Raw genomic sequence first — 576,716 nt, forward strand, 5'->3', positions numbered from 1 at the left:
GTAGCTGTCGTCTCGCGCGTAGGGGGTCGGCATTCCGGTAGCTGTCGTCTCGCGCGTAGGGGGTCGGCATTCCGGTAGCTGTCGTCTCGCGCGTAGGGGGTCGGCATTCCGGTAGCTGTCGTCTCGCGCGTAGGGGGGTCGGCATTCCGGTAGCTGTCGTCTCGCGCGTAGGGGGTCGGCATTCCGGTAGCTGTCGTCTCGCGCGTAGGGGGTCGGCATTCCGGTAGCTGTCGTCTCGCGCGTAGGGGGTCGGCATTCCGGTAGCTGTCGTCTCGCGCGTAGGGGGTCGGCATTCCGGTAGCTGTCGTCTCGCGCGTAGGGGGGTCGGCATTCCGGTAGCTGTCGTCTCGCGCGTAGGGGGGTCGGCATTCCGGTAGCTGTCGTCTCGCGCGTAGGGGGGTCGGCATTCCGGTAGCTGTCGTCTCGCGCGTAGGGGGGTCGGCATTCCGGTAGCTGTCGTCTCGCGCGTAGGGGGGTCGGCATTCCGGTAGCTGTCGTCTCGCGCGTAGGGGGGTCGGCATTCCGGTAGCTGTCGTCTCGCGCGTAGGGGGGTCGGCATTCCGGTAGCTGTCGTCTCGCGCGTAGGGGGGTCGGCATTCCGGTAGCTGTCGTCTCGCGCGTAGGGGGTCGGCATTCCGGTAGCTGTCGTCTCGCGCGTAGGGGGTCGGCATTCCGGTAGCTGTCGTCTCGCGCGTAGGGGGTCGGCATTCCGGTAGCTGTCGTCTCGCGCGTAGGGGGTCGGCATTCCGGTAGCTGTCGTCTCGCGCGCAGGGGGGTCAGCATTCTAGTAGCTGTAGTCTCGCGCGCAGGGGGGTCAGCATTCTAGTAGCTGTAGTCTCGCGCGCAGGGGGGAGTCAGCATTTTAGTAGTTGTAGTCTCGCGCGCGGGGGGGGGGGGGTGGGGGGGTCAGCATTCTAGTAGTTGTAGTCTCGCGCGCGGGGGGGGGGGGGGGGTCTGCATTCTAGTAGTTATATTCTTGTACATAGGAGCAGTGTTATAGTAGTTATATTCTACATAGGGGGCAGTGTTATAGTAGTTATATTCTCGTACATAGGGGGCAGTATTATAGTAGTTATATTCTCGTACATAGGGGCAGTATTATAGTAGTTATATTCTCGTACATAGGGGCAGTATTATAGTAGTTATATTCTCGTACATAGGGGCAGTATTATAGTAGTTATATTCTCGTACATAGGGGGCAGTATTATAGTAGTTATATTCTTGTACATAGGAGCAGTATTATAGTAGTTATATTCTTGTACATAGGGGAGTAGTTATATTCTTGTACATAGGGGGCAGTATTATAGTAGTTATATTCTTGTACATAGTGGGCAGTATTATAGTAGTTATATTCTTGTACATCGGGAGCAGTATTATAGTAGTTATATTCTTGTACATAGGAGGCAGTATTATAGTAGTTATATTCTTGTACATAGGGAGCAGTATTATAGTAGTTATATACTTGTACATAGGTAGTATTATAGTAGTTATATTCTTGTTACATAGGGGCAGTATTTACAGTAGTTATATTCTTGTACATAGGGGGCAGTATTATAGTAGATATATTCTTGTACATAGGAGGCAAGTATTATAGTAGTTATATTCTTGTACACAGGGGGCAGTATTATAGTAGTTATATTCTTGTACATCGGGAGCAGTATTATAGTAGTTATATTCTTGTACATAGGAGGCAGTATTATAGTAGTTATATTCTTGTACATAGGGGGCAGTATATATAGTAGTTATATTCTTGTACATAGGGCAGTATTATAGTAGTTATATTCTTGTACATAGGAGGCAGTATTATAGTAGTTATATTCTTGTACATCGGGAGCAGTATTAGAGTAGTTATATTCTTGTACATAGGAGGCAGTATTATAGTAGTTATATTCTTGTACATAGTGGGCAGTATTATAGTAGTTATATTCTTATAGTAGTTATATTCTTGTATATAGGAGCAGTATTATACTAGTTATATTCTTGTACATAGGGAGCAGTATTATAGTAGTTATATTCTTGTACATAGGGGGCGGTATTATAGCAGTTCTAGTCTTGTACATACGGGGCGGTATTATAGTACTGTAGTTATATTCTTGTACATACGGGGCGGTATTATAGTACTGTAGTTATATTCTTGTATATACGGGACAGTTTTACAGTAGTTATGTTCTTGTCCTTCAACTTCACTCAAGTCTCTGCTGTAATAAATTCTCTTAAATAACACAATAATCAGTCTGTTATGTGAGAACCAATTGTTCTTTTTATTGTGTCACATGGAAGCTAAAGATTTTGTACAAAAACGTTCTTGCTATTATAGGTGTTGTATCACGACAGGTTTTACCCGTCACACAGATCACCGACTCAGGACGAGCTGTGGCGGGGCTTTCTCTAGCAGTCCGATAGTGGTGGGCATTCTCAGCCCCCTGCTGCCATGCACCTTGGAACACGCCACACTACTGGGCTGTTTGCATGAGAAGTAAAACCTGTCCTCAGACCACCCCATTAAAGAGAAACCAAATCCATCCTGGTGGTTAATAAGTCTCACATGCAAATAATGTTATGAGAGTAGTAAATGAACAAACCAAAGCAATCAATAATGTTATATATCTAACATTAGAGGTGATTGATGCTGCATATCATTAATTAGCTGCAACTACAGACACAAACTGAGGTCAGTAAAGTGAAGTCACTATTGAACAGCTCATGGTGCATCCAGGCATTGTAGATGTGCCGGCTCATTCAGTCAAGGTCTTAATTGGAAGGACTCATCAAATAATGACCTGTGGCGTCTGCCAGGTGATCCTACTTTGTCCGAAAGCAAATCATGCTCTATATGCACCCGGGCAGGGCTTCTGGGTTTCTTAGTGGAGTCTATTGCACCCCTGATGATAAAGTTAGGGCATCTGAGCAACAGATCCTCTTTCAAGTTAATTTTAACAAATGTAACTTCTAACCAGACATGTCACAAATCAAATTACTTATCCTGTACTGATCCAGAGTTACATTGTGTAGTATACTCCAGAGCTGCACTCACTATTTTGCTGGTGGAGTCAAAGACACGGATCCAGCGCTCTCTCTCAATGGTGATGTCCATTAATGTACTTGTTTAGGAAGCTATGGAAAGCAAGTTTCTGCTCCTCAGATGCTAGTCCAACTTTGCAGTTGGGTTTTTCTCTCTCCCCCTCCCTCACTCACTCACTGGGGTCACAACACAAATTTGAAATCCATGTTCCGGGGTTCCCAGTGGCCACTCCATCCTGTTGCACATCCATGCCTTTCTATTCCAGTATGCCATTGTTATTTCAATATAGGACACCCGTATTCGGCTAAAGCGCTGGATCCGTCTATTTGCTTAGACCCTGTCTAGGTTATAACACAGGAGCCGTACAAGTCATGTACGGTGCTTACCAAAAATCTATAGATTGTGTAAGAGTAACCAAAAATGATAGACATGCCCATTAAAGCTGAACAAGCGGGCACAACTGCGCTCCCTAAACAGCTTTCTGTATTGCCGCATGAGGAGCTGGAATATAGATGCCACTGAAAAACCTGGATGTTCACTTATTTTTTGCCCCATCTGGAGCCCCGTGGCACCAATATCTGCAGTTCAGCTACTTTATCTGCAAGACCCCCTTAGATAATGTTAGGCTGAGTATATGGAAGTCACATGGTACCCTTTCATCATCTGTGCACATAACCCCTTGTGGCCTTCACTTGCTTTGACAATATTTGTGAACTTACTGCTACTTTCGTGATCCGGACCTCACCTGGGTTATATTACCTGGTGCCCTCTTTTCTCTGTACTGCTGCCCATCTGCTTGTACCAGGGCTTCAAGATAGCTGTTGCAATCAGTAGACTCTGCTTTTGCACTGGCCAGGGCTAACCAATCAGCGCATAGCGAGTGTTAAAGGCCATTTACAGAGACAATTACCACGCAAAATTTGTCCAAATGAATGAAAATGCGTGATAATCGTTACATCTAAATGCAAAGCCGTGGTTTACTTTGCTGGCTTGCTCACTTCTCGCTGCGTCTAAACGCTTCCCGCTTCACATAGAATGAAGTGCTGAGCGAGGAGTCAGCGATACTCACTCATCTAAACGTTCGGCACAAGCGCTAACGTCACCCGCTCCTGCAGATCGTTTGACCCACAGTCATCCCATTAGATGGCGGATACATCCCCCACCAGTGCTCATCATTAGTCTATGAAGGGTTATGGCCATCTTGGACAACAGAAACAAGTGGATCGGGGGCAGAACAGAGATAAGAGGAGGGTACCGGGTAATATAACCCCCTCCTGCGTTCCCTGGAAACTTCTGTTCTTGGATAGGAGGGTCGCTGTAAGGAGAATACAACTAGACATACAGGGTTAAGATAGTTCCCTAAACTAAAGAGACATCCGACATGAAGTAACGCTCTGTGAACCCCCAGCAGTGGCGGATACAAGATCCCTCTGGTGCGCACAGCGCGTTATAGAACAGGTCGCCGGTAATGCAGCGACTATTAAGAGGATGGTAAAACCCTTGAAACATCCCCAAATTATAGCGGTTTCCTATTCTCTTAGTTGAGTCAACTGTTGTGCATCCATGTAAAAAAAAAATAACACAAACTTCACACTAAGGTTGTGAGTGAAATGTAAGTCTCCCATAAAGTAATAGAAGAGTCGCCCCTGCGTGGCTTCCATGACCGACGGGCGATAAGACAAAGGGTGAAAGACACAAGAGCCCAGGTTCACCTAAGCCCGTTTTCCATCTTTACGCCAATATAGAATAAACATTGTGCAATGAAAGTTTTGCAAACTTCTAATATACTTTGTGTTTCACTGTTGCCGATGTTTTCTGCTTACATGTTGAAACTTTAATACCTCTCAACGCTGAGAGTTTGTTACAATCGTATCCAGCGAGACATCTTCTGTGAGCTAAACACATCAGCAACAGAACTCTCTCCGATCCTGAGAGTTTGTAACAATCATTTGAAGTAATACGGATCCGGGCTCAAGGTACCTTTACACTGGGCCATTATTGCCCAAATTAGCGCTGGAAACAGCGAATTCGGGAGTCGTTCTGTATACACGCAGCCGCCGGCAGGGCGAGAAATTGTTCACTTGTCAGAGTTACTTGGTTTTTAGCAGAACTAAAAGCCACGAGACTGAGCGGCACCTGTCTACACGGCCAATCTTTGAGCAACTCCTCTTTAGGCCGGTTTCACATCTGCGTTCAAACCTTCGGCTCAAAATACCAGAAGAAAAAGCACCCAAAAGCCAGGCAGCGGAATGGAAACCGAACAGATCCCATTATAGTCAATTGGGACCGTTTGGTTCTATCCGGAGGTGAAGCCGTCTGGCCTTGGAGATTCCTCTTCCCCGAATGGAATAAGAAAGCTGAATCCCCAATGCAGGTGTGAAACCACCCTTACTGTGAATGGAGGTGGGCCGCCGAAACGATGCCCGGTTGCTTTGCCTCCATTTACTAGAACCACCACTGCTCCTGTATAAAGCATAGGAGTGACAGTCCTATGCACCCAACAGTCGTCCTGTGTAAAGGCACTTTTACTCACACAGCCATGCGGCATCCGATATTAACACATTGTATGCTCCACTGCAGTCTATGAATATGGACAAGAATAGGACATACCGAAATTTATTTCTCCCCCCACAGGGGCTGATAATCCCTAATTGGGTATTATGGATCTATGCGCTGTCTGTGGAACACATATACCGTACACAGACACAAAATACATCAGTGGGAACAAGCCCTCAGGCTAACCACTACAAAACACATGTATGTGAAGCTCATAGCACAAAACATGTGAAAGAACCCATTGGAAAGAAGGGCTTCACATACACGCGCTTTGTAGCACTTTTGTAGCCCATGTGATACCAGCCTAATACATTGTAACTACACCGATACATCGCAGTAAATGTGATTCAGGATTGTCTAGACTGGATACAACTGTAAGCATCCCTCAGCTCAGAGAAGTATTGCGCTACCTTCATCTGGGCGAACTTGTCGCACGGAAAGTCTGCAGCATTTAAATGAGCAGCAATATAGTTACGATTTTCGAAGTCTCCTCCGCACTGAATCCGTGCAGAAACAGACATGGGGTGCGAAGTATAAATCCACAGTAAGGCAATTTTAGCAGTGGCGCTTCAAAACGGATTTCACTTCGGCAACGAGCAGCTTAAGTCTGCACTAATTTGGGTGGGATTCAGCTGCTGATTTTCTGTTGCGTTAAACCCATAGGAAATCCACCGCATGTGAACATGGCCTTAGGCTGCCATCACATAGGGTGCAGTCGCTGCAGAAAATCATCAGTGAATACATTGTAAACTCTTAGGGGCCAAATCTGCGCTTACTCTGTGCAATTGCTGCAGGCTTCAAATACACTGCGGATTCCGCGCCAAACTGTTCAAAGATTTAAATCTTGTCCACATGGCCTGTACTGTACATGAAGTTCTAGAGCTTGTGAAGGCTCTCTTAGGGCTGGACAAGTTTTCACGCTCAGCATGTAAACAAGAATATCCCATTCACTGACAACAATCAGGGATCTTGAAAATCGTGAGGCGTTTTAAAAACACAATATATATTAGAAAGTTCAACAACTTCTTACGCAGTGACTGTGCAGACCTAGAAGGTGCAGTGGAAGTAAACTAGTAAGCCTCGTTACAGAACACCTAGTGTGGTTGTGTCAGGCAAGTGAAGCAGACCCTAAATATAAGGCGCCCCAAGGAGACCTCATTGAACCCTTTTAAAAATTGTTATTAAGTAAAAGTTACCAGTTGGGAAGTTCTAGAAGAAGCGGCCCGTGAAGATGGATATTCGCGGTGTCGTAGTAAAATAAATGCTATTACAATTTGTATATAGTAGATTAAATTGTTAAAAGAAAGTCCTAAAACCATAGCGCAGGCCTGACCAGGAGGTGGCGGAGCCCGTGTGACCTTACACGTTGGCTAACCTGGAACGATGAAGGTTTTTAACCTATCGACGCTACTGCCTCCACAGAAGTAGGTCTGTAACTCTAACTTTCTGGACAAGTCCGCATTTGTGGAGCCGCCCGGAGAGAGGACGCAGGAATTGGGGCAGCTGGAAGGGAGCAGCATGTCATGGAAGTCATAGTGATGGAGTCCAGAGAAGGCACGAACGACTGGTCGGGGAGCACCGCACCGGGTGGCGTTCTTTTGACGGCAGATCTTGGGCCAGGACAACAATTTTGGTTTAGAGCAATAGGGACAGTATTGGTCAGGAGGTTGGGGTTCCTCGTTTGCAGCTCCCCCTGGATCGCTGTATGTGAGTGCAGTCAGCACCGAGCCCCATAGATACAATGCTGTAGCCGTGACGCTTGACCTCCTCTCCACGCACTCCTCTTCCAGAGAGCATGGAGGGACGGTCGGACTAGGGATCTCCTCTGGTAGGACTGGAACAAAGAGAGGCATGGAGGCATCTGAAGTCTGCTCTGGAACAGAGGGGAGAAGCGCTGTGCCGTTCATCTCGCCGGTAGCCTTGTGTAGTACAGCAACCGAGGCAAAGAAGGTGGCAAGTCCAGTCAGGTACACGAGACTCAGAAGACAGGCCAGCTGTGGTGGAGACAGAACAGAATACATGGAACAGATACAATAGCAGAGCATCCCTAACTTAAAGGGCCCCCTTTTACGGCTGCAATATAGAGCTGCTCTACAAGAGGCTCCCATTCGGGTGGACTACGGGCGGTCCTTATACTGCAGGACAGTCCTTCACATAAACGGCTGTCCTGTAATATTACATTCCCCCTGGCCAATGTAGGGAAAATCTCTCATGGCAATATTAGCGGTTTGCTAGGGAAACAGAGGGGAACCAGGGACGATCAGCTGTTGGCCGCAAGCACCGCATTCTGAAAAGGAAGGGTTGTGCATTCTGGTACAATCCCTTTTAGACCATTTAAACCGGCTGATAACTATGAACAAACATTTGCTTAACCCAATCATTGCTTTGTGTAAAGAGTAGTGATCAGTCGATGAATGAGTGAAGGTTTTGCTTCTTCATCGACTGATTGCATCTCTTGTTGAGCCGAAAAAAAAAACGTTTGCTGCAGCACATCTCACCATGTAAATGGAGGAAGAGTTGCCGACAGCAATAACACGCACAATCGTTCATCCTCCATACAGTCTGAAATGGCCAGTGTTAGACTGCTATTACAAGGCAGGGTTTCTCCCCATCAAACCACAGATTGTAACTGGCACCTGGACTCGTCATAGTGAGTGAAACTGGAAGTCCAGATGAAGGCTGCAACCAGCGCTTCTCTATCTGCATTTTGCAGGGGAGAACCGTTGATGTCCAGCAGCAGCCTGAAGACCAAGGAAACGATCGCGGATGTTGATGACGGCCTGTGTAAAATTGCCTTTATATGGGAAATTGTGTCAAACAGCTTTCCTTACCTTGGTTACTTGCTGGCAGAAGTCGCTGAAGGCTTTCTGCCATAGCTCCTGCTCCAGCAGCACGGTGAGGTCCGTGTAGGTGAACCAGCCACGTTTTATACCCTGCTGCTCAGACACTCTGAGGGAAGAGAAGCTATTTTTAAAAGACAGAAAGTCAATATGAATCACCCCCCAATCAGAAGCTCTTGATGCTCGACACTAGAGGGCGCCACATATCCAACACCTGAACACCCAGGGCTTTTTAAAGATGTATTGATAGTTAATACATTTCATCACACATAGTACATATTGTCATTACTCACCGACCCTCCAACCACTGCAGCACCTCAAAGAATTCCCCTGGGTGAGTGTACAAACTCCAGTCCTGTTTGGGGTCGTGGGGAGAGAAGAAAAAGGATTTTAAAAATTTTCACACGTTCACAATTACATGTCAAACGTCTAGCTGCCTACAGCCACCACTAGAGGGAGCCGAGGTCATTACTGAAGACGGATTATCGAGTGGAGAGTGAACAGCATAAAATTTGTGAGCTCCACCTAGTGGCGATTAAGAGTAGCCTAAATGTTATCAGGACATTGGGGGGTTTCAGATTAAAGATACCTTATATACTCGAGTAATTAGCCGACCCAAGTACAAGCCAAGTCAATAAGTTTTACCCCCAAAATCTGGTAAAACTTACTGACTCAAGTATAAGCAGAGCTATACTTGATTATATGCTAGGTAAAAAAAAAAAAACAAAACACCACAATACTTCCCTCCCAGTCGGCGTCTGTGTCCCCGACACAATGGTCTCCTCGGCGGTGCGGCAAGCGGCTTGAGACTTCTCCCTACTGTCATCTCCCTGCTCAACTTTGAATTCCCCAGCTGTCAGCACTGTTTAAGTAAGCGCTGTGATTGGATTGAGCGCCAGCCAATCACAGCCATTCAGTGCATTCACCGAGCGACGGCTGCGATTAGTTGGCGCTCGATCCAATCACAGCGCTTACTTAAACAGTGCTGACGGCTGTGGAATTTAAAGCTGAGCAGGGAGATGACAGTGGGGAGAAGTCTCAAGCAGCTTGCCGCACCGCCAGGGAGGCCATCGGGCTGCGGACACAGACGTTAGCTGGGAGGAGAGTATTGCAGTCCCCTCCCCCCCCCCCCCCCATTCAAGTACAAGCTGAGGGGGTCTTTTTCAGCACAAAAAAAATGTGCTGAAAAAAACTCTGCTTATACTCGAGTATATATGGTACTTTGAAGTAGGACTTCAAGTCAAAAGGGACAGGCTGTGCCAGACTCTCTCCACCTGCACCATGCAGACTGACAGCTTTTTCCTCTTTTTTGCATAGGGAGAAAGCAATCAGGCTGCACGATGCATGGCCTACTCCTTAAAACTCCATTATGGCTCCATTCTGACTCATACTTTGAAGTATTATTCTGAAACACCACAGCATTTAAATATAAAATACAGTCGGATGCGCTGTACATAACCATTCCAACTTCATGCTGCCTGTGTTTTGGGCAGCATGAATCTGGGACAGGTTCCTTTTAAAAGAGGACCTGTCATGGGATAGAATCAGCAGGGTCAGTTGCATAGCTCTGCAACCACAGCCTTGCCGATGCCCCTTCCCCTCCAATACCCACAGCCTGTCATCCAGGCTCTCAACGTGTTAATTGGCTGGTTCCCACGGCTCACTCTCAACAGATGACATCGGACTGTCATTTAACACTGAATTACCCACTGAGAGTGAAGGGCAAAGACCACCCACTTGACATACTAAGAAGGGGAGCTGGACCTAAGTATAGTGACTCCCACAAATGATTCACAGGGCCCGGCTGAAACCGGGGAATTTTCCTTGTTATAACTGCACTAGTTGCAATAATATGATCAGAGGGGATAGCTTCCAACATCCGCAGACTGGTAAGACATACAAAATCAAAAGACACTATTCATGCCGCTGCACATTCGTTGTTTACATCATTCAGTGCCCTTGTGGCATGTATTATGTGGGCGAGACTATTAATGAGATAAAAAGACGGATTTCAGCACACAAAAGTACCATCAAAACGTCCAAAAAAGACCTGCCTGTTCCGAAACATTTTTTGGAGTGTGGTCATACCATCAGCCAACTAAGGTATAGGGTCATCGATTCAGTTGAGCCCAATCTAAGGGGTGGGGACCGAGAGAGACGTCTCAAGTCTCTCGAAGCCAAGTGGATTTTTGAGTTAGGTACAATATACCCCAAAGGCCTCAACATCAATTATAATCCACTTTTATATAGATGGGCAGTAATGCATATCAATTACTCTGAAGATACTGTATTGCATCTTTTTTGTTGATACCTATCAAGTCAAGTTATCTAACTTTATGTTTGTGTTTTTAAGGTTTTTCGCACCCAAAGTGACCGGGCAGCTGCATCCCCCATTTCTGTTTGCTCATATATGGCCAGAGATTTCCATGTTGATTCTGGATTTCTTCTGATGATGATATAAGAAATTTACTCAAGAAGTAGATGTATCCTCTGTTACCTGACCCCTTCTTTATCCTTTCCCTTTTTTATTTAGTTTCTTTTCTTTTTTATACTTTTTTCTTCCCTTCCCCTTTTTTTCTTCTTCTTTCTCTTTAGCACTTTCCCTTATCCCCTTTTTCCGTTTCCTTCCCCTTCTCTTCTCCTTTCCTCTCCTCCCTCCCACTCCCCCTCCCCCACATTATGTATTTTGATATATTACCAAATTTCAACCATTATTAATGATTAAGCAATAAAAAACATTTATTTGATCTTCATTGACAGCGACTATTTATTGCGATATGTCTAACTGGTTTCACTAATGGGCCACTTTTTTAGATGGAATATTAACAACGCAAACCACTTATAATAGGGGTGTTAAATACTACGATATACCTTTCCCATTGGGATATCTACATGCCTATATACACATATATATGGATATATCTATCAAGGTATTATGAAAATCAGATGCCATAGATAACATTTCAGTTCAATACGGAGGTGTATTTTTAGTATAGGACATCACTCTAACATAGGCAGGCTCCCGCTATTAGAGTAGGGAGACAGGGTAGATGATGCGATCGTGTTGACGGTGCCGCGTGACGTCATTACGCTGGTCACGTGATGTTTCAGACGTCGCCATATCGGTCTCGACGTCTGCACGTTGATAGAAGGAAGCGCTAGAGGACCCCTGGCAACGAGTGACAGTTGCCAGGGGGAGGAACTAGTAGAGGAGAGGACCGTGCCGGTGGCGCTACGTGATGACGTCACACGAGCGACGCGGTAATATTGACGTCATTACGTCCAAGGTGAAGACCAATGGATATCACCGAACAACTGGTAGCAGTTGCTTATGGGAGGTGCCATCTAGGTGCGCATTATGATGACACCTATACCAAACTTGGTGTTTCATTCATATTACACCGGAAAGTGGATTCAGCTGCTCGGTCCAGGAAGGCTCCAATCAGCTCACAGGTAACAAACTGCTAGGCTTGATTGTAAAGTTTTAGATTCTTTTATTGGGTGTTGATGTTGGTGATGGGATATTTAATGGCTGAGGAGGTATCCATTTTTTATACATTGGCTTGACAAAGGCTGTCAGGAGTACAGCCGAAACGTTGCTGTTATTTTATGCGGGATGAAATAAAGGTGAAGTTTTAAACTAATCAGTTCATTCATCTCTTTGGAAATCCCCCGATGCTGCTGATGCACTGTTTGGTGATTTGGACCTAAGAAGAGGGAGGAGACAAGGATGGAGTCAGAGGAATCCCAACTGCAGATATGCGCCTAGCACTGCTGACTTTATCCAGGCTGGTGCTTAATTGTCTTTACACAATAATACTACAAATGCAAATTGTTATGGGAATAATATCTTATTCCAGATGAGTTCACTGATCTGCTCCAAATTGGTTATAATGAGAAGTTGCATGCATGCAGATGTATCTGCGGCTGAGCCCATATTGGTCATTCTCTAATACACTTCTGATTTATTTATATCATAGTGGTGCAGATATAGTTGAACATGACGCATCAATACCCATGTAGGCCCACACCATCATAAGAACTCATGATTGGCTTAGTATGTAATGATGCTAATGATTAGCATATGTTAACGCCCCAGGTGTAGGCCACTACCAAAACACGTAATTTCTAAGACTCAACTATCACAGGCTGAACCATAGGTATGCGAGTAGAGATGAGCGAGCGTACTCGTCCGAGCTTGATACTCGTTCGAGTATTAGGGTGTTTGAGATGCTTGTTACTCGAGACGAGTACTACGCGATGTTTGAGTTACTTTCACTTTCATCTCTGAGACATTTGCGTGCTTTTCTGGCCAATAGAAAGACATGGGAGGCATTACAACTTCCTCCTGTGACGTTCCAGCCCTATACCACCCCTCTGCAGCGAGTGGCTGGGGAGATCAGGTGTCACCGGAGTATTAAAATCTGCCCCGCCCGCGGCTCGCCACAGATGCATTCTGACATAGATCAGGGACAGTGCTGCTGCTGCTATAGGGAGAGCGTTTGGAGTTATTTTAGGCTTGAAGAACCGCAACGGTCCTTCTTAGGGCCACATCTGACTGTGTGCAGTACTGTTGAGGCTGCTTTTAGCAGTGTTGCACATTTTTTTTGTATATCGGGCGTGCAGAGCATTGCGTCCTCAGTCTGCAGTCATTGCACAGAGTATAGGGCCAGTACTGGTGAGGCAGGGAAAGAGATATTCAGGCTATATAGGCAGTGGGCTTTTTCAAAAAAATTGGGGAAAAATACTATATTTGGGCTGCCTGTGACCGTGTACAGTTTACTGCATGTCTGCTGGGGGTACTAGTCCTAATACGCAGCTAAGCGTTACAGCAGGCTTGCGCAAAATTGTTTCCTGGCTCTGCTGTCTCCGTTACATCACCGCCGTCATCCCGGCAGAGGGAAACAGTATACATAATATTATACGCTGCCTACAGTATCTGCTGGGGGTAGTAGTCCTAATTAATACGCAGCTAAGCGTTACAGCAGGCTTGCGCAAAATTGTTTCCGGCCTCTGTCTCCGTTACATCACCGCCGTCATCCCGGCAGAGGGAAACAGTATACATAATATTATACGCTGCCTACAGTATCTGTCTGCTCAGTATTTAAAAAAAATAGAAGCAAAATACTTAAGGCCTACTACTGGCCTTTGGACACTTGACTGCTTCTGAGCTGTGAATTCCACTAGCTCAGTCATACGCACCTACGTCTCACTACAGGCGTGCGCAAAATTCTTTCCTGGCTCTGCTGTGCGTTCCGTAAGCGAAGTCAGCCTCCAACCACAGGCCAATAAGCGGCACATTTAATTACAGCGTTCTGTTTCTGCACTACTGGTAATACACCATGCTGAGGGGTAGGGGTAGGCCTAGAGGACGTGGACATGGGCGAGGACCCGGAGGCCCAAGTCAGGGTGTGGGCACAGGCCGAGCTCCTGATCCAGGTGTATCGCAGCCGACTGCTGCGGGATTAGGAGAGAGGCACATTTCTGGCGTCCCAAGATTAATCTCACAATTAATGGGTCCACGCGGTAGACCTTTATTAGAAAATGAGCAGTGTGAGCAGGTCCTGTCGTGGATGGCAGAAAGTGCATCCAGCAATCTATCGACCACCCAGAGTTCTACGCCGTCCACTGCTGCAACTCTGAATCCTCTGGATGCTGCTCCTCCTTCCTCCCAGCCTCCTCACTCCATTACAATGACACATTCTGAGGAGCAGGCAGACTCCCAGGAACTGTTCTCGGGCCCCTGCCCAGAATGGGCAGCAATGGTTCCTCTCCCACCGGAGGAGTTTGTCGTGACTGATGCCCAACCTTTGGAAAGTTCCCGGGGTCCGGGAGACTTACGGCAACTGTCTCAAGAGCTTTCAGTGGGTGAGGAGGACGATGACGATAAGACACAGTTGTCTATCACTCAGGTAGTAGTAATTGGAGTAAGTCCGAGGGAGGAGCGCACAGAGGATTCGGAGGAAGAGCAGCTGGACGAGGAGGTGACTGACCCCAACTGGTTGGCTAAGCCTACTGAGGACAGGTCTTCAGAGGGGGAGGCAAGTGCAGCAGCAGGGCAGGTTGGAAGAGGCAGTGCGGTGGCCAGGGGTAGAGGCAGAGCCAGACCGAATAATCCACCAACTGTTTCCCAAAGCGCCCCTTCGCGCCATGCCACCCTGCAGAGGCCGAGGTGCTCAAAGGTGTGGCAGTTTTTCACAGAGTGCAGACGACCGACGAACTGTGGTGTGCAAGGCTTGTCGCGTCAAGATCAGCCGGGGAGCCACCACCAACAGCCTCACCACCACCAGCATGCGCAGGCATATGATGGCCAAGCACCCCACAAGGTGGGACGAAGGCCGTTCACCGCCTCCGGTTTGCACCACTGCCTCTCCCCCTGTGCCCCAACCTGCCACTGAAATCCAGCCCCCCTCTCAGGACACAGGCACTACCGTCTCCTGGCCTGCACCCACACCCTCACCTCCGCTGCCTCGGCCCCATCCACCAATGTCTCTCAGCGCAGCGTCCAGCCGTCGCTAGCGCAAGTGTTTGAGCGCAAGCGCAAGTACGCCGCCACGCACCCGCACGCTCAAGCATTAAACGTACACATAGCCGAATTGATCAGCCTGGAGATGCTGCCGTATAGGCTTGTGGAAACAGAGGCTTTCAAAAACATGATGGCGGCGGCAGCCCTACGCTACTCGGTTCCCAGTCGCCACTACTTTTCCTGATGTGCCGTCCCAGCCCTGCACGACCACGTCTCCCGCAACATTGTACGCGCCCTCACCAACGCGGTTACTGCCAAGGTCCACTTAACAACGGACACGTGGACAAGCACAGGCGGGCAGGGCCACTATATCTCCCTGTCGGCACATTGGGTGAATTTAGTGGAGGCTGGGACAGAGTCAGAGCATGGGACCGCTCACGTCCTACCCACCCCCAGAAATGCGGGCCCCAGCTCGGTGCTGGTATCTGCGGCGGTGTATGCTTCCTCCACTAAAGCACCCTCCTCCTCCTCCTACGCAACCTCTGTCTCGCAATCAAGATGTGTCAGCAGCACGTCGCCAGCAGTCGGTGTCGCGCGGCGTGGCAGCACAGCGGTGGGCAAGTGTCAGCAGGCCGTGCTGAAACTACTCAGCTTAGGAGAGAAGAGGCACACGGCCCACGAACTGCTGCAGGGTCTGACAGAGCAGACCGACCGCTGGCTTTCGCCGCTGAGCCTCCAACCGGGCATGGTCGTGTGTGACAACGGCCGTAACCTGGTGGCGGCTCTGCAGCTCGGCGGCCTCACGCACGTGCCATGCCTGGCCCACGTCTTTAATTTGGTGGTTCAGCGCTTTCTGAAAAGCTACCCAGCTTGTCAGACCTGCTCGGAAAGGTGCGCCGGCTCAGCGCACATTTCCGCAAGTCCAAGACGGACGCTGCCACATCGGCTTAATGTGCCAGTGCACCGACTGCTGTGCGACGTGCCTACACGGTGGAACGCTACGCTCCACATGTTGGCCAGGCTCTATGAGCAGCGTAGAGCTATAGTGGAATACCAACTCCAACATGGGCGGCGTAGTGGGAGTCAGCCTCCTCAATTCTTTACAAAAGAGTGGGCCTGGTTGGCAGCCATCTGCCAGGTCCTTGGAAACTTTGAGGAGTCTACCCAGACAGTGAGCGGCGATGCTCCAATCATTAGCGTCACCATTCCTCTGCTATGCCTCTTGAGAAGTTCCCTGCAAAGCATAAAGGCAGACGCTTTGCGCTCGGAAACGGAGGAGGGTGAAGACAGTATGTTGCTGGATAGTCAGAGCACCCTCATGTCTATATCTCAGCGCGTTGAGGAGGAGGAGGAGGGGGAGGAGCATGAGGAGGAGGGGGGAAGAGACAGCTTGGCCCACTGCTGAGGGTACCCATGCTGCTTGCCTGTCATCCTTTCAGCGTGTATGGCCTGAGGAGGAGGATCCTGAAAGTGATCTTCCTAGTGAGGACAGCCATGTGTTGCGTACAGGTACCCTGGCACACATGGCTGACTTCATGTTAGGATGCCTTTCTCGTGACCCTCGCGTTACACGCATTCTGGCCACTACGGATTACTGGGTGTACACACTGCTCAACCCACGGTATAAGGAGAACCTTTTCACTCTCATACCCGAAGAGGAAAGGGGTTCGAGAGTGATGCTATACCACAGGACCCTGGCGGACAAGCTGATGGTAAAATTCCCATCCGACAGCGTTAGTGGCAGAAGGCGCAGTTCCGAGGGCCAGGTAGCAGGGGAGGCGCGGAGATGAGGCAGCATGTACAGCACAGGCAGGGGAACACTATCCAAGGCCTTTGACAGCTTTATGGCTCCCCACCAAGACTGTGTCACCGCTCCCCAGTCAAGGCTGAGTCGGCGGGAGCACTGTAAAAGGATGGTGAGGGAGTACGTAGCCGATCGCACGACCGTCCTCCGTGACGCCTCTGCCCCCTACAACTACTGGGTGTCGAAGCTGGACACGTGGCCTGAACTCGCGCTCTATGCCCTGGAGGTGCTTGCTTGTCCTGCGGCTAGCGTCTTGTCAGAGAGGGTGTTTAGTGCGGCTGGGGGAATCATCACGGATAAGCGTACCAGCTTGTCAACCGACAGGCTTACATTCATAAAGATGAGCAAAGCCTGGATTTCCCCAGAGTTCTCTTCTCCACCAGCGGACAGCAGCGGTACCTAAGCAATACGTAGGCTGCACCCGCGGATGGAAGCATCGTTCTCTATCACCATCCAAAACGGGGACCTTTTAGCTTCATCAATCTGTGTATAATATTCATCCTCCTCCTCCTGCTCCTCCTCCTGAAACCTCACGTAATCACGCCGAACGGGCAATTTTTCTTAGGCCCACAAGGCTCAGTCATATAACTTTTATAAACTATGTTTATACGTTTCATTTCAATAAAGCGTTGAAACTTGCACCTCAACCAATTTTTATTTTAACTGGGCCGCCTCCTGGCCTAGTTACCAATTAAGCCACATTAACCAAAGCAATTAATGGGTTTCACCTGCCCTCTTGGTTGGGCATGGGCAATTTTTCTGAAGTACATTTGTACTGTTGGCACACCAATTTTTTTGGGCCCTCGCCTACAGTGTAATCCTAGTAATTTTTAGCCCACCTTCATTAAAGCTGACGTTACCTCAGCTGTGCTGGGCACTGCAATGGGATATATTTATGTACCGACGGTGGATTCCAGGGAGCCACCCATGCTGTCGGTCCACATGGAGTTGTAACTGCATGTGTCCACTTCTAAAGAACCCCACTGGGGCATGCAGTGTGGGCCGAAACCCACCTGCATTAAACCTGACGTTACCTCAGCTGTGATGGGCAATGCGATATATTTATGTACCGCCGATGGCTTCCTGGGACCCACCCATGCTGTGGGTGTACACGGAATTCCCATTGCGGTGTTGTACCTGCCTGTGACCATTTATAAAAAACCCCGGTCTGACTGGGGCATGCAGACACCTTGACAGAATGAATAGTGTGTGGCACATGGGTTCCCCATTGCTATGCCCACGTGTGCAGCTCCTGATGGAGGTGGCACAGGATTGGATTTCTCATTGCTTCTGTAAAGCATTATGGGCTATCGCCCCACCCCTTTTAAAGAGGGCCGCTGCCTGGCCGTGCCAACCCTCTGCAGTGTGTGCCTGCGGTTCCTCCTCATGGCAGACGCACTTATAAATAGACATGAGGGTGGTGTGGCTATGAGGCCAGCGTGTGGCATGAGAGCAGCTAAAGGCTGCGCAGGGACACTTTGGTGTGCGCTGTGGACACTGGGTCATGCGGGGGGGGGGGGGGGGGGGGGGCAGTGATTGTGCTTTGTTGGAGGTCGTGTGGTGCTTAGCTAAGGTATGCATTGCTAATGAGGGGTTTTCAGAAGTAAAAGTTGTTGGGAGGGGGGGGGGGGGGCACCCACTTTTGCCGCTATTGTGGCTTAATAGTGGGACCTGGGAACTTGAGATGCAGCCCAACATGTAGCCCCTCGCCTGCCCTATCCGTTTCTGTGTCGTTCCCATCACTTTCTTGAATTGCCCAGATTTTCACAAATGAAAACCTTAGCGAGCATCGGCGATATACAAAAATGCTCGGGTCGCCCATTGACTTCAATGGGGTTCGTTACTCGAAACGAACCCTCGAGCATCGCGAAAAGTTCGTCTCGCGTAACGAGCACCCGAGCATTTTGGTGCTCGCTCATCTCTAAATGCTAGAGAAGAAATAAGAAAGCAGCTCCCCTAGATAAGTTTCCTGTGAGAAAGATGTGTAGGGGTGTATAGCTCAACATTCTGCTTGCACATACCAGGGTATAATATTGAGCTTGTTAACCATTTAACTGCTAGCTATTACCGATGAAGGAAGAAAAAAAAAAAGAAATCACACACACACACACACACACACACAGGCTGATGTAAGAAACATATTGTTACTCTAACAAAATAAGGAAGGCAAAACACTTACGATGGCTCGGAGGAAATTCATCTCCAAATTATTCACTGTCTGGACATCCAATTTTCCGGCTGCTCCCCACTCATCATTGAACACTTCCTCCTCCTCCCCTTCATCGTACAGATACTTACTGGCTACCATCTATCGTAGATAATTAGAAAAAAAATTAAACACAACATAAAATTTTACAAAAAACTTCCAAGACGAAAATGAGTTCTTTGGCTGTACTAGCGGACGGGTGACCCTCACACTGCATGACTGCTGCCGGCCCAGGCTATACAATTAGCCGATTGCTGGGCTGGCTGCACCCAGAACAGAGATGGGGCAGTCACTTTACTCGCAGATGCTTCACCAGCATACCCCGCAGTGTGCCCGGGTTGTCTGGGAACCAGTTTTCTGAAGCGTCTTTGTTCTTGGGAAGAAATGCTAAGAGTACAATAGACGGGAGCCCAGAAAAGCTCTTTGGGAACTCAGTAGAAAATGTCTTTAACCCCTAAAAACCCAGCCCAATTCACTCCCCTCTTTTTTTCCGCTTTGCATTTCAGTCATTAAGATGTTTTTTGGTTGTTCTATGGAGCTGAGAAGCTTTTTTTTTTTTTTTTGACGACTAGACTATGTCAGCCTGTGTAGTATCAGTATATATACACACACAAGCCGTAAAACAGCAGGAAATACAGCCAGACATCCTTCAATGGATGCTGTGTTGTCTGATATGAAGTATGAACTATAAGTCGCACCACGGGGACTCCCATGTCATGGAATCAGAAGGTGGGTCCTCTGCTTGGGCTTTCCATTTGAATGCAGCAATCAGTGGCAACCGATTTCTGCAGGTAGACTGGGGCTGGGGTTGTAGATTAGTTGTTTCCCTGCTCCCGATGGCACAGGTACGCTCACTCGTGACAACTGTCCTCATCATGTTAAAGGACTGTACAGTTTGGAAACCCGCTTTGCAGATCAGAGGTTCTAGATTAGGGACCCCAAATACCCTTTATCAGCTAAATTAGAGACTGCTTGAACCACTTCACGATAGCAGTATGTAAATTTATGCTGTGTAGTCATGAAAAGGTGTATGGAGCAGAGTCCGCGCCAAACCTAACAGCCACAGCAAACTGCCGTCCGTAGATGCCCATAAAGCCCTGCCTGTGGCAGACATTACAAAAAAACCCGCTATATATTACACACTGCAATACTAAAGTACTGCAGCATATAGTACATATAATGATAGGTGTGCAAATTCAAGTCCCCTAAATAAAAATGAACAGGAAAGCTTAATGTTTTTTTTTGTTTTGTTTTTTTTTTCTCTTTAATTCAAAAAGCCCACCTTCTCCTACTCCTCCTATAAGAAAAGAACTAAAAAACACATTTGGTAATTTCATGTTGACACCGAATGAAAAGTGATCAGAATGATGCAAGAACCCCAAAATAGTAATAAAACCAGCTCACCCTGCAAAAAACAGGTAGAGCCCAATCAACGAAAAAATTAAGTTACGGGTCTCAGAAAGCAAATTTTTTTTTTTTTTTTAGAAAAAAAAGGTTTTTTTTAAAACTGTAAAACAAATATAAAAATTTGGATTCGCTATAATCGCAGTGAACAAAGATCGTGTCATTTTAACTGTACTATGAATGCCATAAAAAATTGAACCCCATAAAAACAATTACATAATTGGATTTTTTCGTTTCACGCTACTTACATTTTTAACCATTTTGCAGTACATCATAAGGTACATTAAACACATATCACTCATTCCACATAAAAAAAAACAAAGGGCTCATACAGCCACGTCAATTACAAAAAAAAAAACAAAACCCAAAAAAAACACTTAATGTTAGAATGTAGGGACAAAATAGCAAAAAAAAACAACAAAAAAAACTGGGCTTGAAGGGGTTAAAGACAGCCCACTGATCTCCGTGGATTTTATAGTCATGCGCCGGTGTTTGACTCCGTTGGATGCGTCAGACGCCTGGTCACATGTACAGATCAGCGGACTGGAAGAGCAGGTCCTACAGCTGACGGTTCTGGAGTCATGTGACGCTGCGGAGACTCACCATGGAGATCAGGAACAGATCGGAGGAGGAGATCTGCTGCAGGTATTCGGGGTTCCGGTGTCGCAGTCGCTCTATGTAAACCAAGGCCAGCATCATGGAGCAGGGGGAGATGCAGGCCTCCCTGGGGACAAAGGCAACAGTCAGCAATGGCGGAGACAGAGCGCACATCTGTACAACGTCATGTGGTTCTCTGTATACAGGGGTCTTAGTAGATACGACTATTGTAGGATCCGACTACACGTGTCTGGAGCTGCGTACGTAACAGAGGAGGCTGCATTCTTCTTTCATTTTAGATATGGCAGGCGGCTGCGAAAGTAGCTTATATAATCAGAAAACATTGTGAAGGGGGTCACTGGGGTGTCGGACATCAGGCATGGCAGAATAATGAAGGGTTAAGCACATGTTAATTAAGCAAATGACCTGACAATTCCTTAAAATGTCAGGGACCCTCACCTAAAAGGGGTACGGGGTCCCTTGACCCACACTCCCCTATATCAGATCAGCTCACATGTGAAAATTCATTCACACGGGCGCTTGTAGTGTCAGACAGCGAAACAAGCAGGTTTCCACGGACCAAAACTGCGCGTTTCCTGCATATTGTGGGCTGTTTTTTGCTGGCATATTCATTGTGTCTTTCACGCATGCCCAAAAATACGCAAGAACGCCCTACTGATACGACGTGTAAACATACAGTGAAAGGCACACATCATGTGTTCACACGTCCCATTAGCTTGGAGGGGCAGTTTGTGTCCATGATGGGACATGCTGCATTTTTTCCACACGCATGAAAACCGCATGTCTGAATACTCCAATGCAAATCAATGGGGTTTCAGTTCTCCGTATTCCATGGTAATACAGAGCGACATTCCGCCCGTGTGAAGGAGGCCGGACCCCCAGACACCCCTTTATTGATTTCAGTGGGGAATAACAGACTCTGCAAACAGGCTAATACATTCTCGCAGCAGGCGAGGGTCCCAGAGGAGGTAAATGTACCGCATATCCTACGTACAGCGATCAGTCAGAATTATCAGCAGTGGCTTAATAGGTAGGTCTGGCCACAACAGTTCTGACTTTCGGGTTACGGACCCTACAGGACCTCCAGGGGGTCCTGTGATAGTATCCTGCTGTCAGAGGACTTCGCTGTCTTGAAGGGGGGACTTGTCTGTATAATGTTATGTGGTACGTGTCACATCCACTGTAATGCCAGGAACCAAGTGCCCAGAGCATCACATGGCCGCCGCCATCTTGTCTTCTTCCCATCCTGCAGCGATTTCTTCCCCATTCATCACATCAGTGTCAGAGGTTTCATTCGGAGAGCAGTGTGTAGCGCTATTTTGGCCCGTCAAATTCAGCAAACTGCAGATGGAGACCAAACGTACCCCATTATAGTCAATGGAGTCCGTTCAGTCACATGACTGTTCCGTGTTCCCCAAAACAAAACAGGAAAATGGAACCCCCCCAGCGCTGGTGTGAACAAGCCCTTATTCACTTCTCCTGTCACCAGTTTTAATGTGACCACTGATTGAAGTATCAAATATACACGCCGGGAATATCCCTTTAGGCAATTCCTTGACCCGGACTCAACAGCTCATTAAGTGAACGTATAAATTCCTCACAAGACACACAGAGGCACTGACGTCACGGTCATTTGCAGGAGTTGAGTCAGCCGATGACATCACTTACATACTTCTAGAATGAGGATTACTAGAGATGTGCAGGAAGTTACATAACACGCGGCTGGAAGTAAACATCTGAGCTGGCATCATCTTCTTACTGTCACTCACTTGTGGCCAGTCATCTCAGCCTCCACCTGAGGCGGCAACTCAGCTGACTCCATCTGCACTCATTAGTAATGTCCTTAGAGCGCACACCAAAAATGCTGGGAGTTGTAGTGTTACAGCTGGGGAGAAGCAGACTGCAGACCCCCAGTGTATATACAGTAGACTGCTGGGTACATAGGTAAACCCGCACTCACCTGGACACATGAGCCGCATATTTCTTCTGCAGGCGCCGGATGGGGCTGGGCGCGGCTTTCTGCAGCAGTTCCACGGCGATGTCTGTAAGAGAGGAGACAGAAAGGATAAGCGACTCAGACATTCACCATTTATTAGGATCCATCGCTTGAGACTGCAGCCTGGACACCAGCAATACAAACTGTATTACCGGGACTGGCGTGGAAGGCGGACAGCGAGCAAACGACTGCCCAGCGACTCCGAGTATATGATTGGCACGGGGAGGGCAAGGAATCATCCTGCACTGAGCTGGTGAAATGTACCAAAGGGATGTAACGCAATTCTCTAATGTACGGGAAATACAAATTATCCCTAAAGGTTAGGAGACAACTTGCAGATCCATGTGGGTCTAACAACCGGGACCCCAAGTAATGCCGAGAACAGGAGTCCCCCACCCTCCTCACTAGGGACTTACTGAATGGAGCGCTGGTCATGCAAGCGTGCTGCTGCTCCATTCACTTCCAATGTGACTGCCACAGATGGTGCTCGGGTATTTCCATCAGCCACATTGAGATGAATGGAGAGCCAACCGCGCAACCAGCGTGCCATTCATTCAGATGGCACTGTTGGGAATGCCAGGCAGAGGGGGCACGGACCTACCTTCTTAAGATGGGTATGAGGAGACCCCCACGATCAGCAAGTTATGCCCTATCCTGTGGAAAGGGGCTCCCTTGTGATTCCGGGACAACCCCTTTAACAATGAAGGGCTGTGCACCATCTAAACATGAAGCAACTTTGCTAATCATCTTGATTAACAGTTTAACGCTTTGTGGATACAGATGCGTCGCCATGGCACAGAACACATCCGCATTCACGTGCAGACGGCCATACTGCCCTATGGGTTGCCTGATTTGCAGATCTTCTGCGTGGGTCAAGCCCGTGGATTCTGCCCGTGGACATTAGGCCTAAGGACATTTCTCCCATAGCTGCACTCACCGGCCACGGGGCTGGACAGGTTCTCCATGGGGCACTCCGCCTCCCATCCGTAGTACAGACGCTTCCGCACCCGCTCGCTCAGCTGGGGGTGTCCAGGTAGGAACTGCAGAAGGAAAACAATGATCCGTGAGACCTGAGAATCTGGGGGTGACAGGGGGGTCCTATATAATGTATCATATGCAAAAAAAATTCTAAGTGGAGTGAAATGGGGGGGACAATTGTGCCATCTTCGGGCGGTCTTGTTTCTACAGCGTACACACGGCAGAATAAGTGACATGGCTTTATCCTGCGGTACGATGGAACACCACAGCATTACGTTATACGGCCACAGGCATGGCTGGATAGGCAGTCTACAATGGCAGCCCTGGGGGCTTTCAGAGGGACCCCGACTGCCATGGCAACCAGACGCCACCCCGCAATCTCATCAGTCGGGATCCCCAAACTCCGATCAGGGGGGCTGCAGCATTTAGAGGGTTAACAGTCACTGTAAGAAACAGCCGGCCCTGGCATCGTACGGAGATCGTCCCGGCCCCCCTGTATACACACCCCGACCCCCCATGATATAACTGTAGGCGATAAGGGGTTAATCCCACAGGGAGCACAACCTGATAATCTGCCACAACGCCGCGGCCGGATTATCAGAGGTAGCGCCCGCCCGCTGGAAGCTCTACTTAAAGGGGTTTGGTTGCCCTCATGACCTTTGATCTCCATGACTTATATTCGCAGTTACCTACATATTTGCGATGGCCGTTTCCCTCCAACAACCGGCTGCCGAGAGCAATACACGCCAAACTAGATCTCGCCGCGGATCTTAAGGCAATCAAACGTCATGTGAAAAAATATGCGCCCAATGGGCTCCATTCACTACGTATGAACCGCGCAAAATATAGTGCGCAAATATGCTACGGAGTCAGCGGCTCCTCAATCACTACAGCTGGTCGCCATATTGGCTGTCAACAAAAACTTTATTAGCACTGCGCCGACAGCTGGTACCGGGGTCTATCCGCACTCACCGGGAACTCCATGAAGCCGCGTGCCGGCAGTTGGAAGCCGCTCCGGGGGTGATGGCCACACCCGCGGCCGGGCACTCTACGCTCCATGGCGGCTGTGAGCTTACGACAGGTCCTGGATGACTCCGCGTACAGGCCGCACCACCGCTGCTCGGTCTGCAGGCCGCTCTTCCCGCGGCTTCCGGGGCTGACGAGGGAGAGCAGACGGGGCGGGACGTCACGTGTCTGCAGGGAGGCCCCGCCTCCGCAGGCGGCAGAGAGGGATGAGGGCGGAGCCTGCTGGGCCAGTGCTGACCAGAAGCCCCGCCCCTCCCGTGACATTGTCCTCGTTGTCACAGTCATTGGCTTCAGGGTGGCTTCACACAGGACGATTGGCCAGCCGAGTAATCGCTTGAGAGCGCCAATGCGAACGGCAATCGTTCTGTGTAAAGATGGCCACCGACGAGCAATATGTCGCCAGTCATCATGCTGCGGCGCACCTGAAAAATAGTCACAGGTTGATCAAAAGTAGTCTGGTGTAAAATTAAAATTAGGGTACCTTTACACGGAAGGTCTCTCGCCGCACGGGTTACCGACTGACCATCACGTCTGTGCTGAAGCGGTAGTCATCAAGTGAACGAAGGCGCAGCGCGCCGGGACGGTTCTGGCCGACATTCACTGTAAACAGGAGTCGCTCATCGATGGTTTACACGGACGGCGAACGCTGGGTTTTTACTTCTGCTAAAAACCAAGCGATTTAGACAAGGGAGCCATTTCTCGCTCGGTGCCCGTTGGCGGCTGTATGTACGGGCGCCCAGACTTGTGGTTTACGGTGATAATGGCCCCGTGTGAAGGTACCGTAACGTCCCGTGAAAGCGCCTGCATGGAGGTCCGCTCTGGGAAGGCGATCTCAGCAAACAACGAAGGCCGTAGTCGCACGGCTGATCGCCTCACACGGGTTCTGTGCGCTGTGAGATGCGCAAAACTCGCACACAAAACTCCTTTGCAACGAACGGGGCGGTTTACATCGAAAACGGAAAAGGCACAGCAGGTCGGATTTACATGAGAGTCTTGTGCGATAGCAGTACATGCAGATACGCGGTATTCAGCGTGACGAGGCGGGCGACTCGCTATCAGCCATGTAAATACGGACTGAGGCTACATTCACACAGCGAGCGCGGTATCGAACCAAATAAACCCGGCCCGATATCGCGCTTGTCGACGTGCGCTTTACCTGCGGAAGCGAGGCGTTTTAAATGCAACTACATCACGTCTGTTAAATTGCGATCCGCCCGCAGTTGTTTCGCACGCGTCAGAGCAGCGGCAAGTGTCTCCGATTGTTTTCAATAGGGAGCCTCACATCGCCCTGCGTGCGCATCACACGGCCATTGAAAACAACGGGCGATGTGTTCCGAGGGACACAAAAAGATGGGACATGCAGCGATATTTTTCCTCGCTGTGCAAGTTTTGTTCGTCTCGTAATGCACAGAACCCGCTCGTGTGAATGTGGCCTCAGGCCGAATGCGCAGGGGCTTATGTGGAGTCCGCCTATGCCCGCGACCCTGCGTACCCGGCTGGGTCTTCTTTCTTCGGTACTGCAGATGTGCCAGCTGATCTCTCAGTGAAGCAGAGCGCGCGGAGATCTCATCCGGCCGCCCGCCTCCATTCACTGTGAACAGGCAGTCGTTCGTAGGTGAAATACTGCCTGTTTACAAGGGCCGATAGTCGCTGAGCTAAAAACTAAGCAACTCTGACAGGTGAGCGGTTTGTCGCTCAGCGCCAGCAGTGGCCGCACGTAAATGAGACGTCTAGCGCCTGAAATCGCCGTTTCCAGCGATGACTCAGCTAGCAATTACTATATGTAATAGGAAGCTTTAGGGTATGTTTACACAAGGAAGAAATACTGCGAAATGTGCGCTACGGAAATCCAGCAGCATCTCCACATGCATAGCCATCAAAATCCGTAGCGCCATCGGTGCAGATTTTGACTCTGAATCAGCTGCGCACCTGCGCCGGTACGTGGCGGCATCCGGTTGCAGAAGATACAGCGCTCGCCTCCAAAGTCTTCGGCTATCAGCGCTTCCTTCATCGGGCACCTGGCGTCCGGTACTAAGCGCAGCGCTGCTGGTCAGTTGATGCCGAAGTGAACCGCGGCGCTGCATACAGGCCGCCTGGTACCGCGTGAAGGAAACACTGACAGCCGAAGACATCAGAGGCGAGTGCTGTATCTTCTGGAATCGCCCGCTGGCACTGATGCGGCACATTTTGACTGTTTTAGATGCGGAAATGCATAATTTGCTGCAGAAATGCAGCAGCCTTTCCGTTCATGTGAACATATCCTCAGGCTAACTGCACATGTGGGAGCGCGATAGCGGCCTGAGAAACTTGGCCTGATATCTACGTTTTACCCGGAGATGCGAGGCGATTTTCAGACAAAAATGCCTTGTGCAGCTTCTATGAAATTCCGATCCTCTCGTGTGATAGCGAAGCGGAAGTATTTCCCACTGCACTTGCATGCAGATCGTACGGCATCCGAAAGGCGTGCAATGCGAAAAAATTGGCCATGCCACGATGTCTCTCGCAGCGCCGCTCGTATGTATGATTCATTTATAGTCATGCGGATTTTGTGAGTCTCGCAACATCCAAAACTCATGTGAGATCAGCGCTCGTGTGGAACCGGGCTGAGGGGACTTTTACTCGGGACCACAGTTACCTGGCACTTCTTAACAGCTGATAACGGGTGCCGGGCACAGACCACCACTGAGCTGATATTGGTGATATAATGGGGGTATAATGGCTGATTGCTACGACACCCAACGACCCCGACGTCTGTGCAGCCCCAGGAGCGATGCGCTCAGCAATCCTTCTCCGCCCTATAGGAGGGGATGGAGTACTAGTCCTGCCTGGGCGCCACTGCTCCATTTACTCAGGGGTGCGCCACTGCTGGGATCACTGGGGGGCCCAGCGGTCAGACCCCCATTTTTCCCGTAAGTAGTCTGCAGCTACTGTAGCAGATTTCAGCCTCTCCATTGAAGCCTGTGGCAGAAGTGCGCAAGTTTTCTGTACCAAATCCGCTGCTAAAATAGACATGCTGCAGATTTAAATTCCACACAAGTCAATTTCTGCACAGACATAGGCCGGCTTTACACGAGCGCAAGTGCAATTGCGCATGCCTTAGCGCAACTTTTCTGCGCATCTTTTTCTGCCTGCAGGGCACTTTTTTTGGCACGTGGGACACAAACATTCCCCGATTATGAATTGGCCATTTCAAGGAGTTCCACATGTGTTCTTTCCCCAGCGGAATTGTAGAGTATATCATGCATGTTCTTGCGTATTGCGTGAATCTGTGCCCCATTGACTTCTATGGGAACCTTTGGTGCGCAAATACACAGAAAGATAGAAAAATGTTCAACTTTTTTTGTGCGACCACAATGCACATGCCAAAAGTATGGAAATGTGAACAAACCCATTGACATCAATGGACTCTATGCTCTGTATTAGGCCTCATGCCCACGGGCGGATTTGATTTGGGTCACCCGCGCGGAAGATCCGCAATTCAAAGTGCCCATAGGGAAGCATTGGCACCCGCAACTGAATTTAAGCATGTGGATTTGATTTGAAGACCATATGGTGCAGAAAACAAAAGGCTGGCAGGTGGGGTTACGAATGATCCGCAGCGCATCCGCGTATAACTGCGTGGAAAAAGCATTACATCTGCGATCTCTCGCAAATGTTTTCTGCAGGTCTCCTGCTGCGGAAATCCACATGCAGAATCCAATCCGCCTGTGGATATGAGGCCTTACACACGCAAATTCTTCTGTGTGAAGTCGGCCTTAGCCGCAATATCCACGGGCAGATTTGATTTGCGGCAACTGTGCGTGAGATCCGCAAATCAAGCCACCCATAGGGAAGCATCGTGGCATCCGCACTTCATTTAACACCTGCGGATTTGTTTGTGTTTGATTTGTGGATGCCACGCGTGGATAATAAATCGCTGCATGCTCCATTTTACCGCGGATGTGCTACATTCATCTCTATGGGAACAGACAATTCGCAGTGCATCCGCAAATACATTTAGTCACTGCGATCTCCCACAAGCAATTTTAAAAAAAAACACGACTCGCAGTACATCTGCTGTGGAAATTCGCATGTACAATCCGCATATGCCGTGGACATGAGGCCTAAGGCTAATTAACATGGGCAAGTGCGATATCAGGCAGTTATCGCTCTCAGCAACGTGCAATTTCCCCGCGAATGCGAGACGTTTTTGTGTTTAAAAGGAAAGTAATGATCCTCTTTGGCGTTCCCTCGCATCACCCATTATTTTCAATGGGAAACCTCACCTTGTGCGCCCTGCGATGCTTTGTCTGTCCAATTGAAAAACAGGCGATGCGAGGGAACTCCCAAAAATAGGACATAGCATGATTTTTTACCACACCGCGATGCAGAAAGGAGAAAAACACCCATCTGTATGACCCCATTTAAAAGAATGGGGCTCATATTCGCGCGAGCTTTGTGCATCTTGGCCGTGTGAAAGTGGCCTAAATGCTGCAAATTTTGCGTGCAGTGTGTGAACACGGCCTAGTGGTTAGATCAGACGGACAACAAGCGGGGTTTTTCTCATTTTTATTCTTCATTGTACATCCATTATTGCATCATCGATGATGTCATAGAATAAATATTAATTTATGCTCCTCCGCTGAGTAATCAAAAGACTCATGTAATTATACAAAACTGCACTTAAAAAACCAGAGGAGGAGCTCTAATGCATCCTAAACCTGAGGTCACGGTAGAGATTTCCGGATGAGGTATTGTATGTAGGCGCTCAGAGCCCCTATTGGCCACGACTCATAGACAAGTCCCATGATGCCCCTTGTAAGGATTCTATATATTGGCTTTGAACCTGCTGGAATTTTTTCCAGGAGATAAGCGGCACCACATTGGTATAATTGCCACTTATCCCATATCCTTATTCAATGAACACGGCCATTCGGAGCACATAAAGGACAGTAATGGTTGTCAGTTGTCACATTCACAGCCATTCCTTGTGAATAGTGGTTAGGCATCATGCACACCGCGGTATTAGCGTGCAGTGCCACTCAATGCCCACATTTACATGGTTTGCTGCTTTGTGTGCAGGCTCTGTTGTGTGCATAAGTGCTTAAAGGGGATGTCTCATCAGAGATAACCCCTTTCCAATTGCAAGCGCCAGCACCCCTGGACAAACTGCCGATTTTGCAAGAGGGGAGCTGCAGAGATGTAGTATTACATGGCGGCCGTGCAGATGGCTAGTTCCCTATCTAATACAAGGTTGGCTCTGATCCACCAAAATGGGTTCCGGCTCATAGAGGGGGCTCCCCAGTAGGCCACACTATATGAAGTAGTCATGAGGGGTTTCCCATTTATTAAAGGTAACTTGCCACCTCCAAACAGCACCATAAACCAAGTGACGGAGGGATGGGTGATGTATTTTGTTTTATACCCACCCACTCTCCCAATTATTGCTTTGTGATGGAATGACGGAGTCTCAGATATCAGACCCCCAACCAGGGGGACCATAGCACTGGTGTAGTGTTGTGGCGCCCCCCACACAGCAATGCTGCAGCCACCCACTGTGCAGGCACCTAAAGTGTGACCCCAGTCAACCAAGAATGGGGCGGACTGCAGTTCCCAGCACAATGGGATGGCATGGAGCAGCACCATACAGGGGCATCCTAGAAGGGAGCGCAGCACTACAGCCCCTTCATTCTCGGGATCTGTGGGGGTCCCAAAGGTCTCATCCTTACCAAAGTAATGGCATATCCTAGTTTTGTTCCACGTTTTTACGACATGCTCAGACGGAGCGGAAATGCTGTGGCTTTTCTGCTGCAGAATTGGCAGCGGAAAATCTGCATCATTTCACATCCCCAGCAGTGTGGATGAGGGTCAAGAATGGTCATCAACATGGAAAACCATCCGCAGTGTAAATTGACCTGCGGTGCGGATTATAGATCTGCGAATCATTTTATGCTGAGAATTTTCTGCGCGGATTTCATGAGGAGGTAAAATCCTTGTCAGTATTCATATTATATGCTGATTTCGATGCAGATCCACAGTGCAAAATCTTCTACATGTGAACATGTGAACGTAAGCCTTAAAGGGGTCTTCTGAATCCTCAAGCATTAGTGGCAGTGATGAAGCAAGTAGGGCATAGGGGTTAAAAAACCCCCCAAAAAACATAATACTCCCTTTCCATTGCGTACTGCTCCACCGTCGCTGTGGTCTTCTATTTACATCTACGGGAGGCCAGCAGTGACGTCATCAGTGACATCAGAAGCCCATGTGACAGGTCTATGGGATGACACTGATGGCTGGGTGACATCACCTGTCAGATGCCGCAGTGGGTATATTACTATTATATTGCTTTGACCATGTAAAAGTAATAATTTGGAAAACCCCTTTAAAAGGGAACCTGTCACCAACTAGAAGCACCGTAATCTAAGCTAGGGTGGTTACAGGTTAGCAGTCCAAGGAACGCCTTCACATACTCGCCAGCGGTGTCCCCCAGCAAAGTCAGTGCCGCACAGCAAGCTTGGCTGTTTTCAGACGACTGCGCACGCACATTCCCACTCATCTCTATGGAAGCATGCGCAGCCTTCTGAAGAGCCAAGCTTGCTGTGCGGCACTGACTTTGGCGGGGGACACCGCAGGAAGAGGGGACCGGGCGAGTATGAAAAGAGGCTCCTTGGACTCCACCTCCCCCAAACTAAGGGCACCATAACTTAGTATATGGTGCTTATAGTTGGTGGCAGGTTCCCTTTAAGTCCACTACCTGCTGCTCACCCGAAGCCATTCTTCCATGCGTCCCAGAAGCTGGCATGGGGGCTGCTTGCTGTATGTAGGGTTCACAGACCTACCTGTCTTAGTGCCCACAAAACTGATTCAGAGGAAGGCAAGTAGTTCTAAATACATTTTCTCCTCTTTTAGTCCTGTAGCCATTACTAGATTAGTGAAAAATTCAAGATCCTGCATACAGCAACCCAGATCTCAGCTTCCTGGACCCCTGGAAGTATGACTTGATGGGATAAGGAGCTTCATTTTTAGGTTTTGGGTTGATATGTCCTTTTAACTCTTCAGAAGTAATTAAAGGGCCCCTGGATGTGGGGCAGCATAAGGGCACTTTACATTATCGTTCAGTGTTAATGCTGCCAGTGACCGAATGATGAAGAATATCCGTCTCTGGACTTGCCATAAATTATTGCATTCAACAACTCTAGAGTCAGGCTTTCTCCAGCCTGCACTGGCTGATATCAAAGAACAATAGATTGCATTCAACTAGGCAGCAAACAGAAAATAGGTTTAGTATCCCTTTACAGGTGGCTTACAGGGGTTGTTCAGCTACTGATGAGTTATCCTCAGAATAGGCCTTAAAGAGTAGATTGGCTTTTCGTCAGGCTGCTGCATTCATGCATTGAGCTGATCTGTGCAGGAAGCAGAATGCTCTGTTCCCAATGCAGTGGCCAGGCTTGGTATTACAGGCCAAGTGCTTATTCACATCAATGGGATCTTTGCCTGCATTACCAAGCAGGACCACTGCAGTGTGATCAGAGCTGTTTGCTTCCTGCACAAATCAGCTCTGTGCAAGATGGAAGTCTGCGATTGGTGGAGGTCCCAGATGGTGGACCCCTGCCAGTCCACTGTTGTTGGCACATCCTGGGAAAACGCCATCACATAACCAAAACCTGAAGGATTCTACCATAACTATTGTGCTTGTGGAAGTCTGATATCGTGGGGGATATTTTCTGCTCCCTCCCATAATAGGCAGTCAGGTCACCGCAGGATTAAATCCCTCCAGAATGCTGAGGAGGGACAACTATTGTGTCGCAGCTGCCGGACTTGTCCATGGAGTAGATGAAAGTGAAGTCAGTGTTTTGTGCTCTAATGAGGTTTCCTCAGTGCTGGTTTTGGCTGTTGTAGTTTCTCTGAACTGCGGTCTTTTCGCTCAGACTCGGAGTCGGAGGATGACTCGTTGCCGCTCTGCTGTTTCTGCCACATCCCACAGTAGATGCCTCCCTTGGCGAGCAACTCGTCATGCCTAGAAATAAATGAGAGCGGCAATGAAGATTTTGTTTTCCATTTGGTCCCAACTGATCCAACTGTCCATAATTGTGGACGATGATCATTGAAGGGGCTTTGGGATTTTTTTCTATGGAAGACCTATCCTCGGGATAGATCATCAATACATGATCACCGAGGATCCGCTACCAATTAGCAATTTCCTAGCACCATCGTCTGTACAGAGAGCACAGGAAACAGACTGCGCCGTCTGTACTAGAGTGGCCAGGGTTGGTAGTGCAAGCGTAGCTCCTATTGAATTCAGTGGGAGCTGGGCCTGCACTACCATCCTGGGCCGCTGCAGTACAGATGGCGCAATCTGCTTCTTGAGCTCTCCTAACAGCAGTGCTGGGAATCCTGGGCAGCGGACTTCCTCCGATTATTGATAACCTATCCTGAGGACTGGTCATCAACCAAAAAAATGCCCAAAGTCCTCGAAAATCCATTTAAGAGGCTGAGTGATCAGTGACTAAAGGGTATGTAAACCTTTGCAACCATTTTTATTGTACTAATGCAGCCAAAATAAAAAATAAAGCAACTTTACAAAAATAGTTGTGATTAAGAAAAATCACCTACCGTTACGTGTACACAGCTGCTATGCAGGCCTATGTGTCCTCAGGGGTACAGACTAAACCACTTTTTAGTAGTATGATCCCGCCAAATTGCAAGCAAGAAGTAGAGAGGAAGCAGAAGGAAAGATGACTGCAGGATCAGACTACACAGGGTTGTCTGTAGTCTGTAACAATGGAGACACATAGTTCAGCATAGGAGCTGTATGCAGAAGACGATATGAGATTTTATTCAAGTTTATTTGCAAAGTTGCTTCAGTCCTTTCAAATTAGGATAAAAGCTAGATCCACAAGCATACATACCCTTTACTGACATGAGAAAAATGGAAAGAGTGTTCACAATCAGATGGGACAAATTCCCGCTGATCAGAACCAAACATTTTAGCACAAAGGATAATTCTTAGCGCTCCCCCTTTGTGGCTCTATCAAATATAATCATCGTTATGTGTATGGATGCATCGAGGCAACGACAGGGCAAGTGCACTTACCGTCCTCTCTCTGCAATCTGCCCGTCCTTCAGGACAAGGATCTGGTCTGCGCTGATGATTGTGGAGAGCCTGGAAAGGAGGTTTTATAAAATACAATAGAAATTAAGCAATTATTAAAATTGGGATATTTCTAACATAAAAAGGAGCGTTATTTTTGCATTAAAGGAATTAGCCCACCAGAATAATTTATCACCTATGATTGCCAGATGCCCGGCCGCTGGTGTCCCCTGGGATCTGGAGAACCCTGCAGCGGTCCCTCTGGTCATTGGAGCAGCGGTACACATGTGTGACTACCCCTTCATTCACTTCTATGGGAGTGATCACATGCATTCCCTAGAGGGACTCTGGGTGCTTCGTTCCAACAGTCAGAACCCCGGCAATCATGCATTTATCAAGTAGTCAGTGGAAAAGGCATTACTGCTTTAGGTGGGATAACCCCTTTAAAGGGAATCTTTCCGCACATCTAAGCTACGACAACCGCCAACACATACAGGAGTAGTAGTTTGTCACAAACCAGTTTCCTTGTATAAATCAATCGATGCTCAAAGTCTCCCGCTCTGCATGCAAATTGTGGCTGAGTGGGCAGGCTGGACTGTTGCACTTTCCCAGAGTTTGATTCAAAAGCGTACCCTTCTCGGCCCCTCAGCCAAGATTAAAATAAATGGAGCCCTTTCAGAACCCATAATGATCCGTAACGGTACCAGACAGGGCTGTCCACTGTCGCCCCTGCTATATATCCTGTCAATGGAATCCCAAGCCAATGCCATCCGGAGTAACATATCAATCAGAGGCGCCCATGATGGTATTCGTGAACATAAAATGGCATTGTTCGCGGATGACCTTCTTCTGTTCGTATCAAATCCCAGGATAGGACTACCAATATTGATGAAAGAATTCGCAAGGTATGGGAGAGTGAGCAATTTCAAAGTAAATCTACAAAAATCTGAGATATTAACCCCTTCCCGCTCCTGGACGTACCTGGTACGTCATGGCAGCCTGGTACTTCCCGCAACATGACGTACCTGGTACGTCCTGGAGATAGCACGGGATCACATGTGATCCCGCGCTATCCCGCAGCGGGAGCCGGCTGTCAGTCACAGCCGGCGTCCCGCTCCAACAGCGGGGGGGCATCGGAGATGCGCCCGCCGCTGTTAACCCCTTCCCTGCCGCGATCTAAGTAGATCGCGGCAGGGAAAGAGTTCACAGAGGGATCGCGATCCCTGTGTGTCTCCGGCCGGAACTCGCGATGTTATCGCGAGAGCCCGGCCTGTCACCATGGCAACAGGACGCCAGACACTGGCGTCCTGTATTGCCTGTGCCTATTATCGCTGTACAAGCGATAAGGCATGGCAGAGCAGTAGCTCTGCCATGCCTTATGACAGCGATCATAGGCACAGTGATGTAAGTCCCTCAGAGGGACTCAAATAGTATTAAAAAAAAGAAAAGAAAAGTGTAAAAAAAATAAAAATGTAAAAAAAAAAATGTAAAAAACCCCTTTTTTATGCTTTTTCTAATATTAGCATAAAAAAGGGAAAAAAAACTAAAACCCCACATATTGGGTATTGACGCGTCCGTAACGACGTGTACAAAAAGTTGAACACGCTTTTTATTTTGTACGACAAAAAGCGTAAAAAAAAACGCTAAAAAACAGAGGCAAAATGCTAATATTTAACATTTTGCCTCACAAAAAATGCAATAAAAGTGATCAAAAAAGCCGTACATTTCCCAAAATGGTACCAATAAAAACTACAGCTCGTCTCGCAAAAAATAAGCCCTCATAGAGCTCCGTACATAGAAAAATAAAAAAGTTACAGGACTTTGAATGCAGCTATAGAGAAAAAAAAAAGATTTCCAAAAAAAGGGGGTTTTATTGCAAAAAAGTGTAAAAACCTAAAAAAAAATATAACAATTTTGGTATCGTTGTTACCGTACCGACCCGCAGAAAAATTTTAGTGTGTCATTTATGCTGCATGATTAACGCTGTAAAAAAAAATAAAAAATCTATGGCAGAATTGATGCGTTTTCTCTCCCTGTTATCATTAAAAAAAAAAAATTTACGATATTGTCTATATACCCAAAAGTGGCACCAATAAAAACTACAGATCGCCACGCAAAAAACAAGCCCTTACACGGCCGCGTCCACGGAAAAATAAAAAAGTTATGGCTTTTGAAAAATGGAGATGGAAAAATACCAAAAAAATCGCTTGGTCCTCAACGCCAAAATAGGCCATGTCATTAAGGGGTTAAACATAACGATCCCCCAGAGAGAAGCGCTAGACCTAGAAGAAGCTTTCCCGTTTAAATGGAAGCCCACATCAATAAAATATCTAGGAGTTCAACTATCTGCAAATCCCGCCCAGACCTTCGACCTAAACTTTCAACCCTTCCTTGCCAAACTTAAAGAGGACTTAGAAAAGTGGAGCCCACTGTATATATCTTGGACAGGCAGAATAAACGCTGTAAAAATGGACACTTTGCCGAAATTTCTGTACCTGTGTCAGACTCTACCTGTCCACCTCAACAGACGATTCCTGCTTAATATACGTTCGCTAATAAATAACTTTGTCTGGAGGGGCCGTAGACCCCGACTCAGACACACGCTCCTCACACGCCCCAAGGAACAGGGAGGATTGGGACTCCCAGATTTCACCCTGTATTACAGGGCGAGCCTGGGCAACTTTATGCTATCTCTCCTAAGAGATAAGAGCACGAAGCTATGGGTAGAATTAGAGCACAATATCGCATCTATAGCGGTCCAGGGGGTCCCGTGGATTCCGAGACAATACTTGAAAGAGATAAACTCCATCTCGCCGCAATTAGAGGGGCGCATTTGCCCAGAAAATGGGTTTGATCTCAGTCCCGGGACCATTGACTCCACTGATAGCCAACCCTCAGTTTCAGGCCTTTGAGAGAGGGAACCAGGTCCTATCACTACCTAACACTCCGGTCCCACGAGTGAGAGATGTAACCACACAGACAGGAGTGAGACCCCTGAGAGAGTTTTATGAAGGAACCAGTCCCCCACCAGGGGCATGGTTAAAATATTTTCAGGTGAGAGGGTGTGTGGAGTCCCTGACACCCAGGGGATGTGGCAATTTACCGCTGACCCAGTTTGAAACCGCATGCATGACAGCATCACCAGTGACGCACGGAATTTCACTGACATACAGTTTGCTGGTGGCCCGCGAGGTGGAGGACGACCCTCCCAGCTATGTGGCACAGTGGGAAAGGGAAATGGGAGTAACGCTCACCAGTACGGACTGGAACAGGGCTTTCCTTATGTGCCACAAAAGTACCAAATTTAGCAGAATACAAGAACAAAATTTTAAAATCTTGTCACGATGGTACAGGACACCGATGAGACTGCACCAAATGGATGCACAAGTCTCCGATATATGTTGGAGATGCCAGAGTAGCATAGGAACAATGCTACATATCTGGTGGGAATGCCCACTAATAGCCGAATTATGGAAAAGTGTGGAAATCCTCTACAATAGCATGGCCAGATCAACAGTGTCCTTTACAGCAAAAATGGCCCTACTATTAATGCTCCTGGGATCCATGGCAAAGATCAAGGCTGACCTCCTGAGATTGGCCATCCTCGCAGTCAGGATGTCTGTCCCGGGTTTATGGCGCTCCACGGCCCCTCCCACAAGGGTTATATGGACAGAAAAACTCAATACTCTTATGAGATACGAAATAGAGGGAGCAGAGGAAGAAAAAGACCGCGAAAAGTCCTATAATCTCTGGAGACCATGGATCGCCATGAGAGCGTCTAAACCCTTTGAAAATTGGTTGAATACGGGTACTATGGACCCTTAGGGCTCTCGGAAACCCAAAAAAGTCATAAGCAAGACTTCCATCCCCTCCCTAACCCCGTACCCCAACATCTCCCCTTACCTTCCACCACCCCAGCCAGATACATGCCTTTATTCATTAATACATCATAAAGTTGTATTTTTAGGGTTTTTTTTCTTTTTCTTTTCTTTTAATTTTTTATTTTTTGTATTTACTGTTTTAAGAAATAAATGTACTCTGCAGGAAAAGACCGTAATACATGATTTTAAGAGAAACCAGCGTGGCTACGCGTAAGCAGAATGGTAACTGCAGATCAACATAATGTAACACTGTTAAATGTTTACTGAAAATGTACAATAAAAAACGATTGAAACAAAAGCGTACCCTTCTGCCTCTATGACGGGCACTCGTGCAGAATCTGCCCACTAATGGGCCAAATGATCCATGTATACATCAACCCACATTCTCACGGCGCACGCGCAATATTTCAATTATCTTGTGGATGATGTAGAATACGTCATCAACCTCACAGAGTCAGAAGGGGGCTGGATTTAGAATCAAAGTCCGGGAAAGAGAAACGGATCTCACCCATCCACGAACCGTTCGGCCACAACTGGCATGAAGTATGGGGAATATTAAACATTAGGCATTCAGCATGTGAAAGAGCACAAGGCAAAACGTTATCATTCAGAAAATTGTTCAAATGAACTAAACTGAAGCGTTCCGTTTAGATGCAGGCAAACGTCTAAATGATGAGTGAGAATTGTGAGGGCTAGTCATAATTGAAGACAAGACCGTAAAGTCTTGTCGCCGACTGCAAATTATAGATCGCCATCTGGAGCCCTGGTGAACACAAAAACATTCCTGTGGTCCTAGAAGACCAAAGGAGGGCTAGTCCTGAAGGGGTTAAAACATGAACAAAATCAGTTCAGAAATGCGCAAAATATGCAACAAAAATTGCAAAGAGTTACCGCTGCCTTTTATGGAGTCTTGTGACCTCAGCTATCTGACCGCCATACATCTCCTGCCTTCAGCTTCTGGGACAGGAAGTAGCTGTCAGCCATATTGCTCTCATGCCCCTTATGTCACTAACACACGGCCGCCCAGATATGCCCTGCTCCCCCAGATAGAAGCACTGGCCACTTGCTTCCAGGGGCCCACAAACTACAACGGATCGCCGGGGGTCCCATCTGCAGGACCACATAAGATCAGCTTATTTTTGAGGGACCCTTCTAAAAAGACAATAGTAGAGCGACCGCCGGCGGGTCAAAGGTGGTAAAAAATTGGAGATTTTGTAAATATAGCAGTTTCATTACCCGCTCTACAACCACGCCGTAGTCTTACCGGTGGGCAACCACAATTGTCGTCCGGTTAGCGCAGACTTTGGCTAACGATGCCTGGATGTTTCTCTCGGTTTCTGTGTCCAGGGCAGAGGTGGCCTAGGAAGAGAAAAGAGGGGCAAGTCAAAGCTCAACCCTATAGATCTGGTAATGCTAGAAGGCGCCCCGGTAACAATATAAGGGGTTAATGTTCGGAAAACAGGGGGTTAATATGTGCGGTTTTTCATTGTGCTCTCCTCACTCTTCCAATCTCACACGGATAGGAGAGCAGAGAAAAGATGGGGAGAGATGCTGATGCAGCACCGACATGCTGGGAAAGTTTGTAGTATACAAACTTTCCTGACTAGTGCTGCGATTGGCTGTCAGTGATGACATCATTTGAACCTGAACCAATCAGGTCACAATGATAGCACCCGAACAGGCTGTTCTTAACAGCTTGTTTCTGGTATTTTACCTGCTGGGGCCAAGGGGGCTGCGATCACCGGCAGAGCGGGTGACATAAACTTGTGTTGCTAAGAGCCCAGGCAGCTGCAACGTAAGTTTACCATTGGAAGTCATGAAGAGATTAAGTATAGGACTGCATAAATGGCAATTCCCTAGTCTCATGATATTATTGGAATGGTTCCCTTTACCAGCAGGAGGGCTCTGATAAATGGATATTCCTGCAGACTTGAAAGGCCTTACCTGATCCACTAGTAAAGGAGGCGATTCCAACAATGCTGTTCTATTAGGAAATCGCTCACAAAGCAATTCCTTAATAATGAACAAGAATACAAAACTGTAGTTTCAATTGGAAACCGTAAGATTTACCTCGTCTAGCAGGATAATCTGTGGCGCTTTTAGAATGGTTCGAGCGATGGCGACTCGCTGCTTCTCTCCGCCGCTCAGTTTTAGACCTCTTTCCCCAACTTGTGTGTCGTAACCTGAAGATGAAGAAAAAAAAAATAGGTAAATCTGGTTACAACTGCAAATATAAGGCCCGATTCCCGACTCCTCAGTAAAAACGAAGGTTTAAAGGGTTTATCTCAGGATAGGTAATCAAAAGTTGATTGGCAGGGATCTCCCCATTCAGGTGACCCACTGTCAGTGCAATCAGTGCTGGAAGCAAATAGCACTGTCTGTAACATGGTGGCTCGGTTTGGTACTTCAGTCACAGCTCCCATTGAATTTAATGGGAGCTGTGATTGTAATAGCAAACTGGGCCGCTACAATGTTGACAGCGCCATCTACTTCTGGCTCTGTCTGCACTGACAACAGGCCCAGGGATCAGCGTTGATCCCGAAAGGAAATAGTAAAAGTCCCAGACCACCCCTTTAAAGGGGTTGTCCCGCGCCGAAACGGTTTTTTTTTTTTTCAATAGCCCCCCCGTTCGGCGCGAGACAAACCCGATGCAGGGGTTAAAAAAGAAAACCGAATAGTGCTTACCTGAATCCCCGCGCTCCGGTGACTTCTTACTTACCTGGTGAAGATGGCCGCCGGGATCTTCACCCTCGGTGGACCGCAGGGCTTCTGTGCGGTCCATTGCCGATCCCAGCCTCCTGATTGGCTGGAATTGGCACGTGACGAGGCGGAGCTACGAGGAGCGGCCCCATTCAGAAGGGAGAAGACCGGACTGCGCAAGCGCGTCTAATCCGGCGATTAGACGCTGAAAATTAGACGGCACCATGGAGACGAGGACGCTAGCAACGGAACAGGTAAGTGAATAACTTCTGTATGGCTCATATTTAATGCACGATGTATATTACAAAGTGCATTAATATGGCCATACAGAAGTGTATACCCCAACTTGCTTTCGCGGGACAACCCCTTTAAGTTGGATGGAAGTGCCAGTAAGAGGAGATAAGCAGCTTCCGAACATCCAAGCTGCTCATCTCCGTTCGGTCCCCACACATACTAGATTGTCTGACCATCAGCAGAAGTATCAGTCTTGCTGAAGTTTTCCTAAAGTTTCATCTAGTAGTTACCAAGAGCTGCTGAATCTGTTCTGTAGTCGGTCACTCACCATCACGGAAGGAAAGGATCCGTTCGTGGATGTCTGCTGCGATCGCTGCCTGCTCCACCTCTTCGTCTGTAGCAGTGACTCGTCCATAGCGGATATTGTTTCGGATGTTGTCATTGAACAGTACTGTATCCTGGGGTACCACGCCGATATGGGAGCGCAGAGATGCCTGTAAGACCTGAAGGTAGAGAGAAGGCTATTTTAATGCTGTGTCAATTGCTTCTGGTAAAACGTATGGACCTGGAAAAGCTCCCGACGTACACATTAAATGGAGGCGGTGACGGATACAACACAGTGGCATCCATCAACTATAGGCTAGAACGGCATCCTGTAAAAAACATATCCATTAAATGGATGTCATTATAGCCGGATGGTGACATTTCTCCCTTTCGCCATCCATTCTTGCTTCTTCGAAATTCACAGTGCTGTTGGCAACAGCTCATGGGCCAGGGCTTCCCAGTTCTTGATGTCTGTGCCACAGTTTTTAAGGTTAGCTTTAGATCCATCCTTAAATCTCTTTTGCTGTCCACCAACATTCCGTTTTCCGTTCTTAAGCTGAGAGTATAGTAATTGCTTTGGGAGATGGTAGTCGGGCATTCGTACAACGTGGCCAGTCCAGCGAAGTTGATAGTGAAGGATCATTGCTTCAATGCTGGTGGTCTGTGCTTCTTCCAGACTGCTGACATTTGTCTGTCTGTCTGTCTTCCCAAGAGGATTGCAGGATTTTTCAAAAGCAACGCTGATTGACTCGTTCCAGGGGTTTAGAGTGACGTTTGTAGACGGTCTACGTTCCGTGGGCATATAACCAGATTGGAAGGACATTAGCTTTATAAACAAGCATCTTGGTATCCCTACGAACTTCCCAGTCCTCAAACACCGTCTGCTTCATGCAAAGAAAGCTGCACTCGCAGAGCTCAGGCGGTATTGTATTTCGGCATCGGTGTTAGCTTTTGTGGAGGGGTGGCTGCCAAGGTAGTGGAATTGGTCAACATTTTCCAACCTTACACCATTAAGCTGTATTTCTGGGATTGCAGAAGAATTAGTTGGTGCCTGTATAATGGCCCAGAGTTGGGGTGTCTTTAGAGTAGGTGTATGTCCGCTTTGTGTAAACTGTCTAGTGTGTTATTGTGTGGATCTATGTAAGTGCTAACAAGCTTTGTCGTTGCAAAATCTGTCTTACCCAAGTTGTTTGTGTCATTGTGGAAGTTTTGAAGAAGTTGGGAGGCGGAGCCTAAAGAGAGAGAGAGGAAGGGGGTGCAAAGATGTAGTCGGTGGAGGAGGACGTGTCAGCAGGAGGATAAAGCTCGCTTTAGCTTTTGTCTGCGCTGAGCCATGGGCCAATCTCATTTGCTGTGGGATATTTCCCCTTTGGGGTCAGAAGCTCAGAGTAAAGGTTCCTGCTATGACCAGTCGAGAGGAGTAAATAGCAAGAAAAGGCAAGATTTGCGTGTTAGCCCACTGCATCAGGAGTGTACCCCCGGGGATCATTTTGCAGATAACTTAGACTAAGGACACCCAGAGTACGGGAAGAAAAGTGTCTCCTAGAAGAGCGTGTGCAACAGAGTTGAATTAGAAGGAAGCCTGGCAGAAGTGTTGTGTCTGAGACTGTCATCTTGCTTTATACTTGGAAATTTAAAGTTGGACCTTGTGAGTAAAGAAAACTTATCTCTTTGTCTGTGGACTCTATTATTTAACACCGAGCAACCGCTTGCTTGAACAGAGGTACTGGCGTCACGTGACAACATAATTAAGACTGATCACTACCGTTTACATCTGTTTGTTCCTTTTGCATTGCGCGCGGCCGAGCTGGGTCATGTTATGCCACTGTTGGGAGAGATTCACAGAGACACCTGTGACAACCATCTTGAAACCCCCGTGGTCTCACCCACAATGGCCAGCCTTCCACCCAAATGCCGTACCTGCTGATAGAGCATTTTGGTTTTCTCAATGTTCAGCGAGAGGCAAAGCTTTCAGTATGCTTCTGAATGAGCACAGACTACGTTAACATCAGCATATTGGAGTTCTGTAGCAGACGTTGTGATCTTGGTTTTGGCTTTTAGTCTGTTAAGGTTAAATAATTTACCATCTGTCCAATAGATGATTTCCACGCCGGTGGGACGTTTCCCCATCAACAAGGTGCAGTATCATAGCTATAGAGAGGGAAAATAAAGTTGGGGCAATAACACAATCCTGTTTGACCCCTGACTCGAACTTAAATGGGTTTGCTTTGGGAGCCATTGCTGTCCAAGACCATTGCCATCATGTCATCAAGGAGCCGCCGGATGTTCATGAATTTATTAGGGCATCCGATTTTTTGGAGGATGGCCCAAAGAGCATTGCGGTTCACTGTATCAAATGCCTTTGTGAGGTCAATGACAGCCATGCACAGTGGTTGGTTTGTTCCCTGCAATTCTCTTGGAGCGGTCGTGCCGTGAAGATCATACTACATACTTATTCAGTCCATATTTGGTCTGTGTGTCCATTTGTTTACTCTGTGTGCCATCCGTTTTTCATGTCCGCAAAAAAACCCGCAAAAACTTGAAATAAGCCCATTTTTTTCTGTATGTTTTAAGACAAAAAGGACAGCACACGGGGCTTGGTCAGTGTCTGCCTGAAAAAACCCTCCAGTGCATGCTTCCACATTGTGTAATATGGGTCCATGAGCAATTTTTTTCTAAAAGACTACACACGGAAAAAACGTGCGTGTGCCAGAGGCCATAAACTGACGCCATTATAGCCCATAAGCGATGAATGCGTTAAACAGATGTCTAGGGAATAGATGTTTTTGGTGGTAAAACTCCTTTAATGAACACTTGTGATGGATGTCATACAGCGGTAACCATAGAGCATCATGCTATCCAATTAACACATATAGTTTTTATAGGATGCACACGAATAGAATAACGCAATGTACGGCACTATTCCATCCACAGAAAAAAAAATGGTATCCTCGACAGATACTTGGCGAACAAAGACCAAATGGTCCGCAAATGGGTGCGTATAGATCAATTTGATTCATTGGCTATGAGTCTCTCTGTGCATAGGTCAATCACATCACAAAAAATCCACTGTGAAAGTAGCGATGGACAGATATGAGATAGATAGACAGACAGATCTGCACTCACTGTGGAGATGTCCTGCCCATCTACTCGGACGCTGCCGCCCTTGACATCATAAAAACGGAACAGCAGTCGTATGATGGTGCTTTTTCCAGAGCCGGATGGTCCCACCTAGTGATGAGAACAGGAAGATTATGTTGCTGAAGCCTCATTGCCTTGTACTGTACATAAAGTAGTGGATGGTAACGAGAGACCACATAGAAACACCCTAAAAGCAGCCATGCTGGCAAGAGCGACTAATCAAGTCCCGCGATTTCATTTTCTACTTTTTGTACTACAACTAAAGAGGACAACGGCAATCGTATTGGTTGCTACAGACCCAACAGACAACGGGGCTATAAAACCCCTAGCGCCTTCTGTACGTCCTCCAGTGTGGGGTACAGGGTGCCCTGATGGAGTCTATATTGGAGATACAAACAGAAGCTACAGACCAGGAGGAGTTTGCACAGACACACAACGACATGGAAGCTGGATGCACCGTGGGGATCCTCTCCTCTGGACGGGATCACAGCTTAAGGGATCTAAAGGTTTTGATACTCAAAGGACTTTTTAAAAAGGAGAGAGGCAGAAAAGTCCATCATCTGTGAGCTATATAATTGTGGACATCGCCATATCGCTGAGTAACACAAGGCTGAGGGATCTGAGGGATTCCGGCCCTACAAACAACCAATGTTGTATGTGACAATGGCGATTTGAAGTAAAAGCAGATTCTTCGTGGAAAGTCCACAAATTAGTGAATTCAACGAGTGGCTCACCAGTGCGACGGTCTGCCCCGGCATCACCGTGAAAGACACGTCACGCAGAATCTCCCTCCTGCAATGTAGGAAAGGAAACAGCGGATTAATGAGGACAATGATGATGTAATATTATAGGGGGAAGCATTCAGGGCAAATAGTGCGACGTCTTGGAAGAAAGTCCATGCAGAGTTATGGAGAACAGTGAACTCTATGAATGAATGACATGTAACTCCTTTAATCTGGCATCTCATAGTCCAGAATCAAAAACTGCAGACTGAGCGGAGACAACCGACAGGGTCAGACAGACATTTTATGGCAGTATGTAACGTGACCCTCCGATCCTAGACAACCAGAGATGGCTGCAGCAGTATGCATCAGGTAGTCAGAGACACAACATGCTACTCTGACTAGCAAACGGTGACCAATGAAAGCAGTATATGGAGTCTTAGGGCCCTTTTATACAGAATGAACTGTTGGGCGCAGATGCCAGACAGGTCGTCCTAGCTATAATCGTACCTATGCTTTTACACAGGGACGATCATTGCTAGTGAGTGGAAGTGGAACTGGCCGGGATCGTTTCAGCCCAACTGCCTCCATGCACAGTAAACAGGCAGTGGCTCATATGTATGACTGCCTGTTTACCCAGGCCGATTCGTCGTTCAGTTTAAATGCATGCAGAAATTGAATGACGAACGAGAAGTGAACAAATTCTCATTCAGTCGTGGCGTGCCTTTACACTGAACGATAGTTCATATTCTCTCTGGTTGTGGGAATCTGAACGGTTTATCGGCCCGTGTAAAAGGGCCCTTAGAATACGGAGGCATACTAGTGAAGCGGTACGGCCATCTTTGATTGCTTTGAGTTATGGGTTCAATAGTCTAGAATGTTTGGTACTTTGGCACATCGCGTTCTATCAATGCCAGATTACAGGAATTTTACTGTATATTCATTGCATATGGCCAATGTGACCGCCGTACCCGTCTGTGTAGCTGAAGTGAACATTCTCAAACTCAATCTTGCCCAAGCGGAATCTCAGCCCTGGAGCGTTCACCAAATCCTTTACCTGCATATCAAGAGCAGAGGAGGAAACGGATCAGGAAGAGGAAAAAGCATCTTAACTTAATATTCTGGTAACGGGTGACAAGTTTTTAAAAAAGTTTAGTTACCTTTCTATGGCAACCCTTGGAGTCTTCACTAGGCCTCAGGTTGTAATCACACAGCTGGGGGCTGATGACATGCCAAAGAGTCCGCCATATGGCTAACATGCCACAGTCAGCATTGACTGCGGCATCTAAGCTGTCAAACAGCTGCAATCAGAGCTAGCTCAGATCATGGCCAATTCAGGTGGTTGCTGGCCAACAGTGGCACCTTGGCTCTCAGCCCGCTTTATACCCTCCCTACGCCTGTGTGTGTAAATGTATGTCACAGAGGATGGAGGGGTTACAGAGTTATCATCTTTTTTTTTTCTTTTCGTTTTTTAAGCTTCTGAGGTTTATCTAGATCAGGTCTTAGGGCGTTTAACATGATTTAAAAGGGTTCTCCTACTTCTAGTTGTCTTCAGATAGCTCCATGCATTGCACAGTGGCCCACTGTATGTATGTGCACAAAAAATGTGCAGAAGGGCCCATTGTTTTGCTGTGTTTTCACTGTGTATTTGCGCTGACTGACTTCTATGGCCTATTTTGGGGCACAATACGCACTAAAATAGGACATGCCACGTATTTTTCCTGCGCCCAAATTTTGCGTGTAAAATACGCATATGAGAATGAGCCCATTGAAATTAAGGTTCCATTCACTGTGTATTACGCCTGTGTGAATGAGCCCTAACGCTGTGTTCACACCTGCATCGGAAGGGTGTTTTTGATGGAAAGAGCATGCAGCACTTTTCATTGCATCGAATTTACAGAAATCGCGAGAAAACACGAAAAACCCCATTATAAGTCAATAGGATCTGTTGTGCGATCTTGGCATCGGTCATATGACAGATCTAGCATTGTGTTGTGGTTTCCATTTATAACAGAGCCTAAGGGAATGAAGCTTCCACCCAAAAGCTAATCAGATACATGAATTAGGGTGCTTTTAGTTGGAAGGATCATCATCATTAAAAAAAAAAAAAATTGTAATAACGAGCAAAAATGAACAATAATTGTCCAGTCTAAACGCAGCCAACAACCATTCGCTTTTCGCTTGTCATTCATTTGATGCAGATATGAAAACCATCGTTGACTCATTCATGCAACGTGCGGTTTAAACAGCGCTTGTTCATTCGTTCTCATTCACATATACAGCGAATGTGAAAGACTGATTCTGAATGATTTCTCGTTTGAACAAGTAGACGATGTATCTGCCCGTCTAAACAGGCTACATGAGCGAACGAGTGAACGCTGACGCCATTTGTGGTTCACCCACCTCTTGGTCTTCACTGAACAGCTCAAACATGTTCTCCATGTCAATGAAAGAATTCTGGATCATCCTGGGGATCGAAGAAAGAAATACACAACTTCATACTCCGGTAAAGCCCATCATACAGTATATGAAAGTTAGCAGGTCATAGCTATGATCAGCCACTACAACTCTATGGAGTCTGATGTAGTCGACACCTCTTGTGTCATTAGAGGCTTAAACTTCTCTGTCCCTTCCCCATGCTTTACACTGCAGCCGTGATTGATCAGATTTTGGCTGCTCTGTGTAAGCACGAGAGCAGTCAGTACATGCAGAGAGGATTTCTTTAGGCTAGTGATACGCGAGCGTTTTCTGGCCGTATTTATGCGTCTGTAATATGGATGGGTGTCCTGGCCTGACCATGGGTTTCCTGACCATAGAAATCTAGGATGCATGCAGTTTAGGTCAGGAGACTCAAGGTCAGGCCGGAACACTCGGCCATACTACAAACGCATAAATGCTGCCAGTAATTGGACAAGTGACACTAATCTGTCAGTGGTCTTACTGCAGGTGCTCACATTCATCAGGCCCAGCAATGTCACTTACCTGTAGTATGTGCCAAACCAGTTAAGAGGAGTATAGAGCTGGATGATGTAGGTCCCAAACAATACATAGTCACCAACCTGCGAAGACAAAAGGGCGACATCAGCCATATTTATCTGTATGGAAGAAACTGAAGCTCTGCTAAATCTGCAGTCAACTTACTTTGAACTTGTTCTCAGTGACAAAGTAGGCGCAGAGCAGCGACCCGGCCAGCAGCCCGAGCCCAATGATGAGGTTCTGGGTCTGATTTAAGAAGGCGAGTGTCGCGTTAACCTTCCACTCTGATACCTGCAAGAGAAAAAGTAACATGAAAGATGGAAAATCAAAAGGGGACGAAAAGAAAATGTAAAAATCAGTTTTAAAAAGGTTTTATTATTTAAAAAAAAAAAAAAAAAAAAAAAAAAAAAAAAAAGAGAAAACCTTTCCCCGTACTGATAATAATAAAATCATTTCATTTTAATCCAAATATATTTTATATTTTAAGAAGTAGTACAGCCTGAAAAAAAACCCAAAACTACTGTATTTTCTGGTGTATAAGACGACTTTTTAACCCAGGAAAAGTCGGGGGTCGTCTTATAGGCCGGACAGGAGAATCTGCAGTCGCCGCATACGGTAGAGGGGAGCTTAAAAACGGCCGCATCCCCGCCGTATGCGGCGACTGTATGAAAGCAGTGAGGGCGGGGCTCTGCAAGGGCTCAGGGAGGAAGTCTATACTCACCTCCCGCGGCGTGTCGTCCTCCTGATGGTCTGCGGCGCTGCTGCAGGCTGTCGCTCCCTCCTCCACACTGACAGAGCATTGCTTTCTGGATGCGGGGCTTGAATGCCCTCTGCCTCCAGAAAGCTTATGCTCTGATTGGCTAACTCAGCGCAGCATCAGCCAATGAAAGCCAGCGCTGGGTTAACCAATCAAAGCCATTCAATGACATCAGTGAATGGCTGTGATTGGTTAACACAGCGCCGGCTTTCATTACAGCAGCGCCGCAGATTATCACAGAACGCCGTGGGAAGTGAATATTGATTTTTTTATATATATATATTTTAACTGGAAAAGTTTGGGGTCGTCTTATACGCCGGAAAATACGGTATATAAATTTGGTATCGCAGTAATCATGTCATGTCATCTTGTTGCAGTGTGTATACGGTAGAAACAACCCCCCCCCCCACGCCCTAAAGATGGCGGAATTTTGTTTCTTTTTTAATTTCACTTCACTGAGAATTTTTAAAAAGTTTTTCAGTACATTTAATAGTACCAGTGAAAAATGCAACTTGTCCCGCAAAAAAACAAGCCCTCAGACACTTCTGTCGCTGGATAAATAAAAGAGTTATGATTTTTTTCCCCCAAGTGCGAAAAAACAACAACAAAAACACACAAAAAAAAGCACCGCGTCCTTAAGGGGTTGTGCAAACATACACAATTTCTCACTGGATATAGTGCCGAAGGTGACCAGCTGATCGCCCAGGATCCCTCTCTTGGTACGCCTGGCAATCGTCTGACATGACTGGGGTGGAGAAGTGCTGCGGGGGTGAAGCCTCAGATGAATGGTGGTCTTGTAATAACAGGACAGCACAAGATCCACCAGAACAGGGGCTTCCCTAGCTGAGCAGCTCTGTGTTCCAGGTCAAAGAAGGCGATCTGCACTCTATGGCGTTCATATGCCATAACTGGGCGTATAAACAGGGGTTGTGCTCTTGGGCGATAATAGTTACATCTAAATGCAAAGCCATCGTTTAAAAGCCAAGCGAGAAGTCAGCGATACTTCACCAGTGATCTGTCTGTCTAAACGCTCTGCACAAGCGCCAAAAACTGCCAGTGACGTCACCCGCTTGTGCAGATCGTTTAGCCGCCAGTTGTCTCGTTAAATGGGGCATTAGTCATCGAACGCTGATATTATTCACTCGTTCAAACGACAAATCAGGAGGTGTAAGCGGACCCTCACCTGGTACTTCACTATGGCGTCATTGAATCTGTTCACTTCATACGTTTCGGCATTGTAGTACTTCACCTGCGATAGAAGATGGGAAGTGTCAGGTGTAAGTCATTCAAAGGGAGAAGATGATAGACTGGAAAAGAAGCCATGATGGTGGAAATAAAAGAAATACCAACGACTTGTATTAAGTAGCCCTAAAACTTAAAGGGGTTTTCCGGGAAAATACTATTGATGACATATTCCCAGGACAGGTCATCAATAGTTGATTGGCTGGGGTCTGCCGCTCAGGACCCCGGCTGATCAGATGATCAGGTGCCTGCTTACAGTGCCAAAAGTACATGGAGTCGAAATGAAAGCTGCTGCTCCGACACTGGTATAGTGGCTGGAGGTTGTAACTGTAGGCTGGGGTCTCATTGAAGTCAATGGGAGCCATGCCTGCAGTTACGAGCGCCGATCACAACACTGGGGTCGGAGCAGCAACTACCGTTCAGACCCAAATGCATACTGGCGATAACAGCAGGCGCCTGATAAGCTAAACAGTCAGAATCCCGAGCGACAGGCCCCAGCCGATCCAACTGTCCTGAGGATAAGTCATCACAAGTATTTTCCCTGAAAACCCCTTTAACTGCATCTACTTATGTGCCGAAACTGTGCTATTAACCGTTTCTAATCCAGACTCATCTAGCCTTCAGTACATGGAACAGGAAGTAGCTAACTTCTCTGCCTACTTGGGGCTAAACAGAAACTAATGGAGCTTAAAGTCCAGGAAACAACCGCACGAATGGAAAGGTAATTTGCATGAAGCAGTTTTATGGCCAATCTTTAAATACAAAAACCCATCACTTACCTGGATCCGGGTCTTATATATAATGTCTTTAGCGGCTATTATGTACAGGGTTGGTGAAATTATACTTCCTATCTCTGAGGTCTCTGGAGGACGTTCTGCTCCAAATGGGACTAAATTTAGACAATGGCCACTTCAGATAATGTACTCACCATTAAAAAAAAAAAAAAAAAAAATGTTAGAAAGTTTCTGATAGGTGGCGCTGTGGACCAAGTCTACCGTGACAGACCTGCATCAGTGTCAGATCTGAAGACCAGCATTCATCAGCGTGTTGAACTGATTAAAGCGGACTCGCTGCATTCAGAAATAAAACGATTTTAGTTTCCCATAACCAATTACAGCGCAGCTTTCATTTTGTATTCAGATGTGGTAACATGAAAGCTGTGCTGTGATGGGTTGCTAGGGGCAACTAAGAAGTGTCATTCTTTTATTCAGCTTTCATAAATCTGCCCTGCAGTTTTGCGAATGGAGAGCATTATTGAACACCAAGGGGGGACTAATTAAAAATTTGTAGCGTGATTTGCATAGCTACAGCGCCACCTATTGGGGACTTCTTGTACTACATTTTTTTCTTAATAAATAGTGAGCGCAACATCTGTTGTCTCATTTGGAGAAACAAAACGCCCTCCAGAGGCCTCTGAGCTGGGGAAGTTTAATATTGCTAACCCTGCATATGATATAAAGACTACATACCCCTGTTAAAATGACATATTTTTGTCCTTTTTAAAAAAAATCTGACAAAGATGGATCATTTCAGATTTATATTCGCCTTCGGTGTGACCCATTATCTGTACAATTCCAATGGAAAACAAACTGGAAATCTTTTAGGGTGAGAAAAAACCCCATAAAATACTGTGGTTGCATAAATATGCACACCCTAAGACTAATACTTTGTTGATGCACCCTTTGGCTTGCTGACAGCACTCAGTCTTTGGTTCAGTGTTTATCAGCGTGGTGCTTCTTCACTTGACGATCATTGCCCACTCTTCCTTGCAAAAGAGCTCCACATCTGTCAGACAGCGAGGGCATCTCATGTGTAGCGCCCTCTTCAGGTCACCCACAGATCTTCAATGGATTTCAGGTCTGGGATCTGGCTGCGCCATTCCAAAGCTTCGATCTTCATCTGGTGAAGCCATTTTTTGGGCGATTTGGAGGTCTGCTTTGGGTCGTTGTGCTAAAAGGTGAAATTCCTCTTAATCTTCAGCTTTTTAGCCGAGACCTGAAGGTTTTGTGCCATAATGGACTGATATTTGGAACGGTTCATAATTCCCTCCACCTTGACTAAAGCCCCAGTTCCAGTAGCAGACCAGCCCCCCACATAACGCTGCCCCCACCATCTTCACTTCGGGTTGGAGGTCTTCTGGTGATGCGCAGTGTTGGCTTACACTAACATACCTTGTGAAGTTAAGGCCAACAAGTCCCCCCTTGGTCTCATCAGACATAACACGTTCTCCAAAAGACTTCCGGCAAAGTTGATGGAGGTTTTGGCAAAACATAGCCCCGCTTGGATGTTTTTCTTTGTTAGAAAAGTCTTCCGTCTCACCCCCACAGTCTAGACGTGAAGAATACGGGAGATGGTTGTCACATGACTACACAACCAGTACTTGCCAGAAGCTCCTGCAGCTCCTTTAATGTTGCTGTCAGCCTCTTGGCTTCCTGGAATTTTCTTCTGGTCTTTCCATCACTTTTTGAGGGCCGTCCAGTTCTTGGTGAGGTCACTGTTGTGTCACATTTAATCTACTTCTTGCTGACATCTTTACTGTGCCCCATGGTACATGTAACGTCTTGGAGATGTCTTGGCCCCCCTTCTCCTGACTGACACCTTCCAAAAATCAGATCCCTTTGATGTGCTGTAAGATCATTATGGACCAACTAACTTTATATATGGGGGGAAATAGGAATCCCTGTAAATAATGGCTGCGGTGCTGACTACTGTCTATCAGGAGTATAAGACCTCTGGTCCACAGGCGATTCTGCATTGCGTTATCCATAGCGATAATCAGCACACGGGTAACGCAATGAATGCTTTCCATAGTTTAACTATGAAAAGTGCAGCCCGATGTACATTAGCGGAGATCTGCCGCGATTTTCAGCTCGCGAATAAAAAACGCTGCATGCCGCGACTTTCTGCGATGAAACTATCATAATGAAAGGTTCATTGCTAAAAATCGTGGTGACTTTAGTGTTCTCCCACGGCGGCTGGCGCAACGCCCGTGGACAGGCAGCCTAAGTGTGATTGGCTAATTCTAAACACAACCACATCCCCAAATATATGAGGGTGTGAACACTTATGCAAGGTGGAAAGAAATCTGAAATGATCCATCTTTGCCGGATTTTTTTAATATGACATTTTGACGGGGGTGTGTAGACTTTTTATACCCACTGTAAAGCATCAGACATTGAAAAAAATGCAGTAATACAGAAACCTCAGTAATGAATGACAGGAGGACAGATGAACGGATGCAGTAAACAGACGTAATGAATGGGTTACAGCTGACAGAGCAGCAGAGAGGACTGTGTCACCGTTTCAAAGTTCAGCAAGGAATCCACAGCCCGGGATTTGGCCTCATTGTCTCTGGTGTTCATGTCCCGGCGGTATTTAGTCCTCCATTCGGTGATGATGATGGTCAGGGCTGGAAAACAAGAAAAAGAAGATGAGAACAGTCCATAAAATTCCCTGCTCCCACCGCCTAAGATTGCCAGGCCTGAGAATCTCAGCCCCTGCTGCCCAAAAGCCCTTTAACATGGGTCGATAAATCGTTCAGATTCCGATATCCAGCGTAAATCTGAACTATTATTATCGTTTAGTGTAAAGGCACACCCCGACTGAATGATGAACGAGAATTCAGTCGCTTCTTGTTCATCATTTAGTTTCTGCATGCAGAAAACTATGTAAAAGCACAGGAACAATAAATTGCTGGCACGACCTGTCGGGCATCGTCACCCAATGGCTCCTTCCGTGTAGAATCTAAAACCTTAGGGCCATTTTAATACACTTGGCTCCCATTGTTTAACATTTCAAGGTATAAGATTCTCAACCATTTTTGCCTAAAAGTATTTTTTCTGTAGACCGATAATCGGACATGAACATTCGTATGAGTGTTTGTTTGTTTGACTGTTGGCCTGTGTAAACCTGAACCCAATCCGCTGATGAACAAGCAAGCTGCCCATTCTTTTGTTGATCGCATCATTTGTGCAGCTGAATAAGATCATTGCCGTAGCCACATGTATCCTGGTGCGAACGGGGGATGTGCTGTCGAGAGTGAGGAGTCTCTTTGTGGGACTAAGGATTGATCGTATGAATGATCATTCATCCTGTATAGAGCGTCAATGGTCTTGTCTACAGGCCAAGTAGATGAGTGCCGATCTCGCTGATCAGTGCTCGCCTATGACTTCGAAGTCTAAGATTTCTACAACTATCACTAAAGACATCAGGATTCAACCCCCGTTGTCTACGAGTTCAAGGTCTAAGATTTCCAGCCTGAATGCCTAATAAAAGGCTTCCCTACACTTAAACTTTCAGCTAACTTTTAACATGTTAGGGGAGTTGACAGGGAGCGAGGTGATGTGTTCTTTATACTCACCCACTCCTAAAACCCTCTGAAGATCACAGCGACACTGCAAATCGAACCCTTCTCACAGTGTCAGGCACACTCTCCCATAAACTTGTATAGGAGAGCATGCACATGGCACTGTCAAAAGAGTCAGTGCTCCTCAGATGCGCAGTACTGGCACAATCTTCAAAGGGGGGACACCACTAAATCGTTGGAGCGGGACACATCCCCTAATAGCATCATAACTTAGTTTAGGGTGCTGCGGGATGTGACAGGTCTCTTATTGTTTGAATGAGCAATTCCATCAGTTACGGTAAAGCTTCACGGACTTAAAAAATAAAAATAGATAATTTTTTTACCAGGTTCTAGCCAACGATGACCAGAGCTTCTACGCTGAACGGGGCAAACCTAATAAGCCGAGTATGACTTATTTACCTTCCCAGGGCACAAAATGGCATGATGAGCGGGTTCTGCCATACTCTTATAATTTCAGCTGTGGTTGGCCGGAGTGGAAATTGCATTTCTGGCAGACAGAGATCTGCCAGCGACCATCACTAATGATTATTTGTGTTACTTTTGTAGCTGATGGTCACCCAAAATGGCCAAAGCCGACTATGTCAGGTGACTTTTCTCTTTAGTGTCTAGCCAGCTCAAGATTTTAACCCTTTCCAGTCCACTGTCTGACATCTGAAGACATTCTGATTGAAGACTGTACAGCTCCGATGTCGGAAGACATCTGGCAGGGTATTCTTACTGTATATTACTGGCCGCTCTGTTGTCGGAGGCCTCTCCAGCATGTCCCATACCGCAGTACTGGCTCTAGTCAGCAGGTGGCGCCATTGTATAATGGCAGAAAGAGAAAGCTCCCTAGGAAACCCTGAATCCAAAATTGGATTGCAAAGGGTTAATGTCTCCAGTGACTACCATAGCGATTTATTGTTCGCATGAGTGAATGACGACAGAATTCACTCCTGCAGCCCGTTTATACAGGCAGATAAATAGCTCGCTCGCAAATCGTTCACATTTATTGTGCCAGTGAATGACTAAACGATCGCCGTTTACACGCAATGATCATCATTCAAATTCGCATGATCCAACGTTCTGTGTAAAAGGGCCCCAAGTAAAAACGGGTCATTGTGCTTCCCCTCTCTAAAATACTCACTCAAGTATAAAGTCATACAGATGAAAATGATCAATCCAAACCAGGCGTTGAAGGAAGATGTGAAATAGATGATTCCGATAATAATATCCGCGATGGTGGGAATGATACTGAATACAATGTAACTGTAAAGAGACAAACACAGCCATCACTCATACATGGCGACATTCCTTGTCGCACACAATCATCAGTCTCGGGGAGTCCTTACCTCAAGAGGCTATTGATGCTGCTGGTTCCTCTGTCTACGCTGCGTAACACTTCGCCCGTTTTACGCCCAAGATGCCAGCGCAGAGAAAGGGAGTGCAGGTGGGCGAACAGGCGGATTTGCACCTCACGGTTTGTATACTGCTGTACTCGGATCCACAGGAAGGTGCGCAGGTTACTAACAAATCCGGTCGCGCCTTAAGAAAAGAGAGCGGAGGGAAGAAAATTAAAGAAAGTATTGGTTATCTTGAAGGTGGTTTCCTGGCAGTGCCTGGCAGAATACAGTGGAAGTGATGCTCCAACCCCTTTGTAACGGCTGGTGCTCATTACTGCAGGTGCAGCTCTCATTGAAGTCAATGGGACCCCAGCCGGCAATTACAAGCGCAGCTCCCACTGATTGAGGAGTGCTGCATCTGCAATTACAAGCGTCGGCTGCTACACCGGGGTCGGAGCAGTACGTCCGCTGTATCGTAGTGGGTGCTGCCTGGACAACCCGTTTACGTATTACTACGTATTTAGTAGTAACACACGTTAAGGCGTTAACATATGTTAAACCATTAGCACCTAGAGCCAACCATGAGTTCTTATGATTACAGGGGAACATGTATGTCTGATGATACATACTGGAACTTATATATACATTGTCTGCTTTGTAATAAAGCCAGAAGAGCTTTATTGTCGGATGATACAGGCGGTGCCATGTGTCAGTGATTTGTGTACACGACTTCTCATATAATTCGGACCAGGCAATGAAACATGCTAAGAAATCTCTGAAGATTTCCCTAACAGTATCTTACTTGCTGGTTGGCTGCACATCTCCCCGTGTAAAAAGGAAGAAATACAGCTGACCAATGATGGCTATATGGGGACGAGCATGTTAAAGGGGTTTTCCAGGAAAATACTGTTGATGACATATCCTCGGGAGAAGCCATCAATAGTTGACTGACTGGGGTCTGCTGCTTGGGACCCCAGCTGGTCAACAGATGAGGCGACCGCTGTCAGCGCTGCAATACACAGGGTTATGGAACTGAAGCTTTTGCTCTGAACAATGAAGTGGCTGGCGCTTGTAACTGCAGGCACAGCTCCCATTGATTTTAATGGGACTCCAGCCTGCAATTACAAGCACCAGCCACTACACAGGGGTTGGAGCAAATGCTTCCGCTTCATACTTGTGTATTGCGGTGCTGACAGTGGGTACCCGATCAGCTGGGGTCCCGAGCGGCAGACCCCAGCAGATCAACTATGTCCCATTCTGAGGATAAATTATGAATAGTATTACCCTGGGAAACCTATATAATAATTGTTCGCCCCCATACAGCAGATCATCTGCCTGTGGGAACAATACGGACAAGCATTGACGTACACAGTGAATATCAGAGATTACCTGCTCCTCCACCTTGAAGTAGCTTGAGCAGAACATACATGCAGACAGTCAATGCCAGAGCGTGCCACGCAGCGCCCTCCGTCATCAGGTCCACTATAAAAGGAGACAGATTACACAGACTTACAAGACAGAATTAAAGGGCTTCTTCAGATGTATGTACATAAAGCTTAATCATTGTACAATGGAAAGTTTTACAACTTTTTAATAGACTTTAGATGACCACACATTTTAGATAGATGTCGGTCAAACGCTCGTTCGCAGGACAACTATTCTTCCGGATCTGTGTAACCAGAGATTTAAATTTAAAGCTTTATTGGCAGAACCAAATAAACATTAGCATTACCAAAACAGGTAGAAAAGAAGGGATGAAAGATGAGGGATGAAGGATAGAGGGCCAATGAGGGATAGTGACAAAGCCTCCACAAGACAATATGTTTTTGTATATATTTACAGGCTTTCATTCCACGTTACCAGGTTCCGCTTATGCCGCTCACTCACACATGCATTCGAAACCGCAGTGTTTTACCACGATTTCGCGCTGTGTTTTCGGACGCATTATACAGCGTTTGACAGGATTTTTTAACGCACCCCAACACTGTGATGGGTTATAAGGTGCGTTAAAAAGCGCTAAAATGCACGAGAATAGAGCAAAGAGTGCTTGAACGCTAGTCTGCCGGCCCCAGTGACATGAATGGGACGTATTATAGCATTTAGTGCGGCGCTTGAAACACCACGCTAAATACTGTAAAAGGCGGGCTGTGCGAGAGCAGCCTTAGGCAGGTGGAGGCTTGTTACAGCGTATCGGAGATCCTTCTTCCAATGAGTTGTGCTAGTTGGATGCAATCATGATGGCTTTTCAACTTCTGGGTGCAAAGAATGAATGTTGCCATTCACTGACAGAAAGCAGAGATCCGGAAAATTGAGGAACTGCAATATCAAGCAGATCAGCAAGTTGTAGAAGAAGGATTATGATTCAGTTATGCAAAACCTCCTGGCGACTCCTACAGCAGAGGAAGGGTGTGCTCACACAAGCGCGTTTTGTGCGTTGTGAGATACACAAGACTTACGCTGAAATAGACCCCATTGTATTCAATGGGACTAATTACATGTGTGATGCTTCTCCCGCAATGATGCTGGAAGATAGAACATGCTGCGATTTTTCAGTGGGTGCGAAAAAAAAAAATGTATGTACATGCACGTTTCATGCAAATGCAATTTTTTACTTTTCCTACTGAAAATACACTACCGTTCAAAAGTTTGGGGTCACATTGAAATGTCCTTATTTTTGAAGGAAAAGCACTGTCCTTTTCAATGAAGATAACTTTAAACTAGTCCTAACTTTAAACAAATGCACTCTATACATTGCTAACGTGGTAAATGACTATTCTAGCTGCAAATGCCTGGTTTTTTGTGCAAAATCTACAAAGGTGAATAGAGGCCCATTTCCAGCAACTATCACTCCAGTGTTCTAATGGTACAATGTGTTTGCTCATTGGCTCAGAAGGCTAATTGATGATTAGAAAACCCTTGTGCAATCATGTTCACACATCTGAAAACAGTCTAGCTCGTTACAGAAGCTACAAAACTGACCTTCCTGTGAGCAGATTGAGTTTCTGGAGCATCACATTTGTGGGGTCAATTAAACGCTCAAAATGGCTAGAAAAAGAGAACTTTCATCTGAAACTCGACAGTCTATTCTTGTTCTTAGAAATGAAGGCTATTCCATGCGAGAAATTGCTAAGAAATTGAAGATTTCCTACAACGGTGTGTACTACTCCCTTCAGAGGACAGCACAAACAGGCTCTAACCAGAGTAGAAAAAGAAGTGGGAGGCCGCGTTGCACAACTAAGCAAGAAGATAAGCACATTAGAGTCTCTAGTTTGAGAAACAGACGCCTCACAGGTACCCAACTGGCATCTTCATTAAATAGTACCCGCAAAACACCAGTGTCAACATCTACAGTGAAGAGGCGGCTGCGGGATTTTGGGCTTCAGGGCAGAGTGGCAAAGAAAAAGCCATATCTGAGACTGGCCAATAAAAGAAAAAGATTAAGATGGGCAAAAGAACACAGACATTGGACAGAGGAAGACTGGAAAAAAGTGTTGTGGACGGAAGAATCCAAGTTTGAGGTGTTTGGATCACAAAGAAGAACATTTGTGAGACGCAGAACAAATGAAAAGATGCTGGAAGAATGCCTGACGCCATCTGTTAAGCATGGTGGAGGTAATGTGATGGTCTGGGGTTGCTTTGGTGCTGGTAAGGTGGGAGATTTGTACAGGGTAAAAGGGATTCTGAATAAGGAAGGCTATCACTCCATTTTGCAACGCCATGCCATACCCAGTGGACAGCGCTTGATTGGAACCAATTTCATCCTACAACAGGACAATGACCCTAAACACACCTCCAAACTGTGCAAGAACTATTTACAGCAGAAGCAGGCAGCTGGTATTCTATCGGTAATGGAGTGGCCAGCGCAGTCACCAGATCTGAACCCCATTGAGCTGTTGTGGGAGCAGCTTGACCGTATGGTACGCCAGAAGTGCCCATCCAACCAATCCAACTTGTGGGAGATGCTTCTAGAAGCGTGGGGTGCAATTTCTCAAGCTTACCTCAACAAATTAACAGCTAGAATGTCAAAGGTGTGCAATGCTGTAATTGCTGCAAAAGGAGGATTCTGTGACGAAAGCAAAGTTTGATGTAAAAACAATGTTATTTCAAATACAAATCATTATTTCTAACCTTGTCAATGTCTTGACTCTATTTTCTATTCATTTCACAACGAATGGTGGTGAATAAGTGTGACTTTTCATGGAAAACACAAAATTGTTTGGGTGACCCCAAACTTTTGAACGGTAGTGTACATGCGATTTTCACAAGAATGAAAAACCGCACATTTAGAAATAGCATGTTTCACGCACATCTCAATGCATTCGCGTTAAACATCGCAATACGACAAGCTGGATATCGCGCTCGCCCGTGTGAACGCACCCCAAAGCGGCGACGCATCTCACCTATAGTCTTATAGTATATGGGGACAAAGACATTAATGACTCGCTCCACTCCCATCAGTCCCATGCAGAGGAGAACCAGAAGCTGCAGCAGAACGTTCCCTCGAGGCCACAGGTACGGTACAAGAAGACGGACCTTCTTCCAGAAACCCTGCCAGGTGGATTCATTTGGGTTTCTCAAGAGTGGCTGATACAAGAAAATAATAGCAGATCAGTCAATGGATAAGGATGACTTGTGTTACATGCAAAACGACAGCGGCCGTAACAAAACCCAACAGCCCCCTAGTGGTCATGCAGTTAATACAGCTAGATACAACATTAGCTTGGTCAAATTAGAACATTTACTGTAGAAGTGAATGAGAACGAATGAATGTTTGGCATTTAAACTGAACGCTTAGTGAATGAGCCGACGATGACTTATATGCTGCATAAAATGACCAACGAGCGAAAAGCAAACGCTTTATAGTTCATTGTTAAACCGTTGGCTGCGTTTAGACTGAACCATCATTCACTTTCACTCGTCTGAACGATTTTTTGAATAATAATCATTCCGTGTAAAAGATCTTGAATGCCGATCTAAGCGCTCCGTCCGTGTAAATCGGACAGCGTGCAGACAGATGAGTGTGTAGTGTCTGATGCAAGTTGCAACCATCCTAAAAAAATTCTTTGAGCCTCTAATTTTGCGCATCAAGATAACCAAATTGCGGTAATGCTGTAGGTTTACGGACGACACACGGCATTGTGACAAATCACAACTTCGGACCACCACCACAGACAAAGACAGTAAGGCCTCCTGGCCACGGCCGGGTCACATTCCGCCTGCAAAATCTCGCAGCGGAATCAGACCAGGCATCCCCTAGAGACCCTATACTCACCTGTCCGGATCGGCCGGGAGTGTCTCACCCGGTGCGCATGCGCAGTGCAGGACGCATTGGCGCTGGGCTGGATTCCCGCGATACTTCCGCAGTGCCCACTGTGCAGAATATCCCGGGACGGACGATTTCCATTGACTGCAATGAAAGCCGTCCGTGAGATTTTCCACACAGAATAGAACATGCTACAATTTCCCCTGCGAGCAGAAAAATCGCAGTTGATTTCCGCTCGTGGGCATAGCAGAATCGTTTACCACAGCATATATATTGACGGATATTGCAGCGGGATTCGTGGCGGGTGTCTGACCGTGAATTCCGCAGCGATAATCCGTCTGTGGGCATTCAGCCTAAAGGTGCTTTCACAAGGGAAATTATCGTTCAAAAATGTGTTCGCTTTTCGTCAGTCGTTCATTTTATGTAGGCATAAAAATCATCGTTTGCTCGTTTACACTTCGTTACGTGCGAACAGCGAACGTTTACTCCTTCTCATTTACTGGTCCAATGAACGACTTACGAGCGAACGATTTATCTTCCTGTATAATCAGGCCGCACGAGCAAAAGAGGCGAAGAACTCTGTCATTGTACGTTCATGCGAATGATAAAACGCTCCGCGTACGAGGAGCCTTAGAGGCGATCCCCATTACAAGCCCCAACAACTACTGGGATCCACAGCCACCTTGGGGCGACCCCCTAAAAACACCCCACACTTACCATGTCGGACGCTAGCTACAGGAGTATCCCAGCCACTACCCCCCTCCCCGGTTGCTACACTAAATCTACATAATCCCCCCGGCAGGCGGACCGCGAGGTTATACAGCGGTCTGTGAGCAGACACACGTCCCCCTCTATACACAAACCACTGTGTAGGATGTATGGCTGCGGGGCTACAGTGGGCCGCACACATTACGGAAGAGGACGGTGATGGTGGAACAACTTCTGGGCGGTCACTTTGCAGACACAGCCGTAATCACTTACACCCATATTGACCCTTATAGTCGTTCAAACGGGCCATAAATGTTCAGCAGGTGAAGTACAAGCGATCTTTCGTCTGACATCACTCATTCGCAGTGGGGGTCATCTGCCTAACATGCCCACAGCGCCACACGAGGATTGAGCTGGTGTAGATTTGCAAAATAATATACTCCAATTTCTGGCATAAGTTATACTAAATCTGTCAGACCAAGGGAGGCTCCGCCCCTTCTACCAGGTCCGTCCACCTTCTGGTAAAGTTGCGCAAAATCGAAAAAAGTCGCTTGTTTTGGGCAAAAGGGTCGTGTAATAAAATAAGCAACTTTTTTTTATACCAGAAACTGGCACATAATAAATTTCCCACCTGATGCCGCTATCTGCCCGCCTCCCTCACCTGCGTGTTCTCTATGTCTCTTTCGTCTTCGTTGATGAGCAGGATGTACGGCTTACGTGGGCGTCCGGGAGCGACAAATCCCAGCAAGAAGAGGAACAATGTGCAGAGGTACCGCAGAATCCACAGTCCAAACTGTACCTGTAAAGACAAAGTCACATGATGAATACCCAAAAGACAACCTCCGTACCTCTAGAGCCGGACACTTTATTAGAGACCCCCATCTAGCAGAGCGTTGGACATCCCGCGGTCATCACAACTACAGCAATTTGTCGTGGAGTAGATTCCACCAGGTGATGAAATCGTCCTGCAGGAATATCGGCCCCTGCGGACAGGAAGCTTCTTGAAGTTCCTGCAGATTAAATGGAGGTGCTGACATGGTCTGATCACATAACAGGAAGGGGTCAGCAATTCAGGGGTCAGAGCGGGTTGGGGGCTCTAATGAAGGGGACATTAAGTGTGCAAGAATGATCAGTCTACATGACATATACTAATGGGGAGACTCCAATCTACTTGGAATTTGGTGTACTCAAATTAAGTTGGTTTCACAGTCTGTGATGCATCTACCTCAAAAACTGCCTACAGGGGACACAGACATTCCTGTCAGTTACTGATGTTGATCACACAGATATAAGAGGAGATCTACTATATATATTGGAACTCTCTGCCTGAGGACGTGGTGATGGTAAAATCGATGGAGGAGTTTAAGAGGGACTAGATGCCTTTCTAGAGCGCTGTGATATTACAGGATATAGACATTAACTAACCATCAGGGAGGTTGTTCCGGCTCTTACAGTCAGGTAGCAACTTTCAAAACATTGACCCAGGGATTATTCTGACTGTCATTATAGAGTTGGGAAGGAATTTTTACCTCAAATGGGCTAATTGGCTTCTGCCTCATTGTTTTTTTTTTGCCTTCCTCTGGATCAACAAGAGGGGATACAATAGGCTGAACTAGATGGACATTGTCTCCTTTCAGTCCAACATACTATGTTAAGGCCCATTTAGATCCAATGATTTTCACTCAAAAATCGCTCAAAGCCATCTTTTGAGCGATAATCGTTGTGTGTAACTGCACTGACATCATGCAGTTTTCGTTAAGCAGTCGCTGATCGTTCTCTATCAGCATGCTGAAAGACAACAATGAGCCTTATCAGGAGTTCACAGCGGGATAAAGCTGATACTATTGCTTCAGCTGTATCCTGCTTCATGAACACAGGCAGGGTATAAAGAACCAAGCGGTCCAGCTGTGTTCTGCATACCTCGCTCGGAGCGCTCAGCTGTATAACAGTTGAGCGCTCTGAGAAGAGACCAGCTGGATGCAGAAGACAAGCAGCCCCGCTCAATGAAATATTTTCATTGTTTGGGTGGCTATGAACGCAGTAACACACATTATGTGTTGTTTTTCTAAAAACATTTTTGGAATATTTTATCCATTTAAAACTGACTTTTTTGTAGGGAAAAAAATGCATATTTTTTTTATACTGAATAATTTTTCTTGCAATGTTATTGCATTTTCTTTGAGGCCATTTTTAGTCGCTTACGGGAACATGAATATGCGATTGTTGCATCGCTAGAATAGTACACTGCATTACTTATGTAGTGCATCCTACTAAGCCTATTAAAGCAACCTATTAAACTCTGCAGGATGCGGGGCCTAATAGGCTGAGATACATGGCAGACATGGAGGCGTTTGTCAGACTTCCTTCTGCCACGGGAACCTATTGGTACCTTGCAATCACATCGTGGGATGCCGATGGGTGACAGATCCTCCTCCCCTGTCATTTGCTAACATGCTGCATTTGCTATTGTGAAATGTAAGGGGTTAAAACTGCCAGGATCTGAGGTTTCTGCTGTTAGAGCAAGAGCCTGGCTGTCAGTAGTCAGCTGAGCCACCGCCTTAAAAAAACAAAAAACTTTTGTGCGGGTTTAAAGCCTATTAGTGAGGTCAGTAAAAAGGCGTATTGCGGTCTCTAATGGGTTAATAATACTGCACTCATAACTAAGTAAAAAGAACAGGTAGAAATGGCAGAACTCACCTTCTGTGCCACATTGTCCATCGCCGTCCACCACCAGTGCGGACTCATCCATGATATGAATGCCAGGTTCTCTGCAGCAAAGGCCAAGGCCCAGAGTAGAAGGAGCACCACTCCGTGGCCCCGACTCCGCTCTCGCTCCAGAGCCCTTGTCCGCTCCAAATGTAGCAGCCAGATGCTGAAGCCCCAGGCCGCCGCGGACAGGCAGCCGTGTACAACCATGTACCCATACAAGACACTAGTGCCCGCAGCTTGCCAGATGAGTCCCCCTAGGGCCTGGCCTATCAGCACAATGGATAGCGCCAACTGCAGACGGTAAAGGCGAGACTTGGGTATATACTTGGGCTCCATTGTCCGGCTATGCTTGGCGTAAAACACTGACTGCAGCGTCCCCAGAAGAAAAGACAAGCTGAGAAGAACGGATGGGACCAGGGTGAAGTAAAAACAAGGAGACAGTCCATGGTCCAGCCATGCCTGGGACACACTGCCATTGTGCTCACAGTAGCTTCCTAGTACCGCCATTCTTCAATAGGGGTCAAATACCTGGAAAAAACAAATATTGTTACTACAGTGAAATCCCTTTAATCCGGCATCTGATAATCCAGAAACTCAACATAGAAAACTGATTGGGACATTACATTGATTGAAAGCTAATTTTACATTAAAGTATAACTAAGCCTAAACTTTTTCAAAACTTTTGACATATCATAGTAACATGTCAGAAGTTGTGATGGGTGGGGGTCTGGGTGCTGGGACCCCCCATGATTAAAACAGAATGGCTGAAACACTCAACTGAGTGCTATACCTGTAGGTTAGGCTGTTGTCGCAGACTCCATAGACTTTCTATGGAGCCAGTACCTCCCTGCTCAGAACAAGAACATCCAAAAATTCCAGAAAAGTCCAGAAACTCTGCCATTTTGGGGGAGGGGGGGGGGGGTGTTTTTACTTTTGCACAATAAAAACATGTTTTTAAAGGGAAAACAATTGAATCTACATGTTAAGACCCAGAACATTTTTGTTTTCCGGGCAATATTTTTTTTTTTTTTACATTTTTGGGGGTATTTTATCCATTTAAAACAGTTTTTTTTACCTAGCTGGATTTTTTTCTTCAAATTAAACTTTATTGAGGTTTTTTAAGACAATTTTTTAGTCCCTGAAGGAGACTTGAAGATGTGATTTCTAGAGTAGTACACTGCAATACTTATGTGCTGCACTCTACTAGGCCTATGACAACAGCCTATTAGACTCTGCCGGAACTGGGACCTAATAGGCTGAATTACGTGGCAGACATGGAGACCTGTGCCAGATTTCCAGCTGCCATGGGAACTCATTAGTACCTTGTGATCACACTGCAGGGTGCCGAAAGAGCCCCCTCCCTCTGTCATCTGCTTAAATGCTGCAGTTGCTATTGATTGTGGCATGTTAGGGGTTAAACTGCTAGGATCTGAGGTTTCTGCGCTTCTGGCTGTTAAAGCAGGAGCCTGGCTGTCAGTGGTCAGCCAAGCCACCGCCTTAAAAAGACGTATGTGCAGGCTTACAGCCCATTAGTGAGATTGTAATCGACATTGGTTCTGACCCAGCTGGAAAATAATTGTACTACTTTCCACCTCTGTGAGCGATACCTGGGTCACTCCGGGATGTTAGCAGCCATCATGAGGTCAGCGCTGTGCGGGGGAGGGGTATCGGACGCAGTATGGATTGGATCGCTGTAATTATTATTATGCTATCGGTTAAGCTGCCTATTATCGATTGCGTAATGTTGATATTGTGGGACGTCTATTTCTCAAACGTTTCATAAGTCGAAACTAAAGAGAAACAACAAGGAAGAGCGCAGAACGACTGCTGGCCGCCGCAGGCATTACGTAACTGGCGAGCAGAAGCTTCATCCTTCATCCCTGGAAGATCAGCATCCACAGAGATTACTTGAAGCATCACACTAGCGATCTGAACGCAATAGTGACGGCATAGCGCCTAGAGATCTCCTAGTCTGCTCCGATTCTCAGACGGGAACGGCGCGTGCCAATGTGTCGTGTTCAGGACTGGATGTTTGAGTGCTGTCCGATGCCAATAGCGCCCGATAGTCTCAGGCATAATTTTGAGTCCCGTCTGGCGCAGAGTGCTAAGGCAGCAGAAATGCAGTTCTAAGCTCTCGCTCATGACCTGAAGGTTGCGGGTTCAATCCCCGCTTGATTCAGGTAGCCGGCTCAAGGTTGACTCAGCCTACCAGCCTTGCGAGTTTGGTAAAATGAGCACCCAGCTTGGTGGCGGTAGTAAATCAATTACCTGAATTATTCTCCGGGTTGGCACGATTCCGGCGCCAACAAATTTATACAGTTTTTTTTATGTTTTGCTATTTTTGTACATAAATATTTTTCTTTTTTTAAGGATCTGCTTTTGTGTCGCCGCATTCCAAATCCACTGACGGCGCTCTATAAGGGCTTGTTTTTTATGGGATGAACTCTAGTCTTCATTTATCCAACTTTTGGGAACGTATAACATTTTGATCACTTTTTATTCCATTTTTTCCAAGATTAAGAAAATCTGCAATTCTGCTATGTTTTTTTTTTTTTTGCAGCATAAATCATATGGTAAATTAATTCCGGCGGCCGGAACGATTATGTCAATAGTGAATTTATATCGGTTTTTTTTTTCTTGCAACTTTTTCACCCTTTTTTTTTTTTAAAATGTATTTTTTTTATTGCCGCTTTCAAAGACTGTAACATTTTTCCTTTTTTGTCAATGGTGCTGTGAATGTTTTTTTTTTGCCGCATGAGTTGTACTTTTTAATGGTACCATTTGTTTATCCATGCGACATTTTGATCACCTTCTATTATGCTTTTTGTAAGCCGAGAAGCAAAATTAACTATTTTTACCACAATTTTTTTTAAAATCATGTGCACCAAGTGGGTTAAATAAGGTACTTTTTACATGGCGATACCATATTTGTGGATTTTTTTTTTTAACATAGTAAAGGGGGGAGAGGAGGGATTTTGACATTTTTATTAGTTTTTTTTCATATTGTGCGGTAACTTTACATTACTGTCAACCGTACCTCCCACACACAGTGCTTAAAGAGCATGCGCAAAAAAAGAACGCGATATGCAATATCTTGCCGCATATTACATGCCAAGAGAGAGTGTATGGAGATTTGTCGGGGCGATACGTGCGAGTAACCCACTCGTCTGAGAGAGCCCTAACTTTTTATTATTATCCTACAAGGGGACTTGAATATCACCATCTTTTATTGTTCTTATAATACACTGCTATATTCAAGTAAAACAGTGTATTATAAAACCTATATATGGCCCACCAAGAGTCTGAGCCTCACAGGCCACCGTAGCTGGCAGACCCAGAGGCCATATTCAAGCTTCTAGTTGCCATAGCAACCCTGTAATCCCATTGTGGGGTCCAATGGGTGACAGAGGGAGCCCCCCTCCCACCTCTGTCAGCCTTTTACATGCTGTGCATTGACCGTGGCATGTAAAAGGTTAAAGAGTGGGAATCAGGGATTTCTTGGGCCCCCGTTGTTAGAACGAGTGCCAGGATGTTATTTAACAGCCGAACACCCATTTTCCCTGGCACTGGAGACCCGTGCCACGTTTCTGATACAGCCACTGTAAAAAGGCGGTTTTGGCAGTTCTTAAGGGGTTAAAGTTCAAGTTTCTGCAGCAAGTTTACAGCTCCTGGTAGTTGTGCGACTTTCTTATACAGATGACAAAACGAATAGAGATGAGCGAACCTACTCGTTTCGGATGTTTTTGCACTCGAGCACCGCTTTTTTCAAGTAAATGACTACTCGGACGAAAAGATTTGGGGGCGGCGTGGTGGAGCGGGGGTAGCAGTGGGGAACAGGGGGGAGCTCTCCCCCCCCACACTCCCCTCTGCAACCCCCCGCTCACCCCTGGCGCCCCCCGAATCTTTTTGTCCGAGTAGTCAATTACTCGGAAAAAGCGGTGCTCGAGTGCAAAAACATCCGAAACGAGTAGGTTCGCTCATCTCTAAAAACGAACATTCCCAAACACAAGCAGAGTTTTTGTAGCCGTATTTACACCGCCGATTTCCCCATGCGCGTTGTGAGATTTACGGAAATAGAACCCATCGTTTTCCATTAGGTCTATTTACAAGTGCCTTCTTCCCCTCGCAGTGAGATGGGAAAAAATGCAGCATGTCCTATTCTTTTGCGGGATCAGCCATTATTTGCCACGGACAAGTTAAAAATCACATCACACTTCCATGACCATGAGAGCGTGAGGAGATTTTTACATCTTCCTACTGAAAAAAAAACGTGATTTTCTCGTGTGTGAAAAATGTGCATAAAAGAAAAAAAAATGGAATGTTCAGTGATGTAATGTAAATACGACCCTAGGGCGGGCTCACACAAGCTAAATCTCATTGCGGATTACGTGCGCATAATACGCGGTGAATGGAGTCCATGAAAGTACATTGATCGTCACATTCACAATGGCTGCCATTTCTTTTATGCGAGTATTAGGCTGGCTGCACACGAACGGGTCGGATTCCTGATCTGACCCTGTGCCCGACTGGCGTCTGCGAGTAGCTGTCACTTGTCTTTTTTCTTGGTACTACGGATGGGCCGCACGGCTCGCTGTCGGACATACGCTGTCCAGTTTTTCTTTTTAAATCCCTGCTTTCCCCACGACGTTGCTAGGCGATGACACAGAATACGCGACCTTTCCGCAATGTCAATTGCGGAAGGGCCGCAGGTCAGACGCCTTTCATTGACTTCAATGGAAGCCATCTGCGCAAAAATAGAACATACTGCAATTTTTCCTCTAAAAGCGGAAATCGCAATTGATTTCCGCTCGTGTGCAGGAAGAAGCGCTTTTCCACAAAGTGTAACAAACGGTATTTGCTGCGGATCCGCTGTGCGGACGTCGACCGCGGATTCCACAATGCAAATCCGTACGTAAGCAGGCAGCCTCATGCTCGTACAGCCCTATTGGTCTCTATGGGCGTGCAAGAAACGCTGTACATATGCAATTACATGGCGTACATGCGGCGTTTATACGCAACGTTGCTAAACGAGCGAGAATTTTTTAAAAAAAGGACGCCTGCGCATAACAGTGACTGCAAGATTTGCGGTCATGTGCCGTCTGAAATCCCTGCAATACGCCGGCTCACATAGCGGTAAGATGCGTCATATATATGCACACAAGGGGCGAGCGCGATGTCGAGCTCGGGAATGAAACTCGGCCCAATATCGCGCTCGGGCATGTGTGGTTTTCCCATTGATGCAAGGTGTTTTTGTGGCAAAACCGCCTGGCATCACTGAAGGGAGGCAGCGATCCTCCAGCGCAGCTTACAGCTGGGGATTCCCAATGTTTCCAATAGGAAACCTCATTTCGCACCCGCACAGCCCTCACACGCCATACAATGTTTTTGCGGGCCCCATTGAAAACAATGGGCAAGGCATTCCGTGGTAAGGGCCAAAGATAGGACATGCCGCAATTTTATCAATGGGGTTCATATTTGTGCATCTCTGCGATTTATCTTGTCCGTGTGAAACCGGCCTAAGGCTAGCTTCACATGTGCGAGGGTGATATCGGGCTGTGATTCACGGCCCGATATCGTACTTTCCACCATGTGAAAGCCCTGTGGATGCGAGAGGTTTTATGTGAAATCAGACTCACATCACTACGGGAAATCTCTTCATTCCCGCAGGGATGAAGGGATTCCCCTCTGCCGAATGGAATTCCCCCCCTCAGACTGTCAAATGATGAAGGGATTCCCCTCGACCCGGTGATAACGGGATTCTCCCCATGGAGGCTGTCAAGGGATTCCCCCGCCGTGGCTGTCACATTGAAAACAATGGGCGATATCGCAAAAAGATACAACATGCTGCGTTTTTTTTCCCACGCAGCATCACATACGTAAAAGCATCGCAAATGAGAGCGAAACCATTGAAAGTCATTGGCTTCATAATTCTGGGTTCTCACTCGCTCCCGCATCGCCGTATGAAACCAGCCTTAAGCTACATTTACATAAGCGTTAGTCTCACACTAGTTTTGTGTGCTGCAGGACACACAAAACTCGCGCGAATATGAATTCTGTTCTTTTGAATGGAGTCGTGCACACGAGCGAGGCTGTAAAATAAATCGCTGCATGTCCTATTTTTTCGTGTCCTCGGAACGCACTGACCATTGTTTTCAACGGGACAGTCAAACACCTCGCAAGGCGCGCGATGTGAGGTTTCCCGCTGAAATCAATGGGAAACACTTGGCGATCCTCCGACACGCGTAAAATAAGCGCTGGAGGATCGGTCAGCGGAGGGCTGCCGCTCAGGACCCCCAGCAATCAGCTGATCTCAGCCCCGCACACACTGCAGCAGGGCCGGACGTCCGCATGAGGGTCGGGGGCCGGAATAGCAGTAGAAGGTGCGACTTCCATTGATTGCAACGTCAACATCCAGCTCAGGCGTCAATACAGCAAGGGGCTAAACGCCTGGAGTACCCCTTTAAAGGCCAGGTCACATGGGCGTGGGCGCATTTCACCCGCACTGGCATGTATTTGTGTGTGCAAATTCACATGTTTGTGCACAGAAAAAAAAAAAAAAAAAGCACAAAAACAGCATTGATTGCGCACGTATATGTGCAGACGATATGCAGGTTTTCTGCGCATGGCGCACACATTTAAGCAAGCCCATGTATTTTAATAGGCTCTTGCGGTATGTAAATGCGCACCACAGGTCATGTCATGGTTTTTTCCATGCAATCAAACATGTGAATACATACACTCATGCACAAAATTTGCGCCTGTAATACGCCCCTGTGAAGTGACCTTAAAGCTAATTGGTTGCCAGGGGCAACTACTCAACTTTTTGTTTGCACAAGTTCTGAGAACTCCCCCCATGGGTGTCCCCTGCACTCACCTTATGGAGTCTGATGGAGGTCTCTTCTCTCTACTAACAGGTCATGCTCTCTGTAGTGGAGGCAGCTTGTGGCAGTCTCTGACTGTCTCTTCCTACCCTCTCTGTAGGGTGTATGGTAGTCTCTTGCTGTCTCTCTGTTTGCAGTCTCTGAACTTTGTCTATTTGTATACAGCAGTCGCTCAGCTGGGACTGTCTCTCTGTTTGCATGCAGCAGTCTCTGAGCTCGGGCTGTCTGCAGCTGTCCCTCCGTTTACATGCAGCGATCTCTGTGCTGGGGCTGTCTGCAGCTGTCCCTCTGTTTACATGCAGCAGTCTCTGAGCTCGGGGTGTCTCTCTGTGCTGGGGCTGTCCCTAGATGCCCTGCAGTCTCTTGCGATCTCTTGCTGTAATACAATGCAGAGGTTGCAGCCGGTGTCTGTCTCTAGCAGTCTATGGGATGACTTGCAGTAGCTGTCAGTCTCTCCAGCAGTCTCTTGCATGCAGGGCGCATGTTCCTTGCAGCCGGCAGCGCGCTCCCGGGTCCCAGCGCCCGCAGTGTTAGCAGTGACTCAGCAGGTGTGCTGTGTACAGCGCCGCGTACAGTGACTCAGCATCAATCACTGTGCTGTCATCAGAGCCGCTCCTGTACTCAACACTGCTTATTTTTATTAAGAAAAAACTTGGAATTACAGATTTTCAGTTTTTTTACATCATGATAGCAAAAGTTTTGCAACTTTTTCATATACTTGATGAACCAAATCCTCACCGTGTCAAGAACTATAGTTTCAGTAAGTGAATAGAAACATGTTTTAAAGGGAACCTGTCATCACTTTTTAGCACATTAAAGGATGCGCCCCCCTCCCCCCCCCCTTTTTTTTTCATTGTCATTTTTCCTCCCCACTTTAAGAAAAACAAAACTCTTTTGTTCATCCATGCAGTCGCTGTCTGACGTCTTGTTTTTTGCGGGACGGGTTGTATTTTCCAATGTTACTATTTAACGTACCATATAATGTACTGGAAAATGTTTTAAAACTCTAGAACAGAACTCGCACGTTAAAAGGCTCCGTTATTTTCATTGTATCTATTTGCATAAGCGAGTTCTCTGAGACCGCCGGTCCAAGGCAGAAAGATCGCTGCACAGTTGCAGGGTTTTTGGGCAATTTTCGCTTAGGAATCGCCCATAAATTCCTATGGGAGCACAAAATAAATTGCAGCATATTCACATTCTACGCAATTTGCATGCAAGTGCAATGCATTCTTTTTCTATTTTAATTAAAGGAACAACATGCAATTTTTTTCACAAGCGTGAAAAACACGAACGTGCAGTGATGCAATGTAATCCGTTTTTTTGTACAAAAACATGGCACTCGCTAAAAACTTGCACGCCTTAGTTCGACGTTTTTGCGCTATGAATGAGGCTTTTTTGCGTGCTTGTCAGCGTATTTTACCGTGCGCAAAGGCGCACCGATTGAAATGGTTAATTTCTCTAATGAGTTCCAGATGTGTTCTATTTCCAGCGAATTTACAGCGTTTCATCTCCTTGCGTATTGAGTGCGCATTTGAACACCCCCCCCCCCCCCCCCTCCATTGACTTCTGTGGGGACCTTTGGTGTGCAAATATGTAGAAACATGTTCAATTTTTTGGGCGCAACTGAAATTTGCGTGCCGAAATATGGAATATGTGAATGAACCCATTGACATCAATAGGGTCCACTTTTTGCATGTTGTGCGCGCAAATACGTCCGTGTGAAGCCGGCCTTAGGGTACTTTTATACTGGTATTGTGCATTGCGAGATGCCATTATTTACAATGGGTGTATTGGCATAGGCGATTTATTTTTTGTTTTTTTTTGTTTTTTTTTTTCTCGGAGCGATGCTGTAAGTTAGAAAAATCACAGCATGTCCTGTTTTTTGGGCGATCGCCCCCATTAGTTTCAGTGGGTTCAGAAAAAAATCCCATTGAAATAGCGTGAAAATCGCATCTACGGGGATGTGGTGCAGTTGTCTTGAAGAATCTGGCGCACTTGCATAGAAAATGTTTGAGTGTGACGGACGTATATCGCACTCGTGTAAATGCAACCTAAGGCCGGCTTCACACGGGCGAGATCTGTGCATTGCGGGATGCCCGGTCGCCAGATTTATCACCCATAGAACATGTATGGGACCATCTGGGACGCCAACGTCCGTTCGGAGGTGCCGTTGCAGATCCACCACAAAATTCTGGGGGAAAAAAGTGTTGCATGCAGCTCTTTTTCTTCCGGTTAAATGCCAGCTAGCTGAGCGGAAACCGGACGGACCCCATTATAGCCAATGGGGTCTGTTCGGCGCTATTCAGTTCTGTCATGAGACGAACCCCTTAAGGCCGCCTGCAGACGAGCGGGTCGGATCCGGCAGCGAGAAATCTCGCCGCGCGATCCGACCCCAGAGCCTGCAGGGACGAGCGCGTACTCACCCGCGCCTGGCGGCCCCGGCTCTTTGATGTGCCGGCTGCCGCGCAGCCGGCGCATGCGCAGACCGGAGCCGGTGGCCAGGTGAGTGCGTACCCCGCAGGAAATCAGAACATGCCGCGGTTTGTTTGCCGCGCGAGATTTCGCGCGGCCAAACCGCGGCCGTCTGCATAGGAGTGCGTATTGTAATGCACTTCTATGCAGACTTTCAGCGGCGGAAATCCCGCGGCGGGATTTCCGCTCGTCTGCAGGCGGCCTAATAGTTAGGGGATTCTCCTTTTCTGTAACCCGAATGGAGGAGGAAAACGGAACCCCCGCCACACATGTGAAACCACTCCGCCTCTACTGTTTCCGTAATACCCGACAAGGTGGTCAAGAGACAGCCGCGGCCTTTTCATCTAAGCCGTAAAGCGCTAGAATGCGACAACCTCTTTGTGCATATTTTGCATGCATCGCACAAAACGCGCATGTCAATGTCGTCCGTGTGAATGCGCCCTTAGTCATCTAGTGTGAGACTTGATGTTCTGCTACTCAGGAGTTAATCACATTCGCACTAGCAGCCAGATATGGCGCCAGAGGTTCTCCTGGATCGCTGGAGCCGTCAGATATTGATAAATCACAAATCAGCTACGGAATAAATGGCGAGTAATAGAGCCGTCGTGCGCGATCGATCACATGTGTATCCTGGTACAAGCCAGATATTGACCTGGGGCATAGAGTGTTACAAATCACACAACCTGCTTGTTGGAGCCTTACGGGTCTGTTACTAGACGGGTGACAACCAATATGGCTGCCATGACATTCAATCACACATCCTCCAGTCTTACATTTGCCCCTGCGGTTGCTGTAAGTCTACTTTTCCAGACCCATGGAGCTCGGGTCTTGTTCACATCTGTGTTGTGCTTTCCGTAATGAATGGAAACCAGTAGTGTTGATTCACCATCTGATGGAGGTCAGTGGTGCCCAATGGACGGCACTGGCGTATAATCTGGTCTGCCACATTCTGTTGTAGTGCCCATCAGGGAAGAATAGCACTTCATGCTAAGTTATTCTTCCCATTATAGTGACCCCCCTGCTTATCCATAACCGGAGGGTTGTTTTAAATATGACAGAACCTCTAATGCAAATGTAAGCAGGACCTTAGAAGGGGTTAAATAAAATGTTTATTAAAGGGGCTATACAGAATTAGAAAACCATATCTGCTTTCTTGTGTGTGTGGTATTGCAGTGTGTGGTATTGCAGCTGAACCCCAATTGAGGCTGAGCTTTAAAGCGGTTGTCCGGTTGCTGGACTACTTTTTAGGGTGCGTTCACACGAGCGTCGGCGTTTTTACGTTCGCACGTCCGCAGCGTATAATCGCCGGAAAGACCGTTTTTCGGCGTTCATGACCAGAGCTAGAAAGCGTATTATCGTTTGTTCCTACTTTTCAAACGATCTTTTCGGCTATCGAAAATACGTTGGCACGTATTTCGGTCGCGTATGTTCCGTTTTTTTGCGGGTTGCCGTTTTTATGCGCCGTAAAATCGCCCGTGTGCACGAATACATTGGAAACCAACGCCTCAGAGGGTCACGCATAACGCGCCGTTTATGCGCTCGTGTGAACGCACCCTCAAGTAGAGCTTTAATTGTGTTAAAATGACAAAACGGGTACTTACCTGTCCTCTGCCCCAGTGATACAACGCTGCAGCCTCATGGTTCTCCCAGTATTTGTTGTAAAAAGATACCACCTGATTGCTACAGTCTGGTGCCGTTCCCGACATCATGGCTCCCAGCATCTAAGTGGTGATGCCAGGAGAACAGCACCAGACTGCTGCGGCCTCCAATTGGCTGCAGCGTTTAGGTGGCATTCCTTCCAAAGCAAAGACTGGGAGGACAACAGAGCTGCAGTGCTGGCAGAGGACGGGTAAGTATCCCGGCTCTTGTTACTTTAGCACATACTGTATGATGCTCTACTTTAAATATTCAGCCAGCAACCGGAGGACCCCTTTACGTAGGACCATGTCCAATAACGTGGAAGCATAAAGCATCTGTTGCAGTGTGCCAGCCACAATTGGGAAGTGGAACCGTGTTGGCATCTCTACATCAGCGCCTGGTCTATGTCACCACACCTTGGGCACTGTTGAATGCCCCTTTTTTGTCACTGCAGAAAGTCCTTTAGGTGTCATCTGTTGGAAATGGGGATCCATCAGTGTTTTATGCTCCCTTCTTCTTTTCCCTGTTTCAATATCTCCTGTGGTGTATGGACTGATTGGTCAACAGAGGGGTCTTTACCCTAGCCTGCCAATCAGTGATAACAGATGTGTATTTATTCCGGTCCCGCCTTCACATGGGTGCCGGTTATTCTTTTGTGTGCATGCATGCTGTGCGGACCATTTGTCTGGTGGTATGCATGTCTGGCATGAATCTTCCTAGTTCCCCTGAATCCGGTCCCATTTGTGACACCCGTCCACTGGTGATTGGATGGCTGAATCATCTTGTTTATTCCACCTGCCCAATGGTGGTCGGATGCCTGAGTTATGTCCTATTTGTTCCCTCTCCATCCATTGGTGAATCCCCTCCATCCTTTAGTGGACACCTGAATCCCCTCCGTCCGTTGGTATGAAGATGCCGGAATCCTCACCATCCAATGGGTGCCATGATGCTTAAGTCATGTCCTGTGAGTCCCCCTCGTCCGTTGGTTTGTGGACGGCCGAGTCCTCCTCTATCTAGGGACAGGCTACATTCCCTCGGTTCGAGACATGAGGCCATCCTCATTGGGATGATCACCTTGCTTTTAGGCAGGGTTCACCAAGCCATAATTGGGTAGGGAGAGCGATCCTTCTCCTATGTTTCGGATTTCTATCAGTTAGGTGAGAAAATACATGTTGGTCCATTGCAGACGTTATGACGTCTCGGTGTGCCATCCGTGGAAGACATCATGGTTGTGCCCTGCATGAATGTAAAAACATTCCCTTTCTTCTCGACTCTGAGACTTGTACTTAGTCCTCCCGCCCAAAAAAAGAAAAAGGGAACAGTCGCTGTTAAAATTCAGTACTTGAACTTGTGCTAATACGTCATTGTATTGAGGTGATCACATCTGCGGTGGGACAATGCCACGACAGCAGCATCATATGTAGCGGACATAATGAGAAAGCGCTTATCACAGCGGCTGTGCAGGGGATCTTCCTTCCATACCGGGACCTCCTTATCAGGATGGAGCAGCTGCTGAACGGGTAGTGATGACATCATAATGACAGAAAGTGTTGCATAAATACCCGACATCCTGCCATTTTTGTACAAAGCATTACATATAAGATAAAAACGTACAATCAGATAGCTGTCTGCCAAACGCTCATTCGAGCCGACGATTATTTCCCCTGGTCCCCCATATACATGGACGCTGGGCTTGGTCCTGTGTGAGTGTGTTCTTAACACAGAGAGGGAAGACAACTGCTGCCAGACACCTCTTACATACTTGTCATAGCACCCCCTGGTGTCCTTTTTAGAACTTCTCAGAACGTCCACCTCTTGTGCAAAGTCCCAGTGGTCACACATGCTCAGTCCTGTCCCCTGGATCCTCGAGTATATGGACCACAGAGCCAAAAGAACAGCAGAGGGCACTACAATTGTTATATTTTAACATGCTGTAACAGTAAGTGTTAACAAGTCTAAGCACTAAGGGCGGAGCTAGAAGCTCATAGACCCTGGTGTAAAGGTTTAGCCCCCTCCCAGGGCTCATGGGCCCTGGTGCAAAGGTTCAGCTCACCCCCAATTTGTCTTTACTGTGACAGCCCGTCAATAACTTTCAACAAAGAGACCCATTAATTCAGCACTAGCAGTGAGGGACTGTACTGTATATTTTACCCCTCCCCCTGAATAAATGTGAGACAGCATCTATAAAACAGCTTTTATAACTTGGTGGGCTCCAACACAGTAGCTCAGCTCTAGTATATCTCTAACTAATGCAGACATTATATAATAGTTAGAGACCAGCTCTACGCAGTGATAGTGATTACAGTCCAGTTACCTCCAGTGATCACAGGTGAGGTCTTCGCTCACTGGCGTCGTCCACTTTCCCTTTTCTTTAACAGACGACAGCCGCTTTAAGTAGCCCCAGCTTGTCTCTACACTCTCCCCTATCCTGCTGCCCCAGAGCCCCTCTCTGCAGTATTCATGTCCCACTTTGTAGTCCCACAAAATTACAGCTGACCTCTTTGTGCATGCAGACACTAATAGTGTCCCTACAGTTAGTAAGTGGCTTTTCTCTCCACCCCCTTTTGCTTAGTAAACGCACCCGACCCTGACTGCTGGGACTGGGGCTTGAGTGCAGGAGAGAAAAATGCAAGACTGTCCTCCGGCATTGTGACAGAGGTGAGATGATGACTCGGAGGAGGCCTGCATGTTGCGCTGCGAAAGGAAGGGAGCTAGGAATTGTGCCAATAAGTCCTTAGTGTGCTGTGGGGGGCCTGTGGGTCCCCCTGGCATAGGGGCCTGGTTATGGCTGTGACCACTGCGACCCCTATAGTTACAGAACTCCTAAGAAGACAATGTTCAAATGTGTGTTAAACTTCAGAAGAGTCAACTTACTAACACATTTTAGATGTTCTCCCGTTTTCTGTGTCTGTGAGGTCCCCTCCCCATCTTACCCCCTGCCAGCACATCGCTCCGTCCATACTATAGCTGTGCAGCATGCAACGTCTTGTCATTCAATAGGGCCGATCTGCAGCTTTTCCAAGTAGAATTTTTACCCATTCTATGTACACAATGAAGTTAGAAAACCGCAATGAATTGATGTGAAGAACATATTGGAAATTTGTGTTAAATTATACAAACAATAACCCCTAAAACTGGAACACCCCTTTTACTCTTAAAGGGAATCTGTCACCTACCTTTAGCCCTATTAGCTAAGCTTATGCGCTGAAAGTAGGTGACTCCTTGAGTCCGGGGATGTAAGTGTTATAGTTGCCTCCCCCGTCATTCCCCTGGTCGCAGTGTTCAATGCATTGAGCGGTGAGCTAAGTAGTCCGCCTGTTCTAATTGCATAATGCTTCCAGCGCTGACACCGGGGAAACAACGGCGAGGTAAGTATAACACTTACATCCCCAGACTCGGTGGGTCACCTACTTCCAGGCCATAAGCTAAGCTTACAGGGCTAAAAGCAGATGACAGTCTCTAAATAGCAACGCATTTTAACCCTTTCAATCCAGTGTTGGACCTCGTCCGACATTAAGATCTCCCTGCATTGCTCCAATGTCGGACGAGATCCAACACCTGTATTAGTGGGTTAAAGTAGAGCGCTGCGATAGCAGAGGCTGTCCGACACGTGTGCTTGTAATGAATAGTATAGCGCTCCTACGATGGAGGCGGTCCGGCGCCATGACACAATGGAGGACACTGCGCCTTTGTTTGAAAATTTGAGAGGGAAAGATGGCAGGGATGCAAATGAGTGATAAATAAATAAAGTAGATTGGAAATGGTTAATTATGTACCCGACTTGGAGGGATGGGGGGTAAATGAGTTGATGCTCAGCCGTTCTGATCCACTTTAACATTAGGCCTTAGGCCTCATGTCCACGGGGAAAATCAGGCCTGCTACGGATTCTACATGGAGAATCTGCAGCGGGTCCCTCCTTCCCCGCGGACATGAGGGCTGAAAATAGGAATTTAAAAGAATTTACTCATCCGGCGCGGGCGGGGAAAGTCTTCTCTTCCTCACGGCCGGATCTTCTTTTTCGGCCGGCGGATGAATTCGTCACGGCGGCGGCACGTCACCGACGTGCCGGGCACATCCGCCGAGCCGAAGCAAGAAAGATCCGGCCGTGAGGAAGAGAAGACCTTCCCCGTCCGCTCCGGATGAGTAAATTCTTTTAAATTCCTATTTTAGGTCTCCCGCGGATCCGGACGGCTTCCATAGGCTTCAATAGAAGCCCGCGGGAGACCCGCACGACAATGGAGCATGGTCCAGATTTTTTCATGCTCCATTTTTTTTAAAATCACTTTTATTGACCACCAGCGGGTATTTATCTACCCTGCGGGTGGTCAATGCATCCCTATGGGGTGCGGATCCGCGGGCAGGAGAAGAGTCAAAATCTGCTGCGGATTTTAATTCTTCTTTTGCCCGTGGACATGAGCCCTTAGTTAAATGATCCCTAACTCGTTATATACAGGACTGTGCATAATTGTAGGCAGGTGTGGAAAATGCTGCAAAGTAAGAATGCTTTCAAACACAGAAGTGTTAGGCCCAAAGTCCACGGGCGGGTCTGATTTGAGAAATCCACAGGGAAGATCAAGCCACCCATAGGGAAGCATGGGCGCCCGCATGTGAATGAGAGCATGCAGATATTTCTGCGGATCTTTTGGTCTGGAAAACAAATCGCAGCATGCGCCATTTCAGTGCGGTTCTTGCACAGATGGCCTCCATTGAGGTCAAAGAAAGCTGTCTGATCCACGGCCCGTCTGCAATTTAATTGCAGTCAGGATGCGGATTCCTGCGGGAAAGCAGGAGTTAAAAAAAACAAACCCTCCAATGCGCATATGCGGTGGTGCACACATCAGAAATTAAGCAAATAGAAGAGCTGGACAGGTAAGCAGTGTCCTCGGCTGCGGGAAGGATCGGATTGCGCTGCAGGCTCCCGCGTGTGGAACCTGATCTGCCCGTGGACACTGAGCCTTAGGGCGAGTTCACAAACTTGTCAATTAACAAAATGCAAAGTCAATGCACAAAAGAGAAATCTAAACCAAATTCATAGTTGGTGTGACCCCCCCTTTGTCTTCAATAGGCGACCACAGCATCTATGGACCTCAATGTTGTCCGTTTCTTTGCGTTTCTTCAAAAGAGATTCAACATCACATCTCCAAACCCTAGACTGCTGAAATCTTTGCCTGGTGGAGACCTCGCTGATCCAGTGTAACTTGTATCTAGTTGCTGTGTTCAGTCTTCACATGGTGGATGACCTGTGATATGAAACTGTCTTCCTGAACCTCACCTTGGCTGTTCCTCACCACATTTTAAGCCTCCTACACAGCCATTCCTGTTAATGACTGTATGTCAACCTACATATAAAAACGATCATCATTATCACCCATTTGGTATAGTTGGTTAATCATACCACTGACTATAATCCTACAAAATCCCTGTCTTTGTGCAAGCATACCTAGAAGAACTGATGCTGTTGTGAAGGCAAAGGGCTGCTACGCCAAATATTGATGCGATTAAGGCCGGTTTCACATCTACATCAAAATCTCTGGTTGGAGGTTCCATTACAAATCCGGCTAAAAATCGCAGAAGAAAAAGCGCTACATGCAGCACTTTTTCTTCCATCCAAACGTTGGGCAGCTGGGTGGAAAGCGGGCGACCCCATTATGGGATCCATCTGGCGCTGTTCGGTTTTGTCCAGAGATGGAGCGACTTGACCGCGGTGATTCCTCTTTCCTGCTCCCCAAAAAGATGTGAAACCACCCTTAAATTTCTCTTTTGTTCAGTCACTTTGGACTTTGTGAATTGACAAAAATAAACTACTGACACTTCTATATGTGAAAGCATTCTTACTCTGAAGCATTTCTTTTCCACGCCTGTCTAAAACTTTTGCACAGTACTGTATAACATTATAGCGTAAGGATGAGGCTGAATGTACCCGAACTAGAGCCATCACAGCCATTTCAACAAATTGGGGGCACGTCCGGGATGCTATGCATAATATATATAATTTTTTTTTTTAGCAGTGTTGATGAATGGAGTTTACTGTGCGTTTCTGCTAATACAAGAACAGAGAAATCAATTTAAAAGCGTAATATGTTTACACAATTTATGCAGATTTCATATCTGCGTTCGGGGGTGAGGGTGGTCCCATTTTCCTGTTCAGGTCGGTGAGCAAGAAAAGGGGAATCCCCTGGCCAAACGGATCCCATTGACTATTATAGGGTTTGTTCAGCTTCTGCTCAGCTGCTCGGCATTGTACGGCAAGTAAAAGCGCTGCATGCGGCGCTATTTCTTGCAGCATTTTGTGCTGGATCTAGAACAGAACCTGCGAACGGAGGCTCCAGCGCTGATATGAACAGTTCATGGCAACAATACATTTTAAATAACACGATTGTATAGTGAGAAATTATTTTGTTAGAAGCTTCGGGTATTGTGTAACGTCTTTAATGATATTCAGAGAGGAGGTGAACATTATGAGCGGACTGTAAATACATTGCTCTCACTTTTTTGGGGGAGGGTAGGAGGGACTTGTTAGTCATAATTATTGTACACTGTACACACATAGAAGTTTTTATACTTCGATAGCCGCACACCTACACACAGACTTACAGATACAGCTAAATACACCGCTACAGACATGTACACATCGCTCTACACTAAGATGAGACTCTACTCACACGCCACTGTCTGCACATACACTCACACATACATGCACGCTCACAACACCACAGAGGAGGAGAGGACAACCTGTACTTCCTCACTGGCTTATTAAAACATACAATGACTTACTTCTCTAAAAGCTTTATCCACCTCTGAACACCGTATACAGTTTATATATAGATATAATCCATGTAGTAACTTTATAAATACATTAGACCCCATTTACACTGACAGAGATGATTGCTCAAACGACAGTTTGCGTGACAGTTTTGAGCGATCATCTTTGCATAGTCTATAGTAGCTAAGTAGCTACTAAAGAACTATGCTGGCGGAGCGGGACACCGCTGTCATCGCTCGGCAAACAATACAGCTGTTTTGCATAAGCAAACAGCTGCATTGTTCTCCACGCTTATAGCTTGCGCCCCGCTATGAACTAACAGCGGGACATGAGCTGAAACAATCTTATCAGCAGGCTGTTATCACAGTCAGCAGCGCTGATCAGAGTTCATCGCTCAATTCTAGAAAACTAGAATTGAGCGAGGAACGAATCGTGCACGATGTCCGCGCATTTAGACCCAATGATTCTCACTCAAAAGACTGCTTTGATTGAATTTTGAGCTGAAATCGTTGTGTCTAAATGGGCCTTTACTTATCCTGTACTGACCCAAATTACATGCTGTATTATACTCCAGAGCTGCACTCACTATTCTGTTGGTGGAGCCACTGTGTACATACATTACTTATCCTGTACGGATCCTGAGTTACATCCTGTATTATACTCCAGAGCTGCACTCACTATTCTGCTGGTGGAGTCACTGTGTACATACATTACTTATCCTGTACTAATCCTGAGTTACATCCTGTATTATACTCCAGAGCTGCACTCACTATTCTGCTGGTGGAGTCACTGTGTACATACATTACTTATCCTGTACTGCTCCTGAGTTACATCCTGTATTATACTCCAGAGCTGCACTCACTATTCTGTTGCTGGAGCCACTGTGTACATACATTACTTATCCAGTACTGACCCAGAATTACATCCTGTATTATACTCTAGAGCTGCACTCACTATGCTGCTGGTGGAGCCACTGTGTACATATTAACAACACTGGGTAACAAAATTTAATTTTTTTGGTCCAGGGAATTTAACGTTAGTTTTGTATTGCTTGGGTCACATGTAACCAATATTGCGCTTTTATTGAGTCATAACTTGGGTTCTGTACCCATTGATACGGTATTTTAGCTGGTCCTATACCCTATGCAGCATATCACTGCACCCAATCATGGAAGATTACAAACAAATGTGTCACTGCATGTGGCTCCTACATCTGTTTCTTTTGGCAAATCTGGAGCTGCCTGGAAATCTTAAGCATACTTTCTGTTGTCTGCAGGAGACAATCAGACAAACAAAGTATCCGCCTAGTTTTCCAATGGCCTTGAGAGGTTGCAAGTATATACGGGTACTTCCGGATACCTTGTCAGATGGTTTCCTGAAGGTAATAGAAAATATACAGTACTTCAGGTTTGCAGGAAGCTACAGATTTGCAAAAACAAACAGATGCATGCACAGTGCGCAAGGACAAATTTGTTTGCAGTCTTTCATGATTGGGTGTGATGTGCGCAGTGATATGCTGCATAAGGTATAGGGCCAGCTAAAATACAGGCTCAACTGGTATACAACCAAAAGTTATCACTCAATAAAAGCACATTACCAGTTACATATGTTACCTAGGCAACACAAAAACTAGTGCTAAATCCTCAGGAACCAAAAAGGTTTTCTTACCTAGAGTTATTAATGGTATGTACACAGCGATTCCACCAGCAGAATAGTGAGTGCAGCTCTGGAGTACAATACAGGATAAATTATGTATGTACAGAGTGACTCAAAACATTATATGTAGATTATAACTATATCTAAACTGTAAAATGGTGACCAGAGGTGGGCATAAAACGTACATCTTTAAATATGCAGAAGAAAACTATGAGGTTGCCGTATATTCAGAACCAGCAACCTACCAGCATTAAAAAAAAAAAATGTAAGGTGACTTCAGTCTTCATAGACCCATTTTTGCAGCAGATATAAGAATTCTGCGCTCGCTAGATAACAATATAATATTGTAATAAAGGTTCGTGCTCTGAACCATACTTAAAGGGCCACTCCAGCGATTTAAAAAAAAAAATTCATTATACAGCTATGCCCCCAGCCTATACAAGTCGGCTCGTGTTACCTTGGTTACTTTTTTTTTTCTGTCCGAAACTCCTGGCCCCTCTTTCCTCAGATGGTCATGTGATCCCAATTCTGACCAGCTTAGATGTGTTTGGAGTTATAGATTTGTTTTCTAGTCAATTTCTCAATCTGCATGATGCTGCTACACAGGACCTGGCTGCAGGGGGGCACAGTCAATCCTGTCACAGTTACTGATTATGATCACACAGCTCCTGTCACACAGGTATAATAGAGGAGATCACAGCTCATCCTCCTGACTTTATATTTATGGTCTGTAGCTTATATAGGTAGACACAGAAGGTAATGATAATTAAATTGTCCCTCCTCCTGCAGAAAGGGTCTAGCTGTACTGCTGCATCCTGGGATAGATGTGAAAGTGAAACTAAAATCTTTCAAGATGGTGGCTGATAAGGGGGCTGCACTGGAGGGAAGTGTCCAGAATATATACATGAGACCTCCAGAGTGTGATAGTCAGTCAGGGATGGGGGGACATTTTTTTTTTCCCACCGGAGTGGCCCTTTAAACATTCGCATGATATTAGTCACCACAGTGCGGCAGGAAGGCGACGTCCAGTAGTAGCCAACAGCACAGCTTATTTGGAGGGGCAATTGACCTGTATTCCCAGTGTGCACTTGCCTTGTACTTCCTATATGGGATATACACAGGCGGATATAGGAAGGACACAGACACAAAGAATGGATCAATTCTATGCTCTATCCTGCAAACATTTCCCCCTGAGTAGTTAAAGCCCATACCCCTCATAGTGTAGTGTATAGCTCCAGGGGTCAACACCAGACCAGAGGACGGCAGCACAAACCTTCACCTTTGACCGTTTTAGGGTTTTAATCTATATACACTGCTGAGTAATCCTGCAAATACTCTTATCGGATCTCACGTCCTGAGCGTGCCTCGCTCACATCCAGAGCTGCACTCAAAAGTCTTTTAGAGGTCTTTAGTTGGAGAGAGCATGCTCTGCTGTCCTACACGGCGGGAGATGTAGCATTTACAGTCTAATACGGGGCGTCTCAGAAGTGCGGAAACGCCTAAATAGAATGAAAACTGCTTGGCAGACAGTGATGCAATTTTGCACACAAGCTGCGGGGGAAAAGAGGAAACCCGTTAGGCCATATCAGCAACATGACGGCCATTTTGAATTCTGCCATCTTGGATGCAACTCTCATTTTTCCAACGTGAAGGTGGGTGTGTGATATATAAAACTGGCATCAAATTTCACCAGAAACACAATGGTGGGCTTCGTTTCAATATAACGATCAGTTCTCATGTGAACACGGTGATTTTTCCTTATTACAGACAGTGTGAATAATAGAGTTATCTCAAGTAGAACGCGTTTAGATCGTCCTTGTCAGGTGAAGGAAGCACACGTGTCATCGCCACCGATTACAATCAATGACACCCAACCAGACCACCCATTACCCACAATGCAGCTTTGTTTGTCCAGATTTTGGTTCACCAGGGACAGAACCTGTTTCTCCGAGTTTGGAAACAAGTTTGTCCATTCAATGGTGGGTAATGGAAGGCGAGGTCGGGGAGCATTGATTAAAATCGGCGGTGATGGCGCATGTGCTTTATTCACCTGAGTAAGGCCGCCTGCAGACGAGCGGAAATCCCGCCGCGGGATTTCCCGCGGGATTTCCTCCGCTGAAAGTCTGCATAGGAGTGCATTACAATACGCACTCCTATGCAGACGGCCGCGGTTTGGCCGCGCGAAATCTCGCGCGGCAAACAAACCGCGGCATGTTCTAATTTTGTGCGGAGCACGCACTCACCTGGCCGCCGGCTCCGGTCTGCGCATGCGCCGGCTGCGCGGCAGCCGGCACATCAAAGAGCCGGGGCCGCCAGGCGCGGGTGAGTACGCGCTCGTCCCTGCAGGCTCTGGGGTCGGATCGCGCGGCGAGATTTCTCGCTGCCGGATCCGACCCGCTCGTCTGCAGGCGGCCTAAGGACGATCTTAACAAGTTCTACTTGAGATAACGTTATCCATTACATTGTCTGTAATGAAGGAAAATCACTGTGTTCACATGAGAACTGATAAAGTTATGTTAAAACGAAGCCCGCCATTGTTTTTCTGGTGAAATTCTCTGCCGGTTTGATATCTCACACATCTACCTTCCCATTGGAAAAATTTTGAACTGAATCCAAGATAACGCCATTCAAAATGGCCGTCACGTTAGCGATATGGTCTAACAGGTTTACCCCACAGCTTGTATGCAAAATCGCATTACCAGTTTTCATTCCCCACTTTTGAGACACCCTGTACTGGGCGTAAAATACATCTCCCTGAATGCAGTACAGCGAAGCTGTATGTTGGTTGGTTTGTTAAATCTAAGTGAAATTCTGTCTGCAGCTCTGGCTGTGACTGGAGTATAAGATAAGATATGTAACTCAAGAAGATCAGTATGGAAAAGCATTTGCAAAGTTGCTCAGTATTAAAGTCGAATATGGAATTGCCTGCGTGTTTACCCATCAAAGCGGATCAACTGAGTCAGGTGGCCACCCAGCGGCTGGAATTAGGAGGCGGGGGAGCTACGAAAGAAGAACAAGAACAATTACCAGAATAAAAAATCCACAAACCCAAGGTAACAACACTCTTACAAAAGTCAGCCGTATGGATTAGTGAGGTTCTCAGCTGCTCGGGAGGTTAGCAAACCTATAGAAAATGAATGTAATAACACTAGAAGCAAGTTCAAGGGGATAAATTAAAATGGCGGAATGGGGGTAGGGACCTCTGAATAGATAAAAGTCTTCTCCGTTGAGAAGGTTGGCGGTAATCTGTGCTTTATGCCAATGCCTACGTGTCATACCGCTTCCATGCTGCAGAGGGCGGCCCTTACAAGGCCGTGCAACCTGTAGTCAGACAAACTTTTGCTCCAGAATGCCAGCCTTAAGAATCCGGCCCTGGCTCATGAGACTTGGAAGAGGATAACTCCTTCTCGACTTCCTCCAGCTCCTTCCGCATTAGATCCAACTCGCCCTGTTCCAGAAGCTCAAAATCCTCCACGTCTCCTGCGGGCTCCACAGTTTCGGGAGGTGGAAGTTCCAGATTGGCTAAAGGTGCTGTGGTGACGGCGCTGTCGGCCGTTTCCTCACGCAGGGGGTGGATTTCCCCTTCCTGTTGGGGGGGCTGACCTTTCCCATTGAAGTGCGTGTTGACAAAATGAAGGGGAGAGGTGAGGGTGGGCAGCAGCTCTTCTGGACTTAGAGTTAGTGGTTCTGCTGGTAAAAGGGGCATCTTGGATGGTGGTGAAGGCTTCTCATCTTCGCCACGATGTCTCAGCCACAACGGTGACTCGGGGGAATCTGCGGGAGGGGGTTCTTCAGAGGTGGCACCTGGCTGGTCTAAATCTAAAAACAGGAGAACTAGTAAGTGAAATGCCATAGACAGAAACATTTCCAACACGGATGCGGTCAGACCCTCTGTGCATATGTGCCCATTAAAGGGCAGGCAATAGCGCCAACAGGGGGCTAGCGTCTATTACTTCTTGTACCATAGCAACAGATGATGACAAAACTTTAAGAGTAACTGCACTTTTGAAAAACTGTCAGTTACATGTCAGAAGTTTGATCGTGGGGTCCAGGGGCTGAGACCCCCCACTGATTGCTGATACGAAGGTCTAGAAGCGCCAGTTAAGTGCTGTGCCCCTTTGGCTCTGATCATCACCCCTTGGCAGCTGAAGACAGACTCATAGAAGTCTATACTGATCCTGCAGCCAAATTCTCTTCTGTCTAACTTACCAAATGCATTTCAGCAAGACCTAGGGGCAAACGGGGTACAGGATCAGACTACACAGATTGTGTTTGTAGTCTGCAACTATGGAGACACATAGGACTGCATAAGAGCTGCATACCCAACATGGTAGAGGCTTCTTTAAATTAGGCGTATTATCAAATTTGCTTTACTTTAGAAGCATGGGAGCAAAGTGGACAAAGCTTTTAACCTCTGAAAGACCAGAGTGTTTCGCACCTTTTAGGCGATATGTATAGGGTGTTTTTGTGGCTCTATTTTTATCCTTGAGCTACCAAAATTATTTTTGCTGTGTTTTTCTATTGAACTTTTTATAGTTTTTTTGTTTTATCTGGGGTAATATGCCCAAAAAGATTTTTTTTCTTTATAGTTCTTCATTTTTAAAATTAGCGCATTAATGCTAAATAAAGTACAGGAATGAGTTCCCCGTTTTGATTCATTTTGATATATAATTTGTATAGTCTCAGACTATAGAGCGGCCATGGCAACAGTTTAGGTTGGTCCGAGTGTGTTTTTTATATATATTTGTATTTTACTTTTTTTTTTTCAAAATTCTTTATTTAAACTTTAGGTCCAATAGAGAAAATGGTGCGTCTTCCTCTTTTCTCTACATAGCTGATCGTTGAGCGCTATGTAGGTTGGAAAAGGGAGACAAAAGCAGTTCTAAACCACCTCTGTCTTCTCCTTAGGGTCCCCTGGCAGTGGAGCATCTGACCTTCTTCTGCTAGATTGCAGGAACCTCAAACCCACTCCCTCTATAGCTATCCATCTATAGAATGGCGTAGGTGTAAAGCCCGTACATTTATGGCACTTGGTACTTATCGGGTTAAGACTGGCACTTCTAAATGCAGGTAAGATAAAGTGATGGTATGAATCCATTCACTGGCCTCTGCTGGTGCATACTGAAAGACAGCAGGACAAAGATGGAACAGGCATCAGGGGTGAACTAACAATTCCTGCATTTGGACAATACCCTACGGCTTATGGGCACAGCCCCTCGGTCAGGTGCAGCAACCATGAAAATGAAGATCTTGCAATGAGGAATATAATGCAAGAAATAAATGCCCATCAAATAACCCAGCTCAAGTGTCAGGACTGTGGAGGGTGCTAAGGAGACCAATAAAGTATTTCTGGGGTCCTGTGAGCAGAAGAACCACGCGATGCAAGTCACATGACCCTGCTGCGCACTCGTCACCACTTTGCCTAGAAGACAGATGACACTATAGTCTTTCCCATATATATGAGTTATATGTCTATTAGGTCAGTAGCTGCCGTGGTGTAACCTTCTAGTAACGCACCTTCTGACACATCAGTTAACTGTGGTGTTGTTGCTCGGGATACCGAGAATCCTCCGCTCTCCAGGATTGAAGCTTCTTCATCTGACAATTCGGAGTCCGTAATAGACAGGGCCAAGGCGGTGATTCTCACGTCCAGCTACAAGAGAGCACAGTTAATCCTATGATCTCACATCCTGAACGGCATCTAATAATTAACACTCCTTGATCAGAAGAGTGCTGGTGGTCCTACGGCTTTCATGCATTACATGGATGTTCACCTACCTGAGGAGAGAAGCCAGACAGCTCAATCTCGCTCTCGCTGTCTGTATCTGCCGTCATCACTTCCTGTCCCTCTTCCGGCTCCTTCTTGATTTGTCTTTCTGAAAGGATGAAAGAAACAAGAACAAGAACATTGAAGAAAACTGCAAATTAAAATTTTGAATCTGGGAAGGTTGGAGGACAGAGAATGTGTCTTTACGGCTCTTTCAGGGGCCATTCTGCTTTCCTGATTGGTTATGGTTAGACCCGGTACAAAAAGCTCCTGTGTAGGGGGCAGCCTTGTGAAACACACGGAGGAGCTATTTTTTTTGAATGCTCATTAAGTTTATTGCAAAGGTCCAGAAATTCCCAAAGGTTTGCAGTTTGCAATGTCTTGCGCTAGTGCCCTTTATCAAGCATAGGACAAGACTTGGAACACGCAAGACTAATAGTATTTAAATCGTGAAACAGATAGTGTCCGGATTTAGGTTATGAAAAGTCCCGTAGTGGCAATTGTCAAGAACAGAAAACGGTTTGTGAACAGCAAGAGATTTAAAGATGGGCTTAAAGGGGTTCTGACACGAATAAGATTTTTATGCTTTAGCAGCCATTGTTTCCTGGTCTGCCTAATACTTACTTTTTTTTCCTGTTGTTGTGCAGCGGGGGTCACCTCCCAGCAGGCGCTCTTCTTACTCCGACGAGCCTGGACGGGCCGCCCCCCTCCGGGATTGCGCGCATGGGCAAAAGACAGGTGCCCTCTGACAGGAGTCAGGACGGGCCGCCTCTCCACTGCGCATGCACAGAACTAAGAGTTCAGCCAGGACGGACGGGCCGCCCACAGCAAGCACTGCTTGTGACGTGGGGCCTGTTTGTTCACCTCGGAAGTGGCTGACGGACGGAGCAGAGCAGGAAGCGGTCATTTTGACCGCTCCAGCTCTGCTTCTAGAAGCCACAGAAGATGCCCGATGGAGGGGACATGCCTGACGATCAGCCTGGCCAGGCAAGTAAAAACTTTTTTTTTCATGTCAGAACCCCTTTAAAGCTAACCTTAAAAACTGTGGCATAGACATCGAGAACTGGGAAGTCCTGGCCGTCGAGTGCTCAATTTGGGGGTCAGCCGTTACCAACAGAACTGTGAATTTCGAAGAGGCACGAATGGAGGGTGAAAAAGAGGAAAGAACATCAACCCAACCCTTGTCGGGACCTTCTTCCACTTGGAAACCGATGTCCCCACTGCGAAAGAACCTGTGGATTAAGAATAGGTCTCTATCGTCACCTATGGACCCACCGCTAAGCCCCTATACTTGGAAGGCAATCCTGCTGAGGCACGAGTGATAGCCTATGATGATGATGGGCCCATTCTCACACTTCCACTACAGGACTTTTCATGAACTTTTCAAGCTTGTGTTGCTGATATTAGTCTAACATGTTCCGAGCTTTGTCCTATGCTTGATAAAGGGGACTACTAGCCCAAGATGTTGCAAACTGAAAACCTTTGGGAATTTCTGGCCCTTTGCAATTAACTTTATAAGCATTCAAAAAAGATTCTCCATTCGTGCTGTCCAAGTATTTACTTCCAGTATTGATAGAGAATGGGGCGTACTACAATGTCAGAGTACACTACTACATTGCATGACACCTAGTCTGCATGAGGGAGTGCTACAAGTTGATGGTCCTCAGAGTCAGGACTTGGTGTGGTAGTCTCCATTTAAAATGTGATTTACACCCGCCCGAACATTAAAACCACCTAATAATGTCTAGGTCCCTTGTGCTTTGATCCAAGGAGGCCTGGAATCCACAAGACCTCTGAAGGGTCCTGCGGTATCTGACAATAAGACATCAGCAGATGCTTTATGCCCTGTAAGTTGCTTGATGCCGCCTCCATAGAGCAGACTTGTTTTTCCAGCACATTCCACAGATGATCGATTAGGAATGGTTAGGTAGGTGGTACATGTCACATGCACATGATTCCAGGACCCAAGTACCCAGCAGAAGAGTGCCCGAGTATCACACTGCCTCTACCGGCTTGTGACGTACATGCACCCAGCTGTCCGCACGATGTAAAACATCAGACCAGGTCACCACCTTCTGTTGCTCCACGGTTCAGTTCCGATGTTCACATGTCCAATGTAGGTGCTTCCAGTGGCAGACAGGAATTACCATGGGCACTCTGACTGGTCTGGGACTACATAGCGCCAAGGCTGTGATGCCCATTGTGATCTGATACCTTTCTATCATCACCACCAAGACCTTTATCAGCAATCTGTTCTAGAGTCGCTGCTCTTTGATATCGGACCAGACGAGCTGCTTTCACTTCACAACAGCCTGGTTCCACTGACTTTGTATATGGCTTGTTCAAAAAACTAGATTGATTTCAGAGAAATGTGATGTACTCATTTACATAAAGGGCATGGTTTAGGGGTGGCTTTATTAACCCCTAAGTGACTGCTGATACATAGAATCATAGACTGGTAGAGTTGGAAGGGACCTCCAGGGTCATTGGGTCCAACCTCCTGATCAGTGCAGAATCACTAAATCATCCCTGACAGATGTCTGTCCAGCCTTTGTTTAAAGACTTCCATTGAAGGAAGGACATGACCTTTCGACGGCCTGTATCGATGTTCTACATCCCAGGTGCCAACTGTTTCTTACAGCCGACAACCGCACGGCTCATTGGAGCTGTTAACCTTTTAAATGCCCCGAACATCATTTGGGGGTCCCATACGCCCCCCCCCCCCCCCCCCCGTGATGAGATCGCAGGGAGCCACGTGGGTGTCATGGCAGCCGTTGAAAGGCCCCAGGGCTGTCATGGCAGAATGCCTATGAAGCTATCCAGTGGCACGAGAGCCCGGTCCGACTACGCAAGAGTACCTCTCTGAGATAGCATTCTGCAGTTGCGCTGGCTTGCTGCTGGTAATCCTGGCAACTCTGAGTGGATCCCTGCTTTTTCAAGATGGGCTCCTTGCACCGGCTCGTGGCAGTTCAGGATTACAGTGTCAGGGAAGCCATATTCTCAGGCCGTGTTACGGTTCATATTACTTGAACGGCGGGTGCCTCGTTGGAAGCTCCTTAATCAGGAGTTCCTTCTTCCTCCCGGAGGATGGATGGGACCGGTATTCAGGCCCCTTTATGCTCGGTCTCTGAGCAGGCTGGATGCCTAGTCATCCATAAACGCTAGCCGCAGGTAAAGCGCTGACTACGCTGCTTTACACATGTGGCTTATCATATTTTCCCGCCCCCTTGGGTACTGCTCTAGAAGCTCCCAAGGTCTTTGCTGTGTCCCCCAATGATACAGACGAGAAAACTAGATTTTTGTAAGAACTTACAGTAAAATCTCTTTCTCTTCTTTTTCATTGGGGGACACAGCACTCACCCAGACTGGTAATAGGACTGTAACGTGTACTCCTCTTGTCTGGAGGGTCCTCGGTGCAGTTGCACACGGTGTTAGAATGAGTTACAGTTCGTGAGTATGGTTATTTATTATCTATTATGGTTGTATCCTACTGGCTGCTCCTACTGCTTGCATACAAACTGAGCTAGCATGCTAGGGGGGTATAGCTAGTGGGAGGAGTTAACACTTTTGTGCTTAGTGTCGCCTCCTAGTGGCAGAAGCTATACCAAGGTCTTTGCTGTGTCCCCCAATGAACGTGACGAGAAAGTGCTTTTACGGCAAGTCCTTACAAAAATCTAGTTTTTGCCATATTGGTAATAAAAGAATCTAAAATATATGTTTGGTATCGCCGTGTCTGTAAAACTCCGGTCTATCAAAGGAATGCATTATTCACCCCGCACGATGAACGTCGTCAGACAAAAAAAAATAAAGAACGCCAGAAATGCGCTCTCTTTTGTCACACTGTCTCCAAAAAAAAAAGCAATAAAAAGCGATCAAAAAGCAATAAAAAGCGATCAAAAAGCCGCATGTATTCCAAAATTGTACCAACGCAAACTACAGGACATCCCGCAAAAAATGATCCCTCGCACAACTATGTCAACAGAAAAATAAAAAAGCTATTGCGCGCAGAAGATGGAGGCAGAAAATAATTAAAAAAAAATTAAATATCTTTAAAAAAAACAAAAACAAAAAGGTTTAGTATTGTAGTAATCGTACTGACCCATAGAATAAAGTTATTATGTCATTTCTGTTGTATTTTGTGCGCTGTAGAAACAAGATGCACCGAAAGATGGAGGAATTTCATTTTTTTCCCCCATTTCTCTAGACTTAGAATTCTTAAAAAGTTTTTCAGTACATTATATGGTGCAGTAAATAGCACCATTGAGAAATACAAATCGTCCCACAAAAAACAAGCCCTCATACAGTTACATTGATGGATAAATAATGGCGTTCCAATTTTTTAAAAAGAAGGGGGGGGGGGGGGGGAGCAAAAGTAGAAAAAAGCTTTGCCACTAAGGGTTAAATGGAAAGGGCCTAAGTTGCTGGGCTTTGCATGACACCCAGGTCCAGCACCTTGTGCCCGTCCAGCATTAAAGGGAACCCGTCACCAACTAGAAGTACCAGAAACTTATTTATAATCCTAAAAAAGTTTTGTTAATGTGGATTCCGGGGAGCCTATTTTCATACGCACGACCCCCCGTTCCTGCAAGGTCTCCCGGTGAAGTCAGCCACGCACAACAATAGTGACTATACTCAGAATGCTGTGCTCACACTCCCATAGAGATGAATGGGATTGTGTGCAAAGCCTTCTGTAAACGGTCACACTGCTTGTGCACATGCTGACTTCGCCAGAAGACACAGCAAGAATAGGGGCCCGTGTAAACATCAAAAGTGACTCCCCGGACTCCACATGACCTAAATTATAAGCACCATATCTTAGTTTATGGTGCTTACAGCTGGTGACGGGTTCCTATAATATTTAAGATCGCAGGAGTGATTGCACCTTCCCGCCTCTCCTGGTCTCCAGCACTTACTCTTATGAGAACGTGGCATATCTTCTCCCTTCATACTGTAGTCCAGCTTCATGAGGACGGGTTCTAGAGCGGTGTACATCTTCTGGATGAGTTCTCGATACACAACCAGCGGCCACAGCAGAACGCTGAGCACTGTGATAGAGAGAGAGGCAGAGCTGTGGTCACGTCTGTGCCTCATCATGTAAAAGGACAAATCTCGCTTAGCAGTACAAGTCTTACGTATTATGTAGGAGATCATAATGCCTGGAACATAATGTCCGACAACAGCCAATGCCGCACAGCAGGAGCAAACCATCGCACAGAACTGAGGAGAGAAGAGAATAAACTCCCATCAGATCAAAGGCCTTGAAAGCATCCTCCACTTCAGAAGCCCCCTCCTCTAACGATAGCCACAAAAACATCCAAAATCCACAACCCAACTAAAAGCGAACCTCTAGTTTTCGGATAAGATTCGGCCCTGGGACAAGCGGGATCAGTTCCTCACTGCTGTCCCGATCTACCGGTTCCAGGCCCCATTTTCAGCTGTCCAAGATGGTTGCAGCCATTTTCAAACTACTTAATTCACAATGTACAACTCACCAATTGGCCACTGCTGACCATGTGATCAGTTCTGGTAATTCACTCTTAAGGCCCTTTAACACACAACAATTGCTCAAAATTCAATCAAAAGCCATCGCTTGAGCGATAATCGTTGGGTGTAAATGTGCACATCTTTCACTTTTCTGCCGAACGATGATTTTCAGTTTGGCATGAAATTCATCGTTCGGCAGAAGAGCTGATAAGACGGACCGCACGCTGTGTTCTGCCTGGAAGGCGCTGATAACATTGTCTCAGCTGTCAGCGCTGTGGCAGAACAACAGCAGGTGGTCTGTTCTCTGAATAGAGCTTCAGGCAGCTCACACGCTATTAATTGGTACTAATAGGCATTAGTACCAAGTAGTAATTTATGCAAAATGATCCCTCAAAAGCCATCTTTTGAGCGATTATCTTTGTGTGTAAATGGGCCTTTATACTACCTATACACTGTGGGGATTAGGTAGTATGGATATTGTGTCAGCCATCCTTGAAAGCGGGACCTGGAACCAACGGATAGGAATGATGGCAGAGAAGAACTGCTGCAGGTAACATACCCCTCTGGTTCTGGTACAAACCCGTGTTTTTTAGCCGATTGTCTTGTTTATGCTGTCGAAAAAAAACCTTATCGGCAGCACATTTCCGCATGTGAACAGGTATGTGCTGCCGATAGTGACAATACTGTATTGGAGATGAATGAGCGTATTGGGGGACCAACCGACCCCACCCATTCTTGGGATCAGTGAGGGTCCCAACAGTCGGACCCCTGCTGATTAGTTAGTTATTCCCTATCTCATGGATAGGGGATAATTTCTTCCTGCTTTAGAGAGGTATTCCAGTTGCAACAAGACCTCACAGACAAAAGACCGATGCCACCTGCCGTGGGTGGTAATTAAAGGCTTACAGGTAATGGAGATAAATGTAAGTAGCGTGAACACACCCTTAACCCTGTGCAGGGAGATCATAGCGTTATATTGTGTCCCAGCCCTTCCTGTATATTATAACACGGTCTGCATCCTCTGTGTCACTTCTCCCCCTTACAATCACCCACCTTTCCTGGGTTTTGCCTTTTGTAGAGCAGCAGCTCTTGGATGTACTGCTGGGAGGTGAACCAGGTCTCCGCTAGACAGTGACACAGCTCCGGCAGACTCAGCAGGCGGTGATGTCCCGTCGCTCCAACTGCAGGATCACTGCGAGTAAAGGATGAAAACTTACTTTATATCTCAGGCTACACTTCCTACAGTAGATCATAGAATCCAAAGTGACATCTGGGGCAGTTATTCAGTTATCGTTCTCTTGCAATATCAACTCTATTGAGTGGGAATAACAGAAGACTTATGTGCACTTTGGCGCCATCTAGGTGCTACTTTTCAGACAAAAATCATCGGTCAAGTTTAAAAGCAATTAAAAACAAACAAAAACAGAAGTTGCCGGATAATGTCATGATGCCCAAGGCAAAAAGTTTTAAAATGTGACACACAACGCAAGTCCTGAAGTTTAGCATAAAAAGTATGAGATGAACAATCCCACCGTACATACCTGTCAGCGGACGGATCTCCCCGAGGCTGAACTGTAAGACAGAAGACAGTATTAATACCAGGAAAGCTGCTATCAGATGTCTAATTCAGCTGTTTGTTGTAAGGCACAGCCTCAGTACTTTTACATGGGACTAGTGTCAGGCACTTAAAGGGGTATTTCGGGTATTATTTCTCAAATCTTTTTTATTGAGGACAGGCAGCTCATCAATAGACAATCAGCGGGAACACACCGCTCGGATCCACGGTGATCAGCCGATTCCCTGGGCCGCTGTCACTGTGGTCAGTGCAGGAAGCAGAAAGCGTTGCCCATAGCGCAGCGGCTCGGATTGATACTGCAGGCACAGCTTCCATTGAATTCAATGGGAGCTGCACCTGCAATACCAACCCGAACCACTGCGCTATGGTCAGTGCTTTCTGCTTCCTGCGCTGACCACAGTGACAGCGGCCCAGGGAATCAGGTGACCGGCAAGTATCCGAGTAGCAATTCTCAGCCAACCGTCTATTATTGACCACTGTGTCATCAATAGAAAAATAAAAAAGTATCGCACATCACCTGGCATGCGATGTATTTAAGGTCCCACTGAAATCAATATGTAATGCGCTACGAGGAACACGAAAAAAATAGGACATGCTACGATTTTTTTCCACGCAGCATCGCTCATGTGTACGACTCCAATCAGAAGAACGGAGTTCATAGTCAAGCGAGTTTTGTGCATCTCACAACACAAAAGACTCGTAGGAGATTAGCGCTCGTGTGAAACCAGCCTTACAAGCCCTGCAACTTGCCTCCATCCCCATTCACTACCAGTGATTCAATTTACTGACAGCAAACAGAGATCTTAGAATAAATTATGAGAAAGTTGCATAAAATGTCAGTACATAATCTCCCATCTGAGATGCATCATGTTTTCGGGCTCATGTCATACTGGTTGTCACGTTGTCATGGAAACATCAATTTTGGCACGACTTCCTCACAAAGTGCACATCAATTCACCAACCCAAGTGCCGCCACATTTCCTTCTGTCATGTATCCATCATTAAATACTACAAGAGGGAGTCACCTCTGCAGCGGCGCAGCAGCCACGGCTTCCAGCGATCCACGCCCAGCAGACACAGCAGCACGAAGCTTATTAGAAAAACCGGTCTCAGCGACAGGTAGGAGAACAACCTGCAAGGGAAGATGAAGGAGACGCGTCAGAATGTAAATGGCTGCAGGGCCGTCGGACTTTCCCCCAACCGTAGCGCCTTCATGAGGCTGTACACAGCAGAGCCGGATTCTGCATGTGGAATCCGGCCGTGGGAGCAGCGCACTTTCAGTTTTCATCTGTGCTGCGGATGGTCTGCACGGCGAGCTGTCGCACAGGCGCAGTACTTTTTTTTTTTTTTGTGAACTACTGCTTTTCCTACATCATCACCTAGCGATGACGTGGAATCCGCGACCTTTACACAATGTCATTGCGGAAGGGATGCGGATCGGACGGCTTCCATTGACTTCAATGGAAGCCATCTGCACAGATGCCGCGGAAAAACGGAGCATGCTGCGATCTTTCCACCACTTGTGGAAACCGCAATTGGTTTCCGCAAGTGTGGAGGAAGAATCGATTTCCCATAGTATACTATGGGGGCTATTTGCTGTGAATCCGCGGTGCGGATAACCCCCGCCGATTTCACATCATGTACCCGCCCTAAAGGGTAGTCCCATCTTATGAAGTGATGTCATATCCATAGGATTGGGGGGGGGGGGGGGGGGGAGGGGTCAAAGCTGTGAGCCCACCACCACTCCTGAGAATGAAGAGGATGCAGGGCTGATTTAGTGCCGTGTCCCCCCTGAGCAGGGACCTGCAGCTACACCCTTCACATGAATGGGGCCAAGCTACAGTTCCGCCATCGTTCTTACAACCATATAGTAAAATGTTGAGTAAAAAAAAAAAAAATCGCAGCGTTTTCCCGGCGTGTGGCGCTGCACATCACCGCGTTTGTGATTGTGTACGCCTCCGTATCTCACACACGCTGTCACGCACCGGCTTCCTGGTTTCATTTTTTACTATTCTTGTATCGCTTCCTAGCAACATGCGTATAAAACGCCGCACATATGCAGGGTAATTGCGCCTGTACAGCATTCCCGTACGCATCCATATAGAGAACAGTAGGGCCCTATCGTGTGTAATACGCGGTAAAATAGAACATGCTGCGTTCTTTTCTATGCAATAGTGAATAGATCAATGAATATCAATGTACTTTCATTGACTCTTCACTGTGTATTATGCGCATGTACATTGTGCGCAATACTACGCAATTAAGTTACGCTCCTGTGAGCCCTGCCTTAGGATCAGTGGGGGTCTTGGCAGCTTGTCTCCACCGATCATAAAGTATTAACATATCCTACCGCTATGCCATCACTTTTCAAGATGGAAATACCCATTTAAAGGGCTAGTACTAGAAGATCCCTACTCCCCCCGCAGTGACATCACACTGCCCGAGCCTGCGCAGCCGCCGCTCCATTCATTTCAATGGAGCTGATGAAAATACACGAGCGTTTACTGCTCAGCTATCTCCGGCAGTCCCATGAATAAATGAAGCGCCAGCGCACTTGCGCAAGCAGCACTCCATTCAGTCTCCCTTCACGGTGGGGGTGGAGTAAGGAGTACAGAGAAAACGGGACCCCCATTGTCGGGATGAGTAGGGGACCCCCGCAGCCCAGCGAGTTATCCTATTACTAGGGGATACGTTGTAATTCTGGTCCAACCCCTTGCCAGCTTCTAGTTATATCCGGTCTAAGGGATGCCGGTTGTCACACAGCTTTCCAAGACTCCTGCATGGCACATCTATCTTGGCGTGCACTAATATTTTCCCTATAGACCCCTACGGATTTATGGGGAAAAAAATCTGCCACCGCTCCCCGCGTCATGTAGAAAACCCCTAAAAACCTCCCCGTGACGGTGTGCAGGACGCCCGTGTGATGACAGGATCACCCACTTATTTTAGGCCTCCCCCTATGAGCTGTAAACAACGGTCTTGCGACCCGTCCGTGTTTCTACGTAGAACCCTCTATATATGCAAAGCTACGCAATTTACGACAATGTAGTGTTCCCTGTTATCAGCCAGTTGAGACCGATGAGAGGCACACTTACCAAAACGCCCCGTGAAGCGCCGCCGCGGTCAGCAGACTCGGTAACGGCCGCTCCCACACCAAGAGTCGCTGTCCGGCCGTCAGCAGCGGCCCCCATTCGCTGAGATGCTGGTGCAGACTGTCCTGCAGGGACTTCATGTCCTCCTCCGAGGCTCCGGACTCGCGGCCACTTCTGTCGTCCCCCTGGGATGGATCTCCTGCAGGCCAAGACGTCACCTCTTCTCTGGCCATCTTCTTCGCCCCGGGAGCTGACGGTTCAGCGGCGCAGCTCATCGTGAATTAGACTTTCTAGAACTTTCTATACCTCCACAGATCTAAGACCGCCAGGCCTCCGATACGACGTGGTACGCCCCCAGACTCTCCGCCACATTCCCTTTGCGCTATTCCCTCTCTGCAGCTTCCACCAGGCCGAGTGTCAGACGTGTCACCAGCCACCGGAGGCTCCTCCTACATACCGTCACCGGCTTCACAGCGATGGCGACGTTTCTTCCCGCGCCGTATTAGATCTACACCATCTTTATCTGTCTGTGACCACCGCGCCCGCGCCAAACCTAGAAGTTCATTCCCAGCTACCTATGGATCTCCAGATACGGAAGAACTTTTTTTTTTTGCCCACTATTTCGCAATCAATAAACTGAACCCCCCAATTACTTGCGTTTTCTGTAACCCCCTAAACCTCAATGCCAGAAACGATGCCCCTCAGTTCCCTGTCCTTCCCCTACAATCCTCATACGTGCACTTGCTGCCTGCCCGGCCTACATGCCCAACTCCCCCTCTGTTTATACCCCCAGCCTCCTCCCTTCCCCCCCCCCTGGCCCCGGGCTCTGCTCTGGACGTGGCCCACGCTGACAGCTCCCAGCTGTACGGACTCCTCTCTGCCGGGATGTTGTTGTTATGATGCTGCGCGGAAGTGACTTCACTACACGGCTCTACTTCCGGTCCATGTGACAGGTGTCTACGGGAACGGGAGAACGCCAAAGCGGGAGGAGTTCTGCAAAACGGGCTGATGGTGACGGTGACTGAGACTCAGAGACTTAGCTCCGACTTAGACTCCTAGCCATTTTCTGCCTTCATTTTCTTGTCTATTGTGCTTTTTTCAAAGGTTGGCTGCCCATAGTGAAGATGGCGGCTATAAGGTCACGTGATATGTCACAAGTGAAATGGGAAACGTTTGGCTAAGTAGCGGCCATGTTTGTTACGGGCACGTTGTAGAGATAGGGCGTTTAGGAATGTGAGGTTCAGCAGGTGCAGAGGGGCAGGGGAAGAAGGGAATATCGGAAACACATGACGTAGGCAGACAAAGCACGGGCAGGGCTTTTCATAGCAACCAATCAGCTGCCTGCTCTTATGTTGTTAGGGCAAGTGAAAAAGTGAAAGCAGCGGCCTGATTGGTTGCTTCTTAGTAACAATTTTATTTTTTTTACAACTCTTTATTTATACAGTTTCTACATACAAAAAATAGCTGTAATAGGTCACCATAGTAACCTTGGAACGTTCAAAAATGGGAAGAGGGAGAACTACCTGCAAGGAGAGCAGGGGCTCCAGCAAATGTTTTTACTTTAAAGGGTTGTCCCACAAAAGCTAGGTATCCCATGTTCATAGAATTGGGGATAACCTGCTGCTTGTTGGAACCCCACCAGAGATGGGGCCCTATTAATACTGGGGCCACTGAAAAGGGGCACTATTACTACTGGGGCCACAGAGAGGAGGCACTATTACTACTGGTGCCACTGAGAGGGGACCCTATTACTACTGAGGCCGCTGAGATGTTGCCCTATTACTACTGGGGCCACTGAGATGGGGCCCTATTACTATTGGGGCCACTGAGATGTTGCCCTATTACTACTGGGGCCACTGAGATGGGGCGCTATTACTACTGGGGCCACTGAGATGGGGCGCTATTACTACTGGGGCCACTGAGATGGGGCGCTATTACTACTGGGGCCACTGAGATGGGGCGCTATTACTACTGGGGCCACTGAGATGGGACCCTATTACTACTGGGGCTACAGAGAGGGGAGTCTTTATACTACTGGAGCCACTGGAATAATGGAGGTAAACATCCACATCCTGAAAGGCACGTCCCTAACCACACCCATATACCCATAAACCACCTCCCCTTTTACCTTGCTGGTATTTTTTGGTAGCAAAGGTGGCAAACCGAGTTCAGTACAGAATGGAGCAGCAGTCACACCCGCACGCAGTTGAACCCCCACCAATTGGCATGTTATGCCCTATCCTTTGAATACTCAGTAAGTTGCTTTTGTGGGACAACCCTTTGTGGCAAGGGGGTGCACAGAATGGCCTGCAGGGGGCGTGGAAGCAGACGGTCTGTGTGCTAATCAGCAGGGACAGCTGTAGGGTGTGTCTGGAGAAGTTAAAACCTCAGGACACATTCAGTTCCCTGCTGAAAGCCCGAGAGGCAGCATCAGGAACTGGGAGCAACACATGTCTGCCAGGGAAGAACGACCTCTAGACACCCCAGGTGGGGGATAGTGATGGGGACACTGCGAATTGCCATCTCTGAAGCTGTTGTATGTTCCAGCGTGTTGATGCTGTACCCTTTTTCCTTTGTGAAATAAAGCTTGCAAAGCCAGAGTTTGAAGTGATCCGCTCCCCTGAGTCTCTATGGAGTGGTGCCAACCCCATTGGATGGAGAAGATGGCGATCCTGTAAGCGAGTAACACCTAGGTTGACACACCTTTTAAACCTCATTTCTAATCTCCGGTCCACCTATCCAATGCCTGCCTCAGGGCTGAATACAGGTTTTGATGCATTTTTTAAATTGGTGTGAAGTGTGCAGTCATATACAGGAGATACCCAGGTTATACCAGCATGGTTAGTGTCACTATATACAGGATGTATAACTAATACCAGCTGTATATAATATATATATATATATATATATACAGGAGATACCCAGGTTATACCAGCATGGTTAGTGTCACTATATACAGGATGTATAACTAATACCAGCTGTACATATATAATTATATACATGAGATACCCAGGTTACACCAGCATGGTTAGTGTCACTATATACAGGATGTATAACTAATACCAGCTGTACATATATAATTATATACATGAGATACCCAGGTTATACCAGCATGGTTAGTGTCACTATATACAGGATGTATAACTAATACCAGCTGTACATATATAATTATATACATGAGATACGCAGGTTATACCAGTATGGTCAGTGTCCCTATATACAGGATGTATAACTAATATCAGCTGTACATATATAATTATATACAGGAGATACCCAGGTTATACTAGCATGGGCAGTGTCACTATATACAGGGAGATGTATGCATGTGATATGGACCATGCTGGCATAACCTGGGTATCTCCTGTATATAATATATGTACAGCTGGTATACGTTATACATCTCCTGTATATAGTGATATAGAGCATGCTGGTATAACCTGGGTATCTCCTGTATATAATATATGTACAGATGGTATGTTATACATCTCCTGTATATAGTGATATGGAGCATGCTGGTATAACCTAGGTATCTCCTGTATATAATTATTCATGTACAGCTGGTATAAGTTATACATCTCCTGTACATAGTGATATGGAGCATGCTGGTATAACCTGGGTATCTCCTGTATATAATTATTCATGTACAGCTGGTATAAGTTATACATCTCCTGTACATAGTGATATGGAGCATGCTGGTATAACCTGGGTATCTCCTGTATATAATTATTCATGTACAGCTGGTATATGTTATACATCTCCTGTACATAGTGATATGGAGCATGCTGGTATAACCTGGGTATCTCCTGTATATAATTATTCATGTACAGCTGGTATATGTTATACATCTCCTGTATATAGTGATATGGAGCATGCTGGTATAACCTGGGTATCTCCTGTATATAATTATTCATGTACAGCTGGTATATGTTATACATCTCCTGTATATAGTGATATGGAGCATGCTGGTATAACCTGGGTATCTCCTGTATATAATTATTCATGTACAGCTGGTATATGTTATACATCTCCTGTACATAGTGATATGGAGCATGCTGGTATAACCTGGGTATCTCCTGTATATAATTATTCATGTACAGCTGGTATATGTTATACATCTCCTGTATATAGTGATATGGAGCATGCTGGTATAACCTGGGTATCTCCTGTATATAATTATTCATGTACAGCTGGTATATGTTATACATCTCCTGTATATAGTGATATGGAGCATGCTGGTATAACCTGGGTATCTCCTGTATATAATTATTCATGTACAGCTGGTATATGTTATACATCTCCTGTATATAGTGATATGGAGCATGCTGGTATAACCTGGGTATCTCCTGTATATAATTATTCATGTACAGCTGGTATATGTTATACATCTCCTGTATATAGTGATATGGAGCATGCTGGTATAACCTGGGTATCTCCTGTATATAATTATTCATGTACAGCTGGTATATGTTATACATCTCCTGTATATAGTGATATGGAGCATGCTGGTATAACCTGGGTATCTCTTGTATATAATTATTCATGTACAGCTGGTATATGTTATACATCTCCTGTATATAGTGATATGGAGCATGCTGGTATAACCTGGGTATCTCTTGTATATAATTATTCATGTACAGCTGGTATATGTTATACATCTCCTGTATATAGTGATATGGAGCATGCTGGTATAACATGGGTATCTCTTGTATATAATTATATATGTACAGCTGGTATATGTTATACATCTCCTGTATATAGTGATATGGAGCATGCTGGTATAACCTGGGTATCTCTTGTATATAATTATATATGTACAGCTGGTATATGTTATACATCTCCTGTATATAGTGATATGGAGCATGCTGGTATAACCTGGGTATCTCTTGTATATAATTATATATGTACAGCTGGTATATGTTATACATCTCCTGTATATAGTGATATGGAGCATGCTGGTATAACCTGGGTATCTCTTGTATATAATTATATATGTACAGCTGGTATATGTTATACATCTCCTGTATATAGTGATATGGAGCATGCTGGTATAACCTGGGTATCTCTTGTATATAATTATATATGTACAGCTGGTATATGTTATACATCTCCTGTATATAGTGATATGGAGCATGCTGGTATAACCTGGGTATCTCTTGTATATAATTATTCATGTACAGCTGGTATATGTTATACATCTCCTGTATATAGTGATATGGAGCATGCTGGTATAACCTGGGTATCTCTTGTATATAATTATATATGTACAGCTGGTATATGTTATACATCTCCTGTATATAGTGATATGGAGCATGCTGGTATAACCTGGGTATCTCCTGTATATAATTATATATGTACAGCTGGTATATGTTATACATCTCCTGTATATAGTGATATGGAGCATGCTGGTATAACCTGGGTATCTCTTGTATATAATTATTCATGTACAGCTGGTATATGTTATACATCTCCTGTATATAGTGATATGGAGCATGCTGGTATAACCTGGGTATCTCCTGTATATAATTATATATGTACAGCTGGTATAAGTTATACAGTGTATATCACTTATATCAGCTATAAATGTATAAGTATGTACAATATATACCTGGTTACACCGCATGGTCCGCTCTCCTCCTTCGCTATCAGTCACCGCTGGCCAGACCAATCACACGGCTGGCAATGCACTGATAGACTGCCGTCTCTCAGTGGTAGGGAGAACCGCGCCAGGGAAGTCTGCAGCATGGAATTGTCTGCCCGGGTGATCGGCCCTCCTTTCCCTGATTGTCAACCATAGTTGGCCTGTGGCGCTGATAGATTTTATGGCAGGGGCCCGTGGGCCTCTGTTCACTAATGGTCCGGGTCACAATTACAACCCCTAGTGGTATGCCAGTGTCCTGTGTAAAAGGGCCCTAAGGCATACTGCTAAGATGTGCTTTACTTCGCATTGTACGATGTGAATCTTTGTGTATTGTGCATCTATTAATATAGCCATTGGGATTGTTCTAGTCTTATCTGACATACCGCATTTTTGATATTATTAATGCTACATGTATCAAATTTAAGGGCTGAATCCAGACCCCCTGGTCACTTTACGTTGCCCATGAGGTCCAAATAAAGAAGGACAGTCTCTCCACTTTCCGCGGAGGACACAACTAGTGCTCGGCAGAGGGGGCAGCGTCAGCACAGGAAGTGGGTGCCATCTTGGATCCTGAGCTCTGGCCCACAAAGAGGAAGGCTTCAGAGAGAAATGTGGACTACAAAACCTCGCGTGTCTCAGGCATATCGCTGGTCTGGCGAGGTAATTGTGTTGCATTGTTGCCTGTGTGAAGGAAAGCATGGGCTTTTCATACATGCGATTTGTAGCAACGTGACAAAATCGCGCGACTTTGTTGCCCGTGAAGGAGGCCTAATACTTACCTCTCCCATTGTTCCCTCAGGGTCAGCGCTGGAAGCTGCCGCTTGGTGCATTAGGATAGGCGGACTACTTGGCATCGCCGCTCAGTTGAGTGTCGGCTTCCAGTGTAGACACTGGGGGAACAACGGGGGAGGTAAGTATAACACATCTCTGGACTCAGAGGGTCACCTACTTTCAGACAGTAATTTTAGCTTACAGGGCTGCAAGTAGGTGACAGATTCCCTTTAAGGGTGTGTTTACACGGGGTGGTAATGTAACAGAATGTCCGCAGCAAATTCCACATCTAAAACAGAGTCTTAATCCGCATTTTGACTTGAAATCAGCTGTGTTACCCGCAGGACTCGTAATTATTAGGGAATTCTAGTAGCAGTGTTTCAGCACTGACTGGTGTAATCTAGTGAAGGGGACTGGGGGTGTAAGCACACGGCTGCTGGTTTAGGACCTGTGCTAAATAATGAACTGTGTTTTTACAGGTCAGCGGTTAGACTAAATAAAATGATCAACATCATAATACAATAAGCATGTTTAGTATCGCTGCATCCGTAAAAGTCTGATCTATTAAAGTAACGCATTATTTACTCTGCATGGTGAACGTCCTCTGAAAAAAAAAATGAACCCCAGAAATGCGTGGGTTTTTTGTCATTCTTTCTCAAAGATGCAATGCAATAAAAAGCGGTCAAAAAGGCATATGTTTTACAAAATGGTACTAACACAAACCACAGGACGTCCCGCAAGAAATGAGCCCTCGCACAACTATGTGGACGGAAAAATAAAAGCATTACTGTGCGCAGAAAATAATTTAAAACAAATTCAATGTCTTTGAAAAAAACAAGTACTACAGCAAAAAAAAAAACCTACGTAAGTTTAGTATTGTAGTAATCGTACTGACTCATAGAATAAAGATATCAGGTCATTTTTGTTGTAGTTTGTGCGCCGGAGAAATAAGGCGCACTGAAAGATGGCAACATTTCGTGTTTTTCTTCACTTTATTCCACTTAGAACTTTTTAAAAAGTTTTTCAGTACATTATATGGTAAGTAAATGGCACCATTGAAAAACACAACTCGTCCCGCAAAAAACAAGCCCTCATACAGCGACGTCGATGGATAAATAAGGGAGTTACAATTCTTTTTTTTTTTTTTTTTTTTTTAAACAAAAACAAAATGCTTGGTCACTAAGGGGCTAAATAACTTGAAAATGAGATGTGCCCCTAGTTTTCAGTTTTAGGGCTTATTCAGACGACCATATATTAGCCAGGTTTTCATGCCCGGCCGATATACGGTGTCCCACTCTGCAGGGGAAGGAGGCTGGAAGAGTCGGGAGCAGTGCACTGAGCTTCTGCCCCATCTCCGCCCCTCATCACTATTTGCAATGGGAGGGGTGAGGCAGGTGTGGAGCCAAGTCTTGGAATTTAGCTCCGCCCCTGCCTTGCCCCCTTCCAATGCAAATTGTGGCGAGGGGCAGGAGCTCAGTGCACTGCTCCCGCCTCTTCCAGCCTCCTCCCCTTGCAGAGAGGGACACCGTATATCGGCTGGCGTGAAAACCCGGCCGATATACAGTCGTCTTAAGCCGGTCTTACTAGTATATTCAGCGGGTTTTAATTTTACAGAAACATATCAATTACTTTCTGTTACCAAAATTGTTTAAAAATGTGTTGCAGTGTAATCCGGAGCAGACAATGAAACGCTGTATGGGGTTCCTTAGAGCTCCGACGTCATCGGTAAAATGAGTACGCACCTTGCTGGGGGGTTAAAGATGAATGGGGAAGGCAATGGCAAAACCACCCTGCAAAAAACAGCTTGCCTAGAAAACGTCACAATGTGACGTCACCCCAGGGGTCATAACCTGCCAAAGAAAGTCCGGAGCAGCATGAATAGTGCAAAAAACATTGCATCAACTGATGATGCGTCTTAATTTCTCCAGACAACGTTTCGACCACAAACACGGTCTTCTTCAAGTGTTTGTGGTTGAAACCTTGCCTGGAGAAACAGACGCATCATCAGTTGATGCAACGTTTTTTGGATGATTTATGCTGCTCCGGGCTTTTTCTTTTGGAGGTTATGTCTAAGGATTGAGGAGTTTCATCCTGATTCCTGGAGCTACTATCCACTTCCCACATTGTTGGTTTCCTGGCAGTGCTGCTGATGCCTACGTACTGACGGACGGGTCACCCTAGGAGTCAATCATGACTCGGTGCTTGTTTACCTTTACCTATCTACTTCTTTCCTGCAAAGGGGACTTGCTGGTCAGAGGTGGTCTAACACATTTATGCCAGAAACTGGTGTAAATTATACTAGAGTTGTATGCCGCAATTAAGCTGGCTTCTGTGTTGGCACATGGAGGTGTCGTGATACCTCTTCATATATTAGGCTTATTGTGCAACGGTGAATATAATAAGACTGGCGTTTAAATACCGATCTTAATAAATTTCCCCCTAAGTTGGCAGTTTGAGATATTTTGAGTCTTGAGATATTGTATTTCAGGTGATTGGTTAATTACTGGTTCATTGCTGTACTGCACTGCTTTTACCAGCAGAGGGCGAACCGCACTTTTATATGCTCTACCAGCAGAAAGATAAAGGTTGACATCACCTGTACAATCAGAGGCTGTATATGTCTTAAAACATGGCAGGATGGAGGTGCCAATTTACTGGCGTTACATGATGTGCGTCTCCTATAGCATGCGCTCGTTGCTGCGGCAGGTTTGTAGCAAACAGATGTATCATTGTACGGTTTTAAAGGGGTATTCTGGGACTTTTAGTATTGATGACCTATCCTTGGGATGGGTCATCAGTAGTTGAGCAGCAGAGCTCCACCGCTCGGGATCCTGGCCTAACAGCTGATCTTCCAGCCCACTATCAGTGCAGGCTGGACATCGTCATTGGTGGTCACGGACGGAAGTGTAGTAGCCAGCTTGACTGCCATTGAAACCAATGGGAATGATGCTTTCTATTACACTTGCGTCTCTGACCACCAATGATCAACTGATCTTCAGGGATCCCGAGCGACAGACCCCAACTGATCAACTATTGATAACCTATGCTAAGGATAGCCTGCTATTAATAGTAAATGCCAGGAATACCTTTAAGTGATTGCTAATGCAAACTCCAGAACCCCTCTAACTACCTATCATGTGCTGTTTATAATACTGATGTCTTCTTATGTGGCAAGTGAGCATTTGGACCCCCTCAAGCACCAGGACCCTTATACAGCTACTACCTCTACAAGCCCAATAGCTGCACCTCTGCTTCATTCAGGCTGTCACAGCTGCGTTGGGATCAGTTCGGGGTTTCTGTCTCTCTGCTCCGTTGTTTTAGAGGAGAGAAACAGAAATAAAACGGAAAAAAGTTTTTCCCAATTGATTTCAATGTGGTTTTAAAAATTGGAAAGGCTTCCGTTTGCTTTAATTCCATCAGGTTTTTGTGTTTTTTTTTTTTTTTTTTTTTTTAAATGGAAAAATTACACTGCGCTATTCTCCTCTCCAAAGTACCAGAAACCTGATGGAATAGAAACGAACAGAAGCCTTTTCATTTGCTAACCCCATTGAAGTCAATGGGTAAAAAAAACTGATGATTTTTTTTCCAGTTTATTTCAGTTTCTCTCCTCAAACAATGGAGCAGAGAGACAGAAACCCTGAATTGACCCTAAGGGCTCAGTCACCTGTGCGTTTTTCCCCACGTCAAAAAACTCGCACTAAATAGAACCAATTCTTTTCAATAGCAGCGGTCACATGTGCGAATTTTACATGTGGAAAAACGCCTGCGGCAAAAATTATAGGACGCTGGTACACGGAACACATGTAACTGCGTTCTGCGGCAAACCAGTGTTCTGTGTATGTGGTCATAGTGCTCAGACAATCAGAGGCAGCCCATTCAGCAAGGGGGGATTTTAAATCCCCGGCTGCTGAATACTACTCAGCTCAGTCCGAGAGAAGAGCCGGCTAAACGCGGCTGAGCCCCGGCAGCTGCAGAGAGGTGAGTATACATTTTTATTTTCTTTTACACATTTTTGGATTGATTTTCAGGGAAGGGCTTATATTTGAAACCATTTCCCGAAAATCATGGCAGGCCTTGCCTGCAGCCCATAGCGCAGGCTCCATTGAATTCAATGAGAGAACATCGTGCTGCTCTGCCACAGCTGTGGCAGAGGATTTATTAATCTCCATGCGGAGTCCTATTGTCATTTGACACTGTGACAATGCTGTCAGTGTCCAGTGACAATGGGACACCCCGCGGAGATGACGAAATCCTCTGCTATAGCTGTCACAGCCGCAGCAGGGGATAGCGGGAAATGCCCATGTGACTGAGCTCTTTTGAGTGGATAAACCCTGCTAGCAGCATTTTTTTTTCTGCCGCAACGCCCGCTTAGGTCACACAAATTATTGAACACATCAGTTATGCGTTAAAAAATCTGTGCGTGAAAACTCCTGTGTGACTGAGCCCTTGACGCTGATGGGACTGCAGCTTAAGGGTGGTTTCACACCTGCGCTCAGGGTTCCGCTTTCCTACTCCGTTTGCGGAGCAGGAACGGGAAATCCCCACTGCTGCATCTCTGGAAGGAATAGAACAGCCCCGACTGGATCTCGTTGACTATAATGGGGTTCGTTCAGTTTCCGCTCAGGTGCGCAAATTTTGGACGGAAGAAAAAACTCTGCATGCGCCTCTTTTTCTACAGTATTTTGAGTGGGATCTCGACAGAGCCTCCGACTGTGCGAAACTGGTCTAATTAAACACAGAAAATCTAAACACTGATTTCCATCTATGAAATAGGATGCAAAAATAAATAAACACAACCTATAATGTGTCAGATTACTGGACTTCGAGTTGTAAATAAGAACCTAATGAAACTGGACAGAGTTCACTGACCGGAAAGAAAATTAATAAAGGAAGTGGAAAACTTTAATCATAAAGAAAGCCCAGATAAATTGGTCTGGTTATTGGTGGAGAGCGTTCTATATAGGGGCACAATTATACTATACAAATATTCAAGGTCAACAGCAGGTGTCAGCGAGCTAAAGAGCGGTAATATTCAGGCAAGAGAAAAGATGCATACAACTGCATCATACTGTATTGTAATACTGCTTATTTATTGTATTGTCATACATGGGAGGCAATATTAGAGTAGTTGTATTCTTGCACGTAGGGGGCAGTATTAGAGTACTTGTATTCTTGCACGTAGGGGGCAGTATTAGAGTAGTTGTATTCTTGCACATAGGGGGGGCAGTATTAGAGTAGTTGTATTCTTGCACATAGGGGGGGCAGTATTAGAGTAGTTGTATTCTTGCACATGGGGGGGCAGTATTAGAGTAGTTGTATTCTTGCACATAGGGGGGCAGTATTAGAGTAGTTGTATTCTTGCACATAGGGGGGCAGTATTAGAGTAGTTGTATTCTTGCACATAGGGGGGCAGTATTAGAGTAGTTGTATTCTTGCACATAGGGGGGCAGTATTAGAGTAGTTGTATTCTTGCACATAGGGGGGCAGTATTAGAGTAGTTGTATTCTTGCACATGGGGGGGGGGGGCAGTATTAGAGTAGTTGTATTCTTGCACATAGGGGGGGGCAGTATTAGAGTAGTTGTATTCTTGCACATAGGGGGGCAGTATTAGAGTAGTTGTATTCTTGCACAGGGGGGGGGCACTATTAGAGTAGTTGTATTCTTGCACATAGGGGGGCAGTATTAGAGTAGTTGTATTCTTGCAAATAGGGGGGCAGTATTAGAGTAGTTGTATTCTTGCACATAGGGGGGCAGTATTATAGTAGTTGTATTCCTGCACATAGGGGGGCAGTATTATAGTAGTTGTATTCTTGCACATAGGGGGGCAGTATTATAGTAGTTGTATTCTTGTACATAGGGGGCAGTATTATAGTGGTTGTATTCTTGCACATAGGGGGCAGTATTATAGTGGTTATATTCTTGCACATAGGGGGCAGTATTATAGTGGTTATATTCTTGCACATAGGGGGGCAGTATTATAGTGGTTATATTCTTGCACATAGGGGGGCAGTATTATAGTGCTTATATTCTTGTACATGGGGGCAGTATTATAGTGCTTATATTCTTGTACATAGGGGGCAGTATTATAGTAGTTGTATTCTTGCACATAGGGGGCAGTATTATAGCAGTTGTATTCTTGCACATAGGGGGCAGTATTATAGCGGTTATATTCTTGTACATAGGGGCAGTATTATAGTGGTTATATTCTTGCACGCAGGGGGCAGTATTGTAGTAGTTATATTCTTGTACTTAGGGGTTAGTATTATAGTAGTTGTATTCTTGTACATAGGGGGCAGTATTATAGAAGTTATATTCTTGTACATAGGGGGCAGTATTATAGTGGTTATATTCTTGTACATAGGGGGCAGTATTATAGTGGTTATATTCTTGCACGCAGGTGGCAGTATTATAGTAGTTATATTCTTGTACATAGGGGGCAGTATTATAGTAGTTGTATTCTTGTACATAGGGGGCAGTATTATAGTAGTTGTATTCTTGTACATAGGGGGCAGTATTATAGTAGTTGTATTCTTGTACATAGGGGGCAGTATTATAGTAGTTGTATTCTTGTACATAGGGGGTAGTATTATACGGTAGTAGTTATATTCTTGTACATAGGGGGCAGTATTATAGTAGTTGTATTCTTGTACATAGGGGGCAGTATTATAGTAGTTGTATTCTTGTACATAGGGGGCAGTATTATAGTAGTTGTATTCTTGCACATAGGGGGCAGTATTATAGCAGTTGTATTCTTGCACATAGGGGGCAGTATTATAGCGGTTATATTCTTGTACATAGGGGCAGTATTATAGTGGTTATATTCTTGCACGCAGGGGGCAGTATTGTAGTAGTTATATTCTTGTACTTAGGGGTTAGTATTATAGTAGTTGTATTCTTGTACATAGGGGGCAGTATTATAGAAGTTATATTCTTGTACATAGGGGGCAGTATTATAGTGGTTATATTCTTGTACATAGGGGGCAGTATTATAGTGGTTATATTCTTGCACGCAGGTGGCAGTATTATAGTAGTTATATTCTTGTACATAGGGGGCAGTATTATAGTAGTTGTATTCTTGTACATAGGGGGCAGTATTATAGTAGTTGTATTCTTGTACATAGGGGGCAGTATTATAGTAGTTGTATTCTTGTACATAGGGGGCAGTATTATAGTTGTTATATTCTTGTACATAAGGGGGCAGTATTATAGTACTTCTACACAGGGGCAGTGCTCTTTGAGGTTTTCTGATTCTTTACCTTTGTGGAGCCGTCTAGGACGGTGAGCTATAACTCTGGACAGCAGAGCGGTGAATGACCTTGTGTCGGTGACATCGTTTCACATCCAAGAATTTGAAATACGTGCTGTTGATGGACGACCTAAAACCCTTCAGCGTTTCTATCAGAGCCGCTTCGGTGTCCTGCAGGTTGGTGCCGCTGGTTTGATTAGTATCCACATTTTGTAAGTTTGGCAGAAATTCCCTTTTTTTCATGTAACTAATTTTTTATTGCTCGCCAGCTGTAGCCAGATTGGACGGCTGAGATTTGTTGCTGTATCTTGTCTGCGGTGATAAAATATTCATCACTCTTTCGAGAAGTTGCTGATTCTGTGGCGGCTCCTGGTGCCAGAGACATTTGGAGAGCATTTTGTCAGGCACAATGTGGAGTACTGCTGTGGAACGTTCGGACAGTTGGGGGGCGCAGAGGTCCCCACCCAAGTATCCTCAGGTAGCATGCAACACTGACTGGCATATGGAGGAGAGAAGGGACCTCTATGCAGTTGTCCAAGTACTATGTTATAATTAGACTTACAGATGTAATACCACGGATGCATCTTGCGCTACAATAAGTCGTGGCTCAGCACGGCTACACAATTTGCGTAGAGCGGCTGCCATTCAAACTGGTAATACGCAGTGAATAGAGCCCATTGAATTCGATAGGTTCATTCATATGAAGTTATTTTCTTCACGCAATGTGCTGCCTCTTTTGGAAATATACACAGTATGTCCGAACATGGTGCAAATTAAGGGCTCGTTCACACATAGGACCTAATTGCACAAAAATTCTGCATGCAAAAAAATTGTGCCTAACTTCCCCCAAAATTGCGGAATAAGCGATTTTCATCGATCTAATCTAAAGTTTCATTAGCGTTAATCACCCATTCACACAATCTAGAGCTGCGTGTTGCAGAAAAAAACGCGCTGCTGTTCGGAATTCCCTCGGTTGGTATAAATTCTCATAATGACTTTTAGTGTGTAAAATTCGGGCGCTGGTCGTCTTTCGGAGCGTTAGCCGCAGCTAAACTCTCTCCCCCTCCTTTTTTTTTTTTCAGCTGCCATAGGAGCCTATAGAAACTCCTGGGCTTTGCGCACCAAAGATTGGTCAAGACCTATAGTTTTGCGCAGCAGGGAATTTGAGTCGCTGACGTCCTATTTTTTTTTTTTTTTAGTTGTGCTTTATTTATTTATTTTTTGTGTGGCTAAAATCCTTCGTCTGAACGTTTCCATAGAAAGCTATTGGTTGTAATAGTCGCAATTTTTTTTTTTATGCGTGTGCAATTTAGCTGCACCAATTTCCTTGTGTGACTGAGCCTTAACACCGTAAGTGAAATCAATGAGCGTGTGTAAATACGCAGGTAAACTGTGTATTCGCTGCGAATCTTCCCACAACAGCAATGCGATTTTGTGTGTTTTTTAGCATTTACAAGTACGCAGTGTTGCGTGCATTAAACGCTATGCAAATACGCCCATGTGAACGAGCCCTAACTGGAACATTCTTCTTTGTATCCCTAGGCTAAGGCTAACTTCAGACGGGCGAGTGTGATATCAGCACCGTGTTAGAATAGGCGGGCCCGCTGACTTGGTAGGCCCAGGTGTGTGTAATTGCGCACCAAAACACCAGGAGATGTTATTCCACTGCTTAGTGATACAATCATTGCGCTCTTTTGCCCCCTTTTAGCATTAGCCACGCTGTGGAGCCGGCAGTGGCCCATCATACTGCCGCGTATCGCAGCTAAATCTTACTGCATATCACAGCGTATCTCATGCATGCTATCATGCGCGGTCCATCCATTTTAAAAAAATGTATTTTATTTTTTTTTTTCTACACCGTTGAGAACAATTGCCTCTACCCCGCGTATACACGCAACAACATGGAACATGCTGCATTCTTTTTTGTGCTCGTGTATTGGACATTCCGCCACGCTAATGTGAGCATGACTGAGTAAGGAAATGTAATGGATTGCCTTTGAATTACTGCATATCATTTCGGCGTACAATGCACACGTAATATGCGGTAATCATACGCCTGCGTGACCCCAGCCTAAAGAACAGCGTGTTGTACATTTGGACACGTTAGTTGGAGCACCAGTGTTGTATTCTGCTGCTCCGGACTGTGCAGCACCTGTTCATCAGAACGATTCCTGACATCCTCCTCTGACCCCTTTCAGTGATGAGTTTTTTTTCCATCTACAGGCTCCCCTTTTGCTGGATGTTTTTTTTCTCAATCACACCAATCTCTGTATATTTCTCAAACTATGGCCGCCTGCAGATGGGTAGAAATTCCGTGGTGGGAATTTCTACCCGCGGAATTTCTTTCCCGCGGAATTTCCGCCTGTGGAAGCTGGCATAGGATTGCGTTAGCAAACGCAATCCTAGGCAGACGGCCGCGCGAGATGTCACGCGGCAAGCAAATCGCGACATGCCCTATTTCTGTCTGGGTCTCGCAGAGCCCCGCACAGAAACGTCACTCCTTGGCCGTTGGCTCTGCTCTGCGCATGCGCTGGCTGCCTGGCAGCTGGCACAGGAAAGAGCCGGGGCCGCGGGAGCAGGTGAGTGACGCTCTGCTCTCTGCAGACGCTCGGGTCAGGTCCCGCTGAGAGAATTCTTGCAGCTAGATCCGACCCGGACATCTGCAGGTGGCCTATTGTACGAGAAATCCGCACACTGTTGGCAGTGACATCCTGGCCCGGGCTAGTCCAGCACCTATGACCCGGCCTTGTTGGAGGTCGCTCCAAACGCTGGATTTTCCCGTCTAATGTGGATTCACACAGAAACTGATCCACGGAAAACTTATCATGTGATTTTATGCTGCACTCTGGGGTCATGGACCTTCCAATCGTGAAGGCTCGGGGACTCTAATAAAGTGGCCATTCAGTATATATACATATTGGTTAGTATGTGAACCCCCAAGTCCGGCAATGGCTAATGAACAATATAAAGGAAACCCCATTGTGTGTAACATTGTGTCCCCCTCTGGATTTCCATATATAGATGACATAACCTGCAGTGTAAACTAATGCTAACATGGAACAAAGACGTCCGTTCTGCAGGTTTATGTCTTGAGAAGTTGCCGTCTTTATCCTATGGGATGCTGTAAGGGCAGCAGGGGGCAGGCACAGCCACTGGCATCTTGCTGGCAGCGGGCTGATATGACAGGCGCCCTCTACTCTCACATGTACCATCAGGAACCTGTCAGCAAGTCATGTTGGTAACATATGTGCCCGCTGGCTCCTGTCTCAAATGCCAACAGTGATTTATTCAGCTGGCACCCGGTGCATTGCTTGCTTTTCTTCTCAGAGTGTACCCAGGAGGCGCCTGCTGTGTTTGCAGGCAATCCCCTGAGAGCGCGGTATGTAGGAGACCCCGGGAGGACTGGTCGGAGCATATACTGCACAACAAGTACGGGCACAATATACAAAGAGGTCATCCTAAGAAAACTCTTAGGATTATTTCACACTGGCAAGAAAATTGCGTTGTGAAACGCACAAATATGTATCCCATTCTTTTGATCAGAGTCATACACGCTTGCGATGTTTCCTGGCATGGTTCAGAGTTGCAATGCAGGAAACATATCGCAGCATGTCCATTCTGTTTGCAATATCACCCATTGTTTTCAATGGGCCAACAGCCGCAGCATCCGCCCCATTGAAATCAACGGGAGAAGATCGCTATCTCCTGCCACAGCTGTGGCCGCCGCGGCAGAGATAAAGGGAGCGCCCGCAGTGATGAGAGGCTGTCTCCTTGTGAAAACTCCCCGCATCCAGAGGTTTTCAGGACTGCGAGGGTGATATTGGGCCGTGAACTACAGCCCAATATCGCTCTCGCCAGTCTGCAGGAGCCCTTAATGAGTACCTGCTCTTTCACCTTCAGAGCATTTTTGCTCCTTCTGACCTTTTTTGAGTTCTTTCTGGCAGCTGAAAAATTCCAAGATGAGGTAAATATGCTCATGTGAATGAGCCCTTACTATACAGTCTTACAACTGGCCCTTTGAAGGCCGATGTGGCCCTCGGTAAAAATAAGTTTGACACCCCTGCTCTAGATCATTCAAACTCATAGGCTGTTGAAGTTGACATCCCAGATGGTGTCATACATGTTCTATTGGTGATATATCTGATGACCAGGCAGCCACAGAAGTGTGACAATGTTGTGGGGGCTCCGGTGACCCCCTTGTGTGTGCAGTCGAGCATTATCCTGCTGGAAGTCGCCATGAGAGGAACACATGTGGCTGCAGGATGTCCTGAACATATCATTGAGCTGTCATTGTCCATCGTACCACCACTAGGGGTGATCAACTGTTGTATGTGATTGCCCCCCAGACCATCACACCAGCAGGGGGCAGTGTACCGCTCCACAGCAAAGGCAGGATTGAGGCGCTCACCCGGAGGTCTCCAGACATGAACCCGGCCGTTATCAGCGGCCAAACTAAACCTGGATTCATCGCAGAAGACAACCCAGTTCTACCCTGTAGCGTTCAGTTTCATTGTTCATGACACCCCTGCAAACGGTAGTCGATGGTGGGTGTAAGAGGCAGTACATGTAATGGGGACCATGTGACCAAATGTCCTTCAGCAAAGTGCCTGGAAACGGTTCTGACAGACACAAGGGTGTAACGATGGTGCTCCCCGTCTCTAGATGGTGGACAATGAAACAATTGCAGCTGCTGGTGCTTATGGGACGATCAGACGACCCTCTCTACAGGTGGTCTGGCGGGGGCGTCCTGAGCTCAGTCACCTTGTGTGCCACATCCACTGGTCCCAACAACCCTCTAACAGTCTGGTCAGACGCTCTTCTCTACTGGTGGTCTGTAGGGGGTTCCCTGAGCCCGGTCACCTTGTGTGCCCTCACACATCCACTGGTCCCAACACCCCCTAACAGTCTGGTCAGACGCTCCTCTCTACTGGTGGTCTGTCGGAGGTCCTGAGCCCGGTCCCCTTGTGTGCCCTCACACATCCACTGGTTCCAACACCTCCTAACAGTCTGGACAGATGCTGCTTTTTAATGGTGGTCTGTAGAGGGCATCCTGAGCCCAGTCACCTTGTGTGCCCTCACACATCCATTGGTTCCAACACCTCCTAACAGCCTGGTCAGACGCTCCTCTCTACTGGTGGTCTGTCGGAGGTCCTGAGCCCGGTCCCCTTGTGTGCCCTCACACATCCACTGGTTCCAACACCTCCTAACAGTCTGGACAGATGCTGCTTTTTAATGGTGGTCTGTAGAGGGCATCCTGAGCCCAGTCACCTTGTGTACCCTCACACATCCACTGGTTCCAACATCTCCTAACAGTCTGGTCCATACTAAAGACTGAATTAAAGTCAGTGGGATCACATAAATACGCAGTGATTACATATGATACATGCATATTTACACATGAAGGCAGCAGAAATCTATAGAACTTTCTTGTGGTTTTATTTGCGCACATTAAAATGCAGTGAATATGTGCAAAAAAAACCATAAGGTTGAAATATGCTGTGAATATGCACAGCTTCAGCCCGTCAAAATGCTACATATCACATGGACCAAAACTGCATCCGCCAGTGTGAATGACACCTAAATGTAACTACTCCCTAAGGCCTCTGTCACACGTGCGACAGCGATATCCATCTGTGTACTGTGCGATATCGCTGCATTTTCTCGTGTTGATTTCGCGATTTTGTTTCACTACAAAGTTGTGCAGCTTTGTAGTACTCTTTTGCTGGGATTTTCAGGGGAGGCTTGAGATATAAGCCCTACCCTGAAAAAAAGCCCTAGCTGCATGAAAAACAAAAAAAAACCAATACATCACCTAAGAGGCATTGTCCGCTTCGCTGCACGTCTCCTACGATGGTTGTAATTGGTTCATCTAGTGCTGGCTCTGGTTGAGCCGCGACGCTTCCTGACCAGGAAGCACTCCCTGAAGACTACGGAGCTGCAGAAGAGACATGCGACTTAATGCAGCTAGGGCTTATTTTAGGGGAAACAGTAGGATTTCCTATTGTAAAAGTTGTGTCGCACCGCATGAAAACCGCGTTTTCATGCGATGCACAAGAAAGGAAGGCTCCATAGAGAAACATGGGCTACAAAATATTGCAATCGCGGCAATATTCAGCAACCCACAATGTAGCAGCCTACAAAACATCACTAATGTGAAGGAACCCATTGGAAAGCCTGGGCTTCACATACATGCGATCTGTAGCGCTGTCGCATCGCGAGAAAATACTGCGTTTCCCCCCCCCCCCCCACACACACACACATTACACCGATCCCTAATCCCGGCCGGGTGGATATTAGATGCCCTTGGCGACAGCACAATCACTGATTATGGGTTCACTGGTTATCTCCTTCCACCTCTTTAGCAGCAAGCTTCCTACCTTGGAGGGTCCTAGGATGCCTGGGTAAGGCTGTCAACTGCTGGACGCATATTAGTAGTTTACACTGCGGTTATTCCTGCTGCCGATTCCAGCCAATGAGGTGGCTGGAATCGGCACCATGTGACCTCCCATTGTGCACGAGCAGTACAGTTCAGCTGCCGTGCACGATGAGAGCTGTGCCCGCGCCTCACGTGACCGGTGACGTCACCGGTACTTGAATTTGCCCGCGAATTCCGAGCCTACAGAGGAAGCTGATGGTTGGAGCCTTTTATACTACTTTCAACGTGGAAGAGGAAGATTTCTGCGCTGTGTGGTGAGTACCTACCTGAGAATGTGCTGTGTGGTGAGTACCTACCTGAGATTAATGCGCTGTGTGCTGAGTACCTACCTGAGATTAATGCGCTGTGTGCTGAGTACCTACCTGAGATTAATGTGCTGTGTGGTGAGTACCTACCTGAGATTAATGTGCTGTGTGGTGAGTACCTACCTGAGATTAATGCGCTGTGTGCTGAGTACCTACCTGAGATTAATGCGCTGTGTGCTGAGTACCTACCTGAGATTAATGCGCTGTGTGCTGAGTACCTACCTGAGATTAATGCGCTGTGTGCTGAGTACCTACCTGAGATTAATGTGCTGTGTGGTGAGTACCTACCTGAGATTAATGCGCTGTGTGCTGAGTACCTACCTGAGATTAATGCGCTGTGTGCTGAGTACCTACCTGAGATTAATGCGCTGTGTGCTGAGTACCTACCTGAGATTAATGCGCTGTGTGGTGAGTACCTACCTGAGATTAATGCGCTGTGTGCTGAGTACCTACCTGAGATTAATGCGCTGTGTGCTGCTGTGTGGTGAGTACCTACCTGAGATTAATGCGCTACGTGTGGTGAGTACCTACCTGAGATTAATGCGCTGTGTGGTGAGTACCTACCTGAGATTTAGGCGCTGTGCTGCTATGTGTGGTGAGTACCTACCTGAGATTAATGCGCTGTGTGGTGAGTACCTACCTGAGATTAATGCGCTGTGTGGTGAGTACCTACCTGAGATTAATGCGCTGTGTGGTGAGTACCTACCTGAGATTAATGCACTGTGTGGTGAGTACCTACCTGAGATTAATGCGCTGTGTGGTGAGTACCTACCTGAGATTAATGCGCTGTGTGCTGAGTACCTACCTGAGATTAATGCGCTGTGTGCTGAGTACCTACCTGAGATTAATGCGCTGTGTGCTGAGTACCTACCTGAGATTAATGCGCTGTGTGCTGAGTACCTACCTGAGATTAATGCGCTGTGCGCTACGTGTGGTGAGTACGTCACCTGAGATTTGCGCGACGCCACCTGACGCAACCTGTCTTTTTTTGCAGATTTGTGCGCTACGTGGGGAGACGCGGCCACCCGAGATTTGTGCGCTTTTTTTTGCAAACTTACGTGTGGAGAGGATCCTGACGTTTGGACGCGTTTTGAGAAGAATTTCGCTTCGCTTGCACACAAGCTGACATAACTCGTCGAGGTAAGCTGCTGCATCTGCTAAAATTTTCATTGCGTGCATCTGCTCATATGTGCTTATTTTGCGCATATTTGCAGGTTTTCGTGTGTACGTGTATATATAATATATGATTCTTCTGACCAGGTTGGGGGAGTAGTGGTCAATGTAAGTGGGTGGAGCGGATCTAGGGATCAGTAATACTGGTGTGATGTGACTGTTAACCTGCTGATTTTTCGTTATTTCCTGCAGATCTGACGTCCTTGAGAATGGGAAGGCTGGCGGACAGTGAAGAGACCCTCGACGTTCAGCAATCTTGAAACCCTTCGTTTTATGGACTGCTTTTTGCCGGTGACTCACCTTTTTTTTTTTTTTTGGTATTTTTGGATAGACTAAGCTTTTATTTATTTTCTTGCAAACTTTTTTTCCTTCTTCTTTACAGGTGAACTGATAAGTTATTTCCAGATTACCACACTGCGTTTGCTCACAATCATTGTTGAAGCAGCAGAGACTGACGGTCCTAGATGTTGGCTCAGTAGGACGCTTTCAAGATGGGCATGTTTGCAAATCGAAGTGATTCTTACATTGTTTTTTCTGTGCCTTGTTGTACTTCATTTAAGTGGTAAAAATGGGCAGTTAGAAGTTGTGTATATTAATTAAAATTAAGAATATTGACAGTTTTGAAGACATTGTAATTTTTTAACATTTGCAAATGTTATATCTCATATGTGCAAGCATACTCTACAAATCCTTGCCAACATATATTTCCATCTGTTCACTTTATTCTAGATGCACATTTGCAAAAACATCCTTTGTTTGGAACCATTTAGGAGACATTCAAGTTGAACCTCATTTTTCCTCATTTTGCTAAATCCTTTTTCCTCCACCGAGCCAAGATTGCAAAGGCTCGTGGGTGTCAGAATACATACCCCCTAAAATGGCCCTATTTTACAAAGTACACCCCTTTGTGTTCACTGAGTGGTGTGAGGAGGATTTAGATCACACATTTTCAGGAATTAATGGAATTATGATAAAAAAAAATTATAATAAGGCTTTATTTCGGCTAATGTGCTATTCTAAATTTTTTTCCACCAAAAATCATCATTTTCATGTGCACTGACACCCCAAAATGGATACCCCTGTTTGTATTGTTTTCAGAAATGTACCCATTGTGGCTCTAATGTTATGTTAGTATGCACAAATGGGACCCAAAATGTAATCAGTACTATGTGGCTTTCTGAACAGACTGTTATGATCGTGTGGGCAGATTGAGCAGACTGCCAACACCATCGTGACCAAAGGAGTAGTAGTCTAGTAGTATACATGCACACAGGAAACACAGGAGATTCACATGGAATCCATGCAACTAACCCTGTGCTAAAGAGGGGGGGGGGGGGGGGGTGTCGACAGTGGCCCAACCTAAGCATATACATCCCCAAATAAGAGGGCGGCCCAGCGGTCTTCGGAACTGGGCCATAGCTGATCCTAGGAGCCACAGAACAGGACACACGCATGGCATATAACAGAGACGGAACAGAATACACAGAGATAGAAAACACTGCATACAGAAGCCAAAAATGCAACCACTACTAACAGATAGGCTGATTATAAAGAACAGGTATTACTTGACATTTTAGACAAAACGTGAAGCTAGCGGGCGAACTTCTAAGCTCCTGGTTATACCGCTATTACCTACACTAACCATGAGTCCAGGAGACCCGGACAATACTGCCCACTTGGCCTGTAGCAGCAGCCACAATGCATACTCGAGTATAGCCGATCCCAGTGTTAGCCGAGGTACCTAATATTACCCCTTGGCTTATACTCAAGTCAATAATTGACCCCAGGTTTTTGGGGTAAAAGTTGGTACCTTGGCTTATACTCAGGTCGGCTTAGACTGAAGTATATCTGATTACATACAAAAACCTAATGAAATAAGAGCAATCGTTGCATGCAAAGCATTAACCCTTTCCAATCCACTTATTTTTTCTCACCCATTCTCCCCAGCTCCAAATAAATTGGTTCTGGGGAGAATGGGTGAGAAAAAATACACTTTCCCTGCACCCTCCAGAGCTGACAGAGTTCAGGAGGGTGCAGGGAGGGACCTGCTTACCTGTCCGGCGTCTTCAGTACTCTCCTTCTGCCTCCCGGTTCGGCGATCATGTGACTGCTGGGGTCAGGTAACACCGGCGGTCACATGATCGCCGGCCAGAATCTATGCATTACATAGCGCTAAGTAATGTGTAAAGGAGAAGGCAGAAAGGATTAAAATCCCTTTCTGCCTTCTCCTCGGGGGTCTTCGATGAGGACCAGTGCAGGAGTGCATCTGCACCCGATGTGCCTGACGATCGGGTGCAGATCCACTCCTGCACTGCAGTGTCGGGCCTGCCCCGACATTGGAGCTGTGGAGGGAAATTATGATGTCGGGGCAGGCCCGACATTGGACTGGAAAGGGTTAACAGCGGGAATCTGTTGTCTCACCCATCCCCTCTGTGGCTGCGGGAGGCCAACTGTCATTAGCAACAGTCTTCAGCAGTAGATGGTGTGGGCTCAGATCTGTAGGATGTAGATGCAAGTCCATTCCAGAAACCTGCTTCCTAACATATACGTACATTCACGTGCTGCGGTGGCAAGGGGTTAAAAGGGTTCCCTGGGACTCCAGTACTGATGATCTATGCGCAGTGAAGTGGTGATCTGCCTCCCAGAATCCCTGCCAATCAGCTGATGACGAGTGCGCACCGCTGCCACTTCAGTCTATGCCAGACGCAGCACCGTACATTTCCGGCTGTACACGCCTGCATAGGATTGCATTTCAATACGCAATCCTATGCAGAAGGCCGTGGTTTGTCTACGCAAAATCACGCGCAGAAAACAAACCGCGCCATGCTCTAATTCTGTGCGGGGTTCGCAGAGCCCCGTACAGAAACGCCACTCGCTGGCTGCCGGCTCTGCGCATGTGGCGTCTGCTGGCACATGAGTCAGAGCTGCGGGAGCGGGCGAGTTCCGCACTGCTCTCTGCAGGCGCTCAGGTCGGGTCCCGTTGCGAGCAGCTGGATGCGACACGGCCGTCTGCAGGCGGCCTTAGGCCTCATGTCCACTAGAAAAATACAATCCGCGTAGAATCAGCTTTCAATTGTATAATTTTCATGCAGATATCTGCACACATCAATGTGATAGCAATGTGGCCGATCCGCGGTAAAATGGAGCATGCCGCGGTTTTTTCTCCCACGCATGAAAAACGCAATTCTATTAAAATTCCATCCACGGGTGCAAAAATCAGTTTAATGGACGGGATGGCCAATGATTCCCTAGGGGCAAATCCGCTGCGGAAACCGCAATTCCATTTTGCTAGTGGACATGAGGCCTTAAGGCTCCTTCCCACAGACGGATCTACCGCGTTTCCCCGAAAGTAAGACAGTGTCTTACTTTCTTTTTATCCCCAAAAGCCCCACTATGTCTTACTTTCGGGGTATGTCTTATATTGGAAAATGGAGCATGAAAAAATCTGGACCATGCTCCATTTTCATGCGGGTCTCCCGGGACACAAAAATCAAATTGTACTCACACGCTCTGGTTCTTCTCTTCGCCGCGGCGCCATCTTCTCTCAGTCGCGGCCGGATCATTTTGCTTCGGCCCGGCGCATGTGCGGGGCACGTCACCGACGTCATCATGCACATCCGCCGAGCCGAAGAAAGAAAATCCGGCCGCGACGAGAGAAGATGACGCCGCAGCGAAGGAAGTATCCGGAGCGTGTGAGAGGTAAGTTAATTCTGATTTATTCCTATTTTCAGCGCTCATGTCCGCGGGGCAGGAGGGACCCGCTGCAGATTCTACATGGAGAATCCGGAGCGGGCCTGATTTTCCCTGTGGACATGAGGCCAAAGGCGGCAGACGCGGTGACATATGGAGGGGGGGGCGGCGCGGAAGTGGGCAGGAGGCGGCGCGCAGCTACCGTAGATGAGAGGGAGGCGGCAATACCCCCGTGTTTCCCCGAAAGTAAGACATATGTCTTACTTTCGGGGTACGGCTTACATTGGCCGACCCCCCTGAAACCCCCGATACGTCTTACAATCGGGGGGTGTCTTACTATCGGGGAAACATGGTATTCAACCTAATAGCTCAATGCTTACGGTGCGTAATTTCACAGCGGAATTCCGCACCGTAAAATGCCGCGGGTGTACGCGCGGACGGCTTCCATTGCAGTCTGTGGAAGCCGTCCATTCACGCTATTTTCCGCTGTAGCACAGCGGAAAATAGCGTGAAACCGCCTCTACGCCTACCGCCAGCCGCGTCACATGCCGCTGCGGTGCGTCTCACGCTCTATTACCCATGCGCACTGAGGCGTCATGCGGGACTCCGGAACCAGAGGTAAGTATTGGGGTCTCTTGGGGCTGCCGTGATGGGCTCCGCCCCGGAATTCCATGGCGGAGCTCGTCGCAGCCGGCTTTACAGCGTGGGTAATCAGGAGCCTGAAAACATAAATAAGGTAAAACAAAAAAACAAATTCAAATCACGTTTTATTATTTATTAAAAATGTGGATTTTACACCAAGTGTCATTCCCTGATAAACCAAAGGCCGCTGTGTTTGGGGATCTTTTCTGTTTACTCAATCGGTGTAAAATATTGCGCAGTTTTTCAGGATACTCCAAAAAGCTTATAAAAAAAAAAAAAAAGGTGAGTCACCGGCAAAAAGCAGTCCATAAAACGAAGGGTTTCAAGATTGCTGAACGTCGAGGGTCTCTTCACTGTCGGACAGCCTTCCCGTTCTCAAGGACGTCAGATCTGCAGGAAATAACGAAAAATCAGCAGGTTAACAGTCACATCACACCAGTATTACTGATCCCTAGATCCGCTCCACCCACTTACATTGACCACTACTCCCCCAACCTGGTCAGAAGAATCATATATTATATATACGTACACACACGCGCGTGCGAAAACCTGCAAATATGCGCAAAATAAGCACGTATGAGCAGATGCACGCAATGAAAATTTTAGCAGATGCAGCAGCTTACCTCGACGAGTTATGTCAGCTTGTGTGCAAGCGAAGCGAAATTCTTCTCAAAACGCGTCCAAACGTCAGGATCATCTCCACACGTAAGTTTGCAAAAAAAAGCGCACAAATCTCGGGTGGCCGCGTCTCCCCACGTAGCGCACAAATCTGCAAAAAAAAGACAGGTTGCGTCAGGTGGCGTCGCGCAAATTTCAGGTGACGTACTCACCAGACGTAGCGCACAGCGAATTAATCTCAGGTAGGTAGCCGCCACACGTAGCGCACAGCGCATTAATCTCAGGTAGGTACTCACCACACACAGCGCATTAATCTCAGGTAGGTACTCACCACACACAGCGCATTAATCTCAGGTAGGTACTCAGCACACAGCGAATTAATCTCAGGTAGGTACTCACCACACAGCGCATTAATCTCAGGTAGGTACTCACCACACAGCGCATTAATCTCAGGTAGGTACTCACCACACAGCGCATTAATCTCAGGTAGGTACTCACCACACAGCGCATTAATCTCAGGTAGGTACTCAGCACACAGCGCATTAATCTCAGGTAGGTACTCAGCACACAGCGCATTAATCTCAGGTAGGTACTCACCACACAGCGCATTAATCTCAGGTAGGTACTCAGCACACAGCGCATTAATCTCAGGTAGGTACTCAGCACACAGCGCATTAATCTCAGGTAGGTACTCAGCACACAGCGCATTAATCTCAGGTAGGTACTCAGCACACAGCGCATTAATCTCAGGTAGGTACTCAGCACACAGCGCATTAATCTCAGGTAGGTACTCACCACACACAGCGCATTAATCTCAGGTAGGTACTCACCACACACAGCGCATTAATCTCAGGTAGGTACTCACCACACACAGCGCATTAATCTCAGGTAGGTACTCAGCACACAGCGAATTAATCTCAGGTAGGTACTCACCACACAGCGCATTAATCTCAGGTAGGTACTCACCACACAGCGCATTAATCTCAGGTAGGTACTCACCACACAGCGCATTAATCTCAGGTAGGTACTCAGCACACAGCGCATTAATCTCAGGTAGGTACTCAGCACACAGCGCATTAATCTCAGGTAGGTACTCAGCACACAGCGCATTAATCTCAGGTAGGTACTCACCACACACAGCGCATTAATCTCAGGTAGGTACTCAGCACACAGCGAATTAATCTCAGGTAGGTACTCACCACACACAGCGCATTAATCTCAGGTAGGTACTCACCACACACAGCGCATTAATCTCAGGTAGGTACTCACCACACACAGCGCATTAATCTCAGGTAGGTACTCAGCACACAGCGCATTAATCTCAGGTAGGTACTCACCACACGTAGCGCATTAATCTCAGGTAGGTACTCACCACACGTAGCGCACAGCGCATTAATCTCAGGTAGGTACTCACCACACGTAGCGCACAGCGCATTAATCTCAGGTAGGTACTCAGCACACAGCGCATTAATCTCAGGTAGGTACTCAGCACACAGCGCATTAATCTCAGGTAGGTACTCAGCACACAGCGCATTAATCTCAGGTAGGTACTCAGCACACAGCGCATTAATCTCAGGTAGGTACTCAGCACACAGCGCATTAATCTCAGGTAGGTACTCAGCACACAGCGCATTAATCTCAGGTAGGTACTCACCACACAGCGCATTAATCTCAGGTAGGTACTCACCACACAGCGCATTAATCTCAGGTAGGTACTCACCACACAGCGCATTAATCTCAGGTAGGTACTCACCACACAGCGCATTAATCTCAGGTAGGTACTCACCACACAGCGCATTAATCTCAGGTAGGTACTCACCACACAGCGCATTAATCTCAGGTAGGTACTCACCACACAGCACATTAATCTCAGGTAGGTACTCACCACACAGCGCAGAAATCTTCCTCTCCCACGTTGAAAGTAGTATAAAAGGCTCCAACCATCAGCTTCCTCTGTAGGCTCGGAATTCGCGGGCAAATTCAAGTACCGGTGACGTCACCGGTCACGTGAGGCGCGGGCACAGCTCTCATCGTGCACGGCAGCTGAACTGTACTGCTCGTGCACAATGGGAGGTCACATGGTGCCGATTCCAGCCACCTCATTGGCTGGAATCGGCAGCAGGAATAACCGCAGTGTAAACTACTAATATGCCTGCTGGACAGAGAGCTGTGGAGATGCATGTCGAAGTTCAGAATCCAAGATGTCACCCGCTCCCTGTGCTGGCATCGCCCCTCTGCCAAGCGTTGGCAGTGTCCTCTGGGGAAACTTGAGAGAGGTTTGAGTTTGACAGATTTGATGTAGAAGTTCCAATATCGTGTCATTCTTGGGAGCGTTGGGGTCCTGATTAGTGATGAGCGAGCATACTCGCTAAGGGCAATTACTCGATGGAGCATTGCCCTTAGCGAGTACCTGCCCACTCGGGAGCAAGGATTCGGCTGCCGGCGGCGGGCGGGGAGCTGCGGGGGAGAGTGGGGAGGAACGGAGAGGAGATCTCTTTCTCCCTCCCCCCGCTCCCCCTGCTCACTCCCGCAACTCACCTCTCACCCGCGCCGGCAGCTGAACCTTTGCTTCCGAGCGGGCAGGTACTTTCTAAGGACAATGCTCGATCGAGTAATTGTCCTTAGCAAGTATGCTCGCTCATCTCTAGTCCTGATCTGACAGTTAACTTGTTAGATAGATAACGAGGGTGGGGTCCTGATCTGACAACTCGTTAGATAGATAATGAGGTTGGAGTCCTGATCTGACAGGTAACTCGTTAGATAACCATCAAATGATAATAAGAAACATCAACACTTAAAAATACTTTTTATTTTATAGTCTTAACATTAAAATATTATACAATCAAAACAAAAGCTTTACCCCCAAACCTAGTCATTACATGGAACCGGACAGACGCACCACTCCAAGGATGATGGGGATGTACCAAGTCAGGACAAGCCGTGTCCGAAATATTAGTCTAGTCCTCTCTTCCTTCTTACTTATCATAGAAAATGAAAAGGGGTTTACAGCAGTAGGGCTCAGTCACACGGGCGCATCGGCACCCCTACACCAGCGCCGATGCGCCCCTGTGACTGACAGTTAGAAGACGGCTGTACCTGAAGACGGACGTCTCTCTGCAGCGCTGATGAAAGAACACATGACCGGCAATGGAGCCGGTCACATGTTCTTTCCACCGGCACAGCAGAGAGACGGCCGTCTTCAGGTACGTCCGTCTCCTTCCTGCAGTAACACGGGCGCCAATGCGCCCATGTGACTGAGGCCTTAGAAGAATATGGCTGCTCTCTTCTAGAAACAGCACCACCCCTGTCCATGGGTTGTGTCTCGTATTGCAGCTCAGCTCCATTAAAGTGAATGAGGATGAGCTGCAATACCGCATATAACCAGTAGACAGATGTGGCGCTGTTTCTGGAAGAACTCAGACAGATTATTCTAATGCTAAACAACAACTTTCAAGGGGTTTTCCAGGGAAATACTAAATACTATTGATGACTTCTCCTCAGGGGGTCTGCTGCTCTAAACCCTGGCTGATCAGCTGATCGGGCACCCACTGTAATTGCCACTACACAGTGAGGTACAGAGTGGAAGCTCTTACTCTGACCCTTGTGTAGTGGCCAATTCTTGTAATGGCAGGCGCAGCTATCACTAATTTTGATGAGAGCTGCGTCTGCAGTTACCAGTGCTGGCCACTACTCAGGGGTTGGAGCAGCAGCTTCCATTCTACACCCCAGTGTGTAGCAGTGCTAACAGTGGGTGCCTTAGTGGCGGACACCAGCTGATCAACCATTGACTACCTATCCTGAGGATAGGTCATCAATAGCATTACCCTTTAAGTGAAATAGAATCCTCGATAATTGAATCACAAGAACTCTGGAGTTTTGCTGCCATATGTCTACTGTGTGTTATTCCAATTTTCGCAATCAACCCTGTGACATATTGTAGTTTCGGAGCAAGGTTCAAGCCAGAAGTAACATCATACATGTGGGGTACCATAGAAATGACCCCTGTGACTAACTGTGGGGCGTATGATGGAAATAAGTTCAAACTGGCCCTTTCCTCAAGGATGTTGCCAACAGAGACAGGGCATGGCTTTCTACAAGCCTCTCGGCAAAAAAGGGAAGGGTGAACCAACCTAAGGTAACATTCCCTTTCTACATGGAATGGAAGGGAAAGGGGAAGACCAGGCCCCCTATATGGGAAAGGGGTGTAAACCAGGAGTGGGGCCTCCATTTTTGCTCTGGATGTCCCTCTCCTGCATGTAGGCCCCTGAGTTTGCATTTAAAGGGACCTTCCATTTCCGTCTGTCTGGGGACAGGAGGGGATATATGAGTTGCAGTTGTTCTTCTTTACTGTGTCTCTGATCCATCGGTTCCGGGTCCCTTTTTCAGCCATCCAACATGACAGACACAATCTTAAGACTACCCAATCCCCCGTGCATTGGTAGTGTTAGACTGCCAATGCACTATACCTGTTCTCTGATTTGCCAGAGCTGCTTACATGATCAGCCAATCAGAGGGCATTAGGTAGTTAGAGAATTGTGGCGGCCATCTTGGACGACTAAAAAAACTGGTACCAGAACTGACGGATAGAAGGGGTAACAGAGAAGAACCACTGCATGCAATGTACCCTCCTCTCCCTGCTGACCAGGAACCACAGGGTTACTGAAATAGATGAGTTCCTATAAATGACATGAACATATAAATATAAAAGTAGTTCTTTTATAGTTGACATTTTATATAAATATATCTGTAATGATTGCATTTCAAATTTAATCTACGGAATACAGAGAGTCTGATATTATAAGGGATTACCAAACCCCAGCATCCATACCTGGTTATCATTGTTAGGGTATACAGGGTGCGGTCAAAAAGACGGATCCAGCGCTATAACTCAGTACTGGTGTCCTATATTTATATAACAGTAGCCTACTTGAATGGGAAGGCATGGATGCGCTACACGATGGGATGGAGCACCGGCCCCTGGGGAACCGGAACATGGATTTTAATTTTGCATTGCGGTCCCATAAGAGATAGAGAGTAAAACCCAACTGCAAAATTGGAGAAGCATGTCAGAAGTCACATGGGACTGCTAATATGGCTGAAGTAAGGAAAGCATTTTGGCAGTGGCCTCCTTCTACGATGGTGGCAAATCATCCAGGAAGTCATCTAGCGTAGTCTGCAGGAGATTCAGGTACCGATCTGTGTTGAGAGCCCCTGGACTGAGCACGGGTCCAACGAGGTGATCGCGCCAAATTCCAATCCACATGATCACGCTGAAATTTGCATTGACTACTGATTGGATGATGCTCTTACTAGTAATATGGATTGCATCTGCACTGAATCAGTGCTTCGCCGTTCACTAACACGGTCCCACAATGATGGCATCAGCCGTGGACTGCACTGTCAAAGGACTCCATGCATGTATTGTAGCAGAAGGAGGTAACTTCCAGTATGCTTTCCTTACTGCATATTAGCGGTCCCACTGGATTTAAAGAGACATGAAAAGCAGATTTCTGCTCCTTACATGCTACTCTTCAACTTTGTTTCTTACAGGGGCCACAACACAAAATTGAAATCCATGTTCGGGGGCCCACAGGGGCCGGTGCACCAAACCATGTGTAGCGCATCCATCCATCCATGCCTTCCTATTCAAGTAGGCTGCTGTTATTTCAATACAGGACACCAATACTGAGATATAGCGCTGGATTGGTCTCTTTGGCTAAACCCTGTATATCCATCAAGTATAACCAAGAATTGCTGTGTTTCCTCCACATTTCTAAGAACCTGTTTAGATTTTGGGGTCTGGTTCATAATTCTTTCTCAAAGGATAACCACGTACTTGTTAAATAATCTAGGTAGATGTTTCTGAATTTTCTTAAAGTATTCTGTATGTATTTCTTCTTCTAGTTCTCCATCTAACCAGGCATTTCCTATTCAGTTCAGATACTTTTCCGACCTCCTCATACTTTGTACGTCATTTGTATTGGATTAAAGGGAACCTGCCAGGTCCTATAAGCCCTATAACCTAAGGACAGGGGCCGCTGAGTCTGGGGATGTGTCTTTTATACTCACCGTCCTCCCTGTTTGTCCACAAAGCCAGCGCTCGGCCCGTTGAAAGGATTCCTTCACTTTACTGCTGCGCAAACACTGTTCATAATATGAGGACCGTGTGTGTGCACACACGATGGAGAAAAGAAGTTCGCTCAAATGGACCAAATGCCAGCTTTGCAGAGGGACAGCTAGGGAATGGGAAGGCAGATGATATGAAATTTAGTGGTTCCTTTACTATGAACCCATAACCTGTCATAAGGCCTGACTAGTTCCCTTTACTTTTGGTCTCCAGCTTTCGTCTCTGTACAATGTGGGCTTGCTCCAAAACTTGGAATGAGGCCCATTTTATTACTTCAGCAGCAAAGAAGTTGAAGACCTGAAAAGCCCCTTATCCTCTGTTGAGATGGATTCCATTGGCTGCTGGTTGGTAGTTTCGTCTAGTATGTATGAATACACCACTGTTATCATTGCTTTCTATGTGGGCCGCCTTCCACCAACTTTACTGACCAACTTTTGTGGTGTAACCCTCATCATTAAAGCATCTACCTTCTGTCGTTACTGACCTCTCTTCATTTGATGGCCTTCCCCACCATTGCCTGTATCATCAGTGTGTAGCCCCTCTATCAGTCTACAACTTTTGCAGTTGACATGAGTGCTCCACCATTGGTGATATCTACAGTTCACTCTCTAGACTCGGCTCCCAGCCTTTTGAATTTTGTACATCCTCTTGCAGCTCCTATATTGTAGATTTCATGATGCCTTTTCCAGCTTTCTATTGGCCATTTAGTCGGCATAGTATGAACAAGCTAAGCCTATATCTACAGGATGTCCCTACTTTGCAAGTCATTGCCAATCTATCTTCTTTAAGTGATAATTCTGCTCAGTATAGGAGCTCTACAAAAGATTACATCTCCATTATGTATCCTCTATTGAACTCTTAGTTCTCGATCTATAACCCATAAATTTCAAGTTGTCTCTAAAGTGCATGTGCTCTACCATTCCCTTGTTCTTCAGTAGCAGTCCACTGAACTGGTCTGTGATCCACCAGTGGTTGGATATCCAGAGTGCACCCTATTCAGTCTTCAGTGTATGCAACCATAGCTCTTTCTCGAGCTCTTCCACATTCATTATGGGACACCTCTAACAATTGGTCTTCCTTTTCATCTATATGGAGTCAGTACAACTCTGTACTCCACCAATGGTCATATATCTTGTGTAGGCCTTTTATATAGTGTATATGTTACAGGCAATGTGCGAAATGAATCATTGTATAGAACGCCTTGGCAATCTATAGAATGCCAAAGATGGGATGTTAAAGTATAAAATGATGAATATTGCACACATTTCCTAGGAATTCTATGCAATTGCAAAAGGCAAACCGGCAAAGTATAAAATACTCCCAAAAGGAGTGGATTGGGGCCCTCCTCCATTTGACTGCCCCATTTTGTCACAACACTAAAAGATATGATTCCAACTTTCACACCATCAACCCTCATTGTCTTCCAATGACCCGCAATCCAACCCCCATCATCTTCTTCTAATAACCCACAATCCAACCCCCATCATCTTCTTCCAATGACCCACAATCCAACCCTCATTATCTTCTTCCAATGTCAAACAATCCAACCTTCATCCTCCTCCAAGGTGCACTACCACAATCAGTTACCACTGACAAAGCCAGCCCGGGCCCCTGCAGTCTCGCTCCCCCACTGCACTCACTAACAGACAGTCCAGACTCCAGAGACCGCAGCACCTGTAGACTGTATGCAAGGCTGTACAGGTCTGGCTCTCCGCCTGTCAACAAGACGCTGCCGCCACATGGTGTCTGGAGGCAGGTCTTCTTCAGCTCCCCTCACGAAGTCTGCAACGTCTTTTCTCCATTGAAAAAAAACCCAGAAACCTGACAGAATGGAAGCAAACAAAAGCCTTTCCATTTGCTTTGTTTTTTTTGTTTTTTTTTAACCCCATATCTTCGGTCACCCTCAATTCATATCATTGTGCTCACCCGCTCCTGCAGCTGAGGGCAGTCCCCACTACACTTGCTCTTTGGAACGTCGGGTCCTGCCTCCAGTTCCTTTCTTCTCCTCTGCTTGCTCCCCGACCTCTGCCTGTAGGGCCCGTGCCAACTCCTGCCCAGTTTCTTACAGGGTCAGTAAATACTCCATAAACTTACTTCCCTCCAATCCTGTCACTGCATCTGGACGTCCACACCCACCATGAGTGGATGCCTTAGTAATTTGGTCTCCTACAAGCCCCTGGTTGTTTGTTCTGGTTCTGACCCTTGCCTGACTTTTACTATTCTGACTTCTGTGCACCCTGACTGTCTCTATACTCTAGACTTCGTTTTTGCTTGCTGCCTCCTGTGACCTTGAGCTTGGACCTCGTTATTACACCTGAGCCTCCCGCCCTAACTTCAGCCTGTTTTTCTACTACATACCAGTTTAAACCTTCAGGACCATGTCTCGGCTCAGTACATTATTATGGTGTCAGCAGCCACCCTACCAGGACCATCTGTGCATGTAATAGCCTGTAAGCCCTGCACCAAAGGTTGTATCCAGCTTGGAGGGTCAATGGTGAAAACTAGGGTTCCTCAGGTGCTACCTTGACAAATAGCCCAAAGTCTAACCGGTGTGTGGCAAGGTGGATCCACATGTGTCTACCTGACACATTGTAACCCACCATCAGAGTCATAATGCAAACCCTTCACCAAGCATAAGTGTTTTGTAGCAAAACTCTACCAATCTTAGCATCTTCAAAAAGCTCTCAAAACTAGTAGGTACATCTACACATTTGAAGGCTCATAAAACACCATAGTTGTACTAATTCATCGACTAATTATAAATTATAACAATTTGGCAAAGTTACAAATGACTGTATTGCATTTCATTATTTTTCAGTACTCTGTCGTGGTAGATTAGCAGGAATAAGACAGTTGTAAATGGGTCTAGCGGGAAGTCCATAAGAAATATGTAGACATTTCTTGCCTGGCAAAGCTTGGAAAGCATTCAAGACTTGAGGAACCATGTCGCTCATTAGAACTGGACTCAAGAATAGTCCTACAAAGAAAGAGTATGCTCCAGGCTGAGAAACTTACTGAAAGGTCTGAAGGCCAATGAAGATAGGAGGTGGTGGGTCCTCTACCTTCCTTACTGTTCAAGAGTATATTGAGAAGTCGGTGTGCTTTATGTATAGATAATCGGTATGTTACATCTGTTTAGTCATTGTGCCTGGGTTGTTGCACTATATAAAATGAGTATAAATATTAATAAAAACCAGATGATTTGGTGACTGTGCTGCTTGGAGATGTCTAGCTGCGAACCTTCATGCTCTAAAACCAGTCATGACCTGTAAATCTATATCATTGTCATAACCATACATTGTGTAGATTGCGTGATGTCATCTAAACCTGCTTTTACTGTTGTTGTGAACTCCTCCACGTTGTCAGCTAATTCTCTGTGAGAGATGTTGATGGATGAAGAGTAAGAAACTCAAGTAAAGAAGACCGCATCTGAAACCAGTGCTATAGATTTAATGACGACCCACCCAACTCTGTAGAGGAATGAACTCTACTGACTCGAGTAAAGAGGATGTTTCATGATGTCCTGGATACTTGCAGGTGTTATTACTTCACCCACTTCCTTAGGATCTTCTTGCATTTCATAAGTACTTGAAAATTCCAGTTCATCCAAATGGTGGTGTTAGGATTAGTTCCCGATTCCTTCGGAGTCCTTGAGAGGCAGGGTGAGAATCATACGTAATGTTTTTGCCTCTGCCGAAAAAAGAACAGTTGTTTCTGGTGGGTATAACCCCACTGTTATGTGTCTAACAGGCAAAGTCCTCAAATACACCATGATGTGTGTAGTGTCGATGATGGTTGGGGAGCATCGTGGTGGCATAGGCTCCTTCTGGATGTCGTCCATGGGCCTCAGTGGAGCTCTAGATAGAACAAGCCAGGTTAGTTAGGAGTTTGTTCAGCTGGACCATTGTCCTAAATGCTTTTTAATAATTAACCCTGTTTGTCTTATTTTTCCTTTTGGCTTGACCAAATCTCCTCATTACTGTGTGCCTATTTTGACACAGGATCTACTGGTGTAAACCCAACAAATGACGGCCATCACTAGAGAAGAGCTAGTCACAGACATCATGATTATGGAACAATTTTGCAATTTCAATAAATATTGCTAAATCTATGGTATTTAAAAGGATTAGTTCCAACCAGGGGGTGCCACCTTGGCTCTGGCATCCAAAGTTTGCTCTACCACATAAGAATTGGCTCATGGTAGATCTGGGTCTCTATTACAAATTTTGCATTGGGGACCAGTAACTTTACGTTACTTCTCACATCCTAATTGATGAACATCTAATCTATCATTTGGTACACCCATGGGTACATTCACATAGTTTGGTCAAATTTCTCTCTTTTTTTCCCTGTGATTTACCGTGAAATAGAAAGGTCCTTACAAAACCGTCACAAAACTAGAGCACTTTGCTGGAATTTCACGGTAATCATGATATTTCACAGCATATGAACGTATTATACAGGGTGATTCAAAAGTCAGGGCCACCTGGACTGTCTTTGGACTGAAAAGAGATACAAGTATTAAACTTTGTAGAACACTTAGATGAGTGGGGAAAATGCTTTGGCAGCATAGTAGTGCCTGTCGGCCAACTTGGTGGGAGCCATCTTGGATTCAGTCCAAGAAACTTCAATGGACAGGGGGTCATGGGATACATGCTTTAAGAATAGAAGTTCATCAAAAATTGAGATGTGTGGTCATTCTTTCAATACCTGCAACCATTTTCAAGTAGGGCTGGGAGATAAATCTGATTAATTAGATTAATTCATTCCTTAGGAGCTCCGTGACTCTATTTTTACACAGAATCGTTAAATTCGATTTTTACATTTAGCATAGTGCATGTCACAGTGTAATATATGAAAGCCCGGCTCCACCCCAGCAGCATTACAATGATATCACTGCCCCTTCATCTATATGTATCCCAGTATAAGGGCTTATTTAGAGGACCGTATATCGGCTGGGTTTTCACGCCGAGCCGATATACGGTGTCCTTGTCTACAGGGGGGGAGGGGGGGAATGGAAGAGCCAGGAGCAGGAACTGAGCTCCTGCCCCCTCTTCACCCCTTGCCACTATTTGCAATAGGAGGGGGACGAGACGGGGGCAGAGCGAAGTACCGGTGCTGAGCCCCTCCCCTCCCATTGCAAATAGTGGTGAGGGGTGGGGAAGGGGCGGGAGCGCAGTACCTGCTCCTTCCATCCTCCCCCCCCTGTAGACAAGGACACCGTATATCGGCTCGGCGTGAAAACCGAGCCGATATACGGTCGTCTAAATAGGCCCTTATACTGTATACCCTGCTATATATACCCTAGTATTACTACTACTGCCCCCTCTGTATATGTGTTTGGAGGTTAATCGACTTAATTCAATTAATTGGCCCCTTAGGTGCCCTGCAATTCTAATTTTACACAGCAGAAAATCCGCACCAAAATCCACATAAATTTCTACATCAAAAACCACGTCAAAATCTACCACTGGTGCAAATTTTGATGTGGATCCGCAGCAGACTTTAACCCTTCAATTGCTGCGAATCCATGTCAAAAACTGCACCAACAGTGTGGATTGTGACATGGATTTTGGTGTCTATCCAAACCAAACTGCTCTACGTTGCAGTATTCTGCTGAGCTGGTGTCCCCAGTCGCAGCTTCCTGTCCCCTTGAGGGACAAAAAAAGTGTTAAAAAAGTTAAAGTTTAATAAAATATAAAGCTCTAATGAAATAAAACACGCTTTTCCCTACAAAACACCTCTTAATGAAACAATTAAACATTAGGTATGGGCATATTCACAATAACCAGTACTATAGAAATATTACGTCCATTATCCTATATGATGAATGGTATAAAAAAAATTAGAAAATTCCAGAATTGCTATTTTTCATTCATCCACTTCCCAAAATAAACAATAAAAAGACCAGAAGTGAAATGTACGTCAAAATGGTACTACTGGAAACTACAACTCATCCCATAAAAAAATAAGACTTTGCAGAACTGCATTAGCAAAAAAATTAAACTCCTACGGGTCTTGGAATGTGAAGAACACTTAATAGATGTAGAAAAAAAAGCAATGCTTAAAAATATCTATAAATTTGGTATCGCTATAGTGGTAGTTGATCCACAGAATAAAAGTAACTAACATGACCTGTAGGACTTATTCGGACGAGCATATATTGGCCGGGGTTTTCATGCAGGGGGAGGAGATGGGCGGGGCCGGGAGCAGTGCACTGAGCTCCCGCCCCTTCTCTGCCCTCTCTCCGCCCTTCACCACTATTTGCAATGGGAGGGGGCGGGGGTGGGAACTTAGCTCCGTCCCCGCCCCGCCCCGTCCCATTGCCAAAAGTGGCTAGGGGCGGAGAGGGGGTGGAAGCTCAGTTCACTGCTCCCAGCCTGCCTCCTCCCCCTGCAGATAGGGACAGCGTATATCGGCCGGGCATGAAAACCCAGTCGATATACGCACGTCAGAATAAGCCCGTATGCTGTGTATGCTGTATAGTGACCGCCATAGAAAAAAACCAAAAAAAACAATGGCGGCATTTCAGTTTTTTTTCCAAAAATTTCTAAATGTTAAATAATACGCAATATGTATTCCAAAGCAATGCCAATAAAAATGACAGCTCATCCTGCAAAAACATGGCTTCATATGGATATTTTTTCAATTTATGAAACCCAAAAAGAAAATCCAGATTAATAATCAAGAATCTTCCACGAGTTTATATAAAAAGAAAATAATTTAAAAAAATCGAGATTTTCAGTTTTAGCAAAATCGCCCAGCCCTATATTTGAGTTATGGATGATGTCATGTTGATTATTAATAAAGTTGTTGTGATTAATTATGTGATATGGAAAACACTAATCATGTCTTTTCAGATATCAGAAGCTGCTGTAACAATTCCTCTTGATAGTCGGTCAAACAGAAGTCCACATGAGGCGGCCGACGCTTTCAATCAAGAACACCCAGGAAGAGGCCAGTGAGAGCGCAGAATGTCAGGAAACTCATTCAGAAGTTCAGGGAAACTTGTAGTTTGTGATTAGTGTTTTCCATACCACGTGATTCAACATAACAATTTTATCAATACTCAACATGACATCAACTCAAAAATGCCTGCAGGCATTGAAAAAATGACCGCACCTATCAATTTCTGATGAAATTCTACCCTTCAATCATGTATCCCATGACCCCCTTTCTATTGAAGTTTCTAAGATGGCTGTCACCAAGATGGCTAACATGAACCATGATAGTGCCAAAATGTATTTCCCCACCCTTCTAAGTGTCCTACTTGTATCTCTTGTTCATCAGATATTCCAGGTGGCCCTGACTTTTGAATCACCTTTTTTTTTTTTGTGTGGAATTCCTCTTCTTTACAAATGTTCTGATTGTAATTTATTTCTATGGCCATTTGAACAGTCCATAAAAGTGGTTACTGAGAATCTAATGGTCATTTCCGTCAGGATGATCCCCATTGGATAAAAACCTGTTTCCTAGCAAAGCAATTCATGAGTCAGCAATGGAATTCTTGTTACTAGCAGTGTTTATATTTACCCATCAAGCCGCGGCACGACCGGTCATCAACATCTACATACATGCTGGCCAGTTATTGTTACCATAACCAACCAGCCAACAAATTAACCAGCTAATCAACCCCCCCCCCCCAACATTGACCCTAACACAATAGCCAATAAGAGTACTTTCAAGGACTGAGCAACCATATGCTGGACCAGAATGCACTGCATGCATGCATGCAAGACTTGCATGAATTTGGTGAAATGGCTCTAATATTTGTAACATCTTCCTAAACTTGTGTCACCTATATGAGTCTCTATATTGTCAACCATATAGCACCCCTGATATCTCCTAAACATTGGATCTCCTCCCTTTTTCCATGCTACCCTTTCTCCTTCCATACCTGGTCATTCAGGTCATCCATGGCAAGTGTTGAAATCTTATCTTTTGGCTTTCTGGTGGGAGATGGTTTTCTCCTAAATAATTTGTTGACTTTATCTCGTATCAACTAAAGAGAAAATACAAGAAGTCACAAGTCATAGCGAAGACACATGAGATACCATGGTATAGCACTGCTCGTTATAACTCACCTCATACAGGTAATCCAGGATCTCCAGGACGGTCAGGATACTCGCTCCGATAAATAAGCCCATTTGACCTCCTATGTCCCCTGGAAGACAAGTGGAAAAAATATGTCCGTACAGGGGTGCCCCGAGCCATTCTGTTGCATGAGGCAATGTGTGAAATGACACACCACCTCCGCAACAAAAACCCCTAGTAATAGTGATCTCCATAGTGTTCCCAGTAATAATAGTGCCCCAATAGTAATAGAGACCCAGTTAGTGATCCCAGTTGTAACAGTGCCCCCGATATTGCCTCAGTTGTTATAGTGTCCTGTTAATTGTCCTAATAATAAAGTAATACTGACCCCATTAGTGTCCCAGTGGTAATAGTGACCTTGTTAGAGTCCCCAGTAGTAATAGTGTCCCCATAAGACTTCATTATTTGAGGAGCCAGTGACTTACCAGCTGGGTGGCAGCCCTAGCTCCGTCCCTCTAAGTCCCGCAGACTGCCGCCTGAGGTGACAGGCTCGGGTTGCCTCGTGGTAGGGACACCTCTGTGCCAATACCAGAATCAGTGACCATTGAGATGTGGCCTACATCCATCATGTCCAAGCTTTAGGCAAATTTATGCTTTATACATTTTTACATATATTTGCACTAAATTGTCATGTATTTGCCATCCCAAGGTTCCCAGTTATTTGGGGACTGGTAGGAAGAGAAGAAAAATTAAAGGGATAAATCCACTTTATGGGTCTTTCAATAGTTAATGAGCCAGATGCCATAATTGTAGGGTACTGATTGACTTAATGGTTGAAGACTCCGTCTTATGGACAAGTGTCCCATGCATCACTCACCAAGTAAACTGGCCAGGTCATACGCTTTCTTCTGGTCTATTCTCCCATAGTTCAGGGCTTCAAAGAAGATGTCTAGAACTAGGAAATTGTCCCTGTGGAGTAAAACATGGATGACTTAAAGGTAAAGTCTCATGTATGCAACTTTCAAGACCCTTTAGGCCTCTTTCACACGGGCTACAAAATCGTGAGAATATGTAGCCCGTGTGAAAGAGACCTAAAACAGTTTTTCTAAAATAACAGGTTATCCTCTATCCATAGGATAACAGAGTAATATAGTTTGGTAGGCCAAAAGAAGACAATGTCTATCTAGTGCAGCCTTCCCTTTAGGCGGCCATATTGGATGCATAGACTTCCTTCCTGTATTGTCTCTATAGACAGTGGAGTGGGGTGTATGTAATTTTTTTGGTTCAAAATGTTTTATTGAGCATTTTTAATAAACAAATATACATTAACAAAATGAAGAAGGGTTAACAGAAATGGGGTGAGTAGGGGTTGGGTAGGGGCGGTGAAAAAAAAAAGGGGGGGGGGACAGGAGGGTAGTCGTGAACTATATTCAGTACATTGAGTTCGATGGCAATATGTGGGTAGGACAGTACGAGTATCTTCTGGGTCGGCTTCCAAAGTCCGGTAGTTCAACCTTTTAGCTGTTTCCCAACCCTTAAACTTTATACTTTGTTACCTAGAGGACAGCCTTGTTCAGTGCACTGCCACTGAACCTGGTTAATAAATCTCTCTGTACTGGGTTGAGTTATATCTATTTGATTTTCCAACTGTTGGACTTAATTATCTAGTTCTTTCTCATTTAGCTTATCCAATTCCTTCGCTTGCTTCCTACTCACTTGGGTGTATGTAATTTATTGCAGCTGCAAAGAATGGAAGTCAATTCACAGGGAAATGTTGCAGATTATTACAGTCTCCAGGATGTGATGGAGTACAGGCCCCTCCCTTAAAACCAGGGAGTGACAGGAGAGCTGTATATAGAGCCTTCTTTGTGTGTATAGTGTTACTATCCTGGCTTAGCTATGTCTCCTGCAATGCAATAGAGCTGTCAACAACTTGTCCACTCTCTACAGATAAGAAATAGACTCTGCTCATTCTGTCCCAGTCTATACAGCAAAGCAGAAAAGTGAGCTTCAGAAACCTGTATCTGCTCTGGAAATATGATATTACAGTAAAGGCCTATTAACACGCTACAATTATCGCTCAAAATTCACTCAAAAGCCATCATTTGAGCGATAATCATTGTATAAATGCTGCCTTTGGGCTGAATGATGATTTTTAGGTGAGCATAAAATCTGCCTTTCAGCCGAGAGAAGATAACACAGACCGCATGCTGTGTTTGCTGTCCATGGTGCTGTATTCTCCACGGGAACTGCTGATTATATTGTATTCAGCAGAAAGCCCATGGCAGAACAAAAGAGCTGAATGCAGAGAACAGATCACATGCTGTTTGCTGCATACAGCCCCTGGAGGCTCATTTACATGCAAATGAAGGTGATAAGCTGCTAATGGACATAATTAGCAGTTTATGCAAAACAATTGCCCAAAACTATCTTTTGAATGATTATCTTTGCGTGTAAATTTGCTCTAAGAGCAAACTGATTACGAAATACAAGCAAGTAAACCAATGGAAGATTTTCAGGAAACTGCCCTACAAAAACTCATGGGAATGAATCTGAATAAGGCGGAAGACAATGTGATCTTCACTTACCTAATGTATGTTTCATTCTTGTTATATTTTTTAGCCAGATAACGAGCAGAGCCTTTATTGGGAATCCGGACCATGGAGATCTCCTTGCCGTAGCGAGTCATGTTACAGGGTGTGGGGCAAGTGCATTTATCCGTATTGTCTTCTACCATGGCATCTGTGGGGGGGAGGAGAGAGCACACTATAGTAGCTGGATGTATTAGCAGGACATAGTATCACTGTATGCAGCTTAGGTATTGAGGTATGGGCATAGGTAATAACACTGGGCATTGTGCAGATGTATCATTATGTCATTAAGGCAACCTTTTTCCATATACGCTATTCAGAATGTCATAGAGGGGGTTCTATGCTTGAGGTGCCCCTTTATGAAACAGAGTGGAGTGCCACTATGTAAGAACAGCTCTCAGTTTGCCAAATCCAACCTGTTCATGTATTACAGGGTGTAACTTTAATGAATCAAGTAGAGATGAGCGAGCGTACTCGGTTCGGGTGTTTTTGCACTCGAGCACCGCTTTTTCCGAGTAACTGACTACTCGGACGAAAAGCTTCGGGGGGCACCGGGGGTGAGCGGGGGGTTGCAGAGGGGAGTGGGAGGGGGAAGAGAGAGAGAGCTCCCCCCTGTTCCCCACTGCTACCCCCCGCTCCACCATGCGGCCCCCCGAATCTTTTCGTCCGAGTAGTAAGTTACTCGGAAAAAGCGGTGCTCGAGTGCAAAAACACCCAAACTGAGTACGCTCACTCATCTCTAGAATCAAGCTTAGGAAGTTATAATATTGTACAGGGTGATTCAAATGTCAGGGCCACCTGGCATATCCTCTAAATGAAAAGAGATACAATAGGAAACTTTGTAGAACACTGAGAGGGGTGTGAGAAAACTTTTTGCCCTTATGGTGATGTCTGTTGGCGATCTTGGTGGCAAGCATCTTAGATTGTGCTGAAGAAACTTTAATGGAAAGGGGGTCATGGGAATCATGATTTGAGGGTGGAATTTCATCAGAAATTGATAGGTGCGGCCATTTTTTCCCCAATATCTGCAACCATTTTTGAGTTACGGATGATGTCATGCTGAGTATTAATAAAGTTGTTGTGTTCAATTATGTGGCATGGAAAACACTAATCATGTCTTCCCAGAAGATGCCATTAACAATCCAGGACAGAACTGAGATCATCGTGTTGGTCGGTAATAGAAGTTCACATGAGGTGGGCGAGGCTTTCAGTCAAGAACATCAAGGAAGAGGCCAGCGAGAGCGTGAACTGTCAGGAAACTCCTTCAGAAGTTCACCTATTAATTCCTGATGAAATTCTACCCTTTAAATCATGTATTTCATGACGACATTTCCATTGACGTTTCTTGGGCTGAATCCAAGATGACTGACACCAGTATGGCCTACAGGCTCCATCATAGTGCCAAAAAGTTTTCCACACCCATCTAAGTGTTCTACAACTTTTCCTACTTGTATCTATTTTAATTCGGGAGATATTCCAGGTGGCCCTGACTTTTGAATCACCCTGTATATTGTCCATATGGGATTGGGAGAAAACTTTAATCCAATAAGTCTTCCCTTAGAGGAGGGCGATTCTAAGATAAGTTCCTAAGGACAGGCATATGACAAGATCAGACAGAACATCTTATACCTAGTATGTTGTCAGCGCAGCTGCTGTAATTGGAGGGAGAGCAGATTGTTTCGTTTCCTATAGAAAGAGTCCAATGACAATAAGCAGGTTAATAAGTTTACAGACATTACTTACAGGAAGATTTAGATTTTCCACATTGAAATTTTACAAAATCTGGATGGAAAAACATTGTATCTGTTGTCTGAATCCATTAGATGGGAGATGCAATGCAGGTTGTAACCCAGTTGTCCAAGACTACTGAATATCAAAGCCACTTGGTTAGGCAGCAATACAGAAGTAGAGGGGAGGTATCACTCCGCCATACTGGCGTACAGTACACTGAATGACCACTTTTTTAGAGTCCCTGGACCCCTGACGATTAATGCTTCCCTGTATGGAAATTCTCCTTGTGACCCTGGTGTTGAGCATAAAACCACGTGACAAGTTTTCCGTTGATCAGTTTCCAAGTGAATCCACATAAGGCTCACACGAGCTGATTGGAACTGCGGATTCTGCGATTGCCATCTGTGCGGAGGATCTGCGGTAATATGCGGGCATTGACCTGTGGGTACAAATTGCGTATTCCACAAGCGGAAAAAAAAATCGCAGCATGATCCATTTTAGCATGGTTCGGGACTAGAGATGAGCGAGTATACTCGCTAAGGCACATTACTGGAGCGAGGGGGGCGGGGAGCGGTGGGGGAGAGTGGGGAGGAACGGAGAGGAGATCTCTCGCTCCCTCTTTCCCTTCCTGCTCCCCGCCGCAACTCACCTATCACCCGCGCTGGCCCCCAAATCTTTAGAGACGAGCGGGCAGATACTCGGCTAAGGCACTACTCGCTCGAGTAATGTGCCTTAGCAAGTATACTCGCTCATCTGTATTCGGGATCCATTGAGGCCTGTGGGTGTGAGGGAATCACCGTGCATATGCAATGAACACTGCGTACAGGCAGCAGAATCACTCGAAACTGCATAGAAGAGGAGAGAAAAAAATAGAAGAGTGAAAGAGAAGATACAAATATGGGAATCGGACTATCTCTCGCCTGAGCGATCTTCTGCTACTTTCTGGTGTGGTTTCCGTCTGCAATCTTTTTCCTGCACAGACGATATGCTGTGCGGAAAAAACACTCGCTTCTGCGGTCTTCTGTGACCATTTGCAATTGCTTTCTGCGATGTATTGTAGGTCTTGCACTGCGGAAATCTGCTTTCGGAATCCGACCCGTTCAGGTGAGCCAGGCCTTAGATGGGAAATTCAGCGATCTGAGCGACTTCCAACAATGTCCGGTCATCGGTGCTAGACTAGTCAGAACCCGGATGTCACTGCCAACTGCATGGGGTTTTCTCATGTAACGATGTGCAGAGTATAACGAGAATGGCGTGATCAAGGAAAAACATCCAGCGGAAGGGGATCCTGTGGACGGAAACAACTTGTGACCAGAAGGGGTCAGAGGAGGAGGTCAAGAATCGTTTGCAGAGGCAAGCAAATTGCAACTAATGGTGCTCCAACTAATGTGTTTGAACACATGACTCCCGGTTCCTTAGCACGGATGGGCTAGAACTGCTATGACCAGTTTCAGCGCCATTGTGTCTAAGAGAAACAGAATGCTGAGACTCTAGCGGGCAAAATAGCAGAAAAATTGTATCACTAAGCAGTGGAAAAACATCTCCTGGTCAGATGAATCCAGATTTCTGTTGCACCGTGCTGATGGGAGGTAGGAATTTGGTGTAAGCCGCATGAATCAATGACCCCTTTCTGTCATGCCGGTGGAGTAATGGTGTGGGAAACGCTTTCTTAGCACATCCATGGCAAATTGCTGCGGTTCTGAATGAAAAGGAGGTCCAATGAGCAACTAGTTTGGGGTCTGTAATAAAGTGGCGGTTCAGTGCAGTTTAGAAGTCACACAGCTTTTTCTGAGACTTAGTGATGCAGTAAGACCAGAGTTGGGTGGAGTTAGCCTTATATAACAAGCAGGATTTGCCATTCTGAAGACTATGAGCCCTGGGAGACAACACTGTCGGAAGCCATGTAGGTTGTGAGTCACCCAGCTTTCCCACTCTACTGAATGTCAAAGCTAGTTACGTTGCAGTGCAGACGTGGAGCAGTGATATGTTTAACATGGAGGATTGTCCATTCTGATATGTGGGAGATAATCCCTATGAGGGTACAATTGTGCAGGTCGCTGTAGTACAGTACAGGTGGTGTGGCACAATGGTTCGGGCACTGACGCCCATAGGTGGTGGTTACCTGGCATATGGACCATTCGGCAGGAGCAGCTCTTCACCACCGCCTGTTTCTCACATTGTAGCCTGCAGGCAGAGATGCTGTATGTGCTGTAACCCAGGAGGAACTCGCCTGTTGGTGCGCTGTCTCTGCAGTTCCCCCATGGCTGGGGCAAATATGTCAGCTGCGTGCAAAGATAAGACAATGTGATATATTGTAATTGTGGACTACATGCAGAGATATTTCATAGGTAGCAGGTGGAGTCACTGTGTCATTTAACCCCTTGAGTTTGCATTGCGGAGGAATCACTTTCAAAAGTAAGTCCACTATTTTACAGTTTATATTTATTCTATAAACATTGGGTGCTGCTGTCTTTGTACAGATCCTGAGTTATCCTTAACTTCAACCCTACCTCCAGAGCTGTACTCACTATTCTGCTGGTGTAGTCCCTGTGTACTAACTTTTTGCATTGAAGTAAGTATTTAGACCCTTTGGTATGGCACTTGAAATGTCGTTCTTGGGGGCCTCCCATTTCTATCGGTCATCTTTGAGATGTTTCTACTCCTTGATTGGAGTCGCCTGGGGAAAATCCAATTGGTTGGACAGAATTTTAACTCTTTCCAATCCACTGTCTGAAGACATTCTGATTGAAGGCTGTACAGCTCCGATGTCAGAAGACATCCGGCAGGGTATTCTTACCATAGATTACTGGCCGCTCTGTTGTTGGGTGGCCTCTCCAGCATGTCACATACCGCAGTATTGGCTTTAGCCAGCAGACAGCGCCATTGTATAATGGCAGAAAGAGAGAGCCCCCTAGGAAACCCTGAATCCAAAATTGGATTGCAAAGGGTTAAAAGACACACTCCTGTCTATATAAGGTCTCACAGCTCACAATGCAGATCAGAGCCAGCAGGCTCCATAATCAGATCAGAGGATTGTGTGGAGGCACAGATCTGGAAAAGGCTACAAAAATTTCTGCTGCACTGAAAGTTCCCAACAGCCTAGCAGCCTCCATAATTCTTACATGGAAGAAGTTTGGACCAACCAGGACTCTTCCTAGAGCGGCTGACCCACCAAACTAAGTAATCAGGGAAGAAGGGCCTTGGTAAGAGAGGTAATCAAGAACCCAATGGTCACCCTGGCTGAGCTCCAAAGATCTTGTGTGCAGATGGGAGAAACTTCCAGAAGGTCAATCATCACTGCAGCCTCCACCAATCTGGGCTTTACGGTAGAGCAGCCCGAAGGAAGCCTCCTCAGTAACAGACCCATAAAAGCTGCCTGGAGTTTATCAAAACATCTAAAGGACCTCAGACTGCGAGGAACAAGATTATCTGGTCTGATGGAACATTTTTTGGCCTCAATTCTAAGCGTTATGTCTAGAGGAAACCAGGCGCCGCTTATCACCTGCCCAATACTGTCCTTACAGTGAAGCCTGGTGGGGGGGGGGGGGGGGGGGGGGCAACATGCTGTAGGGGGGCAGGGAGGCCAGTCAGGGGTCATGGAAAGCTAAATGGAGCAAAGTACAGAGATATTGTTAATGAAAACCAGACTCAGAGCACAAGGGAACTCAGACCGGGCAGAAGGGTCACCTTCCAACAAGACAATGACCCTCAGCTCACATCCAAGACAACACAAGGGGGCTTAGGGACAACTCTGTGAATGTCCTTAAATGGCTGGCCAGATCCTGACTTGTACCCAATGGAACGTCTCTGGAGAGACCTGATAATGGCTCCACAGACGGCCCCCATCCAACCTGACAGAGCCGGAGAGGATCTGCAGGGGAGAATGGCAGCAAATCCCCAAATCCAGGAGTGCAAACCTTGTGGCATCATCCAAGAAGACTGGAGGCTGTAATCACTGCCAGAGGGGCATCACCCGAGTGCTGAGTACCGGGTGGAAATACTTATGTCAATGCTAAATGGTAGTGTTTCATTTTTACGTAATTAGCAACATTTCTACCATTCTGTTCTCATTTTGTCATTATGGGGTACCGAGTGCAGAATGAGGGGGAAACGTGAATTTCTTTTAATTTGCACAAGTCCACAACATAACAAAATGTAAGAAAGCCCTCCCAGATGCAGTGTAGGTGCCGTATTCCTGCCATCTGCAGGAGTCTCTTTGACACGATTTTTACACTCAGCCTATTACTGCACAGATCCTTATTGCACCCCTGAGACTCCTCGGTGCGCTCTCTTGGGGTCACTTTAACACTTTCCCTCATGTCCCCATTACCATCCTATAATGTCCCAGCAGACGTACCCTTTGTTCTTGGCAAGAGACGAATGTCTGGAAACCGGGGGACACGCCGAAGCCCAGCTGGTGGATGTAGGGGGGCTCGTCCTGGCTGTGTATCTGCACTCTGATTCCAGCTTCAAAGGATGTCTCGTCTGAGGAGTAAAGAGACAGACGTCGGTCTCGTCCCAGGAAGAATTCATTGTTCTTGTGGTTACATTTAGGTTTCTAATGGCTACTGGACACTTCGGGATAATTTCTGTTCTTGTAATCACGGTAAATTCTCGCTCGGCACTAAATTATTCATCAGTACAATCTCGCGGACCTGAGACTTTAACCCCTGAGGAGGTCTCCGCAGAGCCCCCACCTGTCACGCTTTCGCTAGATTTTGCACTTTGCTGACAAATTTGAAGGGGTCGTCCAGTTTTAATCACCCAGTCATTGGATGATGAAAAGTTCAGCTACTTTCTAATATTCTTTGGTTTTAATTCTTCTGTGTTTTTTGAAGATCTCTGCTTGCTGTCAGTGAATGGAAACACTTGTTTATAACCAGGGGCTGAAAACCCATAGATATATAAAGGGGTATTCTGGGACTTTTAAAAAGAATTTCTATGAATGACCAAGAAGTCATCAATAGATGATCGACAGGGATCTACTGCTTGAATCCCTGCTGATCAGCTGATTTCTAATCTGCTGTCACTGAGAGAGTTCAGAAAGCGCTGACCGAAGCGCAGTTGCCGGGGTTGGTACTGCAGCACAGCGCCCCTTGAATTCATTGAGAGCTGCACCTACAATACCAACCTGGGCCGCTGCACTACGTTAAGCGCATTCTGCTTCCAGCACTGACCGGAGCCCTGGGAATCAGCGGCAGGTCCCCCCAATTGCCGATCATCCACCGATGATCTATCAATCATCAATAGAAAAAATATAAAAAGGTCCAGAAAGTCCTTTTAATTCTTCTTGCAGACAAAAGCTTCATACAAATGTAATGAGTGTTTACTACAAATGTGTCAGCTGTCGATCCCCCATGCTTTACACTGCAGTTTTGCTTGTTCTGTAGAAACACAAGCTCAGTACATGAAGAGATGATTTCTATTAAAGCAAGGAAAGAATAATTATTAACCGCAAGCTCCATTCAGGCTCCATTAAGTCATTATAGTCAATGGGCTTCCTCCGGCAGGAGTCTGACCGGCGCTTACGTTATTTTTGTTGTTCAGCTCTAAGGATGGAGCCAAACAGCGGAAATGTAGACGTAAGAGGGGCCTAAGTGACCACAGAGAGAATACGAACACTTCTCACAGCTGAGGTTTGTCGCACTTGGAATCTATCTTGGGTAACTCACTTACTGTATTGCAGATACAAAGTGTGAGAGGTGGGTGGATTCTGGCTGGGTCTCCGTGCAGCGGTAAGGCCCTCTTCACATGAGTGGATGCATATTTGCGCGTGCATCATTTTTGCGGAAGGAAAAATGCTGTTTTGTGTGCACATTGGCATATTTTATTGTACTATTGGCGCCCTCTGGGCGCGCTCATTTGTGTGCGACAAACAAAAATGCACCCTTTCACACGGGTGAGTACGATATCGGGCCATCAGTCTCGGCCCAATATCGCGCTCGGGAACGTACGATTGCCCTGCGGTTGCCTCCCATCATTCAGGGATCGACTAGTGTTTCCCATTGTTTTCAATACGCACATCGCACTCTCGCGCACATCGTACGCCGTGCAATATTTTTCCTGGCCCCATTGAAAACAATAGGCAAGGCATTCTCTGAGAACACCTAAAGATAGGACATGCCACGGGAAAAAATCATATCTGTGCGCCTCGCAACGCACACATCTCACACGATTTTCTGGGCCTTGTGAAAGCGGCCTTAAACAGATAGGCGTGATTATGTCCCAATTTGCGGCTCTGATTATAACGACCGCAAAAAGGGACGAAACAGAAACATTTCAATGGTTTCGTTTATACTAGTTTTTTTTCTCACCCGTTAACAGTGCGTCTGAGAAAGAGAGGACCTGCGATCTGTCTCACACATAGTTAATACTGCGGGATAGAAAACTATGGTTCATGTGATCCGTAGTGGCAAGTGTAGTTGTGCTCATGACTAGAGATGAGCGAACGTACTCGGTTCGGGTGTTTTTGCACTCGAGCACCGCTTTTTCCGAGTAACTGACTACTCAGGCGAAAAGATTCGGGGGGCGTCGGGGGTGAGCGGGGGGTTGCAGAGGGGAGTCGGGGAGTGGGGGGGGGGGAGAGAGAGAGCTCCCCCCTGTTCCCCACTGCTACCCCCTGCTGCACCACGGCGCCCCCCGGCGCCCCCCGAATCTTTTCGTCCGAGTAGTCAGTTACTCGGAAAAAGCGGTGCTCGAGTGCAAAAACACCCGATATGAGTACGTTCGCTCATCTCTACTCACGACCAACTGTTTAAGTTTTCAAAACTTTACTTTTTACAGGCTGAATTTTTTCTACAAAAGTGGTAAAATTTAGGCCATTAAAAAATTGAAAAGTAGTGATTTGGGAACATTGGCATGTAAAAGGTTGATGAACATGTTTGTGCAGGTTCTTGCACACATGTAATTCACGCCCGTAAAACGTGACCAAGCAAACCCATTGATTTCAATGGGTTAATTAATTATCATTAGCGCGCAGTCTCCCGCACAAGGGTACATTTACATATGTACTTATTTGCAGCCGCAAAATCTGCAAGCGGAATCTGCAGTGAATATAACCCATTGATTGAAAAAAAACGCTGTGTGAAGGAACGCATTTAAAACACATGGAAAAAAACGTGACTATTTTGGCGCGCAATTGTGCACCAAAGGCCCCTCTATGTACACTGAAATGTGTCATTTTGCAAGAAAAATCGAAAATGCCTCAGATTAAGCATGCCTACTCAAACATGGCGCTGCCGGGACCGCGCTGATGTATGCACCGCTTGTGATTGAAGTCAATGCAAACTGTGCCTGCAATGAGAGCTGTGCCTGCAGTTACAAGCACCGGCCACTACACAGAGGTTGGAGCAGAGGCTTCCGCTGCTTTCAGTCCGACCCCTACTTAATTGCAGCGCTGTTAGCGGGCGCACAATCAGCTGATCGGTCGGAATCCCGAGCGACTTACCCCAGCCGATCAACTATTGATGACCTATCCTGCATATTTTGGTACAGAATTTACAGCGTCTTGAGATGCATAATTTGCCTGTGTGAAAGCACCCTAAGGGCGTAAACAGAAGAGCGTATGCGCAAATACACTCGTCACTACAGAGCATATTTGCGCATGAACAAGTCAAAACGCTTTATTTTTAGCGTTCAAATTTCACGCTATTGAACGCAGGTAAAAAAAAAAAAAGAGCGGGAGGGGCGGCATCCTTCTTACACACAGTACTATCGCGCAACATCCAGATGGTTTTCTTTAGTCACTTTTTGCCGCAAAACCTGACGAAATCACGTTTGCCCCATTCGTCCCCAAGTCCGCATACTTTTAATGACGACTATTTGTACATTTCTCCATGTTTTTAGATTCAGTGGATTAACTAAAAGTGGTTACAGAAGTTTTACACATACAGTAAAGTTTGGAAGCCTGGCGGGTACTCACTGGTTTCTCTCCAGATAGGTAGGTACTCCTCCTGTTGGATATCCAGCATTATCTCCAGGCCGTTCCCCATCCCTCCCTGTTTGGAAACTTTTGCGGTCTTTCTATCTGCATTGAAGGTGTAACACTTCCCATATCTGGTGTAGACCTGTAAGCAGAAGAGGGAGACAGTCAGTATGGTGGTGGTGCACGGAGCGCAGTGCCATATCCAGTGTAGACGCCCTACTGCTTGTATACAAGTCACAGACAAATCTATTGCAGTGGCGAAATTTGCGTGCGCAATATGCAGAGAATAAAACCTATTGATTTCATCGGGTTCGTTCACATGTGGGCGTTCTACCTGAGCATTTCGGTCACACAAAGAAAAAAATAACGCAGCATGCTCTATTTTCCTGCGTGAAGTCAATGGGGTGAGCAAATGCACGCAAAATCCACTAGGAGACACGTGAAACACTGTGTAATTGCGCAGGAAAAAGAACACATCTGGAACTCATTAGACTAATTGGCCATTTCAATCAATGTGTTTTTTCCCGGTGCGCAAATGCCTATGCCCTGCGCGCAGAAAAAGTACGGTAAGATATGCATTGTTCATTCCGCATAAATGATACTCCCATGTGCATGCAAATATGCATATGCTTGTACCGTGTTTCCCTGAAAATAAGACAGTGTCTTATATTATTTTTTGTTCAAAAAGGTTTAACTTTTTTACATGTATAGCTGCCTGGACGCGATTTAAATAGACTTTTTTAATTAACTGTTAGCGGGCTTAATTTTGAAAAGTAATTTTGCATCCTCAAAAATTCTGGAAAATCATGCTATGTCTTATTTACAGGGAAACAGGGTATGAATTCGCCGTTAGGGCGTAAACAGACAAATGTATGCGCGGATACACTCATCGCAACGCACCGTATTTGCGCGTGAGCAAGTCATAAGTCTTTGGTTTTTTTACCAAGCAAACCCAGTCTTAAAAACATGTGCGAAAAAAAAGAGAAAAAGCCGAAACACAGCACAGGATCTAGCTTTTCTCATGTGTAGGAATTACACACGACAAACACGCTTGTGAGAATGAATCCACTGAAATCAATGGCTTAGCTTCTGCAAACAAGGTAAGCAGATTCAGCCCTTGGGGCTTATTCACATGGGCTTATTTATCATAGTAACATAGTATGTAAGGCCGAATGAAGACAATGTCCATCTAGTCCAGCCTGTCTATCCTCCTGTTTTGTTGATCAGCAGTCTTTGTAAGCCAAAACCAGGAGGAGAGAGAAAGTATAACAGAAAAATGTGAATTTCTTCTGTATTTTGGACCCACTTCTGATTTCGACTCACAAAATACTGATGATCCATAAGCCGGTGTGAGCAGGTCCTTGGGCTAACTTCACACGGGCGAGCGCGATATGGGGCTATGAATCATGACTCCATATTGCGCTCCCCATCCACGAGAATTCGCTGTTTAAAGGCAAAACAGCCTTGCAACTTTACAGGGATGTAGCGATTCTCCATTTTCAATGTGAGACCTTGCATCACATTGCGGACCCCTAGCACGTGGCGCGATGCTGCCGGCCCTATTGAAGACAATGGTTGCTGCGATGCGAGAGCACGCACAACATAGAACATGCCGTGTATGACCCTGTTCAAATGAATGGGGTTCATATTTGTGCGTGTCTCAACGCTTAATTCTCGCACAATTTTCTCGCCTGTGTGAAGGTGGCCTTAGGGCTCCGTCACACAGACGTATGTGTATATATGTTCACATGAATACATTTTTAGGCTGGATTCAGATGACCGTATATCAGCTGGGTTTTCACGCCCAGCCGATATATGTCGTCTCTCTCTGCAGGGGGAGGACCCTGGAAGAGCCAGGAGCAGTGCTCTGAGTTCCCGCCCCCTCTCTGCCTCCTCTCCACTGCCCTGCACTATTTGTAATGAGGAGAGGCGGGATGGGGGCGGGGCTAATTAGCAGAACTTAGCCCCGCCCCTGTCCCACCTCCTTTCATTGCAAATAGTGCAGAGGGGCAGAGAGGGGGTGGAGAGGAGGCAGAGAGGGGGCGGGAGCTCAGTTCCTGCTCCTGCCTCTTCCACCTTTCCCCCCTGCAGATGAGGACTGGGCGTGAAAACTGAGCCGATATACGGTCGTCTGAATCCACCCTTAACAAGCTCGACTCACGATCATAATTGGCGTTTTTAAAGTCATCCACACGGGGCGCTGCTGCTCGTACATAAAAAACACGTTAAAGCGATGGCAAGCAACAATCGGAATAAGTCCTTGGAATGGCATTAATGTGCCTAATCAGGGCGAGCGGTTTTCTTTTCCCAGCATTGTGCGCAGGGTAACTCCCTTTTTTTCTGCTGCGATAGAGGCTTATGGGAGCTTGTTGTGTATGATGGCGAACAATAGACCCATCTTTTCACGTACCGCTTAAAATATACATCCGAAAAACATGGAACACGTCCAATTTTTTTCTCAAGCGAATATTTTGGAAAAAACACGCTCATTTGAATGAAGCTATTGAAATCAAAATCCTCGCATGGCTGCGCTTTATGGGAGGTTTTTTTTGTTAACATGCGTAAATGCCTGCACAAATACAGTCATCTGAAGAAGCCCCGAGAGTTATCCTCTTATTTCCCAGGTTTCCCGCATTCCAGAAAGGGAACTCTGATGATTTGCGCAATTGTGCACGTCCTGGTGCAGTATGATGCTTACTGAGGAGGAGGAGGAAACAGTTAGCGCGGATGTCTGACAGACATAAGCAACAACATTATCAGTGACTGCACATGACATTAACGAGATCTCACATTATAATTAAAGCCCGATCGTTGTATAATGATCAGTTCCGCAGTTTCCTAATATACTTTGTGTTTCATTTCAAGATCTCTGCTTGCTGTCACAGCATAGGAACAGTCCTGTACAGACCTAATATTGTATCTCTGACAACTGTGGGTTTGTTACATTGTATCCAGTCTACACAATCCTCTGTGAGCTAAACATCCTGGACTCCAGATTGATACATTTGATCTGCACTGATACATTGTAACAAACTATCTGGAAAGGAGAAAGTGTTGTGATGCTGAAGTGTATATGTTACAGAAGAATGTCTAGGCTGGTTACAGTTGTAACAAACCCCCAGCTTTGAGAAGTATTAGATTTGTAGAAGTTTCTAACCTCTGGATGTAAAACTAATTACTTGAAAGGGTAAGAAATTGGTATATGAAGTGTCTTAGCAAGTTGCAGGATGTACATAATGCTGGACAATCCCTTTGACTGTATATAAGAATGGCAGATTTTTGGAGGAAGTAGGAAAAGACACTTAAAGGGAACCTGCACATTTGGGCCCCATAAACTACATTACGGGACTCCAAGGTGAGGGAACAGGGAGTCTGGGAGGCGGGGCTTCATACTCACTGGGTCCCTCGTTCCAGCGCTGTTCCCACAAGACATCAGCACACGGTGTGGCTTTCATTGATCTACTCGCTCCGTCACCTTTGAGCCTCATAACTTAGTTTATAGGGCTCAGACATGCTGATAGGTTCCCTTTAAGTCATTTTTGACTCACGGGAGTAAAGTCTTGGCTTGTGCACTTGTGTCCATGGTAGAAGCATTTTACCATCATGCTATCTAAGTCCTTCCATGAGTCTTTAGATGACACTGGGAGTCCTAGCTCATTAATTTCATGCTGGAGCTTCGTTGGAGAAGCCACTTTGGGGTATTTGGTGACTCCTTTCAGCTGCTGGACCCTACAGATGGTGACGGCAGGAAACATCAACTTTGTCACCCAGATCATCCTGACATTCGTGTGGGTGGGATGAGACAGTAGATAGTAGACATGTTCTAAGGAATAAGAGATGAGAAGACCCAGCAGGACGATGAACGTGGCTCCGAAGAAGAGACGATGCTTGAGGGACGATGAGGTTCGTAGGTGGATCAGTCCATGGATTTTGGTGCTTTTGAGGAACTTGTCTGTAACTTCAGCAGAGGATCTGGTATCCCCAATGTCCAAATCCTTCCCCATTGTGGACCGAGAGATCCTGACGACAGAGATGGATTCAGAGGAATGACCAACTGGGGGTCCACTGGAGCTGTAAATAGGGAGGTAGCCAAGGCAATGGGCTATAGTGCAGCCAACGCTGTCTATAATGGGAGCTGACTGGCGCTGCCTCCACTTATAACCAGCTCTGTAATTACTGGGAAGCACTATTCTCACAGCATCCTTGACCAGCAATCTGCCGCCGCGGTCCCCAGGGGCGCTACTGGGTGTGCGCCAATCCATTACTGATGTTTTGCAATTACTACATAAAAGCATTCAAAAAATAACTCAGAGTGTTGTCAGCTAATCTCTAAATAAATCTTAATTATGGTATAATGGAAAGGTCCTCAAGACCTCTACTTGCTGTCAATGAACGGCTGTGAGAGTAGTGCTTCCTAGTAATTACAGAGATAAATGGAGGCAGTGCCCATTTATAGACAGCCTTGGCTTCATTATAACTAGAGATGAGCGAGCCCGCTCGATTAAGGCAGCTACTAAAGCGAGCATCGCTCTTCTTGAGTAACTGCATACTGGTCCGAGCAGATTCGGGGGGGGTGGCAGGGGGGAGAGTGAGAGATCTCTCTCTCTTCCTGCCGACCCCCTGCTCACCCCGAATCTGCTTGGACTAGTATGCAGTTACTCGAGAAGAGTGATGCTTGCTCATCTCTAATTATAACCCATTGCCTAGCTACATCCTTATTTAGGGCTTCTGTGGCCTCTGATTGGTTGTTCCTCTGAATCCATCTCTGCCATCAGGATCCCAAGCAGCGGGCCCCCAACAATCAACTATGCATGCCCTATCCTGCGGATAGGTCATCAATAGTAAAGCTGCCTTCTCATGTGGCGCAACCGTTACAAGCATTCTGCAATGGAATACCCGCAGCAATTCTGCAAGAATTCTGCGTTGGCGAAATTCTAACTTAATTGGTGCGGATTTGGTTGCGTTTTCACTTGCGAACAGCTGTGGAATTCAAACCTTGTATTTCAAGGGCTGAATTCCGCAGCGCATTTCCACAACATAAATAGACATGCCGCAGAATCAGAATCTGCAGCGTTTTTTAACCCCTTCCTGCTCCAGGGCGTAAGTTTACGTCCTGGCAGCGGGGTACTTCCCGCAATAGGGCGTAAACGTACGTCCTGGGGATAGCGCGAGATCACTTATGATCTTGCGCTATCCCACAGCGGAAGACCGCTGTCAGTCACAGTCAGCCTCCCGCTGCAACAGTGGTGGAGCATTGGAGATGCACCCCCCGCTGTTAATCCTTTCCCTGCCGCGATCTAAGTAGATCGTGGCATGGGAAGGGTTCACAGAGAAAGAGTGCTCCCTCTGTGACGTCACCAGGCTCTCGCGATCTAATCGCAGAGAGCCCGGGCTGTTGCCATGGCAACAGGATGCCAGACACTGGCGTCCTGCAGTGCCATAACCTATGATCGCTGTATAAGCGATAAGGCTTTTTCTCATATTGGCATAAAAAAATTAAAACCCCACATATTTGGTATTGTCGCGTCCGTAACGACACGCAGAATAGGTTGCACATGCTTTTGACTGTGCACGGAAAAAAACGTTACAAAAAAAATGCTAAAAAACTGAGGCAAAAAGGCTAATTTTTAGCCTTTTGCCTCCCTAAAAACGCAATAAAAGTGATTAAAAAAGCCGTATGTACTCCAAAATGGTACCAATAAAAACTACAGCTCGTCTTGCAAAAAATAAGCCCTCACAGAGCTCTGTACATAAAAAAATTAAAAGTTACAGGACTTTGAATGCAGCGATTTAGAAAAAAAAAAAGATTTCCAAAGAAAGGGTTTTTATTGCAGAAAAGTGGAACCCCCCCCCCCCAAAAAAGTAAGAATTTTGGTATCCTTGTAATCGTACCGACCCGCAGAAAAAATGGATTGTGTCATTTACGCTGCATGATTAATGCTGTAAAACAAAAATCTATGGCAGAATTGATGCGTTTTCTCTCCCTGCTATCATAAAAAAAATAATAAAAGTTTTACAATATAGTCTATGTAACCAAAAATGACGCCGATAAAAACTACAGTTCGCCACGCAAAAAACAAGCCCTCATACGGCCGCATCGACGAAAAAATAAAAAAGTTATGGCTGTTGAAAAATGGAGAAGAAAATCCGCCAAAATTCGTTGCGTCCTTAAGCCCAAAATAGGCCGTGTCCTTAAGGGGTTAAAAAACGTTGCAGATTTCTTGCGAAAATTCTCTGCACCGTGTGAAGGCTATTTTTTAAAATCCCCTCCACATGACTTATAATTAGAGATGCACGAATAGTGCCTTAGCCGAGTATCCTCTCACTCGTCTCTAAAGATTCGGGGGCCGGCGGGGGAGAGCGGGGAGGAACTAAGGGGAGATCTCTCTCTCCCCCGCTCACCGCCACAACTCACCTGTCACCCGCGCCGTCAGCTGAATCTTTACAGACGAGCAGGGAGATACTCGGCTAAGGAAGTATTCGCTCGAGTAGTTAGCCTTAGCGAGTATACTCGCTCATCTCTACTTATAGTATAAATGCTATGGAACTCCCGGCCCATGTGAAGGTGGCCTAAACGTCCTGGACAACCCCTTTAAGCCCTGTCATGGCCGGTCTATGTCTACACAAAAAGTAGCGCATGTCTGAAATAAATGTGCCGGTTTATGACTTACCTATTCCTCCACTTTTTCTAGACATGGCCAAGGTAGATGTAGAGAGCGTCTACAATACATAACAGGTTTGGCATACAGCATGTAGCTGATCCTGGTGCGTTTCCTTTTAGTAAGGCCTCATTCACACGACTGTATATACGCAGCTATTGGAGTTGTGTCCAAAACCGCGACCATCTGAAGCATTGGATTCCAATGTATTGATTCAGATGAGCGATTTTTGGGTGCCTGGAAAAATAGCACAACGGCGACCGATTTTATACGCAGTGCCAAAACATAGGTCTTGCCCTATCTTTTGGTGAGATACATCGGAGGCTCCCATAGACTCCTATGGAGCTGGAAAAAAGGGAGAGGGAGGCAGTTTAGTTGCGTCCAACGCTGGGAAAAGATAAAAGATTACTGCCTCCTCTATCTAAGCATTAGTAGTCATTCTGATGAATGCTGCCATCCAATAGGTGGCGCTGCAGAGGTATTGTTCCATCTTCCTCATTGGCCGAACGTAAAAACGCATACGCTTGTGTGAAAGAGGCCTAACATATGGCGAGTTTTTTGCGTCCCAATTCCAGTCATAAGACTCAGGTCCCCGGTAGTTACCATGAACCCTACTGCATCCTAAATCTCCCCCATTTCCAGCGTTCCTTCCTGTCGCCGGCGCTCTCATCCTCCTTTCTGGACGCGATAATTTGTTTCTATAATTATCCAGTAAATACGATTTTCCCCTAAAGCGTCTCTTTTATATAGTGATGATTCTCTTACGTCTCTTATAATTAATGGACGACATTACATTAATTACATGCACATTAAGATTCACAGCGGGGAGTTATCGCAGGGCTGAGGACGGCCAGCTAGTATATAGAAGCAACTAGTGGAGAGGAGATGCTCTGCAGTGTGCGGCGCAATAGTCTGCTTAGTCTTCAGTCTTGTGTCTGGGCGTCTGCAGGATCTCATTCTGTTTTCAGTTCCTGTGCAATAGTCTGCAGCGTTGTGATTCTGTTTATGAGGAAAGGGTGCACAAAACTCTATTTTTAACCCCTTAAGGATGCAACCCATTTTTAAAAAATATTCTTAGATTTTTTTATATCTTTCAAAAAATCCTAACCATTTTATTCATAGTACGAGCTACATGAGGGCTTGTTTTTTTGCAAGAGTGAAATGGGAAAAAAAACACAATTATGCCAGCTTTGGGATGGGGTGCTTTTTTTCACACCGTACATGTTTTGGAAAAAAACGAAACATTTTTTTAACGATTTAATCACAAAGGAGCCAATCAGAACCTCCGAACAATAATAGCTGAATTTAACCCTTTCCAATCCACTGTCTGACGTCTTCCTACATTCTGATTAAAGCTTGTACAGCTGCAATGTCAGAAGATGTCTGACAGGGTATTCTTACTATCTATTGCCAGCCACTCCACTGTCAGAGCCTCTCTGGCGCACACACACTGACTTTAGCCAGCAGATGGCACCGTTGTATAACTGCAAAAAAAGAAAGCCTTTTAGGAAATCCTGAATCCAAAATTGGATTGGAAAGGGTTAAAGGATTAACAGCCAAAATCAGCATGATCACTGATTGCCGTGTCAACTGTCGAAGATATCCAGCTTCCCAATTTTGCTCCATACAAACCCCGCACACCTAGGACGTAAATGTATGTTGTGGGGTGTAAAGGGGTTAAAAAGGGTGCAAGCCATAATTAGAATCCCATTCTGTTTTCCTTTCATGTGCAATAATCTGCAGAGTTGTGCTTCTGTAAGAAGGAAAGGGTGCGCAAAACTCTATTTGCAGTAGAAAAAGCCACAAAGTTGCTGTTCTGTTTGTATAGAAACGCTGGCGCGATAATCTGCAGGTTTTTGTTAAGTTTCAAGGGAAACAATTTACACATTCGCTTTACATAGAGAAGGAGGATGTGCAAGAATCTGCAGAGAGGGTCTTGTTTATGGCTGAAGAAGGTGCAAACTAATGTGCAGAATCTCCGCTCTGTTTATTGGGAACCTGCAAACATCGGGCACATTATTGTGCAAAGCATAAGTAAAAAGTGTTGCGCAATATCCAATAACAATATCCAATAACAATATCCAATAACAATATCCAATAACAATATACAATCACCTACAATTCCACAATTCTGCGTATATAAGGTGGATTCAAGTACCAAGGTCTCGTCCTTTTTTCCCCCCCAACTTGGAGCAGAGAGTAACATGGGGCACATTTTAGAAGATGCCGATGTTCTTTAGGGATAAGTAAGACAGATGGCTGCATCGTCCAGAACACAAGACTCCAAGAACAGTAATCATCCGTTTTATTCACTTGATTGGAGTGATACCGATCGACATTCATTACCAGTTGAGTGAGACGTGGTGGAGCTGTCATGGATGTGAAAAATGTGCAACCAGCGGTGCCACAGTTCTGAGAAGGCCCCAAAAATAACAAGTAGTTGGCAGGACAATCCAAACACCTTAGTGGCTGGGCAACAACGGAAAATCACATGGCACCAGAATCCATGGACCCAATATACAGACCATAAAGTGAATGTGACAAGATCCCGGGTAAGTAGAAAACAGGAACTTTAATCTTCCATAAACAGCAGCAACGTTTCAACTAACAAGTCGTTATCATTCATAATTGTAAAGAGTCCAAGATATCGATTGCTAGTGTCCTTAAAAATTCCATGTATAAGGGTGCATTCACACGAACGTATATCGGCTCGGTTTTCACGCCAAGCCGATATACGTCGTCCTCGTGTGCAGGGGGGGGGGAGGCTGGAAGAGCCCAGGAGCAGGAACTGAGCTCCCGTCCCCACTCTGCCTCCTCTCCGCCCCTCTGCACTATTTGCAATGGGGAGAGGTGGGGCGGGGGCGGGGCTAATTCACGGCACTTAGCCCCGCCCCGTCTCGCCTCCTCTCATTGCAAATAGTGCAGAGGGGCGGAGAGGGGGTGGGGAGGAGGCAGAGAGGGGGCGGGAGCTCAGCTCCTGCTCCTGGGCTCTTCCAGCCTCCCCCCCTGCACATGAGGACAACGTATATCGGCTCAACGTATAGGGCTGTAAATGCCCTTAGGGTGCATTTACACGAACGTATATCGGCTCGGCTTTCACACCGAGCCGATATACGTTGTCCTCATGTGCAGGGGGGGAGACTGGAAGAGCCCAGGAGCAGGAGCTGAGCCCCCGCCCCCTCTCTGCCTCCTCCCCACCCCCTCTCCGCCCCTCTGCACTATTTGCAATGAGAGGAGGCGAGACGGGGCGGGGCTAAGTGCCGTGAATTAGCCCCGCCCCCGCCCCACCTCTCCCCATTGCAAATAGTGCAGAGGGGCGGAGAGGAGGCAGAGAGGGGCGGGAGCTCAGTTCCTGGTCCTGGGCTCTTCCAGCCTCCCCCCCCCTGCACACGAGGACGACGTATATCGGCTAGGCGTGAAAACCGAGCCGATATACGTTCGTGTGAATGCACCCTGAGGGTGCGTTCACACGAGCGCATAAACGGCGCGTTTTTGCGACCAAACGTATATACGTGACCATCTGAGGCAATGGTTTCGAATGTATTCGTTCACATGGGCGATTTTACGGCGCGTAAAAACGGCAACTCGAAAAAAAACGGAACATATGCGACCGAAATACGCGCCAACGCATATTCGATGGCCGAAAAGATAGTTTGCAAAGTAGGAACAAACGAAAATACGCTTTCTAGCTCTGGTCGTGATCGGCGAAAAACGTTCTCTCCGGCGATTATACGTTGCGCTCGTGCGAACGTAAATACGCCTACGCTCGTGTGAACGCACCCTTAGGGCGCCTTCAGATGACCGTATATCGGATGGGTGCCGATATACAGAGTCACTCTACAGGGAGTGGAGGATGGAAGAGCCGAGAGCAGTGCACTGAGGTCCCACCCATTCCCTGCCCCTCGTCACTATTTGCGATGGGAGGGGGCGGTAAAGGGCGGAGCTAGGTCCAGGGACTACTATAATACTGCCCTCTATGTACAAGAATATAACTACTATAATACTGCCCTCTATGTACAAGAATATAACTACTATAATACTGCTCCTATGTACAAGAATATAACTACTATAATACTGCTCCCTTTATACAAGAATATAACTACTATAATACTGCTCCCTATGTACAAGAATATAACTACTATAATACTGCCTCCTATGTACAAGAATATAACTAGTATAATACTGCATCCTATGTACAAGAATGTAACTACTATAATACTGTCCCCTATGTACAAGAATATAACTACTATAATACCGCCCCTATGTACAAGAATATAACTACTATAATACTGCCCTCTATGTACCAGAATATAACTACTGTAATACTGCCCTCTATGTACAAGAATATAACTACTATAATACTGCTCCTATGTACAAGAATATAACTACTATAATACCGCCCCTATGTACAAGAATATAACTACTATAATACTGCCCTCTATGTACAAGAATATAACTACTGTAATACTGCCCTCTATGTACAAGAATATAACTACTATAATACTGCTCCTATGTACAAGAATATAACTACTATAATACTGCCTCCTATGTACAAGAATATAACTAGTATAATACTGCATCCTATGTACAAGAATGTAACTACTATAATACTGTCCCCTATGTACAAGAATATAACTACTATAATACCGCCCCTATGTACAAGAATATAACTACTATAATACTGCCCTCTATGTACAAGAATATAACTACTATAATACTGCCCTCTATGTACAAGAATATAACTGCTATAATACTGCTCCTATGTACAAGAATATAACTACTATAATACCGCCCCTATGTACAAGAATATAACTACTATAATACTGCCCTCTATGTACAAGAATATAACTACTATAATACTGCCCTCTATGTACAAGAATATAACTACTATAATACTGCTCCTATGTACAAGAATATAACTACTATAATACTGCTCCCTTTATACAAGAATATAACTACTATAATACTGCTCCCTATGTACAAGAATATAACTACTATAATACTGCCTCCTATGTACAAGAATATAACTAGTATAATACTGCATCCTATGTACAAGAAAGTAACTACTATAATACTGTCCCCTATGTACAAGAATATAACTACTATAATACCGCCCCTATGTACAAGAATATAACTACTATAATACTGCCCTCTATGTACAAGAATATAACTACTATAATACTGCCCCCTATGTACAAGAATATAACTACTATAATACCGCCCCTATGTACAAGAATATAACTACTATAATACTGCCCTCTATGTACAAGAATATAACTACTGTAATACTGCCCTCTATGTACAAGAATATAACTACTATAATACTGCTCCTATGTACAAGAATATAACTACTATAATACCGCCCCTATGTACAAGAATATAACTACTATAATACTGCCCTCTATGTACAAGAATATAACTACTGTAATACTGCCCTCTATGTACAAGAATATAACTACTATAATACTACTCCTATGTACAAGAATATAACTACTATAATACTGTCTCCCATGTACAAGAATATAACTACTAAAATACTGCTCCTATGTACAAGAATATAACTACTAAAATACTGCTCCTATGTACAAGAATATGACTACTATAATACTGCGTCCTACGTACAAGAATATAACTACTAAAATACTGCTCCTATGTACAAGAATATAACTACTATAATACTGCCTCCTAGGTACAAGAATATAACTACTATAATACTGTCCACTATGTACAAGAATATAACTACTCTAATACTGTCTCCTATGTACAAGAATATAACTGCTATAATACTGCCTCCTATGTACAAGAATATAACTACTGTAATACTGCTCCCTATGTACAAGAATATAACTACTATAATACTGCCCCCTATGTACAAGAATATAACTACTATAATACTGCTCCCCTATGTACAAGAATATAACTACTATAATACTGCCCCCTATGTACAAGAATATAACTAGTATAATACTGCCTCCTATGTACAAGAATATAACTACTATAATACCGCCCCTATGTACAAGAATATAACTACTATAATACTGCCCTCTATGTACAAGAATATAACTACTATAATACTGCCCTCTATGTACAAGAATATAACTACTATAATACTGCTCCTATGTACAAGAATATAACTACTATAATACTGCTCCCTTTATACACGAATATAACTACTATAATACTGCTCTCTATGTACAAGAATATAACTACTATAATACTGCCTCCTATGTACAAGAATATAACTACTATAATACTGCTCCTATGTACAAGAATATAACTACTATAATAGTGTCTCCCATGTACAAGAATATAACTACTATAATACTGCCCTCTATGTACAAGAATATAACTGCTATAATACTGCTCCTATGTACAAGAATATAACTACTATAATACTGCTCCCTTTATGCAAGAATATAACTACTATAATACTGCTCCCTATGTACAAGAATATAACTACTATAATACTGCCTCCTATATACAAGAATATAACTAGTATAATACTGCATCCTATGTACAAGAATGTAACTACTATAATACTGTCCCCTATGTACAAGAATATAACTACTATAATACCGCCCCTATGTACAAGAATATAACTACTATAATACTGGCCTCTATGTACAAGAATATAACTACTATAATACCGCCCCTAAGTACAAGAGTATAACTACTATAATACTGCCCTCTATATACAAGAATATAACTACTGTAATACTGCCCTCTATGTACAAGAATATAACTACTATAATACTGCTCCTATGTACAAGAATATAACTACTATAATACCGCCCCTATGTACAAGAATATAACTACTATAATACTGTCTCCCATGTACAAGAATATAACTACTAAAATACTGCTCCTATGTACAAGAATATAACTACTATAATACTGCTGCTATGTACAAGAATATGACTACTATAGTACTGCGTCCTACGTACAAGAATATAACTACTAAAATACTGCTCCTATGTACAAGAATATAAGTACTATAATACTGCCTCCTAGGTACAAGAATATAACTACTATAATACTGTCCACTATGTACAAGAATATAACTACTCTAATACTGTCTCCTATGTACAAGAATATAACTACTATAATACTGCCTCCTATGTACAAGAATATAACTACTGTCATACTGCTCCCTATGTACAAGAATATAACTACTATAATACTGCCCCCTATGTACAAGAATATAACTACTATAATACTGCCTCCTATGTACAAGAATATAACTACTATAATACTGCCTCCTATGTACAAGAATATAACTACTATAATACTGCCTCCTATGTACAAGAATATAACTACTATAATACTACCCCCTATGTACAAGAATATAACTACTATAATACTGCTCCTATATATAAGAATATAACTACTGTAATACTGCTCCCTATGTACAAGAATATAACTACTATAATACTGCCCCCTATGTACAAGAATATAACTACTATAATACTGCCCCCTATGTACAAGAATATAACTACTATAATACTGCCTCCTATGTACAAGAATATAACTACTATAATACTGCCTCCTATGTACAAGAATATAACTACTATAATACTGCCTCCTATGTACAAGAATATAACTACTATAATACTACTCCTATGTACAAGAATATAACTACTATAATACTGCCCCCCATGTACAAGAATATGACTACTATAATACTGCCTCCTATGTACAAGAATATAACTACTATAATACTGCCCCCTATGTACAAGAATATAACTACTATAATACTGCTCCTGTGTACAAGAATATAACTACTATAATACTGCCCCCTATGTACAAGTATATAACTACTATAATACTGCCTCCTATGTATAAGAATATAACTACTATAATACTGCCCTCTATGTACCAGAACATAACTACTATAATACTGCCCCCTATGTACAAGAATATAACTACTATAATACTGCCCCCTATGTACAAGAATATAACTACTATAATACTGCCCCCCATGTACAAGAATATGACTACTATAATACTGCCTCCTATGTACAAGAATATAACTACTATAATACTGCCCCCTATGTACAAGAATATAACTACTATAATACTGCCCCCTGTGTACAAGAATATAATTACTATAATACTGCTCCTATATACAAGAATATAACTACTATAATACTGCCCCCTGTGTGCAAGAATAAAACTGCTCAAAAATGCCCCCTTTTAACAAGATCAGTGTTTTTCAACTCCAGTCCTCAGTGACACCCAGCAGGTCATGTTTTCACGATTTCCTCAGTATTACACAGCTGATGTAAGTATTGTCAGTCCTCACACTCTGCCACAGGTGTTCTTACTATAGGATATGCTAGAAACATGATGAGGACTGGAGTTGGGAGACACTACACAAGATTACAGAAATTAGGTTTTTTCTATATCTGTCCTTTGCTATTTTGTGGTTTGGGATTTCCTCTTGCTCCCTGTGATGAGGGGTTTCTCTTCTCCTAATCTATAGTTAGTTATAGTCTCTCAGACGGCACTGCACCAAATCCTATCTGTGTGCCAAAGTCAGAGCGACATTCCTTTGCTTTTATTACCGTCATAACCAGTGACAGCTTTTCTTCCTGAAGGACAAATAAGTGTTACCGTCCAGACATCAGGCTGAATACATAGGCATGAGCGGGATATCAGGCCTCTAGTGCCGAATACACAATCATGACCTTTAAAGGCTTAAAGGGAAGCTCTGGTTTGGAGCCCTTATAATACAAGCAATTACCATAATATAATAGAAGGGTAGTTCAGTGCTGCTGAAGGAATGTATGTTTCGCCTAAGGGTCTGTTAGTAGTCTACAGGCTTCATTACTTATTATAAGATATAGTATATCATCTGTGAGTGGGATCCATGATCTTGGATGGATTCCCAAGAATGTATGATTTCTGCAGCTGTGAGAGGGGTGAGCAGTGCCCTGTTTCCCTCTTACAGTTTACACTTGCTCTGCCGCCATGTACTGAACTCTTAGGTAAAGTCTTGTCTGCTGCCACTTTCACCCACTCTGTGATACCCAGGACAGAGCTCTAAAATTGTTACAGGCTGCACTAATAAAGTTTGTCACAGGGGGGAGCCCAAAGCCCATGAAAGAACTGGATGCTAATAGAAGTCAATTGAGCTCTATTGGACTATATTGGCAATTTTCTATAATGGGGCTTTGATTGGCAGTGTAACCCCATTTGACATTGTGAAGAAGGGCCAGCAGCCCTATTAGGACATTGTGGGACACAGCTTGGTGAGAGAGACACAGCAACAAAGAAGGGCTGAGGGACAGGGAAGTGGTGGAGGCAACTGGGTGCATGTGCTGCCCTGTCTCCATGTTGGAGAGCTTGATAAAGAGCTGTTCAGGTCGAAACATCGCCAGCTGTTTTATCATGGAGGAATAAAGATACGCTTTATTACAAATTTCATCTGATGCTGCCGTGACCTTATTCTTTAGTGGATATGTTTGTTGGTCTTGATCCGGACCTGGTCTGGCTGTGCATGTCCCTCCCTGCCTAGTGAAGGCTGGAATAGATTCCTGGATTCACTAATGCTGCCGATTACCTACTTATAGTCAATGTTGGGGAGCAGCACAAATGTAGAGAAACTGCTAGTTGATGAGGGCCCGATGACCTGGGACTGAAGAGACTTTGCAAGGGCTGAATGGAGCGCAAAGGCCTGATGATCTGGGGCCAAAGGCATTTGGTGAAAGGGCCCGGATGACTAGAGCCTAAGGTATGACAGGCATCACTGTGGATGCAATCGCAGGATGTCTGTCTGGACTTACCTGAGCCATTGGTGGACAGCCCACTCGAGGAGGAGGCACTTGAGGGAGACTTGGCCTTAAACAACAGAATGCACACCAGTATAGGACATTATAGAGTAGCAGGCCTTCTAAAGGCTAGGACTGAGTTATCCTCAGTAACATAGGAAGTAAAAGGTTAATTTTGATTAAAGATAGTAAAAGTGTATTTTGAAGATATTGCATGCAATGCAGGGAGAAAATGTTAATATGTTTAACCTTATGTAGTTGGGAATGTAATGTTAATGATGTAAGAGAAATCTGTATTGCAGCAAGACCACTGGTAGTTCGAAAAAAAGTACAGTGAAGCGCGAAGGATGTCAAAAAGAGTGGTTGTTACCAGTGTGTCCTGGTGTGAGGGCTTATTCAGACGACCGTATATCGGCCGGGTAATTACGCCGGCCGATATATGGCGTCCTTCTCTGCAGGGGGAGGAGTCTGGAAGAGGCGGGAGCAGTGCATTGAGCTCCTTCCCCCTCTCCGCCCCTCTGCACTATTTGCAATGGGAGGGGGCTGGGTGGGGCGGAGCTAAGTCACAAATCTTAGCCCCGCCCTGCCGTCTCTCATTGCAAATAGTTCAGAGTGGCAGAAAGGGGGTGGAGAGGAGGCGGGAGCTCAGTGCACTGCTCCCAGCTCTTCTAGCCTCCTCCCCCTGCAGAGAGGGATGCCGTATATCGGCCAGCTTGAATACCCGGCCGATATATGGTCATCTGAATAAGCCCTAAGGCTGTGGTCCCTACAGGGGCGTAGGAGTTGGTATGCTGTAAGAGGTCGAGTTCCAAAACGCAAAATTTCTTCTCGCATTCTTCCTCAAGTAGAGCCCTAATTGTTAGGCTTGAAACACGTAAAGGTGTTCCTTTTTTTAACTTTTCTGCTCCCATGGAGATATTTCTAAGGGCCAATAAATAAAAAGTTTGTTTTCAATTATTTATGAGTGCTGGAAGAAATTTTGTGTTTTGGAATTGGATTCGCCGGTGACTGAAGCGGTTTCCTTCTTTGCACCATGGTTTCAGATTCCAGGATATTCTCCCATGTGGGTCAGCTGGTACAAATCTCTTTCTACTGAGTATTTCACAAGGGGTTGAGTACAGGAAGTGATGAAGATAAAGGCTGCAGGTTAGTAGAGGCCCAAGTTAGGTATGTGTTGCTGCTGCTAAATGTGATCTACCAAAGGTTAATTGCAATATGTTGTTGACATGTGAGGGCGCAACAAGCATCTAGTGAGGAAGTGTAATGCAGCGGGAATAGACTGTAGGTAAATTGGCAAGGTGACATCAGTAGTTACCTAGTATGTTCAGTGAAGGCGCTGCAGAGGTCACCCCGTACCCTAAGGGACATTGTAGTCTGAGTTATACACCCATACCTATGAACTTTTTTAATGTTAGGCTACCCCCTATTACACTAAGCCACATCTTTTACCCCCCCCCCCTCACAGTATTAGTACCCCACGGCTCAGTAATAAATGCCTCCTCACACTACTGTATATGATTCGCTCACATGGCCCCTTCAGTAATAACGCCCCTGCTTAATAATTCCATCTTTTATGCAGTCAAATACAAAAACAGCGTACACTGACCTCCTTCCTTCCCCATGCCGCTCTGGTGGCCCACTACTGCCAGGTACTGCAATCATGTGTAAGCCAAGGCCAACCACAAACAAGATTATGTGCTAAGTGGCACAGGGCACCGGCTTGTAGGAGGGGCGATTGTCCCCCTTTAGGTCCACTTGACCAGATGATCTTCGTCCATGTAACACCGTCTTGTGGAGCTACATGAACCATTCTTCTGCTGGTTCTGTCTCCTTCTCTCTGATGTTCCAAGGCGCCGCTGTCAGCTCATTGGCAACTACTACCTGCAACAAATCACTTGGTTCTACTACTGTAGTTATGTTATAAGCTTGATTCTGGTATAGTATCTATCTTATGAGTTGGCCTCTGCTGCTTTATTTCTGTTATGAGCTTGGCTCTGGGGCTGTATTTATATCATGAGGTTGGTTCTGAAACTGTATTTATAATATTATCTTGCTTCTGGTGCTGTATTTATGTTATCAGCTTGGTTCTGGTGCTGTATTTATGCACTGAGCGTAGTTATGATGCTGAATTATGTGATGAGCTTGGTTCTGGTGCTGTATTTATGCACCAAGTGTGATTCTGATGCTGTGTTATGTTATGAGCTTGATTCTGGAGCTGTATTTATGCATCGAGAGTGGTTCTAGTGCTGTGTCATGCTTTAAGCTTGGTTCTATTGCTGTATTTATGCACTGAGCTATTCTGGTGTGGGTATGCTGCTATCTGGCTGCTTTCTGACAGGCACTTTAGAAGCAGACTGCCTATCAATGCAATATATATATATATATATATATATATATATATATATTCTTTTCTTATGATGGGGGCACCCCAACATTTTTTTCACACATTGCTCTCACTACCCAAAAAATGAGTGGCAGACCAGATCGGCGTGGGAGAATGAAAAGAATGAGTAGAGGCTGCATTTTATTTTACTCCATGCCCAGTCACCCCTGTGGGGCATGTATGCCAGGATAGTGGGATAGCCCCCAAAGTTCGGGACTATCCTACTGAATGTGCAGCAGTTGGGAGTTAGGCTTACACTGCTCTTTACCCAGTATAAATATCCTTTAGTCATCTCAGGCTCTCGATAAGAAGGAGAACCTGAAACGCGTTAGTCTATGGAAGCTTGTTACAGTTCTGATTTAATACCCGTGTCATGTGAACTCATATATAATAAATTTCAGGTATTTAAGGCTCCTTTAGCTTGTACTAAAAACTGCCTCTACACAATGTCATCAGCCTAGCAGCCAAACATATCCAAGCAGAATTAGAACTGTGTAACGGCTAAGGAGGGGAAGATTCCTGAAAGCACAAATATAAAATCTATATTTAATTTGGTTTAATATAATAACACAGGCGGCAAAGTATTCAGGGATCTCACTGAGAAATCAGTCAGGTGGATACAAACTAATATTAAAAAAGTGCTGCCAACTACTGGCGGCTTCTGGTAATGCAATGCAGCCATGAAAAGATACTAATAACGGCTGTGTGATACATTGTGCGCAAATTAATAGATCGATATGTTCTGCAAACCGAGGTCATTGTATCTATAGGGGTGACATCTCAGTAGTTGTTTTATACCCAATGATTTATGTTCTAATATCTAGTCAGGTTTGACTCTCAGTCGCGGACCGCTGGACTCCGTATTATGGATATGAAGCGCAAAGCAGATTCTGTTGATGAGGAATAGTTTACTGACTGCACAAGAGGACAGAATACAAATAGTTCATTTGACCACCCCCAAACTGTAAGAGTAGGTTCTCTCCTTGTGAAGGTTATTGATTAACCCCCCCCCCCCACCCCGAGTCTCCTCAGTGGTGAGATCAGTATAACTGCATGGTATTGCAGGCCACTAGAGCTGCAGATTCCGGAGAGGCAGAAGGTCTGCAAGTAGAACGGGTAATGTTACAAGATACAGAACTTCAGCAATCATAAGGACAGGACTAGTTCATTGGGTGGATAGCTTCCCTCTGCCTACCACAACTTTGGTTAATCCCAAGCATAGTGGGTCCTCATATAAAGGGTTGATCCTATTGACATGCCTGTCTTTACATGGCTCTGGCTTCATCTGTCACCACCACAACATCCAACTTTTGGAATGCACGCTCCCTTCCAGCGGCCCATTCCGCGCTAATGCACGCTCTATGTGGCGTACGTAAGTATGCACGGTCCTCGTTGCATTGTAATTTCAGTTGTGCTTGATAAAGGAAAAGGTTTTCTCCAAACCCTGTTTCACGAATACCTGTTTCTGTATCTACAATAAGTAAGCTCTACTCCACAAGAACTTTGATAATGCTGTGCGACCTCCCTTTTTGAAAGACCTGGATACCAGGTGAAGGCTTCAGACAGTCCTCCCCACTTCCCCCCCCCCAATGCAGCAAGTACCCTCTTATAATTTCTGGAGCACCAAAGTTCTTCCTTTGTCTCTTTACAACATCCAACCTGTCTGTTTCATTTTGGAGTAGTCGGCAGGATTCAAACCTGTACGGGTGAACCCCAATGCATTTCAAGTCCACTGGGGTTTCCAGGTGAAGGTTAGATGTTGTGCAATGACGTAAAGGGGACAGATGAAGGCAGAGCCAAAGGTCCTCGGACGCGTGTACAGTTTTGACCATGAAAAGACAGGCATGTCAGTAGGGTTAACCCCTTACAGTCACATCTGCACAGGTTTGGCTGGTGCTAACGTCAACATCCTGACCACTTTGAAATTCAATCAGGGAAAGAGCTCCATAGTCTCACTGCTCTTACAGTAAAGAATACCCTCTGGGTTGGAGCAGAAACCTTTTTTCTTTTAAACATAGACACTCTTTGTAGTTACAGTCCTGCGTATAAACTATTAGACAGATCCTTGCACTCCCCATTGATAACCAGTATTTTTCATCTTTTCTCAAAATAACTTTCCCATTGTCTTTGGGCTTCATTTACTCTCCACTTTTTAGGGATCTCTGCTTGCTGTTAAAGATTGACGCAGGTGCTTTTGCACCTCTGTCAGGTGGACAGCTTTTCATATGCAGGAACAACTTTGCACTTTCTCTAATCTGATGCAAGACTTTTTAATCTCAATGCATTAGAATATAAAGCCTTATATCTAGGAAGGTGCGGAGTTGTCCATAAATGGGGGTCTGGGCTGCTGACCTACGGCATGTGTTATCTCAGCTAGTACGGCTTTTCAAACTCGGGATGTAAAACATGACTATGTGTGAAATATGTATGTCTAGATACCGAAATCGTATTCTAGCACAACAAATATGTCAACTTTCTTTTATTCTTTGTTTATTATAAAACCCAATAAAATTCATTGAAAAGGAAAAAAAAAGACTATTTAGGTTCACCAACAGCAAGCAGAGGTATTTAAAATGCAGACATAGTAAAGGGGCTTTCCAGGTTATTTTTTTCTGTAACTGCACTTTTAAAAAAACTTTTCACATGTCCAAAGTTTTGATCATTGAGGTTGCTGAGACCTTCGCTGATTTCTGAAATAAGGGGGCTGCAGCACTCATCCTGTCGGCTTCCCTCCCAGCTGAAGATGGACGCATAGACTTCAATTGGCATGTATGCATCTGTCTTCTGCTACCAAGAGAAGCGCTTCAGCCCCTTTAGTTCAGTGATCAGTGGGGTCTCAGCACCCAGACTTGTACTGTTCAAAACTTTTGACATGTCGCTCTGAGATCTCCAAAGTTTTTAATAGCGCAGTTACTCTATAACCGGAGTGATTATGAAAAATAATAAAAGCACCTTCTGTATACTCACTGCTAGGAGCCCTGCAGCTCCGGCGCCGCATCTATACTCCCCACTGGTCACTGTTTATAACTCACAGTCGGTGACCCTACACTGATTGCTGCAGCCAATCACAGGCCTCAATTGTACATAGGCAGCAGCGATCAGTGTGTATACGGAGCTTCATTGATTGCAGCTTGTAAACACTATCCTGCAGGGTAAACGACTAAAACGAGAGGTTGGGCACTCAAGCAGCGGGGCTCAGAGTGGGGAGTACAGGCTCTTTTATTATTTTTCATGATTGCTGCAGTTTTAAGGCTAACTGGAAAAGTTCCTACAATGCACAAAATACACTCATTATCGAAAAGCACTCCGGCCCCTAGAAGAAGTTGCTGTAAAACTCGTCCTGCAGTTCCATCGTAGGCATATATGTAAATGATGAGAGTTGTGGTGATTAGATGAACGGTCCCTAAAAGTGGTTCCCCCCTTGGCCTATAAAAGGCTCTCGGAGGCTCCTTGTGTGTAGTGATCTCTTCTTATTGGGATGTGAGAAGCTGGATAGTCGTATCAATGAATTGTTCCCACTGGGCCATTCTGACCAGACTGTGTTGGGACCAGTGGATGTGTGAGGGCACACAAGGTGACCGGGCTCAGGACCCCCGAAAGACCACCAGTAGAGAGGAGCGTCTCGCCACACTGTTAGGAAGTGTTGGGACCAATGGATGGGGGCACACAAGGTGACCGGGCTCAGGACGCCCCCTAGAGACCACCAGTAGAGAGGACCATCTGACTAGACTGTTAGGGGGTGTTGGGACCAGTGGATGGGGGCACACAAGACGACCGGGATCAGGACCCCTGACAGACGACCAGTAGAGAGGACCATCTGACGAGACTGTTATGGAGTGTTGGGACCAGTAGATGTGTGAGGGCACACAAGGTGACCGGGCTCAGGACGTCCCCTACAGACCACCAGTAGAGAGGAGCGTCTGACCAGACTATTAGGAGGTGTTGGGACCAGTGGATGTGTTAGGACACACAAGGTGACCGGGCTCAGGGCGCCCCTTACAGACCACCAGTAGAGAGGAATGTCTAACCAGACTGTTAGGGGGTGTTTGAACCATTGAATGTGTGAGGGCACACAAGGCGACGGGGCTCAGGACCCCCGACAGACCAACAGTAGAGAGGAGTGTCTGATCGTCCGACAAGCACGGGCAGCTCCAACTGTTTCATTGTCCACCCTCCACAAGACAGTTGGCGCCATTTTTAGAGGCCACTGCGGCTGTCGGAGCCCTTACCAGGTACTTAGCTGAAGGAGATTCGGTTTCAGGTCGCCTATTACATGTTCTGTTCTGACACTCACCAGCGCCGGCCATGTTCATGTCTGGAGACCTCAGGGTGAGCGCCTCAATCCTGCCTTTGCTGTGGAGTGGCACACTGCCCCCTGCTGGTGTGATGGTCTGGAGGCCCATCACATACAACAGTCAGTCATCCCTACTAGTGTTATGAGGGACAATGACAGCTCAGCTTCAGTGGGCTGCCTCGTCACCAGATTTATCGCCAATAGAAGATGCAGGCGGCCATCTTGGATGCCAACTTCAACAGCCTATGAGTGTGCACAATCCAGAGGCTCAGTTACCTCAAAAGTGGACTGATATGCCGCAGGTTACCATACAGAACCTGCATGCCTCTATGCCCACCAGTATCACATCTTGTATCCAAGCTAAAGGCAGTACAACAGGGTACTAGAGCCTCTATGCCCACCAGTATCACATCTCGTATCCAAGCTTAAGGCAGTACAACAGGGTACTTGAGCCGCCATGCCCCCCAGTATCACATCTTGTACTCAAGCTAGAGGCAGTACAACAGGGTACTAGAGCCTCCATGCCCGCTTTTATCACATCTTGTGTCCAAGCTAGAGGCGGTACAACAGGGTACTTGAGCCTCTATGCCCACCAGTATTACATCTTGTATTCAAACTAGAGGCAGTACAACAGGGTACTTGAGCCTCCATGCCCCCCGTATCACATCTTGTACTTAAACTAGAGGTGGTACAACAGGGTTCTAGAGCCTCCATGCCCACCTGTATCACATCTTGTACTCAAGCTAGAGGTGGTACAACAGTGTGATAGAGCATTCATGCCCACCTGTATCACATCTTGTATCCAAGGTAGAAGCGGTACCACAGGATACTAGAGCCTCCATGCCTACCCGTATCACATATTGTATCCAAGCTAGAGGCGGTACAATAGGGTACTAGAGCCTCCATGCTCACCCACATCATATCTTGTATCCAAGCTAGAGGCGGTACAACAGGGTACTAGATCCTCCATGCCTGCCTGTATCACATCTTGTATCCAAGCTAGAGGCGGTACAAAAGGGTACTAGAGCCTCCATGCCAGGTGTCAATTTTCTGCAATAAATGTTCCTTTTGCTCTGATATTGTAATCACTTGCTTAGAAAAAGAAGTCAACTATGCATCACCTGATACTGCAATATTCATATTCCCAAGATGCTGGGGGAGCCCAGGATGTCCTGCCAGTGGTGATACAGAGCAACCCACTGCTTTGCCAGTAGGGGGTGTATTCCTGCATGGCGTGTCGCACTTATCTATGGCTGGCATCCTTGGTATCAGTTCATATGTGCAGACTATGTTGTCTGCAGTCCCCCCTCCCCTAATCTTGTGTTGAGTGCCTGCACATTAGTCGGCACTGAACATTTAGCTCCCTCATATTGCAATCTGGCTTTCTGCATGCTACTAGAGTATATGGTGATTGGGCCTGCCCTGCAGTATCAGGTGATGCATACTTGGCTTCTTTTTCTGTGAGTTATGCCTTTGTACATTTTTTCCCTCCCCTCTGTTATTTTACATACTTATATCGACGTTACAATCACACAGAGAAAGTTTCATCTGATTATTACAACTCCTTCTCGGGTCTTCTTTGACCCCTGTGTAGGGGCCGTGACTTGTAACTACAGGCGCAGGGTGTCATTAAAATCAATGAAAGCTGTGCCTGCATTTACAATTGCCGGCCACTACACAGGGGTCGGAGCAGCATCTTCCACTCTTTACCCCTGAGTATTGCCTAACTGACAGCCGTCGTCTGACCAGCTGGGGTCCGCCATTCAGGACCCCAGCAGATCAACTATTAATAAGTTATCCTCAGGATAGCTCATTAATAGTATTTTCCTGGAAAACCCCTTAGGGCTAATGTGCACAGACGGATTTCTGCCGCGTTTCCCGCGGTGTTATTCCGCAGTTATTAGGTTCTATTGAACCGTGGGAATATGCGTCACTGCCCACTGCCAGCGCGTCATACGCTGCACTGTGCATGCGCGCTGGATCACCAGACAGGATTCTCACGGCAGATCCGGAGAAGTGAGTATGGGGTGTCTAGGGGGGCGCCGTGTTGGTCACCACTGCGATATTCCGCTGTCAGAATCTGACACGGCCGTGGGCATGAGACCATAAAGCTCCAACCCTTTTGTTGCCCACTGTGCCCTGCAACTGTTGTGAAACTACAACTCCCAGCATGCCCTGACCTTGAATACCCGTTATAACATGTGGCCCCCGGGGGCCACTCTTCAGACTGACAAATTGCAGTACGGTGCTGTCTCCTCTCCAGCTGCCCTTGTCCCGCTCCTTGCTGCAGAGCGCGTGATCCACTCTCTGTGGTGATTGTAATGTTAACGATCCTTTAATGTGAAGTGTTAATTATGAAATATTGATTGTACCGGACAATGCTCGCTGCATAATGAACATGTGGATGTGGCAAGGAAGAGCCTGACGATCCTTGGAAGGGAAGGCTGCATCTTGCAGTATACGGGAATGCAGTATTAACCTCTTCATTACCAAAGGCCCCATCCCCCACCCCCTCCCCTATCCATTACCTGCGAATATCCCATGTGAGATATGACTGTCCCGTTCCTTGGCATTGGTTGGCGTATACGCTAAGAATTACTTATCACTATCGTTAAGCGAACTGTTAATGCAGAATATCATGTTTTGATTGTCGTGGTACGCTTAAATAACACCACGTCCGCGGCCGCTCTACAGCATCGACAATTAATGGTGTGTAGATTAATGCCTCACTGTAAAGTATATCAATGAGAATTTATACGCTTGTAGTCAGCAGCCTCGGACAAACTTACCGGAAATATTTTCAAGCTCCTTCAACGATATATGATTCATGGAGTCTATAAGAAAAAGTTACAGGACAGCATAAATGGCGCTACAGACGGCCGGCGACATACAAAGAGGCAAATATCCCGTTAAATGGAGTACTTTGATCATTGTATAATGTTATAGGGAGTCGTATTGCTTGCAGGGGTGCCCACCCGTCTTTCCTAGGCTTCTGAAGAGCATGCCATCCTAGATCCAGCGGGACAGTCCTGGATATCAGGCGCAGTCCCACGAGGCGTGTCAATTGTCCTAATGTCAACTGTATCTGTGTCCACTACTATGGCGGAGCCCTAAGGAGGCATCATACTGTGTAAGGAGCACAAAGACTGTGGTGTGCCACACAAAGAGGGCACTATGTAAGGGTGTGGAGCGCAAAGGGGGCATAATGGGAAGGGGTGGGGTTAGAGGACTTGCTAAATGTTACAAATCTCTTGTTTCATTCTTTGACTTTTTGTGATTCATGATGGTAATTTATGTATGCGGTAATACATCCCCCGCTTCTATAGCCGCCCGCAGCTAGGAAGGTTTACTATTCAGTATTCCAGGCACGCTGGGAGAAAACCTCTTATGGAAGGCGCACCGGTTGCCGTATAGTTTGGTACACGGCGTTCTCTGCAAAGCTTTTCTATTAGACCTCCTTTACTTTGTCAGTCTGAATAGTGTCAGGTGCTCACATATACTATATATCACTATATACTGAATGGCTGCTTTATTAGAGACCCGTTAGACCTCCGTTGGGCTTCAAAACCACAGCAATTCATCATGGTGTAGACTCCACGAGGTGATGAAATCATTCTTCAGGAATATCGGCCCCTGCGGACAGGAACCTTCTTCTAGTTGCCGCACATTGGATGGAAGTGCTGACATGTTCTGACCGGCTGACAGGAAGGGTTCAGCGTTTCATGCTGCTTTCTCCAAATTCTGACCTTGCATAAGTGGCAGAAATCTGGATTCATCTGACCAGGAGATGTTTTTCCGCTGCTCGCTGCCCGCTGGAGTCTCAGCTTTCTGTTTCTCTTAAACACAACGGTGCCGGAACCAGTTGTCTGCCTTTATAGCCCATCCATGCTGAGGAACAGAGAGCGGTGGTACGGATATGTTAATTGGAGCACCAGCGTTGTATTCAGCTGACATTATTTTAACTGGGAAGCGCATGTTCAGCAGAACGATTCCTGACATCCTCCTCTGACCCCTTTTGGTGCCGAGTTATTTCCGTCCGCAGAATCCCCTTCCGCTGGATGTTTTTCCTTAATCGCACCATTCTTGGTATACTCTTAGTGAAATCCCGACCCCGGCTAGTCCAGCACCGATGACCCTGAAACTGATCCACTGAAAACTTGTCACGTTTCTGCACTCTGAGGTCATGGGGGGAATTTCCATACAGTGAGACGCCAATTGTGAAAGGGCCGGGGCTCTGATTCTACACACACCTATACTTTTCTATTAGGCTGATGGATTGGATCAGCAATCATTCTCTAAGGGCGGTTTCAAACGACCTTATGTGTAAATATGCTCGCCACCGTATTTGCACAGTGAACGAGGTTTGACGAGTTAGATTTGCACGCCTATTGGCACATGGTACTGTCCTTCTTGCGCAGACAGGTCCAATTCACATGCGTGTATGACATATATTGAGTGCGTATTCGCACACCTCCCATAGACTTCTGTGGGCCCTTCAGTGTGCAAATATGCAGGCATATACAGCAGGACCAATTTTTTGCACGCACAAAATGCGCTCATGAGAACAAACTTATAGACATCAATGGGTTCTATTCTCCGCAGATTGTGCGCATATATTCTACCCGTGCAAAAACACGCGCCAATACGGTGGTCTGAAACCTTCCTAACACAGAGCCCACGGGGATGCACGTTGCAGCAATCTTCGGCTGCCCTCTGTATTTCCGTCTGTGCCTGCGTCCGTCTCTTGGATACCAGACAATAACATTATTTCCTTAGATATCCTGAAGACTCCTCGGCGGTAACAAGAGACGCGCGGATCAGAAACACAATGTTCTGGACATCAGGAAATGTGTATTTTTGCAGTTTCTCCCTATTTAATGCTATGTAATGGGAACTGGACAATCCCGTTAACTGCGCGGAGGCAACGGATAAATCTTATGCGCAAAATATGACCTAATATAATAATAACAACATTGCTAAGCCTTCTATGCTTGCAAGGACGCACAGCCGCGTGTTCTTCACATGACCACTTGATGGCAGTGTGACACAATGATGAGAAAACTTGGCGTTTGCCTGCAGGTAACAGACAAGAAACAGAATAGATCTGACCTCCACTACTTAACCGTTTCACCACTGCTTTGAAGGGTCCGATGCCTTTGATGGGGAAGTTCTTCCAATATTTACCAAAATGCTCCTATATATATCCCCCATTACTCCTTGCAGCAGCCGTGTCCATCACTCTCCATCCCATTCCTAGCAGACAGCACATGACATTAACTATACTGGTCATCCTGGGCGATCTAGGCGGTCACTCTAATCATAAAGTACATAGCGGCTCCCCTTCTTAACTGTCTCATCAAAAAGTATGGAAACCAAGACTTTTTAAAATCTAAATATGCCCTTTATTCATTCTGAGATGATTAATTTCAATTAATAACATTGAATTTAATTATCCTCCAATTTTCAGGCACAGAACTCCAAATCCCCTCCATCAACACAGAGCTGGTATTAGGGAGGGGAGCAAACTGGGCAACTGCCCTGGGCTCCCATCCCCAAGGGGGTCACCCAACAATTTGGGACCCATGTAGGGGAACATAAAGTAAAATACAGAATACTCATCTCACGAATCACTTCCACTGCTGCTCGTCTGGTCTGCTGTGGTCTCCACTTCACCGCTCACCTCCCGGCAAGTGGTCACAGTCCCTGGCTGCAGTTGTCACTTGATCGTGCTACCACAGAAGCGAGGGGAGACCAGAGTAACGGGAGAAGCAAGAGGCGAGGGCTGTTTATTTTATAGCACAAATAAGGCCATTATTAATACCGAGTGGCGGTACTGAGACTGGGGGCATTACTAAAGCTGGGAGCAGCATTCAAAACTGGGGGCATTGTAGTGGCACTATTAAAGAGAGGGCATAAAGGGCACAGAATTAAAGACTGCGGGCGTAAAGGAGGAATTATGAAAGAGTGAGGGTATAAAGGGGGCACAATTAAAGACTGGGGCATAACAGAGGCATGACTAAAAAGTGAGGGCACAAAGGGAGCATTATTATTGAGTGGAAGCATAAAAGGGGGCACATTTACTGCGTGAGGAGTATTAACCCTTTGCAATCCAATTTTGGATTCAGGGTTTCCTAGGGGCTTTCTGTTTCTGCTATTTTACAATGGCGCCATCTGCTGGCTAGAGCCAGTACTGCGGTATGGGACATGCTGGAGAGGCTCCCTGACAACAGAGTGGCCAGTAATATACAGTAAGAATACCCTGCCGGACGTCTTCTGACATCGTAGCTGTACAGCCTTCAATCAGAATGTCTTTAGACATCAGGCAGTGGATTGGAAAGGGTTAAAAGTAAAACAGTGTGGGGCACAAAAAAAAGAGTACACTACCATTGTTTAAGACACCACAGGTGGCATTATTACTATACAGGGCAGTATGAATGGTAAGATTGTGTAGAGATGTGGATAATATAGAGAAGGTGTTGTAAAAGCAAGGAGCCAAATATGTCTGTGTCAAATGCTGCACAGGCAAGTCATGGCTGGGAAAACTCATCATGGTAGTCTGTCCAGATGGAGAAGAAAAGGGAATATGAATAAATCCAGTCAGAAAGAACCCTTACCTGTGATCACTTAGTAGTGTAATCACTTATATAGTCTGCAAAGCAGCCGTGTAGAGCTGATATCTACCGCTATATGGTCACTCTATGGGAGAAATATTCTACTCCTTATGTTATGATAATATTACACACTCACTATATGGGGCTGATGGTAAGGGTCATGGTATTCTGGTATTATTTGAGTCTTGTATGGTGGCATTATGTGCAATAGAGTTCAGCACTACAGTGTTTTGCACATCCCCATCTGCATTAACTGAATGTTACTGTGGTGTCGGTAGAATATTTCAGTATATAGGGGGTATTTTTCATTATGCCTGAACTACTCTTTATCTAAAATCAGCTCTGCATAGACATAAAGTTGCATGATGAAATTCTCTCCGCCTTTAGCCACCACAAGAGGGAGCTACTGCATACTGAACTCAATAATACACTATTGTGCAGGATGCTCCTTAGCTCCCCCTAGTGGTGTCTGCAGAATATAGCTGATTTTTCATTAAAGGGGTTAGGTTATCCCTGGGACCACAGCCGACCTGAAGAATGGGGGTTTGGAGGGATGGTCTCACATGCACACTGCTGCGCTATTCATGGGACTGCTCTAAAAAAGGGACCATGTAAAATAGTATTCATTACCTCTTGCTAAGCCAAAGGGGGCCATGTATGAATGCTCTTAAAAACCCTGATTAACCCATTCAAACTACAACTCCCATCATTCTCTGACAGTCAGGAAGAACACAGCTTGCATACCACGGATATAGAACGTCTCATAAAGCTGTCTGTTCATACAACTACCACCATCATCCGCTTATGATACCTTGACGTCATCTTAAGACGCCGGTTCAAGGACAAGCAGAAAACCTCATCAAGGACCTGATTGGAATTCCTACCCATAATGCCCTTGACTAATGCAACCTTCCCCCCCGGCCCCCCTTTAAGTCAGACTATGATTAACAGCTATATCATTAGCAAAGTGATTAACCTGCTAATCCTTTTCCTGCTGACTAAGGAGGTTATGACCTCATTGATCTGCATGTACTAATACTGATCCTATGAGATGTGATGGGGAAACATGGCGGCCATATTGACCGCTGATTCCTGTTTCATGTTATCACTTTGCCTCCTCTGCTGTAGAGGAAGGTAATCAGGCAAATAATCAGCGGGTTCTAGCGCTGTGCGTTCACGTACATCATATGCATTCATAAACCTGAGCGGCAGAAATCAGATTCATTACTTTCTCATATCATTTCCCTATCTCCGAGCGTTGGCACAAAATGAGTCACTGTCAGACGCGGCCACGCTGCGGACCTCGGCGGCACGAACAACAACTCCCAACTTATTAAACAGTTTAATTTTGTAAGACGCATCAGTGATGAAACTCCGATTCTTCCAAGGAGGTGGATTTCTGAAGTTATTGCTCTAAGGGTAAAGAAAACGGCAGTTCCAAAAACTCCAGTTCTGACGCCCGGCGGAGTGATTTATATGGCCTTTGAATGGGGAATTCAAAACTTTGTGCAGTTTTATACTTCGAGGGACAAGCCTTGAGGGGATTATACAAGGATCACAAGTTATCCCGTATCTACGAGGGGCTTGTAGCTCAGCCATCTCCTGCCATGTTGATTTAAAGGGGGTATTCTGGTTATGACAACTTTTACCCCTATCCATGGAATATGGTATAACTAGCTGGTCGGTTGGGGTCTGATCGTTGGGAAGCTCTACAATCCTGAGAATGGGGATCCTATTTCCCCTGTCCGTCGCTGCAGCCCCGACAGTGAGGAGGAGAGTGAATGGATTAATGGTCATGCAAGTGCAGTGGTGCTCCATTGATTTGCAATGGGATGAGATAGCTAAGTTCATATTGTGAATGAAGCGGCGACTGGGCAAGTGTGATCTGCACTCCATTCACTGATGTCACTGCAGGTGGGAGAAGCCAACTAAAATTGAGGAAAAATGGGGAAATAGGGCCCTGGTTATCAGGATTGGTGGGGGTCCTAGCAGTTCGACCCCCACCAATCTGTCAATTTCACCTATCCAGTGGATGGGTGAAATTTTGGAGAAACATGAAGTAACTGGAATAGGCCTTTAAGGTCCAAAATTCTTGTGGCATCACCGCTCAGATGCTGGGATCCATGATGCCAGGAGAACAGCACGACTGCGGCGGCCTGTGATTGCCCAGGAGCTCTGTAGTGCTGGATCACTGAGGAAGAGGATGTGATAGGATGTGTTAGAACGGGCGTTGCGGTATCCCGCTGCGAATCTCAGCCGCCGCCCGGGAGCAGGAGCCTGCAGACGGTTCTCCACAGGTCAGCCTATCGCATGCTGCGAATTGCCGGCCACGAGCGGAGCATCACAATTATTCGCCGCTCGTGAACACGGGGTTGGCACTTTCATAACAACGCTATGGAAAGCTTCAGCCAGAGTGAAATCACTGCTGTGGACAGGGGACCTAAGTATCGCTGCTTTTGTTATTTTAACACATTTGTAGCTATAGGTAAAAAAAATGATGCGTCAACCGGACAACCCTGTTAAATTTGTAGTATATCTTTATAGCGCTCGGAGCTCAGATTTTCTAATACAAAGCTCCAAATCTTCTGCATAGATATAGAATTAAATGAAAACATGCTGCACAGGAAACTACATGAATACTATATAAGTACATAGCTCAATAACAACAAAGTATGCATTAAGCTCCTGAGCTCCCCCTAGTGTTAGCTGTAGTTAGACAGAATTTTATCATTTATTGGAAACCCATCACTCTATCAATCATGAATAAACCATTACACGTACAGTGGATACATAAAGTCTACACACCCCTGTCAAAGTGCCAGGTTTTTGTCATGTCAAAAATCCGACAAATTTAATTATTTCAGAGTTCTTCCCCCTTCGGTGTGACCCAATATCTGTACAATTCCAATGAAAAACAAACTGAAAGCTTTTAAGGTGGAAAAATAAAATAAATAAAATATTGTGGTTGCATAAGTGTGAACACCCTAAAACTAATACTTCGTTGATGCACCCTTTGGCTTGCTGACAGCATTCAGTCTTTGGGTCGGTGTTAGAGATGAGCGAGCATACTTGTCCGAGCTTGATGCTCGTTCGAGTATTAGGGTGCTCGAGATGCTCGTCACTCGAGACGAGCACCACGCGGTGCTTGTCTCGATTAAACGAGCACTGACCATTGAATTCAATGGAGCCGGCAATACAGCCGGCTCCATTGAAAGCAATGGGCTGCCGGCTAGCGCGGGATTAATTTTTGGGAAGGGCTTAAAAATATAAGCCCTTACCTGAAAATCATCCTAAAATGTGTAAAAAGTAAAAAAAAAATATACTCACCTTGTCCCGGCAGAACGATGTTAGCCCATTGAATTCAATGGAGCCGGCAATACAGCCGGCTCCATTGAAAGCAATGGGCTGCCGGCGATCGCACAATGAATTTTCGGGAAGGGCTTAAATATATAAGCCCTTCCCTGCAATTCATCCAGAAATGTGTAAAAAAAAATAAAAATATATATATATACTCACCTGGTCCCGGCAGACGGAGTTCAGCTGCGGCCAGCTGGCAGTTCTCCTGAACTGCTCCCTGTAGTATTCAGCAGCCGGGGATTTAAAATCCCCGCCTGCTGAATGAGCTGCCTCTGATTGGTCACAGCCTGACCAATCAGAGGCACATCTCACTCACACCTATTCATGAATTCATGAATGGGTGAGTGAGTGCTGCCTCTGATTGGCTCAGCGCAGCTCTCAGCTGAATGATAGCAGTTCAGCACCACAGTGCAGGGGACAGCAGGAGAAGACTCGGCTGTGCCCCGGCAGCTGAAGGGAGGTGAGTATCTATTTTTTTTCTACACACCCCTGTCAAAGTGCCAGGTTTTTGTCATGTCAAAAATCCGACAAATTTAATTATTTCAGAGTTCTTCCCCCTTCGGTGTGACCCAATATCTGTACAATTCCAATGAAAAACAAACAAAGCTTTTAAGGTGGAAAAATAAAATAAATAAAATATTGTGGTTGCATAAGTGTGAACACCCTAAAACTAATACTTCGTTGATGCACCCTTTGGCTTGCTGACAGCATTCAGTCTTTGGGTCGGTGTTAGAGATGAGCGAGCATACTTGTCCGAGCTTGATGCTCGTTCGAGTATTAGGGTGCTCGAGATGCTCGTCACTCGAGACGAGCACCACGCGGTGCTTGTCTCGATTAAACGAGCACTGACCATTGAATTCAATGGAGCCGGCAATACAGCCGGCTCCATTGAAAGCAATGGGCTGCCGGCTAGCGCGGGATTAATTTTTGGGAAGGGCTTAAAAATATAAGCCCTTACCTGAAAATCATCCTAAAATGTGTAAAAAGTAAAAAAAAAATATACTCACCTTGTCCCGGCAGAACGATGTTAGCCCATTGAATTCAATGGAGCCGGCAATACAGCCGGCTCCATTGAAAGCAATGGGCTGCCGGCGATCGCACAATGAATTTTCGGGAAGGGCTTAAATATATAAGCCCTTCCCTGCAATTCATCCAGAAATGTGTAAAAAAAAAAAAAAATATATATATATATACTCACCTGGTCCCGGCAGATGGAGTTCAGCTGCGGCCAGCTGGCAGTTCTCCTGAACTGCTCCCTGTAGTATTCAGCAGCCGGGGATTTAAAATCCCCGCCTGCTGAATGAGCTGCCTCTGATTGGTCACAGCCTGACCAATCAGAGGCACATCTCACTCACACCTATTCATGAATTCATGAATGGGTGAGTGAGTGCTGCCTCTGATTGGCTCAGCGCAGCTCTCAGCTGAATGATAGCAGTTCAGCACCACAGTGCAGGGGACAGCAGGAGAAGACTCGGCTGTGCCCCGGCAGCTGAAGGGAGGTGAGTATCTATTTTTTTTCTACACACCCCTGTCAAAGTGCCAGGTTTTTGTCATGTCAAAAATCCGACAAATTTAATTATTTCAGAGTTCTTCCCCCTTCGGTGTGACCCAATATCTGTACAATTCCAATGAAAAACAAACAAAGCTTTTAAGGTGGAAAAATAAAATAAATAAAATATTGTGGTTGCATAAGTGTGAACACCCTAAAACTAATACTTCGTTGATGCACCCTTTGGCTTGCTGACAGCATTCAGTCTTTGGGTCGGTGTTAGAGATGAGCGAGCATACTTGTCCGAGCTTGATGCTCGTTCGAGTATTAGGGTGCTCGAGATGCTCGTCACTCGAGACGAGCACCACGCGGTGCTTGTCTCGATTAAACGAGCACTGACCATTGAATTCAATGGAGCCGGCAATACAGCCGGCTCCATTGAAAGCAATGGGCTGCCGGCTAGCGCGGGATTAATTTTTGGGAAGGGCTTAAAAATATAAGCCCTTACCTGAAAATCATCCTAAAATGTGTAAAAAGTAAAAAAAAAATATACTCACCTTGTCCCGGCAGAACGATGTTAGCCCATTGAATTCAATGGAGCCGGCAATACAGCCGGCTCCATTGAAAGCAATGGGCTGCCGGCGATCGCACAATGAATTTTCGGGAAGGGCTTAAATATATAAGCCCTTCCCTGCAATTCATCCAGAAATGTGTAAAAAAAAAAAAAAATATATATATATATACTCACCTGGTCCCGGCAGATGGAGTTCAGCTGCGGCCAGCTGGCAGTTCTCCTGAACTGCTCCCTGTAGTATTCAGCAGCCGGGGATTTAAAATCCCCGCCTGCTGAATGAGCTGCCTCTGATTGGTCACAGCCTGACCAATCAGAGGCACATCTCACTCACACCTATTCATGAATTCATGAATGGGTGAGTGAGTGCTGCCTCTGATTGGCTCAGCGCAGCTCTCAGCTGAATGATAGCAGTTCAGCACCACAGTGCAGGGGACAGCAGGAGAAGACTCGGCTGTGCCCCCGCAGCTGAAGGGAGGTGAGTATCTATTTTTTTTTTTTTTTTAAATCACTTTTAATTCATTTCCAAGGAATGGCTTATATGTAAAGCCCTTCCCTGAAAAAGAATTCAGGTGTGCCAGCGGACCATTGTCTTCAATGGAGTCGCCGGCAGCAGCAGCGGCTCCATTGAAGAGAATGCCTGCATTTTTATTCTTTTTTACACTAAAATCTTTCTTTTTCAGGTAAGGGCTTATATTTTTAAGCCCTTCCCAAAAATTCATCCCGCGCTCGCTGGCAGCCCATTGCTTTCAATCGAGCCGGCTGTATTGCCGGCTCCATTGAATTCAATGGGCTAACATCGTTCTTCTCTGCCACAGCTGTTACAGCTGTAGCAGAGGAGAATGATCTTTATGCTAACAGTGCGCGGGGGGAAGTGTCTCACTCTTGCCACTATTGTGGCTTAATAGTGAGACCTCGGAGCCCGAAATGCAGCCCTGCATGTTGCTCCTCGCCTGCCCTATCCATTTCTGTGTTTTTTACATGACTTTGGTGATTTGCTAAGATTTTCACAAATGAAAACCTTAGCAGAGCACCAGTCATATACAAAAATGCTCGAGTCGCGAGCATTACTGAAAGTTCGACTCGAGTAACGAGCACTCGAGCATTTTGGTGCTCGCTCATCTCTAGTCGGTGTTCATCAGCATGGTGCTTCTTGGCTTGGTGATCTTTACCCATTCTTCCCTGCAAAAGCCTCCAAATCTGACAGATTGCGTGAGCATCTCGTGTGTAGCGCCCTCTTCAGGTCACACACAGATCTTTAATGGGATTCAGATCTGGCCAACACTTTGATCTTCTTCTTGTGCTTTAGAGGTCTGCTTTGGGTTGTTGTACTGAAAGGTTAAATTCCTCTTCATCTTCAGCTTTTTAGCCGAGACCTGAAGGTTTTGTGCCATAATGGACTGATATTTGGAACGGTTCATAATTCCCTCCACCTTGACTAAAGCCTGAGTTCCAGCAGCAGACCAGCCCCACACATAATGCTGCCCCCACCATCTTTACTGCGGGTCTGGGATCTTCTGTTGATGCTCAGTGTTGGCTTTGCACCAAACATATCTTGTGGAATTATGGCCAATAAGTTCCCCCTCGGTCTCATCAGACATAACACGCTCCCCCACAGACTTCTGCCAGACTTGATGAAGGTTTTGGCAAAACATAGCCGGGCTTGAATGTTTTTCTTTGCTAGAAAAGTCTTCAGCTCACCCAGCCCCACAGCCGAGACATATGAAGAATACGGGAGATGGTTGTCACATGCACTACACAACCAGTATTTGCCAGAAACTCCTGCAGCTCCTTTAATGTTGCTGACGGCCACTTGGCCTTCTGGAACAATTTTCTTCTGGTCTTTTCATCACTTTTTGAGGGCCGTCCAGTTCTTGATAATGTCACTGTTGAGCTAGATTTAATCCCCTTCTTGCTGACCGTCTTCACTGTGCCCCATGTAATGTCTTGGAGATGTTTTGGCCCCCTTCTCCTGGCTGACACCTTCCAACAATAAGATCCCTCTGATGTTCAGTAATTACACAGATAACGAGTCTCACTGATGGGGGAAATAAAGCTGAAATGATTCATCTTGTTTTGATTTTGTAACATGACAAAACTTGGCATTTTAGCAGGGGTGTGCAAACTTTATATATCCCTTGTATATGTCTGTTATCACTGATTAGGTCTTCATATCTTCTGAAACTTTATAAATGTTTAAATATTCCCGTGTTGTATGTAAATAGGATCCTAATAGTCAGGTGGGCGTGTCTGGACTGTTCCTGCTGCCTGGAGTATGCCATCTAGTCCTGCTTCTCTGCCACTGATTGACATGGATGATGTCTCCTACATCATCCACAATCTCATCTAAATCTCACACATTCTATGCACACCCAGGGACTAGGGCATGCGCAGTTAGTTTAACCGTATTGTGAGCACATGTTTAGGACTCTACTCTGTATGCACCCCTTCCTGACCTCTTGGTGACAGACTTCTTTAATCGAGGCTAAACTAATTGTGCATGCGACAGATCCCCGGCTATGTGCACATGCATAAGATTTAGACTGGGTTGTGGATGATGTAGGATACATCATCCAAGTCAATCAATAGCAGAGGGCTAGGAGTAGCTGGCATTCTCTGGGAGGCAGGGATGGTCAGGATATGCCCATAAGATTTTTAGGATTCTATTTTCTACCCTTACGTGCCTGCTGGCCAGTTCTAAAAATTCGCAGACAACTTTTTAAAAAATTCTGAGTTCTTTCAGCACTATGGACAGGGCCCTTATGACTAGTAAGCTGCATTCAGCACTATTGACAGAGACCTTATGACTAGTAAGCTGCATTCAGCACTATGGACAGGGCCCTTTTGACTAGTAAGCTGCATTCAGCACTATGGACAGGGCCCTTATGACTAGTGAGCTGCATTCAGCACTATGGACAGGGCCCTTATGACTAGAAAGCTGCATTCATGTGTCCCTCTAACTATGCACTAAAGTGCCCCTATAACTAGGAAGATGTATTCAGCACTACAGACTATGCTCCATGTAATTGGGAAGCTGCATTCAACATTATGGACAATGCCCCTGTTAACTAGGAAGATGCATTTAGAACTATGGACAGTGCCCCCTGTAACTAGGAAGCTGCATTCAGCATTACATAGTAACATAGTATGTAAGGCCAAATGAAGACAATGTCCATCTAGTTCAGCCTGTGTATCCTCCTTTGTTGTTGATCCAGAGGAAGGCAAAAAAAAAACAAGAGGCAGAAGCCAATTAGCCCTTTTCGGGAAAAAATTCCTTCCCGACTCCCTAATAGCAATCAGACTAATCCCTGGATCACCTCTAATAGTTCCTACCTGTCTGTATACCAGGATCAACAACCTGCTGGTCACCTAAAATTTATATCCTGTAATATCCATCCTCTCTAGAAAGACATCAAGTCCCCTTTTAAACCCCTCTATGGATTTTGCCATCACCACATCCTCAGGCAGAGAGTTCCACAGTCTCACTGCTCTTACACTAAAGAACCATTTTCTGTGTTGGTGATGAAACCTGCTTTCTTCTAGATGTAGCAGATGCCCTCTTGTTACCATCGCAGTCCTGGGTATAAACAGATCATGGGAGAGATCCTTGTAACGTCCCCTCATGGATTTATACAGAGTTATTTGATCACCCCTTAGCCGTCTTTTTTCCAGGGTAAATAATCCCAATTTGGATAGCTTCTATGGGTATTCCAGTCCTCCCATTCCGTTTATTAGTTTAGTTGCCCTTCTTTGGACACCCTCAAGCACTGTAACATCTTTCCTGAGCACCAGTGACCAGAACGGTGCACAGTATTCCATTTGAGGCCTGACAAATGCCTTATATAGTGGAAGAATAATGTTCTCGCCCCTATACCTCTTTTAATGCACCCCAAGACTTTATTAGCTTTTGCAGCAGCTGACTGGCATTGTTGCTCCAGTTAAGTCTACAATCCAGTAGTACCCCCAGGTCTTATTCCATATCACTTTTCCCTAGCGGTACCCCATTTAGTGTATATTGGTGACATCCGTTTCTCCTGCCCATGTGCATAACCTTACATTTATCAACATTGAACTTCATTTGCCATTTTTCTGCCCAAGCCCCCAGCTTATCCAGGTCCATTTGTAGCCGTACCTTGTCCTACGTTGTATTAATTATATTGTATAATTTTGTGTCATCTGCAAATATTGACATTTTACTGTGCAGTCCCTCTATCAGGTCATTGGTAAATATATTGAACAATGCCCCCTGTAACTGGCAAGCTACATTCAGCACTATGGACAATGCCCCCTGTAACTGGGAAGCTACATTCAGCACTATGAACAATGCCCGCTGTAACTAGAAAGCTGCATTCAGCATTATGGACAATGTCCTCTGTAACTAGGAAGCTACATTCAGCACTATGGACAATGCCCCCTGTAACTGGGAAGATACATTCAGCACTATGGACAATGCCCCCTGTAACTGGGCAGCTGCATTCAGCACTATGGACAATGCCCACTGTAACTATGAAGCTGCATTCAGCACTATGGACAGTGACCCAGGTAACTGGGAAGCTGCATTAAGCATTATTGACAATTCCCCCTGTAACTAGGAAGCTGTATTCAGCACAATGGATAATGTCCTCTGTAACTGGGAAGCTGCATTTAGCACTATGGACAATGCCCCCTGTAACTGGGAAGCTGCATTCAGCACTATGGACAATTCCCCCTGTAACTGGAAAGCTGCATTTAGCACTATGAACAATGCCCACTGTAACTAGGAAGCTTCATTCAGCACTATGGACAGTGCCCCAGGTAACTGGGAAGCTGCATTAAGCATTATAGACAATGCCCACTGTAACTAGGAAGCTTCATTCAGCACTATGGACAGTGCCCCAGGTAACTGGGAAGCTGCATTAAGCATTATAGACAATGCCCCCTGCAACTGGGAAGCTGCATTCAGCACTATGGACAATGCCCCCTGTAACTGGGCAGCTGCATTCAGCACTATGGACAATGCCCACTGTAACTAGGAAGCTGCATTCAGCACTATGGACAGTGACCCAGGTAACTGGGAAGCTGCATTAAAGGGGTTGTCCGGCGCCGAAACGGGTTTTTTTTTTTTTCAACCCCCCCCCCCGTTCGGCGCGAGACAACCCCGATGCAGGGAAGTAAAGAAAGTTTACCGGAGCGCTTACCTTAATCCCCGCGCTCCGGTGACTTCTATACTTACCGCTGAAGATGGCCGCCGGGATCCTCTGTCTTCGTGGACCGCAGCTCTTCTGTGCGGTCCACTGCCGATTCCAGCCTCCTGATTGGCTGGAATTGGCACGTGACGGGGCGGAGCTACACGGAGCCGCTCTCTGGCACGAGCGGCTCCATAGAAGACTGCTGAAGACCCGGACTGCGCAAGCGCGGCTAATTTGGCCATCGGAGGCCAAAAATTAGTCGGCACCATGGAGACGAGGACGCCAGCAACGGAGCAGGTAAGTAAAAAACTTTTTATAACTTCTGTATGGCTCATAATTAATGCACAATGTATATTACAAAGTGCATTATTATGGCCATACAGAAGTGTATAGACCCACTTGCTGCCTCGGGACAACCCCTTTAAGCATTATAGACAATGCCCCCAGTAATTAGGAAGCTGAATTCATTACTATGGACAATGCCCCCTGTAACTAGGAAGCTGCATTCAGCATTATGGACAATGCCCTCTGTAACTGGGAAGCTGCATTCAGCACTATGGACAATGCCCCCTATAACTGGGAAGCTGCATTCAGCACAATGGATAATGTCCCCTGTAACTGGGAAGCTGCATTCAGCATTATGGACAATGTCCTCTGTAACTAGGAAGCTACATTCAGCACTATGGACAATGCCCCCTGTAACTGGGAAGATACATTCAGCACTATGGACAATGCCCCCTGTAACTGGGCAGCTGCATTCAGCACTATGGACAATGCCCACTGTAACTATGAAGCTGCATTCAGCACTATGGACAGTGACCCAGGTAACTGGGAAGCTGCATTAAGCATTATTGACAATTCCCCCTGTAACTAGGAAGCTGTATTCAGCACAATGGATAATGTCCTCTGTAACTGGGAAGCTGCATTTAGCACTATGGACAATGCCCCCTGTAACTGGGAAGCTGCATTCAGCACTATGGACAATTCCCCCTGTAACTGGAAAGCTGCATTTAGCACTATGAACAATGCCCACTGTAACTAGGAAGCTTCATTCAGCACTATGGACAGTGCCCCAGGTAACTGGGAAGCTGCATTAAGCATTATAGACAATGCCCACTGTAACTAGGAAGCTTCATTCAGCACTATGGACAGTGCCCCAGGTAACTGGGAAGCTGCATTAAGCATTATAGACCATGCCCCCTGCAACTGGGAAGCTGCATTCAGCACTATGGACAATGCACCCTGTAACTGGGCAGCTGCATTCAGCACTATGGACAATGCCCACTGTAACTAGGAAGCTGCATTCAGCACTATGGACAGTGACCCAGGTAACTGGGAAGCTGCATTAAGCATTATAGACAATGCCCCCAGTAATTAGGAAGCTGAATTCATTACTATGGACAATGCCACCTGTAACTAGGAAGCTGCATTCAGCATTATGGACAATGCCCTCTGTAACTGGGAAGCTGCATTCAGTACTATGGACAATGCCCCCTATAACTGGGAAGCTGCATTCAGCACAATGGATAATGTCCCCTGTAACTGGGAAGCTGCATTCAGCACTATGGACAATGCCCCCTATAACTGGGAAGCTGCATTCAGCACAATGGATAATGTCCCCTGTACCTGGGAAGCTGCATTCAGCATTATGGACAATGCCCTCTTTAACTGGGAAGCTGCATTCAGTACTATGGAGAATGCCCCCTGTAACTGGGAAGCTGCATTCAGCATTATGAACAATGCCCCCTGTGACTGGGCAGCTGCATTCAGCACTATGGACAATGCCCACTGTAATGAGGAAGCTTCATTCAGCACTATGGACAGTGCCCCAGGTAACTGGGAAGCTGCATTAAGCATTATAGACAATGCCCTCTGTAACTGGGAATCTGCATTCAGCACTATGGACAATTCCCCCTGTAACTGGGAAGCTGCATTCAGCACTATGGACAATGCCCACTGTAACCAGGAAGCTGCATTCAGCACTATGGACAGTGACCCAGGTAACTGGGAAGCTGCATTAAGCATTATAGACAATGCCCCAAGTAATTAGGAAGCTGAATTCATTACTATGGACAATGCCCCCTGTAACTAGGAAGCTGCATTCAGCATTATGGACAATGCCCTCTGTAACTGGGAAGCTGCATTCAGCACTATGGACAATGCCCCCTATAACTGGGAAGCTGCATTCAGCACAATGGATAATGTCCCCTGTACCTGGGAAGCTGCATTAAGCATTATGGACAATGCCCTCTGTAACTGGGAAGCTGCATTCAGCACTATGGACCATGCCCCCTGTAACTAGGAAGCTGCATTCAGCATTATGGACAATGCCCTCTGTAACTGGGAAGCTGCATTCAGCACTATGGACAATGCCCCCTATAACTGGGAAGCTGCATTCAGCACAATGGATAATGTCCCCTGTACCTGGGAAGCTGCATTCAGCATTATGGACAATGCCCTCTGTAACTGGGAAGCTGCATTCAGTACTATGGAGAATGCCCCCTGTAACTGGGAAGCTGCATTCAGCATTATGAACAATGCCCCCTGTGACTGGGCAGCTGCATTCAGCACTATGGACAATGCCCACTGTAATGAGGAAGCTTCATTCAGCACTATGGACAGTGCCCCAGGTAACTGGGAAGCTGCATTAAGCATTATAGACAATGCCCTCTGTAACTGGGAATCTGCATTCAGCACTATGGACAATTCCCCCTGTAACTGGGAAGCTGCATTCAGCACTATGGACAATGCCCACTGTAACTAGGAAGCTGCATTCAGAATTATGGACAATGCCCCTATTTCTGGGAAGCTGCATTCAGCACAATGGACAATGCCCCCTATAATTGGGAAGCTGCATTCAGCGCAATGGACAATGCCCCCTATAACTCGGAAGCTGCATTCAGCATTATGGACAATGCCCCTGTAACTAGGAAGCTGCATTCAGCACTATGAAAAGTGTCCCCTATTACTAGGAAGCTGCATTCAGCACTATGGACAGCAACAATATAATGGAGTAAAAGTCAATTGTCAGGACATGAGGACTCCATTGTCATTGTCGCCTTTGTGTATTTGTATAGATAATCCTCTATATAATGGACAGCTCTGAGCTTATCCCTTGTTGTCATATTCAAGGTCAGCAGAAATTACACGAGTCGATACAACCTGAATTTTGCATTGAGTGATCTCCAACCTGTCTCTCTCTCACTGCTGTTACACTACAACTCTCAGCATGCCGTCCCAAGCAGGATCCATATTGCTTTTATGGAATGCAACACTACAATGCCATAAATAACCAGCTCCACGTTCTGTACAACACCAGTATAGTTAATATCTATAGCTCAAGAACTTTGCTTTACTTATCTTGTTTTATACTCCATTCACACTTAGAGCTGCATGTAAAATTCTTATTGTTAACCATTAGCCCTAGAATTAGTGAGGTCACTTGTCATTGCTGCCCCCTGCTGGCTCATTGTAGGCTCTGTTGTGGTGCATTGTAGATGTTTACTGGATAGTAGTCTCTTGTAGTAAAAAGAGCTTTCAAACTGTATTGAGTTAGATGCAGCTCTGGATGTGAGTGGAGTATACCATATGATAAAAGTCAATCTACAATAGGCACTTATAGAAAAAATAGGTTTCACAGAGCCTTAAATTATATGCAGCTCTGGATGTGTGTGGAGTATGAGATGTAATATGACTCAAATCAGTATAATTGTCACATAGACCGTTACACTGATTAGAGCAGATCATAAGATAGCCGACAGTGTTTTCTGCTTCATTTCAAAATTGCACATGGAGGAATGAAGAGGGCAGCAGAATCACAGAAACGCATCATTTCTTAGCAGCCAAGTTTGAGAATTTCTCCTTTTTCTCCTATAAAGCCTTGTAATTGCATTATTCATATTTTTGTGCAGTTTGCAGCCGTTTAATAGCATCAGAAAACAACGAATCTCATTAATAATGTATAAAGCAGCAAGAGTTTCAGCTTCTGTTGTCACTAAGTAATTAATACACACATAGCAATGTAAACTCCTGTGTACAGAGGCTTCAGCCTGTAAGGTAAGAAGCCTGCATTTACCAGGAGCAGCCAGTGGGGGGCACCAGCTTACTGAACCTTGGAAGTGTAGCCACAACATGCATGTTTTCCATGTAAATTTAGATACAGCTATGGATACACGTGCTTAGAAACTTGAATACATTATATTACTATTCTAATAGCAGAATCACTGTGCACATGTGTTATAACCTGGACTGGCATTACAGGATAAAAGTACTTTACCTGCAAGTTAAGAGCAACTGTTCTAACTACCAGTTCATTTAAAAAAGTGTAGTTATGCTGGAATTCATTTAATAAGAGAGTCAGGAAACTAAATAGTTAAGGTTTTAGGCAGCGTCGTAAATCAGTTAGTGACAGGCCCCCTGCTCATTTTCTATTGTGCAGTTTTTTTTATGATAAAACAGTGTTGGAAGAGGGAAGTGAAGAGAAGTATGGAGGGAGCATGGAGTGAGGCAGTGAGCCATTCAGTCGGAGGGGCGAGAGAGGACCCGGGATGGAACCGAAAGAAACTAACAGCCATGTAAAGACTCAGTTTCTTCTCCACTTGCTGTAATTAGAGACTTGTTATGTAAACTTTAAAGCAATCCTGTGAGCAGCAGCCCGTAAATCACCCGGACTGACGCCAAGAAACTAGTTGTTTGCCCAAACCTGATGTCCGTTCAAGCCAGCCCTGCTTTCTACCGAACAGCAATGCAGCCACAAATCTTCAGACAAGTAAAGAATCTTTACAGAAGTTTGTGAGTACTAAAAAATACTTGAGCACGGTGTTTCAGGAATGGCAAAACTGTTAGTGGAGTTTATAAAGGGTATTTTCTTTCTCAGTTCTCTCTATATAGCTCTTCCTTAGCGCAGATGCTGCCCCCTCAATGTTTGTTTATCTGTGTATAAAGCGTTAAACAGTGTATATGCCAGTTGTATATGCAATTTCTGGAGCGTAAGAATGATGTAGACAACCACAAGCCTGAAAGTAAATGGTGTGCCTGTCATTTACCTACATTTGTGTGTTAGTGTTATTTCACTACCAAGCGCTCTTAATCCAGGCACTGGCGTCATGATCACCTAATTCCATTAGTCGCCCAGATCCTGTTGTACACCTTCAATGGTGCACAAGATTATAAAGAGCATGCTGAACTCATTGCCACCATGACACGGCTCCTCAGCCACATTTTAGAAACCGCTCAGAGAGTGCAGGCCTCTTCCCACTTGTCGCCCGTTGCACATGCATTACTTATCCTGTAGATCTTTTATTATAAACGTAAAAAAACACAACAAAGACAAACTGTAACAATAAGACTAACCATATAAAGCAATATAAGGCCCTTCACCCACAGTCCATGATCCATAAATAAAGTAAATGTCCATATCTGTTTTTCCTCCCCGCCGTACACACCCACACACATACACCCTCAACATATAACACTATATACAACTATAACACAATATACAAGTATATACCTAAAATATAAAACTAAGGAAACTATAACTACATAACACCTTGTAATCTATAACTCCAGGTCCAGCCATACCGCACTGTACCCACACAAAACAAATGTAAGCAATAACAAACACAACATAAATAACTGAAATAGCAACATAAATAACAAAATTCAAACAGAAAGACCGAGCCAACTGGCATAAAACGAACTAAGGATATGTTTTGGTTTTTTTTGGGGTCCCCAGTGCAGCTTGGGGGCCAAGCCTGCTCCACCAGTCCGTGGCCAGAGTTCAGTTCAGGACGTGTCAAGCCACACCAGGGTTTTTTTAAAATAAATACCACACTGTGCCCGCCGCAGCCTGGGGGCCATGCCCGCTCCACCAGACCGTGCCCAGAGTTCAATGTTCGGGACGTGCCAGGCTACGGCTCAAGGCGTGAATCCCCCTCCCCCAACTCCCCACCCAACCTACCTACCACCCAAAACGTGAAATATATACAATATATACAAAACCATAATACACTCCAATAACCAACATACATAATATATACTATATACATAACCCGAAAGTCTAAGGTCAGCTCTCCTGCAGCCCTACTTCATTCCATTTTGCCCAAATCAAAACAAAAAGCTTCATGGTGCACTCACAGCCCGCCACCGGGATTGGAGGTGATAAGCCGGGCACAGTCATCAAAATGTACTATCCCTTGAATTTAAAAAAAGGTTTCCCTATTCTCTCCCTAATTTGCCCTAGACTGTCCTTAGTCTGCCCCTCAGTCTGACCCTTCAGGGAAAACTGTCCCTGCCCTATCCCTCCTCTCTCCCTATCCTGTCCCTCCTCTCTCCCTACTCTGCCCCTAGAAGATTAAGAAAAGACTGTCCCTAACGAAAAACAAGCCCTCTCCATAGGAGAGAAGCCTTAGATGTGCCCAGCCTCTCATACTCCAAAGAACGTACCTTCACCAGGTCACCCAGGATGTTCCTACATACTGTATCCACGGGGAGGACTTTCAGTTCCGTCGAGATCAGGCACCGTGCACTCCAGATGTGGAACCTGACCACTAGGCTAACTAGAAATAAAGTGCAGCGGTCCCTGCCACCAAGACCTCTGAAGGCTCCATAAGCCCACTCCGCATAGGAGAGGTGTGCCAGCTGACGCCAGCCTATGGAGACCCCTACCCATTGGTATACCTCTGTATTAAAGGGGCACTGAAGCAGAAAATGCTCCATGCTTTCCAGCACGTCGCTGCACTCCTGATGGGGGCAACCCCTGTCAATCAGAGGCCTGCTCTTCAAGTTACCCCTTACATACAGTCTCCCGTGAAAGCAGCGCCAAGCCAAGTCCCAAAACTTCAAGGGGACCCGGGTTGAATTCAGTAAACGTAACCCTCCCTCCAGGTCCTGACTTGGGCAGTCCTTGAGCGCCAGGGGCTTCTGGAAATGGGTCAACAGGACTCTTTCGTCAAGGAACCTCCTCGTCAGAGTCCTGATCTCCCACATCCCCAGACCTCACCGGCGTATCACCTTCAGAACCAAGGTAGCGTAAGCCGGGAGATGTCCGTGCTGCTTGCGAAGGTCCTTCACTCGCCCTCCTGTCTCCCATTCCTGGAAGAAGGGCCGAAACCATCCCCGGCAGGAGTAGACCCACAGAGGATCCCTCGCTTGCCAGAGGTTGCCTATGTTGATCTTAAAAAAGGTGTCTACAAGAAACACCACGGGGTTGACCATAGACAACCCTCCTAGTCTCCTCGTGCGGTATGTAACATCTCTCCTGATCAGGTTCAACCTGCTCCCCCACAACATTAGGAAGAACAGGTTGTAGACCCGGGTCCAGAGAGGCTCTGGCAAAATGCATACGCTGCCCAGGTAGATGATTAAAGGGAGCAGGTATGTTTTGATCAAGCTAACTCGTTCCCGAAGGGTTAAAGACCAACCCTTCCACTGATTGACCTTGTGAGTGGCACCGTCCAGCCTGTCTACCCAATTTTGCATGGGGTAATCCCCCTGGCCAAATTTGATGCCAAAAACTTTTGCTGAAGTCTGGGGCACCGGATGAGTGTCCGGGAGATCAAACACAGGATCCCCCCTTCCTAACCAGAGACTTTCGCACTTATCCCAGTTGACCCTGGACCCAGATGCCTCTGAGTAGCCATCCACCTCTGATACCACAAACTCCGCCCCCTCCCTTGAGGATACGAAGAGTGTGACATCATCGGCGTATGCCACTGCCCTCAGGGTAGCCTCCGGCACTGCCCGGTCCATCCCGACCCCTGCTATAGGTCCACGATGAACCCTCCTAAGGAAGGGATCTATCGCAAACACATACAACAGGGGACTTAGAGGACAGCCCTGACGGACACCGGACCCCACCTCAAAAGGGCGGCCAAGCCAACCGTTCACCAGCGGGAAAGTCTCAGCCCCTGCATACAATGTTCGCAGCCAATCAACAAACCCCACTGGCAGGCCGTATCTCAGAAGGACTGACCAGAGGTACTCGTGGTTAACCCGATCAAATGCTTTGGCCTGATCCAAGGACAGCAAGTACCCCTCCCAGTGACCAGCCCTACCCTGCTCCACTGCCTCCCGGACACCGAGAACAGCGCTAAAGGTGCTACGGCCTGGAACAGAGCAATGCTTGGCCCCCGAGAGGAGCCGGGGTGCAAACTTGACCAACCGATTAAACAGCACTTTTGCCAGAACCTTCCTGTCCGTATTGAGAAGCGCTATGGGACGCCAGTTCTCAATACGGCTCAAGTGGCAGTTCTGCCACTGCCAAACTCTTTGGCCACCTTGCCTTGTCCTGTGCTGGCTGCCCTGCTGGCTGTTTCTGTCACTACACTAACTGAAACAGGGACAGAGGACCCGGCCAGTTTAACTCCTTTATCCCTGTCCCCATGTTCAAAACCCACTGCAGAGTCAGAAACCGGGGTTCTCAGGGTGGGGGTGCCCTGATCCGACTTTGCAGCCAAACCAGCGCCCCCCGTCACATATACATATTTCTCCTGCACCAAATTCTTTTTTTTCCCTTTTTTCGCCTTGATTTTCACTTCCTCCTCTGGTAAATCACCACCAAAGTGAAGGCCGCTCATATTAGGGGGGGATTCCAACAGCTGAATCTGCTGCATTATTAAAGCACCCCCATCGCTTTTATCTTCCTCCGCATCCGAATCCCCGGAGGTTAGAGGCAGCGCAACCTGCTCCGGCCGGAGGCTGCTGGTGGTTGTAGTGCCACTCTGGGTCTGCTCTCCTGAGCAGACAGGCTGCTCCCTCAGACTGTCCTGGTAGGTGTCCTCATCAGAATAGTCACCACTGCTGTCTCCATCGCTGGAGTGATCAGCCTCCTTGTGACCACTGTATCCTGACGGCATTTTGGAAAATCTATCACTGTTAAGTAACTTTTCCTTAAAGGGACCACTTTGTTCCAGAATCCTGTCCCTCTCTTCCTTGCACCTTTGTATACAGTCCTTACAGTCCTGTATAGTCTTGCTGATTGCATCTTTCTTGCCTTTAGCAGCGGTCTGGTCCTTCAACGACCTGGCCGACCGCGGCTTCTCCTTCTGTAGGAGGATTTCCCTCCCCACGCGCTCATAATCCAACATGCTGGTGGCCAGACGGGAGGCCAGCTCTACCACAGACTCCCCTTTCCGACGATCACTCCACTGCGGCTTACCTCCTTTGCTGAGCGTTCGGCTGCGAGTTTGACTGCGGGTCATCATCTCGCTTCCGGCGCTGTCAGATGCAGCTGCACCAACCTGCTGGGCCATGTCACTGCGCCTGTGACCCGGACCCTCTCTCTTCGGAGCTTTACTAGCTGCTCCGGCTTACCTGGTTGTTGCTGCTGAAACCACGTAAGCTGCCAGCGCCGCTGATGGTGTTGACGCTGCCTTCACAGCACTTCCCCCCTCCGACCGAAGCCGGGGGGGGGGGGAGGAGTTGCAGGACTCCATAGAAAAGAGCTTTGTGCTCTGATTCTGGGATCCAAAACAAGCTTCCAGCTGGGACTGCAACCACACCCTGGTTCTCTGAGGAGCTCCAACAAACCACACCTTACTCCAGAGATGCACTCACTATTCAGCTGGTGCAGTCACTGTACATACATTACTTATCCTGTACTGATCCTGAGTTACATCTTGTATTATACTCCAGAGCTGCACTCACTATTCTGCATGCTTTTGGGGCTGACAGTATTCTCTGCTGATTCAGTGTCTGCACAGAACAAACTTTGGTTATTTCCATTCGGTAAAGTTTTGTCTTTATGCCAGAAACTGCCTCTGATGCAGAAAATACTGACTAACCCTAAATTATAGGAGCACAGCGAAGCTTTTGACAATCTTGCTGACAGTTTCCAAGGTGTGAACGTAGCTTCTAATTACACAGATTAATAGCGTATTGCCAGTATACAGTACATCTGCTATGTTGTCTAGTGGAATTCTTCAGACATAATAATAAAGGGAAATTCTTTTTTGTTATCTCCTGATATGTTATGATTCTGAGTTATGCCCCCCCACCGGTTCCCAGAATGAAGGGGCTGTGTCACATGGTCATGTCTGAATTCCCTCCGTGCCGGTCAGGAATTTTCATGAATCTCCAATACGTCTTTCACTAGCGGAGCTTGGCATGTGCAGGAAGACACAATTGAAATCAATGAAGATGCACAAAAACTTCTGACCAGCGCCAAAACTCATCAGAATGGCTCCACGTGTCTCATTCTAGGACGGAAGGGTGGAATGTGTGTTGGTCTCTCCATCTTCACATCCCTTATACTACAGATGGGTGGTGTGACCCTCTGACCAAAATGAACCTTTAGGGCTTCAAAAGACGAACATATGCACAATTACACTCACTGCAACGGAGTGTATCTGCGCCTGAACATGGCTTGTCCGCAGGGTCACACTCTTCACTTTGCTTTCTTTAACCTGCCATAGACTTCTATGGCAGCTGTTTGCGTAACACGCAAAAAGATTGGGCAAGTCCTATCTGTTGTTGCGCAAATGAATTGCACTCAAGAAACATGCTTTGGGCTCTTTCCCACGAGCGTGAGCATTTTTATGTATGCCCGCCGGCGCCATAAAAAGGTGTAAACAGGCGCACAAATCTAACATTTGTGCGCCTGTTGAGATGGCACAGGCCCGCGCATATACGCCAAGCCTGCAATGCTGTTGCCTCCCCTTCCCTCACTGGCTCACCTTCTCTCTCCTTCCCTCCAGCTGTTTGCAATAGGAGTGGGCGGGATGGGGCGGAGCTAATCACCCACCCTTCCCTGCCCCTAGTCCACAGCCAGCAATGGGAGGGGGCGGGGCTAAGCTCCATCCCCATTGCAAACAGCCGGAGAAGAGGAGAGAAGGGGGAGGGAGTTCAGCAGTCACGCTGCTTAACTCCCTCCCACCTCTCTTCTCCGGCCGCTGTCATTGGCTCCCATAGGAGTCTATGCAGCGGCCGATGTATTCCGGGCACAAAGATAGTTCCAGGACTATCTTTCCTGCCCAGTGTACAAGTGCCCTGCGCTATACTTGCCAGCTGGGCCCTTTTACGCCACGGGAATACACCTGTGTGATCTGATGCATTAGAATCCAATGCATCAGATGTTAGTAGCATATATCGACCGTCCGTGAAAACGCCGGCCGATATACCCTTGTGTGAATAAGCCCTTATGAGAACAAACCCATTGAAATCATTTGACTCTGTTTTCAATGCAGAAATGCTGTGGATTTTGATAAGTGCCATCCTTGTTTCGCTGGCCCTAGGCATTCAATGGTGTTAACCCTTTGAGTACTGGGTGTGTGTTTACAGATCCCTTGGCCTCCTCCAGGGGGTGATGTCAGCAAGAGTTTGGGGTGTATGGTCTGTGTTGGGTTGTGATCAATGCTCACTTTGCAACCCAATTGGAAGATGTGTGCAAGATTGAGTGACTAAGATAGATCAATAGATCAACCCCTGGCAGTTGCACCCGAGTCACGTGTTATAAGGGTTGTATATGTGACAATCACTTTAGACAATCCCCTGTTATTAGATGCCCCCCAAGAAAGAAAGAAAAATAAACACAGAGGTTGTCCTGCTGCCAAAACACTGAATGTAATCTTGGAGGAATCCATCAAAAAATGTTCAATTTCCCCACAGCGCCATCACATGTAAAAAAAAGCATTACACAACTCCCATTCAAATCACTGGGCCGGTCCTGTCATACATGGACGCGCCGGGTCCTCCAGAGTAAGAGACGCTCTTTGTAGCTGATCTCTGCACCAGATAATTAAAAGAGGTTATAAACGATGCCCCCCCTCCTTTGAATTCTGACACCCCATTAATAAAGAATCAATAGAATGAGTGTAGAGGGGAGTCTAGAACATAAAAGTTTTCCTGAGGTATGACCGGGTATGACGATCCCCGCTTCTGTTAACAGAGAGGTTTGGCCTTAATGGGATGACTCGGAGGAACCTAACGAGGATAATAAGAGGAATATAACAGAATAGATAACATGCAATAAAGGAGACAACAGTGAGTCACGATCAGAGATCAATGCAGGTGACAAACAACAAAGACACCGGCGCTCGTCAACAACCCAATTAGACACACTGAGAAGTGGAAGATCTCGGTCCTGGGAGACGTTTAGGCGGCCGAGGAAATCAGGAACGTCAAGATAAAATAATTACACTTGGGGGACAAAACTCAGGACTAATGTGACCCCACCTGCAAATTACAGCGGATACTGCAGGACCGCCGTCGATGGGGGCAGAGTTATTGGGCAACTGAATATTGGGGCGGAGGAGGTTGTAGGGACACTTAATGAACCTGATAGCAATCAGTGGCTATATAACAGTTCTGTATAGAAGGGGGGACACTTCTTCCAGTTTCATACAAGTAAGGGTCCGTTCACATCAGCCATGGAGGATCCGTTCAGAACCTCAGTTGCTGATTTCCAGTAGAAAACAGGACAAAATAGCGCAAAATGCCGGACTGCTTGCCAGAAATCGAACAGACTCCATTATAGTCAATGAGAGCCTGTTTGGTGCCTTTTGGGCCCATGATAAGACCGAACCATTTCAAAAGGGTGTGCCACTTTCCTGCTGCTGAAATGAAGCAGGAAACTGGAACTCCCTAAGGCCGGTCTCACATGGGTGATCCGGATTCCACATGTGGGCTCTGACCCTAGCTGGTGACGCAGTGTACCTGTTTCTTCAGTATTGCGGATGACTGCGGACGCTTTCCATTGGTCATGCACAGTACCGATTGTTTTTTTGGTATTTTTTTTGCGAGGACGTGGGTACCCTCGGCATCTATGCAATTTCAATTACGGATGAGCCGCAGGTCCAATGGCTTCCATTGACTTCAATAGAAGCCGTGTGTGTGGAGTTCACAGCAAAATAGAGCATGCTGCGAGTTTTCCTCTGCTCGCGGAAAATGCAATTCGTCTCAACGAGTGTGAAGGAAAAAAGCGATTTTTACATACCTGTCAATGTGGGCTTTTTGCTGCGGATCCTCCATTTCGACGCCTACCGCGGATTCTGCAAAGGCAATCCAGTCGTGTGAGACCGGCCTAATGCGGATGTGAACGAGCACTAACACACAAAAGTTCTGCAACTTTCTAATACTGTATACAGGGTGATTCAAAAGTCAGGGCCACCCAGAATATCTGATGAATGACCAGAGAAGCAAGAAGGAAACTTTGTAGAACACTTAGATGGGTGGGGACATTATTTTTAGCATTATAATGGTGCCTACTAGATATCTTGGTGGTAGCTAGCTTAAATGATCTTAAATTTAATGGTAAGGGGCTCATGGGATATATGATTTAAGGGTAGAAATTGATAGGTGTGGTCATTTTTGCAATACCTGCAACTATTTTCAGGTTATGGATGATGTCATGCTGAGTATTAGTACAGTTAGGTAGACTTATGTCGTATGGAAAACACTATTCATGTCTTTTCAGATAGCAGAAGATGCCGTTAACAATCCGGGATAGAATTGAGATCATCCTGATGATCAGTAACAGAAGTTCATGTGAGGCGGCCGAGGCTTTCAGTCAAGAACAATAAGGAAGAGGCCAGTGAGAGTAGAAACTGTCAGGAAACTGATTCAGAAGTTCAGATAAACTTGTAGAGTTCAAGACTAACCGAGAACTGGTGGTCTGAGCAGAGTTTACGATCGATCCACAGTCAACATGTCAACTTCATTAATACTCCACATGACATCTTCCATAGCTTGAAAATGGATTCAGATGCTGCAAAAAAAACCTGTTTCTATCAATTTCTGATGAAAGTCTACCCTTAAATCCTGCATCCCATGACCCCTTTACACTAAAGTTTCTTGCGTTGAATCCAAGATAGCTTCCACTAATATAGCCAACACGTACCTCTACAGTGCCAAAAAGTTTCCCCCACCCATCTAAGTGTTCTACAAAGTTTCCTGTGTTAGGACTGACCAGGGCAGATGGACAGGGGACCCCTACACCAACCCTCTCCTGTGTCCCCACCTACTTGCCCCCCTAGGCAAGGCCCCAGGGGGAAAACTGGGCGACGGTCCCTGCGCTGCACTAGTGACAAGGACCCCAAGGAAGGAGGGACAAGGAGACCCACAGGTAAGCACCGTGCAACTGACAGGAAGCCAAAAAGGCAGCAGACAAGAGAATAGTCGTAAACAAGCAGGGTCAAACCGAAAATCACGTGCGGAGTACAGGAGCGCAAACCAGAGGCAGAGTCAAACTAAAGGCCGAAGTCAAACACAAAGCAGTCAGGTCGAATATTATGGGTGTAGGCAGACAAGCCTTAAACCAAACACTGGCAATCAGAGTCTGGACCAGCTAGGTATGTATACAGAACTCCTCGCCCCTCTGGGCGGGGAGAAGTCTCATGACGACCGGAGGGAATCATAAAGCCGCCTCCCCCCAGCAGCACGCACTGACCTGAGCACCGTGCCGCCGACCAGCGGATGGGCGCACCCGTGCACAACGCGGGGCGTGTCGCCGGCCGCCGTGACTGTCCACCAGAGTGAGAGAACCCCAGACAGAGCCACCAGTCCGGGCCTCCGCAGCACCAGGACGAGCAGCCCGCACCAACCAGACACCGGCGCCCCCAGTGGTAACCCCTTCTCTAACACCCTACTTATATTTCTTTTCATTCAGAAGATATTCCGGGTGGCCCTGACTTGAATCACGTTGTGCTTCACTTTTTCACCAAGATTTCTTCTAGATGTCAGTGAACGGAAAAATTCTTTCTTATGTCCACAATGGGAATGTACAAATGGTCCTGCTAACGACTCATTACAGCCGTATCCATCCTAGACAACCCTCTTCCCCCATGGGGGGGCATTTAATACATGCTACAAGCGCGCTATGACACGGGCATGGTTAACGCTCATGTAATAGCACTAATTGCTGGGTTGCACCTGCAAGCGCAGCCTGGCAATTATCAGGAAAATGTGTGCTAGTGTCCGCTGCTATCACACATGTAGTATCCCCCGTGGGGTACTCGAACTGCTAACGCTCGCTATGTACCCTTAATTGCTGGACTTGCAACCGCAGCTCGGCAATTATCGGCAAATCGTTAGTGGCAGCCTCCATCACTCTAGTAATGTACCCCAATAGCCCAATAACATCTGGGATGGAGGAATTAGGACGGCCAGGTCACAGGGATGACATGCGGCATGTAAACACTGCAGGACAGCGGAGTGCACAAGGGGTTACAACGGCTAACAGCACCGCCGATTTCTTTAATACCAGGAATTCCCACCAAGTCTTGGTCCAATTACTGTGACACGAGGTTAACAAGAAAAAAAATGGAAGAAACAGCCCCAAGATGAACACAAAGGTTGGGCTTAATGTTTTTTGCTTAGCTCTATCTGCTATCTTTAATTTCGCAGTAATATCCTTTTCGCAGGCTTCTCCGGCCGCCTCTGTCGGCTCCGCACTCTCTTTTCATTACAGCTCAGCTCGCGTCTCAAAGTCGATAATCATTTTTCATTTTTTTCCCTTCTAAATCCACACCTTCCCCTCCTCCCCCGAGCCCTATCTCCCTACCATGTTGTCTAGCTATGAGCCGCTGTCAATTTCCCGCTGCCGCCCCCCGATTCACAGCCGAGGATTCACAACATCCCCCATTTTCTGCCTGTTCTCTGTGAAACGGCTCATGAACTCTGCAGTAAGAGCACAGATTCCGGCGCGGTCCTTATATACACCAGTATAAACGCAATGATTAATCGGACTTAAATGGGTTTCCAACCCTTGAAAAAAAAAATTGCCCCTCCGCTGTGCCTAAAGTCTATTAATGCCAACCTGGTCCCCTCTGCTCTGCTGAAACAGTAAATCATGGCATCGCATTTATTGCTGCAGCCAATCATTGGCCTCAGCAGTCATGTGTGTGAACGGCATGTGACTACCAAGGCCAGTGATTGGTCATGTGAGGTATAAACGTGACATCATCACTTCCTGTTTCAGCAGAGACCAAAGTGGAGGGGAGAGGGTTGGCGTTTGTGGAGCACAGTGGAAGGTAAAGTAATGGCTCGTGTGGCACAGAGTGCTAAGGCAGCAGATATGCAGTCCTAAGCTCTTGCTCATGACCTGAAGGTTGCAAGTTCAGTCCCCACTTGGTTCAGGTAGCTGGCTCAAGGTTGACTCAGCCTTCCATTCTTCTGAGGTCGGTAAAATGAGTACCCAGCTTGTTGGGGGGTAATAAATAAATTATTACAAATAGCAAGTGCCCCTTTACATGCCATTTCCTACCCTGGAATTATTTTTTAAAAGTTGGAAAAACCCTTTAATGCATATTTAAAGAAAACATTATAAAGGGAACCCTTCACCACCACAGATTTTTTAAAGATTTTTATCCTTATCCCCTTCTCGACCGCTATATGCCTAAATACGCCCTAACTGCCTATACCCAATGCAGTTAGGATGTATATAGACGTCTGCCACATATGCTGTGTATGGAGCACTTTTGAGAGCCTAGCCTGCTCCATAAAAGGACTGTTAATAGAGATGAGCGAGCATACTCGCTAAGGACAATTGCTCGATCGAGCATTGTCCTTAGCCGAGTATCTCCCCGCTCGGGAGCAAAGGTTCGGGTGCCGGTGCGGGTGACAGGTGAGTTGCGGCGGGGAGTGGGGGGAGAGAGAGATCTCCCCTCCGTTCCTCCTCGCCGCTCCCCGCCCCCCGAATCTGAGACGAGCGGGGAGATACTCGGCTAAGGCACTACTCGCTCGAGTAATGTGCCTTAGCGAGTATACTTGCTCATCTCTAGTGCTCACCTGCTCACCGTCTGGTCAAAATATTATGTTACCTTTAGGGTGCCTACTCACTAGCATTTTTTTTCCGCAGTGAATTCGCAGCGTTTTTTTTTTTCCAATTGTCAATGGGACTTCCTAATGTTAAAAACGCAACGCGACGCAACACATCTTTGCGTTTTTAACATTAGAAAGTCCCATTGACAATTGGAAAAAATCCCCAAAACAATAGCGAAATAACTTTTTTTTCCATTCTCTACCAGCAAAAAAATGAAGTTATTTATTACATCATATGGAACTCTAAAAACTTAAAATCGTCCTGCACAATACAAGCTCTTCATGCTGAAGCTGGTGACATCAGTAAGGCCCCCCCACACGGTCACACTAAAAAAATAAGTAGCATGCTTTACTTTCCTGCGTGCCAAAGGTCCCCATAGAAGTCAATGGGGAGTGCACGAATGCATGAGCCATACGCAAGGCGATGCGTCAAACACTGGAACTCTGCTGGAAGAAGAACACCTGGAACTCAGTAAACTATATAGCCATTTAAACTGAGGCGTTTTTGTTTGCCGCCCACAAATGAAGATGCCTCGCGGGCGCAAAAGGTGCAGTAAACTATACCAACTATACCACGCGCAAAAAATGTCCTGTTCAGTGCAGAAAAGAGTTGGGCTGATGCATGCGCAAATACGCATACGTGAAGGGGGCCTGCGGGCAGTCTACACGACCTTTACGCTCAGTTAACCATTTCCGTTTTTCTGCTCCATTTGAGGAACAGACAAATGGAAATAAAAAAGGAATGAAATGTGTCTATTTTATTCCCTAATAGTATAAATGAAAGTGAAACGGAACAGAAATAAATGGAAATATTTCTGTTAAAAAAAATCAAATCAAATCATTGAAATCAATGGGGAAAATAATGGAAACGTTTAATGCCTTTTTTTTTTTCTGTTTCTCGCCTCCTCAAACAGAACAGAGAATGGGAATGGCAAACTGCAGATAACAGAAGTGCAAGCGGGCACTATGGGGTTAAAAATACACTTAAGGGCGGCTTCACACGGGCGAATGTGCAAAAACACACGTTTTTGCGCTGGGATTGGTTGCTAGGGGCAACAGTGACACATTTTCTTTCACACAGCTTTCATAAGAGTGTGATGCCTACTTTTGTGGCCGCCCTGTAGTAACCCGGCTTGTGGCTGTTGACAACTTACTGACGGTTTCCAACAGCAGCCTGCAGAATTGTGAATGCAAGTTTGATATTAACTTAGGTTTGGTACAAGATAAGCAGAGTAATATACACTGACTGGCCCCTTCAATAGAGCCCCAACCCTCTCATGATTGGCGCTTCCCTGTATGGAAATTCTCCCCGTGACCCCGGAGTGCAGCATAAAACCATGTGACAAGTTTTCCATGGATCAGTTTCAGTGGGAATCCACATTAGACTGGAAAATCCAGCGATCTGAGTAACGAGGCCGGGTCATCGGTGCTAGACTAGCACTAGTCACTGCCAACCGCGTACGTTTTTTTCTTGTGATGGTGGGAGAAAGGAAGAACATCCAGCGAAAGGGGGTCCTGTGGATGGGAAAAATTTGTCACCGAAAGGGGTCAAAGGAGGATGTCAGGAATCGTTCTGACCAACAGCCAAGTACAACACTGGCGCTCCAACTAACGTGTCCGTATGCACAACTCGCCGTTCCTTAGCACAGATGGACTATAGCAGCAGAAGCCAAGGTCCAGCGCCATTGTGTCTAAGAGAAATAGGAACTTCAGTGGGCAAAATAGCTCAAAAATGGTATCACTGAGCAGCAGAAAAGCATCTCCTGGTCAGATGGATCCAGATTTCTGTGCATCATGCTCATGGGAGGTCAGAATCTGGCACAAGCCGCATGAATCAATGGCCGCTTCTTGTCAGCTTGGTTGAGTAATAGTGCAGGAAATATATTCTTGGCGCACACTGGTCCTCTGATATCTGTGGGTGGGCAGCAGGACGGATTGCTGCACTTCTGAAGGCCAAAGAAAGTCCAAGGCGCTACTAGATGTGGGTCTCTAATAAAGTGCCACTCAGTGATGATTTTGCATTGCGGCCCCGGACCCTGTGGTTGCCCCTCTGGAAGGGCTTCATTAGCGCACGAGCCATCCAGGGTGATTATCTCATTAAATGTTACACACTTTCCTTTCATTTTTAGAGAAAATGACAATTTCCATCTTATAACTTTTAAAGGATTTGTCTTGGCGCGCCGCCAGGGACGAGCGTCTTCTTGGCAGTCAGCTCTTCCTCTTTGTGACTGATAATGCCGAAATGCAATTAGGAGATATTTGTGTTGTGTTTTTTTTGAGGTTGAAGACCATTAATACGGCAAGAAGCTGCACCAGGAGGATATATAGGGGAGGATGACCGAAATGACCATAATATTCACAATAATGCGCCATTTTATCAAGTATTGAGTTTATCAAGTTGACTCATGCAGCGATGATATAGAAACTCCTACAGTCACCTCCTAGGATCTGACTAAGATGCAGATACCTAGGATGTCCGTGGAGAAGACTTCTCCCGTCTGTATCATCTATTAGGGCTGCCGCAGAGCCCTAAGGACATACCCTGAAAATCGCACCATGCTGCGACACAATCTGCACGGTGTGGCAGCTTCTCTGATGACAGTAACGGCATGGTGTATGGGGTCATGTTTGAAAGCAACAGAGATACAGGGTGTGGACAAAAATATGGAAACACTGTACAAAATAGATGCCTTAAAGGGGTTTTGTCATTACAACAAAACCACATCCACCTGCTCGGCCCGGCCCAAAGTTAAAAAACAGGACATACTCACCTGTCCTGGAACCCCGGGCCCCAGCTTGGTATCAGCGGCGATTTCCATGTTGACGGTCTTGCGAAAGTCAGGTGTCGTCTGTGGCCAGTCTGTACATACGTCACCGTACATGCTCCTAGTAAACATGTACGGTGACGCTGTGGCTTCTGATTGGCTGCAGGCGACACCTGGCTTCCGCCGGGCTGTCTACCCGGAAGTCACCACCGATAGCGGCGGTGGCTCTCAGCTGTGCCCCGAGGCTCCAGGACAGGCAAGTATGTCCTCTTTGTTTTACTTTAGGCTGGGCCGAACAGGTGGACAGGGTTTTGCTGTAATGACAAAATCCCTTTATATGACATGGGATTATAAATCACATTTCAATAAGACATGTAGAAACCAATTTTAAGTGGAGGTAATATGGCACAGATGTTGCCGGGCAAAAGTGAATATCTGCCCGAGCAACAAGCTTCCATTGGTCAGGGGTTTGAGCCACTGTTACCAGCCGGCTTCCAAAACTACCCAGAGCAGGGCAAGAGGTGAAGTAAACACAAATTTGGCGGGAAAGTCAAGCATTGGTCAAAAGGGCAGCTCAGTGCTAATGATTAACATCCCATGCATTTCATACGGCGTTTCCATATTTTTGCCCACTCCCTGTACAATTTACAGTATATTATGGCTCCCCCAGTCATTTGAAGCAGAGCAAATGGAGCCACAAATATATAAGATGCTCGGCACGAGATACGAGGCGTCTTCCCTGAGTGGGGGCCGCCGGCACGTTGAACCCCCTGCCTGCAGAGAACTCTGTAGGTGACAAGATAGAGGTTGATCTTGTCTGTATGTCATGTATCTGACGGTGTAGATGCAGATTATCTGTGACTGAAGGCAGATGACGGCTGTGATGGATGGCGCCGGCTGCTTCCTCTGTTTTCTAATGCATAAAGAAGAGAATGAACTCCAAGGTTGTGTGAGACGAAGAAGGAACGAGCTGCTGCTTCACCCCCTTCATACCAAGGACTAAACTACTACAGATAAAATGTGTGTTCCCCTTTAACCCTTTAATACTGCAGGACATAGGTTTACATCCTAGCAGGGCGGAAGTTAATACAACAGGACTTGCATCCCGTAGTGGGAATCGGCTGCCACTGATAGTGGGCCTCCAGCTGCAACTGCGGGGTCAATGGGAGCACCAATCCCCGCTCTTAGACCCTTACATAAAGCTATCAATGTACATAGTGGCATGTAAAGGGTTCACAGAGGTAGGGCGCTCCTTCTGTGACGTCATTAGCCTGATGGTCTGCTGTAGCAACTGAACACCATAAATGGGTGGGCGGGCCTGCTATGGCCTGTGATCGCTATTGTGAGCAATAATGCACTGCAGTACAGAAGTACTGCAATGCATTATCATAGCGATCCAAGCTTTTATGGTTCAAGTCTCCAACAGGGACACAAAAATGTGAAAAGTAAATAAAAGTAGTGCAATATAAAACACATTAACCACTTCCTGCTGCAGGGCGTACATTTACGTCCTGCAGCGTCGGGGTATGTATGACACTGCGGGTGCCGGCTGTTTATTACAACTGACACCCAGCAGCAACAGTTCTGATCAGCTGCGCTGATAACCCTTTAAACACTGCTCTCTATTCCGTAGGCCCCCATGCTGTGCGGGTGTCATGGCAGCTGAGGGCCTTCTGAAAGGCCCGAGGGCGGTCATGGCAGAATGCCTATCAAGCCATTCCCGTGGAATGGGTAGATAGACTGCCTGCCCAATAGCAGTATGATGTAATGCTATGGCATTACATCATACTGCAAAAGCGATCATAGCATCGCCAGTTGTGGTCCACTAAGGGGTTAAAAACAAACTTTGTTCATTTTGCCTCCCAAAAAAAACATAATAAAAGTGATAAAAAAGCCATATGTACCCCAAAATTGTACCAATAAAAATTATAGCTTGTCACGTAAAAAAGAAACCCTCACAGGGCTCTGTCCACGGAAAAATAAAAAAGCAATGGGTCTTTGAATACAACGATCTTAAAAAATATCTAATTTTCAAAAAAAAAGGGTTCTATTGTGCAAAAGTGGAAAAACCTAAAAAAAAAATGTTATTGATGTAATCCCTTCAGTATATACCAGGCTCTGCGCTGTATATTGTATAGTGGCTGTGTCTGGTATTGCAGCTGAGTCTCATTCACTTCAATAGCACTGGGCTGCTCTCAGGCCATCTAACCGATGAACGTGATGTCACAAGCCTGAGGCCGCAGCGCTTACTGGAGCATGGAAGCCTCTTCAATCAACTGACTGGTCAGGATCTCGAGTCATGGCCCCCCCAACCTGCTGATCAACTATTGATTACCTATCCTGATGATAGCTCATCAATAGTGCAGTACTGGGAAACCCATTTAATTACTGAATAGGAGAGGGGGCACATATTTTTTTTCAATAGTAGCCTGCTGCCCTGCCCTTGCCTTGGACTAGTGGCCTCTCAGCAATATGAGCCAGGGATATCTGCCCATGCAGCAACAAGACGCTGCAAGACGGTTGTTAATGGTGGTCCCTGCTGAAAAGTCAGGGCCCACACATAAAGAATACTGGCTGGCCTCCAAATGTGCCTAGATGCCATCTCAGCTGAGATGCCACCTATCTGTATTTAGTACAGCGGTTGTACCGTGCCCTGTGGATAGTTGGGGGCTTATGGCCCACTGCTAACTCAGTGGCCCTGGAGAGAACTGCTATCTTTGCATTGCTGCTGCTTCGTTGCGGAGGACAGCGATGCATTGAGTGTAACACATTTACATTGACTTCTATAGACAAGTGCGAAAAGTCACTGAGCGATTGCTTTTAGAACGACTACTCCCTACATCCACCTCTACACGGCACCAGTATCACCATAGTATTGGAGGACCACAATTATCCTAAGCGGCCGGCCATATATTTCTGACCACTGCTCCTCAGCACGGCTTTATTATCCCATTAGATGTTAATGTTATACAGTCCCTTCCTCCCTTGGACTATTTCGCCTCCGGTCTTAAATCTTGACCGGTTAGTACATTGGAGCTCCATTAACCTGCTATATTTCTACGTAATGGAACAGCGCTGGGTTAGTGTACCATTAATGAATTACACGTCTGGCTGGTGGCCTGCCGCAGCGTCCAGTCCTGCAGTATGTGCCGTTCGTCTCTTGGGGATCTGTTCAGTTCTTCTCCACTTTATAACTCTCATTCTTCGCTTTGTTCTTCGTCTCAGCGTTTTCTCCTATCTCGTCCTCGCCTAATCCGCCTTTCTTCTCCTGTCTGTATCTCCGTCTCTTTGTAGCGCCTGGCTCCCCGGCTCTTCCATTATCTCCTGTCTCTTACTTTCAATATCCTTATAGTTAGCATTTCTGCTCCCTCTCTATACGTCTCTCTATCCCCTTATCTCCCAATCCCTTATCTCTCCCTCTCTTTCCCGCCTGGTACTTGCGGTCTCTTGCGGGGCCCCGCCCCTCGCCGTAGTCTGCCGTGAGATGAGGGTATAACCCCATTATGTTGGGTAATTTCTGTACATAATATGTTTTTTTCCTAGTTCACTGATGTAAATCTCCTGTGATAAGGACCTATTCACCTTCACCAAGAGAGAATGCTTCTGTCTGCTTCACATGTAGAGATCACAGGAGCTGCTAGTCAGTGTCTGCCTGTGCTGAATACATCAGCTGTTTGGTTTCTCGGTGACTGGCAGCAGGTCCTGGCATCTATTGTAGGCGTTATCTGCACAGCTCACCTTCCCTTGGGCACTTTCAGGCAAGTTGAGGTTCATATAGAAGGAGTGATGTCAATAAAGCCATACACATACTGTACGAGGAGTGATGTCATCATTCCAGGAATAAAGAGTGATGTCATCATTCTATCTACCAGGAGTGATGTCATTTTATGTACATGGAGTACCGTCATTCTACATATGAGGAGTGATGTCATCATTCAATGTACGAGGAGTGATGTCATCGTTCTTTGCATGAGGAGTGATGTCATCATTCTGGTTACAAGGAGTGATGTCATCATTCTATATATGAGGAGTGATGTCATCAACGTATGTGTGAGGATTCTATGTACAAGGAGAGATGTCATCATTCTATTTATGAGGAGTGATGTAGTTTTATGCACACAGATTGATGTCATTCTACATATGAGGAGTGATGTCATCATTCTATGTACTACTAGCTGATATACCCATGATATATCTCATGGAACACACATCTTGCGTGCTCACTGAATGAAAGTGTGCGGTCCTACTGTGACATTGCGTAAGGGGCAATTAGATGAAGCGTACGTCAGTGCTCCAGGAAATCCAGGGCTGATGCCGCCCGGCACAGGTGGGGAGAGCGCTTGGTATATATATATATATATATATATAATGTGTGTGTGTGTGTGTGTGTGTGTATGGAGAAAGAACTTACACCCGATCGCCCGGCTCAATACATAACTTAATTAAAAATCAACTAAATGGATGAATGTACGTAACTAAATGGTTAAGTGGATAAACCAGTTAGAAAATACATAGAAAAGGTACTGCCTTATTAATATATACTGAGTGCATATAAAAACATATCCCAAAGAATTATATACCTATCAAGCATAAATAAAAATGACGTAAATATGAAATGTAAATACTCTACACCCCCCACGGTTTATACCCATTAAATATCGAATCTGTTCCCACACAATAAAAGAAAAAAAATATATATATTTTAATATACAAAAAATAAACAAAATTAGGATTTGAGCTAAATAAATATGATAGCATAAAATATCTAAAAGTCGGGACAAATTTTCTCTAAAATGTCATTGAGGCCTCGTGGTGACAGTAACCTCGTTTAAAAATGCAGAACATTTCCCTATTTTTTAAAAGGTAAAACATCCCCGGTTTCGCGCTTTCAAGTGGTGTTATACTCAAAAATTTGAGAAATGTTTAGAGCAGAGGCGTAACTTGAAGCTCCCGGGCCCCGATGCAAAACTTGTAACAGGGCCCCCAACTATAATGCTTTACTCATAGTACAGGGTTCCCTATATGGAGAAGAGAGGCCTTATGGCCCCCTAAGGCTCCTGGGCCTGGGTGCAACCGCATCCCCTACACCCTCTATAGTTACGCCCCTGGTCTAGAGACACTATGATTATATTAGCCAGATGTTTGTTAAGTCTGGTCCGTAGTGCATTTACCCTGCGACCCACATAGCGGAGTCCGCATAGACATTCCAGAAAATAAATAACGTAGGTCGTCCCACAATTAAAAAATTCTTTTAAACTATAGGGGGCCTGGCCTTTCCATAACGGAACTTCTTTTCTGCAAATAAGAATAGGGCTGATCTCTCTGCTCTGTGACAGCCCTTCAGATATTTGTAGACAGCTATTAAGTCTCCTCTCAGCCTTCTTTTTTGCAAGCTAAGCATTCCCAGATCCTTTAACTGTTCCTCATAGGACATAGTTTGCAGACCGCTCACCATCTTGGTAACTCTTCTCTGAACTTGCTCCAGTTTGTCTATGTCTTTTTTAAAGTGGGGTGCCCAGAACTGGACACAGTATTCCAGATGAGGTCTGACTAAGGAAAAGTAGAGGGGGGTAATGACCTCACGTGACCTAGACTCTATGCTTCTCCTAATACATCCCAGAATTGTGTTTGCCTTCTTGGCTGCTGCATCACATTGTTGACTCATGTTCATTTATAAAAGTATTGAACACCACTGGGCCTAGGACAGAGCCTTGTGGTACCCGACTTGATACATTCTTCCACTTGGATGTGCAGCCATTTATGACCACTTTTTGAGTATGATCACTCAGCCAGTTGTGAATCCACATAACAATTGCCTTGACAATCCCATATTTGGTCATTTTTTTCAATAAACATGAGATACTCTGTCAAATGCTTTACTACAGTCAAGATATATTATATCCACCGCATTTCCCTGATCAACCCAGTCCATAATTCTGTCATAAAAGGAAATTAGATTAGCCTGGCATGACTTGTTTGTTACAAACCCATGCTGGCTCTGGTTAATTACTCCATTCTCATCCAAGTACTTGCATACATGCTGTTTAATGAATTTGTTCAAAGATCTTTCCCGGTATAGACGTTATATACAATAAGTGATGTCATCATTCTATGTATGAGAAGTGGCATCATGAGCCTGACTTATGTATGGCATAGTTGGGGGGCCATGGGACAGGCTTTTCACCAGTGCCCAGAAACTTCAGATTATACTCCTGAATAGATCCATGTAGGATTGCACCATATAGGCATCCTATGCTCCTGTAATGGGGCACCCGTACAAAGAAATTCCCAACTCAAGTTGGCACAATCCTCTCTTCCCAGTGGGTACAGGACTCCTATGCTAATAGACAATGTATTGTTGGCAAACAAGGGAGAAAGAAACTGGTCTAAGAGTCATAAAAAAGGCAATGGCGGTGGCCAAACCTACTGATAAGAAAGGAGGGCACATATTATTGGCCATGTACTGTATGTATACTGATCTGTTCCTGGTAGCAGTATAGTGTATAAAGCCACATTGAAAACCAACAATAATGCAGTGTCATATGATTCAGATCTGACATGCTTCCTCTAACTCCAGCAATCCCCAAATTAAGAGTTTAAGCTGGTAATTTCAATTTTTTTCTCCAAGTCAACCTTTTCCTCTCTTCAGGTTATCTTTGAAGCCCAGAACTCTGGATAGTAATTGAGCCCCCTGCTGGAGAGTGTATGAATGAGCCGTGGGATGCCCCAACTGTGGGGGAAAAGCATAGATTTCCAAAATAGCAAATTCAAGGAAGGCAATATGCTGGGGTGCCCAGAGAAGGGCCCGACTTTTTAATTTTGCAAGGGCTGACCTCTGTCCATAGGAATCACCAGAGGAACAATTACAAGCAAATATTCAGGATGAGTGATGGGCTGGGTAACATGAGGTTAGGTACTGGGGTAACAAACCACGACACCCAGAGAGAAACTTTAGTGAAAGACAAACTGGACTGGGTAACAAGAAACCACTGAACACCAGGGAAGGAAATAACCACTGGATACTAAGGAAGGACTGGGGTAATAGACTGCTAGACACCAGAGAAGGACGGGGACAATACACCACTGGACACTAGGGATGCAAATAACCACTGGATACTAAGGAAGGACTGGGGTAATAAACTGCTAGATATCAGAGAAGGACTGGGACAATACACGACTGGACACTAGGGATGGACTGGGATATTACACCACTGGACACTAGGGATGGACTGGCATATTACACCACTGGACACTAGGGATGGACTGGGATATTACACCACTGGACACTAGGGAAGGACTGGGATATTACACCACTGGACACCAATGAAGGACTGGAGTAGCTAACCACTGGACGCTAAGGATGGACTGGGGTGATAAACTGCTGGACACTAGGGAAGGTCTAGGACAATAGACCACTGGACACCAGCGAAGGACTGGGACAATACGCCACTGGACACCAGGGAAGGACTTGGATACTACACCACTGGAAACCAGGGAGGGACTAGACTAGGATAATTCACCACTGAACACCAAGAAAGGACTGGAATAAATAACCACTGGATACTAGGGAAGGGCTAATGAACTGCTGGACACCAGGGAAGGACCAAGACAATACACCACTGGACACCAGGGAAGGACTGGGACAATATGACACCTGACACCAGGGAAGGACTAGGATAACACACCACTAGACACCAAGAAAGGACTGGAATAAATAACCACTGGACACTAAGGGAGGGCTCATGAACTGCTGGACACCAGGGAAGGACTGGGATAATACATCACTCGACACCAGGGAAGGACTGGGACAATACACCACTGCACACCAGGGCAGGACTAGGACAATATGCCACTGCACACCAGGGAAGGACTGAGATATTACACCACTGGAAACCAGGGAAGGACTGGGACAATATACCATTGGACTCCTGGAAAGGACTAGTGTAATACACCAATGGATTCTTGGGGAGTACTGGGGTAACACACCACTGGACACCAGGGTAGATCTGGGTAATAACGAACCACTAGATTACAAGGGACAGGTCACATGAGAACTGAGATATAAAACCCCTGTAAATAGTTACACCGGAGGGGTTTTTGCTGTGGGGTGATTTGGAAGCTGACAAGCAACTTAAACTTACATGTAGCAGAAATGCTGCAGATCGGTGGACAAATCCATAGCATTTCCACACCAAGAGTCCACACTATTGCTGCAGATTTTGACTGATATTCGGCTGCTGATCCACCGCTGATTTGAACCTGCAGTGCCGCTCCTGACCTCACACTCAGCCCTCACTGCAGCGCACATCCCTCACCTGGCAAGCACCACTAAGCTAGCCAGTTGATGCAGAAGTGAGCACATTTATCTGACTAGTGGCGATGCTTAGTAGTGGTTGCTGGGTGCGGCATGTGCGCTGCAGTGAGGGCTCAGTATAAAGTGAAAGGAACGGCGCTGCAGGTTCAAATCAGCAGCGGGCCAATGGATGCGGATTTTGATGTAAAATGTTGCAAATTTTGCTACGGAATTTACCGCTGCAGAAGATCTGCAATACACGTACCCATGAAGAGAGTACCTCACTCCTAGCGTGATAGGGACCCACAAACCATCCCCACAGGCGCCCCCCTGCTGTCTTAATATGTTTCATTACACTTTCCCCTTAAACTCCATCCCACCTCGAACATGGCAGCAGCCACAGTGACTCATATCCCCAATATACAGCAGAAGCTATATCTGTATGAGGCAGACAAAGGTCAGACATGACAGATCTACGCAGACCCATAGTAGATGGCGAATCCAGTAAATGGGAAGCCAAGTGTTAAGTATTGCACGCTCACATTTCGGGGGTGCAGTGGGGGGGGGGGGGGGTTTGGCTTGCAGCAGGTTTTATTCTGGGGCTAATGCGACTAATATTTTATTTCCTGCAATGTCAGGCCAACTGCAAAGATGAAAGGACTGTGCAACGTACGAGAAAAGCAAATCTCATCAACCATGCAATGCCCGGCTACCTGTCAGGCTCTGGAACCTGGTGCAAGAGGTGGCAACCCCGAAACACTGTAGAGCAGTGATAGTAAATCCCCTTGCTCCAATATACTGTAGTGGTCTCCGAGCTGTTCCAAACTACAACTCCTATCAGAAGTTTGTGGCTCTCAGAATTTGATTAGAGTTATAGTTTTGCAACAGCTGGTTAACCGCAGGCAGAGACCGCTGCTCTATTGGGAATATATAACCCAGGCCGGCTTCAGATGGGTGTCCGTGCAATTGCGCATGCCCTAGCGCAACTTTTTTGCGCACATATCGGCATATTTTACTCTACTTTTTCTGCCCACAGGACATATACAGTACATCTGTGCGCAGCAAACAAATACAATGATTAAAATGGCTAATTAGTTCCAGAGGTGTTCTTTTTCTAGCGGAATTACTCCGTGTTTCACGCATCTCCTTGTGTTTTCCGCACACGCATTGGTGCAACCCCCCCCCCCCCATTCACTTCAATGGGGAATTTAGGTGCGCAGAATGATATAGTGCAGTGTCCGAGGAGACAGCGGGGTAGAGATGTTAATCTTGTCATGAGGCTCTACCGTCTCCTCCCCTAAGGGTAGCTCGGGACCCGACCTCATTACTGACAGGGGAAGATGTTTGTCACTCGTGACGCCAACATTCCATCCTCTGCGGTGAATCTTTGAGATTGAATGAAGTAGTCCACGCACACAGAGTGTCTTTTCTGAAAGAGAACCAGGAACGTTCGGTTCTGTCTGTTTATTTAAATGATGATAACGGATAAACAATAAAACAGTTCTTACAGTGGTGAAGCCGGGAGGATTTACGGGGTATTTGTGCATCCACAGTCTTAGTAAGCTGCAGGAACTCACTCTCCCAGTAACTCTCTCTCTCTCCTGTCAGTCACTCACTGGCTTTCTTGCTCTCTGGCGTTTTTTTCTAATTTTCCGGACCCACGTGGTTCTTCCTGGGTCCAGGCTCATGCACGCTTGGTAGTTAGCTGCTATAGGGAGTATTTCGGGGAAGCAGGAACAGCAGACTACCTTTCGGCCTCCTCAGTGTCTCTCCAACTCTGAGATTCGGTTCCTCTCTGTCTCACTAAGGCCGCCTGCAGACGGGCAGGTCGGATCCGCCGTGGGACCCAACCCCAGCGCCTGCAGGGAGGGGCGCGTACTCACCCGCGCCTGGCGGCCCCGGCTCTTTCATGTGCTGGCTGCCGGGCAGCCAGAGCATTTGAGACTGGAGCCGGTGGTCGGGTGGGTGACGTTTCTGTGCGAGGCTCTGCGAGCCCCGCACAGAAATAGGACATGCCGAGGTTTGTTTGCCCCGCGACATTTCGCACGGCCAAACCGCGGCCGTCTGCATAGGAGTGCGTATTGTAATGCACTCCTATGCAGGCTTTTAGTGGCGGAAACCCCGCCGCGGGATTTCCGCCTGTGTGCAGGCGGCCTAACTCTCAGATTCTCCTTTTGGACCTCTCACTCCACCAACCTAATTCAACACACATCACATGGCCAACAACCAATCCATGAACAGACACAACAATACATTTTTGCAGACATAACTAAACATTAACCCTTTCATGCCTGCAAACACTCAATACACATAAATCTGATGCATTCTGCAGCATCCTGTAGGGTGACCCCAGACATATGACATACGCTGAAGAGCTGGGAGGGCAAGATGCTGGCTTGTCACGGCGGCACTTACCATGCCCCTCCCGAAGGGAATCACGCAGCCAAGGCCCGGCATGAGGATGTCAAATAGATGGTAGAACAGAGATTGAAGTTCTCACAGGTGATGCCGTTCCAGTATCCACTGGCATAAAAAGTACCTCTGCACTGGGCCTTAAGAAAGTCTTACTCACTAGTTGCTCACTCTCTCTCTTAGGGGCTCACTCCATCATCATCACAGAAACATGCACTTCAGGAAACCTCTCCTCCTCTTCCATCTTCAACACATGAGGCCTGAAGGTGCCCTCATGTGCCTCTGTACTTTGCTCTCAGCTCCAGAAGATGGAAGACCTGGACTCTGGACCCTGGACTCGACTCCTTTAACACTCTCAATCACTCACATTTATATACTGTCTCATACCACGTTACAGGATAGAAATTGATACATTTACAGACAGTCAGCTCACACGTTGCAGACATTAAAGGGGTTGTCCCGCGCCGAAACGGTTTTTTTTTTTTTAACCCCCCCCCCCCCGTTTGGCGCGAGACAACCCCGATGCAGGGGTTAAAAAAACAACCCGCACAGCGCTTACCTGAATCCCGGCGGTCCGGCGTCTTCATACTTACCTGCTGAAGATGGCCGCCGGGATCCTCTGTCTCCGTGGACCGCAGGGCTTCTGTGCGGTCCATTGCCGATTCCAGCCTCCTGATTGGCTGGAATCGGCACGTGAAGGGGCGGAGCTACACGGAGCGGCCCCATAGAAGACTGCAGAAGACCCGGACTGCGCAAGCACGGCTAATTTGGCCATCGGAGGGCGAAAATTAGTCGGCTCCATGGGAACGAGGACGCCAGCAACGGAGCAGGTAAGTAAAAAACTTTTTAAAACTTCTGTATGGCTCACAATTAATGCACAATGTACATTACAAAGTGCATTATTATGGCCATACAGAAGTGTATAGACCCACTTGCTGCCGCGGGACAACCCCTTTAACCTCTCATTTGCTGCAGCTGTGCAATACACATAACAGAATGACAAGAAAATAGAGCGTTACAGGTGTGAATTTCACCATGGAAAATTGACATGAAATTTGCTTTGTGTGAACGCACAATAAGGCTGTGATCACATGATGGAATTAGTCTGGCTTCACCCGAGCGCATATCATGCACGCAAAAAAAACCATGCTCTATTTTTGAGTACACTTACTCGCAATAGGAGTCAATGGGTGTGCGCAAATGCACACCTGATCCCGGCGAAATTGCGCAATGAACTGCCCAATTTCGCAGGGAAATCGATAACACCGGGTATTAATTAGGCTGCACAGCCTTTTAAATCATGGCGTGGGTATATTTTGCGCCAATGTGAATGGTCCGCAGCAGTGCAGAAAGTATAGTAAAATGCACTGAAATGCACACAATTTTTGCTGCACAACTTACAGAAAAAGAAGCCAAATAGGCATCCCCTGATACGTTGCAGGACAGGCTCAATCACCATGTTCCCTGATAGCATGCAGAGAGACAGACTGCAATATGAGGGAGCAATTGTTCATCTTGCAATCTGGCTCTTTGCATGCTATCAGGGAACATGGTGATTGAGCCTGCCCTGCATCAGGGGATGCATGCATGGCTTCTTTTTCTGTGAGTTATGTCTTTGTACATTTTTCCTCTCACCTCTGTGATTTTAACTTTTGCTGCAGCTTCACATGGGGATTTAGTCTTGTTAATAGGCAAAATCCCTGAAGTGAATATCTGACGCAATTCTGCGTAGATCCGCATTAAGTGACATGTCACTTCTTCAACAGGTTGTAGTCAGATAACAAGTTATTTGCTATCTATAGGTTAGGGGATAATTTGCTAATTTCCTAATCTGTGGGGGGTCTCATCGCTGTGACCTCCACTAATCTGAAGATCGGAGGTCCCATGTCCCACCTCCTTCTCACTGTGGGATTATTGTACCTCCTGCACTGAGAAACAGACTGAATGTAGCGCTGGTTGCGTAAGTACGCTGGTGCTCCATTCACTTTCAATGGGACTGCAGAGATAGTGGAGTGGCAAGCGCTTGGGTATTTCCGTCAGCTCCATTGAAATCCATAAATTCTGACGTCATTGTGGGGGAAGAACCGACATTCAGCAGTGACAAGTAGAGTGTGACATGGGAGCCCCGTTCTTGAGATTGGCGTGGGTCTGAGTAGTGAGACCCCCCACCGATCAGCAAGTTAGGATAGGGGATAACTTGTAATCTTGGTATAACCCCTTCAATGCGGATTGGTCTAGAATCGCGTCAGCAAATTCTGCATGAAGATCCATGTGGAATCGCAACGGAAATTCTTTATGATTTTGCCCATTCACAGGGCTAAAGCCGCATGTGAATCTGTGGCACAATACGTGTTGGATTCCGCCATGCGAACATACCATAAGGTTATTTTAATGCTTTGCAATCCAATTTCAGATTCAGGGTTTCCTAGGGGGTTTTCTCTTTCTGCCATTATACAATAGCACCATCTGCTGGCTAAAGTCAGTACTGCTGTATTGGACATGCTGGAGAGGACTCCGACAACATAGCGGCCAGTAATATACAGTAAGAATACCCTGCCGGATGTCTTTCGACATCGGAGCTGTACAGCCTTCAATCATAATGTCTTCAGACATCAGACTGTGGATTGGAAAGGGTTAACATGTGGTGGAATTTCTACAGCAAAACAGCATCAAAATCCTGCGACTGCATCCTACGGCTTTGTGTATAACTGTACGGAAGAACAGTCAAAGCATAGACAAAATCGCCATAAACATCGTCACCATTGCCTGCTTTAATGGAGGTCGTTTATGGGCGTGTTTCCCCTGTGCAGAATTAGCTAAGAGATAGAGCAGACGTTGCGAGAAACACAAATACGTTTTTTTAATTAACAGCTGATTCAGCGGTTCAGTCACTATAACCTGGCACACAATTTCAGAACGTTGCAACACAGCTCTGAATACTTCAGCATCTCTCCCTCTCATGTCATGGCAGCCCGAGGCTTTCTGAACACCCAAAGGGGTTCCATGATTGCTTGCCTATTAAGACATACCTGTGGCATGACTTAATAGAATGCATGTCAGTACAGTTTTGCAAGTTCATCTACTGTATGGGGGCTTAAAAAAAATAAAAAAAAAGTAAAAATAAGTAAAATAAAGATTTTTAGCTTAATGATATTAAAATAAATTATTAATGACTTAATTTTATAGATAAATATAGTTCTGATTATTATAAAAATATTAAAATAAAAAAACATCCAAAAAGTAAAAATAAAAGTAAAAATTGGTATTACTGTATCTGTAAAAGTCTAATTTTTAACAAATATCACATAATTAATCCCACAAGGTGAAGGACATCAGAAGAAAAGTGCCGTCCAAGAATGCCAGAATTGCGCTTTTTCTGTAGTCACCTCGTCTATAAGAGAGAAAAACTGAATAAAAAAATTGATCAAAAAGTAATTTGCACCCCAAAACAGTACCAATAAAAATAACAGGTCAGCTCATAAAAAAACAGCCTATGGCCGGCTTCACACGAGCGTGACAGGCTCCGCCGCGTAATATTCCGCAGTGAAGCCCGTCACGGCGCCCCCCAGAGACCCCATACTTACCAGCGGAAGATAGCGTGAAGACGCTTCCCCGCCCACCGCCGTCGCGTCATGTGACACGCCCACCGCGTATGATGCGCGGCGGTAGGCGGAGAAGCGTTTTTTCACGCTATCTTCCGCTGGTTGCAGCGGGAGATAGCGTGAATGGACGGCTTCCATTGACTGCAATGGAAGCCGTCAGCACGTACACCCGCGGCAAATAGAACATGCTGCGGGTGAGGACGGGAGATTTCACGGTGCGAAATTCCGCGGTGGAATTCCGCACCGTGAGCATTGTGCTATTAGGTTCAATAGAACCTAATAGCAGGGGGCAACGCAGCGGATTTTTGCCGCGAATCTATGCGGCGTAAATCCGTTCGTGGGAAGGAGGCCTTAGGTGGAAAAATAAAAATAGTTATGGAGGTCAAAGATGGCGACAGAAAGCTATTTTTAAGTAGCATAACATAAAAAACTATGTTTTAACAAAATTTGATATTGCCTTAATTGTAATGACTCACAGAATAAGGGTGGCTTCATATGGGAGTATACGCATTTGCGCGCTTCAGTGCAACAAGTTTTGGAGCGCGGCGTCTCTTATGAGCGCGTCGCGACTGTTTCTGCAGGAGGAAAAATGACAAAGTAGTCAGGAAATACGGGGATTGCGCATTTGGTGGGGTTCCCCTTTAAATCTACTCCTGCTACCTGTCCCCTCGTGCCCATCACGCAGGTGTCTGCACATACTGCGGCGTTGTCTGGGGCTCCGGTGGCCATATCACAATAAAATCTATTTACCCCGAGCCGCGCGTCCAACATGAGCAGGTGTCGCTATTTGTCTCAATAATCTTGACCATGGCATGAATTACATCTGTGGCGCCTCCTGTCAGGATTACTGAATCCACCTGCAGCGACGCATTTAGCTGACTGATGACCCCACTCTGTACCGACAGTACACAGACATGGCGGGAGAGGGAGGGGGCGACGGTCTGACAACACTCCACTGACAGGAGTCTGAATGTGGGCACAGGAGAGGAAGGGTTAAGTTCCTGATTTTTTTTAGGACTTGGCTCAGGCATCCCTGAGTCTATGCCCCTATGATGCCCCGGGGAATAAAAGGTGGCAAAGCAGCTGGAAGAAACCTGCCAACACGAATACCGATTCCGCATCGCATTTCTGAAAAGTTTGAACATTGAAAATGCAAATTCTAGACTTGGCACAAAGCCGCAGATTCAGCGCGAAGTCAGAACTGCTGTATGGAGATGGGTGGCGGGCGGGTGAGAGGTACTGGCAAGGATGGCAGATAGTAACCCTTTGAGGGCGAGGCTGGTAGAAGCTCTATAGGATATTTTGAGAGCTTTATAGAATAGCGTCCGTGGTATAAACGCGCCCAACTGGAGGCAGCTGAGTATACAGGTATACAGGACACACAACCGTGAGGCTGCGTTCATGCTAAGGGATCTTTCACACGAGATGGATTACACCGCAGTACGCACCGCAATCCGCAGCTGCAGAATTCCACACCAAAATCTGCAGGTCTGACTAAGGGTTTTGATGCAGACTTGCAGGCAGGTTTTAAGCCTTTTTCAATTCTGCATCAAAGCCTGCAGGAAGCCTGCGGATTTTGGGACGGAGTGTACCGCGGCTTGCGGTGCGTCATATTCCGTTCCGTGTGAAGGGTTCCTTACTGTTTTTTGTGGTTGCATTTTTGAACCGCAGCAAATTTAAAAAGCGCACTCATTTCCAGTACAAGTATTGTTGAGGGGATTTCAGAAATCTCTTTAACATGGTGTGGAATTCAACCCTAGGTCAAATCCTCCAGCAGATCTTCTTAAAAAAACGTAGCCAAATCCACAACATTTAGATGCAGATTTGGATTTTGCGTTTTTTTTCCCCTGCATATTTGCTTTGTGTTTTTGGCTGCAGAATGCCTGCAGCGCCTACAGCCCGTGTGAGGAGGGCCGGATATGCTTGTAATCTTTATCTGCAGCAGCTGAGTTGTGTATAATGAAGTTCTGCAGCAGCCAATACCTGGCCTGAACTGTACCAGCGCTAAGGCTGGGGATTAGGTGTAGTAATCACGTTACCTGGAAGTGAGTGGGGGATGGGAGTGGCGCAGATCGTGGCTGTGTGGGGAGCAAAGGGGTGAGTATAGCTTGCTTTTTTTTTCTTTCACTACATAAAAGGTGCAAGGGCATTATTACTGAGGGGGGACAAGTGGGGGGGGGGGCTATTACAATGAGGGGGGCACTACCAATATGAAGAGATCACTAAGACACACTATTACCATGGGAAGGCCACTGAGGGGCACTATTAATGTGAAGAGATTACTAAGATGCAATATTACTATGGGAGGGCCACTAAGGGGCACTATTAATGTAAATAGATCACTAAGATGCACTATTACTATGGGAGGGCCACTAAGGGGCACTATTAATGTGAAGAGATCACTAAGATGCACTATTACAATTAGAGGGCCACTAAGGGGCACTATTTATGTGAAAAGATCATTAAGATGCAAAATTACTATGAAAGGGCCACTAAGGGGCACTATTTATGTGAATAGATAAACTAAGATGCACTATTACTATGGGAGGGCTACTAAGGGGCACTATTAATGTGAAGAGATCACTAAGATGCAATATTACTATGGGAGGGCCACTAAGGGGCACTATTAATGTGAATAGATCACTAAGATACACTATTACTATTAGAGGGCCACTAAGGGGCACTATTAATGTGAAGAGATCACTAAGATGCAGTATTGCTATGGGAGGGCCACTAAGGGGAACTATTTATGTGAAGAGATCACTAAGATGCAATATTACTATGGAAGGGCCACTAAGGGGCACTATTAATGTGAAGAGATCACTAAGATGAACTATTACTATGGGAGGGCCACTAAGAGGCACTATTAATGTGAAGATATTACTAAGATGCAATATTACTATTAGAGGGCCACTAAGGGGCACTATTAATGTGAAGAGATCACTAAGATGCAATATTACTATGGGAGGGCCACTAACAGGCACTATTAATGTGAAGAGATTACTAAGATGCAATATTACTATGAGAGGGCCACTAAGGGGCACTATTAATGTGAAGAGGTCACTAAGATGCACTATTGCTATGGGAGGGCCACTAAGGGGCACTATTAATGTGAAGAGGTCACTAAGATGCACTATTGCTATGGGAGGGCCACTAAGGGGCACTATTAATGTGAAGAGATCACTAAGATGCAATATTACTATGGGAGGGCCACTAAGGGGCACTATTAATGTGAAGAGATCACTAAGATGCACTATTACTATTAGAGGGCCACTAAGGGGCACTATTTATGTGAAGAGATCATTAAGATGCAAAATTACTATGAAAGGGCCACTAAGGGGCACTATTTATGTGAATAGATAAACTAAGATGCACTATTACTATGGGAGGGCTACTAAGGGGCACTATTAATGTGAAGAGGTCACTAAGATGCACTATTACAATGAGAGGGCCACTAAGGGGCACTATTAATGTGAAGAGATCACTAAGATGCACTATTACTATGAGAGGGCCACTAAGGGCACTATTAATGTGAAGAGGTCACTAAGATGCACTATTGCTATGGGAGGGCCACTAAGGGGCACTATTAATGTGAAGAGATCACTAAGATGCAATATTACTATGGAAGGGCCACTATTAATGTGAATAGATCACTAAGATGCAATATTACTATGGGAGGGCCACTAAGGGGCACTATTAATGTGAAGAGATCACTAAGATGCAATATTACTATGGGAGGGCCACTAACAGGCACTATTAATGTGAAGAGATCACTAAGATGCAATATTACTATGAGAGGGCCACTAAGGGGCACTATTAATGTGACTAGATAAACTAAGATGCACTATTACTATGGGAGGGCCACTAAGGGGCACTATTAATGTGACACAAGCACATAGCCTAAAGATAACATTTCCTAGAATTTTCTCTTTTTTCAGTGTTTAAAACGTGGAAGGTATGAATTATGAGGTTCTACAGCAGCTGATGTATGTAGCATGATATTCCAGAGAAGCTGGGTCTGTATTATGATGTTCTGCAACAGCTGAAGTGTTTTTTATGATGCTCTGCAGCAGCTGGGGGTCTATTAGAAGTTTCTGCAGCAGCTGAGGTGTGTAATATTATCTTCCAGAGAAGCTGGGCCTGCATTATGAGGTTCTGTGGATGCTTGGGGTTCTCTTAGGAGGTTCTGCAACCGCTGAGGGTTCTATTTTGATGTTCTGCAGCAGCTTGGGCGTATCTTATGATGTTCAGCATATCTAATAGATGGTTGTACATTACATATAACATAACACAGCATGCAAGTAGGTGCTTAGACCCCAGACAACTGCCCCCGTATGTGTGAGCGCCCCAGCAGGGACGGATCTGCGCACACACGTCGGGGGGAGCAGCTGGATGATTTTGTGCTGTTTGCTGGATACACAATTCACCCAGGTGCCGCAAATACCGAAAACTCCCCAAAGCTTCCCTTGTCAACATCTGACTGTGTATCCAAGGAGCAGGTGCGTTATCACATGTCATGGCGGGCACCTTCACAGCGATGTTAGCGCAGGGTAATCCAGACACCGTGCCAACACAAAGTGCAGAGTCACACGCGGCCCCGGTCTGCAGGGTGTTACAATTTATTATGTTGTGTGTTTTATTACCAAAACTTTACTGATCTTCTCCTCTTACATTCTAAACTGCACTAACAAATGTCATGTTGTCTACTGTAGTCACATCCAAAGCTGCATTTACAATTCTGCTGTTATGTCATGTTGTCTAGTGTAGTCACATTCAGAGCTGCATTTACAATTCTGCAGTTATATCTTCTATTGTAGTCACATTCAGAGCTGCATTTGCAATTCTGCTCTTAAAGGAACTTTCTAGGCCCAGGAACAAAATTTGCCCAGGGATTGGAGGGTGGAGTTCTATTACCTGGTGCCATGTTTTTCCTGATTTTACTGCCTCTTCCTGGGGATGCTCCTGTCGCTGCTCGATGCACACTGTGCATTGGTAGTGAGACAATGCATGCTGCTTCCTGATTGGCCAATCGGAGGTGAAAAGTCTTAGACCACAGATGCACCCCAAGTAGAGATTAGCGAGCATTGCCCTTAGCGAGTACCTGCCCGCTCGAGAGAAAAGGTTCGGCTGCCGGCGCGGGTGAGAGGTGAGTTGCGGCAGTGAGCAGGGGGAGCGGGGGGGGGGGGGAGAGGGAGAGAGAGATCTCCCCTCCGTTCCTCCCCGCTCTCCCCCACCACTCTCTGCCCGCCACCGGCAGCCGAACCTTTTCTCTCAAACGGGCAGGTACTCGCTAAGGGCGCCCACCCACTGGCGATTTTATTTCCCTGCGAAATTCGCAGCATTCTTTTCTCTGCAGGGGTCTATGGGACTTGTAATGTTAAAATCGCGATCGCGCAAAATCGCGATTTCGCGGTAAATTGCGATTTTGCGCGATCGCGATTTTAACATTACAAGTCCCATAGACCCCTGCAGAGAAAAAATGCTGCGAATTTCGCAGGGAAAAAAATCGCCAGTGGGTGGGCGCCCTTAGGGCAATGTTCGATCGAGCAATTGCCCTTAGTGAGTATGCTCGCTCATCACTAACCCCAAGTTCTCAGTGAGCATCGGGTAGTCTAACACTGCTCGAAGCCATCTTGAAGAATGAAGAAAGGCCCCAGGAACAGACAAATTAATGGCACGGGGCAGCACCAGGTACTATAGCTCCCTCCACCGTCCCTGGACAAATTTTTGCTTTAAGTTATGTTGTCTACACAAGTCACATCCAAAGGTACATTCAGAATTCTGCATGAATGTTATATATTCTACTCCAGTCACACCCAAAGCTGTATTTTTAAACTCTGCTTTTAGGACATGTTTCTTACTCCAGTCACATCCAGAATAACATTTACAGTTCCTCTGTTATATCATATATTATACTCCAGTCACAACCAGAGCTGCTTTCAGAATTCTGTAGGCTTCTGAACTAACACATTAAAGCATCCCCTATTGGTTCAGTGTCTTCTTTATGGTGCAGTTGTAATAAGGAGGGAGTGCCACCGATCCCCACTGTTAACCCCTTACATGCTGTGATCAATGTGATCTTTGGGATTTCATTGGCCCTCTGCCATGTAATTGCGGAGGGCCGATAAGTTGCCATGGCAACCAGACGCCAGACAATAGCGTCAGGTCCACCACGGCCTGTGATCGCTTTTGTAAGCGATAATGCATTGCAGTACAGAAGTACTTCAATGCATTATCAAAGTGATCAGAGCTTTACTGGTTCAAGTCTCCTACAAGGACATAAAAAAACGCAAAGATAAAAATAGAAAAAAAAACCCATTAAAAATAGTTTAAAAAAATCCTTTTTCTACACTTTCCCCTTTTTGTATAATTAACCTCCCCCAGCCCCATGTATGGTATCAGCGTATCTGTAACAACCTATTCAATACAATGAACACATTATTCTGCACGGCAAAGACTGTAAAAAGACACGAAAAAAACCCTGAAAAAACTGAGCCAGAATGCTGATTTTGTTAATTTTGCCTACCAGAAAAAAACCATAAAGGTAATCAAAAAAGGACATATTACCCCAAAAGGTTACTAGTAAAAACTACAACTCACCATGCAAAAAATACGGCTCCGTCCATGGGAAAATAAAAAAAGTTATGGGACTTTGAATTCAGCGATACAAAAAATTAATTTCTAGATAAAAGGGTTTTATTGTGTAAAAGTGGAAAAACCTAGAAAAATTATATAATTTTTTTAATCGTTGTAATCTTACCAACCTGCAGTGAGGAGAAGACTGTGCAAGCATATAGTACCAGCGCTCCATTCACTTTCAATGGGACTGTGGAGATACTTGAAACGTGCAGCTTGACTATTTCCTTTAGCCCCAATGCTCAATTCACAGTGACGTCTGCCCGCAATAATAGGCACAGGGGGACACGTGAGTTCTGCTCTGGAGATCAGTGGGGTCCCAGCAGTGAGACCCCCACGATCAACAAGTGATTCCCTATTCAGATAATTTGCGATTGTGGTTTAACTGCTTTAAAAGTTTGTAAAAGTTTTCTAATACTTGCATTAAATGGTACCATTAAAACAGGGGCGTAACTAAAGGCTCAGGGGCCTGATGCAAAACGTGAGCTGGGCCCCCTGTCTATCTGTTTCTGTACCCGTACCTATATCTAAACCATGCTGCACAGAGACATAACTTGAAGCTTCTGGGCCCCAATGTAAAACCTGTAACAGGGCCCCCAACTATAATGCTTTATTCAGAGTACTGGGCTCCCTATATGGAGAAGAGAGGCCTAATGGGCCCCCTAAGGCTCCTGGGCCCGGGTGCAACCGCATCCCCTGCATCCCCTATAGTTACACCCATGCATTAAAATATACAACTCGTCCCACAAAAAACAAGCCCTCCTACAGCTATGTCAACTGGAAAATAAAAAAGTTAGTGCTCTTGTAACTCGGGTATAAAAAAAAAACAACAAAAAATCAAGAAAACCCAAACCATCTGGTGGTTTAAGGGTCAAGGAATTTCTTTACTCTAAAATTGAAACCTGGCTTTTAAAAAGGAAATAACTGTAAATGAGAACTGCAATTGCAAATCAGTTCTCATTCGCAGTTCCAGGCTGCGTCCTGTAGGTGGCGCACTTGCTTCTTTGTTTCCCAATCACTTTGTGTCTAGAAGATGGGTCACATCCAGGGGGTAAGAGAACTCATTCTCCTGGCCTGCTGACCTCTCTTCTGAGAGAGGTGATGTGACAGTGCTCACTCTCCGGGGCTATATAATTATTATCCCGCTTTGTGATCATACAGCCTCATTGCCCTGTGACCTCCGGCAGCTGCAGATAAAGCCGCTGTCACCAGGCTTCCTGCTAGGTTATTGTGTCCCTGGAGTGTCACATCTTTGTCAGTAGCAAATAGATTACCTTGCCAGGAATTGTACGTCCGTTATTGTACGTGACAGCGCGGCCGCGGGTCGTGACGAGCTCCTGGAACCAGAGTGTATTAAAGGCTCATCATTAATATTATTGATTCATTATTAGATTCCGCAATGCAGCATAATAACCGCCATAAAGGACCAAAAGCGGGAGGTATAATGTATTACACACCGCAAGGAACAGGAGGTCGAAACGAAAGAACATGCATTGTTACCCCCCAGCTTTTCTAGAACCCTGAATGGCGGAGGAGTGATGCCTCCTTTGTTTGTTTGCCCCGTCATCAGGCCATGGAAAAGGGCCAGCGATCAGCCGATTAACGAGCAAAAGCTAGTTCGTCGGCTCTAGTATATCTCTAAATAATGCAGCCACCAGAAATAGATACCGGCTCTACACAGTGATAGTGATTACAGTGCAGTTACCTCCAGTGATCACAAGAGACGTTTTCACTGACTACAGTTGTCCTTTTACCCTTTTCTTCTTTACTTGGGCACAGACTGGCAAGAGGACTTCTTCAGGTCATGACTGGTCTCTGGATACTCTCCGCATCCTGCTGCTATCTCCAATAATACTAGTGCCCCACACAGTAATGATGCCCATCCTGTGCCCCATAAGTAATAGTGCCGCCTGCTCCCCCTATATGCTGAAAATCTGCCCCCTGCTACATCCCCGCTAAATGGGGAAAATCTGAAATCAATGAGGTCTCTGCGTGTCGCTCGCACACAAAATATGTGCATAATGCGCTGCGTATTTACGCTCGTCTGAAAGACCCCGGTGTTAGTCCGGTACAATGAAGGGGCAGGAGCTCGGGGCCCCTCCATCTGTGATCGGTGAGTAGTGTATAGGTTCAAAGACTTTTTATTGAGCACTAGCGTACCCGTCGCGCGTTGCTGCGAAGACAGACATACATACATACATACATTCGTTTTTATATATCTAGATGACGGCAGCAGCGACCACTGAGGTTTTGTAGGCCGCTGCTTCCCCCTTGCAGGCTGAATAAAATAGCCGTTGTGTGGAACATCCAATTTATCCGGCTGCTGTGGCTTCTTGGGAAGATATCCTAGTACTTGTTTACCCACTTCCAACTCCAATGGAGACTGACTGTAAATGGCTGGCATGCTCTAGTATTTATGGTTTCAAGCTGTACGTGTCATTGCATACAGTCTATCTATCTATCTATCTATCTATCTATCTATCAGGGTTATTGCATACAGTCTATCTATCTATCTATGACATCAGGAAATGACAGAATTAGATTCCGTACGTAAAATTTGAACGCTAATTCTTTGGCGCTTTGAATTGAATAATCGAGTTGGGACCCATTAACTTTTCCTATTTATGACATAATCAATGCTCGTGCCAAATTTCAAGTTTCTATGACATTGGGAAGTGAGAGAATTAAGTTGGGATGAGACATAAGGCCTTGCCCATAAGCATTCCCCAACCTCCAAGAACTGAACCTACCTACCTGAATGAGATTTTGTAGGCCGCTGCTTCCCCCTTGCGGGCTGAATAAAATAGCCGTTGGGTGGAACATACAATTTATCCGGCTGCTGTGGCTTCTTAGGAAGATATCCTAGTACTTGTTTACCCACTTCCAACTCCAATGGTAATTGGCTGGCGTGCTCTAGTGGTTCCAAGCTGTACGTGTCATAATACAGCCTTAATGACATCACAATGCAGCTTTATAGAACATGTTGGGGCATGTTCAAGGGCGTCCGATGTTGATGACATCAGTGATGACATCACAATAGCAGGTGGCTTACTTATTCGATCTACGTGGGGGGGGTGTAACTTTCGACGACGCTCGCGCGCGCGCCATTTATCGTAGGATATTTGTACTATGCCTATAATCTTCCCAGGAGTGTACTTAACAACTTCCCAAAGTTTCATGGCGATCGGATGAATGGTGTAGTAGCGCATAAAGGACAAACAGACACGCAGACACGCAGACACGCACGCAGACAGACATACATTCAATTTTATATATATAGATATACATTGCTCCAAGGTGACCCCCAAAAAATCCCATCAGCCCCACAGCACTGAGATGAGAGCTTCTGCCCCTTCATTGCATCCTTAGTGCACCATAGGTGCTGTTTGCACATAGTATAGACTGTAAGTCACATCTATACATTATCTGAGAGCTCCGCCTACTTCAAGACTCGACACGCTGTAGGTGCAAAAGGTACCACGAACACAGCCTCACTAAATGCGATACACCACTCCTATATTACGTAACCTCTCTACGCGCACAGTGCCCTGCCGTCCCCGTACATCCATTTACATAGCCAGAATTTAACTCTCCTTGTGCCCTTCACAGCTCCCAGCTCTCCTTCTTCCCTCTGCAGGCATGGCTAAGGCTGGCAGAGGAAACTGCAACACTGGCGCTTTCCTGCCCCCTGGTCTCTTTCTCCCAGCTGAGTACCGGACGGAGAGGACAGGGATTACGGTGCAGCAGTTTCCGAGTGTCTACTTACACCGTAAGAGAGAAAGAAACAAAACTCCGTCACTTCCGTGGATTCCAGCATAAAAACTGTGCTTTATTTAATTTTCATGGATGAAATACATTTTCCAAAACTGCGCTTACATGTTTCGAGCATGCTATGAAAAAGAACTCTGCTTGAAACATGTAAGCGCAATTTTGGAAAATATCTTTTACCCATGAAATTTAAATAAAACACAGTTTTTCATGCTGGAATCCACAGAAGTGCTGGAGTTTTGTTTCCATTGTTGTTCACGGTGTACCTGCAACTGTCCGTGCTCCCGGCGGGAAGTGCATCCATGCGGTGAGCCGGCGGTTGGAATTGCACCTTTACATAGAGAGAACCGTTCTTCGCAGCTGATACTTTGCAGCCACTGGATAAAAAGAAATGTTAGGAAGCAGCAGGCATGGCCTGTCTTGCGTATCTGCAAGCCGCATCGTTACAGCGACCATAAGCCTATAGGAAGTCAGGTCTCTCCAATTGCTTAAGGGCTCAGCGTTTCCTCGGTTTGTTTATGCCTGAGTGTGCATGATTTGCTGACAGTAACAAATGATCTGACACAGCATGAATGCTATACGTGTTAGCGTGTGTGAGATCCTGACGTTAATAAATAGAGTGGCGCGCCAAAATCTATGCATGTGTTAAAAGCAGACTGTTCATGGAAATACTAAGCAAGAGATGTAAATGGCGAGCAAGTACTAACACTGAGAAGACTAAGACATAAAAGGGACATGGCGGTGGCTGTATATTACCAGGGGGGAAATTTGGAGGGCTGTTGTGTAATTGCCCATGATGCTTGATGTATTGGGGGGGGGGAGGGGGGAACACGGACGCTAACAATTCAATCTATTTAGGGGATTTAGACCCAGGACTCTCTTGCTTAGGGAATGGTAAGTGAACCAAGATGAAATAGCGACATGAAGCTCTTTGGCTCTGATGTCACCACCTTGCTGCTGCTGATGTCATAAGTTGCTGTGTATGATGACGTCATCGTGTATTGAATCTACACTGAATGGCCACTTTATTAGAGTCTCCCATTTAGCAGCGCCTTAGACCTCCTTTGGCCTTCAGAACCGCAGCAATTTGTCACGGTGTAGATTCCACTTGGTGATGACATCGTTCTGAAGGAATATCGGCCCCTGCGGACAGGAGGCTACTTGTATTTGCAACAGATTAGATGGGAGTGCCGACATGTTCTGACCAGCTGACAGGAAGGGGTCATCGATTTATGCTGCTCGTACCAAATACTGACCTCTCATCACGGGATAGTAATATTCAGCATGAGTTCACTGTCTGTACAGCTATGGTAAATATAGCATTGTTCTTCGGCATTACACACTTAAGACAAATGCAGAATCTGTGTCAAGATTTGTGGTGGAAGCCTTTCAGTGCCCACAGCTCCTAGGGACACTTGACGGAATCTTATGAATAGGTCTGTGCAATGACAGTCTCTGCAACCTCCACTTCTGGTATACAGCTACAGAATTAGGGGAGTCAAATATTATATACCACCCTACCAAAAGTAATTGGACTCCTGAGCAAGAATCACAAGTAGTATTTATTTCCATATGTTAATACTTAGTGGGGCTCCTTTGGCCCTAATGACATTGGATACTCTCCGTGGTATACTGTCTACCAACGTCTGATACGCTTCAGCTGGTATTTCCCTCCATTCAGCCTGCAAACATCTGGTGATTTCTCTCAAAGATGATAGATGCTGTTCTTATTTTCTGACCTGACGTTCCAGTTTGTCCCACAGATGTTCAGTAGGTTCAGATCGGGACTCTGTGCAGCCGGTCCAATTGTGGGACATCCATATCTTCAAACCAACGTAAAACAGCATTGGATGTGTGACAAGGGATGTTGTCTTTTTGGAAGTATGGCCGACCATTCCCAGAGTATTATCACATTGTCAGCAGCACATTATTGTCTAGGATGTCAGGGTCACCTCCGTGTTCATGGTTCTTGCCACTACAACCAACGGAAGGAAACCCTGCCATTTAACACATCCGCAGACCGTAACACAACCTCCACCGCACTTAACTGTTGGCACAACACACTCAGACAGAAGACATTCCCCAGGATCCTCCACACTCAGGTAACTCCATCCGATGTGAAGATAGAGTAACATGATTCATCACTCCATAGAACGTTCTACAATTGCTCAATGATAAGCTCTTTGCTCCATTGTAGATGGGACGATACATTGCACTTCATGATGGATGGCTTGTGTGCAGCGGTATAACCCGTATATCTAATAGTGTGCAGTTCCCATCACAAACAATGGCTGACCTCTCCAAGGCTCTGCATCTTATGTAGCATGGTTTAGGATACGTGACATGCTAATAAGACACGACCCAGTCTACTGATGGGGGTGCAAATACTTTTAGTAGGATAATGCAGTTACACCACATCCCTCTCCAGCTGTACTGTGATGAGTCTATATTGCAGCTACCCCGGGGACATTTTTGCTTCAGTCTTGGTGGTAGGTGCCCTTTGAATCATGATTCCTTATACCAAGGCTTCTACGATGCCAATATCGGAGAATTAATATACAGGTTGTACTGAGAAGGTGGTGATGATGAAAGTCTGATTGTGCGGGCACCTGAGTGGGCACTCATCAAGCCTCATTGGAGAGAGGAACAAGGTACATAAGGTATCCAGAGGGAGCACAGCTGGCAGCAGAGGTAGACACAGGCTGGCACTGGGAAGACATTAAGAGTAAATGAGCAGACAGAGAAAGTGCACAGCATCAACTTGGGCAAGCAGCGGGAGGAGACGGGCACGCTGCATTAGAGTCATCTTGCTGGCTGCCTTCCCTAATCACACACTGATATCCACTGTCACACATTAGCTGGAGTTGCCAAGGGGTGATGTGACTCAACATGTGAAGAAGCGATTTAAAGGGTTTTGAGAAATGAAACAGATTTTAGTTTTACAGATGTAGCAGTTTATTAACCTGAATAAGACTTTTTTAATACTTGTCGGGCTGCATACAAGGCGGGTAGTGCCATCCTACACCACAGGTCTAATTATACCCCAATTAGTACAGTCAAACCCATCGCGCTTCTGCCTCATCACCGAACATCCATCTATGAAGTGGACCGATAATAAGTAGCAACAAAAGATTGAAAGTAGATCTAATAAATGTGGGTTATTTCCTATCATTGTTTAAAGGGTCCCATAGAGAAGATTGGAACCTCAGTGGCGTGCGGCACAAGACTGCTGCTCCAGTGATTAGCTGCAGCGGTTATATGGTTGAAGGGGCGTAAGCGGGTAATGGGGTCTGTTGCAGCTTTGTTTTTTTTTGTGTAATGTATAGTTGCCACGATAATATGTTATATAAGGTTTGGTTTCGTTAACTTAAGAAATATTAAAGGAGAAGTGGTGCTTCTGGGATCGTGTCGCCCCGCAAGGCTTCGATAGGATGGAAGAGCTGCTTTTTCGGGTTTTTCCTCGATCCCAACAGTTGCAGAGAAGAGTATGTTCAGGTTCCTGCACCCCAGGGCTATGCCCAAGCATCACTGCAGGACCCAGTTGTCCCTGAGCTACACAACACTGCTAAGCTGACGATCGCTGATCAGAGGGGATCAGAGAGAGAAATTGTGTCATTAACCTGCGGTCACAAGAGTGCACTCCTCCAGCCTACCGCTGTTTGATCTGTACCTGCAATATGAATGAAGACTAAGGGCAGCTAAATACAGGTGTATATGCAAAATTTGAGGGCATCCTTTCTTTCCCTCTGGAGTCTCTCTGTATTCTCTTTTACCAGTGGCCTTTGCCTCTTGGCCTCTTCTCCAAGTAGACACAAGTTGGCAATTTATTTTTCCTATTGCACGTCATATCTTCTATTCGCAGCTTGACAGGCTTCCTCAAGAAAATTTGTGCAAGCTCGCATCTGTACAAGTTCTTTCTGAACTCTGAGCAACTGTTCACTTTCTTATTCCTTTTGGACCTCAGGGTCTGCACTGACTACATCTTCTGTCTTACTAGAAGCAGTCTTCATTCTCTTTTTCTTCTTTGCAATTTTACTATCTGTAGTTCCAAAGGACATTTGGTTGCTGCTAGCAACTAATTTAGTTTCACAGGAAACTACGCTGGCAAAACCTCTCTCTAGTTTGCCTTCACTTATAGTACTACATGCATTCTTTTCACTATTTATCCTCTCTACCACTAGAGGCACATTTGAGCTAACTCCCAAATGGACAGTGGCTGAACTCCCTGTAATAGCCTGTCCAGACAGAACCAAACATTCCACGATTCCCCTCACATGAGACTTTTGTGTCAACAGAAAACTTTTGGAGCAACACATTTTTAGCAGTTTTTACTGCACCAAGCTGCAAAACATTTGCAATATCAGTCCTTTTAAGTCCATACTGCACCCTTTCAGGAGTTCATACAATGATCTCCCCATTCCCTGGATCCAAACTGCAGCACTGCAACTTCTCTGGACAGACGGATGAATTCCTTTGAGCACAGTTCACTTTCTCAGTTACTGCGACTCCATTTGCACTCCAGTGGGGTTTGATTGGCCAATTAAATGCAACTTGCAGAAAGATCCAGTTGCCATCAACTTTCAGCCACCCTGGCTCTTTACTGCAATCTTTATGCTCCATTCCCTGCCAGTGCACCCTTCACCAATTATGGCAACCTGGGAAGCTACTCGCTCTCTATGATCGACATCTTCTCCATTCAAGATGGTTGGCATCACACACATAAAGGCTCAGGACCACCAGATTACTTCAAATTCTGGCTTCCACCAGTTTTATTTCACACACAGGAACATACACATACTGGAACATAATATGGTTTCAGGGTTTTTAACCCACGGGGTCCCAGTCTCTATCCCCCAGCGAGGGTGTCGAGAGGGTGTCCTCCTCTGTCAGACACATGACAGGCCCCAGTCTGATCTGTGCAGGACCTCAGGCTCCCAGTTCCTGTTGCTTCTCCCAGCTGATTAGCACACAGAAGGCTTGTTTTCACTCCCTCTGTAGGCCCTTCTGTGAACTACCTTGCCACTATATTTTTTTCCCCAAAAAGTCATGAGATAGGTTCCATATCAAGCTCTAATTTAAGTGTTTCCAACACACCGTGGCTTCTCTATGGAAGCAGTGGAGTGCCCTCTATGGCAGCGCTAGTAGACCATATGGGCCAGGGTCGTCTTAATGAAATAAACCTTTTGCATTTCTTTACTACACAAACACCCTAGGTATCTGCATCTTAGTCAGATCCTAGGAGGTGACTGTAGGAGTTTCTATATCATCGCTGCATGAGTCAACTTGATAAACTCAATACTTGATAAAATGGCGCATTATTGTGAATATTATGGTCATTTCGGTCATCCTCCCCTATATATCCTCCTGGTGCAACTTCTTGCCGTATTAATGGTCTTCAACCTCAAAAAAAACCCCACAACACAAATATCTCCTAATTGCATTTCGGCATTATCAGTCACAATGAGGAAGAGCTGACTGCCAAGAAGACGCTCGTCCCTGGCGGCGCGCCAAGACAAATCCTTTAAAAGTTATAAGATGGAAATTGTCATTTACTCTAAAAGTGAAAGGAAAGTGTGTAACATTTAATGAGATAATCACCCTGGATGGCTCGTGCGCTAATGAAGCCCTTCCAGAGGGGCAACCACAGGGTCCGGGGCCGCAATGCAAAATCATCACTGAGTGGCACTTTATTAGAGACCCCCATCTAGTAGCGCCTTGGACTTCATTTGGCCTTCAGAACTGCAGCAATTCGTCCTGCCGCCCACCCACGGGTATCAGAGGACCAGGGTGTGCCAAGAATATATTTCCTGCACAATTACTTCACTTTCATCAACCTGAATTGATGACGCCAGATAGGTACGGTTCTTCGATTTATGCTTCTTGCACAAGAATGCTTTATATTCAACATTAGAAAAACATTGATTCTTTCTTCCAAAAACAGCTCCAATCCTGTCCACAGGTTGTGTGTGGTATTGCAGTTGAGCTTTATTCACTTGAATGGAGGTGATCGTCAATACCACTCATAAGCTGTGGATAGGTGTGGCGCTGTACAGGAAGCAGGTACATTTTTCTAATCTTGGACATCCCATAATTGTTTTTTACAGAATCAATATAAGTGATGATGTCCGAATATAGTTAGGATTTTACAACACACGTCCATGACAAACGAAAGAAGTACTGTATCTCATCTGTAATGGGGAAAGTTTCCCTCCTAGGTGGTCCATCAGCTAAACCAAGCCTCAACATTTCACTAGAATCCTAGATAAATCAAAGAAGATGCAACTGATTAATAAAGCAATAGAAGAGAGCAACCAAGATAAATGGAGATCAAGGACAAGTCACTGAGAAGCCTACAGACCCAACAGAAAAAGGACATTCAGAAGAAACACAAAACCACCAATAACCATATATTGACTTGATACCACAAAAAAATGACAGAAGGACAAGCAAATTCCCCAAAGCTCATTCTATACCAGTCTGCGGTTATTTATACCAATCCTACCAAAGGTAATTGGACTCCTGAGCAAGAATCAGAAGTAGTATTTATTTCCATATGGTAATATATAGTGGGGCTCCTTTGGCCCTAAAGACATCGGATTCTCTCCGTGGCATACTTTCTACTAACATCTGATACACTTCAGTTGGTATTTCCCTCCATTCATCCTGAAAATGTCTGGCAGGTTGTCTCAAAGAACATCTGTCTGTTCATATTTCCGGACCTGACATTTCAGTTCACCCCAAAGATTTTTAGTAGGGTTCAGGTTGGGAAATGGAATACTGTGACTCATGACTCCATAGAACATTCTTCGATTTCTCAACTATCCAATGACAACGCTCCTTGCACCATGGTAGACGGACCGATGCATTGCACTTCGTGATGGACGGTTTGTGTACAACAGCATAACCCGTACATCCAATAGTGTGCAGTTCCCACCACAATCTATGTCGGACACCTCTAAGGGTCTGTATCTTCTATATTATAGAAGTATTATATGTCTGTCTGTAGCATGGTTTAGCACACGTGACATGCTAATAAGACATGAGCCATTCTACAGATAGCAGTGTCCCAATACTTTTGGTAGGACAGTGTATTAATGTCTTCTCTAAGGTTTCTCCTCGATATGAAACATTGTATCCAACATTTGATACAGAATAATGACTTGATAAAACGTTACAAACGTTCAGCTGAGATAAAAGGTATAAATATCCGCTAGTTCTCAGCGTTATCAGTCATGCGTATTACATGAATAGATGATATCTCACGGTAGCATCATTATATTTCACTTATATCTCAGCACACGTCTGTGCTATAATATATCTATAATATATAAGAACTATGAGGCGATACAGATGATGAAAAGATCTGTATCATAGCCTTAAAGGTACATACACATGTCAGAAGTTACGACCTTATCGGTCCCAGGGCAAAATGACTAACTGGGTCCAATCCCAGTGCTGAGATATACTGCTGCATACAACTACAGGCTGTAGTGAAAAAGACAGATCCAGCGCTATATCTCAGTACTGGTGTGCTATATTGAAGTAACAGTAGTCTATTTCAATAAGAAGGCATAGATGCACTACACCATGGTGCACGGGCCCCGGAACATGGATTTCAGTTGTGCTGTGGCTCCTGTAAGAGATGGAGAGTGAAACCCAATTGCAAAGTTGAAGAGTAGCATGGGAGCAGCAGAAATCTAATTTCCACGTCTCTCAGAGTCCCGTGGGACCGCAGCTATGACTGAAGTAAGGAAAGCATACAAGAAGTGGCCTCCTTCTGCTACAATACATGCATGGAGCCATTTGACAGTCCACGGCTGATGCCATCATTGCGGGACTGTGTTAGTGAACTGCGACGCGCCAATTCAGAACTGATGCAATGCAAATTACTAGTAAGAGCACGACCCAATCAGAAGATAATGCAAATTTTAGTGTGAACATGTGGGTTGGAGTTTGGCGCGATCGCCTTGTTGCAGCTGTTTTCAGTCCAGGGACTCTCAACGCGGATCGGTACTTGATGACAATGGATGATTTCCTGGATGACCTGCCTGGAAAACCCCTCTGGTCTAAATCATGTGTATCATAGCCAAAGTGGTCGGTTGGGGCCCCTGGGTGACACACAGCCTTAACCCTTTGCAATTCAATTTTTGATTCAGGGTTTCCTAGGGGTTTTGCTCTTTCTGCTATTATACAATGGCGCCATCTGCTGGCTAGAGCCAGTACTGCAGTATGGGACATGCTGGAGAGGCCCCTGACAACAGAGCGGCCAGTAATATACAGTAAGAATACCCTGCCAGACGTCTTCTGACATCGGAGCTGTAGAGCCTTCAATCAGAATGTCTTCAGATGTCAGACAGTGGATTGGAAAGGGTTAAAATGATCCTATTTTGGGCCAAACTTTTGTCCTGGGAATGAACGAGGAAAGGGGGTATATTTTACTTGCAGCTGTCCTTCTCTGGTGCCTCTATGCTTTGTTTTCAGGCATCCAAGATGACCAACGCAATATTCTGACTAACTAATCCCCACAATGTATTACTAGCACTATATTTGCTCTCTAATTGTCCAGAGCTGCTCACTCGATCAGTACTGGTCAATCAGAGAGCAGTGACAGTTTGGATGGCCAAAAACGGAGCCCAGAGTCAGCGGATTGGGGGGGGAGAAGAACAATGGCAAGAGAAGAACAATGACCCTGCAATTCTTCCCTTGGCAACAATTCTTACCAAGAGAAGAATTGGAGAGTTGCTGCAATTGTAGACATTTGAACCAAGCCATAAATGTGGATGAAATCTGCGTGTGCTATAAACCGATTTAGTTGGGGAATTAGCTGTGGATTAAACACTCTGCACTGCAGTGAATGAAGTTCATGGTGAAAATCCACAGCAAATCCACTGCAAACCCTGCAGGGACATAAAAAGATGTTTTTAAAAAAAGCAAAAAGAAAATCTGTGACAAAAAATAGAAACACCCCTTTTTGGCGCACTTTGTTTAAAAAGAAAAGTGAAGAAGAAAATATACAAGTTTGGTATCGCCACATGTGTAATCACCTGTATCATATGTACGATATATTTAAAATGCTATTAAAAGAAAAAGAAAATAATCCAAAATGCTTTTTGTGTTCATTTTGCCTCGCATAAAGTGCAATAAAGGTGATAAAAAAGTCAGATGTAGCTCAAAATAGTGCCAATAAAAACTAGTCTACACACCGCTTTGGATCTTTGAATGCAGTGATGCAAGAGAAAAAAAAAATAAAAAAATATATATATATATCATTTTTTTTAAAGGGGTTTTAATTGTCCAAAATAGGTAAAATCTAAACATATATATATAATTTTGGTATTTTACTGACCTGCAGGAAAAAGGTGTCATTTGCATAGTGAAAGCCGCAAAATCAAAAAAACAATGGCTGCATGGAGATTTATTCTCCCTGCCCTACAAAAAATGATATGATATGACATGATATGTACCCCAAAATAGTACAAATAAAAACTACAACTCACCATACAAAAAAACAAGCCCTCACACGGCCGTGTCGACAAGAAATTTAAAAAAGTTATGGTTTTTGAAAAGAGGAGATGAAAATCCCCCCAAATTGCATCCCTAGGTTCGAAGTAGGCCCTGGCAATAAAGGGTTAAAGATGGTCTGAAACTGCAGCACAAAGTAGTCCTGCACAGTTGGATTTTGCAATAAGATTGGTCCCACCATGTGTGCATGCCTGAAATGGCGAGATTAGATTGCGAGCTCCTGTGGGGAGAAGTTGGAGTCGTGCTGGGCGCAGGTCTAGTTCGCTTACTATGCATAAATATTCCATTTCTGAGCTGATGCCCAAATACGACCCTAAAGATGTCTCCTGACTTCTTCGTCTCCCTTCCCCCACTACCTGCAGCGGGATGGCGAGCGGATCATGCTGCTTAATATTTGATATCTCACATCTGACCGCGGTGGGTGTTTGGCTGGAGATCAAGCAGCCGCAGTCTATTACTGTCCCTGAGTCTTGCCCCCCAGGAAGAAGTCTCTAAGGCTTGGTGTAGCGGTGCGCTGCCCCCCCTGCGACTGTTCATTATTTTTATCCCGCGTCGTTCGACTATTTCATCTTTGATCCTACGACGTCTTGTCCTCAGACCTGTCGTGTTCTGGAGGCTCGTTATCCCGACTCTTGTCATCTAAACTGTCCTTCCAACACAAGTGATAGATCGTCTCCGGCTACGAGGAGTCGAGAAATCTATACACAGCATTCAGCTGCAAGATCGTATCAGCCCAGGAGGAAAAAAAACACAAACACCGCGCCATTTATTTACATCTCGCACATAGATCACTCTAAACGGTATGGCCATAAAAAAAAAAAAAAAGAAAATAAAGCGTAAATGTGATCCGCAGTTTGGAGGCTTCACCTGCAATGGCCACACTAAATCGAAAGTGGATGGAACTGACATTTTGAAGGTGGATGCAGTCTACTGTTCTCTGTTGTCAGCCATATCAGACTGGGCAGGGTCCTGACTGCAGTGTTCTTCATGATCACAACCATACACACGCGTAATACTTTTTTTTTTTTTTTTTAAACTCCTGTTTTGCTGCGGATCGGATGGTTTCCATTGACTTCAACAGAAGCTGTGCGCATGGAATCTGCACTAGAATGGAACATGCTGCAATTTGTTTTCCACATGCAGAATCTGGAAAACAATTCGGCATTTGTAAATTTAAGTGCTGACGCCCATGGTTTCCCATGGGCAGCTTGAATTGCGGATCATGCACACAGATTCCGCAATTCAAATCCGCCTGTGGGCATAGGTCTTATGCACAAGCAAAATACAGCAATATTAGTGCTATACATGTATCGTTTTGTCATATAACAGAGGCTCCCAAAAATTCTGCGCATCGTGCCATCTAACCTAAAGCCAGCATTGATAACCAGGATACAAAGAAACTTGTCCAGCGCCAGAAGAGTCACATATGTTCCTTTTACGTGGGCTGATTATCGGGCATTTGTGTTCCTCTAAATGCTTGTTCGCTCAACACTTGGGCCGTGTAAAGGGACCAACGATCAGCTGATGAATGAACAAATGCTTATTTGTTGCCTATTGTTTGCCCCCGTAAGCCGATTCTCAGCCCATGTAAAAGAAAATAAAACTAGTGCCAATGAGCATGTGTTTCCATCAGTGTGTGTAACATCGGGGCGAGAATTTAGCTTGTGTAAAAGGTCCATTAATCGAACTACTAACGACCACTTGTCTGTGAGTGTGTGTGTGTGTGATACGGAACCTGTATGTCTCCATGCCCACCCATATCACATCTTGTATCCAAGCAAGAGGCGATACAACAGGGTACTAGAGCCTCCATGCCCACCTGTATCAATCTTGTATCCAAGATAGAGGTAGTACAACAGGGTACTAGAGCCTCCATGCCCACCTGTATCAATGTTGTATCCAAGATAGAGGTAGTACAACAGGGTACTAGAGCCTCCATGCCTGCCTGTATCACATCTTGTATCCAAGCTAGAGGCGGTACAGCAGGGTACTAGAGCCTCGGAGCCCATCCGTATCACATCTTGTATCAAAGCTAGATGCGGTACAACAGGGTACTAGAGCCTCGGAGCCCATCCGTATCACATCTTGTATCCAAGCAAGAGGCGGTACAACAGGGTACTAGAGCCTCCATGCCCTCCTGTATCACATCTTGTATCCAAGCTAGAGGCAGTACAACAGGGTACTAGAGCCTCCATGTCCGCCTGCATCACATCGTGTATCCAAGCTAGATGCGGTACAACAGGATACTAGAGCCTCCATGCCCTCCTCTATCACATCTTCTATCCAAGCTAGAGGCAGTACAACAGGGTACTAGAGCCTCCATGTCCGCCTGTATCACCTCTTGTATCCAAGCTAGAGGTGGTATAGCAGGGTACTAAAGCCTCCATGTCCACCCCTATCACATCTTGTATCCATGCTAGAGGTGGTACAACAGGGTACTAGAGCCTCCATGTCTACCCGTATCACATCTTGTATCCAAGCTAGAGGTGGTGCAACAGGTTGTTAGAGCTTCCGTGCCCATATCACATCTTGTATCCAAGCTAGACGTGGTACAACAGGGTACTAGAGCCTCCATGTCAGCCCGTATCACATCTTGTATCCAAGCTAGATGCGGTACAACAGGGTACTAGAGCCTCCATGTCTGCCCATATCACATCTTGTATCCAAGCTAGACGCGGTACAACAGGGTACTAGAGCCTCCCTATAAGTTGTCAGTTCTCTACAATAAATGATCCTTCTGCTCTGATATCGTAATCACTTATATCAGCGTTACAATCACACAGAGAAAGTTTAATTCTGACAACCTCTGGGGAGGGGGGGCGGTGGGGCGGCTGGGATTGGTTTTGACAATGAGTGTACATCATTTGTAGCATCTCAAAGAACAGTCCAAAAAAGAGAACTTAAAACTATGTTAGTAAGTTGCAGACATTTTTACTGTCCAGTGATTGGTCTTCATTCACTTTTGAACCCCTTTTAGCGATAAATCTCTCAGTATGTTGATCTATGGAGAGTCCTACCATTCCACAATCTCTGTACTGCGCTCTGTCCATGGCTGCTGGTGACGTTCTCCGCCACTGTCAGTAGCTCAGGACTTGTGTGTTTCCTTGTCTTGGAGCTGAGGATTTGTCTGGGAATTATTGCTGCGTCTCCATCTGTTTATGAAGTCCATATCTGAGTCTTTATAGGAGTATATGTGTGTTCACCTACGCGTATAGGGTCTCAGCTGCACCATCCCTTGAGGCTGCGTTTGGAGCTCAGAGATAAGCTTCCTTGTCCCGGCCGATTAAACGCAGAGGATTAATCCACTGAACCAACTGCACCGTTTTATCAGCTCTCCCCACTACACACAGAGCCAGAGCCAGCAGACACCGGCCCATAGTAACATATGCATTGCCACTTAATATGGCACCAACATAGTCTGCAGCTCTGTATACAGACCCAATTCACTTGCAACTATTTTGCCCATCATCATGTATTCTGCAGTGCAATAATGCCAACTGCTGAGCTGTCTCATTGCCCTCTGCTAGCAACATGTAATAAGCAAAGGTGCCCAATTAGGGTTGATATGTCTGTGTACCCTGTGTGTGGAGCACCGTTGGCACCAGTAGCAGCAAGAGTTTATAAATCTGTAATAATAATGCAGATACATATTACTATTTGTCAGAAGACTCATTGTGCAGGGTGTGGGGTCTATGCCTCCCAGCTGTCCTGGAATCGCTGGGACAGTCCCAAATTTCAGGTGCTGTCCCACCATGTTAAGAGGCATGCAACATATCCAAATATCAACTGTATCTGCATCTGTAGGACGCAGATATAGTTATATACAATGGTGGAGCCATTAACTTTCTATTCCACCATTCATCTTGTGACCTCTGCCGTCTGCAGAGTTCATGTGCGCACAATTATGCTAGTGGACATATGTACACTGGGAGTCCAAGAGCTGCCCGAATAGGATGGATAGATGGCCCCTGGTCCAGCCCACATATCACTTAGGAGTCACTAATGGTCACTATTACTGTGAGGGGTCACTAATGGGCACTATTATTGTGAGGATTCTATAATGGGCACTATTATTACTGTGAGGGGTCACTAATGGGCACTATTACTGTGAGGAGTCACTAATGGGCACTATTATTGTGAGTGGTCACTAATAGGCACTATTATTGTGAAAAGTCTCTAATGGACACAATATACTGTGATGGGTCATTAATGGGCACTATTATTGCGAGGAGTCTCTAATAAGCACTATTACTGTGAGGCGTCACTAATGGGCAGTATTACTGTGATGAGTCACTAATGGGCACTATTATTGTGAGTGGTCACTAATGGGCACTATTATTGTGAAAAGTCTCTAATTGACACAATATACTGTGATGGGTCATTAATGGGCACTATTATTGCGAGGAGTCTCTAATAAGCACTATTACTGTGAGGCGTCACTAATGGGCAGTATTACTGGGATGAGTCACTAATGGGCACTATTATTGTGAGTAATGTCTCTAATGGGCACTTTTATTGTGAGGAGTCACTAATGGGCACTATTACTATGAGGAGTCACTAATGGGCACTATTATTGTGAGGGGTCACTAATGGGCACTATTATTGTGAAAAGTCTCTAATAAGCACTATTACTGTGAGGCGTCACTAATGGGCAGTATTACTGTGAGAAGTCACTAATGGGCACTATTACTGTGAGGGGTCACTAATGGGCACTATTACTGTGAGCGGTCACTAATGGGCACTATTACTGTGAGAAGTCACTAATGAGCACTATTATTGTGAGGGGTCACTAATGGGCACTGTTACTGTGAGCGGTCACTAATGGGCACTATTACTGTGAGAAGTCACTAATGAGCACTATTATTGTGAGGAGTCTCTAATGGGCACTATTACTGTTAGGGGTCACTAATGGGCACTATTACTGTGAGCAGTCACTAATGGGCACTATTACTGTGAGAAGTCACTAATGAGCACTATTATTGTGAGGGGTCACTAATGGGCACTATTACTGTGAGAGGTCACTAATGGGCACTATTATTGTGAGGGGTCACTAATGCGCACTATTATTGTGAGGGGTCACTAATGCGCACTATTATTGTGAGGGGTCACTAATGGACACTATTATTGTGAGGATTCTATAATGGGCACTATTATTATGTGGGCTCACTAATGGGCACTATTACTTTGAGGGGTCACTAATGGGCACTATTACTTTGTGTGCCACAGGAATTGTCCCTCTTTCGGTTATTGAAGAGTTGGGATATATGAGCACCAGCAGTGCTAGGGCTGGCAGCTTGATATTTGGGCCCTAAAATTACAAATCCTTGTACGCACACAATTTTGTATGTGAAGTGGGTTACACTAGAGTGAGTCTTTGTCACAGTTGAAAAAAGCCATCTCTGCGCAACCAAGAGATTCTATGCGACAGTGCCATCAAAGAGCAGGGCAATGTGGGTGGCAATGATTTACTAAGCAAAAGTCTGACAGAATTCTGTCTCAAATTGCTCCAAGAAAAAAAAAAAAACGTACATTATAAGGGTTGTAACACAATTGCAAATGATCCCATATGCACAGAATATGGGATAACTTGCTGATTGGTGGGAGTCTCACCGTTAGGACCTCCGCTGATCTCGAGGATGGGACTCCCACTCTCTTGTCACTGCGGCGTTGCCTTCGCTTCCCACCAGTGACGTCACTGAATAGAGCGCTGGCCAAGCATGTGCAGTTAGCTCTCTATTCTTTACATGAGGCTAATAGAAATAGCCGAGAGGCACCCACTCCAAGTGAAAGTGAATAGAACATTAGTGCGCTTTCACAAGCTGAACTCCATTCAATCTCCTCATCACTTTGGACCCCTGCAGTGAGGAGGATGGAGGACACAGGACTCCTGTTCTCAAGATTGGTGGGGTCTCAGCAGTGAGATCTTCTGGTGATAGGGCATAAACTGGGATCCTGGTACAATCCCTTTAATTATTCCCACTTGTTGCTCCTGCTTAGAGGGGGGCATCAACAGAAGTCCTAATATGCACCAAATTTGATGTGCACTATTTTTGTGGTACGAAATACATGACATAGCATAAAGGAGAGAGAAGTGCCTACAATGCCAAGCAAGTTTCGCAAAATATATCATGTCACATATATAAGTTTGAATTTACATGGTGTTCCATGTTTCCTAAATTTAGGGCTTTTAACACAATATTGGTTCATACCAGGAAGAAGGCATGCTACTGTACAGTTATGCCACCCAGCGCGCCACCTTGATTCCTATTTTGTTACTTTTTACAATTTGAAATGGCTATATCTCTGCAACCACAAGCGGCCCATGAATGAGGCTCCTACTACTTGGATGGGCCATAAAGTTTTGAATGATGTCTCTGTCAGTGCACAAACTACCCCTGGTCTCAGTCATTCACAAGATGGCATTTTGCATTCTGCAATTTAGCAGAAGTGAATCAGTAATTGCAGTGCAGCGTACGTTTCAATGGGGTTTTGGCATTGATCCACCAATACCAAAGAGCATTAGTCGTTAGTACCAACAATTTGAGGGGGCAAGCTGTATGTAAGGGGAGCAGCACTGGGTGACCACAACACACTTCTGAGGAAAACGTAAGAAAACTTCAAGAGCTTTTTCTGCGTCGCCCGTACAAATCCACTCATCATGCCAGTTGAGTACTCGTGATTAGCGCGAACTGAAACAGTCAAAACTTGTTTCGGGTTGAACTTTTGCAAAAAGTTTGGTTTGGCGAAAACTCAAACCTCAGGCAGTTTATCTTGGCTGAAGTAGTTAAAAGAAGAAGAGGGAAAAGGAGGTAAAATAATATTTTTTTCTTCTTCTCCTTTTCCCTTCTATTTCCTTATTCATTTCTCCTTCATTAACTTTGCCCTAAACAACCTAAACTTCTTAGCTATCCTCTCAGGTGACCTAAGAGCTTTTATGGCTCTTAGACAGTGCTATACACCGGTTTTAAGGCTACTGATAAAGTTCCAGTTTGGTTAGAACTAATTTGGACTGAACTGAACTTTTTGCTGAAATTCAGCGAACTGGCTGAACCGAACTTTTCCTAAGTTTGCTCATTACTACTTGCTACAACTGTCTGGCATGTGTTAAGGTGACGTTTAATCATGAGGCCATATCAATTGCAACTGGTACAGGCTCTTTGTACAGGTGACAAAGGAAAGCGTGTAGAATTTAGTGATGCAGTAACAGAACACGAAGGACGACAGCTTCTTAATGCCTCAACGTTGGATAGGTCTCATGGTATCCCAAGACTTGGTGCTACACTCTTGGCCCCCCAAGATCCTCAGACGTAACTTTTTCTTGTGAGATTACGTCAATGATTGTGTTTTTGTGCCACCATTAGTGACTAATGTGGATGACCTCAAAAACAGAATCACGGCTGCGGTGACTTCAGTGCAAGAAGACACTTTGAGAGGCATTTGGGACTGATTCAACTGTCGCCTGGTTGTTGTCCGCACAGCAGATGGAAGAACATCGAGCATTAATAATGGTTAGTAAAACTTGATAACTCATTATACAAAAGCTTGTAACTTTTTGTGTAATTGTAACACGTTGCATCGTGAAATATACTGCTTTGTAATTGAAACCATGCTTTTGAAACCCCCTGTATAATAAGAATAAGGGATATAAAAGGAGAATCTCAGCTGGCACCAATTTCCTCAATACCCATATATGTGATACATCCTGATATTGCAACACAGTATCCATCCATTGCACAGATGTTTTGGAAACTTTTGCAGGCACCCAACCAGGGAAAGTATCTGCATCACTAAGGCCGGGCTCACACGATCAAGTGTTTACCATGTATTACGCAGGCTCTGTACGCCTGTGGGATATGCGGTAACTCACAGGCAATGAATTACATTGGCTTACGCAGATCTGCTCACATTAGTGTGTCAGAATTATGTAATACGCAAGTGCAAGAAGCAAGCAACCTGTTCGATTTTGCCATCTATATACGCCCATTGTTCTCTATGACCGCGTATATACACATACCCATACGCAATTACATTGTGTATGGCCGGCGGGTCTATGTGTCATAGCTAAACGACGGCGTGAGAAGTATAAACAAAAAAACAAGTGTACTGCGCATGACAGTGTGCGGGAGTATGCAGGGTCACAGATGGCTCCACTGCTGTAAAAATGCTATAATATGCTGCGGGACTCCACAGCCATGTGAGCCTGGCCTAAGGGTGTTTCCACATTTCGGCCAGACTCGGTTGAAAATACCGGAAGAGAAAGCCAGCTGGGTGTAAAGCAGGTGGGCCCTATTATAGTCAGTAATGTCCATCTGGTGCTGTTCGGTTCTGTCCACAGACTGAACCATTTGGCCTCAGGGATTCCCCTTTCCTGCTCCCTGAACGGAGTAGGAAAGTGGAATCTCCACCATAGATGTGAAAGCCAATGCTTTCTACCGGGCTTGAGGCTCGGCAGATGTCTCATGGTTCAGAATAAACAATGATATGATTATATGGCTCAAGTGGGCAATGACAAAGATGACACTTCCCCTTTAAAAAGATCGTTTCACATGATAATTCTTTATGAAAAAAGTGAAATTGTCTTGACCTTGGCGGCTCCGCTTCTAAAGATTTAATCACATTGTTTTTATGTAATTGTTCTCCTCATTAACGGTTAACGAGCTGGATGAGTAGTATCATGTCCACATCAACGCTTCGCCATGCTTCATGGTCCTCTGACCATCTGTGTCCTCGTTCCAGAATCCAGATTGTTCTAGAGGAAATCTGTAAGTTCTCCTAGTGATACGGTATCAGATGAAGTTGATTATAACTCCATTAATGTCCTCTAAAAGCAGTAGTAACTGCAAGAACTGCAGCAGAAACATCTAGGACTTCACCGCAGGAAAGGAGGAAAGTCAACTTCCCAAGGTTCCAGGAGACAAGGTCAAGCAAGGAGATGAAATATAGCGGGTTCTTACAAATGATCTTCCTGATGTGAAACCTCCATATTTCATGTTTAATGACACTCAGATACAGAAATTTGATATCAATGGAAACAGAAACTCAAAAGGTTTTGCACAGCAGAGGTGAGCCGCACGCAGACGAAAATTGCAATGAAGAAGAAGAGCCGCGATCTAATCCTGAAATTAAAGGGGTTCTGACAAGAAAAAAATAACATTTTTACTTACCTTGCCTGGCCAGGACCGATCGCTAGGCATGTCCCCTCCGTCTGGCATCTTCTTGGGTGGCTTGTAGAAGCAGAGCAGGAGCCGTCAAAATGACCGCTTCCTGCTCTGCTCCGTCCGTCAGCCACTTCCGAGGTAAATGGACGGACCGCCCACAGCAAGCACGTCACAAGCAGTGCTTGCTGTGGACGGCCTGTTCGTCCTGGCTGAAGTCAGAGTTCTGCGCATGCGCAGTGGCGATGCGGCCCGTCCTGACTCCTGTCAGAGGGCACCTCTCCACTGCGCAAGCGTGGATTCCCGGACGGGTGGCGGCTCGTCGGAGGATGAAGAAGAGCCTGCTGGGAGATGACCCCTGCTGCAGAACAACATCAAGAACAAAGGTAAGTGTAAGATTTTTATGCTTTAGCAGCCATTGACCGTGGGTTCCCTGTGTGCATTAGGCAGACCAGGGAACAAAGGCTGCTAAAGCATAAAAATCTGATTAGTGTCAGAACCCCTTTAATTAGCGTTTTCTCGTCCACTCACATGAGTATATCGCGTAAAAATACGCTGCAGCACGGAATTCGTTCAGAATGGCTTCTTAAATAGCTTTAACCCCTTAAGGACGCGGCCTATTTCGGCCTTGAGGACACAAGGACTTTTGGGGGATTTTCATCTCCACATTTCAAAAGCCATAACTTCTGACATAGTTTTTTTTGTTTTTTTTACAGCATCAATCATACAGCATAAAATGACATGATACATTTTTTCTGCGGGTCAGTATTATTATGATACCAAAAATATTACATTTTTTTAGGTTCTTTCACTTTTGCACAATTAAACCCCCTTTTAAAAAAAAAAAAAAAAAATATTATAATTATTTTTACCATGCTGCATTCAAAGTTCCATCATTTTTCAATGGACGGAGCTCTGTGAGGGCTTGTTTATTGTGTCATGAGCTGTAGTTTTTATTGGTATCATTTTCGGGGACATACAGCATTTTTGATCACTTTTATTGCACTTTTTGGGAAGTAAAATAAACAAAATAAGAATTTTACCACAGTTTTTTTCATGGTTTTAGCTATGCAGGTTTAATAGAGGGCTCAAATTATAGTACAGGTCATAACGGACACGATGATACCAAATATGTGGGGTTTTCTTACATTTTTTATTTTTTTATACAGATAGGGAAAAATGAGCAAAAAAGGTTTTTTTTCTGTTATTTTTTTTATGTTTTCTTCTTTTACACAATTTTTTTTGGTTTTCTTACACTCTTTATGTTCCTAAAGGGAACCTGAACCATAGCAGCTATGATGGCTATGATAAGGCATTGCAGGACTTCTATACTGCAATGCCTTATAGCTTGTAATAGCGATCATAGGCAATGGCAAGCTGGGATACCTGTATCTGGCAACCTGTCGGACGATTACATCGCTGGTGTTTGATGATGTCACTCTGTGAACCCTCTCATTCTGCAATCTACATAGATCGTGGCATGTAGGGGGTAAGCAGTGGGGGTCGCTGTCCTCATGTACCCTCACTTTTACAGTGGGTAACCGGCTATTGGTTACAGCTGGCTCCCGCTGCTGGATGGTGCGGGCTCAACTTCTGAACCTGCGTCATCCACAGGGCATAAGCTTATGTCCTGTTGCGTTAAGTACCCTGCAGCCAGGACGTAACCTTACGCCCTGTGGCGCTAAGGGGTTAAATAGAGCCAGCTGTCTTGTTTTCCTGGCATTGAACGCAGGTAAACTCCCTCCCCCTCCCTTCGTTTCTGTCTCCCATAGGAGTCTATGGGAGCCCACAGCATTTTTCGTCACAATGTAGGTCAAGACCTATCTTTTCACGCAGCAAGAAAAATTGGCAGCTGAAAACGGTCATCTATTTGATGTTTTGGTGCCGCAATTTTTTCACGTGCCCGAAAATCGCCCATGTGAATGAATGCATTGGAATCCAATGCTGCACATGGTAGCGATTTTCGGCCGATGCTTGTGTGAATAAGGACTTATAGTGCAAAAGCCACACACCTTGGAGGAGTCGCCTGACGCTCCGCGTAGATGGGTGGCTTTCCCTCTCCGATTCTGACATTGTTTGTTGCTCAAACCCGGAAGGCGGCTTCATCACGAAACACTGAAGACTCCATGACACCGTCGCTTCCCATTACAGTCTCTCGCAGAAAGAACGTCACCGCGCTTTGCTGTCCGGTTTCAAGGCGGTAACAATTAGGATCAGTAGGGATAATATCGCAAAAGAATGTCCAATTCTCCGCTTGCTTTCACGGTAGTTTCTAAGGACTTTGTGTGGAACTTACACGGACGCGCTCCGCTGTTTCCACGCTTACTGGTGGACGGACGGATGATTTTCACTTACAGATGCAACCTTTTTTCTTAAAATTCCACCACCACTTATGAATTGCGCGCCCGCTGGGGGATCTTTACCAAACTGTACACTAGTAATAGACCGATAGATGTGAAAATCAAGGACACAAAATGCTCTTCTGTCTTCGTTGGCAGCCGTTTTGTCTCATATCCCCCGAGCGACGACTACGGCAGAATAAAAATTTCTGTACCCGGGTGTCATTAAATGTGAGATATGAGGGCTTCAAATCGGGAAGATCATTTGTGATAATCCTGTACAAGCAACCAGAAGGACAACCCCTACAGAGTTGAAGAAACCTAAGAAGTAGTTATCAAAGTCATAAGAGGTCAGACGGATAAAGCTCAAATACCCGGACCTGGCGGGGAACAGGAACTCCAATGGACAAGACTAATGACCAAACCTCCTACTAATATTAAGATCCCAAACTGTAGGACATTTTACGCCTGCCCCTTATAAAAAGTGTCATCAAAACTGCCCTGAAACATCCTTTTTACTTATTTGTGGTCCCATTCATAAGTTTATATATAAAGTATAAGGGGTAGTCTAAGCATTTAACCCTTTCAGTACTGATGCCCTATCCTTAGGATAGGTCATCGGTAGTTGCTCGATGGTGGTTCACTGCTCAGGATCCCCGAGCGATCACATGATCTCAGCCGCTGCACTCACTTCAGCACGCCTGGATGCCTTCATTTGGGTCAGAAGTGCTATAGAAAGTATAGCGCCCATTGATTTTAGTGGCAGTGAAGCCTTCTATTACACTTCCTGCTCTGACCCCGGGGTCGTGGCATGAAGTGTAATAAAAAGTTTTGGGAAATATACTTTCTAAAGCACTTCTGGCTCTGACCCCAATGTGGATGGAGCTGTCATGATCCTACCCACTACAGTTAGTGGGGAGGCTGAGATCAGTTGATCACAAGGGGTCCCGAATGGCAGACCCCTGCTGATCAACTACTAATGACCTATCCTAAGGATAGGTGATCAGTACTGAAAGGGGTTAAATGCTCAGAATATCCTTTCAATCTACCTAAAGAAGACGAGTCACTATTTAAATACACAATGAACGGCTTATATTATACTCCAGAGCTGCATTCACTATTCTGCAGCAGCAATCCCTGCTTTTTTTTAGTGTTGTAAAGAATGTTCTTCAGTGCAGGAACTACATATATATCTGATGTAGAAAGAACTAACTTCTTCCTTTTAGCAGCTCTGCTTTTTAAGACAACAAACTTACTAAATGTTACCGGCAGAATTATGAATGCAGCTCTGAAGGCCAAGACAGCAATTGCTGCTGAGAGGATGGTATTTTTTTAAACTCTCAGTGCAAACTTCCATTTGCCACTTTGTGCTCCAGAGCAGGGAATGTTCAACGCTGGGAAACTTACAATGATCCGTAGACATGGCAGGAAACAGCGGGAAATGTGGAGATAGCCCGGAGGGAGATCGGATGTGGACTGCGACGGACACGACTCTAATATGTTCCTAACTGCTTCTGATGAGCGTCTCCTCCCCGGCTGACAGGTGCCCTTAACCTATTTCTGTCTATCTGTCAGCAGCCTCCCCATCTCATTAACCCCTCTGCCTCCCCACCCTCCACTTATCAATAGCTTCATGACAGTCCTGCACACCTTTGTCCCCTTTTCATTGAGTTTCTTCTCCTCGGGAACCTGTCACGCTATACGTCATGCCGAGAGGTCTGAGCAGCAGGAATTTATGAATATTACAAGACGATGAAATCTCATATTTTCTTCTAGCTTCTTCCAAGACATTGAAGGATTCTATGGATGAGCGGATAAGAAAGACGCCAAATATGTAACCGCTGCTAGGGAAGGCTCTACCTATATGGACAGTAGAGTGGTGCCTATAGGCTGCCCCGGGGGTGACTGCTGCAGGGAGAACCTCCAAAGGAATACATTGTGCACTGTATATCTATATATATATATATATGACAGGTACTGATGTGGTAATGAGAGGAGGAAACCAAGGGAGACAAGGAAAAACCTGCAGAGGGTGCTACATGGTGTGAGGATGCACCAAAGTGGTCTGCTTTATATGGTAAGAGCAAACACATGAGTTAGAGGGGTGGTCCAGGAATTTTAAATAATGGCTATCGTCCGTACAAACCTGTCCTGGGATGAGATAATGCATCTTCAGACTAGAGGGATCAGTACAGGATAAATATTGTGACTCCACCAGCAGAATAGTGAGCGCAGCTCTGGAGTATAATACAGATGGAACTCAGGATCAGTACAGGATAAGTAATGTTTGTACACAGTGACTCCACCAGCATAATAGTGAGTACAGCTCTGGAGTATATTACATGATGTAACTCAGGATGAGTACAGGATAAGTATTGTATGTACACAGTAACTCTACCAGCAAAACAGTGAATGCAGCTCTGGAGTATAATACAGGATGTAACTCAGGAGCAGTACAGGATAAGGAATGTATGTACACAGTGACTGCTTCAGCAGAATAGTGAGTGCAGCTCTGGAGTATAATACAGGATGTAATTCAGGATCAGTACAGGATAAGTAATGCATGTACACAGTGACTCCACCAGCAGAATAGTGAGTGCAGCTCTGGAGTATAATACAGGATGTAACTCAGGATCAGTACAGGATAAGTAATGTATGTACACAGTGACTCCGGCAGCAGAATAGTGAGTGCAGCTCTGGAGTATAATACAGGATGTAACTCAGGATCAGTACAGGATAGGTAATGTATGTACACAGTAACTCCGGCAGCAGAATAGTGAGTGCAGCTCTGGAGTATAATACAGGACATAACTCAGGATCAGTACAAGAGAAGTAATGTATGTACACAGGGACTCCACCTGCAGAATAGTAAGCGCAGCTCTGGAGTATAATATAGTATGTAACTCAGGATCACTACAGGATAAGTAATGTATGTATATAGTGACTCCACCAGCAGACTAGTGAGTGCAGCTCTGCAGTATAATACAGGATGTAACTCAGGATCAGTACAGGATAAGTAATGTATGTACACAGTGACTCCACCAGCAGAATAGTGAGTGCAGCTCTGGAGTATAATACAAGATGTAACTCAGGATCAGTACAGGATAAGTAAAGCGTATACAGTGACTCCACCAGCAGAATAGTGAGTGCAGCTCTGGAGGATAATACAGGATGGAACTCAGGATCAGTACAGGATAAGTAAAGCGTATACACAGTGACTCCACCAGCAGAATAGTGAGTGCAGCTCTGGAGGATAATACAGGATGGAACTCAGGATCAGTACAGGATAAGTAATGTATGTAGACAGTGACTCCACCAGCAGAATAGTGAGTGCAGCTCTGGGATATAATACAGGATGTAACTCAGGATCAGTACAGGATAAAGTCAATAGCACCTAACTTTTTATAGAATAATTCTGTATATAAATTGTAAAATAGTGGACTTTCTCTTGATAAACACATCCGTAGGCCCTTCTACATCTAAAAAGATGAAGCTGAGCTGATTTTCCCACATTACAATTCCCTTTGCACAATGCTAATACAAATTACAGTCTGGCAGGCGCTTGGAGAACCCACAGATAACACATAATACCAACTCACACCATGTTGACAAATACAGCTCAGCTACATCCGGATGTACCTGCACTCCTACAGATTAGGACTATGCAGAGAACAGCCGCTTAATACAAGCATCCCACTAAATGGCAGCAAATAAACAAGAATGCAAGGCGCTCTCAAGGTAAGCAGGAGAAAATGCTGAAGAAGGATGAATCCGGCGCGTCTGTACCCGGTCACACTTATTTAAAAATGGAAATTGGCAATCAAAGATCAAAGCTTAAGGAGAGGAGCTTATCTCCATGAAGTGCCCTTCATTACCCCGTTCCTTAATGCCGACCCGTTTTATCTTGGACACGCGCACCTTCTGCAGCCCCTGTGGGGAGACCCTGACAAAGCTAAGAAGTGAGATCGAACGGGTCACCGAAACGCGTGAACTTCACAGAGAATAACCTGAATCTCCATTTACTAAGTTTAGAAAAACCTGTTTCAAAGCAGCTTATTTATCTCTAATGTTGTCACTTTTCTGGCCCCAATGAGAGAAGGACCAAGAATATCATTAATCCCAGCCCACAGAAAGAGGTCAGCACAGAATATACAATTACCGAGCAGTGCCAATAGATGTAGCCACATACAGTTGCAAGAAAAAGTAAGTGAACCTTTTGGAATGACCTCGATTTCTGCATTGATTACCAATAACATGTATTTTGATAGTTGTCACAATTATAGACAGCACAGAGTAAGTAATAATGTACAGACACTTGTGCCACTCATGTCTTTTATTGAGCACATTGAGTAATGTGCAGGAAGAAAAAGTAAGTGAACACCTGAATCTAATAACCTGTAGACCCCCTTTTAGCAGAGGTCACCTACACCAAATGTTTCCTGTAGTTGCAAATAAGATTTTCACTCTCTAGAAATGTATTTCAGTTCATCAGTATTTCTGGGATGCCTTGCGTGCACAGCCCTCTTCATCTGATGCCACAACATCTCAATAGTGTTAAGGTCAAGATTATAACTTGGTCTTTCCTTAAATCTTCTTATTCATCCATTCTTTAATTGACTTACATGTGTGCTTTGGATTATTGTCTTATTGCGTCACCCAACATCTCTTCAGCCAGAGGTCATGGACTTCTGTCCTTACATTGTCCTGTAAAAAGTCCTGATCCACTTTAGAATTCACTATTCCCTCAATGATTCCATGATGTCCAGGCCCTGTGGAAGCAACGTAGCCCCGAACCATGATGCCCTCTCCACCAGGCTTCACAGTTGGATGAGGTTTGGTATCGATGCGCAGTGTTCTTTTTCCTCCACATATAACAGTCCTAGTTTTTTTTCCCACTTGTCCATAGAACATTTTCCCAGAAGCACTGGGGAACGTTCAGTGTGCCTGCCTTACTTTGAATACCTATGTTGTAAAGTTTAGTCATTCTGTAAAAGTTATACCGGGTTCTAACCGTTCCTGGGGACCCAAGGTACTATACACAAGTCTCTGTGTTCTTTTCTCCACCGAGTAGCATACCAGTGTATCGGAACGGTAGCGTCACGAGTGATAAGTACTACTGCCCCCATCAAACCGTTTATTGGCATTCCCTATCATAGGGGTGTCAAATCTAGCCTGTGATCCTACTCTGGCCTTAGCTGCATGTCATCCCTTCTGGACCAGAGCCAGCTAAGTGCCACCGTGACAAGCTAATGCTTATTCATCCCAGCTCTATACGTTAGCCAGGTGCCAAGGGTCATCCCTCTGGGGTGTTTCACAGTCTGCAGAGTCTTCTGTAGGTCTTTATTATACTGCATTTGGGTTCTTTCTCACCTCATCCGTTTTTCTCTCACAGTGATCTTTACAGGATGCGCACTCCTTTGGAGATCAGCAACAGTCCTGAGTTTTCATAATTTTTCTCGTACATCCAGATCTTTAGCTTTTGTAGCCAATTTTCAGTTTCATGCATATCTATAGTACGTCTTCTCAGCTCTTCTGAAAGTTGTTGGCACTGAGGCATAGTTCACAATAACCAATGTTTCTCAAGCAGAACAGATTTGTCAGTAACCAGGCTTTGCGTGCCTTTATTTAATGGCCAAGCCCGCAATTCCAATCTCATCTCCTTAATGGACATAGCTTTTACAAATGAACCCCTTTTGGAAAAGTCATTAGCACAGAGATTCACTTCCCTTTTCTCCCTCACTGTAGGATCACTCAATAAAAGATATTAATGATCCAACCATTTGTGTTTGTCTATAACTGTCACTTAGATAACAATCACAGCTCATTTTATTACTACTCAAAGCAGAAATACAACTAATTCCAAGAGGGTTGACTTACTTTTTCTTGCAACTGTATGCAGCAAGGCCCAGATGGGACATGAAATCAATTATACATATCTCCCAACATTTGAAAAAAAAATTGTGTTACATTCTAAGCCCCTCCCATTCCATAAAAATGGGCCCCAACGGCTTAGAAATACCATTTTAAATGCAAATCTGTATAAGCCCCGCCTCCTTGTAGCATGCATAGGATTTTCCCAGAAAGCACGCTTAATTTATCCTTGGTTCATAAATAGAATGCAAGAAGTACAGTCAAGACTGACACTTGTATACCCTTATTCTTGCATGTGTGTCCTATGCAGCAGAGCTGAGTTTGTTAGATGTAGTAATACATGGGTACATTATCTCCTCCAGCTAGTAAGGGGGGCGGGGGGGGGGGGGGCACTTGATGGGGTTAGATCTACTCTATAGTCTAATAGGACAAATTGAAGTCATCTTAGCACAGTTTTTAGTAGATAAAAAGTAATGGCCATGTGACTAACTCAGCTCTGCTACATCAGTATGCAAACATTAAATGCCGCTGTAGAAATAGTAAATCCAGGCTGCGTTATCAGATAATTATAGTGGATACACTGGCAGTAATTAATTAGGTGATTCCCGACTGAAGGTGGTTTAATAGACGGATATCTCCAGATGTCACATGACAGACTGGATTATAGGAATTTTCATCTGTGCGCATTTCATTTCAAAGTCGAGCGACATTCTGATAAGACCAAAGCGAGCAGCGGGCATTATCATGAATAGCAGCGGCAGCTATGTGCCCGGAGCAACTAGGACTCTTCTATTAGCTGCACTGATTATCTCCAGCTCCAGACCAGTGAATGCGTCTCTGCAGACTTGCTATTCAGGTGTCGGGGAAAGCTGGGTATTATGACTATTGGGGGCCATATTGGTTTCCGCACAGTGGTCTTTCCCCGATGGTAGAGCAGATTTTTAATGCTGTGAATAATGTGTAAAGAAGTTGCAGCAATGATGCCCATCTCAGCGGAGCTGAAGGGTCAGTGGTTCTGGCAGAGTGGTTTATTGAGTGACCTGCTGGTGCTGCTTAGGGGTAGACTGCTGGCACTACTGTATATCAGGCACTCTGTGGGCATTATTGTTTTTTATGGGGGCACTCTGCTGGCACAACTGTTAATCAAGGGTGATCTGCTCGCACTACTGTTCAATTGGTGTGTTGGCATTCTTTATGTGGGGCATCCTGCGTCCACTAATGTTAATCAGGGGCACTCTGCTTGCATTCTTTATGGGGGCACTCTGCTGGCACTACTGTTAATTAGAGGTACTCTGTGAGCCTTATTGTTTCTTAGTAGTAATCTACTGGAGTTATTATTCATTTGGAGTACTCTGCTGGCATTCTTTATGGGGGCTCTCTCTGCTGGCACTACTGTTTACCAAGGACATTCAGCAGGCATTACTGTTCAATAAGGGTACTCTGCTGGCGATCTTTATGGGGGCTCTCTCTGCTGGCACTACTGTTTACCAAGGACATTCAGCAGGCATTACTGTTCAATAAGGGTACTCTGCTGGCGATCTTTATGGAAAGCACTCAGCTGAGACTACTGTTAATCAGGGACACTCTGCCAGCATTCTTTATGGAGGGCACTCTGCTAGCACCACTGCGTGTCAGGGGCACTCAGTGGGCATTACTGTTTATTAAGAATACTTACCGGCATTCTTTATAAGGGGTACCCTGCTGGCACCACTGTTAATCAGGGGCACTCTGCTGGCATTCTTTATGGAAGGCACTCTGATAGCACTACTGTGTGTCAGGGGCACTCAGTGGGCATTACTGTTAAGAATACTTACTGGCATTCTTTATGAGGTACCCTATTGGCACTACTGTTAATCATGGGCACTCTGTGGGCATTACTGTTCATTAAGAGTACTCTGCTGGCATTATTTATGGGGGCACTTTGCTAGCACTACTGTTTGTCAGGGGTAGTCTGGTGACATTATTGTTCATTAGAAGTACTCTGCTGGCACTACTGTTTGTCACGGGCACTCAGTGGGCCTTACTGCTCATATAAAGGACACTGCTGCCATTATTGTTAATCAAAGGTCGTCTACTGGCATTATTGTTTATTAAGAGTACTCTGCTGCCATTCTTTATATGGGTACTCTGCTGGCACTACAGTTTACCAGAGGCACTCTGCTAGCATTATTGTTCATGAAGAGCACTCTGCTGGCATTCTTTATGGGGGTACTATGCTAACACTGTTTATGGGATCAGTTTGATGGCGTTGTTTATGTTGGGCCCTATATAGTTTATAGGGGCCGTTCATTTGGGGAACTCTAAATTTCAGCACCCACCAGTGTTGCCCTTGACAGCTACTTGCTCTGCTTACCTATTATCCCACCCCTGGGTTAAGAGGGTCACACTGATGGCAGTATTCCTTATGTGAGGAGGGGGGGGGGGACACTTGGACACTTTTTATTTATAATGTCACCATAATGGTACTTTTAATGGAGGCTGTACCTATGGGCAGGGTGGCAGAGCTTATGCCACCTTCCATATCATGGCTGTTGCCACATCACAGCTGTCTCTGCTTGGCCTCCTTCATGCTAGATGGCTCTTCTGCGCTTCCATGCACCTCTGCACCCTTCTTCTAACTCCGCTGCCCGATCTTGGCACCCATGGAGGGGCCTTCTCCCAGCACTCTCCTGACAATAGTACTTCTCAGCGCTTTCCTCCCTGTTTCACTCCCAGACGCATCCCAGAGTGCAGGGCACGGGGCTTCACTGCAGGGCCCCTGAACAGTAGTCAGAGTAGCTGTAAGCCACTGTATTCTGTAAGTGGGAGCGCCGCGGCGCTACCCCCTTACACCTCAGTGCTGCCATCTTTGCATGTCAAATAGAGCTGCCAACCGTCTGCAAATTCCTGGACAGTCTGTCAAAATAGAGGATTTTTTTCTAAATGTCCAGAAAAAAAGAAAATAGAGGCATTTGTGATTTTTTTTAGGCTGCAGGAGTTCATATAGTGAATTGCGCTCCTAATGAGTTCCTATCTATATCTGTGGACTGATCGTGTGTAATCCTTCTCATTCGTTACGGATTTACGAAATATACATAAAAAATATCGGTTGTCCGCAAATTTTGGCTAACTTGTCCGGAAAAAAAAAAAAAGAGAAACGAACTTTGGCAGCGCTGACAAAAAAGCGCAATATTAGAGGGATATCAGAGAAGATGCAGCGCCTGTAACATTACACAATTTTCTTTGCGTTCAGCACTTTTGTCCGATAGCAGGAAGGAGCGATCGTCGCTCGCCTCTCACCATTCTCTCCCATGCAGCGCTTCTTGGCAGGTTTTCCCCGCACTGCTGAATATTTAGTGAAGAATGCCAGTGCTCATGTCAGAAGATGTGATACATGGGAGCCTGGGGAATAATTTGCAATGTGTACAACATGCTGAACATGCCAGCCTTTAATATTTAACCCTTTCCTCACTCATCTCCTAGCCGAAACCCAGAGGAGCTTTCAAGCCGAAGTCACAGTAATCATTACAATTGTGATGGATTATATCGCAGCGGTTTCATCCTCCTGGGAGCGAGAATATATTATTTCTTATGGGAACTAAACATATCGACCCATAAATTTGTAGATTTGTGCAGTGAGGTTCTTTTTTGTGTCTCATAATGGGAGGTTATCTGATTCCTATAGAAACCCGTTTAGAATTTTCTTTTCGCAGTATTTGTGACTGTGAGGCTAGGTAACCTATCTGTGGTGGAACTACAGAGCCCAGCATGCTGTGAAATGCCAGTGTATGGATAATACGTATTCACGCTATCCTACCAAAAGTAATTGGACACCTGAACAATCATTGTAAGTGGTATTTGTTTCTATATGGTAATACTCCGTCAGCCTTCTTTAGCCCTATTAACATTGGATGCTCTCTGTGGCATACTTTCTACTAACAACTGATACACTCCAGCTGGGATTTCCCTAAAATCATCCTGCAAATGTCTGGTGAGTTTGCTCACAGAAGATTGGCGCTGTTTATATTTCCTGCCCTGACGTTCCAGTTCATCCCAGAGATGTTCAGTAGGTTCAGGTCGGGACTCTGTGCAGCCGGGCCAATCGTGGAACATCCATATCCTCAAACCCACATAAAACAGCGTTGGATGTGTAACAAGGCGTGTTGTCTTGTTGGAAGTATGTCCGACCATTCCCCGAGTATTGACACATTGTCAGCAGCACATTATTGTCTAGAATATCAGGGTACACCTCCATGTTCATGGTTCTTGGCACTACAATCAACGGACCAAGACCATGCCACGTAACACATCCCCAGACCATAACAGAACCTCCGCCATACTTAACTGTTGGCACAATCATGGTACACCCATCTGATCTGAAGATGAGTAGTGTGATTCATCACTTCATAAAACATTCTTCCATTACTCAACTGTCCAGTGACAATACTCCTTGTGCCATTGTGGATGGGCTGATGCATCGTCTTTGAGAGAACTCGCCAGACATTTGCAGGATGAATAGAGGGAAATACCAGCTGAAGTATATCAGACGTTAGTAGAAAATATGTCATGGAGAGTATCCAATGTCATTAGGGGCAAAGGAGCCCCACTACGTGTTAACATATGGAAATAAATACTACCTATGATTTCACAGGGGCTGAGGACCCTGCTATGTGTGGGAGGAGAGGGAGCCTCTTCCTCTGCTGTTACCAAGTTGTAGAGACTGATGGTTAGGCAAAAGGTCTATGTACTAGAATCTGTGCCGTCGTAAAGAATGACCTGTCCATTCTCGATTATTTTAATTAACCCCTTCATGATTGGGGGGGTCTTATACTTTCATACCCAGAGCAAAATTTCACTTAAGGAATGCTGGATTCAAAGGCAATTTTTTTTCCCTTCAGATTCTTATTCTAGCCCCAAATATTTTGTAGAAGAGAGTAAAATTGATGACTGGGGGCAATTGTTTCCTGATTTGCATAACGTACATTCTGTGTGACTGGAACATACTACTGCATGACATCTGATGCCCATGCAAAAAGCATTCATTCACACTGGATGTCTAAAATAAGTGTTTTAGGTGGAGGGTGGCTTTTAATTTTTTTGTACTTTTAAAATGTTTTATCTTGTTTCTTCATTTATTAATTTTACTATTTTCGTACACATCTTACTTTCTTTTACTATAGGGACACGGGTTAGCAGAGAACACATTAGTTATGTGTTCCCTCCTGTCCCCACATAAAGACCACTGATAACAGAGACCTATAAAAGCCCATTCAATCAGTGTTAGCAGTGATCTGTAGTCCCCGGTATGCAGAGAGGATACACATCATGTTCCCACTGCAAGTCCAGTATGCAGAGGGAATCCCCATGATGTCATTACTGACCTCATATGGATTCCCTAGCATTGAATTAGGAAGCAGTGCTATATGAAAGGATCCCTTAGCAACGCAGTGTATATCAGGGGAGGAGTGTGACGATCATGTTGTATGATAGAACTTGCAGAACTTATTTCCTATGTGATCTGCTACACAAGCGATTTTTTGTAATTGATCCCCTCCAACCATGCAGTGCTGCAAATTAATTACGTTGCATGAACTTGCACGAGCTATTAATCTCCTCTGCAGAATGTAATGGGACAAGCGATTAATCGCTCATTAACACATTTAAGTGATTCCAGGCAGGAAACGCTGATGTAAAATAGTGAACACAAGAACGTTTCTTTTTCCTCTGGGTGATTCTTCTTGTGAGATTAATTACAGAAAATTACATTAAATATCATTGTGGTTTCTGAGATTAATCTCACGGGATGTATTGGCAGAGATTGCACATCGTCAATGTACCAGACGATGCAGGGCATATCCTCTGATAAGCTGGAATGCTGGGCGCACAGGGCGACATTTGACTATGTGTGAGTCGTGGTAAAGTTGCCTAGACACAACTGCGCTAATTCCACGAGGTTTGGTGCAGGAAAATGTACTTAAAATTGAAATAGATCAGGGGTTTGTATAGCAAGACCTCCGCTTCACTTTATCCTGCCATGATATTCTGCATGCATATAGACACCACTAGGGGGAGCTCACTGCATGGTGAGTTATACGGTTTCCAGTTAACTCCACAAGCAGTGGCAAAAAGAATTGCATTATTTAAAGCGATCCTCTGGTTTTGGGTCAAAATTCTGTTTTGGGACAGGAAGGGGAGGGGAGATATTATCAGTTGTTCTTCTCTTTCACCCTTCCGATCCACTGGTTTTGGGCCCTGTTTTTATCTGTCTAAGGCCAAATTTACACGGGCGAGTGCGATATCGGTATGAGAAACTCTTAAACTGACGATTTTCACTGAGAGTGCGATGCATTTTGCAAGAAAATCGCAATGCGCTACATGCACTTTTCACGTGTTTTTCATGCAATGACATTGAATTGCTATGATTAATTAATCGATTAACCAATCTGGGCATTTGCTTGCTGGAAGCGGGGTATTCAAGCCCCGCTACAAGGAAGAACTGCTCTGTCGGCGTGCAGCAATGCAGCCCAGCGCGAGGACCCGAACGCTAGCTGCTAGGTGAGTATTGTTGGTTTTTTTTACTTGTAGAGTAGTTAGGGCTTATTTTCAGGGTGGGGCTTATATTTCAAGCGCCTCCCCCTCCCCAAAAATTAGGCTGGGGTTTACTAGTGGGGTAGGGCTTATTATCAGGGAGACACAGTATTGTAACTATCTAATGCAGGGTGTGCACTGTTCTCTAATTGGCCAGTGCTGACCATGTGAACAGAAGTAGCTAATCGGGGAGCAGAAATAGTGCATAGGTAGTCTAGCACTATGCACTGTAGGGATTAGGTAGTCTGAAGATTGCATCTTGGACAGCTGAAACAGGACCCAGAACCAGCGGATCGGAGGACTGCAAAGAAGAACAAGTGCAGAATTTTGTCCCAAAACCAGAGGGTCACTTTATCGTGGATATACATGAACAGCGCAGAGAGTGGTGAACTCTGGCACTAAGAAAGACCCCTCTTAAAGGGAATGTATTACCAGAAAATGACATATTGTATAAAATCCTGCAATTCTCACACTGACCACTAATACTAATAGCAGTCTGACCCTCCTGTTCTATAGAGAAAGCTCCGCAATCATCTAGATTAGGACACATTCACATGGGCGATCGCAAATTTCTCGGATCAATATCACACTTGTGATTGCAATTCTGGATGCGAGCGGATGCAATTTTGCTTAAACAATGCATTGTTTCGCATCTATGTACTTGCGGTTTTTTTCATGCGCGTGAAAAGCATGTGTGAAAATCATAAGTGCTTCTAATAGTTTTCTATAGTAAAATTACATCACACTTGCATGAAAATCGCACGGCATGTGATTGCGATTTTTTTTAAGTTCACATTGGAAATAATCAGCGATTCTTTGCAAGAAATCCCCAAAAGTAGGACAGAATCGTTCATGTGAATAAAATCATTGATATCATAGATAGAAATCACGTGTGAAAATCACCCGTGTGAATGCACTCTTATAATAAGGGGTGACAACTTTATATAAATAACACAGGATCCACCATTCAAAGAAGGTTATGGTAACAGCACACCTCCTCCCCTCCCTGCACAGATCACAGAGCATGCCCATAAGACTCTCCAATAGACGTCAATGGATTAGCTCCTTTCCATTATATCTATGGCCCATAAAACTGCTGTAAAACATATCTCTAAATGCTGTGAACTGCAGCTCAGACAAGATGGCCAACCCCAAAGTCATGTACAGATAACAGAATTACAAAAAAACTACAATCTCCCCCCAAAAAACAGATATTAGAATAATGCTAAATCTTTCATGGGCTGGTTTTAATTAATGAAAAAAAAAGTGATGTCTTCCCTTTAAGAAAAAGAAGTAATAAAAAGAGGCAGAGTCTGTTGCTGGAGAAAAGAATAACTACCTCCATCCTCTACAGAGGAGCGAGCAAAAAGGTCGCACAGGAGGCGGAGCTCTAATATGATGTCATTCTGATATGATTTGTGTTTCATCTCTTCTCCATTGTCAAAACCTATGCTTGCTGTCGGTGAATAGAAACGTTTATCTTCACCTTCCTGCTCATGTGCTAAAGCTTTGTTACATTGTTTAATCTCTCCCCGGTCCTGGAACTCAGACTAATAGCTCGTACCAGCATTTAAACCCTGTAATAAAGTATAGCGGTGCGTAGAAGCCTGGAAATCTGCCAAATCGATCTCACAAATATTGTAAAATAAATGACTTAACTACAGTGTGCAACTGGCTGACATCTCACTCTTGACAAAGATAATGCTGCACTAGCTTTATAATTTTGGCGCACACTTGTAATATAATAGACCGCACCCCCAAAGAAAGAGCTGTCAGATATCGACGAAAGTTCAACTTCGCCTGTTCATGTAATTGAAGGAAGATGCCCTCAGAATAATAGAGATTGTGAAAATTTACATGCAGCAAAATGTCAAGATTTATGGAATTTCCCATGTGGCACCTTAAAGGGTGGAATGAGGAAGTATCTGTGTCTGACGAGAGCAGATTTATTTCCTCTGTTAGCACAGCCGCTCTTACATTATAAGGGGCTGGAGTCAGGGGGATCGCGCTGCAGCACATCTCATGCAGATGTCATTTACAGGGATGAATAAAGATTTCATTTTATGTCCAACACGACAAGAAAATCGACCGAATCAACTGAAAACGGCCTCTACAGAGTATCTTCTAAAACACATTAATTATACAGCGATGGTACAGTTCTATAATGGAGGCTGAACCATGGACAGGTATATACAGTAGCTGCTATGAAAATTGCCAGGAAACCTACTTCTATAGTACATAACTACTGTACTATAATACTACCCCTATGTACAAGAATATAACTACTATAATACTGCCTCCTGTATACAAGACTATAACTACTATAATACTGCCTCCTATGTACAAGAATATAACTACTATAATACTGCCTCCTATGTACAAGAATATAACTACTATAATACTGCTCCTATGTACAAGAATATAACTACTATAATACTGCCCCCTATGTACAAGAATATAATTACACTAATACTGCTCCTATGTACAAGAATATAGCTACTATAATACTGCCCCCTATGTACAAGAATATAACTACTATAATACTGCTCCTATGTGCAAGAATATAACTACTATAATACTGCCCCCTATGTACAAGAATATAACTACTATACTACTGCTCCTATGTACAAGAATATAACTACTATAATACTGCCCCTATGTACAAGAATATAACTACTATAATACTGTCCCGTGTACAAGAATAAAACTACTATAATACTGCCCCCCTTTTTACAAGAATATAATTACTATAATACTGCTCCCTATGTACAAGAATATAACTACTATAATACTGCCCCCTATGTACAAGAATATAACTACTATAATACTACTGATATGTACAAGAATATAACTATTATAATACTGCCCCTATGTACAAGAATATAACTACTATAATACTACTGATATGTACAAGAATATAACTATTATAATACTGCCCCTATGTACAAGAATATAACTACTATAATACTGCCCCTATGTACAAGAATATAACTACTATAATACTGCCCCTATGTACAAGAATATAACTACTATAATACTACTGATATGTACAAGAATATAACTATTATAATACTGCCCCTATGTACAAGAATATAACTACTATAATACTGCCCCTATGTACAAGAATATAACTACTATAATACTGCCCCCTATGTACAAGAATATAACTACTATAATACTGCTCCCTATGTACAAGAATATAACTACTATAATACTGCTCCCTATGTACAAGATATAACTACTACAATACTACTCCCTATGTACAAGAATAAAACTACTATAATACTGCCCCCTATGTACAAGAATATAACTACTATAATACTGCCCCCTATGTACAAGAATATAACTACTATAATACTGCCCCTATGTACAAGAATATAACTACTATAATACTGCCTCCTATGTACAAGAATATAACTACTATAATACTGCCCCCTATGTACAAGAATATTTCTACTATAATACTGCCCCCTAGGTACCAGAATATAACTACTATAATACTGCCCCCTATGTACAAGAATATAACTACTATAATACTGCCCCCTATGTACAAGAATATTTCTACTATAATACTGCCCCCTAGGTACCAGAATATAACTACTATAATACTGCCCCCTATGTACAAGAATATAACTACTATAATACTGCCCCCTATGTACAAGAATATAACTACTATAATACTGCCCCTATGTACAAGAATATAACTACTATAATACTGCCTCCTATGTACAAGAATATCACTACTATAATACTGCCCCCTATGTACAAGAATATTTCTACTATAATACTGCCCCCTATGTACAAGAATATAACTACTATAATACTGCCCCCTATGTACAAGAATATAACTACTATAATACTGCCCCCTATGTACAAGAATACAATTACTATAATACTGCATTGGGTAAGGGTTCAATGTTGATGTGAAGAAGAAAGAATTTTCACAACTGTCTTCAGTTCCTCTTCTTGTCTTCACCGATGGATCCATTAATGAACCACAAGAGATTTTCTGCTGTTAACCCTGTCGTTCCCACAGCCCTCACTGCAGGCTGGTAACAGTCTGAGTATAATGTGCGCTGGAAGCAAAAAATGAAATAACTTGGTGCTGTGTTTCCAGTCTCGTAGTTTTTGGAGATAATTACATGAGAGTAATGATCCCACGGCGCTCCAGACCAGCATTGTGTTGATCACATAGAAATTCATACGCTTTCCTCTCCTTCTGATCAAACAGCTCGCAGTGAAATCCTCTGGTAATTTTAAAATTCAGAGAAATATTGATTTATAAGAAAAAAGTTGTGCGGACGGATCCAGAGGGGGCCGCTGCGGGATTTACTTGTAATAATGCTCTGTAATTAAATGGGGCTGCCATTGCCAATATCTCTTGCGTCTGTGCCGTGATTTCCAAGTGTGAAATAATGGTTTAATGTGTGAAGGTTAAATTGTTCGGGTCCACTACAATTAGTGGGAGAGGTCAATGAGCCGCACTACCCAGCCTGCCCTTCTCTACAATATTCACCATGTGCTGGGATTGTATGCATTACAACATGAACCCCTATCAAGAATGTATTGCAGTGCTGCTTAAAGGGTTGTCTGCTTCTAAATTATTGATGGCCTATGCTCAGGACAGATCACTAATATAATATCAGCAGGGGTCAATTACCCAGGAACTCTGCCCATCAGCTGTTTGCCAGGCAGTGCGCTCAAGTGCATGTCTGATTTTTGCAGAAAACAGACATCTCTGTTCTTACTGCAGTGGCCAGGCTTGGTATTACACCCATTCATTTCAATTGGAATTTGGCTTGCAATACCAAGCCTGGCCACTGCAGTGAGAATGGAGCTGTCTGCTTCCTGCAAAAATCTGCTCAGTGTAGAAATCTCAGCAGACTGATGGTCAACAGCAGTCCTGGTTGACAGACCTCCAGCAATCTACTACTGATGATCTGTCCTAAGCATCGTCCATTATTAGTTTAAAACTGAAATCACTCCTTTATATGGAACCTGTCAGATTTGGGCCTCATAAACTACGTTATAGAGCTCAAACATGAATCAATGGAAGCAATCTGACCTGCAGCCCCTCCACAATTGTCATTGCAGAAAGGTCACATATTCCGCATCATCGCTAACCGTTGACGTCGGAAAAGCAGGAGTTTAAAAAAAATAATCTGTACTGCGCATGTCCGGCGGTGAGCAATGGGTTGGATTCCGCTGCGGGCTCCTGAATACAGAATCCGACCCTTTCATGTGCAGGCGGCCTTAAATATGATGAGAGGTTCCCTTTAACTAACAATCTTGTAGACCTATCAGCAGACAGACTGTTTTTGACAATCTCTGGTCTACCTTGAGCAACACTGAAAAGCCCCTTTAACATGAATATGGCGCCAGAACTAAGCTTGGTATATGTGTCTACAGCACCAGAACAATAAATAATGCACCCATTCAGTAATAATCACTGTGAATGCCCCATTGAATAATAATGCTCCCACATACCCCTGCTCCCTAAAAATGTCCCTGCTCCATGATGATGACCCCACACAGTAATAATCCTCTTGCATGCCCCATTCAATAATAATGCTCCCATATATCCAATGCTCCCTAAAAATGCCCTTGCTCCATAATAATGCCCACCCGCTGACCCCACACAGTAATAATCCCCTTGTATGCCCCCATTCAATAATAATGCTCCCATATATCCAATGCTCCCTAAAAATGCCCTTGCTCCATAATGATGCCCGCCCGCATGACCCCACACAGTAATCCCCTTGTATGCCCCCATTCATGCCCCCTCAGTGATAATGCCCCTTTTTATGCATTAAAATAAAAAAAACCTGCCTATACTCACCTCTTTTGCCATTCCCCCTCCGGCCACTTCAGTCTGCAAGGTTCTGGCCCCCCCACTCAATTCTGGTAGCGCAATCACCTTTTATAATCGCTGCGACCAATCCCTGGCACCAGCATTAGTATGGCTGAGGCTGTTGATTGGTTGAAGCGATTGCGTATTTAAAAAACATGAGTTAGAGCTACCCAGGGATGAGTGAGAGATCAGCGGCACAAGGACTGGAGGTGTGGGGGGGACATGAAGAGCTGAGTATAGGCTGCTTTTTATTTTACTCCTTTCTTGGCTGCACAGGACATGGTGGACATGTCTCCTACCTCCTGGGACTGTGGCACAGTCCTTAAAATCCAGCACTGTCCCACTGGATCTGAGATAGTTGGGAGACTGACCCAAAATGTGACTCAATAGTAACACCCTACCCTTCTATTTTCTGGAACTCAGCCATGAAATGAAGACTCCATCATCCCATGCGCCCCTTCACCTACAAATAAGCACGTTCCCCTACGTGACTTTCTACCCCCTCTACGTAGCGGTGTGGAGCAGGTCCCCTCCGGCAGGGCAGCCATCGCTCTGAATACCCAAAGCCTCATTGTTGTCTTTTCCTTCTGCATCAAGGTGAAAACTATTTTTCTACTTCAGCCAGATGATGTATAAAGAGCGGGGCCGGCTGCTGAAGAGGTGCATTTATTTAATAGCAGTACCGTGGGCTATCAGTAATCACCCGGCGGTTCCCTTCATAATTTTATGTCTCTCCATATTCAGAGTCAAGATTGCAGTTATAATAGAAATAAATCAGATGGTGCTTTTAACTCATTCCTTGCCTGGAAGTGACAATTCTGTCCTAGAAACACATGTATCAGGTGGAAAAACACCACATTAAAAAATATATGCCCCCCTACCCCCCCCCCAAAAAAAATTAATTTCCTATCACGTTGAGAGTCCCTGGAATGAACACAGGTCAAAGGAGGCGCGACAAATTCCAACCCTCACGTTTACACTTAAATTTGCACTGTTTTTGATTGGGTCGTGCTCTACTGAATTGGTGCTTCGCCATTTCTTAATACGGTCCTGTGATAGCGTCTGCCCTGGACTGCAGTGCTGAATAGCTACATGCATGTATCATACCGTACTTCGGTCATAGCAGAGGTCCCACGGGATTTAGAGAAACGTGGAAAGAAGATTTCTGCATCTCACATGATACTCTTTAACTTTTGCAATTGGGTCTCACTCTCTATCTGTTACAGGGGCCACAAAGTTAAAATCTCTATAACGGGGCCCAACTGCCATACCATAGTATAGTACATTTACACCTTCCTACTCCAGCAGGCTATTGCTATTTTAATATAGGACACCCGTACCAAAATATAGCATTGGTCTTTTTGACTACAGCCTCTATAGACCCTGACTCAGACCTGTGCCTTGAATAGTTACCTATAGGCAACTGCTTTGATCTGTACCATGAGCTACACAATAGTCAGAGGGGCTATAATGTGACCACTGCCTCCAGTGTCTAGAATGGTTATGACTTATGACTTCTCTATCACCACCTACATATTAAGATGAAATGGAACTGGCCAGGCACATAAGCAACAATGGCTCTGAAACGCGTGTAGCTTTTAATGAATCTCTAGGATAGATTAACAATGCATGTATTGGTGTTGCAAGTGGCAGCCGAAGGGTTAATCGTAGCCCAACGGGGTTATTATTCGCTGTAACTGGGGCCCTTTTTACTCTTCCTGATTATCAAAAGAGAAAAGGGAGAGGAGAAATATGCAGTCACTGATTACACCTCCAACAGAGCTGTCCCTGACTCTCCAATCAAAGGCAGCGCGCGTCCTTCAGAGAGATCTCCGCTGCAAATTAAACCCACAGCTAACGAGGCGTCAGCCAAAGCCCTATCAGCTTTAATCAGGGGTCAGGTCAATCTGAGAGGCAAAATTATTAACAAAGCATATCCCTCAGTAATACCGAGCCAAATGCCAACCCCGTCACCGGCTCCATCGAGTAGATTTAAAGCTATAGAAAGAGCGAGAGACCAATGAGAAGAATCCAAAAATGTAGGCCAGTTCTGCTCTACCCCACCGAGCGCACAGCGACAGAAGGAATTCTCATAGGCTTTAATGAAGAAGGACCAGACAGGAGGCCGAGAACAAAAGCGAGCTACTCCTGTTCCCGGGGCACCCTGTGGATATGGCCGTTTAAGGTTCACACCCTCCAGATCTAGAACATTCCGGAAGACAACGGGCTCTGATGCTTCTTGTAATTTACCTGATAATTACCAAAGAAAACACTTCTGGCTCCAGAGGAGAGAATATCCTGGCTGGAGAATGTCTTTCTTGGCACAAGAGGATAAACTGTTTGCAGATCAGTAAACCAAACCGCTACATAAAACACATCACAAGGGAAGAAAATCAATAAAAACATCTTAATTCTTATACAAAATCTAAGAATATATTACAGGAAACATCATCCAGAACTTCAATCAGCCAGATGTGAAAATTATCTCACTTGATCCATAGAATTATAGTAGTTATATTCCTGTACATAGGGGGCAGTATTATAGTAGTTATATTCTTGTACATAGGGGGCAGTATTATAGTAGTTATATTCTTGTACATAGGGGGCAGTATTATAGTTGTTATATTCTTGTACATAGGAGCAGTATTATAGTAGTTATATTCTTGTACATAGGGGGCAGTATTATAGTAGTTATATTCTTGTACATAGGGGGCAGTATTATAGTTGTTATATTCTTGTACATAGGGGGCAGTATTATAGCAGTTATATTCTTGTACATAGGAGGCAGTATTATAGTAGTTATATTCTTGTACATAGGAGCAGTATTATAGTAGTTATATTCTTGTACATAGGGGGCAGTATTATAGTAGTTATATTCTTGTACATAGGGGGCAGTATTATAGTAGTTATATTCTTGTACATAGGGGACAATATTATGGTAGTTATATTCTTGTACATAGGGGGCAGTATTATAGTAGTTATATTCTTGTACATAGGGGGCAGTATTATAGTAGTTATATTCTTGTACATAGGGGGCAGTATTATAGTAGTTATATTCTTGTACATAGGGGACAATATTATGGTAGTTATATTCTTGTACATAGGGGGCAGTATTATAGTAGTTATATTCTTGTACATAGGAGCAGTATTATAGTAGTTATATTCTTGTACATAGGGGGCAGTATTATAGTAGTTATATTCATGTACATAGGGGACAGCATTATAGTAGTTATTTTCTTGTACATAAGGGGCAGTATTATAGTAGTTATATTCTTGTACATAGGGGGCAGTATTATAGTAGTTATATTCTTGTACATAGGGGGCAGTATTATAGTAGTTATATTCTTGTACGTATGAGCCAGTATTATAGTAGTTATATCCTTGTACATAGGGGGCAGTATCATAGTGGTTATATTCTTGTACATAGGGTGCAGTATTATAGTAGTTATATTCTTCTACATAGGGGGCAGTATTATAGTAGGTTAAATTCTTGTACATAGGGGACAATATTATAGTAGTTATATTCTTGTACATAGAGGCAGTATTATAGTAGTTATATTCTTGTACATAGGGGTAGTATTATAGTAGTTATATTCTTGCACATAGGGGGCAGTATTATAGCAGTTATATTCTTGTACATAGGAGCAGTATTATAGTAGTTATATTCTTGTACATAGGGGGTAGTATTATAGTAGTTATATCCTTGTACATAGGGGGCAGTATTATAGTAGTTATATTCTTGTATATAGGGAGCAGTATTATAGTAGTTATATTCTTGTACATAGGGGGCAGTATTATAGTAGTTATATTCTTGTACATAGGGGGCAGTATTATAGTAGTTATATTCTTGTACATAGGAGCAGTATTATAGTAGTTATATTCTTGTACATAGGGGGTAGTATTATAGTATTTATATTCTTGTACCTAGGGGACAGTATTATAGTAGTTATATTCTTGTACATAGGGGGCAGTATTATAGCAGTTATATTCTTGTACATAGGAGCAGTATTATAGTAGTTATATTCTTGTACATAGGGGGTAGTATTATAGTAGTTATATCCTTGTACATAGGGGGCAGTATTATAGTAGTTATATTCTTGTATATAGGGAGCAGTATTATAGTAGTTATATTCTTGTACATAGGGGGCAGTATTATAGTAGTTATATTCTTGTACATAGGGGGCAGTATTATAGTAGTTATATTCTTGTACATAGGAGCAGTATTATAGTAGTTATATTCTTGTACATAGGAGGCAGTTTTATAGTAGTTATATTCTTGTACATAGGGAGCAGTATTATAGTAGTTATATTCTTGTACATAGGGGGCAGTATTATAGTAGTTATATTCTTGTACATAGGGGGCAGTATTATAGTAGTTATATTCTTGTACATAGGGGGCAGTATTATAGTAGTTATATTCTTGTACATAGGGGGCAGTATTATAGTAGTTATATTCTTGTACATAGGGGGCAGTATTATAGTAGTTATATTCTTGTACATAGGGGGCAGTATTATAGTAGTTACATTCTTCTACATAGGGGGCAGTATTATAGTAGTTATATTCTTGTACATAGGGGACAATATTATAGTAGCTATATTCTTGTACATAGGAGCAGTATTATAGTAGTTATATTCTTGTACATAGGGGTAGTATTATAGTAGTTATATTCTTGTACATAGGGGGCAGTATTATAGTAGTTATATTCTTCTACATAGGAGCAGTATTATAGTAGTTATATTCTTGTACATAGGGGGTAGTATTATAGTAGTTATATCCTTGTACATAGGGGGCAGTATTATAGTAGTAATATTCTTGTATATAGGGAGCAGTATTATAGTAGTTATATTCTTGTACATAGGGGCAGTATTATAGTAGTTATATTCTTGTACATAGGAGGCAGTATTATAGTAGTTATATTCTTGTACATAGGGAGCTGTATTATAGTAGTTAAATTCTTGTACATAGGGGGCAGTATTATAGTAGTTATATTTTTGTACATAGGGGGCAGTATTATAGTAGTTATATTCTTCTACATAGGGGACAGTATTATAGTAGTTATATTCTTGTACCTATGGGTCAGTATTATAGTATTTATATTCTTGTACCTAGGGGACAGTATTATAGTAGTTATATTCTTGTACATAGGGGGCAGTATTATAGTAGTTATATTCTTGTACATAGAGGTCAGTATTATAGTAGTTATAGTCTTGTACATAGGGGGCAGTATTATAGTAGTTATATTCTTGTACATAGAGGTCAGTATTATAGTACTTATTTTCTTTTTATATAGGTCGCAGTATTGTAGTATTTATATTCTTGTACATAGGGGGCAGTATTATAGTAGTTATATTCTTGTACATAGAGGTCAGTATTATAGTACTTATTTTCTTTTTATATAGGGAGCAGTATTATAATAGTTATATTCTTGTACATAGGGGGCAGTATTATAGTAGTTACATTCCTGCACATAGTGGGCAGTATTATAGTAGTTATATCCTTGTACATAGGGGGCAGTATTATATCAGTTATATTCTTGTACATGGGGGGGCAGTATTACAGTAGTTATATTCTTGTATATTGGGGCAGTATTATAGTAGTTATATTCTTGTACATAGGGGGCAGTATTATAGTAGTTATACTCTTGTACATAGGAGGCAGTATTATATCAGTTATATTCTTGTACATACGGAACAGTATTATAGTAGTTATATTCTTGTTCATAGGGGGCAGTATTATAGTAGTTATATTCTTGTATATTGGGGGCAGTATTATATCAGTTATATTCTTGTACATATGTGGCAGTATTATAGTAGTTATTGCTAGTGGATTATACTCCTATTAGAGATTAGGCTTGAAAAGTGACAACCATTTTTTCGAGAGCAGTTGTCACTTTACTTTCTTCAATCTTCTTGACAACTTCTAAAGTCCTTTAGTCAGCAGGGGTAAACATAAATGAAGTCTGCTCGGCTTCCTGAAGTATAACTGGATGAAGCTCATCTTTGATATTGTTGGGATACTCGGGGGAGATTACATTAATGACCTGTGGAATATAAATAACAATAATAGGAATTTTGTCGCTTTAGTGAGAAGTAGCGTTGGTTTCATTCTGGGCTGTTAGACGACAGGAGCTGAACGTCCTTGGAATTGGCTGTCTTTTCCTCTTGTTGACATTACCCTTCTACCAAAGTCGGCTATAGATCCTTAAAATGCAAATATTTTCAGAAGGGAGATGAGGTGAGAGCGCGGGGAGCGGCGAGATGAATGCGCCGTGCCGGTGATGATGGGCTGTTTTTAGAAAGGGCATGTGCTCCCGGCTGGTTGTCTGCAGGCAGGGAGGGGTACGAGGTGATGATCTTATAACAGAAGACAAAATGTCACACTGGGCCTGTGAGGAGAATGACAGGTGATCTTACTACAGGGGCACCTTTCATTAGGATATTGCGCCGGTTCTGTGTCCTTAGAAGTTGGAATGGTAAGACAAGCAGAGAACAAACCTGCTGACATTCATCTCCGCACATCACTCAAATGATTATGTAGACAAGTTCTCTGCAGAGAAAAAAGTCATCAAGTCCTTATCTGTCAAATATCACTTTGGGAAAGCTGGGTAATAATCAATATGGCTGCAGTTGGGGGAGGGGAAGTTTTAAAACTGATTCAAGAAATTGAACCCTCAACTCCTAATTAGTCGCCATAAGTTAGAGCCCATTGATCTCGTCCCCTGACATCAGTCTTTTAAGGGTAACCCCTGTCCTCAGAATATACAATAACTAGTTGATTGTGGGGGTCCAACTTCTCAGACCCCTACTATTCATTCACACATGCTCACATGAATGAAGTGGTGGCCACACATGTGCACCGCTGTTCCATTCATCTCAATAGGACTGCCAGAGGTTTCCGAGCGCTTGTACTAAGCTACCTTTAACAGGCCCATTGAAATGAATAGAGTGGTGGGCCTTATGTGCGACCACCGCTTCATTCATGGAGGGATGAGCTAGGGCTGCAAACTCGAGATTGAAGCAGTCGGACACCCACTGCCCAGTCCCTCGCCCAGTGATGGCAAACCTTTTAGAAACCAAGTGCCCATATTGCAACCCAAAACCCACTTATTTATCGCAGAGTGACAGCACGTTAGGCAGCGGGGCTTATCACAACGTATGATTTTTACCTCCGTCGTCCTTTAAAGGTCAAGACTGTTTCAAACGAGGCCGAGCTCAGATATTGACTGCTTTTGGATGCGGAAATGCTGTGGAATTTGCCACGGAAATTTCTGATGAGGATATTCTGCAGCGGTAATAGTGACCCCACCAGAGTGGCCCCAGGGGTAATTGGCCCCCTCCCCCAGCGGCCCCAGTGGTAATAGTGATCCCCCCTCCCCCCTGAGTGGCCCCAGCGGTAATAGTGAGCCCCTCTTCCCCCCAGAGTGGCTCCTGCGGTAATAATGACATCACACAGTGGCTCCAGTAGTATCAGTGACATCTCATAGTGGCCTCTAAAAGTAATAGCGCCCCCCAGTAGTAATAGCGCCCCCCCTGAGACCCATATACTTACCGCCTTCCTCTTCATCGAAGCGCCGCTGCTACTCTGCTCGGCGCTGATCCCAGGTGCACACTGTGACGTCAGTGTGCTGCCAGACGCCTCCTCCCCTGCTCTCGCAGAACCTAAGAGGAGACAACATGTCAGGGGAGGAGGATCTCGGCTGCACACTGACATCACAGTGTGAGCCAGGATCAACACTGCTAGCAGCGCAGCCGAGTGGATACCGGCAGGGGAGCCGCGGCCCCTGATGGTACTCACTAACATGGTGAGCGGCATGTGTCAGCAGGGAGGGCTCTGCGTGCCGCCTCTAGCACACTTGCCATTGGTTCGCCACCACTACCCTAGCCTGTAGTTAGGAGTTAACCTAAAGTTACAGGAATACCCTTTTAAAGTTTTTTTTTGTAATGTAAGGCCGGTTTTACACGAGCTCAGCATTTTTGCAGAACAACATTGCATTTTTCCCGCGCACATCGGCGTATTTAATGTGCTTTTTTCACACACAAGGAACGTGCAATTGCGTGCAGCAAAAAATATGCCCCAACTGAAATAGCTAATTAGTCTAATGAGTTCAAGATGTGTTCTTTTTACTGCGCTTCTATGCAGCATTTCATGCATCTCCTAGCGTACTTTGCACGCACTTCCTATTGACTTCTGTGGGGACTTTTGGTGCGGAAAAGCAGAGGAAAATAGAGCAAGCTGTCGGGTTTATTTTGCACACCCGAAATGTGCAGGAAAAAGTACGCGCATGTCAGTGGGTCCTAAACACTGCTTATTGCACTCTCACGACTACGGAGCATATTAGTGCATGAACCAGTGGTTTATTTTTTGACTATTCAAACTTCGCGCTATTGCCCATGAGTTTGAAAAAAAATAAGTGGGAAATAAACGCTGGCAGGAGCCAGACAAAGATACGCTATTCCTGAGCTGTGTTTACCTGTGTGGGGCGCCATTTCTGGTATGAGAGGTCAGCGATCCCAAGGCAAGAGTACCCCCCTTGCTACAATATGTACTTTTTAGCCCAGGGCCTGATTCAGACCAAGAAGGCCAGAGGTTGACAGGGTGACGTCCCTAACCTCAACACCTGAGAGAGGACCAGCGCAGCACAGGAAGGTGCTGCAGGCTGGTAGCCTGAAAAGGCAAGAGTCCAACAGGGAACGCCCCTGGACTCCCACCCAAGTTGGGGTGCTTATGGACATTGTGTGATGTGATGTGCTATGCTGTGACGTGCTTGCTGTCGTGTTTTTTTTAACATTCACGCAGCAGCGCCCCCATGTCAATGGCTTTAAAAACAGCGATTAAGATCAGGAGTCGATCGTATCAAAAATGAATTCATGCGAATATACGGTGCATAAGGGCGAACGTATAAATGCATACACCCATCTGAAGGAGCCCCCAAACTGCATACGCTGTGATTGAGCCCTAAGGGTTTATCGTGCAAGCAATCTTCATGTTGCGTGGGGCCTATGTTAGCAATGGACCGCACACAGACTGCACTTGGACCCTTTACAGTCAACGGTTCTCTTAATACATTTGTGTCATCTGGTGGCGTTCCCATTGCTACAATCTATCCCAGCTTCTGGTGTATAATATAATAAATGCGACTGGCATGCGTGGCCCCGCCCCTTAAGCAAAGCCCTCCCTACTTTTGAAAAAGTAATGGGCACAGCAGAAATGCCCCAAAACACACAGTTTTGGAAGATGTGCCAGAATTCTGACCTCCAGGGCATAGCTAAAAAACACAATTTCTTACCATTTCTACTTGCTGTCAGTGAATCAAAATATTCTTGCTTCCATGGAGAGGCTGACAACCCTGTACAGAACTAGTCCTTCCCACAGCTGCACTGGTACACTACTGTGTGCCTGTCTAAGCAAGATACATTACAGCCTGGCATTGCAATCAACAAATGCACCAAGAAGGGTATTATAAAGCGTTTAGGACCCCCTGCGAAATCTGTAACATCCCCCCCCCCACCCCCCCCACGGGACATTTATAATACTCCTCATATAGGACAGACTTTCTGGGGCCTCTGAGGCTCCAGGTATGACTGCAACTTCTGCCCCTTCTATATCTACCCCCTGATATAACTATTCACTGACAGCAAGTAGAGACCTGGAGGAATTCAAACACAATGTACATTCGAAAGTTGCAGAACTTTCCATTATGTAAAGATTAAACTTCGATTGTCGTATTTTTTCACATCACATAACTGTAAGTAAATCAGTCGGGCATACAAGGCTTCGTGCAGCGGCACACGGGCATTGATTTTTCGGAATATTTTAATTGATTTGCGTGGACCCGTGGCAGAGGAACACACCCTTTACTTAATATGAAACGCCGAAAATATTGTGCCCGCAGGTGAATTACGAGAAGATGGAGCCCCGATGTCACTGCGGGAGAGACAGGTGACAGAGAGAAGGTGATGCACGCAGTGGGGGAGGCAGCTGGATGAGCCCCCACCATGTCACTGCTTGTCACTGAGACTGGTAACTATGCCCATTGCCCTGAAGTTCTTCACCGCAGGCTGGCGCTGAGTCAGGGCATCGGAGGAACCTGCAGGGAGAACAGATGCTCCTGTCAGATCATCTGCACTTCAGCAATCTGAGACATAACCTCATATAAAGACGGCGCTCGGCACTTACAACGTCTCGTTAGCGCTTCAGATATGACTATATCATGTGCGAAGAGCGTAAAAGAAGGAAAAATACGATAAACTGGCTTATCCTTTACTATGGCGTTATATCTGCTTCTGGGAAAGCTGGGTCATAACGAATATGGCAGCAAATACAGGTTTTCCGTGTGGATTCCGCTTTCCAAATGCATGCCCAGGGATTTACACACGGATTTACCCCCTTTTGATCTGCGGAATTCCCGAAGCGGATTTCGCACCGAATTTGCATGAAGAAGTTGTGTCGCTTCTTTTATTTCCTGCAGCACGGAAGATTCCATAAGTATTGTGAGCAAACTTTTGTGCAGGTTTTGGCTCAGATTCCGCGCCAAAATCTGCACAGGATGCCACCGCCAGCATGTAGGGGGCGGCAGTGGATTTAGAGAGAGGGCAAATAGTTCCCTTAGGTCCACACAACTAGATGATCTTCTTCCTCTATGCAGCGTAGAACAGCAGCTTGTGGAGCTACGTGAATCATCCTCCTCCCACCATAAAGGGGCACTTTTACCTTATTGGGGCACAAAGTGGGCATCATAACCTCATGGGGGCACTAAGAGAGCACTATTACCTGGTGGAAGCATTATAACTGTGGGGACATAAACGTCCTAAAAGGGCAAAACATAGAAAATGGGCATCAAGGGAGCATTGAAAAGTCAGACACTAAAGGGGCAATGAATGAAGGATGCTGCAGAAGCACTAAATGTCAAATTGGTATGGAGTTCAGTGCCTCCTTATTTCCACTTTACTGTCTATTGCCTTTTTAAGCCCTGTACACATCACATTAGTGATCTGTGCTTAGTGTACATGTCAGGAAAAGCTCCCAACATCCATGCCAAGTCTACCCATAGGGCTCCATTCACATGCGTACCATGAGACCAAATATCCTTCAGCCAAATGCCTGGAAAAGGTTCCGACAGTAACGGGCCAGTAACAATGGTGTTACCTGAAACAGTTGGAGCTGCTTGTTGGATGATCAGACACTCCTCCCTACTGGTGGTCTGTAGGGGGCGACCTGAGCCTGGTCACCTTGTGTGCCCTCACACATCCACTGGTCCCAACACCTCCTAACAGTCTTGCAGCAATAAAAAAGACTTCGGCAGCATCCAGGGTGCAAATTGATGTCCAAAGTTTTATTCCCCCATCACAGAAAAACAGGCAACCTTTTGGCCATGTTGGCCTTTGTCAAGCTCAATCATAGTGGTGCACAATCACATATAAATAGTATCACAGTGAAGTAATTAACAAATCAAAACCCTCCACCTAGTTTGCAATCCCTCCTAGTCACAGATGTCCATTTGCATGCAATCATCTCAGGTGCCAGCATCTCCCTCCTCCTTGAGGCTGTCATCTCCATTTGCACCCTGGATGCTGCCGAAGTCTTTTTTATTGCTGCATGTGATTTTGGTGATAAGGATTCAATCACCTGTCTCTTTGGCTACTGCATAATCTATGCCCAACCCCTGGAGGGATATACAATTTGTGCTGCTGGCGACCTGCTTTCTTTGTCCTAACAGTCTTGCAGATGGTCCTATCTACTGATGGTTTGGAGGGGGCGTCCTGAGCCCGGTCACCTTGTGTGCCCTCAAACATCCACTGGTCCCAACACCTCCTAACAGTCTCGTCAGATGCTCCTCTCTACTGCTGGTCTGTCGGGGGTCCTGAGCCTGGTCACCTTGTGTGTCCTCACACATCCACTGGTCCTAACAGTCTGGCCAGATGCTCCTCTCTACTGGTGGTCTGTGGGGGGGCATCCTGAACCCAGTTACCTTGTCTGCCCTCACACATCCACTGGTCCCAACACCTGCTAACAGTCTGGCCAGATGGTCCTATCTCCTGGTGGTCTGTAGGGTGTCCTGAGCCCGGTCACCTTGTGTGCCCTCACACATCCACTTGTCCCAACACCCCCTAACAGTCTGGTCAGACGCTCCTCTCTACTGGTGGTCTGTAGGGGGTCCTGAGCCCGGTCGGTCACCTTGTGTGCCCTCACACATCCACTTGTCCCAACACCCCCTAACAGTCTGGTCAGACACTCCTCTCTACTTGTGGTCTGTAGGGGGCATCCTGAGCCCGGTCACCTTGTGTGCCCTCACACATCCCCTGGTCCCAACACCTCCTAACAGTCTCGTCAGATGCTCCTCTCTACTGGTGGTCTGTCGGGGGTCCTGAGCCTGGTCACCTTGTGTGTCCTCACACATCCACTGGTCCTAACAGTCTGGCCAGATGCTCCTCTCTACTGGTGGTCTGTGGGGGGGCATCCTGAACCCAGTTACCTTGTCTGCCCTCACACATCCACTGGTCCCAACACCTGCTAACAGTCTGGCCAGATGGTCCTATCTCCTGGTGGTCTGTAGGGTGTCCTGAGCCCGGTCACCTTGTGTGCCCTCACACATCCACTTGTCCCAACACCCCCTAACAGTCTTGTCAGACGCTCCTCTCTACTGGTGGTCTGTAGGGGGTCCTGAGCCCGGTCGGTCACCTTGTGTGCCCTCACACATCCACTTGTCCCAACACCCCCTAACAGTCTGGTCAGACACTCCTCTCTACTTGTGGTCTGTAGGGGGCATCCTGAGCCCGGTCACCTTGTGTGCCCTCACACATCCCCTGGTCCCAACACCTCCTAACAGTCTCGTCAGATGCTCCTCTCTACTGGTGGTCTGTCGGGGGTCCTGAGCCTGGTCACCTTGTGTGTCCTCACACATCCACTGGTCCTAACAGTCTGGCCAGATGCTCCTCTCTACTGGTGGTCTGTGGGGGGCATCCTGAACCCAGTTACCTTGTGTGCCCTCACACATCCACTGGTCCCAACACCTGCTAACAGTCTGGCCAGATGGTCCTATCTCCTGGTGGTCTGTAGGGTGTCCTGAGCCCGGTCACCTTGTGTGCCCTCACGCATCCACTGGCCCCAACACCTCCTAACAGTCTTGTCAGAATGGCCGGTGGAGGACAATTCATCGATATGACCATCCAGCTTCTCACATCCCAATAATGCGCCCCTCAATTGTTAACCAGCTCTACACAAGCGGAAGAAAAGGTCACTAAACACAAGGGGCCTCCGAGAGCCTCTTATTAGGCCAAGGGGGGAACCACTATTAGGGCCTCCGGTGACAAGACCGTTCATCTAATCACCACAACTCTCATCATTTACATATCCGCCCCAGAAGGAACTGTGTGACGGAATTTACAGCAAAATGACAACTTCTTCTGGAGGGCCGTGTTGTTTTTTTTTTTTTTTTTTAACAAAGAGTGTATTTTCTTAGGATGAGGGGTTTCCCCCAAAAATCCTGCATTGGATGTCATTTAGGCTAATGCCAGCACTGCCTGAATGGCCCAAATCTCTCTGCTGTCTGACTGCATACAGATGCAAGAAAAAGTAAGTGAATGCTTTGTAATAATCTGGATTTCTGCGCTAATTACTATTAAAATGTGGTCTGATTGTTATCTAAGTCCCAGTTCTAGGCAATCACGATCTGACTATTAATAGAGGAAAAGCTACAAGTGCACCAGTTAACACCTCGCGTGCTTTGCAGATAATTGCCGAGCCGCACTTACAAGTACAGCAGCAGTCGAGCAATTACCACTATTACACTAGCATTAACGGCAATGCATCTAATAGCGCCCAAACAGTGAAACCATTCATGTCTTTTATGGGGTATACTGACTAATCCTTCCTAGTGTAGATAAAAAAGTAAGTGAACCTTTTTTTGTCAATGACTTCTCCAAGAGCTAATTGGCAAAAGTGTTTCATTTAAGGAAATGAGATTGGAATTGCAGGTTTCACCAAGTCTTCCCACAGTCCTGGATTCAGCACTACAGTTCAAGATTTTTGGGGCTGTCCTGCTGTAGTGGCCCAGCGTTGGGGTATCTTTAGAGTAGCTATAGGAGTAGTTGGGGAGTTTAGGAGTAGTTGGGGAGCGGAGTCTAGAAAATTAGAGGAGTGTGCAGAGATGTAGTCGGTGGAGGTGGACGTGTCAGCGGGAGGCTGAGACTTGCTTTAGCTTCTCCCTGCACAGAGCTGTGGGCCTATCTGATTTCCCAGTTGATATCTCCCCTCCGTGGACTGAAGCTTAGAGTGATAGCTCCTGCTAGTACCAAAACGAGAGGAGTAATTAGTGACAAGGAAAGGCAAAAGTTGTGTGTATACCCATCGTGTCATGAGTGTATCCCCGGGGATCGTCTGTCAGATAACTTGGACTGAGGATACCTAGAATCAGGAAGGAAAATGCCTCCTAGAGCAAACGTGTGTGTGTAACAGAAGTGAAATGGAAGGAAGCCTGCCAGAAATGTTGTGTCTGAAACTGTGCATTTGCTGTGTTCTTGGAAAAATCAAAGTTGGATTCCATGAGTAAAGAAAACCGTGTACCTCTGGTTTTCAAAACTATCTTTGTCCGTGGACTCTTTTATTTAGCAACAAGTAACCGTTTACTTGGAAAGAGGTACTGGCGTCACATGATAACATCAATAGGACTGTTCACTATTGTTTACCTCTGCTTGTTCTTTTTGCACTGCGCGCGACTGAGCTGGGGTCACTGACAGGCACTGTTGCTGTGGGATGGTCTCTAATGGGCACTAATATTATAAGTGTAAACAAAGGGCATGGTTACGATAAAAGGGGCATGGCCTAATGTAAAATAAAGAATTGCTGTGCACACGAAAGACATTGCAAGAATTGTGCCTCTTTGCATTGTTTAAAAGATGGAAGGTGCTTTCTCCATAAAATAAAGGCACATAAAGCCCAGTTACTGACAAATCTGTTTTCATTAAAAAAAGATTGGTTAGTGTGAACTGTCCCTCAATGTAAACAACTTTCAGAAGAGCTCAGAAGACATGGAAGTTGGAAAACATTACAGAAGCTAAAGATCTGGATGTACATCAATCCATAATTAGTCAAATTATTTACAAGCGGAGAAAAGTCAGAACTGCTCCACTCTCTCTAAAAGTGGGAATCCTGTTAACATCACTGCAATTTAGGCTTTAACGCAGCATTATATAGCTGTACCACTGCATAATTACTATGTACCATTCAGGGTCGTGGGAAAGCTGGGCAACTACAATATGGCAGCTACAATGGTGGTCACCCAGCAATCCCAGATACAGATATAACTATGAAAATGGGTAAATAACATTTCTAACAAATTGGGGAGATTTTTCTTTTCGGGAGCTCCATAATATCTCATCAAGCCTGTGACTGCATGGGGTGATGTTGGGAAGAGACGGAGTCATGAAATATCTGCAGCAGTCGCCTTCCTGGTAGCGTTCATCCACTTGGTGCCTCAGGTCAGCGCCTTTGAAGTCCAAAAGCCCAACTGTAATCCTCTTGTCCTGAACCTCTGGGCGTCGGGATAAATCAGGTTATTCTGCTCTGTCTCCGCTTCTTTCTCTGCCTCTCCTTCCTGTAAAATCCAATCTGCAGGAAGATGCAATATGATGGAGACTGTATATAATAGGAGCTGTAATGGGAGCGTACGCGGGTCATTAGCAGGGCGGACGCCGCACATCATTACATAGATTATCTCCGCCCAACCAAGAGAGGCTTCCTGCTTTATGTGGATAAATCTCAACCACTTTATATTAAAATCTGCAACGTTTTCTTATACCAATTTCTCCACATTTTTAAGATCTCTGCTTGCTGTCATTGAGTTGGAACATTTTATTTTCACATCCAGGGACTGAAAAACCCATCATCATCATGTACACGAAACACAACAGGTCACAGTGCCTCTCCTCTAGGCTGCATTCACACATCTGAGAGCGAGTTGTGCTTTGTATCGGGTAGGGCATGGACCCCCTGACGTCCGATGTGAACGTTCTAATCTTTCCTGGACCAGAATGAGACATGCAGCGCTATTTTAAACTCAGGGCTTATTCACACAAAAGCATTTGTGCTACATAATCTGCATGCAATATTTGTGCGCACAATACGCTTGGAATAGAACCCAATGATTTCAATGGGTTCGCTCAGATATGTGGTTCTTGTGCACGCATTTCGGGTAATAGAGCAGGTCCTATTTTGTTACAACGGACGCAAGCAAAAAAGGGAAGAATGAACCCAATGGGTCCTATTCTCCATGTTATGCATGCAGAATTCTCCCACGTGCAAAATCGCAGCATAGCACATTTGTCTGTTTCAGCCCTTATGTGGATTTTGAGACGGAATGTCCGCTACAGAAAATGCGCACCTATCCACTACATGTGAACGTACCCTCAATCTGAGCCAAGCAGCGAATGACGACTTTTCACCACACTTTTAGGGCTCCTTTTTTAAACTCATGCACTCTTGCGTAGACTATAAAAGTCCGGTGAAGCAGAAAAAATTTGTTCCGGCGCAACTATGCTCCGTTGCGGCGATCGTAGTTGCACCTACAGCAATGTGTTTTCACCCTACGCCAGTGCGAGGCTGGACTAATAGATAGGAGTTCTGAGTGTGGGACCCCCTTCTACGGTTTTACCTAATAAGGTATATGAATTTGGGTTCTCTACGCTAGACATCCCCTTTAATTACTTCCATCTGTTTACTGCATTGAAGTCTCGGCTGTTTCACTCCTTTACGTTTTTCCTTTATAATTATACAGAGTTTTGATTCTGCAAGCATTTTTTCCCTTTTAGTGGCCAGGATCAAGGAGCTGACATCGCTTCCTCCAGGGCTCTCAGTGTCATTGTCATTCAGCCGGCGCGTTTACTGCAATCACTAAACCTTTCCTTCTCTCTGCACGGGTGGGAACGCTCCTTCCCTTCCCTGGATCAGGACATTGCTTATTCTTGGTTTATACTTAGATAAATCGGTTGAAGTTTTATGGCATTTTTATCGTGTTTTCCTCCGTTGACGTAAATGGGAGAAAAAAATGCGGCACAGAAAAACCGCACGTAAATCTGACAGTCATTGTTTTCCAGAAAATCCACTCTAGACACATTTTCTAATACTGTTTCTTTAAAGAGGTTGTCATAGTTGGGATATCTCAGTACAACCCCTTCCCCATGCACTAACATAAGAGATATACGCACCCCTACCCTCTCTCACTGTGTCCCGGTCCCCAATCCGGTCTGTGTTTACGGGACATCATAGGGGCTGCAGCCAATCGATTGCTGAGTGGGACACAGTGGGAGCAGGGAGACTATTTCTTATGTTACTGTAGGGGGAAGATCTTAATCTCGGACAACCCCTTTTTGAAAATCTGTTGCTACAATTAAAAATGGCTTATTTTAATATTTGGCTTTTCGCTCCCTTTTTCCCACATAGGGCTCCAATCTTTGTAAAAAGTCATGTGACTGAAGAACTTTCTAATTTTTTTGTACAAGTATTCTACATGCAGCCAAAGTTGCAATCTGCAGATACTTTGACACAATGTAACCAGGCAATGTTTTATGCATGCGTTCATGTCATGTGGTCAAAGCAACTATGTTCACCTTTACAACCAACTTTTTGTATTGTTCCAATGTAGCTGCAAAAGAAAATCAAGCTTCTCTGCTAATAGTTTTGATTGCAAGTCATCTACCATTCTGTGCATGCTGTACTTATGCAGACCTATGCATCTCCATGGTTACAGACTACAAACAAACACTGTGTAGTCAGATACTGCAGTCATGTGCTACTCTGAGCCCCTCTTCTTGCTAACCTGAAGACACTAAAAGAGAACTCCACGTGATGGGAGGATCCGACTACACAGGGTTTCTTTGTAGCCATAGAGACAACGTCAGTCAACTGTTTCAGTTTTGGCGGGACATGCCCAAATATTATGGGAGGCGGAAGACATATTCTGCAGTGGTAGACATACTACCTCAGCAGTCAGGAATGGAGGAGAAAAAGTAACAGCCTATACTCACTTCTTTCACTCCTTGCATCAGAAGCGGTCATAGGGGACATGATGAGAACATTGTTCTTCCTCTTTACAAGTCACTGGTCAGACCACACATGGAATATTATGGACAGTTTGGGGCACCGGTACTCAAGAAGGACATATAAGAGCTTGAGCGGGTACAGAGGGGGTGACTAAATTAACGGAATGGGCGAACTACAATACCCAGAGAGGTTATCAAAATTGGGATTATTTAATTTAGAAAAAATATGTCTGAGGGGTGACCTAATAACAATTTTTAATATATTAGAGGACAATACAGAGATCTCTCTCATCATCTATTTATACCCAGGACTGTGACTGTAACAAGGGGGCGCCCTCTACATCTAGAGGAAAGAAGGTTTCTACACAACATAGAAAGTCGTTCTTTACTGTAAGAGCAGTGAGACGATGGAACTTTGTGCCTGAGGATGTGGTGATGGCAAATTCGATATGAGTACAAGAAGGGGCCTGGATGCCTTTCTTGAGTGATACAATATTAGATGTTCTAATCATTAATAACTCCAGAAGGGTCGGTGATCCGGGGATGATTCTGATTGCCAGATTGGAGTCAGGAAAGAATTTTTTTCCCCCTAAATGAGGAAAATTGGCTTCTACCTGACTGGCTTTTTTTTGCCTTCCTCTGGATCAACATTGGGGTGTAATAGGCTGAACTGGATGGAGATATGTCTTTTGTCAGCCTTAAATACTATGTTACTGCTCCTTTATTTGTGGCTCTCTGAACTCTGGTTTTCTGCTCACCTCAGTGCAGCACGATCATATACCGACTGGCACATGATTGCTGTGACCAATCACTGTCATCAGCACTGAGGCCAGGGAGTGGCTACAGTGGTCACATGACATGATCCTGCTACCTAGAAATGAGCGGAGACTGGAGTGGAACAGATACCAAAGTAGTAGTAGGAGCCAAAGAGGGGAGTATAGGCTGTTCTTTTATTTTACTGCATAGAAGGGGGCATTATTGTGGTGGGCCACGCAGGAGCACTATTACTAAGGGGGTATGCAAAGGCATTATTACTGTGAGAGGGACATGGAAGGGCACTTTTACTGTGAGACGGTTCACTAAGGGCCCTTTTATATGGGCCAATCATCGTTCAAATTCTCCCTGGATTGTGGAAATCCAAATTCTAGGCATTGAGTGTAACTGCCGGCAGTGATTGTACGATGAATGTGTTTCACCCGTTCAGTTTCTGCAGGCATAAAAGTCAAACGATATTCAGCCCGTGTAAACAGGCAGTTGTTCATCTATGAGTGACAGCCTGCTTACTGTGAATGTAGGCTGGTGGCCGGAGCAATCTCGGGCCATTCTGCCTCCATTCACTGACCCTGTGTAAAACCACAAGAGTGATTATGTCTGTAATGACTGTTGGGTGTTGAAAAGCCCAAGAGTCGTCCAATGTAAAAGGACACTAATCGGCACTATTACTGTGAGGGGTAAGAAAGGGCGTGGCTTAGTATAAGAGGGGCGTGACCTGACATTAAAGAAAAATTTGCCATAGACCGCAAGAATTGTCCCTCTTTTTATTGTTTTGCAGTTGGGAGTTATGAGACGCATAGGTCTGTGTAGGAGATGTACATCCTGTGTGCTGTAGGCTGAGATCTACCATATAGCCTGAGGTTGGCTATATGTAGCCCTATTTGTTGGTCTGGTTTAGCAGTTGACTTTTATCAGCCTGTAGTCCTTATTATTCCTGCCTGCAGTCTCTCTGTAAAGAGTTTCCTAAAAGTCCATCTAGTATAAAACAGGTGGAAAGGGGAGGAGGGGGATGCAGCTGCAGTTTCTTACTCAGTGGGAGGTGGAGGATGGAGAACACCAGAAGGTTATATTTGATTGGCTCAGGGCACACAGCACAGCTCTGACATCACACCAGGAAGAGCCCGCCCACTACTCAGCAAGTACTGGTTGCAATATAACTACTGCAGAGCTACAACTCTCAAACCATGTTTTGGTATGATCCCAAAATGTCTCGGGTGGACAGATACCAACGCAACGGCACGAGATGTATCCTTCCTAATACTGATGACGTGCCATGGAGGACAAGTTATCTCAGATCTGTTTGTTCCCAGTCAGATCCTTAAGTCAGGGCACCATTTGCAGGAGGACATGTTGATCCTCAGCGGTTGAATGAGCCATTAATTACTGTCGCTCTCTGTGGGTTACAGACTTTCTTTTTCCATTTGCGCTGTAACATGAGCACTTGAGGAGACATTACAGAAATAACTATTATGTTACCATACACAAATGCTTCCCGTAGAGCTGCTGTGTGAGCAATTTAAAAATAGTTTTTGCTTCCCCAGAACCTCTTGAGATGTTCTTCTAACTAATGACTTATCTCACGTGGATATGAAGATGACCAGATTTAGGTCTCTTTCACGTGATTTTATGGTGCCGATGAGAAAATGTAAACGCCTACGACTGTGTGAAAGGCCTTTTTTTCCGCCAGGGTAATTAACGTTTTCTCGCCTATTCACATAACCATAATCGTGATTTTTAGCAAAAAAAATACGTTGCACCTCGGAAAACCCCTGCTCAGCTTAAATCCCCTGAATTGACTTCTAATGCCTACATGGAGGCACTTGTAAGCTTTTCGCAGCGTTAGCCGCTGCAAAAGTGCCTCTCTCTCTTTTTTTCACTGCTACCATAGGAGTTTATGGGACCCGCCGCATATATTGGTCAAAAGATAGGTCCAAGAACTATTTTCTTGCCCAACGTATATGCGTATGTTCCATTTTTCACAGTTCCACGTTTTTCGCTCATGTGAATGAATGCATTGGAAACCAATGCTTCACATCGGTAGCGAATATATGGCCTGCGTGTTAAAGGCGGCGTTTATGCTCCCGTGTGAAAGAGCCCTCAGACTGTAAAAAAACTCAGAGAAAGGGATGTGTGCAGGCAGCTATAGAGGCCAATCTGAGGTTTGACCCATCACCACGCATTCCTAAGAGCATAGTGAACTTATGCTTGGTTGGCCATTGCAAAATTAGCAAAGAAAATAGGACTATTTAAGGATTACAGGGCACATACGGCGACAGTTTTTTAACATCTATGTCCTCCATGACGTCATTTAACCTTTTCCAATCAACTGTCTGACCTATTAAGACTTTATGATTTAAGGCTTTACACCTCCGATGCTGAAAGACGTCCGTCTCGATTCTCTTACTGTACATTGCCAGCCTCTCTGCTGTTGGAGCCTATCCAACGTGTCACCTCATGCAGTACTGGCTTTAGCCAGCAGATGGCGCTGTTGTATAACAGCAGAAAAAGAGTAAACCCCCTAGGAAAACCAGAATACAAATTGGATTGGAAAGGGTTAAGACCTCCGGGGGTCATTCATATTGTCTTTTTCTTTTTAAATTTCACACTTTTCTACTGTAGCTGAGGCATCCATAGGAGCCCCAGTTACAGGGGAAAACATTTCCCTATAGTGACAGTAATGACTAACAAGTAGAAATATGCAGCAATGACTAGGCAGCATCAGATGAATCTTCAAAACAATTTTCCAATTTTTATTCCTCCAACAAAGGTAAAACCTGCGACGTTTCGGTCACAATTGTGACCTTTCTCAAGCATTTCTACTGATTAGTTGGTCGTGATCCTGACTAAGCTGGGCTGCTGCATCCACCTGCTCCTCACCTGCATTGTTTGCAGTGGAATGACTGGGACTGGTCTGGAGTGAATCCATGTGAGTGCTGCTGTTGCCTTTATTATTCACTTGAGTAATGACTAACAAAGCTAATCTGGGTCTGCTAGGACCCTGCAGCTCTGCAGTGGCAGGGTGCACCTGGGGGTCACCTGATTGCCCATTCAATTAGCAGAAGTAACACTCTCTTCACTCAATGAGTGCTATGTAGCCTGTAAAGGAGAAGGCAGAAGGAATTTAAAAACATTACTGCCTTCTCTTGGTTCTCTGTCATTAACAGCCGAGGACCCGACCTGCTCCTGTTACATTGCAGGAGCATGAGCTTTAATCCCGCACTGTATTTTTACTATCAGCTGGGATTAAAGCCCAGGACCTAGTGTCATAAATTCACTGTGCTTAGTCCTTAAAATGATAAACATCTATAGGCTACTGTACATCTTCCAACATTTCAATGGAATAATCTGCAGAATAAGGAGTGACGCAGTGGACGGAGCAGCGTGCCGAGAAGGACAGACCTTGCATCCTGTTGATCTGCACTGAGTGTCGCTTACTGTGAAAAATAACGCCTGTGGTACCAGCAAGGAGATAATTAACACCATGGCAGTGAATGTTGGATGCTGACCTGCGATTTATTGGCTTCAGCTCACTGATTATACGCAGCTCACTGGTGGCACTGGCTGTCAAGAGTGTCACATTCCCCCGAGTCAAGCAGTTGTCACCCTGTGTCACAAACAGATATCAAGCCAAGACCCCATCACCTATAAGATCCTTGTATTTTCCTACCTCGTAAAGCAGTGTCAGTCTCAGATGCCCTGATAAATAGCTGGAAGGGGAACATTACTGAGCCGAAATAATGGCAATTCTGTCCTAATAACAGGGGACAATGAAAGTGATATGTAATAGGAGGGTAGAGCTGCAGGAAAGTGCATACAATGCATGGGAATGGCAATATCTTCAGAGTCTGCAGAAAATATTGTACATAAGTTTATGGAGGTCACAGGGGTAGCAAAATAGGTTTTTAGAAGATATAGCAAAGCTGAGTTGTCAATTGGAACGACTAATAGTCTGCAGGATATGTAGCACAGAGCTATCAAGATGCGCAAGGGATATAGTTTTGAAGAGTTAAAGAAAAACTCAGCTCTGCTACATACAGTATCCTACCAAAAGTCTTCAGACACCCCCATCAGTAGAATGGATCACGGGTTATCTTAGCATGTTTTGTGTCCTAAACCCTTGAAGGTGTCAGCCATAGTTTGTAGTATGAAATGCCCGCTATTGGATATACGGGTTATACCACTGCACACGAGCCATCCATCATGAAGTGTAATGCATCCGCCCATCTACATTGGTGCATGGAACATCTCCATTGGGCAGTTGAGCAATGGAAGAACATTCTATGGAGTGATGAATCACGCTACTCTATCTTCACATCAGATAGACGTACTTGGTGTGGAGGATCCTGGGGAACATATTCTGCTTGAGTGTTTTTTTGCCAACAGTTAAGTATAGCAGAGGTTCCGTTATGGTCTGGGGATGTTTTACATGGCTGTTGGGACTCAAACCCAGGACCTTCTGTGCTCTGGGTGATGGCTCTCGCCAGTGAGCTACCCAGATTGTTGGACAGCTCCACTGCTAAACCTTGTCCCAGTTCCTTGTTTCTGCAACCCAGTTCCTGATTGGCTCCACCCTGTTTTCCTAATTAGACTTCCTATTTAAACCTGGACTTGTACCTCCCTGTCTTGTGAAATTATTGCACTCCAAGCCTGTAGTCAAGCTCCACTACCTGCCCACACTGCAAACGGATAGACTTTTGTACCGACAACTGACTTCACCAAGAATACCCTAACTGTCTGCTCCTTTGTACTGCAACTGATACTACCTGTGTACCACTGAAGCCGGAGTTCAGCCGCGTCCGGCCAGCAGTTCTCCTGAACTGCTCTCTGTAGCTATTGAATGACAGCTGAGAGCTGCCTCTGATTGGTCCCTGCGCTCAGCCAATCAGAGGCAGCACTCATTCACCCATTCATGAATTCATGAATGGGTGAGTGAGAGCTGCCTCTGATTGGTGAGGGCTATGACCAATCAGAGGCAGCCCATTCAGCAGGCGGGGATTTTAAATCCCCGCCTGCTGAATACTACAGAGAGCAGTTCAGGAGAACTGATGGCCGGACGCGGCTGAACTCCGGCTGCAGGAAAAAGGTGAGCATACTTATTTTTTTTATTTTAACACATTTTCAGGATGGTTTTCAGGGAAGGGCTTATATTTTAAGCCCTTCCCCGAAAATTCATCCAGCACTTGCCGGCAGCCCATTGCTTTCAATGGAGCCGGCTGTATTGCCGGCTCCATTGAATTCAATGGGCGAACATCGTTCTCCTCTGCCACAGCTGTGGCAGAGGATAGCGGGCAGCGCTGGGCCATTTCACTGAAAATGCTGCTAGCTGCAGACTTTTCAGCGAATTGTCGGACCCGGTCACGCGATTTGCGGATGAGCATCCGTTATGCGATCCGCAAATCGTGGGAAAAAACGCCCGTGTGACTGAGGCCTAATACTTCTCAAAGCTGAGGATTTGTAACAATTGTATCCAATCTGGACAATCCTCTATGAGCTAAACATCAGCAGCAGCACAGATCTCTCTCCTATCCTGATAGTTTGCAACAATGTATCAGTGCAGATAAAATGTAGCAGCCTGGAGTTCAGACTGTTTAATTTCAATAATATTTTTTTTCTCCCCAGACCTTTAATACCTCTAGATCCATAGAATATCTTGTTTCATAGAGAGGGGTCCTAAGTATGGGACATTCTTGCCATGAGACATCCCCTTTAAATGCATGCCTGTAATGCATATGATGGACTTCAGAAAATAACTGCTAAAATAATGCTGTTCATCTTTTTCAAACGTGCAATCCATTGCAAGTTGCAAATTTTCACGTAATAGCACTTGAGAGAAAAGGCCTGACGTACGGAATATTGTACATGAGCTGATATAAGGAGTAGGGAAGGAGGAAGGTGGAAACCAGTGGATCAGCACCCAGGACAGCGGCATCTGTCACTAAGTGTTACTAATAATGAGCTTTCGCTTCCGAAATCACCTGCAATGATTTAACTGTTTCTGGAACCTGGCAGAAAGTATTGCATGCTGGGAGTTCTCATTATTTTCTATTTCACTGTGCTATATAGTGCTTGGTTCAGAGACTACTTCTCCCACAATGCTAACCAGCAGAGTATACAACCTTGATTCCAAAAAAGTTGGGATGCTGTGAAAAATGTAAAGAAGAAAAAATGTTATTCATAATAGCACATTGAACACATATCAAAAGGTGGAAGGGAGACATTTTTCCATTTAATTAAAAAAAATTACCTCATTTAGAACTTGATGGCAGCAACACATCTCATAAAAGTTGGAACGGGGTAACAAAAGGCTGGAAAAGTAATTGGTACTAATGAAACACAGCTGGAGAGTCAACTTTCTGCTAAATAACATGACTGAGTATAAAAAGAGCATGTTAGAGAGGCAGAGTCTCTCGGAAGCGAAGATGGTCAGAGGTTCACCAATTTATGAAAAACTGTCTAAAAATTATGGAACAATTTTTAGAAAAATGTTCCTCGGTGTAAAATTGGAAAGACTTTGAATATCCCACCATCTACAATCAAAGGGTTCAGAGAATCTGTAAAAATTCAAAGGACAAGGCCGATGGTCCGTTTAGATGCTCAAGATCTACCAGCCCTCAGGTGGTACTGCATTCATAACAGACATGATTCTGTAATGGAAATCACTGCATGGGCTCAGGAATACTTCCAGAAATTATTGTCTGTGAACACAGTTGGCTGGGCAATCCACAAATACTAAAAAAGTTAAAGTTGTATCATGAAATAGGAAGGCAAATATCAACACAATCCAGAACTGCCGGCGTCTTCTCTGGGCCAAAGCTCATTTAAAATGGATGGAGGCAAAATGGAAAACTTCTGTGGTTAGAAGAATCAAAATTTAATAAATCCTTTTGGAAATCACAGATTTCATGTCCTGTGGATTTAAGAGTGGAATGACCGTTGAGTTTGCTATCAGTTCACTAGCCTGCATCTTTGATGGTATGGGGTTGCATTATTGCTTATGGCATGGGCGGCGTACACATCCTGAAAGGCACTATCAATGCTGAGCAGTATATGGAGGTTTAGAGCAACATATGTACCATACAGACAACATCTCCTTCAGGGAAGACTTTGCATATTTCAGCAAGATAGTGCTAAACCACATACTGCATCCATGATAACAGCATAACTTCACAGAGGAAGAGTCCGGGTGGTAACCTTGGCACTACAGTCCAGACCGTCCACCAAAAGAAAACATTTGGTGCATTATGAAACAAAAAACCCCCCCGCACCCAATATCATTTCATTTTTGACATATCCCGCAAATAACAACAAATAATAGGAGTTTATAAGTTGTAAAACATAATAAAAAAAAGAAGCCTATCCACTAGGAAAGGGTTAATGCAAGCTGGAATACAAGGATTTCTGTCAGCAAGGTTACTAGGTCATGTGCGAAGTGTAAATAATGAGTCACCGAGGATGGAGAAGAGCTGGACAGTGAGGCTCGAAATCCGGTTTATTCTTTAAAATAGTTTAAATATTGTTAGCCTCGTCAATTCTCACGTCTAATGGTATGTATTTTATCTTCAGATTTCATGCTTCAAGCTAAAACAACATCTCGTTAGAGGTTTTATTTACAATTTACCAAAATGAAAATAGTTTTTGAGAGTTATATGCTAAAAGTCATCGTTTACCACAACAGGCTTTCAAATTTGAAAAAATTTAAGAAAAAAAGTCTGACTCCTAACCCTAATATACACTGAACAATAACACGTCTTCACATATAGCCATTTTCTCCTACAGCAATACGTTCCCTTATAACCAGCTCTTCTCTTATCGCCAGAGGTGTAAACTGAAGCTCCATGACCCCAATGCAAAATTTGTAATAGTCCCCACCTGTCATGTGCCATTAATAATACATAATCTTGGATGTCTTAGGCACCAGAGCCCAACCGCTACATCTATATCCCCTATAGCTACACCCCTGCTCATAGCCATGTCTTCCCCTTTAGCTGTGTCTTCCCATCACGTCTTCCTCTACAGTCATGTCTTCCTTAGAGCCACTATAACCCTACAGCCATGTCATTGCTATAGCTATGGGTAGGATGAAGGGACAAAAAGAGGCATAAAGCACTGAAGGATAATCTCCCAAGGAAAACTGATTAGTAAGGGAGAAGACTGAGCAGTAAATTACTTACTTCACCAGGGAGGCGCGTAAGCCCATAGGGACCCCCATCAGCTCCCTATGTCCAGAAAGGCCCAAATGATGTGGTTCGAAGTAATGGGAATCGACATAAATTGCATGAGTAATTTACCGCTCAGTCTTCTCACTTACTGGCCAGTTTTGGAGATTATCCTTTTGCGCTTTGCACCTCCTTTTGTTTCTGTTACCCCGGACCAATGGATTGGATGGCTGCAACTGGCGCGCTCCACGTTGGATGTCCAAATCGGACGAGGATCCTCTGCCACCCATTGAATTGATACACAGAAGGCCTTCCAGGCAGTCAGGTGTTTTGGTGCACCCGCAAGTGTAGGGGTGACCCCACTAAACCAGCTTAGCCTGTTCCTGCACATCCACTTGTGTTTTTTTTTCTCATTTGGGGGTACATCTATTCGTGCATCGCTATAGCTATGTCCCCCAATATTCATTATTTTTTTCCTTTTATCCAGGTCTTCCCCTACAGTCATATCCCCCTGTACAATCTTGTGTTCTCTACAGCTATGTCTCAACTATAGCCATGCCTCCCCTATAGTCTTGCTTTCCCTTTGGCTGCTTGTTCCCCTATAGGCTTGTCTTCCCCTACAGCCATGCCACCCTATAATCCCTGTCCTTTCTATAGTTCCATCTCCCATATCACCCCTATAGCTGTACTTCCCCTATAGCCATATCATTCCAGCTACTAATATAACAGCTTTCTCCTGGCGCAGGGCCAGCTGAACCCTGTACAATCTCTGTAAGTGGTACTTGGGATCATTAATATGAATGACACCCGGTGATTGGGTTACTGAATTGAAAACAGGGATACATAAAAGACAAACAGGCTCTCCCATAATGCCGCACTCTGACTTAATGCTGTAACTGGAAGCCATAAAACTGTTATATATCAATCACGCCGCTCCTTTCAATCAACATTGTTACGGCATTAACGGTCAGGATTTAATTATGCGGCCTGTCAGCGCTGACTGTACGACTCCAGACGCTTTTTTTCTAAAAGCATTTTTCAATCCATAGAATGCCCCGTGGTCTGAATGGATAATTCCCACCGGGCAATGCTAGCTGTTGGCTAGTGGTGCCGAACCAGCAGGGGCTGCAAGGAAAAGGTGTAATAAATGATCCCTGTGCATTGGTAATAGCTGGAATGTAAAGACATTGTTCCACATCTAGCTATTGGTGACCTATCCTCAGGATAGAAGCTCTCAACTGGGGGTTTCCGTTATTTCCATTGACTTCTATTGGAGTACGGCTACGTTGGGAACACTGCGGATTAAGAGATGCCCAAATGGTCAGGACTCATGGAAATAACCGAGTGGACTCCACTACGCTGATCCCATAATTCCCATAGAAGTTAGTGGGAGCTGTGCAAACAGCGAGCTACGTTATATCTGCAGTTGCTGAATTACAGAAACAATCTAGCTCGCTGGGCTACGCTGTTAGTGCAAGGGCGAACTCACATGGGTGTGCTTATGCAGAGCATAGAACCCATTGATTTCAATGGGTTCGCTGACACTGCTTGTTTTTGGGCGCAGCATTCTCTATTCATATGCGCATCTATGCATCAAAGTCTATGGGATGTGCACAAGTGCACACTCAATATCCACGCAATTGCACAATTCGCCGCATAATTTCACTGGGAAAAGAGCACATCCGGAACTAATTAGGCTAAGTAGCTTTTTAAATCGGGGTGCGGCTGTTTCACACTCCAAGTCATTCATGACCCAAACTCACTGTGCTTACACAAGCGTTTTTGAGCATACGTCCATGGTAGTCCCCCCTTAACTTCCATTGACTTCTATGGGAGGTAAGGCTTATTCACACGGGCGTATGCAATTTTGGTCTATGAAAAACTGACCAATTTCCTTGCGTGTGTGTATGTGCATCCGTGTTGCATGCGTCTTTGTTATGTATGTGCCTTTTCTTTAACCCTTTGCAATCCAATTTTAGATTCAGGGTTTCCTAGGGGGCTTTCTATTTCTGCCATTATACAATGGCGCCATCTGCTGGCTGTGCTATGTGACATGCTGGAGAGGCCCCCAACAACAGAGCAGCCAGTAAGAAACAGTAAGAATACTCTGCCGGACATCTTCTGACTACGGAGCTGTACAGTCTTCAATCAGAATTTCTTTAGATGTCAGACAGTGGATTGGAAAGGGTTAATGTCCATGTGCTATATATGTGTCATTCGTTTTATCACATGCATAAAAAATGCAAGAAGGCCCAATTGATGCTATTTTTTTCCCACTGTCTTCTGGCAATATGCATAAAAAACGGAACGTAAAGTGTTCTCTGCCCTTTTTTACTCTCCCATAGACTTTCATGGGTGATTCTGGTCTGTGAATCGTGAACATAATTGGAGATGCTGCCATTTCACATGCAACATTGATCTGCTCCTCCAGACAAACATACTTATGCAATGCGTTGTGCGTACGGAATTAGCGCGTACAATCCGCAGTGAAAAGAACTCGATGATGTAAAGGATTTATTCACATTCAGGGTAGCTTCACACGGGCGATCAGGATATCGCCATGAGAAGATTGCGGAAAAAATCGCGTCTTTGGTCATGTGATTTTTGAGCATCGGTGCTGCTTTTCCTTGCAAAAACATCGCTGTCACACGTGATTTCCTCGCAAGAAAGACGAAATTACTTTCTGTTAGAAAAGCATCGCATCACACAAAAATCGCAAGTTCATGCGATGTGATAAAATAAAGGTTCCATAGGGAGGCATGGGCCATAAAAAAGGGCAAAATGCAGAAAGACAGACACGCCACAATGTTTTTTCACGCAAGAACGCATGAATGAAAACATCCCAAATGTGAAGGAAACTATTTATAAGCATGGGTTTCATAGTTCTGCGTTGTCACGTGCGCTCGCATTGTGTGAAAAAAATCGCATGATTTTACTGCCCATGGGAAACCAGCCTATTTTTTTTATACGCATTTCATGTGTGCACAAAAACAACAGGACCTGCTCTACCTTCCTGCGCACCAAGGGGCCCCATGGAAGTCTATGGGAAGTGCGCAAATGCAAGCGCAATACACTACGCAAACCCACTGGGAAAAGCACAGACTGGGACCTCATCAATTAGCCTTTTAAACCTGCAGCGTAGGGGATGTGGCACGCACATACGGACAGGCCCTGTGTGCACAAAAAAGCATAGTACAGTGTGCCGATACTCGTGTAAATCAGCCTTGTTCACTGCACCAGCGTATTTGTGCATATACTCGTCTGGAGGCGCTCTAAATACACCCGTTTACTGTAATGGATCCGTGTGCTGTTTGTATTCAGTCCGTAAAAAATACGGAACGCATATAAACAGAAAATACAGCGGTGGGAACGGGCCCTGTGGAGTTTACTTGGCTGTTTCTGTAAATCCTGACCCCCAACCACTGCATGCAGCAGGCCAAGGGCAGAGGGCCACAACTTGAGATGGGTAGAGGGGCTAGAGGTGGGAGCCGCACCTATCAGACCTATATGGCATATCCTACAGATACAGATGTAACAATCATTTATATGACCGCCACATTGTGTCAATTTACAGCATTCATGACACAATTGGAGGTCGCAGCTGATGACTCCCTGATGTGATGATTGAGATGTCAGAAGACAACTGATGGCACACCCTTTAGGGCTCTTTCACACGGGCGCAGGCGCTTTTATGTATTAAATCGTGTTAAAGGACTTTATTCCACTGCAAAATGCCTCCCCCTCCCGATTTTCCTGCTCCCATAGAAGTCTATAAGAGACACCGGCGTATATTGGCCAAAAAACTATGTTTTTGCCCAACATATATGCGTCGGTGTGTTTTTTGGTCACGTATGTTCCATTTTTCACAGTTCCATGTTTTTACGCGCTGTATATTCACCCCTGTGAACGCATGCATTGGAAACCAATGCTTCACATGGGTAGGGCATATACAGCCAGGTGTGAAAATGCGGCTTATATGCGGCCTGTGTGAAAGAGCCCTTAGGCCAAACGCACATGGCCGGGTCGAATTCCGACTGCGAGATCTTGCAGCAGAATCAGACCCTATGCCCCAGCATTGACCCCCGCCCACCTGTCTTGTAGTCTCCTCTCTGCTCTGCGGATGTGCCGGCTGGCACGCTGCCGCACATGCGCAGTGAAGAGAGTCGCGCTGGCGATGACGCAGATCTGTGGCGAGTCACCGCAGGACAGACGGCTTCAATTGACTGCAATAGAACTGTCCGGGTGACTCTGCACGAGGCTCGCATTACAATAGGACATGTTGCAATTTTCCCCTGTGAGCAGTTAGATTTCTGCTTGTGGGCATGGAAAAGCGTTTTGCTAAGCATGTCCTATTGGCAGTATTATGAGCGAACGCTGGCTCTGGATCCCGCAGTTCAAATACGGCCGTGTGCATTGGGCCTTATTTACACAAGCGTTTTTACGGGGCTAAATAAAATGTCAGCCGTGAAGCGACATGGACAATTTTCATCAAAATCGGTGACTGTTTTTGGTCGTTGATTTTTCGTGCTACATCAAAAGAAAAGTCTTGACCTATCTTTTGATAAAAATCGCTGGTAGCTCCCATAGACTACTATGGGAGCTGAAAAAAGGAGGGGGGGAGTTTACCTGCGGAAAAGAAGACAGCTGCCACTATTTAAGCATTAGAAGTCCTTTCTGCCGACCTACCGAATTCCGTGCTGCAGCGTATTTATCATGCGATACGCCCCTTTTGAATGGACGAGAAAACGGTGATTAATCTCGGGACTCTATCGCGGCTATTCTTCCTTGATGAGATTTTCGCCCGTGTGAATGAGACCTTAAGGAGGTTTTCCATGTAAATACTATTAATGATAGAATAAGTCATTATTAGGTTATCGGTGTGGGCCCACAGCTTGGGACCTCGGCTGATTAGGCACCAACTGTTAGGGCCACAATACCTACGTTACGGAGTGGAAGCTACAGCTCCGACCCCTGTATAGTGGCCGATGCTTGTAATTGCAGGCTCAGCTCTCATTAAAATCAATGGCATCTCCACCTACAGTTACAAGCGCCGGCTTCTACACAGGGGTCAGTGCTAACTGCTTACGCACCATATCCCTGTGTATTGCGGCAGGTGCCTGATCAGCCGAGGTCCCAAGTGGCAGACTCCACATGATCAACTATTGACGACCTATCCTGAGGACATCATCAATAGTATTTGCCTGGAAAACTCCTTTAACATAAAGTGGTAGAGAATTGCATAAAGAGCAATCCCATAATATAGTAATGGAAAGCATGCTTGCAGCTCGGGGAACCGGCAGGTGACCTGTACATAACCATGAGGGGGCGCCATGCAAGAGTAATATTATATAGGCGAGGAGCTCATCTATGGCGAGGTCCTCGCTGTACTATATAGTGAGATGACGCTCCCGCCGGCAGTCAGCGGCGGCTTGCAGTTGTACGCCTCGACTGGTTTGGATTCCTGACACATACATTAAATCTAATGATGGGTTAAACACGCCGGCGCGATCCCAGGACATAAATACCATTTTATCATTCTAATAAAGTTCAGTCTTTTAAAAGACGCTCACCACTTTTTGTAAGTGATATTTATTGATTAGATAAGAGCTCGGCCATTTGTGGTATTTTATAGCTGATTGCACCATAGAGGAAGACTGACCTCAGGAAGATGGGGGTATAGAATGTGCGCCGAGCAGGGGAGGGGGTATCCTGCGCCGTGCAGCTACAGTCACAGTGGGAGCAAAGGAACACATCTGGTATAATTGTTATTAATGGTGCCCTGAAAATGGCAAGAACTAATACTTCACATGGGAAATCCGGTATCTCAGAGACATTTTCTAACTGATTTGGAGACATAATTTTCCTTAAACTTCTTAAAGGAATTGTCCAGGACTATTACTATTAATGACCTGTACTCAGGATGGGTTGATCCGCAGGCGCCTGCTTCTTAGGAATCCCGAAGATCAGTTGATAGCCAGGCCCGCTGTCAGTGCGGACAACGCTGGAAGCAGATAGCGCTGTCCATATTGCAGTGGCCTGGTTTGGTACTGCAGTGCAGCTCTTATTGAATTTAATGCGATACCATCCCGGGCTACTGCAGTAATGACGGCGCTATCTACTTCCAGCGCCCTCTGAAATGATAGCAGGCCCAGCGATCTGAATGGCGGATCCCCACCGATCATCAATAGGTCATCAGTAATAATAATCCTAGACAACCCCTTTAAGAACTAATTTGGGGCTTTCAGGACATAGTGATTATTTTTAGTTTGTATGCAGTAACTTTTTTGTTGGGCTTGTTTATCGGGGAATGAGTTCTATAAGTCAGTTTAAGGCCTCAGCCTTTAAAAAAGTATCTCCTTCTCTATTTTTAACCCATTGCATTCCAGTATTTTTGACGACAGTTACAGTGCTGCAGATGGCGTGGTGGAAGCTGCTCATCACATGTGGACAGCGCCTCACACCGCTCACTCCTTCAGTACCGTACCGCTGCGGATGGCGTGGCAGAAGCTGCTTATCACATGTGGACAGCGCCTCACACCATTTACTGCTTCAGTACCGTACCGCTGCGGATGGCGTGGCGGAAGCTGCTTATCACATGTGGACAGCGCCTTGCACCGCTCACCCCTTCAGTTACGTACCGCTGCGGATGGCGTGGTGGAAGCTGCTTATCACATGTGGACAGCGCCTTGCACCGCTCACCCCTTCAGTACCCTACCGCTGCAGATGGTATGACGGAAGCTGCTGATCACATGTGGACAGCGCCTCGCACCGCTTACTCCTTCAGTACTGTACTGCTGCGGATGGCATGATGGAAGGTGCTAATCATATGTGGACAGCGCCTCGCACTGCTCACTCCTTCAGTACCGTACCGCTGCGAATGGCATGGCGGAAGCTGCTTATCACATATGGACAGCGCCTCGCACCGCTCACTCTTTCAGTACCGTACCGCTGCAGATGGAGTGGCGGAAGCTGCTTCTCACATGTGGACAGCGCCTCGCACCGCTCACTCCTTCAGTACCCTACCGCTGCAGATGGTATGACGGAAGCTGCTGATCACATGTGGAGAGCGCCTCGCACCGCTCACTCCTTCAGTACCGTTCCGCTGCGGATGGCATGGCGGAAGGTGCTTATCATATGTGGACAGCGCCTCGCACCGCTCACTCCTTCAGTACCCTACCGCTGCAGATGGTATGACGGAAGCTGCTGATCACATGTGGAGAGCGCCTCGCACCGCTCACTCCTTCAGTACCGTTCCGCTGCGGATGGCATGGCGGAAGGTGCTTATCATATGTGGACAGCGCCTCGCACCGCTCACTCCTTCAGTACCGTACCGCTGCAGATGGTATGACGGAAGCTGCTGATCACATGTGGACAGTGCCTCACACCGCTCACTCCTTCAGTACCGTACCGCTGTGGATGGCATGGCAGAAGGTGCTTATCATATGTGGACAGCGCCTCGCATCGCTTACTCCTTCAGTATCGTACCACTGCGGATGGCGTGGTGGAAGGTGCTAATCACATGTGGACAGCGCCTTGCATCGCTCGCTCCTTCAGTACCGTACCGCTGTGGATGGTATGGCGGAAGCTGCTTATCACATGTGGACAGCGCCTCGCACAGCTCACTCCTTCAGTACCGTACCGCTGTGGATGGTATGGCGGAAGCTGCTTATCACATGTGGACAGCACCTCACACCATTTACTCCTTCAGTACCGTACCACTGCGGATGGTGTGGCGGAAGCTGCTTATCACATATGGACAGCGCCTCGCACCGCTCACTCCTTCAGTACCGTACCACTGCGGATTGTGGCGGAAGCTGCTTATCACATGTGGACAGCGCCTCGCACCGCTCCCCCCTTCATTACCGTACAGTACAGTCACTTATCCAGAACCGTTGACCTGCGGCTAGCGTACAGAATTTAGGATCCTCACAAGTGCGGTGATTACCTCGGTGCCGGCTTCACCCTAATGTTATAAGATATAACAGATCCGGGGCTCTAAATTGAATGTGTTGATGGGTCATAATATGTGGTGAGCGTCCACACGAGACGCGATCCATCACCGTGTCCCCTGAAGGTGAGCGAGCCACAACTCAACAGCAATTTGTACGGGGAGGATTGTACTTTATGGCCCAGTTAGACAGAACAAGCGGGCGGTAATTTGTTCCTTGTATCAATTTATCTGCAATCACGCACACTGGGGACGGCAGGAGGAGGCAGCTCAGGGCCTCGGGACGCCAATTTACTGCTTGCAGCTATACCATTAGCAGTGCCGGGCGCGGTACAAAGCAAGGAGATTGTGTCTTGTCTTGTGTTCTGGTTCAGGTCACGTTACGCTCCGGTCAAACCAGGTTTTACATTTTGGAAATGTAGCAAAGGGCAAAAGAACAATGAAGAAAATCGTGTGCAAAATGGAAAAAAATTCATAGGCTATAAAGGGTTAAAGGGGAACGCTACCGTTACCCTTTAATGAGGGCTTAAACAGATGGACGTGATTTCAGCCCGTTATGGTAATCACGGTCTCATAATGAGATGAAAATCCGCCATTGATTTCAAGGGTTTTGTTTTCACTAGCGGGATTCTTGCCCATTAACAGTACGGGCGAGAAAAGATAGGGCAGGACTTATCGTCCCACTTTTTCTTTCAAACTCGCGCGCAATAGCGAGGAGTTTGAGAAGTCTGAGAAAAAAAAAAACTAGTTCATGCGCAACTACGCCCTGTAACGGCAAGTGTAGTTGCGCTCATGCCCATCTGCTTAAGCCCTAAGGCCTTAGTCAGACGGGCGTTTTTAGCCGCGATTTGCGCATGCGCCCGGCGATTTTATAAAACCATTGCTTTGCAATGGTATCGGACACATGAGCGCTTTTTATGCGCTCGTCCGATAAATTATAGAACAAAAAATTCCTGTTCTCTTCTGTATATGCGCTCAATGGGGCCGGCGGCAGCAGCGCCGACCCCATTGAGAACATATAGAAGACAAATCATTCTTCTCTGCCACAGCTGTAACAGCTGTGACAGAGAAGAACGATGTTTGCCCATTGAATTCAATGGAGCGGCAATACAGCCGCTCCATTGAAAGCAATGGGCTGCCGGCGTGCGCGGGGTGAATTGTCGGGAAGGGGTTAAATATATAAGCCCTTCCCTGCAATTCATCCTAAAATGTGTTAAAATAAAAAAAAATTGTATACTCACCTTTCCGCTGCAGCCGGAGTCCAGCCGCGGCCGCTGTCAGTTCTCCTGAACTGCTTCTCGGCACTATTCAGCCAGCGGGTCACAGCCCTGACCAATCAGAGGCCGGTTTCACTTACACACCCATTCATGAATTCATGAATGGGTGAGTGACTGCTGCCTCTCAGCGCTGAGCCAATCAGGGGCAGGTCTGACTCACATCCATTCATGAATTCATGAATGAGTGTGAGTGAGGCATGCCTCTGATTGGCTCAGCGCTGAGCCAATCAGGGGGCAGGTCTGACTCACACCCCCTTCACACCCACTGCAGGACGGCCGCACGGAGCTCCAGCTGCCGGGAGAAGGTGAGTATACAATTTTTTTTTTTATTTTAACACATTTTAGGATGAATTGCAGGGAAGGGCTTATATATTCAAGCCCTTACCGACAATTCATCCCGGGCTCGCCCGCAGCGCATTGCTTTAAATGGAGACGGCTGTATTGCCGTCTCCATTGAATGCAATGCGCTGGACAGCTCCGGCCCGTTTCTAATGAAACGCGGCTAGGAGCAGATTTTCGGGCGATTTGCGGGCGACTTGCGCGCAACGGTCACGCGATTTGCGGATGCGCATCCGTCATGCGATCTGCAAATCGCGCGAAAAAACGCCCGTCTGACTAAGGCCTAAGGCTGAGATTCTCGCATGAGATTTGTGCATTGCGAAACGTGCAAATCTCGCACGAATATGAACCCCATTCTTACAGGACTTCTTCTCCAAAGTGATGCGAGGCGGTTTTGATACAAAAACGCCTAGCATCTGCAGGGAAATCGCCATGTATGGCTAGCGTAAAAACGCATGCGCTTGTGTGAATGAGGCCTAAGAGAAATAGAGCTATGCTGATTTCAATGCTGCTTGTTACATCTGTGCTGGGTTTATCCTGTGTAGCCTACACTAGCATGAATACAATGTCCAGAAAGGACCAATATACACACTAAAGGCAGTTTCAGATGACCGTGTGTGAAACTACGCTCGCCTGTAAGGAGGTTTTTTTTTTTTCCTCACTGGCCATAAAAACTCTGTGCCATAGCGCAGCAGTTTGAAATAAACAGCGGGTAGATAGTTAATGCTACGTGTGGGAAAGATAGGGCAAGTCCTATCTTTTCCGCCCGTACAATTAATGGGAAATAATCTCGACAGTGAAAATGAAATCTTAAGGGATTAAATTGCTGACCATGTTTTACCACAATTTTGGGCATGGGGAAATTTTTCCCGCAAAATGCGGAGAATAGAACCTATTGATTTCAATGGGTTCATTCTTATTTCTTTTTTTGTGCGCACAGTTCTTGTGGACGCAAAAAAAATAGGTCTTGCTCTATGTTGTGCTTGTCTTCAGAAAGGAGTCAGACATGGCATCAGAGTGTATTCAGACAGGACTCACGAGTCAGACATGACATCTGACTGGGTTCAGACAGGACTCGGGAGTCAGACATGACTTATGACTGTGTTTCGAGAGGACTCGGGAGTCAGACATGGCAGCAGACTGGACTCAGACAGGACTCAGAAGTCAGACATGACATCAGACGGGGGTTCAGACAGGACTCAGGAGTCAGACATGACTTATGACTGTGTTTTGAGAGGACTCGAGAGTCAGACATGGCATCAGACTGGATTCAGACAAGACTCATGAGTCAGACATGACTTCTGACTGGGTTCAGAGAGGACATAGGAGACAGACAAGACATGTAACTGGGTTCAGATAGGACTTAGGAGTTAGGTATGACACATGACTGGGATCAGATAGGACTTGAGACTCAGGCCTGTGTCAAATAACATATTTACACAGCATTTTACATTAAACAACGCCCATTGTGCAAATCTACGGCACAAATGCGAACATGAATGTGCTGATGCCTGTGAGAGGCCAGCTTCAGACATGACATGTGACTGGGTTCAGACAAGAGACAGAAGTCAGACCAGAAACAGACAGGATGCAGACAGACAGAGATCTGCCCAGCATGCATGCTTAAACCAGACTGGCGAATAACCGGAGCCCTCTGAGAGGAGGGCCTGGAATACATATGCACAAACAATGATTGGTTGACTGAACTGATCCACCCCACAGAAAACCAAATCAATCAACCTGTAGAACAATGCTCCTGTTTGTGCCTAGCACCAGGATGACAGGGAGCACGCGGACAAACTGGGACATTGCCTTTTTGTGCCACCTTTGCTATTTGCAGAAGTGTAGCAATAAAAGCATTTGCATTTTTGGCCATGCAGCAAAAACTGCAACACACCCGCACCTCATGAGGGCTTCTTCACACAACCGAATTTGTGCATGTTTTTGCACGAATAAAATATATGCGAACAAAACAAAAAAAAATAAAGCCCATCTCAGTGCAAACATTTCAATGAGCTTGTTTTGCATGCTCGAAAAAAGTAGGACCTGCTCTATCTTTCTGAATTTTGCGCAGCAAAGCCCCATAGAAGTCTACGGGAGGTACACAAATATTCAATATTCGTAAAATTGCGAAAAAAAGAACACATCTGGACCTCATTGGGCTAAATGGCCTTTTAAATCAGGGCGGGGTGGGGGGAGGTGTTTGCGCACATGTGAACATGCCCTGCATACGGTCGTCTGAATAAGCCCTAATGTAGACTGAAAGTCCGCCAGTGTGAGCCCTTAATGTTATAACTCAGCTGCTGTGAGTATAAATAGTGCGGGGCTGAATTACTAGCAGCTGTGTTTGTAAATAGCCAAACAATACTGCAAGACCCAGAATAATGGGCTATATATACTCTCTGCTGTATCAGGGGCTTCATGGAGAACAAGCGGTGCAGACGGTGAGAGGGGATCATCTGTTTATACCGCAATACACAATACCGCCATAATCCTGTCCTACTGTCCAGCCATATAACATAGGGCTTTGGAGACTAACCTACAAAAACGGGCACTTACTGGGGAATTATGGGTGGAAAGCAGCTGCTGATTCTGGCGCCGCTTATCTCAAAGGCAAACAATGCATCAGGCGTGACTCTGTATACAGACGATCAGCCGATCGTGTTTAAGCTCATGGGACCTGTTGACAAATATGTATAGTGCATTGTCAGCCGAAGGCCTTATTCACACGGCTACTTTGCTGAGTAAAAAAAAAAAAAAATCGGGAAAACTCATGATCATCTGACGATTGGATTACAATATTCATTCAGATAAGCGATTTTTGGCCGCGCAAAAAAAATCACGCCACGAAAAAAAGCACATTGGCGACCGTTTTCGGTCGTCAAATTTATACACTGCATCTAAAGATAGGTCTTGCCCTATCTTTGGCTGAGATACGCTGGAAGCTCCCATAGACTTCAGCGGAAAAAAAAAGGGAGGGAGAGGGAGTTTAGCCGCGTCCAACGCTGGAAAAAAAGACAGCTGGCTCTATTTTAAGCATTAGTAGTCATTCCCAGGATTTCTGCAGAGGTACAGAATTTTCTTGCTGATACACAGTGAATGGTCTTGCTGATTCGTGTGAATGGTCGAAAATGCGCTAATTAAGATCAGGACTTGATCTCGGCTGTTCTTCAGTCATGCAATCTTAGAGCGCGCATGGGCAAACGTAAAAACATATATAAATATTTGGCAGGATAAAAATGAGGAAGGGAACATGACAGCAGGATCAGACTACACAGGGCTTGTTTGTAGTCTGTTACCATGGAGACTCCTAGGTCTGTATAGGAGGTGTAAAAGTAAAATAATAGGACATTTCTAAACAAGACTCTTTGCTACTTCTTCACTATCTTTTTATTTTAGATACATTGAAACAATAACAAAAATTGATTGTGAAAATAGGCAGATGCAGCTCTGGATGTGACTAGAGTATAACAAAAAGTTCACGTGTATAAATTGGTGTGAGGTTTGGTTGTTTGCAGGAAAATACATACTTTTTCATTTTAGGACTTTGACAGACAAACATGATCGCTCGCTCCTGCGCATTGGGCCTCATTGATTATAATGGAGTCTGTTCGGTTTCCGCTCAGCTGCTCGGCTTCTGCATGCAGCGCTATATCTTCCGGTACTTTCAGTAAGATCTGTGACTCAACCTTTGACCAGAGGTTCCAACGCAAATGTGAAGCTAGCCTAAAGAATCTTTCACCACGGCGCTTTTCACCGCGGCGCTTTGAACGCGATTGATCACGGCGCTAACCGGCGCTTACCATCGCCGTGAATTGTGAGCACTGTCTGCTCTATCTTTGGCCATTTAGTGCACCTCATCACCCATCACAATGATGGAGTGCGCTAAAACAATCATGGTGCTTTGCCGAACTCATGTGTGAGAGGACTCTAAAACATGTGGGCCCCAAAGCTCCAGGGCCCCTAGGTACATCCAACCGGCCCCAGCAATCTTCAGTTTTTGCAGAATCATTATAGCAAAGCAGCAAGCCAGAGAGCCAAGGCCATAAAGACACAGCTACTCCGGGGACGCTGGTAGATGATTGCGGCCCACGGCAGACAGTACGTAATTTTTTCATCTTTTTTTAACCCTAAATTGGTTTCCAGCAGCCAGGCCCATGGGGCGGCCACATGACTCGGGTTCTTTTGGAGACGCTCAGGAGAGCTCTAATTCACCCCTGGCCTCGTCTCCTCCCTCCTTGTGCGTTACCACTACCTTGATAGCAGCGTCTCAGCGGATTCTCACCGCCGCAGGCTCCTACATGGGTTTAATATCCGTTTAACATGCAATAACTACCAGTCGTGTGCTGCAATTTAGTGAATCTGCCGGCAGAAGTAATTATTCAGCATCTTTCCAGCCAGTCAGCAAATCTTTATTTTATTGAATGTTACTTGGGAAATTTACAGTTTGGAATGCGGGAAAATCGTTGTCAGATGAAAAATGATAATAACATCCAACCCAACGTGTCATTATATAACGCGCCGGGATGAACGGTCGGGAGACTGATAATATAAACTAGCCAAACACATTAGAGTCTCGCTGGTGCTTACGCTATACGACACCGGCAGCCATATTGGCTGTGAAGTGAACCTGAAAAGAGGCTTGAAAGTTCTTCCAGCTGAGGAGGAAAGATATAAATCTGGAAGCGCTTAATCTTGGCGGTAACAAAATAACAATATTGACCCGGTGCTGAACGGTCAATAAACATGAAGATTCACGGCCGTAGGACCATAATATGTGAACAGATACACAACAACTATTAGAACAATCCAGATATCAAAGTATACAACGAAGTATGAATAGTTAATGTCAGTGAGCAATATTATAGTAGTTATATTCTTGTACTTAGGGGGCAGTATTATAGTAGTTATATTCTTGTACATAGGGGGCAGTATTATAGTAGTTATATTCTTGTACATAGGAGCAGTATTATAGTAGTTATATTCTTGTACATAGGGGCATTATTATAGTAGTTATATTCTTGTACATAGAAGGCAGTATTATAGTAGTTATATTCTTGTACATAGGGGGCAGTATTATAGTAGTTATATTCTTGTACATAGGAGCAGTATTATAGTAGTTATATTCTTGTACTTAGGGGGCAGTATAATAGTAGTTATATTCTTGTACATAGAAGGCAGTATTATAGTAGTTATAGTCTTGTACATAGGGGGCAGTATTATAGTAGTTATATTCTTGTACATAGCGGCAGTATTATAGTAGTTATATTCTTGTACATAAGGGGCAGTACTATAGTAGTTATATTCTTGTGCATAAGGGGCAGTATTATAGTAGTTATATTCTTGTACATAAGGGGCAGTATTATAGTAGTTATATTCTTGTACATAGGAGGCAGTATTATAGTAGTTATATTCTTGTACATAGGGGCAGTATTACAGTAGTTATATTATTGTACATAGGAGGCAGTATTATAGTAGTTATATTCTTGTACATAGGGGCAGTATTACAGTAGTTATATTATTATACATAGGGGGCAGTATTATAGTAGTTATATTCTTGTACATAGGGGGCAGTATTATAGTAGTTATATTCTTATACATAGGACTAGTATTATACTAGTTATATCCTTGTACATAGGGGGCAGTATTATAGTAGTTATATTCTTGTACATAGGGGCACTATCATAGTAGTTATTTTCTTGTACATAGGGGGCAGTATTATAGTAGTTCTATCCTTGTACATAGGGGGCAGTATTATAGTAGTTATATTGTTGTACATAGGGAGCAGTATTATAGTAGTTATATTCTTGTACATAGGGGCAGTATTATAGTAGTTATATTCTTGTACATAGGGGGCAGTATTTTAGTAGTTATACTCTTATACATAGGAACAGTACTATAGTAGTTATATTCTTGAATATAGGGGGCAGTATTATAGTAGTTATATTCTTGTACATAGGGGCAGTATTATAGTAGTTATATTCTTGTACATAGGGGGCAGTATTTTAGTAGTTATACTCTTATACATAGGAACAGTACTATAGTAGTTATATTCTTGAATATAGGGGGCAGTATTATAGTAGTTTTATTCTTGTACATAGGGAGCAGTATTATAGTAGTTATATTATTGTACATTGGAGCAGTATTACAGTAGTTATATTCTTGTACATAGGAGGAAGTATTATAGTAGTTATATACTTGTACATAGGGGGCGGTGTTATAGTAGTTAGATTCTTGTACATAGGGACAGTATTATAGTAGTTATATTCTTGTACATAGAGGCAGTAATATAGTAGTTATATTCATGTACATAGGGGGCAGTATTACAGTAGTTATATTCTTGTATATAGGAGGCAGTATTATAGTAGTTATATTAGTGCACAGAGGAGGCAGTATTATTATAGTTATATTCTTGTACAAAGGGGACAGTATTATTGCAGTTATATTCCTGTACATAGGAGGCAGTATTATAGTAGTTATATTCTTGTACAAAGGGAGCAGTATTATACCGTAGTAGTTATATTCTTGTACATAGGGGCAGTATTATAGTAGTTATATTCTTGTACATAGGGGGCAGTATTATAGTAGTTATATTCCTGTACATAGGGGGCAGTATTATAGTAGTTGTATTCTTGTACATAGCAGGCAATATTATAGTAGATATATTCTTGTACATAGGGGGCAGTATTATAGTTGTTGTATTCTTGTATATAGGTGGCATTATTATAGTTATCTTCTTGTACATAGGGGTCAGTATTATAGTAGTTATATTCTTGTACATAGGGGGCAGTATTATAGTAGTTATATTCTTGTACATAGGAGGCAGTATTATAGTAGTTATATTCCTGTACATAGGGGACAGTATTATAGTAGTTATATTCTTGTACATAGTGGACAGTATTATAGTAGTTATATTCCTGTATATAGGGGGCAGTATTATAGTACTTATATTCTTGTACATAGTGGACAGTATTATAGCAGTTATATTCTTGTACATAGGGGGCAGTATTATAGTAGTTATATTCTTGTATATAGGAGGCAGTATTATAGTAGTTATATTCCTGTACATAGCGGGCAGTATTATAGTAGTTATACTCTTGTACATAGCAGGCAATATTATAGTAGATATATTCTTGTACATAGGGGGCAGTATTATAGTAGTTGTATTCTTGTATATAGGTGGCATTGTTATAGTTATATTCTTGTACATAGGGGTCAGTATTATAGTAGTTATATTCTTGTACATAGGGGGCAGTATTATAGTAGTTATATTCTTGTACATAGGAGGCAGTATTATTGTAGTTATATTCCTGTACATAGGGGGCAGTATCATAGTAGTTATATTCTTGTACATAGAGAGCAGTATTATAGTAGTTATATTCTTGTACATAGCAGGCAATATTATAGTAGATATATTCTTGTACATAGGGGGCAGTATTATAGTAGTTGTATTCTTGTATATAGGTGGCATTATTATAGTTATATTCTTGTACATGGGAGGCAATATTGTTGTAGTTATATTCTTCTACATAGGGGGCAGTATTATAGTAGTTATGTTCTTGTACATAGGGGGCAGTATTATAGTAGTTATATTCTTGTACATAGGAGGCAGTATTATAGTAGTTATATTCCTGTACATAGGGGGCAGTATTATAGTAGTTATACTCTTGTAGATAGCAGGCAATATTATAGTAGATATATTATTGTACATAGGGGGCAGTATTATAGTAGTTGTATTCTTGTATATAGGTGGCATTATTATAGTTATATTCTTGTACATAGAGGTCAGTATTATAGTAGTTATATTCTTGTACATAGGAGGCAGTATTATAGTAGTTATATTCTTGTACATAGGGGGCAGTATTATAGTAGTTATATTCTTGTACATAGGAGGCAGTATTATAGTAGTTATATTCCTGTACATAGGGGGCAGTATCATTTTAGTTATATTCTTGTACATAGAGAGCAGTATTATAGTAGTTATATTCTTGTACATAGCAGGCAATATTATAGTAGATATATTCTTGTACATAGGGGGCAGTATTATAGTAGTTGTATTCTTGTATATAGTTGGCATTATTATAGTTATATTCTTGTACATGGGAGGCAATATTGTTGTAGCCATAGTCTTCTACATAGGGGGCACAATTATAGTAGCTATGTTTCTTTGCATTAGAGCAGTATTATTGCTGTTACATTTTGCTACCTGGCTAAAGAGAGTTAGAAATCTGTGATATGAGAATTTAAGTTGGCGTTTTGAAGCATTGATTATGAGTTATTGTTTAAAGGGAATATATCATCATTTATTTTTGTAATTAAAACCAGACAGATACTCATTTTACATTTTTCTTATCTAGCTTTATTTTCTCATTATATGATTTTTTGAGCTTGCTGTCTATACAGGATTATGGGGGCGGACATCTTGCCTAAGCTACATGTAACAGCATTTAGAGATATGTTTTACAGCTGCCAAATGGGCCATTCACACAATGGACAGGAGGGACCGATTAACTTGCATGGAGACAGTTCTAGACGTGCCCTGTGATCTGTGCAGATTTCATTTAGCAGGAGGGGGTAGAAAGTCACAATTGATCATCTATGGTGAATGGTGGATCCTTTGTTATATCTACATATAGCTGTCATATAGGCCCTCTGTGATGTTAGTGAGATGACGCTGCAAAGCTTTCTCTACAGATCAGTTGGTATCAGACTAGTTTTAAGCTCGATGGTTAGTGTGAAAATAGCAGGATTTTATGTTTTTTAGATATAGCTTGTAACAGGAAAAACAAAAAAAAAAATCACCAAACACTATATTTAAAAATACATCTACAGGCTTAATCAGGCCAGCGTTTTTATCACGGATGTATAGGTCCGTGAAAACGAATTGCAAAATGCATGTAAAAAAATGCGTGACCGAAGTGGCATATACGTTTTTTTATTCGTGCGGTCACACGATCCTAAAATTCACACATGTAGTGCAGCCCCATTGAAAGCAATGGGACAGGATCGCTTTCCCCTGCAGCGGCTCTGACAGCTGCAGCAGGGGATTCCTTGAATGTGAATGCAGGGGCTTCACCTTGTTGCAATGGGGCCGGCAGCAGCAGCGCCGGCCCCATTGAAAACACAGGGAGAAGATCGTGCTCCTCTGCCACAGCTATGACAGCTGTGGCAGGGGATTCCTTCATCCCCTGTCCCATTGTTCAGTGATGATGGGACTCCATGCAGGGATGAAAGAATCCCCTGCCACAGCTGTGGCAGAAGGGCGCGATGATGCTTTCAATGGGGCTGACACTGCTGCCATCCTATTGATAGCAATGGAATGATGGGAACCTCGCAGGGATTTTTGGGGGTTGGGGGTGGGCTTGAAATATAAGCCCTACCCTGTAAATAAGATGCTTGAAAAAAATAATAAAAATTAACACATCACCTAGAAGCGCTGTCCAGGGCTCAATTGCATCTTGTCCCCGGGTCCCTGGCTCTGTTCTTCATTTTCTTCTGGCCAGGTATTATAAAATCCCCGCCTCCTGGAAGTGCTGCCTCCAATTGGTCAATGCGCTCAGCCAATCATAAGCAGCGTTCCCAGAGGACAGAGATTTTTAATCCCTGGACAGAAGACAAAGAAAAAGAACAGTGCCCTGGACTGGGGAGAAGACATGCCGGAGCCAGACACCGCTTCTAGGTAATGAATTATTTATTTTATTTTTTTCTAGCATGTAGGGCTTATTTAAGGGCTTTGACAGTATGATTTCCTACTGTCAAAGTTGCATCAATTTGCACAAAAAACGCGTTTTTATTATATTCGCTTGTAAAAAACTGACATGTGACTGCTTTCATTGGAAAGCATTGGCTTTAATAGAGCCGATTTTTTTTTGTACCTATACATGCGGGGGAAAAAAAACGCTGGTCTGACTGAGGCCTCATACAAAAATGTGATTTACAAAATAGGGCACTTTCTGATGACACATTCTCATGAATTCAGTGCGAAGGGATGGAAACGGTGGGGGGTGTTTCTGTGCGGGGTTGCTTCCCCTTTAACAATCATGCTATTACTCCTGTTCATCTTGTAGTATCGGGACTGAGCTATACGATCCTTCATTCTGTAATTAGGGCGCAGTAAGCGACACGTTTCTTCTCTTCTCAGACCGACATGATTAATTTACTTGTTTGCTTCTCCTTTTAGCGAGAAAACCCAGGTAATGAGTGAATAAAGCGGGTGACATAACTGCATGGGAAGCGTAGGAGGGGAAGAGATCTGGAAGTTACGGGATGACAGACCCCAAGATAGGACATGTGGATGGATGACAGTTAACCCCTTCCCGCCTAAGACAGGCCAATGATGCACAGCTTTTCATTAGGCGTCTCTGAAGTCGATGGGGTCAGTTGTAAGACATAGGAATGGGGAGTGACAGCTTCAGATCTCACTTCCATAGCCCACTTAGCCGTGGCGCCAATAAAGCTGTCTAGGTGATAAGTTGGGCCGCCGCATGAGGATTTTCTCCCTCCGTAGAGGAGTAGATCTTTCCGTGGCATGCTATCTCTCTTGATCTGTGTTTGTAAATGGCTTGGCTATTCTCCTATTGATCGTCAGCATCCCAAGGCTCTTTTATATGAACATTAGACAGAGCGGTCACGTTGTGCAGCCCAACGCCGTAATGTGGACGTGTATGTAGCTGGGAACAAAACAGGCGCATGTTGGTTAATACCTTCTCTAGAAATACATAGTGGAAGTAGGGGCTCAGTCGCACGGGCATTTTTTCTCATATTTTTTTTCTGTGCATAACTGATGCGCTCAAAAACCTGCGTGACCGAAGCTAGCGGCATGGAGGAAAAAACGCTGCTAGCAGCGTTTAGCCACACAGAATGGCTCGGTCACATGGGCGTTTTGATGCTCAAAAAAGAGCGCTGCCCGATATCCTCTGCCACAGCTGTGCCACAGCTGTCACAGAGGAGAGCGATGTTCTCCCATTGAATTTAATGGAAAGCAATGGGCTGCCAGCAAGCGCTGTAGTAATTTTTGGGGAAGGGCTTAAAATATAAGCCCTTCCCTGAAAACCGTCCTAAAAAAGTGTAAAAAAAGAAAAAAAATCTATACTCACCTCTCTGCAGTTGCCGGGGCTCAACCGCATCCATCTGGCTCTTCTCCCTGCACTGCTCTCAGCAGTATTCAGCAGACGGGGATTTAAAATCCCCACCTGCTGAATGGGCTGCCTCTGATTGGCTGAGCACTGTAACCAATCAGAGGTAGCTCTCAGCTATTGAATGACAGCTGAGAGCTGCCTCTAATTGTTCACAGTGCTCAGACAATCAGAGGCAGCACTCGCCCATTCTTGACTTCATAGAATTATAGCACTAGCTGTAATTGGCTGAGTGCTCAGCCAATCAGCACAGCCCTTTCAGAAGGCAGGGATTTTTAAATCCCCGCCTGCTGAAAGTGCTAGACAGCAGTGTCGGGGAGCCAGCAGAAGGACGCATCTAAGTGGTGGAGAGGTGAGTAAAATTTTTTTTTCTTGTTTTAACCAGTTAATGGTGATTTTTAGGGAAGGGCTTATATTTCAAGCCCCTCCCTGAAATCATGCTGCAGGAGTTGCCACAAACCACTGCTTTCAATGGGACTGGCAGTATCGCCGATCCCATTGAAAGCAATGGGATAGCATGGTAGACTTCTGCCACAGCTGTAACAGCTGTGGCAGAGGATTCCTTCATCTCCGCGGTCCCCGCGGGGATGAAGGAAACTCCTGCCACAGCTGGGGCAGAAGTCTGTGATATACTCCCTATGTTTTCAATTGGGCTAGCGCTGCTGCCGCTGACCCCATTGAAAAGGCTGGCAATATCCTGGCGTCTTTCTTGCGCTGCGAGGCGAGTGTTTACACTTGCTCTCGCAGCGCAAGAGAAAATAAAATACCAGCGGGTGTCCGCCCTTATAGTGATGTAGCTTTGCGCGAAAAATCACACTTTTTTCGCCCGTGTCAAACTGCGTTTTTGTGCACGCCTCAGCACAAATTATTTGCACTATGTCCGAGGCTTTTTTGCATGCCTTTTGGCGCATTTTACTGTACTTTTTGTTGAATCGGGGCTTGTTCATTTACATGTGGCAGATGAACACACCCCGATTTAAATGGCGATTTAGCCTAGTCAGTTTCAGGTGCACTCCTTATCCAGCAAAATTGCGCAACGCAATGCTCCACCCCGCCGCCCCCTGTCACCCCCCGAATCTTTTCGCCCGAGTAGGAATTACTCAAAGCGATGCTCGATCGAATAATTGTCCTAAACGAGCACGTTCGCTCATCTCTAATTCTATTCTCTGCGTATTGCATAAGCAAATTTTACATGCACAAATACGCCCATGTGAGACCGGCCTTAGAGTGAGTAGTACCCAGGAACTGATGGCAGAAAGGAAATTACATGAATTACAAAAAACACACAACAATGTGTTACAATAGTTCCAATGCTACGTATTCCACTAACTGTATATACCAGGTGTAGTTCAGGTAGATTCTTACACTGGGGAATGCTAATGATCTGCCTGATAATCCAGCATGTCATTGTGTAGATTCGGCCCCAGGGGCACATAGAATTAAGCCCCATTTACATGCAACGCTTATCCCTCAACATTCATTCAGTTAATTGCATATGAGCGATAATCGGTGTGTGAATGCTACCATCGTCCACTCTTCGGCTGATTTTAAGGTGAGCTTAAGGGCTCTTTCACATGAGCGTATGCGTTCTTGCGTTCTGCTGCACAGTAATATTGCATGGACGGCTGTTGTTCCATTTTTGACAATCCGACGTTCTTACACGCCGTTTATTCACCCATATGAACAAATGCATTAGAAACCAATCCCTCAGATGCTCGTGTTTATCAGTCAGGTGTAAAAAGGTCGCTGTTTATGCACTTGTGTGAATGAAGCCTTAAAATCCTTCATTCAGCCGGAGAGTAGATAACAGACTGCACACACACTGTGTTCTGCATGGAAGCGCTGATTATATTGTATTAAGCTGACAGCCCCCGCAGGTACAAAGGAGCTGATTGCAGAGCTCAGACCACCTACTTAGTTCTGCAAACAGCTCCTGGAGGCTCATTTACATGCAAATGAAGCTAATAAAGTGCTAATGTGCAGCAGCCCTGTCTCCATTGAATACAATGCTTGCATTCCCTATGGTGCACGCATGTCCTATCTTTGCAGGCACACGCCTGTAAAGCACAGACATGTGCACACACCATAGGGAATGCATTGGGGCTAATAGACACGTGTTTTTGTGCGGGTGTATGCTCGCACAAAATACACGCTCATCTGAAGGCACCCTAAGGGTTCATTCACATGGCCGTTATTGATCCCTGTTTTGCATTATCGTCTGCAAAAATGGAAAAAGAATGGTTGTGTTTTATGTCCCAACTGATTTCAATGGAAATTTCTGAGCCTCAGTTATGCTCACTTCAATTCCGTTCCATTTTTTGGGGGAAGGGGGTGGGAAGGAGTGGAAACAATAGCGCAAAGTCTGCACTATTATTTCTGTTAAAAAATGGAAAATCAGATGGATCCCTTTTTTTACATTACAGTCCATGGGTTACGAAACTGAACTGAAAAGTTTCCATTTGGTTCCGTTTTTGATGTCCATTTAGAGGATCCCCTTAAGGACGCTGCCTTTTTTTTTCTCCCCCCACTTTTGTATTTATCCATCGACGTCGCTGTAGGAGGGCTTGCTTTTTACGGGACGAATTGTATTTCTCAATGGTTCTATTTAATGTACCATATAATGTACTGAAAAACTTTAAAAAATTTCTAAGTTGAGTGAAATGAAAAAAAAAAAACGCATTTCCAACATTTGCTCGATGGGTGGGCTGGGAGGGTTGGTCTTGTTTCTATGACATGATAACTTTTTTCTATGGGTTAGTTCGATTGGGATGATACAAAATTTTTAGAGAGTTTTTTTTTTTTTGCTGAACTACTCGGTAAAAATAAAATCTCTTTGGAATAAAATATAATTGTTTTTTGCCGTCCATCGATATAGTTGTGTGAGGAGCGTCCTGTAGTTTCTATTGCTACCATTTTGGAGCTCATACATGCATACGGTTTCACTATCCTATCTTTTTGAAAAAAAATTAAATAAAGGATCAGTTCCAAACAGAAATCAAAATGCTGATGTAAACGAACCCTTCATTTTACATCACAGGCAAAGAATAAAATGCGTCAACACTGTTTGTTTTCTAACACCCTTCCATTACTAAGCTGCAACTCCTTGCAGTTTATTATGTACATCAGGAATGGAGGACAGAGCTGAACACCCCGAATGGACTCCCAGGAACGTTGGCAGCTGATATACACTATCTGGTTGTCGGTAGGGCAGATGAGATTGACATATAATGCAGTCGTGGGTGCATTTGCAGAGGAACAATGGGGCAGACAGAGAAAACCAAGCAGAACAATAGGCTATTTCTGCCACTCCCATTGAAATGAATGGAGTAGCACCGCACAGCGCTCGGTCATCTTTCTGCGCCAATGAGAGGAATGGAGTCACTGCTGCGTATGCGCGACCAGCAACTCTATCCCACTACACTACAGAAATGGGAGAATGGATTTTGAACTCTGAAATATGGGGGCATGGATCCCCCATTCTCAGGATCACTAGGGATCTTAGCAGTTGGACACTCACCCAATCTATCAGTTTTCACGAATCCAGTGACCACACCACTTATAGTTGGCCTGCTGTATAGGGCAGGTTAGGCGGTAGTGGTGGCAGTGGAGGGTAGGTATAGCCTTTGAAATGCTTCCCAAGACCTTCCAGCCATAACTGTTGGCTGCCTTTTTATCTTATATACATTATACGCGGGTCATGTATAGCTTCATATTGTTATTATGTTTACTGTTCTTAGTTTTTTGCAGCCAGCCGACATCGCAGAAGTCCCTGTATAGATTCAAGCCACCCTATCGAAAACCTGTCCTCTGAGTATGGAAGCCTAGTGCCGAACCACTAGAGCACGGTCCCATCAGCATCGGAGACTGTACCGTCTGCTGTGTCAAATCCAGATTAAAGTACTACTGTAAGTTCTTAAAGACTTATGATGTGGTTGTGACTCTTGACTACACCTCCACAAACCGGCGATCCGGAACCCCTGCTCCCGGGCCCTTTACCGGCAGAATGCCTCCTGTATCTACATTCCCAATGAAGGCCCCCATGTTGGTGATAACCCTGACCCGATACCTCCTGAGCCAGATCTATCCCAGGACCCTTACACATGTCCTATGTATAGGTGACACATGTGATCACCATATGGGTGCATATGCACGGTAGGTTTCCAGTGTGTGGGAGGAAGATATGTAACATGTGTCCCAAACATACCTGGCATGCGTACAGTGCTGTGAGTGGTAGTTGCCCATGCATGGTTACATGGAAGTCGGTCTTCGTCCACCTGATGCGTTGGGGCGATTTTAGGTTCGTATATAATATCTTCTTCCGTCTTACATCTTCACAGTATCTCCTGGGCTGAGATGATTAAGAAAAAAAAACCCTACCACCAGTCACGAGAGGGTTAAAGCACTTAATCCCCTTGTTAGGGAACGGATTTGAAATTCGGAGCCCCGTTGTCTCCCCCTCCCACCGTTGCTGCCACGCTGGCAAACTAATTAAAGAACAATTAGTTTTTCTGCCTGAGATTTTTTTCTTCCTCCTTTTTGATTTTAATGTGAGCACTTAAAGTCAATCTATGAAATAGAGAGGGGGAGGATTTACATTCCCCCACAACTTAAATAGCCTGCGCTCACATTTTACTTCTGCCTTTGTGTGCGTTACACGGTCTTTGCACAAAGTACTATACGCTGTATTGATCCGGCAGAAAAGAACAGTTGTTAGAGTTTGTGATACTTTATAACAGAGCTTTTCATGTACAGTTTATGGTTTGCACACAATGGTCGTACAGGCGGCGCTGACAGCAGGGGATAATGGCAGGACATCTGTAACCGGGTCCATGGGGCAAGGGATTTGGATTATATGGAAAGACAAACACAAGTGCATTCTTGTATGTGGTTAAAGTGGCTACATGTAAAAACTACAGGCTGGGCGTTAATAATAGAAATCAACAAAAGTTGAGATCCCACATACGGAAGTTGTCGCTGACAAAACGATTGCCTAAGGTACTAGCTACCCAGGCTCAGAGTAGGGTCAATGCCCACCAGGCAAGACGTTGAACAGCTAAAACAATTCTAAATTGACCAAATGCATGGACGTGCCTAAAGTCACAGGACAAGAACGGCAACTCTACATGGCATCAATTACACAAGTGGACAGAAGGGATCTTGAGACATCTGGATAGCCCCCACAGCTCCAGGGTATTTGTAGGTGATGTGAATGGATCTGTACACCAGATCCCATGAAATGCTTGATTGGCCTCATGTCGAATGAATGTGGATGCCGCATCATTCATACAAATGCTTCTTGAACCAGTTCTAGACAACTTGGACCTGATGGAACGGTACATTATTTTGTTGGAATATCCCATCATTGTGGGTTACATGAAGTCCTGCAAATGGTCACCAAGCGGTGAAACGTAATGTGCATCGGTCAATGATGTGTTTAGGTGGACAAGTAGACCCAACCCATGCCATGAGAACACCGCACACCGGTATGGAACCACCAGCAGCCTGTACAGTGCCAAGTTGACAACTGGGGTCCATGGCTTCATGGGGTCTGCACCACACATGAGCCCTACCATGAGCCTCAAGCAAATTGTACTGTGCCTCATCAGACCACGCCACATGTGTCACTTGTCTGTTTGCATGTAAAATTCTAGCCATAAGCCACCAATCGTGATCATTAAGCACCCATGAACTGCCACTGTGTGGTAATGTATTCTACAGCATTATCTCATTACATATGTGATATGGTAAATGCCCAGACAACTTCAAAAATGGAATGCTCCATCCGTCTGACACCCACTATCACTCCTCGTTCGAATGCCAATAAATCACGTCGCCTTGCCATGAGCACGCTGGCTGGTGTTCAACCTCACTCACAGAGCACCTCACAACAGGTGTGGGCATTCCCAAGTGTCACCTGAGGTAACGCTACTTCATCATCAATTTACATACTGCTATCCCAAGACATTTGGCACATCAGTATAATACCATATAACATGCAATAATACCAGTTCTATGGAATGTCCAAAGATTGCCAGAACTGCAGGGTTGTTCCAAGTTCACAACCCCTCTAAGAATGTGAGGCCTGGGGTGATCAGCTGATCACCCCAGGTTCTGCTCTCGGCACCCCTAGCAATCAGCTAAGTTTGCGGGGGAAAGCCACGTCCAACTATATACTGTATCTCCCCTACAGTGGCTGATATAGGGGAAATGTAGCATTATAGAACTGCCATTGACATGAATGGCCATCCTGTAATACCAGGATGGCACAAGGCCCACCAGAATTGGAGCTCCTGTTACTGAGTAGCTCTCCATACTGGAACATAGAGGGGGATTCTGAGCATTGGACTTCACTTTATGATATTCCTATGTTCTAATAGGGCCTAGGAACATCAGTTGTTGTCTTGGCACAACCCCTATAAACATGCTGAAACTAAAGTACTCAAGCAATACTTTCATAGACTGCCCAAATAATGACTCCATGTGACCAAAAAGAACTGAGTGCCCATACAATACCACTATACAGTGTCCAAATACCACTATCATACTGTTCGCAATTAAGAGTACCATGTAGTGCCCACAGACTACCACCATTTAACAGCACTCATTTTTGTTGGACAGTATATAAACTATACAATTATATAATGTCCAAGGGTAGGGAGGGGTACAGTTTCTCCTTGTGGAGACACCTAAGTAGGCATTAAAAGGCCATGCATTCCCCCCTTGGGAAATTTGGAATGCAAATGGGAGATGTAACAATGCCTCAGCAGCGCTACCTATTAGAGGGGAGCTTCTATTAAAAGACCTGTTAAAAGCTTGGAAATTGACTTGTAGGAAAGCTACTTTGTAATAGGTGGCGCTGCTGAGGCATTGTAACATGTCTCACTTGCATTGCAATGTCCAAGTAATACTTGCATATGCCAACAAACAGCATCATAAAGTGCCTAACTAACACACAAATAACAGTGCAGACATAATACCACCATAGAGCGGCCAAATCCTAAAACCAGGCAAAAGATGATACCTTACAGCATTCAAATACAGGTTGTCATATGCCTAAGATATTGATCGGTGGTAATACAGCTAATTGATCATATGTGGGATTGTTTGCATGAAGGATCCCATCCGCTGCAGTAAAGATCCTGAGAGCAAAAAAAAATTATATGGCGTGGGATGATGTAAAATGAAGAAATACGCCACAGTCCCCTCCTGAAGGGTCCCCCTGTCCAGCGTAGGAGTCACTGCTACTACAAACCCAGAAAAGAAGCCGGGGAACATTCCCAGCTTCTTCCAGGCTGGGAGCGGTGGTGACTCGGACTCCGGTGCTGGATGGGAGGGACACATAAGACCTGTAAAAATGACATCAGCAGGTAGATAGGAAACAAGCGGGGAGCGGAGTCAGAGGAGTATCTGCTGCTTTCTTATTTTACACCATGGGTGACCTAGTAAGGTGGCCCTTCATGACTTGGACGACCCCTATAATATCTCTACCATGTCCAAACAACAGAGACCAAATAATGCCGTCATACAGTGCCCAAATATTGTACCAGTGTGAGAAGGAGGAGGATCGTAGACGATGAAGGCCACAGGGCACAACAACTTTATTGCCCACCATTTATTCTGGCCCAAGGATCATGCGCCCTAATTCCAGTCCAGCCAGAGTTACTTTGCTAATAGAGATATAACTGGAGGCTTCTCGCCCCAGTGCAGAATCTTCCACAGGGCCCTCTACCTACTGTACAACATATCATTTATAATTCTGGTATCTCCTTAAGGGCGTTGTACCTAAAACGACTTTTATCATCGTGATAAACGTCACTGAGAACGTCAGAACCTCACCAGTCCCGGGAATGTTGGCCGCTCATTAGTCCCATATCCCCAACCTCTTGTCACTACACGGTCATTGCACTCTCCTGTAGTGATGTCAAATTAAATGGAGTGGCGGTTGTGTACGCGTCCTGTTCTGTCGATAGGTGATAAAAGTCGGTTTTTGGCACAACCCCTTTAAAGAGAACCTGTCACGGGTTCATGCTGTCCGAACCACAGGCAGCATGAACCCGGAACAAATATAAACAGTGCGCCCATGTATGCGTTATTCTGCAACTCTGCAGCATTTCAGAATAAACACTCTTTGAAGTCTGACTTGGAACATAACTCTGAGTCCGCGCCACCCTATCTCCGCCCGCAGCATGAAGACTGGCAGCTCTCGTCCATGCCAGAGGGTTCTTAGGGCACTACAAAGCCGTTGTGACTGCCAGCTTTGCACCCCTCTAGCTACTGCCCCGTTAATAATAATATAGCCACCATACGATGTGCACACACAATATATATATATATATACACACACGCACAGAATAAACAGCAGCCGCCTCACTCGTCTCTCACCTACAGCTCTGAAAATTGGCATCTACACAAATCCCTGGAATACACCGAGCTATTTTCTTGTGTTTATCATATAATTTTGCTTGTCATTGTTGAAGGCTGCGAAGCACGATGGATGTTCTGTGTTTATTAAATGTATATTGTTTTATCAGCATGAGTAGGTAACACCGGAACAATGTGGCTTAACAAACTCCACCAGAAACGGAGATTATAGGTTTTATTCAGGAAATTCTTTTAAAGGGAACCAGTCACTCTGACCGAGTCGTCTTAGTCTTAGTGTTTGGGTTCCTGTAATGTGGCTTCAAAATGGGTTGCAGGTGCGGAATATGACTCCGATTATGGAGAGGCTTTATGGCAGTTCAGGTAAACAAACAATGCTTTACTGACTGTATGATAAAGAATAATGTGGGAATAATTACAACCGCATTATCTGGATACCATAGGAACAGTTTACTAACGTTCAATTAACGCCATATCTCGGTCCGTGCTCTATGAATATGGTTTCCTTAATATTGTGGGCGCAATATGGAAATATCACAGTCGTCAATAAATGGTTTACCTTGGCCAGGGGTAAATAGTTCCATAGATGTTGATTGAAAATAGGAGTCTCCTCTGAAGGAACGTAGTTTTGCAGTAAGTTCAGTTAACCAAATGACTAAATCCCTTAACTGAAATATGCAGTCGCTGTCCCCTGAGCAAATTAGCACAGGACCTTTGGGGAGGTAGTACAGTGATAAAGTCAAAATAATCAGTTTTACTGGTAAATTGTCTGGGTGATGATATTCATGATTAAACACTATTGAAACTTGAATATCTGGCTACTAGTCTTTCTGCTCTCATTGGTGATCACTCTGCTGGTGACAGCTTGGCACTTGCAGACAATAATTACAGGTGATGTTTCCTTTGATAATCAGCAGGCTTCCCTCTGGCACTCAGGTTGCAAGAGCTGGGTAGCACTAGTTGCATTCTCTTTCTCTGGTACAGGAAAACCCAACTCTCCAGTAGTACTGGGGCAGCTAACTCCTCACAAGGCTCTCTGCAAAAAATTGCAGAATAACCACCCAGAAGCTGCCTTTTATACCAAGCAAACCAGTCAATCACTTCCCATTAGTCCATGACAGCAAACTTACAGTAAAATCATGTGGCCTCTCTGAAGGTCCTACAAGGAACATATTTAAAGTCCAGCAATAGTATATGTAGAAATACATGCATATGTTTTTGAACCTTTAGACCTTTTAAAAGCTTAACCTTTGGCTTCCTAAAGTACTAATCAGATGATGGAAGAGAAAATGTGAGTCCAGCCTCATTAAAAGGTACCATGATGATCTCAAAAAATATGAGCCGTGCTGTGATTGGTTGTTCTGGGCAGCAAGGCCACTTTCTGTGAGTTGTTTTAGGGGAAATGTAAATATTGCTGGCAAGGTTCATCAACAGGTGCATGTGGAAAAATAGGCACATAAACTTACCAATGGTCTGTGATTAGAGGGGGTCTGACTGCAGCAAAATGAAAGGGCTCTGGCAGTCTCTGTAGCACCACGGACTCTCCCCAGAGTTACTCTTGGTTTATAGTACCAAATCCCAACCTGAACAAGCCAGCTCAGGTGGCATTCGGTACATATGCAGATGAAGCCAAGGCCTCGCTCTACTGTGGATGCAAACAGAGCTAGGTTATTATAACATATCTTGGCCTGTGGGAAATCAATCAAACCAAAGGGAATCCTTCAATAAAAATCAGCTCTGGTGACATCCAGCGCATGCGCATTGTGTGAATAAGGCCAAAGCTAGTATATTTCTCTATATTGCACAAACATCAGATGCCACTGGATCTGTTGGTAATGCCATATCTGTAGGACATCAATCAAGCCAGAAGGAATTTGTTAATACATGTTAGCTCTGGTGGCGTTTGGCGCATGTGCAGGATGCTGATGAGGCCAAGGCTAGTATACCTTGCTCCATTGTACATGTTGGCTTGTTATGATATGACTTGGTCTGTGGAACATCAATCAAGTAAAAAATAATCCATCAATAAAAATCAGCTCCATTGGTGTCCGGCGCTGGCGCATTATGCAGCCAAGGCCAAAACAAGTTTATTTTGCTCCATTGCACATGTGTCAGATGCCGCTGGAGCTGGAGGTAATGATGTATCTTGATCTGCAGAACATCAATCAAGCTAGAAGAAATTTGTCAATGCAAGTTAGCTCTGGCGGCATCCGGCGCATGCACAGTGTGCAAATGAGGCCAAGGCTAGTATACCTTCTCCATTGCACATGCGTCGGATGCTATTGGAGTTGGCGTGTTATGTCCTATCTGCAGGACATCGATCAAGCCAGTAGGGGGCATGTTTAGGAATTGGTCAGTGTGACTCTTCGGGTGACTGGCACCACCTCCACCACTGTTTAGTGGTAATTTGCATGCATCATTTGCTGTGTTTAGACTTTTTTTTTTAGACAATGCAACAACTAATAATAGTTATAGCGGCATGTTAAGAAAAGTAATCCCAGACAGTATAAGGACTCGTTCCCATGAGCGCATAAACGGCGATGGCGCTTTTACATTTTCACGCCCTCTCCGTAGAAGTGCCTAAGTGGACATTTTTCCGTGATCACGGGCAGCATTCCGGAAAACCCTTGCTCTGCCAAAAAGCCATTGGATTCCTTCCAATGCCTGTATAGAAATATCTGTAAACTTTTTGCAGCGTTGGACACTGCAAAAATGCCTCCCCCTCCCTTCTCTTTCCCTGCTCCCATAGGAGTCTATGGGACCCTCCTGCATATATTGGCCAAAAGATAGTTCCCGAACTATTTTCTGGCTGAGTGTATATGCACCGGCTGCATATATGTTCTATTTTTCACGCTGCCGGCATATTTACGTGCTGTATATTCGCTTGTGTGAACAGCTGCATTGGAAACTAATGCTTCACATGGGTAGCGTATACGTGCCCGGGCGTGAAATCGCGGTGTATATGCGCTCGTGGGAATAATGCCTTAGGCTGTGTCAGCGCTATTAGGGTTTAATTAACCGTTTCCCTTTAAATCCAGTGATGTTTGCACTCATGTCCCCCACACAGTCCCCGGGCACAGATCAGTAGAGCAAAGTTAGGGGTTGTCCGGTTGTGAACTATTCATGACCTATCCTCAGGGTGGGCAATATCAGCAATAGATTGGCAGGGGTCTATTGCACAGGCTCCTTGCTGATCATCTGTTTGCCGGGTCAGTGCACCCACATGCTGAGCTGAATTTTGCAGGAAGTAGACAGTTCTGTTCTTACTGTAGTGGCCAGGCTTGGTATTGCAGGCTGAAATGAATGGGAACTTTGCTTGCAAAACCAAGTCTGGCCACTACATTAAGAACTGAACTGTCTGGTTCCTGCAGAAATCAGCTCATTGCATAAGCATGTTGGCCACGCAAACAGCTTATTGGCAAGGGTCTCCGGACAACATACCCCCACCAATCTACTACTGATGATCTATCCGGAGGATTGGCCATGAATAATTTACAACCAGACAACCCCTTTAATTAACCTATTATTAGGACGACAATGTGATGGGAAAGCTTGGGAGGCATCAAGTCACAAATGGCAATGAAATCAAGTCACGAATGCGGTGACCTTTGCTGTTCGTTCAGGTGTTTTATCTCCAGCGTTCTGTGTTTTCAAGCGCGACGCTCACCTCGTTTTCTTTCATTCTTTCCATCCTTTTTCTTCCTTTCCACCCTACCGGCTATTATCTCACTCTCTCCCTCTATGTTCAATCTTCTTTAATCTCCCTTTAATCTCCTACTATAGCTTCTACCTATTATTTTCTTAACTTTGAGGCTTTCCTCCTCACTTGAACTACAGAGATATATTTTTGAGAACTTGAAAGCCAGAAATGTGAAAAACTATGGTAGTATAAACTGGCTGCTGCGGTGAGGGGTGTATACATTGTATCCAGTTATACCTATAACTTCACACTTAACAGACACCTAGAAATTAGATGAAAACCCTAGTTTCCTCCATAATTCTGCTAACTAGCAGGTGCAGAACATGTTGTTTCCGATTTACTTAAAGCTACTTCCTTTTTGAAATCCTTATCTCTTCTTATTTTCGCGTTTAGCAGTCATGATGTCGTTCCTTAATGGATTTCCTAAAACGTTCCTAGAATTTGTACATTGTTTAGTGCTGTGTGAATGGAAGAATTAATGAGGGAGACTGCAGCATCAATTCCCTTAGAGGGGGAAATAGGAAGACAGTACCATCTGTAACTACCTTATTTACAGGAAGAGACAGGGAACTAGTCATATCTGTACCTACATCATTAACAGGAAGAGACAGGGGGCAGTACTATCTAGGCTTATGTCATTTACAGGGAGAGACAGGGAAGCAGTACTATCTGTACCTACATCATTTACAGGAAGAGACAGGGAACTAGTCCTATCTTTGCCTACATCATTAACAGGAAGAGACAGGGGGCAGTACTATCTAGGCTTATGTCATTTACAGGGAGAGACAGGGAAGCAGTACTATCTGTACCTACATCATTTACAGGAAGAGACAGGGAACTAGTCATATCTGTACCTACATCATTAACAGGAAGAGACAGGGGCAGTACTATCTAGGCTTATGTCATTTACAGGGAGAGACAGGGAAGCAGTACTATCTGTACCTACATCATTTACAGGAAGAGACAGGGAACTAGTCCTATCTTTGCCTACATCATTAACAGGAAGAGACAGGGGGCAGTACTATCTAGGCTTATGTCATTTACAGGGAGAGACAGGGAAGCAGTACTATCTGTACCTACATCATTTACAGGAAGAAACAGGGAACTAGTCCTATCTGTGCCTACATCATTTACAGCACAGGTGTCAAACACAAGGCCCGCTGCCTCATTTTCTGTGGCCCGCGGCGTGCCGACGGCCGCTCACCACTCAGGCGATTACCAGCTGGGCTGCCGCAGCTCCCCGCTGGTAATCACGCTGTTACTGCTGATCCCGGCGCACACTGACGTCAATGTGAAGCTGGGATCCTCCTCCCTTGAGTCCCCTGCTCTTCAGTTCCGCAGGAGAGGACTCAGGGAGGAAGCGTGCCGGGCTACACACTGACGTCAGTGTGCACTAAGGTATCAATGCGAGCAGAAGGGGAGCAGCGCTGACAGCAGGGAGGAGGTAAGTATATGGGTTGGGGGCTTGGGAACTTTTATTACTGGGGGAGTTAATGTTGCTGCGAGGGATTAATGGTGGCTGCTTAGGGTGGGGGTTAATGGTGGCAGCTGGGGGGTAATGGTGGCTGCTGCTGGGGAGGGGGGGGTAATGGTGGCTACTGCTCGGGGGGCGGGGGAATGGTGGCTGCTGCCTGGAGGGGGGGAAATATTGCTGCTGGGGTGCAGGGTTAATATTGCTGCTGCTGGGGGGAGCGGGTTAATATTGCTGCTGGGGGGGATAGTATTGCTGTGGGGTTATTACTACTGGGGCCACTGTGGGGGTCGCTATTACTACTGGGGCTACTGTGGGGGTCGCTATTACTACTGGGGAAACTGTGGGGTACCCTATTATTACTGGAGCCACTGTGGGGTACCCCGTTACTACTCGGGCCACTGTCGGGTACCCTGTTACTACTGGCTGCTGGGGGGAGGTAATAGTGGCTGCTGGAGGGAGGTAATAGTGGCTGCTGCTGGGGGGGGGGGGGGTAATGGTGGCTGCTGCTGGGGGGGTAACATTGCTGCTGCTGGGGGGGGGGGTAATATTGCTGCTGCTGGGGGAGGGGGGTAATATTGCTGCTGCTGGGGGGGATAATATTGCTGTGGGTTTATTACTACTGAGGGGGGTTAATATTACTGTGGGGGTCACTATTACTACTGGGGCCACTGTGGGGGTCGCTATTACTACTGGGGCCACTGTGGGGGTCGCTATTACTACTGGGGCCACTGTGGGGGTCACTATTACTACAGGGACCACTGTGCGGTCGCTATTACTACTGGGGCCACTGTGGGGTACCCTGGTACTACTGGAGCCACTGTGGGGTACCCTGTTACTACTGGGGCCACTGTGGGGTTACTTGTTACTACTGGGGCACTCTGGGGTAGTTGCTATTACTAATTGGCCTACTGCGGGGGTCAATATTTTTACTGGGGCCACTATGAGATTCACTATTACTACTGTGACCACTATAGGGGTCACTATTAGGGCTCGTTCACATGGGCGTAATCTTATTTCAGTCGCACAAATACGCTACGTATTTGCACAATCGAAAATTGCTTATGCCTGCATATTTGGGCATGCAAAAAAGAATGCAGATGGGCCCACTGAGATGGTGCGCAAATATGCAGTAAATACACAGGTTTCCTGCGCATTCACCACGTATTTGAGTGGCACATTCACTTCAATGGCTTATTGGGGTGCGTAGTACACAACAAAATAGGTCATGCTGTGTGAAAATATATATCATGTGAATGAAGTGATTGACATCAATGGCTTCTATTCACTGCATATTATGTACGAAAATACGCTTATGTGAATAAGCCCTTACTATACTGTCTTACAATCGGCCCATTGAAGGCAACCATAAGCCTGATGTGGCCCTCGGTGAAAATGAGTTTGACACCCCTGATTTACAGCAAGAGACAGAGAACTAGTCCTATCTGTGCCTACATCATTTACAGGAAGAGACAGGGAACTAGGCCTATCTGTGTCTACATCATTTACAGAAAGAAACAGGCAACTAGTCTTATCTGTACCTACATCATTAACAGGAAGAGACAGGGAGGCAGTACTATCTAGGCTTATGTCATTTTCAGGGAGAGACAGGGAAGCAGTACTAACTATACCTACATCATTTACAGAGAGAGACAGGGAAGTAGTACCATCTGTACCTACATCATTTACAGGACGAGACAGGGAACTAGTCCTATCTGTGCCTAAATCATTTACAGGAAGAGACAGTGAACTAGGCCTATCTGTGCCTACATCATTTACAAAAAGAGACAGGGAACTAGTCTTATCTGTACCTACATCATTAACAGGAAGAGACAGGGAGGCAGTACTATCTAGGCTTGTGTCATTTACAGCGAGAGACAGGGAAGCAGTACTATCTGTACCTACATCATTTACAGGAAGAGACAGGGAACTAGTCCTATCTATGCCTACATTATTTATAGGACGAGACAGGGAACTAGGCTTATCTGTGCCTACAGCATTTACAGAAAGAGACAGGGAACAGCTGTCTGTGTATGGGTTTCTGGCTTGGTTTCCGTTTCCCAATTATTGTTTTACAGACTTGTTAAAAAGTTATACATTGATTTGCAGGAATGCTGCCATCCAATAGGTGGCACTGCAGAGGTATTGCGATATCTTCCTTATTCGCATAAATTACCCAGAGGTGCGTGCATGGCCTTATAAGTCTACTCCCTTTTCAGATCAGTGGGGGTCTCAGCAATAAAACTCACACCAATCAGCTAGTTAATCCCCTATCCTGTGGATAGAAGCTAATTTGAAATTCTAATATAGCCCCTTAATGGGTAAATATCATTTTTAAAGGGGTTATGTAGGAGTTTAATGGGGTTGTCTCATCATGATCAACAGATCGGGGCCGATCTAGCTTGTGAGTCATCTAGGGGTTGTGACTGGCCACATATTTCACGAGCAGGAAAAAAATCAAATAAGCCACACCCACTTGCTGTTATAAAGTCCGCCCACTTTTCCTACACCAGGCTTGAATGTCTCATTTGGATACCAGACAACTCGACTAATTTCTTGTTCTGAAGCATCTGTCAGCCTGTCTCAGGAGTGAAAAGGTTACATTTTTATGCATCAGTTCTGGTGGTGAAATGCGATCAGTGCGGCGTCTGGACATGAACATTACTGTGTATTATGATATGATAAAGATGTCTATTGTTTTCCATCACTTCCTAATTCAATTGTCGTCTGATTCTTGTTAATGCAGTTCTCTATGTTTCATGGCAAGAACAGTAAGTGAAATACAATTATCTTCAATTACATGGAGCCACACATTATAAGGGGACAAGGAGACGGAAATTCATGTAAATTAATACATTGTCTTCCGTAGGTTGTCCCCCTTGAAGAGACACTTTGTCATAACAACATAGTATCAATATCCTAGCAGCACTGATCGTGATCACCATCCTGTTATGTCTGTGTCACTGGAACATTGGAAAAAATGTTACTACATGCGTTTCAGGAGGAATCCATATTCACCCATCCTCCCTCTCTCTCCAGAGCTAGTGAATGTCAAACAGTAGTGTTTAGTGAACTTTATAAAAGTTCAGCTTATCCGGTTTGACAAATTTCGGCCAAAGGTTTGGATCAGCCGAATCTAACCAAACCGGAACTTCACCAATACTACTAAAACTGGTATATAACACTGTCTAAGAGCTATAAAAGCCCCTTATAACAGAAGAATAAGAGGAAGAAGAGGAAAAGAAGTAGTACAGGAAATAACAAGAAGAAAGGAGAATAATTGGAAGAATGAAGACAGAAGAAGCAAGAAAGAAGAAGGTAGAAAAAAGGAAGTAAGAAGAAGAAGAAGGTAGAAGAAAGAAGAAGAAGAAGGAAGAAGTAGGAGGAAGAAGGAAGAGGAAAGAAGAAAGAGGAAGAAATAAGAAGGAGGGGGAAGGAGAATGAAGTATGAAGAAGAAGAAGGAGGAAGAAGAAAGGAGGAGGAGGTGGAGGAAGAGGAGGAGGAGGAAGAAGAAAAGAAGTAGTACAGGAAATGACAAGAAGAAAGGAGAATAATAGGAAGAATGAAGACAGAAGAAGCAAGTAAGAAGAAGGTAGAAAAAAGAGGGAAGTAAGAAGAAAAAGAAGGTAGAAGAAAGAAGAAGGAAGACGTAGGAAGAAGAAAGAAGTAAGAAGAAGAATGAAGAAGGAAGAAGAAGGAAGAGGAAACAAGAAAGGAGAAGAAATAAGAAGGAGGAGGAAGGAGAATGAAGAAGACGAAGGAAGAAGAAAGGAGGAGGAGGTGGAGGAAGAGGAGGAGGAGGAAGAAGAAAGAAGATGCAATAATCAGAAGAAATAGAAGAGGTAAGAAGAAGGCAGAAGAGGTAAGGAAAAGTTGCTGGTTGATTAATTATCACCTGATGTAAACAGGTGATCATTTGTCTTTCAACCACTAGCTCATACTCTTTGCAGGGAGGTGTGCGCTTCAGCAATCGCAAATATGAACTACAATCGCTCCGTGTAAAGGCACACCCACGGCAGTTGTTTGTACGTTAACAACACTGGAGTAATACTTTTCACATTAATGGCTGTTTTGTAATATGAGGATGGCAGAAGGTCTGGCAGAGCAGAAGTTGCTCTTATTCAGTGGCTCTCCATTCTTTCTGGGTCATAGAGGGGCATCCAGAGCGAGGGACCCTTGTGTATGACAGTAATATGATAGGACATGTGAAATACTCCACCTGACAGTAGCATGGGGACCTTCTTGACAGAAGTTAGGCCTAGGGTGACTAACTAGCATTACCATCGGCTCATTACCCAGTGTTTGGAATAACAGCTCTGGGGCAGCCAGTTACGAAACAGTATCATTGCTCCAGAAAACTGTGCCTGGATGTCCGTACTGGTAGAAGAAAGTACTATCACAGGGGCCCCGGGCTGGTACTTGGCAGGTAATGTCACTCCGTTGATACATGTTGCCACCAATTTTATTTAAGGGTGACTCCGGTAATACACCAACTTCAGGGAAACTGGAGAGGCTGAAAACTTCAGTAGTTTAACCCCTTAAGAAACAAGTGTGGTAAATATACGGCGCTTGGCCCTGGTCTTTAATCCCTGCTGATAGCATATGTACGACGCGGGATTAAAACCTCTGCTGCTGCAATCGAGCTGGAGCAGGTCGGGTTGCCGGCTGTTCCCAGAGGAGAAACGTTTTACAACAGCTTCTGTCTTCTCATTTCCCAGGGTACATAGCGCTCAATGAGCACTATGTACTAAAAAGTGAAAATGGAAGTATTCCTTGCACTACATGACCCAGCGATCACGTGATCACCAGGTGCCCCTGTTACAGCAGGGCTGCACGGTCCTAGCAAACCCTGATCAGCTCCGCCAGTGACTATTGTCACTACAGGGGGATGTTTTCCCTGTAACTGGAGCTCCTGTGGACGCCCCACCTACAGTGGGAAAGTGTAAAATAAAACAAAAAAAAAATAAAACAATGTGAATGAACCCCCAGAGGTCTTACATGACATCATTGGGGACATAGATAGTAAGAAAATAGTTCAAAATTTTTTTTTAACAAAGATAAGTTAAAAAAATTACAGAAGAAAATAAAAATATATACAAAAAAAAAGAAAATGACCCACTGCCAACGCCAACAAAACCATCGCCGTCTGTGCCCTATAATCTAATATTATACATATTATATCAAAATGTCTGAAACAAAATGTGGGACCCATTCCCATACTTTATTTTAGCATAAATATACTAATAAAAAAAACCCAGCAACTATAAATGTAAAAAAACCCAATTTTTTTAGTTTTTTACCCCCAATAAAACTAAAAAAAACCTGAAAAAAGTCAGTGAAAAAGAGATATGTCGCGGAAAAAAGGCAACAAACATAATTGTGATAGCTGAAAGAAAAAAGATAGGGCAGTAAAACCACCACTAGGGTAAAATCCCCCAAAACAGCCTAGTCCTTAAGGGGTTAAGGACCATCTTGTGCTTAAATAGCAACCAGATGCCCAGGAACCCACAGCTGAGTTTCATCTAAAGATTCTATGTGTTACTCTCTCCTCCCGTCTTGCACTGTAGTAATAGCGCCCCTACTTACAGTCCGCTCTCCTGCCAAAGTCTTCAGCCTCATTCAGGCTGTATCTGCAGGGGTGAATGTGATATTGCTCCAAGAAAAAGCGGATATTGCACTGGTAAACCTGTGATTCTGATAAGATTGCGATACGTTTTGGCTTCAAAAATGCATCGCAACACTGTACATGTGATTTACACGTGTGTTAAAAAATTGCATTTTCTTCACGCACCTATAGGAAATAATTGGCGATTCTTGAACAAGAATCACATCAATATAGCACATGCAGGAATTTTTCTATCTTTCAAGGCTCTTTCACACGAGCGTAGGCGTTTTTACGTTTTCTCGTACACGCCGTTTATTGGCATGAATGGATGTTTTTCTGCAATCACAGCTAACGTTTTTTCGCCCATTCACACGACCGTGATTTTTTAGCGAAAAAATAAATTGCACTCTGGAAAATCCCTGGGGATGCCTTCCAATGTGTACATACAGGCACCTGTAAGTTGTTCGCAGCGTTGGACGCTGCTAAAATGCCTCCCCTCCCTTTCTTTTCCCAGCTCCCATAGGAATCAATGGGAGCCACTGTTTATCGGGCAAAAGATATTTCCAGAACACTCACTGTATACATGCTGGCCGTATTACGGTCGCGTATGTTTTATTTTTGACGGTCCGACGTTTTTACGTGCCGTATATTCGCCCATGTGAATGGATGCATTGGAAACCAATGGCTCAGATGGTTGTGTATATCGGTCGCATGAAGAAACATCGCACTTAATGCGCTCGTGTGAATGAAGCCTCACTCTCGGTCCGAGAGAAAATACACCCATGTGTATAAACCCATTGAAAATCTTCGTTTTTTTTACTTGTCCGAGTTCCGTCTATCACAATGGACAGAACGCGCACGAGTTTCCTGCCTGTGTAAATGCAGTCTCAGGATGAGTTCACTTTAGCGTCTGAATTCCGTTTGAAGACCGGACAAAAAAGTGCAACGTGCTGCAGTATTTTGTCCTGCAGAAAGCCACAGGCCTGGTCGACAAGAAACAGACCCCATTACAGTCAGTGGTATCCATTCTGCACCATTTGCTTTAATCAAGCAGCAGGTCCATTTATCCAAGGGTTGCTTTTTTCTTGCTCTTGGATCCGAAGAACAGAACCCTCAAACGCTGATGGGAACAGCCCTTAGTCACAAATTTAGGGCTCATCCACACGAGGGAATTTGTGTAGCTAATGTACATGCGCAAAAAGGGACTATTAGAACCAATGAAGCCGGGCACATGTTCTTTCCTCCGGCGCTGCAGAGAGACGGCCGTCTTTAGGTACGTCCGTCTCCTTCCTGCAGTCACACGGGTGCTTCGGCACCGGAGTACGGATGCCAATGCACCCGTGTGACTGAGCCCTTAAAGGGGTGGTCCAGTTGTAAACTATTGATGGTCTATCCTCAGGATACGTCATCCATAGTTGATTGGCAAGAGTCTGTTGCACGGGACCCTCACCAATAAGCTGTACTCAGTGTTCGTAAACTGAGTTGATTTCTTCAGGAAGCAGATAGCTTTGTTCTCATTGCAGCGGCCAGGCTTAGTATCACAGGCCAAGTTCCCATTCACTTCAACACCTGCAATACCAAGCCTGGCCACTGCAGGGAGCACATCAGCCGAGAGAGCAGTGGATCAGAGAAAATGCCAGGTGGCAGACACGTGCTGATCTACAATTGATGGCCTAACCTGAGAAGAGACCATCTATAGTTTACAACTGGACAACCCCTTTAACTTTGGGAATCATTGGTTAGGACAATCAGCGCATAAGAGAATATGTGGTAAGGTTTTTTTTCAAGCTCATTGAAAGCATTCTACAACTTTGGCCCAATGCACATGGGCGGATTTTTTCCTGCGGAATCCGCAGCGGGCGTCTAGCTGCACATTCCACAGCAATGTCTGTCTATAGCATGCAGTGTAAAATGATTCTTCCATGCATACAAGTGGAAATCGTTGCGATTTCCGCTAGCGGAGGAATAATTGCAGCATGCTCCATTACCGTGTGGGACTCACATGGACGACTTCCATTACAATCAATGGAAGCCGTTCGACCCGCGGCGATTCTGAAATGTCAATTTCGAAGTCACCACGGATCTGCAGCACGGAGAGGAAGAATTCGGAGAGATACAAGGGGGGTCACCGCTGATTTCACAGCGGGATCCCGAATGCGGAATCCAACCCGGCTGTGTGAATTTCGGCCTTCCTCTGATTCTTGATCAAAAAGTGGGTGAAAAAGCACCACCACCTAGATCAACATTATTAGGTCGCAGTCACATATTCCAGTTGCAGTGAAACATATTAGGGACCCTCACATTTCTTCTAGAAAAAAAAAATAACAGGTAGCGAATGCAGAATAATAAAATTGTTGATATCTTGTGGCATCTATACTGTGCGGGAATGTGAAGGGTTAATTCTGGGATAAGAAACAGAGAGGAGAAGACTAAAAAAACTGCAAAAACGTCACTTCTGGTCACGGAAGAGTTAATAGCCCTGACTGTATACGGGTCTCCCTTCTGGACCGACGCGACTGATAGACCGTTATGGTAACCACGATGGTTTGTGCCGTCGGAGGGGAATCTCCGTGACATTTATAGTCTATGACTCACAGCCACCTCCTGTGATCCAGAAGGTCTGACAAACTGCTTTTATCTCAACAAGTGACATATTCCTGATCAAAACCTCAGAGATCTGCGTCGCCAGCGGCCATGCAGGGGTTAAGGTCGCAGCGTGGCGCCCACCCTCACACTCACAACAAGTCCCAATCTACTAAATGTCATTTTTCTCCAATTAAACTTCCCACTTCAAAACCCTTCACATATTAATTGTGTAATTAACCCGCAGATTAAGACGACCAGGGAGAGGGCCTGCTTGTAAAAAAAACATGTGAAGTTATTATGTTATTTTATGGTACTAATTACATTTACATCCTCCGACGCGTCTCTGAAGCGGTTAATGTGAGAGAAGAGCAGTGCGAATACATACATTTACTGGGATTATCTAAGAGGCCGTTACATGCTACACTGCTGGGTTATTGTACGAAAACTATGCGAGTATTATAGTAGGCATATTCTTGTACATAGGGGGCAGTCTTATAGTAGTTGTATTCTTGTATATAGGTGGCATTATTATAGTTATCTTCTTGTACATAGGGGGCAGTATTATAGTAGTTATATTCCTGTACATAGGGGTCAGTATTATAGTAGTTACATTCTTGTACATATGGGGCAGTATTATAGTAGATATATTCTGTATATAGGAGGCAGTATTATAGTAGTTATATTCTTGTACATAGGGGGCAGTATTATAGTAGTTATATTCTTGTACATAGGGGGCAGGATTATAGTATTTATATTCTTGTACATAGGGGGCAATATTATAGTAGTTATATTCTTGTACATAGGGGGCAGTATTATAGAAGTTATATTCTTGTACATAGGGGGCAGGATTATAGTAGTTATATTCTTGTACATAGAGGGCAGAATTATAGTAGTTATATTCTTGTACATAGGGGGCAGGATTATAGTATTTATATTCTTGTACATAGGGGGCAGTATTATAGTAGTTATATTCTTGTACATAGGAGGCAGTATTATAGTAGTTATATTATTGTACATAGGAGGCAGTATTATAGTAGTTATATTCTTGTACAAAGAGGGCAGTATTATAGTAGTTATATTCTTGTACATAGGAGGCAGTATTATAGTAGTTATATTATTGTACATAGGAGGCAGTATTATAGTAGTTATATTCTTGTACAAAGAGGGCAGTATTATAGTAGTTATATTCTTGAACATAGGGGCAGTATTATAGTAGTTATATTCTTGTACATAGGGGCCAGTCTTATAGTGGTTATATTCTTGTACATAGGGGGCAGTATTATAGTAGCTATATTCTTGTACAGAGGGGTAGTATTATAGTAGTTACATTTTTGTATATAAGGGGCAGTATTATAGTGGATATATTCTTGTACATAATGGGCAGTATTATAGTAGTTATATTCTTGTACATAGGAGGCAGTAATATAGTAGTTATCTTCTTGTACATAGAGGGACGTATTATAGTAGTTATATTCTTGTACATAGGAGGACGGTATTATAGTAGTTATATTCTTGTACATAGAGGGCAGTATTATAGTAGTTATATTCTTCTGCACAGGTGGCAGTATTATAGTAGTTATATTCTTGTACATTGGAGGCAGAATTATAGTAGTTATATTTTTGCACATAAGGTGCAGTATTGTAGTGGATATATTCTTGAACATAGTGGGCAGTATTATAGTAATAATATTCCTGTACATAAGAGGCAGTATTATAGTAGTTATATTCTTGTATATAGTTGGCAGTATTATAGTAGTTATATTCTTGTACATAGTTGGCAGTGTTATAGTAATTATATTCTTGTACATAGGAGGCAGTATTATAGTAGTTATATTCTTGTACATAGGGGGCAGTATTATAGTAGTTATATTCTTGTACATAGTTGGCAGTGTTATAGTAATTATATTCTTGTACATAGGAGGCAGTATTATAGTAGTTATATTCTTGTACATGGTTGGCAGTGTTATAGTAACTGTCAGGACAGTGTCCGGGATATGGGAGTCCCTGAGAAATCCTGCAACCCTTGTCCCTGCCTACTTGCCCCCCTGGGCTAACCCCCAGGGCAACAACTGGGCGGCGGTCCCTACCCTCACTAGGGAAGCAGGACACGGGAAGACAAACAGACACTGAAGTCAAACAATGGTAGAATGGTCAGACAATCCGGGTCGGCAACAGGAGGGTACGCAGTACAGAGGGGAAGGCAAAAACGTAGTCAAGTCCAAAAGCAGAAGTCAGAAAAGCCGGGGTCACAAGAGCAGTCAGAATAAACGCGGGTGCAGCTGGAGAACCAAACAGACACTGGCAAGGGCTGGAAGGAAAACACACACATTTAAATGCTGTCAGAGCTCCCGCCCCAGCAGCTGATTGGGGCGGGGAGCCTGACAGCAGCAGGGCCCATCAAGGAGGTGCTGGGTACATGCCCCCCGCCTTGCTGAAAATTACAGTTACCAAGGAAGCAGCTTGGTAGTCAAGGAATTAGAGAAGCACCTGCTGCCTCCCTAGCAACCCGGCGGCGATCAGTTTTACAGCGGCGCGGGGAGATCACGAGAAGCGGGGCTCCCGTACACTGCACTCCTATAACCCAGGTGGCAGGACCGGTGGTGTGGGCACGGCGGCCCCGAGAGTTGCTGGTTCTGACAGAAATTATATTCTTGTACGTAGGAGGCAGTATTATAGTAGTTATATTCTTGTACATAGGGAGCAGTATTATAGTAGTTATATTCTTGTACATAGGGGGCAGTATTATAGTAGTTATATTCTTGTACATAGCGGGGAGTATTATAGTAGTTATATTCTTGTACATAAGAGGCAGTATTATAGTAGTTATATTCTTGTACATAGGGGCAGTATTATAGTAGTTATATTCTTTTGCATAGGGGGCAGTATTATAGTAGTTATATTCTTGTATATAGGAGGCAGTATTATAGTAGTTACATTCTTGTACATAGGGGGCAGTATTATAGAAGTTATATTTTTGTACATAGGGGGCAGTATTATAGTAGTTATATTCTTGTTCAAAGAGGCAGTATTATAGTAGTTATATTCTTGTACATAGGGGGCAGTATTATAGTAGTTATATTCTTGTACATAGGGGGCAGTATTATAGTAGTTATATTCTTGTACATAGGGGGCAGTATTATCTTGGTTACATTCTTGCACATAGGAGGCAGTATTATAATAGTTATATTCTTGTATATGGAGGCAGTATTATAGTAGTTATATTTTTGTACATTGGAGGTAGTATTATAGTAGTTATATTCTTGTACATAGGAGGTAGTATTATAGTAGTTATATTCTTGTACATATGGGGCAGAGATATAGTAGTTATATTTCTGTACATTGGGGACAGTATTATAGTAGCTATATTCTTGTACATATAGGGCAGTATTATAGTAGCTATATTTTTATACATAGGGAGCAGTATTATAGTAGTTATATTCTTGTACATGTGGGGCAGTTTTATAGTAACTATATTTTTGTACATGGGAGCAGTATTATATTAGTTATATTTTTGTACACAAGGGGCAGTATTATAGTAGTTATATTCTTGTACAAAGTGGGCAGTATTATAGTATTTTTATTTTTGGACATAAGGGGCAGTATTATAGTAGTTATAATCTTGCACATATGAGGCTGTATTATAGTAGTTATATTCCTGTACATAGTAACATAGTAACATAGTATGTAAGGCTGAATGAAGACAATGTCCATCTAGTCCAGCCTGTCTATCCTACTTTGTTGATCCAGAGGAAGGCAAAAAACCCCAAGGCCAGAAACCAATTAGCCTTTTTTGGGGAAAAATTCCTTCCCGACTTCCTAATGGCAATCAGACTGTTCCCTGGATCAACCCCTAATAGTTCCTACCTGCCTATATACCAGGATTGACACTTCACCTAATATTTATATTCTGTAATATCCTTCTTCTCCAGAAAGACATCAAGTCCCCTTTTAAACGCCTCTGTGGATTTTGCCATCACCACTTCCTCCGGTAGAGAGTTCCATAGTCTCACTGCTCTTACAGTAAAGAATTCCCTTCTATGTTGGTGATGAAACCTACTTTCCTCTAATCGTAGCGGATGTCCTCTTGTTACCGTCGTGGTCCTGGGTGTAAACAGATCGCGGGAGAGATCCATGTGTTGTCCCCTCATGTACTTATACATAGTTATTTGGTCCCCTCTTAACCTTCTTTTTTCTAGAGTAAATAGACCCAATTTGGATAGCCTCTCTGGGTATTCCAGTCCCGTCATTCCATTTATTAGTTTAGTTGCCCTTCTTTGAACCCCCTCCAGTACCGCAACATCCCTCCTGAGGACCGGTGTCCAGAATTGTACGCAGTATTCCATGTGAGGCCTGACAAGTGCCTTATATAATGGAAGGATGATGTTCTCGTCCTTCGCCCCTATACCTCTTTTAATGCACCCCAAGACTTTATTTGCCTTTGCAGCAGCTGACTGGCATGGGTTACTCCAGTTTATTATCCACTAGTACCCCCAGGTCTTTTTCCATATCACTTTTCCCTAGCAGTACCCCAATAAGTGAATATTGGTGACATCCGTTTCTCCTGCCCATGTGCATAGTCTTACATTTTTCAACATTGAACTTCATTTGCCATTTTTCTGCCCAAGCCCCCAGCTTGTCCAGGTCCATTTGTAGCCGCACATTGTCCTCCGTTGTATTAATTATATTGTATAATTTTGTGTCATCTGCAAATATTGATATTTTGCTGTGCAGCCCCTCTACCAGGTCATTGAAAAATATGTTGAACAGAGTGGGGCCCAAAACTGAACCCTGTGGCACCCCACTAGCGACTATGGTCCAATCAGAGTACGCACCATTTATTACCACCCTCTGCTTTCTATCATTGAGCCAATTTTTTACCCACTTACACACGTTTTCGCCCAGTCTGAGCTGCCTCATTTTGTATATTAGCCTATTATGTGGCACGGTGTCAAAGGCTTTAGAGAAGTCCAGATATACAAGATCAATAGATTCTCCCTGGTCCAGCTTAGAGCTTACTTCATCGTAGAAACTGATCAGATTTGTCTGACATGAGCGACCCTTCATGAATCCATGCTGGTGAGGAGTTATTCCCTTAATCTCCTTGAGGTACTCATCGATGGCGTCTCTCAGAATCCCCTCGAAAATTTTTCCCGTTACTGAAGTGAGACTTACTGGCCTGTAGTTTCCAGGCTCACTTTTGCTCCCTTTTTTGTAAATTGGAACCACGTTGGCAATGCGCCAATCCAATGGTACTATACCGGTCTTGATAGTGTCCACAAATATTAGGTATAGCAGCCTAGCTATCTCATCACTTAGTTCCTTTAGTATCCTTGGGTGTAATCCATCTGGGCCCGGCGATTTATCAATTTTAGTTTTCTTTAGACGCAGAAATAAAGTAGTTATATTCCTGTACATTTGGGGCAGTATTAGAGTAGCTATATTTTTGTACATAGAAGCAGTATTATATTAGTTATATTCTTGCACATAGAGGGTAGTATTATAGTAGTTATATTCTTGAACATAGGAGCAGTATTATAGTAGTTATATTCTTGCACATAGGGGGCAGTCATATACTAGTTATATTTTTGTACATAGGGGGCAGAAATATAGTAGTTATATTCCTGTACATTGGGGGCACTATTATATTAGTTTTATTCCTGTACATAGGGGTCAGTATTATTGTAGTTATGTTCTTGTACATAGGGAGCAGTACAATAGTAGTTATATCCTTGTACATGAAGGACAGTATTATCGAAGTTTAACAAATTGTTTAGTATTATATTAGTTAGAATCATAGAATGATATAGTTGGAAAGGTCCTCCAGGGTCATCGTGTCCATCCCCCTGCTCAAGGCAGAATTCACAAACTTATCCCTTACAGATATCTGTACAACCTGTGTTTGAAGATTTCCATTGAAAGAGAATTCACCACTTCCCATTGCAACCTGTTTCAATAATTGATCGCCCTCATCATTGAAAAGTTTTTTTCTAATATCTAATCTGTGTCTCCTGCTTTTCAGTTTTATCTACGTGGTAGTCTTTAGCAGAACCAATTTTTTCTAATTTCTGCGAATGACCCAGCTGTTACATCTATGCGGCACACTAAAGTTTCATGCCTCAGCTCAGACGCAAAAACTTTTCCTAATAAAGCTGCAGCACCTCTCATAGTGTTGTATAGACAAATTACACCTCCAGGTAATGATGGAACGACATCTGACCCTTACTTATCAGGGAAAGCAGGGAACTCCGGCCTAAAAGCAGAGTGATTGTCCTGATAAGGACAGACCAACTGACTTCATCTGGGACCTGGCTATCCCTGGTGAGGAACCTGGAGATATGTACAAAACACACAGGACACGACACTCTTCACACACACTAAACACAGAAAGCGATAGTTCACACCTTATGTCTAGCCACCTAAACAGATATATAAGTCATTGTTTACACCTACACACATGGTAATTTATACCACATAGAAAAGGAACCCCACCTAGAACTCACATGCATTCAGATAGTAAGCTAAAGTCTAAGTGTACTCACTCCAAGGGAAAAGAAAGTCAGCCACCATGCTGACATACCAGGAACAGTGTCAGGCATCACCCATCTGACACACTCATAAGACATCAAACATCTGCAGGTCGCACCTCTAAAGTGATAGGGAGAAACCTGTGGGTGTATGCACCTGTGTGGTCTCAGTACCACACACTACTCGATGCACGCACCCCAGAAAGCAAGGAGCGAAGAGACAAAAGGTGCCCAGACCGTCTTCAGGGAAGGTGATAGAGACACTACAGACAAGCATGCATTAGACCAGCTCTGAGTGGGATTAATACAGAGTGCATCAACAGAGTAAAATGAACAAAATCTTCTACCAAGAGATGCTTGTATTTAAATGCAGAAGACCAGAGGGGATTGGCTGAAGAAACACCACACCCTGCCAGCTCAATTAACCTTCACCTATGAAGGTGTGCTCATGGAAACCTGTAGAACCACAGGTCCCAGATGCACAACCTAACACCAGCAAAATGAGTTTCACATGTTCAAGAAATTGTCTCCCATGCCATCTTCTAAGGTATTTTAAGCTGCAGCACAATCCATATTCCCAGAACATATAGTGTTATACCTGACAGTAGGTTACAGTCTCATTAAAATACAAGAGTAGCGGAATAGGTCTTGGTATCACATGTGCAGGGGTGGGGAGCCGTTTGAGCAGGGGTGGAGCTATGCCTTTTCCCAACACATAAGCTTAGGGAAGACATAGATTCTTCATGCACCACTGCAGTGGATTTGAGCTGTCTCGTGGCACTGACCAGGGATCCTGCTCATTTGTCCTCTGTGCAGTGTCACCTGCCTGCAGTTTCCCAATATCTTTGCATGAAGATTAATGACTCCAGTTTATAATTCCACCTCTGTTGAGCTCAAAAACAGAAAGGAGGAGAAATGTAATGAATTAATATATTCTCGATGGCCCACACTACAGCAGCCAGTGATCCGTATCTTGCAGTGATGGAATCTAACAAGTTCAAAGCAGTCTGTCCCCTGGTTGTATTGAAGGCTCTGTATCTATGGCTCTATAAATGATAAAAACCAGCATGTCTTCATGGAAAGAGCAATTTGCATATCTGTACCCACAATCCTTTTAGCTGTATTTAATCCTTCAGTATTTGGCTCCATAGGATAATTAGCTGTCAGAATGTAAATACTTTCTATTACTTTCTTACTTATAACAAAGTGTTCTTATCAGAAGTATAGAAACGCAGCCGCACGTGTATGTTAATCTCTATAGAGGCTGCAGGGAAAATGGCTTTTATCTGTTACCTCATGAGGGAATACAATCAGCTGTGAAAATCAAACATATTCCATCTCATTCTCCAAACATGTGGAGGACTGAGGGTTTGTAGCAGACCCTCACACAAATTACATCAATGGCAGGAACTTGGTATGGTGCCATTCTGAAAACAAATAGTACCTTTACTGACCTGTGTGGCGAAGAGTATTAAGGCAGCAGTATGCAGTTCTAAACTCTCGATCACGACCTGAAGGTTGCGAGTTCAATCACCGCTTGGTTCAGGTAGCCGGCTCAGGGTGGACACAGCCATCCATCCTTAAATCAAGTATCCAGCTAAGTGGGTGGAGTAGGGTGGGGGGTAATAAATAAATTACCTGAAAGCACTGCTGGATAAGTTGGTGCTATAAAAATAACCAGTCCCTTTACTGTACTTACTATGTACAACTTATAACAAATATACCAATTGACAAGACTGTAACTATTATAATATTGCCCCCTATGTACAAGAATATAACTAATATAATACTGCCGCTATGTACATGAGTATAACTACTATGATACTGCTCCTATGTACAAGAATATAACTACTATAATACTGCCCCCTATGTACAAGAATATAACTACTATAATACTGCCCCTATGTACAAGAATATAACTACTATAATACTGCCCTCTATGTACAAGAATATAACTACTATAATACTGGCCCCTATGTACAAGAATATAACTACTATAATACTGCCCCTATGTACAATAATATAACTACTATAGTACTGCCCCCTAAGTACAAAAATATAGCTACTATAATACTGCTCCTATGTACAAGAATATAACTACTATAATACTGTCCCCTATGTACAAGAATATAACTACTATATTACTGCCCCTATGTACAATAATATAACTACTATGATACAGCTCCTATGTACAAGAATATAACTACTATAATACTGCCCCCTATGTACAAGAATATAACTACTATAATACTGCCTCTTATGTAAAAGAATATAACTACTATAATACTGCCCCTATGTACAAGAATATAACCACTATAATACTGTCCCCTATGTACAAGAATATAACTACTATATTACTGCCCCTATGTACAATAATATAACTACTATAGTACTGCCCCCTATGTACAATAATATAACTACTATAATACTGCCCCCTTTGTACAAGAATATAACTACTATAATACTGCCTCCTATGTACAAGAATATAACCACTATAATACTGCTCCTATGTAAAAGAATATAACTCCTATAATACTGCCCTCTATGTACAAGAATATAACTACTTTAATACTTCCCCTATGTACAAGAATATGACTACTATAATACTGACCCCTATTTACAGAAATATAACTATTATAATACTGCCCCCTATGTACAAGAATATAACTAGTATAGTGCTCTCTCCTACGTACAAGAATATAGCTACTATAATACTGCTCCTATGTACAAGAATATAACTACTATAATACTGTCCCCTATGTACAAGAATATAACTACTATATTACTGCCCCTATGTACAATAATATAACTACTATGATACAGCTCCTATGTATAAGAATATAACTACTATAATACTGCCCCCTATGTACAAGAATATAACTACTATAATACTGCCTCCTATGTAAAAGAATATAACTACTATAATACTGCCCCTATGTACAAGAATATAACTACTATAATACTGTCCCCTATGTACAAGAATATAACTACTATATTACTGCCCCTATGTACAATAATATAACTACTATAGTACTGCCCTCTATGTACAAAAATATAGCTACTATAATACTGCCCCCTATGTACAAGAATATAACTACTATAATACTGCCTCCTACGTACAAGAATATAACTACTATAATACTGATCCTATGTAAAAGAATATAACTCCTATAATACTGCCCTCTATGTACAAGAATATAACCACTATAATACTGCCCCCTATGTATAAGAATATAACTAATATAATACTGCCCCTATGTACATGTATATAACTACTATGATACTGCTCCTATGTACAAGAATATAAATACCATCATACTGCCCCCTATGTACAAGAATATAGCTGCTATAATACTGCCTCCTTTGTACAAGAATATAACTACTATAATACTGCCCCCTATGTACAAGAATATAACTACTATAATACTGCCTCCTATGTACAAGAATATAACTACTATAATACTGATCCTATGTAAAAGAATATAACTCCTATAATACTGCCCTCTATGTACAAGAATATAACTACTATAATACTTCCCATATGTACAAGAATATGACTACTATAATACTGCCTCCTATTTAGAGGAATATAACTTTTATAATACTGCCCCCTATGTACAAGAATATAACTACTATAATACTGTCTCCTATGTACAAGAATATAACTACTATAATACTTCCCATATGTACAAGAATATGACTACTATAATACTGCCTCCTATTTAAAGGAATACAACTTTTATAATACTGCCCCCTATGTACAAGAATATAACTACTATAATACTGTCTCCTATGTACAAGAATATAACTACTATAATACTTCCCATATGTACAAGAATATGACTACTATAATACTGCCTCCTATTTAGAGGAATATAACTTTTATAATACTGCCCCCTATGTGCAAGAATATAACTACTATAATACTGTCTCCTATGTACAAGAATATAACTACCATAATACTGCCCCCTATGTACAAGAATATAACTAATATAATACTGCCCCTATGTACATGAATATAACTACTATGATACTGCTCCTATGTACAAGAATATAAATACCATCATACTGCCCCCTATGTACAAGAATATAGCTGCTATAATACTGCCTCCTTTGTACAAGAATATAACTACTATAATACTGCTCCTATGTACAAAAATATAACTACTATAGTACTGCCCCCTATGTACAATAATATAACTACTATAATACTGCCTCCTATGTACAAGAATATAACCACTATAATACTGCTCCTATGTAAAAGAATATAACTCCTATAATACTGCCCTCTATGTACAAGAATATAACTACTTTAATACTTCCCCTATGTACAAGAATATGACTACTATAATACTGACCCCTATTTACAGAAATATAACTATTATAATACTGCCCCCTATGTACAAGAATATAACTAGTATAGTGCTCTCTCCTACGTACAAGAATATAGCTACTATAATACTGCTCCTATGTACAAGAATATAACTACTATAATACTGTCCCCTATGTACAAGAATATAACTACTATATTACTGCCCCTATGTACAATAATATAACTACTATGATACAGCTCCTATGTACAAGAATATAACTACTATAATACTGCCCCCTATGTACAAGAATATAACTACTATAATACTGCCTCCTATGTAAAAGAATATAACTACTATAATACTGCCCCTATGTACAAGAATATAACTACTATAATACTGTCCCCTATGTACAAGAATATAACTACTATATTACTGCCCCTATGTACAATAATATAACTACTATAGTACTGCCCTCTATGTACAAAAATATAGCTACTATAATACTGCCCCCTATGTACAAGAATATAACTACTATAATACTGCCTCCTACGTACAAGAATATAACTACTATAATACTGATCCTATGTAAAAGAATATAACTCCTATAATACTGCCCTCTATGTACAAGAATATAACTACTATAATACTGCCCCCTATGTATAAGAATATAACTAATATAATACTGCCCCTATGTACATGAATATAACTACTATGATACTGCTCCTATGTACAAGAATATAAATACCATCATACTGCCCCCTATGTACAAGAATATAGCTGCTATAATACTGCCTCCTTTGTACAAGAATATAACTACTATAATACTGCCCCCTATGTACAAGAATATAACTACTATAATACTGCCTCCTATGTACAAGAATATAACTACTATAATACTGATCCTATGTAAAAGAATATAACTCCTATAATACTGCCCTCTATGTACAAGAATATAACTACTATAATACTTCCCATATGTACAAGAATATGACTACTATAATACTGCCTCCTATTTAGAGGAATATAACTTTTATAATACTGCCCCCTATGTACAAGAATATAACTACTATAATACTGTCTCCTATGTACAAGAATATAACTACTATAATACTTCCCATATGTACAAGAATATGACTACTATAATACTGCCTCCTATTTAAAGGAATACAACTTTTATAATACTGCCCCCTATGTACAAGAATATAACTACTATAATACTGTCTCCTATGTACAAGAATATAACTACTATAATACTTCCCATATGTACAAGAATATGACTACTATAATACTGCCTCCTATTTAGAGGAATATAACTTTTATAATACTGCCCCCTATGTGCAAGAATATAACTACTATAATACTGTCTCCTATGTACAAGAATATAACTACCATAATACTGCCCCCTATGTACAAGAATATAACTAATATAATACTGCCCCTATGTACATGAATATAACTACTATGATACTGCTCCTATGTACAAGAATATAAATACCATCATACTGCCCCCTATGTACAAGAATATAGCTGCTATAATACTGCCTCCTTTGTACAAGAATATAACTACTATAATACTGCTCCTATGTACAAAAATATAACTACTATAGTACTGCCCCCTATGTACAATAATATAACTACTATAATACTGCCCCCTTTGTACAAGAATATAACTACTATAATACTGCCTCCTATGTACAAGAATATAACCACTATAATACTGCTCCTATGTAAAAGAATATAACTCCTATAATACTGCCCTCTATGTACAAGAATATAACTACTTTAATACTTCCCCTATGTACAAGAATATGACTACTATAATACTGACCCCTATTTACAGAAATATAACTATTATAATACTGCCCCCTATGTACAAGAATATAACCACTATAATACTGCTCCTATGTAAAAGAATATAACTCCTATAATACTGCCCTCTATGTACAAGAATATAACTACTTTAATACTTCCCCTATGTACAAGAATATGACTACTATAATACTGACCCCTATTTACAGAAATATAACTATTATAATACTGCCCCCTATGTACAAGAATATAACTAGTATAGTGCTCTCTCCTACGTACAAGAATATAGCTACTATAATACTGCTCCTATGTACAAGAATATAACTACTATAATACTGTCCCCTATGTACAAGAATATAACTACTATATTACTGCCCCTATGTACAATAATATAACTACTATGATACAGCTCCTATGTACAAGAATATAACTACTATAATACTGCCCCCTATGTACAAGAATATAACTACTATAATACTGCCTCCTATGTAAAAGAATATAACTACTATAATACTGCCCCTATGTACAAGAATATAACTACTATAATACTGTCCCCTATGTACAAGAATATAACTACTATATTACTGCCCCTATGTACAATAATATAACTACTATAGTACTGCCCTCTATGTACAAAAATATAGCTACTATAATACTGCCCCCTATGTACAAGAATATAACTACTATAATACTGCCTCCTACGTACAAGAATATAACTACTATAATACTGATCCTATGTAAAAGAATATAACTCCTATAATACTGCCCTCTATGTACAAGAATATAACTACTATAATACTGCCCCCTATGTATAAGAATATAACTAATATAATACTGCCCCTATGTACATGAATATAACTACTATGATACTGCTCCTATGTACAAGAATATAAATACCATCATACTGCCCCCTATGTACAAGAATATAGCTGCTATAATACTGCCTCCTTTGTACAAGAATATAACTACTATAATACTGCCCCCTATGTACAAGAATATAACTACTATAATATTGCTCCTAAGTACAAGAATATAACTACTATAATACTGCTCCTATGTACAAAAATATAACTACTATAATACTGCCCCCTTTGTACAAGAATATAACTACTATAATACTGCCTCCTATGTACAAGAATATAACCACTATAATACTGCTCCTATGTAAAAGAATATAACTCCTATAATACTGCCCTCTATGTACAAGAATATAACTACTTTAATACTTCCCCTATGTACAAGAATATGACTACTATAATACTGACCCCTATTTACAGAAATATAACTATTATAATACTGCCCCCTATGTACAAGAATATAACTAGTATAGTGCTCTCTCCTACGTACAAGAATATAACTACTATAATACTGCCCCCTATGTACAAGAATATAACTTCTATAATACTGCCCTCTATGTACAAGAATATAGCTACTATAATACTTCCCCTATGTACAAGAATATAAATACCATCATACTGCCCCCTATGTACAAGAATACAGCTGCTATAATACTGCCTCCTTTGTACAAGAATACAACTACTTTAGTACTGTTCCTATGTACAAGAATATAACTACTATAATACTGCCCCCTATGTACAAGAATATAACTAATATAATACTGCCCCTATGTACATGAATATAACTACTATAATACTGCCCCTATGTACAAGTATATAACTACTATAATACTGCCCCCTATGTACAAGAATATAACTACTATAATATTGCTCCTAAGTACAAGAATATAACTACTATAATACTGCTCCTATGTACAAAAATATAACTACTATAGTACTGCCCCCTATGTACAATAATATAACTACTATAATACTGCCCCCTATGTACAAGAATATAACTACTATAATACTGCCTCCTATGTACAAGAATATTCCCACTATAATACTGCTCCTATGTAAAAGAATATAATTCCTATAATACTGCCCTCTATGTAAAAGAATATAACTACTATAATACTTCCCCTATGTACAAGAATATGACTACTATAATACTGACCCCTATTTACAGAAATATAACTATTATAATACTGCCCCCTATGTACAAGAATTTAACTTTTATAATGCTCTCTCCTACGTACAAGAATATAACTACTATAATATTGCCACCTATGTACAAGAATATAAATGGTATAATACTGCCCCCTATGTACAAGAATATAACTACTATAATACTGCCCCCCAGGTACAAGAATATATCTACTATAATACTGCCTCTATATACAAGAATATATCTACTATAATACTGCCTCTTTGTTCAAGAATATAACTACTATAATACTGTCCCCTATATACAAGAATATAACTACTATAATACTGCTCCTATGTACAAGAATACAACTACTATAATACTGCCCCCTATATACAAGAATATATCTACTATAATACTGCCTTCTATGTACAAGAATACACCTACTATAATACTGTCCCCTATGTACAAGAATATAACTACCATAATACTGCCCCCAGGTACAAGAATATATCTACTATAATACTGCCTCTATGTACAAGAATATAACTACTATAATACTGCTTCTATGTACAAGAATATAACTACTATAATACTGCCCCCTATATACAGGAATATGACTACTATAATACTGCCTTCTATGTACAAGAATATAACTACTATAATACTGCCCCCTATATACAGGAATATGACTACTATAATACTGCCTTCTATGTACAAGAATACACCTACTATAATACTGCCTTGTATATGTCAGAATATACCTAGTATTATCTTAGGTCTTAGTGAAGTATAAAATTGTATCCCTGTTTGGATGTTGGCCGCTGTGATGAGATATCTGAGCCGTCTTCACTGATCAGTCTGTAAGATGGTTTGATAGGATGAGGATGTCAGTGGAACGACTGGGAATTAAATTAAGTAAAATAAATCTATCTACTTAATACTTAAATTAGTATTTATTTGATGCTCTTACTTGGGATTTTATCTCCCCCCTGGAGGTTCAGACCATTTCCCCCCTACATGAGGCTGTATAGAGTTCTGCGCGGCTCCATTTCTCTGCTCAGAATTCTGATAACAGCAGATGAGAAAGGGAGAAAAATCTAATTTGTCATTAAAAATAACGATCAATAATGACTTAACCAGTGACCCTCTGCTGGAGTATACATTGTTTCTCCAAGCAGACGGTTCCATTGCCAGTTATTTATTGCAAGGAGATGACTAAAACTACATGGGGAGAAAATGTATTTAACCTCTTCAGAACTGGAAGCAAACACCAAGATGTATTTCCCTACTCATTATTAGCATGTCAGACTAATTCCAGGGATAATAGCAATTATCAGCAATTGAAAACAATTGCTCTGGATCCTTTTCTTGTCAGTAATTAACAACAAGAAAAGGTTGGAATTAATTGAATTTTATGCAAAATCATAGTACAACTAAGGACGCTTTCACACAGCGCGACCAGGAATCGCATGAACGGGCAAACAAATCTGCTGCTTGTGTGTCCATTCAGACGGCCCGGGTCCGGCTCATATACGCCGAGTCCTGATTGCCGGCGGGTGGGGAGAGACAGTTTAACTCCCCATAAAGAACAGTGTATATGCGCATGCACAGCCTGCAAAGATGAGTTTGCTCCGCAGACATTTGCAAACTCCCCATTGATCAATGCTGTGCAAATACACCGAAAAATAGAACATTCTATATTTTATGTGCGACCGAAATATGCGCACAAAATACGAATAAAGTGAAGAAACCCATTGAAATCAATGGGTTCTCGTAGAATCCTTGAATGGTAGAGTTGGAAGGGACCTCCAGGGTCATCGGATCCAACCCCCTGCTCAGTGCAGGATAACTAAATCATCCCAGACAGATGTCTGTCCAGCCTTTGTTTGAAGACTTCCATTGAAAAAGATCTCACCAGCTTCTGTGACAACCTGTTCCACTCATTGATCACCCTCACTGTTTATTATCTAATCTGCGTCTCCTCCCTTTCAGTTTCAATGGGTTCTATTCTCTGCGCATTGTGCACGCAAATTATGCATGTGCCAATACATCCAAGGAGCCCTTAGACTGGCTCCCGTTCTAGTAGCCTTTCTGACGTCTTGATACTATAGAAGAGCCATTCATATGAACTGCCGTCCTGCAATACTACAGGTCACCTGCAGTGGCTGCTGTAGGGCAAAGGTGTAGCCTCCATAGCCAAAATCAGTCGATTGATGGGAGTGCCAAGAACAAGATGCTGGGTGCACAGCTGTTCACCCCAGGCCACACTTTCTTGGAAAGGGTGTGCATCTTGGCACAACCCCTTTAAGGTCATGCCCCCATAACAAGAGCACTGTTCCCTTAAAGGGGTTGTCCCGCGCCGAAACGTTTTTTTTTTTTTTTTTAACCCCCTCCCCCCCGTTCGGCGCGAGACAACCCCGATGCAGGGGTTAAAAAAACAACCCGCACAGCGCTTACCTGAATCCCGGCGGTCCGGCGTCTTCATACTTACCTGCTGAAGATGGCCGCCGGGATCCTCTGTCTCCGTGGACCGCAGGGCTTCTGTGCGGTCCATTGCCGATTCCAGCCTCCTGATTGGCTGGAATCGGCACGTGACGGGGCGGAGCTACACGGAGCCGGCATTCTACACGAGCGGCCCCATAGAAGACTGCAGAAGACCCGGACTGCGCAAGCGCGGCTAATTTGGCCATCGGAGGGCGAAAATTAGTCGGCTCCATGGGAACGAGGACGCCAGCAACGGAGCAGGTAAGTATAAAACTTTTGATAACTTCTGTATGGCTCATAATTAATGCACAATGTACATTACAAAGTGCATTATTATGGCCATACAGAAGTGTATAGACCCACTTGCTGCCGCGGGACAACCCCTTTAATAAACAGTGCCAGAACAGTGCCCCCTCATAAACAGTGATACCTAGTAGTAATCTTCACATAGCCTTAGGATATAGTCACACTGGTCAGATCTGCTGAAGATTTTCAACATTGAAAAATCTGCAGTAAAGCTGCATTGAATCCACTTTGGCAAAATCTGCACCGATGGATTTCATCCTTTGAATTCGAAATGGCAAGAGTTCTACTAAAATCTACAAACAACATGCTGTGGATTTAAAATCCGTACCGCATGTCGATTCCACTGCGGATTCCACGCAGATTTTTTTTCATACTATTTGGTTGCGATTTGTACTGCTAAAGATCCTCAGTATTTACATTCTGTATGAACATACCCTTAGAATTCAATGGTAAATTTCTGGCTACCTGCACCAGCCACTAGGGGGAGCTTAGTGCAAAAATGTTATACAGCCCTGCAGATAATGTGAGTGGAAGTGATATAAATATACATACAGGCAGCTACCGCTAATAGTGATTGCTGCAAGTGTTTGCAATGGATTTGCTTGCTATGTTGAGAGTCAATTTTAGTAGACCCCCGGAGAATCATAAGGAGTATACAAGTGTGTATATGTCATGTCGAGTAATTTACTGGAGAGCAACAAACAGCAACTTTCCATGAGCTTAAAAAAGCTTTAAAACTGGAGTCACATAAAAGTCACATTCCACTAATAAATCTGTACAACTACCTAGCAAAAAAACAGGTCAGTGTTCAGCTCTCCTGCTGCAAAACTACAACTTGCATCATTCCATAATAGCTCAAGACAGCTGATAGGGCATGCTGGGAGTAGTAGTTTTGCAACAGTTGTCGAGTCAGAGGTTGGCAAAAAATGCACTTGAGAGGAAGGTCCTGGCAGGGCAGTACTGAGATAGCTGAAGTGGAGTGGTCTAATTCAAAATCCTTTTAACACAGACTACATACAGGACTTTCTCAACGTATGTACAGCACTGTTAGCTTGGATCATATGTGAGATAAAAATACATAAAAATGTTCATACAAGTGAAAGAGAAAGAGTGACAACGTCTATTGGCATAGAAATCACTATTTGGCTAGCACACACTGCGCCAAAACTGCACTGTGCAAACTGGGAAAAGTTATCCATTCTGAAGCCACGTATTTAATCAAGTAAGAAGCAGACTGCAGTAAAAGGGGTTAAAAAACTCCTAAAATGTAATAAAAACCTAAATCTATAACCTTAATTGTGTTGGATTGCTTGTAATTACTTAATCAATTTCGTCTACATTTTAAAACTGACAGTTAATTGAGAATCAGACAGGGGATGGTGGAATACTAAAGATGAGACGGCACTCATCCCAAGACACCAGACTAAGCTACTATAGGAGCATTGTGCAAGTGTTAGCCACACTTATTACTCAGTTAACACTAAAAAAAAAAGTTAATACCAACGAGTGTTGGCACGCAAAGACCCTAGGACTCTGTATAGGGCTTAAAAAAAACTCTTGTCCGATTTCAGCTCAGAAAAACATCTACACAAGTTGCGTTCTTTCAAGTAGTGACTGCCTCATTAGGACAAGAATATTACTGCTATAAAACTGCCCCCTATGCATAAGGATATAACTACTATAATACTGCCCTCTATGTACAAGAATATAACTACTATAATACTGCCTCCTATGTACAAGAATATAACTACTATAATACTGCTCCCTATGTACAAGAATATAACTACTATAATACTGCCCCTTATGTACAAGAATATAACTACTATAATACTGCCCTTATGTACAAGAATATAACTACTATAATACTGCCCTCTATGTACAAGTTTATAACTACTATAATACTTCCTCCTATATACAAGAATATAACTACTATAATACTGCCCCCTATGTGCAAGGATATAACTACTATAATACTACCTCCTATGTACAATAATATTACTACTATAATACTGCCCTCTATGTACAAGAATATAACTACTATAATACTGCCCCCTATGTACAAGTATATAACTACTATAATACTGCCTCCTATGTACAAGAATATAACTACTATAATACTGCCCTCTATGTGCAAGAATATAACTACTATAATACTGTCCCCTATGTACAAGAATGTAACTACTATAATACTGCCGACTATGTGCAAGAATATAACTACTATAATACTGCCCCTATATACAAGAATATAACTACTGTAATACTGACCCCTATATACAAGGATATAACTACTATAATACTCCCCCTATGTACAAGATCATAACTGCTATAATACTGCCTCCTATGTACAAGGATATAACTACTATAATACTGCCCCCTATATACAAGAATATAACTAATATAATACTGCCCCCTATGTACAAGATCATAACTACTATAATATTGCCCCCTATGTACAAGAATTAGAGATGAGTGAGTACACTCGCTAAAGGCAATTGCTCGAGCGAGCATTGCCTTTAGCGAGTACCTGCCCGCTCGAGACTGAAGGTTCCGGTGCGGGGAACAGTGAGTAGCGGCTGTCCAGGGGGGAGCGAGGGAGAGAGAGATCTCCCCTCCATTCCTCCCCGCTCTCCCCCGCAGCTCCCTGTCTGCCGCCGGCACCCGAACCTTCAGTCTCGAGTGGGCAGGTCCTCGCTAAAGGCAATGCTCGCTCGAGCAATTGCCTTTAGCGAGTATACTCGCTCATTTCTAAAAAGAGTATAACTACTATAATACTGCTCCCTATGTGCAAGAATATAACTACTATAATACTTCCCCCTTTGTACAAGAATATAACTGCTATAGTACTGCTCCCTATGTACAAGAATATAACTACTATAATACTACCCCTATGTACAAGAATATAACTACTATAATACTGCCCCCTATGTACAAGAATATAACTACTAAAATACTGCCTCCTATGTACAAGAATATAACTACTATAATACTGCCCTCTATGTACAAGAATATAACTACTATAATACTACCCCTATGTACAAGAATATAACTACTATAATACTGCCCCCTATGTACAAGAATATAACTACTAAAATACTGCCTCCTATGTACAAGAATATAACTACTATAATACTGCCCCCTATGTACAAGAATATAACTACTATAATACTGCTCCCCTATGTAAAAGAATATAACTAGTATAATACTGCCCCCTATGTACAAGAATATAACTACTACAATACTGCCTCCTATATACAAGAATATAACTACTATAATACTGTCCCCTATGTACAAGAATATAACTACTATAATACTCCCCCTATGTACAAGAATATAACTACTATAATACTGCCCCCTATGTACAAGAATATAAGTACTATTATACTGCCTCCTATGTAAAGCAATATAACTACTATAATACTGCTCCCTATGTACAAGAATATAACTACTATAATACTGCTCCCTATGTACAAGTATATAACTACTATAATACTTCCTCCTATGTACAAGAATATAACTACTATAATACTGCTCCTATGTACAAGAATATAACTACTATAATACTGCCCCCTATGTACAAGAATATAACTACTATAATACCGCCTCCTATGTACAAGAATATAACTACCATAATACTGCTCCTATGTACAAGAATATAACTACTATAATACTGCCTTCTATGTACAAGAATATAACTACTATAATACTGCTCCCTATGTACAAGAATATAACTACTATAATACTGCTCCCTATGTACAAGTATATAACTACTATAATACTTCCTCCTATGTACAAGAATATAACTACTATAATACTGCTCCTATGTACAAGAATATAACTACTATAATACTGCCCCCTATGTACAAGAATATAACTACTATAATACCGCCTCCTATGTACAAGAATATAACTACCATAATACTGCTCCTATGTACAAGAATATAACTACTATACTACTGCCTTCTATGTACAAGAATATAACTACTATAATACTGTCCCCTATGTACAAGAATATAATTACTATAATACTGCCTCCCATGTACAAGAATATAACTACTATAATACCGCCTCCTATGTACAAGAATATAACTACCATAATACTGCTCCTATGTACAAGAATATAACTACTGTAATACTGCCCCTATGTACAAGAATATAACTACTATAATACTGCCTCCTATGTACAGGAATATAACTACTATAATACTGCTCCTATGTACAGGAATATAGCTACTATAATACCGCCTCCTATGTACAAGAATATAACTATCATAATACTGCTCCTATGTACAAGAATATAACTACTGTAATACTGGCCCCTATGTACAAGAATATAGCTACTATAATCATGCTCTCTATGTACTAGACTGTCACTGCTATGATGTAAGGGTTGACATGCAGGTATCTTATTTTTCAGTCTTGTGCTTTGTAGGAGGACTTTCTGGTTCCTTCTATCCTATGAGACCTTACTACTGTCCTCTGTACTCAACGATTATTGACCTCTGAAGACATCTATAAAGTGCGCCGTCCATTCCTAATGAAATAATGATGATACACCGTTGTGCTGCCTAGCACTGCCTTACGTCTTCTGTATAATCTGGTTTATCCTGGAGGTGCGAGGCTGTCTCGTACCTCACATCTGTCTATAAATCATACAAAGCTTATGCTTCTAGGTTCATAATATATAACAACACCCAAAGTCAGAGGATCCATCTCCATAGCCGTCCTGCATTCCGTCACTATCGGAGGTGCATAATGTTTTCCAATGACTTTCCGCTTCCTCCATATAGTAGTGGCAGAGAATACACCCCCTTCCCTTCGCCTAGGGGTGCACATGGAGTCTTTGCATTCGCCCTCCCGCTGATTACTTGTATATTTTGTTTACCTTTTTTTTAACTTTTCGCCTTTGATGTAAAACTGAATTCCATCTGCACGCATCTGTCTGAGCGCGGAGAGAGATAGCGACCTGACCGCGTCTAATCTCCTCCTGACATTCTCTTTCTCTTCCGTAGCATTTCCCATCACGCTACGAGTTGGAGATTGACCTGCTCACTACATTAGTTACTTGCATAACAATGTATGACGCTTGTCATAATATAGCTATTATCAACTGGCCCGTCCGGCTAACTAATAGCTCTCAAAGCTGCTTGTTGCCTTAAGGAAGTAAAGCAGGTTGACTACTCGATGCAAGATGCTTTATGACAGTGCCAAGAGGGAGGTAATAAAGCCAGGCTGTGACTCTGAGCTATAGATATATCGTCTATTACACAGACATTCACGGATCCAAGATAGAAGGAGCTATTAGGACCAGGGTGCCAGAAGCTACTTGCAGGGTATTGTTTATTCTTCGGCTTTTATACGATGGTGCGGACACTTAAAGGTAGTAATGGCGTCTTCAGTGGTCAGTTTACAGGATCATCTTATAGTACGTTACAGAATTTTCCGGTATTAGTAAATGAAGCCCTTTGTGACCCCCAATACTCTATTCTACTGACCTCACTAATGAGCTTCAGATCTGCAGATGGTTGACTAACTTCTGACAGCAAGGCTCCTGCTCTAACCACCAGGAGCGAAAAAACCTAGAATCCTGGCAGTTTAAAACCTTAATGACAGGGGGAGGAAGCTCCCTCTGTCACCATCAGCCCTCTGCAATACGATTGCAAGGTACCAATGGGTTTCCATAACAGCTGTAGCCTTGACAGACGTGTCCATCTCTGCCATGTAACGTAGCCTATTAGACCGCACCTCTGGCAGTGTCTAATAGGTTGATTTAGTAGAATGCACTACATAAGTAATGCAGTGTATTATCCTAGCAATAGAATGATGGGTAGATTTTTTAACTGTATTTTTTGACATTTTTTTCCCAACAAATGGATAAAATACAAACATTTTTTAAAAAAGCAGCACATAATAGGTATTACCGAGTTCATAATGACTCAGACTATGAAAATATTTTGTTTTTTGTCTCACATGGTGAACGCCGTAAAAATCATTTTACAAAGTAATGCCAGACTTGCGATTTTCTTAAATAGCAATACAATAAAACGCAATCCACAAATCGCATATGACCCAAAATTCTACCAATAAAACCTAAAACTGCTCCTTCAAAAATAAGCCACCACAGATTTCCGCTGCCAGAAAAATAAAAATGCTATAGGTCTTAAGGCCCATTTACACGGAGCAATGATCGCTCAAAAATAGCTAAAAAGCGATCGTTTGAGCAATAATCGTTGCGTCTAAACACACTTTTCGTGCACTGCTAGCTGATTGATAAATTCAGGCCAACCTAAAAATCGTCCTTCAGCCTTATCAGCAGTTCTCCACGGGTAGTGCTGATAGCATTGTTTCCCGTTGGAGAACAAAGGAACTGAAAGTAGATAAGAGCCCTGCGGCTATTAACTGCTTTCAGCTAAGGCTTCATTTGCACACTTAATTGGTCTTAAGTAGCTGAGTAGCTTCTTAATAGTTTATGCAAAATGATCTCTCAAAGCTGTCACTCAAACTGTCCTTTGAGCGATCTTTGAGTAATCACGGGTCCATGTAAATGGGCCTTTAGATTGTGGTGGTGCAAATTTAGCCCCTTCCCTCCCCATGACGTAAGGGTACTTCATGGGAGCGGGGTACTTCCCGCAAAATGACGTAGCCCTATATCATAGGGATAGCGCGAGATCATAGCAGATCTTGCGCTATCCCGCAGCGGGAGCCGGCTGTCACTAGCAGATGTGCCCACCCGCTGTTAATCCCTACCCTGCCGCAGGAAAAGGGTTCACAGAGGGAGTGCGCTCCGTCTGTGACTTCAGCCGGCTCTCACGATATAATCGTGAGAGCCCGGCTGGTTGCTATGGCAACAGGACGCCAGATACCGGCGTCTTGTATTGCCATTGCCTAAGATCGCTATAATAAGCGATAAGGCATGTCAGGAGAGAAGTCCTGCCATGCCTTATCGTAGCGATCTTCAGTCTTGCAGTGTAAGTCCCTCAGAGGGACACAGACTGTGTAAAAAGGAGAGAAAAATAAAGAACAAAAAATAAAAATGTAAAAAAAAGTTAAAAAACCGTTTTATGCCTTTTCTCATATTAGCATAAAAAAAAATCCCACATATTTGGTATTGACGCGTCTGTAACAACACGTACAATAAAATGAACATGCTTTTTATCCTGCTCGGCAAAAAGCGTTAAAAAAATGCCAAAAAACTGAGTCAAAATGCTAATTTTTAGCATTTTACCTCCCAAAAAACGCATTAAAAGTGATTTAAAAAAGTGTGTACCCCAAAATGGTACCAATAAAAACTACAGCTCATCTTGCAAAAAATAAGCCGTCAGAGAGCTCCGTCCATGGAAAAATAAAAAGTTATAGGACTTTGAATGCAGCGATTTAGAAAAAAATAATAATTTCCCAAAAAAGGGCTTTTATTGTGGAAAAACCTAAAACAAATATAAGAATTTTGGTATCGTTGTAATCGTACCGACCCGCAGAAAAAAATGTAGTTTGTCATTTATGCTGCATAATTAACGCTTTAAAAAAAAAAAATCTACAGCAGAATTGATGCGTTTTCTCTTCCTACGATCATACAAAAAATAAAAGTTTTACAATGTAGTCTATGTACCCAAAAATGGTACCAGTAAAAACTACAGTTCGCCACGCAAAAAACAAGCCCTTATACGTCCGCATCGATGGAAAAATAAAAAAGTTATGGCTGTTGAAAAATGGAGCTGAAAAAACACCAAAAATTGTTTGGTCCTCAATGCCAAAATAGGCCATGGCCTTAAGGGGTTAATTACGACTGGATCATCACTTCTTTTTTTTTTTTTACAAAAGTGGGTGTAAGTCTACAACACATTTAGGAAGCTCAAAGTCAGAAAACTGTTGGAAAAACCTGGTGCAAATAAGACCAAGTAAAACGTGGTCTAAAAATCAACAGCAGTGTTTTGGCGCATTATATGGTGTACTGCATTTATTCGCACATTTTGATGCATTTTTGTTGAGTACATTTTAGTCGTAAGGAATCACAATTTGGCGCAGTTTCTGGCACACAGCACTTGATAAGGGCTTCTGGTGCATTTATGGAAAGTTAGGCCTTTCTGACACATTTACGAGATTTTTGGTGCATCAAATTATTTATTAGTATATATGGCGAATAGTAAACCCATCATGAAATAGCGTCAGACTAGTGCATATTATGTCCCTATTGATAAATATGCCTCTTTGTGCTTCAATTCTCTGTCTGTTAATGGAAACATTCTTGTCTATATCCATAGACTTAAAGGGGCAGTCTGGGGAATTGTGCTCAGTGCTGTACAAAGACATTAAAAAACACTCTCCCCTCACCTGATCTCCTGCTGCATCCGGACTGATGGTGCCCAGTTCCCCACTGCTCACTTTATCTGTCTCCAGCGATGACAGGGCCCACTGGCCGTGACCACTGCAGCCAATCCTAACTGATACTAAGTTACATACATAATTGGCTGCAGCAGTCACATGTCCTACCGACGGGACATCATCACTGGAGCTGGAAGCAGAGTGCAGAGCTGAGTGCATTTCCATCTAACTACTGAGTCGAGTTACATTATTATGCCCACCATAGAGTAACAACCATGTGCCACACAGACAGCAGCTAGACGTGCCAGCAGTGACTCAGTAAGGTGCTGGTAGGATGTCCCAGGTATCTGGTGCCATGCTGACTGCAGTGCTTCCCTGCTGGAGGGTCCGTAACGGAGGATACATAGAGCGAACATGACGATTGAGGTGGTCCCACAGATGCTTAATTGTCTTCAAGTCTGGGGATTCAGGCAGCCTGGGAAGTACTTGGAAGTCTTGGTGTGCTCTTCCAATCACTATCGGGCATTTCTAGCTGTATGTTGCATTGTCTTCCGGGAAGACAATCACCGGGAAGACAATCACTATGTATGGGTGTCCATGATCTGCAAGGATGGATTCAAAACCAGAACGACTCAGAGTGCCTTCCACATGGATGAGCGGCCCAGAAAGTGCCAGAAAACATCCCCCAGACCATAACCCTGTCACACCAGCCTGTGTTCTTTCAGCAATGGCTGCAGGGTGTTTGTTCTCTGATGTTTCTCGCCTGATACACCAACGTCCATTCATTCGATGAAGCAGAAAACGTGTTTCATTGGAGAAGGCGACCCTCTGCCAATCATTGGTGGTCCAATTCCAATGTCCATGTGAAGCCGCCCTGAAGTATAACTGCACTTTATTGAAAAACTTTTGACATGTCATAGGGACATGTCCAAAGTTTTGATCGCTGGGATCTGACTACTGAGACCCCTAGTATTACTGAAACAGATCAGCTGAAGCACTTGTCTGAGCAATGTCACTGCTCACTAGCTGAAAATGGGCTTATAGACTGTCTGTTGAGTCTATCTCCAGCTAGTGAACAGTGACAGCACTCAGACGAAAGTTTTAGCTGCTTTGTTCTAGCACCCGGACCTCCAGACAGAAACCTTCTCTAACTATGAGCTGGAGTAGGTTTCAGCTATAATTTAGACCTATATCTGACATAAATTACAGTATAGTAAATCTGGTGGGCAGCGCATGGGCATATCCCTAGCTCTAGGCCCCACCCACTATTTAAAAAAGTTGTGTGGCCTGGTGTTAACCCTCAAAAGTTACATTTTCACAACTTTTTTGTGCTAGAATTCTGGCACAAGAGGGTTAATGCATCTGCCCTTACAAATATATTGTTCTTAGATCCAGTATTCTGGACTGATTACTTATTATCATAGCTCATTATAGAGCTTAAAAGCTTTGTTTTCCTTATAGAGGCTCCAAATCCTGCGTACCTCACTAAACTGTATTGTGGATGACTGCGGAGGCTCGCAGGCGGTCATGCACAGTACAGTTTTTTTTTTGTTTGATTGTTTGTACTTCCCGCGCCATTGCTTAGCGATGATGCGGGTATCTGTAGCCCATCCGCAATATTAATTGCATATGGGCTGCAAATCGGGCGCCTCCATTAACTTCAATGGATGTCATCCATGCGGATTCCGCAGTAAAATAGAGCATGCTGTTTTTTCTTCACCTCACAGAATATGTGATTCATATAGGCGAGTATAAAGGAAAATTGGGAAAAAGCATGCCTATAAATAGCCGCATTTTACCGTGGAAAATCGGGGTGGATGGCAATTGCAGAAACCGCAATACAAATTGGGTAATGTGAGACTGGCCTAATAGATATTAAGTTTAATAATAAATGTGTTTGCCTGCAGACACCATTAGAAGGCACTCAGAAATTTACTGCATACTGTGTTGTTATTGAGATCAATGTGTATAGAGTATGCAGTAAGCTCCTGAGCTCCCACTAGTGGAGGCTGCCGGCAGGGAAAATATGAGCATTCATCTCTATATCTTTGCAATATCACAATAAGGGCTTATTCAGACGTTCGTATATTGGCCAGGTTTTCACACCCGGCCGATATACGGTGTCCCTTTCTGCAGGAGGAGGAAGCGGGCTATGCTGGGAGCAGTGCACTGAGGTCCCGCTCCCTCTCCGCCCCTCGCCACTGTTTGCAATGGGAGGGACGGGACGGAGCTAAGTTCTGCTCTGCCTCCTCCCAATGTTCCCAGAGCGAACATGACGATTGAGGTGGTCCCACAGATGCTTAAATGTCTTCAAGTCTGGGGATTCAGGCAGCCTGGGAAGTACTTGGAAGTCTTGGTGTGCTCTTCCAATCACTATCGGGCATTTCTAGCTGTATGCTGCATTGTCTTCCGGGAAGACAATCACCGGGAAGACAATCACCATGTATGGGTGTCCATGATCTGCAAGGATGGATTCAAAACCAGAACGACTCGGAGTGCCTTCCACATGGATGAGCGGCCCAGAAAGTGCCAGAAAACATCCCCCAGACCATAACCCTGTCACACCGGCCTGTGTTCTTTCAGCAATGGCTGCAGGGTGTTTGTTCTCTGATGTTTCTCGCCTGATACACCAACGTCCATTCATTCGATGAAGCAGAAAACGTGTTTCATTGGAGAAGGCGACCCTCTGCCAATCATTGGTGGTCCAATTCCAATGTCCATGTGAAGCCGCCCTAAAGTATAACTGCACTTTATTGAAAAACTTTTGACATGTCATAGGGACATGTCCAAAGTTTTGATCGCTGGGATCTGACTACTGAGACCCCTAGTATTACTGAAACAGATCAGCTGAAGCAGTTGTCTGAGCAATGTCACTGCTCACTAGCTGAAAATGGGCTTATAGACTGTCTGTTGAGTCTATCTCCAGCTAGTGAACAGTGACAGCACTCAGACGAAAGTTTTAGCTGCTTTGTTCTAGCACCCGGACCTCCAGACAGAAACCTTCTCTAACTATGAGCTGGAGTAGGTTTCAGCTATAATTTAGACCTATATCTGACATAAATTACAGTATAGTAAATCTGGTGGGCAGCGCATGGGCATATCCCTAGCTCTAGGCCCCACCCACTATTTAAAAAAGTTGTGTGGCCTGGTGTTAACCCTCAAAAGTTACATTTTCACAACTTTTTTGTGCTAGAATTCTGGCACAAGAGGGTTAATGCATCTGCCCTTACAAATATATTGTTCTTAGATCCAGTATTCTGGACTGATTACTTATTATCATAGCTCATTATAGAGCTTAAAAGCTTTGTTTTCCTTATAGAGGCTCCAAATCCTGCGTACCTCACTAAACTGTATTGTGGATGACTGCGGAGGCTCGCAGGCGGTCATGCACAGTACAGTTTTTTTTTTGTTTGATTGTTTGTACTTCCCGCGCCATTGCTTAGCGATGATGCGGGTATCTGTAGCCCATCCGCAATATTAATTGCATATGGGCTGCAAATCGGGCGCCTCCATTAACTTCAATGGATGTCATCCATGCGGATTCCGCAGTAAAATAGAGCATGCTGTTTTTTCTTCACCTCACAGAATATGTGATTCATATAGGCGAGTATAAAGGAAAATTGGGAAAAAGCATGCCTATAAATAGCCGCATTTTACCGTGGAAAATCGGGGTGGATGGCAATTGCAGAAACCGCAATACAAATTGGGTAATGTGAGACTGGCCTAATAGATATTAAGTTTAATAATAAATGTGTTTGCCTGCAGACACCATTAGAAGGCACTCAGAAATTTACTGCATACTGTGTTGTTATTGAGATCAATGTGTATAGAGTATGCAGTAAGCTCCTGAGCTCCCACTAGTGGAGGCTGCCGGCAGGGAAAATATGAGCATTCATCTCTATATCTTTGCAATATCACAATAAGGGCTTATTCAGACGTTCGTATATTGGCCAGGTTTTCACACCCGGCCGATATACGGTGTCCCTTTCTGCAGGAGGAGGAAGCGGGCTATGCTGGGAGCAGTGCACTGAGGTCCCGCTCCCTCTCCGCCCCTCGCCACTGTTTGCAATGGGAGGGACGGGACGGAGCTAAGTTCTGCCCTGCCTCCTCCCAATGCAAATAGGGGCAAGGGGCAGAGTGGGGGCTGAGCTCAGTGCACTCCTCCCAGCCCGGCCCACCTCCTTCTCCTGCAGAAAGGGACACCATATATTGGCCGGGAGTGAAAACCCGGCCGACATACGGATGTGTGAATAAGCCCTTAAGAAGCACTAACTGCTATAAAGATATACTGAAAAATTATTCAGAACATGATTTTCAACTTATTTATATCAAAAATGATGCTCTGGGGTGGAAATTTCCTTTAACCCCTTCAGTGGCAAGTTTAGTCTCTAGCACATTTCAACATTGATTTTTAGAAGATTTTCTGGGCGTGCCACTAAAGAGGTTAAAAGTTTTTCTGGGACTTGAAGAAAATTTTTTACAACCTTAAAATTAAGAAAAAATGAATACTCACCTATCCCGGCCACTCTGCATCTATTGTTGGATCCCCAATGCCGGGCACATAGAACCCAGAGAAAGCGATGGGTGGTCACACGCCGATCATTGTGCGCCTGTCTGCTCAGCAACTCACAAGCTTTAATGGTGATTCTTTTATGCTTGCTGAAGCCTGTGAGTGGCTGACCGGTCACATGCATAATAACTGACATGTGGCTGCCCACTGCGTCTTCCAGATTCCATGCGCCGGTCATCAGGTCTTCAGTACAGGGCGGGAAACCACTGGAATAGGTGAGTTTTTTTTTTTTTTTATTAATTTCCGACTATTATAAGGTAGTAAAAAAAATTTTTCATGTCCCAGAAAATCCCTTTAAGAAGTACATCAAATTTAGAGAAGAGCAGGAAGGTATTTTGCCCAGAAACTTAAAAAGGTTAAATAACAATCTTGTAAAGACTGATGCCGCTGCTGACACGGCTGAAGATTAACTGTCACACCAGGATGATGGAACTTGGAGAACAAGGTACATATATAACCGAAACAATAACTATAAATCAACAGTTCTTAAAAGGAAAAAGTTGCCCAAAATCTGTTCTGATATTACAGTTCCAACAGCGCACCGAGCAGTCAGTTATGGAGGAAATTACTGAGGATATACTTAAAAATAGCAAAAATCTTATATCAACATACCATGTGATGCTGCCATCTAAGGGGGTAGAGGGCTCCCTGGAATAGCCTATGAGGGTGCATTCAGACGATCGTATATCGGCTGGATTTTCACGCCTAGCCGATATACGGTGTCCCTCTCTGCAGGGGGAGGAAGCTGGGAGCAGTGCACTGACCTCCTGCCTCCTCTCCACCCCCTCTCCGCCCCTCACCACTATTTGCAATGGGAGAGGGCAGAGCGGGGGTGGGGCTAAATCTGGGAACTTAGCTCCGCCCCGTCCCGCCCGCCTCTTCCAGCGTGAAAACCCAGCTGATATACGGTCATCTAAATGCACCCTTATGGTGTATTTACATGAGGGCTTTTTGACTGCACTCTCAAAACAAGTATTGAATACTGCATATGGGCTTACCACAGTTTCTGTGAATTTGAGATGCAATTAGTGGCTACGTTTTTTTATAAGATGAAACACTTTTAAACTACTGGTCAAATGTTTTTAGAACATGTCAATTTTCCAGTTATTTTTTACTTCAGGATAGTTGAAGTAGTCCAGTAAATAACATGAAATGGTTCAAAGGTTCAAAAGTAAGTAAAAACATAAAAATGTTATGAAATTTTCACTTGAAACGCAACAATAGTCTGAATTTATGATTTTAAGCAAAGGGCTTTTTTTAGGGAACACATCAAGGACGGCTGCTCTGCAGCACAGAAAGCAAATTATGGTTTGAAATTGGATGCAAAGTATTCCTACAGGTGTCTCAACTTTTGTAGATTACTTTCAAACCCTCTGATTCTATATAATCAGTATTGGAACAGACTGTATTATACCCTCTATGGCAGGATTTGGATAGCTTTGTTCTTCAGGACAGAACACATTGCTGTCATAATAGCAAGAAAAAGGCAATTAACCAAAGAGCACAGACAGGCAATTAAAATGCTAGTTGGTAGGAGCCCTATTGCAGGAAAAGATAAATGAGTTTCTATTTCAACTGTGAAGACAAGACTTCCATCTGCAGGTTTGACAGGTAGAGTATCAGTAGGAAAACCACTGCTAGGACTGTGAAAAAATAAAGACTTGCCTTGGCCAAGCAGAACCTCTAATGGACTACTGAAGAGTGGAAGAAGGCCTTGTGGACTGCTGAATGAAAATTTGACACTTTTGGTATATCACGCAGGGTTTTGTATACCATTGAGTAGGTGAAAGGATGGTTCCTGAGCGTGTGACCCCAACTGTCAAACATGGAGGAGGAAGTGTAATGGTCTTTTTTGCTAAATCGAGAGACTGGCACACTGGACAAAAAGAGCTACCGCAACATTTTGATATGCCATGCAATACCCTCTGGTGTACACCTAGTTGGTCAGGAGTTCATATTACAGCAAGACAATGGTCGAAAACATAGTTCTAAGTTATGTCGGAACTACTTAAAGGGGTTGTCCCACGATAGCAAGTGGGGTTAAGCACTTCTGTATGGCCATATTAATGCACTTTGTAATATACATTTACCCCCTCGGGTGCTGGCGCCCCCGTCTCCATGGCGCCGACCATGCTTAACCCCACTTGCTATCACGGGACAACCCCTTTAAGGCCTCGGTCGACCATCTTTTGGCGCGATTTGTGGCTAGCATGACGGATGCGCATCCGCAAATCGCGTGACCGGGCCGACGATTCACCGAAAAATCTGCAGCTAGCAGCGTTTTCAGCGAAACGGGCCTGATCAAAGGAGCGCTGTCCAACCCATTGAAATTCAATGGAGCCAGCAATACAGCCGGCTCCATTGAAAGCAATGGGCTGCCGGCGACCGCAGGATGAATTTTCGGGAAGGGCTTAAAAATATAAGCCCTTGCCTGAAAACCATCCTAAAATGTGTAAAAAAAACAAACAAACAAACAAACAAAAAAAATATTATATATATATATATATATATATATATATATATATATATATATACTCACCTTGTCCCTGCAGCCGGAGTTCAGCCGCGGCTGGCCGGCAGTTCTCCTGAACTGCTCTGTGTAGTATTCAGCAGGCGGGGATTTAGAATCCCCGCCTGCTGAATGGGCTGCCTCTGATTGGTCACAGCCCTCACCAATCAGAGGCAGCTCTCTCTCACCCATTCATTAATTCATGAATTAGTGAGTGAGTGCTGCCTCTGATTGGCTGAGCGCAGGGACCAATCAGGGGCAGCTCTTAGCTGTCATTCAATAGCACTCACTCACTCATTCATGAATTCATGAATGGGTGAGTGAGAGCTGCCTCTTATTGGTGAGGGCTGTGACCAATCAGAGGCAGCCCATTCAGCAGGTGGGGATTTTAAATCCCCGCCTGCTGAATACTACACAGAGCAGTTCAGGAGAACTGCCGGCCGGCCGCGGCTGAACTCCGTCTGCAGGGACAAGATGAGTATAATTTTTTTTTTACACATTTTTGGATGGTTTTCAGGCAAGGGCAAGCCCTTCCCGAAAATTCATCCTGCGCTCGCCGGCAGCCCATTGCTTTCAATGGAGCCGGCTGTATTGCTGGCTCCATTGAATTCAATGGGCGAACATCATTCTTCTCTGCCACAGCTGTTACAGCTGTGGCAGAGGAGAATGATCTTTATAGTATATGTTCTCAATGGGGTCGGCGCTGCTGCCGCCGGCCCCATTAAGCACATATATAGAACACAAGGAGTCGCAGAACGCAGATAGGCGCGATCTGCGATACCTCGTGTCCTATAATTTATCAGACATCTGCATAAAAAGCGGCCATGTGACCGATCCCATTGCGAAGCAATGGTTCTATATATGCGCAGATCGCATGCGCATCCGCAAATCGCGGCAAAAACGGTCGTCTGACCGAGGCCTAAGAAGACAAAGTTTGAAATAATAGAGTGGCCTGCACAGTCCCCAGACGTAAACCCCATTGAGCTTGTTTGGGATGAACTGGACAGAAGGGTGAAAGCAAAGCAACCTAGAGGCGCAGCACATTGTGAGAACTGCAACAATGTTGGGAAGTAATTTCTGTATCGTATTTTTCGCTCTGTAAGATACACCCGATGATTAGATGCCTCCCTGTTTTAGAGGTGGAAAACAGGGAAAAAAATATTTTGAACTCACACAGAGACAGTGCAGGGGATAGTGCCAGGCAGAAGGGCCAGTAGAGGTCTGAAACACCGGAGCTCCGTGTCACAGTGGCGCTTGTGTATGGCAGGAGGAAGGGAAGAATATGACTGGTGGAGGCGGGGGAGCAGCAGCAGTTCCCGCCAGTGGTCACCACCTATCAGCGGTACGTATGGGTGGTAGTGCAAAGGAGAAAGAACTGCTCCCCTAACTGATCTCGAGTTTCTTCGCCTGATTGTTCGCACAATCGCATGTTAAACTTGCTACCGCACGAACAAACGGCACATGCGCTCTATAAAAAGTACTGACTTTTTTCCCCCACTTTGGGGGGAAGAAAAGTGTATCTTATAGAGTGAAAATTACGGTAATTATAGAAAGAATGCCTCGATGGTGTAATGCTATTATATCAGCTGGAGGGGCGACTATAAAGAGTCAAAAATATAGATTTAATTTGGTAAAACGAAGTTAATCCGTTATTTTTATTTATCTTTACTTGTTTATTTGTTTCATGCTTTCAATTCAGACACTAAACTGCATAAATATCAATAAAAACTGGAAACCTTGAGGTGTGCTAAAACTTTTGTCTCTTACACCCTGTAAATACTACGCGGCCAATAAGCACATCAAAAAACTGAGGCAATCGTGGTAAAAACTGCATGTGGTTTGTCACCATGTACTATAAATACACCCTTAGGGCTTATTCACATGAGTGTATATCGGTCGGTGTTTTCACGACAGGCCAATATACACTACCATGTGATGCACAGGCCTGGCGTATATGCCATTGGGTGGGGGAAGACAGCTTAGCTCACCTCCTCTCTCCTCCCTTCCGTCTGTTTGCAATGGGAGGGGCCAGGATGGGGGCATAGCTAAACTCCTTCCGCGCCCCTTGTCCACAGCCAGCCAGCTTAGCTCTGCCCCCGTCCGGCCCCTCCCATTGCAAAGCGTGTAGAGTGGACGGGAGCTCAGTGCAGGACGTGAAAACTCGGCCGATATACGGACGTGTGAATAAGCCCTTACCGTAAGAGCTGCTACATACAGGCGTATTTGTGCGTGAAAAATGTACACATGCAATACGCAGAGACTAGAATCCATAGATTCCAATGGATGCGTATATATTTCCGCAAACCCCTCCCCAAAAAACGCAGCATGCTCTTAATAACGAAAACTACGCTTCAGGTTTATTTTGGGTGTTTCACACATTATAATATAACAGTCTGACCACACTCGTTCTCCTATCACTCTACTTTTGTGCACACCAATGGTCCCTGTAAAGGTTTATGGGGGGTGTATGCAAATACACGTGCAATACATAAGAGTAAAGTCCGCCGACACGCACGCAAAAAAAAACTTGCTCATAATGCAAATGTGTTGCACTGAGGCATGCACAATTGCGCATGCGCCCATGTGAAGCAATGATAAACTAAATGGGATTATGAGAAATCCAGTTCATGCTATATGCAGCGCACATTGACCTGCGATACGGATTTTAAATCTGTAGTATGTCAATTTATAATGTGGATTTTCAATGTGGATTTCTCCATCTTCAAAGGATGAGTAAAATCCGCATCAAAATCCACATCGATACCCCATGATATATGCAGGTTTGCACCCTGAGTGCAGCATATTTTCCCCTGGTGACGATACATTACATGTGCGCAGAGTCTTTAGATGCCACCACTCCTGGGTGTTCTCATCCTCCTTACAGTTTGTGCTTGTTTGTTCATCCCTCGCCCCCAAACTATCATGCCTGACCCCTCCGCTCACACCCTGCACCTCTCCTCTGGACTTCATCCCTGCACTAAATGTTCTTCTGATATTGACTGCTTGTATCTTGACCTTAGTATTTCTTCTTGTCAGGTTTTCTTCATTCTATTATAAGCTGCAGTGACTCATGCTCAAGACCCGGGGCGACCGAGTACAAGTAACCACATCAAACTGTAGGAGAAAAACATGGAGGCTGCTATAGGCGAAGAGCAGACGGCTGACTGAGGAGAATAATTGGCCCCTGGACCAAACACTACAGAGATCGTGGTTGAAGCTATAGCAGACATTAGTGTTATTCTCAGGCTTGGCGTATCTCAGGTCATTATATATATATATATATATATATATATATATATATATATATATATATATATATATATATATACACACATATATACATACTACATCATCCTACCAAAAGTAACTGGACAATTCGGCAAGAATGAAAAGCAGTATTTATTTCTGTACATTAAAACCTAGTGGGGCTCTTTTGGCTCTAATGCCATTGGATATTCTCCAAAACATACGTTCTACTAACGTCTGATACAGTTCAGCTGGTATTTCCCTCCATTCATCCTGCAAACATCTGGCGAGTTCTCAGTTTGATGGTTGAAGGGAAAAGAACCATGAACACGGAGGTATAACTTGGTATTCTAGACAATAATATGCTGCCGACAATGTGGTAATACTCTGGGAATGGTTGGCTATACTTCCAACGAGACAACGCGCCTTGTCATGCATCAAATGCTGTTTTACGTTGGTTTGAGGATATGGATGTTCCACAATTGAACTGGCTGCAAAGAGTTCCGACCTGAACCTACTGAACATCTATAGGATGAACTGGAACGTCGGGTCAGGAAATATGAACAGCATCCATCATCTTTGAAAGAAATCACCAGACATTTGCAGGATGAATGGAAGGAAATACCAGCTGAAGTGTATCAGACACAAATAGAATGTATGCTATGGAGAGTATCTGATGTCAGGACCAAAGAAGACCCACTAAGTATTAACATACGGAAATAAATACTACTTCTGATTGTTGCTCAGCTGTTACAATCTTTCCTTTGCTTTTTTTTTAACCTGCCATAGACTTCTATGAAAGCTTTCTGTGTAAAACGCAGAAAGATAGGGCAAGACCTATCTTTTTTCGTGCGCAGGAATTGCACGCGAGAAACACACTCAAGAGAATGAACGTATTGAAATCAATGGGTTTAATTCCTCACATTTTACGGGGGTGAGTTTCACGCTCGCAAAAACATGCGCAACCACATTTGTTTGTTTAAGCCCTTGATGCCAAAGAATGGATCAGGTGGGATCATGGATCCATCATGGATCATTGCAACAATGGACAAAGATGTGCCCAATTAGTCAATATAGCTACAGGTTCCATTAACCTCTTTCCAATGTTCCATTATACTGTTTAAGTAATTTGATGATCACAAGTTCAAATTCCTTAGGAGGGGCTAAAAAAGTGTAGAAATACCGTTTTTCCGGTGTATAAGACGACTGGGCATATAAGACGACCCAAGCTGTTGACTTATACGTCGGGAATACGCTGTAGAAAGAAAAATCAATACTCATTACCCGCGGCGCTGTTGCAGGCTGTCACTCCCTCCTCCACGCCGACAGAGCATTGCTTTCTGGATGTAGGGCTTGAATGCCCCGCCCCCAGAAAGCTAATCCTCTGATTGGCTAACTCAGCACGGCGTCAACCAATGAAAGCTGGCACTGCATTAACCAATCATAGCCATTCAATGATGTCATTGAATGACTGTGATTGGCTAACTCAGCGCGGCGTCAGCCAATGAAAGCTAGAGCAGGGTTAACCAATCAGAGCATTAGCTTTCTGGAGGTGGAGCATTCAAGCCCTGCATCCAGAAAGAAATTCTCTGTCAGCATGGAGAGGGAGCGACAGCCTGCAGCAGCGCCGCGGGAGGTGAGTAATGATTTTTTTTTTATACAGCGCATTACCGGCGTATAAGACGGGTTATAAAGTCGTCTTATACGCCGGAAAATACAGTAAGTTAAATAAGTTTTTGAATCATTAGGAAAAATGTTAAATACTACGGAAACCGTTTTAGAATAAAAACGTTTTCCCACTCATTGTATAAAAAATAAATAAGTGAATAAAAACTGTAAACTGTAAACACTGTATCAGTAAAAGTCCAGTTTATTAAAATATCACATTATTAATCCTGCAAATACGCAGTGTTTCATGCATCTCCTTGTGTATTGCACACATGTGCGCCCCCCGCATTGACTTGGGGACCTTTGGTGTGCAAATATGCAGAGAGATAGAACATGTTCTATCTTTTTTTACATGACCAAAATGCCGACACCAAAATGTGGAAATGGGAGTAAAATCATTGACAGCCTTGAAAGGTATTTTATTTTGACCCACAGAATAAAGATGTCATTTTTACTACAGTTCTTGAAGTTGATGTTGGAAGCAGGAAATATGGGGAAGTGTAAGAAACTGAGCGACTAACAAGCACCAAGTTGTAATATGTAGATGATTGGGTAGAGTGTCTCCAGAATGGCCAGTCCTGGTATGTAGTGACCTACCAAAAATAGTCCAAGGATGAACAACCGGTGAAGTGGTGACAAGGTCATGGATGCCCAAGGCTCATTGATGTGTCTGAGGAGTGAAGGCGGCTCGACAGATAGATAGATAGATATGAGATAGATAGATATTAGATAGATATGAGATAGATAGATACACTGGTGTAACTATAGGTGATGCAGGGGATGCAGTTGCACCCAGGCCCAGGAGCCTTAGGGGGTCCATAAGGACTCTCTTCCCCATATAGGGAGCCCAGTACTATGAATAAAGCATTATAGTTGGGGGCCCTGTTACAGGTTTTGCATTGGGGCCCAAGAGCTTCAAGTTATGCCCATAGATAGATAGATAGATAGATAGATAGATAGATAGATAAGAGCTGGAGGTACGGTAGATTTATCTCTATTAGAGAATCATTTCCATCGCTGACATTTTACAAATCCGTATAATGAAATTTTAATGTCAGTTCCATATGGAAAGTAATGGAGACATCCCTGTATACCTGATCCATATCAATTGTGTTCCCTCCTCAGTCACGATCCTCCCTCCCCCACAAACACATAGCCTTTGATAATAACTTCTTCGTTAGCATGCTCGCAGCTCGTTCGCCTCCTTAATGAAGAGCTCCCTTAGGACAATTTATATCTGTCACCAGGTGACAGCTCTCTGAGAAATGACAGTGCATCATTACTAAAGTAACCTAACACCCTTTACGTTAATTGTATTTAATCCATGTGTGCTGTGTTCATTTATCACATCACTAAACTCCACTCCATCCCTGTTGGTCTTATGAGTCACTCTACCTCCGTATAATCCGTGACCACCTGGTAATATCATATCGCATATAAAAATATACAGTTATGCACCTTTAATTAGCTTGACTGGTGGCATGCAGAGCAGACGGACAAAAATGTGAGGACCCAATGGTGGAGCATGGCACAGAGGTTCATAGAGCACCAATGAGAGTATATCTGTGTCATGCCCCGAAGAGTCTGCACTAGGAATAACATTATACCAGTCTTGCCCAAAAGGTTCCTTTAAGGAGTAGGGAGGAAACAGAGGAAGAGTACAAGGTAGAGGTGACAGAGGAACAGTCTAGGGTAGAAGAGAGAGAATGAGTGAAGCATAGAGGAGCAGAAGAAGAAGAAGAAGAAGAAGAAGAGACAAAGGTAAAAAAGACAGAGGAAGAGCGAAGGGTCGAAGAAACGGAAGAAGAGTCAAGGGTAGAGGAAACTGAAGAAGTAGAAGAGACAAAGAAGGAGTGAAGAGTAGAGGAGACAGAATCAGGAAGAGAGAGGAAGTATGTAGGGTAGAAGAGACTGTAGAATAGTGCAGGGTAGAAGAAACAGAGGAAGAGTGCAGGGAATAAGAGACAGAGGAAAGGTGCAGGGTATAAGAGCCAGAAGAAGAGTGGAAATGCAGAGTAGAAAAAAAACTGAAAAAGAATGGAGATTATAAGAGCCAGAAGAAGAGTGCAAGTTAAGAGAGACAGAAGAAGACCCCAGGGTATAAGATTCAGAATAAGAGTGCAGGGTAGAAGAGACAGAAGAAGAATGCAAGCTAAGAGAGACAGAAGAAGACCCCAGGGTATAAGATTCAGAAGAAGAGAGCAGAGTAGAACAGTGAAGAATAGAGGAGACAGAAAAAGAATGTAAGCTAAGAGAGACAGAAGAAGACCCCAGGGTATAAGATTCAGAAGAAGAGAGCAGAGTAGAACAGTGAAGAATAGAGGAGACAGAAAAAGAATGTAAGCTAAGAGAGACAGAAGAAGACCCCAGGGTATAAGATTCAGAAGAAGAGAGCAGAGTAGAACAGTGAAGGGTAGAGGAGACAGAAGATGAGTGCAGGGTAGAGGAGATAGTGGATGAGGGCAGGGGAGAGGAGATAGTGGATGAGGGCAGGGGAGAGGAGATAGTGGATGAGGGTAGGGGAGAGGAGATAGTGGATGAGGGCAGGGTAGAAGAGATAGTGGATGAGGGCAGGGGAGAGGAGATAGTGGATGAGGGCAGGGGGTAAGGAGATAAGCTATGAGAGCCTCATGGAGGAGACAGAGAATGACATAATGCCGCTCTCTGCAGCTCTGGTAAATGACTGTAGATAATGTAGGAGATGGTGACAAGTTCTCACCAGTGGGATAGAAATGTCTCCCGTTGCAGTGTTGTGTCGATAAAAGCTAATTACATATTGTTTAAAAGAAAATTACACGGCGGAGCACCCATTAGGCAGCGCTGACATCATCTACCACACTGGAAGTTTCTGTCAAGTACAGAGCACAGTACAAGGGGTTAAAAACCAAACCAGCAATATTCAAGCAATTAACAGGACAGAGCTGCTCCTTGCTGTGATTAGACAAAACGATCAATAAAGTTATTTGAATTTTGTCTAGAAGTGACTTTTAGTGTTTTAAAGAACTCTCTGATTATTGCAGCGCAATGCAGACATTTGGTTAGAAGGAGCATGCCTGGTACCCGAGGCGTATAATGGCACACCAAGCTATTATTATGTCACCCCATGGCTTTTATAACAGTGAATACCCGCCTGTATCCACAGAGGTGCCTGGATTAACATGTCTGCCCACTGAATATGGTGACTGGAGGAATAAAGGTTTTGTGATTGCATCGTTTCCTGCTGCCACGGCTATTTTTTCTCCTGATTGGCTTTCTGGAGCTGAACGATCCGGCTCCTCGCTGCGGCTGGTACATTGGCCGGTCCCACCCAGAGGGTTATATGGTGTTGTGCTGCCCTGGACTTTATTATTGCGTCTGCCCACTGAATAAAGTGTACCTTCGTGACCAGCTGCCCCAGGCTCCTGTTTCCCTACCTGCAGGGTATCCATAGACATTAAAAAAACCTCCTAAAATTCAGTCTACTACAATAAATGGAAGAGAGGGGAGAGGAGGGAGATGCAGCTGCAGTTTATCTTCCTTTCTCTATGCCTGTCATATCAGAAAGAGGACCGGCTTGGTGTGCAATAATTGTTTTAAGGGGGTTGGCTGGGGCTTTGGGGATTTTATCTATCGATGACCTATCCTTAGGATAGGTCACCAGTAGATGATCGACGGGGTCCGATGATCAGGATCCCTGGCAGTCAACTCATTGCCAGCACCACTGTCAGTATGAAGACTGCACTGTCTGCATTGGTTTGGGAGTGCAGGTACAGCTCCCATTAAATTCAATGGAAGCTGCATCTGCAGAATCAAACTGGGCCACTGCAGCTTGGACAGTGCTATCTACTTCCAGTGCTGTCTGTATGGACAGCTGCCTTGGCAATCGACTGATCGGTGGGGACCTTGAGTGGTAGGCATCTGCCAATCAATTACTGACGACTTATCCTGAGGATAGGTCATGAATAGAAAAAATTCCCCAAAGTCCCAGACAACCCATTTAAGCAGATATGGTAGATACTTTTTAAGGGCCTCGTGTTTTTTTCGGACATAGTCTAATCTACAGGTTATTATGGTGGCCTTAGTGAAGGCTCCCTGTCCTGTGGCACAGCTTAGTAGGTATCGTTAAAAATACAATATAGTGCAATGCAGACGTATTGCAGTATATTGTACATGTAATCAATCGATCGCAAGTTCTAGACTCAAAATTTTCTCATTCGAAAAGAATCAAAAGAATTTTAAAAATCATAAATGGTATTCCTGCAATTGTACAATTCCAAACTTTTAAAACATCACATTATTTACCTGGTGAACACTGGTGAAAAGAATACGCAAAGCCAAAGTTGAGTTTTTTTTGGTCACAACTAGAGATGAGCGAGCACGCTCGGTAAAGGCAGATACTTCAATGAGCATCGCTCTTCTCGATTAACTGCATACTTGTCCAAGCAAATGCGGGGGGGGGGGGGGGTGGAGAGAAAGATCTCTCTCGCTACCCCCCCCCCACTTCCCTCCGTTACCCTCCCCGCATTTGCTCCGACGCAGGTTGCACCCGGGCCCAGGAGCCTTAGGGGGCCTATAAGGCCTCTCTTCTCCATATGTGGAGCCCAGTACTATGAATCAAGCATTATAGTTGGGGGCCCTGTTACAGGTTTGCATTGGGGCCCAGAAGCTTCAAGTTACGCCTCTGCTCGGACGAGTATGCAGTTACTCGAGAAGAGGGATGCTCGCTCGAACATCTGCCTTTACCGAGCATGCTCGCTCATCTCTAGTCACAACGCCTCTGAAAATAAAAATTAAATAAAAATTGCAACAGTCTAATGCATCTACCAGTAAAAACAACAGCTCATTTCAGCTCATTTCACAAAAAAAGAACAACCTTAAACCATCCCATCAATGGAGAAATAAGAACGTTATGGTCATTTATGCTCAAAATATGGTGACAGAAAGCAATTTTCTTTAAAAATTGAATTTTAAAAATAGTAAAACATAAAAGACTATATACATATAAATTTAGCATCGCTGTAATTGTACTGACTTGCAGATTAAAGTAAACAAGCCATTTATACCTCACTGTGAACACTATAAAAATTAAGCCAAAAGAAGAATTACAATTTGCATTTTCTCCATTTCATTCCACTCCATTTTCAAAAATTCTAAACACTTTTTCTCTCCATTACATGGAGCATTAATGATACCATTACAAGTTTTCCCCCCAAAACAAGCAGCCATATGGCTATGTTAACAGAAAAAAAAGTTATAGCTCTTGGAAGGCGGGGAGAATAAAAATGAAAAATGGCTTGGAAATGAAGGGGTTAAACTAAACATTTCATCCATGTTTTATGCTTAATCTGTTTTAATTAAAATGTTAAACTCTTCAAGGAAAGGTATTTGCTGATGACAATTACATGACATTTTAAGAGTGTATTTGCACGGCCGGTAGTCTGGCAGATAGTCAAATACATAGGCATTTCATTGCAATTTTTTGTGACTCTGTGCTGCAGTCTACCGGCTGTGTGTACAGGCTGGGTGGGTAAGTGGCCATGTAGTTTAAATGGGCAGAAAATAATGTTGCTGGGGCACAGAGTTTTGAACAATGAGAAGTTACTGCCGGTGCCGGCTGTTAAATCTGTTGCCCACCAACAAGTAAGGAAACATACACACAACTATGGGATTCTGCTTGGGGGTTCTGTCACAGGTGCCGAAAACGGCATTAAGAGCGAACCCCAAATGGAATTAAATGGAGCCATTCACTGTCATTAACTGGACACCACTACTCCTGGCACCCCCACACATCCCACAATTTTGCCCCTGGTATTCCCACACACCCGATAGTGGCCTGTGCATGCCCCTACACACTCCAGAGTGGCTCCTCAGTGCCCTTACACAGCCACAGTTTATAGTGGTCCCTCTGTGCTCCTACATTACCTCCAAGAAGTTGCCACATCCCTCCATGGCACGGCCTCGAAGTCCGAATCGTCACTCGCAACTTATTTGATTCACGCAGCCCCACTACCTGGGCATTCCAATGCCTCCCCCCATTCTCAGGTCACAACTTCCTTCACTCTATCATCTCTGCCTGTATCTGTGTCTGTCGGGGTAGAAGTTAGGGGTTGCACTGATCACAGTAGCTGACTGTGACTACATGTGAGTTAAAACTCTTGTCATCCAGAACAGCATCCCAAATTCGGGACTGTCCAGAATTCGGCATGGTTTGGAGTCATGACAATACTGTTATTTTGACTGTTCATGTTAGTTGCTGTGTGAAGTTTTTACTGTGTAATATAACTGTGACTTTAAGGAGGAGGGGGAATGAGGAACAGAGCTGAGCAAGAAGAAGAGACCAGAAGTAGTTAGTCTGTGCAACTATGCTACAATGCGGGAAGCTCGGGATTCTCCTCTGTGTCTGTGCAGCTATGCTGCAGTGTGAGGGCTGGAGATACTCCCTTGAGTCTATGCAGCCAGGCTGTGAAGTGAAGAGCAAGGGATACTCCTTGATGTGAGAGAAATTACACTGTGCAGGAGTAGCCCTACGGGCGCGAGCTCTTCAACGGGACAGACTTTTCTGTTGGTAATAAAGACTGAGCTGGATACAAGCATTGAATAGACTCCTGCCTCCTCATTCTCCTCTTCCCTTCTGCCGAAGACTACATTACTGGTTACCTGGTAAGGACTTTTGAGAAACCTGTTACATGGGAAAAAGAGGACTTAGACTGAAACACTGGTTACCGGGTAAAGATTTTTAAAGCCCAATATATGGGTACTGGACTTTAAATACAACACTGCAAATGCGAATACTCAGTAAGAGCCGACCGGTATATAGTGGTGAGTGACCCCAGAAGTGGCCTAAACCGTTCACTTGTTTCTATTGTTCATTAAAGTTCATTGTTGAAAGCAGATATGTTGTCTCCCAAACCATATGGGAGTTATCCGCAGAGAATCCCAGATCACTGGGGAAATCCCAAGCCCCAATGCTATTTCCGGTATCTGTGATGGAACTCCCAGACAGAATCCTGAGACATGAGTGCCTCCTAATTACGGTACATTCACAATCATATAATAGTCCAATTGGGCTCGTTAACACTTTCACGCTGCCATTTGACAGTTCTGTTGTTCAGCTTCGCTCTAGTAGATGAAGAATGGCAAATGTGGAAGTTTTGGATCTGGCACACATTGGACGGAAACACCGCCAAAAGGGATCCATTGTCTATAACGGGTTCTGTTTGGTGCTTCTATGCATTCCACCTTTTTTTATTGATAGATTAGCGCTGCATGCAGTGCTTTCTGGTGCATGATTTTTGTGGAAATCAGCAACGGAGGCTCCGATGCTGATATGAACCAAGCCTAAGAAAGATATCAGTCGCTGTTTATGTTGTCAGCTAATTTTAATGGAAACTCAGTCAAGTTTAGTGATGCAGAGAGAACAGTACAGACATTTCAGAAGATTTCCGTAATTAGTGGAAGAGATGTAATTACTACGTTACTGGTAAAATAGAGAGAAAAGATTTCTAAATACATTATAGTATTAATTGTGATGTGTTTCACTTCTACGGCCCTCCCAGTCTCCACCACCGGTTCATCATAGTCGAGCCACCGCAGTCATGTAATATATCATCACCATAAGGGCTTTGAAATGCATTGAAATTGTGGGTTTGTATTGTACAATGGTCTATAAAGGGTTTTTTGGGTACTTGTATATTAATGGCCTATTCTCAAGATAGGTGATCAATTTCTGATTGGTGGGTATTTGCCATCTGGGACCTCTGCTAGTCAGCTGCTTGTAGAGGCTTGGGTGAGCGCCGTGACCTATTCTCAGACTAATGACACTACGTTCATCGGTCACATGGCCTTTAAGCAGCTCAGTGTCATTCAAGTGAATAGGATTGAGCTGCTATACCTCGAATAGCCACTACATAAAGTACGGAGCTGTGTCTGGTATGCAGTGAAGAGGCCGCAGTGCTTGTCTGAGTGCTATGGCCACTTCAAATAACTGATCTGCAGGGGTCTCAGGTGGCAGACTTAGCCAATCGAATATTGAGGATCTATCCTAAGAAGAATTAATTCATATCCTAGTCTCGGAAAACCCCTTTAAGGCCAAGTTTACACACAATGGCTACAATGCATTGCAGTTCATGCGTTTTTTTTAACCCCAAAATGGTTTTAATTCCAAAAAATTTATAAAACTGTTCAACTTAGGATATGATCCAAGTTTTGGTGTCAGAAGTAAATACCCAGTGTGTAATCCAAGCTAAGTCCTAAACGTGTTTTGGAAATGTATGGACCTCAAGAGTAGGGACCACAGATAGGTACTTTTCCTCACTTACAGTAGGGGAAATCGCAAGACACAGTCCAGTCCTTTTAACTACTTTGCTGGCACCGGGAAGTGTTGTACAAATGCTTCTCAGCCGCACAGGCGTAAAGAAGTGTGTGGCCAAGCACAGTTCAACTACTAAATTATGGGGGTGCCTTTCAACCCTCGAACAGAAATTCCTACTGGAAAACTCTCCATATGAGAGCTAAAATGAGATCAAGATATATATGAGATGTAATGGAGTCAGTAATGTGTGTAATTTGCAGATGTTGAGACATTTTTCTTCCCTCATTTATGTAAATGTTAGTTTTCCCTATTGTTGGAACCCCAGTGGGCGGGCTGTTCCTGGTGTGATGTCAGAGCTGTGTTGTGTGCTCTGAGCCAATCAGCTGTTTCCCTCTGCTACTCCTCCTCCCCTTCATATGATTTCACTGAAACTCCGAGAAACTGCAGCTGCATCTCCCTCCTCTCCCCTTCTACTATTTGTTGTTTTGTATTAGATGGACTTTTTTGGTTGATGAGGAAGTTTCTGAATATTTACAGAGAACTTGCAGACAGGAAAAAAGAGAACTAAAGACTGCAGGAAAGTGAGGAATGGGACATGTTATCCTAATAAGATTTATGAATACTGATTAAGTATTCCCATGTGCTATTTAATATATAATAGGTACAAATGAACGTAAAAACTATTTTTGTGTTGTTGTAGCTTGTTGCATCCAGTTATGACAAAGAAATGTAAGCTTTTGGGCCCCAATGCGAAATCTGTAGCAGGACCCACACCTACCATGGCCATTAACTATACACTAATGAAGAGAAGACAACTCGGAGGATGAACACAGTATGGTTAGAAAACATGAGGAGGTCGGAGGTATAGAGAAACTGACGTTTAATGGCAATGCAGTGACTGGAAAAAGCTATTGATATGATACCGAAACGCGTTGTCCATTAGACGTCAGTTTCTCTACACCTTGGATCTCCTGTTTTCAGCAGCGCCGAGTTCATCCTTCTGGTTGTCTTCTCTTCTTCCATTGCATATGGAGGTGTTCTGCACCACTTCGGTCCAGAGGAGGCAGCAGCTGATAGACAATCTAACGTGTTGTACCGCAAGCACAACTACTTTAACTAAGAACGTCTTGCATCCCCCATACGAATAAGGTGGCCGTGCACACGGAGTGCTTTTTTTGGTATTTTGCAGAGCCATTTATAATACAGATGACTTTTTAGGTCACTTTTGGACTTGTTCAGATACCAAGACTCTGGTGCAACTGCTACCTCTGTACCCCCTATAGCGGAGGTGTAGCTAAAGACTTGTACAAAAGTTCAGCATGGATGCCCCCCACAATGTTCCTCTGCATTGTTGGGTCTGTTAAAAAGCCCATCAATACAACACTTGCAGTCGGAGACATTGCTAGAAACGTAAAAGATTAGGTAGATGCTAAATATATGGAGCCCCAATGTAAATTCTGTAACATAGCCCCCCAATCATCCTTGTGCCATTTATAATACGGGTGTTTTCCTATAGGATAGAGGGGCCTCTAGGCCCCCTAAGGCTCCATGACCCGGTAGAGACTGCTACCTCTGCACCCCTTATAGCTATGCCCCTGCCCTATAGCTAGTTCCCTGTTATGTCATCACCATTTTGAGACTTGGTATAGGCTCATTCTGCACAAGTTTCCAGGAAACCCCCCTTTAAATCTTGTATCAGGTACAGAAATATATTTGGCAGCGACCTGTAAGAGGCGGGTGGAGGGACTGGCACCACCACTGCTCCGACTCTTGAAATATCCTCATCACTAAATGGAATTAGCTGCTATCAAGTGGGATATTAATGGTAGAACGAAACACAGAAAGCAACTACATAAAGCTGAAGGCAGAGAACAGGAGAATGAATGGCTTCTGAGGAGAAAAGGAATTGCCTTGGAAAGGAGACAAAAGATAAGGAGGGAAGGAGGCAGCTCCCAGATGAAGAGACGGAGGAAGAGCAATTTAAATCATAGAAGAAAGAAAAAAAGTGTATCATCAGCCGGGGAGAAGGGAAATCTGGGGAGAATGTACAAAGCTTTGGAGACGGACTCAAAACGCTTATTAAATACATTCTTCCCCCAAATATTAACTTTCCTCTATGCACTGGTTACAAAAACCTAAAAAAACCTGATAATCGGAATGATAATAGTCATTTTTGACCTAATCATTATACCCAAATACTGCCACACAATTTCAAATAATACTGCCATACAATGCCAAATAAAACTACCATATATTCCAAATAATACTGCTATACAGTGCCAAAAAATACCACTGTACGATGCCAAATAATCTCGCTATACAATTCAAAATACCACCGTACAAAGCCAAATGTCATATAATATCGCCAAACAATTCCAAATAATAGCACCATACAATGCCAAATAAGGTGCACAACTGGCAACACAACCCCATTTAGTAATAGTGTGGTACAAGGTTCTGGTGTTGCTCTGTCACAACCTCCAGATCCAACAAAAAACAAATACTAGGACTTCACACACCCTTTGAGTTTGCAAAAGTAGGTGCCTAATTACAATTGTAGTCATCCAGAGTTACCAGGGCCCCTCCATGAGTGTGAATGTGTTTGTCTCATGCAATTGTATTGTCAGTGTCTTCAATGTGTATGCATTTGGGTTTGAATGTGTTAATGCCTGGGTTATGTCTGAGAAATGTATCTTGTTGTGTGTCATGTGATCATGTTATATATATATATGCAAGGTGTAGGGAGAGAGTCTTCTGGTCTTCTTGCAAAAGAGAGTGTGGAGTGAAATCAGTCTGCAAGTTCAGGAGTCTTGGGAAGAGAAAATTGTTTGTGAGTAGGAGAAATTGAGCCTTGTGTTAGGAAGACCCCAAGATGGAAGAAGCTGAGCGATGGCTGACTACATGTACTAGGCCCACTTAACTCAGGGAGCCTCGGCATTACTAAGCCATATTGAGAGTGAGAGAGGAGCCGCCACACAACACTGAGTGTAACTTCCAACTGTGAGTGTGTACCGTTAGAGAGCTGGAGAGAGAGGGAAGAGAGTCGCCGGGAGTAGACCCCACAGATAACTGGGACTGTGGCTTCTTCTGCCATCTAGAGAATCTTCCTTGTCACACCACTATTCTGTTTGGCACCTATGTTATGCTGGCTATATATTGTGTTATGCAAATCTACATATTAGACTCCAGCACTAGATAAGTAAGATGCGGCTCCCGCTGCAGGGGCTTGTAAGCACATAATTTCTGCAGGATAATTTACTTTGGCCGAATGCACATAGTCGGGTCGGATTCTGCATATGGATTCCCGCAGCGGAATCTGACCCGGTGCCCGACCGGGGACCCCTGTGTCCCCTTCCGGATCTGTCTTGCGGATGTGCCAGCGGGCACAAGCGCAGTACAGATGATAGCTCCAGACATCCGCTCCAAATTCCGCAATGCAAATATGCCCGTGTGTATTGGGTCTTTCTCTGAACATAAAATCAGGGCTGCCATTGGGGTAGTACAGGAGCTTTTAACAGTCCTTGTCATATGACTAAGGTCTAAGGCAAACCACAATAACCATGTACAGACACCTGCTTTGAGGTTCTTGCCACTCATCAGTACCCAGTAGGATTCTGGTTGGCTGGGTGAGAAGCCATCAATATGAGTCCTTGCCTGGGGAGAGCACCATGGGTGAGCCATGCAATGCTCAAAGACCTGTTAAAAGGTCAACTATTGGTTCCTAGGATAGCTACCTTCCAATACATAGCGCTATGGAGAAATTATTCCATTACTTATTTGCATAGTTCTTTCCCAGGAAGCATTGCCTGGCTTATAATACTCCCTACACCCCAGCGGTGCTCTCTGCAAGGAGAACCATCAGAGATCACTTCTCAAAAGAATATAGGGGATGGTCTTGGTCTTGTGGCTTGCAAAACAGGGAGAGAAAATTTGGGAGCAGAACAAGAAAAATTCTAGAAATAAATTAGAAAACTACTTTAAAGAAAAAAACTTAATTTCAATCAACATTGTGCAACTTGTAAATGTGAAAGATCTGAATGCGGAGCCGTTGTGTAAGCTTCCTGGGAGAATTCAGTGCTATTCAATTTATTTTTTTTCTACATGACAAGCAGCATGAGGCAGTCATTTACAGCGAGTTGTCTCAACCTGAGAAATGCGTGTCCTCGGGGTACAAACAGCCGACACATTCAAAGGTTCCTTCACCAGTTATATCACCCCAAATAAATATTTAATGTGAAGGATATTCCAAACATATTAAATACGTTTACAGTAAAGTCGGAGATGTATGAAGGGTTATTTGTTTAGTGTGCGCACATGACAGAGCGCTCCGGCTAACAGGTGAAGGTCCCAAACAGGTGATCACCTTTATGAGGGTTGGAAAAGAAGTTTTCTAAGACATTTAGCCCAAGTCACACGGATGTATGTGTATTTGCGTGTACATTTCCGCCGAGTTTTTGCACATTGGGTGTTGCGTATTTGTGTACCCAACAGCATATTTTACTGTACTTCTTGTGCACGCAAGTCATGTGCAATTGCATATCCAAAAAAAAGGGAGTGATGCTCTTAGACATTGAAATAGCCAATTAGTTTAATGAGTTCAAGATGTCTTCCTTCCCTGCGCAAATGCGCAGGAATATGGAGAAGCCGGTGTATTTTTTGCGTGACACAATTGCGCACACCAATTGTGCATACTTGTATGTGAACGTTGCTGTTGCTAGTCGTTTAGTCATTCATGTCGCTCGGTGACCCTAGAGGCGAGCTCCCTCCATGTTTTCCAGTTTTGCGCTGCTTCTTTCAGTTGTGTGATATCCCTGGCAGTATCAGCTTTGGGAGTATCAGCCATCATGTTCTTTGGCGGACAGTTTTTTTGGCCGCTGATCTGTCCAAGCATTATAGATTTTTCTAGCGACTCTGCTCGCATTACATGGCCAAAATACGTGAGTCTGAGGCCGATCATTAAAATCAATGGATCCTATTTTCTGCATATTACGTACATAATTTTTTCATCCACACATACTTTTGTGTGAATCCGGGCCTTAGGGTTGAAAATCCATCATAAAGTGTGTAACTATCCAGGTTTGTAATTTGAAGAGAACCTGTCCCTAAAGAGAACCTGTACACCACCCTACTAAAAGTAATTAGGCACCTGAACAAGAATGAAAAGTAGTATTTATTTCCATATATTAATACTTAGTGGGACTCCTTTGGCCCTAATGACATTAGATGCCCTCCATGGCATACTTTCTGCTAACATCTGATACACTTCAGCTGATATTTCTCTCAATTCATCCTGCAAATGTCTAGCGAGTTCTCTCAAAGAAGATTCATTGACCTGTCTACAGTGACGTACAGATAGTTGAGCAATGGAAGAACATTCTATGGAGTGATGAATTATACTACTCCATCTCCATGGACGTACCCGGGTGTGGAGGATCCTGGGGAACATCTTCCGCCGGTGTGTGTTGTGCCAACAGTTAAGTACGGCGGAGGCTCTGTTATGATCTGAGGATGTGTTACGTGGCATGGTCTTGGTTCATTGGTCGTACTGACAAGAACCATGAACACGGAGGTGACCCTGACATCCTAGACAATAATGTGCTGCCGACCATGTGATAATACTCTGGGAATGGTCGGCCATACTTCCAACAAGACAACGTGCCTTTTCACACATCCAACGGTGTTTTATGTTGTTTTGAGGATATGGATGTTGCACAATTGAACCGGCTGCACAGAGTCCTGACCTGAACCTACTGAACATCTCTGGGATGAACTGGAACGTCGGGTCAAGAAATATGAACAGCATCCATCTTCTTTGAGAGAACTCACCAGACATTTGCAGAATGAATGGAGGGAAATACCAGCTGAAGTGCATCAGACATTAGTAGAATGTATGCTATGGAGAATATTCGATGTCATTAGGGCCAAAGGAGCCCCACTAAGTATTAACATGTGGAAATACATAGCACAACATTACTTAAAATGAAAGAGCAGATTTGTAGATTTATTTACAAACTACAAAAGAGCGGTACACAATCCGCACAACACTGGAAAAAGGCTCCAACTTTTTAATGGCATACAAGTAAATTCCAGTTTCTGCCACATCGCAGCGCTGTCTCCTGTTCTTTACAGTTTATTGAATAATGGCGACACCACAAGAGAAATAATGTTGTGTGTTTGAGTTGTTTGCTAAGGGTGAATCAAAAACAGCCGCCTCATCACAAGCAAATTCACCAGTGGCACTGAAAATTTGTTGAACTGGTTGCATATGCAAACAGAGAAGCACTGGACACCCACACACGTCTCCTGAAAAAGGCAGAGCATATTAGAGGCGCCCAGCGCTGCAATGTGGCAGAAAATGGAACTCACTAGTATGTCATTAAAAAAACGTCCTCTTTTCAGTGAGGTGTGGATTGTGTACCGCTCTTTTGGAGTTTATAGTTAAATCCCCAAATCTGGTCCTTTTTGAATAACCTTGTACTTTTGATTCTTGTTCAGGTGTCCTATTACTTTGGTAGGATCATATAGATACATGCCGCTCTTCCCATTGGCAGCATGCACTACCAATGGGCTCCTACATTACAAGGAACTATGTTCTACTCTGAAACATATTGGTCTTCCCATAAAGTCATTATAAAACCAGCTGAGCACAAGGAGACGTGTCCACTGAGCAGAACCCCAACAGCATCTCCTCGCCCAACTCAACCTGATTGATATGGAGAGACTTGTCAATTAAGCCAAGGCAGGAAGGAATAGCCAGGAGGACAGCCGCCCAGCAGACTCTTCTTCAGAGGAGCTCATTTTAAAACTATGTATTCTCTGAAATGTCACAGTCTTTCATAGCAAAACATAGTTCTTTGCAATATGGAAGCTTGTGGTATTACTCATGGTTTGGGCAGTATGAATCTACTGGGAGGTTCCTTTTAACCCCTTAAGGACCAGATACTTTTTAGGGATTTTACCCATGTGGAGGCTTAACTGCCCTATTTTTTTTCCTTCAGCTATCAAAATTATTTTTGCTGCATTTTGTTTGTCTGTGACATCTAGGGTTTTTTTAAAAATATATTTTTCGCTGACTCCCCCCCCCCTCTATTTTTTAGTTTTATTGCGTTTAAAAATTTTAATAAAATGATTTTTAACATTTATAGTTTTTTTTTTTTTTAATTAGTATATTTACACTAAAATAAAGTGTGGAAACGGGTTCCTCATTTTGTTTCGGACATTTGATATATAATATGGTTTACAGGATGCATACGGCGATGGTTTCGGTTGGCGTCGGCTTTGGGTTATTTTCTTTTTATGTATATATTTTAATTTTATTCCGTAATTTTGTTTTACTTATTTATGTAATTATTTTTTTTATTATTTATGTCCACCATGACGTCATATAAGACCTCTGGGGGACAGTCACATGTTTTTTGTTTTCTTTTATTTGACACTTTTCCACTGTAGCTGGGGCATCCATAGGAGCCACATTCATAGGAACCCCTAGTTACAGCAGAAAACATCCTCTGTAGGGACAATAGTCACTGGCAGAGCTGATGTGGGTCTGCTATGACCCTGCAGCTCTGCTGTAACAGGGGATCCCGACAGTCACGTGACTGCTGGCTCACGTAATGGAAGTTATACTTCTACTTTTACTTGTTAGTACATAGCGCTCATTGATCGCTATGCACCCAGGAAAGAAAAAGGCAGAAGGGGTTAAAAAACACTCCTGCCTTTTCCTTTGGGTTCTCAGCTGTGACTAACAACCAACAAACCTAACCTACTTCTGACTGATTGCAGAAGCAGGGGCTTTAATTCCCCACTTCCCCATATTTTTTACAATAGGCTGGGATTAAAGCCAAGGATCAAGCGCTGTAAATTTACAATGGGTTAAGACCTATCAGTTTAGAGCTCAGTGCAGGAAAAAAAGGATTGCCTAGACTCATACTTTGTAAAAGACTGTTTTTGAAATGGTGGGAAATTAAAACACAAAGCACATCAAAAAAGGTTTTGTGACATTTCATCATAAAATGATTAACTTCTATATAGAGTGTAGTTAAAAAGTCTGATCTCGGTACTGATGCCCTATACTGCACTACATGATGGTATGGCACATGGGCCCCTGGGAGCCCCGGAACATGGATTTCAATTTTGTGTTGTGGCCCCAGTAAGAGACGGAGAGTAAAACCCAATTGTAAATTGCAGAGTAGCATGTGAGGAGCAGAAACCCGCAGTCCCGCATCTCTTTAAGTCCCGTAGGACTGCTGCAAGGACTGAAGTAAGTAAAGCGTACTGGAAGTGACCACCTTCTGCTATGATACATGCACAGAGCCATTCGATAGTGCAGTCCAGGGTTGAAACTATAATTGTGCGACCATGCTAATGAATAGTGAAGCATAACTTCAGTGCAGATGCAACACAAATTACTAGTAAGAACATGTCCCAATCAGAAGACAATGCAAATTTCAGCGTGAACATGTGGGTTGGATTTTGGCGTGATCACCTCGTTGGACCTGTGTTCACTCCAGGGACTCTCAACACGGATTGGTCCCTGAATCTCTTGCAGACAATGGTGGATGACTTCCTGTATGATCTACCGCTATCGTAGCAGAAAGAGGCCACTTCCGGAACGCTTTCCTTACTTCAGTCATGGCGGCGGTCCCATGGCGCTCAAAGAAATGCGGAAAGCCGGTTTCTGCTACTCAGATGCTACTCCTCAACGTTGCATTTGGGTTTTACTCTCTTAAAGGGCCACAAGACAGCATTGAAATCCATGGCTCCCAGGGGCCCGTGCTCCAAACCATTCTGTAGCACTTCCATGCTTTCCTATTCAAGTACACTATTGTTATTTCCATATAGCATTCCAGTATAGAGATATAGCGCCGGATCCGTCTTCTTAACTACACCCTGTATGCATAAGAATAAATGAGTAGCCATCAGGTGGCATATGAGGGTCTAATATATCATGAACACCAAATATATTAAGATGCGTGCCATTTTGATGAATTTGGCACAAATAAAATGTAATGCTTGATTTATATCATGTAAAGTGTAGTTCTCACAACGCTATTGTGTGGAACTCAAAATGCACGTAGATACTTTTGTCTTACGCAACCGATAGGCTCTTTCAGCACCATGGACAGCTCCCATAAAACCATCTCTCCTGCCTGTGATATACGAAGCGCAGAGCCCGCCTTCCATTACAACCAGTAGAGGAGAATATCTGCTGTATTTTTTTCATGTCGGATGAAAAAAAAAATTTCCAATTTCCTAGTTTCCCAGTCTAGAACACGTTCATGAAGCCCTCTTGTGCCTACGTCTCATTTAACATTTGTAGAACGCTGTATAGGTTTCTGTCTACCATGCCATACAAAAGCTAGGCACCCGGGGAATCACGTACCAGACGATGATATCAAAATAAAAGGATGTGGATGAGCGATAGTGTAACAAAGGACAAGTAGAATGAGCCACGCGTCACCAAGAGTTGGGTCTATTCCAAGAGGTATTTTACTAATGAGCGGGAACATTCTTTAGCTGTGACATAGATTAAGAGCTGCAGGGCACAGGTCACCAGTTAACAAAAGGAAACCTGGCGTACCGAGGCATGCAATTCTGGGAAAGTAGTCATGAATGACAAGGGAGCGTTGGCACTAAAAGAAACCGATTTGTAGATGGAGAGCACGCGCCCACTTCTTGCATTCTCTCGATACTCTTGTCATTCAGTCATCTGACTAAAGTCCAAAGTATTGTCCTTGTCTATCTAGGTCATCGCATTACCCACTGGAGGAATTTATAATAACTTTCTTTGTCTTCCCAGTACTATGATCCAGTAATGAATACTGTGCTGTTACGTTCATGAAGGGCGCGCCTACGATGCTCTCCATGGATGTGATGAACCCATCAAATCTTGACCTGATGATGTCCATAAATGGACCAACATATACAAATACAACACTACCAAAACAAAGGCAACACCAAAGACAAGAATAGGAATGCTATCTCTAACCTACATTGGCTGGGAGGATCCAGCATAAAAGCAGGATGATCGTTCTAATAGAGATGGCCCCACATCTTGTACCTAAGGAAACTAGCCTGTCCCGAGATGGAAGATAGGGAAGGATCAATGTCCCTAGATGGAAATGCCAACAGGGTTAAGCAAAGGCACATTTGAGACTAGAGTCCATAGCCACACCATACAGAAAAGCAGAACATGCAGATGGAGAGAATTCAGTCATCCACACACCAATGGATATAGGGGATTCAGACAAGATAAATACCAGCATATATACCTTAAATGTCTGACGACAACCAGTGGGAAGAAATAGATGGACTCAGGCACCAACAGACAGGTGGGAAAACAGGACTTAGCTCGGATGGATGGTTGGCATAAAGAGGGCAGGACTTAGACCAAATATAGGTAACACCAGACAAAGAGACAAGACAGTATGCACGGAGCAGAATAACCAGCGCCCAGATAAGGGCGAGCCGGAATAAACAAACATCCATTATAGCTGATTGGCCAGCTAGCAGAAACACCTCCCTGTCAACCAATCAGCCCACACACCACAGGAGACATTAAAACAGGGACAAGAAGAAGAGAACATGAAACACCAAAGGATTCCTGAGCCAGAGGAGCGAGACCGGAGCTTGACTGGCCTTTACACTAGCCGATTCAGACTGTATAGTGAACAAACAATGGTTAAGACTATCATGCATTCTCCATATTTTTTCACCTGTAAGATACCTATAATACCCTACATTAGACCATATTATGACGTTCTCAACCCATTTTTCCCATGCTAATCATTGCTGGGATCACCAGGGGAATTAGAGAAGAAGAGGATTGAGGAATTAGATAATCCTGTCTCCCATGGTGTTGAATCCCAGAAAACCCCTTTAATAGGCAAACGCCCAAGACAGCCTTGGGGACCTGCATGACAAATGAATGGCTGCCTGTGATCTCTATGCAGGTGAGCTGTTTGGGTGACAAAGGGAATTTTCTCCAACTCCAATCCCAGCAGTTGAAGCCGCATGTCATATGTGAAGGACAGTTGGCAAGTTTAGAACAACGCCTGAGCCGACTCTGTTAAATATAAAAGAGCGCCACACCTGTTCACAGATGTTGTGTGTTATTGCAGTCAGCTCCATTCATTCAACGGCACTGAGCTGCAATAACAGACACAGCCTATGGACAGGTGTGGCTCTGTTTTTGGAAAAAGGCAGTCATGTTTTTCTAATCCTGTACAAGTGTCAAATTATATACATGTTTCCACCGCCCGCGTAGAGATACATTGTATCCTTCATCCATATAAAATCAATATGTCACATTCTCAGCCATACGGAAAAATAAAGTTTCCAGACTTTTTCAGGTCGACGGATAATTAAAATTGCACGTGCTCTCTGGGGGATGTAATTTTTCATTTGCGCTGCCTGTTCTGTAGAACAATCTAATGCTGTACGATTTGATAGTCTCCTTGTGTAAGGCTAATTTAAGACTGAAGAGGAGATCACTCATAACGTTTCTGGCCGCATGTTACAGCGGCGGGAGCGGGAAGCCTGTTACTTACAGAAGAAGAAATGTCTTAAAGGATATTTCCCATGGTTAGTGTTGATCAATTAGATATGTCTTTAATGTCTGGAGCCCTGAACAGCGGGACCCCCGCTGATGCTTAGAATGAAGAGGCCATTATTACAATTTCTGACACAGCGATAGGTCTTAAACGGGTTGTACAAAGATTCCTAGGATAGGTGATTGATGGGGGTTTCGCTGCTAAAACTCCCACTGATCTTAGGAATGGTGGTCCCATGTCTCGCTCTTCTCTTCACTATGGGCTTGCTGCACCCCCACCATGAGGAGAAGATTGGAGTGGCGGTTGGGCATGCAGGGTATTGCCCCATTCATTTTCAATGGGATTGTTGGAGATACAGTAGCTGAATACAAGCGCTTGGCTATTCCCCATGGAAACAGCAGGGGTCGCCGGCTGTGGGCATGGGTGGATTCTGTGTGGGATACCCCATGCAAATCCATGCGTGCCCGTGGACATGAGACCTCATAGCTTTGTTTTCACTCTCCGGATTCTTGCGTGTTAATACTACGTACTACAAAGATAGGGCAGGACCTATCCTCCTGCTTTTTTTCTAGCTCACAAGCACTAGCGCAGAGTTTCAATAGTCCAAAAAAGAAAGCGCAGAGCGTATTAGCGCATGCGCCCATGTGTTTTTGCCTTTAGACTAGTGATACATACTAATCCACAGTGCCCATCAGGGAGTCTGAGAAGCGGTTCGGCCATCTATTTATAGAATCGGGGGGTTGCTCTAAGCAGGGCAGAGAACCCCTACAGAAATCAGCTCCCCACATATTGTATTACATAGGACTTCATTACCCATCAGCAGGGGCGTAACTATAGAGGATGCGATTGCACCCGGGCCCAGGAGCCTTAGGGGGCCCATAAGGCCTCAGTTCTCCATATAGGGAGCCCAGCACTATAAATAAAGCATTATAGTTTGGGGGCCCAGAAGCTTCTAGTTACGCCTCTGCCCATCAGCACCGCTTTAACACACTGCTGGTCCCGCTGCAAAGATTTTCTAAACTTTCTCATCCACTCCAACTCTTGAGCATTTTCACTCCAGCCTTGCTACTAACCCCATCATGATTCCCCATACACCCAAATATCTAAGTAGACACATAGGGCCAGCCGTAGATATCATTTCCCTTAATTTCCCACAATCCCCTGAGCTCATCGGCATTAGATGAGTGAGTTGCACCCTCAGTATAATGAAGCAATAACTGGCTATTCATGAGAATTAATTTTCTAAAGTATTGAACGATAATGAACCCGGCTTATTATGTGGAGCTCAGCGCATGTACGGTAATAAATAACACGACACGCGTTATATCTATTTATTAGGGGCGAAATGTAAGATCAGCGCGGAATTACCATCTAAGCAGAAAAGATTTAATTTAATGGGAAGAAAAACTCTCCATTACATACTGTTACTGCACTGAAGGCCACTTTATTAGAGACCGACTGTCGAGTAGCGTGCTGGACTCCTTTGACCTTTAGAAGAGCAGCAGTTTATCCATTAGGGAATGAAGTCATTCTGCAGGAATATCGGCCCCTGCGGACAGGAAGCGTACTGTAATTGCCGCAAATTAGATGAAGGTGCTGATATGTTCTGACCAGCTGACAGGAAGGGGTCAGCGATTCATGCTGCTTGTGCCAGATTCTGACCTCCAATTAGTACAGAAATCTGGATTCATATGACCAAGAGATATTTTTCCACAGTGATCCAAGTTTTGCGCTCTCTCCTGGAGTCGCCTTTCTGTTTCTCTAAGACACAATGGCGCTGGAACTGTTCGCCAGCTGTTATAGCCTATCCGTGCTAAGGAACAATGAGTTGTTCATTCAAACACGTTAGTTGGAGCTCCAGTGTTGTATTCAGCTGCCCTTGACTGTACAGCGCCTGTTGGTCAGAACGATTCCTGACATCCTCCTCTGACCCTCTACTGTGACAAGTTGTTTCTGTCCACAAGATCCTGTTTCGCTGGCCCTTTTTTCTCAATCATGCCATTCTCTCTGCACTGTTACACAAGAAAACCCCACGCGATTGGCAGTGACATCCCGGCCCCGACTAGTCCAGCACCGATGACCGGGAAGTCGCTCAGATCGCTGGATTTTCCCATCTAATGTGGATTCACACTGAAACTGATCCATGGAAAACGTGTCATGTGATTTTATGCTCTGGGGTCACGGAAGTAATTCCCATACAGGGAAGCGCCAATCGTGAGCCGACCGGGCTCTAATAAAGGGGTCATTAAGTATATGTACCCCTAACCTGAATGTTGTAGTGACTTCATTCAGGGTTCTCTGTTACAATAAGGTTTCTACATTGTAGCAGTTTGCGGCTGTTATTTAATATGATACTTATTTTCCCGCACCAACAAATATCTGTCAGGCTCCGCCCTCTCCACGCCTGGTATTACAGCTCAACCTCATTCTGTACAGGGTCAATGGACCTATACAGAAGACTCAGGCTGCAGCGGACACCTTAGCGCTCATTCACACCAGCTTATTACATGCAACAAGCAGTGAATGGAAACCATTGATTTCATTCACTTGTGCATATTTAATGCAATTTGTGAAAAGATGTGCGGCACGTACTATATTGGTGCATATTACGCACCGTAGAAGCCCACTGAAATTAATGGGAATGTGTAAATATGCGCAAAGCACACAGGAGACCTGCGTGTTCGCTGTGTATTTACGGACAATCTCAATGTTATTTCATGTACATGAATACGCTGTGCATCCACGCAAGTGTAAGAGAATGCCGATTGGCAGAAAAAAAAAGGCAACAGCACAGCCACGGACAAACGCATACGCCCATTTGAATGCACCCTTATTGCAAAGCTAGCTATACGCAATTGTGCACGCCTTAGCGCAGCTTTTTTGTGCTATGAACGAGGCTTTTTGCGCTTGTATCGACGTATTTCACTGCACTTTTTCGGCCCGCAGGACGTGTACATTCGCACGCGGCAAACAAACGCACTGATGGAAATAGTTAATTAGTTTCAGTTGGGTTCTTTTTCCAGCGGATTGACGCAGTGTTTCACGCATCTCCTCGCATTTGTGCACCAACCACCGACCACAATGGGGACCTTTGGAGTGCAAATGCGCAGGAAGTATGTGCTATTGAACAAACCCATGGAAAGAAATTGGTACTATTCACTGCATATTGCGCGAGCAAATCCGTCTTGTTGAAGTCGTCCTAATTGTGACCTTTTGTTGTCCTGGTAGAACGGAGTGTCGGTGAGCGCTAATAACCGGCATATTGCAGAGTTGTCTCCTATATTAGGATGGATTATCGCGCGCGTCCCATGATAATGAGCCTGACGCTGTCATCTGTCAATTCCGAAAACCTCATCATCTACGAACCTTAATATCCCGTTTTATCGAGACCGCCATGACAGCAGCGTTCTCAGATCCCCTCTATTCCCAGGCTGCATCTGTAATTTTGTGCATTTACCTTGCAATTTTAACAAACTATTCTAAGAGTTTGGAAGACGAGGATCCTTGGAGAACCCGTTTATTTTTCACTTTTAAAGTAAACGGATGTATTGGCAGAGGAGGGGGGGGGGGGGGGTGGACTCACTAACTGATACATATGTGGCGCCATGACCCAGACTAGATAGACATGGTCATTGCAATGTTGCCATGCAGTGTACTGAAAATATATAACATTACTATACAGTACATATAAATAAAGCTAGCACACAGTATAACATAATTCTGTTTCTATACGGTATACATAAATAATACCGCCACACAGTACTCCATAATAATGCTGCCATATAGTGTACTGTACATATATAACGCTACCGTACAGTGCATATAAATAAAGCTAGCACATAGTATAACATAATACTGTTTCCATATGGTACACATACATGATACCACCACACAGCACACCATAAGAATGCTGCCATACAGTGTACTGTACATATATAGCACTACCATACAGTACATATAAATAAAGCTAGCACATAGTATAACATAATACTGTTTACATACTGTACACATAAATAATACCACCACACAGTACACCATAGGAATGCTGCCATATACTGTACAAATATAATGCTGCCATACAGTATACATAAATACCATTATATAGTGCACAGTAATGCTACAATACTCATAAATAAAGCTACCACACAGTATTATATAATAATGCTTCAATATGGTACACTTTGAATAATACCACCACACAGCACACCATAATAATGCTACCATACAGTATACACGAATACCACTAATTCATGTAATGCTGCCATACAGTACAGATAAAGAGAGCTACCACATAATATAATATAATAATGCTTTAGTGTGGTACAAATAAATAATACCGCCACACAGTACACCATAATAATGCTGCCATATAGTGTACTGTACATATATAATGCCACCATACAGTATACATGAATACCACTATATAGGGCACAGTAATGCTACCATACAGTACACATAAACGAAGCTACCACACAGTATAATATGATAATGCTTCCATACAGAACATATAATGTAGCCACACTTTAATAAAGCTGTCACACAGTGCACATAAATAATACCACCACATGGTACACACTAATAATGCTACCATACAGTACAAAAAAATAATACGATCACACAATACAAATGCTGCCATAGAGTACACATAATTCACGCTACCATATGATACACATTACTGATGGCAAAAATACAATCCACAATTAGAACTTCCATACTGTGGTACAGTATTTTGTACTTATTTTGTACTTCAGTTCCCTAAATGGCGCTATTTGCAACAATTTTTATCAAGATGACCCAACACTACTTGAACTCATGCAGTAAGCTTTATTATGGTCTAACCTGGCGCCATTTTTATTTTTAATTACATTGCAACCATGTGACCACCTCACTGCCATTTGTACAATACAAGTATGGCGCACTTTACGAATAGCATACTGTCCGATGCAGTTGCGCCTTATATGGCATACATAATGAGATACCAAGGATATGGATCTCAGCCATCACCACAGCAATGCCATGATGCTGCCATAATAAAGCCGGCCTTATTTATCCGGAGGGGCTTGCGCTGCCCACGCAGCTGGGGGGAAAGTGAAGACGAGGCAGCGTGAGATGAGAATGTGCGACTACGGGTTCAACCAGATCTCTTTAGGTAAGTAAGTGGCTGGCAGCGAGACATTTGATTGTGCTCAGTGCTTGGCACAGCAGGGATCCTCTGGAAGACACGAGGATGCGACAGCGGCGTGATTGGCAGAGCGTATCACCCGCCATTAGGCAGACGGACAGATTTACTCCAATCTGAAAATGGTTACTTGTCAGTGGGAATTAACCCTGGATATAAAGAATCATTAACACAGGATACATTAACTAAGACTTCCTTTTATTGCCCTTAAAACTGTAGTACAGAGTATTTCAGTAGACCATTTTTGCTGATCTTATGGAAGGTAGAGACCTGTTCACTCATGTGATAGAACTGAATGTGACGGGCTGAATGTGAAGTCCTGACGTGAGGTGCAAATGAGTGCTCTAAATTAAGATAGTGGAAATTACGGAAATTAGGGTATTACAGCAGCACAGAGTATGTCAGGAGATATAGGCGGTGGACGAAAATATGGAAACACTGTATTAACTGCATGCCTTATTTCAATAAGACATGTAGATACCAATTTTAAGTGGGGGTAGTATGGCACAGATGTTGCCGCGCAGAAGTCAACATCGATTGAGCAATTAGGTTCCATTGGTCAGGGGTTGGAGCCACTCAGCTGCTGTTACTAGCTGTCTCCTAAAACCACCCAGAGCAGGGCAAGAGGTGAAGTAAACACAAAATTTGGCAGAAAAGCTCTAAGCCAAGCAGGAGTCAAAAGGGCAGCTCAGTGCTAATGATTAAAACCCATGTATTTTGTACGGTGTTTCCATATTTTTGTCCACCCCTGTACATGTGCTGACCTTGTGTGAAGCAGTGCTCTTCTGTCTACTCAAAAAAAGAGGAATTTAGCAGCGATAGTGGAAAGATCAGGGTTTCCCAGCAGCACAGAGTATTTCAGGAGATGAATATAATGATGTTGCAGAGGGCAGTGGGCTGTCTCGCAGCAACGGATAGACTTGTTAATATATAGATTGCACACTTGCCAATAGAGCCACACAAGGGGTGGGCTTTATGCAAATTTTGCATGAAAAGAGGCGTGTCTATACATTTTGGGGCGTTCCCAGATGAGAATATAAGTGGACCATGAGAAGTAACATACTTGGTTTTGATTGGGTGTGGCTTCCATACTTTCTTCAAAAAAAATGTGTTTGTCTTGGGGCGTTTACCTGACCCCCACATCCTAATACCGAATGTTATCACTTTGCGGCCCATAGCCCCTTTTATTCACTGTATTTCTTCCCTGTGACGGTGCTAATAACGCTTCGAGAAAATAGTTGCAAAGAGCAAAGCTGCTAATGTTCTAAACAAAGAGAGGGAAAATGTCACAGCGAAAATGCCAAGTCAGAAGGACGCTATTTACTAGAGGCCAAGTCGTGGAATATTAAGGACATTAATGCGGCTGCTCAAGCACTCGTCTATGGGCTGTAGTAACAAATGAAAAGGTGAACAGTACAGATGGTTGAAAGAACTCTAATAGGTATACATATGTGGCAGCAGCACCACAGCATGACAACATGGCATCCTTGGGGGCGGGGCTTCTGACATGCTGGTCCTGATATTGAAGATCAGTAGACCTTCCTACTACAACACTGCAGCAGTGATGACAATCAAGTACTTTTTTCAACCCATGAATATTTCCGCATCATATTCATGGCACCAGATTCATATATGTTATGGTCCCGCCCCTGAGGAGCCAATCCTCCCCCAAAAATAGTTGTTTTTTTTTGTGATATTTTTTTTACATTTTTAGTGGCCCGTTTGTAGAAAATGAATCCAACTGATATCTAAAATCTATAGAAATGTGTCTATTCCTATACTATATGCAATTGGAATTCCTTTAACTCTTTCCAATCCACTGTCTAACCTCTGAAGACATTATGATTTAAGGCTGTACAGCTCCGATGTTGGAAGACGTCCGTTGGGGTTCTCTTACTGTATATTGCCAGCCTCTCTGCCGTTAGAACCTATCGAACGTGTCACCTTATGCAGTACTGGCTTTAGCCAGCATATAGCGCCGCTGTACAACCGCAGAAAAAGAATAAGCCCCCTAGGAAAACCAGGATACAAATTGGATTGGAAAGGGTTAACTTCATAAGGATCAAGTATTCTAAATGTCTGACGCCTGGTCCTGGGCTTTAATCAAATAAAAGAATCTGAATTACAGTGGCGCATGACCACAGCCGCTGCAGCAGGTGACCCAGCAAAGATACATCTGGTGCCCTCTGGACCAGGTGATGAGGTGGTCGCCGACAGTCAGGAAAATAGACCTAAACGGCTATCCCTTGAACTATCTTCCTGCCTCTTCATGTAAAAACCACCTTTTCTTGCGAAGTGATGCTCCAGCTCTGTACGCTAGAGATATCATGCATTCAACCTGCAATGCGATTGTGGCACACTGACGATGGCGCATGTGTGTGACATCAGTCTGGCCCGAGAAGGAGTCACAGCGCATGGGCCCGTTTGCTCAGTGTGCCTCAAATACATTGCAAGTGGAACGGATGATGTCTCCAGTGTACAGAGCTGGAGACATCACCTAGCAAGAAAGGAGATGGCCGTTACTTGAAGAGGCAAGGAGGAATCCTGGAACCCTGGCAGAGGTGGACCGCCCATCGGATGATCCGCTGCCATTTCTTTGGATGAAAAACAATCAATAGGCTAAAAAACAAATCGTTTTGTTTTTTTTTCGTTTTATTTCAGTTTCTGTCCTCCAAGAACAGAGCAGAGAGATGGAAGCCCTGAACTGACCCTAAGGCAGGTGTGACAGCAGCCTAACTTGTTTCCCTTCTGCAAATAGTTTAGTGTGATTTTGGTTATTGATCACTTTGAGCGCTACCAGCTTCCTGCTTCAGCGTGAGTTAGTCCGCCACCAAGTAAAGCCCCATTTACACGGGACGAACAGTCAGGCAAACGATGCCCAATAGCAGGTCTTAGTGATGCTCGCTCCTGGGCTGTTACACAGGAGCGAGTATTGCTGGCAACACTCAGAGCACAGCTGGCATGGAGGAGAGATGGCCAGCATTTTTCCCCCTGCTCTCTCCCCTGCCCTCCTCCATTCACTGTAAGACAGTCGTTCAGGTTTCTGCATACATTTACGCGGGACGACTATCATTCAAACTCCTGCAGGAGCACTGGCTTTTGAACAAGCCTGGACGAAAATGGTTCCATGTAAATGGGCCTTAAGATGCGATAGCCTCTTCTCCGGCTGTCTTCGGGTCACATTAGACTCTAACCTCTACTCCCCCCACCACCCACATCCAATCCCTGGCCCGAACATGCCACCTACACGTCAGGAACATTGCTAAAATCCGTCCATTTCTCCCCACGGACACGCTAAAAACACTCATTGTCACCCTCATCCATTCCCAACTCGACTACTGTAACTTGCTGCTCATTGGCCTTCCCCGCACCAGACTCTCCCCTCTCCAATACATATTAAATGCGGCAGCTAGGCTAATCTTCTGATCCAGCAGCTTCTCAGACGCTTTTGCACTATGCCACTTGCTGCACTGGCTGCCCATTCACTACAGAACTAAATTCAAACTCATTACCCTCACCCACAAAGCTCTCCATGGCACCGCACAACCGTACATCGGTTCCCTCCTGTCCGTACATCACCCATCCCGTATACTCCGCTCCGCTAACACACTCAGACTAAACGTCCCCCTAATACGAACCTCACTTGCTCGCCTACAGGACTTCACCAGAGCAGCACCGATCCACGGAACACTCTACCCCAAAACATCCGGATAATTCCTGACGCACAGAACTTCAGACATGCCTTAAAAACGCATCGCTTTAAGGAAGCATACCTAATCTCCTGATCCAATCCCCCACCCACAATATGCCCCCTGCCCCTCCCTATGGCTACCCACATTCTCTACTTTGCCCATCGTACACATCTCCTGCCCCTGTACCTCCCTATCACCCCGTCCCTGTTTGTTTTCTAAAAACTGAATACTACATGTAATTACAGTATTGTTTGTGTTCCCTGTGCCTCCTCTCCTGCCCTTGCACCTCCATTATCACCCCCACTGTTTGTTTCCAATTAATTTGTATACCATATGTAACTGTCCTATTGTTTGTGTTCCCGGAAAAAGTTGGCGCTATGCATATAAAGATTATTATCACTTATTTGAAACATTGTTTATGCTACATGCCCGGGTATCCCAGAGATCACCAATTTTACACCCTTTTAGTCATGAAATTGGTGTCTGCCAGTAATGATTCCGATGGGGCTTCCCTCACCCGTCTCCTGCCCACGGCCATAGATGTATGCTGGTACTGCTCTCGGAGCCTGCACCTCTGCCCCAAAGCCTATGTCCCCCGCTCCAGCATCTAACACAGAGGGTCTTGTCGAATTACCTTGCGAACCATTGGAATACCACCCAATGCGAGATTTGCCCCATCCTCGCCTTCCCCAGTTGCCTCAACTCATTTATGTAGCTTTTTCCGAGGGAGCACTGCGTGGCCTATAAGCCTCTCTACATGCTCAGGGTTCTCTCATTACCTACCGGACTAACTACAAATTAGAGGCAAACTTTCTCTTGGGGAGCCTGACTTTTCTGTATGTATTTCTAGAATACCCCTTTAAAACAGAGAAGGCTGAAAACAGAATAATATAGGAAATAAAGGCAGAAATTAGAATTCCCCTTGAAGCCGACTCTGCTGAAGTCTACACTTCTCTTCCAGCCCCAGCTGAGTGTAATATGGAGGGAGCAGCGGAGTTAGTGCCCCAGGGCTGATATTGTGCCGGATGCCCCCTGGAGGACAGCTATAGGTCAGTACATTTTGCTGATACCTAATCATTAAGCCTGGCACTACATTAACCCATTCACTGCTACGGTGGTGGGATGACCAATGAGATGCGACTTGAATATAATGGATTTTAACCCTCTCTTGCCATTCCTGCACTTTTATTGTTGTTTCTTTTGGGGCAGATTTGCATTCATGGTATTTTCTGCCACTTTCATTTGCAAAGCGTGGAGGGAAGCTGCAAAAATTAAGCGGGGATAATGAATCTTGAAAATTCTTGTAGTGCCGAGGGGGTCTGTGTATAATAACAGGTCAATCACATTTGTGCGGAGTAGCGGCACAAATCAGATGTTGTGTCCTGTTATTGATTTAGCGGGAAAATGTAGCTTAAAGGGCAACTGACCCTTTTCTTGTTCTCCGTCAGATTGAGAGATGGTCTTGGAGACGACAGTGGAAGGTGAGTAGTGGCTTCAAGGAAGTCATCATCCTCAATCTGGAATCATTAGCTTGAGGAACGTCTTTACATCAATGGCCAACTTAAAGGGAGCGGCTTTATTTTTTCTTCTAGGGTCCTGTGCAAATGACTTTCAGCTCTGTGTAAGTAGTAATGCCAAAGACAGGGGATAATTCGCACAGTGATGTCACAGTATGGAGAAAACGCACATAATTACATCATAGTACAGAGATAATCCCCGTAGTGATGTCATAGATAATACCATGGTTAACGTATGAGTGATGTAACAATATAGGAAGGATGCACACAGTGATGTCACAAATACAGGGTTAATAAATACTGTGATGTAAGAGCTTGTACACATCTGCCACAGAAGTCCCTTTCGGGGACTCTGCTGTACTGTAGATCTTCATTAGAATGCAGGACAAAATAGCACAGCATGCTGTGCTACTTCATTCAGGAAAATACCGTAGGGCATAACAGGAGCCGGACAAACCCCATTGGATGGAATACAATCCATACAGTGATGTCACAGTACTTAGATAATGCACACGGAGATGTCACAGTATAGAGATAATGTACACAGTGATGTCACAGTACAGGGATAATGCACACAGTTATGATGCACACAGAGATGTCACAGTACATGAATAATGCACCCAGTGATGTAACAGTGCAGGGTTAATACACATAGTGATGTCATAGTGCAGGGAATATGCACACAGTGATGTCATAGTGCAGGGAATATGCACACAGTGATGTCATAGTGCAGGGAATATGCACACAGTGATGTCACCGTACAGGGATAATGCACACAGATGTCACAGGACAGGGATAATGCACACAGTGATGTCACAGGAGAGGGATAATGCACACAGATGTCACCGTACAGGGATAATGCACACAGTGATGTCACAGGACAGGGATAATGCACACAGATATCACCGTACAGGGATAATGCACACAGTGATGTCACCGTACAGGGATAATGCACACAGTGATGTCACCGTACAGGGATAATGTACACAGAGATGTGACAGAACAGGGATCATGCACACAATGAAATCACAGTACAGGGATAATACACACAGGACAGGGATAATGCACACAGTGTTGTGACAGAACAGGGATATTGCACCCAGTGATGTGACACAACAGGGATAATGCACCCAGTGATGTCACAGGACAGGGATAATGCATACAGATGTCACAGGACAGGTGGAATGCACACAGTGATATCACAGTACAGGGATAATGCACACAGGACAGGGATAATGCACACAGTGATGTGACAGAACAGGGATAATGCACACAGTAATGTCAGAGTACAGGGATAATGCACACAGTAATGTCAGAGTACAGGGATAATGCACACAGTGATGTCACAGTACAAGGATAATGCACAAAGTGATGCCAGAGTACAGGGATAATGCACACAGTGATGTCACAGTACAGGGATATTGCACACAGTGATGTCACAGTACAGGGATAATGCACACAGAGATGTCACAGTACAAGGATAATGCACACAGAGATGTGACAGAACAGGGATCATGCACACAGTGATGTCACAGTACAGGGAGAATGCACACAGAGATGTGACAGAACAGGGATCATGCACACAGTGATGTCACAGTAGAGGTAAATTGCACACAGTGATGTATCAGCAGACAGGTAATATATACTGAGATGTCACAGCATAAGGATAATGCCCAGATTTTTTTTCCTTGAAGTCAATGGGGAGAAAATCGAAAAATTGAGTTCGATGGATGTAGTCTGGGCCATGACTCAAGTCGACCATAAGCTTCCCAAAAGGCAGACACTGTGTACTGGTTTATGGTACTTTGCATGAAACTTCTACTGCAACAGTATCTGTTCCAACAAATAAAGACTAGCGCTGCAATCCTACTGAAATCTGCAAGTAACAGACACTTCTATGTATAGAAGCAAATGCAAATAGTTTCCTCTGCATTTGAAGCCAACTGTATCAGCTCCCCATCTGCTGCTCTAATCTAGACCATTACCCCGATCCATGGAAGGAGGAAAACGAGAGTAAGACAAGCATAAGGCAGCCCGGCACCCTGCCTCTACCGGCGCAGGAAACCCTATTAATACTGCCAGAGCCGACTCACAATCGACTGCACGTTCCCAACAACTAAGAATCTGTTTTAATTTACATATTACACATTTTATACTAATTTCATTAATTATTTCCTTATCATTACAGGAATTTAGCAAGTTTCAAAGAAGAAATGAAAAGTATTTAACACTGATTTATATAATAACTATAAATACAATCAAGATAAAAATAATACCGTATACAACATTCACACATTCAGGCTCAGACTGGGAATAGGTGTAATCCCCTGCAGGGCCCTGAATACGAATGGGACCCCCCAGCCCCCTGTACCCCGCAGAAGCTGAAAACAGGATCTGCACATATTGGGTAAATGGGAGTCTACCAATTCCAGTCCCCTGCAATCTCCATATACTTCAGTGGAGACAGAGCAACATGCAAATGTAGATGCAAGGGCAATATTTGCATGTAACTGTTCAGGGAGCCTCCAGAATGAATGTTACTGGTGGGCCCCAGGAATAATTCAAATATTACAGTATTTACAGTACAGTAGTTATATTCCTGTAAATGGATTGATAGTTATACGGTTATACATACATATGACATTGTATACTGTGGGTAGTAATATAGTAGTTATATTCTTGTACATAGGGGGCAGTATTATAGTAGTTATATTCTTGTACATAGGGAGCAGTATTATAGTAGTTATATTCTTGTACATAGGGGGCAGTATTATAGTAGTTATATTCTTGTCCATAGGGGGCAGTAATATAGTAGTTATATTATTGTACATAGGGGGCAGTATTATAGTAGTTATATTCTTGTACATAGGAGCAGTATTATAGTAGTTATATTCTTGCACATAGTGGGCACTATCATAGTAGTTATATTCTTGTACATAGGGAGCAGTATTATAGTAGTTATATTCTTGTACATAGGGAGCAGTATTATAGTAGTTATATTCTTGTCCATAGGGGGCAGTAATATAGTAGTTATATTATTGTACATAGGGGGCAGTATTATAGTAGTTATATTCTTGTACATAGGAGCAGTATTATACTAGTTATATTCTTGAACATAGGGAGCAGTATTATAGTAGTTATATACTTGTACATAGGGAGCAGTATTATAGTAGTTATATACTTGTACATAGGAAGCAGTATTATAGTAGTTATATACTTGTACATAGGGAGCAGTATTATAGTAGTTATATACTTGTACATAGGGAGCAGTATTATAGTAGTTATATTCTTGTACATAGGGGCAGTATTATAGTAGTTATATTCTTGTACATAGGGGCAATATTATAGTAGTTATATTCTTGTACATAGGAGCAGTATTATAGTAGTTATATACTTGTACATAGGGAGCACTATTATAGTGGTTATATTATTGTACATAGGGGCAGTATTACAGTAGCTATATTCTTGTACATAGGAGCAGTATTATAGTAGTTATATACTTGTACATAGAGGGCAGTATTATAGTAGTTATAGCCTTGTACATAGGGGCAGTATTATAGTAGTTATATTCTTGTACACAGGAGCAGTATTATAGTAGTTATATACTTGTACATAGGGAGCAGTATTATAGTAGTTATATTCTTGTACATAGGGGGCAGTATTATAGTAGTTATATTCTTGTACATAGGGAGCAGTATTATAGTAGTTATATTCTTGTCCATAGGGGGCAGTAATATAGTAGTTATATTATTGTACAAAGGGGGCAGTATTATAGTAGTTATATTCTTGTACATAGGATCAGTATTATACTAGTTATATTCTTGAACATAGGGAGCAGTATTATAGTAGTTATATTCTTGAACCTATAGGGAGCAGTATTATAGTAGTTATATACTTGTACATAGGGAGCAGTATTATAGTAGTTATATACTTGTACATAGGGAGCAGTATTATAGTAGTTATATTCTTGTACATAGGGGCAGTATTATAGTAGTTATATTCTTATACATAGGGACAATATTATAGTAGTTATATTCTTGTACACAGGAGCAGTATTATAGTAGTTATATACTTGTACATAGGGAGCAGTATTATAGTAGTTATATTCTTGTACATAGGGGCAGTATTATAGTAGTTATATTCTTGTACATAGGAGCAGTATTATAGTAGTTATATACTTGTACATAGGGGGCAGTATTATAGTAGTTATATTCTTGTACATAGGGAGCAGTATTATAGTAGTTATATTCTTGTACATAGGGAGCACTATTATAGTAGTTATATTCTTGTACATAGGGAGCAGTAATATATTAGGTATATTATTGTACATATGGGGCAGTATTATAGTAGTTATATTCTTGTACACAGGAGTAGTATTATAGTAGTTATATTCTTGTACATAGGGGCAGTATTATAGTAGTTATATTCTTGTACATAGGAGCAGTATTATAGTAGTTATATACTTGTACATAGGGAGCAGTATTATAGTGGTTATATTATTGTATATAGGAGGCAGTATTATAGTAGTTATATTCTTGTACATAGGGGCAGTATTATAGTAGTTATATTCTTGTACATAGGAGCAGTATTATAGTAGTTATATTCTTGTACATAGGAGCAGTATTATAGTAGTTATATACTTGTACATAGGGGGCAGTATTATAGTAGTTATATTCTTGTACATAGGAGCAGTATTATAGTAGTTATATTAATGTACATAGGGGTAGTATTATAGTAGTTATATTCTTGTACCTAGGAGACAGTATTATACTAGTTATATTCTTGTACATAGGGGGCAGTATTATAGTAGTTATGTTCTTGGAAATAGGAGGCAGTATTATAATAGTTATATTCTTGTACCTAGGAGACAGTATTATAGTAGTTATATTCTTGTACATAGGAGTAGTATTATAATAGTTATATACTTGTACATAGGGGGTAGTATTATAGTAGTTATATTCTTGTACATAGGAGCAGCATTATAGTAGTTCTATTCTTGTACACAGGGGGGCAGTATTACAGTAGTTATATTTTTGTACATAGGGGGCAGTATTATAGTAGTTATATTCTTGTACATGGGAGCAGTATTATAATAGTTATATACTTGTACATAGGGGGCAGTATTATAGTTCTATTCTTGGACATAGGAGGCAGTATTATAGTAGTTATATTCTTGTACATAGGAGCAGCATTATAGTAGTTCTATTCTTGTACACAAGGGGGCAGTATTACAGTAGTTATATTTTTGTACATAGGAGGCAGTATTATAGTAGTTATATTCTTGTACATAGGGGGCAGTATTATAGTAGTTATATTCTTGTACATAGGGAGCAGTATTATAGTAGTTATATTCTTGTACATAGGAGCAGTATTATAGTAGTTAAATACTTATACACAGGGGGCAGTATTATAGTAGCTATATTATTGTACATAGGGGACAGTATTATAGTAGTTATATTCTGGTACATAGGAGTAATATTATAGTAGTTATATACTTGTACATAGGGGGCAGTATTATAATAGTTATATTCATGTACATAGGGGGCAGTATTATAGCTATCTTATTCCTGTAAGTGGATTGACAGTAATACATACCAGTAGTAATGATTTTGTACATTGTAGGCAGTATTATAGTTGTTATTGATGGTTTGTTGAGGTATTTCACAAAATTTCCCATAAGTTATAAACATTAAAACAGAAAATTGATGGCAGGGATAGCCCACATGGTTTGTGTAGTCTGACCTTATATTCTTTGCTTTTTTTTTTTTATTTCTTAGTATGCTTATTGCAGGAATATTTGAATCCATATTTTCCAACAACCACATTTATGATCTAGAAAAATACATACAAAGTAGCCACTCCTTCCATTACAGTCTTCTTCGCAGCCCATATACAGTTTATTTGTCCTCAAGGAATGACATGCTGCACAAGATGGAGATCCTTTAAGGGTTCAGAGAACAGCAAATCTAATGACTGATGAGGTTTAATTCAGGGTAACAAAAACGTATAATTTTTTGATGCTGAAATTTCTGATTTGTTTTACACAAGATTGCTGGAGGTCTGTGTGGGAAGCGGTCAGGACATATTACTTTCTAGGAACCCTTTTTCCCATCGGCGTCTCCTATCAGGCCCTCTGGAGATGAAATGGTACATAGTGCGTAATTGTGCAAACTAAACCTAATGTATTGATTTGTAGAAAGCCCATAAATTAAAGCAAAGCCATCCTCAATAATGGACATCGATGCTTAGATTACCTCAATGAGCTACAGTCGGGAAGTGCAAAGTCTGATCCGATACAGGACTAACATAAGCTCTGGAACGTCCCCCTCCATACTGAACGGAACGGTCTATCCCGCCTTTCTGAAACATCAAAGCTAGAAGTTGTCCAGCTTCTCAATAAGGATAGAAATAAGCACAAATGCTCATTTTAGCACATTTACAAAAACTGTTAATCTGACTTTTTTTTTTATGCCTTCCTCATGGCTTACGTTTTTCAGGTGGGGGTGTGGTCTAATTAAATCGCAAATATGCAACAAGTTTATAAAGGCGCTTGTGCCAGATCTGACGACTTCTACAATGCCGAACCAATTAACTAAAAAGCAGCTTTTGCCCAAAATGGGCTTGTCCATGCAACATTCTGGGGAATTTCTATCCACTAAGTTTTTGCTGTCATTGTCCTGCATATGCATCTATAGGAGAATACAAAGGCCTTCAAAAAGAGTACAAAAATTAAAAACAGGACTATTAAAACATACACTTCCCTCATTAACAAAAGTGACGGGTCCTCTTTAAAAAGAATCGCATAAACATCACTATGCAGAAGCTCAAACCGAAGTCCAAAATGCGTCAGCCTACATTGGTTGTTCTGTATACAGAAGCTACTAGCTGGAAATTTCCTCGTCTTGACGTCGGCCTTCAATGTTTTCCTTAGTATTTTGGTTTATACTGCCATCATAAATGACATTACGAGAGCTACAGGACATATTTTAGATTTTATGTGAGCTGGAGTAACGGCAGACAATGTTCACTGACTGTGGAACAATCTGGGACATTTAAGAAGGAACACATTCATGATGGTCAAGGATGGTGGTAGAACATTCAAGCTATCATGATGAGAGATTTGGTTCTTGACCCCCTAGGACGTTTTGCAATGCTACCTGCAACAATCGCCCCAGACAAAAATATTCAAGTAGAATTAGAGATAGTTTACCTTTTATTAAAGGGGGTTATGGGTTCATTTCTAAAAAGAGCCTCTTCAGTTATTATTACAGGTCTTTATATGAAGGTAATATCTTGCCCAATATTTTTATCTCCCCCGGGCTGCCGAAGAGCAGGAACATCTTTAAATTCGTTACAGGATGATCCACAAAGGGAAGAAGATGGGCAGATAGAGGGCTACGTGTTTTTATGGAGCTTGAGTGGCCCTGTGGCTGAATGCTTGCTTTCTTATGCTACAGTAAAAATGGCCACTGTAGTGTACCTACTTCAGGTAGAAGAGGCCCAAACTTAATTTGGGCATAGAAAAAGAAATATTCTCACCATAGCTTAGTTTTGATTCTTGATCAAAAATAATTCATTAAAGGGGTTGTACGGATTAGAAAAACATGGCTGCTTTTTTCGGAAAACAGCGCCACACCTGGTTGTTCTGGGTATTGCAACATAGTCTCGTTCACTTCAATGGAGCTGAGGTTCAATACCAAGCAATTTAAGAGTGTTACCCAGTTTCTTAAAGAAAACAGCCATGTTTTTCAATCTAGTCACCGTGTCAGAAAGTCGGCTATCCTCAATGGCAGCTCAGTTCCTCTCATGTTGGTCTGCATTAGTACCCACCCACATAGAGGCAGAAATCAGTACCATCCTCGATAGGCAGAAAAAGTCTTTAACAAAATGTAGTAGTCCATCTAACTCATTCCTAAAAATTTCTATGAAAATATTTCTTCCAATCAACCTAAAAGATCAATCTAGAGGATTCCCCAAGGAGGTCATTGATCTTTACACTACAGTATATCATAATTTATACCTGCACTTTCCTTTGCACCAGTCTTTTTAAGCCCCACAAGACTTGTACTACTCCAAGCTGCCACTAGAGAAACTAATGAGTCTTTATTTCCTATACTCTACACCTCCCCTAGTGGACAGTTTTATATACCACACACCAAATTTTGTCCACTAAAATTCTGAAACCTAATACCTTGCGGACTGTACGGTTAGAAGAGTTTAAGGAACCCGATAGCTCCGACGGGTCTCTTTATATTTGACATATTTCGAAAATTGGATAACAGAGCGGTGTAGCAAGTACAGCGCTGAAACAAGGAGAATTTATCAAATCTTGAGTCATTGTTTCTCATTCACTTGTGTCAATATTGTCTGCTGGATCGAGAGCAATAAAGCGGTCTCGCTAATGACCTGAGGAATACGCTGTAGCCGAGGAGTCCGGCTATAAAAGAGAATTAAAAATAAATTCCATTTGGGACCGAATGACCCTTTTTCTTCACCGGGGTGTCCGAAAACCCCTTCTAGACACTAATCTATAAAGCCGAAAAGTGACACATCTCTTTGCAGCGATTCAACCTTTTGCAGCTTGCAAAATTTACACAACTGCGATTACACAGGACGGACGTAAACAGCGTGAAATTTAATTGTGTTCTATTCTAAAACTGACACAATGTCACCGACTTTTTGTATCCGCGTTCATTGTGACTCCACAAATCACATCGCCCCTCATTCATCTCAGCCGATGACATTTTGAATGTTTAGCTTCCTTCAGTCTCCTCATGGACAGACCCAATCCGAGCCTTTTGCATTTCTTGTCTGCTAATTTACGGACAGATTAACCCCTCACACACCACCGTGGTGATGCAATGATCCTCATAGTTCAGTCTGACCCTCCTGTATACTTGTCGACAAGTGTAGCTTTAAGTGCTTGGGAAGCTGATCCCCCAGGAATTAGCAGAACGCACTACATCTAATAGGACGGATATAAAATACTAATAGTGGTGTCTTTAACAATGTATCCTATAGCATTCCCTAATGAATAGTGTATACAAATGGAGCTGGCTTTCAGAATTCAGTCTGGTTTTACGCTCAATGCTTTTACATAGGGCTAAGGGAAAACCATTGCATTATCATAATGCAGCTGCAAAGAGTTAAAACACCAAATTTAGCTCTGCTACATCTTATACAGTATATATGACCTTTCTTATTCCTCCTGTCTGGCTTTTATCAGCCTTGCCGCAACTGTGCTCAGTAGATGTCTGCAGGTATAGGATACAGTTGTAGGTTAAATACCAGGGCACAATCCGTCTGCCTATAGACAGGAAGGCTTGCCGCTGGTCAGACGAGTGTCAAGAATTTTTTTCTTACTGTTGGAATCTAAATTCGGTCTAGTAGGATATGATAATGGGGAGGGGGGGGGGGGGGGGAACAACTAAGAAACAATTTTGAAACAATTCTAATAAATCTTTTTTGACCATACATATATCATTTTTGTGTTACATCTTTAGTTCTCATCAGCTGAGGTCTATGCAATGTAAGATTCTGAACTTTAACCTGAAGGAGGTTCTTAGACACCAAGTATGATCATAGCTCCTAAAACGTCGACACCATCTGTAGACGAATCGTTGATGGACTTCCTATTAACCGCTGCTACCTTGTTGTGGGGTTGCATGGTAAGCAACGAGTTACATTAGTACTATATCTTGGACTAAAACAATATAAGATGTATTACTGAGCTTGCATACAACTGAGGACTCACCACTGAGAAGTTTTGTGCAGTGCAGTTATGCCCACTGAAGTTGCAGCTTTTTAACATCTCAGTCAACTGGTGCCCAGTCCGGTTTACTATTTCCAGCATGTTAGCGGCAGGGTACACTAAATCCGATTCTCTGTGGCCATCCCGGTCTTTCGGAGGAAGTCCAGTCAGGTTGGCCAAATGGTAAATGTCTGCATCGGAGAGAGCCGAATGCCGGAATCGGTTGATATTGCAGATGGTGACGGCTGGGAAGATCATCTCAGCCGTCACTTCCTCATCCAACGTGGTGACATGGGGGTGTTCGAGGTAATACAAGGCACACTTTGCTGCCTGGTAGAGGAAAAATAGTAAAGATGCACAAAACGCCAATGCCCAAAGGCTTTGTTTAATGCCCAGTCTACCCGTCCGGAAGATGTGCCGCATTCCATGAAGAGTACTGGTGCTGGCAAAACCGGCTAAGTCCCGGGTAGCAGTTGGAACCTCATCTCCGATCAAGCTTTCCCTTTCTCCTTCCTCTTTTTCCTTCTGGCTCTCATCCTCGTCTGCAAACTTGATCTTGCAGACTATCTCGATGGGCATTGGCAATCAAGTTTTCGAGAAACAGGGCTTAGGGGTCTTCAAAACCAAGAGCAACCCCTGTGCCCCGTTCCCCTCAATACGTCCCGAGTCACTCCAATTCCAAAGCACTTTTATAGGATAGGGAAAGGCAAAGGGGGGAAAAATCCTTATGCTCTTTTTTCTTTTCTCCGGTCCCTTCTTTCTTGAAGATCTAAAGCCGGAATCTGGAGAATCCAAGCAATAAGAAAAGACTGATTAGAGGAAAGCAGGGCAAGAAGGAGCAGGAGGCTTTTCCGCTCCTAAGAGCTGTTCAATTCTGCACGGTCCTTCTCCGCTTTAAGGTTTCTCTCCCAGTGACTTTGCTTATCTCGGCGAGCACAGCTGCGAGAGGGATAAAAATCTTGTCTTCTTTCCTGCTTTCTCTCCCAGCATAGGCAGCAAGCATTTAAACAAGTGCTAAGACAATCCCCTGTCTGAGGGATGGAATGGGATCCCCATATCACAAGAGAGGAGAAGGAGGAGGAAGAGGGGGAGATGAATATGTGTGTGTGTGATAGAGCAATATAAATCTGAATGAAATGCCTTAAGCAGCACTGGGCAGTGAGTTGCAGGCAGGCGGAGTGAGGCAGCAGCACACTATGTGCTCCGCTCTGATTGCCACACTTGTTTGAATAACAGTATTGGTGATTCTCAGCTCTCACTGGTGGCTGCAACTTGGGCCGAGCCAAAATTCTACTGGTCTGTCTGTTTGCAACTACTGACTGGGTGCAGCACAGCCGTCCAGCCAGAACCATCAATAAGGATTGTGGGGACAATAATAATGAGAATGTGATTTTTTTTTTTTTAAATAAATAATTAAAATTCTAATTATTTTTTTATTCTTCTCCTCAGCAGCATTATTGTGTATTATTTGTAAATATCGTAAGGATTCTGTTGATACTTTTATTATTGTTACTATTATTTGTATTTATTTAATATTTTATTGCTACTATTATTATTGCTGTTATTATGTATTCTTTATAGTCATTGTTTCTAATATTATTTTAGTGTGCACACAGGAATTAGAATTTCTGCTCAATGTGAAGCCTATGTAAAAAAAAGGATTAATGGACTTTTCCAGGACTAATGAGCTTTTCTTAGGATGGGACACATGTAACAAACTCAATCTGGCCCGCCGCATCATTTTAGGTGGCCCACGACAAGGGCTGGATCTTCACTTATTCTGGAGGACACAGCTGGTGCTTGGCAGAGGCGCCAGTACAGTAGGTACCACCTTGGATTCTGAGCTCTGGCGGCCAGCTTCACAATGCTCAGTTCAGCAGCTCACAGGTGGTGGCACAGCTCTGACAGCCCCACCCAGCACCCTAGCCGCCTGCCAAAGAGGTGGAAGGGGAGAAACCCCATCATAGTGCATGGAGCTCCATATCCATGTTGTTAGATTTAGGGCTCATTCACACGGGCAGATGCTGTTTTGGTTCCTGAAATAGGCAGTGTTTTCACGGACTAAAACTGTATATATGTACTGCATATTTGGGCCTTCTTGCGTTTTTCTTTCATGCATGTATTCATGTGCACAAAAAAACCCTACAAGAAGGTCATGTAGATTTCTCCTGCAAAATTACACAAGTATCGTGTATTCACTGCAAGGTTACACGATCCCATTGACTTTAGGAGCTCCTTTGCACAGATGTATTTGCACGCACAATACGCAGAGAATAGAGCCCATTAATTCCAATAGGTTTGTTCTTATGTCCTTTATTTGCGCATTCATTTATCATGTGCACAAAAAAAAATAAAACATGCTTTATTTTCTGCACCAAAGGGTCCCATAGCAGTCTATGGAGGGTGCACAAATGCTCATGTAATACACAAGTGGATGCGCAAAATACTGCGCAAAACTGCGGGGAAAAGCACATATCTGGACCTCATTAGGCTAAACAGCCTTTTAAATTACAGGGGGAAGAGGTGTGTGAACATGCCCTGCGTGCGCAAAAAGTACAGTCGAATGCACCGATATGCATGCAAAAGCGCCTCGTTCAACGCGTTGTAAAAAACACATACCCCTATTGGGCAATTTTATTCTGTAATATGGACCAAAATAGGAGATGCTGCGATATTTTTTCATGTGCATACAATACATTAGTGAAATCACGTCTGAATACCGTAATGTAAATTAATGAAGCTTCAGCTGTCCGTATTACACGCAAAAAAATAAGTGCAAAATACAGAGCGCCAAAAGGCCCGTGTGAAAGAGCCCTTAAAAGCATCCCTTTGAAGGTAACCATAATGCTAAAGTGGCCCTCCGTGAAAGTGAGTTTGACACCCCTGGGATAGAACATCAATATCAGATCAATGGGAGTTTCCCCCACAGTGATGTCAGAATAAATGGAGCTCTGGTCGAGCATGCATGGTCGGTGCTTCATTCATTTCAATGGGGCTGACGGAAATACCCGAGTGGGTGCTGCTCGACTGTCTCCGCTGTCCATTGAAAGTGAATGGAGTATCAGCATACTTGCATGACTCCATGCAGTCTCATCCTCACTGTGGGGTTGCAGTGAGGAGGAGGGGGACACAGGACCCTCGTTCTCAAGATTGGAGGCAGTCTCAGTCCTGAGACCGCCGCCGATCAGCAAGTTATCGCCTATCCTATGAATAGGCAATAACTTGTGACAAGAGGGCAGGTATAAACCCCACAACCCAATCATGCAGACAGCCAGGCTGATGAATGGAGGAGCCATTTGCACAGGTGCAAGGTTCTGATGAACCACTGCGTGAGTGACTGTTCGTCAGTATCTTGCACCTGTACATGGCTGTCTGCATGATTGGGATGTGGGATTCTTACCTGCCCTCTTGTATCAGTATATCGGTAAGTATATGGCCGCTTTCTGGGATAACTTGTAATGTTGGTGCAACTTCTTTAAAGGCTTGTGATATAACATTCAGCAGTCACATAGCCTGAGAGCAGCTCAGTCACATTCAGGGCTTAGTCACACGGTCCCATCCGGGCGCCGATGTGCCCATCTTCCTACATAAAGAAGACGGCCGCACTGCAGATACGGATGAATTTCCGCAGCGCCGGAAGAAAGAACACATAACCGGCAATGGAGCCGGTCAGGAAGATGGGCGCATCGGGGCGCCCAGATGCGCACGTGTCACTAAGTCCTCAAGCTGACATGCAAAGTGCTGTGGAATAGGTTAGTAAAGATTATTATTCATTATTATAACTATACCAGGCAAAACTATCCTGAAATGTTCGGCGCTGTGCCTGGTATGCTGCGATGCGGCCGCAGTGCTTACCTGCCCCCAGGTGTAGTCCCCTACTGATCCTGAAGATCACTCATCGACATCCAAGTCCCGGGAAATCTTTTTTTTTCTCTTTTTTTTACTAATTAATGGTGCATTCAGACGACCGTATATTGGCCGGGTTTTCACGCCCAGTCGATATACGGCGTCTCTCTCTGCAGGGGGGAGGCTGGAAGAACCGGGAGCAGTGCTCTGAGCTCCCGCGCCCTCTCTGCCTCCTCTCCACCCCCCTGCACTATTTTCAATGAGGAGAGGCGGAGCTAATTCCCAGCACTTAGCCCCGCCCCTGTCCCGCTTCCTCTTTAACGCTGCTCGCATCTCTGCTGAAAATTACATAAACTATTCTCAATTTTTCGTACATTCACACGGCCAGCTGCGGTGTATTTCGTGGAAATCACACCACAGCCCCCCCTCGGCCGGCAGAACCACTAGTAATCATTTTTAAGTGCCGCACTAATACCTGTCAGTGTTTGGCAGCACTAGCCTCTGCTAATCTCCCTCCCTTTTTTGACAGCTCCCATAGACTTCTATTGGAGTCTATGGCAACCACCAGCGTTTTTCGGACAGAAGATATAGGGCAAGATCTATATTTTTCGGCGGCATTATATTTCAGCCGCTGATTTCAAACACTTATGTGATATTTTTTGCAGTCAGATATTTTGTGAGCCAAAAGATTGTTCATCTGAATGAATAGATTGAAAACCAAATCTTCAGATCGTCGCCATTTTTTGCCGCAGCTAGATTAGCTGAATAAGGCCTAAATGTGCGCTATTTTCTGATTGTAGATTTGTTTATTCTCTAGTCTACCTTTGGTGCAGAGACATGCTTTAGGCACCGGTCAGATTAGCGTGCTTTTTGCGCACGCAAAATAATCACTTCTAAAAGAATCAATGGGTTCCTATAGATCAGTTCATATACGCGGAATTAGAGGCGCAAAATGCTGCACACCTAAGAGAGATAGAACATGCACTGTCTTCGGGGTGTGACAGGCAGGAGTTTCCATTGCCTCCTATGGGAGCAGGAGTAAATGTAAACTACTGTACAGGGAATAGCTTCCCCGCTGCTTACAGCAGGGCATTTAAAAGCTGCTTCTGGCCAGAAACACTTTTTAAATGTCCCGCTGTAAGCAGCGGGGTATTCCTCCTACCCCCCTGCTGGGCGATTCCCCAGCAGGGGACAGTAGGGGACTCCCCCAATCACTCTCCGCAAAGGATTTCCCTATTGCGGGGAGAGAAAGGGGGCGGGGTTACAGGGCTTACCCAAAGGGAATGGGAGGAGGGGACGGGGCTAGATGGATTGCCCTCTAGCCCTGCCCATCTAGCTTCGCCCCCTATGGTTTGCTATTGGCCCGCCCACTCACTCTCCACTATGGGGATATCCCTCGGGATTTCCCCATAGCAGGGAGATTTAACGGAGCTGTGGGGGATCTGCCCAGAGCAGGGAGAGTGAGTGGATCTATGGGGGATTTTCCCATAGCAAGAGACAGAAAGTAGAGCAATGGGGAATTAGCCCTGCTCTGTCTCTCCATGCTATGGGGAAACCCCCCATTGCTCAGTTCACTTTCCCTGCTTTGGGGAAATCCCGAAGCTCTGCGGGGCTTTTCTCTCTGCTCCTCTTCTCCAAGCGCAGCAGGTCCAGTGAATGCTCAATGTTTCATGCGATGCACATATGAAACATTGCCCGTTCACGCGTTTTCAACACATGCAAAGCACGCTCAGCTAACTGAGCCTTTAGGGTGGCTTCAGAAGACCATATGTGCAAATATGCTCGCCTTAACGCAGCATATTTGCGCAATGAACAAGGCTGATTTGCACATTGTACCTTTTTGTGCACGCAGGGCCAGTTCATATATGCGTGACATAACCCCACCCTGATTTAAATGGATATTTAGCCTAATGAGGTCCAAATGCGTTCTATTTTTCACAGAATCACATTGTGCATGTCCCTGTATTTCGTGCATGCATTTGCGTACCTCCTATAGACTTCTATAGGGCCATTGGTGGGCAAATAAAAATAGAGTAGGTTTTATTTTTTTCTGCAAGCACAGAACACATGCGCCAAATACAGCAATGGGACCAAACCCATTGAAATTAATGAGTTTTATTTTTGCATATTGCGCAGGCAAATCTTGTGCATGCAAATAGGTTTGCCCGAAGGAACCATAACAGCACAAATCATGGGCCATTCACACAATGAACAGAAACTGACCCATAGACCTCTACGGCAGAATGTAATGGGTACGCTTTATGACCTGTGCAGAAGTTATTGTGCAGGGAGAGGGAAGAGGTGAGCTGTGACATCACCTATTGTGTATGGCAGATCCTGTGTTATATATATATTGTGAGGGATTAGCGTTTAGGGGCAATAGCAGCATGGGCATCCGCGGCCAGAGACAGTGACACCGGGCAACAACGTTCTTTAGTCCAGGCTTTGCCTGGGTTTATTGCAGCAGAGACAAAACCAAAACGGAAATAAACACCTGCTCGTCTGAGCGCTCACTATACATATGCTTGTTCCTGACTACTCACTGTCAGAATACTTCTTGCTTGCTGCACACAGCCAGTCCGGCCCTCAGACCTGTAGAGGTCTCACCACACCCTCCTGGGTGTTGAGGTTAGGGGTGTCACCCTGTCAACCTCTCCTTTGGCTCTCTCAGCCCACACGCTGGGCCAGCCGGGCTCCTTGCTCCACAGAGCCCTCTCTCTGGCTCTCCGCCAGACGCTCTCTCTCTGGCTCTCCGCCAGACGCTCTCTCTCTCTAGGCCCTGTAGGCCCAGGCTTTCTAAGGCCTGGTACCAGCCTCACCTGGTACGTGGGAGTGGCCATCCCACCCTTCGCTTTGACCACTCCAGGAAAAGCCGGCCCGAACTATGCGGCTTGGAGCCACTTACAAACTACAACGTGTCAGTAACATAGCGTTACTGACACAGAAATGCTGGCTTCCTCCACCGAGCCCAGGCCGCTCGGTGGCACGTATCCACCCTCCAGCACTTTGTCAGTCACTGTCTCACATACCCTCCCCCTCTGTTCGAGCCCGTGGGTTCGGACACTTAGCTGTCCTGAAATGCGTCCTTGACGAGGCCTGGGTGTTGGGCTTCGGTCCCATGCTCAAAGTCTTTTCTTCTTGGCCCTCCAGGGTCAAAGCTCCAGGCTCGGGGGTCTCTTTCTAGTGCAAGAACCTTGTCTCTGTGTTCTTCCAGTTCCTTTACCTCTGACTCTGACTTTTTCTTGGTAGTATTCAGTTCACTGATGAGCTGGTCCTTGGAGCCAGCATCCCTGTGATAGGCTTCTACCACTTGGACAAACAGTTTCTTCACTTTTGGGGTTTGCTTTTGTACGTCACTATTCTTTTGCTGCAGTTCTTTCAAGACTTCTGCGGCCAGTTGTGAGACCTTCTGTGCTTCAGTAGTCTCCCTTTGTAAACATAATTTGGCATTCTTTACTACTTGTAACTTTTTCAGATTCTTTAACAAAATCCCCTTTTTTCTTTTCTGTCTGAACTGGGTTTTAGACATGTCTGGTCTCAGAACACTTCTTTCAGCCGCTTGGCTATCTGATTTACAGCATTTTATCTTCGTGCACAACTTCTCTGAGAACTGCTGAAGCTCTACTCTTTTTTCTGACACTACTTTTAGGGGGCGCTTCAGGGTTAGCGCTTCAGTCTCTTAATATTCTCCAGCAGGATCTCAATTTCTGCTACCGGTCATTGGAACACCCCATTTAGCTTTCCCCGTATCAGGGTTCTCTTTTCAGCATCTGTCTTGGTGCTTATCCAGTCTTGCATTTCAGTGCGCACCCGCTTGTTATGCTTTTCTTTTGCAACTTTAGGAAACACTGACTTCTCCTCAGTAAGCCACTGTTCACACATCTTTTGTTTCTTCTCCCAGTTGGATGCCATCTGACATTGGTAACCAAGCTCCACACTAATGTCTTCTACTTCCTGCTGAAGACTCACTGTAAACTTCTCAAGTTCATCATAGACATCAGTTTGAAGACAAAACAGCTGATTTAGCGCTTCCACTTCTAGGATTTCACTGTCTTGCTCTTCAACCGTGACCCAGCATGCAGGGTTCTCATACAGTTTCTCTTCCCTCTCTGACATCATTTTCAGGGTGTGCGTTAAAGTTAACACTTCGGTCTCTTTCTTACAGACCCTTTCTTCAGCACGCTCATATTCAGTGACATACCTTGCCGACCTGATTTTCTCTTCTGTGAGCTGCTGTTCACATAGTTGCTGTGTCTTTCTTAGTTTGGACACAAGGTCCTTTTGGAGACCAAGCTTCACAGAAGCACCTTCTATCTCTTGCTGAAGATGTACTTTAACCTTCTCGAGCTTATCACAAGCAGCTGTCTTCTCTTCACACTGCTGCCTTGTAGTTTCTAATTCTCCTTGTATTTCTCTTTTCTGCTCTTCCACAGAATCCAGACACAAAGCACTCTTCTCCAGTCTATCTTCCAGATCCACCACCTCAGCCTGAAGTGTTGCAATCTGCTCTGATAGGTTTCTCTTAGCTTTTGCATCCTCCCCTATTTGCTTGAGGAGCACATTTTTCTCATCTTGCATAGCCTGCAGGTGTGCACTGAGACCAAGCTTCTGCTGCTTCTGTTCTTGCAGTAACTTCTGAGACTCTTCAGTCTGAGCTTCCAGCTTCTCCAGCAGTCTGCTCACCTGCTCAGACAATGCTGTCTGCACACTGTCACCTTTCGTTATCTTTATTTGTAGCTCTTGAAGCTGCATCTCTACTGTGTCTTTCTTGCATTCATATGCATACTTGTCTTCCAACAACCCCTTCACCTTTTGGGTCAGCTCAAGACACTCATTTTCCAATGTTTCTTTCACTTTTTCAAGTTGCTTCAACAGCTTGGACAGTTTCCCCACAGCTACAGCATGACTCCGTTCCAGCTCCTGGATTTGGGTTCCATGTACTTCAGCTTCCTCATCCAAGCTCATCTGTAGCTGGGACACCAGTCTCTCAAGCAGCACTTCCTGGTTTTCCTTGTGACCCAGTAAGTCTTCCAAGAACTCTGCTTGCTTTTTGGTCTGACTGCACGCAGCTTTCTGTATTTCCAGCTCTTCCTTGAGCTGACTTACTTGGCACTCCCAGTCACCATTTTTCTTTGCTAGCTGCATTTTCAACACTGCAACCTGATTCTGCAAACCTGTAGTTTGATTATGTGCATCTGTAGAAGCTCTTTCTAACTTGCAACACATCATCTCCAACTCTTGGGTTTTCATTTGCAGTTTCTTACAGTCCTGTTCATTCTGGAGGCACAGTCTGTGCAGTCTTAGGCCGCCTGCAGACGAGTGGGTCGGATCCGGCAGCGAGAATTCTCGCCGCGGTACCCGACCCGAGAGCCTGCAGGGACGAGCGCGTACTCACCCGCGCCTGGCGGCCCCGGCTCTTTCAATGCGCAGCTTGTGCCTCCAGACATACTCTGCGGTCAGCCTCATCTCTGGCTACATCTCTGAGGTCTTGTATCTCTTCATGAGCTGATGAAAGATATCCCTTTAACTTTTCTTTCTTACTTCTCATCTCTTTTAAGCGCTGTTCATACTGAACATTTGTCTGTTGCAGCAACACTCGGCGATCAGCTTCCTCCTTAGCCAACCTCTCAAAATGCTCCTTCTCCTTTAAGAGAGCTGCACTTTTTGTTTTCAACTTTTCACACTTAGGGGCTTGTTCTCCCAACACAGCCGTGTGATCCGTTTCAGTTTGTCATATAAGGGGCTAGTTCCCTGTAGTCTTGAGTGACTCTGTCAGTGCAGCCAACTGCTTTATTAGGCGTTGCCTTTCCTCCTGCTGCACCCGCATAGCCTCTCCATGGGCTTTAAGCTGCTGAGCCATGGCCTCCTATTGTGCTTTCCGCTGCTGAGCCATGGTCTCCTGTTGCAGCACTATCTCTGGCATCCATTGCTTCATCCATTCCTCCATACTGGCCGTATCTGGTTGCTGCGCCGTTGCAGCTTCCACCCGGGACATGGGGTTACAGCACGCTCAGACAATCTCTCCTTGGGTGGTTGCTCTTAGCAACGGTTCTCCAGTTGCTGCAGCAGAATGTCCATTAACTGGTGTATGTCTCTTTAAGACCGCTTCCCTCATCCAAACACCATATGTGAGGGATTAGCGTTTAGGGGCAGTAGCAGCGTGGGCATCCGCGGCCAGAGACAGTGACACCGGGCAACAACGTTCTTTAGTCCAGGCTTTGCCTGGGTTTATTGCAGCAGAAACAAAACCAAAACGGAAATAAACACCTGCTCGTCTGAGCACTCACTGTACATATGCTTGTTCCTGACTACTCACTGTCAGAATACTTCTTGCTTGCTGCACACAGCCAGTCCGGTCCTCAGACCTGTGGAGGTCTCACCACACCCTCCTGGGTGTTGAGGTTAGGGGCGTCACCCTGTCAACCTCGCCTTTGGCTCTCTCAGCCCACCCGCTGGGCTAGCCGGGCTCCTTGCTCCACAGAGCCCTCTCTCTGGCTCTCCGCCAGATGCTCTCTCTCTGGCTCTCCGCCAGATGCTCTCTCTCTGGCTCTCCGCCAGACGCTTTCTCTCTCTAGGCCCTGTAGGCCCAGGCTTTCTAAGGCCTGGTACCAGCCTCACCTGGTACGTGGGAGTGGCCATCCCACCCTTCGCTTTGACCACTCCAGGAAAAGCCGGCCCGAACTATGCGGCTTGGAGCCACTTACAAACTACAACGTGTCAGTAACATAGCGTTACTGACACAGAAATGCTGGCTTCCTCCACCAAGCCCAGGCCGCTCGGTGGCACGTATCCACCCTCCAGCACTTTGTCAGTCACTGTCTCACAATATATATATATATATATATATATATATATATATATATACATATCAGTGTAGTCCAACCTGGGATGATAATGTGATGATGGCTGAGAAGTATTCTCTACTTATTACACTATAATTAGTCTTAGTGTGAAAACTACTGAATTTATTTATATAATTGTTACATTGAAAATGTGAAAAAAAATCAACAAAAATTCATAAAAAATATGTTTGACATAAAAATGTGATTTCTACAATAGGTTATTTACTGATGACACATTCGCTTTAATGATGATAGTAACAATGACTATCTCTAATCATAAGTGTGCGAAGCTCATGTCTAGAGATGAGCGAATGTACTTGTCCGAACTTGATACTCGTTCGAGTATTAGCTTGTTCGAGATGCTCGTTACTCGAGGCGAGCACCACGCGATGTTCGAGTTACTTTCACTTTCATCTCTGAGACATTTGCGCGCTTTTCTGGCCAATAGAAAGACATGGAAGGCATTACAACTTCCTCCTGTGACATTCCAGCCCTATACCACCCCTCTACAGTGAGTGGCTGGGGAGATCAGGTGACACCTGAGTATTAAAATCTGCCCCGCCCGCGGCTCGCCACAGATGCATTCTGACATAGATCAGGGACAGTGCTGTTGGTGCCGGAGCTGCTATAGGGAGAGCGTTAGGTGTTATTTTAGTCTTCAAGAACCCCAACGGTCCTTCTTAGGGCCACATCTGACCGTGTGCAGTACTGTTGAGGCTGCTTTTAGCAGTGTTGCACTTTTTTTTTTTTTGTATATCGACCGTGTAGAGCATTGCGTCCTCAGTCTGCAGTCATTGTACATAGTATAGGGCCAGTACTAGTGAGGCAGGGACAGTGGGAAAGGTGAAAGAGATATACTGTCTATATAGGCAGTGGGCTTTTTCAAACAAATTTGGGAAAAAAAAAATATTTGGGCTGCCTGTGACCGTCCTCAGTGTACTGCGTGTCTGCTGGGGGTAGTAGTCCTAATTAATACACAGCTAAGTGTTACAGCAGGCTTGCGCAAAAGTGTTTCCTGGCTCTGCGTTGCCCGTTACATCACCGCCATCATCCCGTCCAGAGGGAAACAGTCTGCAGTAATTTTACATAGTATAGGGCCAGTAGTGGTGAGGCAGGGACAGTGGGAAAGGTGAAAGAGATATACTGTCTATATAGGCAGTGGGCTTTTTCAAAAAAAATTGGGAAAAATACTATCTTTGGGCTGCCTGTGACCGTTTTGAGTGTACTGCGTCTCTGCTGGGGGTAGTAGTCCTAATTAATACGCAGCTAAGTGTTACAGCAGGCTTGCACAAAATTCTTTCCTGGCTCTGCGTTGCCCGTTACATCACCGCCGTCATCCCGTCCAGAGGGAAACAGTATACATATATACGCTTGCTACAGTATCTGTCTGCTGTCTCAGCTCAGCCTTTAAAAAAATAGAAGCAAAATACCTAAAGCCTACTAGTGGCCTTTGGACACTTGACTGCTTCTGCGCTGTGAATTCCACTAGCTCAGTCATACGCACCTACGTCTCACTACAGGCTTGCGCAAAATTCTTTCCTGGCTCTGCTGTGCGTTCCGTAAGCGAAGTCAGCCTCCAACCACAGGCCAATAAGCGGCACGTTTAATTACAGTGTTCTGTTTCTGCACTACTGGTAATACACCATGCTGAGGGGTAGGGTAGGCCTAGAGGACGTGGACGCGGGCGAGGACGTGGAGGCCCAAGTCAGGGTGTGGGCACAGGCCGAGCTCCTGATCCAGGTGTATCGCAGCCGACTGCTGCGGGATTAGGAGAGAGACACGTTTCTGGCGTCCCAAGATTCATCTCACAATTAATGGGTCCACACGGTAGACCTTTATTAGAAAATGAGCAGTGTGAGCAGGTCCTGTCGTGGATGGCAGAAAGTGCATCCAGCAATCTATCGACCACCCAGAGTTCTGCTGCAACTCTGAATCCTCTGGCTGCTGCTCCTCCTTCCTCCCAGCCTCCTCACTCCATTACAATGACACATTCTGAGGAGCAGGCAGACTCCCAGGAACTGTTTTTCGGGCCCCTGCCCAGAATGGGCAGCAATGGTTCCTATCCCACAGGAGGAGCTTGTCGTGACCGATGCCCAACCTTTGGAAAGTTCCCGGGGTCCGGGGGATGAGGCTGGGGACTTCCGGCAACTGTCTCAAGACCTTTCAGTGGGTGAGGAGGACGACGACGATGAGACACAGTTGTCTATCACTCAGGTAGTAGTAATTGCAGTAAGTCCGAGGGAGGAGCGCACAGAGGATTCGGAGGAAGAGCAGCAGGACGATGAGGTGACTGACCCCACCTGGTTTGCTAAGCCTACTGAGGACAGGTCTTCAGAGGGGGAGGCAATTGCAGCAGCAGGGCAGGTTGGATGAGGCAGTGCGGTGGCCAGGGGTAGAGGCAGGGCCAGACCGAATAATCCACCAACTGTTTCCCAAAGCGCCTCCTCGCGCTATGCCACCCTGCAGAGGCTGAGGTGCTCTAAGGTCTGGCAGTTTTTCACAGAGACGCCTGACGACCGACGAACAGTGGTGTGCAACCTTTGTCGTGCAAGATCAGCCGGGGAGCCACCACCACCAGCCTCACCACCACCAGCATGTGCAGGCATATGATGGCCAAGCACCCCACAAGGTGGGACGCGGGCCGTTCACCGCCTCCGGTTTGCACCACTGCCTCTCCCCCTGTGTCCCAACCTGCCACTGAGATCCAACCCCCCTCTCAGGACACAGACACGACCATCTTCCGGCCTGCACCCACACCCTCACCTCCGCTGTCCTCGGCCCCATCCACCAATGTCTCTCAGCGCAGCGTCCAGCCGTCGCTAGCGCAAGTGTTTGAGTGCAAACGCAAGTACGCTGCCACGCACCCGCACGCTCAAGCGTTAAACATGCACATAGCCAAATTGATCAGCCTGGAGATGCTGCCGTATAGGCTTGTGGAAATGGAGGTTTTCAAAAACATGATGGCGGCAGCGGCCCCGCGCTATTCGGTTCCCAGTCGCCACTACTTTTCCCGATGTGCCGTCCCAGCCCTGCACGACCACGTCTCCTGCAACATTGTACGCGCCCTCACCAACGCAGTTACTGCCAAAGTCCACTTAACAACGGACACGTGGACAAGCACAGGCGGGCAGGGCCACTATATCTCCCTGATGGCACATTGGGTGAACTTAGTGGAGGCTGGGACCGAGTCAAAGCCTGGGACCGCTCACGTCCTAACGACCCCCAGAATTGCGGGCCCCAGCTCGGTGCTGGTATCTGCTGCGGTGTATGCTTCCTCCACTAAACCACCCTCCTCCTACGCAACCTCTGTCTCGCAATCAAGATGTGTCAGCAGCAGCACGTCGCCAGCAGTCGGTGTCGCACGGCGTGGCAGCACAGCGGTGGCCAAGCATCAGCAGGCCGTGCTGAAACTACTCAGCTTAGGAGAGAAGAGGCACACGGCCCACGAACTGCTGCAGGGTCTGACAGAGCAGACCGACCGCTGGCTTTCGCCGCTGAGCCTCCAACCGGGCATGGTCGTGTGTGACAACGGCCGTAACCTGGTGGCGGCTCTGCAGCTCGGCAGCCTCAGGCACGTGCCATGCCTGGCCCACGTCTTTAATTTGGTGGTTCAGCGCTTTCTGAAAAGCTACCCACGCTTGTCAGACCTGCTCGGAAAGGTGCGCCGGCTCAGCGCACATTTCCGCAAGTCCAACACGGACGCTGCCACCCAGCGCACCCTGCAACATCGGTTTAATCTGCCAGTGCACTGACTGCTGTGCGACGTGCCCACACGGTGGAACTCTACGCTCCACATGTTGGCCAGACTCTATGAGCAGCGTAGAGCTATAGTGGAATACCAACTCCAACATGGGCGGCGTAGTGGGAGTCAGACTCCTCAATTCTTTACAGAAGAGTGGGCCTATTTGGCAGACATCTGCCAGGTCCTTGGAAACTTTGAGGAGTCTACCCAGATGGTAAGCGGCGATGCTGCAATCATTAGCGTCACCATTCCTCTGCTATGCCTCTTTAGAAGTTCCCTGGAAAGCATAAAGGTAGACGCTTTGCCCTCGGAAACGGAGGCGGGGGAAGACAGTATGTCGCTGGATAGTCAGAGCACCCTCATGTCTATATCTCAGCGCGTTGAGGAGGAGGAAGAGGAGGGGGAGGAGCATGAGGAGGAGGGGGAAGAGACAGCTTGGCCCACTGCTGAGAGTACCCATGCTGCTTCCCTGTCATACTTTCAGCGTGTATGGCCTGAGGAGGAGGAGGAGGATCCTGAAAGTGATCTTCCCAGTGAGGACAGCCATGTGTTGCGTACAGGTACCCTGGCACACATGGCTGACTTCATGTTAGGATGCCTTTCTCGTGACCCTCGCATTACACGCATTCTAGCCACTACGGATTACTGGGTGTACACACTGCTCGACCCACGGTATAAGGAGAACCTTTCCACTCTCATACCCGAAGAGGAAAGGGGTTCGAGAGTGATGCTATACCACAGGACCCTGGCGGACAAACTGATGGTAAAATTCCCATCCAACAGCACTAGTGGCAGAAGGCGCAGTTCCGAGGGCCAGGTAGCAGGGGAGGCGCGGAGATCAGGCAGCATGTACAGCGCAGGCAGGGGAACACTCTCCAAGGCCTTTGACAGCTTTATGGCTCCCCAGCAAGACTGTGTCACCGCTCCCCAGTCAAGGCTGAGTCGGCGGGAGCACTGTAAAAGGATGGTGAGGGAGTACATAGCCGATCGCACGACTGTCCTCCGTGACGCCTCTGCCCCCTACAACTACTGGGTGTTGAAGCTGGACACGTGGCCTGAACTCCCGCTGTATGCCCTGGAGGTGCTTGCTTGTCCTGCGGCTAGCGTATTGTCAGAGAGGGTGTTTAGTGCGGCTGGGGGAATCATCACGGATAAGCGTACCCGCCTGTCAACCGACAGTGCCGACAGGCTTACAATCATAAAGATGAACAAAGCCTGGATTTCCCCAGACTTCTCTTCTCCACCAGCGGACAGCAGCGATACCTAAACGATACGTAGGCTGCACCCGAGGATGGAAGCATCGTTCTCTATCACCATCAAAAACGGGGACATTTTAGCTTCATCAATCTGTGTATTATATTCATCATCCTCCTCCTGCTCCTCCTCCTGAAACCTCACGTAATCACGCCGAACGGGCAATTTTTCGGAGGCCCACAAGGCTCAGTCATATAACTTTTGTAAACAATGTTTATACGTTTCAATTCTCATTTCAATAAAGTGTTGAAACTTGCACCTGAACCAATTTTTATTTTAACTGGGCCGCCTACAGGCCTAGTTACAAATTAAGCCACATTAACCAAAGCGATTAATGGGTTTCACCTGCCCTCTTGGTTGGGCATGGGCAATTTTTCTGAAGTACATTTGTACTGTTGGTACACCAATTTTTTTGGGCCCTCGCCTACATTGTAATCCTACTAATTTTAAGTCCACCTGCATTAAAGCTGACGTTACCTCAGCTGTGCTGGGCACTGCAATGGGATATATTTATGTACCGCTGGTGGGTTCCAGGGAGCCACCCATGCTGTCGGTCCACACAGAGTTGTAACTGCATGTGTCCACTTCTAATGAACCCCAGTCAGACTGGGGAATGTAGTGTGGGCCGAAGACCACCTGCATTTAATCAGACGTTACCTCAGCTGTGATGGGCAACGCAATGGGATATATTTATGTACCGCCGGTGGCTTTCTGGGACCCACTCATGCTGTCGGTCCACATGGAGTTGTAACTGCATATGTCCACTTCTAAAGAACCCCAGTCTGACTGGGGCATGCAGTGTGGGCCGAAGCCCACCTGCATTAAACCTGATGTTACCTCAGCTGTGATGGGCAATGCAATGGGATTTATTTATGTACAGCCGGTGGGTTCCAGGGAGCCACCCATGCTGTGGGTGCACACAGAATTCCCATTGCGGAGTAGTACCTGCCTGTGACTATTTATAAAAAACCCCGGTCTGACTGGGGCATGCAGATACCTTGACAGAATGAATAGTGTGTGGCACATGGGTTCCCCATTGCTATGCCCACGTGTGCAGCTCCTGATGGAGGTGGCACAGGATTGGATTTCTCATTGCTTCTGTACAGCATTGTGGGCTATCGCCCCACCCCTTTTAAAGAGGGTCGCTGCCTGGCCGTGCCAACCCTCTGCAGTGTGTGCCTGCGGTTCCTCCTCATGGCAGACACGCTTATAAATAGACATGAGGGTGGTGTGGCATGAGTGCAGCTGAAGGCTGCGCAGGGACACTTTGGTGTGCGCTGTGGACACTGGGTCGTGCGGGGGGGGGGGGGGGGGGTTGGGCAGCATGTATCCCAGGAGAAGTGGCAGCGGAGTGTCATGCAAGCAGTGATTGTGCTTTGTTGGAGGTAGTGTGGTGCTTAGTTAAGGTATGCATTGCTAATGAGGGTTTTTCAGAAGTAAAAATTGTTGGGGGGGGGGGCACTCTTGCCGCTATTGTGGCTTAATAGTGGGACCTGGGAACTTGAGATGCAGCCCAACATGTAGCCCCTCGCCTGCCCAATCCGTTGCTGTGTCGTTCCCATCACTTTCTTGAATTGCCCAGATTTTCACAAATGGAAACCTTAGCGAGCATCGGCGATATACCAAAATGCTGGAGTCCCCCATTCACTTCAATAGGGTTCGTTACTCGAAACGAACCCTCGAGCATCGCAAAAATTTAGTCTCGAGTAACGAGCACCCGAGCATTTTGGTGCTGGCTCATCTCTACTCATGTCCTTGGTGTCTACCAAAGAAGATGATGATGATTATTATTATTTTCATGATTACTAGCGTAGGTTCACTCCATATTTGTGCCCATTTTCAAATTCATGAGAGATATGAGATATTAGAAAGATAAATACATATCATAAAATCATAGACTAGTAGGGTTGGAAGGGACCTCTAGGGTCATCGAGTCCAACCGCCTGCTCAGTGCAGGATCACTAGGGGGCATGACCTGGTCAACAGCTAAGACAGACGGGAAAGACATAGACAAACTGGAGCAAGTTTAGAGAAGAGTTACCAAGATGGTGAGCGGTCTGCAAATCATGTCCTATGAGGAACAGTTAAAGGATCTGGGAATGTCTAGCTTGCAAAAAAGAAGGCTGCGAGGAGACTTAATAGCTGTCTACAAATATTTGAAGGGTCGTCACAGTGCAGAGGGATCAGCCCTATTCTCATCTGCACAAGGAAAGACTAGAAGCAATGGGATGAAACTGAAAGGGAGGAGACTCAAATTAGATTTTAGAAAGTGAGGGGGATCAATGAGTGGAACAGGTTACCACGGGAGGTGGTGAGTTCTCCTTCAATGGAAGTCTTCAAACCATTCTATGATATGAGATAGACAGACAGATAGATAGATAGATGCATACGGGACCTGTCTGGAAAAATAAGCTGTTTCTTACAACTAGTATCCATTGATCTACCTGTGTTTTCCTGAAAATAAGACCCTTTCTTATATTCATTTTTGCCACCAAACAAAGCGCTAGGTCTTATTTTCAGGTTATGTCTTATACTTACCAAGCAGACTCGGTCCACATCCCTCCCGCTGCTCTCTGGAACTCCGACAGGCTTCTGCAGTCCTCATCCGGCCATAGAAGATTGCTTCCTGGTTACAGGATTTATAAATCCCACCTCCACAACGTAATGGCTGTGATTAATTCTCGAGTGCTGCTCAGCCAATCAATGCAGCACTCAATGAACCAATGCGATGGCTGTGATTGGTTCATCCAGTGCTGCATTGATTGACTGAGCAGCACTTGAAAAATAATCACAGCCATCATGTTGTGTAGGTGAGATTCATGAATTAGCTGAGCCGCGGCATTGATTTGCTAATTCATAAATCCCGCCTCCATAATGCTATGGCTGTGATTAGTTGTCAAGCTCTGCTCAAACAATCAATGCAGCGCTTGAGAACCAATCACAACCATCGCTTCCTGGAGGCGAGATTTATGAATCCCGTAACCGGGAAGCGATCTTCTGTGGGTGGCTGAGGATTGCAGGCAGCCTGCTGGAGCTCCGGAGAGCAGCGGGAGGGACAACCGACCATTCCGCTGACTAGTTTCTAAATGATGGCTCTCTGTGCAGCGCTCACCACTCCCTGGCACTGCACCACTGTGAAGTTCCGACCGCTGCCTCACTGTGCACCGCTCACCACTTTGTCCCACTACTGCCCTCAGAGGTCCTGACCGTCGGCTCTCTCGGTAGCGCTCACTGCTGCGTCCCACAGCACTGCTCACAAGTGCATACCGCCGGCTCTCTCTGCGCAGCGCTCACTGCTGCGTCCCACAGCAACGCTGACAAGTCCTGCATGCCGGCTCTGTCCACAGGACTCACCGCTCCATCCGACACCTCTCATCCTTCCTCCACGTCCGCAGCCGGCGACTACAGGACCTGTGAGACCGCTGCCAGGGAGACAGCCGGAGAGCCGATCATGAACAGGGGGCGGCAACCCCCTGTCAAACTGCATGTATCTTGGCTCCACCAGTAATTCTGGCGGCGTCAAGATACACTAATACCGGCTTATATTTCAAGCCACCCTGAAAATCCTGAAAAATCAGGGTAGGGCTTACTTTCGGGGGAAACAGGGTACTTAACTTTTTAAAATGGGGAGTCAAATTTTTTTTGGGTTCAGACACAGCAGATTGCACAGAAGCCGATTGAAATCAACGCGAACCATGCCTGCAGTTACCAGCATCGGCCACTACACAGAGGTTAACGCAGAGACTTCGGCTGCTTCTGCTCCGACCCCTGTGTAATTCTGGCGCTGGCGGCGGGCGCACAATCAGCTGATCAGTCTGGGTCCCGAGCGACAGACCCACCCGACCAACTGGGGTTAGGTCATCAATAGTATTCTCCCTGGGAAAACCCCTTTAACTTACAAAGGTATTTCCATCATGTACAGTGAAGGCCGCGCTGCAGTGCCCTGGTGTGTGGAGGTGTTCTCATTGCTTCAAGGGGAAAATATGGCACCTCACAGAAGCACCATATGGCGGCACATAGTATGTACAGATTCGTAATAGGAAACCATAGGAATCCATGTGCTGTTGTACCGTAACTGGCCGCACAGCTTTGCTGCATATGTTGGCGTAGAGTTATGGTTGGACTGGGCTACCTCACGCACTCACATATAATTAGCACTATCAGCATCATTATTACTATTAATAAACTGCAAACCAACAGAATTACTTTTAATTCCCATTTCTGACATAAAGTTCCAGTGACTGCGCTGAGGACGCTACTTTAATTTTATGGCTGAATTTACTGCAAATTGGTAAAGAAATCACAGCTTGTAATAAATTCATTTTAATATACAAATGTATGTAAAGGGGATCTGAGGTAATTGTGTTCATGCAACGAGGTCAATAGTAAGCGTCAGTTTACAGATCATTGTGTTTGTTTCTGGAGGCTTTCAATTGTAGTTTCTCCCCTCATATTGTAATGTTCACAATTATACAGGTTACATATGGAATTATCTACATAAAAAGTACCTACATAACTTAAGCTATACTGATCCTGAATTACATCCTGTATTATACTGCAGAGCTGCACTCACTATTCTGCTGGTGGAGTCACTGTGTACATACATCACCTATCCTGTACTGATCCTGAGTTACATCCTGTAATATACTCCAGAGCTGCACTCACTATTATGCTGGTGGAGTCACTGTGTACATACATTACTTATCCTGTACTGATCCTGAGTTACATCCTGTATTATACCCCAGAGCTGCACTCACTATTCTGCTGGTGGAGTCACTGTGTACATACATTACTTATCCTGTACTGATCCTGAGTTACATCCTGTATTATACTCCAGAGCTGCACTCACTATTCTGCTGGTGAAGTCACTGTGTACATACATTACATTACTTATCCTGTACTGATCCTGAGTTCCATCCTGTATTATACTCCAGAGCTGCACTCACTATTCTGCTTCTAGAGTCACTATGTACATATATTACTTATCCTGTACTGCTCCTGAGTTACATCCTGTATTACACTCCAGAGCTGCGCTCACTATTCTGCTGGTGGAGTCACTGTGTACATACATTACTTATCCTGTACTGTTCCTGCATTACATTCTGTATTATACTCTAGAGATGCACTTGCAACATGCGACAAGCAGGAAGAGTCCTGCACTCTCTGAGTGGTGTCATTCTCCCCCCTGCTTCTCCCTTTCTCTATACACTGTCTTTCATCCTTCCCCGCCTCTCAACACTTTTATAATTATCCACTATGCTACACATCAGAGGAAACAGGAAATATTTCATCCTAGTCCATTCAGGTAACTTAAAATCATATTAGAATGGTACAGTTGCAAGGGACCTCCGGGGTCATCGGGTCCAACCACAAGTCTTTCCTTGTGCAAATGAGAATAGGGCTGATCCCTCTACACTGTGACGGCCCTTCAGATATTTGTAGACAGCTATTAAGCCTCCTCTCAGCCTTCTTTTTTGCAAGCTAAACATTCCCAGATCCTTTAACCATTCCTCATAGGATATGATTTGCAGACCGCTCACCATCTTGGTAACTCTTCTCTAAACTTGCTCCAGTTTGTCTATTTCTTTATTAAAGTGGGATGCCCAGAACTGGACACAGTATTCCAGATGAGGTCTGACTAAGGAAGAGTAGAGGGGGATAATGACCTCACATGATCTAGACTCTATGCTTCTCTTAATACATCCCAGAATTGTGTTCACCTTTTTGGCTGCTGCATCACATTGAAGACTCATGTTTAGTCTATGATCTGCTGCTTAGCACAATTCCCTCCCATTCTGCATGTGCTTTTTTCATCCTTCTTGCCCAGATGTAGGACTTTGCATTTCTATAAATGCAAGTTTAATTAACTATTTGGTTCCCTATCCTGACTCCATCTTCTTATTAAACAAAATCAAGTATCACTACCCTTTGCTAAATGAGTTGTAGTTAGGACAGTTGTTTTGGCTTGCAGCTAAGTACTTTTACTGTAGTGTCACACTTCAGGTCACTACATACTCACTATTCTGCTGGTGGAATTACTGTACACATACATTACTTATTCTGTACTGATCCTGCGTCACATCCTTTATTATGTACGAAATAAGAAAATATAGGAATTGTACTGTATGTAAGAAAACATTGTGCTCACAATTCCGAGGTTCCCTGTATCAGGGCATGAAGTGGCTGGAGTTCAGTTTTCTCTTTGGTTCAGGGGTGCGGCCTGTGTTGCATTGGTTTGTGATACAGGTATGAATAGTATTCAGTTCTGTATAGAATTACAACTTCTTCATTACCATGGCTACGTGTTTATTTTAGAAATCAGGAACATAAGCAGCTGAGAGGCCTCACACACAAACAAATCTTGGTTAAATCTTCCATCTACTTTATTTGTATGATGAGCTGCACCAAGTTTATGAACAGCAAGTTCCTTAAAGGAACTGTCTGACTTAAAGAACTTGCATTATAAGTGATTCGTTGGGGAATGAGGGGTCCCCTGTCCAGCAACCCTACCTATTTAAGGTGACTAGACATCCAGATTTAGGTGAGACAGTCTCGCTTTCTGCTGGGACCCCAGCAGGACAGCCATTTGTCCCACTTTCGAGACGTCGGGTCACCTTTGTAGTGATTACCAGCCAGGGTAATGCAGCTCCCTAGCTGGTAATCACTCACTGCAGCACCGCAGACAGATACACACACACTGACGGCAGTGTGTGCATCCAAGATCTTTGTTACCTCCTTCCCTGTCCTCTCCTATTTGGTTCTGCAAGAGGAGGGGAGAAGGGAGGAGGTGCAGCAAAATACCAGGAAATCGTAGAGGAAAACCTGCTGCAGGCCGCAGGGGAACTGTAGTTGGGGGAAGATTCATTTTTGAGTAACACAACTACTTTAAAGCTAATGTAGAGCAAAGCTACAGTACACAGGGATGGCTTCAAAACAATTGTGTTAGCGTCCTGGAGAGCAGATCATAAACCACTTGAGAATTTGTGATTGGATTCTAAATATGTCAGAGTTCCTGCGTGATGTGTAAATACTAAAACTAATGTAGAATATGCGTAAGCACCTGTCAGACTCAACCAGGGCTAGCGCTTGGGGGTGTTTGATCTGTACGGCTGCACAGATGGTTTGTGTTTGCAAGCGAGGGCATAACAGGATATCCATATGTGTGTGAACAAGAGAATGGAAGGATACGTGTGAGCTAGCCCATAGGGAGATGTGAGGAAGCTCCCTAGAAGACAGCCTAAATATATACCATACGTGTGTGGGGGCTGCAACATAGCAGAGGTCGGAGTTGCACCTGGGCACTGGTGCCTTAGCCCAAAGGGCAATTTACCACATAAGAAGATATCAGTATTATGAATGGCACATGATAGGTGGAGACCCCATTAAAGGGGTTGTCTCGCGGCAGCAAGTGGGGTTATACACTTCTGTATGGCCATATTAATGCACTTTGTAATATACATCATGCATTAAATATGAACCATACAGAAGTTATTCACTTACCTTCCCTGCGCCGGCGTCCCCGTCTCCATGGCTCCGTCTAACTTCAGCGTCTAATCGCCCGATTAGACGCGCTTGCGCAGAAAGGTCTTCTGCCTTTGGGTCTGTCCGGCAGCAGCGGCGTTATGGCTCCTCCCCCTTCTACACATCATCGTGTAGCTCCGCCCCGTCACGTGTGCCGATTCCAGCCTCCTGATTGGCTGGAATCGGCACACGTGATGGGGCGGAGCTACGCGATGATGCGTAGAAGGGGGCGGAGCCAGAACGCCGCTCGTGCCAGACCGAGCCGAAGCCAGAAGACCCTTCTGCGCAAGCGCGTCTAATCGGGCGATTAGACGCTGAAGTTAGACGGAGCCATGGAGACGGGGACGCCAGCGCAGGTAAGGTAAGTGAATAACTTCTGTATGGCTCATATTTAATGCACGATGTACATTACAAAGTGCATTAATATGGCCATACAGAAGTGCTTAACCCCACTTGCTTTCGCGAGACAACCCCTTTAACTATTTCACATAAAGGACCAGGAATTTTAAAGACCTTCTTCAAGACCCCCCAAAATCTATAAAAAGCTAGATTGTTATAAAAGTAAAAAAGAAGCATTACCCACCTAGCGTTCCTGTGCCCCCTGTCCTCCTTTCCTGGTGCTGCAGCAATGCTGTGTCCCACTGCAGGTTTTTTGAGGTCTTGGAAAAACCCATGAAATAGGCCACTCTGGCGAAAACAAATTTTTCCATCCCTGCTCCCCTCATCTGATTACCTGTCACACCCTGGAGGTCTCCTTTGTGTATTCCAGTCACTTCCATGCTGTGCTTCCCCCTGTCTGATGCTTATCATGCACCATCTTGATGGTGAGAGATTTTGGTTTCACTTTTACATCAATCCCATGAAGCATCTGCCCAGCATTAATTCAGGCCATATCTTTTTTGTCTGCTAGGGGTACACTTTAATTATCATTACCTCCCATATTCACCTAAATAAGCTACAGCCCATAGATATAGTCAAGATATAGAACGATGAGCTGTGATCTCCTCTATTATACCTGCATGACAGGAACTGTCTGATCATCGTCAATAACTGTGATAGGAATGTCTGTGCCTCCCTCTAGACAGCTTCTGTGGTAGGATCCATGTAGTAGCATCACACAGACTGAGACATTGACTAGAAACTGAACACAGAACCCCAAGTAAATCTGAGCTGGTCATCAGGTCAGCATCTGAGAAAAAAGGAGCTGGGGGTTTTAGACAGAGAGGAATAACTCACCAAAGGTAACGCTAGCTGATTTATATATAGGGATAGCTACATAATGAATAAAAAAAAGTCACCAGAGTGGCCCTTTAAGTTGGGGCCCTGCAGCAGAGAGTCCTGTACAAGGCCTGCACCAAATCATCAACCAGACGGACCCTATACTGTGGGTGAAGGCTGCCCCCGTGGCTAGGTTTGCCACTGACTGAAATAGTACTGTGCAGACAGAATACAATGTTCTCTACATTTGGTTTTCCTTTAGTGGCAGCGATTCAAGGTGTTTACTGAAGAGACTGTAAAGTGAATTGAGAGTTTAGAGTCAAATGTTGTAAATTGCAGCAGATGGGGAGACTTTACCTTCTATTTTGTGAAGTAACGTGACCGCTTTGTAAATCGAGAAAAATGGCTCCAATTCCTACAGTGCACAACATATGAGCAGCCACAAACCTCAGCTTCTTATCTACAGTAGGTGTTACAACGGTCACCTATACAGGGTGCAGTCAAAAAGCCGGATCCAGCATTATATCCCGGAACTGGTGTCCTATATGGAAGTTCCAATAATGTACTTGAATAGGAAGGCATGGATGTACTACATGATGGTATGGAGCACCGGCCCCTGGAAAACCCAAACATGGATTTCAATTTTGTGTTGTGGCCCCTGTAAGAGACAGGGAGTAAAATCCAACGGATAAATTGGGCTAGCATGTGAGAAGCGGAAATCCTATTTCCATGTCTCTCAAAGTTCCGTGGGAACGCTGTAATGACCAAGGTAAGGAAAGTGTACTTGAGTTGGTTTTCTTCTTCTACGATCTATGCATGGCGCCGTCAGTGGACCTGAGTTCCTTCCAAGGACTCTGAACTTGGATCGGTACCTGAGTCTCCTGCAGACGATGGCGGATGATTTCCTGGATGATCTGCCGCTATCGTAGAAGAAGGAGGCCACGTCCAGTATGCTTTCCTTACTTTAGTCATAGCAGCAGTCCCATGGGACTTGGAGGGAAGCGTAAAGCAGGTTTCTGCTTCACACATGTTACTCTGCAAATTTGCAGTTGGGTTTTACTCTCTATCTCTTACTGGGGCCACAACACAAAATTAAAATCCATGTCCCGGGGCCTCAGATAGTAGGCTGGCATCACTGTCTAATACTGGACCACCACACTTGCAAGCTGGCACTATACTCTAGCACTAAACCCCATTTGCAGACTGGCACTGTCAGCTAACACTGTACCCCGTTCACAGGCTGGCACTGTCTGCTAACACTGGATCTAACAGGATGGCACAACCTTCTAATACTGGACCTTGCTTGTCAACTGTCACATCTCTCGAACACTTATCCTTGACAGCAGGCTAGTACTTCTTAGGCCCCCTGCACACGGCAGAGCCAGATTCCACTTGCGGAATCCTGCAGTGGAATCCAGATCTGCCAGCAGTGGTGCCCGCGCGTACCTGCTGTCTTCTCTTTCATCTATTTTGCAGATGGTCCGCATGGCTCACCGTAGGACACGCGCAGTAGAGATTTTAGGTTTTTTTTAAATTTAAACTCCTACTTTTCCCGTGGAACCCGTGACCATTCCGCAATTGTATTGTGGAAGGGCTGTGGATTGGACAGCTTCCATTGACTTCAATGGAAGCCTTCTGCGCTTAGTCAGCGGAAAAATGGAGCATGCTGTAATTTTTCCTCCGCTTATGTAAACCGCAATTGGTTTCTGCATGTGTGCAGGAAGAATCAATTTCCCATAGCATGCTATGGGCGCTATTTGGTGCGGACACCTGCCGTGGATTATGCAGCAAATATCCATCCTTGGGCAAGAGCCCTTACTAAAACTGGTCCTCAACAGCAAGATGGCACTAATAAATACCTCTCTAGCAGACTGGCACAATCTTCTAAAGCTGGACCTAAGTGAGAAGCTGGCATTACCTTATAACACTAGACTTGGCTAGCAGGCTGGCATCACCCTCTAATACTGGACCTCCACATTTGCAGACTGGTCATATCCTCTCACATTGGACCTCACTCTCAGACTTTTACTGTATGCTAACACTCGATAGCAGGCTGGCATCACCCTCTATCCTTGCACCTCATTTGCAGGCTGGCGTTATCAGCGAACACTGCGCTTCGATAGCAGGCTGACTGTACCCTCTTACACTAGACTTTGCTAGCAGGCTGGCAATTCTCTCCAACACTTGTCCTTGATAGCAGGCTGGCACTTCTCACTAAAACTGGTTTTCAATAGCAAGCTGGCACTACCCTCTAATAAAGACCTCTCTAGCAGACTGGCGCTACCTTCTATTGCTGGACTTCAGGGGGAAACTGGCATTACCTTCTAACACTGGAATTCGCTAGCAGACTGGCACAACCTCCTAAAAAGAGGACCTCACTGGTATGCTGGCATTAACCTCTAACACTGGACCTTGCTAACAAGCTGCCGCTTCTATCTATCACTAGACCTAACTAGCAGGCTGGCGCTATCCTCTAACACTGAAGCTTGCTAGTAAGCTGGCACATATCTCTAACTGGCACTTTTCATTAACACTGGTCTGCAATAGCAGGTTGGTACTACTTTCTAATACTGTCACTAGTATCCTCTAACGCTCAAATTGGGGAGTTGGCATTACCTTCTGATACTGGACTTCGCCAGTAGGCTGGCACTGCCATCTAACACAGGACTTCACTAGATGAGTTTCACTCTTATCTGGTACCTGGTACAAGAGTAAGTATGCCACAACTGTAACACACATTTATATTGGAGTCATCTAGATCAGGAATGGCACATCCCTGATGTAATGTTCTAGTCCAGTCCGTATTCTCCCTGTAAGCCTGGTACTGCCCAGTATGTTGGCACTGCATATCACCATTATATAAGTGTCATCACTCTTCATAACAAGCCTGCTCCTGTCATCTAGAGCACAAACATCCCTTCAAGCACTGAGTGACACTGGCACAGATGGTTGGCATAAAGAAAGACGATAATGTAGGGCATTCTACACATCAGAACTCCACCCATGACTGGCACAAGCAATGACAGAATCAACAATTAAAGGGGCTGACAATTTGAGTTGAAGGAGCTGAGATGCAATGAAACAGAGATCATGGATGGGTGAGTGTAATGGATTTACCTGCGTGACATGCAGATCAGCCTCCTATTAGGTAGATCTATACCAAGTCTGATAAGTGCAAACAACACCGCTCCGTCCCCCGCGAGAGGAGTCCTCGTCCTCACTAATCCGATTGATTGAAATCCTCAACTAACTTTAGTCAATCACAACTATATTGTTTAAATTCTGCCTGCAGACATATTCCCTGTTCCAGCGAAGGTTGTCACTGATCTCCATTCCTCTACTGGGGGTGAAGCCCTTACAGATACAAGGATCACATAAATAAAGTTACTGGCTATATACAGATGTGTCACTGTGTACATACATTACTTACCCTGTACTGATCCTGAATTACATCCTACATTATACTCCAGAGCTGCACTCACTATTCTGCTGGTGGAGTCACTGTACACATACATTACTTACCCTGTACTGATCCTGAATTACATCCTGTATTATATTCCAGAGCTGCACTCACTATTCTGCTGGTGGAGTCACTGTGTACATACATTACTAATCCTGTACTGATCGTGAGTTACATCCTGTATTATACTCCAGAGCTGCACTCACTATTCTGCTGGTAGAGTCACTGTGTATATACCCTGTATCGCTTCTGAGTTACATTCTGTATTATACTCCAGAGCTGTGCTCACTATTCTACTGGTGGAGTCACTGTATAAGTACATTACTTATCCTGTACTGACCCTGAGTTACATCCTGTATTATACCCCAGAGCTGCACTCACTATTCTACTGGTGGAGTCACTGTGCAGATACATTACTTATCCTGAGTTATATCCTGTATTATACTCTAGAACTGCAATCACTATTCTGCTGGTGGAGTCACTGTATACATACCAGCAGAACAGTGAGTGCAGCTCTGAAGTATAATACAGGATGTAACTCAGGATCAGTACAGGATAAGTAATGTATGTACACAGTGACTCCACCAGCAGAATATTGAGTGCTGCTCTGCAGTATAATACAGTCCAATCCATTTCTCTTTGAATTCATCACAGTAATCTGTGGTGGGTGTTTTTTTATCCCGAAAGCCCCGTGGAATCATTGCCAATTCTAAATATTTTTGAAGACTATTCTTATCCCCCCATATTTTAGGTTCTTGTTTCTCCCCCCCCCCCCCCCCCCCCCAAGTAGTGTGCAATTGTCTTAGGTCAATGTTGTTCGTAAGATTAATGCCAGAAAAATGGAATACTTCTGTTCGTTTTGTAATGCGCTCCTCTGTCTTCACATCCATATCCTGGATTTATGTGCAGAGTCAGTATAAGGGTTAAAGGCACTAAGTAATACAATGTCTCTCTTCATCTTTCTAATCCGACCTGGTGTTCCTGTACCTTATACAGGGTGGCCATAGATAAGTATTCAGCACCACAGTTGTTAGATTGTGCATCTGGGACCTGTGGTTCTACAGGTTTCCATGAGCACAGCTTCACAAGTGTGGGTTAATTGAGCTGGCTGGGTATGGTATTCTCCACCAGCCAATCCCCTCTGGCTTGTTGCACATAAATATCAGCATCTATTGGTAGTAGATGTTGGTCATTTTAGTGCTTTACTTTGTGTTAATCCCACTCAGAGCTGGTGTGGTGCATGCTTATCTGAAGTGTCTCTCCCACCTTACCTAAGGATGGTCTGGACACCTGTTGTCCCTCCCCTCCTTGTGGTCTGGGGTGCGTACATCGAGTAGTGTGTGGTCGGTGACTGCACAGGTGCATGCACCCGCAGGTTTCTCCTTATTCCTTTGCAGGTGCGGCCTTCAGATGTCTGATGTCCTGTGTGTCAGATGGGTGATGTCTGACACTGTTCCCTATTAGAGATGAGCGAACACGTTCGGCTCCGCCCCTTTTTCGCCCGAACACCGAACTTTGCGAACACTTCAGTGTTCGGGCGAAAAAGTTCGGGGGCCGCCGTGGCAGCGCGGGGGGGTACGGCGGGGAGTGGGGGGGAGAGGGAGAGAGAGAGGGCTCCCCCCTGTTCCCCGCTACTGCCGCCCGCGCCGCCGCGCATCTCCCCGCCCCCCGGCGGCACCCGGACACTTACGCGCGAACACTGCAGTGTTCGGCAAAGCCGGTGTCCGGGTGCGGATGTGTCCGTAACGGACACGTTCGCTCATCCCTATTCCCTATGTCAGCAAGGGGGCTGACTCTCTTTTCCCTTGGAGTGAGGACACTTGGACTAGCAATGGTTTACTATGTGTATACATGTGAGTTCTGGGTAGGGTTCCTGTTCTGTGTAGTATGCATGACGTTGTGTGTTGGTGTGAACAGCGACTTGTTCTTTATATCTGTGCCGGTGGCCAGACATGAGGTGTGAGCGGTCGTGTTCTGTGTTCAGTGTTGTGTCCTGTGTGTTTTGGCCATATCCAGGTTCCTAATCAGGGATAGCCAGGTCCCAGATGAAGGCAGTGGGGCCGTCCTTATTGGGACCATCACCCCGTTTTTAGGCAGGGGTTCTCCACTTTCTCTGATTAGTTAGGGACATGTGTCCTTCCATCTTAATCTGGAGAGGTACAATTGACCCTTGCAACACTATGAGAGGTGTTTGCAGTTTTAAATAGGACACCTTCTTGTGCCCATGCTGCGGTGTGGCGCTTTAGTGAGCCGCTTGAATGTAACAACAGTCTTATGAAAGTTGCCTAAAGGAAAATCTATTTGTGTTGCCCATAGCAACCAATCACAGCGCAGCTTTCATTTTACCTCAGCAGTACAAGAAATAGCAACCAATCACAATGCAGCTTTCATTTTACCTCAGCGGTATAAGAAATGAAAGCTGCGCTGTGATTGGTTGCTATGGGCAACAAAGACAGATTTTCTTTTAGATAGCTTTCATAAGAGTGTGGTGCCGGCGTACTTCTCATGACCCATCCTTAAGGAAGTGCACTATTAGCAATTGACTAACATATCCTTATAATGAGAGTTCTTTTACTAGTAGTGATGATTCCAGTGATGAAGCCTATATGGAGACAGTTGTACTCCTCGGCCGTCAGTAGAATACATACAGTAGCTGCACACAATAGTCTGCATACAAGGAGCCCAGAAGTCATTGTATCCCATCTCCCTCCTCTGTAGTAGACGGCACCTGTAGGCAGTTGTGGGGGAGTTAATCTTCGTCTCCTTCTCTATTATCCTGCTTGTTAAGGAAGCGACTCCGATATAAAATTATATGAGGAAATCGTTTAGAAGAACACAATCCCCTAATACCAGATATAAAGTAGCGACAAGTCGGCGCATCACATGGAGGGATATTTCTGTCTTCCTGTTGGATTTCGGATGAGCGTGTTCGCCGTGGAATGGATGGACTTTATTTAACAATACCCTGCGCTGCGATACAGTAAAATTACGTGCGCTCGATTCTCATCATTTCTGCAAATAACTTGTTATTATGAAAATATTGAGCTGTTTGCACAATTACACCGTTCACAGCTCTGCACCTGCTCCTGTGTTCCTCCACAGCGCTGCGACGCCGCTGATTCTTCCATCACCCATTTCTTCCAAGGGTTAAAAACTGCAATTCAGCTAAGTGGAGGATATTGCCGCTGAATGTGTTGGTTGATGGCAGCCAAATGGACATTACTTTATCCTCTATTATATGAATGGTTTCCTATGAGGAAGGAAAGAAGACTCCATTGCACAAGAGAGCAGTCATTAGCACGCGGTCATCGCACCGTTCTGCTACAGTGTGTTGTTTTCGACAAAGGTTACCTTCTGACCGAGGAAGAGCTGGGAGAATGTTGGCATGCTCCAAGGGCTGGAAAATGTGCCAGAAAAGCGACACGATGTGCATTAGTGAAGTGACTTGTGCCATATTAACAAAACCTTGCGCTATTTTTAATCTTGCATGATCACAAACGTGGCAAAGGGGTGTGGCTAAATGACTTTTTTGCAATAGCTTGTGCCGAAGGTGCTGCAAACTTGTGCCATTGAACTAACATACCAATGACATACTCGGACCTAGTGCTTAAGGGGGCCTAAAGGTCCTCTGTCTCATAAGAAGATGCCAGTATTATAAATGGTGCATGATAAGTGGGGTCTGTATTCTGCATTGGGTCCCCTAGTGCTTAAGGGGGCCCAAAAGTTCTCTGCCCTATAAGAAGATGTAGGGGCAGATAACCTTTGGGCCCCCATGTATGGACTAATACATGTAGGGACAAATGACACTGCAAAAAAGGGCGCTCGCTGCAATTATCTGCAAAGACTTTGAAGACCTCGGAAAGAAGGCGAAGGAACTAAGAGCACAGGTAGTCTTCTCATCCATCCTCCCAGTGGATGGCCATGGAATAAGGAGATGGAACAGGATTCTAGAGATGAAAAACTGGCTACATCAAGGGTGCTGTCAGCTAGAGATGAGCGAGCACCAAAATGCTCGGGTACTCGTTACTCGGGACGAAATTATCGCGATGCTCAAGGGTTCGTTTCGAGTAAGGAACCCCATTGAAGTCAATGGGCGACTCGAGCATTTTTGTATATCGCCGATGCTCGCTAAGGTTTCCATTTGTGAAAATCTGGGCAATTCAAGAAAGTGATGGGAACGACACAGCAACGGATAGGGCAGGCGAGGGGCTACATGTTGGGCTGCATCTCAAGTTCCTAGGTCCCACTATTAAGCCACAATAGCGGCAAGAGTGGCCCCCCCCCTCCCAACAATTTTTACTTCTGAAAAGCCCTCATTAGCAATGCATACCTTAGCTAAGCACCACACTACCTCCAACAAAGCACAATCACTGCCTGCATGACACTCCGCTGCCACTTCTCCTGGGTTACATGCTGCCCAACCCCCCCCCCCTGCACGACCCAGTGTCCACAGCGCACACCAAATTGTCCCTGCGCAGCCTTCAGCTGCCCTCATGCCACGCCACCCTCATGTCTATTTATAAGTGCGTCTGCCATGAGGAGGAACCGCAGGCACACACTGCAGAGGGTTGGCACGGCTAGGCAGCGACCCTCTTTAAAAGGGGCGGGGCGATAGCCCACAATGCTGTACAGAAGCAATGAGAAATATAATCCTGTGCCACCGCCATCAGGAGCTGCACACGTGGGCATAGCAATGGGGAACCTATGTGCCACACACTATTCATTCTGTCAAGGTGTCTGCATGCCCCAGTCAGACCGCGTTTTTTTATAAATAGTCACAGGCAGGTACAACTGGGAATCCCCAACTCCGCAATGGGAATTCCGTGTGCACCCACAGCATGGGTGGCTCCCTGGAAATCACCAGCTGTACATAAATGTATCCCATTGCAGTGTCCTAGACAGCAGAGCTAACGTCAGATTAAATGCAGGTGGGCTACGGCCCAAACTGCATGCCCCAGTCAGACTGGGGTTCTTTAGAAGTGGACACATGCAGTTACAACTCCCTGTGGACCGACAGCATGGGTGGCTCCCTGGAACCCACCGGCGGTACATAAATATATCCCATTGCAGTGCCCAGCACAGCTGATGTAACGTCAGCTGTAATGCAGGTGGGCAAAAAATTAATTGGATTACACTGTAGGCGAGGGCCCCAAAAAATTGGCGTACCAACAGTACTAATGTACGTCAGAAAAATTGCCCATGCCCAACCAAGAGGGCAGGTGAAACCCATTCATCGCTTTGGTTAATGTGGCTTAATTTGTAACTAGGCCTGGAGGCAGCCCAGTTAAAATAAAAATTGGTTCAGCTGAAAGTTTCAACGCTTTAATGAGCATTGAAACGTATAAAAATTGTTTACAATGTGTCATTGTAATGGAGTGAGGAGGCTGGGAGGAAGGAGGAAGGAGGAGCAGCAGCCAGAGGATTCAGAGTTGCAGCAGTGGACAGCGTAGAACTCTGGGTGGTCGATAGATTGCTGGATGCACTTTCTGCCATCCACGACAGGACCTGCTCACATTGCTCATTTTCTAATAAAGGTCTACCGCGTGGACCCATTAATTGTGAGATGAATGTGGGGACGCCAGAAATGTGCCTCTCTCCTAATCCCGCAGCAGTCGGCTGCGATACACCTGGATCAGGAGCTCGGCCTGTGCCCACACCCTGACTTGGGCCTCCGCATCCTCGCCCGCGTCCACGTCCTCTAGGCCTACCCCTACCCCTCAGCATGGTGTATTACCAGTAGTGCAGAAACAGAACGCTGTAATTAAATGTGCCGCTTATTGGCCTGTGCTTGGAGGCTGACTTCGCTTACGGAACACACAGCAGAGCCAGAGAAGAATTTTGCGCAAGCCCGTAGTGAGACGTAGGTGCGTATGACTGAGCTAGTGGAATTCACAGCACAGAAGCAGTCAAGTGTTCAAACGCTGAGCTGAGACAGCAGACAGATACTGTAGGCAGCGTATATATGTATACTGTTTCCCTCTGGACGGGATGACGGCGGTGATGTAACGGGCAACGCAGAGCCAGGAAAGAATTTTGCGCAAGTCTGCTGTAACACTTAGCTGCGTATTAATTAGGACTACTACCCCCAGTAGAGACGCAGTACACTCAAGACGGTCACAGGCAGCCCAAAGATAGTATTTTTCCCAACTGGGACTGGGACTGGGAACCGAGTAGCGCGGGGCCGCCGCCGCCATCATGCTTTTGAAAGCCTCTATTTCCACAAGCCTATACGGCAGCATCTCCAGGCTGATCAATTTGGCTATGTGCACGTTTAACGCTTGAGCGTGCGGGTGCGTGGCGGCGTACTTGCGTGGCCTGTGCCCACACCCTGACTTGGGCCTCCGTGTCCTCGCCCGCGTCCACGTCCTCTAGGCCTACCCCTACCCCTCAGCATGGTGTATTACCAGTAGTGCAGAAACAGAACGCTGTAATTAAATGTGCCGTTTATTGGCCTGTGGTTGGAGGCTGACTTCGCTTACGGAACGCACAGCAGAGCCAGGAAATAATTTTGCGCAAGCCTGCTGTAACACTTAGCTGGCTGCGTATGAATTAGGAGGACAACTACACCCAGCACAGACCCAGTACACTGAGGACAGTCACAGGCAGCCCAAATAGATTTTTTTTCCCAAATGTTTTTGGAAATGCCCACTGCCTTTATTCAATATATATATGTCCTTTGTCTCTGCCTCACCACTACTGGCCCTGGAATATGTAAAATAACTGCAGACTGTTGCACTGTGGACTGGAATACAGCAGTGATGTAACAGCCAACACAGAGCCAAGAAATAATTTTGCGCAAGCCTGCTGTAACACTTAGCTGGCTGCGTATGAATTAGGAGGACAACTACACCCAGCACAGACCCAGTACACTGAGGACAGTCACAGGCAGCCCAAATAGATTTTTTTTCCCCAAATGTTTTTGGAAAGGCCCACTGCCTATATTCAATAAATATATGTCTTCTGTCCCTGCCTCACCACTACTGGCCCTGGACTATGTATAATTACTGCAGGGCGCAATGCTCTGCATGGCCGATATACAAATAAAAAAATGTGCAACACTGCAAAAAGCAGCCTCCACACTACTGCACACGGTTAGATGTGGCCCTAAGAAGGACCGTTGGGGTTCTTGAAGCCTAAAATACTGCTAACGCTCTACCTATAGCAGCTCCGGCACCAGCAGCACTGTCCCTGAACTACGTCAGAATGCATCTGTGGCGAGCCGTGGGAGGGGCCGATTTATATACTCGGGTGACACCTGATCTCGCCAGCCACTCACTGCAGGGGGGTGGTATAGGGCTTGAACGTCACAGGGGGAAGTTATAATGCCTTCCCTGTCTTTCTATTGGCCAGAAAAGCGCGCTAACGTCTCAGACATGAAAGTGAAAGTAACTCGAACATCGCGTGGTACTCGTCACGAGTAACGAGCATCTCGAACACGCTAATACTCGAACGAGTATCAAGCTCGGACGAGTACGTTCGCTCATCTCTACTGTCAGCAAAGGTTTGGATTTCTAGACCATGAAGTGAATTACCTATATGATGGGCTGCTTGCTAGAGACGGGTTCCACCTTACAAAAACAGGTAAGCATATATTTGGTGGGCGCCTTGCTGTCCTCATTTGGAGAGCTTTAAACTAGAACAATATGGGAAGGGAAGTGAAAAGCCAGGTAAAAATATATAGCTAATTAATACATTTGAGAACCTCGCTATTAGAAGTTGAAAGAAAGAACAAAGACAGAAAATTCAGAAGGCAAGTAGAGGAGCAAGAGACACCGATCACAAACTAACATGTTTTTACACAAATGCACAGAGTAGGGGAAACAAACAAGGAGAATTAGAGCTCCTAACACAGGAAGAGAAATATAAGGTCACAGGCATCACGGAGACTTGGAATGATACACATAATTGGAATACAAGGCTTAAAGGATACAACTTATTTATAAGAAACAGATCTAATAAAAGGGGCGGAGGTGTTACATTGTATGTTAGGAAAACATTAATCTCCACAGAGATTCAAGCTTCAGGGCTGGGAGTTCTGTAGAAACTGTTTGGGTAAGAATACAAGGAGAGAACAGAAAGGACACCATTGTAGGCATTTACTATAGGCCGCCTGGACAAGCAGAAGGTATGGATGAACTCTTTTTTTACATCAGATGGCCAAGTTCTCAAAAAAGCACAACATAGTGATAATGGGAGATTGTACCCATCCAGACATTTGTTGGGAATCTCTCAGGTAAAAGTAATGGATCCAACAAATTCTTATCCGCTCTTGCTGACAACTTTATCTTCTGAAAGATAGTAGAGAAAACAAGGGATCTGCTATCTTGGACCTAATTCTTACCAACAGTGAGGAAATGGTTGAGGAAGTAAGGGTGTCTGGGACCTTAGGAGGCAGTGATCATGCTATCCTTTAATGTTGGATAAAAAGGTGAGCAAGATCTGAGTTTACTCAGACCTCAAGGTTGGATTTCAGAAAGGCAGATTTTATTGAACTTAGAAAGAGGGTAGAAAGATTCCAATGGCTGGATGTTCTTAAGAATGGAAATGTCCAAGATGGATGGGAAATATTGCGAAAAATATCTGTCTTCTGCCTCATTGGAAGACACCAGTATTATAAATGGTGCATGATGGGCGGGGGGCTCGTATTCTACATTGGCGCCCTTAATCCCTTATGGGGCACAAAGGTTCTCTGCCCCATAAGAAGATGCCAGTATTATAAATGGCATTTGATAGGTGGAGCCCATATTCTGCAGTATGGACCCTAGTGCCAAAGGGGTTTGATGACCAGTACATCATTAGGCTAATTGATCATTTAAATCAAGGCGGGGTGATTCCGTTGCCCATGTGAATGAGCGGTGCCAGCGCAACTACGATTATCGCTCAGATTCTCATGCTCCTGCAGGAATCTGAACGATAATCACCGTGTGTAAATGCGTGCAGCGACTGCACGATAATCGTTCAGTTGTTCAGTTTCTGCATGCAGAAAACTGAATGCTGTCGTTCACTTCCGAACGACTGTCTGCTTACTGCGAATGAAGAGCTTAAACTTGCTATTCTGAATGCTAACACAATCGTTTTTCTGAAAAAAACGTATCGCATCCATGTACTTGTGATTTTAACACATGTCAAAAAAAATCTGAATTGTTTTCAATAGTTTCAATAGTTTAAGTCGCATCCCACTCCCGTGCAGACAGCGTGGAATGCGAGTCTAAAGCGATTTTATTAAAGACTCTATCACAATTTTTCTATTCATTAATATCAGATCAAAAAATGTATTATATTTTTGTAATCTGTTTTAATTTTCTGATTGTGAAATTTTTCTTTCAGTTGTCTGTACATGACAACCAGGGCGGCCATCTTACCTAAGCTGCCATGGAAACACATTTAGAGCATTAAGACGGCTTTACACGAATGTATTTGCACTGTACAATATGCAGAGATTAGCACTAGAGATGAGCGAACGTACTCGTCCGAGCTTGATACTCGTTCGAGTATTAGCGTGTTCGAGATGCTTGTTACTCGAGACGAGTACCACGCGATGTTCGAGTTACTTTCACTTTCATCTCTGAGACATTAGCGCGCTTTTCTGGCCAATAGAAAGACAGGGAAGGCATTACAACTTCCCCCTGCGACATTCAAGCCCTATACCACCCCCCTGCAGTGAGTGGCTGGCGAGATCAGGTGTCACCCGAGTATATAAAGCGGCCCCTCCGGCGGCTCGCCACAGATGCATTCTGACAGAGATTAGGGAAAGTGCTGTCTTGCTGAAGTTGCTATAGGGAGAGTGTTAGGAGTATTTTAGGCTTCAAGAACCCCAACGGTCCTTTTTAGGGCCACATCTAACCGTGTGCAGTAGTGTGGAGGCTGCTTTTTGCAGTGTTGCACTTTTTTTTTTTTTTGTATATCGGCCGTGCAGAGCATTGCGTCCTGCAGTAATTTTACATTGTCCAGGGCCAGTAGTGGTTAGGCAGGGACAGAAGACATATTTAGTGTATATAGGCAGTGGGCCTTTCCAAAAACATTTGGGGAAAAGAATCTATGTGGGCTGCCTGTGACCGTCCTCAGTGTACTGGGTCTCTGCTGGGGGTAGTTGTCCTAATTCATACGCAGCCAGCTAAGTGTTACAGCAGGCTTGCTCAAAATTCTTTTCTGCCTCTGTGTTGCCTCTTACATCACCGCTGTATTCCTGTCCACAAGTGTACTGGGTCTCTGCTGGGGGTAGTTGTCCTAATTCATACGCAGCCAGCTAAGTGTTACAGCAGACTTGCTCAAAATTCTTTTCTGCCTCTGTGTTGCCTCTTACATCACCGCTGTATTCCTGTCCACAAGTGTACTGGGTCTCTGCTGGGGGTAGTTGTCCTAATTCATACGCAGCCAGCTAAGTGTTACAGCAGGCTTGCGCAAAATTCTTTTCTGCCTCTGTGTTGCCTCTTACATCACCGCTGTATTCCTGTCCACAAGTGTACTGGGTCTCTGCTGGGGGTAGTTGTCCTAATTCATACGCAGCTAGCTAAGTGTTACAGCAGGCTTGCGCAAAATTCTTTCCTGCCTCTGCTGTGCGTTCCGTAAGCGAAGTCAGCCTCCAACCAAGGGCCAATAAGCGGCACATTTAATTACAGCGTTCTGTTTCTGCACTACTGGTAATACAGCATGCTGAGGGGTAGGCCTAGAGGATGTGGACGCGGGTGAGGATGCAAAGGCCCAAGTCAGGGTGTGGGCACAGGCCGAGCCAGTGCGGTGGCCAGGGGTAGAGGCAGGGCCAGACCGAATAATCCACCAACTGTTTCCCAAAGCGCACCCTCGCGCCATGCCACCCTGCAGAGGCTAAGGTGCTCTAAGGTGTGGCAGTTTTTCACAGAGACGCCTGACGACCGACGAACAGTGGTGTGCAACCTTTGTCGCGCCAAGATCAGCTGGGGAGCCACCACCACTAGCATGCGCAGGCATATGATGGCCAAGCACCCCACAAGGTGGGACGAAGGCCGGTCACCGCCTCTGGTTTGAACCACTGCCTCTCCCCCTGTGCCCCAATCTGCCACTGAGATCCAACCCCCCTCTGAGGACACAGGCACGAGTGCCTACCGGCCTGCACCCACACCCTCACCTCCGCTGTCCTCGGCCCCATCCAGCAATGTCTCTCAGCGCAGCGTCCAGACATCGCTAGCGCAACTGTTTGAGCGCAAGCGCAAGTACGCCGCCACGCACCCGCACGCTCAAGCGTTAAACGTGCACAAAGCCAAATTGATCAGCCTGGAGATGCTGCCGTATAGGTTTGTGGAAACGGAGGCTTTCAATAGCATGATGGCGGCGGCGGCCCCGCGCTACTCGGTTCCCAGTCCCCACTACTTTTCCCGATGTGCCATCCCAGCCCTGCACGACCACGTCTCCCGCAACATTGTACGCGCCCTCACCAACGTGGTTACTGCCAAGGTCCACTTAACAACGGACACGTGGACAAGCACAGGCGGGCAGGGCCACTATATCTCCCTGATTGCACATTGGGTGAATTTAGTGGAGGCTGGGACAGAGTCAGAGCCTGGGACCGCTCACGTCCTACCCACCCCCAGAATTGCGGGCCCCAGCTCGGTGCTAGTATCTGCGGCAGTGTATGCTTCCTCCATTAAACCACCCTCCTCCTCCTCCTCCTCCAACGCAACCTCTGTCTCGCAATCAAGATGTGTCAGCAGCAGCACGTCACCAGCAGTCGGTGTCGCTCGGCGTGGCAGCACAGCGGTGGGCAAGCGTCAGCAGGCCGTGCGGAAACTACTCAGCTTAGGAGAGAAGAGGCACACGGCCCACGAACTGCTGCAGGGTCTGACAGAGCAGACAGACCGCTGGCTTTCGCCGCTGAGCCTCCAACCGGGCATGGTCGTGTGTGACAACGGCCGTAACCTGGTGGCGGCTCTGCAGCTCGGCAGCCTCACGCACGTGCCATGCCTGGCCCATGTCTTTAATTTGGTGGCAACATGCGCAAATCAATCTTCTTCACTGCGCAAATATGCTGTATTGAGGGCACCTGTAGTGTGACTTCAGACGGACATATTTGCATGCGTTTTCAAACCATTGATCAATCGGTTCATTCTCATTAACTTTTTGTCTGTGCACATTTCCTGCTCACACAAACAAATAGGGCTGCTCCGTTTTCCTGCGTTTTTGCAAACCAAGGGCCCCATAGTAGTCTGTGGGAGGTGCACAAATACATGAGCAAAGTGCAAGGGGATGCGTGAGATACTGCACAAAAGCATGGGGAAAAGACCACATCTGACCCTAAATAGCCTGTTAAATCAGGGCAGGATTTGTGGCTTCTGCTCGCAGATAAAAAATCGCATCATGCTCCATTTTTGTGCAGATTCCACACAGACGGCTTCTATTGAAGTCAACCGATCTGCACCCTTTCTGCAGTTGACATTGTGGTAGGGCCCCGGATTGGACGGCTTCCATTGGCGATGACATGGGAAAAAGGCAGAAGTTAAAAAAAAAAATCTCTGATGGTTCGCCATGCCGACCATCTGCAGTACAGAGAAGAGAAAAAGAAGGAAGGTACACACGGATGCCGCTGTTGCAGGGCGGGACTCTATATGCGCAATCCACCTTGCCTGAATGCATGCGGCCTAAGGGCGGATTCAGACGGCCGTAGGCTCAACAATGCTCGCCGGCATGGAGTGTAGTTGTGCCTGAATGAGGGAAATTCCTTCCCCTTCACCGGCTTTTCAAACTGCGTGCCAGAACGCAGGAGTTTGAAAGAAAATGCGGGAAGACAGCGCAAGAAAAAATATCGCTAGTGGGTAGCCACCCTAATGGGAGTGGGAATCTGCAGCAGCAGATTTAGTGGTGAAAGAGCCCTTAGCTTCTGTAGTCAGTGTGAAAAATGCAAGATTTTAGTAATTTTTTTCTAAATACAGTTTGTGACTGAAAATGAAAAAAAAAAATCACCAAAAATTCTTTAAAACTATGTTTAACACAAAAATGTGATTTATGTAATGGGTCATTTTCTGATGACACATTCCCTTTTAAACCTTCAAAAATATCATTTTACCTCTATTCCCCTGCTATTGCTTACACATCTAATCAGTGTTAAATCGCTTGTTTCATATTGTGCAAAAACCTTCTATTCATTAATTTGGGCTGGCTCTATTGGCTACTGGCGGACATTTCCAAGGTATATGTAACTGCTTGACTAATGGCTCTATTGTAATTGCTCTGCAAACAGTGGAACAAAGCTGAACTAACAACTTTAATGGCTAAATTATGTGTTTCCGTGATAGGATCATTTACTAAGGGAAATCACCTTACGGATGCCGTACCGGGGAGCGCTTATATGCTGAAAATGAGGAATTCAAAGACAGTATGAAGTCACGCTCCAGCAGGTGAATGAGCTGGGGAATTGGCATATTATAGGGAATTGGGATATTATATTAAACTTGCTTAAGGAGGCGTTCACACCTTGCAGATTTGTTGCAGAATTTCTGCAGCGGATCCGCAGCAAAGCCGCAGGTTAGAGTTACAGTCCAGTTACGGCAGAACATCTGCAGCGTTTTTTTTCTTCATGAGTAAACAGGATTTGCTTTATTCTCATTTACTTTATCCCTTTGCAATCCAATTTTGGATTCAGGGTTTCCTAGGGGGCTTTCTCCTACTGCCATTATACAATGGCGACATCTGCTGGCTAGACCTAGTACTGCGGTATGTGACATGCTGGAGAGGCCCCTGACAACAGAGCGGCCAGTAATAAACAGTAAGAATACCCTGCTGGACGTCTTCCGACATTGGAGCTGTACAGCCTTCAAATCAGAATGTCTTTAGACGTCAGACAGTGGATTGGAAAGGGTTAATAATAAACTTTTCCGCTGAGGTTGTTCCACAGCGGGTAACCGCAGCGTTTCCGTGACATGTGAACACACCCTAAAAGGGTTTTCCAGGTACAAATACTGTTACTGAACTGTCCTCAGGATAGGTCATCATTAGTTGATCGTCCGGGGTCTTCCACTTGGAAACCCGGCCGATTAGCTGAGCGAGCGCAAGCCTTTAGTGCTGCTCCTCACAGGGGTTGGGATGGAAGCAGCAGCTCTGATGCCTGCGTAGTGGCCGCCGCTTGAGGGCTGATTTGCACAAAAATCACAAAGCACAAACTTGCGATGCGTTTTTAACATAAGAAAGGCCCAATGACATTTGTGTTAAAAAAAACCGCTGCGTAAACGCAGTGTTGAAAATACGCAAGTGTATCGCCGCCTTTACATGCGTAAAAAAACATGACTATGGCCGCCTGCAGACGTCCGGGTCGGATCCCGCTGCGAGAATTCTCACAGCGTGACCCGACCTGAGCCCCTGCAGGGACCAGTGTGGCTCTCACCTGCTCTCGCAGCGCTGGCTCTCTGATGTGCCGGCTGCGGTGCAGTCGGCGGCTGCGAAGAGCGGAGCCGGAGGCCTGGAAGTAACATTTCTGTGTGGGGCTCTGCGAGACCTGCACAGAAATAGAACATGCTGCGATTTGTTTTCCGCGTGTTATTTCATGCGGACAAATCGTGGCTGTCTGCCTAGGATTGCGTTTTCTAATGCAATCCTATGGCAGCTTCCATGGGCGGAAATTCTGTGGGAAATCCCACCGCTAAATTTCGGCCCGTGTCCAGGGGGCCTATTAGAACCAATGGTTTCCTATAAAAATATTCAGATGAAGGAATTTTAGCCACACAAAAAAATGCACTTACAAAGAAAAGACATCAGCAGAAAATACAGGACCTGCCCTATCGTTGGTGCGCAAAGCGCAGAAGCCTCCATAGATTCCTATGGGAGACTAATATACATGCCAGCCAGTAAAGATAGATAAAGGGATTTCCCAGCAGCATGAATGAAGGGGTTTCCCTGCAGGGGAGATGAAGGGATTCCTCAGCAGAGTAGATAGAGTGGTTCCCCTGCAGGGGAGATGGAGGTATTCCACAACAGCATGGATGAAGGAGTTCTACTGCAGGGGAAATGAAGAGCTTGCCAGATGGAGGCGATACACAGGGTCCTAACCTGAACCCTACTGAACATCTTTGGGGATGAACTGAAACATTGCGTCAAGAAATATCAACAGTGTCCATCTTCTTGAGAAGTCACCAGATGTTTGCAGGATGAATGGAGGGAAATGCCAGCTGAAGAGTCTCAGATGTTAGAAGAAAATATGTCACAGAGAGTATCCAATGTCATTAGGGCCAAAGAAGACCCACTAAGTATTAACATATGGAAATAAATACTACTTTTTATTCTTGCTCAGGAGTCCAATTACTTTTGGTAGGATAGTGTAAACAAAAGCATGCTGGAGATTGTGGTTCTACAGTTCTAGGACAACCATTGACCATGTCTAGTTTAGAGGACTGGCTAGGACTCGGTTGACGGCTCTATGGCTGTTGGGGAGGAAGTTCTAGAGCTCCCCCATCAGTGTTTGACTGGCAAGACATGCAGGGTTTTGTAGTGCTACCGAAATTGATTAAAGTGGATTATTTGTATATTGTTTCCATTGCTAATTCATTTTGATTAGATTCAGTTTGGCCTTCTTCTATAAGGATTTGGCAGCCCTTATCCTACAAATCTTTGGTGAGGAACAATGCAAGCAACAGAGCGCGAGAAGAAAAAAAATAATGCTGACGGTATTCCACTAATAGTCATTCCGTGTAAAAGCACCTTAACTATAATCACTAATCTTGAAGCATTGCATTGATAAGTAGGGTGTATATTAGAGAATAGGAGGCACCATAGCAAAAAAATTATAATATATGTACCCTCCCAGCTTATACCACCACCTCCAGCTATCTAGGTCATCCCTTGCTCTTAAGCTCCCCCTAGTGATGGCTGCAGGCAGAGAGAATATTATCGTGTAGCTCTAGGGGCACATTTACTTAGACTGACAATACATAAGTAAACTATGTGTCAGGCTAAGTGAAAAAAATGTGTTAAAAGCTTTGTATCTCTTAATACATTAGCCATATCTGGCCAGATTGAGATCTATGCCAGCTATAGCCATGCTCCCGGCCACCTGGCTGTGCGTGGAGCTAGAAGTAGTCCTTTCTCTTGTGCTGCACAGCATGTAGCTGAGACATTACAGTGCAAGGGAAGACTGTGAAGGCGTTGCACATTAACAACATTGTAGCACCTTCATTCTCAGACTCTGCAGGGGTGCAAGAAGTTGGACCTTCACAGGTCATAAAGTTATGGCACATCTTAAAGATATGTCATAAGATGCATAAAGTATACAAGAAGTGCCTCAGGGTGCACACCAGGCTTATTAACGATAATTAATACCAAAATTGCCCGTAGGGCAAAAAACCCCTGGGTTGAATACCCTCATTAAAATCTAACATTTAACTAATTTAATATACAAAGAGACATAGGGATAAAAATACAAACCCCAGCCCAGCAAACCTGGGAGCGCTGAGCCACCTCTAATATATATCATCCAATGCTGCTGCAGTCTGCCATATATGGGGCTTTATGGAGCTCTCCTAGATAGCTGGTAGCTATAGGATATCAAGCAGGACACTGCTGCAGACTAATGACTCTGCCGAAATAATATTGCCAGGTCTGCGGGTTTGCGCTAAAAGAAACATTAAAAGCACCCAACATGTTTCACCAACTTAGTAGCGTCCTCCGGGGTCTGGAGTTACTAGCGTTGTATTTTTAATCCCTATGCCTCTTAGTATCCCCATAAGGACGCAGCCCTTTTTTTTTCACTTTCGTTTTTTCCTCCCCCCTTTTAAAAAATTGTAACTCCTTTATTTATCCATGGATGTCGCTGTATGAGGCTGACTACACACTACAGTTTTTTTTTCACTGCGAAATTCGCAGCGTTTTTTTTCTGCAGGGGTCCATGGGACTTGTAATGTTAAAATCGCGATCACGCAAAATCGCAATTTTGCGCAATTGCGATTTTAACATTACAAGTCCCATAGACCCCTGCAGAAAAAAAAAACGCTGCGAATTTCGCAGTGAAAAAAAAACTGTAGTGGGTAGTTACCCTAAAGGCTTGTTTTTCGTGGGACAAGTTGTATTTTTCAATGGTACTATTTAATGTGCCATATAATGTACTGAAAAGCTTTTTAAAAATTCTAAGTGGAGAGAAATGGAAAAAAAACAAAACTCCGCCATCCTTGAGACGCATCTTGTTACTACGGCGTACACACTGGGAAAAAAAAGACAAATTATCTCTATAGGTCAGTACAATAACAATGATACCAAATTTATATAGTTATTTTTGGCTGTACTATTTTTTTTTTCTTTTCAAAGATATTCAATTTTTTAAAATTATTTCCTGCCGCCATCTTCTGACAGCCATAATTTTTTAATTTTTCCGTTGACATGGTGCAAGGGTTAATTTTGTGGGATGTCCTGTAGTTTCTTTTGGTGTCATTTTGGAATATATATGTCTCTTTGATCGCTTTTTACTACATTTTTCTTGGAGATGGGGGAGGGGGGGGGGGGGGGCAAAAAAAGTGCAATTCAGGCATTATTCTTTTTTCTGACGATGTTCACTGTGCGGGGTTAAAGAATGCATTAGTTTGATGTATCGGACTTTTATGGATGCAGTGATACCAAATATGTATTTTGGTTTTATTATTTAAATTCTTTTTAGATCATAAAGATGCCAAAATGTTTTTTTTTTCTAAAAACTTTTATTACTTTTATTTGTTTAAGAATTAGTAAAACTTTGTAAAGCTTATTTTTACTACTTCTTTAAATCCCCAGAGGGAACAGGAACTTGCGATGCTTTGATCGCTCCTACAGTAGTATGTAATGTCATAGCACTACATCATACCGTGATCTGACAGGCAATCAAGCATTGCCTCCGCTTGCCATGACAACTTCACAGCAACCTGCGATCACATCGCGGGGGGACGTACAGGACCACAGAACCTCGGTCAGGGTATTTAAATGCTGCTGTCAGAATTGACTATGGCATTTAAAGGGTTAACAGCTACGATGAGCCACACAGCTTATCGGAGCTGTTGCAGGCGGGTGTCAGCTGTAAGAAACAGCCAACACCTGCGTTGCATGGAGCAGGATAACCCTGCAATCCCCCTTCATACATACCTCGAAACTGCAGAACGTAATTTAGTTGAATAAAGGGTTAATTTAGTTCAATTAAAGTTAGATCTTAACAAGGGTTCCTTGCCCTTTGGACAATTTTGGTGTTAATTACTAGAGATGAGCGAGCACCAAAATGCTCGGGGGCTCGTTGCTCAAGTCAAACTTTCCGCGATGCTCGAGGGTTCGTTTCGAGCAACGAACCCCATTGAAGTCAATGGGCGACTCGACCTTTTTTGTATATCGCCGATGCTTGCTAAGGTTTTCATTTGTGAAAATCTGGGAAATTCAAGAAAGTGATGGGAACGACACAGAATCGGATAGGGCAGGCGAGGGGCTACATGTTGGGCTGCATCTCAAGTTCCCAGGTCCCACTATTAAGCCACAATAGCGGCAAGAGTGCTCCCCCCCCAACAATTTTTACTTCTAAAAAACCCTCATTAGCAAGGCATACACCTTAGCTAAGCACCACACTACCTCCAACAAAGCACAATCACTGCCTGCATGACACTCCGCTGCCACTTCTCCTGGGTTACATGCTGCCCAACCCCCCCCCCCCCCCCGCACGATCCAGTGTCCACAGCGCACACCAAAGTGTCCCTGCGCAGCCTTCAGCTGCCCTCATGCCACACGCTGGCCTCATATTTTTATAAATAGTCACATGCAGGTATAACTCCGCAATGGGAATTCTGTGTGCACCCACAGCATGGGTGGCTCCCTGGAACCCACCGGCGGTACATAAACAAATCCCATTGCAGTGCCCAGCACAGCTAAGGTAACGTCAGATGAAATGCAGGTGGGCTTCGGCCCACACTGCATGCCCCAGTCTGACCGGGGTTTTTAATACAAAGACTCAGGCAGGTACAACTCCCTAATGTGAAGTCCGTGTGGACCCAAAGCATGGGTGGCTCCCTGGAACCCACCGGTGGTACATAAACAAATCCCATTGCAGTGCCCTGGACAGCAGAGCTAACGTCAGATTAAATACAGGTGGGCTTCGGCCCACACTGCATGCCCCAGTCAGACTGGGGTTCTTTATAAGTAGACACAGGCAGGTACAATTCCGTGTGGACCGACAGCATGGGTGGGTCCCAGGAAGCCACCGGCATTACATAAATAAATCCCATTGCATTGTCCAGCACAGCTGAGGTAACGTCAGATTAAATGCAGGTGGGCTTCGGCCCACACTGCATGCCCCAGTCTGACCAGGGTTTTTAATACATAGACACTGGCAGGTACAAATCACTAGTGTGAAGTCCCTGTGGACCCACAGCATGGGTGGCTCCCTGGAACCTATCGGCAGTACATAAATTTATTCCATTGCAGTGCCCTGCTTAGCAGAGCTAACGTCACATACAATACAGGTGGGCTTCGGCCCACAGTGCATGCCCCAGTCAGACTGGTAATATGAACCTTAACAGTAACTGCGTTGGTGGGAAATGGCCTCGCCACCATCATGTCTTTGGGAAGCCTCCGTTTCCACACCACAGTGACATAGCATTAGCAGTGGTATAGTCAGAGCCCAGAATTAGTAACATTTCAGCGGTAGCATTAGGGACAAGCCCCAGTAACATATCACTAGCAGCAGTATAGGGGGAGGACAGTCTTAGTTCCATTTCGGTAGTAGTAGCAGTCAAGACAGGCCACAGTAACATTCCCGTTGCAGCAGTTTAGGGAGATAACAGTCTCTTTCACATTTCAGTAGTTGCAGTATAGACAAGGCCCCAGTTACGTTTATGTAGCAAAAGTGTAGGCCAACCCCACACACCTTGCTGTACCATGAGTGCAGGCGAAGCCCATAAAAATTACAAGGATTACACTGTAGGCGAGGGCCCCAAAAAATTGGTGTACCAACAGTATTAATGTACCTCAGAAAAATTGCCCATGCCCAACCAAGAGGGCAGGTGAAACCCATTAATCGCTTTGGTTACTGTGGCTTAATTTGTAACTAGGCCTGGAGGCAGCCCAGTTAAAATAAAAATTGGTTCAGGTGCAAGTTTCAACGCTTTAATGAGAATTGAAACGTATGAACATTGTTTACAAAAGTCATATGACTGAGCCTTGTGGGCCTAAGAAAAATTGCCCGTTCGGCGTGATTACGTGAGGTTACAGGAGGAGGAGCAGGAGGAGGAGGATGAATATAATACACAGATTGATGAAGCTAAAAGGTCCCCGTTTTTTATGGTGATAGAGAACGATGCTTCCATCCGCGGGTGCAGCCTACGTATTGTTTAGGTATCGCTGCTGTCCGCTGGTGGAGAAGAGAAGTCTGGGGAAATCCAGGCTTTGTTCATCTTTATGAGTGTAAGCCTTTCGGCACTGTCGGTTGACAGGCGGCTACGCTTATCTGTGATGATTCCCCCAGCCGCACTAAACACCCTCTCTGACAAGACGCTAGCCGCAGGGCAAGCAAGTACCTCCAGGGCATACAGCGCGAGTTCAGGCCACGTGTCCAGCTTTGACACCCAGAAGTTGTAGTGAGCAGAGGCCTTCGGAACTGCGCCTTCTGCCACTAGCGCAGTCGGATTGGAATTTTACCATCAGTTTGTCCACCAGGGTCCTGTGGTATAGCATCACTCTCGAACCCCTTTCCTCTTCGGGTATGAGAGTGGAAAAGTTCTCCTTATACCGTGGGTCGAGCAGTGTGTACACCCAGTAATCCGTAGTGGCTAGAGATGAGCGAGCACCAAAATGCTCGGGTGCTCGTTACTCGAGACGAATTTTTCGCGATGCTCGAGGGTTCGTTTCGAGTAACGAACCCCATTGAAGTCAATGGGCGACCCGAGCATTTTTGTATTTCGCTGATGCTCACTAAGGTTTTCATGTGTGAAAATCTGGGCAATTCAAGAAAGTGATGGGAACGACACAGCAACGGATAGGGCAGGCGAGGGGCTACATTTTGGGCTGCATCTCAAGTTCACAGGTCCCACTATTAAGCCACAATACCGGCAAGAGTGCCCCCCCCCCTCCCAACAACTTTTACTTCTGAAAAGCCCTCATTAGCATGGCATACCTTAGCTAAGCACCACACTACCTCCAACAAAGCACAATCACTGCCTGCATGACACTCCGCTGCCACTTCTCCTGGGTTACATGCTGCCCAACCCCCCCCCCCCCCCGCACGTCAGTGTCCACAGCGTACACCAAATTGTCCCTGCGCAGCCTTCAGCTGCCCTCATGCCACGCCACCCTCATGTCTATTTATAAGTGCGTCTGCCAGAGGAAAAGCAGGCACACACTGCAGAGGGTTGGCATGGCTAGGCAGCGACCCCCCCATAAAATGGGCGGGCCGATAGTCCACAATGCTGTACAGAAGCAATGAGAAATCCAATCCTGTGCCACCTCCATCTGGAGCTGCACACGTGGGCATAGCAATGGGGAACCTATGTGCCACACACTATTCATTCTGTCAAGGTGTCTGCATGGCCCAGTCAGACCGCGGTTTTTTATAAATAGTCACAGGCAGGTACAACTCCGCAATGGGAATTCCGTGTGCACGCACAGCATGGGTGGCTCCCTGGAACCCACCGGCGGTACATAAAAAAATCCCATTGCATTGCCCATCACAGCTGAGGTAATGTCGTGGTTAATGCAGGTGGGCTTCGGCCCACACTGCATGCCCCAGTCAGACTGGTGTTCTTTACAAGTGGACAGATGTAGTAACAACTCCCTGTGGACCCACAGCATGGGTGGGTGCCAGGAAGCCACCGGCGGTACATAAATAAATCCCATTGCATTGCCCATCACAGCTGAGGTAGTGTCGTGCTTAATACAGGTGGGCTTCGGTCCACACTGCATGCCCCAGTCTGACTGGGGTTCTTTACAAGTGGACAGATGTAGGTTAAACTCCCTGTGGACCCACAGCATGGGTGGGTGCCAGGAAGCCATTGGCGGTACATAAATAAATCCCATTGCATTGCCCATCACAGCTCAGGTAATGTCGTGGTTAATGCAGGTGGGCTTCGGCCCACACTGCATGCCCCAGTCAGACTGGGGTTCTTTACAAGTGGACAGATGTAGTAACAACTCCCTGTGGACCCACAGCATGGGTGGTTGCCAGGAAGCCACCGGCGGTACATAAATAAATCCCATTGCATTGCCCATCACAGCTGAGGTAATGTCGTGGTTAATGCAGGTGGGCTTCGGCCCACACTGCATGCCCCAGTCACACTGGGGTTCTTTACAAGTGGACAGATGTAGGTTAAACTCCGTGTGCACCTACAGCATGGGTGGCTCCCTGGAACCCACCGGTGGTACATAAAAAAATCCCATTGCATTGCCCATCACAGCTGAGGTAATGTCGTGGTTAATGCAGGTGGGCTTCGGCCCACACTGCATGCCCCAGTCAGACTGGGGTTCTTTACAAGTGGACACATGTAGTAACAACTCCCTGTGGACCCACAGCATGGGTGGTTGCCAGGAAGCCACCGGCGGTACATAAATAAATCCCATTGCATTGCCCATCACAGCTGAGGTAATGTCGTGCTTAATACAGGTGGGCTTCGGCCCACACTGCATGCCCCAGTCTGACTGGGGTTGTTTACAAGTGGACAGATGTAGGTTACACTCCCTGTGGACCCACAGCATGGGTGGGTGCCAGGAAGCCACCGGCGGTACATAAATAAATCCCATTGCATTGCCCATCACAGCTGAGGCAATGTTGTGGTTAATGCAGGTGGGCTTCGGCCCACACTGCATGCCCCAGTCAGACTGGGGTTCTTTACAAGTGGACAGATGCAGTTACAACTCCGTGTGGACCCACAGCATGGGTGGCTCCCTGGAACCCACCGGCGGTACACAAATATATCCCATTGCAGTGCCCTACTCAGCAGAGCTAACGTCAGATACAATACAGGTGGGCTTCGGCCCACACTCCATGCCCCAGTCAGACTGGTAATATGTACCTTAACAGTAACCTCGTTGGTGGTAATGTGGTGGTGGTGACTGCGGACCTAGTAGCGCGGTTTTATGTAGTTGGTTTTCGGAATGTGGCCAGGATTAAGTGGGCCGTGGCGGGGGGATGGTGGTGGTGCTCTCTTGTTGTGTCGTTAAAGGTGAAATTCTTGGACTGCCACCAGACGGACCAATGCAAAGGTATTTGCCAAGAATGTTTTCATTGTTGGAGGAGGAGGGGGATGTTTTGGAGGCACTATGTGTCCTCTCCACGTGTCCGTGGTTATATGCACCTTAACAGTAACAGCGTTGGTGGGAAATGGCCTCGCCGCCATCATGTCTTTGTGAAGCCTCTGTTTCCACACCCCAGTGACATACCATTAGCAGCGGTATAGGCAGAGCCCAGAATGATTAACATTTCAGCGATAGCATTAGGGACAGGCCCCACTAACATATCACTAGCAGCAGTATAGGGGGAGCGCAGTCTTAGTTCCATTTCAGTAATAGTAGCACTCAAGACAGGCCCCAGTAACATTCCCATTGCAGCAGTTTAGGGAGATAACAGTCTCTTTCACATTTCAGTAGCTGCAGTATAGACAAGGCCCCAGTTACATTTATGTAGCTAAAGTGTAGGCCAACCCCACACACCTTTCTGTACCATGAGTGCAGGCGAAGAACATAGAAATTACTATGATTACACTGTAGGTGAGGGCCCCAAAAAATTGGTGTACCAACAGTACTAATGTACCTCAGAAAAAATTGGCCATGCCCAACCAAGATGGCAGGTGAAAACCATTAATCGCTTTGGTTAATGTGGCTTAAGTGGTAACTAGGCCTGGAGGCAGCCCAGTTTAACGAAAAATTGGTTCAAGTTAAAGTTTCAACGCTTTTAAGAGCATTGAAACGTATAAAAATGGTTTAGAAAAATTATATGAGTGAGCCTTGTGGCCCTAAGAAAAATTGCCCGTTCGGCGTGATTACGTGAGGTTTCAGGAGGAGGAGCAGGAGGAGGAGGAGGAATATTATACACAGATTGATGAAGCAGAAATGTCCCCGTTTTGGATGGTGATTGAGAACGATGCTTCCATCCGCGGGTGCAGCCTACGTATTGCTTAGGTATCGCTGCTGTCCGCTGGTGGAGAAGAGAAGTCTGGGGAAATCCAGGCTTTGTTCATCTTGATGAGTGTAAGCCTGTCGGCACTGTCGGTTGACAGGCGGGTACGCTTGTCTGTGATGATTCCCCCAGCCGCACTAAACACCCTCTCTGACAAGATGCTAGCTGCAGGACAAGCAAGCACCTCCAGGGCATACAGCGCGAGTTCAGGCCACGTGTCCAGCTTCGACACCCAGTAGTTGTAGGGGGCAGAGGCATCACGGAGGACGGTCGTGCGATCGGCTACGTACTCCCTCACCATCCTTTTACAGTGCTCCCGCCGACTCAGCCTTGACTGGGGAGCGGTGACACAGTCTTGCTGGGGAGCCATAAAGCTGTCCAGGGCCTTAAAGAGTGTTGCACTGCCTGGGATGTACATGCTGCTCGATCTCCGCACCTCCCCTGCTACCTGGCCCTCGGAACTGCGCCTTCTGCCACTAGCGCTGTCGGATGGGAATTTTACCATCAGCTTGTCCGCCAGGGTCCTGTGGTATAGCAACACTCTCGAACCCCTTTCCTCTTCGGCAATAAGAGTGGAAAGGTTATCCTTATACCGTGGATCGAGCAGTGTGTACACCCAGTAATCCGTAGTGGCCAGAATACGTGCAACGCGAGGGTCACGAGAAAGGCATCCTAACATGAAGTCAGCCATGTGTGCCAGGGTACCTGTAGGCAACACATGGCTGTCTTCACTAGGAAGATCACTTTCAGGATCCTCCTCCTACTCCTCCTCCTCCTCCTCATCCTTTCAGCGTGTATGGCCTGAGGAGGAGGACAGGCAAGCAGCATGGGTACCGTCAGCAGTGGGCCAAGCTGTCTCTTCCCCCTCCTCCTCATCCTCTTCATGCTCCTCCTCCTCAACGCGCTGAGATATAGACATGAGGGTGCTCTGACTATCCAGCGACATACTGTCTTCCCCCGCCTCCGTTTCCGAGCGCAAAGCATCTGCCTTTATACTTTGCAGGGAACTTCTCAAGAGGCATAGCAGAGGAATGGTGATGCTAATGATTGCAGCATCCTCGCTCACCACCTGGGTAGACTCCTCAAACTTTCCAAGGACCTGGCAGATGTCTGCCAACCAGGCCCACTCTTCTGAAAATAATTGAGGAGGCTGACTCCCACTGCGCCGCCCATGTTGGAGTTGGTATTCCACTATAGCTCTACGCTGCTCATAGAGCCTGGCCAACATGTGGAGCGTAGAATTCCACCGTGTGGGCACGTCGCACAGCAGTCGGTGCACTGGCAGATTAAACCGATGTTGCAGGGTGCGTAGGGTGGCAACGTCCGTGTGGGACTTGCGGAAATGTGCGCAGAGCCAGCGCACCTTTACGAGCAGGTCTCACAAGCGTGGGTAGCTTTTCAGAAAGCGCTGAACCACCAAATTAAAGACATGGGCCAGGCATGGCACGTGCGTGAGGCTGCCGAGCTGCAGAGCCGCCACCAGGTTACGCCCGTTGTCACACACGACCATGCCGGTTGGAGGCTCAGCGGCGCAAGCCAATGGTCGGTCTGCTCTGTTAGACCCTGCAGCAGTTTGTGGGCCGTGTGCCTCTTCTCTCCTAAGCTGAGTAGTTTCAGCACGGCCTGCTGACGCTTGCCCACTGCTGTGCTGCCACGCCGCGCGACACAGACTGCTGGCGACGTCCTGCTGCTGCTGACACATCTAGATTGCGAGACAGAGGTTGCGGAGGAGGAGGAGGAGTGTGGTTTAGTGGAGGAAGCATACACCGCCGAAGATACCACCACCGAGCTGGGGCCCGCAATTCTGGGGGTGGGTAAGACGTGAGCGGTCCCAGGCTCTGACTCTGTCCCAGCCTCCACTAAATTCACCCAATGTGCCGTCAGGGAGATATAGTGGCCCTGCCCGCCTGTGCTTGTCCACGTGTCCGTTGTTAATTGGACCTTGGCAGTAACCGCGTTGGTGAGGGCGCGTACAATGTTGTGGGAGACGTGGTCGTGCAGGGCTGGGTTGGCACATCGGGAAAAGTAGTGGCGACTGGGAACTGAGTAGCGCGGGGCCGCCGCCACCATCATACTTTTGAAGGACTCCGTTTCCACAACCCTATACGGCACCATCTCAAGGCTGATAAATTTGGCTATGTGGACGGTTAACACTTGAGCGTGCGGGTGCGTGGCGGAGTACTTACGCTTGCGCTCAAACACTTGCGCAAGCGACGGCTGGACGGTGCGGTGCGAGACATTGCTGGATGGGGCCGAGGACAGCGGAGGTGAGGGTGTGGGTGCAGGCCAGGAGACGGTAGTGCCTGTGTCCTCAGAGGGGGGTTGGATCTCAGTGGCAGGTTGGGGCACAGGGGGAGAGGCAGCGGTGCAAACCGGAGGCGGTGAACGGCCTTCGTCCCACCTTGTGGGGTGCTTGGCCATCATATGTCTGCGCATGCTGGTGGTGGTGAGGCTGTTGGTGGTGGCTCCCCGGCTGATCTTGGCGTGACAAAGGTTGCACACCACTGTTCATCGGTCGTCAGGCGTCTCTGTGAAAAACTGCCAGACCTTAGAGCACCTCGGCCTCTGCAGGGTGGCATGGCGCGAGGGTGCGCTTTGGGAAACAGTTGGTGGATTATTCGGTCTGGCCCTGCCTCTACCCCTGGCCACCGCACTGCCTCTTGCAACCTGCCCTGCTGCTGCCCTTGCCTCCCCCTCTGAAGACCTGTCCTGAGTAGGCGTTGCAAACCAGGTGGGGTCAGTCACCTCATCGTCCTGCTGCTCTTCCTTCGAATCCTCTGTGCGCTCCTCCCTCGGACTTACTGCCCTTACTACTACCTCACTGATAGACAACTGTGTCTCATCGTCATCGTCCTCCTCACCCACTGAAAGGTCTTGAGACAGTTGCCGGAAGTCTCCAGCCTCATCCCCCGGACCCCGGGAACTTTCCAATGGTTGGGCGTCAGTGACGATAAACTCCTCTGGTGGGAGAGGAACCACTGCTGCCCAATCTGAGCAGGGGCCCGAGAACAGTTCCTGGGAGTCTTCCCGCTCCTGAGCATGTGTCATTGTAGTGGAGTGAGGAGGCTGGGAGGAAGGAGGAGCAGCAGCCAGAGGATTCAGAGTTGCAGCTGTGGACGGCGTAGAAGACTGGGTGGTCGATAGATTGCTGGATGCACTTTTTGCCATCCACGACAGGACCTGCTCACACCGCTCAGTTTCTAATAAAGGTCTACTGCGTGGACCCATTAATTGTGAGATGAATCTGGGGACCCCAGAAACTTGCCTCTCTCTTAAAACCGCAGCAGTCGGCTGCGATACACCTGCACCAGGAGCTCGGCCTGTGCCCACACCCTCACTTGGGCCTCCGCGTCCTCGCCCGCGTCCACGTCCACTTCCTCTAGGCCTACCCCTACCCCTCAGCATGGTGTATTACGAGTAGAGCAGAAACAGAACGCTGTAATTAAATGTGCCGCTTATTGGCCTGTGGTTGGAGGCTGACTTCGCTTACGGAACGCACAGCAGAGCCAGGAAACAATTATGCGCAAGCCTGTAGTGAGACGTAGGTGCGTATGACTGAGCTGCTGCAATTCACAGCGCAGAACCAGTGAAGTGGACAAAACCCAGTGGTAGGCCTTAAGTATTTTGCCTCAATTTTTTTAAAATGGTGAGGTGAAAAACCAGAGACACCGCATGCAGCGGATATAATGTGTACTGTTTCCGTGTGGCGGGATGACGGTGCTCATGTAACGGGCACAGCAGAGCCAGGAAACAATTATGCGCAAGCCTGCTGTAACACTTAGCTGGGTATTAATTAGCAACTACTACCCCCAGCAGACACGCAGTAAACTGAAGACAGTCACAGGCAGCCCAAATATAGTATTTTTCCCCAATTTTAAAAAAAAAAAGCCCACTGCCTATATAGCCAGTAAACCACTTTCCCTGTACCACTGTCCCTGCCTCACCAGTACTGCCCCTATACTGAGTAAAATGACTGCAGACTGAGGACGCTATGGTCTGCACACCAGATATACAAAAAAAAAAAATGTGCAACACTGCTAAAAGCAGCCTCAACAGTACTGCACACGGTCAGATGTGGCCCTAAGAAGGACCGTTGGGGTTCTTGAAGACGAATATAACACCTAACACTCTCCCTATAGCAGCTACAGCAAGACAGCACTTTCCGTGATCTCTGTCAGCATGCATCTGTGCGGAGCCGCGGGCGGGGCAGATTTAAATGCTCGGGTGTCATCTGATCTCCCCAGCCACTCACTGCAGGGGGGTGGGATAGGGCTGGAACGTCACAGGAGGAAGTTGTAATGCCTTCCCTGTGCTTCTATTGGCCAGAAAAGCGCGCAAATTTCTCAGGGAAGGAAATGTAATGGAGTCGAGCACCGCGTGGTGCTCGTCTCGAGTAACGAGCATCTCGAACACCCTAATACTCAAACGAGTATCAAGCTTGGACGAGTACGTTCGCTCATCTCTATTAATTACACTTTATAAGCTGAGAATATCCCTTTAGGGCTCCTTCACACGGTTGCTGTGGTCTGCGGATACCCACGTCACGGCCGCACTGCGTGCGAAAATCGCGTGATCGAGAGGCAGCCACGACCAAGTCGCGTCTGCATCTCCTGTTTTAATGCCTATTCAGATGGCTGGGTGCGGCATGTATACACCGTAGCCCAGAATACCATCGGGCGTGCGGAGAGAGTTTAGCTTTGCTCAACTCCCTTCCCCTTCCTGCCACTTGCCGGCTGCCGGTAAAGGGAGGGGTAGGATGGGGCAGGAGCTAGTGTGTTAAACTACCACCACCTTTTCACCCCTTGCTGGCTGCCAGGAGGGGATGAGGCGGGCGGGGCGGGAGCTTAGCAGAAACTCCTATGGGACCAGACGGCGTATTCCGGCAAAAGATAGGTCCAAAATTGCTGCAATAAAACGCTCAAGTGAATCCTGCCTGAGGGCGGAGTCAGACAAGTGTTTTTGTGGGCGCGCCTATGTGTGCAAAAAAGATGCCCTCCACACGTGTTCAAAATGCACCTGACCGAAGCTCCTTTCCCATTGCCGCCTCATTGAAAGCAATGGGATGCAGGCAACCCCTGCAGTGATTTTCAGGGAAGGTCTTGAAATATAAGCCCTGAAAATCATCCCTTGCTGTTGTAAAAAATTCTGAAAAATATACATCACCTCTCTGCTGCTATTGGGGCTCCGGCGTGTCTTCTCACTGGCTCCCTGACACTGTACTGAAGCACTTCTTCCTGGCCAATCACAGGCAGCGCACAGCAATTCATTTCCTTTTCAAAAACGGACATGCGAACACTGCATAGGAAACCAATGGTCCTAATAGACGCCAAAAAAACGCTTGTCTGACTTCGCCTTTAACCCTTTTCAATCCATGTATTTTTTCTTATCCATTCTTCCCAGCTCCAAATAAATTGCAGCTGGAGAGAATGGCTGAGAAAAAATAAATTTTCACTTCACCCTCCTGATCTGACAGAGTTCGGGAGGGTGCCGGTGCTCACTGCACCGTGGGGGGAATGCGGAAGTAATACTTCCGCATTCTCCCTTCAGCCTCCCGGCTCGGCGTTCATGTGACAGCTTGGGGTCAGGTGACACCGGCGGTCACATGATCGCGGTCTGGAATCTCCATGCATTACATAGCGCTAACTGAGCGCTATGTAATGTGTAAAGGAGAAGGCAGAAAGGGTTATAAACCCTTTCTGCTTTCTCCTCGGGGGTCTTCGATGAGGACCAGTGCAGGAGTGCATCTGCACCCGATGTGTCTGACGATCGGATGCATATGCACTCCTGCACTGCAGTGTCAGGCCTGTCCCGACATCGGAGCTGTGGAGGAAAATGATGATGTCGGGGCAGGCCCGACATTGGATTGGAAAGTGTTAAGAATCACTTCTAGCTTCTAGCATGCCTTATTAGTCCACAGTCAGCTCGTGGGACAGTCTCTCTGGTTTTTGGGGGCCACAAAAATGTAAAGCTTTGCTTTATCATCCATATCCAAGTTGCAGGATCCTGATTGGTCCAGAGACCACAAGAACAAATGTGCAACACATGTGCAAATTGTGCCATCCTATTATTTGTTGCAATATTAGATGGGCACATGTCCAATATACCATCAGACACCGACATATCGGTATGTGCACCGCAGGAGCGCCGTCCACCTCCGCAGCCGTGTAATCACCTTGTCATTGATTTTTTTTTTCTTTTCAGCAGGAATTGGCAGGTTCAGCTTGTGTCACATGGATCAATGGTTATCAATAACATGAGCGATAGATCTGGAGAATGAATCCCATAGTTTCCGTGGCAGGAATTGAACTGCACCATTTAAGGACATGGCCTATTTTGAACTTCGGGGCACAGTGATTATTTTCAATTCTGCGTTACAAAAGATATAACTTTTTCCATTACTATTGCAACCTAAAGACGTGTTTTTTGAAAAACATGTAGGTTTTTGTAATGGCACCATTTTGAGTTTTATATTACATATGATATAACTTTTGTTAATTTTTTGCAGGAGTAAAGGGTAAAAATATGTAGCAATTTTTTTTTGGGGGGGGGGGGGAGGTCAGTTTTTACAGGGTTAACCATGCAGTACAGATGTAGCAATCATTAACATGACAAACATCGCAATGACTAGTTTTACAGCATTGTAATACATTGTAGTATTGTAGTTATCATAGTGCATTAAATGTCAAGTTAATCTTTGCTGCATCTGTATAAACTATAAGAAAACCTCTTTCTGTGGTTTGTAACGATTACAAAAATACCAAAATTTTATTTTTTTAGGCTTTTCTACAACACATTTTTGTTTTCCATGTGATATATTTTGAATTCAATGAATGGCTGAGCGCTGCCTGTGATTGGTTGAGCACTCAGCCAAGCAGACACAGCCCTTTAAAATCCCCGCCTACTGAAAGAGCTACAGTGCAGGGAATCCAAGTGGCTAGACACGCCTAAAAGTATATATATTTTTTATTTTTTTACACAAGCTAGGGATGATTTTTCAGGGAAGGGCTTATATTTTAAGCCCTTCCCCGAAAAATCACTGCAAGTGTTGCCGGCATCCCATTGCTTTCAATAGGGCTGCTAGCAGCAGCGGCGGCCCCATTGAAAGAAATGGGCACTCAGCTTCGTTCACGTGCTTTATTTGCACATCTGTGCAGCGCTGTTTTGGATGTACATACGTTCACCTAGTTCAGCCTACTAGTCCCTGCAGCACCAACATCAGTCCCACAGCTAGATCTGCTCTCAGGACTTGCACAGGCAGGGATTCTTTGAACCCAACTCGCAACGTCCACCTCTTCCTGCCCTTCCTGCGAGCTGTTATAATGACTCTCTGTTCATGTTGGGTCAAGCACCTCATCATCTTCCACCTCCTCTTCATCATCCTTTTCCTTCTGAGTGACTTCTATGTCACAGTGAGCCCCGGGAGCTGGCACCAATGACCTCTCTCTCTCTCTCTCTCTCTCTCTCTCCCCCTCTATCCTCTCTCTCTCTCTCCTCTCTCTCTCCTCTCTCTCCTCTCTCTCTCTCTCCTCTCTCTCTCTCTCCTCTCTCTCTCTCTCTCCTCTCTCTCTCTCTCTCCTCTCTCTCTCTCTCTCCTCTCTCTCTCTCTCTCCTCTCTCTCTCTCTCCTCTCTCTCTCCTCTCTCTCATTTTAATTTGCGGAATCCACGATCACAGTGCGCGTGGACTTTGCGCGGCAAAACGCAGACAATAAAAGGCATGTAGTTTCGATTTTTCCTTCACACTCGTGGATATAAATTGCGTATTCCATGGACAGAAGAAAAATCCCACCATGTTCTATTTTGCATGAAATCAATGGAGGCATTTGACCTGCAGCCCATACACAACTAACATTGTGTATGAGCTGCGAGTACCCATGTCATCGCTAAGTGATGGCACAGAAAATACAAACAAAGAAAAAACTGGGGGCGGAGCCTAGCCGTAGAGTGTGATGGCTGCTTAGAGTGATAGCTCCCACACACCGGCACTCCGTACAGGCACTTACCTATCGCAATAATGTCTAAAGTAGGAAGAATCAGCAAGGACAAGGGAGGAGAACACTCGGGGACCCCTCGTCCAGCCCGGGGACAATCGAATCTGCAGAGATTCCTGAAGGAGAAGGGAGCCCGGTCACCGCGCGCTGTAAGTAAGATGGCGCCGGCTGCTGCACCCGTTCCGTGCATAGAGCGGGAGGAAGAGTCCGACACGGAGGGAGAAGAAGAAGAGCCTCTTTCTAGGAGTTTTATGAAAGGTCTGCTGGCCAAAACAATGAGCCCGATTATTGCTGATCTTACCGTGATAAAGGAGGAGGTGAGGCACATGGGGAGGAGGGTGGAGGAGCTGGAGGGATCCACAGAAATAGTAACCACACATGCTACTGTCATGGCCGACATTTTAAAGGATCAGCACACTCAGTTAAACAAAATGCTTTTAATGCAGGAGGATCTGGAAAACCGCAATCGGCGGAACAACCTGCGCATCAAAGGTCTTCCAGAATCATGGGCACCTGACACACTGAAAAAAGTCATGATTGAAATTTTTTCCGGTCTGGTGGGCTCTGAAAAAGCTAATACCATGTCCATAGAAAGGGTGCACAGAGCACTGAGACCCCAACCAACTGCTGCAGAACCTCCCAGGGATATAGTGTGCAAGTTACTTGCTTTTCCTGATACGGCAACCATTTTGGAAGCAGCCCGCAACCAAAGGAATTTGCAGTACGAGAACTCTCCCATACAAATATTTCAGGACCTCTCCCCAGCAACCCTCGCCAAGCGCAGACTCCTGAGGCCATTGCTTGAGGGTCTAAGATCAAAAAATATTAAATATGCATGGCTTTACCCTTTTGGCCTAGGCATAAACCATAAAGGCAAAAGACTGAATATCCGCTCGCCTGAAGACCTAAGTGAGTGCTGGCCCCTTCTGGGGTTAGAGCCCATAGAACTACCCAATTGGCTCCCTCTGCCGGCCCTGCCATCCTTGCTCCAACTCCCAACATCAGAAAATTGGCGCACAGTGAGTCATAGTAAATCTCCCAAGAGCAAACTAAAGAAAAAGAATAGAGAGGAGGACCTTGCGAGAGACACTTGAATCTCCTGTCGAGAGAAACGGTGAAGTTCAGGCCGTTGCTCAAAGGTGACCAACAGATTCTCAAGGACCCGAGAGTTTCCCAGACCCGTGCTTCCTTGGAGGCCTCTTTATGGTCCCCTCGCCAGGACTTGGAACATTCCCTTGGAGTCCTAAAAATTTTCTAAAAGTTTTTGTCTTTTTTTTTTGTTACTAAACTAACTCTTCCGTTAAGAGAGTGCCTGTTTTGTGCCTATCCGGCTAGGCGTTACTTTTTGGAATCACTTCAGTGGTTACAACTCACCCCACAGTCTCGTCTGGTTCCTGACCGCAGGGTCTGACCAGCCGTACTTATTTTTGGACAATAATTTCTTGCTCTACAGTTTAGTCTCGTACGAGACACTTTATATCTTCAGCACTTGTCCAAACCTCACCCCTACCTTCACCCTCCCTCCCCTTGTTCTCCTGACTCTCCTGACATAACGCTCTTCCACCCCCCCTCCTTCCTCTCCTTTGCCCTCCCGACTATTACAGATTTAACTCTCGGGGAGCTCCGACCGAGCGCCGGTTATCACTCCTATCTTTATATACCTTCTAGAAGTACAGTGAATTTTCTATCTGCTGTTTTTGTCTCCTGTTCTTCGGTCTAGGTAACTTGCCAGAGGGACGACTGCGGTGAGCTTAGCCCATGGAAACGATAAGACTCACTACATTCAATGTCCGGGGTCTCGATCTACCACAGAAGAGGTCGGCGGTGTCACAACTCCTGAAAAGGTACAATACTAAAATTGCTCTCATACAGGAGACACACTTTAAGGGGGGTAGATGCATGTCTCTTCCAGGGAAACTCTTCACATCAAACTTCCATAACTCCCACCCTACCACAGCCTCCAAGGGGGTATCTATTTATCTACATAAATCCTTACCCTTTTCACTCGGAGCTACCTACTCTGATGAAATGGGAAGAGCCCTATTCCTAAAAGGCACCATCAACAATACCAAAATAACGATAGCAAATTTATATGCCCCAAACACGAATTGTGGTGGAAGCCCAGTATATATCTATATGGATCGGTGGGCCTTGGCAGTAGACAGTTGTCATTCTGTATACATATTTGCTTTCTGTCTTGCTACAAATATAATGTTCTTACAGTTATGCAATAGGTACTTCCGCTTATATGAAATATCTGTTTTATAAACTCTGCTGGATGGAATTTAGCACGCAACCAAGATATAAATATATCTGTTTGTCCGGTTGCATGGGTGATTAAAGGAACTAGGAAGTAGACAATGAACAGAATCTGAGACAAGCTTCCGCTTTCAAGTTACCGCGAAAATTTCCCCAGCGACTTTACTGGAAACAGACGCGAATAACATGGGAGGTCTATGCTATTATTAACTCATGATGTAACATCCAATTATATCGAAGGAACCACACGTGGGGCCAAGACAACCCACTCATTTCATCCACCACCTGATGGCCAATCACAGATGACCGGAGGATGGAAGAATTGCAAGATGCTTATCCAATGATTAAACAATACGTTGTATCTATGTAATCTTTGACCTGCCCAGATGGGCGGATTTGTTAAACTCTTAAAATAGGCTACACGCCGATCATTAAAGTTAGAATTGAGGAAGCTATGCATGCTGAACCTCGTGTCAGTGTGGAAACTTCTTATGCGCATTATCAATTCAGAATTAATATGGAAGGGTGTAAACATTCCAAATTGAGTAAGCCGTGATTCCGCAAAGGAATTCTACGACAGAATCAGGTAGGATGGCTGCTGTCCCAATTGGAGATCTTGAGAGAGTTTGCGGAGGGCCACATTATTCTGGGAGGGTACAGGAATGTCACCTTGAACCCCAAGCTGGATTCCTCCTCGAACAAATCAGGTGTCCCCCAAAAACAAATAAGCAGACTAGTCCGCGTTTTGAACGATTTGGGGGTCGTGGACGCATGGCGCTCCCTCAATCCCTCTTCAAGAGATTACTCGCATTATTCCCACATACACTCCTCATTTCAAAGAATAGACTTTATCTTCGTCTCAGGGGACCTACTAACTAAAGTTAAAAAGACTATCATTGACCCCATAACGATTTCCGACCACGCCCCCGTTCATGCGGACATTCTCTTCATAAGAGATGGCCCCAGGGAATGGAGATGGCGTCTCAACCCATTTCTGTTGGAGTCGGAAATCGATAGAGTGGATCTTTCAAACTCGATTGAAGAATACTTCCAGCTCAATAACAACGGGACTGTGAAATTACCGGTGACATGGGAGGCCCATAAGGCCTTCGTACGTGGTCTTCTGATCTCTTTGGGATCAAGAACCAAGAAACAGCAACAAGCAAAAATAGACGAGCTTTTAGCCCAGATAGCACAGATAGAAAGAGAGGTTAAACTCTCACAAATAACCAACAAAATGGATGAGCTGATCGATTTGAGACGCTCATTAAAAAACCTTTTAGAAGCAAGGTACAACAAAAAGCTCCTCTACTCAAAACACGCCGCCTATGCTCACGGTAATAAAGGCGGAAAATACATGTCTGCACTCCTTAAAAAGGCACGTAGCAGAAATACTATTAAAGTCATTAAAGACCAGGCGGGTCATAAGCATACCTCGTCGCTGGAAATAGCCGACGCCTTTCAACAATTCTATGCAAATCTTTACAACCTTAAAGACCAACACCCTGCCGTGCCACATATCAATAATAGAGACAGAATTGACTTATTTCTAAAAAACACCAACTTACCAAAATTAGACGAAAACGCCGCCCATCGTCTGTTGGAACCAGTAACACCCCAAGAAGTGGAGGATATCATAATGGCCAGCCCAACGGGGAAAAGTCCAGGCCCTGATGGGCTATCAATAGACTATTATAGAGCCTTCAAAGCGATCCTAATTCCGGAACTAAAGGACCTATTTAATGCTCTCTTATCTGGTGATAGACTCCCCAAACAATCGCAAGAGGCCCACATCACACTACTGCATAAAGAGGGGAAAAACCCGGAGATATGTGGCAGTTACAGGCCCATATCTCTCATTAACGTTGACGTTAAGCTTTGGGCAAAGCTCTTGGCAAATAGAATGGCAAATCTGGTCCCGTCCTTGATAAATAAGGAACAAGTGGGCTTCATAAAAGGAAGAGAAGGGAAAGACAACTGTTATAGATTATTACATGCTATACGGTGTGCCCAAGTCCATAACATTCCCATCGCATTGGTTGGCACTGACGCCGAAAAGGCGTTTGACAGGGTGAGCTGGCTCTACATGGAAAGGGTCCTATCACAGTTTAATTTCCCCTCCCAATTTATCTCAGCAATTTTCACATTATATCAGGAGCCTCACGCCAGGCTTAAAATCAATAATATCCTTCCCCCCCCTATTCAATATCCGAAATGGTACACGTCAGGGATGCCCATTATCGCCTACCCTTTTTATTTTAGCCCTTGAACCATTATTACAGGAAATAAGACTGAACACAGGAATAAACGGCCTTAAACTCGGCTCCGACACGCTCTCAACAGCTGCATTTGCAGATGACATTATGTTCATAGTCTCGGACCCGGAAAGGGGAGTTCCCAACCTGGTTTCAGTCTTAAAATCCTTTGGAGAAATATCCAACTTTAAGATTAACTTTTCAAAGTCAACCATCCTTAATATCTCGGTCCCATCTTCAAAATGCGAATCCCTGAAAGCCAGCTCACCCTTCAAATAGTCAGACACCCAAATAGACTACCTGGGGGTCAAAATCACTAGGAGAGCGGAGGACCTTTATAGCGCCAATTTTCCACCGTTACTAACCTCTATAAGAAACCTCTTGCATTCATTCGATATTCCATTCATTTCCTGGTTTGGAAGGAAAAATATAATCAAATCATACATCCTCCCCAAAATGCTATATAAAATCCGCATGCTCCCAATAACTCTTCCCCAATCCTTCTTCAAAGCACTAAGAGCGACCTTTTCAAGATTTGTATGGAAACAAAAAAGACCTCGTCTGGCTTATAGCCTGATGACTAAAAGACGGGAGGAGGGGGGGATCGGACTGCCATGCGTCCACGACTTCTACCAAGCAAATCAGATCCAATACTGGATGGATCTGGTGCACCCCATAAGAGATAGAACGTTGGTATCCCTTGCAATGTACTCCCACGGTGATACTTTTCTAGAGAATCTGTGGTTCCCTTGCAAGCTCTCCTACAGATCAAAAAATTTCAATCCTCTTATCAAGGGGCCTTGTGAAACTTGGGACAAACTAAAATTAAACTTAGCCCCAGACCCCTCCCCAATCACACCGCTTAAGTTACTATACAAACTTCTAAACATCCCCCTGGACTCCTCTACTAGGAGTATATGGTCAAGATTCAAAGACCTCCGGATAGCTGACCTACAGGGGCTGAAGCATAAGACAGCGCCAGATATCATACAGGACCTAATCCCACAGACAACCCTATCCTTCTTACAAAGAGCTCACATTGCTAGAGTCATCGCGGGGTTTCAGGAAAAGTATAGATCAACCAGGCCTTCCACCTCGTTTGAACAAGCCCTAATTGGGAATTCAAGCAAAACCAAGACAATCTCCCACATTCGTAAAAATTTCATCTCAGCCCCCAAAGAATACAAACCAAATTTCTTACATTCGTGGGAGAAGGAACTGGATATCTCTCTATCCCCTTCAGATATAAAAATAATCCTAAAAACATCCTTCGGTATCTCGCCTTGTATCCTCCTGCAAGAGAGTCATTATAAGCTCCTTGTACGGTGGTACAAAACACCACAATGGCTGCATGCTTATAAGCTGGCCCCACACGATAGGTGCTGGAGATGCAACTCCGGTATAGGCTCTTATAAACATATATGGTGGGACTGTCCTGTAATAAGAGCCTTCTGGAGAGATATTGAGGGAGTAATACGTCAACTCAAAGCAGGCTTTACTGTTTCGGCAGAGATAATCTTCCTTTGGAAGCCATCTCAAGACTTCCATCCCCGCAGGGATAAACTCATAGCCTTCCTACTTGACGCGGCAAAAGCTCTAATAACCTCTAGGTGGCTGCAAAAAGAACCCCCCACGCTCGCGCAATGGAGAGCAAAGGTTGATTCTATATACAACCTAGAGGAATTGTCTAGCTGAAGTAATGGCACTCAGGAAAACGTTATCATTACGTGGGATCCCTGGAGGAGACTTAAACATTGATCCTCTAGCTAACAGGAGAACTCCACCTGGATGGAGACCAATTTACCCAACAAACAGCTGGATTGTCCCCCCGGACATTGACATGGGCGGCGTCGCGGTCGTCCCTGGCAACGCAACGCTCGGCGGGCTCGCTGAGAGAAGCATCGACTCGGTGAGCAGTCGGAGACTAATTTACCCCACCTCCCCTCCCCCCCCCCCCCCCCGCTTTCCCCTCCATCTTACCAGCCCCCTCCCCCCCCCTAATTCATGGAGATGTTTATTTTGTTAAAATCAAGTTTTGGATGACTGAGGTAACAATGTTTATCGGAAAGATGACTTTTACAGCCACCCAAGACGTCTTTCCTCTTTCCACTCCCACTTACACTGCTCTGTAAAGATTGTTTATTTCTTGATAATATGAGACCTCCCCTTGAGGGAGATCATTCTTGTTATGTTAAAATCTTAATAAAATGTGATTTAAAAAAAAAAAAAAACAAAGAAAAAACTGTACTGTGCATGACCACCTGCGAGTCTAGACGGCCATATGCAATACAGGTTAGTGCCGTACGCAGGGTCACCAGCTGGGCTCACAGATGGAATCCGCTACAGGCCTCCCGCATGCGTAATCCGATCCGGTCTTGTGAACCTGGCCTTAAAGGGGTTGTCTCACGCCGAAACGGGTTTTTTTTTAATTCAATAGGCCCCCCGTTCGGCGTGAGACAAACCCAAGGGATGGGTTAAAAAAAAAAAAAGTTTATTACTTACCCGAATCCCCGTGCTGCGGCGACTTCTTTCTTCCTTTACCAAGATGGCCGCCGGGATCTTCACCCACGATGCACCGCGGGTCTTCTCCCATGGTGCACCGTGGGCTCTGTGCGGTCCATTGCCGATTCCAGCCTCCTGATTGGCTGGAATCAGCACACGTGATGGGACGGAGCTACGAGGACCAGCTCTGCGGCCCCATTCACCAGGACCGGACTGTGCAAGCGCATCTAAAAACGCCAGAAGACAGCGAATTTAGACGGATCCATGGCGACGGGGATGCTAGCAACGGAGCAGGTAAGTGAATAACTTCTGTATGGCTCATAATTAATGCACGATGTATATTACAAAGTGCATTAATATGGCCATACAGAAGTGCTGAACCCCACTTGATTTCACGAGACAACCCCTTTAATGTTTCCTTTTTATTTATTTATTAGGTTTTTTTTTCACTTTTAAGTGTCATTTTATGTAATTTATCAGCTAACTTTGTAGTTTGCAGAAAACCACTGCTAGCTGTGTGAGGCATGCAAATAATCTGCAGTGACTGGACTGGCAAATTAGAATGACATCTGAAGCCTCTGACACGCAGTGTGTGTATTTGCTGTTTCCCTGTTTGGGTTTCTTTTTGTATTATATTAACAAAAAAGCTCCACCAACTAAATAAGCCACAGTCCTTGGGAGGCATAATATGTGAGAACTGAAGGACACAGACTATAGCTTGTATCTTTGGGAGTTGTCCTTGTTTTGTGCAGCACCGAAGGGACAAAAGGTTTCAATAAAGACTTATGGAAAACCCTGTGAACCCTCCATGTAGCTGGCAAACCCAGTTCATAGGCAAGAGGGTTCACTACACATGTGATGACAAAGGGCCCCACGTAACACGGCGCCAGCCTCAAGGACGGTCACGGGACCCTTAATTTGAGATTTTTAGAAGACAGCTATACCTTCTGTCCCACCCTGTAAGGTTCAGATACTGACAGACTCCTCCCACTATGCAACTGCATACGAGCCCCCGTTGCTTCCAAGTTTTTCTGTACCTCTTTCCATACTCCCTGCAGCATATCTGTGGCGACCTCAGCTGCAGGACAGACAGGTGGAGTAGGGATCGCTATAAGGAAACGCGGATGCTGACTGTATACACAAAAGAATGGAGACACCCCAGTGGAAGAACAAGTGCGGTTGTATAGCGCAAACTCTGCCAACGGCAGGAACTCTGCCCACTGATGAGCCTTTTCGCTAGCAAACAACCGTAAATATTGCACTAAATCCTGGTTCTTCCGCTCAGTCTGACCATTAGTTTGCAGTTGGAATGCTGACGAGAAGGAAAGTGACGTTCCCAGGTTTCTGCAGAAAGCTCGCCACAAACTAAACCCCGCGATCAGATACAATGTTTTAGGGAACCCCATGTAGGCAAATGATTTCTTTTACAAAAATCTTGGCAAATTCTATTGCCGAGGGTAGCTTCTTTAACGCCACAAAATGTACCATCTTTGAGAACCAATCGACAACCACTGAGATAGTGGTAAACTTCTTGGATTCTGGTAGATCAGTGATAAAATCTACCGATAACTGTGACCACGGACGAGTAGGTACTGGTAACAGTCTCAGAGGACCCTCCGGAGGACGCCGCCGACTTTTATTGCGTGCACAGACAAAGCATCTCTTAACAAAGTCGCGGATCTCCTGAGACATGCCTGGCCACCAGAAGTGTCTAGAACAAAGATCCAGAGTCCCCCGAACCCCCGGATGGCCTGCGAAAACCGACGAATGAGATTCTTCGATGACTCTGAGACGTAAGGTCTCTGGCACAAACCATCTGCTCTCCGGCACCCCCGCAGGAGCGTCCTGCTGACAGTTCTGTAGTTGAGGGACGAAGTTAGATTCTACAGCTGCCACCACCACCCCAGGTGCCAAGATATTCTCGGGAGTCAAAGTCTCACTTTCTGGCGCCCTGAAACTCCGTGACAGGGCATCCGCCTTCACGCTCTTCTCTCCTGGGATATATGTCATGACGAAATTAAACCTGGCGAAAAACAACGCCCACCTGGCTTGACGAGCAGAGAGTCTTTTAGCATTGGCAAGATATACCAAATTCTTGTGATCAGTATACATGGTAATGGGGTGTCTAGCCCCCTCAAGATGGTGTCACCACTCTTCTAAAGCCCATTTGATCGCCAGTAACGCACATGGACTATACCCAGATCTCCCACTGACTTCCTGAGACAATACAGCTCCTGCTCCCACCTCAGACGCATCTACCTCAATGAAAAAGGGTCATCGCGCATCTGGCTGTACTAGCACCGGAGCAGTAGTAAACACTCTTTTTAGATTTTAGATAAAGCCTCTATGACCGCAGGCGACCATTTTACCAAGTTGGCCCCCTTCTTAGTCAGATCGGTCAAGGGTTGAGTGATAACTGAGTAATTCTTAATGAATTTACGGTAAAAATTTGCGAAACCGTTGGAGAGCCTTAAGGTTGTCTGGTCTGACCCATTGGGAGATTGCTGCTACTTTATTAGACTCTATCCGAATCTCCGTGGGTGAGACCACATAACCCAGGAAAGATACTTGTTTAGTACCAAATGTACATTTCTCCAACTTGACAAAAACTTGATACTCACTCAAGCGGGTCAGAACCAACCTCAGGTGCTGCACATGTGAATCCCAGTCTGGAGAATACACCAGAATGTCATCAAGATATATGACCAGAAATACCCCCAGGAAGTCGTGGAAGACCGCGTTCATAAAACCCTGGAACATAGTGTGGGAGTTACAGAGTCTGAAGGGCATGACCAGACATTCAAAATGTCCTAACGGGGTGTTGAACGAGGTCTTCCATTCATCTCCCTCTCGAATGCAAATTAAATTGTAAGCCCCCCTTAAGTTTAGTTTGGAAAACCAGTGGCCTCTACCACCTGATTCAACAAGTCCAGAATCAGGGGCAAGGAGCACTGGTTCTTCACTGTGATTTTATTCAGAGCCTGATAATCCACACAAGGCCTAAATGTCCCATTCTTCTTTTCAACAAAGAAGAGACCTGCCCCAGCAGGGCACCTTGATGGCCGGATATGTCTCTTGGCCAGAGACTCCGAGATATAGCACTTAAGGGCTTTGTTCTTATGCCCCGACAAATTGAAAATGGCTCCCTTAGGGATGGGGCTGTCGGGAATCACATCAATACCACCAGTTTTTTTGAGAATACATCCTCAAAATCGGACAAATATTCCGGGACCAGTATGGTATCTGCTGAGCACATGGCTATAGTAGTTAAGTGATTATGACAGGACGACCCCCAATGTGTCAATTCCCGGGTGGACCAATCAAATTGGGGGTTGTGCAGTGCCAACCAGGGCATACAAAGTACCACATAAACAGACATCTTTTCCATAACCAGGAAAGACAGATTCTCAGAATGGAGAGCACCCACAGTGAACTGTAAAATGGGAGTCCTCCATTGGACAACACCTGCAGAGAGAGGGGTTGAATCAATACTGATGAAGTGTATGGGGGGCTTCAGCATGGAAAATTCGGTCATCAGAGGTCTGACAAAATTTAAATTAATCAGATTGGCAGCAGCACCCGAATCAATAAAGGCTTGACCGTATTGAATAAAATTCCGGAAGCCAACCTGACAAGGCACCAACAACTTAGCGAATACCTGTAATCCTAGGCGATCCTCCCGACAATCGCCTAGGATCTGTAGTTTTTCCGCCGGTTCAGACTGATGTTGCCGTTGCTTCTGTGGACAGGTTGCTACCCAATGTCCGGCTTCCCCACAGCAGAGGCAAAGACGGTGAGTCATCCGGAACTGTCGCTGTTCCCCGGGACTTAGCTGGTCCACTTCCATAGGCTCGGCTCCAGGAGATGGCATGGGAGAAGTGGGAGCGGGTCTGCAGGACTCACTAGTTTTACAGGCCTGGCGTTCCTTTTCTCTAGATCTCAGTCTCCTGTCAGCCTTTACTGCCAATTCCATTGCCTCATTAAGTGTTGCGGGAACCGGATGGGAAATAATTAGATCCTTGACAGCATCAGAAAGACACAACAAAAACACATCTTTGAGGGCACCTTCATTCCAGAAGGTTTCACCGGCATACTGTCTAAACTTAGAGCAATAGTCTTTAGCACACTGCTGCCCCTGACGCAAAGCCATGAGGTGAGATACAGCTAACCCCGCCCAGTCCGGCTCATCAAAAATATATCCTAGTTCCCGAAAAAAACAAATCAACAGACTGCAGGCAAGCCAAACTCTCGGGTAAGGAGTAGGCCCATGTCTGGGGGGGGGGACCCCGCAGTAGGGACATAATCAATCCCACCATCTGGGACTCTGAGTCGGAGGATCCGGGCTGCATCTGGAAATATAGTCTACATGCCTGCTGTAAAACAAAAAACTTGCTTCTCTCCCTGGAAAACATCTCAGGGAGAGGACACTTTGGCTCAGGATAGACGGGGCGGCAGGAACCTGTGCTAACACTCCCTGCTCCTGGGCCACCATACAACTGGACAGGTTTTGGATCACAACCACTGGATCCTGCAACTAACTATCAAGGACACTCATAGTCTCCATTGGAGAGCAAACAAAAACCACAGGGTAATTTAAGGGCCAGTTATTATGTTACAGTATCCTACCCGATGATATGCCAGCCTGGGTTGCCCTAGAACTTACCTGCAACCCCTGTCTCTGCCTACATGCCTCCACTCCTGGCTAACCCCAGGCAGGCAACTGGGCAGCGGTCCCTGCTCTCACTAGGGACCGAGAGGGGGAACTGGCGTACCAAGGTAGAACAGGGTAGAATACCGAAAGGAAGGGCAGATGAAGAAAACCAACAAGAAATACACACAGACCAAGGCAGATGGGATAACCTGGCAAATATAGCACAAGCTGACAAACAGGAGACTGACAGAGGCAGGATGCTAGTACACTGACAGAAACCAATAACTGGCAGTGAATGGACCTCACTGAAAGCCTTATAAACAGAAGCCTCCACCCAGGGGCGGAGAGAGGGAGGGGACTACCTCCCAGCAGAATCCCATAACCAGTGGTTCGTGCATAGAGCTGCACTCACAGGCGTGTGCGTGCACGTTGCCGCCCGGACCCAAGAGTGCGCGCACCGCACCGGCCAGCCACCTACGCCCCGGCAGCCACCGCATGGTAACACATATATGTGTGGTGTTATAACATTCATCTCCTGACTAACTGCTATGCCACATGTAGTGTTATTTATTTTAAGAATCATTATCCCTGTTTCCAACTAGTGAGAGTCAAGGGTGCCACAGATTCCTGACTTGGGGTTGCCCTCATCAGGGCAGGTGCTCTGTTTTTAGGTAGGGTCTAATTACATTAGTAAATTACGGTCAGATTTCATGTTTCTCCACTTTTGGTTTCTTGGGGTGAGGAATTACTAATCCCAGCATTTGTGATACCAGCATTAGTATAATTTCCCCCAGGTCACGGTGCACTTAATAAGTGCAGCACTAGCAGCTCCATGCGCCTTCACAGAAATGTACGCCTGTTCCTGACCAGGTGTATACAGTATTTCTGCCATATTTTATGCCAGTTTCTGGTGTAAATTATACAATTGTCAGTATGGGGTGGCCATGCCTCCACCCAACAGACCATGCGCACTTTCCCTGAAAGTGGCTAGGCTGGTGCAGAAGGTTGAAAAGTCACAATATTTTGCGCAATCAGCCCTTGGGCCAAGTTTTGTGACTTTTCTCCTCTAGTTTTCTGATCTAGAGCCTTCGTAAATGTCCCCCTTGTTTTTTCCATGTTAGAATATTGGAGGACATTTAAGAAGGCTTTACACCAAAAAAACTGGCATAGAAAAGTCACAACATTTGGTGCAAGGGCTGTTTGTGGAAAAATGTTATGACTTTTCAGCCCTCTACACTGGCCTTGCCATTTTCAGATAAGTGAAGGTGGATGGAGTTGCTGGGGATGCGCTTACGAGTACCCTGCACTGGGGAAAATTATACTCAGCCCTGTATTGGAGATGACAAGTTTAGTAATGTTTCCCCATTGTGTATATCCATCCTTTTAGGACATCAGTTTGCATCTGATCCAGGCGAGGTGTTTTGTGTCCAGCTTGAATGTAACACAAGAGTTATGGGATTAACCTAAAGATCATCCAAAATAGATGCCGGCAAAAGTCTTCCAAATTGCTAGGGGTGTGGTGGTACTAACCAGGACCAGAAGGGGCCTAATTTTAATTTTTTCTATTGGGTTTCTTCAGTTCTATGTAGACGCTAAAGGCAATAACTCTAAGATAAAGTCATAGAATTGCAATTTAAGCAGTTTTCTGGAAAGTGCCTCTGTAATAGAGGTACTTCGAAAGTCAAACTGTACATGTGCAGGAGTAGATGGTAATACAGAGAGGCTTCACCGTCTCATTAATACACAGACGGGGTCCCGGCTGTTTAAATAAGCTATTGATCTGTTTAACATTGTCTTTTTTTAAGGCAATTTAATTGCATTTTTCTACTTTCGTTGTCTTTTTCTTGGTTTAATGGTCATTTTTTATGCTGCTTTGCCGAGTGCGGTCGGTCTGTGATGTTATCTCGATATACACAGGGAGGGAGTCTTGATAGAGGGGGCTATTTATATAATAGGACGGATAGCCATAAACCTTGGCAGCCTAAGACCATGTGACGCGGGCAATGAAAAGGTTAATTAGCATTAGACGGTGCAATAAATTCCTGAAGTGGAACAAGCACATTTATCGTCTTCATTGTCCCCCAGCATTTACACACTTGCGGCAGACATGGCTATCTCCATTAACATGATGCATTGCGTGTTATTTAAAGCCATATTAAGAGGAGGAGGACTGAAGAGCAGAACATCCAATATCCTGAAAGCACTTCATTAACTCATAAGAGCCTTGTTGCAAAAATCGCTCCCGGAGGATACTTAATCAGAGAGTTGCAGCATACTTCAAGTGGGGCAAGGGTGAGGGGGGCATTGAGAAATTAAAATGAGCTAGTCCTTTTGGAACTGGCTTGTGCCTTTAGGTCCTCATTCTCCATAATTAGTTATGTTTGTGTCTTCTAATGCCCATGAGTGTAACTATAGAGAGTGCAGTGGTTGCATCGCAGCAAGGCCCCTATATCCCAGTGCTATGTCTAGTTTGCCAACTTTGTCACCAAAAAAACACCAGCTAGGGTAAAAATGGGGCGTGGTTTAAGGGTGTGGCTTGTCATGATGTATGTTTTTACCTCCATTATTCTAGTGCCCCCTTTAGGGATCCGAATAGTAATAGTGCCTCTTTAGATACAGCACTCCCCTCACCCCGCAATGCTTGCACTGCTAGAACGCCTCGGCATCCGGCACCTGGCAGCCTCTAGTGAGTGCTGAGCTACCAGACAGGTGATTCGGAAGTGGCATCACCTGACAAGTGGCTCAACGCTCAACTATAAGCCAGGGCGCACTGACAGCGCAGGCATTATGAATTAAGGGGAGTGCTGTATCTGCCCCAATGGTACAGATTTTGACTCTGTTTCGGATGTGGAAATGCTACAGAATTTTGCACTGCGAAAGTTCTGCAGCATTTCTGCCCCATATCAACATACCCTCATGGTGCTCTACACAAGAAGTGTAACCCCTAATCTCACATCGATGGTCTCTCACCCAGCCAACCAAAACCCTACTGTGCACTAATGAGAAGCAAGAATCCTGAAACAGCTTTCTGTAAATGAGTATTCTGCTTCAGTTTACATCCTTGGTCACTTTTCAAGGTTGTTAAAGGGTCTAGATTATCATTTTTTTTTATTAAAATGACCCTCCAGGCCTGGAGAAGCAAAAATGGCGGAACTGCTTAGAATCACCGACTGGAGGAGACCTCCAGGGTCATCGGGCCCAACCCCCTGCTCAGTGCAGGATTCACTAAATCATCCCAGACAGATATTTGTCCAGCCTTTGTTTGAACACTTCCATTGAAGGAGAACTCACAACCTCCCGTGGTAACCTGTTCCACTCATTGATCACCCTGTCAGAAAAATATTTTCTAATATCTAATTTGTGTCTCCTCCCTTTCAGTTTTATCCCATTGCTTCTGGTCTTTCCTTGTGCAAATTAGAATAGGGCTAATCCCTCTGCACTGTGACAGCCCTTCAGATATTTGTAGACAGCTATTAAGTCTCCTCTCAGCCTTCTTTTTTGCAAGCTAAACATTCCCAGTTCCTTTAACCGTTCCTCATAAGACATGGTTTGCAGACTGCTCACCATCTTGGTAACTCTTCTCTGAACTTGCTCCAGTTTGACTATATCTTTTTTAAAGTGGGATGCGCAGAACTGGACACAGTATTCCAGGTGAGGTCTGACTAAGGAAGAGTAGAGGGGGATAATGATATCATGTGATCTGGACTCTATGCTTCTCTTAATACATCCCAGAATTGTGTTTGCCTTTTTGCTGCTGCATCACATTGTTGACTTATGTTCAGTCTATGATCTATTAGTATACCAAAGTCTTTTTAACATATGTTGCTGCTTAGCCCAATTTCTCCCATTGTGTATGTGCTTTTTTCATTCTTCTTGCCCAGATGTAGGACTTTGCATTTCTCCTTGTTAAATACCATTCTGTTAGTCGCCGTCCACCGTTCAAGCTTTTCTAGATGTTTTTGAATACTCTCTTCCCTAGTGTTAGCTACCCCTCCTAGCTTCGAGTCGTCGGCAAATTTGATCAGTTTCCCATCAATTCCCTCCTCCAGATCATTTATAAAAATGTTGACCAACACTGGGCCTAGGACAGAGCCTTGTGGTACTCCACTTGATACATTCTTCCACTTGGATGTGCAGCCATTTATGACCACTCTTTGAGTCCGATCACTCAGCCAGTTGTGAATCCACTTAACAGTTGCCTTGTCAATCCCATATTTGGTCATTTTTTTCAATAAGAATGGTATGAGATACTTTGTCAAATGCTTTACTAAAATCAAGATATACTATATCCCCCTCATTTCCCTAATCAACCCAGTTGTGATTCTGTTAGAGAAAAAAGTTAGATTCATCTGGCATGGCTTGTTTGTTACAAACCCATGCCGGCTCTAGTTAATTACTCTTTTTTACCCAAGTACTTGCATACATGCTGCTTAATAATTTGTTCAAAGATCTTTACCTGTATAGAAGTCAGGCTCGCAGGCCTGTAGTTTTCTGGATCCAGCTTCTTCCCTTTTTTCAAGATAGGGACAACATTTGCCCTTTTCCAATCTCCTGGGCCTTCTCCTGTTCTCCAGTAATTTTCAAAGATTATGGTGAGTGGTTCAGCAATTACCTCTGCTGCTTCCTTTAGTATCCTAGGATGTAATTCATCTGGACCTCGAGACTTGAATTCATTTAAGTTAGCTAAGTGTTCCCTCACCATCTCTCTGCTTATAGATAGCCAGCATTCTTTTATTTGCCCAATAGCACAGGGAATATTAGTTGATGTTCCATCTACTTTCTGAGAGAAAACAGATACAAAATAAGAATTTAAAAGTTCGGCCTTCTCAACATCAGTCTTGACCAATTCACCATTTTTATCTTGCAAGCATCCATTAGCATCTTTTGACTTTTCTTTTGCTTTTGACATACTCTCAAAATCCTTTTTTATTGCCTTTGGCCTCTGTTAAAAGCATCAATTCATTATCAGATTTAGCTTTTCGGACACTTGCCCTACAGTTTCTGCAGACTGCATTATATTCTTCTTTAAATATTTCCCCCTCTTTCCACTTGATAAGCATGTTTTTCTTTGTTTTTAGCATGTATGCAAGTTCTGTGTTCATCCATGTTCGTCTCTTTAAATGCTTCCCATTCTTTCTTCTTTTAGGGATTGTTAACGATTGTGCTTTGAGATTGAGCTTCTCTGACTACCTGATGCACGCTGTATATTAGTTTGCCATTTTTCCTGAAGCACATTGAACATCATTTAGAAGCTTTTCAGCACCTTCATGGGCCATTCTCACAATAGACAAGAGGAGGCCCATTGACTTGTATGGAAGTTCTGGACCTGTTCTGTGATCTGTGCAGGGGGTCATTTTTCAGGGAAAGGAGTAGATAGTCACAGCTGATCACCTATTGTTAATGGTGGACCCTCTGTTATCTCCATATAGGTGTCACCTCTCAGTGTAATCCTGCCTGTGATGTTAGTGACATGACGGCTGCAAAGCTTTCTCTACAGATCAGGAAGTATCATTCGATTAGGCTCTGTGGCCAGTGTGCAAAATGCAGAATTTATTCGTTTTTAAAAAAAATACAGTTTGTGATCGAAAATTTAAAAAAAAAAATCACCAAAAATATGTAAAAAATGTTTAACACAAAAATGTGATTTACACAATTACTCATTTTCTGATTACACATTCCCTTTAAAAGGTTGGATATTAATGCAAAGGCTACCTACCTTCCACTAGGTGGCTCTATGGAGGGTTATTCTGTCACTCATTTGCATAGCATTGTCCCAGGAGACATTGCAAGGCCTATAAGACTCTGTTCCCCCCAGTGGTTCTCTCCACAAGGAGAATGATCACCTCCTCAGACTCAGGTTCTAAGATAAATCATATACTGACATTTGGGTTTCCAACCAAAAAAATGATGTAACCCTATAGCTAACATCCCTCCATTCTCTATTTAATCCTTGTAGCCTCCATATAATACAGATCAGAGCAGATTGGAAGCGATGTATCATTATATAGAATATTAAGCATCGTAGCATTGCCTATAGAAGTCCAAAGAAGCCGTGATAATATTTTAGCACATTGAGGGGTTTCCTCTCCTCTACACACATCCTTAATCTCAGTATTGATTAGCCTATGACAGAGATGTTGTGTTAGAGCGTGTGCGTGTCGATACACTGCCATGGCCTCCAGCATTACTCACATAGCGGGGAGTAACGGGAAACTCATCAGGGAGGTAAAAGATAAAGGACTCTGGAATATGGAGGGGAGCGGTGGTGGATAGATATGCGCAAATCTGATGTGATTGAGAGATTAGGAAGATTACTCATTGCCCAGGCAGGAAGTCAACAGGATTTTATGGTCATCATCATATCTGAACAACATCTCATCTTCTATATCAAGCATAATAGTTCACAAGGTGCCCGGAAGACATTTGTTGCATTGATAGATATCCAGCTTTAAGAAGATCTGCTCACTTTGAGAAATGCACAAAATGCATAAAGTCAGGACCATACAGAAAACTTTAATCAGCTTGACCCCTTAAAAGGGCACCAACCTGACTGAGGAGAAAAATGAAAAGCTGGCAATTAACCATTTAGGATGTTCTCACCTGGATTTCCTCCATATTTTGGATTAAAAGGGCATTTAAACGCTTGAAGAATACTCAGGATAGGTTGTCCACGTTGGGGTTGGAGCCAGAAGTGTTAGGCCACACTCACACATGCGCTCGCCAAATAGCATCAATCTTGATTGCTGCGGCTTTCCACGATTTTACTTTAGTTTTCGGATGCAGGTTCCTGCCTCCGACAGCGGGTTTTAGTGCACTCCATCAATGTGATGACGTGTGATAAACGCGGTAAAATAGAGCACACAGCACTCGAGTGCATGTCTATGAGGCCGTATTGAAATTAATGTGAGCGCTATACCGCGACTCCCACTGTCGTGCCTTCAGCAGTCTTTGTTCAGTAAGACTGTCTGTACTGTATAATGTATTATGGTATTGGTTTATTTCTGGCATTACTAGTTGGTTTTTCTGTTAGGGCTCCATCTAGTGGGCATTTATATTCTGAGCCTCAGTCTATTTTGTCCTCTGTGGGATGTTGTATCTTTTACCCATGACCTCGGTGACATCATCAACTCAGCCCACAGTAGACATTTTCTGGTATATTCTCTTCATGTCTGGACTGTTCTAGATACCCTCTGGAAATCTTCGTTACCCAGGCTCACAGTGCCATCGTCGGTATGTCAGAACCTCTACCTGATGTCATACTCTTACATGCTGTGTATATTATGTGTCCCGTTCCATGATTATACCCCTTTTAAAGTTTCTAGTCTTATGTGTTTTATTCAGATAGCATAGCATGTGTCCTAGTGTACCTCACATGTATGTAACGTATTCTATGTACTGCTATGTTGATGTACATTGCTAAGTGCATTGTTTTCCTTGTTCTACAGTTTTAGGGTGCATTCACACGAACGTATATCGGCTCGGTTCTCACGCCCAGCCGATATATGGTGTCCTCATCTGCAGGGTGAGGCTGGAAGAGCCAGGAGCAGTAACTGAGCTCCCGCCCCCTCTCTGCCTCTTCCCCACCCCTCTGCACTATTTTCAATAGGGAGAGACGGGGCGGGGCATGGCTAATTATCGGAACTTAGCCCTGCCCATGTCCCGCCTCTCCCCATTGCAAATAGTGCAGAGGGGCGGAGAGGGGGTGGAAAGGAGGCAGAGAGGGGGCGAGAGCTCAGTTCCTGCTCCTGGCTCTTCCATCCTCCCCCCCTGCAGATGAGGATGATGTATATCGGCTCGGCATGAAAACCAAGCCAATATACGTTTGTGTGAATGCAGCCCTACCTCTACCTTGCAATAAAGTTGAAAGTGGATATTGCTACATCGTCATTGTGTTGCAGGGAAGGTTATCTGCCTGTCTACTTATGCTCCACTAATAGGGAGGACAGAACACCCACAGTGCTCAAAGCGACGTGGTAATCGTGGTAAAAAGTGCCTGTGTTAAAAGTGGCCTAATTAAAGCCTCCGCTCTCATTGAAATCAATTGGAGCAATATCTTCCATTGCACTTTCTGCTCCGACCTCAATGCAGACGTCCGACTCAAATGCAGGGCTGAGATAAGCTGATCATCAGGGACTTCAACCTGTGGACCCCACAGATCAGCTGTTGATGACCTATCCTGAGGATATATCATCAATACTGCAAAGGGTTAAAAGGGTTTTCCTACCTTAGCTCCATCATGTGGATGGCGCTGGATTAGAAGTTGAGCCCGCACCATCCCCCAGCGGGAGCCAGCTGATAGCAATAGCTGGCCGCCTGCTGCAACAGCAGGGATGATTAAGAATGGTGATCCCCACTGTTAACCCTCTACATGACTCAATCTATTTAGATTGTGGCATGTAAAGGGTTCACTACGGGAGCGGACAGCTGCTCTATATAAGACACCACACAGGATAGCCGACAGCTCCTCCATATACTACTCCACACAGGAGAGCCGACAGCTCCTCTATATACTAGACCACACAGGAGAGCCGACAGCTCCTCTATACACTACACCACACAGGAGAGCCGACAGCTCCTCTATATACTACACCACACAGGAGAGCCGACAGCTCCTTTATATACTACAACACACAGGATAGACGATAGCTCCTCTATATACTACACCACACAGTAGAGCCAGCAGCTCCTCTATATACTACACCTCTCAGGAGAGCCAACAGCTCCTCTATATACTACACTACACAGGAGAGCATACAGCTCCTCTATATACTAAACCACACAGGAGAGCCAACAGCTCCTCTATATACTACACCACACAGGAGAGCCGACAGATCCTCTATATACTACACCATATAGGAGAGACGACAGCTCCTCTATATACTAAACCACACAGGAGAGCCAACAGCTCCTCTATATACTACACCACACAGGAGAGCCGACAGCTCCTTTATATACTACAACACACAGGATAGACGATAGCTCCTCTATATACTACACCACACAGTAGAACCAGCAGCTCCTCTATATACTACACCTCTCAGGAGAGCCAACAGCTCCTCTATATACTACACCATACCGGAGAGCCAACAGCTCCTCTATATACTACACCACACAGGAGAGACGATAGCTCCTCTATATAATACAACACACAGCAGAGTCAACAGCTCTTCCATATACTACACCATAAAGGAGAACCGAAAACTCCTCTATATACTACACCATAGAGGAGAGACGACAGCTCCTCTATATACTACACCATAGAGGAGAGACAACAGCTTCTCTATATACTTCACCACACAGGGGAGCCGACAGCTCCTGTATATACTACACCACAGAGAAGAGCCAACAGCTCCTCTATATACTATTCCTCACAGGCGAGCCAACAGCTCCTCTATATACTACACCATACAGGAGAGCCAACAGCTCTTCTATATACTACGCCACACAGGAGAGACAACAGCTCTTCTATATGCTACACCACACGGGAGAGCCGACAGCTCCCCTATATACTACACCACACAGGAGAGCCGACAGCCCCTCTATATACTACACCACACAGGAGAGCCGACAGCTCCTCTATATACTACACCAAACAGGGGAGCCGACAGCTCCTCTATATACTACACCACACAGGAGAGCCAGCAGCTCCTCTATATACTACACCTCATAGGAGAGCCACCAACTCCTCTATATACTATACCACACAGGAGAGCCACCAACTCCTCTATATACTATACCACACAGGAGAGCCAACAGCTTCTCTATATACTACATCACACAGGAGAGCCGACAGCTTCTCTATATACTACATCACCCAGGAGAACCGTTAGCTCCTCTATATACTACACCTCACAGGAGAGCCAACAGCTCCTCTATATACTACACCGTACAGGAGAGCCGAAAACTCCTCTATATACTACACCACACAGGAGAGCTGACAGCTCCTCTATATAATACACCACACAGGAGAGCTGACAGCTCCTCCATATACTACACCATACAGGAGAGCCGAAAACTCCTCTATATACTACACCATAGAGGAGAGACGACAGCTCCTCTATATACTACACCAAACAGGGGAGCCGACAGCTCCTCTATATACTACAGCACACACAAGTGACGACAGCTCCTCTATATACTACACCACACGGGAGAGCCGACAGCCCCTCTATATACTTCACCACAGAGAAGAGCCAACAGCTTCTCTATATACTACACCACACAGTAGAAACGACAGCTCCTCTATATAGTACAACACACAGGAGAGCCAGCAGCTCCTCTATATACTACACCTCATAGGAGAGCCACCAACTCCTCTATATACTATACCACACAGGAGAGCCACCAACTCCTCTATATACTATACCACACAGGAGAGCCAACAGCTTCTCTATATACTACATCACACAGGAGAGCCGACAGCTTCTCTATATACTACATCACCCAGGAGAACCGTCAGCTCCTCTATATACTACACCTCACAGGAGAGCCAACAGCTCCTCTATATACTACACCATACAGGAGAGCCGAAAACTCCTCTATATACTACACCACACAGGAGAGCTGACAGCTCCTCCATATACTACACCATACAGGAGAGCCGAAAACTCCTCTATATACTACACCATAGAGGAGAGACGACAGCTCCTCTATATACTACACCAAACAGGGGAGCCAATAGCTCCTCTATATACTACAACACACAAAAGTGACGACAGCTCCTCTATATACTACACCACAAGGGAGAGCCGACAGCCCCTCTATATACTTCACCACAGAGAAGAGCCAACAGCTTCTCTATATACTACACCACACAGGAGAAACGACAGCTTCTCTATAAACTACACCACACAGTAGAGCCAGCAGCTCCTTTATATACTACACCTCATAGGAGAGCCAACAGCTCCTCTATATACTACACCACACAGGGGAGCCGACAGATCCTCTATATATAACACCTCACAGGAGAGCCAACAGCTCCTCTATATACTACACCACACAGAAGAGGCAACAGCTCCTCTATATACTACACCACACAGGAGAGACGACAGCTTCTCTATATACTACACCACACAGGAGAGCCACCAACTCCTCTCTATACTATACCAGACAGGAGAGATGACAGCTTCTCTATATACTACACCACACAGGAAAGCCGACAGCTTCTCTATATACTACACCACACAGGAGAACCAGCAGCTCCTCTATATACTACACCTCATAGGAGAGCCAATAGCTCCTCTATATACTACACCATACGGGAAAGCGAACAGCTCCTCTATATACTACACCACACAGGAGAGCCGACAGCTCCTCTATATACTACACCATACAGGAGAGCCAAAAACTGTCTCTATATACTACACCACACAGGAGAGCTGACAGCTCCTCTATATACTACACCACACAGGAGAGACGACAGCTCCTCTATATACTACACCACACAGGAGAGCCACCAACTCCTCTATATACTATACCACACAGGAGAGCTGACAGCTTCCCTATATACTACACCACACAGGAAAGCAGACAGCTTCTCTATATACTACACCACACAGGAAAGCCGACAGCTTCTCTATATACTACACCACACAGGAGAACCAGCAGCTCCTCTATATACTACACCTCATAGGTGAGCCAATAGCTCCTCTATATACTACACCATACGGGAAAGCGAACAGCTCCTCTATATACTATACCGCACAGGAGAGCCGACAGCTCCTCTATATACTACACCACACAGGAGAGCCGACAGCTCCTCTATATACTACACCATACAGGAGAGCCAAAAACTCCTCTATATACTACACCACACAGGAGAGCTGACAGCTCCTCTATATACTGCACCACACAGGAGAGACGACAGCTCCTCTATATACTACACCACACAGGAGAGCCACCAACTCCTCTATATACTATACCGCACAGGAGAGCCAACAGCTCTTCTATATACTACACCACACAGGAGAGCCGACAGCTCCTCTATATACTACACCACACAGTAGAGCCAGCAGCTCCTCTATATACTACACCTCTCAGAAGAGCCAACAGCTCCTCTATGTACTACACTATACCGGAGAGCCAACAGCTCCTCTATATACTACACCACACAGGAGAGATGATAGCTCCTCTATATACTATAACACACAGCAGAGTCAACAGCTCTTCCATATACTACACCATACAGGAGAACCGAAAACTCCCCTATATACTACACCATAGAGGAGAGACGACAGCTCCTCTATATACTACGCCATAGAAGAGAGACGACAGCTTCTCTATATACTTCACCACACAGGGGAGCCGACAGCTCCTGTATATACTACACCACAGAGAAGAGCCAACAGCTCCTCTATATACTACACCTCACAGGAGAGCCAACAGCTCCTCTATATACTACACTATACAGGAGAGCCAACAGCTCCTCTATATACTACGCCACACAGGAGAGACAACAGCTCTTCTATATGCTACACCACACGGGAGAGCCGACAGGTCCCCTATATACTACACCACACAGGAGAGCCGACAGCCCCTCTATATACTACACCACACAGGAGAGCCGACAGCTCCTCAATATACTACACCGAAAGGGGAGCCGACAGCTCCTCTATATACTACAACACACAGGAGAGCCACCAACTCCTCTATATACTATACCACACAGGAGAGTCAACAGCTTCTCTATATACTACATCACACAGGAGAGCCGACAGCTTCTCTATATACTACATCACACTGGAGAACCGTCAGCTCCTCTATATACTACACCTCATAGGAGAGCCAACAGCTCCTCTATATACTACACCATACAGGAGAGCCTAAAACTCCTCTATATACTACACCACACAGGAGAGCTGACAGCTCCTCTATATACTACACCACACAGGAGAGCTGACAGCTCCTCCATATACTACACCATACAGGAGAGCTGAAAACTTCTCTATATACTACACCATAGAGGAGAGACGACAGCTCCTCTATATACTACACCAAACAGGGGAGCCGACAGCTCCTCTATATACTACAACACACACAAGTGACGACAGCTCCTCTATATACTACACCACACGGGAGAGCCGACAGCCCCTCTATATACTTCACCACAGAGAAGAGCCTATAGCTTCTCTATATACTACACCACACAGGAGAAACAGCAGCTCCTCTATATAGTACAACACACAGGAGAGCCACCAACTCCTCTATATACTTTATCACACAGGAGAGCCGACAGCTCCTCTATATACTATACCGCACAGGAGAGCCGACAGCTCCTCTATATACTACACCACACAGGAGAGCCGACAGCTCCTCTATATACTACACCATACAGCAGAGCCAAAAACTCCTCTATATACTACACCACACAGGAGAGCTGACAGCTCCTCTTTATACTACACCACACAGGAGAGACGACAGCTCCTCTATATACTACACCACACAGGAGAGCCACCAACTCCTCTATATACTATACCACACAGGAGAGCTGACAGCTTCTCTATATACTACACCACACAGGAAAGCCGACAGCTTCTCTATATACTACACCACACAGGAGAGCCAGCAGCTCCTCTATATACTACACCTCATAGGAGAGCCAATAGCTCCTCAATATACTAGACCATATGGGAGAGCGAACAGCTCCTCTATATACTATACCGCACAGGAGAGCAAACAGCTCCTCTATATACTACACCACACAGGAGAGCTGACAGCTCCTCTATATACTATACCACACAGGAGAGACGACAGCTCCTCTATATACTACACCATACAGGAGAGCCACCAACTCCTCTATATACTATACCACACAGGAGAGCTGACAGCTCCTCTATATACTACACCACACAGGAAAGCCGACAGCTTCTCTATATACTACACCACACAGGAGAGCCAGCAGCTCCTCTATATACTATACCTCATAGGAGAGCTAACAGCTCCTCTATATACTATATCGCACAGGAGAGACGACAGCCCCTCTATATACTACACCACACAGGAGAGCCGACAGCCCCTCTATATACTACACCACACAGGAGAGCCGACAGCTCCTCTATGTACTACACCATACAGGAGAGCCGAAAACTCCTTTATATACTACACCACACAGGAGAGCTGACAGCTCCTCTATACACTACACCACACAGGAGAGTCAACAGCTCCTCCATATACTACACCATACAGGAGAGCCGAAAACTCCTCTATATACTACACCATAGAGGAGAGACGACAGCTCCTCTATATACTACAACACACAGGAGAGCCGACAGCTCTTCTATATACTACACCACACGGGAGAGCCGACAGCTCCTCTATATACTACACCACGGAGAAGAGCCAACAGCTCCTCTATATACTACACCTCATAGGAGAGCCAATAGCTCCTCTATATACTACACCATATGGGAGAGCGAAAGCTCCTCTATATACTATACCGCACAGGACAGCCAACAGCTCCTCTATTTACTACACCACACAGGAGAGCCGACAGCTCCTCTATATACTACACCATACAGGAGAGCCGAAAACTCCTCTATATACTACACCACACAGGAGAGCTGACAGCTCCTCTATATACTACACCACACAGGAGAGACGACAGCTCCTCTATATACTACACCATACAGGAGAGCCGAAAACTCCTCTATATACTACACCACACAGGAGAGCTGACAGCTCCTATATATACTACACCACACAGGAGAGACGACAGCTCCTCTATATACTACACCATACAGGAGAGCCACCAACTCCTCTATATACTATACCACACAGGAGAGCTGACAGCTCCTCTATATACTACACCACACAGGAAAGCCGACAGCTTCTCTATATACTAAACCACACAGGAGAGCCAGCAGCTCATCTATATACTACACCTCATAGGAGAGCCAACAGCTCCTCTGTATACTACACCATACGGGAGAGCGAACAGCTCCTCTATATACTATACCGCACAGGAGAGACGACAGCTCCTCTATATACTACACCACACAGGAGAGCCGACAGCTCCTCTATATACTACACCATACAGGAGAGCTGAAAACTCCTTTATATACTACACCACACAGGAGAGCTGACAGCTCCTCTATATACTACACCACACAGGAGAGTCAACAGCTCCTCCATATACTACACCATACAGGAGAGCCGAAAACTCCCTACATACACACCATAGAGGAGAGCCAACAGCTCCTCTATATACTACACCATACAGGAGAGCCGAAAACTCCTCTATATACTACACCACACAGGAGAGCTGACAGCTCCTCTATATACTACACCATATGGGAGAGCGAACAGCTCCTCTATACACTATACCGCACAGGAGAGCCAACAGCTCCTCTATATACTACACCACACAGGAGAGCCGACAGCTCCTCTTTATACTACACCACACAGTAGAGCCAGCAGTTCCTCTATATACTACACCTCTCAGGAGAGCCAACAGCTCCTCTATATACTACACCATACCGGAGAGCCAACAGCTCCTCTATATACTACACCACACAGAAGAGATGATAGCTCCTCTATATACTACAACACACAGCAGAGTCAACAGCTCTTCCATATACTACACCATACAGGAGAACCGAAAACTCCTCTATATACTACACCATAGAGGAGAGACGACAGCTCCTCTATATACTACACCATAGAGGAGAGACAACAGCTTCTCTATATACTTCACCACACAGGGGAGCCGACAGCACCTGTATATACTACACAACAGAGAAGAGCCAACAGCTCCTCTATATACTACACCTCACAGGAGAGCCAACAGCTCCTCTATATACTACACTATACAGGAGAGCCAACAGCTCCTCTATATACTACGCCACACAGGAGAGACAACAGCTCTTCTATATGCTACACCACACGGGAGAGCCGACAGGTCCCCTATATACTACACCACACAGGAGAGCCGACAGCCCCTCTATATACTACACCACACAGGAGAGCCGACAGCTCCTCTATATACTACACCAAAAAGGGGAGCCGACAGCTCCTCTATAAACTACAACACACAGGAGAGCCACCAACTCCTCTATATACTATACCGCACAGGAGAGCCAACAGCTCCTCTATATACTACACCACACAGGAGAGCCGACAGCTCCTCTATATACTACACCATACAGGAGAGCCGAAAACTCCTCTATATACTACACCACACAGGAGAGCTGACAGCTCCTCTATATACTACACCACACAGGAGAGACGACAGCTCCTCTATATACTACACCATACAGGAGAGCCGAAAACTCCTCTATATACTACACCACACAGGAGAGCTGACAGCTCCTATATATACTACACCACACAGGAGAGACGACAGCTCCTCTATATACTACACCATACAGGAGAGCCACCAACTCCTCTATATACTATACCACACAGGAGAGCTGACAGCTCCTCTATATACTACACCACACAGGAAAGCCGACAGCTTCTCTATATACTACACCACACAGGAGAGCCAGCAGCTCCTCTATATACTACACCTCATAGGAGAGCCAACAGCTCCTCTGTATACTACACCATACGGGAGAGCGAACAGCTCCTCTATATACTATACCGCAGAGGAGAGACGACAGCTCCTCTATATACTACACCACACAGGAGAGCCGACAGCTCCTCTATATACTACACCATACAGGAGAGCCGAAAACTCCTTTATATACTACACCACACAGGAGAGCTGACAGCTCCTCTATATACTACACCACACAGGAGAGCTGACAGCTCCTCCATATACTACACCATACAGGAGAGCCGAAAACTCCTCTATATACTACACCACACAGGAGAGACGACAGCTCCTCTATATAGTACAACACGGAGGAGAGCCACCAACTCCTCTGTATACTATACCACACTGGAGAGCTGACAGCTGCTCTATATACTACACCATACAGAAAACCCGACAGCTTCTCTATATACTACACCACACAGTAGAGCCAGCAGCTCCTCTATATACTACACCTCTTAGGAGAGCCAACAGCTCCTCTATATACTACACCACACAGGAGAGACGACAGCTCCTCTATATACTATAACACACAGGAGAGCCACCAACTCCTCTATATACTACACCTCACAGGAGAGCAGACAGCTCCTCTATATACTACACCACACAGGAAAGCCGACAGCTCCTCTATATACTACACCACACAGGAGAGCTGACAGCTCCTCTATATACTACACCACACAGGAAAGCCGACAGCTTCTCTGTATACTACACCACACAGGAGAGCCAGCAGCTCCTCTATATACTACACCTCATAGGAGAGCCAACAGCTCCTCTATATACTACACCATACGGGAGAGCGAACAGCTCCTCTATATACTATACCGCACAGGAGAGACGACAGCTCCTCTATATACTACACCACACAGGAGAGCCGACAGCTCCTCTATATACTACACCATACAGGAGAGCTGACAGCTCCTCTATATACTACACCACACAGGAGAGTCAACAGCTCCTCCATATACTACACCATACAGGAGAGCCGAAAACTCCTTTATATACTACACCACACAGGAGAGCTGACAGCTCCTCTATATACTACACCACACAGGAGAGTCAACAGCTCCTCCATATACTACACCATACAGGAGAGCCGAAAACTCCTCTATATACTACACCATAGAGGGGAGACGACAGCTCCTCTATATACTACAACACACAGGAGAGCCGACAGCTCTTCTATATACTACACCACACGAGAGAGCCGACAGCTCCTCTATATACTACACCACGGAGAAGAGCCAACAGCTCCTCTATATACTACACCACACAGGAGAGACGACAGCTCCTCTATATAGTACAACACAGAGGAGAGCCACCAACTCCTCTGTATACTATACCACACTGGAGAGCTGACAGCTGCTCTATATACTACACCATACAGAAAATCTGACAGCTTCTCTATATACTACACCACACAGTAGAGCCAGCAGCTCCTCTATATACTACACCTCTTAGGAGAGCCAATAGCTCCTCTATATACTACACCATACCGGAGAGCCAACAGTTCCTCTATATACTACACCACACAGGAGAGACGACAGCTCCTCTATATACTACAACACACAGGAGAGCCACCAACTCCTCTATATACTACACCACACAGGAGAGCAGACAGCTTCTCTATATACTACACCACACAGGAAAGCCGACAGCTCCTCTATATACTACACCACACAGGAGAGCTTACAGCTCCTCTATATACTACACCACACAGGAGAGACGACAGCTCCTCTATATACTACACCACACAGGAGAGGTGACAGCTCCTCTATATACTACACCACACAGGAGAGCCCACAGCTCCTCTATATACTACACCACAAAGGAGATGCACAGGAGAACCAACAGCTATAAACTTCACTACTAATAGGGATCTCCAGGGTGTATTAATTAAATCATACCACTTTTTTTAGGTTGAAGCCATAAATTTTACAAATTGGACCCCTTGCTGTAGATAAGTTATTTAAAACTTTAATTTCTATTCGCCAACAGAAGATAAATACTCTGGCATATGTGCACTGCAAGGAGAAAGCTGAATGTTAGTGAAAGCAACCCTGAGGCACAGGACCATGTGTTTAATGTTAACTCCAGTTCTGGATTCATGTATTTGTCATGCGGCGTTTCAGAGCAGCCATAAATCATTGGCATTAATACAAGAATACAGTCACAGATTATGTTCTGCAGTTCTGACCCGAAGAATCTTAATCCTACAATATGGAACATTTATGAAAACTGAGGAGATAAACTGCCTATAGCCAATCCTGCAGAATCTCTCTGTAGGCTGAATGTACAAGTATTAATACCTCTACTGTACATGGGCATCTGGAACCTCCACTGCTGAATTTCTTGGCGTTCTCTTCACTTATTTCTTCCAAAATGATAAACACCCTGTAAATATACTGTACATGCTGGAGATGTCCCCTTTGGAGAAAGTAATTAAATTATGTGAGCCCTATTTGTCTCCAATGCATCTGAAATATAAAATAAAGCAACTTTGTGAATATTGTTGATGAAAAGTTTCTTACCGCTTTCTCTATACAGCTATTAGGAAGACTTAGGTGTCTCCATGTTTACAGACTACAAACAGACACTGTGTAGTCTTATCATAAAATAGTAGACTTGGAAGGGACCTCCGGGGTCTTCGGGTCCAACCCCCTGCTCAGTGCAGAATACACTAAATCATCGTAGATAAGAAATATTAGAAAAAACTTTCCTGCGCTCGTGTTGTGGTCCTCGTACCGGCCATCAGGATCAATATGAGCAGATCCAGTAGTATTATCAAAAATACTTTTATTCCTTACATGAAAAAGTTCTTAATAGCAGTCCATAAATCAGTCTATGATAAAATGTATAATAAAAATGCCCTAACAAATAGATGCAACGCCTTTCGGCGTATACAAAACGCCCTTATCAAGCATAAAGAACATACCCAAAATACATCTATATATAGTCAATCATACATACCTTTTCACACCGAGCCGATATATGGTGTCCTTTTCTGCAAGGGGGGAGGATGGAAGAGCCAGGAGCAGGAACTGAGCTCCTGCCCCCTCTCCACCACTCTCCACTATTTGCAATAGGAGGGGGTGAGACGGGGGCAGAGCTAAGTAATGCTGCTTAGCTCCACCCCCACCCTGCCCCACCCGCCCCTCCCATTGCAAATAGTGGCGAGGGGCGGGGAAGGGGCGGGAGCTCAGTTCCTGCTCCTGGCTCTTCCATCCTCCTCCCCCTGCAGACACGGACACCGTATATCGTCCGGGCATTAAAACCCAGCCGATATACGGTCATCTGAATAAGCCCTGAGCCTCAGGGCTTCCGCCCACTTGCCTTTTTTTCACGCGTTATAGCTTGTTTTTTTTTTGCGCGTTATAGCTTGCTTTTTTTCACGCGTTATAGCTTGCTTTTTTTTCAAGAGATTGTCAATGGGACTTTCTAATGTTAAAAACGCTTTGTAAGTTGGTGTGTTTTTAACATTAGAAAGTCCCATTGACAATCGCGTGAAAAAAAAGCAGCAATATAGCATGAAAAAAAAGCAAGCTATAACGCGTGAAAAAAAGGCAAGTGGGTGGGAGCCCTCAGAGCCTTGTGGTACCCCACTTGATACATTCTTCTACTTGGATGTGCAGCCATTTATGACCATCTTGGAGTACGATCACTCAGCCAATTGTGAATCCACCTAACAGTTGCCTTGTCAATCCCATATTTGGTCATTTTTTCAATAAGGATGGTATGAGATAGTTTGTCAAATGCTTTACTAAAGCCAAGATATACTATATCCACTGCATTTCCCTGATCAACCCAGTCAGTGATTTTGTCATAGAAGGAAGTTAGATTTGTCTGTCATGACTTGTTTGTTACAAACCCATGCTGGCTCTGGTTAATTACTCCATTTTCATCCAAGTACTTGCATACATGCTGTTTAATGATTTTGTTATGTGTTGCTCTAGGACCTGCAGTTCTATGGATTACCTGCAGCACACCTCCACAGGTGTGGGATGATTGAACTGGCTGTGTGTGTGGATTGCCAGCCAATCACCACCAGTCTGTGCAGATAAGTTCCAGCCCTTTTTGCTAGAGGGTGCTGGACATTTATCCATTTACTTCATTCCCCCTCTGAACTTTGGTGGTTTGTGTCATGCATGCTGCTTGTTTGAGTTGTTTCCTCATCTTCCCTGATAGTGGTTTGGACACCTGATCTCCCTGTCTGTATGTTCTGCGGGCTCCTTCTTTTTATCAAGTATTTTTTAAATCTGACAACATTTAGGCCGGCTGCCCACGAGCGTGACGGGCTCCGCCGCGGAATATTCACGGTGCGTAATTCCGCGGTGGAATTCTGCACCGTGTGCCCTGAGCTATTAGGTTCGATAGAACCTAATAGCTGCGGGCAACGCAGCGGATTTTCACCGCGAATTACGCGGCGGAAATCCGTTCGTGGGAAGGAGGCCTAATAGGTTGCAAGCCTGCATGGTGCACTACACGTATCATGTGGTCTGACACGCTATATTGACTTTTTTGTGCAGGAATTAATACTAAGCAACTACCCCCTCATTATAAAGAGTGGTTGTCTCATCAATGTCCTCACATGTGTCTGTTTTTGGCTCCTCCATATAGCAGCCTGGCTTCTGCATATTGAGGGATATGTGGTTTATATGCTGCTTTCTGTGATCTTCTTTTTATCAGATGCGGTTTCCAGACATCCGATGTCCTTTTCTTTGTCAGATGGGTGATGTCTGACATCATGTTCCCTGCTGCCGTCAGATGGGTGATGTCTGATGCTCTTTTCCCTTTCTCGGGTGTGTGGACAATTCAAGTAGCTCCTTATTATCTTTGCATGCATGAGGGTCTGAGTGGGGTTTCCTTTGGTGCGGTGTGCAGACTTTTGGTGTGAACTATGACTTGTTCACTGTATGTCTGAGAGTGTGGACCACATTCGGTGTGAACATTGTCTTGTTCTGTGTAGTGTTCCCTTTATGTTGCAGTCACTTGGTGTGAAAAGAGTCATGTTCAGTATATGTCTGTAGGTATTGACTATACTGGATGTGAACTGTCTTGTTCAGTGTGTATTATGTTATATGTACCTTGTCTGGTGCTCCTGCTCATTCCCAACTAGAGTGAGACAGTTGGTCCCTAGGTTCCAATTGTCCCACTTGTAGGCAGGGTCTCCCTTTCCTTTGTTGTAGTTGTCTTGTTAGTGTAGGGACTTATAAGGCAATGAGGGCCATTGATTTGGGCTTGTGAGTTTGTGTTTTGGCCAAATGCATACCAATAAGTTGTACTTACTCTATCTGTCTGTTTTTTAGTACATTGGTAAGTATGAGGCTTTCTGGTGTGTTAGATCTGATGTCCCTATTTTCCCTGTGGGTGTTTGTATGCACGTCTGATTTATGCTTGTTTTATGTTGGTGTCCGGTCGTGTCTGCATAATCCCAACTTCCTGTTCACCTCTCTAGCCCTTATTTAGGTTGTGTTTGTATAAGTCGTTTTTACCAGGGCTTGTACTGATGTAACAGATTTGTTCAGAGATCTTTCCTGGAAAAGAAGTCAGGCTCACAGGCCTGTAGTTTCCTGGATCCACCTTCTTCCCATTTTTGAAGATACGGACAACATTTGCTCTTCTCCAATCTTCTGGGATTTTTCTTGTTCTTCAGAAATTTTCCAAAATTATGGCGAGTGGTATAGCAATTACCTCTGCTGCTGCCTTTACTATCCTAGGATGTAATTCAAGTAGACCTGGAGAATTGAATTCATTTTAGCTAGCTAAGTGTTCCCTCACCATCTCTCTGTTTATAGATAACCTGCATTATTTTATTCACCCAATAGCACAGGGAAGATTAGTTGAGGTTACATCTACTTTCTGACAGAAAATGGATACAAAATAAGAATTTAAAAGTTTGTCCTTCTCAACATCATTTTTAACCAATTCACCATTTTCATCCTGTAAACATCCAATAGCATCTTTGACTTTTCTTTTGCTTTTGACATATCCCCCAAATCCTTTATTTTTGCTTTTGACCTGTCTTGCAAGTCTCAATTCATTATTAGCTTTCCTGACACTTGCCCTACATTTTCTGCAGACTGCATTATATTCTTATTTAGATATTCCCCCTTCTATCCATTTGATAAACATATTTTTCTTCCTTTTTAGCATGCATTTCAATTCAGTCTTCATCCATCCTGTAGTCATGTGTTGTTACTCCACTCCCTCTGCTATCTAAACTAAGGATATGTTCAAATGTAGCGTAAATGTTGGATGAGATAGGCCGTGTGAATAAGATTTTAGAAATTTTATCCAGATGGTGCTGAAAAACAACCATGTGGAATTTGCAGCGAATTGACATTACATATTTTATATCTGCAGTATGTTAATTTATGTTCTGGGTTTTCTACATGGATTTCACCCGTTGTGATGAAAATGATGGGATGAAATCTACATCAAAATCCACAACACAAGTCCATTACTGTACCTCCACCAGCCTTAACTATTAGCACCTGACCTCTCATCAGCCTGGTGCAACAGAATTCTGGATTCATCTGACCAGGTGATATTTTTCTGCTGCTCAGTGATACAATTTTTGCGTGCTACTGCCTACTGGAGTCTTGCCTATCTGTTTCCCTAAGGTACTAGTTGCGCTAGAACTAATTATCTGCTGTTATAATCAATTTGTGCTAAGGAACGACAAGTTGGAGCATCAACGTTGTATTCAGCTGCAGCCTGCTTGATTGTGCAACGATTCTTGACATCCTCCTCTGACCCCTTTTGGTAATAACTTGTTTCTGTCCACTGGATGTTTTTCCTTAGTCATACCACTCTGTATACTCTCCACACCGCTGCACAAGAAAACCCCACAAGGCTGGCAGTTAAATCCTAGCCCTAGTCTAGCACAGATGACCAATCCTTGTTTTAAATTGCTGGATTTTCCCATATAATGTGGATTTGCAGTGACCAAGGCACAAGGCCCACAGCTATAGAGATGGTGGGGTAGCTGTTAGGGATGTCACAGTTGCACTACCATCTCCTCTTCTTTACCAAGGCCCTGGCAGGCCTCTCCAGACAACACTGGTGATGCGGTTACCTGTATAAATATCTCTAAAAATAATAGATCGGCAAGCAAAGCTTCCATAAAAAAAACTTTTCTGTATTTTATTCATTACAATTAGAGATGAGCGAACGTACTCGTCCGAGCTTGATAGTCGTTCGAGTATTAGCGTGTTCGAGATGCTCGTTACTCGTGACGAGTACCACGCGATGTTCGAGTTACTTTCACGTTCATCTCTAAGACGTTAGCGCACTTTTCTGGCCAATAGAAAGACAGGGAAGGCATTACAACTTCCCCCTGCGACGTTCAAGCCCTATACCACCCCCCTGCAGTGAGTGGCTGGCGAGATTAAGTGTCACCCGAGTATTAAAATCTGCCCCTCCCGCGGCTCGCCACAGATGCATTCTGACATAGTTCAGGGAAAGTGTTGTTGATGCCGGAGCTGCATAGGGAGAGCGTTAGGAGTGATTTTAGGCTTCAAGAACCCCAATGGTCCTTCTTAGGGCCACATCTAACTGTGTGCAGTACTGTGGAGGCTGCTTTTTGCAGTGTTGCACATTTTTTTTTTTGTATATCGGCCGTGCAGAGCATTGCGCCCTGCAGTAATTATACATAGTGCAGGGCCAGTAGTGGTGAGGCAGGGACAGAACACATATATTGTGAGGCAGGGACAGAACACATATTTATTGAATATAGGCAGTGGGCCTTTGCAAAAACATTTGTGGAAAAAAATCTATTTGGGCTGCCTGTGACTGTCGTCTGTGCTGGGTGTAGTAGTCCTCCTAATTCATACGCAGCCAGCTAAGTGTTACAGCAGGCTTGCGCAAAATTATTTCCTGGCTCTGTGTTGGCTGTTAAATCACCGCTGTATTCCAGTCCACAGTGCAACACTCTGCAGTTATTTGACATACTCCAGGGCCAGTAGCGGTGACGCAGAGAGAGAAGAGATATATTGATTAAATATAGGCAGTGGGCCTTTTCAAAAACATTTGGGGGAAAAAAATCTATTTGGGCTGCCTGTGACTGTCCTCAGTGTACTGGGTCTGTGCTGGGTGTAGTTGTCCTCCTAATTCATACGCAGCCAGCTAAGTGTTACAGCAGGCTTGCGCAAAATTATTTCCTGGCGTTCCGTAAGCGAAGTCAGCCTCCAACCACAGGCCAATAAGCGGCACATTTAATTACAGCGTTCTGTTTCTGCACTACTGGTAATACACCATGCTGAGGGGTAGGGGTAGGCCTATAGGACGTGGACGCGGGCGAGGACGCGGAGGCCCAAGTCAGGGTGTGGGCACAGGCCGAGCCAGTGCAGTGGCCAGGGGTAGAGGCAGGGCCAGACCGAATAATCCACCAACTGTTTCCCAAAGCGCACCCTCGCGCCATGCCACCCTGCAGAGGTCAAGGTGCTCTACGGTGTGGCAGTTTTTCACAGAGACGCCTGACGACCGACGAACAGTGATGTGCAACCTTTGTCGCGCCAAGATCAGCTGGGGAGCCACCACCACCAGCATGCGCAGGCATATGATGGCCAAGCACCCCACAAGGTGGGACGAAGGCCGTTCACCGCCTCCGGTTTGCACCACTGCCTCTCCCCCTGTGCCCCAACCTGCCACTGAGATCCAACCCCCCTCTGAGGACACAGGCACTACCGTCTCCTGGCCTGCACCCACACCCTCACCTCCGCTGTCCTCGGCCCCATCCAGCAATGTCTCTCAGCGCAGCGTCCAGACGTCGCTAGCGCCACTGTTTGAGCGCAAGCGCAAGTACGCTGGCACGCACCCGCACGCTCAAGCGTTAAACGTGCACATTGCCAAATTGATCAGCCTGGAGATGCTGCCATACAGGCTTGTGGAAACGGAGGCTTTCAAAAGCATGATGGCGGCAGCGGCCCAGCGCTACTCGGTTCCCAGTTGCCACTACTTTTCCCGATGTGCCGTCCCAGCCCGGCACAACCACGTCTCCTGCAACATTGTACGTGCCCTCACCAACGTGGTTACTGCCAAGGTCCACTTAACAACGGACACATGGACAAGCACAGGCGGGCAGGGCCACTATATCTCCCTGACGGCACATTGGGTGAATTTAGTGGAGGCTGGGACAGAGTCAGAGCCTGGGACCGCTCACGTCCTACCCACCCCCCGAATTGCGTGCCCCAGCTCGGTGGTGGTATCTGCGGCGGTGTATGCTTCCTCCACTAAACCACCCTCCTCCTCCTCCTCCTCCTACGCAACCTCTGTCTCGCAATCAAGATGTGTCAGCAGCAGCACGTCGCCAGCAGTCGGTGTCGCGTGGCATGGCAGCACAGCGGTGGGCAAGCGTCAGCAGGCCGTGCTGAAACTACTCAGCTTAGGAGAGAAGAGGCACACGGCCCACAAACTGCTGCAGGGTCTGACAGAGCAGACCGACCGCTGGCTTGCGCCGCTGAGCCTCCAACCGGGCATGGTCGTGTGTGACAACGGCCGTAATCTGGTGGAGACTCTGCAGCTCGGCAGCCTCACGCACGTGGCATGCCTGGCCCATGTCTTTAATTTGGTAGTCCAGCGCTTTCTGAAAAGCTACCCACACTTGTCATACCTGCTCGGAAAGGTGCGCCGGGTCAGCGCACATTTCTGCAAGTCCAAGACGGACGCTGCCACCCTGCGGACCCTGCAACATCGGTTTCATCTGGCAGTGCACCGATTGCTGTGCGACGTGCCCACACAGTGGAACTCTACGCTCCACATGTTGGCCAGGCTCTATGAGCAGTGTAGAGCTATTGCGGAATACCAACTCCAACATGGGCGGCGTAGTGGGAGTCAGCCTCCTCAATTATTTACAGAAGAGTGGGCCTGGTTGGCAGACATCTGCCAGGTCCTTGGAAACTTTGAGGAGTCTACCCAGATGCTGAGCGGGGATGCTGCAATCATTAGCGTCACCATTCCTCTGCTATGCCTCTTGAGAAGTTCCCTGAAAAGCATAAAGGCAGATGCTTTGCACTCGGAAACGGAGGCGAGGGAAGACAGTATGTCGCTGGATAGTCAGAGCACCCTCATGTCTATATCTCAGCGCGTTGAGGAGGAGGAGGAGGGGGAGGAGCATGAGGAGTAGGGGGAAGAGACAGCTTGGCCCACTGCTGAGGGTACACATGCTGCTTGCCTGTCATCCTTTCAACATGTATGGCCAGAGGAGGAGGAGGCAGAGGAGGAGGGGGAGGAGCATGAGGAGGAGGGGGAAGAGACAGCTTGGCCCAGTGCTGAGGGTACACATGCTGCTTGCCTGTCATCCTTTCAGCGTGTATGGCCAGAGGAGGAGGAGGAGGAGGATCCTGAAAGTGATCTTCCTAGTGAGGACAGCCATGTGTTGCGTACAGGTACCCTGGCACACATGGCTGACTTCATGTTAGGATGCCTTTCTCGTGACCCTCGTGTTACACGCATTCTGGCCACTACGGATTACTGGGTGTACACACTGCTCGACCCACGGTATAAGGAGAACCTTTCCACTCTCATTCCCGAAGAGGAAAGGGGTTCGAGAATGATGCTATACCACAGGGCACTGGTGGACAAACTGATGGTAAACTTCCCATCCGACAGCGCTAGTGGTCGAAGGCGCAGTTCCGAGGGCCAGGTAGCAGGGGAGGCGCAGAGATCAGGCAGCATGTACAGCGCAGCAGGGGACCATTATCCAAGGTCTTTGCCAGCTTTGTGGCTCCCCAGCAAGACTGTGTCACCGGTCCCCAGTCAAGGCTGAGGTGGCGGGAGCACTGTAAAAGGATGGTGAGGGAGTACGTAGCCGATCGCACGACCGTCCTCGGTGACGCCTCTGCCCCCTACAACTACTGGGTGTCGAAGCTGGACACGTGGCCTGAACTCGCGCTGTATGCCCTGGAGGTGCTTGCTTGTCCTGCGGCTAGCGTCTTGTCAGAGAGTGTGTTTAGTGCGGCTGGGGGAATCATCATGGATAAGCGTACCCACCTGTCAACCGACAGTGCCGACAGGCTTACACTCATCAAGATGAACAAAGCCTGGATTTCCCCAGACTTCTCTTCTTCACCAGTGGACAGCAGCAATACCTAAGCAATACGTAGGCTGCACCCGCGGATGGAAGCATCGTTCTCTATCACCATCCAAAACGGGGACCTTTTTGCTTCATCAATCTGTGTATTCTATTCAGTAAACAATTTTTATACGTTTCAATGCTCATTAAAGCGTTGAAACTTTCACCTCAACCAATTTTTATTTTAACTGGGCTGCCTCCAGGCCTAGTTACCAATTAAGCCACATTAACCAAAGCGATTAATGGGTTTCACCTGCCCTCTTGGTTGGGCATGGGCAATTTTTCTGAGGTACATTAGTACTGTTGGTACACCAATTTTTGGGGGCCCTCGCCTACAGTGTAATCAAATTAATTTTTAGCCCACCTGCATTACAGCTGACGTTACATCAGCTGTGTTGGGCACTGCAATGGGATATATTTATGTACCGCCGGTGGCTTCCTGGCACCCACCCATGCTGTCGGTCAACACGGAGTTGTAACTGCATGTGTCCACTTCTAAAGAATCCCAGTCTGACTGGGGCATGCAGTGTGGGCCGAAGCCCACCTGCATTAAGCACAACATTACCTCAGCTGTGATGGGCAATGCAATGGGATATATTTATGTACCGCCGGTGGGTTCCAGGGAGCCACCCATGCCGTGGGTCCACATGGAGTTGTAACTGCATGTGTCCACTTCTAAAGAACCCCAGTCTGACTGGGGCATGCAGTGTGGGCCGAAGCCCACCTGCATTAAGCACGACATTACCTCAGCTGTGATGGGCAATGCAATGGGATATATTTATGTACCGCCGGTGGGTTCCAGGGAGCCACCCATGCTGTGGGTGCACACGGAATTCCCATTGCGGAGTTGTACCTGCCTGTGACTATTTATAAAAAACCGCGGTCTGACTGGGGCATGCAGACACCTTGACAGAATGAATAGTGTGTGGCACCTAGGTTCCCCATTGCTATGCCCACGTGTGCAGCTCCTGATGGAGGTGGCACAGGATTGGATTTCTCATTGCTTCTGTACAGCATTGTGGGCTATCGCCCCGCCCCTTTTAAAGAGGGTCGCTGCCTAGCCGTGCCAACCCTCTGCAGTGTGTGCCTGCGGTTCCTCCTCATGGCAGACGCACTTATAAATAGACATGAGTGTGGCATGGCATGAGGGCAGCTGAAGGCTGGGCAGGGACAGTTTGGTGTGCGCTGTGGACACTGGGTCGTGCGGGAGGGGGTTGGGGGGTTGGTCAGCATGTAACCCAGAAGTGGCAGCGGAGTGTCATGCAGGCAGTGATTGTGCTTTGTTGGAGGTAGTGTGGTGCTTAGCTAAGGTATGCATTGCTAATGAGGGCTTTTCAGAAGTAAAAATTGTTGGGAGGGGGGGGGCACTCTTGCCTCTATTGTGGCTTAATAGTGGGACCTGGGAACTTGAGATGCAGCCCAACATGTAGCCCCTCGCCTGCCCTATCCGTTGCTGTGTCGTTCCCATCACTTTTTTGAATTGCCCAGATTTTCACAAATGAAAACCTTAGCGAGCATCGGCGATATACAAAAATGCTCGGGTGGCCTGACTTCAATGGGGTTCGTTACTCGAAACGAACCCTCGAGCATCGCGATAATTTCGTCCCGAGTAACGAGCACCCGAGCATTTTGATGCTCGCTCATCTCTAATTACAATTAAAAAGATGTTACAGTACAAAAGAGATGAGTCTCTAGTGTTCAGCAGGGGTGCAGGTGGTAAGGTGGGCTTTTTACATTATGTACTGCTGCTCATATGCATAGATTCATTGCCTGTATGCTTGATGGGTCATTTTATACGATTAAATGTTTGATATATGATTTTGCATACATATATTTTTGAGCATATTCTTAATTCTATGAATTTGATATGTTATTTGCCTTCCTTTCGCCTGTCTGCTGTACATTGGAGACTCATCTCTTTTGTACTGTAACATCTTTTTAATTGTAGCGAATAAAATATAGAAACTTTTTTTTATAGAAGCTTTGCGTGCTGACTAGAGATGAGCGAGCATACTCGTCCGAGCTTGATGGTCGTTCGAGTATTAGGGTGCTCGAGATGCTCGTTACTCGAGATGAGCACCATGTGGTGCTCGTCTCGATTAAACGAGCACTGACCATTGAATTCAATGGAGCCGGCAATACAGCCGGCTCCATTGAAAGCAATGGGCTGCCGGCTAGCGCGGGATGAATTTTCAGGAAGGGCTTAAAAATATAAGCCCTTACCTGAAAATCATGCTAAAATGTGTAAAAAGTTAAAAAAAAAATATACTCACCTTGTCCCGGCAGAACGATGTTAGCCCATTGAATTCAATTGAGCCAGCAATACAGCCGGCTCAATTGAAAGCAATGGGCTGCCGGCACAATTCATTTTCGGGAAGGGCTTAAATATATAAGCCCTTCCCTGCAATTCATCCAGAAATGTGTAAAAATAAAAAAAATATATATACTCACCTGGTCCCGGCAGACGGAGTTCAGCTGCGGCCAGCTGGCAATTCTCCTGAACTGCTCTGAACAGCTGTGAGTAGTATTCAGCAGCCGGGGATTTAAAATCCCCGCCTGCTGAATGAGCTGCCTCTGATTGGTCACAGCCTGACCAATCGGAGGCAGATCTCACTCACACCCATTCATGAATTGGTGAGTGAGTGCTGCCTCTGATTGGCTCAGCGCAGCTCTCAGCTGAATGACAGCAGTTCAGCACCACTGTGCAGGGGACAGCAGGAGAAGACACGGCTGTGCCCCAGCAGCTGAAGGGAGGTGAGTATCTATGTTTTTTGTTTTTTAAATCACTTTTAATTCATTTCCAGGGAATGGCTTATATGTAAAGCCCTTCCCTGAAAAAGAATTCAGGTGTGCCAGCAGACCATTGTCTTCAATGAAGTCGCCGGCAGCAGCAGCGGCTCCATTGAAGAGAATGCCTGCATTTTTATTCTTTTTTACACTAAAATCTTTCTTTTTCAGGTAAGGGCTTTATATTTTTAAGCCCTTCACGAAAATTCATCCCGCGCTCGCTGGCAGCCCATTGCTTTCAATGGAGCCGGCTGTATTGCCGGCTCCATTGAATTCAATGGGCTAACATCATTCTTCTCTGCCACAGCTGTTACAGCTGTGGCAGAGGAGAACGATCTTAATGCTGACATAATTTTTATTTTTTTATTTTTACACATTTTAGGATGATTTTCAGGTAAGGGCTTATATTTTTAAGCCCTACCCGAAAATTCATCCCGCGCTTGCCGGCAGCCCATTGCTTTTAATGGAGCCGGCTGTATTGCCGGCTCCATTGAATTCAATGGGCTAACATCGTTCTGCTCTGCTACAGCTGTTACAGCTGTGGCAGAGGAGAACGATCGTTATGCTGACAGTGGGGGGGGGGGGGGGTCTCACTCTTGCCACTATTGTGGCTTAATAGTGAGACATCGGAGCCCGAAATGCAGCCCGGCATGTTGCTCCCTACCTGCCCTATCCATTTCTGTGTTTTTTACATGACTTTGGTGATTTGCTAAGATTTTCACAAATGAAAACCTTAGCGGAGCACCAGTCATATACAAAAATGCTTGAGTCGCCCATTGACTTCAATGGGGTTCATTACTCGAAACGAACTCTCGAGCATCACTGAAAGTTCGACTCGAGTAACGAGCACTCGAGCATTTTGGTGCTCGCTCATCTCTAGTGCTGACCTATTATTTTTTGGATTGATTGTGCAGCAGAGCGTCTGTTGCTGGTTGTGAGATGCAACCGTGATTTATTATATTACTGTATAAACCTCTGCGTGGAAACGTCAGTATATGTCACGGGTGACGCCATCGTTCCATCCACTGCGGTGAACTCCGACGATGGTGCAATAAATAGTCCACACACACAGGGCTGTACTTTAAATAGACTGTTCTTTACTGGAACATCCAACAGGGATAACAGTTGGATGCACAGTTGGATACACAACAGTTCTTGCAATGGAGGTTTGTCATTAAGACAACTTCTATTTGTGAGGAGGCAACTCAGGGCCTCTTGATACATACAGTCCTCGTTATCTGTAGGATCACGCTCCTGGACGACTTCTTTCACTCTCTCTACCAGCCAACATTCACTGTTTAGTTGTCTGTTAAAGTATTCTCTCAATCCTTCCATGGTAGCTTCTAAACTATATGCCAACTGGGGAGAAGACGCGGTATTCACCATTCAAAGTAGATGGACATATCACTCCGCTTCTTCCATATTGGATGGGCCTAGGTGGGGATGTTTCCTGCCTATGTGTAGACTACACTGACTGACTGCTTGGCAAAGATCCCAGACTCGAACAACACATTTGCACATCTTGCAAATACATATATCTTTAATGTTCACGTGACCACATTGGATACACACAAACTGTTACATTTTCCAGACATACCTAGACATTAACCTCTTGTGTGCTGCAGCTGTGCCATACACATAAATGACTGACAAGACAATTGCAGTTATGGAGGGGCCAGATATGTATATTTCACGCCACTACAGATTCACACTAAATCTGATCCACAGAAAACTTGTCACCTGATTTTATGAAGCACTCGGGGGTCACGGGATAATTTCTATATAGGGAAGCTTCAATCGTGAAAGGGCCGGGTAGCTAACAATGGGGCCAGTCAGTGAATATCTAATAGTGTATTTGAAACACACTTACTAGTTATTATATCGACTTTTTTCCCTCAGTGAGGAACTTGGTTTATTCCATATATTATTCACTGTTGAGTATTTAAGTGAACCTGAGATAAATAGTTAGGGACAAGTTTGTCCGGTGTTAGATTTCTGAAGTCTCCTCTAGGGAACCCTTTGCTGAGCTCTCATAACATCTTCTGGTATCCTCAATTTGCATGCACTCGTCCTAATTAGTAATAACTTGGCAGCACAATGTGTGATCTGCATTGCAGACTCAGGGTTAACGTCTTATAGAGAAAATTTGCATTTCGGGGTCAATTACCGTCACTTGTAAAAGTGTTATTTCTTCTTCATAAAATGCGTTTTAAAGACTTTAATTGTATCAGGATTGTTGAGAATTGATCAGGGAGTTTTATCACATTTCTAGGAGTGCCTGAAATAACAAAGTTATAATACAAACCTAAGTGGGAGTCGTAATCCTGATTAAAGAAACAACATTGGCATTTTTTTAATTAGTTCGTTATTCTATTTTTATTTTGGCTAAATTGAATATCAGGGTCCAGTGAGAAGCAAAACATTAAAGTATACAGTACCTCCAGTTTCATAAGGAAGTCCATATCTTTATTTTTAAACAATCATATTAGGAAGTTGTTACAGTTGCAACTGGGGTTGCCATCTTGCCTCTCCTTTTCCTGCTGGCGGGCATGGCGCACGTCTTTCCCCTTACTCCTGCAGACATCCAGTTTCAGCATCTATCTGGTTTCCATTGGCAGCCGGGAGGGTATGTACACAAACATGCCCATGCTCTTGAAGAGCCAATATGTACCTTCCTAAATCCTTCCCTACCAATTTAGAGGTATGTCTGGCTATATCAGGCACCCTCCTCCTAAGGGACCTTTCAGATGGGTAAAATTTGGCCACCACAGACACCACAACACATGAAAAATATTGCACCAAAGCAAGCCTTCAGATTGATTCAGAATTTAAATGACTTCATTCTGCAGGCGATTCCACATCAAAATCCACATTCAGACGTGTGGGCTTTAAGGAAAGATTCTGCTGTGTAGTGCGGTGCATATTGCAACCAAATTCCGGCCCACGTGAAAGGCCCCTTAGGAAGGTGTCTGAGTTTTTGGTCCTTTGGTCCAGCTTAAAGTGCTATCAAGTTTATGCTGACTTCCTGTTTTCTGACTTTGGCTATTCCTGACTTTGCTGCGTTCTCTTCTCCTGACCTCGGCTTGTTGTAGTGAACATTTTCCTGTCTGCTGCTTGTCCTTATCTCTGGTCTGTTGTACCATGCTGAACCCATTCTGTTTGTCCTGATCTCTGGATTCTTCTTCAATTTGGAGTTAGGTTTGGGTAGCCTGACTATACCTTTGTTTACCACACCTTGTTACATTGTAGTATCAGCTGCCACATTATTGGGATGACTTCCAATATAATGGCCTGGAGACCTCACAGCGAAGCCCAGATCCCAACTAGTAGGGTTAAAGGGTACAAACTTAACTGTTACCCCTGGATTTAACCCCAAACTAGGCCAGTGTATGGCACATTGGATCCACATCTGTTGACCTTGACAGACATTTTGCTGTTGAATGACAGCATAGACCGGCCGATTTCCATGCAGCAGGCTGACCTCAACAATGCCTTGTTCTGGCTGCTAGACTACTGCCTTCAGATTGGGAGTCATCACCAATACAATCCTATGATGTTGTCTCTCTACGGCCAGGGCGGGATGCTGTCTAGTTAAAAGGGTTTTTCATGACTCGGATAATGATAACCTTTCCTTGCGTTTTGATCAATATCCAATTGCTGCCCAAGACCCCTGCCCGTTAGCTGTTTGAAGAGGCCAAGGTGAGTGCTGATGACGCTTCACCGCATACTAGTCACAACGCCGTACATTTTGTAGAAGCTGTGGTATAGCATATAGAATATAATTCACTTGGATGGGACTGAACTGCTGAAAGGCTATGTGATGAATGAACATGATGTCACTTGTCTGGCATTCACCCAAGTCCTGCAACCTGTTGAAACAGATGATCAACAAGGGTCCCAGGGCCATGGACTTCCACCAAACGGATATGGATGACCTATTCTGAGGATAGCCTGAACCATTCACATAGCTGCTACAGAAACTCTGCAACTAGAAAATAGAGAGCACTTATCATGAATTACAGAGATGGGTATTTATTTTTTCTGTGCCCGTTCATCTTGTGCCAAGATTTTTTTTTTCAAGTCATGGCAGCCAATCAAAGACTTGTGACCTTCACATGTAAATGTACAGTTGAAAAGTGTTTGGTTGCCATGGAATGAAACAAAAATTCTTATTTATGGTGATTTTCCACGGCCTTCATCATTCTCGAATTTGTCAGATAAAGTTTACAGATGTTTGTACAGTGACATCAATTACATCACAACATTCCCTCACTCCACCAGCCTGAGCAATCAGTACATAACACAGCAGGTGAGCCAAGGAGATGACGGACTCCCGCCGGGCCGCTCGCTCTCCCCTCTCTCTGGAATACTCTCAGCAGGCAGCCATTTACCTCTTTTCCTCCAATCTTTTAGTCACATTGACCTAATTAACCCGCAAATCTTTTAGTATTAATTAGCATATTAATGACAGACCTGGTTGATGTGATGAAGCTTTCATTTCATTTCTTAACCGATGACAGATGTGACCATCTCTTGGCGGGAAGCTTTCTGCCATACATAGAAAAATGCGCCAATTTTAGACTTGTAACCATAAGCACAAAGTTGGCCTCCTCAAGTTATCTTTATGTAAGAGCAGTAACTCCAGGGTTGCTTTTTTATTAGCTAAACTGTTCAGGTTCATGGCTTGCTAATATGTTGGTAATATTACTTTCAGAAGAACCCATGACCCTGGGGTGGTGGCTTTGGCAACAGGGAGGTGCTTAGGAGTTGATAAAAGGAGACTCTGCAAAGGAGGATCGGAGTGTGAAAGGCAGAAGGACGCTGCACAAATAGAGAATATTTTACTCTCAAGGCTTTCATGAGGACTATTGCAAGTCTGAGAGTGATATGGTCTTTCCCCTCCAAAGCTGACCAATTGCCAGCACACCCAAAGACTGAGACCACTTGGCTGTGTACCGCTATGTTGAAAAAAAAATGTGTTTGAAGGATGTGGTCTCTGCCATCTCCAATCCTTGCATACCACCTTAATCCCAAACTGAGGTGTGACTGAGCCTCTTTTAGGCCCCAGGACCCAGCTGGTGAAATATTATTACCCCCACCAGAAAGGCCTCACCTGATCTGTACGATCCACTATTGGAGACCCTTTACAACTTGGCATAGTTAAAAGGATAGGCCCAAAGAGGAGAATGAACCATTAGGAGCAACAAGCGCCAGCTGCTGAACAAGAGTGACCAGACAAACCCTATGACTGGGGGACCAAGAGGGGTGAAAGAGTTGTGGTACAGCAAGAAGAACTGCTTGACGGCAAGCCTACAGAATGGTTTAAGCCACCACCAGTATGGTACCTGTACCGAGCCATGCTAGAGGAAAGGTGGTAAAAGTAATAGGATGTTTCCAGGGCTTAACGCCTTGTGCTGGAGAGTGAAAAGAGAGAGAGAGAGAGAGAGAGTCAAGACCCCCAGACACAGGGTGTGACTGAGCCTTCTTTTGGAGGGTCCTGACTTCAGTAAAGAAACCCCTGGCCCCTGTCATTGAGACACCGTCACCACTGTTAGAAAGGCCTTCACCAAGCTTTCCTGTAGGACCCGCTGCTAAGAACCCTTTACATTTACAGCCCCTCAGGATTCAGATTCCAGATTCAACTGCTATCTTTACACCCTTTGTGGCAGATATCCATTAGGGATACAGTTATTTAATCTGCTAATTTGATATATGCCAGATCTCATGGGGACTACATAGTGGCACCTAATAAACTAAGGTGCAGAGGTAGCAATTGTATGCATGTCCTATTGCCCAAGAAGACCCAAAGGCCACCTCTGGCAAGATTGCCTACATTATTATCAACTGCAGCTACTGTCAATGCGCTAGGAGTCTGCCAGTTCTTGGGTCCCCTTTTTGGTCTTCGAAGATGGCTGCAGTACTCTTCTTAGCATCGCTGGCCAATCACAGCAGTGCGTGGTGTCTTACTGTATCGATGCACTACCAATGCACCGTGTACACCAGAAGATGATGTGCCTAAGTTTCTAGATGTTTCTGAATGGTCTATGTTTGTCTTGTGCTTATGTGTTGTCAAGTGTCTTCTATGTGAGCGAATTTGATGTGTATTGCATAGCTGCAGCACTGATTGGGTTACTGTCTGGGTTATGCCTGGAAATGTCTGGAAATGTATCTTTTGTATGTCATGTGACTAGAGATGAGCGAGCACCAAAATGCTCGGGTGCTCGTTACTCGGGACGAACTTTTCGCGATGCTCGAGGGTTCGTTTCGAGTAACGAACCCCATTGAAGTCAATGGGCGACCCGAGCATTTGTGTATATCGCCGATGCTCGCTAAGGTTTTCATTTGTGAAAATCGGGGCAATTCAAGAAAATGATGGGAACGACACAGCAACGGATAGGGCAGGCGAGGGGCTACATGTTGGGCTGCATCTCAAGTTCACAGGTCCCACTATTCAGCCACAATAGCGGCAAGAGTGGGCCCCCCCCCCCCCCCCCGCACTGTCAGCATAAAGATCGTTCTTCTCTGCCGCAGCAGTAACAGCTGTGGCAGAGAAGAACGATGTTAGCCCATTGAATTCAATGGAGCCAGCAATACTGCCGACTCCATTGAATTCAATGGGCTAACATCGTTCTTCTCTGCCACAGCTGTTACAGCTGTGGCAGAGAAGAATGATTTCTCTTCTATATGTTCTCAATGGGGTCGGCGCTGCTGCCGCCGGCCCCATTGAGCGCATATAGAGAAGAGAACAGGAATCGCAGATAGGTGCGATCTGCGATTTCTGTTCTATAATTTATCGGACGAGCGCATAAAAAGCGCTCATGTGTCCGATAAAAATCCGCCGGACGCATGCGCAAATCGCGCGAAAAACGCCCGTCTGACTAAGGCCTTAGTCAGACGGGCGTTTTTTCGCGCGATTTGCGGATCGCATGACGGATGCGCATCCGCAAATCGCGTGACCGGTGCCCGAAAATCGGACGGAGCTGTCCAGCGCATTGCATTCAATGGAGCCGGCAATACAGCCCGCTCCATTGAAAGCAATGCGCTGCGGGCGAGTGTGGGATGAATTGTCGGGAAGGGCTTAAATATATAAGCCCTTCCCTGCAATTCATCCAGAAAAGTGTTAAACTAAAAAATATATATATACTGACCTGCTCCCGGCAGCCGGAGTTCCGCGCGGCCGTCCTGCAGTGGGTGTGAAGGGGGTGTGAGTCAGACCTGCCCCCTGATTGGCTCAGCGCTGAGCCAATCAGGGGGCAGGTCTGACTCACACCCCCTTCACACCCACTGAATGGGTGTGAGTGAGACCTGCCTCTGATTGGCTCAGCGCTGAGCCAATCAGGGGGCAGGTCTGACTCACACCCCCTTCACACCCACTGCAGGACGGCCGTGCAGAACTCCGGCTGCCGGTAGCAGGTCAGTATATATATTTTTTAGTTTAACACTTTTCTGGATGAATTGCAGGGAAGGGCTTATATATTTAAGCCCTTCCCGACAATTCATCCCGCGATCGTCGGCAGCCCATTGATTTCAATGGAGTCGGCTGTATTGTCGGCTCCATTGAATTCAATGGGCTAACATCGTTCTTCTCTGCCACAGCTGTTACAGCTGTGGCAGAGAAGAATGATTTGTCTTCTATATGTTCTCAATGGGGTCGGCGCTGCTGCCGCCGGCCCCATTGAGCGCATATAGAGAAGAAGGACCGTTGGGATCCTTGAAGCCTAAAATCACTCCTAACACTCTCCCTATAGCAGCCCCGGCATCAACAGCACTTTCCCTCAGCTAAGTGAGAACGCATCTGTGGCGAGCCGCGGGCCGGCAGATTTTAATACTCGGGTGACACCTAATCTCGCCAGCCACTCACTGCAGGGGGGTGGTATAGGGCTTGAACGTTGTAGTGCCTTCCCTGTCTTTCTATTGGCCAGAAAAGCGCGCAAATTTCTCAGGGAAGAAAATGAAAGTGACTCGAACATCGCGTGGTACTCGTTACGAGTAACGAGCATCTCGAACACCCTAATACTCAAATGAGTATCAAGCTCGGACGAGTATGCTCGCTCATCTCTACATGTGACCTTGTTTTATATATGCGGTTGCAAGGTCCATGAGTAGGTCTTTGAGAGAGAAACCGCAAGGATTGCATGTCCCCACCGTGCAGCGCTGTGTGTATGTTCCTGATCCGTGAGTGTGTACCAGTAGAGAGTTGGCGAGTGTTCGTAGAAGGTGTCCGGAAACAGAGATCCACAGATATAACTTGGCTTGTGTAAGTCCCTCTGTCCTCCCCTGTTTTCTCCCTGTCACACCACATGTCCTCCTGCATCAGTGTCTTGCTGGGGAATGTAAAAACTGTTTTGGACTGTTTCTGAGTTATGCTACAAGTAAACGGCTCTACCGACCGTTCCCGGTTCTGACTTTAAAATTTAACTCTGTGTGTGTGGACTCTTTATTACATTGTCTAGAATTCACTGTGGAGGACGGAACGGTGGCGTCACACGTGACAAAAGAACTCAAGGTAAACCACTGTTGGGTTACCCTATTTAATAGCCTGCTCTCAGCCCCTTGGACGTGTCCCTAATTACTCTCTGGGTGGGAGACGGTAGAGCCACCGTGACAAGGCCTACATCTATACCCCACTGCCTCCTAGGCTGGGGCCTGCTTCTCGGACGCTGCAATTACTTTGTCACCTCTGGCAAATTGTGTCCCAGGAATGAAAAGCTACTTTAAAGAAGACCTGTCCTCATATCAGCATGGTCGGCATAGCTGTGCAGCCATGCTAACTCCAGAGTAGCTGCTCGATCTCAGTGTAAAATCTGTAACAGGAACCCCCAACTATAATGCTTCATTCACAGTAGTGCTCACCTTACATGGGAAGAGAGACCTTATGACCCCCTCTAAATTTCCAGGGCCTGGGTTCAAAGGGAGTCAATAGTTATACCCCTGGCTGACCCCAACAATAACTTCCTTTTGTCTATACAGTACTCACCGATGCTCCCTCATTCTTAGCTTTGGCTCCTGGCGCTATGAATGTGTTGAGTGGTTGGTCCCCACCACTGACTATAAATCAGGTCTATCATCGTCTATTGACAATGAGGGGTTTGGTGGAACGGGGGTTGGGGTATAAACAAAAGAACAACCCGTAACTGCAAAGTTATGTATCCAACCCCTCTGACGAGGCCATGACAGGCCCGTCTTAAGGCTAGGTGCACAGTATTAAAAAAAAAAAAAAAAGTCCATGTTATGTCCACAAAAAACAGATTTTTTTTTTTATACGTACGCCGCTCTGTGTGGCGTCTGTATTCGGTCTGTATTCATTTTTTCCCCCCTGTATTGCCTGCATTTTTCACTTCCACAAAAAAAAAACGGAAACGGACCCATTTTTTTTCTGCATCTTTAAAAAAAAAATGGATGACACAAACTGCACACGAATGGCATGCATGTACTGTTTTTTTTCCTTCTCCCAACTGACCTGACTGGGCGAGTCTCATCCGTAAAATAAATTAGAATAGTGCATGCAAAGAGTTTTTTCGCGCAATCTGTAATTGCTTGATAAAACCCGTTAGAGTGTATTGCGCCATAGCATAATATGGGTCCGTACGCTGTCCGTGCGTAGTCTGTTTTTTTTTTAACAGACTGCACACAGATTAGAAAAAACGCTAATGTTCCAGCGACCTGACCTTGGATATGATAATGCGATTACTTTCCCAGCAGTCCTATGTAAAAGCTACTGCTAACTAATTGTGATATCAAATTAAACTGTGCCAACAGGCAAACTCCTGGTCGCTACATGTGACAACCTCAGTGTTGCTACACCTGACTTTGCTCCATCTGCATGTCATCATCTGTGGATTGCTCCCTGGCGTCACTTTGTTTCTATCCTGTTTGCAGCGCTCTCTGTTCTCCGCTTTCCTCTCCACTTTTCTCATTTCACACTCACTTTCCTCTTCCACATCTCCTCCCTTATCTCTCTAATACTGAGTCAGTAATATCCCCTTTACATATGGATTTAGCCAGCTCAGTCCAAAGCAGTAATGCAGCCTCCCCATTGGCTCTGATCTTGTTACGCGTGACTTTGTATAGGGCGCTACACGTAGCTGCACCCTCCTGATTTCTAAAGCTCTCCCTCTGCGCCTTGCTGCCAACAATCCTGCTTTGTTCCCCATCCAAGAGACTTATCTCTCACTTCCACTAACTGGCATCCTGCCGGCTAAATCCCACCACTGAACCCGAGACAAACTTGTTCCAGGAGGCACGCGACACACAACCATCTAACGCCGCCATCTGGCTGCCGATAACACCTCGTCTGGACCGGCCGCCGCTAACTGCCCCCATTTACAATGCAAATCTGCAAATTGCTTGTGTTTTCTATTAAATAAAACCTGCAAGCAGAAGTGGAGGCGACAATGAGGGATCATTATCTAAGAGAAGCCTCTCGGCCCATCAATGAAGGGACACTTACACATTACAGACACAGTTTTGTCTTGAAGACAAGCTTGTGCGTCTTTGCCAATCCATTGAATACCAATAAACATAAAACGCGGCTTATTATACGGCGTCGCTACAGATACTATAAAAGGTGCAACAGGCAGGCGGAGGGAATTATTCCATAGACTTCCAGGCATAGACGAGGAATGAAGGTAACAGGAGGGGGCGGAAGGGATTACATTGGCCCTATATGTTAATGCGCAGATGACTTTAACCCCTTAGAGCCTATGGTGTGTCTTAAGGACCAAGCGATTTTCATCATTGCCGTAACTCATTGGCGTAGCCATATGAGAGCTTTTTTTTTTTTTTTTTGTACTCTGGGCTACATATGACTTTTGGATTGCTTTTTAATACGTTCTTTGGGAGGCGAACAAAAGCAAATAGAAATTCTGGCTCTATTTTTTTAAATTAGTTTTACGGCGCTCACCATGCGCGGTAAATAACAAAATATTTTCATTGTCATTATGGCTCAGTAATACCTATTACGTGTTGTTTTTAAAACATTTTTTACTATTGTATCCATTTAAAATGTTTTGGGTTTTTTTGTGGGGAAAAATGCTTATTTTAGTATTTATTTAAACCAGATTTTTTTTCTTGGAATTAAACATTATTTAATTTTTTGACACTATTTTTTAGTCACTGAAGGGGACTTGAAGATGCGATTGTTCGATCCCTGGATTAGTACACTGCACTACATAAGTAATGCATTCTACTAAGCCTATGACAGCAGCCTATTAGAGGCGGGGTTTAATGAAATGAGATACGTGATAAACATGGAGGCCCTTGTCAGGCTTCTGGTAGTCACAGGAATCCATTGGTACCTTGCGATCGTATTGCAGGATGCCGATGGGTGCCAGAAGGTGCCTCTTCCTCTAGTCATCTGCTTGCATACTGCATTTGGGGCATGTAAGGGGTTAAACTGTCAGAATAGGATGTTTCTCCTTTCCTAGAAGTTAGAGCAGGAGCATGGCTGTTAGTAGTGAGTAGAGATGAGCGAGCACCAAAATGCTGGGCAATTCAAGAAAGTGATGGGAACGACACAGAAACGGATAGGGCAGGCGAGGGGCTACATGTTGGGCTGCATCTCAAGTTCCCAGTTCCCGCTATTAAGCCACAATAGCGGCAAGAGTGGGCGCCCCCCCCCTCTCAACAACTTTTACTTCTGAAAAGCCCTCATTAGCAATGCATACCGTAGCTAAGCACCACACTACCTCCAACAAAGCACAATCACTGCCTGCATGACACTCCGCTGCCACTTCTCCTGGGTTACATGCTGCCCAACCCCCCCGCACGACCCAGTGTCCACAGCGCACACAAAAGTGTCCCTGCGCAGCCTTCAGCTGCACTCATGCCACGCCACACTCATGTCTATTTATAAATGCGTCTGCCATGAGGAGGAACCGCAGGCACACACTGCAGAGGGTTGGCACGGCCAGGCAGCAACCCTCCTTAAAAGGGGCGGGGCGATAGCCCACAATGCTGTACAGAAGCAATGAGAAATATAATCGTGTGCCACCGCCATCAGGAGCTGCACACATGGGCATAGCAATGGGGAACCTATGTGCCACACACTATTCATTCTGTCAAGGTGTCTGCACGCCCCAGTCAGACCGCGGTTTTTTATAAATAGTCACAGGCAGGTACAACTCCGCAATGGGAATTCCGTGTGCACCCACAGTATGGGTGGCTCCCTGGAACCCACCGGCTGTACATAAATGTATCCCATTGCAGTGCCCATCACAGCTGAGGTAACGTCCGATTAAATGCAGGTGGGCTTCGGCCCACACTGCATGCCCCAGTCAGACTGGGGTTCTTTAGAAGTGGACACATGCAGTTACAACTCCCTGTGGACCCACAGCATGGGTGGGTTCCAGGAAGCCACCGGCGGTACATAAATATATCCCATTGCATTGCCCATCACAGCTGATGTAACGTCAGCTTTAATGCAGGCGGGCAAAAAATTAATTGGATTACACTGTAGGCGGGGGCCCCAAAAAATTGGTGTACCAACAGTACTAATGTACCTCAGAAAAATTGCCCATGCCCAACCAAGAGGGCAGGTGAAACCCATTAATCGCTTTGGTTAATGTGGCTTAATTTGTAACTAGGCCTGGAGGCAGTCCAGTTAAAATAAAAATTGGTTCAGGTGAAAGTTTCAACGCTTTAATAAGCATTGAAAAGTATAAAAATTGTTTACAAAAATTATATGACTGAAAAAAATATGAAGAAAAATTGCCCGTTCGGCGTGATTACGTGAGGTTTCAGGAGGAGGAGCAGGGGGAGGAGGAGGATGAATAGAATACACAGATTGATAAAGCAAAAAGGTCCCCGTTTTTGATGGTGATAGAGAACGATGCTTCCATCCGCGGGTGCAGCCTACGTATTGCTTAGGTATCGCTGCTGTCCGCTGGTGGAGAAGAGAAGTCTGGGGAAATCCAGGCTTTGTTCATCTTGATGAGTGTAAGCCTGTCGGCACTGTCGGTTGACAGGTGGGTACGCTTATCCGTGATGATTCCCCCAGCCGCACTAAACACCCTCTCTGACAAGACGCTAGCCGCAGGACAAGCAAGCACCTCCAGGGCATACAGCGCGAGTTCAGGCCACGTGTCCAGCTTCGACACCCAGTAGTTGTAGGGGGCAGAGGCGTCACCAAGGACGGTCGTGCGATCGGCTACGTACTCCCTCACCATCCTTTTACAGTGCTCCCGCCAACTCAGCCTTGACTGGGGAGCGGTGACACAGTCTTGCTGGGGAGCCATAAAGCTGGCAAAGGCCTTGGAGAATGTTCCCCTGCCTGCGCTGTACATGCTGCTCGATCTCCGCACCTCCCCTGCTACCTTGCCCTCGGTACTGCGCCTTCTGCCACTAGCGCTGTCGGAGGGGAATGTTACCATCAGTTTGTCCGCCAGGGTCCTGTGGTATAGCATCACTCTTGAACCCCTTTCCTCTTCGGGTATGAGAGTGGAAAGTTTCTCCTTATACCGTGGGTCGAGCAGTGTGTACACCCAGTAATCCGTAGTGGCCAGAATGCGTGTAACACGAGGGTCTTGAGAAAGGCATCCTAACATGAAGTCAGCCATGTGTGCCAGGGTACCTGTACACAACACATGGCTGTCCTCACTAGGAAGATCACTTTCAGGATCCTCCTCCTCCTCCTCCTCCTCCTCCGGCCATACACGCTGAAAGGATGACAGGCAAGCAGCATGGGTACCCTCAGCAGTGGGCCAAGCTGTCTCTTCCCCCTCCTCCTCATGCTCCTCCCCCTCGTCCTCAACGCGCTGAGATATAGACATGAGGGTGCTCTGACTATCCAGCGACATACTGTCTTCCCCCGCCTCCGTTTCCAAGCGCAAAGCATCTGCCTTTATGCTTTGCAGGGAACCTCTCAAGAGGCATAGCAGTGGAATGGTGACGCTAATGATTGCAGCATCCCCGCTCACCACCTGGGTAGACTCCTCAAAGTTTCCAAGGACCTGGCAGATGTCTGCCAACCAGGCCCACTGTTCTGTAAAGAATTGAGGAGGCTGACTCCCACTACGCCGCCCATGTTGGAGTTGGTATTCCACTATAGCTCTACGCTGCTCATAGAGTCTGGCCACCATGTGGAGCGTAGAGTTCCACCGTGTGGGCATGTCGCACAGCAGTCGGTGCATTGGCAGATTAAACCGATGTTGCAGTGTCCGCAGGGTGGCAGCGTCCGTGTGGTACTTCCGGAAATGTGCGCAGAGTCGGCGCACCTTTCTGAGCAGATCTGACAAGCGTGGGTAGCTTTTCAGAAAGCGCTGAACCACCAAATTAAAGACGTGGGCCAGGCATGGCACGTGCGTGAGGCTGCCGAGCTGCAGAGCCGCCACCAGGTTACGGCCGTTGTCACACACGACCATGCCCGGTTGGAGGCTCAGCGGCGCAAGCCAACGGTCGGTCTGCTCTGTTAGACCCCGCAGCAGTTCGTGGGCCGTGTGCCTCTTCTCTCCTAAGCTGAGTAGTTTCAGCACGGCCTGCTGACGCTTGCCCACCGCTGTGCTACCACGCCGCGCGACACCGACTGCTGGCGACGTCCTGCTGCTGCTGACACATCTATATTGCGAGATAGAGGTTGAGGAGGAGGAGGAGGGTGCTTTAGTGGAGGAAGCATACACCGCCGAACATACCACCACCGAGCTGGGGCCCGCAATTCGGGGGTGGGTAGGACGTGAGCGGTCCCAGGCTCTGACTCTGTCCCAGCCTCCACTAAATTCACCCAATGTGCCGTCAGGGAGATGTAGTGGCCTGCCCGCCTGTGCTTGTCCACGTGTCCGTTGTTAAGTGGACCTTGGCAGTAACCGCATTGGTGAGGGCGCGTAAAATGTTGCGGGAGACGTGGTCGTGCAGGGCTGGGATGGCACATCGGGAAAAGTAGTGGCGACTGGGAACTGAGTAGCGCGGGGCCGCTGCCGCCATCATACTCTTGAAGGACTCCGTTTCCACAACCCTATACGGCAGCATCTCAAGGCTGATAAATTTCGCTATGTGGACGGTTAACGCTTGACCGTGCGGGTGCGTGGCGGCGTACTTGCGCTTGCGCTCAAAGACTTGCGCTAGCGACGGCTGGACGGTGCGGTGCGAGACATTGCTGGATGGGGCCGAGGACACCGGAGGTGAGGGTGTGGGTGCAGGCCAGGAGACAGTAGTGCCTGTGTCCTGAGAGGGAGGTTGGATCTCAGTGGCAGGTTGGGGCACAGGGGGAGAGGCAGCGGTGCAAACCTTGTGGGGTGCTTGGCCATCATATGTCTGCGCATGCTGTTGGTGGTGGCTCCCCGGCTGATCTTGGCGCGACAAAGGTTGCACACCACTGTTTGTCGGTCGTTAGGCGTCTCTGTGAAAAACTGCCAGACCTTAGAGCACCTCGGCCTCTGCAGGGTGGCATGGCGCGAGGGTGCGCTTTGGGAAACAGTTGGTGGATTATTCGGTCTGGCCCTGCCTCTACTCCTGGACACCGCACTGCCTCTTGCAACCTGCCCTGCTGCTGCCCTTGCCTCCCCCTCTGAAGACCTGTCCTGAGTAGGCGTTGCACATTAGGTGGGGTCAGTCACCTCATCGTCCTGCTGCTCTTCCTCCGAATCCTCTGTGCGCTCCTCCCTCGCACTTACTGCCCTTACTACAACCTCACTGCAAGACAACTGTGTCTCATCGTCATCGTCCTCCTCACCCACTGAAAGGTCTTGAGACAGTTGGCGGAAGTCCCGAGCCTCATCCCCCGGACCCCGGGAACTTTCCAATGGTTGGGCATCAGTGACGATAAACTCCTCTGGTGGGAGAGGAACCACTGCTGCCCAATCTGAGGAGGGGCCCGAGAACAGTTCCTGGGAGTCTTCCCGCTCCTGAGCATGTGTCATTGTAGTGGAGTGAGGCGGCTGGGAGGAAGGAGGAGCAGCAGCCAGAGGATTCGGATTTGCAGCACTGGACGGCGCAGAACTGTGGGTGGATGATAGCTTGCTCGAAGCACTTTCTGCCATCCACGACAGGACCTGCTCACACTGCTCATTTTCTAATAAAGGTCTCCCGCGTGGACCCATTAATTGGGCGATGAATGTGGGGACGCCAGAAACGTGCCTCTCTCCTAATCGCACAGCAGTCGGCTGCGATACACCTTGATCAGGAGCTCGGCCTGTGCCCACACCCTCACTTGGGCCTACGCGTCCTCGGCCACGTCCACGTCCTCTAGGCCTACCCCTACCCCTCAGCATGCTGTATTACCAGTGATTTCCCAGCCGAATAGAATGTTTCCCTGACTATATTCAATCAGATAAGAAATGTGTTCCACAGAACTGCAGTGTTTTATGAAGTGCAGCAGAGCGGTGATTTTTCCCAGGCAGGAAATAAATTGGCGCAAGCCTGCTGTTAAACGTAGCTGGCTGCGTATGATTTCTTTACGTTCTCCACCCACCACACACGTACCCAGAACGCTGAGGACTGTCAGAGGCAGGCCAAATAGAATGTTTCCCTTTTTTTTTTAAAGGGAAGGCCCACTGACTATATTCAATCAGATAAGAAATGTGTTCCACAGAACTGCAGTGTTTTATGAAGTGCAGCAGAGCGGTGATTTTTCCCAGGCAGGAAATAAATTGGCGCAAGCCTGCTGTTAAACGTAGCTGGCTGCGTATGATTTCTTTACGTTCTCCACCCACCACACACGTACCAAGAACGCTGAGGACTGTCAGAGGCAGACCAAATAGAATGTTTCCCTTTTTTTTTTAAAGGGAAGGCCCACTGACTATATTCAATCAATAATATATGTCTTCTGGCCCTGCCTACACAATTCTGTCCCTGTAGTATTACTGCAGGGCGCAATGCTCTGCACAGCCGATTTTGAAAAAAAAAAAAATGCAACACTGCTAACAGCAGCCTGCACAGTACTGCACACGGTTAAATGTGGCCCTAAGAAGGACCGTTGAGGTTCTTGAAGCCTACAGTCACTCCTAACACTCTCCCTGCCTAACCACCACTTCTGTCCCTGTAGTATTACTGCAGGGCGCAATGCTCTGCACAGCTGATTTTGAAAAAAAAATTATTGTGCAACACTGCTAACAGCAGCCTCCACAGTACTGCACACGGATAGATGTGGCCCTAAGAAGGACCGTTGGGGTTCTTGAAGCCTACCCTCACTCCTAACACTCTCCCTACAGCAGCTCCAACACAACAGCACTTTCCCTCAGCTAACTCACAACGCATCTGAGGCGAGCCGCGGGAGGGGCCGATTTTTATACTCGGGTGATCTCGCCAGCCACTCGCTGCAGGGGGGTGGTATAGGGCTTGAACGTCACAGGGGGAAGTTGTAATGCCTTCCCTGTCTTTCAATTGGCCAGAAAAGCGCGCTAACGTCTCAGAGATGAAAGTGAAAGTAACCCGAACACCGCGTGGTGCTCGTTAAGAGTAACGAGCATCCCGAACACCCTAATATTCGCCCGAGCATCAAATTTGGACGAGTACGTTCGCTCATCTCTTTTAGATATGTATGTATTGGTATTTAGCCTCTAAATATCCCATTACATGGGACAACTGTCGGGTGCATAAGTGCCCAACAGCCGTTCCATGGACTGCTGTCTGACTATCACTCGTACAGTTAAAGAGGAGCAATGGTCATTCAAGTAAATGGAGGCGGAGTGGCCAGGACCATTACGGCCACCCACCTCCATTCACAGTAAACAGGAGTTGCTAAAACATTGAGCAGCTCCGGTTTACATGGGCTGATAGTCATTTGGTTTTTGGGTTTACTTTGGCAGGTGAGTGATTTCTCGCTCAGTGCTCCACTGCAGCTCCGTATATACGGGACAATTATCACACGAATTGGCAGTTTCTAGTGAGAATTCAGATGCTAATGGCCCCCTATAAAGTACCCTTTACGCTAGCACTACTGGTAGTGGAGCGCAGGCTGCTAAAACTACTGTGTACAGGGAGCATTTAAGTATTACTTTTAGGGCAAAAACACACAGGCGCATGTGCTAATTAGAGATGAGCGAGTATACTCGCTAAGGCACATTACTAGAGCGAGTAGTGCCTTAGCCGAGTATCTCCCTGCTCGTCTCAAAAGATTTGGGGGGCGGGGAGCGGCGGGGGAGAGCAGGGAGGAACGGAGGGGAGACCTCTCTCTCCCTCCCCCCCCCCCCCCCCGTCCCCCCGCCGCAACTCACCTGTCACCCGTGCTGGCCCCCGAATCTTTAGAGACGAGTGGGGAGATACTCGGCTAAGGCCCTACTCGCTCCAGTAATGTGCCTTAGCGTGTATACTCACTCATCTCTAGTGCTAATACACTGGGCGCTACGGAGCGTATTAGCGCATTGAATAGGGTTTTTTCTTTTAGAACTATTTAAAGTCTGCCCGAGTTTGAGAACAAAGTGGGAAAATGGGTCCTGCCCTATCGCACGTGGGGCAAGTTCTATCTTTGCTCACACGTAGTATTAATGTGCGGGAATCCTGATAGTGGAAAAAAAACCCCATTGAAATCAATGGTTTAGGTTTGTCCCATTATGTGGCCATGAAAATCACAGTCGCATCATGAGGCTAAAAGACGACCATCTGTTTAAGCCCTTAGGTAGGCACGGTATTGGAGCACTGTTAATAGTAGTATTCTGTCATGAAGGACATTCTGGGTGTCTTTCTTTTGCACTGTGTAGCGGTATTATTTTTCTGTACAGAGTGGCGGCATTATGTGTGCTATATAATGGCATCAGTTATGTGTACAGTGTGGCACTATCATCAACATACACTGCATGGTCATATTACTGATTCCCTTGATAACGGGGGTAGTAGATAAAAGTTTACACCTTTTTATATGCAGCGTCCCATTGGGTGACCCCAGACACATGGCATACACTGAGGAGCTGGGAGGGCAAGATGCTGGCTTGTCACGGCAGCACTTACCAGGCTCCCTCCCAAAGGGACGCACATAGCCAAGGCCGGGGCAGCGCTGGGCCTCTTCTGGACACCCCCGGCATGGGGATCCCCAATAAACATTAGGATTAGTGAAGGTGTTGGCACGGGTGACGCCACCATTCTGGTACCCCCCGCCATTAACATCGGCGGGTAAATAAATGAGCCATAGACAGTTCAATAGTGCCTCAGGTCCCCAGGAATGGTCAGGGCCTGGAAATACCTTTACTTGAAAACTTCAATAGTACAAGGCACAAAGAACTAGTTCGGAACGTGCAGGTATGAGATGCAACTGAGTACCTCCACACGACAAACCCAGACTTCAAGCCGCCTGTCTGCGATTAAATAAAGACGCGTACCTCCACTCAGCAGAACTCCGACTTTTGGATGCTTGAGTGTGTACAAGGAAACTGAAGTACCTCCACCTAGCGATCCCAGACTGTAGGACGCGCAGGTGTGAATTGATTAGAAAAGAGTACCCCTGCACTAGGCCTTGCCACAAGAACATGCGCTCTCCACTCACACTCTCTCTCTTTTGGGGGCTCACTCCTCTAGCAGCATTTCTGGTGGTGTGTGGGGAATCTCTCTTGCTCCTCCATTCTTCACCACATAAGGGCCAAAGGTGCCCCCACGTAGCTAGAACTCTTTGACAGGAACCCAGAAGACAGGGACTCTTTTTCCCGCTCTCATGCCCTCCCATTCAAACCTTCTCTAACCCCACGTGACAGGACAAAATTGTTACACTCACAGGCAGTCTCCATTCTTTGCAGACAATTAACCCATCACACGCTGCAGCTGTGCAATACACAAAACAGAATGACAAGACAGCTTTGCGCAGAGCATCAACACAAAACAGAATGTATGACATTTATGGACAGGGCCAGAAAAGCATGTACTGGGCCACTACAGTTCCCCCCTACTTAAAAATAAGCCACGCCCAGCGCCTCTAAAACAGAGTGTATGAATCTAGAGTCACGCTATCTTCAGTGTGTTACTTCCAATTCCCCTGAGAGGCCTCTGTTCAGTCACTGAGTGTGCAAGGCAAAACCTATAATCACAACTCCTACCCCTGGATACCTATATACGGGATTAACTCACTCCCAGTGTACTGTGACTAAAAGAAGTGTCATTTTTGAATATGGTGTTTTGTTTATGACAGCATGTAAGGACCATGACTTCCAAGTATATTAGGAAATTATTACAAGGCTGAAGAGAATTCAGGGATACTAGTATTGCAATGGAGCACATTCATAACTCTTCTCTCCAAAGGCTAAATGAGATAAGTGGAATGACCATCACTTTCTCTTATTGAAAATGAAACACACTGTTACCAAACTAAAACTTAGAAAGGGCGAATGACAGGAAAAAGAACAAGAGATGAGTGGAATGACCATCACTCTCCCTGAAAAATCTACGGCACAGTCAGAGCTTAAGTCAAAACTGCTGTCCGCGATTGAGAGAAAGGTAAAAGGAAGGCTCAGCCTGCTGGGACAGACTAGACAGGCTGCTAACACTGAGACACGACACATAAATCATGCATATCATGCACACAGATCACACAAACGGTGGCATATCTAATCTAGAATACATTTAAGGCATTTACTGGCTTTAAAAGGAAGATTACTTTAGAAAAATATAGAGCGCGAGCCAGTAAGAAAAATAACAAACACATTTACATTAGTCTCTCCTGCACAATACTTGAACTTTGCCAAACATAATAAAACTTATCAACAAGTGTCCAAACTATGCCAATGGGGATATACTTTAAAGTCCTTTTCTTTTATTAGGGGCTTAACGGGGTAAACACAATCTCTCTTACATAAAGAGTCCAACTCACGGGAAATGGAAATTGTTAGCAGGTAACAGCAGTCTGCCAACCGGGAACCTCTCACTCCCCCCCTCCCCCCGCTGTCAGAATCTGACACGGAAATGGCAGTCGGGGATTGGGTACTCACTGGCACCTCCACTACGGACCCTTCTGACAAGCTGTGTCGCAGGTGCTCCGATGTAACTGGAACTCTTTGACAGGAACCCAGAAGGCATGGACTCCCATTTATACCTTCTCCCGCCCCACGTGACAAGATAGAATTCTTACATTTGCAGACAGTCTCCAGGCTTTGCAGACAATTAACCCATCACATGCTGCAGCTGTGCAATACACAAAACAGAATGACAAGACAGTTTGGTACAGAGCCTCAACACAAAACAGAATGTATGACATTTATGGAGGGGCCAGGAAAGCATGTACTGGGCCACTACATATATACATGACCAGATGTGCAAAAACCTATTTATGACCAAAACGTTCATATGATCCTGATACTACAGATATACTGCTGTAATATTGTAAATATGCTGGGATTCCTTTAATTTGACACCTGATGGACTGGAATTAATCAAAAACAGGTCCAAAATCTACTAATTGTGTTCAGGATTTACTAGATGTTTTGGACTTGTCACATTTTGCAGCATTTGGACTGGACACTAATTAAAGCGCAGCGCCTCTAAACATCTGTTAATCTGGCATCCATGGGATGGCAGGAGTTATATTGTCTGCCTATTCCACATCTGCTAATCTGACTATTCCCGTGCAGACGCGGCTTGCGCTGTCTGCAGATCTTCCCTGCTTTTCTTAGACGTGATATTGTGCGGCATGAAGCAGCATTTTGTGTTTGTAGTTGGGGACGCACTTGGCGGAGTGCGGAGAGACAACAGATTGGCACCGCATCCTGCCTGACAGCATCTACTGTACATCGATAGCCCTGGCACGGCTCTGCCCGCAGACTGCCAAAGACATTTCAGCAACATTTATAGGAACAGACTCTCAGCTATCATATGTCACAGTCTGCCCCTTCTGTACCAGCAGCAGGGACTAAATATCAGCTCAATGTGAATGCCAGGTCACTGACAAGTGCCACCTTTACAATGGGCACGTGCAATATGTAGGGCTACTGGTGAGGATGGGATTAATTATTTGTAGGCACGTGGTAAGCAGATGCAAATAGGTAATGAAATTCATCCTATATATAGGCTTTAGGACATCTTCCCATGCAGGTTTTTTCTATGGATCTATTTATATGTACGATTTCCCATTCGCAGTGATGCTGCGAGATGGAAAGGATGCAGCATGTTCTATTTTGCTGCGAGTTTACATATCAGCACCTCCATCTAATCTGCAGCAACAACAAGCTTCCTGTCCGCAGAGGCCAATAGTCATTCAGGATGATTTAGTCATCTAGTGGAATCTATGCCACAACGCATTGCTGGGGATCTGACTGCCATAGAAGGTCCAACATGCTACTAGGCACCCTTTGTTAATTGCAGTATCAGAATCACTGTGTCCTCTCCTAGTCAAGTTCCAAGACTTAATATTTCTGACTGACAGGGAAGAAACTGTAAGTTTGGCCGGCCGGAGGTTCCGTAACAAATAAAATTAGAATGGGCGGACTACTTAGCGTGCCACTGAATGGACTGAGCAGCGGCTTCCAAAGCTGATGCTGGGGTAATGACTAGGAAGATAGGTATAACACTACCCGGGCTCTGCTGGTCACCTACTTTAAGCCCATAAGCTTAGTTTATAGAGCTACAAGTAGGTGACAGAATCCCTTTAACATTGTTCTTCATTGGAATCCATGGTGACTTACTACTTTTAAAGAGGTTTTCTAATCATATGTGAGCTACGTCCATCTCTCTGGTAGTTTGCTACAAAGCATCCTTGTCTACCTTGATAGAATTGTCTAGACTGGATATAATTGTATCTATTTCTCAGCTGTGAGCAGGACCAGCAGTGTACAGATCTACAGTCTCTGCATGTAAATGGTGTGTTCTCATTCACTGACAGCAAACACACTTCTTAATAACAATGAGGAGGTAAAGAGGACCAGCTGCTCTCTGGACATGTCTGTGTTAGTAAATACACTCTCCTATCAAAAGTAATTGGGAACATGAGTAAGAATCAAAACAACTCAGCATCATGTTTTCCCATAACTCTGAGTTGTGCTGTTACTTTGTTATTCTTCTTGAAAACATCTAAATAAATTGACAATTGGTGTTACCATCCTTCTTTCAGAGGGGTGTCCCTACACAGTCTGATACTGTTAGCAGTGATTGGGCAATGTCAGTGTGTGCCTGGACACCTCCCAAGTGGTAATACCCAAATGTCAATTTTTTTGTAAATTCCAAGAGGAATAACAGAGGAACAGCAGATCACAGAGTTCTAAGAAAAAATGCTCCAGAGTAGTTATCTCATAAGGAATACAAGTATTTACTAAAACATATGTCAGCTAATGAGTTCTCTATAAAGCAGAAGAGCTTTAGGCTGCCAGTCCATGGGACGGGTTTGAATTGCGCTCCCCACGGCGATAATCCGGTCAGGGGAACACAGTGAAAGCTTTCCATAGTGTTGCTATGGAGAGCGCTTCCCCCCTTCCCCCTGTCCGTCTGCAGGCTCCTGCTCCCAGGCTGCGATATTCCGCAGCGGAGATCTGCCGCGGAATACCGCAACGCCCGTGGACAGGCAGCCTTACAAGTTATTACAGGGATATTCCCAGAATCCTATTTTATTAGGTGATAGAACTACCAATCTCATGAACCGGAGTTCCATGTTCCCCATTCTCCTTGCAGTGTAAAGAAGCTTGAATTAAGTGGCAACTGAGTACACATGGTGCCGCTCCATTCATTTTTAGTGGAACTGCTGGAGATAGCCAAGTACAAGCATTCGGCTATTTCCGTCAGTCCCATATAGTAGAAGGTAGTGGCAGCACCCAATACATTCAAGCTCCCCCTACTGCAGGGGGTGAAGAGAGGAGGAGTAGGGACATGTGACCCTCATTCTCAGAATTGGCAGAGATATCAAGTGTGAGACTTGCCCGAGTTTTATTGGAAATATCTCTTTAACCCATTAAGGACCAAGCACTGTAAATTTATGGTGCTTGGTCCCGGGCTTTAAACCCAGCCGTTAGTAAAAAATACGGCGGGGGTTTAAAGCTCCTGCTTCAGCAATAAATCAGAAGCATGTTGGGTTGTCAGCTGTTAGTCACAGCTGATAACCCGGAGGAGAAGGCAGGAGGGGTTTTTAACCTTTTCTGCCTCTTTTCTTTAGTAAACATTGCTCAATGAGCACTAGAAAGTGGAAGTATAACATCCACTACACGAGCCAGTAGTCACGTGACCAGAGGGATTCCCTGCTACAGCAGAGCTACAGGTCATAGCAGATGTCACTACGAGGAATGTTTTCTCCTGTAACTGGGCCTCTTAAGGATGCGGCTCCTATGGATGCCCCAGCTACAGTGGGAAAGTGTAAAAAAAAAACAAAAAAAACATCATGTGAATGTCCCCCCCAGAGGTCCTATATGTTGTCATGGGGCACATAGATGGTAAAGAAATAATTACATACATAAGTAAATCAAAATGACAGAATAAAATAAAAATATATACATAAGAAAGAAAATAACCCAAAGCTGACGCCAACTAAAACCATAGCCGTAAGCGACAGTTTTGGTTGTCGTCAGCTTTGGGTTAATTTTTTTGGTTATTTTTTTGATACTATATATCAAAACGTCTGAAACAAAATGAGGAACCAATTCCTATACTTTATTTAAGCGTAAATATACAAATTTTAAAAAAAATAACTATAAATGTTAAAAAATCTTTTTTATAGTTTACACCAATAAAACTAAAAAATGGGAAAAAGTCAGTAAAAAAGATACTAAAATATAACCCTATGTGTCACGGGAAAAAAAAAAACATGCAGCAAAAATAATTGGCAGCTGAAGGTAAAAATAGGGCAGTTAAATCAGAACATGGGTAGAATCCCTAACAAAGTGTCTGGTGCTTAACCCCTTGAGTGGCAGGTTTCCTACCACCCTGTCGTGCCCACCAGGGCAGGTTTTTTAAAATGGTCTAATCATTGAATTTCAACTAGTTTTGCAGTTGCGTCTCAAGAGCCATAACTTTTTCATTTTTCCATTGACACGGCCATATAAGGGCTTGTTTTTTGTGGGACAAGTTGTAATTTTTTAAACAGGGGGGAGGAAAAAAAGAAATGGGGAAAAAAGAAAAAAAGGGGCCATGTCATTAAGGGGTTAAATAATGTATTAACTTCCTTCTCTGGGTCATTGCGACACACATGGATACCACATGTGTGATTGTATTTTTTATTTTTTACAAAGTAAAGGGAGACAAGTGTTTTTTTTATTTTTTTAATACTTTTTTTACTTTTTTTTTTTTAAATTTTTTAAATTTTTTTTATATTTTTTTGTCCCTTTAGGGGACTTCCACAGGGACCCATCAGGACCCCTGATCACATTCCAGGGGTCCGATGGTGACAGCCCTTTACATGCTGCAGTGACAGCCCTTTACATGCTGCAGTCACATAGACTGCAGCATGTAAAGGGTTAACACAGCAGAGATCGGAGGTTTTCTCTGATCTCTGCGGTAAGAGCTGGTACCTAGCTCTCCTCTGACAGCTAACAACCAGCTCTCCCTGCCACAGAGACCATCGGCTTGCTTCTGACAAGCCGATGGTCTCTATGGCAACCTGTAAACAAAGCAGGACATTGCCGACATGTCGGCAATATCTTCTGCTGGTTTTTCAAAGCCCTTGCTTTGTTGTCTGTGGGACTGTGCAGGCAGAGCACACTGTCACAGCTTGTGGCATTGTGCTCTGCAGCTCCCATAGTGATACATAGCCCGGAAATCTTCCGGGCTATGTCACTATGAGCAGTGGAGCTCGGCCCCGGAACTTTTCCGGGCGTGCCACTCAAGGGGTTAAAGGGGTTGTCCCGCGGCAGCAAGTGGGTCTATACACTTCTGTATGGCCATAATAATGCACTTTGTAATGTACATTGTGCATTAATTATGAGCCATACAGAAGTTATAAAAAGTTTTATACTTACCTGCTCCGTTGCTGGCGTCCTCGTTCCCATGGAGCCGACTAATTTTCGCCCTCCGATGGCCAAATTAGCCGCGCTTGCGCAGTCCGGGTCTTCTGCAGTCTTCTATGGGGCCGCTCGTGTAGAATGCCGGCTCCGTGTAGCTCCGCCCCGTCACGTGCCGATTCCAGCCAATCAGGAGGCTGGAATCGGCAATGGACCGCACAGAAGCCCTGCGGTCCACGGAGACAGAGGATCCCGGCGGCCATCTTCAGCAGGTAAGTATGAAGACGCCGGACCGCCGGGATTCAGGTAAGCGCTGTGCGGGTTGTTTTTTTAACCCCTGCATCGGGGTTGTCTCGCGCCGAACGGGGGGGAGGGGTAAAAAAAAAAAAAAAAACCGTTTCGGCGCGGGACAGCCCCTTTAAGGTACAAAACAGCCTGGTCCTTAAGGGGTTACTAGATATACATATCATATAGATAGATAGATATGGGATAGATATAGGGATAGATATGAGATAGATAGATAGATAGATAGATAGATAGATAGATAGATAGATAGATAGATAGATAGATAGATAGATAGATAGATAGATAGATAGATAGATATAGGGATATATATGAGATAGATATGTGATAGATATAGGGATGGATAGATAGATAGATAGATAGATAGATAGATAGATAGATAGATAGATAGATAGATAGATAGATAGATAGATAGATAGATAGATATAGGGATAGATATGAGATAGATATAGGGATAGATATGAGATAGATAGATAGATAGATATGAGATAGATATGTGATAGATAGATATGTCATAGATATAGGGATAGATAGATAGATAGATAGAGAGATGGATAGATAGGAGATAGATAGATAGATAGATAGATAGATAGATAGATAGATAGATAGATACATTGATTGATAGATAGATATGAGATAAATAGATAGATATGAGATAGCTGATAGATAGATGTAGGATAGATTGATATGAGCTAGATAGATTCTGCACATGATACAGTATCTGTCTCTATGACTGGTGCAGTAGTAGTAGAGGGGTTAATGTGAAACATTCATAGTCCATGTTCTTGAAAACTCCCAAATCTCATTACAGAGCCCGGTCCTCATCAGATCATCTGGCTGCTGTATTTAATGATACTTGCAAATATTATTTCACTCCTGATTCAGTGAAGGAGCGGGTTAGTGGTGGATGGTCCACGAGCGATGTGAGGAGTATGATAATGGTAAAGAAATATTCATTTGCAAAATTCAATATTCTGTTGGATCAAAGTGCGCGGAGTCAGGATTACAGAGAGAGGATTAACCGCAGTCCCAAGGGCACCCAAACTGGGCTCTAAACTGCAGCAATGTGCTCACCTGCAGCATGCAAATCTGGGGGGCCAAAACCCTGCAGGGTCAGGAGGAAAACTATGTAATTACCAGTGAGATCCAATGTACAAACTGTATGGGGGATAGGAGATCCCAGTAGTCATTAACTGAGAGAACGTCACTTCTCTGGGAATCTACAGCAAGGGGGTCAAATTCATTTCACCGAGGGCCACATCAACCTTTGAAGGGCCAATTGTAATTGTAAGACAGTACAGTAAGGGCCTGTTCACACAAGCGTATTTGCGTACATAATATGAATAGAAGCACCCCAATAGGCCATTGAAGTGAATAGGCCGCGCAAATATGTGGTGAAGGCGCAGGAAACCTATGTATTCACTGCATATTTGCGCACCATTTCAGTGGGCCCATCTGCGTACTTTTTTGCGTGCCCAAATACGCATACATAAGCGATTTTCGATTGCGCAAATACGCAGCATATTTGTGTGATCGAAATACGATTACGCCCGTGTGATTGGGCCCTAATAGTGACCCCTATAGTGGTCGCAGTAGTTATAGTATCCCCTATAGAGGTTGCAGTAGTAATAGTGGCCCCAGTAGTAATAGTGACTCTCATAGTGACCCCAGTAAAAATAGTGACTCCCACAGTGGCCCAATTAGTAATAGCGACCCACACAGTGGCCCCAGTAGTAATAGTGACCCCCACAGTGGCCCCAGTAGTAATAGCGACCCCCACAGTAATAATATTAACCCCTTCAGTAGTAATAGCCCTATAGTAATATTATCCTCCTCAGTAATAATATTATCCCCCTCAGCAATATTATCACCCCCCCAGTAATATTAACCCTCCCATTATAATAATATTATCCATCAGTAATATTAACCCCAAAGCAATATTAACCCCCTTCAGTAATATTAACCTCCACAGTTATATTAACCCCCCTCAGTAATAATAGTTCGCGCCCCAACCCATATACTTACCTCCTCTTTGCTGTGAGCACCGCTGCCCCTCTGCTCAGACTGAGCCCAGGTGCACAGTCCTCTCTCCTGCGGAACTGAGAAGCAGAGGACTCAGGGAGGAGGATCCCCGCTGCACACTGACGTCAGAGTGTGCGCCGGGATCAGCGCTGCCAGCGTGATTACCAGCGGGGAGCTGCGGCACCCCAGCTGGTACTGGTTACAGTGGTGAGCGGCTGTCGGCACGCTGCGGGCCACATAAAATGAGGCATTGGGCCTGATTCAGCCCACGGGTCGTGTGTTTGACACCTGTACTCTACAGGATGGTTTACAGATTTCCTTCTTTTATTTCTGTGTCTGTAGACCAAGATTAAAATGTAAAACTGAGACAGCAAAGAGGATCTCAAGTCAGAAGTGCAAACTCACCACAGTTATATTCTTGTACATAGGGGGCAGTATTATAGTAGTTATATTCTTGTACATAGGAGGCAGTATTATAGTAGTTATATTCCTGTACATAGGGGGCAGTATTATAGTAGTTATATTCTTGTACATAGGCGGCAGTATTATAGTAGTTATATTCTTGTACATAGGGGGCAGTATTATAGTAGATATATTCTTGTACATAGGAGCAGTATTATAGTATTTATATTCTTGTACATAGGGGTCAGTATTAGAGTAGTTATTAGAGATGAGCAAGTACCAAAATGATCGGGTGCTCGTTACTCGAGTGGAACTTTCAGTGATGCTCGAGAGTTCGTTTCGAGTATCGAACCCCATTGAAGTCAATGGGCGACCCGAGCATTTTTGTATATCGCCGATGCTCGCTAAGGTTTTCATTTGTGAAAACCTGGGGAATTCAAGAAAGTGATGGGAACGACACAGAAACAGATAGGGCAGGCGAGGGGCTACATGTTGGGCTGCATCTCAAGTTCCCAGGTCCCACTATTAAGCCACAATAGTGGCAAGAGTGAGACACCTCCCCCCCTTGCACTGTCAGCATAAAGATCGATCTCCTCTGCCACAGCTGTAACAGCTGTGGCAGAGAAGAACGATGTTAGCCCATTGAATTGGTCCCTGCGCTGAGCCAATGAGAGGCAGCAGTCACTCACCCATTCATGAATTCATGAATGGGTGTGTGAGTGAGATCTGCCTCTGATTGGTCAGGCTGTGACCAATTAGAGGCAGCTCATTCAGCAGGCAGGGATTTTAAATCCCCGGCTGCTGAATACTACTCACAGCTGTTCAGAGCAGTTCAGGAGGACTGCTGGGACCAGGTGAGTATATATATTTTTTTAATTTTTACACATTTCTGGATGAATTGCAGGGAAGGGCTTATATATTTAAGCCCTTCCCGACAATTCATCCCGCGATCGCCGGCAGCCCATTGCTTTCAATGGAGCCGGCTGTATTGCCGGCTCCATTGAATTCAATGGTCAGTGCTCGTTTAATGGAGACGAGTACCGCGTGGTGCTCATCTCGAGTAACAAGCATCTCGAGCACCCTAATACTCGAACGAGCATCAAGCTCGGACGAGTATGCTCGCTCATCTCTAGTAGTTATATTCTTGTACATAGGGGGTAGTATTATAGTAGTTATATTCTTGTACATAGGGGGCAGTATTATAGTAGTTATATTCTTGTACATAGGGGGCAGTATTATAGTAGTTATATTCTTGGACATAGGAGCAGTATTATAGTAGTTATATTCTTGTACATAGGGGGCAGTATTATAGTAGTTTATATTATTGTACATAGGGTGCAGTATTATAGTAGTTATATTCTTGTACATTGGAGGCAGTATTAAAGTAGTTATATTCTTGTACATAGGGGGCAGTATTATAGTAGTTATATTCTTGCACATAGATGGCAGTATTATAGTAGTGATATTCTTGTACATAGGGGGCAGTATTATAGTAGTTATATTCTTGTACATAGATGGCAGTATAATAGTAGTGATATTCTTGTACATAGGAGGCAGTATTATAGTAGTTGTATTCTTGTACATAGGGGCAGTATTATAGTAGTTTTATTCTTGTACATAGATGGCAGTATTATAGTAGTTATATTCTTGTACATTGGAGGCAGTATTATAGTAGTTATATTCTTGTACATAGAAGGCAGTATTATAGTAGTTATATACTTTTACATAGGGGCAGTATTATAGTAGTTATATTCTTGTATGTAGGGGGCAGTATTATAGTAGTTATATTCTTGGATATAGGGGCAGTATTATAGTAGTTATATTCTTGTACATAGGGAGCAGTATTATAGTAGTTATATTCTTGTACATAGGGGGCAGTATAATAGTAATTATATTCTTGTGCATAGGGGGCAGTATTATAGTAGTTATATTCTTATACATAGAGGGCAGTATTATAGTAGTTATATTCTTGTATGTAGGGGGCAGTATTATAGTAGTTATATTCTTGTACATCTGGGCAGTATTATACTAGTTATATTCTTGTACATAGGGAGCAGTATTATAGTAGTTATATTCTTGTACATAGGGGACAGTATTATAGTAGTTATATTCTTGTACATAGGGGCAGTATTATAGTAGTTATATTCTTGTATAAAAGGGGCAGTATTATAGTAGTTATATTCTTCTACATCCGGGCAGTATTATAGTAGTTATATTCTTGTACATAGGGAGCAGTATTATAGTAGTTATATTCTTGTACATAGGGGGCCATATAATAGTAATTATATTCTTGTGCATAGGGGGCATTATTATAGTAGTTATATTCTTGTGCATAGGGGCAGTATTATAGTACTTATAGTCTTGTACATAGGGGCAGTATTAAAGTAGTTATATTCTTGTGCATAGGAGGGCAGTATTATAGTAGTTATATTCTTGTACATAGAAGCAGTATTATAGTATTTATATTCTTGTACATAGAGGGCAGTATTATAGTATTTATATTCTTGTACATAGGGGCAGTATTAAAGTAGTTATATTCTTGTGCATAGGGGGCAGTATTATAGTAGTTATATTCTTGTACATAGAGGGCAGTATTATAGTAGTTATATTCTTGTACATAGGAGGTAGTATTATAGTAGTTATATTCTTGTACATAGAGGGCAGTATTATAGTAGTTATATTCTTGTACATAGAGGGCGGTATTATAGTAGTTATATTCTTGTAAATAGAGGCAGTATTATAGTAGTTATATTCTTGTACATAGGGAGCAGTATTATAGTAGTTATATTCTTGTACATAGAGGGCAGTATTATAGTAGTTAAATTCTTGTACATAGGGAGCAGTATTATAGTAGTTATATTCTTGTACATAGAGGGCAGTATTACAGTAGTTATGTTCTTTTAGGAGCAGAATTCTGAATGCAGCTGTTGATATTGATAAGAACCTTGTACACATTTTTGAACCCTGAGTATTTTGGATGTCATTTTCTGAGGCCATTTCTATTTTTCTTTTGTATCTCACCTATCACATCTACATCTGTGGATATTCTGTTGACAGATATGTTAAACTGCTTCAGTCGAGTTCTCCAAAATTATGAATGACAGCAAGTTGACGATATTCTGAAGTTGTAGAAATCTAGCCGAGGATCTGGGCACTACCATGTATGAATTTATAATGTAATATTTTTATTCTATTTTAGAATTTCCCGTGAGGATTACCTTTGACATGAATACATACTTGTACTTGATGTAACATCTCCATTAGAGCTGCAGAAGAATGACAAAGTCCGAATCTGTATACAATAGACATTTCGCTGTGTGTATTTGCAATGAGCAGTACAGGATTTGATATTAGAGAAGGTTATTAAAGTAGCCTTTTAACCCCCAAACTGACTCAGGAAAAGGGAATTCTTTTCTTTTCCCCCACCAATACTATGCTGTCAGACGAATGGGATCTGCAAATCAGATGTGTGAGCATTAGGTATAAAGGAGAACATCACCAGGCATATCCCAGTTCAGAAGCCATCAGAATAGTACAAGGTGTAGAATTAGAGATGAGCGAACGTACTCGTCCGAGCTTGATACTCGTTCGAGTATTAGCGTGTTCGAGATGCTCGTTACTCGAGACGAGTACCACGCAATGTTTGAGTTACTTTCACTTTCATCTCTGAGACGTTAGCGCGCTTTTCTGGCCTTTTAACCCCCAAACTGACTCAGGAAAAGGGAATTCTTTTCTTTTCCCCCACCAATACTATGCTGTCAGACGAATGGGATCTGCAAATCAGATGTGTGAGCATTAGGTATAAAGGAGAACATCACCAGGCATATCCCAGTTCAGAAGCCATCAGAATAGTACAAGGTGTAGAATTAGAGATGAGCGAACGTACTCGTCCGAGCTTGATACTCGTTCGAGTATTAGCGTGTTCGAGATGCTCGTTACTCGAGACGAGTACCACGCAATGTTTGAGTTACTTTCACTTTCATCTCTGAGACGTTAGCGCGCTTTTCTGGCCAATAGAAAGACAGGGATGGCATTACAACTTCCCCCTGTGACGTTCAAGCCCTAGACCACCCCCCTGCAGTGAGTGGCTGGCGAGATCAGGTGTCACCCGAGTATATAAATCGGCCCCTCCCGCAGCTCGCCACAGATGAGTTCTGACAGAGATCAGGGAAAGTGCAGTCTTGCTGGAGCTGCTATAGGGAGAGTGTTAGGAGTATTTTAGGCTTCAAGAACCCCAACGGTCCTTCTTAGGGCCACATCTAACCGTGTGCAGTAGTGTGGAGACTGCTTTTTGCAGTGTTGCACTTTTTTTTTTTTGGTATATCGGCCGTGCAGAGCATTGCGCCCTGCAGTAATTATACATAGTCCAGGGCCAGTAGTGGTGGTGAGGCAGGGACAGAAGACATATTTATTGAATATAGGCAGTGGGCCTTTCCAAAAACATTTGGGGAAAAAAATCTATTTGGGCTGCCTGTGACTGTCCTCAGTGTACTGGGTCTGTGCTGGGGGTAGTTGTCCTAATTCATACGCAGCCAGCTAAGTGTTACAGCAGGCTTGCGCAAAATTATTTCCTGGCTCTGTGTTGGCTGTTACATCACCGCTGTATTCCAGTCCACAGTGCAACAGTCTGCAGTTATTTTACATACTCCAGGCCAGTAGTGGTGACGCAGAGAGAGAAGACATATACAGTGTATATAGGCAGTGGGCCTTTCCAAAAACATTTGGGAAAAAGAATCTATTTGGGCTGCCTGTGACTGTCCTCAGTGTACTGGGTCTGTGCTGGGGGTAGTTGTCCTAATTCATACGCAGCCAGCTAACTGTTACAGCAGGCTTGCGCAAAAATTATTTCCTGGCTCTGCTGTGCGTTCCATAAGCGAAGTCAGCCTCCAACCACAGGCCAATAAGTGGCACATTTAATTACAGCGTTCTGTTTCTGCACTACTGGTAATACAGCATGCTGAGGGGTAGGGGTAGGTCTAGAGGACCTGGACGCGGGCGAGGACGCGGAGGCCCAAGTCAGGGTGTGGGCACAGGCCGAGCCAGTGAGGTGGCCAGGGGTAGAGGCAGGGCCAGACCGAATAATCCACCAACTGTTTCCCAGAGCGCCCCCTCGCACCATGCCACCCTGCAGAGGTCAAGGTGCTCAATGGTGTGGCAGTTTTTCACAGAGACACCTGACGACCGACGAACAGTGGTGTGCAACCTTTGTCGCGCCAAGATCAGCTGGGGAGCCACCACCACCAGCATGCGCAGGCATATGATGGCCAAGCACCACACAACGTGGGACGAAGGCCGTTCACCGCCTCCGGTTTGCACCACTGCCTCTCCCCCTGTGCCCCAACCTGCCACTGAGATCCAACCCCCCTCTCAGGACACAGGCACAACCGTCTCCTGGCCTGCACCCACACCCTCACCTCCGCTGTCCTCGGCCCCATCCAGCAATGTCTCTCAGCGCAGCGTCCAGACGTCTCTAGCGCCACTGTTTGAGCGCAAGCGCAAGTACGCTGCCACGCACCCGCACGCTCAAGCGTTAAACGTGCACATTGCCAAATTGATCAGCCTGGAGATGCTGCCGTATAGGCTTGTGGAAACGGAGGCTTTCAAAAGCATGATGGCGGCAGCAGCCCCGCGCTACTCGGTTCCCAGTTGCCACTACTTTTCCCGATGTGCCGTCCCAGCCCTGCACGACCACGTCTCCCGCAACATTGTACGCGCCCTCACCAACGCGGTTACTGCCAAGGTCCACTTAACAATGGACACGTGGACAAGCACAGGCGGGCAGGGCCACTATATCTCCCTGACGGCACATTGGGTGAATTTAGTGGAGGCTGGGACAGAGTCAGAGCCTGGGACCGCTCACGTCCTACCCACACCCAGAATTGCGGGCCCCAGCTCGGTGCTGGTATCTGCGGCGGTGTATGCTTCCTCCACTAAACCACCCTCCTCCTCCTCCTCCTTCAACGCAACCTCTGTCTCGCAATCAAGATGTGTCAGCAGCAGCAGCACGTCGCCAGCAGTCGCTGCCGCGCGGCGTGGCAGCACAGCGCTGGGCAAGCGTCAGCAGGCCGTGCTGAAGTTACTCAGCTTAGGAGAAAAGAGGCACACGGCCCACAAACTGCTGCAGGGTCTGACAGAGCAGACCGACCACTGGCTTGCGCCGCTAAGCCTCCAACCGGGCATGGTCGTGTGTGACAACGGCCGTAACCTGGTGGTGGCTCTGCAGCTCGGCAGCCTCACGCACGTGCCATGCCTGGCCCATGTCTTTAATTTGGTGGTTCGGCGCTTTCTGAAAAGCTACCCACACTTGTTATACCTGCTCGGAAAGGTGCGCCGGGTCAGCGCACATTTCCACAACTCAAAGACGGATGCTGCCACCATGCGGACCCTGCAACATCGGTTTAATCTGCCAGTGCACCGACTGCTGTGCGACGTGCCCACACGGTGGAACTCTACGCTCCACATGTTGGCCAGACTCTATGAGCAGCGTAGAGCTATAGTGGAATACCAACTCCAACATGGGCGGCGTAGTGGGAGTCAGCCTCCTCAATTCTTTACAGAAGAGTGGGCCTGGTTGGCAGACATCTGCCAGGTTCTTGGAAACTTTAAGGAGTCTACCCAGATGGTGAGCGGGGATGCTGCAATCATTAGCGTCATCATTCCTCTGCTATGCCTCTTGAGAACTTCCCTGCAAAGCATAAAGGCAGACGCTTTGCATTCGGAAACGGAGGCGGGGGAAGACAGTATGTCGCTGGATAGTCAGAGCACCCTCATGTCTATATCTCAGCGCGTTGAGGAGGAGGAGGAGGGGGAGGAGCATGAGGAGGAGGGGGAAGAGACAGCTTGGCCCACTGCTGAGGGTACCCATGCTGCTTGCCTGTCATCCTTTCAGCGTGTATGGCCGGAGGAGGAGGAGGATCCTGAAAGTGATCTTCCTAGTGAGGACAGCCATGTGTTGCGTACAGGTACCCTGGCACACATGGCTACTTCATGTTAGGATGCCTTTCTCGTGACCCTCGCGTTACACGCATTCTGGCCACTACGGATTACTGGGTGTACACACTGCTCGACCCACGGTATAAGGAGAACCTTTCCCCTCTCATTCCCGAAGAGGAAAGGGGTTCAAGAATGATGCTATACCACAGGACACTGGTGGACAAACTGATGGCAAACTTCCCATCCGACAGCGCTAGTTGCAGAAGGCGCAGTTCCGAGGGCCAGGTAGCAGGGGAGGCGCAGAGATCAGGCAGCATGTACAGCGCAGGCAGGGGAACATTCTCCAAGGCCTTTGCCAGCTTTATGGCTCCCCAGCAAGACTGTGTCACCGCTCCCCAGTCAAGGCTGAGTTGGCGGGAGCACTGTAAAAGGATGGTGAGGGAGTACGTAGCCGATCGCACGACCGTCCTTGGTGACGCCTCTGCCCCCTACAACTACTGGGTGTCGAAGCTGGACACGTGGCCTGAACTCGCGCTGTATGCCCTGGAGGTGCTTGCTTGTCCTGCGGCTAGCGTCTTGCCAGAAAGGGTGTTTAGTGCGGCTGGGGGAATCATCACGGATAAGCGTACCCGCCTGTCAACCGACAGTGCCGACAGGCTTACACTCATCAAGATGAACAAAGCCTGGATTTCCCCAGACTTCTCTTCTTCACCAGCGGACAGCAGCGATACCTAAGCAATACGTAGGCTGCACCCGCGGATGAAAGCATCATTCTCTATCACCATCAAAAACGGGGACATTTTTGCTTCATCAATCTGTGTATAATATTCCTCCTCCTCCTGCTCCTCCTCCTGAAACCTCACGTAATCACGCCGAACGGGCAATTTTTCTTAGGCCCACAAGGCTCAGTCATATAATTTTTCTAAACAATTTTTATACGTTTCAATGCTCATTAAAGCGTTGAAACTTGCACCTGAACCAATTTTTATTTTAACTGGGCTGCCTCCAGGCCTAGTTACCAATTAAGCCACATTAACCAAAGCGATTAATGGGTTTCACCTGCCCTCTTGGTTGGGCATGGGCAATTTTTCTGAGGTACATTAGTACTGTTGGTACACCAATTTTTTTGGGCCCTCGCCTACAGTGTAATCCAATTAATTTTTTGCCCACCTGCATTAAAGCTGACGTTACATCAGCTGTGCTGGGCACTGCAATGGGATATATTTATGTACCACCGGTGGGTTCCAGGGAGCCACCCATGCTGTCGGTCCACAGGGAGTTGTAACTGCATGTGTCCACTTCTAAAGAACCCCAGTCTGACTGGGGCATGCAGTGTGGGCCGAAGCCCACCTGCATTAAACATGACATTACCTCAGCTGTGATGGGCAATGCAATGGGATATATTTATGTACCGCCGGTGGCTTCCTGGCACCCACCCATGCTGTCGGTCCACAGGGACTTCACAATAGGGAGTTGTACCTGCCTGTGTCTATGAATTAAAAAGCCCGGTCAGGTTGGGGCAAACAGTGTGGGCCGAAGCCCACCTGCATTTAATCTGACGTTAGCTCTGCTGTCCAGGGCACTGCAATGGGATACATTTATGTACAGCCGGTGGGTTCCAGGGAGCCACCCATGCTGTGGGTGCACACGAAATTCCCATTGCGGAGTTGGGGATTCCCAGTTGTACCTGCCTGTGACTATTTATAAAAAAACGCGGTCTGACTGGGGCATGCAGACACCTTGGCAGAATGAATAGTGTGTGGCACATAGGTTCCCCATTGCTATGCCCACGTGTGCAGCTCCTGATGGCGGTGGCACAGGATTATATTTCTCATTGCTTCTGTACAGCATTGTGGGCTATCGCCCCGCCCCTTTTAAAGAGGGTCGCTGCCTAGCCGTGCCAACCCTCTGCAGTGTGTGACTGCGGTTCCTCCTCATGGCAGACGCACTTATAAATAGATATGAGTGTGGCGTGGCATGAGGGCAGCTGAAGGCTGCACAGGGACAATTTGGTGTGCACTGTGGACACTGGGTCATGCAGGGGGGGTTGGGCAGCATGTAACCCAGGAGAAGTGGCAGCGAAGTGTCATGCAGGCAGTGATTGTGCTTTGTTGGAGGTAGTGTGGTGCTTAGCTAAGGTATGCATTGCTAATGAGGGCTTTTCAGAAGTAAAAATTGTTGGGAGGGGGGGGGGCTCACTCTTGCCGCTATTGTGGCTTAATAGTGGGACCTGGAACTTGAGATGCAGCCCAACATGTAGCCCCTCGCCTGCCCTATCCGTTGCTGTGTCGTTCCCATCACTTTCTTGAATTGCCCAGATTTTCACAAATGGAAACCTTAGCGAGCATCGGCGATATACAAAAATGCTCGGGTCGCCCATTGACTTCAATGGGGTTCGTTATTCGAAACGAACCCTCGAGCATCGCGAAATTTTCGTCCCGAGTAACGAGCTCCCGATCATTTTGGTGCTCGCTCATCTCTATGTAGAATTGAAAGACTTATAATGGGGTGGTGGAATATCACCTGAGGCACCAGTCATTAAAGGGGTTGTCTCGCGAAAGCAAGTGGGGTTAAGCACTTCTGTATGGCCATATTAATGCACTTTGTAATATACATCGTGCATTAAATATGAGCCATACAGAAGTTATTCACTTACCTGCTCCGTTGCTGGCGTCCCCGTTGCCATGGCTCCGTCTAACTTCGGTGTCTTCTTGCTTTTTTAGACGCGCTTGCGCAGATCTATCTTCTCCATTCGGCTCGGGTCGGCATCACCGGCATTTTGGCTCCGCCCCCTTGTACGCGTCATCGCGAAGCTCCACCCCCGTCACATGTGCCGATTCCAGCCTCTGATTGGCTGGAATCGGCACATGTGCCGGGGGCGGAGCTTCGCGATGACGCGTACAAGGGGGCGGAGCCAAAATGCCGGTGATGCCGACCCGAGCCGAATGGAGAAGATAGATCTGCGCAAGCGCGTCTAAAAAAGCAAGAAGACACCGAAGTTAGACGGAGCCGAGGCAACGGGGACGCCAGCAACGGAGCAGGTAAGTGAATAACTTCTGTATGGCTCATATTTAATGCACGATGTATATTACAAAGTGCATTAATATGGCCATACAGAAGTGCTTAACCCCACTTGCTTTCGCGAGACAACTCCTTTAAGGGACATCCAGTGCTTTTGGACCTTCCAAAGTCCACTGTTAGCAATGTTCTTCGGAAATGGAAACCATCTGGCGTGTGCGGTGCAGCCACCTTCAGGGAAACCCTGTAAACTGACAGAACTTGGACAGCGAAGCCTTGTATGAGCTGTGAAGGCATTACACACATCGTCTACCAAAACTTTCATCAGGAGGCCTCACAGGCTATTGGAACATCCATTAGCATCAGAACTCTCTCTATGGAACTGCATGTGAAGGGTTACCATGGACGAGCGGCTGCACACAACATCACAGAAGTGAATGCACAGTGGTCCCTGCGGTGGTGCTTGGAGTGTTGTTTTTGGACTGTAAATGAGTGAAGGCAAGTGTGGACAGCTTGATCAGAGTAAACCATCTTCTGATCGAATGTCCGCACTTGGGTGTGTCAGTTGCATGGAGAACAGATTCTACGTGACTGTATCATACCAAAAGTGAAGTTTGGAGAAGTCCACCCTCAATGCCAAGGGGTACAGTGACATTCTAGACAAGTAACATTACCTACCATGTGGTAATACTTTGGTATATCTCTGCTAGCGGTGGTTACTATTACTACCAGGGCAAAAATCAGGGCCATTCTTACTACTAAGCCAATATAGGGGACACTATTACTACTGAGGCCAATGTGGGGGACACCATTACTACTGAGGCCACTGTGGGGTTCACTATTACTACTGGGGCCACTTTGCGGGACACTATTACTACTTAGGCCACTGTGGGGGACAGTATTACTACTGGGGCCACTGTGGGGGCCACTATAACCACTGGCGCCGATATAGGGATCACTATTACTACTGCAGCTACTGTCAGGGACATTATCGGGGACACTATTACTACTGAGGCTGATACAGGGGTCACTATTACTACAGGAGTCACTGTGGGGGATACTATTACTACTGAGGCCACTGTGGGAGAGACTATTACTACTGAAGCCACTGTGGGAGAGACTATTATTACTGAGGCCACTGTGGGGGAGACTATTATTACTGAGGCCACTGTGGGGGACACTTTTACCACTGAGACCACTGTGGGGGACATTATTACTACTGGGGGAAACTGTGGGCAACACTATTACTACTGCAGCCACTGTGGGGCACACTATTACTACTGAGGCCGATATAGGGGTCACTATTACTACTGGGGTCACTCTGGGGGACACTATTACTATTGAGGCCACTGTGGGGGACACTATTACTATTGAGGACGATATAAGTTGCACTATTACTACGAGGCCACTGTGGGGGACACTATTTCTTCTGGGGCCTTTATATGGGACATTACTACTACTGAGGCCACTGTGAGGGACACTATTACCACTGAGGCTGATATAAGGGTCACTATTACTACTGGGGCTACTATTACTATTGAGGCCACTCTGGGGGTTACTATTACTACTGAGGCCACTGTGGGGGACCCTATTACTAATGGGGCCAATATAGGGGTACCTATTACTACTGAAGCTATTGTGGGGGACACTAGTACTACTGCGGCCACTGTGGGGGACACTATTACTACTAAGGGCAATGTGGAGGACACTATAACTACTGGGGCCAATATAGGGGTCACTATTACAACTGGGGCCACTGTGGGGGACACTATTACTACTGATATATGTAAAAAATTAGGATAGCGCTGCCTGAGTGTACTGAGAAAAGTATAGATAGATATAAGTGCATAAATTATATCTCACTCACCCGGTGCCTAGTGAGGATCCTGTTTAGTAGGGTCCTCACTAACACTCCTTATCCAGGTTCTCTTGTAAATATGTACTCCTGCGCCTTTAATTCCCTGGTGTCCTGCTGGGCCAGTCAGCTGGGGAGCCGCGGTCCTCCTCCGTCTCTCTCACAGAGAGCCGCTCAGTTCAAGTATATGCAAGTAACAACAAAATAGGTCCGCGCTCCGGGAATATGGCACTTCAATACTTTAATCTCCACAACGCGTTTCATCCCTCTACAGGGACTTTATCAAGTGTGGCAATATATTACATACACAACATTTATAGTAAAATTTACATACCTCCATTGCATGGAGGTATGTAAATTTTACTATAAATGTTGTGTATGTAATATATTGCCACACTTGATAAAGTCCCTGTAGAGGGATGAAACGCGTTGTGGAGATTAAAGTATTGAAGTGCCATATTCCCGGAGCGCGGACCTATTTTGTTGTTACTTGCATATACTATTACTACTGAGGCTACTATAGGGGTCACTATTACTACGGAGGCCACTGTGGGGGACACTATTACTATTGAGGCTGATATACGGGTCACTATTACAATTAGGGCCACTGTGGGGGACACTTTTACTACTGAAGCCACTGTGGGGGTCACTATTACTACTGAGGCCACTGTTCGGGACATTATGGCCTCCTGCACACGAGCGGAAATTCCGCAGCGGGATTCCCGCAGAATTTCCGCCCATACACGCCTGCATAGGATTGCATTACAACACGCAATCCTATGCAGACGGCTGCTATTTGTCTGCGCGAAATTTCGCTCAGAAAAAAAATCACGGCATGCTCTATTTCTGTGCGGGGCTCGCAGAGTCTCGCACAGAGATGTCACTCCCCGGCCGCCGGCTCTGGTCTGCGCATACGCCGGCTGCCCGGCAGCCGGCACATGACAGATCTGGGGCTGCGGGAGCAGGTGAGTGACGCGCTGCTCTCTGCAGGGGCTCGGGTTGGGTATCGCTGTGAGAATTCTCGCAGCGGGATCCGACCCGGCTGTCTGCAGGTTGCCGATTACTACTAAGGCCATTGTGGGGGATGCTATTTCTACTGGGGCCGATATAGGAGTCACTATTACAACTGGGGCCACAGCGGGGGAAACTATTACTACTGAGGCCACTGTGGGGGGTCAATATTATTACTGGGGCTGATATAGGAGACACTATTACTACCTTCCCTTAGCAGGAGCGCTGCATGGTATGAAATCAGCTGCATATATGCGGCTGATTTCCAGTCTGATTTTTGGATGCGAAAAAGGTACGGAATTGGCTCCCTGTCTTTTTTTAAATTGCCCTGTACTTTTTAGAATGACAGAGGTAAAATCATATGCTCTGATAAGCCCCGCCCCTGACCACACCCCTTTTCCCCACTTGAGGGCTCTTACCCGCTGGAGATAGGTTTTCTAGCGATGTGAAAGTGAGTTAAAACACATGATTATGAAACCAATGATTTTCAACCTTGGAATCCACCATAGCGAGGAGAGAGTGGGGGGTAGAACTGCAGGGGATCTCTTACATATCTCCCAGTGTTTGGAGAGATAGGGGGCATAGCTAAAGGGCTTTCCCAGGGTTTCTCCGAGAGTGGGGGCGAGGGGGCATGGCTTGAGGGATTCTCATAGCTCCTCACTATGGGGGATTCCAAGGCTGTTGCAGGATCTTCTCCTATTGATTTCAATGGGATCCTGGCCCCATTGAAAACAATGGGAAATATTGCAGCTTTTTTGTATCACAGCGACGCTTGAGTGAACACATAGCTAATGAGAATGAAACCATTGAAAATCTTTGATTGCATATTCATGCGTTTTCACTCACCCTCGCATTGCAGGAAAGTCTATCAGCAGTGGGTAAGAGTCCTGACAATGGGAAAATCTGGTCACCTTAATGAGGGCTTATTCACATGAGCGTTTTCAGGGCCGGCCGATATACGCTACCATCTGATGCATTGGATTCCAATGCATCAGATCACACAGGTGTACTCCTGTGGCATAAAAGTGCCTGACCAGGTGCTTTTACACCGGGCGAGAAAGATAGCCCTGGAACTATCTTCGTGGCTGGACTACAGCCGCTGCCATAGACTCCTATGGGAGCCAATGACAGCGGGCAGAGAAGGGAGGTGGGAGGGAGTTTAGCAGCGTGACTGCTACACTCCCTTCCCCTTCTCTCCTCCTCTCTCCTCCCCTCCGGCTGTTTGCAGTGGGAGGGGGCAGGTCAGGGTAGAGCTAAGCTTAGCCTGTCCCGCCCCCTCCAATTGCTGGCTGAGGACAAGGGGCAGGGAGGGGGGCCGGAGCTTAGCTCCGCCCCCATCCCGCCCCCTCTCATTGCAAACAGCCAGAAGGGAGGAGAGAGGAGCTGCCCCCCTCCACCTGATGGCATATACACCGAGCCCATGCATCACATGGTAGCCTATATTGTCCGGCCGATATACGCTCGTGTGAATTAACACTTAAGCTGCAAGGCCTTAGTCACTGCAATTTTAGTTAAAAAAAACTGACCAATTTCACTCTTTGTGCATTTTACATCAGTTATTTATGTTTTTAATGTGCAAGTTTCATCCGAGTACAATCTGTTTTTTATGTGCATGGAAAAAAATGGAATGTTGCCCAATTAGGCCGCCTGCAGACGAGCGGAAATCCCGCCGCGGGATTTCCCGCGGGATTTCCGCCGCTGAAAGTCTGCATAGGAGTGCATTACAATACGCACTCCTATGCAGACGGCCGCGGTTTGGCCGCGCGAAATCTCGCGCGGCAAACAAACCGCGGCATGTTCTAATTTTCTGCGGGGCACGCACTCACCTGGCCGCCGGCTCCGGTCTGCACATGCGCCGGCTGCGGGCTCTGGGGTCGGATCGCGCGGCGAGATTTCTCGCTGCAGGATCCGACCCGCTCGTCTGCAGGCGGCCTTAATGTAATTTAAAATTCCTATTGACGTCAATAGTTGCGTGAAAAAAAGGAACCCACTCGCATGCCATGCAGGTGCATTCTGTTATTTTTATAGCACCCATTGACTTCACTGGACAATCCTGGTCTGAGGATTGCACCAGAAAAGCGCATATTGGAATTCTTTTAAGGGCTGTTTCAGACGACCGTATATCGGCCTGGTATTTACGCCGGCCGATATACTGCATCTCTGTCTGCAGGGAAGGAGGCTGGAAGAGCCAGGAGCAGTGCTCTGAGCTCCCGCCCCCTCTCTGCCTCCTCTCCGCCCCTCTACACTATTTGCAGTGAGAGGAGGTTGGACGGAGCAGGGCTAAGTTCCTGGGAATTAGCTCCGCCCCCATCCAGCCTCCCCTCATTAAAAATAGTGCAGAGGGGCGGAGAGGGGGTGGAGAGGAGGCAGAGAGGGGGCGGGAGCTCAGAGCACTGCTCCCGGCTCTTCCAGCCTCCTCCCCCTGCAGACAAAGATGCCGTATATCGGCCTACGTAAATACCCGGCCGATATACGGTCATCTGAAACAGCCCTATGCCTTATTCACATGGTCAAATTCACTGAGGCAGAGGGAACCCACATTTAAATCCAGCCCATTCACAGATGATTGCCTAAAATGTAACCTTTACTGATATCAAATTAAAACTAAGGGCTACACAGTAACAAGTAAAACAGACAAAGCACAACATACAAGTATCACGGCTAGAGAACCCGTCCTCCACAACCTTCCCTATGGAGGGAACCCCAAATGGGAGTATATACTTCCAAGGAATAGGAGGAAAACCCTAAGCAAAAAAACTCCCTGTCTGGATTGTCCCTAACCCCCACGGCAGAAAGGAGTCCTACTGGAATGTGGCTGTAGGCTATGTATCAGTGTTAATTCTGAAAGCAAAGGTGCCAGGATCCAAAATTTATGTAGGAATAAATCAGGTGTCTCCAATTTCCGAATAACCCCTTAATGACCAAGCCAAATTTTGGAAATCTGATACGTCACTTTAACATATCATAACTCCGTAAAGGTTTTGCATATCCAAGTTTTTCTGACATTGTTTTTTTGCCACATATTGTACTTCATTTAGGTGGTAAAAATAGACTGATAGAATTTGTATCTTTATTAAAAGTGCCAAAATTGGGAAAATTTTGAAAAAAAATGTTTTTTTTTACATTTTAAAATGTAATATCTCAAATATGTGCAAACATACTATACAAATTTTGGTTAGGTATATATCTCCATCTGTTTACTTTATTCTGGACACACATTTGAAAAAGTTTAGTTTTTTTAACCATTTAGGAGACATACAAATTTAACATTGATTATTTACATTTTGAGGAACATTTTGTTTTCCTCCACAAATCCAAGATTACAAAGGCTCATAGTTGTCAGAATGATAGATACCCCCAAAAATGAACCCATTTTAAAAAGTACACATCTTAATGTATTCACTGAGGGGGTCAGGAGTATTTTGACTCCACATTTCTATTTTGGGAGTTAATGCAATTTAGTGGAGAAAAAAAATACAATTTCATATTTTTGCAAATATGTCTTTTTAAAGACATTTTTTTTCTATAGTGCACATAAAAATGAGGATTTTCACCCCAAAATGGATACCGCTGTTTGTCCTGTGTTCAGAAACATATCCGTTGTGGCGTTAATCTTGGGTGCGTATGCGCAACGGTGTCCAAACCGAAAGGAGCAACCAGTGGCTTTCAGGACAGACATTTTGCATGAAGGTGATTTAGGCCCATTGCTCACTTGTAGAGCCCTCGAGCGCCAAAAACGAGGAATCCCCACAAATGACCCCATTTTGAAAACTAGACCCCTTAACAAATCCATCTAGGGGTGTACTGCGCATTTTGACCCCACATTTTTTGAATGAATCTAGGCAAAGCCAAAGGAAAAAATTGTGATTTTCGTTTTTTTGGCAATTGTATCATTTTAAAAACAGTTTTTTTTGTACAGCACAAATATGAATGAAGACTTGCACCCCAAAATAAATACCCCTGTTTGTCCCGTGTTCAGATACATACCCATTGTGGCCCTAATACTATGTCTGTATGCACACCGGGGCCCAAACTGAAAGGAGCATTAAAATTCAGCTGTTTTTTAACTTTTATGTGATTGCCATCATCCATTGGATAATGGTGATCATGTGACTGGGGACTGCTCACTGTGGCCCACGGTCACTGCTCTAGGCACTCAGCTACCTGTAGTAGCCAGGAGCAAGGAGATTTTAAATTTCCCAGTCCCTTCCGAGCTTCTGTGCTTGTGTATGCCACATTGGCAATGGGCACATGCGCCGAAACTGGGGAATGGTCTGTGGATTAGGATCCCATTGGGGAACATCGCTGCAGGCCTTAGGTAAGTAAGTCAAAAAAGGTTAAAGTTCAGATCTGTGACGGGAGGTGAAACTTTAATTTTTTAAACCTTTTTCATGATCGCTGTTATACTTTGGATAGCGGCAATCTCATGACCAAGCACCACGTACCGCGCCCCCCCCCCAATGAGATCTCCAAGGGAGACAGATCCAATGACAGCCTGTTGCTATAGCATCCAGAAAGCATTGCTAAGTGTCAACAATCATCCAGAGGCATTGATTGGTTGCCCCCACTTCCTGGTCCTCTATATTTATTCCTTTTTTGCATGATGCACTCGCATCATGCAAGTGCAATTTGTTTTTCTTTTCACTCATCCATTGACTTGAATGGGCATCCCCCAAAAATTTTTCTATCCATCTGAGTAAAGAAAATGCTCATGTGAGTAGAGCCATTGAAATCAATGTGTCCTATTTCTATACAAGTATGGTCCAATCAGACCGTATTCACACGGCAAAAACACTGTGAATAAGGCCTTACATCGACCAATGGTCCATGAAAAAAAAATCATGCATTTGAATATACACACTGGCCCTAATTTATGAATATTGGCATAGATTGCGCCAATTCTTTTTAGAACTCTACAGTCTTAAGCTTTATTCACACAAAAGTATTTCGGATGCGCTTTCACACCCGGCCGATATACGCTGCCAAGCTAATGCATTGGTTTGCAATGCATCAGTTCAGATAGGTATATTCCCACAGCGCTTTTATGCCAGCCAGGAAAGATAGTTCAGGAACTATCTTCTGGCCCAAATACGTCGGCTGCTGCCTTAGCCTCCTATGGGAGTCTATGGTAGCTGCCGCAGAAAGGAGGTGTGAGGGAGATTAGTAGTGTGTCTGCTAAAATCCCACCCCTTTCCCTTCTCCTCTCTGCCCCTTGCCGGCTGTTTGCAATGGGAGGGTGTGGAACGGCGCAGGAGCTGGTTACTAAGCTCCCACTCTATCCCATCCACTCCCATTGCTGGCAGCCAACAGGGGGCAGAAAGGGGGTGGGAGCTCTGCCCCTGTCCCGCCCCTCCCCATGCAGAGAGATGGCAAGGTGGAGGGAAGGGGGAGATAGCTTAGCAGACTAAACTGTCTCCCCCCGCCCAACGACAATACAGGTTCGGCGTATATGCGCCAGACATGGACTGTCCGAACAGGCGCACAGATGGCAGATGTCTGCGCCCGTTCACGCCATTTTTGGTCGCGCTGTTGTCTTGACACAGCAGACCGAACATCGCTATGCTCATGTGAAAGAGCCCTTAATTTTCACTAAATTTACAAAAGCATTGCACAGATTTGGTACAGCTTATGCTACACCAAAAAAGGGATAGATGTGTCTAATATTTGTACATTTTCGCAGAGTAGTGTTGCTAATTGGTATTCCAAAATATATTTTACAGCATAAACTAAATTCTGCTTTATGTACTAATATAAAACTAATTACCAGCAGTCTAATTACTGATTTTAACACCTAAAATTGAGCACCTGTAATCTCTGCTATTTCATTTTTCATTGCCTGTTTTAAGAGCTGCAGTCAGCCCCTGCAGACTATCATCAGTGGATCCTACATTTACTGTTCCTTTAAGTAGCCGTCTTCACTGAGGTTCTGGGCTTGTCTTCATGAACCAATAACCTACCTAATTGGTGAGTGCTGCCCAGTATGGAAGTGTTGGAGACCGAAGAATTGGGCCCCCTTCACACAAGCGTATGTGTATTTGCGCACGCATGAGCATAGTATTTTTGCAAACGAATGATGCATTTTTGCAAGTGCATTAACTTATTTTACTGCACTTTTTCCACGCGCAAAGTCATGATCATTTGTGCACGGGAAAAAAATGTAACGATTGAAATGGCTAATTACTCTGAAGGGTTTTGGACGTGTTCTTTTTCCTACGCAATTACGCAGTATTTCAGACATTTTCTAATGTATTTTGCGCATCCCCATTTACTTCTATGGGGACATTTGGTGCACAAATGCGAAGGAGAATAAAGCATACGTCTTTTTTTTTTGCACAAACGAAACTCGCGGGAAAAATACGCACACGTGAACAAACCCACTTAAATCAATGGGTTCTATTCTCTGGGTATTGCGTGCACAAATACGGCCGTGTCACGCCAGCCTAATACGGAATATAAATTGCAGGTTTTTTTTAATAAACCTCATTAGTATTCGTAATTAATATTCCAACTGCAAGATATGGGGGCTCATGAAATAGTTCTGGAAATGACCCGATCCTAGTGATCTCATCTTGGAGGTCTGAGGACAATCTTATCTCTTGCCACTCCTTAGGCTCTGTAGCAGCAGATTGCTCTCTCTAAAACTGCCCGAAACTCCAAAATGTCAATTCCTTCAATCCCCTTTCACTTAACATGCCTCTTGCCTGCAGATATTGACTCCTGTGGTGACAAACCCAGCTGACAGTCCAGGCTTTGTAAAAGGCAAAGATTTTATGTAGACAATGCCACATATCTGCAGGATACTACAAGTTTCTTCATATCTTCTATTCACTCATTCATCTTATATAAAGTTCACTCAACAGATGTCTCTTCTGTTTTTTTTTCAATATTACAATCTCCTATTTTCTTCACGTTTTCCTCCTCATAAATCAATACTCAAGAATTACTCACATTCCCTGTAGAAAGCTCTGAAATCAGCTCCTTAAAGGAGAATACCACAATCAGCGACTTCTCAAATGCGATTGGAACTAATGAAATGTCATGAAAGTTAAAGCATTTTTTTCAACATGTTTTTGTAGGTGAACCTGCAGAAAATACATCTTTTACCCACTGAAATGGCACCTCCAATGGCCAATAGTGAGCACAAATACAATACCACGTCCTACACATAAGAATATAACTACTATAATACTGCCCCCTATGCACAAGAATATAACTACTATAATACTGCTCCTATGTACAAGAATATAACTGCTATAATACCACCCCCTATGTACTAGAATATAACTACTATAATACTGCCTCCTATGTACAAGAAAATAACTACTATAATACTGCCTCTATGTACAAGAATATAACTACTATAATACTGCCTCGATGTACAACAATATAATTACTATAATACTTCCCCTATGTACAAGAATACAACTACTATAATACTGCCTCCTATGTATAAGAATATAACTACTATAATACTGCTCCTATGTACAAAAATATGAATACTGCAATACTCCCCCTATGTACAAGACTATAACTACAATAATACTGCTCCTAAGTACAAGAATATAACTACTATAATGTTGCCTCCTGTGTACAAGAATATAATTACTATAATACTGCTGCTGTGTACAAGAATATATCTACTATAATACTGACCCCTATGTACAAGAATATAACTACTATAATGTTGCCTCCTGTGTACAAGAATACAACTACTATAATACTGCTCCTATGTACAAGAATGTGAATACTATAATACTCCCGCTATGTACAAGAATATAACTACTATAATACTGCTCCTATGTACAAGAAAATAACTACTATAATACTTCCTCTATGTACAAGAATATAACTACTATAATACTGCCTCTATGTACAAGAATATAATTACTATAATACTTCCCCTATGTACAGGAATATAACTACTAGAATACTGCCCCCCTATGTACAAGAATATAACTACTATAATACTGCTCCCTATGCACAAGAATATAACTACTATAATACTGCCTCCTATGTACAAAAATATAACTACTATAATACTGCCCCCTATGTACAAGAATATAACTACTATAATACTGCTCCTATGTACAATAATATAACTACTATAATACTGCTCCTATGTAAAGAATATAACTGCTATAGTACCACCCTCTATGTACTAGAATATAACGACTATAATACTGCCTCCTATGTACAAGAAAATACCTATTACTATAATACTGCCCTCAATGTACAATAATATAATTACTATAATACTTCCCCTATGTACAAGACTACAACTACTATAATACTGCCTCCTATGTATAAGAATATAACTACTATAATACTGCCATCTATGTACTAGAATATAACTACTATAATACTGCCTCCTATGTACAAGAAAATAACTACTATAATACTGCCTCTATGTACAAGAATATAACTACTATAATACTGCCTCTATGTACAAGAATATAATTACTATAATACTTCCCCTATGTACGAGAATATAACTACTAGAATACTGCTCCTATGTACTAGAATATAACTACTACAATACTGCCTCTTATATACAAGAATGTAATTACTATAATACTGCACTCTATGTACAAGAATATAATTACTATAATACTGCCTCTATGTACAAGAATATAACTACTATAATACTGCCTCCTATGTACAAGAAAATTACTGCTATAATACTGCCCCCTATGTACAAGAATATAACTACTATAATGTTGCCTCCTGTGTACAAGAATATAATTACTATAATACTGCTGCTGTGTACAAGAATATATCTACTATAATACTGACCCCTATGTACAAGAATATAACTACTATAATGTTGCCTCCTGTGTACAAGAATACAACTACTATAATACTGCTCCTATGTACAAGAATGTGAATACTATAATACTCCCGCTATGTACAAGAATATAACTACTATAATACTGCTCCTATGTACAAGAAAATAACTACTATAATACTTCCTCTATGTACAAGAATATAACTACTATAATACTGCCTCTATGTACAAGAATATAATTACTATAATACTTCCCCTATGTACCGGAATATAACTACTAGAATACTGCCCCCCTATGTACAAGAATATAACTACTATAATACTGCTCCCTATGCACAAGAATATAACTACTATAATACTGCCTCCTATGTACAAAAATATAACTACTATAATACTGCCCCCTATGTACAAGAATATAACTACTATAATACTGCTCCTATGTACAATAATATAACTACTATAATACTGCTCCTATGTAAAGAATATAACTGCTATAGTACCACCCTCTATGTACTAGAATATAACGACTATAATACTGCCTCCCATGTACAAGAAAATACCTATTACTATAATACTGCCCTCAATGTACAATAATATAATTACTATAATACTTCCCCTATGTACAAGACTACAACTACTATAATACTGCCTCCTATGTATAAGAATATAACTACTATAATACTGCCATCTATGTACTAGAATATAACTACTATAATACTGCTCCTTTGACAAGAATATAACTACTATAATACTGCCTCCTATGTACAAGAAAATAACTACTATTATACTGCCTCTATGTACAAGAATATAACTACTATAATACTGCCTCTATGTACAAGAATATAATTACTATAATACTTCCCCTATGTACGAGAATATAACTACTAGAATACTGCTCCTATGTACTAGAATATAACTACTACAATACTGCCTCTTATATACAAGAATATAATTACTATAATACTGCACTCTATGTACAAGAATATAATTACTATAATACTGCCTCTATGTACAAGAATATAACTACTATAATACTGCCTCCTATGTACAAGAAAATTACTGCTATAATACTGCCCCCTATGTACA

General features: G+C 45.2%; 4 protein-coding genes and 2 long non-coding RNA genes across 11 annotated transcripts; 1 reads left to right on the plus strand and 5 right to left on the minus strand.

Moving 5' to 3' along the window:
• Window positions 1–2,237: 2,237 nt before the first annotated feature.
• CNPPD1 (cyclin Pas1/PHO80 domain containing 1) lies at window positions 2,238–25,072 on the minus strand. The gene is made up of 8 exons (XM_066575497.1): window positions 24,863–25,072; window positions 23,850–23,952; window positions 22,877–22,958; window positions 20,902–21,022; window positions 18,868–18,996; window positions 8,712–8,773; window positions 8,410–8,527; window positions 2,238–7,572 (listed from the first exon to the last, which is right to left on the minus strand). The coding sequence occupies exons 1-8, from the start codon at window positions 24,947–24,949 to the stop codon at window positions 6,949–6,951; spliced, it is 1,326 nt and encodes a 441-aa protein (XP_066431594.1). The 5' UTR covers window positions 24,950–25,072; the 3' UTR covers window positions 2,238–6,948.
• Window positions 25,073–29,448: 4,376 nt separating this feature from the next.
• On the minus strand, window positions 29,449–77,970 carry ABCB6 (ATP binding cassette subfamily B member 6 (LAN blood group)). Of its 2 annotated transcripts, none has more exons than XM_066575499.1 (20): window positions 77,637–77,970; window positions 64,320–64,859; window positions 62,284–62,421; window positions 60,052–60,235; window positions 57,041–57,133; window positions 55,661–55,853; window positions 55,456–55,577; window positions 53,263–53,372; window positions 49,905–49,970; window positions 48,130–48,255; window positions 47,971–48,047; window positions 47,392–47,455; window positions 45,960–46,045; window positions 45,001–45,058; window positions 44,252–44,356; window positions 41,130–41,304; window positions 39,938–40,050; window positions 39,132–39,226; window positions 33,990–34,058; window positions 29,449–32,912 (listed from the first exon to the last, which is right to left on the minus strand). In XM_066575499.1, exons 2-20 carry the CDS (start codon window positions 64,836–64,838, stop codon window positions 32,756–32,758), a joined length of 2,550 nt encoding a protein of 849 aa, XP_066431596.1. In that variant the 5' UTR covers window positions 64,839–64,859; window positions 77,637–77,970; the 3' UTR covers window positions 29,449–32,755. The 2 variants fall into 2 exon arrangements, with proteins under 2 accessions (XP_066431596.1, XP_066431595.1); XM_066575498.1 differs by lacking the exon at window positions 77,637–77,970 and adding an exon at window positions 71,206–71,716.
• Window positions 77,971–81,735: 3,765 nt separating this feature from the next.
• On the minus strand, window positions 81,736–100,450 carry RETREG2 (reticulophagy regulator family member 2). The gene is made up of 9 exons (XM_066575500.1): window positions 99,664–100,450; window positions 97,594–97,700; window positions 96,534–96,564; window positions 96,046–96,184; window positions 94,641–94,725; window positions 94,422–94,553; window positions 89,520–89,617; window positions 89,259–89,394; window positions 81,736–87,560 (listed from the first exon to the last, which is right to left on the minus strand). The coding sequence occupies exons 1-9, from the start codon at window positions 99,933–99,935 to the stop codon at window positions 87,100–87,102; spliced, it is 1,461 nt and encodes a 486-aa protein (XP_066431597.1). The 5' UTR covers window positions 99,936–100,450; the 3' UTR covers window positions 81,736–87,099.
• A 19,295-nt stretch (window positions 100,451–119,745) lies between these two features.
• On the plus strand, window positions 119,746–121,854 carry LOC136577462 (uncharacterized). Of its 3 annotated transcripts, none has more exons than XR_010786478.1 (3): window positions 119,746–120,005; window positions 121,051–121,196; window positions 121,422–121,854. It is a non-coding gene; the product is annotated as an uncharacterized lncRNA (long non-coding RNA). The 3 variants fall into 3 exon arrangements; XR_010786479.1 differs by lacking the exon at window positions 119,746–120,005 and adding an exon at window positions 120,513–120,540; XR_010786477.1 differs by lacking the exon at window positions 119,746–120,005 and having other exon boundaries at window positions 120,956–121,196.
• A 3,825-nt stretch (window positions 121,855–125,679) lies between these two features.
• LOC136576310 (uncharacterized) lies at window positions 125,680–128,339 on the minus strand. Of its 2 annotated transcripts, none has more exons than XR_010786338.1 (3): window positions 128,065–128,339; window positions 126,185–126,330; window positions 125,680–125,951 (listed from the first exon to the last, which is right to left on the minus strand). It is a non-coding gene; the product is annotated as an uncharacterized lncRNA (long non-coding RNA). The 2 variants fall into 2 exon arrangements; XR_010786339.1 differs by having other exon boundaries at window positions 128,032–128,339.
• A 6,745-nt stretch (window positions 128,340–135,084) lies between these two features.
• ASIC4 (acid sensing ion channel subunit family member 4) lies at window positions 135,085–424,458 on the minus strand. Of its 2 annotated transcripts, none has more exons than XM_066575501.1 (10): window positions 423,547–424,458; window positions 152,584–152,728; window positions 149,020–149,147; window positions 146,785–146,944; window positions 144,561–144,617; window positions 142,929–143,082; window positions 141,218–141,309; window positions 140,391–140,470; window positions 140,204–140,308; window positions 135,085–136,163 (listed from the first exon to the last, which is right to left on the minus strand). In XM_066575501.1, exons 1-10 carry the CDS (start codon window positions 424,120–424,122, stop codon window positions 136,050–136,052), a joined length of 1,611 nt encoding a protein of 536 aa, XP_066431598.1. In that variant the 5' UTR covers window positions 424,123–424,458; the 3' UTR covers window positions 135,085–136,049. The 2 variants fall into 2 exon arrangements, with proteins under 2 accessions (XP_066431598.1, XP_066431600.1); XM_066575503.1 differs by lacking the exon at window positions 423,547–424,458 and adding an exon at window positions 156,135–156,639.
• Between the last annotated feature and the right edge of the window lie 152,258 nt (window positions 424,459–576,716).

The sequence above is a fragment of the Eleutherodactylus coqui genome, chromosome 8 (genome assembly GCF_035609145.1).
Source record: "Eleutherodactylus coqui strain aEleCoq1 chromosome 8, aEleCoq1.hap1, whole genome shotgun sequence".
NCBI lineage: Eukaryota > Metazoa > Chordata > Amphibia > Anura > Eleutherodactylidae > Eleutherodactylus > Eleutherodactylus coqui.

What these genes read in the sequence shown, in the direction of transcription:
- ASIC4 (XM_066575501.1), bottom strand. Translation starts at nt 424,122, where the DNA reads ATGCCCATCGAGATAGTCTGCAAGATCAAGTTTGCAGACGAGGATGAG. An exon ending in TCTCTTGCCAAGAACAAAGG is followed by an intron (nt 146,945 to 149,019) that starts GTACGTCTGCTG and finishes CTTTGCACGCAG; the next exon opens with CTGACATATTTGCCCCAGCC. An exon ending in AAGAATGAAACATACATTAG is followed by an intron (nt 141,310 to 142,928) that starts GTAAGTGAAGAT and finishes TTTACTCCACAG; the next exon opens with GGACAATTTCCTAGTTCTAG.
- ABCB6 (XM_066575499.1), bottom strand. Translation starts at nt 64,838, where the DNA reads ATGGCGGTACTAGGAAGCTACTGTGAGCACAATGGCAGTGTGTCCCAG. An exon ending in AGATTATCCTGCTAGACGAG is followed by an intron (nt 39,227 to 39,937) that starts GTAAATCTTACG and finishes TTCTCTTCCTAG; the next exon opens with GCCACCTCTGCCCTGGACAC. An exon ending in CAGATTGCAGAGAGAGGACG is followed by an intron (nt 32,913 to 33,989) that starts GTAAGTGCACTT and finishes ATTTATTTCTAG; the next exon opens with GCATGACGAGTTGCTCGCCA.
- CNPPD1 (XM_066575497.1), bottom strand. Translation starts at nt 24,949, where the DNA reads ATGGAGCGTAGAGTGCCCGGCCGCGGGTGTGGCCATCACCCCCGGAGC. An exon ending in TATGCGGCTCATGTGTCCAG is followed by an intron (nt 21,023 to 22,876) that starts GTGAGTGCGGGT and finishes CTTTGTCCCCAG; the next exon opens with GGAGGCCTGCATCTCCCCCT. An exon ending in ATCTGTTCCTGATCTCCATG is followed by an intron (nt 18,997 to 20,901) that starts GTGAGTCTCCGC and finishes TATCTACGATAG; the next exon opens with ATGGTAGCCAGTAAGTATCT.
- RETREG2 (XM_066575500.1), bottom strand. Translation starts at nt 99,935, where the DNA reads ATGAGCTGCGCCGCTGAACCGTCAGCTCCCGGGGCGAAGAAGATGGCC. An exon ending in TGTCTGGCTTCTCTCCTCAG is followed by an intron (nt 89,395 to 89,519) that starts GTAGGTGAACAT and finishes GCTCTCTTGTAG; the next exon opens with CTGGACGTGAGAATCACCGC. An exon ending in GTTAACTGATGTGTCAGAAG is followed by an intron (nt 87,561 to 89,258) that starts GTGCGTTACTAG and finishes TCCTGTTTTTAG; the next exon opens with ATTTAGACCAGCCAGGTGCC.